The 489,911-nt window shown below is 49.0% G+C and overlaps 10 protein-coding genes across 35 annotated transcripts; 3 read left to right on the plus strand and 7 right to left on the minus strand.

The window, feature by feature from the left end:
- The first annotated feature begins 875 nt into the window (after nucleotides 1-875).
- On the plus strand, nucleotides 876-131,414 carry ERI3 (ERI1 exoribonuclease family member 3). 7 transcript variants are annotated; one of them, XM_061345039.1, is made up of 8 exons: nucleotides 876-1,004; nucleotides 10,631-10,905; nucleotides 23,219-23,335; nucleotides 29,651-29,710; nucleotides 31,890-31,981; nucleotides 51,662-51,734; nucleotides 93,752-93,851; nucleotides 129,842-131,414. In XM_061345039.1, exons 2-8 carry the CDS (start codon nucleotides 10,654-10,656, stop codon nucleotides 129,922-129,924), a joined length of 777 nt encoding a protein of 258 aa, XP_061201023.1. In that variant the 5' UTR covers nucleotides 876-1,004; nucleotides 10,631-10,653; the 3' UTR covers nucleotides 129,925-131,414. The 7 variants fall into 7 exon arrangements, with proteins under 7 accessions (XP_061201023.1, XP_061201026.1, XP_061201028.1 ...); XM_061345042.1 differs by lacking the exons at nucleotides 93,752-93,851; nucleotides 129,842-131,414 and adding exons at nucleotides 67,395-67,573; nucleotides 67,658-67,726; XM_061345044.1 differs by lacking the exons at nucleotides 93,752-93,851; nucleotides 129,842-131,414 and adding exons at nucleotides 54,912-55,025; nucleotides 55,271-55,647.
- A 2,145-nt stretch (nucleotides 131,415-133,559) lies between these two features.
- DMAP1 (DNA methyltransferase 1 associated protein 1) lies at nucleotides 133,560-167,138 on the minus strand. 6 transcript variants are annotated; one of them, XM_061345029.1, is made up of 10 exons: nucleotides 167,007-167,138; nucleotides 164,125-164,281; nucleotides 160,807-160,898; nucleotides 160,018-160,213; nucleotides 155,550-155,708; nucleotides 154,412-154,579; nucleotides 153,277-153,462; nucleotides 150,302-150,373; nucleotides 138,358-138,430; nucleotides 133,560-137,083 (listed from the first exon to the last, which is right to left on the minus strand). In XM_061345029.1, the coding sequence occupies exons 2-10, from the start codon at nucleotides 164,224-164,226 to the stop codon at nucleotides 136,737-136,739; spliced, it is 1,395 nt and encodes a 464-aa protein (XP_061201013.1). In that variant the 5' UTR covers nucleotides 164,227-164,281; nucleotides 167,007-167,138; the 3' UTR covers nucleotides 133,560-136,736. The 6 variants fall into 6 exon arrangements, with proteins under 6 accessions (XP_061201013.1, XP_061201010.1, XP_061201008.1 ...); XM_061345026.1 differs by lacking the exon at nucleotides 167,007-167,138 and adding an exon at nucleotides 166,266-166,344; XM_061345024.1 differs by lacking the exon at nucleotides 167,007-167,138 and adding an exon at nucleotides 165,086-165,196 and having other exon boundaries at nucleotides 164,125-164,336.
- Nucleotides 167,139-170,556: 3,418 nt separating this feature from the next.
- On the minus strand, nucleotides 170,557-174,155 carry LOC133207825 (Krueppel-like factor 2). The gene is made up of 3 exons (XM_061345036.1): nucleotides 173,907-174,155; nucleotides 172,675-173,647; nucleotides 170,557-171,914 (listed from the first exon to the last, which is right to left on the minus strand). Exons 1-3 carry the CDS (start codon nucleotides 173,997-173,999, stop codon nucleotides 171,739-171,741), a joined length of 1,242 nt encoding a protein of 413 aa, XP_061201020.1. The 5' UTR covers nucleotides 174,000-174,155; the 3' UTR covers nucleotides 170,557-171,738.
- A 28,796-nt stretch (nucleotides 174,156-202,951) lies between these two features.
- On the plus strand, nucleotides 202,952-221,174 carry SLC6A9 (solute carrier family 6 member 9). 6 transcript variants are annotated; one of them, XM_061345010.1, is made up of 14 exons: nucleotides 202,952-203,160; nucleotides 206,946-207,071; nucleotides 214,980-215,136; nucleotides 215,270-215,401; nucleotides 216,429-216,675; nucleotides 216,761-216,893; nucleotides 217,118-217,252; nucleotides 217,326-217,429; nucleotides 217,507-217,744; nucleotides 217,895-218,029; nucleotides 218,344-218,443; nucleotides 218,679-218,779; nucleotides 218,968-219,138; nucleotides 219,343-221,174. In XM_061345010.1, exons 2-14 carry the CDS (start codon nucleotides 207,042-207,044, stop codon nucleotides 219,553-219,555), a joined length of 1,896 nt encoding a protein of 631 aa, XP_061200994.1. In that variant the 5' UTR covers nucleotides 202,952-203,160; nucleotides 206,946-207,041; the 3' UTR covers nucleotides 219,556-221,174. The 6 variants fall into 6 exon arrangements, with proteins under 6 accessions (XP_061200994.1, XP_061200996.1, XP_061200992.1 ...); XM_061345011.1 differs by lacking the exon at nucleotides 202,952-203,160 and adding an exon at nucleotides 204,485-204,624; XM_061345012.1 differs by lacking the exon at nucleotides 206,946-207,071.
- A 462-nt stretch (nucleotides 221,175-221,636) lies between these two features.
- B4GALT2 (beta-1,4-galactosyltransferase 2) lies at nucleotides 221,637-228,950 on the minus strand. The gene is made up of 7 exons (XM_061345014.1): nucleotides 228,738-228,950; nucleotides 226,215-226,601; nucleotides 225,500-225,735; nucleotides 225,236-225,426; nucleotides 224,845-224,967; nucleotides 223,083-223,187; nucleotides 221,637-222,922 (listed from the first exon to the last, which is right to left on the minus strand). The coding sequence occupies exons 2-7, from the start codon at nucleotides 226,528-226,530 to the stop codon at nucleotides 222,772-222,774; spliced, it is 1,122 nt and encodes a 373-aa protein (XP_061200998.1). The 5' UTR covers nucleotides 226,531-226,601; nucleotides 228,738-228,950; the 3' UTR covers nucleotides 221,637-222,771.
- Nucleotides 228,951-231,464: 2,514 nt separating this feature from the next.
- Nucleotides 231,465-237,796, minus strand: ATP6V0B (ATPase H+ transporting V0 subunit b). Its single transcript, XM_061345022.1, has 8 exons — nucleotides 237,679-237,796; nucleotides 234,774-234,822; nucleotides 234,237-234,320; nucleotides 233,711-233,788; nucleotides 233,052-233,121; nucleotides 232,680-232,731; nucleotides 232,168-232,358; nucleotides 231,465-231,779 (listed from the first exon to the last, which is right to left on the minus strand). Exons 1-8 carry the CDS (start codon nucleotides 237,743-237,745, stop codon nucleotides 231,753-231,755), a joined length of 618 nt encoding a protein of 205 aa, XP_061201006.1. The 5' UTR covers nucleotides 237,746-237,796; the 3' UTR covers nucleotides 231,465-231,752.
- A 293-nt stretch (nucleotides 237,797-238,089) lies between these two features.
- DPH2 (diphthamide biosynthesis 2) lies at nucleotides 238,090-240,964 on the plus strand. 2 transcript variants are annotated; one of them, XM_061345019.1, is made up of 6 exons: nucleotides 238,090-238,282; nucleotides 238,365-238,477; nucleotides 238,619-238,839; nucleotides 239,024-239,662; nucleotides 239,797-239,982; nucleotides 240,080-240,964. In XM_061345019.1, the coding sequence occupies exons 1-6, from the start codon at nucleotides 238,133-238,135 to the stop codon at nucleotides 240,208-240,210; spliced, it is 1,440 nt and encodes a 479-aa protein (XP_061201003.1). In that variant the 5' UTR covers nucleotides 238,090-238,132; the 3' UTR covers nucleotides 240,211-240,964. The 2 variants fall into 2 exon arrangements, with proteins under 2 accessions (XP_061201003.1, XP_061201002.1); XM_061345018.1 differs by having other exon boundaries at nucleotides 238,365-238,839.
- A 153-nt stretch (nucleotides 240,965-241,117) lies between these two features.
- On the minus strand, nucleotides 241,118-272,661 carry IPO13 (importin 13). Of its 3 annotated transcripts, none has more exons than XM_061345016.1 (20): nucleotides 272,488-272,655; nucleotides 262,796-263,532; nucleotides 257,302-257,442; nucleotides 257,025-257,166; nucleotides 255,838-256,004; nucleotides 255,363-255,483; nucleotides 254,955-255,102; nucleotides 254,614-254,795; nucleotides 253,963-253,989; nucleotides 253,130-253,264; nucleotides 252,770-252,913; nucleotides 252,299-252,379; nucleotides 251,571-251,708; nucleotides 251,378-251,474; nucleotides 249,470-249,522; nucleotides 242,512-242,578; nucleotides 242,302-242,360; nucleotides 242,100-242,189; nucleotides 241,788-241,969; nucleotides 241,118-241,672 (listed from the first exon to the last, which is right to left on the minus strand). In XM_061345016.1, the coding sequence occupies exons 1-20, from the start codon at nucleotides 272,551-272,553 to the stop codon at nucleotides 241,573-241,575; spliced, it is 2,877 nt and encodes a 958-aa protein (XP_061201000.1). In that variant the 5' UTR covers nucleotides 272,554-272,655; the 3' UTR covers nucleotides 241,118-241,572. The 3 variants fall into 3 exon arrangements, 2 of the variants coding, with proteins under 2 accessions (XP_061201000.1, XP_061201001.1); XM_061345017.1 differs by having other exon boundaries at nucleotides 241,118-241,669; nucleotides 272,488-272,653; XR_009724168.1 differs by lacking the exons at nucleotides 241,118-241,672; nucleotides 241,788-241,969; nucleotides 249,470-249,522 and having other exon boundaries at nucleotides 242,109-242,189; nucleotides 272,488-272,661.
- A 718-nt stretch (nucleotides 272,662-273,379) lies between these two features.
- Nucleotides 273,380-279,068, minus strand: ARTN (artemin). Of its 2 annotated transcripts, none has more exons than XM_061345021.1 (4): nucleotides 278,747-279,068; nucleotides 274,901-274,971; nucleotides 274,596-274,785; nucleotides 273,380-274,278 (listed from the first exon to the last, which is right to left on the minus strand). In XM_061345021.1, the coding sequence occupies exons 2-4, from the start codon at nucleotides 274,964-274,966 to the stop codon at nucleotides 273,842-273,844; spliced, it is 693 nt and encodes a 230-aa protein (XP_061201005.1). In that variant the 5' UTR covers nucleotides 274,967-274,971; nucleotides 278,747-279,068; the 3' UTR covers nucleotides 273,380-273,841. The 2 variants fall into 2 exon arrangements, with proteins under 2 accessions (XP_061201005.1, XP_061201004.1); XM_061345020.1 differs by lacking the exon at nucleotides 278,747-279,068 and adding an exon at nucleotides 277,712-277,784.
- Nucleotides 279,069-281,535: 2,467 nt separating this feature from the next.
- ST3GAL3 (ST3 beta-galactoside alpha-2,3-sialyltransferase 3) lies at nucleotides 281,536-486,785 on the minus strand. Of its 6 annotated transcripts, none has more exons than XM_061345031.1 (13): nucleotides 486,583-486,785; nucleotides 475,444-475,588; nucleotides 434,079-434,126; nucleotides 431,815-431,949; nucleotides 421,856-421,898; nucleotides 404,693-404,785; nucleotides 359,331-359,425; nucleotides 344,433-344,496; nucleotides 335,945-336,040; nucleotides 330,778-330,964; nucleotides 309,346-309,492; nucleotides 299,075-299,221; nucleotides 281,536-285,563 (listed from the first exon to the last, which is right to left on the minus strand). In XM_061345031.1, exons 2-13 carry the CDS (start codon nucleotides 475,556-475,558, stop codon nucleotides 285,474-285,476), a joined length of 1,260 nt encoding a protein of 419 aa, XP_061201015.1. In that variant the 5' UTR covers nucleotides 475,559-475,588; nucleotides 486,583-486,785; the 3' UTR covers nucleotides 281,536-285,473. The 6 variants fall into 6 exon arrangements, with proteins under 6 accessions (XP_061201015.1, XP_061201017.1, XP_061201014.1 ...); XM_061345030.1 differs by lacking the exons at nucleotides 281,536-285,563; nucleotides 486,583-486,785 and adding exons at nucleotides 295,695-295,895; nucleotides 476,211-476,298 and having other exon boundaries at nucleotides 431,811-431,966; XM_061345033.1 differs by lacking the exons at nucleotides 431,815-431,949; nucleotides 434,079-434,126 and having other exon boundaries at nucleotides 486,583-486,779.
- Between the last annotated feature and the right edge of the window lie 3,126 nt (nucleotides 486,786-489,911).

Below are 489,911 nucleotides of genomic sequence, written 5' to 3' on the forward strand. Positions count from 1 at the left end.
GGACAAGAGGTAATGGCCTCAGTCTGTGCCAGGGGAGGTTTAGGCTGGATACCAGGAAAAAAATCTTCCCCAAAGGGTGGTCAGGCATTGGAACAGGCTGCTCAGGGCAGTGGTGGAATCACTGTTCCTGGACGTCTTCAAAAGCCATGTAGATGACTTAGTGACATGGTTTAGTGGTGGACTTGGCAGTCATGGTAACTGGGGTAGATGCTGTCCTTGATGATCTTAAAGGTCTTTTCCAGCCATTTGATCCTGTGATTCTATGGTGCAGCAGTGGGCTAAAGATTAGGCGTCATTGCAGGTAAGATGTGAGTGTCCTGGCTGTGGGTACCAGCCATGTGCATGGGGTAGACATGACACAGCTTTGGGTGTCTGGTGGAGGCTGGGCAAGTTTAGGCTCAGGTTTAGGATCAGTTTAGGATCATGTTTTGCATGAATACAGATCTGGAAAGCCGGTGACTGATGTCCAAGTTAAGGGAAGGAAAGACAGCCCCAGGCTTGGTGAGGGACCTGACTTTGACTTAATCAAATGAAGCAAGGAAACACTGGCCGGCACCAGCTGTCATTACTAGTGCAGCCTTTCCCGGGCACCATGCAGACCAACAGAGTTCTCAGCACCAGCAGCACTGATCTTTCCCAGATGAAGTAATGGCATGAGTGCTGAGACCCACTCTGGTGGCCGCATCACTCAGCAAGGGGATGGTGGCTTTCTCCGCTGCAGCCAGTGTAAAAGGGGAGGTCGACGGGCTCCCACGGGGCCGGAGAAACGCGGTCTGGCGCGGCGCCGACGTCGAGGCGCGGCCACGCGGCTAGGCAGGACGAAGGGGCGGTGCGACGGCGCGGAACTACAAACCCCAGCGTGCCCCGCGCGGCGGCCAGGGCTGTGCGCCTGCGTCAGGGGGCGCGGCGGGGAGGAAGCCCCGCCCCCGGCGGCGGCAGGAGGCGCTGCGGTTGGCCGGCGGCGCTGCCGCTCAGAGCGGGGTCGGGGGTCAGAGTGCGCGGAGGTGAGTGGCGGTGTTGGGGACTCGTGGTGCGGAGTGTGTGCGGGGCGGGGGGGCAGGGCCGGCCCGGAGGGGCCCCCGCCGCGTGGGGGGGAACGGCCCCGCCGGGCAGGGGGCGGAGGCACGGTTGCGGCAGGGCCCGGCCGGCGCGGGGGCCCGGCAGGCCCGGTGGAGGCGTGGGGCCGCCGTGGCCCGGGGCGGGGGGTGGAGGCCTGGCCCAGAGGGGGGAGATGAGGGGGGCGCGGCCTGGCCTCTCCCCCGGGTGGCGGGGCCTGCGCTGGGGCGGCGGCCCGAGCCCGGGAGTGTGGGGTGGCCAGCCGGGCTGCGGGCCGGGGCAGGGCGGTGCCGGGGGTGTGGGGAGGCCGGGGAGGGGGTGGCCACGGCCCCAGGGGTGGGCACGGGGCGGTGGCGGGCAGGCGTGGTGGCACCTCGTCCGCTCGACGCCGAGACCCGGCTCCTCTGCGCCGGAGCGCGGGACTGCCGGGCCCTCCGTTCTCCAGGCTGTACTTCGGTGGAAGTGTGGAGGGCGGCGGTGGCAGCGGGCCCCCGAGCGGGATCCCAGCCGGAGCGGGATTCGTTGCTGTTGGGGCATGAGGAAGGGAGAATCGGCTGTGTACCCGGGGGGGTGTGTGCGGGGGGAGTAGGAGGCAGCAGCAATGGGGACTTTCATGTTCCTTTGGGATGTGAAGGTTCCTAGATGGCAGTGGTTGGGGGAATAAGAGATTTGGTTGGGATTTCTTTCCTTTCTATTTTTTTATGCTGTGAGGTTGAACTTGTCACTTGTCTTGGATCTTGAGACTGGAGTAAACTTGAGAAGGCTTGGAAGTGCAGGATCTATTTACTTGTTTTCTGACTGGCAGTAGGGATTTCTTTTCTTGCTACTGTACTGTTACAGGTGTTTCTTCTAAGCTCCCATGCTGTTACAGGTGTTCTTTCTAAACACAGATGTATGAAAAGGTGTTGTTGTTTTTTCCTTACATTCTGTCTTTTGCAAGTCCTGTGTCTGGTGGTTTTACATGATCATTGTTGGCCTGCTTGCTAATAAGTCTGGTATTTGTTTCACTACTTCTTTACTTACCTGCTTTTCTTACTAAGCTTTTGGGTTCAGAAATGGGTGGATTGACAGCTCCTGCTTAGTCTGAACTCTTTATACTCAGTTGCAATGCAAGGGACCAGCAAGTGTTCCAATAGGCTAATGCTTGCGCTGTGCCTTGGGAAGGACGAGGTGCACAGGACACCGGGCAGATACATCTCAATGGCACATGTCCCATCAGGTGCTGTTAGTTGTTTTAGAATTTTATGTATTTCACTCTTTTTAATGGTAACTGGAATTTATTTTATTCTTTAGTTGTTGCTTGCAACATTGTAGCATCTTGTATCACTTGATGTTGAAAGCCGGTGTTTGAACTTGTGTTTCCAAGAATGAATTACTCTGAAGTGATGTGTTAGAAGTCCAGGTACTCTTCAGCGTCTGCACTTGGGAAATTTGATTTCAGATGGTTTTGGTTCCTTTTTCACGTATGGAATTCTGGCCTTTGTAACTGGTTTTTCATGTTAATTTACAGTGTGTTAATTTAATGCTTGTCTTGTTTCAAAGAGTGGACATTTCATGGTTGTTGTTCATCTCAAACTGGGTTTTTTCCTACACAAGTGATGTGTTGGGGAGTTTTGTGGGTGAGTTTGGTTTTTTTTTTTAAATTAGTATGTGTAGCCAAGACAGATTTGAGTGTTACCAAAATCCAAAAGGAGAAACCCATTAAAGCATTAAAAAGAAAATGCTTATGTGCTTCATGCTAAATAAAGAAGTCCTTGGATTCAGTATACACTGATATGACCTGAAGTGTCTGCCCTGCAGTTGAGAGATACCCAAAGTGAGTTTGATTCCTTTAGGAGGCCCTACCGCAGCTGTTTCAGTGCTTATATTGTTTTGGTTTTGTTAACGTTGGTAGGCCTTAATTTTGTTTTCTTTTCCTATTATTTTTTCCCCCTTTTTGGAAGAGGCTTAAATCTGTGAGGCTTTTGCACTTGGCTGCTCAGTATTGATCCAGTAGCCGCCTCCAGTGGAGTGCCGTGAGACCGTAGAGCACAGTGCATGTATCACAAGTCTGTCCTTGGGTCTGAAGCATGTGTTTTTGCTGGAAATGGTCATCCTGAGTGTTTTCCTCCAGTCATGCTGAGCTAACATACCAGCATGGGACAATGGTAAACAGGGGAGTGAGGGAAGAAGAGCACAAGCTATGGCTCTCAAACTGTAATCTAGAGCAGAGATGCTGGCTGTTGCTGCTAGATGCCATTTGGCAACTTTTCTCTCCCCTAACAGAAGTTACCTGTGCTGGGCAAATGGCAGCTGAGAAGCTGTATTCTCTCCAGGTACATTGTGCAGGTACTTTACTCTGACCCACTCCCACCCCCAGAACAAGTTTGTTGTTTTTTTTTAATTCAACTGCATTTGTTGCAGTTGTTTGTTTTTTGGGTTTTGTTGTGGTTTTTTTTCTGTGGTTGAATATTAGGCTCAACATCTTCCCTGGCTGGTTTTCCAGGCTTACTGAGGCAGGGTTGTCTGGAAACCATGGGACACCTACTGGAAATGTTCCTCATTGTAGCTGCTGCTCTGCTTGGAGCATTTGCTTGTCTACCGGGACAGAGCTTTGGCAGAGTAGACTTCCTTTTAACACTTCTGGAGTTTATTTGTGAAGATCAAAAGTGACGAGTGTATTGAGCAATGCAAGTGATGTATCCCCAAATCCAGACTGAGATTCATTTGACACTCGCAGGCGTTGACCTTCAAGTTCTTCTTGATTCTTCTGAATTCTTCAGATAACGAAGGTGTGCAGTTGTAGAAATAGTTTGAATAACTGTGGCATTCATGTGTATGAAGATCAAGTAATTATGCGTGCTAGATTCCATTAAACAAAGGGTAGCCTGCTATGTCTCCTTTCCACTAAATTAGGCCAATATGTAATAGTAGCATTTACTGACTAGAAGCGTAGTAGCTACAAATCTCTTACTTCTGGCACTGGGAGCTGTGCTGTGGATCAAGAGCACTGAAATGCCATAAATCTCTGAACTTGCTCCAAAGAGCAGAGCTGGGAAAGTTTGAATGAAAACTAAGATGTGTTATTTTTTGACAGCGAATGGACTGACCATTGGAACAAGCTGTCTGAAGGTAGTGGAGAGCCTCCATGCTTGCTGCTGCAATTCAAGGCCAGAAACTTTCTGAAAGATACTCAAGCCTTTGGGCTCAATTCAGGAGTGATGAAGTGGAAACTTTATGGCCAGCATTACGTGAGGTTCAGGCAGAATGGTCCAGCGGGCTTCTTGAATCTGAGTTTTATGTGTTTATGCTGCTAAAGCTCAGATACCTTCTCCATTACCTGCAAGTGCCATGCCATCCCACATGTCTGTCCTGTTCTGAGTATGTGGCTTGGTGAGTGGCTGAGCCAACCAACAGCTCCCAGTGGCTCATATTCCTCCCACTTCTGCCAGTGTGAGCCCATCCTCTCCTTTGAGCTTTGGCACTCACCCAGCCTGTCCCTGAGCTGATTCATCCCACTAAACCAGCAGGAAACTATCTTGTTTTAATTGTGTCTTATTCTGGCTCCATTAGTCCTTTTATAGGGTCCTGAACTTGAGTCATCTTAGAAAGGGGCCAGACAAGCTCAGGAACTGGTGTAAACTAATTAGCAGGAGAGTAAAACAGAGAGGGAAGGACAGGCCTGACTCCTTTTGGCTTCCCAGAACTATTGGCTTGGTTAACCCCATTTTGTGTAGCTTCACCCTGGAGCATTTTCTTATGGCTCCCATGCAGAGGCAGGACACTGGACTAAGGGATTCTTGGTCTGATCCTCTGCAAATGGTCTTTCCCTTAATACCAAATCTGCTCTTCCACTGCAGCTTTCCAGTCTTTTTCTGTATGCATCTGTGTTGTTGCTTCTTTGGTTTAATTTTTGTTGTTTCCTTCCTTTACTTTTCCTCTAAGTGACCAGTCCTTTACTTTGTGGAACTTCTTTAGACTCCAACTTACACCCATGTAGCTATCCACAACTACTCTAGGAGAATGTTTAAAAATGCACAGCAAAGCCTGTCTTAGGAGACCAGTCACAAAAAATGGATTGCTTAGCAGAGGTGGCCTAATAAAATTGGAGTGGAATTGTACTGTGCATCTTTGGGACAGCTTCTAGTTGGTCTGTTTGGATGAGTTCACCTGTGGAAGTCGCATGTGTTTCACTGTGTTGTCAAGTGAACTGAGATGTGTTTGTTTCCCAGCCTCATAGGGTGCAATAGCCCCAGGAGGTGCTTCCCTAACTAATCAGCGCTTTCTTCGCTCATTGTGATCTCGCAAGCCATCTCCTCTGTGGTGTCACAATGGAAGAGATTCTGGTGCTGTGACATAGCTGACATTAGCTGGTGGTGCCTGTGACATATCAGCCAAGGAATGCAGCGGGAAGAATGAGCTCAAGAATGGGACAGACCTTCCATAACCCAAGAGTGCCCTCCATCCTTTAGGCCACCCTTTCTGTGTTCACTTATCTCCTCTATAATGACCAATATAGAGGGAAGCCGGTGCCTATATAGAGTGAATTGGGGTTTTTCAGTTGAACTACCAAGATGCAGATACCTCCTAGATGAGTGGTTGCCTGCCTTTGCTCCTGTAACCCTCATCCTTCTTTTCTCTTACCCTCACTTGTTGTATTGCATCTAATTTTAGACTGTAAGTTCTTGAGAACAGGGACCTCTTCATCTGTAGTGGGAAGAGGCTGCGTATGATTGTGGAGTGCTGTAAAAACAAAATGATTGATGCCAAGTTGTATCTGAGCTGAGTAATGATGGGACAGCATATAGGCATCCTGTGGCAATGCTTGGGAAAATTCTGTTATGCATTTTCCAAAACACAGGCTTGGTTATCTAGCAGGGCCGGAGACAAACCCAGCCAAAAGTGAAGGGAGTGCAACCATAAAGTGTACTGGATTCATGTACAAGGGATGATACCATGAGGTTAACGAAGTAAAGAAGCAAATTTACCTGTCTAAAACTATGTGGCATTATTAAAATGGTTCTGAAAGCTTTGTGTTTTGTTGTTTGTTTTACTTTATCTGTTTTTTCTGGATTTGTTTTGTTGGGGTTTTTCCAAGTTTGGATTGTAAGAGTGGATAAGCTGCTTTTGGTCATAGTCTCTTGTTTCCTGCTTTGCAGGCTAGCCAGGTGCTGTCATTTTTTGGACTGTTGTTCATATAATGAAATACTTGGGTTTGGCTTAAGATTGGTTTAAAAAAAATATATGGAGTTATCTCTATTGTTCTTCAGTTAAATCTTCACACAACTGAAATATGGGCTCACATTTGACCTCTGAGTATGCATTTGAACAGCTACCAAAAGGGAAGTTTGTTACGCTCTGTTCCAGGTGTTCCTAAATGTACCCAGTTTTGTTATACAAAAAGCATCTTTATTACCCTATCTTTTTACCTTTTATATTTATAATTTAATAAAATGAGACACTATAATTTAATAAAGTAAGGAAAACCTGACTTACGTTTTGGATTTCTTTTGGCTGCTCTAGCCTTAAATTCAGTTGTCTGTAAGAGACCAGGAGTTGCAGCTTTTCCCAAGGATTAAAAGGAAGCATGAAACTCCCAAAGCTTGGTTGCTTTTATTTTTTTAATTTGGGTTTGTCTTGTCCTTTAGATTGGTATGGGGATTTTTTTGTTTTTTAATATCTTAAAGGGCCATATTGCTATAACAGAGTAATTTGTGTGTAAGTGGAGGTACCAACCTGAACTTAGGTGTTGGTCTTCTTGCTCCCTCTCCACATCAGCTTATCAAACCGGGCAGTGCAGGGGAGTATTTTGGGGTTGAAGGCAAGCTGTTAAAGTCATGCCTTGTCTTACTGCTAGGTACTTTAATTAGATGTGGTTGTAGAAGGTAAATATTATGTGCAAAAAGCCCATTAGCTCAAGTTCATAGGCTAATTCATCTCTCCATTGATGGATTTGAATCCTCTGCAGCTCTGGGGCTGCCCCGCAGGTAGGAGAGAGCACTTTCAGTGCCTTGCTGGCTTTTGTCACCAGCATTCTCCATGTGGCAGGAGTTCCTTGCCCCTTGTCCTCCCTAAGCAGCTTCCCCAGTAGGAAGCCTGGAGCATGATGGGTGCCAGTGCAGGTTCTCTGCTTCGTACTTGGTGGGGTCCCTGGCAAGCCGGTGGCTGCAGCTGGCACTTGCCTTTCTCTTGGCTTTCCTCACTTGCTGGTGTTCAAACTGTCATGATTTAGTATCATGTTCTCAGACCACTAAACAAGCAAGAGCTGGGTTAGCCTGAGCTTGTCTTGTTCCCTGCAGGTAACTGATTTCCAGATCAGATGTTTTTTCTAATGACTTAAAGACAACTGTTGATTAGATGATGTCATGCGTGGCACATGCTGCTATACAGCACATAACACAAACTTTATCTTCCAGCTGAAACCCACCACACATGGCTGTTTCCCATGTTACTGGGTGTTGCAAATATAAAGCGCTGTCACATTTTCCTAGGTCTGTGTGCAATCTGTCAGAATAATTCCTGAGGTCCAGCCTCAGTTCGTGGTCCCATTATGTTTCATATGTATCTGTGTAAGGAATCGGAGGGAGCTGTGTGATATGAAATATTAACCTAGTAGTGCTGAATGCCAGATGTGACAGCTTGCCCTGTCTGAGATTATATTGTGATCCTGTGTGTGTAAGAAATATATGTGGTGTTTTACATAGGCTTGGAAATGGAATCACTGAACATGTGGGTTTATATGGGTAGAGCTGGGTTTCTAATTTTTGAAGCTGCATTGCTTGCATTGTTGTCTGTTGGAAAAAGTACAGGATAATTATGAGTGCTTTGCATTGTCATAGCCGTTATAAATGCTTTACGTGACTTCTAATAAAGTCTGTTTGCTCACCAGCGATCTCATGCTCTGACCTTGCCAAAGAAGATGATGTGAGGTCTTCCCAGGGCACCTAGAGCAGTGTCTGGGTAAACATGCAGTTAAAACTTCATTTCGTTAAAGGTGCACAGTTTGCAGTGGGGTTGCCCTTATTTGTATGCCATCTGTGTAGGGGAATCAGCATGCAATACCCCACTCATGCACCTTTTTTTAGAGCATTGCTCCTTCTGCTACATGGGAGAACAGGGAGGGAGGCTGATTTTAGGATGGGGAGCCTGATCCTGTCATTAGACATGGACCACCTGTGGAAGCTGTTAATGTAAACAGGCACTAGATGTTGGCTGTTATTTCCCTGTGCTGATGTCCCATGGCACCTGTGGGACACAGGCCTGTTGGCATCTGGAGTGGTGCTGCCATGGCTGCGTGGTGCCGTGCCTGAATCCTGCCCAGATGGCTGGTTTACCTTTGCTGTGTAGCTCAGTGGCTTGGGAACCTCTGCACTACTGTGCATGGTGTGGCCAGCCCGAAGGTTTGTGGGGTTCATGTCTGATGCCCTGGTCTTGCTGGTTGAGATAAATTAGAGAGGTACTGATCTTGCTGCATGTGGGTGGATTATATATGTTTTATTGCCTGTGTTTGATATAGGGGTTGGAGCCTGCCTGCCTCCCCCACTCCAACTGTGTGTTTTACTTTATGCAGTAGGCTAAAGACCAGGTTTTACTGCAACTAACTTACAAGCTGCTTTGTTCTGAGATGTTATGTTTGCTGTGATGTGCCTTCAGATTCATAGCCGGTAGTTTGAAGGTTTAAAGCACGTGTATCTTAAATAGTTCTTATCTGATAAAGTATGTATATTATCTGGGGCAGGTTAGAAGTGAATATAACTTCTATTTGGCTGTGATGCTTTATTAATGACAGTAAAAGCAGTAGATGGAAAAGCAGTAAGTAGAACTGAGTCCCTTTAGGATAAAGACAGTGTTGGGCTCTTCATTATGGTTTTGTAACTTGAGTTTTCAGTTTTCCAGGTTCCTGCTGCCTGACACACTGCTTTAAGAAAGCAAGCACCCCCCCAGAATGTGAAAGCCACAAGGTGGGGATGTATTTATGCTATGGAATTGGCAGTGTGGGCATTGGCTCAGTCTTAAATGTCTCATCTCCTTTGATTTTTGCCTTTCACTCAAAACCTTGGAAAGGGAAGGTTACCAAATGCGTGTTTACTCGAGGCACACAACGTGCTCAGCCGCAATTATCTCCTAATCTGGTCCTTTCGAGTTTCTCTGGTCTCGCAGGTAAATACAGATTTAGCTGTTATTCAAGGCATATTATTTACCTCATTAAGTGTGTGTTTTGGCACGTGCATTGTTTACCTGACGGACTAACGGATGGGAGAGAGCAAACGCGGTCTTTTGTGCAAACAGCCACTTTGTTCATGGGCAATGGTGAGTCCTCTGTTTTGCCTTGCCCATTTCAGTTCCATCTCTCATAGCAGGCACTTCCAGCCCTTCACAGTGGTGCCAACAGCGAGTGCAGACACAGGGAGGGCTCAGAAACCAAGCGGGTGGGATGGAGGTCTTGCCCAGAGCCTTGGGCAGCAGGACCAACCATGAGGATGGAGGGATGGATTTAAATCTCTGTATAGCAAGGTGTGTGTATATATATGTGCACACACAGAGGGGTGCTTCTGTCCTTGTTCAAGAAGATTGTGTTGTTGCAGGTTACCTGTTCTGCTGTCACTGTACCCAGCTGTGTAACACCTCCATGAGTTGGGCTTGACCTCTCATCTGATAGATCTGTTAACAGCCCTGAGGCTGACCTGCCTTGGACAGTGACAGTCCTGTTGAGTTTTTCCTGGAATGTCTTAAAAGAAAAAGCATGGGGCAATCCAGGGAGTCTCACATGGATAATGTATTTTATTACATAGCATTTGTTAAATAGAAGCATCAGAAAGTGATGGCCGGGTGAGGTATTTCTTTGGGAGGGAGCCTGTAACCTTATAGAGTCCTGCTTGTATTTAGAGTTCCTGAAGTCCCTGGGTGTGGGTTTGTTTAACCAATATTCTTTGAGAGCTACCTGAAGGAAGACATAGAGTGTAGCACTAGAATCACATCTCTGAGAAACCTCATGCACAGAGCAAATGAGTATTTCCCCTGGGGAGGAGCCTTCCAGCCACCAGAAGCATGGATTTGTAATGGAAGTGGGAGGTTTTGGTGCAACTAAACAGGTGTTTCAGGGCCAAGCTGTTTGGATGGGTTGTAGTGCTGATATATGTATTGTTGTATTGAATTCCTACCATGTATCAGAAGTATATGAAAAGACAAAAAGCCTCCTCAGAATCACAGAATGGTTGGGGTTAGAAGGGACCTCTGGAGATCATCTGTTTCAGTGGGGTTTAGAACAGATTTTCTATGGTTTGTGTTGTGTTCTGCTATGATAATGTTCAGCAAGGGGCTGCAGCCTGGTGCCTGGAGCCATGACTGTTGTGTGTCTCATAGTTATTAATTTAGAGCTGTTGCAGTGGTTAACTTCCAGTTGCCTGTAATTCTGGACGCCTTGAGCTCAGTCCAACTGTCATCTGTCGTGTTTAGAGGAGGGTACTGTTACTTCAGGTTTCCAGTGCTGGAACCTCCACTGGGGAGCAAGAGGAAATCACTGTCAGAGGACAGTAGAGAGATGCTGACAGAGATGAGATGTATGTCTGCATGAGTAACGTGAGTCTCTCTTCAGTTTCAGATGCCTCTGGATGTTCAATGATAGCACTCCTCCATACTGGAGCAGCAAAGTTTCCCCAAAACTTACTTCCAAGGGCAAGACAAGCTGTGTGCTCCCTCCTCCCAGCTGGTGTTCTCGAAGGGTGCAGCTCCATCATAAGCAGGAAACTGGCGTCCCACGGCTTTGGAGCTTGCATGGCAGCAATGTCATCCTTCCCTCCACAGAGATATCACTACTTCCTAGTGCTGGATTTTGAGGCTACATGTGATAAACCACAGATTCATCCTCAGGTAAATAGTCAGTCCTGTTAAATATCCTCTTGCAGGTTGCTGCTGCTCTTCTGAGAGGTGGAAGGAAAAAGCACAGTGCTGGCTCACTCATTTTCTCTGGTTTGTCCCACCTTTCTGTTACTGGTCCTCCAGAGCTCTTGCCAGTTACTTGCTCTCTCAGGAGCAATGCCAAGACTGTTTAGTGGGAATGAAATGGAGGAGCCTGTTTTCCATTGAGGAAGTAACAACTCACATGTAACTGAAACCATCTCTTAAGTCATCTTATGAGATGCTTGTCATCTGCCTGAACGAGGAGGAGAGTAAGAATTTTTTGGCTGGGAACCTGCCTTAGTAGTGTACTCATGGCAACCTTGCTTGATTCTGCAAGGAAAAAGGCTGTTGGTAGCCAAAAGCTTTAGGACAAGAATAGTCTGAATGATATATGTGCAACATAATGGTGTTTCTAAGTAGAGAAGAACAATATTTTGGAGCTGTCTGATTTTGCTGCACTTATCTTGCCTGTGTGTTAACTCTGGATTGTAATGAGATGAGTTCAGTTTCACAGAGATTTTTGTGGTGACTTACCACTTGAGATGTATACAGATCCAGATGAAGTACAGTAGAGCGTATTAGTAAATATATTTTCAGTTGTCAGCCAGATGGGCCTAGGTTTTCCATTTAAATTAGAAAACTGCTAAAAAGGGGTAAAAAAACCCCTAAACCCCAAACAACCAACATTGGGTTAGTAACATATAAACAGAATTTCTGAGTTTCTAAAATGAACTTGGATTTCTCATCCTCATCTGCCAAGCAATTGGCCTTGTATATACTGAAGTCTAAGTGGTTTTCGTGTGTTCATATCTCTTGTTTCCCTTGCACTTGTTGAAGGGATGCTGTAAGGGTCAAATTTGACTCCTCTCATCCCCCGTAGTGACCTGGTGAGTGCCACCTGCCTCTTGTGTTTCTTGGAAAATGAACAGCAAATTCCCTGCTCTTTTGCTGGGTCTTTATGAGAGGCTGTTGGGGTTGTGCATCCAGTTCTGCTAGCAAGGTCTTAACTGCTCTCCAAGTGAGATGTCAGGCTATTTCCTGTGTGTTCTGCCTCGGGTGCACGGACCTGTCAAAGCTGTAAATTGGATCTACCTTGTCCCTTTGGATATGGGCTTGGTCTGTGCACATTTTGATGCAAAACCATGATGCATGTGGAGGTAGTTTACAGCTGGCAGTAAAAAGGAGCATGAGTGGAATATGATTACTACTGTTTTAAGGAGCTTTGTCCCCAAGTCCTTGCCAGGGAAAGTAATGGTCTGGGCCAATGCAGATATGCTATATATTTTGTTGGTGAGATAGCACCTTTAACGTGGAGATGTTCTTCAGTGTTGTTTTTCTAGTCTGCTGTGTTTAGTGCCTGTCTGTATCAAATCATGTGTGGAAAGGGTTGTCAGTTCTTCACATCCTCACCAGCAAATTAGAGAAATAAAGAAATGGCTCTTGCTACATGGGAATCAGTGTAGCTGCAAAGGCAGAAGGCAGCTGCCAGAATTGGGCAACTTCATAAAATAAGACTTTAGTTTATGCCCCTACCTACATCTTACTTATCTTTTTGCTGACCAGCATGGCTTTTGTTCTCTTCACTGCTGGGCTGTATGTTATGGTGAGCAAACTGTGCCATGTATTTCAGTGGTATTTTGTGCAGGGTTTTAGTGGCAGGTTCTTGCACTGAAGCGGTGGCAGACAGGTTTTGGAGGTTTGGTCTGAGGACACACCTGAGACCTAGGAATGGTCAGGTGGTGATCTTCACCATGATCCTGATTCTTTTTCTGCTTTTGTTTTAATACCTGCAAAATAGAAATCTAGATCAATGAAATTCAAATGCATTGGAATTTGGCAAGGAGGCTGCATAGACAGAGCTAAGCTGTGATCCAGGTTACATTAGAGGGGTAGGCATATCTAAACTTAGCCAGCTCAGACTAAAAGTCTCACAGAGTGCACTTGTCACCATGCAGCACATTTCACATTTCTCACTAACTGCTCTTCAAACTATTCTGGGTTCTTTCAAGAAACAACTGGGAAGAGGTGTCCTTTTATCTATACCAAGGTGTGCAACTGCCACATCTGCTTCCCCTCACGCTCTTCTGCTCGCTGGCTTTATCCCTGGGGAAACTCTTCATGCTCATTCGGGAGCCCTGAAGACTCCTTTATTTCCATTCCTTTTCATGCTGCCCAATCCCTATTGAAGGTCTGGTGGTAATGGGGATCAAGGAGGGTCAAGGGCAGTGATGTTCCCCTGGGAAGCAATGATCACTGCCTCTTGCTGCCCATACTGCTTTACCCATGGTCTCGTTCCCAAGACAGGGACAACTGAATGATGTGTCTGTTCCTGAGATGCTGTGATTTATAGACTCACCTTGTAATGGGAGTGGATGTTTATTTCCACCAAATTTAGGCTGTAGCAACAGATGTGCAGTCCCTGCTGAACTCCCTGCTCAGAGCGAGTAGATGCATGATAGGCAAGCTGCCTTGGGAGCCATAGCCTAGGCTCAGAGAACTTCCTAGGAGGAATATGTCCCTGAAATCACAAACCTGCTCCAGGAGGAGTCTGGGAAGCAGACTGTGAGGTATCTTCTGTGTGTTTCACAAGCAGTGCTCTGTGGAGCCTGCATCACAGCAATCCTATCCCAGGACAGGAATGCAGAAGGTGGCTCACACAAGTGATGGAGACTGTCAAAATCTTACCCAGAGGCGGATAATGGAGATGTGCTTGCCTATTCTATCTAGACATCCCCCTGTAGCAGCTTTCTTCTTGCGTGGTTTTTGTGCGTCTGTTAAGCTCAGTACATCAGAAATCACCTGCCAAAATCTTTATTAAGGATGATTGTGAATTGCTGAAAAGTAGAAGAAATTCAGGCTTGTTTCCCATGGCAACTTTAACTCTGCACTCTTGTGCATAAGTATTACAGTGGAATATTAATCTGCAATTACCTGTCTTCACGCAGTTTAGGTTTGGGTGTAGTTTTAAATACCCAGTTCTCAATTCAGCTTCTTACAATGTTGTTTCAAGAGAAATGCCATTAAAACTGCATGTAACAGTGACTTAAAGTCATCTTTTTAGTAAAAGTAAGTAAAATAATATATGTATTTATCATCTTCTTGCCAATTATGGCTGTTGATATGCCATTCTTGTGTCAGAATGCTTTAAGTTCTAGAGTGACAGGAAACAGTTCATGTAAAAGCTGCTTCAGATGGGTTTTTCCGTTTGTGTTAATTTTTTGAACAATGTTTTGAAAAAACTTTTAGAGGCTTATAGCTAATTCCTCTCAGCAATAAAAATCTTGCTAAAAGCACATGAATATCCATAGCTCAACATCCTACAAGATGCATCTGAAATTAAAGAGATGCTGTTCTTTTTTAGTCATGTTTTCCGTGTGTCACGTGCTTCACTGCAGTTCTGTTGGGCTGTTGTGAAATCTTATTTTGACCAATATGGAGAATAATGTCTTTATTTTAAAAGATGGAGAGAGAAGACCAGTGTTTCAGAGAGGCTTCTGCAATGTTCGAGGCACCAGGTGTGGTGTAACTCTCAAAAGCTGCATTCTCTGTGGCAGTCATTCTGTCTTGGATACGTCCCTTATTCTTCCAGTAAGCGGGGACAACCTAGCTGTGACCCATATGAATCTGACGAGGCAGGTTATGGCTTCAGGCAACAGAATTAGCTGTATTTATTTAAAGCCTGATGAGCTAGAGAACATGAACAGTTACTGAACCCAGATCTCCTGGAGAGCACAACCAGGAGACCACCAGGAAAGACATCTGATGTATGAAAAAGCTATTCAAAGCATTTTCTTATTTAAAGGTATAAACCCAGCATTATTCTAGCAACAAGCCTAAAATACCAAAACACTTAGGTGGCCAATTGCTGCAGTCCTAACCTGACCCAACCTGCTTAGCTTTCGGCTGGTTATTGACAGGCCGGTGAGCTGACTGCTTTAAAGCCATCAGTCATGTTGCCCTTTCCCTTGCAGCGTGAGGAGACCCCACATCAGTTATGCATCCCGGCGTGCAATTCCCCACCTGTGCTGTTTGAACACTGTATCCTTAGCTGTGCAAACATTACACATCGTTTAGGTGACAAGTTGCAAAGTTAAGTAGACTTGTTGTTACAGCAGAAAGTAGTTGAGCGGCAGTCACCCTGAAAAGAAAAGATCCAGGCTAGCTCAGGAATGTGCAAGTCCGCTGCATCGTGTTTAAATGTTTGTTCACCTCTCTGTAAAGCTGCTGCTGAAGGTAATGTGTGCTGCTGGAAACGTTCACAACACGTGCATTTCTGAAGGGAATGGAATGGGTGCCACAGGTTTGTATGTTTGCTGTGCTTGTCCTGCCCTGTGTGGTCACTGATGATCTGTGTGAGCCTGCAGCTCTTTCACAGCCTCTGTGGCAGGAGGGGTATTTTGCATCCCCACCTAGCATAATGCTTTAAAAGGAGGCAGTATTATTCCATGATGTGGTATGTATCTGGTGCTGTGCAGGGACACTGCTTTTCAGGCTGCTGTGATTGCTGGGGAGTGGTCTTTGCTGTGTTAAGGTGGCCTTTACTTAGTTTTGAACAAAACCATCTTGGTAAAGGGCAGCTCAGCTCTTTTGGTGAGAAAGGCACAGAGCATGCCTAGGTCTTTGCTTTTCTTCCTTTTTGTGCCAGGCTGGCTGTGCAACCATCCCTGTGTTGTCTTTGTTGGTCTGTGTACTTGTTAGCTGGCAAAATAGCTCTTGGTTATGTTATTTAGTTCTCTGCCAGGCAGAAATGCACTGTCACCAGCAGCTGTTTGTGATGTCTGTAAAACGCTGGGTGTTCATTTACATGCAGTAGCATGCCCTTTCTACCCATCCCAGATGTTATAGTGTTGCTGGCAACATTGATTGTTCATGCTACTCAATATCAGGTGAAGAGGTTGGGTCTTGAAATGATTTGATAATTGTGCATAGGCTGGTTGCCTGCAATAAAAAGGAGCGGATGTGAAAAAGGATATAGTGTAGTTGTCATCTTGCAATGGAAAGGTAACATTTGGAAATGTGTGTGTGCTGTTTTTAACCTGATTTGAGTACTAAACTTCCCCCAAACTGTCAAGCTTAAATTGTTGTTGGCTGTGTCGTTGGAGATTTTCTGGGTGGTTAAGTATATGTCAGTAGTGCTCGAAGAAACAAGTTGAAGTGTTGATGGTTTTGGTCTATATTTCTCATCCCAGGTGTCGAAAGAGGAGGGAGCTTCTGCCTTATTCTTGATGTCTGGGTGCTGCTGGAAAGATCAAAATAGCTTTGTGAGTTTTGGCAAGGTGAGATGATGCTGATGGTGAGAGGCAGGAGCCAGCCTGGGAGCATATGACTACCAAAGGTTTTATTCAGGATGGCAGGACAAGGGTTGTGAGCCAGCTGTCAAGATTTCAGATACAATGGCAGGTATAAAAGGAGTTCCAAAGACCACAATGGTAAGTTTAAGGGTGAAATGTCATTTGTGGGACATGGATCCTCCTTTTCTTGGCTCTGTAAGAGGGGACCTCGACTGCAGATGTGCTTCACTTTGGATTTCATACTTAACCCTTGAGACTATTTTAAAAGGATGCAAAAGAGAGACAGGGAGTGTGATCAGGGGTCTGTAAAGTACAACTGTGAGTGCAGGCTGGATAGCTTTGGGGTTGTGTTCAGTGCAGTGGCGAGAGGGGTCTGTATTTTTTGGGGTAATGAATGGACTTGATGGTCTTAAAGGTCTTTTCCAACCTAGTTGATTCTATGATTTTATGGCGAGGTCTTGCATTGCAAAGATGCGAAAGGCAATGTTCTGGTCTGTATCTGCTGTGGGTAGAAAAGCAGTCTTGAATTTAAACAGCAGCGAGGGAAATTGTGATTAGACATTAGGACAAACTTTCCAGTGATAAGACTAATGAAACAGGAGGATAGAGTGCCTGAGGAGTGTGTGAGTCTCTCTTATTGGAGTCGGTAAAAACAGCCTAGACAAAGTCAGAAATTATTTAGGGGGAGGTGATGCTGCCCTCAGGCAGGTGCATGGACTCTCTTTTAAAGCTCAAGCTCCTGGAGGCATGTGATTAGATGTGAATTTCAGCTTCTATTAAAGAAAGAGAAATGGTTCCTCACCCTTGCAGTTGTAAGGAAGCACCTGGAAATAAAAGCCAGGTTTGATGCCAGCGCAGAAACAAAAATGCAGCTCCAGATTTACCCTTGAGGAAATCCATCCTTTGACACTGAGGTCCAGTGTAAGTGCTGGGGGGTAGGCACTGAGGTTCACCTAAGAGTTAGGGGAGGAAGAGACATTGGATAGTCAACGACCAGGCAACAGAATCTGTCTTCATATCATCTTATCCCAGTGTTTCCTTATCTTTCCTTGTTCCTGCTTGTTCTCGTGTGTGTTGATTTTAATTTGTGTTTCCCTTCATGTTTTCCTGAGAAAAAATAGTTTTCTAAATGTGTTAAATTGTTGGTTGCATGCATATGTGTACTTTAAGCTAGGTATTGATGGAAAATGAAATTTGGGCATCAGCTGCTTCCCTAGGGACGTTTTGACAAGGTTAGTCGGTACACAGAGTAACTTGGGACAGGAGCACTGAGAGCCTTCACTCTGTTTGTGTAGATGGGCATCCTTTGGAAAGTCAGGATAGCCCTGATTCAGCAGAAGTCCTGCTGTCCGCCACTGCAGAGGTGTTGCCTTGGTGGTACTTGTTTTGGTTAGTTTAATACAAATTTAGAGGTGGGGAAAAGACCCATGAGGTCATCTTGGTTGCTGCCCTTCTGGACCAGGACAAGGCTGCTCGCTAGGAAACAGCTTTAGTTAAAATAATAATTAAGGCAGAAGATGGGAACTGGGGAGGCAGATCTGTTAGGCCAGTGCTGTCCTTACTATGTCCCTTTTCGATTTTAATTGCCATGGAAAAAAAGGAAAATCACAAGGCTTTAAAAGCTCGGATTCTTCCTGCTCTTCAACCCCCCGCCCCCTCCCCGATCTTGGAGGCATCAACTCTCATCTGTCAAAGTGTAAATCAGCAATTAAAACACAAACAGCGAAATGCCAAAGATGACCCGAAGCACAAAGCAGCTGACAAACAAGTCCGGACAAATCGGCGGATAATTTATAAGCATTGCCCTAAAATCTAATTATTTGGCAATTCGAATTTGCAGCCGGCCAGGGCTGTGCAATAAATTTAACCCGCCATAAATTATTTAGGAGCAGCCCGTGGTGTAAATCAAAAACACAAGTGTTTGTTTAAGAAATAAGCTCCTTGTGCATAAAATGACTTTTTTTTTCCTTTAAAGAGTGGGGGAGAAGGAGCATCCCTGAACAAAATGAGCTGGTGCTGAGGCTGTGTCCCTCCGTGGAGACTCCCTTGCCTCTTTCACCCTTACCTTTCTTGAAGGTGCAAAGGGGTCCTTTGGTAGGAAGTTTTATTTTATTCTTTTCCCTATCAGAAAAAATCCCTTTCTCTCAATGGCCTCTGCTTGTTTTTATTGCGTTTTGAACAGTCAGCTCTGATTTTTATGGGCATCTTTTATTCTTGTGTTTATTAAACTTCTTCACATGAGGGTGGGAATAAGGGATGAATTCTTCTCTGGTAGGTTTTTAACTGAATAAGCCACACGGTCTTCTTCAAACATATAACTGGGTCTTCTGAAGTGGGCCCTGTCCACTTCGTATGTGGGCTTCTGGCTTGAAAGGTTTTGAGAGCCAGGAAGGTCTTGCTGGACACTGTGCTCTTTTCGTCTAATGATGTCGTGTGCTCCAAAACCGAAAGAATAAGCAAAAAGATTCCTCTGTGGGAATTACTGTAACTTCAGATGCTTTCTTCTCTGAACTCCAGAGATCTGTCTGTTACAGGAAATTATTTAGTGAGTATAGTTGTGTGCTTGTTCATTTCTTTTATTAGCAAGAAGATCAATACAGCTGAATTTGTGCATCCCTGCTCTGCTGTTAAAGGGAGGGGAGTTTCATGTAGGATGGTTGGATAAGGAAGGGGTGGGTTTATAGCACTGCTTTCACATGCCCTTATGAATATTTCAAAACCTTCTTAAAAGGAAGCCCCTCGCCATTCCACAGTGACCCTGCAGCCTCCTGCTGCCACCCTGTCCCCTGGCCTGAGACAGCCAGGTTTCATAGGAGGCTTTCACCTGGAACATCTCTTTGGGAGGGAACATTTGTTTAGTTGATTCCTTTTTAAAGGCAGAAATTCCGAGCAAGCTGTCACATGGATTTGCTTGAAGTACCATGAAATCATAAATGCAAGATTGTTGTAAAGAGAGTGGACCTGGTAATGGATATGTCTAAGCCTCCGGCTCTGTAGGATCCTATTGTTCCCGTGTTTGGGGGCGCAGCTGAGGGGAGGGACAGGGTGCCAATGTCTTTTTCTTTAAGCATGTTAATATTGATTTTAGAAGCTCTGTGTTCCAACAATATAAATGCAAATGCCTGTAATTGGGAGCCGCGTGCAGAATTTCTCAACAGAAAACATGTTCAACTTTTCCTGACAATGAAAGGAAAATAAAAAGCTGCTTATTTATTGCTAGTGGTTTGAATCCTGGATTTCCTTTCAAGTTACTTTGCAGGGCTAAATAAAATACCTAATTGCAGTGCTCGCAAAATTCAAATGGGTACGTTTGTTCTTCTGGTAGCTGGCGGCTATTTGCAGCCTCTGGACACCCTCAGCATTATTTCAGCACATCCATAACTTCTGGGTGTGCTAGAAGGAAAATCTGTGGGGGATTTAATAAATAAATAAATACTTAGAAGCCCCAAATGCTGCTGGCACAAATCACTGCTGAAGCTGGAACGTGTACTCAAGTGTTGGAAGTGGAAATGGGTGAGGATCTCAAGGTAACGCTTACGAATGATGAGACTAACACAAAGAAAGGAAGTGTCAGTGAGCATCTCTTTTTAATTCCCTGGTGACTCTCTCCTCTACCTTTCCCACCCAGGAATAAGCAGTGAAGGTTCGTGATGGAGCTGAGTGTGATGCTCCTTGATGGAGCTGAGTATGTTGAGCTCACAAGGCTGCTATGAAATGTGAGAGAGCGCCCGGCTGCCTTCCTGCATCCCTTCCTGCATCTGTTGGGGGGTTGTGTGTGCGTGTGTGTGTGTGTGTCTCTTAAGTGCTCACCATTTCATAATAATTACTAATGAAATTCTAGATCTGTAATAACATTTTGGATATCTAAAACAAACCATATGCTTGTAAAAGAAAAAAAACAGGAGAGAGAAAAAAAGTGGAAACAGATCAACTTGAAGCCATAAATTCTTGGTAATAGAGGCCTCTTTCACCCCCCCCTCCTTCTGTTTATGGTTGATAGATATTTTTGTTTCTGCAGGAATGTCAACTCTTAATTTCATGATGTATCATGGGCTTAAGAAAATTGAATTTAATAAAGGCAAAAGATGAATGGCACCTTTAAAGGTCCCAACACTTGTCTTTATTAGCAGGACAAACTGCAGGGTCTCCAAACACTGCTTCTCTCCAAATGAAAGTTTAAATGAAAAGTACAGCAGTGTCACAGGTTAAATTTCATTGCAGGACTGGCTAACGTCGTTAGTGAGGAGTGGGGCTGATTTCATGGGGCTGGTATCTGTTGCCTTAGATACCAGTGGAGCAAACACTGCCAGAGACTGGAAAAATCTCCGCTATAGGAAGTGTGCAGATAAACAGTCTTTTGGGAAAGGTCCTTTACCGCTTGCTTCAGAAACTGACCAAATAAGCCCAAAAGAGCGGCTGCGCTTTCTTCCAAGACACTTGAGTTGCTCCTGGGGTTCCACCCCTGCTCCTGGCCGCGTGCTTCCCAAAGACCTGCAGTAATTCTGGATATTGTTAGATTTTCCACATTTTCTTTTAGTATGGCTTTTTATTTCCTCAGTTTGTCTTAATCTGACCCTCCTGGAAGTGCTTTTTGCCTTTGGTTCTGGAAGGCAAGCGACGCCTTTGTGTATCAGATCAGCAGCAAGGCTGTCTTTCACTCACACTTAGCATCAAGCCACTTGATGGCCCCTGAGGATGTTTCTGGTCCCTTAGGACAGATCTCAGCATTGCAACACAGTCCTGCTGTGAAATCCAGCCGGTGCATGTCCCTCTCTGGGAGAAGGGATGCTCTTCTTGCCCTGCTGTAGGCTTACCCACTTCCATGGTCAGCCCCGGGTGGGATGCCGACCTAAGGGGTAATGAGCTGGCCCAGCATGGTTTGAAGGACAGGGTGGTGTTATCCTGGGGTTAAGCCTGGCTCTGTTGTGACATCCTGTCCATTGGCTTCAAACTTTGCAGCGTGTTTTCTTTCTGAACATAAATTTGCCTCTTTCAGAGCCTGTCTGTGGTAGCTCTTTTGAAGGGAGGATCAGCTGTGTCCAGCATTTCTTACTCAGGTTGAGTTTCTCATGTTTCCAAGGGTCCCCCTGGGGGGCTAAAGCCGGTGAGTTTGGCTTCACCACGACAGGCAATCTGGGTGATGCTCAGATATTTTCCCTCCGCGTCCTCCTCCTCTTCCAGACCACAGCTTGAATTTCATGTCTTTCCAGGGGAAACTTGGTGGCTCCCTGTGGGGTGGTATGGCTGTGGGGAAGGATGCATCCAACCCTCCGCTCTGCCTCAGCCTGCATGGCAGAGCTTGGCACAGCCCACTGTGGGGAGATGGTTAAGCCCTGTGTCCTCTGCAGCTTGTCTGCTCTATGTCTACACCTGGGCACTTTGGCACTGTTAACACTTCGTTTTATTTTCATCTTTTTCCCCCTAACTTTCCATCCCAGCGGCACGTGCTCCCCACGTGCCCTGATTTGGGCTGTGTGCCTGCTCCTCCAAGGGGGGGAGAGCTGCTCTGCTGTGGCCACGGACTCTGTCCACCATGGAAATCACATGTTTCTCTTAGCTATTGAAATTATTTGCTGTTTCCATTTACCCACCCAGCTTCTTGCCCTCCCCTTGCCTGCCAGCGAGGTGATGTCACCAGCTCATATGTACGACCTCAGGATAATTTCCGCCTGAGGGTCATGAAGGTTGCAGCCAGGGTCCAAAAACTGCGTTAGTTCCTCCGCAGCGGCTGCGTTTTCCACATGCTAATTTTACTCACAGGAGTTGGATTTTTTTTTCTCTTTATTTTTTTATTATTTCTTATTTGTCTCTTCCAGATGTTTTCAGGCAGTTGTTTTTTCTTTTTTTTTTTCTGTTGTTAAACTAATTCCATTCATGTTTTAAAAATTTATGAAAGCGCTAATAAAAATGTCAAAGTGGTAAAAATGTTAGCTTTTGCTCTGCTTTGATTAAATTTTGCAAACTGTTTTTGAATATTAAAAAGCAATATTTTTTTTATTCTCTCTCCCTCTCTCTCTGTTTCTCTCCAGAAGTGATTTGAGAGGCTTGTTGCATGGATATCACTCAGCAGGCTCATTTGCACTCCAGAACCTTGGTGCCATGGATCTCTATTAAATAACATAGACAAATTATTCTTTAAAGACACCAAACAAATTGTCACTTCTGCTCTTACATTAGACTGGAAGGAGGGAAGGGAGTGGAGAAGGAGGGGGTGAACACAAAGGATTTTATCGCTTTTATTCAGTGGTTGGCTTTTTTAATTTCGGGTATATTTTTTAATAATTGAGAAATCCATCGCAACTGCATTTGTTTAAACTTTTTATTAACAGGTCCATGTAAATTTTTGATTGCTGATTATTCAAATAATTGAACATTCTTCTGATGAAGGAACGTTTTTATTTCCCTATCAGCATAAATTGGCTACAAAGAGGAAGATGAAGCAGGGCTTGCTACTATGCCATATCCCATAGGGATGGATTGGGGGGTGCTTCCAGCTCCTTTCCTCACTCTGTTGGAGGAGAGCAGTCCTCCGCAGCCTCTTGTTGCAGTAGCTCTGTTGTCTGTCTGGTGGTGTCCTCTAAAAGGACAGCAAGGTAGAGAGTCTGGGGGTGGTTGTGGGGAATATCCCCTGCAGTGTCATCGATAAACAGACATGAGCGAGCCCACTCAAGTACATCTCCATGTTCCCTGACTACCGTGTGCGAGTGGTGCTAGACCATGTTCCTTAGGTTAGGCTTAGGCAATGATACATGCAGTTGCAGCACTGGGCTCGGAGACCTTGCTGCACCATCTTCTGTGCTCGTGGCATTGGAGGTGTTCAGTGCTCCAGCACCACTTTCTCACTTGTATTGCAGAGCTCTGCGCTGGGTTTGGTTTTGTTTGGGACTGTCAGGCCACTCCTTTTACAGCCAGCTTGCTAGGCAGGATCATTTCCAGCTTCATTTTTTTATTTGTTTTAAATGAACAGCTGCTTTTCTTTTTGCCCTTTTCAGGAAATCATCGAATTCCCAATCCTGAAGCTGAATGGCAGGACGATGGAGATCGAATCCACCTTTCACATGTATGTTCAGCCTGTGGTGCATCCCCAGCTTACGCCCTTCTGTACAGAGGTAAAGTGCAAAGGTTCCCTGGTGCTCCAAGAGTCTTCCTGGGAAGCAGGTTTCCATTGCACCAGGGGTTGGGGTTGCCTCTTCATGGTGTGTCATGCCAGCCTCGAGTTAAGGACAAAGGAAATGATATTTTGTCATTGCAATAGCATGTAAGGACCTCAGTTTGGATTCATAAATAACTCTAGCTGTAATCTGTTAACTAAGATAGTTTTATTTACAATTGATGATCATGTAACTGAGTGACCACAAAATAAAAGCACTCGTGTTAGCTGATGCTCAAAATCCTTTCACCTCTCTGTGAGCTCTTTGTGACTTTTACCATGCAGCCCTTTGGTGGAAAAGGTCAAAGAGAGCATGGTCAAAGTGAAGAAAGTGTCATACAGCTGCATAGTTCAGAGGCTCTAAATGACTCTCCTGTGGGCTTGCCTGTTGAGATTTGATGAGTCCTTCAGAGTGGTAGGATAACCCATGCCTGTGTTTTTAAGACTTTCTTTTTGATGTCATGCTTGTGGGCACTTGAAATGATTGCTGGGGAAATGGCCTCTTGTTACTTGGTTACTCTCATTGCTGAGGACAGTTGCTCTCGAGCTGCATCACTTTTCCCCAAATACAGGCAAGAGGATGAAGGTGGTGAATGCAGTCTCTGCGAGTTCAAAGGAATAGGGGGATAGGGGTTGTATTTTGTGGGCTTGGTTTTGGTTGGTCACCTGTTTTTTTTTCATTCAGCACAAAAAGCTGCTTCTGCAAGTGCATTCTTCCTTTGCTATATCCATCAAAACAAAGTTTCTTTTCCTTTGGGATTTTTTTCCTGACTCCACTGGTTTGATGTTGGGCAGCTCAGTGACTGAAGTACTGACTGTGAGAATCAGAGTATCCAAAGTCTTCATTATGTCCCAGTCTCATTGACACCATGGTGTGTTTTTTCTCTACCTCCATGGCTGCAAGTTTAAGCCCTTGAAGTGCTTGTCCCATGTGTATTAACTTGATGAAAAACGACTCCTCTCTGTTAGGTGGAGTTCCCCTCCAGGACCAGCCAGCCCCTTCCATATTTCCACGTTGTAAAAACAAATACTTTTTTTTTTATTCTCTTGTAACTAAAAACCATCTGAAGGTATTTTATTTAAACTTTAAAAAAAATAAAAAAAAGAAAGCACAGAAAACATTATTCCCCAGCGAGGGGCTTTAAGAAACCTATAAATGTGTGAAAACAGAGTCACAATGGAAACAAGTTTGCAACCTTAATGCTAGGAGGCTGGACAACTACTTTGGCTGTCTTTATCCCCATGAGACTTACTGGACATATGCTTGTACAAATGTGGTAGATCTCACAGCTTGCACCTGATCTTGGCTAAAAGCAACGTTATCTTCTAGAGTAGAGCTCAAAACGTCCATTTTGCATGTCATCTAAATTCTAGAGAGATGTCATCTCACTCATTAACTCCCACCAAAATGCTGTTTTTCTGGAAGTCCTTCTTTTGCATCCTTCCCCTCCACTGCTAAAAGTTGCAGCTCTATTCTTGCACAAGAGTCTGCGCGACTTGTTTGGTGTGGCTCTCCGAGCTGGATGGAGCTTCCAGCCTGCTGCAGCCTGAGGGCATTGAGAGTGACTGAGGCATTCAGCCCATCTGATAATGGGCTTCTTATCGGGCTTTCCAGGGAAGTGGTGGAATTGCTGTTCCTGGAAGTGTTCGGAAACGTGTAGATAGGGCCCTTAGTGACATGGTTTAATGGTGGTCTTGGCAATCCTGGGGTAATGGTTGGACTTGGTAATCGTAAAGGTCTTTCCAACCTAATGGATTCTATGATTCTACAATGCTCTCATATCATGGTGCTGTTTTTTTTGTCTTCTCTTGCTCACAGGAGCCCGTAGATGTTTGTGTCTTTGCAGGTTTGTGTCCTCTTTGTGGAGCCCTTGAGTAAGCAAAGCCGTGTGTGCTGGCTCTGCATTTGCAGGAGTCCCCAGGAGGGACATGGGTGTCTTACTGGCAGTGCTGTGCCTCAGACTGTGCTGCTGACCTCAATCTTGTGTCTTGTATCTACGGTTTGACAAAAATGGGCAGTGCTGAAGCCAGCAGGCAGAGCGGTGACAGAACCCCCACCTGTGTGTACTGGTGGCACAAAATGATCCAATTTGCCAGGTTTGGCAAGTTTTCTGTTGTTGTTAACAGTGTGTGTTAGGGAGCTGGTTTTAATCCTAGCCTGGAAGCTACCAGCCTGTGCTCCTTAGTGCACAGTGTGGCCCCTGTCCCTCCTGCCTTGGTGGTTCCCCTGCCTGTTGCTATGAGGTCCAGGGAGTGAGACTGTGCTAGAGGAGTAACTGGGCTTGTCCCTGAGCCCCTTCATCAAAGCCCTGACTTTGGAACCCTAAGAGGCACAAGTGAGCTGGTTGTACCGAGGACCTTACTAAACATTTGCAAGAGTATCCTTTTCTATTTGCAGCTGCTTTTTTGCAGAGTCTTGTGGCCATGTAGACAGACCTGTGGGGTCAGTGGCTCCAGCCCTGTGCCACTAGTGTAGGTTCCCCTGAGATGCCAGGGTCACAGCCAGGATGTGCTGTGAGTCCAGCTTCTGCACAGCTGGTGCCCACACAGCTCCAGCACCTGCCATCGACTTCCAGCTGGTTTTTGTTTTCTGAAAAATACCCATTTTGCTAAATGCCAGTAAAGGGCTTTGTCTAGGCACCTCTACTTACAAAGGGTGAGATTTATTGGCCTCTTTGTCTACACAGAAAGACCAGGCCTGATTATCAGATTGTACACCAGAGACGAGTGCTTAGGCAATCAGCAAACTGTCTTGGAGTAGAAATACGATGGTTTCCCAGATAAACTTTGCAAGAAAAGCAGAGGTGTTGACATTACACGGGAGCCTGTCTGCTGTGCTTCTGCTTTCCCTTCTCCCCTCTTCTTGCTGCCTTTGCTGTGAAGCAACAGGACTGCTTGGTATAGACATGTGGGCGGAGGATTATGGGTTTGCTTGATGTTACTCCTTGGGAGAACTTCTCACATCCCTCTTTCTTCTTGAAGACAGCACAGCACAGGAAGGTATCCTTTTGATTAGCTTTTAGTATGTCTTTGCTCTCCATGGCTACAGGAGGTTCCTCTGACTCCCCACACCAATGGCCAGGAGGCTTACCCTCTAGCACTAACCCAGTCCCCTTTCTCTTGACCTGTTTTTGTAAAACAACAGGTCATGTGGCTTGGTTTTCATGAGGGGTGTGCTGAACGTGTAGACAGAGAAGGTGGAAAGTGCTTCCAAGTGGTTAAAAGCTGTTGTTAGGTATATAAAGCTCATCATGCCCTTTTGGAAGATGCAAGTGGTTTGGCTGATGCCCAAGAAGGTTCATGCCAGGAGCTTAAGTGAAAGGTTCCCTCTACACAGAAGGTGCCTTGTACAGGCTTTTTCATGGTACTTTGCTATCTTTTTATGATTAATTTTTATTGATTTTTTTTTCCTGAAGGAGCAGACAATAAAAGTACAAAAAGATAAATGCCTTATAGCTTGTTTATGTTCCCAAGTACTGTGTGCTTCTTGGGATTGCCAGGGAAACTTTACAATTGTGCAGTTTTATGCCTTTATACTTTATCAAAGCTGCAAGACCAGATAACACTACAGAAACCCAGTGCACTAGGTTGGGTGTTACAGATGGGTGTAACTGATAATGGAAAGGATCAGAAAGGGTGAGAGAGTAAGAAATCTGGTCCCTTTTGAGCACTTTGACCTGCACTGAAATGTACCTATGGAGCAGGTACGTCCCTTTGTATTCATGTGTGGCATGAATTTTGTGTGCAAGTGTATTAGTGACGTGTTGTTGTACAGATAAGCTGTACTTTGCTTGGCCTGGTGGGGATGGAGTCTTGGTCAAGATCAAGCCATGACTCTAATAGGACCTCTGCATCCATCTTCCCATCCCTCCCTTCTAATGGGAAATGTCTGGATGAGGCCATTTCACCCTGTCCTCCCATGGCCATAAGGGTTGTGCCACTGAACAGATGCAGTTCTGAAGGTGCCAGAGTGGTAGAAGCCATTTACATCACTGCTGGCCATGATACCGAAAGGTTGCCTGTCATTCTTAGTACAGGAAAGACATGGGCCTATTGGAGCAGGTCTAGAAGAGGGGCACAAGATGATCAGAGGGCTGGAGCACCTCTTCTGTGAGGAAAGGCTGAGAGAGTTGGGGTTGTTCAGCCTGGAGAAGGCTCTGGGGAGACCTAATAGCAGCCTTCCTGTACATAAATGGGGCTTATAAGAAAGGTGGGGATAGACTTTTTAGTAGGGCCTGTTACGACAGGCAGGGGGTGATGGTTTTAAACTAAAAGAGAGTAGGTTCAGACTAAGTATAAGGAAGTTGTTTTTTCTGATGAGGATGATGAAACACTGGACCAGGTTGCCCAGAGAAGTGGTAGATTCCCCATCCCTGGAAACACTCAAGGTCAGGTTGGATGGGGCTCTGAGCAACCTGATGTAATTGAAGATGTCCCTGCTCACTGCAGGGCAAGTTGGACCGAATAACCTTAGATTCCTCTGTTGTTAACCTTTAAAGATCCCTTCCAACCCAAACTACTCTCTGATCCTTTCCCAAAAGCTCATCTTTGGGCTACTTCCAGAGGTTTGATTTGAACTACCCTCTGAGAGGCAGAGCCAACACTTTGCAGTAGGTGAGCTGTCCACCTCTGCCAGGCAACGGAGAGGAAAGCAAAACCAATCCAGTGAGCTGTAAAGGGCCATGCATTGATCTCTCAAACCTATTTGCCTCTCAGAGTACAGCAAGTCTGTAGGTAGCAGCTGTTACTCAATTAAAATAGAGATTAATATAAAAACAGTTTCTGGAATATAAAAGAGTGTCTGTGTCCCTCCGCTTCCTTAAAATTCCACCTCGTAATGGCTTGATGAACTTGAGAAACCCACCTAGAGGAACTCTGCATTCTTAAAATTAAAATACTTTCCCTAAAAGGTATATATTACCATTCTGTGGAAGTCACTATGAGAAAATAATCTTTCCACTTACAGCTTATTCGGTGAGTCAGGTATTTGGTATTCATTAAATGTAATTACAGTTTAATTGGAGTTTAATCTCTTATTTTTTCCTTGCTTCCTCCAAGTTCAGTGCTGTAAGCCAAGAAGCCAAAGAAACAGAGAGGTAGAAACCATTGAGCTTCTTTCAGTTGCCACACATTTAATACAGCAGAGCCCTGTGGTTTGTGAGGGGGCTTATGTTTTATGAGTAGGTTGAACTGGTCTACATGGAAGAGTTACTCGTGGGTGGTGGTGGTGAGGCTGTCAGCACCTCTCAACTGGATGCTATGGCTTCTGGAGGCTGGGATACACGTGCAGGCAGCAGGGCATGCTCCTAGGCTGTGTCTGACCTTTATTTTATGAAAACGTGTGAGATGTGTAGCTTGAGGAAAGTGCCATATGAAGTGAAATCCTGTAGTGTGCACTTGTTTTAATAATGATTTTTTTAATTACTTGGGCATTGATGGCAAGCTACTGACCTCTGATATTCAATATGTTAAAAGACAGGTTTGTCAGTTGGAAGGCAGGCAGAAAAAATATCTATTTTCCATGTGCCTCAAGCTGTCCTGGGCAGACACAGGCAGAGGCCCAAGAGACTGCATCTTTTTATGCTTGTGTCTAGGTTTAAACAGCCAAGCAGTGTGGATACAGTCAGGACTATCTGTTGGCAGGACCTGTTCCTAAGGAAGCTCCTGAAAAAACAGAGCAGACCAGCATTCTGGAAGAAAGTGGTTCTCTTCAGATTTCATTCAATTTTAAATACACTTTTGAAACGCAGAGGGATGCTGTGATGGGCTGTGTGTGCTGGCTGCCCAGCACAGGGAAGTGTGGATGGGTCTCGCTAACCAATACTGGTCTGTTCTGTTCATCTAACACTACAATTCTGGTTTCACTGCAATAGCAGGGGAATGACCGGAAACTCTGGTAGTTACCATTGCCTGTGTAAGTCAAGGCAACATCAGAACTGGTGAAGTGCATGTTGAGCAAGGGCAGCATTTTGGCCATCATGCCAGTATATGAAGCAGAAGGCACCACTGCTCCCCAGGTGGACCCTGCCCTGCTGAGAGCTTGCTGGTTTATGGTGTAGCCCCCCTACATCTCTGTGTCTGGGACACATCTGTGCCCTTGTCCATGATTGGGGGAGCTGCCAGGGTCACTCTGCTGTGGCTGGCTCCACAGCAATGTCCGTGTGGGTCACCGGAGCATGTTTTGGTTGCAGCGAGATGGACAGGAGAGGAGACCTCCCTGATGATCTTTTGAGCGCTTCTCTGACGCCTGCTTTCTGTTTGTCTCTCATTTCAGCTGACTGGGATTATACAAGGCATGGTGGATGGGCAGCCAAGCCTCCAGCAAGTGCTTGAGGTAAGCAGAGTAACCTTTAGTTCCCGAACTCTGACCTCTGGTCCTGTCGTCCGCTCTTCATCTCTTCCCCTGCACCCTCCCCTTGCTGAGAATCGAACCGCGTAATTTGACTATGATTACAGCTTCATTAGAATAACATTTGCTGTCACATTGGTGACACGCTGCTGAGAGTATTGAACCATTGATCTGTCATCTCCAGCTGTTCATGTCAAGGGTGCTGACAAGATATCCAGACTCCTGCCAGTAGGTAGGAGAAGAGGCGATTCTTGCTTAAGCCAGTTTTAAAGCACCAGGACATTGCTTGAGACCACTGCTCCGGGAGCTTCTGCCTTCGTTTTCTTTCCCCTTCCTCAGTGCTTTATTAAATTATTTTTTTTCTACCTATTTAAATGCTCAATAATACATGTAGTATAGAAAGAAAATGCCTCTAAAATCTAATCTGGAGGATATGCAGATCCAGATATAGCCCTAATAATGCCATCTACTTAATGCTGAATTCCTACAGCATTTAGGGCTTAATTAGCTTGGAAGTATTTCTCCATCAATAGCTTTTGTTGGTAGTCAAACAGTGAAGGAAACCTCCTCAAGCAGAGCCTGCTTAGGCTGCAGGTTGGTGTTCGATGCATTGTCTCTGTCAGGATTTCCACTGCTGTGTTACCTAATTGTTCCTAATCAGAATAATTGCAACAATTGCTTATCTGAGGTAATCAAATTAAAGGATTTAAAATCCTCTGTGGAGACAGCATTTCATGGGTGCTCACATCAGGGAGTTTAGAAAGGTTACTGCTGCTGTCCCTTGCTCTAGGGAGCCTCCTGTAGGGCTGGCTGGAAGATCCCAGCAGCCCAGGGGAGGGAGAAGTGTGGATGAGCGGCTGGATGCTGCTTTGGGGAGCTTTACTCCAGAGGGCTGTTGTACAGTCAGTCACAGAATGAAGTGCTGTCCTCTGCCAGAAGGGCTGCAAGAGTGACGCGAGGTCGAAGATGGTGCTCTGCAAAGGTGACATTCTGTATCCATGCAAACCCCCAACTCTCTCTGGGCTCTCCAGAGATCATGTAGCAGCGATGCATGTCTGTAAGCATATGGATGCCTGTGCCTGCTTCCCCAGGAGGGAGAGCCCTCTTTGCCTGCATGGGTGAATGTGCATCACTGCTGCAGTGTTAGAAAAAACAGTTCTCATTCTGTTTCTACAGGAGCTGTGGAAACACTGAAAACGTGTTGATACAGCAGCGTGTTTCTAGGTTAAAACGAGTTTTGGGTCAGGCAGCTGCTGGGGCGTGCTAATTTCTTCAGGAGCAGGTGTCGCGCAAGGGAAAAGAGGAGGGATTTCTCTTGCTGAAACATTGGAAATGCTGCTAGTGAGACTGCATAATAGCAGCTGATAGCCTGTCACCTGCCACTGGAAGATTTTGGGCATGTCATTTGCTAGTTTTAGCTGGAATAAGTATCTGTGCAGGGGTTGTAATCTAGGTTAGTTCCTCCTGGTTAATTCCTGAGGTAGATTTCATCCTCCAGATTAATGTGGCCTATTTCTGAAGTGGCTCCAGAACATGTTTCCCTATGGGAAGTTGTTCAGGAATAGTGGATTCACCTCAAATCCACACTGTACCCTCAACAAACATCTCCTTAGAACTGTGAGGTGGAGACATCCAGCCTGTAGAGGAAGGGAACTTGTGGCTTGGCTTGTTAGTGCCACACAGTGCCTGTGTGTGTCCAGCCCTTCCATTTCTTCCCCTGTCACATATACCCTTGACCTGTCTGAATCTGAACATGTGAGAAATGCTGTAGGTGAGGGATGCTGTCCCAGGATGCCCATATTTTCCCCTCACTGTGAGCCCATTTGGTACAGGGAGAGGAAAAGTGGAGGAGGAATGCCAGGTAATAGCGCTGTTGTATTGTCCTGGTAACGCTGCACAACTTCCATCCCTCCACAAGCAGAGCTGCTGCAGTGTCTGATAAGATCATCTCTGCTCTGGTTGCCTGATGTCTCCTATCAGAAATCTTCAAAGGTCCAAACGTGCTGTTGTTGAGATGGCAAGCAAAGAGAGAAGAGAGAGAGGAAAAGGGTGGATAAGATCACAATTTTCTTCTCTCTTGATTGCAAGCAGCTTATCTGAGTGTAACTGTTGTGGCTCGGCCTGTCTCTGCAAAACTCATCCCCTTTTCTTGCCTTCCTTTCAGAGGGTTGATGAGTGGATGGCGAAGGAAGGCCTCTTAGATCCCAGCGTCAAGTCGATTTTTGTGACCTGTGGAGACTGGGATTTGAAAGTGATGTGAGTATGGAAGGGGAGGGAGATTTTCCTGGGCTTTATCACTCCATGCTTGGCTGTAGTGTGTACGTCTTTGTCCTTACAAGTATCCAACTGTCCCTAGTCTTTGTTTCTTAGGGAAATCATCATTTGCCATGCATAATTTGGAGTAGAGGGTTGTTTAAGAAGACAGGCGGGTGATGGGCATGATGCAAGATCACTGCCTAGAATATTCCCTAAAGCAAATTAATCCTTTCAGAACCCCAAGAAAGGTTTAAACTGTAGCTTTGTGATGTTATGCCTTTTATCCAGTACTTTCCAAAGGGATGTATATTTCTGAATGCATAGATGGAACCGTGTGTCTGTACACCCAAATCGAGCAATGGTCCTTACCTGACCTCCTCATGCAAGGCTTTCTCTCTCTGTTATCTTGGCACACTAACTGGATGTGAGTTGCAGAATAGTCTTTAGAAAGAAAGTACAAGCCAAGTTTGGCATGCTTCATCAGTGTTCTTCCTGCTGAGGTCATCTTCATCAGCTGGGCAACTCTATCTGGAGAGTACCAGGTGGAGACGTGCACTGGGATCTGCAAAGTGTCAGTGTCTGTGTGTTTTGTTATGAAAATAGTTAGACCACCAACCTAAACCTGTTACTTAAATAAAACAGAGTTAAATAGCTAAGAATGGAATTAGTCTGATCTGTAAGGTGTTTGCAGATCAGTGCCATGTTGTGCTGAATTCACTTGGATTCCTATATCTTGCTCTTCATTTCCTCAGAGTGCTGGATAAAGATTCCTGTTGTTATCACACCGGTAAAGCATGGGCTTGACACATCAAATGCTAAACTGACATCCACAACTCGTTAGTAGAGTTACTTGGTTTTCACGGTGACATTGGTTTCCCCAAGTCAGAAACCAAAATAAAGTGCACACAGCCTGGGAGCAATCAGCACCAGTTCTTCCTGCAGAGTGGTCTTTGTAGAGTGGCAGTTCCTTGCCTCTTCTTGGTGTGATTAGTGAGACAGGAGATACAAGGACCAAAGCAGTGGCACAATTACTAGTGGAGATAAGAAGTTTCCTATGCTCTAGACAGGGGTGTGATACTGAATCAAAATCTGTGTCTCTGCTGCAGCTGTGTCCAGAGCGGGTGTATATTGCCAATTCTTGTGTTACTGGTTTAAATTAAGAGTGAGGCTTATTTTTCCTTTAGATAGCATGTTAAACTTTTATTAGAGGCTATCACAGACACCTGCAGGGGTGTGCTAAACTTCTGTTTCTCATCTGTTCTTTTTCCTCAGTTCTTTACTCCTGTATTGCTGTCCTAAGAGTCCAGTTTAGCATTTTTGGTGATGGCTGTGAGGGAGTTATCTTTAAATCGCTTTCTCAGGGGAATAGCAAGGCTCCAAGATACTGACATCCGAACTTGGTGTCTGTATGGAGTGGGCTACCTTATGGATGTTTGGCTGTTGTGGTTTTTTGCTTCAGAGCTCTACAGTGGGCAAATAGAGGTAAAGGTGAGCCTCATTTGTAGTGAGCTGTAGGGACTGGGGGGTGAATTGATGCAGCAGGACATGCAGCTCTGGAGCAGAGATGCTCAGTTCACTGTTTGCAGTGGTCTCTCGCATGGATTGTGCCTCACTAGTCAGCTGGAAAAAGAAGACTCCACTCCTGGCCATGAGGTTACAGCGAGTGGTTCGTTTCTCCCTCTTCCTTTTAAAAATTTTTTTTAAACCATTAACTTCAGAATTCAATCCTGAAGCATCTCCAGGGCAAAGCAGCAAATACATGTCGTGTTTCAAACCACATGGATAGCGGGAGTCTGGCTGCAGCTGCTTGGTGAGTAGCATATCACGTCGCTCCGTCGCCGATTGGGTGCCGCAGCGTGTAGCGTCACATCTGATTAGAGCCATGCCAGTAACTGAGGCTTGAGTGAGGACTCCCTGCCAGCTCTCACTAGCCTCATTTCCCATTACTTTTACCCATCACCACAAATGCCGAGTCTCCCTCCTGAACTAATTAAGTTTGCGTGTGTTTAGACACATTGCCAAATAGGGTTTAGCAAAGCAGAACTGAGCATCTCTTTTTAAAGAGGGAAGACAGAGAGCTGAAGCAAGGCTGTTCAGACAGGGAGATAGAGCCTCAGAGATGTGGAACATCAAGGAGATATTCCAGGGAATCGCCCCATGCTTCCCTACAAGACTTGCAGTGTAGCTTGTGCCCTTTGCTACTGTGTCAAGACTGCACACTAGGCACAGAAGGCATTGGGGCAGTGGAACGGGAGGCAATGCAGCTTGTCCACATTTGGAGGAGTGTTGGTGAAAGCATTGCGTGGTAGAAACCCACTGTATTCCAAGGAATTCAAGACAATGAGGTGAGTGCAGTGCTTCCTGGCTTAGGGAGCAGCGCCTTCGGACAGGTCCATCCCTAATTCTGATGCTCCTTTTCTGACCTTAGTTTTGACAGTGACGCAAGCTGCAGTCCTCTTACCCAGTGTCTAGTTTGATTTGAAGTTCCTGTCATCCACTGCACTTAGCTCAGCTGTTGGTGGGAAACCATGTAGCCTTATTCCTGGCTTCTTCAGCAATGACCTGGCCATTTAGTTCGGCTTCTTTCTGCATGTATAGTTGAAGAGCTGAGGTGTGGTATCTTCTGGACAGGGCTACCTACTGTGAGTGCTTCCAATATGTGCCAGAGCACTGGAAGGCACAGTGGGGTGAGTGACCTGGATGAGAAGAGTGACTGGAACAAAGAGGAGGAACCTACAAGCCTGTCAACAATGGATGTGGAGACAAGGTGGGGAAATAGGACTGTCAAAGCCAGGAGTTGTGACATATGTAGCACTCCTAGCTCAAAGAAGAGCACGAGAGGAATAGCGATTGTCAAGGTACTGCTCTCTGCTGGTGGGGTCTGGCACAATCCTGACTCTGCAAGATTCAAGATGGAAACAGCTGCTAAAGGACCAGTGTAGCATCTTCTTGGCTTGGGGGTCTTCAGGGAATTAAGCTGCTGTGTGGCTACAGACTTTATTTCTCTTGAACCTTGGATGCTTCTTGGAAGATGGAGCACTAGTCACAAGTTGCTGGGTGCCCAGAAGAGGACACCAAGCATCTGGAAAGAGCTCATGGAAGTTCAGCATGAGTTGAGGTCCTCAGACATGTTACCAAAGGCTTTGTCGTGGGTGTGGTGCACCATCAGAAGGATTGTCCCTGTTGGAAGGATTTGGACACTGTTGGAGAGAGCCCATTGCATGGGAGGGCTCAGAAGCGGAGTGCTGATCCTCTACTGGCTGTGCTTGCATCAGCCAGCTTTCAGCGCTCAGTGAGTGTGTGTGTGAACCAGGCTGAAGTCGGGGAGACAGCAGCTCTTCTGGCAGCCCTCCCCTTCCCTCTTGTTAAGATGCAATTTCTTTAATGAGGAAAACCTCTTGAGTAGGAACATCACCTTTCTGAAGGCTTGTCCTGACAAGGCAGTTCAAGCCGACAGAGCTGCATATCAACTTCAGCAAATATCAGTCACTCATTACAGAGGCTCTTCTCCCCCCCACCCCCTAGCAACACCCCTCGTTCCTAGACAAGGGAATGAATCACACTCCTGCTCTTGAATACATCATGACAAGTCGTGGTTCTAATGAGAGAGGGCCATTCATTCTGGGTGGAAAGTTCCCTGTGTCGACACAGAAATGTTATTAATTAAAGAGAGCTACCTGAAGCAAAAGATGAAAGGAGCACCAGACCTGCCAAGCTAAAATATGAGTGGGGATACAGCCTCGTTAGGCACACGGTCCTCGGGCCTCCGCATGCTCAGCAGTAAGATTCCTTTAGCCTGTTGCAAGGAGCTATCCTCCAAGTTTAACAGCTTCAGGGATGGATTCAGATACCTGGTGTAGTCCGCTTTAGTGCTTGGACCTCATCCTGCACCTAGGGTGGAACTGCCGTTACTCATTAAGCAAATTGCATTGATGTGGCATTGGGTGGTGAGGGTAATGTGCCTCTGAAGGGCTGAGGGAGATACCGACTGCAGGAGACAGTTTTAGTGGAAAAGGGTACTCTGTGTCTGTTGGGGTTGAGCCCTTGTAATGAAAGCTCTTTAGTGTGGTTTATCTCCTCTGAAATGTCAGATTGCCTCCCTCCATGTGTGGAACTGGTTTGCCTGCTCTTAAGCACAATGTGAAATAATCTTGGCAACCAGAGAAGCATTTTTACTATGTGTTCATAGCTACAGAGCTGAGATACAGTGAGGTTAAGTGATGTGCCTGTGGTTGTGTAGGCAGGCAGAGGCAGAGGAAGGAGCTGAAGCCACACATGCTGAGTCTTGGACCTCCACCTTAATACGAAAAGCATCAGTTAATCCTCCTTCCGGTTGTGGATCATTCTGCAAATGCATTGAACACAGGTGTAGGCTTTAGTCTGTATATCCTGGCATGAAGATACTTGTACTACACTTACTGTGGCTGATCAGAACATGCTAATTTATGTCTTTACAGGAAACTACTGCTCTGAAGTTTTTTATTTTCTTAAGTAAGTGTTAAAAGGCAAGTACTTTCTAATATAGTGATAAAACACAGTGAAGTCTCTTGAAATGTTTATAGCCCTTGGTGCTCTTCCTCGGTTGCATATTAGTAAATTCTGAGCAGTAAATTACACCATTGCTTAATTTTATCTCACTGTTTTAATTCTTTCTTTGCAAGTTACACAGGCTGGGAGGATGCTTGCCTTCCTAGGTTGCAGTGAGGCAATGGGTTGGTCTTTCCAGCCTTCTGTCTTGGAGGCTTGATTTGAGATCAGCCTTAGGTAGAGAATGAAGAAGGGTGGATGGTGGTAGCCTCCCTTGTGATGCTGTTCTTTATCTCAAAACCAGGAGGGGATTGGTAGCTTCTGCCTGGGGGAGAAATTACAGCCAGCCACTGGATGGAGTGAGTGGGACCGCTTGGGTAGCTGTGGGAAAGGCAGGAGAAGGCAGAGGGTGGGCTGGTTGGGTGGCAGCAGGGCAGGAGGTATGTTCAGAGAATGGCTTTGAGAGTAACTAGAAGGAGTTGGTAACTGAAAGATAATGTAGTAATCCGTATTTAAAGATTAATAAAACAATTTGTTTCCAACTGAGATCTTTGATTATCTTGTTAGATTTGCTTTTAGTGGGGATCGTTTTGCTGACCAAGTCTGTGGTCTATATCCTTGCACGGTGACATTGCCTGAAGGAAGAGGGTGGTGTGAACTACAGTGAGGGACAGGACTGAGTACCCAGGGTCAGGAACCTTTTGAGTCAGCTCTGCTGATGGAGTTGTTCATGTAATTGCATCCTAAAGTGCTTTGCCAGAGCTAAGCAGGGGAGCCTTGTGAGCATGCTCTTCTCTAGCACTTACAGGGAGTAGCACTGACCCCATTCACTTCTGCGACCCTGCAATCCAGATTTTTGTTTTTAAAGGAAATGATATCACTTATGCAAAATAAATTTTATGTTTTAAGATTCCCCCATCTGCACACTCTCATTTAAATTTACTGTAACACACCTGACTTTTGTTATCCTTCTGCAGCAGTTCCCCTGTCTGTCTCCTGTTCTTGCCTTTGTTTGATATCTGTTGGTTGCATGAGCTTCTGCGAATTGTTTGAGATGTGTGATTCTGGGAATGCCTTTGGGTTAAGCTTTGGACATGAAATCTTTGCAGAGGGATCATCATGCAATGGACTGTCACCTTCAGGTCTGCTACTTGTCTGGCGCGTCATAGCAAAGACATTTTTCATAGTCAGGGCTGTAGTGGCCACAGATTTATTGAGCTGTGATGCCCGATGCACTCTGGGGAGCACAGACTGTGCTGCCTGGGAATTATGGACCAGAGAAGTTGGAAACAGCATGAAAGATGGTGGAGAAACTTAGAATAAATTTACAGTGTGTGAGGGAACGAGACAGGCATTGCATAGAGTACTTTATTTCCTGCACTGAACTGTTGGGATGGGGTAATGAATAGAGAAGGTGGATTTTCCATCCCTGGGTAACTTAACTAGAGCTGTATTGGGAACATTCACACTGAACTGAATGCAAGCCACTGGTCTTGGTGTCATCTGCTCATACCTTGAGGAACCATAATTCCCTCTGCAACAGGAATCGCTCAGGTGGATTCTGTGTGCAGTGAATTCAGGCAAAACAGTTTCAAAATCAATGGATCTGTAGTGGATATTTGGTAAAAAGTACACCCTGGCTTCTGTCTGTATGTGAGATAGCAACTCCACATCGTGGTTATCCTGTGCCCTGGGGAACTGAAAAGCTGGTTGGCTTGGGGACTGAAGATGATAAACCACTGGAGGGCTGTTTGCCATCTGAGGCATGTGTGAAAAACAGGATTAGCTTCACAAAGTGTGAATTTTCTTTATTGCTTCAAAAAGCTTAATTTTTCTAGTGTTAGACAGCCATAGTGTTTCATGCTGGGGCTAAAATGTCAGCTGTCTTCCTTTAGATCTCAGCTCTTCTTACTTCCTAGCCAAAGCAAAGCCAGTTGTATGTTGGCATCCGTGCTGCCCTCCCAGTGGCTTGGCTGGGAGCAATGCTTTCATGGCTTCTCTACTTAGAGAGGTCTCCTTGAAAAATACTGCCAGCCTGGGAGCAGCAGCGTCCTTCCCCTTCCGCTTGCTCTATTGTGTGAGTCAGTAGCTTTCTTGAAAGCATTTTATTTTGTTTGCATGTTTGTTTCCTGTTGGGAGCCATTTTCCTGGATGGGTTCAGTTCCTTTCCTCCTGAAGCTCCTGGCTGGCAAAGACCTACTGGGCCATCTTGAGGTCATCCCTGGTATTTTCCCTCCAGCGTATTCTCGTGTGCCTTGTCCAGCGACTCCGCATCCTCAGGAGTAGATGCCTGGGGGTGCGCAGGACCCTTGGGAGGATGCTGGAGCTGTGGACTAACTTTTTGAGCTAAGTCCATTCCACGCTGGAGTTGCCTTTTCCTGTGTGTTTGGTGAGGGTGCCTCACCTCCTCAGCCTGGAACACTGAAGATTGCTCTAGACCAGGTCTCAGCAATGATGTGAGGCATGTGGAATTGGTGCTAGAAGAAAGAGCGGAAAAGAGGAGTTTGAGGCAAGAGGGCTGAGGATGTGTGATGTACTGGGAAGGCTGTGTGTGGGAAGCTCATACAGCCAAGGACTTCATCCTGCCTTGGTCCCACCAGCTTTGTTTGCCTCTCTTTGAGCAGGGCTTTCTCCTTCACTCTGCCCAGTACCTACGTTCTGGAAACCCCCCATTTTCCCTCCGTAGGTGCTTTATGGTCATCTCTAACTTTCCTGCTTCAGTTTTTCCACCTGGGTGTTGATCCAGGTCTCGGTGTTGACTGTTGGCCAGCGTCTGGAGGTGCCTGGGCATCAGCTGAGTTCAGCTCCTTGTCCCTGCATGGAATCACGTGTCCCTACAAACCAGGCAGAGAGGGAAGAGGCTGGTGGTAGGTTGCCAAGACCTCTCCTCCAGCTCACTGTGCTCCCAGCTCTGAAGAGAACTGTTACATTTTATGGACCATTTAGCTTCCCAATGGTGATCCTAATCCTTCACAGCATGTATGTGCCATTTCTTGGTTATTAAAAGGACCCCTGAAAAGGAGCTGCCCTCCGAGTCAGTGCTCCTCCATGCAGTTAATTGCAGGAGGGTTGTGCTTAGACTGTGAGGCTTAATATTTCCAAACTCTCCCTGTGCTAAGAAGGTGAATTAATACCCAGGTTTTCCCTGTGGCTGCAGGGAATGACCCTGATGTACCCTTAGTAAGCAGGCAGAGGAAGAATGCTTCTGTCGGGAGTAATTCAAACTTGGAGTTGCTTTGGAGGAAGTCCACTTGCTTTCTATATAGAGATCAAGGGTGCTTTAAGGGCTGGCTAGCCAGGTGTCTCAGTCTTTCATCTCTATATCCTTATATTGTGTGACACTTCAGGTGCCAAAATAGCTTCCATTCCTTGGGGGCCGATGCAAGCTCCATGCTTCTTGGGAAAGGAGTGATTACTTTGGATGGACAAGTCTGCCAAAGGATGGATGGCTGTGGTTGCACAGCAGGTGTGAGATGGATGGATGGGAAGTGGTTCAAGGGGAGGTTCTTGTCAAGTCACACGCTGTGTATGATAAAACAGAGACTGCAGGGCTGTGTAATTCAGGAGTGAGGAAGCTGCGAGGTCCCCTGGCATTGCGAAATGCCAAGTGAAATGTTACTGCCACACAGAGCACAGCAGCGTGTCGGAATGAATGAGGCTGGTGTAGGAAGAGTGCATATGGCTGGCGTGGAGGGTTAATGCATGTGAGGGTGATAGGCTTAGGCAGGGGTTTGTCATCAGAGTTGCCATGCTTGGGAAGTGCAGTCTAATGGCAAGACCACATGAAAAGAAAGTGGAGCTTGCAAGGGGAGCTCTAAAAGTCATCAATTGCCAAAGTTTTTTTCTGTTTGCTGCAGGCCTGAAGCAAATCGCTGGCTTAAGGGGCTCTGAGCACCTGGGGTTTGCAGTAGATTTACTGGTAAGGTGAAATTAGGAGGGGGCTAGGTAATTAATTCTTCTTGCTGTGACCAGGATGGGAGATGATTCTGACTTGCCACTTCTCCTCAGAAGTTTCTTCAGAAGCTGGTAAGGACTCTGGTTGTGAAACCCAGGAAGCAAAGAGGATCCCTGGGTGCCTGACAATTCCTTTTCTCTGCTGGCTCTTTCTCGCAGGCAGCCTCAGGCTGCCTGTCTCTTTGTTAAGAGAGTGACAGCAATGTGACACCGTGAAAATAATTACTAACAAATCACGGTGGTGACTGCAAACAGCTCCCTGTCTTCAGAGGCATGTCAGGGAGCATTAGAGCAGGGCCGTGGGAGCGGCAGAGCGGCTAGGGGCTCTTTCTCTGCTTTAGGCTGAGGGAAGATCTTTGGAGACCTTTGGCGCCCGCCACCCCCACATCATTCCCTTCGCGTTGGCTTTTTCTTTCTTTCCTCCCTTCCCTGCCTTTGCCATCAATAATTAAGCCCATTAATTGCACAGTGAGTTCAGGAAAGCTGCAAATGGTAAAACCGGGCTTCTGCTTTCCCTGGATTCAGCAACCAGCCACAGAGCAGCAGAAGGGTTTCTGGAGGGGTACCGTGGGCAGAAGCATACCCAAGCTGTGTTTCCTATCTTGGCAGCCCTCATGTGCTGCCCTGGACAGTAAGGTTTATTAGCATTGTGCTGCTAGGAATTCATAGGCTGCTGGTACAGGTGAAGAATGACCTATGGGAGCCTCCAGTCTTGGTGAACCTGAAAGTAGGTTTGATTTGTGCAAAACATCATGGCAAAGATGTGGTTGACTGGCATCTCCAGCAAAACTTAATGGGCAGAGGAATGAGAGTGCCTTCCAGGATGCAGTAGGGATGATGCCAATCAGTGTGGCTGAAGCTGCAGGTGAAGATGATCCCTCAGAGAATAAGCAGTGGACAAATTGTAGGTGAAAAAGATGGTTGGTGCCAAACAGCAGCACTGAGTGAATCTCTGCAGGGATGAGGCCCCTGTGGCTGTGTTGGAGTAGGGACCCTTCTGCAGAGCTACACAGAGTCCAAGGGAAAGCTCTCTATAAAGCATGTTATTATAGTGCTATAAAGCTCCTTCCAAAGGGAGGTTCTAGCAGAGATACTGATAGGAAACTGGAAAGCAGCTGCTGGCTGAAGTGTCCTTCAGCAGCATTGATAATCAACCCCCTGGGCAACCTTTGAGAGGAGAGCTCACAGCCTTCCCTCCTTGCTCTTAGTGCTATTTCATCCTCCAGTTTGAGCACAGGCTGTGTCAATTACCCATGCAGAGGAGCACCCTGCACGGGGAAGCAGGAGGTGCGGGTGGGAGCCCACTCCTGGCTCCTGCTCCATTGAGCAGCCTTCTTCCCCATTCCCCTAGTTACTGAAGTGATTTTCCTGACTGTCACATCGGTACATAATGTTGCTGGTGGATCTGGCTGGATGCAGTGGTGGTGGAGGGGGAGGGCTGGCGCTGAGGGTGGCTGTAACAGCCCCTCTCCCCAACTCATACAATATTTATGCAGGGCTGGGAGTCGGCAGCACTGACCTCTGGGTCGTGCTGTTAAACAGCTCCCGCAGCCCCTGCATCCTAATTGCTGCACTTGTCCTTTGCTCTGGAGGATTCGCTGCTCCTTCTCTCTGGCGAAGCAAATGCTAATGCTAGCTTGTGCTTGGAAGTGGGGAGCAGGCTCTTCCCCACAAGGAAAAAACAAACTTGTTTCCGCTTGTGCAGATGTAATTTGCAGCTGCACGGAAACCTGTGTTCAGACCCTGTTACACGACGTGTCAGGCTCCCCACTGCTGCCAGCCTGGAGGCTGTGTCAAGAGCCCGTGGAGCTGTTGTATGTGTAATTTGGGGTTGTGCATTATCATAGGGGATGGGGAGGGGGTTTACATCATCCCCCTGGCTCCTTCTAGGATTTCTCTCTTCCCTCTCCTAGTGGGAGGGAAGAAGAGGCAAGCGCAGAAGTCAGTTGAGAGGAGACCTGGATGATGTGGTGCCAGAGACGAGGCCAGAAAAGAAGAGGGTTCAACCAGCACAAGACAGAATGGTGTATTTTCTTGTAGATAGATGATCTACTTCAGTGAGTGGGAAGAGAAGTAATATGGAAGATTGGACGCCCTCTGTGTGTTTGAGGAGCTCCTGACCCCCCTTGTAAGCAGTACAGCCATGGCTAGATGTGAGAGTTTTTCACCTGGCCAGGCAGGGGATTTCAGCTGATTCAGGAGGTTTGAGAAAACCCAAAAGGTAAAGCTAGAGCTTTACTGCTAGAGCTGCTGTGGCTTTCCCCCATGCTGCTTGCTGAGCCTGGGACTTCACATCGGGTGTCTGCGAGTCCAGTGACCCGACTGGCCACCCATGTCCCTTATCCTGCCTTCCTGAGCTGGCAGCTCCCCTTTGTGACTGGAAAAATGCTGTTTAGGCTGGAGACTAATGGCCTTTAAGTGACATGATTGTATTATGTTAAGCGTCTACCATTAGGCACTAAACAGTTTATGACTCATAGCAGAGAAGCCCTTGGCCTGGAGAGTTTGTATGCTAAATGGTCTGGACAGGCAAGGCATGGAAGAGACAAGGTTTCCTCCTGCCTCTTGGTGCAGGGAAGGACTGGGACAGGATTGACTGCTCAGTTCTAGAGCAGTGCCTTGCTCTAGGTCTTCCATGCTCCAGTTTCCTGGGGGAAGTACTTCTGCAATGGGAATTGTGCAGTGGGGAGAGAAGCATGTTTAATTTTAGCTTAGTTTTTGTGCGTGTTTTGGTTTTGAGGGGGTTTAGACACGATGCATTGTGGGTGCATTCATTGCATCAGATGTATTGCCTTACTCAGTGTATAATTACAGTATTCTGCAGCAGGAGTCTGAAGACTCACTCTTAAAACACCTAGTATGCAGAGAACTAGGCGATCACTAAATTAGTATCAGTGTGAAACACTCCATAAGAGACTATACAGACGGAGAAAGGACACGCTCTGTGTAATCAGGCTCTGCTGCAGCATGAATCACAGAATAACTTAAATAGAGATCTGTAATCCAGCCGCCTGCTCAAAGCAGACCTAACTTCAGACTTGGATCGGGTTGCTCAGGGGCTTATCCAGACAGGTTTGAATGTCTCCAGCAGAGGAGATTCCACCACCAGTCTCTTCCAGTGCTTTATCATCTGAGCAGGGAAGGCTTTTTTCCTGGTAACAAATTGGAGTTGCTGCAGCCTGTGGTCATGACAGGTGACTTCCACTGAGAACATGCCTGTGTGGTAGCTGCACGCAGTATCCAGTTTTGTACTTTCCTATTCATAAGATGCTGTATAATGTCATATTTAGTAAGCAAATGGACTGTCACAGCAAGCTCGTGTGTAGAAATGGGTTTGTGAGGGGGTTTAATACTGTCATGTTCCCCAGGCTGGGGCAGCAACCTCAGCCTTGGAGACTTTCCAGTTTCTGTTTCCTTGGGAGCGGTATCATGCATTTTTGATGTCAAAAGGAAGTCCACCTAGTCATCCTCCCTATCTGGAAGGGCTTGTGAGAGCATTTGCTCTACCCCTTCCCTGATCTGGAGGACTCAGATGGAGGAGTGCAGAGCTTCTGCCTGCTGCACTCCTAACCTCAGCAGAACCATGGAGCCATTGAGCTCTGGTTTCCTGCATGGTAATTAAGTAGTTATTTAAAAATCAAAAGGTTTAATTCTGATCTTGCTCTCACTGGCCACTTACTAACTCCAGGTAGAGTTACTCCAGTTTTACTCCCACATGGCATAGCAGCAGAATAAGGCCCTGTAAATAGAGCCATGAATCTTTTTAAGAGAAGCTGTTAAGCAGTAGCACATAGATTTATTGTAGCATCATGTGTGTGCAATTGTTGATGAACATCTTCTGTTGGAGGCTGAATACCTGCTGTGTTACAGCCTTGCTTTTAATGTTGAGATAGCATCTCTGCCAGCATCTAGCTGACGCACAGACAGATACCCATAAAAGGGCCAGATTTCACATGATGTTAAATGCCTTCATGTTTCATTAAGGTTGATGGCAGTGGTAGGTACACACGGCTTTGCAGGACAAGCGAGTCACAGTGAGCCACTTGCCCGGTGTGCTTTTTGTGGCAGTATTATTTTCCTAGGATATACATTACTCTGGGTGCAATCTGGGGTAACAGGGTTTTTCCACTCACAGCCTAGCTGCTTGGAAAGCATGGTGTTGGGGATCTCCCAAATTTCTTAGTACCCAGAAAACATTTAGAGAAGAGGGATCTGGCTGTTAGCATGTGATGGATGTTCAAGCATTTCAGCTAGTGCTGCTGTGAGTCCCAAGTGTTAAGGCTTGCAGCTTCCCTTTTAAGCCTCCCTGGCAGGCATATGCCTGCTAGAAAGAAAAAGCAGCACTGTTCAGAATGGGCATGACAGAAGAAGAAAGGAAGGTCTGAAAGTGCCAGGTATTAGCCTTATGCTTAGCCTGGGTTTTTGGCCTCATTACACTAATCCAATTAAAGATTGATGGAAAAAGATAACACACACTCCAGTGAAGGGCTTTGTGTGGTGACTGCTTTCCTTCCTGGGCAGTTGGAGTGGCCCTAGTTATCTTGTGCATCACCACACCTCCCCAGGCCCTGCAGACCCACTGGTGCCTCCACATGCCATGGTGTGTGCTCTTCTCCTGTGTTGTGTCTCTCTTATTACTAATGGAGCATGGATGCATTTTAGCTGCTGGTCAGCCCTCATTAATATCCAGAGATGACAGGTTGACATTTGTAAAGAAGACTTGCATTGACCTTCATGTTGTGCATCGGTGCGGTTGCCATGCGGTGCCCTGTGCTGGATGCTTCTTCCTGTGCTGCCTCAGGAATGCATTTGTGTTACCAAAGGGACAGACTTCTCTGTAACCCTTTGCTGCTGCCAGGAATGCAGGCAGTGTGTCTGGATGTCTCTGCATCCCTCTGCTCATCCCAAACACCATTCCCTGTAGAGCCTCCGTCCATCCCAGTGAACAGGACTGGGGGGTGCTGGGGCTGGGTTCCTTGTGGAGGTTATTTGGGTACTGAGACCTTAATGGAAGACAGCTTCATGCCAGTGGCAATGCCCCATGTGCCTCCTTATCCTGGCTCTTGTCTGGGGATGCAGCAGGAGAAAAGGCTGTGCTGTCCAGGCATCCTGAGCACTGTCAGTCGCCTGTCTTTCCCCTAACCTACCCTATCCCAGCTTGAGGACTGCTGCAGCCCACTCAGCAATGACATTTATTAACAGAGGGGGCTTTGAAAGAAGGTAGGCTGCTCCTGCAAAGGCTCCTCACTGTAACTCCATCTCCTTTCACTAGCCCATCTGAGGCAATGGCTGCTGGTGCTGAAATTCATTAGTGTTTCCTGACAGGCGATGGAGGCTTGCTCTGTCTGTTCCCACTTCCCTGCTCTCATGTCTCTGCTTCACGCATGCTGATATTTAAAGTTGATGTGTGGCTCATAGGCTTGTTGCACTGTGACAACTTTGGGGGTGGTTGAGAGAACTGAAAGGGTGAAAGGAAAGCAGAGAGGCAGGGAGATGGGATCTGTCTCATGGTTTCTGTGAAAGCTCAGGGCTTTTCAGACCCTCTCCAAATGTATTGTCTTTCCACAGCTACTGCTTGTGAATTTTAAGTACAGCCATGCTGGAGTGGTTCGTCCTGCACTGATGGGAGCAGAGAGGGAAGCACCATGGGTATGCTCAGTGAGAGTGAGGTGCAGTCACCTGGCAAGGACTCATCCAGCAGGAAGCAAGGGCAGGAGGGTTCCCCCAGCCCCTTGGCAGGTCTGTGGGGCTAAGGAGTGTGTGAAGTGGGGTGCCAGAGGTCTGGCAGGCAGTTCACCCCTGCATGAGGGGAGGCTGGCTCAGCTCTTCCCTCTTTGCATAAAGTGGCATAGTGACTCCAGCACTGGGGTGCAGACATCTCCCTGCCAAATCCTGGGATTATGCAGGAAAGCTGCTCCAGTATAACTTGAATTATTGGGATGGGCCAGTTGAAGTTTGGGAGGCTTTTTTGGAGGTGTGTGCCAGCAGGCTTCAGTTTCTGCAGGCTGTGATGTGGCTTGGGCTATGCTGGGACTTGGTGTTTTAACCAAGTTTGAACTCCGGTCTAAGGTTGTCTTTGGGAGGGTGTGGGTTTACCTAAACTGATTTGAGGTCCTAGCTTGGCTCCAGCTCACTTGAGGTTCAGTCCAGATGGATGTGGTTTTGCTTCTCATGGTGCTGTTTCTCTGCTAAAATATCTCAGATGCCTTAAAACAGGGTGTTATTCCCTCACCAGCTTTCTCTTTTGGGAGAGGGCACCCAGGCATTCCTCTTGGCCTGGCAGACATCCCACTCTACATGAAAACAGCATCAGCTCTGCGCCACATGGTCCAGAGTGATGCCTTGACCAGCCTTGCTTTGAACTAGGGTGTGGGTGGCTTGACAGCTCCTCTCTTTGGCTATCGCCTTGCGTGCTGCAGCATCTGGCAGCTTCCTTCAGGCTTTCCATCCTTCTTCAGTGAAGGATTTCCAGGGCAGGAGCTTGCTTGCCCTCTCCTTTGCAGCCTAGTGCAGTGGGGATGGCCAGGACACAACAAAAATGTTCTGCATCTCTTACAACAGAAGGTCTTCAGGGCATAGATATTTTTTTTGAAGGCTGAGATCAGGTCTATAAAACCCAAGATTTAATGTCCCTTTATGTTTCCCATAGAGGGGGTTGTTCTTTTAACAGGCTCTGTATCAATACACCCAGTGTGTAGGAAGTGGCCCAATTTCTGTGTCTCCTGACATCCTGAACCCAGAAGCAGATGGACGTTAACCAGCTCTGATTAGTTGGGAGAGCCAAGCATTAATTTTTTATACCCCACAACCACCTGAGTGATGGAAATCAATTATGCTGCCCCTCCCCCTTCCATATTAATGTGGTTGCTCTGAGCTGAGACAGAGGAACCTGTTGAAATGAGAAACCCCTATTTCTTAGTTTGACCCCCTGGATAATTAGGGTTAAATTGATAGGCTATCGCACTGGTGACACATTTTATCTGCCTCTGTTTGTACAAGAGGATACAATAGTGGAGGAAGGACCAATTTGTGCCCTGCTCTAGCTAACCAGGCTGAGATAAAAGGTGTCACTAGTCTGATAACATTCTTGCCTCATGCTCCTTTATTGTTGCTCAATTTGCTTTTTTTTAATCCTGTTCTTTTTCTTTCAATACCCTTGGTCATATTTTAACTCCATGCCATCGCATAATGACGCCCTGCTAAATGTGTGTGGAGATAGGCAACTCTGGCTGACAGCCTTTCCTTATAACCGAATTCCAGCCCATCCATCACTAGGCTGCTCTCCTTAACTTAAGGAAAGTGATAACTAAAGCAAGGCCGTTTATCACCGCCGAGCTGTGCGCTTCTTGCCGCCTTGGAGAGAGCTGGCTTCAACGGGAGAAATGCAGCCGTGTCACCTCGCCTCCTATTTGCATCCCGTTCATCTCCAGGCCCCATTTACCCTGCAGAGTGGAGGAGCAGGGATGGATGGAAGTCAGAGTCTGGGGTGATGAAAGCTCTCTGAAAATGGCACAGAGCTGACAATGCTGACCACAGTCCAAGGAGGACTTGAAGAGCTTGGCTGGTGGAGGAGAGCGTGCTGCCTCAAGTCACTTGCTTTCCTGTCCAAAGGAGACCCATGTTTGGGGGGCAGGCAAAGGTTGCACTTTCTGATCTCTGCTGCTGAAACAACAGACTTTACTGGAGCTGAACTGGAAGCTGGAAAATCCCACAGCCGTTTTCAGGTTTCTGTCAAGTGCAGTCACACCTGAAGCCATGGTGTTTGCCTGATGGAGTGGTTTTGAGAGCCGGCTTCCTTCCCAAAGAGTGAGAGCTGCAGTGTTTGGGGTGGGAGCGAGGTGCTCGCTCAACGGCTGGGAGGATCATGGGAAGCTGAATGCAGTGAAATGTGCTATCATTTCTCTCCACTACCTGTGAGAGGGCCAAATGCCAAACTCTTGCTTAAGCAAAGCTGCCCCCAGTGAGCAAGATTGAATTCTGCAAGAGCAAGAAGTTGGACTGAGCATAAAAGCATGTTTAGCAAATGAGCTGCTCAAGTGAATGGTGGCCCTGATAAATGAAGATACTTCCTTACAGGTCTTGGCACTTCTGTTCCCCAGGAGAGCCACACATGTACCTTCTGCACTCCAGCCTGGAGAAGATAACTGCAGGAACTCCTGCCTCATTGCCAGGATAGGAGTGGGGGGGCCCACTGCAGGTGGTGAGCTTGGAGCTGAGGAAAAGACATTTCAGGGGTCTTTTCCTCCCCGTAGCTACCTGGGGCCTGGTTTCTGTGCAGTGAGAGCCCTGGTTCCCTGTGCTGGCAACGCTGTGTATCCAGACTAGACCTTTGTGAAAGGCAAACACATTGAGCAACTGCATCCCTGCTGTGTCTTCCAGCTTGGGGAGTAGACTGATGCTTTGGTCCATGCTCCTGACACCCAGCCCAGGTTATAGCATGAGTGTAAGTCTTGTAATGCTTGGAAAACTTGGTGAAGTCTCTGTGATGCTAGTGGGAAATGAGGGGACACAAGTGCAGAGGGGGAGGGGGAATGTCCTTAGGTCACACAGCTTTGCAGGCAGTTTCTGGGGTTGTTACTTGTTTGCGAAACCACGTCATTTATTTAGTTGACATATTTATTTGGAGCATTTATTTTCTCCAATTAAAGACCCACTGTCCAGCGCCCAGGGCATACTGCCATCAGTCTCTGGGTGGAAATAGAACCAGACTATCCAGTTTGCTGGGCCTTTTGGTCCCACAGGGAGGGAAATGCTTTAGGTGTCATTCATTGCACTGGGTGGTTAGCTGTCAATTCCTGTGGCTAACAAGAGCAATGCTGTACTTGCTTCTTCTGGGCCCTGTTCCCGTGTTAGGTGAATTGATTATTATTCCTCTAACAGGGAATATTATAAATGGGACATGTATTAATGAAAACCTCTTGGATTGGGAGAAGAAACTCTGCTTTTAGTAATATACCTTTTGCTGACTCTTCTTGTCATCCTCTCTGAATGTGAGCAGTCTAAGAGGTTGAACTGATCACATGTGTGTTTAGATGGGTCATTTGGTTTAGGTGGTTCCTTTTCTGGTGATCTTGCTTGATCTGGGCACCAGTAGAAAGCAGCTTTCCTGGAGAAAGAGCTTTCTCAGCATGCTGGTTGGGGCCAGTGGGGTCTATTCAACTATGGATGTCATGGACATATGTATAAAGGCAGTAAAATGCATGGACCGGGCTGCTATTTATGTGACAGCTATGCAATTGTGGGGAGTGACTCCAGGTGGTTTATTTCAGCATGATGGTGCTAGCATCAGATGAGCCATGGCCAGAGATGAGACTGTGCTGTCAAGTCACATTGCTTACCCTGCAAATCGCCGTAGTGCTGCTGCTCGCAAGCTTGTTGACGGGCTTCTTGCTTTCAAAGAAATTCCTCTGGACCTCCATATTCAAATGTGTTTGTATGACTTAAACTACTGCTCCTAAATAATGCATTTGGGTTTGGCACAGGGAGTCTGTTTCTGTCTTAGCCTAAGCAGGACTCTTAACAGCCAGTACACTGGTGGGTCGCAGTTTGTGCTCGCTCCACTGGCCATATATTCCCTGGAGATTCTCCTGGATACATTTGCAAGCTTCCTTTCTTCCCATAGAAATTGGTGCAGCACTGACACCAAATCACTGTGATACTGTTTTACCCTGAGTCTCACATTATCTCCAAGTGCATTGTCTGTGTCCCTCCTTCATCTCTGTACTTGGGAAACTGTAGGTCTGAAGAAATGCTGCCCCGTTCAGCAAAGGGTTTGGAGCTGGGCTGAACACTCAGGTATGGCTCAAGGTGGTTTATAGCTCGTATCCACATGTGACCAGAGCTTGTTCCTGAATTTCAGCCTTGAGTCTGAAGTACGGTCTAGGCTGTTCACTCTTTCCCTTATGGAGGAGTGGTAGAAGACTTTGCCTTGGGTATGGTCTGCGTTGGGATGTTTGGGCAGCTGATGCTGGCACTTGCAGCCCTTCCCTCCTCTCCTACAACCTCCCAAGTGCCCAAGGAAGTTGTAAGATTCCCCACCCCCTCTGTTTGCAAAAGCCGATTTCTGGGGCTGTGGCTTTTAACATGCACAAATGGCTCTAATTTAGTCATTTATTTAGTTGACATATTTATTTGGGATGTTCCTTTGCTTCAGTTAAAGATCCTGTGACCAGTGCCCCAGGCGTGCTCAGCAGTACGTGAATGAACAAGATCCATCAATTACTCTTGATCAGATCAAACCGGCCGGGCAAAACTCCCATAACTCATTTTCCTGCACAGGCTTGGCTGAAGCTGCTTGGCTTCACAACTCAGGCTTCCCCATCTGAGGGGCACATCATAGCTCCCCTGCCAAAACACTCAACATGAGTGGGGAGAAACAGCTTTCCAAATCCTGGGGTCCTCCTGTCCCTTCGGGAAATTCCCTTACAAGTGCTGTTTTGTTTTGTGAGCCCTGTTCTGCAGCTTGCTGTAGGAAGGGAGATGTTAAGATGATCTTAAGGTCCTTTCCAACACTAACCATTCTATGATTGTATATGTGCTCGTAGCTCTGGCTGCTGGTGCTCCAACCCATAGTGTGACAGTGTGCAGCATCTTCAGAGTTGTGACTACTCTCTTCTTCCAAGCACATGCTTGGAAGGCAGCCTTTGCTTTCTTAGCCCTAGAACATTGGTCCTGCAGCATTACTAGCTAAAAAAGGCATGTATTTGTGCCTCTTTCCCTCCCTATGTCTCATTCGGTGTTTTAACCATAAAGTTCAAATGGAAAAGCACCAGGGCATGGCAGGTGAATTGTTAGTCCTTCCGCCTGCTCTGTGAGTCACTGGCTGAGCAGGATGGTTTTGCAGGGATTTGTGATGTGTTCACTTAGCAAAGGACAGCCCGGATGCCCCAGTCACGTTTGTGTGTTAGCCACTGTGGAGCAGAGCTGCATGCTGCGCTTGCACACAGCTCCTGTTCAGAATGATCAGTGTGAAAGGTGTCAGCAGCCTGGATGTGGCTGGATGTAATGTAAGTCTTCAGCCAGGCTGTGCTCTCGTGAGATACTCTTTTTTTGCCAAGAGCTATGGTCCTTCTGATGTGCAGCGTGTTACAGCAGACTTGAGGGTCTCTTCCATCTCGGAACAAAATGCACTTAAGAAAACAGAGTTTGTGTTGTCAGGACACTGATTGAATCAAACCTGCTCTCTCTTCTCTCTTACAGGTTACCAGGACAATGCCAGTACTTAGGGCTGCCGGTTGCTGATTACTTCAAACAGTGGATTAATCTGAAAAAGGTACTTTTACACAAACTGCCATGATCTCCTTCAACCTCCCCCTCCCTTTTCCCTTCTCCTTTCCTCTTTAAGGAGGTGTCTAATAACTACTGCCGTTTTGCATTGAAATGAGTTATTTTCTCAGAAGCTGGGCTGAGCGAGTCCTCCAGCTCCCTATTGTATCTCCTCTAATAGAGTCTTACTGTACTTGATGGGATGTGTTCTGCAGCTGGGGAGAAGCCCATTGTGGCAGGCACAGTGCGGTGTCTCTGCATAATAGTGGGACACTGCGAGGCCCCTCTGCAACTGAAGGTTGTATTGGCCTCGGTGTTGCTGACTCTGTTTTGTTTTGCAGCCATATAAAGCTCCCGGAGCACGGTTCCCTTCAGATCAAATTCTAGTTGATAAATGTGGATCTGTTCCAGTATAAAAACCAGCATTTCCCTTCGTGGTGCAGGGAAGGGAAGATGTCTCAGCAGCACGTCCACCTAAGAGACTGGTGATCACTTTGCAAAGCAAAATGCCTCGGACTTTACTGTCTGGTGCCTTGTGTGGCTCCATGCCTTCTCTGGGTGGCTACGGAGCAGCTTGCTGTGCATCTACAGGGTCTCCTGGCAATGCTGTTCTGTCTGCACATAAAAGCATGGTGATTCCTAAAGTCACGAATCAAAGTGGGAAGAAAAGAACAAGTATGATTACGAGCAGTAGCAGAGTGAGGGGAAAGGCTGGGGTCTGTGCATCAGAGAAGCTGGGGTGGCCTTCCTGGTTAAGATTCCCTCCCCCCATCCAATTCAATGTTTTATTTGGGTTTCTGCATCTTCTCCTGATAATTAGGGGTCTCGGTAAGTGAAATTTGCTTGTAAACAGCTCATTGTGGGCTTTTCTTTTGTTCTTTTATTTATTTATTGTTTTAAATGGAAGTACGAGTGACAGGCAGAAGGACAATTTGCATGATCTGTTCCATCAAATAGGGTAGAACATGAACTTAACAAGGGATGCTGGCAGCACATTCCCAGCTGAACTTGTCAAAGGGTCTTGTATTTCCCTGCTGTCAGAGCAAATCTTTTGGCTGATTGCTGGTCCTTGGTAAATGAAATCTGAAAGCACATTGGGGCATTCTGCAGTTCAGTGACCATTAATGATCGCCATTTGAAGTTCACTAAACTTCCGGTGAATGGATAGCAGCTATATAACCAGCAGGTTGATGGCTGCAGAATAATAATACTTAAAAAGAAACAAATAACAAAAAACCCTATGTGCTGTGATGTTTGCTAAGAAGTAGGTTGATCCAGCCATGTTCCTCCTCTGGGCCTCAGGATGAATGACTCACAGCTCTTTCCCGTAGTTCAAGGCTCCTTGATTTAGCGTGTTAGGAGCTGGGATTCATCATAATGTGGACATCCAGGCAAGTGGCTCTTCTTCAAGATGGGTATTTTATGTATTGTACTTCAGCAAATACTGTGATACTGATTTGAGCATCCATGAAGTACTAAGCACAGAGCTAAAGGCAGGAGGAGGGGGGAAGCTGTTGCAGTCAAGTGCTCCCCTGCCCAGTTCTCTGAAGGGGTCACAAGAGAGGATTTCCAGCCTAAATAAGTAATTCTGTCCAAGCACCTGCACCCAATAAGCCTCAGTCTCTTTTGAGTGAGCTCCTAGTGTGAGACAAATAAGAGTGGACAGGTATCTAGCTCTTCCCTGCATAGATCAGGTGGTGCCTTTTCCTCTACCTCTGGCATGTTCCTGACTTAGAAATACTTCCTAGGCCAAGTCTGCCACTGACCTGATCCATGAAGTGAAGGTGTTGGGGAGGTGGTGTGAAACTGCTAATTTCTAGGTTATGGATAATTAAAAGACTTGGATGTTTCAGACATTGAGAAAACAGGTGTCTGTGACTGAGAGCATTTTCCTGCAGGATGGCCCCACCTGCATCTGCTGTCTCTCCTTTGGGTCTCTGCTTCTGAGCAGAACAAGAGAACCCTTTTGAGTCAGGGAGCTGTTGCTGCAAATACAAGGCAATGTGGAAGAGTGGGATTACATATGGAAACGTGTGTGCATGGGGCAGAGGTGTTTGTGTACCTGTGGGTAGTGGGACAGCAAAAACACATGCTCCAGATTCTCTGCCCGTGCACACATGGCTTCAGCTCTTTGTTTCTGTTTTGTATCATTTGAAGAAACAGACCCTGTCTGTGCTCACTGTGCCGGAGGACAGGATGCTCCAGAGCTCAGTGGTTCCTCTTCCCATGGTGGTGAGATGATCTTTCTCAGGGTTTATTCTCCTATAAACTCTTCCCTTGTCACTTGTTTACTGCAGGAGCAGCTGAGGTGAGAACCCCATGGCTCCAGGCCTCTTTCACAGCTTCCAAGACATGCCTCCCAGGCAAGCTGAAGACAGGAATTTGTCCCCACTAGCTACCACGCTTGTGTTTCCCCAGGCAAACCTTTCCGGGTTGATCTGGCTGTGCAGGTGGTGGTGAGCTCCACATCTGACTGTTGTGGTGGTGGTGGCCACAGTGTCTTGAGATTTGTGAAAAAGATCTATGGAGGGTAGAGGGGGAAAAGTTGCCTGTGCACTTGACCGTGTTTGCTGAAGTTTTACCTTGCCCTGTGCCCCCCCAGCCTGCTAATGCCTCCCTTCCGTCAAGCCTGATCAGTGTTTGCTGACATTTTTAATGTCACTGAGCGATCTTGTATCTCTAGTGAACTGTCAGTGTAGAGCTGACTCGGGGCAGAGAGTTATCATGTTCTTCTCTTCGATTAGCTCAGCGTTGTGGGAGAGCAGCAGAAAGCAGAGGAGGCTTTCTCTGAATGCTGCAGCATTTCAGATATCCCCCTAAACCATCTCAATAGAGAGCCAGTATCCCATCTGCCAGTTCTCCTTATGTACCTGTCATGTCGATCCACAGAGGCCCTGTGGGTTGGGACTGAGGTGCAGAACCTGAGCTACATCATTGGAGCTGGATGCTCAGGATGGAAATAGCAGAGTGCTTCATGTCAGGAGAGAAGGACACCAGTGGAGTAATATATGCAGAAAGCAGGAGGCTGTGGGTCAAGATTTATGTGAAAAGGAAAGCTGCTGCAGCTAACAAGCTACAACCAAGCTGCTGCCCCAAGAGCATCCTCAGGTAGCCTGGATTAATTCATTAGTTCTTATTCTAACAGAAGGATCAGCTCTCATTTGTTCTCCCTTTGCTTTTTCAGGAGCCTCTGTGGTTTATCGTTCCAGGTCCTGCTTTGGTTAGCAGCATGGTTGGTCCTGTGGTAGAGCCTCATCCTGCAGGGATGGAGCCAGCATGGTGTTAGGCTGAGGACAAGGTGCTTACAATTGTAGGGTGGCCGGGAGCCTGGGAATGGGAAATCCAACAATCAGCAGTGTCAGCACCACTGGGTCAGGAGCACGTCACAGAGGGGAGAGGGGTTTGATGGAGGGAGGAGGTGGAAGAGTGGGGTGAACCTAAATTTTGTTAGAATTAGCTTGTGCAAGAAAAACATTAGAAGGATGCTGAGGGTATCCAAATAACCAGACCAAAGGTCTAGCCCAGATTGTCCTTGTACCACAGGCTAGTAACTGGTGCGTGCAGGTGTAACAAGGAGAGCGTGGTTCAAGACAGCTTTCTCTGCTTCCCAGCAATTGTCTCTTCAAGGATTGAGAGCTGGTAGCTGCCTTATGACCACTATGTCCAGCACCCACTGTTTTTACCACATCTGTCTGGCAGAAATTTGTACATCTTTTACTGAATCTGCTCATGCTTCGGTTTCAACATCATCCTGCAGCAATGAGTTTTGCTGTTTAATTATGCATTAATTATACTCTGTTTATTCATATGTTGCGTGAAGATGCGGATCCTTTTGTTTCTTTTAATCCTACTGTCAGATCATTTTCTTGGGCTGAGGTCTTGCATTGTGTGAAAGAGCAAATAAGTGTTTCCAGTTCTTCTCCCCTGTGTTATTCTCGAGACCTCTGCTGTACTTTTGCTTAATTGTGTCTCTTCCAGCACAGCATAACTTGTCAGAGGGCTGGCACAAAGATACTTGCGAGCGCTGTGAGTAGAACTGGGTTGTGGAAGCTATTTTTAACACTGTCCTGCTCTTCCATTTCTCTGGATGTTAAGCGGTTAGAAGTGGTTCATGTATCCACTAAGGTTTTGGTTTATTCCTTAATTTCCAAATGATATTTTATTTATTTTGTTTAAAAAAGACAGTCTTCATACCCATCACAGGGCTGCCCCTTTCTCAGGACAGCTGACCTGGCATGTTTGTCCATCTTTGATTTCTGTTCACAGAAGGCAGCATGTCTTTAGGTACAGGAATAGTGGCTCCTTAAGAAGTGACAGAAAACTGGTCCTAGCCTGACATCCTCCTGAAGTTCAGAAGAGTTTTCATGAAAGGCAGGGGTTGAATGATGTGTGTGGAGGAATGCAACTTTCCTTCTCTGAGCATCATGAAACAGAGGTGACAGAGCCCTGGGGAGCACAGCGTGATTATGTTGAGGGTGCCATGGTTGTGTGCAGAGCTGGCCTTTTCCAGGTCCAGCCTTTGTTGATATCTAGATACTCCTAGTTGGAAACAAACAATTATTACAATGCACAAATGTTTTAAGGTCACCTCTTCGCATTGTGAAATCTAACAGAGGAAGCCTGTAATAGGATGTTTTTGTTAATATTTGGCAACTAGAAATAAACACATCTTAAACAAACAGAGATTTGCTAACAGCTTTTTGTTTCTCCTCTGAATTAACAATTCCATCTGCCTTTGGGGTGGGAGGAGGAGTGCTTTGGATGAAGAACTTGGAAATGGGTATAACTGAAAAATGGTTTAATTTTTTTGGCCTATGTGGCTGGAAGTTGCTTGTGTGAGGTCCAACTTCTTGAGGACTTACTGTGATTGTTATCAGTTGTCTCTTTATTGAGTTACTGGCTGTAGGGAATATGAAATGGCTAGGAAGATTACAAATAGCAGAGGACTCCTTAGGCAGTGTTTCATGGCCAAAGCACCAAGCACATGAAAAGATGTTGTCACTTAACTATGAAGAGCTGCTCCTATACCTCCAGTGCTCAGTGCTTTGCTGGTTTGCAGCATGGGTGAGTGCTCTCAAACCCTGTCACACCTTCCTTCAATGGGATCTGTGCTTTCCTGGGCTTCTCACACTTGGCTGTGGACTTCTTGGCTTTGGAAAGTCTCTCTCAGAAGGCAAGAAGAGGAGAGGTTGTGAAAGGAACCATAAGAAGCGTGACTCCAGGGTTAAGGGGAGTAAAAGTGTCCTTTCCGTGGAGATTAGCAAATACAAGTGTCTGTGCAGTGGCATTGGTTCACAGCTGGAAGGAAGTTGAAGGAATTGCTTGTAACAGCAAAATGACTGTGTTTGATAAATACTTAGCTCTGTATTTACAGAAAGGCAGAGGATGCCCTATTGCTGAGCAAGAGGTTTGCTGTTACAACACAATTTGCTGATAAAGTTAAGTGGTGCATTTTGGTTGGCATTTTGCATAACTGGTCTACAAGAGTTTTTGAAGAGCTGGCTAAGCCCTGGACTGTTAATAAGTCTTTGAACATGGGGGAAGTTCGAGAGGACTGGAAGAAAGCTAATGTTGTACCAGTAATTTAGAAGGGCAAATGGGATGACCGATGAAGTAATTATAGCCCTATCAGCTTGACATTAATTCTGGGCAAAGTAATGAAAAGCCAGATATCATAGTTGATTAATAAAGAATGAAAAGAGGGTAATATAATGCCAATCAATGTGGATTTATGGAAACTAGATCTTTTTCAAAGTAACTTGATATTTTTTTTATGAGACTACATGTTTGGTTGATAAAGGTAACCATGTCAACGTAATATACTTCTGGAAGGCATTTGACTTGGTACCTTATGACATTTTGATTAAGAAACAAGAGTGATACAAAATCAACATGGCACACATTACATTGATTAAGAACGAGCAAACTGACAGCTCCTAGCATTTAATTGTAAATGGATAATCATCATGGAGTGCATGTCTTCCTAGTGGGGTCCCACAGGGATCTATTTCTCAGACCTCTTGTATTTAACACTTTTATCAATGCCCTAAAAGAAAACATAAAAATCATCTTCGATAAAGTGTGCAGATACTGCATCCAGGAGGCGGCTGCTTTTGATTTATAAACAGGCAATGAGTAGGAGCATAGGGGCTGGATCATCCCTTTCTTTGGAACTGGTTTGACCGGTGTGGGATGCTGGGTTCCATCTCTGCACTGGAAAGAATACTGAAGACTTGAAGACTGGACAAGAGCTGTAAGACCCTGGGAGCCATTTAAAGTTACAGAGGGAAGGGTAAGGGAGACTTGGCTGTAGTCTGTAAGTACTTAAAGGGAGAGCCAAAATGTGACGAGAGGCTCCTTCAGCCTAGCAGACAAAAGCAGAGAATCATAGAATGGCTTGGGTTGGAAAGGACCTTAAGATCATCCAGTTCCAATCTTCTGCCATGGGCAGGGACACCTTGCACTAGACTGTGTCGCCCAAGGCTCTGCCTAACCTGGCCTTGAACACTGCCAGGGATGGAGCATTTATCACTTCTTTGGGCAACCTGTTCCAGCGCCTCACCACTCTCACAGTGAAGAACTTCCTCCTTATATGATGGAATGATCAGAGGACTGGAGCACCTCCCATATGAAGATCGGCTGAGAAAGTTGGGACTTTTCAGCCTGGAGAAGAGAAGGCTGCGTGAACACCTCATAGCAGCCTTCCAGTATCTGAAGGGGGCCTATAGGGATGCTGGGGAAGGACTCTTCATTAGGGACTGTAGCGATAGGACAAGGGGTAATGGGTTAAAACTTAAACAGGGGAAGTTTAGATTGGATATAAGGAGGAAATTCTTTCCTGTTAGGGTGGTGAGGCACGGGTATGGGTTGCCCAAGGAGGTTGTGAATGCTCCATCCCTGGCAGTGTTCAAGGCCAGGTTGGACGAGGCCTTGGGTGATATGGTTTAGAGTGAGGTGTCCCTGCCCATGGCAGGGGGGTTGGAACTTGATGATCTTAAGGTCCTTTCCAACCCTAACCATGCTATGATTATATCTTATCTGAACTTCCCCTGTTTAAGTTTGAATCCATTACCCCTTATCCTATCACTGCAGTCCCTGATGAAGTCTCTCTCCAGCATCCTTGTAGGCCCCCTTCAGATACTGGAAGACTGCTACAAGGTCACCAATGAAGAGAATTGCATAAGCAGTTGCAGTGCCTGGAAGCCAAAGCAGGGTAATTCAGGTGCAGATTTTTACAGTGAGGGTAATTAGCCATTGGAACAACTTACCGAGGGTTGTGGTGCATTCTCCAGCTCAGGAAGCAAGGTTTCTTTTCCCCAGAAGATCAGCTCTGGTTCAAACAGGAGTTAATCTGGGGCAGCCTCATGGCCTTTGCAGCCAATCCTGGCAGTTTCTTCTGCCACGATCATCTTCAGCTGTCCATCTCAGCATAGCTCTGGCTGCTCCCTTCCCTTGCAGTGACAGCACCCTCAAAGGCTGCTGACTTGGGGGATCAAAGGTGGCACGAATGCCGTGCGGCTGGGAACGGAGAGGCTGGCATCCCGCTGGCATGGGCATGGGAGCCCTTCTGCTCCAGGGACTGGAGCACAGCAGCCGTCCACCACTTCTCCTTTAAATCTGTCGTGCGGCTGTCTGAACTCTGAAATTTCCTTCACTCTCTCCCTCGCCTTGTTAACATGTGTTGCCTTTGGGGTAATCAGGGAAAAAATATTATGTCCTTTTACAATTACCGGGTTTTGGAATATTAAAATGTCTCTCTGCATCGGCAGTGTTATTTTGATTGGTATTCTAACCTTTGACTAGCCCATAAAGCGAGCCGCTCTTCAAGCCAATATTGCAGGACTGAAATTTAATTCCGAAATGATTCCAGATAATAGGGAGACAGATAATATATGCATGAAGGATATTATGTTTGGACTAAATGCAGCAGGGCCAGGGCTTGGGAGTTGAATAATAGCCCAGAGTGAGTTATAATCTGTGGGACAGAAATACCTTACTGTCAGGGCCAGAAGAGGAACTCTTAAATCAAAAGGAGGGAGATAAGGAGGGAGTCGAGGACAGGCATCTCAAAGGGAAAGGGCATCCAGGAGAGGGCTTAAAGGAGCAGCCCTCTCCATCCTGCTACAGAAGGACCTGTCTTCCCTTTCTTACGTAACAAAGAGTACTTAGTAAAAACACATTTCCAAGGAAAACCAATGTGCAGGAAGGTTGTACTGGGAAGGGAGGCTGAGAGTCTGCAAGTTCTTGGCAGTCTTTTCTGTTTCCTCCTTCTGGACACATTAGAAGGGGATGCAGGATGATTGAGACTTCTTTGTCCGTGTTTCTCTAGAAGTTATAACCAGATGGACCAAGGGGTTGTTGATGTGGTGGGTTTGCAATGTGTACTACGGTAGGGTGCTCCTGTAATGGCAGAGTAACCATCAGGGTTGGGTTTAGTATCCACTTTCACAGAGGCGGCAAAGGCATGGTGTGTGAGCTGTGTGGCCAATAGTTGTTGCCTTCCACTGTCTCAGCCCCCGGGTCTCACTGGCAAGCAAAGTTGTCTCCATCCCTCAGAGCTGCTGCCCAGGCTGGTGACTGAGAGAGGAGCTAGGAGCATCTTGTGTAACAGCTGAGGTGCAAATTCTGTGCCTTTTAAATAGTGGGGGCTTTAAGAAGCAGCACCCCCCTCTAGGCTCTCTGCCCCAGGGAAGGGAGCTTGGGTGTTTTGCTATTTGCTCCTCTGCAAGTGGCACTTTGTGCTTTGCCAGCAGCTTCTGAGCATGGTGGAGCAGTCAGCAGGGTACTTTCTGCTCTGCAGTAGGTCAACCCTATAACTTAAGCCTGCTGGGCAAGGTGTTGGGAGTTTTTCTGTAGCTAGACTTCACAGAGCATTGCGGAGCACTGCTGTCCTGGGAGGAGGGGAGCTGAGCAAGCAGAGATGGAGAATAATCTCTGCTGCTGGGGTGACACAAACCCATGTCGATATAACAGGCTTTGGCTCAGTGGCACGAGCTTATAGTTTCAAAGTAATGATCCCAGGCTCGCATTTCATTTCCTTTTCTTGCAGTCTCAGGAGGTGGTCTTGCCACAGCTGAGAGGGGCTCTAGATGCAGCCTGGAGGCTTCACTGGTTTTGGATGACTTGAGTGATAACATACATGCCCATCCCAAGAGGGCAGAAATAAGCAGTGTCCATCTTTGTCTAAAGCAAATGGTTTTGTGTGTTTCCCTCTTCTTTGCCTTTTGTTTTTATGTTTTCTTGTTGCATCCTAAAAGCACCGGAGCAATTTTCTATGGAACGTATGTCTGTGCAAACTGTTCTTGTAGCTAACAGGAAAGATGTGATCCCCTGTGGGTTAATGTAAGTTCTTGATCTTGCTTTACTAGAAAGTAGCTGAGTTTCCTGACTTGTGAAATAGCAGATTAGTAAATCCTTTTGGCCATAAAATCCACACCTGGGTGAAAGAGAACCCTTCTTGCTGCCAAACTCATGGCAAGCAGAAGGCTGTGGGTTGGGCACATGCAGCCCATTCCTTGCTCACTACCATTTAGACTCTGCTGGGTAAGTGAAGACAATCTCTGTCAAGGTCTTATTATGTGGAAACCATTTAGAGCTACTCCAGTGTCAAGGGGGCATCAGTATTTTGGTCCTATTAACATCAGTATTTTGGTCCTATTAGCAACAAGCTGTTCCTGGCACTTCCTTCCATCCTGTCCTTCCTTCCTTCCCATAGCTATCCAGCTTGTGTTTTAGCATGTGTTCATCTCACACAGGGATTAACTTCTTTACCATCAGGGATTCTCCTACACTCTCTTTCACTAGTACATATTAAAATGTGCTGGGCGCATGTTAAAATCTCATCTCTTTTCCTAGACAAGGTGTTTTGGAGCCTAGTTTTAGCCTTTGGAGCAAACCATTTTTGCGTACTGTGCTCAAGGAGGACCTGGCACAGGTGGAGAGAGCTCAGAAGGAAACAGAAGGGTCAGAGAGCTGGGAGATGTGTTCCCAAAAAAGACTGAGGGATCTGGGATGGTCAGCTTAGAGAAAACTAAGCAGGAATAATTTCTGGAAGAATTAAAGTGTTCAGAGGAAGGCAAAAGTTTATTCTGAGTGTTTGTGGTCAATGGCTGTTGCTCATGTCCTTACTGTTGCAGTGAGATCAGTAAATACTCCCTGAGGATGAGGGCAGGGGTGTGAGATCTTTAGCTCTTGAGATTTCATTGGTTAGAAGACTATGGTGGGGATGGTTTGGGTGGAGCTGGTCCTGTCCTGAAGCAGACAGTGTGGGTCATCACTTCTCCCTTCCTGCCCTATTGTGACACTTGGGCACAGAACGTCTGCTTTCCCTGGGACACATTGCTGAAACCCAGAGCACCTGTGCAGGGAAAGAAGGGATGGTTGCCTTGGCTGCCATGTACATTCTCCAGTCCTTTCCTGATGCTGTTTGCCCAGATCAGGATGTTTGTATGGGGAAAATCCCAAGATGGCCTTTATTATTTAGCAGTGCCTTCAGGCTTCAGCAAGGACCAGGGCCTCCTGGTACCATGTGTGGTACAGAGGGCTCTCAGATAAGGCAGGAAAGTGATGATTCAAGGAAACTGAGGAACACAATTATCCTATTTGCCCCCATGCAGCCTGCTCGTACTGGACAAATCATTAAGTAGAATTTGTTGTTTCTGTGCCTGTATTAACCAGTTCAAAAGCTTAGCCTTCTAGATGAAGTTGTAAACAGTGGTTTGCTGGGTACACTGCAGTGGTTGCTTTACCTAAAGCATCATTCTCTATTCAAGTGGTTGGGGATAGGTTGGCATTTGTGGTTCTACATGCATATCACCATAGCCTGCAGGCTCAAGGCACAGAGGCAGCTGCTCAGACCTCCCATGCTGCTCTTCCTGCTGAGTGCCATATTACTTGACTGCACCTCACTGTGCCTGCACTCCCCTTGCTGGGGCATTTGAGCATCTGTCCAGGAGCCTCCTGGCTCCCATCTAACTGTGTGCACACTGCTGCTGAGGTTAAACATACTGCTCAGACCTTTACACCATGAGAGGTTGCTGCTCACAGGTGGAGGAAGGAGCCACGCTGGCTCTCCTGGTCCTGCCTGTTGATGAGGCAGTGTGCTGTAGGTGCCAAAGACAAAGTTTTGGAAAGAGCATTCAAAAGCAAGCAAAATAAGCACAGTGAAATCTAAGCAGCTTGTCCTTTTGGTAAGAAATCTTTCTGCAGTGTTGAGGTTATGCAGGCTAAAGTGGCCTCATGGTCCCCACAATGGGTCTGGATAGGCAGTGAGTTGCTGCAGGGCTGGTCATGGTGTGGCTGGGACCTGTTAGCCGGACCCTTGCTCTAGGTGGGTATAATGGTGTGCACAGCATGGCTGCTGCATGGCTGATGTGCCACACACTTGCATCCCGACTTGCCCAGTAGTGAGCCCTTGGCATGGAAGCCTAGGAGCAGACCAGGGAAACCATAAGGATGGTCAGAATTGACCCTGGATCACTAGTGAGCAGGTGTCTGTCTGGCAGCAGTCTGGCATTTCACCTGCATGCAGGACCATGGCTGTGCCTATGGGGCACCAATGCTGTTAGCAGAAGCTGGAGGCCTCCAATCTCACATGCCTGCTTATGTGAAGGTGTGGGGCAGGCTGTGTTTTCCCAGGTGTCATGTACTCTGGTCAGCTGGAGAGGCTGGAGCCTTCTTGCGTGCTTTGGTATTGCAAGAGTCAAGCCTGACCCCGGGCCTGACACAGCTCCCTGCAGTCAATACCAGAGCAAGCCAAGAGGAGAAGGGATTAGAGGCAAGGCATGTTTTACAATAATCCTGTAGCGTGTGCTGCGTTCCAGGCCAGGAGGAGCTGGTAGGCGAAGGCACAGTGCATGAAAGATGGCCTTTCCCAGAGTCCCATGGGCTGGGCAAGGGTCAGAGCATCCCTGCATCCCAGTCCTTCAGCTGGAGCTTTACATGGGTACCAGTACAGCTGCCTAGTGCCTGGGAAAGGAGCAGTGTCCTCTTTTCTCTGCTTTTAAAAGACAGGAGCTCCATGTAGGAGCATAAAAGCTGATGTGTGTAGCTCTCCAAGGAGGGATGGAGGGTAAATCAGTTTTTGTAGCCTTGGAGATGAAAACATTAACTGCTTTCATCCTCATTGTCCCACCAAGCCAACATGGCTACAAGAAGGAGAGTGACTGCCTGCCACCTCCACCAGCAACAGCAGGCTGGTTTATGGTAGCAATTGGCTTGCCAGTGCCTGGAAAGAGGTTTTGTTATATGAGGTGTTCCTGGTGCCATGTGCTGAATGTGATGCACTATCCTGCTGAAAGGGGGGATACTGCAGTGCTGCTGCTTCTTCTTGACTGAGAAACTGGGGGTGTTGCAGCCTCTGCCCCATTGCACAGAGGGGTACTGTGGCTTGGCTGTTGCTTCTCATGGGCTTGATAAAGCAGGAAGAGATGCTGAACTGGGAGATGGGAGATACTGTAGAGGAATTTGTGTATTAATAACTTACAGTTCTTCACAGTCATTAATGAATTAAATCCCTCAGAACCCCAAGGCTACTAAGCAAGTTGATTTCACAGTTGGGATTAAAAGTCTCCTGCCGCCCTTCCCCCATGCTGGCACAGTACTTCTGGCTCCATCCTGGCTATTGCTCTTTCCACTTGCAGGTTTCCTTGCTTGAACTCTTTGCCTGCAGCCCATGGATCGGATCTATGACAGTGGCTTCCTGAGAACTGTCTGGAAAGTCTGCAGATAGCCTGCTTTTGTATAGGAAACAACCCTTCATCTAGGCATAAACTTCTGTTTTGTGGCCCACTGGGGAGGGCAACTCTGATCACATCAAAGCATGAGCCCAGACAGGGGCTATCTCACAGTGTCTGGTTTTGCCATTTGCCTGGGCCCCTCATATCACCTGGGACCAGTTTCTCCTTACGTGCTTTGACATGGATGTTGGTGCTGACCAAAGCTCCAGAGCAAATGGACATCCTGAAGTCATTGTCTTAATTGCTGCACTGCAGTCTTCCCAGGCCTGCTCAGTACCCATCAAGTTCTTAGCAGTGCCTTTCTGCATGTCAGTAGGTGTGGAGGCAAGATGCTTGTATTTACTTTTCCCTTCCTTGTGTTAAATCTCATTGAAAGAGTTCATAAAGATGCTGTGTCATGTTTTCTTGGGCATCCTGTCCATAGATGAATATGCAGGTTTCACTCAAGGCTTATAGATCAGCTTCAACTCCTTCACTTTTCTTTGAGCCAGATACTCCAGCATTTTTGCACTGCACTCAATATACCTTAAGGCCACCAGCTTCCACTGAGCTGTGTAGCACAGAGGGTAGCTGAGCTGGTCTCTCTCCTACGTGCAGTGACTGGCACCCACAGTGGGTTTCGGCAGTGTGGAGATGAAACCTCAGTGCACTGTTGTGCCAGCACTGCTCATGCATGCATCCTGCAGATGCATTTTTACTTAAACAAACTGTGGATATTTAGTGTATGGTCTTGTGCCAGCTGGAGGAAAGCCTGCTCTCTGCGCTCTCCAGTGTTGTAACCTCTGTCAGCCTGGCTCTGATTGATGCTATTAATATTTTAGAGATCATTTAGGATCTCCGCCTTGGCTGAGCTCCTTGCTCAGGGAAGAGCTGTCCTGAGTGGATGTCTGCAGCTGCCAGAGGAGCACGCTTGCTGCCTGCCTGTGTGTTTTGGAGGAGGCAGGTCTGCAAGTTAGGAGGACTAATGGGAGCAAAAGCCTTCGAAGAGCTAATTGCTAGCCTCCAGCAGGTACAGACTGGCCCTTTCTGTGGGTGGGGTCTTTCAGCCTCCCTGAGACATTCCCTTCCATCCTTGCCTTTTGGTAAAGGGCCCAGCTTCCCTCTGGATGTTGTCCCACAGGCTGCATTTGATCAAGGTCCTTGCTGTGGAGAGGTGTCCCCGTGCCCCTGCTTAGCCCTTCCAGCTCCTGGAACTGGCCTCAGCTTAGCTGCCTAACCCATAACAACTTTGCATCTCTCCTGTGTTTTTTGTCTCCCTTTGCCATTGTAGCATGTATACTTTGGCCACATGAAGTTGTTGTACTGTAGCCTTGCCTATGGGATCAGTCAGTGCCAATCAGGAGGCGACTGACGTCCTTTGCTGGTGCTCTGTTAGTGCATCATCTCCAGCTGCCTCTCAGGAGCTGCACGTGGATCCATCCTGCACCTCCCTACCTTGCACCCTGCTGTAAACAGTGAGCTGCAGAGCCATTCCTCTTGGTGCAAGGGCGCTCAGGTGGTGGCTCTACTTGCACAGCCCATGGGGCCCAGCTAAATCCAGCTGTGGCAATGGGGCTGATGTGCTGCAGGGGTGGGGGCTCTGGCAGATCCAGGAGACAGTGAAGCCATGCGACTGAATCCCAGACTGTGTTTGCTCTGCCTAATTATCAAAAGTATGAGTTTGTTCTGCTAGGTGCACATTATGCCTTTATTGTGGTGTAATTATGCCAGCTGCCTATGTTTAGTGTCATAAAAAGGAATAAAATGCCCATTACCCGCCTAAAGAATTCTTCTTGTGGTTTTTTTTTTTTTTATTTTTATTGCTCTGGAGTACACAGTGGGGATATCTTTGAGCAGCAATTCTCCATGTAAAATAGCTAGTGAAATACTGCGCCTTCCGGAGAGCTCCTCCAGCCAGCAGCCTGCAAAAGGCAGCTGCCACTGCTGCCTACCGCCAGCCTGAGCTGGTGGTCAAGATACTGAAGCCACCACGCTGCCACCACGCTGCCTTGCCCTACTTGAGCTCGGCTGCTTTCCGGCAGCGTTCCCCTCGTGCCATCCAGGTTCCAAAGCTCCCTCCTGCCAGCACAGCGCCCGAGAGGTGCAGGGTGATTTCCAAATGGAGGAGAGGATGCAGCCTCACTACCTGCTGGAGCTATTAAGAAGGACATGATGGTTATCTAGGTCTAGCCAAGCTATTATGATGTGTGAAGGAGCCCTGTGCCTGTAAGGTAAGGTAGTTAAGAGAGCAACGAAGTGATGTGCAGGTGGGAGCCATGTGCTTCTTCACCCTGCCTCATCTGGAGTGCCGATAACAAAAGCCAAGCAGCATGAACATGCCAATGTGACGGTGCTCTTGCAACAGCAGGGATGCTAAGCCTCATCCCCCAGCCAATCTGCAGCTCCTGCAATTTGGCTTCAGCTGCTTTGGGGTTTCTTGTGGCATCTGAATCTCTGGGGATGCGTTGCTGTGGTGGTGAGAGATGCCTCGAGGAGCAGCATCCTCCAAGAGCTGAGGTTCTGTGCAAACATCAATTACCGAAACACATACCCTGCCAGGGAGGAGCAGCGGGAGGCTTGCTTTGTGTTTGTAAGCACTAGGGGCATTTTGGTGATGTTAAATAATTTCTGATAGAAGAAAAAAAAATACAGAGAACGCTAAATCCAAACCCCACATCTTTAGAGGTTGTTAAAAGCTGCCTCTCTGCTTTTCCTTCTTCTAATAGTTTCAGTCTGTAATTGCAAACGGACTTTATTAGCCTCATTAGGAGCAGTTAGTGCTGGCTATAGATAGCTCTGAAATGTATGGTTTCAGTGGATGGTAAATCTGTTGGTTTAGTTGGCTTGTTTTTCAACTCGATGATGTTTTCAGCAGTTCCCTGGTCCCCGCTGTGCCACAGATACCTCACACAACGTCCCTTTTAATTCCCTCCGTTTGTTTTTTACGTCAGGTGTTCCTTGAAGTGGCCTTCACAGCTCTCCACCCTTTTAGCCGACAACTACGTCAGGGGAAGATGGACTTGCACCTCCCCACAGCTTCATTGCATATGCACACGCCGTCTGCCCCGGCGGCACGATTGCCTTGGTGAAGAATCCAAGGGGCTGCTGATAGCAATCATTGATTAAGAGGGTAATTGTCCTGAAAATTCAGATTGATCAAAAGGCAGAAATGATAACTTGTGTAACTGTGTTTAAAACCACGTCCTGTCAATAGGGGAGACTGAGACGTGGCGAGCAGAAAGCAGGGAGAATTGGATATGCGAGCGGGTGAGTGTGCCTATGGTTTGGGGAGGAGGGGGAGCTATTCTTCCTTGGGGTCCGTAGCAGGATGTTTCTTGTCACTGACGCTGGGCTATTGGAGATTCAATCACTTTTATCTTCCCCTCTCTCTCAATCCAAATGCCTTTTCATATTAGAAAATTAGAATCAGCTCTGCTCATGCAAGATTTATTAGCTCTGCTGAGCAATACCACAGAAGAGTAAATGATGTCGCATTTCAGGGGCTTTTTACACATTATGACCAAACTTGCAACTTCTTAAATATTCTTCCATTGAGCCACTTGCAGGGTGTGAAAGAGATGGGGAGCAGACTTCTCTCTGGAAATAGTTCTGCATCAGTCCGGCTGTCTCTTCTTTATTGTCGTAATGATTGGATTTGGTTGCTCATACAGGTCTTTTCTTTGGGCTCAGTTTTTGTGCTTATTGCTCTGGAAACCAAACTCTAAGGATTGAGCTTGTTTGTTCCATTTTTTTTGTAGTTCCTTTGTAGAAACACTTTTCGGTTCTAAAATGCAGATCTTCGGAGCTCTGCTGCTTGCTGGCACTCATTTACATCTAAAGAAGACAGATCTCATTTTCTGCTTACATTTTTAACCCTGCGTTTTGTGTGGGGTGGCTGCTTTTTTAAATGCCTTCTGACCTTGTGTCATACACAGCTCATGTTTTGTGTGATGGTCCTTTGGTCTTCAGGCAGTAGACGCTAAAGCTCTTTAAAGAGATGAATGCATTTGGGTTCATAACACTCTATAGATATTGTGGGGATACTGAGGCACAGGGAGGGGTTGGAAGATTTCCCTGTGGAAATTCAGAGATGGGAATAGAAATTAGCTCTCATCTCTCCTGTTCCTGGACTACAGCCACAGGGCTTGCTTGTGAGGCTTTTCACTTTCAAATTGCTTTGCAGGTATTAAATCCATGCAGCATCCTTGCGGGCTGACTGCACAGGAGGGTCACTCAGCTGCAGGAGTTGGAATAACAGGCTGTTGGGAGCCTCTGCCTGAGGTGCTGTTCAGTTCTTCTTCCCAGCTCAAGAATTAATGCATTTTAGGTTCACGGTTTTTCATTGATGGTACACAAATGATCTGATGATCCACCAATCACTGACGATGCACTCCGCAGCACTCCACCCCTCTCACAGTGAGCTTTGTGTAGGTAGCACCTAAACAAAACAAAAAAGTGGCTGTTTCAAAGTAAACACCATTTTCTGCTAGTTCTAGTTTGGAATATTCCCAAAAGGGAGCAAATTTTTCTCCAGCCATCATTATTTAGGAAGGTAGACAGCACCAGACAGGGATACTGATACCCCTATTTTCAGTGTCTCACACTAAAACCAGCATTAAACAGAAGCTGGCATCAAGCTGTGGAAGGGAACAGTCCATTCATAGCTTCAGCTGCTGTCATCATCGTGCCGTGGAGCCCAGCGCCTGCAGCTGAGCTTCTGCCAGTCTTTTGTCTGTTTGGGTCTGACTTTTCCTTCATGTGGCCAAGCTGCTGGGAGGATTGCAGTGCAGACAGGATGAAGGAAAGGTTGGGGCAGCCTCATGGTAAGATCCTCTCCCTTATCCATCAGTGTAGCCAATATGTGACATCACCGTGGCTCATCATTGTGGGCTCCAAATGCTTAGCATCTTCTGCTTGGCAGGTTTAAAGGGACTCTATTAGCAGGAAGTGCTAATTACATTTAAAACAGCACCATAGTTGGACCTGTCCAAATGCCAGTCTAACTTGGCACAAAGTTTACCATTCATCTTAGCAAAAGGCATTTCTGAAGAGCTGCTTGAAGCTGTGGCTTGCTGGCAGGGAGATTTCTCATCGAGTGTTGGTGCTTGGGAGGCAGATACACTTGACAAGCAGAAGGACTTGACTTTTTCCCCTTCCATGTACAAGCACTATGTATTATTCAAGGTCTTCTTAAGTCAATGCTGGGTTATTAATCGGTTGCTTCTCTGCATGTTAAATTTGCCTACTAATTTCGAGGCTCTGGAAGAGGACTGCAGCTATGAGCTTGCACAGTATTTTCCCTCCATGGCTCTCCATACATCCATGCATGCAGTCTGGGGCTGCTGCACCCCTTTGCCTTGGGTTCAGGTGACGTGGTGCTGCCTGTGTGCCAGCCATTGAGCTCCAGGTTATTGACTTAATGTTCCCATTTCCAGATACTCACTGTTGGCAGGGGGAGCAGGGGCAGGGCCAGAGGAGTAAAAGCCTTGCTGAAACTTGATGGGCCAGGCAAGACCCCAGCAAACCACTTCCTGAGGACTTGGGGTACTACAGTCCCAGGTGACACGAGGGAGGGATACAGTGGTGTGGCATTATGCACTGCCCAGGAAGGGTTTGCTCATGAGATAGGTGTTACCCACCTCCCCTTGGCTCCTGCCTGGTTTGCAGGCTGATGTAAGGAGTTATTTGGAGACAGCCTTCATATCCTGGGACTCTTCCTCCCCTGTCCCCCAGCCACACCTCCATGCTCCAGTCTCCTCTCCCTCCATGAGCACAGCCAGCACTGCCCGCAGTAGGCAAGGCACGTGGGCCAGTAGCGCCTGCACGTTCCAGGAATCACGTCAGCTGTCATTACTTACATTACCTTGATTGGGAACAGTCAGTTATGTCACCGTCCATCATCGTGTCTCTCCCAGGAGACCTGAGGAAGGAGGAGAGGAGCAGGAATTATAAAGCGCTTCTGCGGTGCTCTGCCAATCCCACTGCTCAGTTGGCTGAACATCTGTCATCAGGCAGCTTGAAGAGAAGGTGCTTTGTCTGATGGATCTTCCCATTGTAGCTCCACAGGGAGGGGCCTTCAGCAACACAGGAGACTACCCTGAGGGAAGAGCACTGGAGACTTTGTGGAGTTCAGCCTGAAGAGAGTGATGCTGCTGCATGGAAAGCTATGGGGGGGGACCACAGGAGGACCTGCTGGGGCTGTGGGCTGGGCTCTCCTGGCTGAAAGCTGCTTTGGAGCCAGAGTTACCAAAACTGCCTCCAATCTGAATGAGCTCAGACTTGCATGTGTGACTGCATAGGATTCCTGGCCATGTCTCAGGTGGGAGTTCATCCTCCCTTTGGCAGGGAGCTCCAGATTCTCCCGATGAGAATGAAATTTGGCTTTTGATGAAGGAAGCATCTTATTTCTAATGGAAAATGATCTGGAAAGTTTCCAGCCCTTTCTGTCCCTATTAATTTGGGACTTTGTCTCCAACTCCAGCAGCAAGTTTCTCTGGCTCAGGTCCCCCTTGCAGACTGGGGGACAACACGTGGCAGTGGCTGTGTCCATCTCTGTGGCACAGCCATGGTGCCAAGTGTGGTGGGGAGGACAGTTCATCTGTCTAGCAGCCTTGTATGGATATATTTGTGCCTGAAGTCAAGATGGGTTTGAGAGGGTAAGGAGAAACAGGAGTTTTATGGCTGTGGCCAGAGGTGCTCCAGGGCTGTAAAGCCAGGTTTCCCAAGGCTTGTGTGACCATGTCTGTCAAGGCAATAAGTGAGAACCATTCAAGAAGCACACATTACCTGGTAGGACACACTGGGAGGTGGGTAAGGCAGCAGTGACTGCCTCCTTGGGTTTCTTGCTATGTGCGTGTTGGTCCTGGCAGTGTGACTTTGGGGTAAACACTACCTGTTAAGCATAGTGTTCACAACTGGATTTCTGTTAGCTGGGCAGGGAGCAAGAGTGGTTTGGCTGTGTTGCCCCTCTAGATAGCAGGCAGCTGGAGGGAAGGAAAGGCAGGGCATGAGAGGGCTGCACCCAGGGACTGGAGCAGGGAAGAGGAAGTTTCATGGCTGGTTCTGTATGTTTCTGCTTGAGCAGCTCTATCAAAGGCAGGGAGATGGTTCAAAGGGGGATCTTAAAGCACGAAGAGGACCTGGCTGGTGCCAGCAGTGGCACACAGGTGCTGGGTGGGTCTGTCCTGGGCTACTGAAGCAGCCTGGTCTCAGTCAGGGCTGTGCGAGGCATCTTGTGTGGGTACAGCCAGCAAGGTCCAACCTGTCATCTATCCTGTCATTTAAAGCACTTGCACTATGCAGAAGGGAGGCTTTATGTGAGCCAGGGGCATCGCTGCTGTTATTCTTAGCTGAATTTGAAGAGCTCTTGCTATCCTCAGCTTTAGGTATAGGCTTTGTTGTGCTGGATGGCCCAGGTGCATGGAAAAGATTGCAGCGGGTACATGGAGCAGAGGAGGGTTGTTCTGGAGGAAAGGTGGGTTTCCATGGTGGGGGGATAGCTAGTGAAGTGAGTAAATATGTGCTATAAACACATTCAGAGCATCTCTGCGTGAAGAACCCAGCACAGCCTTTTTGAGTGAATAGAAAGAGAGCCTGGGTTCAGTTCATATGTCTGTTTTCATTTCTTTTCTTCTCCTGGTCAACTGTGGCTGTAGATAAGAGTTTTCTATTTGAAGTTCAGAAGGGAAGGGAAATCCATTGTTGGAAGAGGAGACTTTCTTTTTGCTTGATATCTATCTCCAGCGACACAGCAGAGAAGGAAAAGATTTGCTATGATAAAGGTAGCTTGGAAAAAAAAAAAGGCACATTGAGTGTTGCTTTTCTCTGTACTTCAAAGCCTGGAGTAATATGGAGCAGTGTAAAAGAAGGGAGGAAAAAAAACAACCTAGCCCAGCCTCTGCATGGGGGCTGTGAATGCAGAGCCATAATAGAGCAACATCCTGGCCAGCTATCCAGCGCTGTGCCCAAACCCTTCACCAGGGCTTGGTGTGGTGTTACTCAGTGTGCACAGCACTGCCAGGACTCCACAGGGATGGGCTGCAGGGGGGGATGCTCATTGCAGGGGGAGCAGAGGAAACGTTTTGCAGGTGGTGCCTCCCATGGAAGGACAGAACCAAGGGAAGTCATGCACTGGAAGGAAAACCAGGCAAGTCTGGAAGCAGCATGGGAAAAATGTGCCAATAAACACTTAATTATTAAAAGAACTCAGAGGTTGCATGGAGTGTTCAATATGATGAGGCAGGGTGAAAAAGCTGAACAGCACAGCTCTGGTGAGGGCTATGGGTGGGAAATGGCTAAGTATCTCCATCCATGTGCCTGTAGCCAGGGGGGGTTGGCTTTCTTGGGTCCTGGGCTGTAGGGTCCACTTTCCCTGGGGCTCAGTTGTTTCCAAAGGAACCAGAGTGGGGAAGTGCCTATGTGTGCCACCCCCTTGGCTTGGAGCTCCAGCCTCCACAGTCACCAGTAAGATTCAGGTGACTCAGTTGTGGGCCTGGGCTTTGTGACATGAGCAGAGATGGGAGCTCCCTGTCAGAGGACAAGGCAGGGGACAGAGAGGTGCAACCCAGGAGCTGGGGCTTCTGACACCCCTCTTGCAGTGCATCTGTGTCCACACAGGCTTCCCATTCCTCTACCCCAAGGGCACCCTCCAGCCAGACTGATAGAATGGGGATGCCATCATGGTTTTCATGTTCATCCCCATTCCAAGCTCAACACATGGTCCTGGCTTCTGGACCAGCCCTTGCTGTGCCAACCCGCTGCCGCTCTGCCAGTGTGTCTTGGGCTCACTGAGCTGCTGGGGCACCCCTGGAACAGAAACTGGCCAAGACCCCCTGTTCCCCTCCAAGAAACCAGTGCAAGTAAAGGAGAGAGCAGGCGTGTGCTGGAGGCTTTGCCTCTGCAGGAGGCTGGGGAGGAGGAGGACGAGAAACCAACAAACTCATTTTCAGCACTGACCTGAGCAGAGGCTGTGAGAGAAAAGATTTCCAGCAAACCTGGCTGGTCAGGGTTGCTAACGAGCCTTTCCTTTGAGCAATGTTTTACATTCTTTAAAGATCGCAGGGAGCTCTTGGGGAGAATCTACTAAAGTAAATGGCAGAGTCAAGTGCACCGGCTCCTTTCTTTCCCTTTTCTTTTCCTTTTTTTTTTTTCCCTTTCCCCTTTCTCGGTTCTCTTTATTATGTGGAGTTGCTCAGGCTCTTTCTCTCACTTCTGTTTCTCCTTTTGTTCTCTCTTTGTCTATTTATCACACTGTGAAGGTTGAAAGAGATGTTATTAATCTGGGAGAATGAAGGCAGGATTAGTGGTATGAATCGGATTTTGAGAGCTGTAATGATGGAAAGACTCGCTCTGCTGGCGGGCTGCGTGAGTTTGATAAATGGGGAGCACTCCAAACTGACTCGCGCCTTCCTCCGCACTGCTCGCTTTGCCCGCTGGGGCGTGCCATGCTCTCAGATCTGCCAGCCATCCCACACCGCTCCTACCTGAACCAGAGCAAAAAGCCAAGGGTAAATCAGAGACAAATATCTCCCATTGCACTTAAAGAGATCATTTCTTTCAACATCTTTTTCAAACACAGTCCTGTCAAGTTCTTGGACAGCCTCGCGCAGAGGTAGGATCCTTCCTTGGAGCCGCGGCCATGCGTTATTGTCTCCTGGCATGGCTTTGCGGAGGAGTTAATGTGGATGCAGCAAAGCTCCCATCCTGCAAGGCACAAAGAGGCAGGATCATGTCTGTAGGGCTGCGCCATGCTGCGTTTGCCTCCTGAGGAATGCACCGGGCTTCAAAGCCCTGTGGGGCTGGAGGAAGGCAGGGGGTATCTCATCCAAAGTTGCTTTGGGGTCTTTACCATGGAATCTCCTGAATGAGGGGTTCTGCCCTTGCATAACATGAGTCAGGTCCCCTGTTACCAAGCTTGGGGGTGGTAAAGCAGGCTCTGGGAACATCCAAGCAGAGAATAGCCCCTATCTATGGGGCAAGGCAGGACTGTCTGGACCAGTGTCTTCAGTGAGTAGGGTCCTTTCCTGGGATCACCCCATTGCAAGCTCACCCACTTGAGCCCTTCCTCCTCCCACCCTTGGGTGTGTGGTGGTCCATGTTGCACCCTACAGAGCCAGAAGAGGTAGGGACAGGCTTGTATGGTAGGATACATTGCACTTTGAAGCTGGTTCATGAGCACAGAGCTCACTGCCGTGTTGATGTTGTGCCACCAGGTGTACATACACGGGACCTCTACCCTTGTCCAGGGGCCCTTCAGTGTGGTCCTTACCCCATCCTATGCTATGATTTCTGCTATGGACATTTTGGACTCACTGCTTGCTGTCATGGATAGGTTTAGGTCTTGTTTTCCAGCCTGGAAGTGTGCATTTGCTTAAGTGAGGTGTGGTTGCATGAAGGCCAAGTACAACATGTTGGGAAAGTTTGGGTGCTTCAGCCCCCTCATCCCAGGGGTTGTGGGCTGCACTTGGCCCTACAGCCCAACCAGGGGAGCACTGAGTGTATGATGGTGGGTGCAGAACCACCCATCCCTGCAAGGTTTGCATCTTACCTGGGTTGAGTAGGGGTTTATTGCTCAGTAGAGGAGGGGAAACAGCAGTGTGCAGCAGGAACCCTGTTGCGATGGGGGAGGCAGGCCGTGGGCAGCCCAGAGTTGTCAATGTCCCTTTAACTACAAGGTAATGGACTCCCCACGCTCGGGCTGAGCTCTCCTCCTGCCTTGGCAGGAGCGGTAATGATTGTCAAGGTAGAGCTAATGAGACGTGCACATCTTTAAAGGATCGTGGCTTCCGAGACAGAATTAAAAGACAAAAAATAGAAAAGAAGGGATGGGGGAAGGAGAGAAAGTCCAACTGTGCTGCCTTGGCCACCAAGGTCCATCTGTCCTCCTTGCCCCTTGGCAGGATCACCCCTAAATGACTTGAAGGGTCTCTTTGCTTGCTGCTGCAATTCCTGTTTGGCCCTGGGGGCTTTTCATCTCCCTGAGGGCACTCCAGAGCCTCTCCACAGGCTCTGGTCCCCAGAGTGAGGAAGCAGGGCACTGCTGGGTATGCAAGAGCATGGTGGGCAGCACCTTCCCTGGGCAAGCAGCAGGAGGGCAGCAGCTCAGCCACTCTGTGACACTGCTGTGGGGACAGTGGAGCTGGAAAGCAGGATAGGAAGAAGGTGTGCAAGACAAAGGACACAGGAATGTCTGATGCTGGCGGAGCAGATGATGATGCTGTCAGTGCTGGCTGGCTCATCCCTCTCTCCATCACTTGCTCCCAGATCTGAGATGCTGTACTTGGCTCTTCCAGGCATGCATAAAGGTCCTGTCTGGATGCCAATGAGTTAATGATCCCCGCCCCACAAATTGCTGTCCCACCGGGGGAAAGAAGAGGTGGCTCCCCTTTGGTGCTGGGAAATGCCCCACGAGCACTCTTGGTGTAGGAGAGGCTGTGTGGATCTGCCTGAGCCAGGATCTGGCCCTTTGGAAAGAGCTAGTGGAGCTGGGACGTTGTGTGTGGTGTGACTGCCTGCACACACATTCCCTCCTGTTCTCACTATTTCAACTTCACAGGTTGAAGTGGTTCAGAGCAGCCAAACTAAATGAGGAGAGATATGATCAGTCAAATATTCCTTAAATCCTGTCTTTAAGAGCTAAGTGCTTGGCTGGAACTTTAAGGCAGGTAATGAGGCTCTCTTCAGATCAGCTTGTGATGTGGAAACTGCTAGATTGACCAGGCTGCAACTGGAAGAAAGCTCTGTCACAGCCAGGGATGGTGCAGCACAGGACTCCCCATGCGCTGGCTCTCTGCACCAGGCTGCTGCTACCGTGGCTCCCTGCCACCTCAGCACATCTTCACCTTCATCCTACAAGGGGTAAAATACAGCTGGGAGCTGAGGGGAGCAGCCTGCTTGCACTAAACTGGGTAACATCCATCTGGATGGAGGGATGTGTATGGCGGTGCTTTGGAATCCAGCCGCAGTTTGCTCCAGGCATGTGGGTGAGAGCTTGGGTGCAGGTGGTGACCCAGAGGATTCCTGTCCCTCCAAAGGATCCTCATTGATCACATTTCAGTTTTAAGCTGATGGATTTGTTTTGCTGCAAAAATCAGAGTGACTTCAGTGGCTCTGTGAGGTGGGTGCTCTCTTAGCTTCATCTCTAGCTGGTACAAGGGGAGAAGGAAAACAACACCATTCTTCCAGCAGCCTGGTAAGGACATGTTGGTAGTATTGGTCCTTCCATTGCAAGGCACCATCCTTTCCTCTGCAGTGCTTGCCTGCAGCAAGATGGCACCTTTGCAGTGCACTTGCAAGAGCAGAGGGGTTGGTTTGCTGGAGGAAAAGTGGCAGCACAAGAGAGGCAGAAGAGAACAGAGCAATGCTTAGTGAGATTAAATGTACCAAGTGTCTCTTCCCAACTCCAAAATACTCATTTCTCCTTTAGGATGGGACTGAGGGAGAGCCTGGTCTTACCTCGCTGCTCTGCACCATGCTGCTAGTGCCAAAGTCATGGAATCATTGAATGGGTTGGGTTGGAAAGGACCTTATCATCCAATTCCAACCCCCTGCCATGGGCAGGTTGCTCAAAGCCCCATCCAGCCTGGCACTGAGCACTGCCAGGGATGGGGAACAGCTTTGCTCCTTGCCCACCTGACAGTGCCTTGCCATCCTGTTGTCTTCTGGGCTTCTGCCAGGCAAGAGTTTGGGACCCTCTGAGCTTTCTGCTTCGTATCCAGGTTTTTTAGGCCTTCTGTTGTTAATTATTGAGATGTAATAATGTGATTAGTGCACTATTAAAAAAATCGCTGATATGATTACCATGGATTTAATATCACATGATATATCATTACATTGTTACATGGTGACAGATGTAATTGAAATACACTTATTGGAGCCTGGGGTCGTGTTTCATTCAATCACAGCAACACCTCCGGGGGGCAGAGCAGAAACGGCTTAAAAAAACCACATAAAAAGGATCAGGATTGGAAATTGTAATGAAAACAAAGAAACTTGCAGCCTGTTCAGGTCTGGGGCAACTGCTGCTTTGGCTTGTTCTCCATGGGAATTTAGATATGTACAAGTCAGGAGAGCTGTATTGTGGATCAGCTGGAAGAGATAGGCCAGCCAAGTTGAAACTGCCTGCTTAGGGGATGAGCAGGACTTGTGTTATGGACCTGTCCCCAGAAGGCTTCCAGCCATGTTGCAGCAAGTGAGCCTGGGTGCTGTGGACACTATCCTACTGACCTGCCGGCCCTCCTTGGCTCCTTTTTAAAGACAAGTGGAGCTAAAGGTGGTACCTGCTGTTCTGTGGGAAAGCCAGCCAGCTGCTCCCCACCTTCTGCACAATGCTGCCCTTTTTGGAGTCAGGATTCACTCAGATTGTTTGGCTCAGACTGTGCTGCAGAGGGCAGGTAGGCAGCAATGAACTTGGCTCAGGACTGTGGCGCTGGTTGTGTTTCTTCCCATGGCAGTGAGAAGAGGTGACATCTCTCTCAGCTGCGTTATCCTCAGGAGGATCTGCACATGGGCTCTGGGCAGCTGGGGTGAGGAGAGGAGCAGCTATCGTATACCCTCCGCAGAGGTAGCTGGCTGAACCAGAGCCTGGGTAGGGAATGGGCTTGGCTCTCTGCTCACGGAGCTGGGGCAAGGTTTGGGTGCAGAAACATGCCTGCAGCAGCACACAGACCCTTCCTGCTGGCACAAACTCACTACTGGTCCTTCTCAGCATGGTGGTGAGCACAGTGATCTCCTTTTCCTCCATCCCCTCCCCTGCAGGGAAACAACTGTCACCCACCCTTCCACTTCCTCCCAAGGCAAGTGATATTTTGGGGTGTTGCCCTAGGCAGGATAGAGCTGTGGCAAGACCTCAGAGATACAGCATGACATGCTTAATGCACATTAGTTGCTGTCATCGTCAAGTGCTAAGTCTCCTTCTCCTGTAAAGGGAACAGCAAGGGAATGTGGCCTCCCAGAGCTTAGGACTTGGATATACCTGTCCCCAAACCTGCTGCAGGTCCCCAGGGTTGTTTTATCCCAGCAAGACAGTGTGTAGGTGACTTTGAAAATGAAGGTGCTGTATTTAATCTCATCCGAAACAAATGAAGGAGGAAGAATTTGTGGATGGAGCAAAGGCGACTTTTCCAACCAAGAGGGTAATGTCAGTGTGGTGAGCTTGAGACATCTGGATGTTTGCATAATGATGCGCCGGCATCTGGCCCTGCATCGGTAGCTTGGCATTCACACATTCAGCGCAGCATCACCCCCTGCTCCAATGTGTCTGTCCCAGGAGCTGGGTTGCAAACCTTGCTGGTGCTTGAGGGGTAATTTCTATTTTAGGCTTTTGATTCTCTGTGCTCCCTGCTAAAAGTGTTCCCACCCCCTCTTCTATGGAGCCAGCATGCCCATTGTAAGCCCTTGTTTTCCTGGGAGCTGTGGAAATTCATTTCCAGCCGGTGTGGGAGTGCTCTGGCTGGGAAGGCTCTGGCAAGCATCTTTCTTTCGAGGTTAAAAACATAATTTCAGTCTGACCTCTGAGTTTCGGAGCTTTTGTTGGTTTTCTCCACCCCCAGATGGGTTTTGTGTGTGATTTTAAAATAGCCTTCTTCTCTTGGTTGAAGCTAGCTGATGCATCTGCTTCCCATTCGAGGATTGTTGTGTTTTATTAATGCTGTTATTATTCCATTACTGTCATTGTGCTCTTTTATAGCAAATAGCTTAATTTAGTTGAGATACACAGATGCTGAGAGTTTAAGTGAAATCTTCAGCACTTGGTATGCTGGGCACTGAGCAGATATTCCCCAAGCACTGTGGTGTAAACCTTTCACTTAAAAACAAATCAGCTGCTGGGGAGTGCTGGGTGGCGGGGCTTTGGGAGAGGGGACAAGGGGTAGGAGAGTACCTGTTTAGCACCCTAGGGAGGACATTGTAGACAAACATAGCTATAAAGTGCTCAGGAATAAAGCTCCCACTGAGGGTTTCACCCCCAAGATGGGCTGTGGTGGGGACCTCTTCCCTACCAGTGCTGCAGAATAGAGGGAGCTACACTACCACCATTGCCAGGTTGCTTTGGGTTGGGTTTTTAGGTGTGGAGGGGCAGACTGTGCTATTTTCTGCAGCTGAAGCTGCCTGGCTTGTGTGAGAGGTGGGGACTGCTCATGGTGTCATCCCAGGGTGGAAAATACAGTGCCATTGAAACCAGATTAATCTGGTTGAAGAACAGCATGGCTGCTGGAAAGCTGGACTGTGCTGTAAGTAGTTCTTGGGGTAGAGGAGAGAGGCTGAGAAGTAGCATTGATTGGTGCCCAGATGACTTAGGGGCCAAAGGTCCTGTTGTTGGGAATTACTTGGGTGCTTAAGCCTCCTGGGAAGCTGGTGCAATCTGGGCTCTGAAGTACCTTAGCTACTTTGGAAATCTTACCTCTGATTGTTGACAGATGTTCATCTGAAATGGATGCTTCTTGCTCGGCCCCTCTGGGCATACATTAATACTAGTGATAACAATTCTAGATTGCCTCCTACACCACTTTCCCTGCCTCTATCTCTTAAAAATTACAAAGGTAAAGCCAAAACCCTGTTAGCGTCGTGTTATTTGTGCACTTAACTCTTACTGCCTTGGCAAAACCTTCTGTTCTCGGTGCTGTCAGTGCCAGAATTACTTTGTGTGGGGCAGGGAAAGACAAGAAGAAAGTAAAATGGAGCAAGCAGGTACCGCACAGGTTGAGATGATGCTGATGGTGGTGGTGGCTTAAGTGAAGGTGTCCTGTCCACCTGGCCATGGTGGGAAGGGTGCTATGTCCTGGCCAGGAGGTCCTTCAGAGAGCATCCCTGTGCCTTCTCCCTCTCCCACCTGCGCTGTAGGACAACCTAGGCTTCTTGGGGAGTGCTCTCCCCTTCTCTTGGGCCCCTCAGGGACAGCCTCTTTGGGGTACAGCTGGCAAAGACTTGCTTCCTCCCCTTTTTTCCAAGCCTGAGCAAGGAGAGCAGCTCCCTATAGTGTGAAGATGTGTCAGGGAGGAGTGTGCTGGCCCACGCTGCCCATCCCCGGTGTGCACTCATAATAGCTTGGGGGTCCTTGGGAAGTTGTCAGGATCATTTTTTCTCCCTGCTTTGAGGCAGCTTTGTGGCTTTATCTGGCTTCCGAGGCAGCCAGGGTAGCTAACAACATGCACAGAGCATCCTCTGCGGAGGAGGCCCGGTGCCCGCTTTTGCTAGAGGTCTGCTTCACCACTTATGAGAAACGAGTTAACCTCCCTTTGATCTCAGTTCATGGCTAACCCTTTAACAAAGTCCGGGATGTGCGAGGAAATCAATACTCAAGGCATTGAATTTAACACCAGCCATCAACTCAAGCGTAACACACACACTGACTGACTCCGATTACAAGGAGCGGGCTGGTTTGAAGCTTGTTTGCCAGCTCTCTGGGGTGGTGTGAGGCAGCAGCGGGGAGGGCAGGCATGCTCACAGGGCTTGCTGTTGCTCAGGGGGGAGGAAAAGGGACCTGGTGTGCTCTGCCATGTCTTCCCAATCGGCTCTACCTCCTGGTGCTCCCTGTTTCTCTCCTTACACCTCTGATTTGGAACCCTGGGAGTTGTTCCCTGACACAGGAGCAGGGAGCTCGGATGCTGTGCGCGGTTGCTGAATGCCTGTTTGTGTACACATGTAATTGCTCTTTGCTGGTGAGGAGCTGGGGCAGGACTTGAGGCAGGGCAGGTTCTGCTGAGCTGGACAAACACTTGTGGTCCCAACCACAAGTTGAAAATCTGACAAATGCTGCAGGTGGGAAAGGTCTGGCCAAGGAGGGAGATGTAATTGGATTAGTGGAGAACTATTGGGGACACCTTGTTCCGTATATACCAGCTGCTCACTCTTTGCTGGCACATTGGCAGGAAGCATCAGCAGTCCACAGCCAAGCACTTTCTAGTCAGCCCATGAACTTCCTTGTCACATCTCAGCCCTCCAGCCATCTGCTACAGATCTGCTTTCCTCTTGGGGCATTTGTTCTTGCTTGTTCTTATTTCCACCACCTCTAGCCGGAGCTGAGACAGCTCATGTAGGTTAGGGATAGGCTCATGGGGCAGCTGAGGGATGCTGAGAGGGGTGGGATGAATACTGCATGACCCCACGGCTCTGTCCTTGCACCATGGCTACATGAGGGTCATCCCTCTGGTACCCACACTGCTGGGCATGTGCTCCTGGACCTGCTCCTCTCCATGGAAGTGCCTTTTGCTCTCCTGGGAAACATGAGTCGAGGCCTTGAGGACCCAAAGCCCTTCATTTCTGTATCCTCATCTCCTTTGTCATATTCTCAGCACCACAATGCAGTGCTGGGCCCCTCTTTCCAGTCCAGGTAGCCAGTCCTGCCCACCACACCAGCCTGGCCATAGCTGCTGCAGTTCATTCCCCCATACCTCCTTTCATAGCCTCTTCTCAGGACCTTGTCACATCCTCCTCTCAGGTCCCTTTATTCTCTGCTTTCCTGGCCTCTCTCCAAATCAATTCTCTCAGGGCATGCTGCCTGGCCCCTTGGACCATCTCCTTCTGTTTGTTCTTCCATCAGAATTGGGGAGCCTCAATTTTGCTGCCTGCTGCCCCATGCTTGCCTGGTGTTTGCATCCATCAGAGCTCTTATAGGTGCCCCTGCTTTAACCTCCTCAGTCTTAACCCTGACCTGAATCAACAGTCATGAGGAAGAGCTGCTGCTTAGATGATCCAGTATAAACTGTACTTTTGATTAGACAGGTATCATCCCCAGGCACTGCTGCAGCCTTGTTAGCTTGACTCGGTGTTCCCTCGCTGCAGCCATGAGAGGCTCCAGCATGGGCAAGGGACGTGGCTGCTGCCCTTGTAATCTTTATTGATCTTTTCCCCGATGCCTTGTGCATTGTATTCTCTTGTCTTTCTCTTGCTCTTCCAGCTGCCTCTCCTCTGAGCGGCTTTGCATCTTGTGGGAGCGCTGAGAAACTGTTCTATTCGATTCTTGCAGAGCAGTAACCCTCAGAGACAGCAGCAGCTCTGTTGGGCAGGTGCTGTGCCAAACATGAAAGTCTGGGTTTTGCTCCTGAGAGTCTGCTGACTGGGAGAAGGAGGTAAGAGGGAGCAGGAGACATGTTTCTGTGCCCCTGTGACCTGTCCTATATGAGCCAATTTCTCTGCATCATGCCAGAGGTGAGTTCTGGAGCAGGTCATGGATCTGTGTCAGGAAGGTGTGATGGATATGGAGCGTGGAAGGAGTTGTAGGATGTGAGCAGAGGGAGAGATGTATGTGCTAAGACATTCACAGACGTGCATGGAAGGTCCTGCAGGATCACTCTGTTTGCTTTCCCATCCACCACAGCTTGGGTTTTAGGAACAGATTGTGAAACTGAGACATGAACCTGCTGGTGGCTCAGCACCCTGCCGTGCTGCCACCTTCCAAACACCTAATCTTGGTAGTGCTAGGTATTGAAAACCAGAGGGTTGAATTGCCTTGTCTCACACCTGCAGTGTGAATGGACAGGCAGTCACATACCACCTCCACTATGCTTTTCTCTTGGTAACCTGTCCATGAGTCTGCCCTCCGTGGTCCCATCCTCCCCCTATGTGGCATGTCTGTGCACAGCAGCCAAACCATTGCCAGGCATGTCCCTTCCAAGAACATCCAGAGCACCATGTGCTGAGACGTGTCATGTGTGATGCAGTGGAGCTGCTCTGGACAAATGACTTGCTTTTGCACTGGAAAAACTGGAGTCAAAATGTCACACCAGTGTTTCACACAGGAATAAATTGCTCCTTTCCAAGAGGCAGGAGCTCTGTCACTGGGTTTTACTGTGTGATTCCCAAGCAGAACTGTCCCCACACAGTGCAACAAGACAACATTTGGCTTTTCCATCCTGGTTTAGGATGAAAGGCAGTGGCAGAGCATCAGTGTTTCAGTGGGGTGGACATGGTTTCCCAGCCTGTTACAGCAAGAGCGTGCTCCCTGCCAGGAGGTGAGGATGAGTCCTGGAGATGTGCTGCTTCTGCTTCCAGCACGTTTGATCCAGCCAGGCTCTTTCAAGGTGTGTGGAAATGAGCTACAATCTCATCATTCCTGCAGAGGCTTCTCGGAGGAGATAGCGGAAGGGTCACAGTGCCTCGGGAAATCTCCCTCCAGGTGATGTGCCCGTTGCATTTTACAGCAGACAGACAGAATAACCTTTAGGGCATGGTAAGGGGCAGTGTTTTGAACTCCAAGCTAGGGAGCTCATTTCCCTGACACATCATCTGTGCCCCTGCCGCTTCCTGAAATACCTTTGTCCTAATCCATCACTTCCGCAGCTGGAATTCAGAAAGAAAACCTGGGAGCTTGGTCCCTTGTGTGCTACCTGCACAGAAAGCAGCCTCCCCTGTGGGAACACCCCCAGACCCTCCGCCATGGCCAGTTTTGCCTTGGTTTGACCTGCTGTCATCCTGCATGGAGGTGGGGGGCTGCCCCATCAGCAGCACATCTTCCCTGCATCCCAGCCTCCCTGGAGAGGTGCAGTACTTGGATCCTAAGCTGTCTTTTAGCCCCCAGATTCATCTGACATGGCTGTGAGGGGATGAGCAGGCTGGAGCCAGGCTCACTGGGGCACATTCAGGCTGGCACGGGCTGCCCTTACAAACTGGAGGCTCCCAGCACTGTGCAGCACTGGGAGGAGAGCACTGGCTCTCCCTCCTCCGCTCTCTGGAGTAAATAATGGCACTTTTTATTTAGCTATTATTTCCCAGTGGCAGATATCTCCTTGGCTGTCTGTTTAACTACCTTTATCTCACCCTCTTCCTCTGTTTGATATAGTCATAGATAAACAGATACCTTAGTAAATAACATGTTTTTAAGAGGCCGGTGCGATGGTTAACATAATGCAGCAGCTGTTGATTTGTCTTTCACTGTTGTTTTGGGTGGGTTTTTTTTTTTCTTAAGGAAATGCTTTAAATAAGGGATACTTCATCTATTAGAAAAAAAATACACTTGTAGCAGCTGCTAAGCCCATCCATAAGCCTGCTTTACGTTGTATTTGTGATGGGACTGACAGTGCATGGAGGAGCCTGATTATACACAATTCCATTTTAGCAAGCCCTGCGATGTAATTTCACAGGGCGATCAGTGTTTGAATGTAATAGCAGCCTGTGCTAAGGTGTCAGAATATTAAAGGCGCTAATGGAAAAGCTCCCTGGTACACAAGGGGGACAGCATTACAGGAGACGTCGCAGATGGCTGGGCACTAAACTAATGGGGCAGGATCCAAGAAGGGAAAAAAAACGTAGGGAAGGGAGAGCTCACGGGAGCACGGGCACCTGCTTCCCTCTCACACGGAAATTAAACAGCGAGCGAGGGAGAGGCAAGCGTGTGCCTGGGTAGAAATAGAATTGAGGGGGGGAAATGCCCCCTTCAGAAGGGACTGAAGGTTTTGATAGTGAGCCCCGTGCTGGTTTTGCTTGGGAAAGGCATGGGGTTAGATTAAAAGGGGTGTGTTTGCATACATCTGAGCACTGCAGCCATCGCTCACGGCCCTAGGAAGAGAAGCAGGGGGTGATCAGTGGATATTGTTACCCACCCTCGTGTAGCGTGGCAAAACTGCAGCTCTCTTTGGTGGTGGTTAATCTCCAGCTAAATCCAAGGAAGGTGAGATGTGTGCACCTCAGTGCTGCCCAGACAGCTCAGCTCTGCAGCATGGGGCATCTGCTGGGGCCCTGTCATGCCATTTGCTGTCCTCATTTATGGAGGGGCTGATGGTGGGTTTGATTTTGAGGCAGTGCCAATATTTGCTTGTTTTGCAGCAGCATTGGAGAGGCATATTCCCCATCCCCCTGAACTCCCAGTTTCCTTAGGAGCTGCCAGAATAGACTGGTCCATTCTCGTCTGTATGAAGAGTCAACTGTGAATGAGGTGAATCATCCATGAAGTGTGTGTGTGGGTTTCCTTGGTGCCATTCCCAGCTTCCCCTCCCTGCTGGCCACAGTGGTGTGATGGGGAGAGGTTTAGTGCCACTTTTCTCCTGGAGGAGAGCACCACAGGATATCACACGATATGAGCCCATCCTTCCCGGGGCTGGAGCAGGACATCAGCTGTGTGTGGGTACTCCCTGGAAGCTGTCTGCCATGGCATCCTGTGTCTCAGGCACTAACTGGGAGATGCTTGTGTTGGGAGCTGATTGCATGCATCAACATAACCCACCCTGGGTCTTGTAGCCAGGAACACCAAGACACTTGGAGGCAGCCCTGTTCAAACAGACATGACCTGTGGCTCAAGCACAGGGCCACTTGTCCTGGACCAAGAAGGATGCCTGACATGTATTCTCCAGCCCCTTATCTCCTCAGCAGCCCCTGTGTTCCTGCTGCAATGCTCTCCTTGGCCATCTCACCCTGAGCCCAGTCCTCCCAGTCCTGCCAGCAGCCCCTATCCTTGACCTTCTTTCTTGGCAGTTTCTGGCTCTTCTTGTCCCCTCTCCTGGGCCAGCACTGCCTTGTGCACACCCCGTCTATTCCTCAGCCCCCCAGGGACTCTGACCTGTAGCTTTGTTTTGCTTGTGACCAAACCCAGGGCTTTGACCCAGGTCTCCACGGCATTAACCTAGTGTGTCACCAGCAGCAGAGCACACAGCAGTCGAGAACATTTTATCCAGGATAATCCCTAGCCTGGGAGCAAGGCAGAGACTGTTCTTGTTCAAACACAGGGAAATGTGAAGCCTAAACCGCTTGGCACTTTGACACTCCGGAGTCAGGCACACCAGCGTGTTCCTGCTGCAGCCTAAGCCAGGGCACGTGCTAATCCTGCATGGGAGCAGGACCACCTCCCCACTGCCTGACTGAGCCACAGCATCCAGATGCACCGAGGAGGGGGCTGTTGGAGGCTGCAGGGTCTATCCTGCCCCTTCTGAAGTTAAGAGGAGTTTTAACAGTGCATTTGTATGTCCATGGCTCAGCTGGGGTATTGCCAGGACATGGGCAGGCAGAGGCTGCTTAGGCATGTGTCTGTTAGGAAGGAGGGCCAGGTATGAGATCACTGTGTGCTTCAGTTTCTTTTTTGCAGTGCTCCTATCTATAGAGATCTGATGGAGTAGGCTGCTTATTTTAATAAGGAGAAGGCATGTACAGTTATACTGCATTCTCCACATCTTGTCACCTTGCTGCAGTCCCTTAAGCTTGACCTGTCCTCCTCCCATGAACTGGGACACCTCACCTCTGTAAAGCACTTCCCAAAGGTGTGCAGAGCCAGCCAGCTCCAGAAATAGACCATTCACCTTCATATTTGTTTAGTTTACTGCCTGATGTGAGACATAAAGATGTGGCTGTTTTAACCAGTAGCCTTGCAAATGGGCTGAAGTGGACACCAGCTGGGCTTGCCATAGGTTGCTTGGCACGGCCAGGTAGGGCTGGTGAGGTGGCTCGTGTGCTGTGGGGCTCCCTGCTCATTCAGGACATGGGGGAAGCTATGGGTTGTGTGGCACTGCGCTCTGAAGAGCCTTCAAGTGCCATTGTGTTAAGAGATAGGAGCACCAGGTAGGGTCCCAGCACCTTTTCAGCACTGTGGGAGGATTGCGTCCAGCACTCATCTCCCACTGCAGGGGCCTGGTGGTGGCAGGAGTTTCCAAGGGCAGCACCAGACCCATCTGTGGTGTCCCCACATTCGGTGTGCTGACCTCTCTCCTTCTCCCTGCAGCTCTCAGAGGGTTTGTGCTCTGGAGAGAGACATTCCCTGGGTAAGGGCATCGCTCACATCTTCTCCTGCATCCTCCCATGTCCAACCCCCAGCCAGACCACCTCCTGCTTGATGGCATTGCAGATTTATTTGGGAGTGGACAAACCCCCTTCACTTTTGTCATCCCCACCCCTTAATTATTAGCAGAGATTTTTAACCTGAGGGTTTGGTGCGTGCCACTTTGGGCAGAAGTTGTTTCCATGCACCCTGTGCCACTCAGGAGTGTTCAGGGAGGTCGGTGCACTGAGCAGAAGTCATTAGACATGAGTTGTGTTAATGCTGTACCTGGTCAGTCTGGAGGCCCCTCTTGCTGCCGTGTTGGTAAGAATTAAATGCCTCTTATTAGCGGCGCAGCAGAGATCCATAATGCGTGCGGACAGAAAGGCAGGGATGGATGGAGTTGGTGTCAGGGCAGCAATTGCTTATCATGCCTTATCTGGGAATATGAAACTGTATTGCATGACATCCAGAGGCAGGCTGAATAGATATGCCAATTCATCTCGAGCCCGGGCTTTGACAAGCTAGACTGCCCTTGTTGAAAGGCATCAGTCACACGAGCTGCTGGCTGCTTTTCCCTTTCTTATACTTTCTCTCGCTCCCGCGCTCCCTCTCCCTCTCTCGCCGCCTCCCCTCCCTCCGCCTTTTTTTTTTCCTAAGCTTTTTCCACACAAAATTGAAAAGCTTTGGAAATAATAATAATAAAAGCCCCCCAAACTAATACCATTTTAAGTACAGCCCCCTCCTCCCTCCCCAAATGGGATTGATAAGGAACCCCAGTGTATGAAGGCATGTTTAGATAACATTGAGAATATTACAGCGAGTGAGAGAAAGTAGGGGGAAAAGCTTCCTGCCGCGTCTAAGCCGGGAAAGGCGACGGCACCCTGGCTAATACGAGTGTTTAATATTTGATGTGTTGGGATAAAGCAGGATCACCTTCGAATTGAATTGAGTGTCAGAATGAGAATCTATTACTGAAATTCTTGTGTGATTTGACAGCAAAGCAGACGATGTTATTCTTCACTAGTTACCGCAATCTTCTCCCCTACATCACTTAAATATTTTTTTCTTTGCTTGAGTAAACACACATTATCCTTTTTTTTTCCACCTCCCTTTCCTTTTTTCTCTCCGTCTTTTATACTTTCTTTTTTCCTTAAATCAAACCTGCCTCTCGCAGGGCTGATGGAGTAGATTGTTATTTCTTTATTTGTCCTATTAAATGGAATTCCTGATCGTTTAATCCTGCTTTTGTAAGTGATTTAAAAATACTTGAAAAGCTGTGAATGCAGCAGCACTTCTGACTAAACTGCTTAAAAGGGACACGTTACACCTGGGTTTAGCTCCTGCCTCCTGACAGCCAGCAAGGGCTCCAGCACTGCCAGGGCTGAGCATCCCGGGATACATGCCTCCATCCTGCCAGATGAGCTTTCCTCCACACCTTCCAAAGCAGCAGCAGAGCTCTGCCATTGTCAGCCAGAGCTTGGCAAGCTGCCTGTTCATTACCTGCCTCTTCTTTAATTGCATTCAGCCTTGCTGCTAAGTGATTTGGCAGTGGGGTCAGGCCCTCAGTGGTGTTAAATGTGCCTTGTGTCGTGCTGGTTACGTTCGCATGGCAAGAAATCCCAGCAAGAAATACCTACCTCCCATTCCTGAAGTGTTATGCAATTAAAATGGGATGTTGAGGGACCACCCTGCAGTCCTCATGTCCTGGGTGCTATTCAGGGATGACCTCCAAGATACCCCCCAGCCCCAAAACATTATGGTTACTGGGTGGCACTGAAAATGTGTTTAAAAGCCCACTTAGTCATAGACATGGCCTCTTTTTTTCTTCCCACCATACAAAGTAGTATAAAACCTTGACACCTCATCGAGGCAGCAGCAAAATGAGGGGAGTTAGAGGGAAATGCTTAATTTGGGTGGATGGGGAGCACAGCTGATGAGGAGGAAAACACTTTTGCTGTCTCAAAGTCATTTTCTCCATTGTGAAAATGTCAGGGGGGTCAGCTGCGATGAGCAGGCTGCTGTGCCCAGCCTGATCCCAGGGGAGCACAGCTGGTACCTGCTGCTTGCCTGAGCTAAGGGAGATCTCTCTTTCTATCTCTTTAAAAACATGTTTTTCTCAGGTGTCTCTTTGAAGTTCTTAACAGAACTTTCAGCACAAAACACCACTTTTATTATCCTTTAGTACCCACCCTTCAGCATCTTCTCAAACCACTGGGCCACTTTGCTCCTGGGACGATTTTTTCCAGAAGGGAATATTTTCTCCCTCCCTGAAAGTGCCCATATTAATGTTAAAGCTAATGTTAAAGCAGATGAAACATGTAAGGCATCTTGGTACAACATCAAAAGCAGAAAGGTTGCCAGGCTGGACAGGGCAGGAGGAAGCTCTGTGCTGATCCTGGTGGGTTTTGCTGCTGTGGTTTGTGGACATGCTCATGCTATTGCAAAGCACAGAGCCCCTCTTCCCTTCCTGCCCTTCAGCTAGAGCACCCAGGGTGCTGCAATGCCAGCAGCTTTAGCGGAGCATAGAAGGCCTGGGGCTGGTGGAGCAGATCACAGCATCCACACATGTGGAAAGGACAGAGCTGACTCTGTAGCATCAGCACATCACCCTAGCAGAGCTCTGACAGCTCTGTGAGGACCAGCCATGTCCCTCCCAGTGGATACAGGAAGGATCTGTGGGGCTCCGCATGTAAGTGAGCATCCTGACCTCTGCACAGGTGCTCTGTTTGCATGATGTGGGATGTTAAATCTTGCCTTAATGTGACTGCCAAACACCAGTTTTTGTGAAGTGTGCCGGGCACTTCCCCATAAATAAATGATGGAGCATTATTCAGTCCACTTAGATCAATACATCAGCTTGACAAGTTCCAGTTCTGGGAATTTTCAGACCCCCTGGAACATCTTCTCTGCAGCTGTGCTGCTTATAAACCATGGTAATGTAGCCCAAACAAGCTCTAGGGAGCAGGGCATCAAGACTTGACTGTGTTAGTCCTGTTACCTTTTTGGCCCTGGTATTGCTGGGTATTGCAGCAAGGGCAGGCAGGGTAAATATAGTGCCAAACTGTCCAATGCCTGTATTCTCCCCCTGCAAGCAGCATTGTATCACTGCCCAGCCTCACTGGTGTGCCCTTCACACACAGAAGACCATCTTTGTTCCCCAGCACTACCAGAAATGGGTCCTGGAGCTCTTGTTTCTGGCTCTTTGCAGACTGAGGCAGATGTGTCACAGCCACCGGGAAGGTCTGTGGCCCAGTGCAACAGGAGGATGGTTTCAGACCCATTTCACTTTACTTAAAGCCAGCCCAAGATGATGCGGTTGCGCTCACACAGCATCTCCATGCCCCACGCTGCTGTACCCCATTTCTTATCCCCACTTCTGGTTATTTGGATTTTCTGGAGGCTATGTGAGGACCTACCTCCCCATACCTGCACTTGTAACAGGGTGCTGGCTCTATGCATGGAAACACTTCATGTTTCTAATCTGCTGCTCTTAGCTCACATTTATCACAAGAGTATCTGCTTCCTTTTGAGTCGAGATCCCTGCATCAGGGACCCAGGGCGGTTTTGTCTGTGAACTGCTGTGTATGCCTATGGGATTGTATAAGTAAATAAATATAATTAATAATTACCTGGCTTCAGAGCAGCATTGGCAGGGAGGTGAATGTGGCCTTCATAGAATTACAAACAAAATCAGGATAAAAAGGAAGACCTTTCTGGGAGCTGCTGCAAATGGAAATAATTGTGTTCAACCTGCTTGAAAATTACTCTGCAAACATCATTTGGGCGGTTGGTAGCAGAACAGAGGCATCGGGTTTATCTGTAAATCATAATTTTGACCAAAACCATTTAAAAATAGCTTTTTTGATAAAGCTGACTGCATTTTCTGTCAATTAAAATGCAGATAAAAATAAAACACCATAGGGTCTTGGCCCTGCTTCAGTGTCTGACCTAGAAGGGAGCAACCCAGTCCCTGCAACCAGGACTGAACCAAAGGGAGGAACAAATTATTGTCATTTCCTTGCAGAAAGGGTTTCATCAGGATGGGTTTTTTACATCCTTTGGCTTGCAAGCAGACCAGGAGCATCCCAAACTTCCTCCTGGTTTGCCATAGGGATCAGTGCTGTAGCAGGGGGCTACCGCAATGCCAGCGGATGTGGTGGTGGAGCTGGTGTGAGAGTGGCTGTGGTTGGCACTGGTGTCCCAGTGGCAACCCCGGCGGGCTGGGGAGCCTCCGGCACTTTCTGCTTCGCTTTAACAGTCAGAAGAAGAACTTTCCTGTTTAAAGATTAAACGCTGTGTTGAAATATTAAAGAGCAAAGCTCCTCGCTCTTGATTGTGCGGCTGCTGCCGGCAGGCGGCTCGGAATTGCCAATTTTAATTAAAAAGCTTGTATTTTCCAATGCAGCCCAGTGATGGCTCCTCCTTCCGGCTGGGGCTGCCTCGCCTCTCCCCTTGGCTTCCCTTCACCTCTGCCTGCAGCACAGCGATGGTCCCTGCCAGCCCCGAAGTGCGAGCAGCCTCGTCTGGGACTGATCAATGCCCCTGGCACTTCCTTCCAAAACCCCAGGAAAAACAATTAAAACCCGATCGATCGTGCAGGCAGCTTTGAATATGCATAAGTGCACACTTGACCTTCAGTGGTCAGGCCAACTTCCACCCCGGCTGCTTAGCGAGTTTGCTCAGGTATTGCGGCTGTACCGAATGACCTTGGTTAGGAAAGCAAAAAGCGATGCGGGGATGGGTCTGGTGCCAATCCTAGGGCCAGCTCCCTGCTGGGGATGCTGCTGCGGTGCTGGGGTAGGCAGGCTGGGCTTGGCATGAGCACCCAGCTGTAAGGAGCTTTCCAAAGCTGTCCCCATGGCTTTCCTGGGATCCTGACAGCCTCCTGCTGTGCTCCCCTGGTTGGCCAGGGCCTGAGGGATGTGTCTGTGCTGGAGAGGCAGCCTGCAGTATGGTAGCTCAGAGCCTGCCTTGTCTCTGTGCAGGGACAGCCTTGCTCCCTCTTGGTGTCCTCCCCTGAAGCCTGTGGGGACACCCCTTCTGCAGGGATGCCTCAGTGCTGGCGACCTTGGGTCTGGACCTGCTGGTGCTGAGTGAGGACCTTACTGCGCTATGCCTGGGCTTGCTTTTTGGGATGAAGCCCAGGAGAGGGAGCCACATGCGGAGCCACTGCCATCATCACCCATGGCCACCCAGCAGGCTGGCGGCAGGGTCCCATCCTGCCCTTCAACCCAGGCTCCCCCCATCCACCTGCATCCCAGCCATGGCAATGAAGATAGCAGAGCGTGTTTGTTGAAGGCAGAGGAAACCTCCCCGTTGTGTACACAAAGTGTAATTTCAGTGAATTATGCACAGACTTAATTAGGAGTTTTAATTGCTAATCATCTCCCAATAGGATTAGCAATGCTGTCTATTAATTATCTGTGGAGCCCTCTGTTTTGCTAAGGCAGGAGTAACAAAGCAGCGTGAATGGTTACGTAGGCTGGTAATAAATTAACTCCCCCAAGCCCCATAGCTCCCAGGGGGCTGCGAGCCCTGCCTGTGCTGTGCAGAGCAGCAGGTAGTGGGAGCAGAGGGACGAGCAGCAGGTCCCGGTGGCAGGCAGGGGGGTGATGGGCTCTGGGGGTACCACTCAGCCCTATTCCTGCTGCAGAGAGCATCTTTCCCGGTCTCCCCAGCCTGTCGGTGATACCCCGCCGCGCTGTGGCTGTTAGGGGTTAGGGATGATCCCCGCTGCAGGAGGGAGATAGGGGCTGCTGGATTGACCTGATCTCATCTGGGGACAATGGCCCTCACGGCAGCAGAGATAGCGCCAGTGTGAGCGACGCTAAGCCCACGCACCCTTCTTACTGCTCACAATGCGGCGCTGAGCTTAATTCCTGCAGATGAAGAAGATACGTGGCTGTCAGGCTGTAATTACAGCCGTACGTGTGACACGGGTCCTGGCTGCTTTTATGCTTGCATTGTCCGGTGGGGTTTTGTGTTGATCAGGCTCCCAGCTGCTTTGCTCCTGTGGAAGCCCTGCAGGGATGGAGCAGGCTCCCTCTGGCCAGGCTGCGGGCTCTGTGCAGTGGGGTGAGCAGTGCTGGCTTCCAGTGGGGTTTCTCCCAGTGATGGAGAGCCCTGAGGCAACTGTGGTCTGGGACTGGGAATGAGAGGCGAGGCTGGGAGAGCTGTGATTGCTGCAGGCAAAGGGAGCTGCTGGCCATGGGCACCCCTGACTCCTGCTGCTGACCCCATCCGTGCTGAGGCAGGAATGGGGAGATGGTGCTGGAGCAACCCAGGGACATGCAGGATGAGCTCACAGGCCCTGGCTCACCCCAGCATGGCAAAGGTGGTTTTGAGTGATGCCAATCCAGCACAGTGCCCAGCAAACCTCCTGAGGGTTGTCACCTCTACAGACCACCAGAGGCCTTGCACACCTCTTCTCTGAGGTGCATGAGGTGGGACGGGGCAGGGTGAGGGTGCTTTGAGCTCAGGAGAGCTGCTGCAAAGGTGATGTGCGGGTCCACACTGAACACAGCGAAGACAGACCCACACCAGTACCAGGAGCAGCCAAGCTTGAGCAAGTACAACACGTGTCTGCACATGGGCTGTGCACCCATCTCACCCTCTGCTCTTCTCTTCCAGGCTTACAGCTTTGCCATGGGGAGTTGGCCAAAGAATGGGCTCTTAGACATGAACAAAGGACTGAACCTACAGCACATAGGAAGGCCTCACAGCGGGATAGGTGAGTGATGCCGCCCCGTGCCCATCTGTCCCCACAGCTGCTGCTCCAGGCACTCAGGATGTGCCTCTGCTCCAAGAGCTTGTCCAGGCTGGGGTGCTGAGAGCCAGCCAAAGGGCTGTCGGGTCTCCAGGTGGTGGAAGGGACAAAGATGTGTCAGGGCAGGATGGGCATGCAGATGAGCTCTCCATCCCTGAAACATCCCAGTGCGCCAAACACACCTCAGGCTGGGGAGCTGCTCCCCTCCTTGGCTGCTCTGGCAGTGCTTAGGATGGTGTGGATGTGGGCAGCACAGGGGTTGCACAGTGCCTGGACCACAGGGCAGGGGTCTCCAGGCTGGTTGGGATGCTCTCCCCATTGGACCAGTCCTCCAGCTGCTCTAGAAAGGACACTCTGCAAGGCAGTACAGCCTCGGAGCTGACTGGAAACATGTTGCAGAGTGAAGATGTGTGGCCCCAGCTGGAGAACTGAATCATCACCCCGTTTGCTCACATGTGATGAGTTTCATGGTCCCACAACTGAAATAACCATGCATGGTGGCAGAGCTCCATGTTTCCCCTACCTCCTTCACAGCAGGGATCAAAGTGACATGAAGATGCAGACCCGGCCTGGGACACTGAGGCCATGTATCTGCCTGCTGCTTAGCGCTGGGGGCACAGAGCTGGGACAGCAGCAGGCTGTGGTATGGCAGGAGCTCAGATTTACTGGGCTGTAGGCAGGGCTATAACTCAGGGCTGCATCACTCTTGCCTGTCTCATTTCTCTGTGGGGTGTTGGATCACCTCTTGGAGAGCAGCAGTCAGGTGTTCCCTCTGCCTCCCAGCCCTTCATCCACAGTGACGTGTGGCCATTAAAGTTTGCAAGGAGGTAAGATTTACTTGGAAAAGTCGTTGGCTACCTAGGCCTTGAGGAGGCTGTTTAATATTGTTTCAAGACTCCAACCATTAAACTCTCCAATCAATCCAAGTTAAGGAGATGAATTATTTAAAGCTCACCAGCTTTTAATTAGCAAGCTCCTTTTGAACTATGGATCTGGTTGCATTATTGACAGAGGTAGCATTAAAATTTGCTTCCTTGCCTGGGAGCAGATTTGCCTTGCTTTTGTGCCATGTTGAGGAGACCATGGGGAGGGAGCAGGGACTGTAGGAATTGTGTGTGCATGTCCTGCTGTGGGTGCTTGGGCTTTTCCTAGGGTCTTCTGAGGGATGCAAGGTTGGTTTGTGCCTCATCTTCCCTCATTTTATTTACGGCAGGAGCTCTCTGTTGCTGTCTTCTCTTGCTCTGACAAAGCGTCCCCAGCACTGGACTATCATCTGTCTGCTGCTGGTTTCTGCCTGTGTTTATCTCAGTGCTGTTGTCTTGCACAGCCTGATGGAATGCAGAGAGATGCTGTTCATGTCTCTCCCCATTCCAGTCCTTTAGGAGGGTTTTGCATCTTCATTTCTGCCAAACTCCCTCTGTGAGGAGCACTCCCAGCTCTCCCCAGTACAGCGTAAACCACAAGCAGATTGCCCATGTCGAAGCAAGGCCCAGCAGCCAAGCTCCCTTCTTGCAGCACTCCATCCCAGAGGCAAACCTGCCTTTCACACACTCTTTGAAGGGGTTTACATGGGTGCTGTGAAGGATGCCACACCAGCAGTGTGACAGTCCCCATCTCCCTGGCACTGCCAACAGCGCACATGTGCCCTGTGTGTTGCAGCCTGCTGGCTGCTCCATTTGGGCTGGGTCCAGAGCAGCTCTGCTTTGCGTATCAGTGATCCTCTGCCTGCCTGTAGAGGTGGCAGCCACTGGCACCCTGTGTCTGGTGCCTTTGCCACAGGCTGAGCCCCTGGGAGTGAGCTGAGGGCATGGTTCATTGAATGGCAGCAGGGAGAATGGCTTCTCCTCCTGGCCAGGTTGCGAGCCCCAGGCACAGCTGCTGCCTGCAGTGTCAGTGCTGCTGGCTTTGGGGCTTGGAAGCCCAGTGTTCCCCCTGGGATAAGGCTCGGAGCAATGCTGGTGTCTGGAGAAATGCCTTGCCTGGCATTTTATCAGGGCACCAGCCTCCTGGCCTCCTGGCCACTTTGTTTCCCAGCCTGCTGGCTTTTCAGCTCCTGGACGTGGATCAAGTGCTGGCTCTAGTGACACCCCAAGAGGTCCCCAGCCCAAAGGCAGAGGAGGTGTTGCTCACTGCAGAGGAGGCCTGGCTTGCTTGGGTCTGGCTTCGTTGCTTCATCCTGGAGCAAGCGTCAGTCCTTCACAGCTGAGTCCTTCCATATTGGCTACTGAAACTGGGCACAGTCCTCCCAGTTGCTGACGGTCACCCTGTGACCTGAGCAGTCCTCACCACTCTCCTCTTTCATGCTCTAAACTGCTCTTGCTTCAGGACTGGTAAGAGCCATCCCTTTCCCTGCACAAGACTGCCTTTCTCTTCCCTCCCTGGCTGTAAGGGGCCTTGCTCCTGACTCAGCCCTTCTGAGCAGAATAAATGACCCCTCTAGAGCCTCCTTTTCTCCTTTGGGGTCAGATGTGGGGTTCAGCAGGGTCAAGGGAAGTTGGGGAGCTGAGAAGGGGCACCCTGAGATATAACCAGGGACAGCCTCTGATTTTCATGTCCCTTATGGGTCACTGATATCCAGAAGTCTGCAAACGGAAGAGTGTTGAGAAGGGAACAGCAAGGACATGTGTTAGCCAGCCACACCACTGTCAACGAGTACCGTGCCATGTAAGAGAGCATCCTTTCCTGGCAGCACTGGGACCAGTCTGGGGGGATGCAGGCAGTCCTGTGAAGCCTCAGCTCACTCACGCAGGAATGTGCAACACGATATTTCCCTTCAAATATGGCAGAAGAATTTCAGTGGATGGCCACTTGCTTTTGCAAGCAATTTGCAAGGAATTTTGCTGCCTCACCTGGCCGACTGTGTGTTGCTTTATTTTCCAATCACTCTCAGATTCACTGGCTCAGTCGATACCCACTCCAAATCCCTGCAGTCTGCATGTTTGTGGACCAGTCCCTCTTCATGCTTCACCTTATCCCCTTCATCTTGTTCAAAATCCAGGGAGTGCAGGGTATTTCTGCCCTATGGATTCCCTTTGGGCTGAATGTGCCCCTGAGGGCCACACAGGACTAAATGAGTGTCAGCTCTAGCATGGACTGTAGGATCTTGGGGTGAGGAACTTCTGGTTTTCTTGGCCTTTAACACTATGAAGTTGAGTCTTGCCAAGAAGCTGTACCTCTTACAGATGTGTGTGTGTTGCCATTCTTAAAACATGTGTTTGAGGCACCGCTTGCCAAAAACAAGCTGCAGCTTCTACTAGGGTTGTTGGCACTCTCACGCAAAGACCAGCAGTCACTGGCTCCACACAAGTCTTGCACTGGGGTCTCGCTACTGAGTTCCAGACACTGATATAAATCAGAATTAAAACCCCAGGGTTTAGTTGTGATTGAAACCAGCCAGCACATCACCCAGATTCAGCAATTTATTTTCTTATATATTTGCCTTTTCTTTTCACCTATTTCCCTAAAAAAAGGTCAAGTTTTACCGACCAGCACCTATCAAACTGAGTGCTGCTCTTCTTAGCACTGCCCAGTTGTTAAACCTGGTTTTCTTTTATTTATCAGATACTCTATTTTTGCTACATTTATTTTGATCAGTTACATAGCATAATATGCTTTAGTCTTATTTTTTAGATATCCATTATGATAGAAAAATGGGGAATTACTATTTGTTCTTAAAGAGGTGGTGATTGAATTATTTTGGGTAAAGATCTGAATGCCATGCTGCAGTACCCCATCAGTAGTTTGAATTGGTTTTATTCATAAAATCCTGTTTCCCTTGCGTGTACTCGATACAGAAGGAAAAGTGAATTTCAGAATCCTTTCTAGGTAAGAACGCCTCATGCATGAACCCGAAGCAAGAGGTGAGCTGAAGCAGTGTTTCTGGAGAGCCCCAATTCAACATTTCAGCATTAGTACATCTTGTCCTCTCCCACCTTAGTTTGGTGGTTTGTTTGTTTCCCTGATTATGAAAGGATAAAAGGCACACTTCCTCCTTCCCCCCCCCAGTCCTTGCTTGTTTCTCAGCTCTGAACAAGCCAGTTGTTGAAGTGAAAATACACTGAAAAAAACAAGAAGTTTCTAAAGCTGCAGAAGTAGCTGCTGCTGTGGGGGAAGTTTTTCTCATTCAGCAGCTCTGCTCAGGTGCATTGACTGTCTGTAAAACATGATGCTACTGATCTTTTAAATCTGATTGAGTTTAACTGGATCTTTAAGGTTCAGGCTTTAGCACACACATTATTATGATTTTAGATTTAGTGCTAAATGTCTGGTTTGGGGTTGTTCTTTTATTTCTGCGGGAAAGAGGGTTCCCAGGCTGCTGTGTCTCTTGCTGGTGAACCCACACTCCCCATCCCAGGATTGCTGGTCCCATACCAACATCTCTCTCAATACGATGCCCTCACGGGGCTGTTTTTTACACCAGCTGATGTAATCCTGCGACCCTTGAGCCTCTGCACAGGGCTTCACCATCTTCCCTGTGCTCACAATCCCCACGGTCAGGGCTGTGTTCACTCCATGAGGATCTCTACCATGCCAAATGGAAAAGCCCTACCTGCCTGGGCAGGTCAGCAGCCCATGCGGTGAGTGACCCAGCAAACCACCATGCCTTCCTGGCTCCATCTCTCTCTTTTCATTTACTGATTGGAAATCTCGGAAGGTTAGGGTGTGATATTGTTCCTGATCCAGAGCATTAATTAGGCCTCGGAAAGAAGAAGAGGAATCGCGTGTTTTTAACAGTGAGGTTAATGGGATGCTCGCAGAGTAGACAGTTTTAATGAGCTTCAACTCGATGTGCAGTGAGTTTACTCTTTGTGTTAAAAGGGTCACACTGCAGTAGTTTGATGTGGATTGTCTCCTGGCCCCCGGTGTCATAGGTGAGCGTCTGTCAGAGTCCAGTCAGAGCACATTTACATAGTGACACGATTCTAATTAACTACCTCGAGCTGCCACCGCCGCGGGGAGCCGGGCCAGCGCTGCCGGGTGCCTCCTGCCCAGCACAGACATCCACTCTGCCTGCTCCCATCCTGCCAGCACCGGGCTGCTCTCCGAGCTGACATTGAAGGAGAGGGCAGCAAGGGACACGCTCGCTAAGTGCGGTGGCACGTGGCGTGCCACCCGCTGTAATGGGGGCCTTTGGCTGTCAGCACTGGCTCTCCCTCACCGGGAGCTCAGTGGGAACTGATGAGGCTTTGCCTCACCCTGCAAGGTGCTGGGAGCGTGTAGCCCTGGCAGCTTGCTGGCTGTGCTTCAGCCTCTTCTCGCTCTTCCTTGCTTTCCTTTCCACTCTCAGTTTCCTGCCTCTCCCAGGCATCTGTGGGATCCTGTCACCACCTCATCTGCGGTGGGGCAAGTGGGACAAGGGGACAGGGACAGCATTTTGTGAAACTCCCCTCCAATTTTTGGATCACTTTCCATCCCACCCATATGGCCCTGGCTGGCAGAGTCAGTCGTAGAATCATAGAATGGTTTTGGTTGGAAAAAAGCTCATCTAGTCCCAAACCCCCTGCCCTGGGCAGGGACACCTTCCACTAGACCAGGTTGCTCCAAGCCCCATCCAGCCTGACCTGTCTTCCTTGTCCCTTCCAGGGGATGGGAGAAGCATTAGAGAACCCCATGCTCCCCCAGAGCAGACATACCCTGTTCTTCTTCAGCTATTGCTTTCTCAGGGGAAGTGTCCTGCAGCTTGGTGCCATGCCTAGGGCAGTGCCATTTGTACCATACCATCCTCGGATGTTGAGAGCAAGAGCCAAGCAGAGGACTCACTGCTACAGAGTGGGGCATGGGGCTGCTGCCCTGCACACAGCAGAAGGGGAAAGCCCAAGGCAGAAGGGGAAAGACTCTGAGTTAAATAATTAAAAGAGACTTAAGTAAAAATCAACAGAAATGTCACCAAATGAGCAGTGTCATTCTGAATTAGCGCTCGTAAAGGTCAGGCGGATCCGAGCAGGTGGAGTGGCTGTGATGTGCCGGGTGTCACAGCCAGGCAACGTGTCCCAGCGTGGACCATGGAGATGGGGCAGCAGGCGGGTGGCAATGGGTACCACCACCACAAGCAGCAGCCCTACATCCCCAAGGAGGGATGGGGAGGGAGCTGTGGCCGGGGCCGGCCGGTTAGAGGACACGCGTCTGTCAGAGTCCAGTCAGAGCACATTAACGCGGTGACATGATTCTAATTAACTACCGTGAGAGGTGTCACAGCTGGAAAAGCAGTGAGCGGAGACAAGCTTTTAAAAAAGGAAAAAAGCAATGTGACAGTCTTCTTTTTTTTTTTTCCTTTTTCTTTTCTTTTCCTCCTTTTTCTTTTTTTTTTTACTCGTGTGTGCTCTCTCCCCTCCATGTGGGAGTGGATCTAAAGATAATTAGGATGTCTGGCTGCCTGGGAACCTGAGCCGGGGCTCTTTTGCTTTCAGTCATTTAAGTTTTCGACATCTCTCTGAAGGGACTTGGTGGCGCAGTGGATTACTGCGCGCCAGAGTGACAGAACACTCTTCTAATCGTAAACCCTTTTTAGACAGAATTCTGCTCTCCCTTTTTCCCCGGGAGCAGCGGGGGGTATGTTCTGATCACTGCAGCTCTGTTCCCGTACATGCTACAATGGGAAACTCAAGGTCTTTCAGCTGTTTCCTGCAGTTAACAAAGGAGGCACAGAAGAAAGAAAGGAAGGATGATTGAGTGTTTGTGTTGACTGCACTCACCCCTCCGTCCTACCCTGCCAAAAGTTGGTCCTGTGCCCGACCCCGCTGCCTGCTGGGGGTTGCGATGGGCTCATCACGCCTTGCTGCCCTCCTGAGGTCTTGCTGTCCCTGGGGAGAGCAGCCTTTGGAAGGGAGGGTAAGATGGGCTGTGGGGCTTTGATGGATCCCATGGATACTGGGGAAAGCAGGATTCCCTGCACCCCCAGGAGAGGCAGGAAATTGAAAGGGGAAAAGAAAGAGCAAGAAGAGGTTGAAATAAAGTTGAGGTACCACCATGCTCCCCTCCCAGCCCCAGGACAGGCAGATGCAGTGCCGGCTCGCCTGGGATGTGTGGGAAGTGGACACAAACTCCTCTCTTCTGGGTGGAAGCAGTGATGTTTGCAGCACTGGTGTCAGACTGGATATAAGGGGGATTTCTGGATTATTATCTTAGTGACCAGCAGATCAAGGGAGGTGATTCTGCGCCTCTGCTCTGCTCTGGTGAGACCCCCACCTGGAGTACTGCATCCAGATCTGGAGTCCTTAGCACGGGTAAGACATGGATCTGTTGGAGAGGGTGCAGAGGAGGCCATGACAATGATCAGAGGAATGGAGCATCTCTCCTATGAGGAAAGGCTGAGAGAATTGGGGTTGTTCAGCCTGGAGAAGACTGCAGGGAGAGCTTATTGCAGCCTTTCAGTACTTAAAGGGGGCCTATAAGAAAGATGGGGAGAGACCTTTTAGCAGAGCCTGTTGTGATACAATGAGAGTGATGGTTTTAAACTAGAAGAGGAGATTCAGGCTGGATGTGAGGAAAAAGTTCTTTACAGTGAGGGTGGTAAAACACTGGCACCGGCTGCCCAGAGAGGTGGTGGATGCCCCATCCCTGGAGGCATTCAAGGCCAGGCTGGATGTGGTTCTGAGCAACCTGGTCTAGTTGAAGCTGCTCCTGCTCATTGCAGGGGGTTGGACTAGATGAGCTTTGAAGGTCCCTTCCAACCCAAACTATTCTGTGATTCTATGACAAGCCCAGCTGCAGATCAAGGCAGGTCTGTCTCAAGACTCAGACCTGGCTGACCCACATCAGGACAGCACTGCCGTCATCCTGGAGCTGCCCTATAACCCATTTCCTCTGGATTCTGGTTTTGGAATCAGCAGTGGGGACTGTCTCCTTCAGTAGATAAAGCAGATCTGCTGTCCTTCCCTTCCTCCTTCCCAAGCCAGCTGTGATCCTCAGCCCAATGCCTGGCCCAGTTCCTCTCCCCAAGAATAAGAAACCTCATAAATGCATTTCTCACGTCACTCTAAACTGTTGTTGGCATAGTGGGAGCGCAAGGAGAGGCCATTGGTTTGCATTATGTGTGCTCTGTCTTACCAATCAGCCAGTCCCAAACCCAGGAGCATGCAGACATGAAATGATCTATACAGAGATCTTTGCACTGCCTCGTTCTCATCCTGCTCTTGGCTATTTATTTGTCCAGTCCTGTAGCTGAACCTTTCACAGTATCCCATACACACACTGCTGGAACAACACTTGCGCTGACCCCATGTTGTGCTGGGCAGGTAAAGCATCTTTACTAGCGTGTTAGCCCTGTAACAAGCAAACACTTCCCATGCACCATGGTGCATCCTCCAACACAGCAGGACATGTTAGGTGAAAAGCCTTGGAAGATCATTAACTTTCTAGGGAGCTCTTCCTGTAGAAAGCAGCAACGTAAAACACTGTCACTTTGATGTCCCTGTGATTCTTTTGGTGCCTTGGTGTCTCTGTGTTGTGTCCCAGATGAGCCTAAATGGTAGCGTGATTTCCCTTACCTGTGAGGAGGGGAAGAGTTTCCTGTTAACGAACATAAACATGTCAGTTAAGAGCAAGGATTGCCTGTGCTGCCCTGCAATGGACTCCAGTGGAAGGTGGGTTTTAATATCGTGCTGTCCTGCAATAACATTGCAGGTTGGATGGGGCTTGGAGCAACCTGGTCTAGTGGAAGGTGTCCCTGCCCATGGCAGGGGGTTGGAACTGGATGAGCTTTCAGGTCCTTCCCAATGTAAACCATTCTGTGATTCAGTGATCCCGGGGGATCGCAGGGATGCTGCTGCCCCTCTCAGATTAGCCTATAGTTCAGCCACCCATGCGTTGTCCCAGCTCCAGCCTCCCTGGGCAGCATGGGGCTGGTGGCTCTGAGCACCATGCCTCCCCTCTGCAAGGAGGAGAGACTCCTGCCCAAGTCTTACTGAAGATCTGCCTTTAACAAGACTGGTGGCAGAGCTATGGAGGGAAAGCCATCTCAGCGAGGGATGCCAGGTTTAAAGCTGCCCTGCTTCACCTCATCAGAAACTATTGGAAGGTGCAGGAGGGGAAGGGGTAGCAGCCAGCCAGAGACTCCACCACAATTTAACAAGTTCCCATTCTCCTGAGTTCCCTGGTAAGACCCCCCTCCAAGTCTGCACAGGAATTCATAAGAATAGGATAATTAGGATGTTTCAAAGCTGCGACCCTCAGAGGAGTCCTTGGATTAATCTGTTTTTTCCCCTTAAAGACATCTGTAACTGCAATCTTTGTTTCTGTCCTCTTCTTCTCCCCCCTCCCCTTCTTTTCCCCCCTTGTCTGTCTCTGTATCTCCTGTCAAACCGTTGCAGACGTAAATGACAAAGAAATCAGAAAGAGAGATCAATGCAGTCCAAATTAGCACTTGGAGATAGACTGTGCTGGAGATGTCAGAGCCTGACCCCAGTTGATCTGCCAGCCTCCGCTGGTGATATTATGCAAATTGCATCCATCTGGCAGAGCCCAGTGAAGGACTAATGGGGCAGGGAGGGGGCCATGGCCAGGCGCCTTTGGGAAGGGGACGGAGCTGGGGGTCTTTGGAAGGGGGGGCTCTGTGATCCATAGGGGAGATAAGGAACTGCATTGGCTTCATTTGCGCTCCTGGGCGGATTAAAAACCAAACTCCAGATAAGAGATAACCAAACTTCATTTAGCTTTTTATTTTATTCCTTATTGCTACCCCCACACAACCTAGTACCAAAAAGAAGGGTTGGTGGGGGCAAAAAATGATGGTTCTTGGTGCTCTTGTTTCCTGCACGTCATTACCATTAATGGCAGAGTGAGGGGAGAGACAAAGTCAGGGAAAGAAAGCAGAAAAAAAGCAGCTAGCTGCTTAAAAGGCTGCTGTAATAGGAGCATGGATAATAGAAATCTCAAATTACGGTGATCGCCTTGTTAAGAAGTTTGAAAATACGGCCAGATTGTCTTTAATGAGAGAAATATGGCTGTTAGTTAGTGAAGGAGGAGGGAATGGACCTTGTTTCAAGATCTGTAGCTCGCCCATCAAAGAGGCACTGGCTGTTTCATTTCAAATTCCGGCTCCTCTGCCTGATATTAAAAATAGTTGTTAAAGGCTTTGACTAGCAAGACGGTTCTCTTTGGATTCCTACTCCCTCTCCACCTCCCCCAGAAGACTTTGCCAAGAGAACTTCTGCTTTAAAATCGGCCAAGCATAGAAAGGAAGAAAGTTTTGGGCCATGGGGTGATGCTTCCCCTAGTACCAGGCCTTCAGACCAAGCACCACCAGCACCATGCTGTCCCCATTGGGCAGAGGGGAGTTGCCCCCATGCAGGAGCTGCCTCCTGGCAGCCCTCACCCAGGCATAGGGCAGCAGAGGCTTTGTTGGCATCCAGACCGCCATTAAGCACCATGGTGCTGCTTTCCATCCCTCTTCCTGGTGCCTGGGAAGAGGTGCTGCGACAGAGCTAAGGATGCAGAAAAGGGATCACAGTATCACAGTATGTTAGAGATTGGAAGGGACCTCAAAAGATCATCTAGACCAATCCCCCTGCCGGAGCAGGAACACCTAGATAAGGTTACACAGGATCTGGCGGAAGCAGCTGCCCACTGGCTCCCACCTCTTGTTAAGAGTTAATGGGCATCTCTGTGCTGTTGGGCTCTGACCCATAACTCCTGCCTCACCGTGGCACTGGCAGCCCTCTCTTCATCCTTCCCTGAAATCAAAGGATCACATTAATTGGTTTAAGGATCACTGCCCCATGTCCTGTTCAGCCAACCTGGAGTGTGTTAATAGCTGGTGTAACTCAGCAAAGGATCTAGGGACGGGGTCTGGATGGGGAAGGTGTCGCTGGATGAGGAAGATGAACACCGAGGCATCAAAGATGTGTCCAGTGCTGTGTTTTCCCCTGTCCTTACAAAAATCAGTGTAATTCTTCCACTCTCAAGTTGCTGACAAGTTGAAATCCCAGGACAAAGGGCTCTTGGAGGAAGGAAGAGCTGCACCAGCTGCACTGCTGCCCCTTCCCAGCATCACCTTGCTTGTTTGTAGCTCTGCAAGTGGGATCAGAGGGGGTCTGCTCTCCTGTATCTTCCATAGCGTGAGGTTCTTCCCAAAGCCAAAGCTTCCACTGCACAGGCTGATCCCAGTTTATCCCACTCCAGCTCTGGCTCATTCCCGGTCCTGCAGCAGAGAGTCCCTGCTGATGGGACTTAGGGTCCGTGTCCAGTGCTGTGGTCTTATGTGTCCGCCTGCATGCTTGGAGGTCTCTGAGCGGGTGGCATGAAGCAGGGGCTCACGAGCGCCGATCTGTCAGGTTTTGGCCAGGTGGTGGCCCTGAGATGCAGCAGGATCAGCAGGGATGCTATGTTGGGAGGGCTACAGGACTGTCCTCCCTCATCCCTTGTGGTACTGGAAACCATGGAAAACCCCTACCCAGTGACATGATGCAAACCCCCCCCAGTGATGGAGAGCACCCAGGAACCCGGGTAAGCTTTCCTGCTGTAATTATCCTCACTGTTAATTACACACATGCCTGCAGTGTGCAGGGGGAGTGACCACCAGTCCAGAGGGGCTGTCTGTGCAGACCTTCCTGCTGCCCACACCCCAGCCATGCATTACCCCTTGCTTTCCTGCCCACCCCATGGCAGCAGGGACAGTGCTTGCACTGCTGGTTGCCTATGCTCATCAGGGCATGCACGTCTCCACTGCCACCTCTACACCCTTCCCCAGGGGCTCTGCACACGGGGTGCAGCCATGGTTGGAAGGACCCTGCAGGGGGCACAGCAGCAGTGGCTTGCTGGGAAGCCCCCTCCAGCCATCAGCTGCAGCTCCCTGGAGCTGGGGGTGCTGGGGCTTGGGGTACCAGCACCAGGTTCCCTCTCCTGTCCTGCATTTCCAAACAAGATCCAGCGATTTGGCTTCATGTGGATGCTCGGGGGAACTTAGGGCTTGGCCACTGGGCCACCTCCAGCACCCACAAAGCCCTCTGCCTGGTGCTCTCCCCCTCCAGAAGTACATAGAGAACAGCCGAGAGAGGCAGAGGAGGAGAGAAAAAGAGAGACAACGAACAGCTTTGCCTCCACGCTCCCATCCAGAGCAGTCTCCTAATGAGAAGAATATGGCTGCTAGTTAGCAGAGGGGTGTGTCCTGTAGGCTAAAATGAGATAGTTACACTGCACTGATTGAAGGTTGAGGTTAGAGGGCAGCACAATTATGTTCAGGAGATTCAAGGGCTCTGTTTGATGCGGCAGTTCTAAGCTCCCAGCCAGTGTCAGTAGTTTAGCTCAGGGTTTCTTTCTTTCTTTTTTTTTTTCTTGTGGGCTAAAGACAGGAAGGATGAAAACTATGGGAATGAGTTGTTACTATTATTATAAAGTGGTGTGAGGTTTTTCTCTGTAAACCGCCAGCTCACCCCCCTTTTGCTTAACTGTTTCCTGATCATTATTTTTTAAGCGGCTCAGAGGGAAGAAGAGAGCATCCCCTTCCCCTGGAGAGCAGCTCTGGATTTTCTCCCAGCCCAGGAAGGTGATGGTTTTGTGCCCCCGATACAGCTCAGTTCTCTCACTGCGGATCAGGAAGGCAATTAACAGTTCAGATTATGCCAAGGCCGAATTCTTTGTCTTCAAAATCACGGGTTAAAAGTTGTGAAGGAACCTTAATTGTCTGGTGCTGAGGTAGTTTTTTTCTGAGAGCATCTCCAGTGCTTTGGGATGTTTATGGGGGGAATCTCTTGTGTTTTAGAAGCCTTGCAGCAGCATTACCCTTTCCCAGAGCCTGCAGCAGTGTCCAGGCACTGCAGCAGCATCCCTGGCCTCTCTCCCATCAGCTGTCTTGCTGCCTTTTAAGCATCCTCTCATCCATCCCAAGACAATCCTGGTCACTGTCACCTTTCTCCACAGCCCCATCCTCTCACGCATGTACGGCTCCAGCCACTGCCCTCAGTGCAGCGAGGTGAGGACCACTCTGCTGTGACAGCAGCACGTGGCAGCCTGTGCAAGGAGGCTGTTGCTCGCTCAGCAGCAGCACCCAGCCTTGCCAGGCTGAACACAAGCCACCAGCCTCCCCATGCCAGCCACTCCATCCCAAGGGATGAGCCAAGGGGTTCCTGCCCCTTTTCTCTTTGCCTGCTCTTCAGGGCCCATCTTCCCAGTTACATTTGTGTCCCAAGCCTTTTGATGTGAGTGACAGCCTGCTTTATTTACTGTAGTGGTTCCCAGTTTTCAATGTTAATTCCTCCCAGAAGAGGAGGGCAACCCTTTCCAGGGTGAGTTGCCCATCCACAGGGACATGGAGGGTGTGCTGAGTTCCCTTTCCCCTGCAACATTAACCCGATAGGTGCAGGAGGCCATGATGCCCATGGAGCACTTCAGTCCCTTCCAGCATCACAGCCAGGCTGTCCTGAGGATACCACATCAGCGAGCAGGACGGATGCATCCTTAGCATCACTGCTTATCCCGGTGCATCCCATTTGGCACAGCGCCACACATCACCACCACAGCCTCCCCCCCAGTCATCCCAGCTGCAATTAGGGATTGATGGATTGTCCCGGAGCCAGGGTCTCGGTACGGCTCCCCAAAGGGGATGTGGCACATGCAGAGGTGGCCAGGGGCCTGCTGGGCTGCTTCTATCCAACAACAATTTCTAATCTTGATTGGAGAGGAGGGCGATGGGCTGGGGGGGGGGAGGAATGGGAGATAAATGTTAGCTCATTTCTTAAGTAATTAGTTACCTCCTCATCCCCGTGTTGTAATTGTGAACAAGCTGTAATGTTTAATTAGTGTGTAAATGAAACCCCAATTTCATAATGGCTGCGGTGACAGCGCTAAGTGAGACAGGCACAGAAGGGGCCGCATTGTTTCAGCGGGAGATGAAGCTGTCGCCCAGCAAGCCGAGCGTCTCTGGGAGAAAATGGAAATGATAAACGAAGTGAGGCTAATTAGCAAAATCCTACAGGCCCCACTGATGGTTCTCATCAAGGGGAGGTAATGAAGCGGGCGGGCCAAGCTGAGGGGGGATTAATTGGAGCTGATTGTTGCACATACAGATAATACAGAGCAGTCAGTGCAGGGATGCAAACTTTCCTGCTTTGCTTCTCTCGCCTTTCCCTTGGAACTGGCCACGGAAAGAGCCTCTGGGGAGCAGGTAACAACCCTGAGAGCTGGTCCTGGAGCAGGCAGAACATGGGTGTAGGGGGATGCTCCCTGCCTGTGGGTATCTGGGCAGAGGCACATGGGCACCCCATGGTGTGAGGACTCTGAAACATCAGAGAGCTGCTGCAGCCCTGGTTTATAGCCCTTCCTTAGCTCCTTTGCAAGTCCCTTCTCCTCTGATGACTGTATTTTATGCATAGACATTCAGAGAGCAAATAAAGCCCCTCTGCTCAGCCGGTGCTGGGGAAGGGGTGAATCCCCTCCCATGCCCACCCTCAGGGCAGGGGTCTCTGCAAACCTGATGCCTGTGGCAGCCGAAGCAGAGCTCGCTGCAGTGAGGGAATCTGGGGCATTGTGGAGCTGAACTTTATCCTTCTGAGCTGTGTGAGAAATGCCCTTTCTGCAGCTGCTGGCGCACACCCCTCATCATGTTGCATTACTTACTGACATTTCAGGGAGCGCAGGGAGCCCCGCTGCCCGTGGGCTCAGCCCCAAACACCCATCCCTGCTGCAGAGCGGGGCTGGCTGCCCCTGAACCTGCTCTTTACCTGCTGCCAACTCAATATCAGAAGTGAGCAAAAGCCTTGCCAAGCAGAAAGAGGACAGCAGTAGCAGGGCTTCTGTCTGTCCAAGCAGGCTGCTTCTGGAGCTGCGTGCCTGAGAGCAGGTCTTTCCAGTGTCTGAGCCTCCTGTTCTGCCAAAAAACAGGAGGGTGAGCTGTCTGCTTCCAAGTGTGATGCCCAGTGCCTGCCCGCAGTCACTGCATCCCTCCCTGATGGCATCTCCAAGCCCCTCACTGCCTCTCCTGCTGAGTAATGAGAGATTTCCCTGGGCCTCCGAGAGCTCTAAAGAGGGGCTGAGCAATATTATTTATTCAGTTGTTTACAGAAGCGTTTGATCGGGAATAGTTCTTCACTGCCAGCCTGTTGTGTATTATTCATTGCAATAATCTCTGCAGATTGTGATAAACTGTAACTGCGGCGGGGCAGCGCGTCGCTGGGCTGTACTGCCACCGCTGCCTGCACCGGCCTCTAAAATATCGGCAGCTGCAATCATAAATCTCAATTTACAAGTGGGACTATTGCACGGGGAGTTATAGTTATACTAATGATTACTTCTCTGTCTTATTTTTCATGTTGCAACACAGCAATAAATTCTTAAGAGCAGCCCAGGCAAGGCGTTAGCGAAGCCTGTGCATCCTCTCGCCACGCTGACAGCAGACAGGGGCAGTCCTGGTCCACCACAGGCATCCCGCTGCCCCGCTTATCAAAGAGGTGATGCTGAGGTGGGGCTTTGTGTCCCCACATTGGAGAGGTGCAGAGGAAACTCCCCACAAGCGTGGTGGGGCTGGAGTGTGGCTTCAAGGTCAGCTGTGTTTGCTGTACCAGAGAAGAGACCTCAGCTCCCTGCATCAGTTTCCCTGCTGGAAATGGGGGCTGACACCCCCCGCTCTGTCACTGACTGGTCTTCCTCGGCCATGCTTAGGATATCCTGAAGTTGCTGAGGCCAAGGAATGGGGATTTAATGACCTAGAGTGGAGCTGGTGTTTGAGTGCTGTATCCTGTCCCCATAGCTCACCATCACACCAGGGCTTTCCACGTACCAACACGTGGAATCTGCCTTTCTGCAGACAGTGGGACCATGGGGTGGAAGCAGGTGGTGGCTTGGATGGTCCCACCTGGAGGAAAGCCCCCTCTTCCTTGGGGATGGCAAGAGTCAGCAGGGAAGGCTCTGGCTAGAGGAACCCCAACTCTTGTGACTCATGAGCACCCAGTGGCATCCCTCCTGGAGGAGTCCCCATGGGGGCAACCTCACGGACCAAGCCTCTTGCCCAGAAGGCAGCAGTAGGACACAGGGTTCAGCAAGCATTTCCTGAGTGTTTATCACAGCTCCGAGGTCTGTGATGTGAGGCTTCTGATGGATGCCTCCATTCACAGACTTGACATTATGATGTACAGGGAGCCTAGAGACATATAGATTTTCAAAGTGGCCACTTTGAGCATAATTATAAATATCCAGCCTCTTTACATAGTGAATTGCTGCCAGGAAAAGAAGGGCCCTCGGAGGGCTGAAATTCTTGCATCCAGTGTGTCTTGAGCAAGGAGCCTTGGCAGAGGTTTTCCACCCCTTTTGGGGTGCCAGGAAGGGATGGGTGGTAATGTACCCCCACTGACAGCTCCCCCCTGATACCTCATGGTGGTGGCAGCACCTCTCTGTGGGACTCACCCCCTCCTTGTCTGCACCAGCACACTGCAGTCTGATTTTAACTGCTTCTGAGAGGCTGAATCCCCTTCCAGATCATGGCACAGATTATCAGGATCATCAGGGAGCTGGGAGCAGGTGCTCCTGGTATCTGTGCCAGATCCATGGCCCCAGGGACACAGCAAAGGAGCGGTCTTCCCATAGCTCATAGCCAGCTCATCTCCTTCCACTTGCCTTTTGAGCATCCCAGCCCACAGAGGGCTGGAGCTCAGTGCAGAGGAACCAGTTTTCAGGCAAGCAGAAGATGGGTGCTGGATGCAAACCTGGCAGCTGAGACTCGGTCACAGGAGCACTCCCACATCCCCTCTTGGACCCATAGGCCCCTAGAAAGAAGGAGGAAGCCACTTGGAAGTCCCTTTATCATGCTTTTCTCCTGTGGTTTGAATGGCATCGGCATCACTGCTTCCCTCTCTGCTGGAGCTGGAGTGAGCGTGCCCTAAGTAAGGTGTCAGCAGGCGTTGGTGTGTCCATCCCTGTACATGAGTGTATAGGTTCAAACAGGCATTAGCCATTGCCTTCCCCAGCCTGGGACCTCATGCTGGAATATCACAGGGAAAAGCAAAGGGGATGTTGAGAGTTTGTGTTCCATTGTGAGAGAAGATCAAAGAAGAAAATTGGAGGTAGAGATTAGAGCCGTGCCCCAAATAACTGGGGGGAAGTGGGAGGAGGGCCCTAGCTCTCCAGGTTAGGACCCCTCAGCAGACCCTGCTTCTGCTGCATGCAGATGTGAATGCCCCAGATAAAGAGGGACCATGGCCGGAAGCCTGGGATGAGGACTTTGGGCCAAGGACTTACTGGTGGGCAAGGGCAGGAGTAGTGGATGGCAGCCGGAGACCAAGGCAGTTTGATGTTGGGGTGAATCCCACTCATTCCTTCTTTCTCTACACATCTTTCCAAGCTCAGCCTGCTTCCCCATCCATCTTTGTCCTCATTTCCTTGCCCCGCTCCCTTCCCCTATTTCTCTGGTACCATTTCCCCACATCACCATCCCCACTAAATCCCCATCACCGTTTCCTCCTGCTTCACCTGCCCTGACTCCAGCTCTTGCTGGCGCAAGTGGCTTCAATGGAGCAGTTTCCTCCCTCACACTTCCTGGGGAAGTCATTGAGCTCCGGAGAGCTGGGTCCCTGCTCCCCATGCAGGTGCCTGGGGTCGCACACGTGTGGCCACCCGGAGCCATGGGCAACGCTGGCTTGGCCCAAAGCTGGCGAGATCCTGATGGGAAACCCAGAGTGCTCCCTGGCCCCGGAATCACCTTCCCCATAGACTTCAAGGCTTTGTTCCAAAACATCTGGGCACACACAATAAAACAACCCCTGCAGCAACAAGTAGCTGGAATTTCAGGGAAATAGGGAAATAGCAACGTATTTCTCATTCTTGTTGATGGCAGTGTGTTAACAGTTCAGGCTGAAATTTCCTGGGGAAAAAATGCATTGTGAGTGGGACATCCAGCACAGTATCTCAGATGGATCACTAAATTAGGGGGGAAATCAGAGTAGGTCGTGTCAGAGCAAAGGGGAACCACCAGCCCCTCCTTTTCCCCAACACCCCCACAAACACACACATGCTCCTGGGGCTGGGACAGCCAGGAACCTGGTTCCCATGTCCTCAGGCCCACAGGGACTGGGTTTTGCTCCCTCCAGCAGCCCTGCGCACTGCAGCATGTTGCACATCACCCAAGGAACATTAATTAACATTGTGGAAGATGCTGGGAAAGGTGCAATTTGAATGATCTGGCACCGCAGTCATTCAGATGCTGAGTTAATTCAATCCTTGCACACAGTGCTCCTACAGATTGTTGGCTTTAAACAAACAGCAGTGACAGATTTGTTGCTGCGGAAATGTGGTCATTAAGTCGGGAGCGTGTGTTTGACCTGAAAGCGATTGAGTGATGGATGCAAGTCATTTTAAAGCTGCAGCAGCCAAAAGGATGCTCCTTTTGGAGAGCAATCTTGCATCTGAGGAGTGTAAATAATTTAAACAAACAAGTAAAGTAAGGTGAAAGCACTACCGTTGGCTGCTCTATTGTATTACAGCGCTCAGCGCAAAGCAGGGCAGTGCTGCGGGCTCTGTGGTGAGGAGAGCTCCTTTGCGTAGTGATGGCATAAAGAGGTGCAAGGTACCGGCTTTGGAGCTGTCCCTAGGGATAAATGGTGCCATCACTTAATAGTCACTTGTGGGAGCTGCACATCCACTGCTCTGCAGGATCCCCAGGAAATGGGGACCAGACTGGTTTGGTGGACATCAGTGTCCTTCCAGAGCAGGACTTGGGTGCCCTGCAGCATGGGACTATTCCACTCCAGCCACTCCTCCCATTAAGCCAAAGGAGCTAAATATTTGCTTGGCTTCCAGATGCCCAGGTTTGGGCCATTTGGTCCAACAAGGATGCTTTGGGGAAGCAGGAGCTGTTGGGCTGCTGCTCCAGGCCAGCCTTGCTCTGAGCCATCCTCTCGCTGCTGTTGATGATCCTCTTGCTGACAGGCTGTGTGCTGGGAGGCAGCGGTAGAGCCGCCACTGGTCACGTCGCATGGGTCTGTGCCTTCCGCCGCTGAATTTGGCATCCCAGTAATGAGGCTGGTAGTTACTGTGCAGTGGAAGCAGCCATTGCTTAAGCCTCAATATCTCGGCCATTTAATTTAATGGGGTTTTTTAAATACCAAAAGCAATTAAGTTCACATTGTGAGCTAATCGCCTACAAAATTTCATTTCAGAGATGCTCAGACTGTTTGTGAGAGAATTGCTGGAAAAAGACCCAAATATGCCACCAGGTCTGTCTGTTCATCCTCTGCCTTCCCTCATTCCCAACCAAAGCCAGACAAAACTTCTCAAAAGGAAACAATGACGTTCTCAGTCTACTGCTTTCCTGTCAGGTTTTTCCATGGTGTGAATTTTAGATAAGTTAAATGCTAAAGGTTGGTGATGGTTATAGTGCTCAGGTGGTACACAGGAGTGAAAAACAGGGATTTAAGGGCTGGCTGATGGGCAGGAGCCACATTGCTGTTCTTGCAGAGCAAGTGGGTACACAACCATGTACCTGGGCCTGGAAGAGATGGAGCGTAACCCACTGTCATTGGACCCTGTGTCTGCACTGCTGTACCTGGGGGTGTAAGCGCTGCACCCAAACCTTGCACAAGCCCTTTTGCTTCAGAAAGGTATCCTGGGTGACCTGCTTGCCCTGTGTCTCCCCACCCCACACCCAGTGTGCCTGCCTGCCTCCCCGCTCCTCCTCCAGCCCCAGCAGCCCCAGCCCACTGCATCCAGCCCCAGGAGCCCCGCAGGGGCCAGTTTGCCTGTAGGCTGCATGGCTTTATCAGATCGGGGAAGAGCCGGAGGTCTTTGCCAGAGATTACTTGTTCTCCTAAACAGCCATGTTACTGAATACAGAATAATCCCCCCTCCATCGCCAGCTAGGGGTTTCGTTTCCTGCACTGCAGCTATGGTGTTAACACTCTCTCCTTATAAGCCCCTTTGCTGGCTGAGCCGCACACGTGCCACCCATCACCCCATGATGGGCAGAGGCACGCCCCACGCTACTCCACCGGGTGTGTTTGAGCTGCCTGCTCCCAGTGTGTTCAGCCACCCCGTTTCGGATAGAGCATTCCGTGGTCCGGACCCCCCTTGCCATTCCCTGGCCGGGAGCAGGGATGTGATTTATGGAGTCCCGCACGCACCCGGTGAGTCCAGCTCTGTGTGTTTCAGGGAGATCCATCGCACGGGAGGGGAGGTCACCGCGTTGCAGGTTTGCTAACCTTGCCCGCTTATTAAAAATGGTAAAAGCCTCCCTCAGGACTCGTGAAGTATAGATCCAGAGAGCTCCATATGCCGTTCCCCTTAATGAGATGTCTGCCTGAAGAGCAATAGCAAAACACACCATCCAGTTCAGGGTCCCTATAGCTAGATGGCCTGGCTGTAAACAGAGCCGTCCGTCTTAATGGGCTATCGTGTAAAAACTTCTCCCAGTCAATAAATCAAAGGGGCTTTGATTTATATCATGCGCTGCCTTCGCTATTAGGCTGCCTCTGGATGGCATGTTCTGATACAGAGCTCTCCAGGACCGCCAGGCGAGGCCAGAGGCTCTAATGGGCATTTAATTTAGGCTTCCCCTTGCTGATACCTACGTGGAGCTCAGCAGCTGGGGCTCAGCAGGGGACCCTCCATGGTCTGGGATGACCTTGCCCTGTGGGAAAGGGCACCCATGGATCAGGACCTGGCTGGCATCCTGCTGGGTAGAGGCCTCTGGCGTACAGGGAGAGCTGGAAGAGACCAGACCCTCCTTGGGAAGGGGAGCATGGGGCTGGTGAGCTCCCCTCCCCATCCGGGAGCAGCATCAGCATTGGCTGGTACAAGTATTTATTTTTCATTCCCTCCCTGGTGCTGCTCGGATGCCACCGGAGGGAAGTTCCGCTCCAGCCACCATCCCAGGCAGAGATATTAGTCCTCATTACTAATTAAAGGAAGCAGGAGTAATTGACGGATGGTGGATGGCGGGGGAGCGGGTGTGATGAACGGCCCCTGTCCCCGTGCTGGGGACGCATGCTGAGCGCTACCTGTTAGCTACAAATAAACAAACCTGATAAATAATAAATAGCTCGAGAAGAGTGGCCGAGCATTATTTAAATTAATAGGGATTAGAGGGAGAGGCCTGAAAGAGCATTCCTCCGGATGAGCTATCCCTGGATGGGCAGGGACTCATTTGTTGCAGGCTGGAGTAAACAAGGAGATGCAGAGGATTCATCACAGCAAGGCCTTGCAGTGCTGCTTGGGCTTGTAACAGCCCAGCCACGCTTCTCCTGGCCACCCCGCACCAGGGTTCCCTGTGTCCCCGCTGTCACCAGGCTGTCACACCTCCAGTGCCAGGTGTAGTCAGGGAGCAGATGCTTGGCTGCAACTGCTGATGGGTCCCGCACCGCAGCAGGGCACCCTGCAAGCTCCATGGGCACCCAAACTGTGGCATCCACATCCTGACTGCACTCAGGCAGGTGAATCCTGCTGCCGAGGGGCCTCTCCTCACCCCCTGACATTTGGATAACCCCCTTTCCTGCTCAGAGCCCGGGGGTGGCAGCGGGAAGGAGGGATGCTGGGGAAGGAGGGGAGAAGGGAGGGCAGGAGCTCTGCTCACGATCACATCTACTCCATCTTATCGCCACGGTAATTTGATGATAAAAAATAATCCGAGGCTGGAAAGGAAACATGTGTAGTGGAGTAAAGATTGAATGTAGGTGGATTGTGCCCTGGGGCAGCGGCTGGGAGATAGAAGGAAATGTCCTTCTGTTTGACATACTGCCGAGACACAGCCCCCTGCCTCGCCAAGCCCTGCCCACGGCACTCGGAGCCCACGGCAGAGCAGGAGGGCCCCCCATCTCCTCCTGCCCCTCTGCCTGCAACCCCCGTGCCTCCCCACATGTCCCCCCATCCTCCTGCCCCACAGCTCACTCCCAACACGCTTCTGTTTTTTTCCACCCCCCCCTTTGGTTATGCTTCACAACTCATTTTATCAGCTGTCAGTAGCCAAATGTCTTTTTTAAGGAGTGGGTTATAGCCACTAATGTACTGAATGCTATTGCACTGGCTGCAGTTAGTGTTCCACGGCTAAATTACTATAATTAATGTTCCACTAGAACTGTTTGTAACAGGCGGCTGCGGGAGCCCCAGGTCTGGGCTTTCACAGCCACTGAATTATCTTCTCTTCCCCAGAGAAAGAGCCTCTCACAAGGGGAGGGACAAGGTCAGCACCGGGACAGGCAGGCGCGAGCCGAGCCAGGCTCCAGCACAGGGCTGGGAAGCCATTCCCACGGCATGGGCACACTGTGCGTCCCCACCTCAGCTGCTCTGCCCCATGGGAGTGAGGTTGGGTGTGCAGTGAGCTGCGGCAAAGCTCCAGGCTGGGATGTGCCGTGGCGCATCCACAACATCACCCACCGGCCCCAGGGCTTCACTCGTCACCCTCTGCAAGTTGTGTTACCAAGAGGGAACATGGTGCCTAGGGAAAAGCGATGCAAAACTTGCAAAGAGTGGTTGGTGTTGATGTTTCTCCTGTGCCCAGCACAGCAGCTCTGCATGGCCCAACAGGGTAGAGCCTGCACCTGCAGCAAGTCTGCGCCCAAAACCATCCCTGCCCTCCCTGCTCCCCAGTGGCCTCCCAGCGAGGCCAGAGGGGCAGGCAAAACCCGTTTGCTCCGCAGGCAGGGTTGCGCACACACACCCCTTGTTTCGCTAAATGCATTCGTTCGATACCTGCAACAAACAGATTAGCGAGGGCTTTATCAGGGACAAGAGAAGGGAGAGCAATGTGATAATGGTTTTCAGCAAATCCTCGGGCTGTCACAGATTAGAGCAGCCGTGGCAGGAGCATTATCAGCCCTTTCCTCCTCTCCCCATCGCCTCCCCCTTTGTCTCCTCTCGCCATCGGATTTCTCCAGCCAATCCATCCCGCCGAGAGCCAGGCAGATACAAGAAGAAGTCGGTTTCCATCTGATCTGCGATTGTTTTTACCCGGCAGCCGATCTGTGTCACGGCATCGATCCGTGGGGGGGGGCCCCCCCCCCCCCCCGAGCTCTTCACCTTGCACGTATGGAGAGGAAGGTGGCAGAGGGAAGTGGGACTTTAAACTTGCTGTGTGCCATTGATCCACAGGCAGGAGCATGGCCAGGCTGGCCCCACCGGGCAGGAGGGGCACGAGCTGCCTGCCCTCATCAATGGAGTTTAAATGGTGGTGACCTCCTTATTAAAGGAGGAGAATGGCTTTGGAGGGCCGGCGAGAGGAGGGGGCTGAGCCCCAATCCCTAGGGAGTGTTGCCGGGGGCTTTCCAGCCCTTACTGTCCCGGCAAGGGGCAGCTCAGTGATCCTGGCACCAGGGCACTGGGAGCTCTCCTCTCTCATAGGGGATACCCAGTGCACCCACATCCTACCCCTGCTTCCCAGCTGCCTGTGCCACACCACAGTGCACCTGGGGTGAGATGCTGCTTGGTGGGAGCGATTGGATTAACCCTGATGGGTGGGCAGCATTCCCAGGGCACCTGAAGCTGCCTTTTGGTGGTTAAGTCTGAGGGCCTGCTGCAGGCAGCAAGCCACACAAGGCACAGATTTCTTGAGACATGTAGAGATGCTCAGAGGTCTTTGCCCATGGGCAGGGCAGTGATGCTGCACCAGGCAAGGCCCTGCATCCTTGGGGTCAAGATGTGACTGCCTGTGTGACCCCTGTACCCCTCTGTCAGGGTAGAGCTGTGGCAGCTCTGCCTCATCTCACCCAAGGGGCAGTGTGTTGGTGGGTAGGAGGGAAGACGGGGTTCTAACAAGTAATGGCCCTGAGTGTGGAAACAGTGTTAATAAAGTGTATTTCACTTTTAATTTTGGCATATAATGTAATGATCTTTTTTAAGGCCCTATCATATTATCTGCATGACTAGAATATTGAGTCTTCATCATCTCCAGATAAATTTATGACCAGGATGATGCTTGGAATTTATTATCAGTCAATAGAGCTCAATACTGTAACAAGGCGTGTAATAAGATATACATATTTAATGATCCGGAGTAAAACAGCCCCACTAATGGGCAGGACGAGAGGGAGGCTGGAGCGTTAATTTCCATCCCCTGCCCCTTTCCGTGGGAGCCTGCATCGCTCAGACAGGACACAGCCCTAGGGTACCGCATGGTGCCTGGGACCATGGGCTCCGGGGCCGCTGTGGCTGCGAGCACGTGCGTGCAGCATGTACGTGTCGGTGGGAGGGCACGTGTACCGGTCTGCCTCACACACAGCACACAGGTCTCACTGAGGTGGCTTTGCAAGGTCTGACTGACATCCCCGGCTGCACCACAGAATCACGGAATAGCTTGGGTTGGAAGGGACCTTCATAGGTCATCTAGCCCAACCCTCTGTTTTCACAGACTCAGAGCATCAACTCGGTTGGAAAAGACCTTTAAGATCATCCGGTCCAACCTTTACCCAGGACTGCCAAGCCCACCACTAAACCACGTCACTGCATGGGTTTGGGGCCCTTCCAGGGATGGTGATTGCACCGTTTCCCCTGTTCCAATATCTGACCATCCTCAGTGAAGGAGTTTTCCCTAATATCCATTCTAAACCTCCCCTGGCACAGCTTGAGGACCCATGCGGCTCCTTCAGCCTGGCACTCTGGGTGAGCACTGCACAAAGCTCCAGCAGCCGCTGAGATGCCAGCCAAAGCTGCACAGTGCTTTTCATGTGTCAGAGGCAAGCCTGGAATCCTGCCTCTGGGATGGTGCAGGGTTCTGACTGGTTTGATAGGCTGCAGAAGTTGGGGGTGTTCAGCCTGGAGAAGAGAAGGCTGTGTGGAAACCTCATAGCAGCCTTCCAGTATCTGAAGGGGGCCTGTAAGGATGCTGGGGATGGACTCTTCATTAGGGACTGTAATGACAGGACAAGGGGTAATGGGTTAAAACTTAAACAGGGGAAGTTTAGATTGGATATAAGGAGGAAGTTCTTTACTGTGAGGGTGGTGAGGCCTGGAATGGGTTGCCCAAAGAAGTGGTAAATGCTCCATCCCTGGCAGTGTTCAAGGCCAGGTTGGACAGAGCCTTGGGTGACATGGTCTAGAGTGAGGTGTCCCTGCCCATGGCAGGGGGTTGGAATTGGATGATCTTAAGGTCCTTTCTAACCCAAACCATTCTGTGATTCTATGACTTCAAAGAGGAATTGAGCAGTGGAGCCGGGGCAGATGGACAGACCCTGTTCCCACCGTGTGTGGATGCTTCTGGCCCAGCAGTGCCCTTGGTGGGGACACAGTCCCACGCAATCTGTGCTAGCAGTGCCATCGGGGCAGGGTCCCTCATGCTCCTGCATCCCGGTCAGGAGCAACTGGGGTGGTCGCATGGTGGGGAGCGGGGCAGGTCTGCATGCCAAAGCGCCCTGCAGACAGAGTCGTGTTGAATGGGGCCCAAGGTTATATTTTGAGCTGCTGGTGCTGATTTTTCCAGCCCTTTGGGATGTTATTAAATTAGTTTCCTAGGACTTTTTAATAAGCACTTTTGATACCTTTGAAGCGTGCGGCTTTGTGGGAAGATTACAGTCCCGCATCCATCTCGCTGGGTGAGAAACAATGGCAGCAGGGCTGGCGTTTGATCTCTCCTCCAGAAGGCGAGAGAGGGTTTGTGTGAGACAAAGAGGTGAGCTGCTGATTTGGAGCTAATGTTTAAAAATAGGTAGGTCTCCCTCCAAGATAGAGAGACCTGCCCTTCTCTGTGTAATCACCTGCCTCTGCCTAGCTGGACCTGCAGAAACACAGCTCCCTTTATTTGAAGGCTCCGAGTGCAGCGCCACAGTTTGATTCTGGGTCCTTTTAAAGCAATAACTAGGCCATCTGACCAAGCTTTAAAGAGCAGGAGAACTTTCCATTAGGACTCGCCACACACTCTCAGCGGCACTGGAATTGCATCCTTGCCTTTTATTTCCTTTCTCTGACATCTCGTGTCACTCACAGGCAGGAGAAACTCGGCTTTATCAACTCTATCATTTCTCCCTTGAAATTTCTCCTTAATTAGGTTCCCAATCCCAGTGGTGGGACCGGGTGTCAGGAGCTGGATGTGGAGCAGAGCCAATGGCTGGCTGATGGTGAGAGATGTGTGGGGCTCTAAATGCCCTGCAAAGCCCCAGAGCAGTTTGGCTTCCTGCTGCCCTAAATAAACCCTCCATCAGAGCAGGGCCTGGCAGCATGCAGAGGGGATATGGGAGGCAGGGACACCTACACTGGTGCAGTATCTCCTGCATGTGTCCCCACAGCTCCCACACAGCCATGCTAAGTGTCTGTGTGCCCAGCCCTGGTGCTGGCTCTGGCAGGGACCATGTGGTGAGATCCTGCATCATAAGCACCCAGCTCCGGCCAAGTATGCATTCAGCATGGGGAGAAAAGTCATCAGGGGAGCTGAATTCCCTTTATCTGTGGATAACTACTGCTGCCTTTAACGGCCTGGAATAAAATAGCCATAAATATCATGATCATAAGCGCTTAGATATGGCAACTTTACACTGAACAGAGGTTTTAACCTTCCCTGTGGAGGAGATCCAGCTCTACATCACTGACTGTTTCCATCCAGCTGCACGGCCAAAGACAAGCTCTAGGTGAGCTGCTCTGAGCAGCCACATCAGCCATCTCTCGGCCCAGTCTAGCCCCAGTCCTTACCCCAGTTTTGGGGTAGGACCTCCCTCCTGCTCTCAGGGGCTGGCTGCTGCTGCTGTGTGTCTTGTGCCCCACCACCCTGGCAGGGCTGCCTGCTCCCACCAGCATCCCCTGAATCCTCAGGGACCAGCTCCAGTGGCAGAGATGGTCCTGGCTGTGCCAGCAGGGCAAAGGCAGAGCCATGGTGGTAATGGGCTGTGAGCAGCTTCCCCACTCCTCTCCATCCCTTGGACTTCTCTCTTGCTCTGGTACTGATGGGATGGAGCACGTTGGCAGTGCTGCTGCTTGCTCACCTCCCTTGCCCACAGCTGCCTGCAGCCCTACAGTCAGGCCAGGCCAGGAGATGCTGCTCCATCTGCTGAGCCACCCATGGGGCTCCCACTTTGCTGAGCATCTCTGTGTTGAGGCAGCACCTGTGGGTAGGGACCCTCCATCCGTGTTGCAGAAGGGGACAGGCCTGGCCATCCCTGCACCCAGCACAGCCAGGAGGAGGGATGCTGAGAGCGACTCTGCCTTGTCCCATTCCCAGGTCCAGCTGGGTCTCCCCAGGCAGCCCAGCCCCAACAGGCAGGCATCCTGTATCCACCATGCTGTCCTCCTCTAAGGGAGCACCAGTGGTGGAGCCTGTGGTTTACTGGACTCCTGCTGGGATCCTCCTGCAGCATCATTGAGCTCCCATTGCCATTCCCACCTGCAGGGTCCCGAAGCACCAACTTCCATGGGACCTTGTCACTGTCCCCTTGTCCCCAAGCCAGGCTGGGTGCTGTACCATCCCCGGAGCAAGGGGTCAGTTTGCATCCCACTTCACCTCACCAGTGCCCTGCCATGACTTTCCCTTGCACAGCGACTTTGAGGCGAGCTGTAAAACACGGGGGCGAGTTAAATAATACACGACAGTGTACGGTATAAATTACAGGAGGCAGCGGCGGAGCGGCAGTGTATGCTGAATAAATTAAAGGCTGCGTGACTTACAGGCGAGATTGATCTCCTGCCGAGCATTTTGTTTAGTGACGTGCTTGTCATAAGGGAGACCTGATTACGGGCACAGAGGCACGTGGCTCTGATGCTGGGGAGCACGGTGCAGGCTGGGCTCCGAATGTCAGCGGGGTCCTCACGCTCCCAGGGTTTGCTCTTTCCAAGGCCAAGGACCTTGTGCCGGGGACACTGTTAGTCCTCAAGGCCATCCAGTTTTGTCGCAGCCATGGCGAAGGACTGTGCTGCCACAGGGAGCTGCTGGGGTCTGAAAACCCCCATCAGGCAGACTCACAAGCTTATTCCCAATGGAGCATCCTTTTTGCTCCTGTGGCTGGTCAGTGACAGTGCTGCTGTCCTCAAGCTCTAGCACCACTCACAAAGTAACGCAGGGACCCCGCTGGTATGGAGGGACCCAGTGCTGACTGAGCAGCGGAGCTCAGAGGCATGGGACCAATTTGGGGTTGAATAGCAGAAAAAGGCAAATCCTCCCTGGAAGTTAGGTAGGGATCTTGTAACAGCAGGGTACTGCCGTGACCCACCAAGGGAGGGGAGAGTCTTCTTGAGGGCAGTGTTTGGGCTGGATAATTTTGGGCATATGTGCTTTAGCTGCAGGGATACAGGAGTTGGGTGAGAGGCTGGGGTGCAGCAGGGTGCCTGGCTGCTGACTTAACCCACCAAACTCAAGGCCAAGTTTGGAGGCTTATCCTGCTGGTCTCTTCCTATGGGCAGCAGGGTAGTGATGGCTTCCACGGAGCATCGCCTTGGCCAGAACCAATGCCAAGCACTCGGTGTGCACCCTGCAAGGCCAGGGCAAAGGCTGCAGCATGGGAGACCTCCGTGGGCTGCAGCGAGGGTGCTGGAAGCTGGAGGCCATGCTTGGGAAAGGGCTGGCCGGCGGGATGCGCTCCCCTCCGGCTCGGCGGCTGTCTGTCACTCGGCGGGATTATGAGTAGTGAGCGTAATGCATCGGCGTATGAATAGGGTTGTCTGGCTGATGGTGATGTATCGTTTTTCATTACTGCCTCTCAAGCCCTCCCTGCTCCACGTGTGGAAATTCTATTTATTCCCTAATTTGTAAAAATTCCCTCCTTATCTGATACCAATCAGGGAGGGGTAATTGGCTCTCCAGGGCTAGCGGCTGGGGTCCTGATGAAGAGATATGTGTGTCTGCTCCGGCTGTCCAGGCACCCTGCCCTGCTGCACCAGTGACACGGGCCACAATTAATAATGATTTGCAAATGGCAGACAAGCAATAACGCAGAAAGATGTCCAGCCAGCCTCCTGCCCGCCCCTTAATTTCCTTCTGTAATATAAATGGCACGGGAACGAAAATCCAGAGCTATAAATTCTGAAATTAGTTATTCACCATAATAAATGGTTCCCTTTTTGGTGCGTGGTCCCTCTCATCCTCCTCTTGCACCCCCCCTTCCATTCCCTCCCAGCCCCCTCGCCCGCTACCTACTTCATTTGAGCCCTAATATGCAAATTCTGTAATTTAACGGGATGGTGAAGTTGATTTTCATGTTAACTTAATTACTTTGATTTATGAAGGGCTAGGATGCAGACACAGCTCCATCCTTCCCACCTCCCACCCTCGCCCCTCCACGGTCCCGTTGACCCACTGCCTCTCTTCCCTTGTCTTCCCTCCTCTCAGTCCTCCCTTGCTCTCCTTAAGTTTGGTGTTTTATTAGCTGCCTTTAAGTGGACATAAGTCCTCGCGACAATCGCATGATGCGGAGGACAAATTCCCCGTCCTGCCTTGTTTAATCGTGCCTGGATAATGGATGTATAATTGACTCATTTGAATGCTTTTGCCTACAGGAGTGCAGAGCATTAAATGTTTGATTGCCTTAATTTCCAAACAGATCATTATCCCCTCCTTACCCGCTCTTAATAAACACTTTATGAGGATTTTTTTTGTAAAGGAAAAAAAAATCTCCACTCCTCGTACTTCTCTGAAGTGATAAACTCTAATTAAGTCTAATATTTAAAAATATGGTAATGGTGACTTGTTTGAATAAGTGGCCTGCATTTCCATAATTTCATTATTACGTAAAACACGCTAATTATTTGAAGTGTGCTTATTACTAAAAGAGAAATCTCCTTCTAATAAAGATGAAATTGGCTTTTTCCCCTGTATCGCCACGCACGCCGCTCCCCTTCCCTCCCGGCCGGTGAGAGGCTGCAGCCAGGAGCGGGGCGGTGGCAGCGCTCGCTTTGTTTGCCCAGGGATGCCCACTGGGATGCTGGGTGTGTGGGGACAGTCGCAGGGATGGAGGACAAACCGAGGGCTCAGCACACCCTGTGCCACCCTCAGCCCAAGCAGCATCAGCGACCTTTGGGGTTGTGCACCGGTGGGGATGTTGTGAGAGAGCTGCCCATCCCTTCGAGTTTGGATGCCCCAGATGTTGGGATCCCTGCATATGGCATCACCTGTGCCAGGCCATGCAGCGGCCTGAGGGCTGGCACATGTCATGTTTCAAGGCTTCTGTGTCCCCATCTACCCAGCTCTGTGCCAGCGCGGTGGGGACACGATAGAGAGTGGTCCCAAGCATGGAGGACAGGAGGAAGCATCCCATCACGCATGGGGTGACACTGGGCAGCCTGGGCAGGGGGAAGCAGGTGCCAGGGCATACAATGGAATACAAGAATGTGTCCCCTCTCTTGTGTCTGCCTGGCTGCTTCCCAGGGACACCCGGTGGTGTCATCTCCCTGTGGACCTGGAAGCTGCCAGACACAGGCTCTCCCAGCTCCAGCCTCCCTGCTGGGATGAGCCACGCTTGGAGGCCTCACTGACCCCGGTGTGCAGAGGGTGGGATGAGCATACTGTCCCCAAGGGACAGGGACAGCAACAGGTAGGGACAGGATGAGTATTGATTGTGTCCAAACCCCCTTCAGAGCCCGTGCGGGCTGTCTGTGGTGGGGCAGGCAGGGGAGGCACTGGGATGAAGTCAATATAAAACTAATTTCCTTTTCTTCATGAAGAAATGAGGTGTGTGGCAGTAACGTAATTGCAGATAATGAGGTAAGTTATTCTTAATATTCCACACGTCGCTGTCAGCTCCACCTAATGTACCTGCCGGCTCTGCGGGGCACACGGAGCCCCTCGCCCCACGTTATGCAGCATTATGAGGCCATTTGTTTGGGAGAAGCCTGGCAGGACCATCCCTGGTGTCCCCATGGATACCTTCAGGATGGGAGCTCTTAGCTCTGCCGTGTCCTTGTCACCACTGCAGCTGGGCATCCCGGTGACCCCACCTCGCCCTGTATGTCATGGCAGGGATGGATGTGGACCAGACGCAGCTCCCTCCCATCTCCAGCATGAACAGAGTGAGTGTCTCTGGCTCTGTGTGCCAGGCAAACGCTGTCATTCATTGCCCCTGGTGGTTGTCCCCTCCTGGGGATGTGACTGCTCGTGGGGAGCAGCACAGCCCAGTGAGGGGACACAGCACCCAGCGCTCCCCTTTGCTATTGCTGGGGATGCCGGCTGAGCTTCATGGGGACCATATGGTTCCTGCTGGTCACAAGGCCACCTACTGTCAGCGGGGTCAGCAGCAGGAGACGGAGGGCAGCGGTCAGGGTTTCCGCTTTGCAGGAAGCTGTTATACAAAGGCAGCGGTGATATTATTCATTAACAGTAATCTGCCATTAGAACATTGACAAATGGCCCCTCGTCGCCTGAGCGTCAGTTCTTGTACAGCCCATAAAGCATGGGGACAGTTTAAATATGGACCTGCTCAGCTCGGGCTGGGGGTGATCCGTCTTCCCGGCCATAGCACAGGTGCAGAGGGGCTGCCTCCAAATGAGCACATTTAGGGGGGCCCTGAGCTCCCCCAGCTCCTTGCACTGTGTCTCAGCCCAGCACACAGTGGTCACGGTGGTGCTCAGTCCTTTGAGTCCCAGTGGCAATGGCATCCGCACGGTCCAGTCCCATGGAGAAGCAGGGGAAATGCCAGCAGGAGCCTGGTGTGTGCAGAGGTGATGCTCTCCCCAGTGAGCATCGCTCCTCCTGGCAGCCCCATTCCTACATCATACCTGGGCTGCAGGCTAAGCATCCTGCTGATGGAATCCTTGAGCTCATCCTGGGTTTGCAGTGGCCAGAGGGAGGATGTGCACTGGCTGGGATGAGGGGTTTCTGCCTCCATTCTGGCAGAGGAATGCGGTGGGAATGTCTGTCCCCCTCCAAGGACAAGGGCAGTCAGTGATGCTGAATGGGGGCAAACTCCAGCCCTAATCAAGAGAGGCTCCTGCGCCCCATGTGTGTGCCCATACCACTGTCCTTGGCTGTCACTGCGGCAAGAGCTTGTCAAGACACAGAGAGGGCTGGGACATGGGTTTCGAGGCCATGCAGTGCTGCAGTGGGTCACAGGGGGGACATGGGGCAATGCTCCGCAGCAGCATGACAAGGCGAGGGGCAGGGAGGCAGGACAGAGCCACCCTCTGTTTGCAGGAGGCAGGATAACCCCAGGCTGACCCCTTTCACACACACTGCACAACACCCCTAAATCAATTGCATCTTATTATTACAATATCAATATACAATATTCCTACAATAACACCATTGATTTTCTACTCAGAGGCTGCACCTAAGTCTGTTTTAAAGAGGAGGGAGTTAATAGTGCCCTCATTAAAAATCTATAGATTACCCCCCACCCCCAAAAAAGAAAAAGCAGTTTATATTCATTAGGGCTATTGAATATAAAGTAATATGTTTGTGTAGGACATTGGAGTAATGTGATAATCCGTCCGCATATCAGGGAGAAATCCACTTAGCAACCCTGTCAGCTTGACAAGAAAAATGTGCCCATAAAGTCAGGAATACATTGAGGGAGCGAGCGCCAGGAGAGCGGGAGCGCGCGGAGCCTGTGCAGCACCCGCAGGGCTGTGCCAGCCGGTGACATGGGGCCACCGTCACCCTGTCCCCCTGCGCAGGCCTGGGGACACAGGCGGGCACCCCAATGGCCCCTGGGACCCGGGTGTGCGCTGGGATAGGGATGAGGAGGTTCTGCACCCTGGTGGCCTCTGCGCGCCCAACAGGGGCACCCCGATGGGACGGGTTTGGTGGGTGCCAGCCTGGGTGCTGGGGACAGCAGGGACACAAGGAGGGCAGGGCTGCCCCTGGCCCCCGGCCTGCATCCCATCCCACCCATCCCCTGCCCCATGGTCACCTTTGCGATGGATTAAGCACTGAAAGAGCAGCAGAGCAATCCCGTTCGCGCTCTCTTAGGCTGTCAGTTGCCATTTTTGTAATAGGAATTCCTTTCACAAGGTAACAACGGCCAGATTTAGAGGATTTCATATTGCTAATAATTCCCCAAACAGCCATCTGACTGTGTTGTTTTAAAAGCCGCTTAGTTTTTTGCTTTGGAGTTTATGAAAATCTCCCACTCTAATATCCCGAGAGCCAGCCTATAATTGTGTTATTAAATCAATCGCAGCGGATTACATTGTAAAATCAATAGATGCCTGTAATTGCATATTAGAAAGTTGTTCTGCTGTTGTTGATTTTCTTTTTTACATGGATAATTATAATAAGCGTGTTTACCTTAGCACTGATTTGGAATGAGTCTCACTAAATGACTTATGACAAGCTTGGTGCTCCCGCTGCCAAAGGGCCATGGCATCATTTGGGATGGTGAGGACGGTGTTACCTGTGCAGGTATCACCAACCTGCTGGGGTCCCACTGGCTTCACAGGCCAGCAGCTCGGAGCCCAGGGCAGCTCCCAGCACTGGCATTCAGCATGAGAGCACATCGGGGCTTTGGGAAGGCAGCTGGTGGGGTTCAGGAAGCAGCCAGTGGTCCCAGAGGATCTCCTCACGGACCAGCTTGGGAGTCCCAGGAGGTGCCGTGGGGTCCCCCAGGTCTCTGTGCAGTTCCCCTGGCAGCAATACAGAGCAATAGCCAAGTCCTAGCATCCCACACCGCCCCTGGAAGATGCTGTGGACAAGGAGGATGCCATCAGGTGCCTGAGAGTGGTGAAGGGCAGTAGCCAGGGCTGTGCTTTCCCATCCAAGACATGGATTGATGGAGCTTAGAGGCCAGGATTTGCTTTGCTGTTACTTCTATGGGAGACCAGGCCAGGGGTGCTTTGGCTGCAGATGGTGGCACTCTCCCTGCCTTGGTTTCTCTGTCTTTCAAGCCACCATTTCCCTGTTAGGTACAACTGGGAGCTGGCTCCTGGGGAAGGTCTGGTGCTGGTTTCCTGGGGCTACAGCAGGTCCTAAGGATGGTGAGAGGCTGGTTTGTGTTGGTGTAAGTGACAGCAGGAGCTGGTGCTGTGGCTTGGGCAGGCAGGACACCCATCATCTCCAGGGCACTTCCAGAGCCATCGGTGCCACCTTGGTTAGCAGAGAGGACAAAGGCACAGACAGGCTCATCTCTGCCCCTGTGCCAGCCAGTGTTGCTGGGGACACCTCTCCTTAGAATCACAGAATGGTTTGGGTTGGAAGGGACCTTAAAGCTCATCCAGTTCCAACCCCCTGCCATGGCCAGGGACACCTTCCACTAGACCAGGTTGCTCCAAGCCCCATCCAGCCTGGCCTTGAACACTGCCAGGGATGGGGCAGCCAGAGCTTCTCTGGGCACCCTGTGCCAGCGCCTCAGCACCCTCATAGTAAAGAATTGCTTCCTAATATTTAATCTAAATCTCCCCTCTTTCAGTTTAAAACCATTCCCCTTGTCCTGTCACTGCATGCCCTGGACACTCCTCCTTCACACCCAGCTCTCTTCCCCTGTTTGTCACAGTGGCGAGGGGAATGGTGCCGTAAGAGAGGCCAGGGGAACACTATGGAGGCACATAGCTCCAGTGGGGACATCACCTCTTCTGCTGCCAGCCATCAGCCAGGAGGGCTCCTCCTTCCCTGAGGAGCTGCACCTCTGACCGGCGCTGAGGGACAAGCGATGGCTTTGCCATGGGGCGCAGCGGGGCTGGGCAGTGCTGGTGGTGGGGCAGGGAGCAGCAGAGCATCCCCACCCCTGCAGCAGGAGCCTGCAGCGGGGCAGCGCTGCCCGCCTGCTTGGGGCCCTCGGTGCGGCACGCGGCACTGTCAGCAGGCAGCCTGCTGTCTCCTAGACAGTGAAATATGGCCACAATTAGCCCGGATACAGTTCAATTATGATAAACAGCGTTTGCACCCTTTAAGCCGTGATTAAAAGGCCTCCTCCCGTTGATAGAGAGACCTAATTTCACATTATTATCGCTGTAGCTTGATTATAAAGCACTCCCTGGATTTACAGTTGGGAGATGGATGTGGAGGCTTCTTTATCATTTACACATCAGTAATGATGCAGCCTTCCCTCCACCACAACATCCATCCAGCGGCGGCAGGGAGAGGGGGGCCCTGCCTGCTCCCCCCCTTCCCGGGGCACCCTCTCCCCGTGTCAGCCGGGCCCCGCTGCCACATGCAAGTGGGCAAAGTCACCCTTACGGTAACAGCTTGATAAATGGGCGGGCGGTAATGAAATGGAGACATCAAGGCGTGGGGCGAGGAAGAAAGAGTGGTAATCGGAACGAGTGGAGCTGTCCCGAAACGGAGGGGAGCGGGAAGAAGGATCGCCTCTGCGCCGTGTGCTGTCAAGGGAGAAATTACACATTTACTCTTGCTTTTTCTTAAGGAGACGGCCCTCATAGATCAAAACATGGATTTACAAGCCAATTTTCAACATGAAATATAGACACTAGGAATCAATTTAAGCCCGGCTTCTATTTTAGCAAACGGTGCCTGAGTTTAGTCCCAGGTAAATAACACCAGCCAGAGCCTTCCCCCTTCTGGCTGCTGCTCGGCCACCCCTTGCTCTGGTGGTCATGGAGCTGCTGGATGGACCTCGGCACCCGCTTCGACCGTGGTCTGACTTAGCATGGGGCTGGTGGGCATGGGGCAGCACCAAGGGCTGGCTCTGGTGGGGACAGGGACAACCCCAAACTGCAGCGAGAGCCCAGTGCCACACAGCCCTTGCATGAGGACCAGGCTTGGCTGGTGGAGAGCAGCTCCAGCATCACTTGCTGTCCCCATCCCAGTGCAGGGACAGCCCCTTTGCTGGCCGTTGCACCTGAGGGAGAGGGGTGCTGGAACAGGAGGCTGGCACTGGGCTTGCAGGGAAGCAGCCACTGGCCAAGAGATAGAGACTGTCATGGGCTTGTCTTGCAGGAGTGCTGCCTTCTGAATCTACCATCTCTCCATGGGGAGAAGGGATGTATCCACTTGCAGCCTGGGCAATGCCAGGCCTCTGGGTCTTGGGCATGCATCCATCCCAGTGCATCATGGGGCCATACTGGGATGCAGGTGACCAGTGCTGGAGAGCTGGGGACCCCGCACTCCCCCCACAGCACTGCAGGGCACTTGGGACAGAGCGCCTGGACTGGTGTGGATACAGTGTTGGAACTGGGATCTTGATCCAACAGGTCCTGGTCTGATGGTGGCTTTAACCCAGCACCTCTGTGCTCTCTCTCCGCAGATGACTGTAAGAACATCGCCAACATCATGAAGACACTGGCCCATAGAGGCTTCATCTTCAAGCAGACCTCCAAACCCTTTTGATCCCCAAGGCAAGCCAGGCAAGGGCTGCATGCGCCCGGCGCCGGCGAGGCGGGGAGGACGGGCTCCAGCATTAAAAACAAAACGGCAACCGAGGCCAGAGGAACCGACACAAAAAATCTCAATTTCAGCTGTTAACTCCAGTAGAGGTTGTATATATGGGAAGGCAAATCTGTGTAGACCTGATGTGACTCCCTCTCTGGGCTGCTCCGGACATTATGCCATGCTAGCGGACAGCCGCGTAGGGCGCTTGCACCACATTTTAGACTCGTAGTTCTTTTTCTTTGGCTCCCCATTTCCGTCCCTCCCTCCATACCCCACCCCATCCTCCCTCTCCCACCCCGTAGCCAGAGCATCCCCCCCCCCCTCCATCTCCCCCCTCCCCGGCATGGGCCGTCCCTACCTTCCCTTCTTCTTTCTTTTCTCTGGTTTTATGTTCCCAGGCCTCGATGGCTGCTGCAGCGATGCCTGCGCCCGGGCAGCGCTCACGGAGGCTCAGCAGTGTCGAGACGGCCCCTCGCCCTCCCTGCCAGCCCCCCCGCCTCTCCCCCGAGCGCCTCTCCCCCCTTTTTGAGTCGACACTAACCCCTCTCTGACTCCTGTATGTGACAAACGCGATCCGTCTCTTTATGTTCAAGGTGAAGTGCCTGTATTCTCCGCTGCAGAGCCCCTTGGCAGCCCCACCGCGGGCTGCGGGGCCCCGGAGGGCTCCCTTCAGTGGGGCAGGGGCCCAGCGGGCGAGCGGCAAGAGGGAGGTGCCAGCATCCATGCGGAGCCCCGGCCCCGTCCCTCCTGCTGGTGCCTCTTGCAGGGCTCAGTGGGATGCCCGAGCCCTGCCCCGGCCCCGCCGGCCGATCCCAGCTCCACCGGGGACGGGCCCGCCACAGCACCGCGTCGGTGGATGAGCCAGCGAGCGCTGGCCCCCGGCCCACAGGTACCCGAGCGGGGGAGCTGCAAATTGCCCCGTGCCCCCGGTCCCGCTCCCCTCCGACCCCATCCGGCCTCCCTCCCCTCCCACCCCGAGCTGCGGCTCGGCCCCCCCCCGGTCCCCGCGGACGCTCAGCAGCAGCTGGCTTGTTGCCTGAGAGAGTTGCCGAGCACATCCCCTCCGGCTGGGTGCGCTCCCGGCCGGCCAGGGCGGTTGGGGGGCAGCCATGGGGCAGGCTGAGGGCACACGTGTCGTGTCCCGTGTCCCCCCCCCGCCAAAGTGTCACCTATCACCCAGCCCCAGGGCCCTGCTGAATGGAGCCCTCGTCCGGGTGCTGACCTAGCAGGGAGGCTGCAGCCCCGGGCCCGTGCGTGCATGGCCTGGAGCGAAGCCGGTGACGGCAGCCAGAAGGGCAATACAGGCACTGAACTTGGCGGTACATGACTGCATGGTGTGTGGTGTTCCAGTTAAACCAACCGATAATGCAAACCCAGCATTTTCATTGTCTAGTTATTCCAATCCTTGCTGTAAATGTGCCACATGAATAAAGTTTGGGGGTAAAGGAGCCCGGGCTGTGCCCATCCATGTGCGAGTGTGTACAGGGGGGGAGCAGATGCAGAGGTGTGTATTGCTTGGGTGCCCCATGGATGGGGCTGTCCTTTCTGGGATACAGCACCCCCATATGTCCATGCTCCCTACAAGCTTTTTAGCTGTGAATGGGAGGTCTGGATTCCCTGATACTGGGAACACTTCCCAGCAGCCTCTCCCACCACTTGTTTGCTTGTACCCCAGGACAGCCACCAAGGGGATGCCACCAGCCTGTCCCAACAGGGCTGCACCAATGGGTGCCACCACCACATCCTACTGGCACCTGTCACCTCACCCTGCAACCCGGTACACTGTGCCCACATAGCTGCTATCACAGAGCATCCCTGCTGCAGGCAGCATGGTTCTGCCAGTGCAAGCAGCAGCTCCATGATGCACAGGAGCCATACCCAGGCCAGGCAGGAACCACCATCACATCCACGTGCCCAAGGGACCTGCCTGGTGCTGCGGTGGGACAGGGACTCAGCTGTCCAGCTGGCACGGAATGGGCAGATCCCAGAGGGAAGGGGCAGCCCCAGCCCACTCGCTCCAGCAAAGGTCACAGGGGTTTTAATGGCTCCCTCTGAGCAGCCCCTGATCAGCTTTATTGACCCATTTTCGATGGAGTCGTCTAATTAGTTTTCTATGAAAACTAAGAACTTGGCCTTTGCCCTTTCCTCCTGCAGGCGAGAATGTGACTCAGAGGACGTTGTCACGGCAGATCGATCGCCAGTTACACTTGAAAGGCAGGTGAAGGGGACGTGGGGTGGGCAGCAGCAGTGGGGCTCACAGCAGGGCCATGGTACCCACAGTGGGCATTGCACAAACCCAGGCTCCCATTGCTGACTTCAGCAACCCTGCAGCCCCTCCAAAGCCCTGCATACCATGGGGTGCAGGGACCTCACTGCAGACTGGAGCCAGAGGTGTCTGCCTGCCTTTGGCAGGGCAGCAGGAGCTGGGCCTGATGGTGAATGCCAGGGACAGCATGTCCGGGGGCTCTGGGACAGGCCTTTGGGATGGTCACCTTCTTGGCACAGGGTCTGGGAGGGAGCAGGAGAAAGGGGCTGAGCTCTGTGGCAACACAGTGGCCCCAGGACCCTGACTGAGCAAGCTAGGATGCAACAAGCCATTAGGAGCATAGCCTCGAGAGAGGGGCAGAGCAGCTCCGCACTACAGCCAGCCATGCCATGGATGCTCAGCATGTGACAGGGCAGAGCCTGGAAGTGCTGCTCCACCATCCAGACCTGCAGTGAAGTGGCCCAGGAGCAAAGTAGGAGGCTGACAGAGAACCACATCCTCTCAAAAAAAACACCTCTTTCCTGGGCAGCACACACCAACACACAGGAGTGAGACCGGTGGGCTATGGCAGTCCTCACCCTTCACAGTCAAGGTGTGGGCTGAATCCAGCCATAGGAAAAATGGGACCATTTACACCAAACAGGGGACATTCCCTCAGCCCTCAGTGCAGGGAACCTCTCTGCAAGGCATTGCACAGGCTCTAAAGACCATGCAGTGGTCTGTAAGCACTCCAAGCTGGACTCTGCGGGCAGGGTGCCACAGGCATGCCAGAAGCACCAGGTACCCCATGTGCTGGGTGCTGTATGGTCACACCATGCCGGAGCCCTGGGGCTGGGCTCCACCTTGCACAACACACCACAGGCAGTGACTGCGATCATGTCCCTGCAGCCACCCCATGTCCCCGAAGGCCAGCAAGCACCCAGGGGCTGTACAACATGCTCTCCAAACCGATCCAGCCCAGCGCTCGTCGTGGGAGGCCCTGCTGCCTCCACCACCAGCAGGAAGGCAGCCCCCAGTTCCCGCTGGGCACCGGGCGGACGGCAAACAGAGCATGGAATTTGCACGGCTAAAAGTTAAATACAACACACACACGGATTTTGTCAGAGGCCCTGGCACGGCTGCCTTCGCGGGATCCGATTAACGGGGAAATAAAAGGGCCAGAGAACCCACGCAGCAGTGCGAGCAGATGCCCTATAAAAACCAAATCCGTGGTAATCAAGGGGACCGAAAGGTACATTTAAAAAAACAAAAAACCCACCCTGGAAACAAAGGAGCTGGGCTTTGTGGCTTCCCTGGGAGGGCTGTGGAATTAATGGGGAAGAGCACATGTGTTTGATAATCTTTATATGGCAAAAGACCCATCTTTCAAATATGTCACAAATTCATATTAATCACCTTCCTATTGCCTTCTGTGGCGCAGCTATTCCAGTTGCCTTGGGCAAAATTGGGAACTGTCTGGTTAAAAAAAATGTTTTACATTATAATTTACAAGAGCTTACAAGTCTAGTTTCTTTTAATGGAAAGAACGATTAAAAAAAAAAGGAGAGGTCTATATATACACCCTGGTATATATACACTATATATATTAAAATATATATATAAAAGACAGATATTGTAACTCCATCTGGAAAGAGAGAATGTTTGATCTTAACAATGTAACTTCTAGCTTTCAAACAGGCTCAGAAAACAAGAAGTCAGCAGGAGTTCAGATAAAGGAAGCTTAAAAGTCAAATAATTCTGACTCTGAACCCGAGACTTCTTAGACTCAAGGTCCTTTCCTTTACCCATTAATGGGCTGACTTGTGAGCTCAGGAACAAAGTGCTGCAATGTGAGGATTTCTGAGAGTCACTCATTACAGATCACTGAGTGGAGTCTGAGTTGCGGAAATCAAAGGATCCAATCTGGAGTAACTGGCTGAACTTCTGCTTGGAACTAATTTGTTCTGAGTTCGGCTCACCTTTCACCTCCCAAAGGCCCCGAGTAAAGCCCCTACCAGGGTCAGCGGCAGACGGCACTGGGGGGATCCCAGCTTGGCTTTAATGGTCAGCGACGGGAGCGCAGTGCCTCGGGGAGGGTGGACAGGCAGCCAGGGCAGCCGGGATGCGGTGGACACGGTGAGGCAGACTGGTACCCAGCTTCCCACTGCCCCACGGGGTCTCATTGCCAAGACCTCCCCTAACACCCTTCTGAGATGCCTCCATCCCCACTGCTGGACAAGGGGGATGGAGGCAGCCAGATGTTGCCACAAACAGTATCTCAAGACCCCATTGTGCCTTTGCCCATCCGTTCCAATTCCTAGGAAGGAACCCAGGCATGCCAGGCAGGGCTCAGGAGTCAGGACTCCTTAGTCCTATTCCTGGCTTTGCCACTCACTCCCTCCAACATCTGGAGCAAGATACTTCTCTCTAGGGAAGCAAATCTGGCTTCAGGGGAGCAGCTGGTTTGGAGGCTAAACTAATCCATGCTTAATCCAACATGTGGAGTGCCATGGATGGGCAGTGCTAGACAGCACAAAGGGATTCTCCAACCCAGAGGAATTTGAAGCAGGGCGATTAAATGATTCCCCCAAGAGCCCCCAGCAGCTCAGTGGCAAAGCAACACACTTGAACTGGGGAGCTCAAGGCTGGCGTGGCAGGGTTAAACCTGGTGAGAGGAAGGGCAAGGTGTCGCCCACCTCCTGCAGGGATAACCCCGAACCCAGGACACACATCCACACACCTCACCAGCCAGCACCTACCCCAGCTCTTCTCGAAGCTCATCCCAACCCATTTATCTTCCAGAGGCCAATTTTAGCCATGATGCTCAGTGAGAGGCACTGGGTAGGCTCCTGCTGGTTGTGGGCAGGGCACGGAGCATCGTCAACACACGGCCTCCACTCAGGTCAGCCCATCCTTGGAAAAGCTGGCTGTGGGTCACAGGCTGCTTGTCTCTCTCACTGCCACATTGGCCGGGTTCTGGGCAAGCACAGTGCCAGGCCCTGCTTGACTCTCCAAACATATCTGAGCCAGGCAGAACATGGTACAGCGGCCCCATTTCGCTCCTCTCCAAGACACCCCTCCAGCTGGGATGTAAATTTCCCCCCCCCTCAAAAGGTAGTATAAAATGGTCACAGTGTGAATGTGCTTGACCTTTTGTCTTGGACTAATCTAATTGTGTCGTCTTTGTGTAATCAGCCGGTAAAGGTCAGTGCTGTATTTAACATGGGGGCCCTTTAGGTACTGAATTTGCCTTGCAGTGAATTAACTTGATTATATTTCTTTCAAATATGTCAGAGACCAGGTCAGTTTAACCCTCTCTGTGCTGCCTGGGCCCACCCCTTTGTTTCCAACTCCAGGAGGTGGCATTGAGGATCAAGGTGGTCAAAACCACACATGTGGGCTCCCTCCTCCTGCAGCCATGGCCACCACCACCACCACCTCTTCCAGCTTCGCAACAAGCAAAGTCTCAAGGGAGAGCAAGTGTGTTGTGAATCAGCCCGACAAGCTTTCAACCCAGGACACTCTGGACCGCAGGGAGGGGTAAGATTTCAGACTGAAAGCAGTAAGGGGGAGAAAAAAATTCAGAAGACTCCTTTGCAAACATGAACCTGTCTCAGTGGAACGCTTCCTTATGACTCCATATTGTCACAATCAAACAGGACATTACTCAAGTCCAGACTAAGGTGTCACCTCTGCCGATTAGGTGTTCTCAATATCCTGCAATACATTATACAGTTTAGAAAGTAAAGGTCTGTGCCACTACCAGGGGCAGTATCTCTGAGGCGTCGGGGATGCCACTGTGTGGAGACGGGCAGCTTTTGCCAGGCAGTTCAGCTCAGCTGTGCCAGGGGACTGCACAGAGGGGAAAGCAACCTCAGCTGATCCCCGGCATACCCTTGGCCCTGAGGCAGTGGTGAGGGGTTGGGCAGCCTGCCCTCATGGAGGCAGGGAGGAGAGGCTGGTAATTCACATCCTGCAGAGGTACATGCACAGGACACTGTCACAGGGCTCACAGTGGAAGAACCCCTAAGGTCTGGCTTTCCTTTCACAGCACTGGAAGCAGGGTATAAAAACACCCCTTTGCTCTTCAAACACCTCTCTCCTTCCCAAGCCTCCTGCTTCAGGCAGAACTACTGCTTGATGCCAGGTACTTGGGCAAGTCATGGCTCATCATTTCAAGACTGCTTTTCCCACTCACTTCCCTCTGAGAAACCCTTATGGAGCTGTGTCTAGAAGGAAAATGCCTCAGGCCTGCAGCTGTAATGGAATCACTGCTGCTGCCCTAGGGCAAGCTCTCGTCACCCAAAGCCTTGCTGCTTTGGTCCACGGTGGCACCCACGTCAAGCCATCTGCCTGCATGCAGGATGTAGAAAGCCCTGCCAACCCCACCTGTAGCACCAAGAACACTGTCCAGCACAGGAGACAAGCCCAGAGAGCAGCACTGGGACTTGGGGTAAACAGGCGTGCTGTGCTCCCTTGGACGCGCATGCCTGGAGGGAGAGCAGGGCAGCATCCCCAGCGCTTGTCAGGGCATCTGCGTCGGAGACCTGAGTGCTCCCTGTTCTGCCCCCACAACCTTCCTTCTCACCGAGTTGGGGGTCAGGGGTGCTCCTACTACATCAATGATCTGGTCCTTGGTATCTCCCTTGACCTCCTCGATGCCGAGCCCTGCCTGGCCATCTGGATGGGCGCCTTCTGCAGTGAGGGGGCCAATACTACCAGCTTTGGCCAGGGCCTCGTAGCGGTGCCGTAACATCTGCAGCTCATATTCGCAGTTGGCAAAGGCTTGCTTCAGCTCATACAGCAGCACCAGGTCGCTCCGCAGCTCATTGAACATCTGCACAATCTCCTCTGTGGGCATCGGGTTGAGGTCTAGGGAGGAAAAAAAGGGGGTTCTGTTAAACACCCAGACCTGCAACCCTACAATAGAAGATCCCTAGAAAGGTCCTGGCTGCCCATTCGCTCCCACGAAGAAATACCAGAAGCCTTGCTCCCACCACATGGATTCTAAGGCACAGCAGGGCTGGAGCACCAGGAAGCCCTGAGGATACACGTGTTTTGTAAGGCAGGAGTGGGGAGTCAGGAACCCCTCCTTACCCTCATAGAAAGTGAGCTCTAAGAAGCACTCAGATCCTTCCCCAAGGCTTCCCTAGCAAGCAAAGATGGTAAGTCCTTTAGTTTTAAAGCAGAAAGGGAAAACCACCCTGGTTGAGCCACTTTCACCAGCCACAGGAGGCCTTCAGAACTGTAGTGTCTCTGAGACAACATATCAAGCCATAAACCAGTTGGCCCAAAAAACTAACAAGAGTTAACAGTCAATGCTGGGAGCAGGCTCGGGAATCTCTTTTAAATCACCAATAAGGTCACGGTTTGGGGGTTTTTTCCTTCCTTTTCTTCTTTTTCTGTGTTTAAAAATCCCTCCCTAGCCACAGTGGGGGGAAAAGGTGTCCAGTCAAGGGGCAGTGCACACTGAGACCTGTGGCACCTGCAAACTGTACCCACTGCATGGAGGGCAGCAGCTAGCCACGGGCTGCACCTCTTTCCCTCTAGCTATGACTGGGTACTGCACCTGTTAAGTGAACCCTTCTTTCTGCTGCTAAGACACCGGAGTTCAAGAGTGAGGGCTGTGTGTTTACTCGCCCTTCGGCAGAGATGCTCCAGATTTTCACACAGCACGCAACCTATAAAGGGGGGATGAACAGTCCCAGATGCATTTTGGACTTGCCACTGTGAGCAGTAAATTAAGAGGAAACGAAGCTTGAAAGCAAGACAGGGCAGCCCTGAACAATGTGTGTGCCGCGGTCACTAACACACTTAGAAGTACCTCTCCCTGCAAGGCTGAGATTTGCCTTCCTAATACTGTGCTGCCTCTCTTGATGGTTAAAAAGGCCCAAACAAGAGAGAAACAAAGGCTCTTTTAAAACATTTTTCTACTGGGAGAAAAAAAATAAAAAACCCTGTGCATCTTGTTCTGGCTTTTACCCTCTCTTTCCTTTTTTTTTTTAGACACATAAAATATTTTAAAAACCATTCACATACTGTTATTCAAGAAACTGGCTGTATTACTAGGGGAAAAAATAGCCCATTTCGAGAACAAAGGCTAGCTCTGTGTGTCTCTTTCTCTCTCGCGTGCCCCCTTTACTCACCTACTCCGAGTTCCATCAGCATCTGCTCCAGGGCTTTAATCTTCTTCTGTCCCACCGAGCTTGGCAGTTTCATCTGGAACACAAAGGTAACAGAGCCACACAGCTCAGAGATAGCCCTCACTCACAGCCGTCTAGTTCAAAAGGCAAGAGAGCTTTTCTTTTTATAGTGCAGGGGGAACAAAAAAAGAAAGGGAGAGAAAGGAAAATCAAGTGGTAAGAGAGGGAGACAGGGGCTGAAAGTTTTCAGACTAGGTCCGAGGGCAGGTATTGAAAAGCCCGGTCGTGAGGGCTTTTATTTTCCCTCTCGTGTGTGTGCAAGACACGCTGTTTTACAGTTTCCATGTGTCACTGAATTAACAACAAAAGTTCTTCTTGGCTTCAAACCCTCTCCCGCGGTGCCCAGCCCATCAAAGGGCTCATTTACACAGCGGCTAATGTGCAATGCTGCCCTACTTTATTCGCTTTAGCCGGCCTGATTAGACTCATGCGCTAACAGACTCACTTCTCCTTTTACCTGCTGAGCCCCAGACCTGTGGGATTCATTTACAGAGCAGGCTTTGTAACAAAGGGGAGAGACAGAGAGAGCACAGTTACTTGACTGGCGGAAGTGTGAACACACATTTACATCGGAGCTAAGGGGCTAGGTGAGAGAGGAAGCATCAGATGTGAGCTATGAAAGGGAATCGGAGCTGGCCAGGAGAGGAAGAATGCGTACACTTAGCAGGGTCCTTCCTCTGCATTCATTTGGGCTCTAGCAGGAGTCCTAGCTGCTCAGACCAAGCATTTATTAGATTACAAGCAGCACAAACGCAGCTGGCACAATGTACCAGGGAGAACAGGTTTCCAAGCCCTGTGGATAGATCCAAGAACGAATGAAAGCACTTTCCTTCCTCAGCAATGCCAGAGGACAGTCCAGGAAAGAAATGATTCTCAACACCACAGTGTCAAACACCTTACTGCACACACCTGTGGGCTGTCCCTTCATATCCAGCCCTGTGAAGGTGAACTTACACCTCCACCCAGGGATCACCATCACCAGCCCAAGCTGCCTGGCAAGTCAGTGAACAGCCAAGAGGTAAGAGCATCCTGCAGCCATCCTGCACACCACTTACTGAGCAATGGCCCCATTCTTGGCCAAACCAACCACAAGCCTGCAACGTTTGACTGGGAATGACCTGAAGGACAGCCATTCTTTACTGCACCTTAAAACTGGCCTCGGAGGTGAGCTCACTGGAGGGTACCATGGTCACCTTAGTTCCTTTAACCCACAGGTTGAAACTCCCAAAAACAGACAGCCCAATGTCAGCCTCCCAAATTAGGCCCATCTTTTCCATGGTGTTCACTGCCCCAACACAAAAACAACAGGAGACACCATCTGGAACTTTTTAATCCCTTTGAAGGCAGGAGCACATACCCAAATGGCGAAAGCACTAACCTGAACTCAGCTTTGGTTGATGCCCCATAAGCAGCTCCATAACCCCAATGCAGCACCTGCTAGGGAAATCTGCCTTTTCCACCACATCGTTTCAGCCAAGAAACCAGAGTATGGATGCCACAGAGCAGCCCAGGGGAATGAGCATTTCACAGTACACAATAAGTAACACCTACTCCTTTTGCCAGATATTAGCACCACAGTTAAGACCCTGCAGATGATGGAGAGGACTATCAGAGGATTTCTAATAAATCAACCTGATCCAGAAGATGCAAAAAGGGAAATGGGAAAACCTTCCCTCATGCAAATAGCACAGGTAAGGACTGAAGGATACCTCCGTCCTTTCTTAAACCCTGAGGGTCTCTAGCTTAGAGCTGGGGTTTCTACATAGCAATGAACTTCATGCTTTAGAAACTGAATCTTTACAGTTGACCACAAAATTACTGTCTTAGCAGAAGAAAGGCTGCCAAAGGTATCAGATATTTGGATTTCAGTCAAGTCTTTGGTACAGAATGTTAACGTGAGCAGAACCTTCCTAAAGTAGGTTTTCGGAGAAGCTATATGGCACAGACTCTGTAGAGGCTCTGCTGAAAAGCAGCAGGACAGGGTAGAGCCCTAACACAAGGCACTGGGACAGGAGATGGTCCTGGTTATTTGCTGGGTGCCTTGCTGCATCTAGCAGCAGGATGCCAAGGAAGAAAAGGTCAGTCAGCACAGCTTAGCAGGAGACAGAATGGTTAGCCTGGAGCACTAGGAAGACATTCCTGAGAGCAACAGGCCTTGGTCCAAATAACTGTTCTGCCCCACATGGAATCACACAGAACATTTAAGACAAGCAAGGTACCCAGCTCTGCTGCAGCTAGGCAATGTATGAGCTGACCTAGTCAGATTGTGCTAGCTTTAACTGGCAAAAACATGCTGGATCTCAAACCAGCTTCAGGAGCAATGGACAAGAAATAGGAAAAGGTCACGCTTGACTAGGCTAGGTGGACAGACAGGAGGTCTTGTGGTCTCTTTCCTCTGCTGGTTAGAGGAAAAGCATAAGCTCAAAGAACTACTGGCAACACAAACGATTAACCTGGCAAAGCCTTCAGCTGTGATGCTGTGTATGTCCTGCTCACTTCCCATAGGAGCTTGGTCAATGAACACCAAGCCAAGGTCTTCACTGACACTGCTGAAGATTAGAAGATGGAATAGGGAGAGGAAGGGCAAATTAATTTAACTTCAAAGAAAGGAACACAAGACATGCTCAGGAGTGGGGTTGTGAGTTTAGTTCAAAAACACATCAATTAAGCTTCCTTTTAATTCAGGCAGGATGATCTGGCCTGCAAACAGGAAGGCTTCATTGCTTTCTCAAAGCAAGAGTATATTTTAATTTTACCATCATTAAGAAAATGTTATGATTTATGTGGCTGCTGTCAGACTAATATCTTTAGAATTTAGCTGGCTAAGCCAATTCATCTCTAAGACTGATGAAGGCTGATTGCTCTCTATGCAAAATGTATTAAAACTAAATGAGCAGTCTATTACTCAAATGCTGCTGATAATACGTTAGCCAGGGTCCGTTAGCCAGGCTGCCTTGTTGCAGGAGAGAAGCCTTCACACCCTGTACAGCTCTGCAAAGCTTACTTATGCAAGCCCTTCTTTGCTTTGGTTTAAGTAAATGTCCAGAGGTGCACCAGAATGCTGAAAGTGGTGTATCACCTGCCCTCATTCCCAAGGAATGTGGCACTCCACAGGGACCATGGGTCCCAGGCAACAGCACAGAGAACAGCTCTCTGGCTCTGGATGCTTGCCCTGCGGTACATAGTTTCTGCAGGCCATGTCTCTATGTTAATGAAAGCACCACTCAAGGCAATCTTGTTGCTTACACCACAGCACCCAGGATGTTCTTGGTGTTGTCATGGATCAAGTCCTCTGCAGGGGCTAAGGAAAATTACATTCCTGGGAGAACTCCAGTGAGCAGCCACAGTTTCCGAGGTAAATGGCATTTGCCCTTTTCTTTCCTTCCTTATACTAGACTATTATTGTTATTTATTATCTTTAAAGTCCCCATATAATAATAATACCTGGGAAACAGATTGCTCCCGTCAGAAAACTGATTAGCCAGGATTTTTGAGGTTACTACATTTTGGATGCTCTTCTCCTTTGACAGCCTCTCCCTACAGACACTTTGCCACACCAGCCTGCGCTTATAATTACACCAACATTGCCTTTGATTTAAGGACTGTAATCCTCTGTCCTTGCTATAAACAATCTGCATTAAACACATGAATTGTGTGCACCAAGAGAAAAATAAATACAGAGCTGCAGAAAACTGTGTGCGAATCAACACCACAAAGCCCCATTTACCAGAGCCTACCTATGGAGAGAGGAGCCTTGCCTGGTCCTGGGATACACAGCCTCTGCTGGCATGCACTTGGCCTGCCTGAGAGGGATGGAGTACACCAGCACTGACCCAGCCTGCTATCCTCTGGAGGAGGTGGATATTGCTCAGGAATTGGGTTATGAAGCTTAAAGAGATGAAAACAGCATCCACCACACTGTCACAGCAGGGGCTGAGAGACTGGGGATGAACCTGAGCAGTCTGATTTCCATAAAGGGTCTCACCGCAGAGTACCCTTGAGGTTTTGAATGATACAGGATTTTTATTTAATGTTTGAGTCATTCCCCCAACAAAACCTTGCTAATTCATGCTAATGACTAGGAGACCTACTGCAAATGAGTTACTAATTGGCAATATTCATTACATGAACAAACATGATAAATAACTAAAGATAGAGCCTCCCCAACCAGACTGGGTTAATTTTTGTGTGCCATTCAGTTTTCATGACTTATGCTAAGACTTTTAAGCATAGTTGTAAATGTATTCGAGTATACCTTGGAGGAGTAAGGAAGCCTAAGTAATAGCGGAGCTTGCAAAAGATCCCCTGTTGTGTCTTACAGCATCACCACCTGCCAGGTAGAGACTATCATGAGGATCTGCACTAGGAATGGAATTGGTCTGCAGGATCTACAGACAGATTCAGCTTGGTCCCATGTGTGATTGTATCTATGTGGTCATCTTGAGTGTCCTGCTCTTAATTTATCACTTTCTTCACAAACGCTGTTTCTGGTGCTCACAAATTAAAACCAAAGCAAAACAAAACAAAACCATCCCACTTTTGTGCTGAAAGCTTTTGTGTGGTCTAACACCAAAATACAAGAGGTTTAAAATTAATCAGCAGTTACTTGGATATCTCACACATACCCTCCCGGATGCTGCATTTCATTTTAATTCTATTTTGAGACAATATTTTCCTTAAACTCAGACTTCCCCAACCCTAAATAATATGACTGTCCTAAAACAACTAATCCTGAAAACTGCACACATCTGACCTGTGTCTGTACAGCTATAAACTGTGGTTTTATGCACCGGCATTGGTGTTCAGCATTATGATACAGCTCACTGACATTGAAAACCACCTTCTTTGTGAATTTCGGCAGAAAGAAAACTTTCTCATTAGGCCCTTTCTTCATGGATATCTTTAGAGTACCAAATTGCTTAGTGGGTTTTCAGGAAGGAGTGCTAAAGTTTCAGATGAATAATGTTTCTTGCATTTTCTGTCTGAAGGTCAACCTTTCCCCAGCTGCATGGCTCTGCTCCGCAGCAGCAGAGAGCTTCCAGTCCTGCACAGTTTGAAGACTCAGAGAAAGAACCATATTAAGTACTTTAGTCTTAGAGCTCTGGAATTTAAAATACCCCAGCAGAAAATATTCCATTTCTGATATGAAAGTGCACATTTCTGGAAATCTGAAATGCTTAACAGCTCAGAACTAAAGTGCTACAGTAGAAGAAAGATGGGAAATTGCAATGGATGTATGCAAAAGTTAGAAGTTTCAAACTGCATAGGTATTCTCTGTCTCAATGAACACAGATGCTTCTTCCTGCCCCATGCTGACAGCCACAGACCCCATGTCTTGTATCAGTGCTTGCTGATCTGCCAATCTAAGGTTTAGGACAAGTAAAAATAAAGAATCATACTGCTATGCCATCTTTGCTATGCTCTGTAACACATGAAACAGTGATCACTCTGGGATGGCACATGACCATCCACTTGCTTCATCAATGAGGCTTAATGCTAAATAAACCAATCTTTCAAGAAGAATCCATTTCTACATTAACTTATGTAAATGGTTATTTCAGGGTTTATTTAGACTGAAGTTAGACATAGCTCACAAATTCCCAAATCAGTTGTGCAAAAATATAAATTCTGTACTTGAATCTTCCTAGTAAATTAAACCAGTTTTACTTGTTAGAGGAATATACCGAGTGAAAGCTTTGTCAAGGATGAGGGAAGCCAACAGATCCCAGAGAAGCACTGCACTGGAAGGCATATGAGTAGCAGCTCACTGATCCTATAAACATTAATGCCTCGTTATGCATCTCTAGCACTGATTGTAGGGATAAAACTAACACTTCCTGAAGAAGCCATCAGCATCAATAGCTCAGCCTGATGGGTTTTCACCAGCACAGGTAACAAGGTCTTCAAGGTTTTCATACTCTCCCACCCTTGGCCCCCAGGGAAGGGTGTATAGATTGCTTTGACCCAGTACAATTGGCCTAAATGAGAATGACTTGGAAGCCACACAAATGACAGCTGATAACCTGGAAAGAGTCAGCTTTATCCCAATTTGACACACAGGTTGACAAGGAACAAGACATCCCAGAAGATAAGAAGAATTCACACCTTGCCAGGACTGCCTGCCATTTAGAGCACAGTCATCTTCTGGCAAGCAAAGTATTATCTTCCACTTATCAACCCCAACATTTCCTTGCCCTTAAATGCATTTTGCTTTAAATATAGTGCAAGCCTGTAAAACAAATGCAAAAGGACTACAGGAAATGTTTGCGTAGGGAAAAATAGTAAAATTCATGGTGCTGAACAAAGAACCACACAGGATATTTTTACTGGAGGGTGGTTTATGTTAAAAGCACATTACCAGTTGACACTAGTATTTTGCTTTAGGAGATCTGCAGATGCCCATACAGTCCTACCCCTGCCTCTTGCTACAGACACAGAAACCAAGCTGAGACCTGTAGAGGTAGCTGCAGGAAATGGAAAGGGCTGCAGCCTCTGAGCTGCATTTGACAAACAGGTCAAGAGCAGAAAAGAGTGTGCTGTGATTGCAGGGAAGGCCCTAAGGTAGGCTACATGAGGGGGAACTTCAAGGACAGCTTCACATAGTACAAGAACATTACTTAAAACTTCTAGATCGGACAGAACTCCAAAAATCTGTAGCACAACAGTCTAGTCTTGAATTGATGTTGCTTTTCTCTTAAATAATTTAACTGAAACTACACTTACACAATTACAAAAATACATGGTGACTAATTACATTCTAATCATTATATTGGTTATGCTAATGAAAGAGTAGCATATTGGGTGCTCTGCCCAAGTTACATACAATGAAATCACCTGATGTATGACACCTAAGACTGCCACAATGAGCACATAAAGGTAGGAAAAGTTTCTCAAATCAGTCCAGGACTGGTAGACAAAGGTACCTGTGGCCTTGTATTCGGCACATACACTGGTACCTGATGGTTCAAAAGAAGCAGCAGCACAGAGTGTCCTTTACAGAATTACAACTTTAAAAGACTTCATTACTGTATCCAGAGTGCTCTCTTTATACCCAAGAGCCTGATAAAGGCTTTGGTCCCAATGCAATCCCACACCAAAGAACTCCACAAAAAAAACTTGATGCATGAATTTTCTTTCAGCAGTTTACCATGAACTGCCTTTCAGTTTAGCTAAGAATGAGAATAGCAGAAGAGAAGTGCTGGATTCACCTTCTCTAGTTCCTGTGCTGTTTTCTTTAAAAATAAATACTCCAATGTTTTCATCTTATTTCACTCTCTACAGGCAGGAGTTTGATTAGGAAATGCACAGGCACTCTCTTGGCCATAATTAAAGGGCATGTTATACAACAAATAGATGGCAATGCCACAACATAAATTCAATCCAGCCTGCATCATTTGTTCATAACTTCTATTCACAGAAATGAGACTACTACTTTCCTTCCACACCTCTGTCAGGCTCCCCATGGAAATTACTCTCTTCCACTCTCTTACAGAGTGCAAAACATACAACTTTGCTAATGAAAAATTGCTAGCAGAAGCAATGGGCGCATCTCACCCAACCAATCCATGGGATGTTCAGATCTGGAAACATAAACTTTCCTACCTAATAAGGGTGTGCTGATCTCCATCAGATTGATGCCAGGATGCCTTGGAGTGCAATCAATACAAAACAAATAAATAATTAATTGCTCCAAGTAATTAAGTTTATCAAATCCAAATAAAAATAACTGATATTTTATGGAACTGCTTCCAAAGCTGAACCTCTGAAGGGACAGTATTGATCACAGGAGGACAGACAGATGTTTCACACGGTCAGAGCCGATGAGCTCTGGGTTTGCATTAATGACAGGGAAGGAACAGAGCCAACAGCCTCCAATGCAGAGTAAACAGTCAGCGTGCTTGGCCATTTAACTGTGGGTCAGATCAAATATGGAGAATAAACATGTCTAAATACATACATACAACCCCATTTTCCTCTAGAAATATCATTCACCTTGGTGCTGCAGTAAGCACTCAGTTCCCATTCCAAGAAAGAAAAACACAGAAGAGAACTCACACACATGCATTCCCCCAACAACCACAGTAAATTCTTACTCATAAATCAGTGCTAAAAAATGCTCAGCAGGCTAGTAAATATTTAAAAGCTGGTGAGTGTGAATATTTGAATCAATGGGTACTAAAGCTGTACTTGTAATTTTCCTTCCTCTACTTTTTTAATTGGTCTGACTGGCAAATTGTCTACAAGATCCCAATTAGCTGATGGAATCAGGCTGCTGGCTGGAAGCCTTTTTTGAGGGGAGGTGGCCAGCTTGGAGTGACTAAACTGGAGCATCCCTCAGTCCATTCTGCAGACTGGGATCTCTACAAAATCCTTTTCACCCTAGAGTTTTGTTTTGTTTCCAGATGAGACATCACTCAATCGATTCTCTTCCATTCTTTTGTTTCCAAACCCATGACAAGAGAGCAAGGACACAAACATACACCTCAACATGCAGGAGTGGAGACAAACATCCACCCTTTTCCATCCATCATCTTCTTAAAAGCCCTGCTGCAGCAATCAACAGCTTTAACAGAATCATAACTTAAAATTTCCACATAAGACAGAGGGCAGATGAGCAACTTAAAATACACGGATGTTAAGTATGCCAAAGCCATCACAATGAAGTCAAAGACAAAGGTTAAACTTAAAAAGAAAGCTGAATATAGCAAGCTACAGAAACACCATGGTGAATTCAAAACAAACTCAGTTCTGCCCTACAAAAGCAACACCATGCCTAGATCACAAACGTGGTTATTGTTGGTTTGTCTGGGTCCTGGAAAAGATTCAAGTTCAGCACCTCCCATTTTCCTTTCCTTCAGGCAGATGCTCAGCAAAGCTTTCCTTCCTCATAGCTCTCTGCTTTCCCTTTAGTCTCTTCCTCTCCTTTCCCTGTACAAATTCCCTACCCATCTCTCATTTCCTCTGGCTTTTTGGCTGTCTGCCCTCCCAGCTGAGCAGATCTGGTATAACAGGAAGTTTTCCAGAAGTAACGCTTAGGATTAATAATACATTTCTGCTGTTATTTTCATAAGTTTTACTAACAGCAAAGGCAAAGGTCTACAATTCCTTTTGAAGAAACTCATGAAAGGCTTACCCCCTTCCTAAACATCTACTACTGTCTCCCGCTCTCCGCAGCACCAAGACAATGCACTGTCTTGAATTAAGACAGAGCTTTTCATAATTCCCAGCTTCTTACTGCCTTAGAGAAGCTTGCAGTCTGTGCTCTCAGGAGGCAGAGGGGAAATCCCATGCAGAGCAAGGGCACAGGGGCTGTGGCCTTCTTTGGCTATGGCCACAGTCCCATGGAGAACAATGGGAGACTGAAACCATTGTGATAGAAGGCAGCTTGTCAAACTGAACTCACTGGAGAAGATTACTCTTCAGCATCTGCTGAGGGAGAAACCTTCAGTTATGAAGAATAACAGCCCTAAATGGCCATTAATCCTGGAGGGCAGAGGGAAAGATCCTCAAATTCAGACTGTGCATAAGATTTTGTAAGCTTTAACAACAGGGAGAATTTGAAAAGCCTGTGCTATTGCCATAACAACTACTGGGAACAAATCAAGTTGAATACAGAATGCAGTTGAATACAGTCCTTTTCTTCAAGGACTCATTTCTAGAAATTAATTTGAACTCAAGTTTTAAGCCTAATTGTAAATCCTCCAAGGGAAAAAAAAACCTCTAATTGAAGAGTTAAGTGCAATTATCCTGGGGATGATATGGTACATTTTTCACACATGACAGAGGTTGAGTCCCTGATCTCGGTGCAAAATCCAACTTTGCCTAACTATGAAGGTGTAAAGCACAGTAGTAAAGTGCAAAATAAAGGAGGACAATAATAGCCTTTAGGTGAGGAACCCTTATGGTCCTCAGGCAAAAGAACTTACTGCAGGATGTCACAAGCCTTTAGAAATCATTTTCCAATGTGCTCAGGGCAAAACATCTTACGCTGGATGTTGCCAGAGTACAGGTTTCCAGCAGAGCACCCCAATTCCTTGCTTAGTCCTAGTCAGCTCCTGCCCTTATCAATTCCATACCACTGATGTGTAAAGGGTTTGACACGTAAATCCATCAGCAAAATAATTTGGATTAGGGTGGATTGCCAGCTGTACCACTTAGCACTTCAGCACCTCTTACCAATTCAAAAGGCCCATACTGACCTCATATGATTAATTCTCCCCGTCATCCACATGTGAAGAAAGTGAGTCTATTAGCTCCTGTTTTAAGAACAGGGAAGACTTGAATAAGGAAGCCAGGTGACTGGCTAAAACGACATATGAATTCATTTGCTGGGCTAGAGGCAGGTTTCACATTTCCAAGCTACAAAGTGTTGTTTTTTTCACCTGGATCAGTGATTTGCAATCTTTTTCAATTCGCAAACCACTGGTACTTCTATAACAGCATTTATATCCTTATAAATTTCAAGCAGAGCACAGAAAGTTGCTCTAGGTTATCCCAGGAGCTTAGATACCACAGCCTGAAAGCTGCTGAATCAGGATGCCATGCCTCAGCTTATCACTGCATTTTGTGGGCATTGAAGAGAACAGGGAGAAGCATGCAACACCCGTTTTCACAAACGGCTGGGATGTGAACTGCCTGTTTAGAAAACAAAAAGGCTGCTGGCTCTGCCAGATGGTTCCATCACTGATAGGTTATTGCTCAGCTTCTCTTCCAGAGGGGGTAAAAATACCAGAAAAGATCAACCATTACTTGTCAGTTTTCAAAATCCCAAATCAATCTCTATAAATTACTCTATTTATCTTAGTGCAGGAGAATGTATTTGCCATGTTTCCATAAATCTCAACACACGCACCGCAGTCTTTCGTGTCACTTGCCTCTGACTTCCTCAAGGCTGTAGCCCCTCTCAAACAGGTAGCCTGCAGATGGCGGCGCTCATACACTAAGGGGGTCCCCCAGGAGGAACCTTGCTGAGCCACATCTCTTCTAATGTGTGCATGCACCCGTATGGTGAAGCAGCATGATCCCAAACACATACCTAATAACAGCCCCAGGGCATTCCCAGCAAGATCTGAAACTATTCTGACATCAAAAGTACACCCCATAAAACAGTCTTTAAAAGCGACCTAGAAAATTACTATGCCAAGTGAGTGTGCTGGGCAAGGAACCTACTTCTCCACCTTTGCTACAATAAAGCAACTAAGGATTATTTTATTTGGCTAGGGAAATTAAAAAATAGCAAAAATAAACACCTGTACTGGGCAAACAGGATTTGGCTATCAAAACTCCTCTAAAAACATTCAGCCAGCCAGGCAGGTTTAACATACCCAGTATCCCAAACCCTGTCGCTAAGAGACAGGCATCTACATTTATCTTACTGATGGAACAACAAGAAAGTTATTTCTCAGGGATATCTGTGCAGCAGAATGAACAAAGGGGCTTTTTCCCAAAATATTTTCTGAAGATAATGGAAACAGGAAGGCAAAAATTGTGTTCATGTGTCTTCTTTTTTTCCAGACACAACCTGAACATCCAGTTCTTAAAAGCACCTCTCGCCTATTACGACACGTGCTCTAGGAGGCTTATTACATTTAGCTATGAGCTCTGTTTGGACTAGACAGCTCCATTTGGGTCTGTCACATATCTAATCACAGAGCAGGAACACCAGTAACAAACACCAGCAAGCTCAGGTGCCCCTTCAAGGCAATGAGCTGGCTTCCCCACAGCCTGCATTCCAGGTTTCTGAGCCTCCACATTTATGGAATTCCTTTCTTATTTTAGAGGCAAGAACTTGACTTTCTGTAGCTATAAAAGGAGAACAGATGAGGAGACAGACAGGCAGACTGAAAAACATTAACCAAGGTCCCAAGGGACCAGGACAACAGCCTACCCTCTGGCTTCGTAGTGTGACACCTGCAGATTTGAAGTCAGGAAACTTGATGCCAGCAGTCTCAGGAACAGCCTGAAAGAGATGGAAACAGGATGTGTTGATGGAGGAAACACATGATTTCATATAGACTATCAGAAGGGGAAACATTGTTTCCTATGACAGAGAAGCACCTGCCATGGCCACATGTCGGAGCTGAGGCAAGAGGAAAATCCCAAGCAATGGGATTCAGTGGGAAAATCCCAAGGAATTCACTGAGAAAAAGTACTCCAAGGTGTCTTTGGAAAGCTCAAGCATTTTCATTGGGTTGGTTTAAAGGCACTGCTCTACACAGACCTCAAACCCATCCCCACAAGCATAAACCATAAATGCTACTCTTTATAGTAAGTCATGCATATTTGCACAGTATCATCCTTATCTAACTCAGGCCCATGTCACTGATCAAAACAGCTCAGGACTTCCCCAAATCTTGCCTTTTGACTGAAAGTCGTCTAAGGAACGAGCTGAGAAACCTCTGATCTGTACAGACATGAGCCCACTAATGAGGGTGTAAGGACTGCATCTCTCCAGGGAGGCCTGCAGTTCATACACCTTTTGCCATTTGTCCACTCATTAGACAGTTTTCTTTCTTCTCCACTAAACATTTATGCATAGCAGTACAAGGCAGTAAACTTCTAATGCTGCTGCTGCTAGACAGTAGAGCATTCAGTTGCATTTCAACAAAATGGAGAAAAAAATAAACCAAATTCCTTAAAAATCAGTGCTGCTGAGCAAAGCACAAGGTGAACAAACTTCTAAGTGTTTAGAGCAGTCTGTCTGCTGGGGCCTGTCCACTGAATGGTGTGGGGTCCCCTGTATGGGTCAGCAATGCTCATGATTCAATCTAAGAATAGCCACAGTCTCTCCAAAACATATGTTCAATCACACTTTTCCAAAAGGAAGAGTCACCTCAAATCTCCCTATTTCTTTGGAGACAGTGCTTGCCTTGCTGCTCCCACATTTCTCTGCAGAGAGGCTCTTCGTTCATTTCAGACAGCACTGAGATAACCAGGGTTGCCCCAAGATCACAAGAGATGCTGAAGGACAGTGACTCAGTTCCTCAAGTTCCCTGCCAATGACTCTCACATCTCTATCAGCTATCTCTGTGTCTTGGTCTTGAGGTGGCACTTTGCAAACTCCTTTGCTTGGCCAGGCATTAAGGATGTTCTTCAGTTATCTGTGGTCAGTCCAATAAACAGAAGCTTCAGGAAGAGCCTCCTAGACACGACCAAGGTGGAAAAAGTATTCTGTAACTACCACTGGGGTTCATGAATTTGCACAGATTGCTTTGATCTTTGGTAGGATTGGAGCCTCCCTGCTTGGATTATTAGACACAAAGGCGGCTGCAATCAAAAAACAATCCTCTCTGCTTCCTTTGGATGAAGGCTGGCTTTCAGACTCCCTGAACTCTGCCCCCCAGCCTGTTGCTGAAGACCCTGACACAAGCAGTGAGGGTAAATCAGCATTGTTGGCTTAGCCAAGACGTCTCTGACTGCACTCAGCACATAAGCAATTAAATGGGTTCTTTTGCCTTGCGTGCCTGTACATGCTGTAAACGCTTCAACCTCAATTGACTCTTTGGTAAATGATTTTCCTTTGTTGAAATGATGCTGATGCAGCTCCCGATTCAAATTCTTAGTTAAAATGCAATTTTTTCCTAACATTTCCCAGCTATAGTTGGTAATTGACTCCTAATGGACTCTGTCATGGTTGAAATGATGCTAGTGCAACAACAGAAACTGCTTCTCTGCCCACCATGGCGCTCCTATCCACTATATGCCTGCAGACAGGCACCGACCAGCATTTAGGGCTGGACTCCCTCACCTTGGCATCCTCAGCATCTTTCCAGCCCCAATCTCCATTACCACCCTTTCTTCATTACTACCACCAACAAGCTGCTTTCTTCAGAAGGGCCAGAACACCAGCCATGGTTGAGCTTTACCATATCGACCCTTAAGGGAATTCAATGCACAAGGTGCCCAGTGTCATTACATTAATTACACTTAGGGGCAGGGGGCAACCAAAACAATGCTTTGGGGAAGTGGTGTCCATTAGGCACCCTTCATCAAACAATAACTGTCTAGTATTCTCTGCTTCCCTCCCTGCTATGCACAGACCCTTTTGGAGGACAATGACACAAGTGCTCTCTGTTTACAATATGGAGGGACAGGAATTCCCATGGAACCATTGGAAATACAGAGATTTTTTAACAGCCTGTTTCTACTGAAGGGCTGAATTTGTTCAGTCCATACTGTCCTCTTTCCAGAAAAGGAAACTGAGGTAACATCAACTGTGAATTAAAACCTATATTCTGGGCTCCTTAGACTTTAGCTCAGCTCAAGGAGAAATAAGAAGCAACGACTACCAGAATACAAGAGTCCCAAAGCAGGCCTGCTCTGATCAAAGCTGAGGATCAGGAGAGAGGCATGTACTGAGCTTGGGAAACACTGCTGAGACCCAGAAGTGGGAAAGGAAAGGGAAACATGGACTAGAAAAAGAATGCAGGTGAAAGACAATGGGTTGATGGGACAACCCTGCATAGCAGTACCAGAATACACTTGGGAGAAGCAGGGAGACAGGTATTTCTCCCTGCCATGACGCATGAATGGCTGGCAATATTTCATCCCATTTTTCAGAGAGGGAAGGGGAAACAGGATTTAAACCAGCATTTTTCAAATGGGAGAGAGACAAAGTACACACCAGAGGACTCTGACAATGGCTGCCTTAGACCAATCTGCCTTCAAAAGACATAACAAGAAAAGCATCTGCCAGAAGGCAGCCAGCAGCTACTCCCCCTAAAAGAGCAGAGGGCTCGATCCCAATAGGGCTGCTGAAGGAAAACGTTGCCCAGCCAAAACATAAGCAGGGAAAAGGGGAAAAGAGGAAAAAAAAAGAAGAAAAAAAAATAAAAAGAAAAATAAAAAAGGAGAAATGTTTACAGGCTTTTCTGTCTCCTTCTTCTGTGGCAGCTTCTTCTTGGGAGCCTTGCGCTCGGCGCGCCTCTGCTCAGTAGTGGTGTCAGCAGCTGTGATGAGCTTCTGGAGGTCTTGAGTTCTCTTCTCCCTCTCTTTCTTCCGGGTTTCGATTTTGCGGAGCTCCTGGATGAGGTATTCTTCTTCTGCCACCTGCAGACCAGAGCACGTAAAGGCAATCAGAGCAGCAGAGGAGGCCCAGCAAGGTAAGGGGGCCATCTACCGATAACAGCTCGGCCCTGGGCCAGCTTAGGAATTACCAAATTCCCCTGCCTAATGTCTTGGATTTGCAGAGCACATCATGCTCCATAGCCTTCCCCTGCATCCATGGTAATGTCATGCTACAAACTGGCAGGTACTGTATCACAACATCCAGGATGTACACTTCAGCAGCATCCATAAATGATTAATCTCATCTCCAGACAAAGAGACCAAGAGCACAGATAAAAGGGTAAAAACTCTCAAATACACTGCAGTTGCAAATGGAGTGTTGTAAAAAGCTGGCTCCCCTTCCCAGACCTAGCACGTAGAACCCAGAGCAGGTATGCCTAATATCAGCACACCCGTCAACATGGGAAGGACAAGCAGAGTTGTCACACATACGAAGTTCTCATTAAGACAGACCTGCTAACAGAAAGAGATGCTCTCCCCCAGTCTTTGAGGAGCACACAGTTCCTTAACCTCTAATGGGACCATTACATGGCTTCAACAAACAGGAGAACTAAACACATAGATTCACAATCTCTGATGCTTTCTGGTAAGATTTTTACTCTCAATGGAAGTAATCCTCCTCTCATGGGACTCAGGGATTCGTAAGGACATTGATCTGCAAGCTTACTCTATTCAGAAAACTAATACAGTGCTGCAGAGGTGGTGGTGGCAGTTACCAGAGACCATAACCCTCATCCCCACCTAACCCTCTCCCCTGTATAGTCAGATTTCTCAGTTATTGTCTTTTTGCATCCCATAAAATTATGCAAACCCAACAACAAAGTTGCTCCTTTCTTGTCCATTCTTTCCCTTTCCCACACTATTTCATCTACCTACTGATTCAACTTAACATAAATTTTCTTGAGCAGTGATGCTCTCCTTCCCAAGTTACCTGCTCTGGTGTCCTATTGTACAGCCTTTCCAGTTGTTCTTTCCTTCGCCTCTCATGGCCAGCATCAAAGACTGGGATTTTCAGGTCTGTGCCTGGGGCCGCACGGATATTAGTCAGCTTGGCACAGATGTGATAGTATCGTTCCTTCAGGTCCTCCACTGATCTTTTCTGTGGAAGACATCACAGGAGGACAATATTATGAAAGAACCAAGCAAAACCTTGTGCAGTAGCCAGCTGAGGACCCCTGGCTGAAGGACATCAGGTAAAGATAGTGCCTAGAAGGAAGACCAGGAGGGAGCCTGGCCTGTCCCAGTGGAACAACCACATGGAAGGGGGAGTTTCTCAGGCCTCTGAACTGCTCCAGACAATGGCCATTCAAGCCATAACCAACAAGGTAACAGCTGCCACATCTCTTTGCCCATTGATACATGGAATCTAAGCTGTGTTCCCTCACTCCAAGCACCCAAGATGTTTGGGTTGCTCAGCTGGGCAAACTCTTGTTATTTGACTTTTTTACAGCTCCCCACATGAGCATTTCAGAGGGCACCAAAAAGTTCCAGCATTTGGAGCTGTTCCGTAGGAGTCACATCATCCCCTCCTGTCACCAGGAGACATGGAACCAGCAACTGCAGGAGATTTATGACCACGAAACCAGTGCTGCAACTTCAGACCACTGATGGTCCCTGCTTCACAGGAGAGATGACAGAAACATGCACCAGGCCAGGAGCAGCAGCAAAGAAATATCACAATCCCTTGGGACCACTAGCAGATCCTTCTCCCAGGACCTAGCCTCTCCCAGGACCTAGCCTGTAATCTAGGACACCTATCCTGCTCAGCTAAACAATCTCCGGAGCTGCCTCACCTTCGAGGAACAATGAGTTATTCTCCTGGCAGGGCAAACCTTCTAACTTTCTAATAAAATACAACAGGGGATGAGCACAAGTCACAGTGGATTTAATTACAAACAAAGCAAGCAGCAATGCCCTGTGCTGGAAATTCAATATTCCCTGCTGCCAATAATTCATTATTTCTCCCTAATTAAGTTGATATAAAGGGTAATTTGGTCTTTGCAGTGCAGCAAGCCCTGCACGTGCCATCGCAGCAGGTTGCTAGCAGCACCTTGGCCCCTGGGACTCACCTTGAACTGCTGGTGATCGTAGCGGTCATGAATCACCACGAAGCGCAGATCGAAACGCCGAGCCAGGTCAAAGAGGTGATCTGTCTCAGCTTTGGTCCACGCATCATCATGGAGATACATCTGGTATTCCTGCTCCGAGTAGACAGGTACCTGCACTGCCTATGCAGAGAAAAGAAAAACATGGCAGCTCTCTTGCAGCTCTTCTCACTGCCAGTTGGTAAGGGCCGAGATACTTGAGCCAAGAACAAGAGGACGGCATTGACAGGAGAGGGCTGCCAGGACTCGAGCAATGGGTCCTGGTAGGAAACATGACAAGCAGGCAGAGGACTTGATAAGGAGCAATGTGTGATCTCAGGGCCACAAACAATGTTCTGGGAAGCCTATCTGGAACTACTGCCTGGGAGGCTGAAACCTATTTCAGGTGGCTGACACAGGCAGAGGTCAGCAACCCACATCCTGACTATAGGTTTCAAACTTATCAGGCTAACATGACAGTGAACCAAAGGTTCAGCCGGCCTCTCTGCATTCCTCCCATATAGCAGCACCAACACCTTAACATAAACTGCTTTGACAGCCAACTCTACTTGGTCTGGGACATGCTTACTTATACAGGAAGAACAGGAAAGGCAAGGAGCAGTAGTTCCTAGCCTTTGGAACACCTTCTGCTTTGATACACAACCCATTTCTTTCATGTTTGGTGCAGACAGCGCCATGAAGATCTGAAAGGCTGGGTACTGTACAACCGAGGGCCATAAACTTGGCAAACAACTTTGTCTCTCCTTTCCTCATCCACCCTTTCTCCAGTAGAGCCACAGGGCCAAAAGACAGTTCAGCTCTCACGAATGTCCCAAGTGTCTAAAGGGCCAAACCAATACCACTGTCCCAATCCTGGAATTGCTTTGCAAGGACCCTATCCAGAACACAGGAGTCACAAGTACTAAAGCCACAATAAAAATACTGTATATGGGGAAGTCCTAGCACATGGTAAAGCAAAAGTACCACCAAGCCTGTGCTTTCCTCCCTTTCACCCTCCTACCACTCCTGCAGAGGAACTCTGCTCAGCTTGAGGAGGTCCTACTTCCACCAGAAAACACTGTGAGCATGTGAGCAGCATACATGTCAACAACACTATGCCCCCTGAGTCCTACACCAGAAAAGTCTTCCTCATGAACTCCATACAGCTTGGAGAATTTCTGAGCCTCCAATAACAACCTCTTTAGGTCTCCTGCCTTTCTTCCATCACTTAGACACAGAAGCTTAGATGTGAAGCATATCTCTTGGGGAGGCACTGCACCTCAAGCTTCCAGTACCACTTCCACCAGGAGAAAAGCCCCCACTAGACACCATAAGGACGTCCTATGTACATCATGAAAAACAGAATTATTTTCTAGAGTAGCATACACACATGAAAAGAGCTATCAGGGCCTTCTGCAGTGGATGTAAGGGAAGGTGGCAGGTGACTCATCAGAGGAGAGAATGGGACAAGAGCAGACAGACACTTCTAAAACACTTCCTCAGCCCCAGTCATGAGAACTGAGAACGTAGGAAATCATCGGATGGAAAGTTTGAGCCAAACATGAGACGACTGCAAGTTCAAATGCAATGTAGCCATGAAAATGCAAGTATGACCCCCAGAAAGGGATTTCCAGCAGAAGCTGGCAAGGTTTCACTTGCACAAGACCTTGGTAGGAATGCCAACCACAACTCTACCGACCCCTTTTTGGAAAAGATGAACTGAAATGGGAAAAAGTATCCATTTCAGGGCAACCAGGATGAGTAATGGGGTGGGGAGCTTGTCTTCCAACAGCAGACTGGAAGAGAAAGGAGCCTGGCAAAAGAAGCCTGAAAGGGAATCTGACTGCAGGCTTCAAGTATGCTAGAGGGAATGAAAGGAATACCCACAGGAAGAAAAGAACAACTGGAACAAGGACAAAGAAATTGGTTTGCAAGGAAATGCCAATTTAACATGGAAAATTTAACCTAGAAATAAGAAACGGAGCAGAGACAGTCTGGAACAGGTTCCCAAGGAAGCACAGGGGCAAGAAAATCCAAGTGCTTTTCAAAAGTAACTTGATCGGTTTATGAAAGGGAATTGATGGTGCCGGACCTGAAAGAGCCAAGAGGAAGATTCAATGGCTCAGAAAACCCTTCTCAGTCCTACATTTCACACTATAAACTCAAACAATGATGGGCATTAAATTAGCTGAAACTGCTCAGGAAAAATCCTGGAGCCATGAGACAGTTCTGAGAAAGCATTAGCACAATGCCTTGCAGTGCTGAAAAGACAAACTGAATAGTAAAAATGATCAGGGAAACAAAGAGAAACACAGCCAATGTACAAACCCGCTATGCTGCCCTAAGTGAAACACTCACTCCTAGTCCACCCGTTTCAAAAGAAAGGGTATTTGAGAACAGGGTGAGACAGGGCACAGAAGGGCAGATGTATGTCACATTACAGAGAAAACAGTGCACAGCAAGGACAATTTATTATGTCATGTAACATAAGATCTCAAAGGCACCAAATGAAACCTCACGGCAGCAGTTTAAAATGAACAGAAGCAATACCTCTGCACACCATGCAAAGTTAACCTGAAGAATTCGTTACCAGGGGGTATTCACAGAGCAGCTTTCTGCCCAGAACCTAGCAAGAATTATTGAACACAAATTCCAAGGTAAGAAATCCTTAAACTAATGACCACCAGAAGCTAGGAAAAAATGCTCTGTATTTTCCCCATTCTCATCCTCTTTCTTTAAGTCTTTACTAATGGTAGCTAGAAACAGACTATCAGCTGAGACAGGCCTTTGCTCTGGCACCAATGAAGCTGCTTTTATATTCCTATTTCACACCCTGGATCAAGGCTTAGTGTACACTGTGAAACCTAAGTTTACATTTTGGATCTCACAATGAACAGGAGGGATTTTGTTTGGAGACTGGAAGCACAGAGAGAAGGCAAAGGAACTGAGCCTGAGGGACCAGTAGGACAGACTACACGGGAAAACGGCTTATGCCAAGGGGAGTAGGAAATTTGGGCAGAAGTATCAAGTATGTGAGAAGGAACCCACAGAAGAGTTTAGAAAAGTAAATAAAATTCTTCTGACATAGCAAATATCTGCAAAACTTCTCATCAGTGCCTTCTACCCTCTTAACCACAGATCCACACGGGTAACAACTTGCTCCTAATATTATGCGATCGGGCATGTGCAGATGGCAGAGGTCTGTACCACTAATCTAAAGGTTGCAGCCTTGCTGAAGGCTATTCTGTCTGTCAATTCACAGTACATGATAAAGTTAAGGAAACAAGAATCATGTAATTACAACCCATGTGTGGCTCCCTCTGATAAACTCAGTTGAACTCAGCCAAAAGCAGTTACAGCAGTAGAGTCTTAGAGACAATTACACCCCCAAAGTTTCCCTCAGAAAGCCAGGCAGGTGCCTTGACTGAGTCATGCTTCAGACTTCTACCACAGACACCCTAGAGAAGAGATATGACACAAGGCTCTTACCAACATCCCAGCAAGAGGAAAAGCATTGGTCAGAGCTTAAGCCTTCTAACACACAAGGTTAATCAACCACTTAACTCTGCAGGAAGCCAGGCTTTGACAGAACTGATGCTCTGTGGGTTACAAACTTTAAACGTTGCATATGCAAGCAGAGCTTTTGTGGAAATCATGTTAGCACACACTTTTTTTTCCCCCCTTCAGATCTGCATCATGAAGGGAATTAAATTATGTTAGGAAGGCACCCTAACTCTACTCCTTCCTAACTTTGGAGGCCCTGACTTTGAAATACAAATCTTGATATAGTTTTCTTTGTGCATACACATGAAAGCCCCAGCCACTCAAAGCAGATACATCTGGGACAAAAGACAGCAGGAGATTACAACAACACATTGTGACAATTTAATGTAAGACGCAAAGAACAAGGTACTGCACCACACTGATACCACAGGAGCAATTTCAGAGGGAACACAACATAATTCAGTATCTGTGCTGGAATCTGGCCAAGAGGCTGCAAGCCAGCTTTTCTGCCACAAAGCTCTAGCGATTTTTTTCACACTGGGCAAAATAACAAGACTTATGACTTTAATGTCTGTCTCAGAATAGAGTATCTTTTACCACCCGGAGCCTGTAATCAGGGGAAGGACGTCAGTTAGGAACCGAATGAGATGGCAGAGTGCCTCCTTACCAAATCAATAACAAGATTTGGTAAGGAGCACCTGAAACACAGGAGACTCTAGCAAGCTCTGACCACATACTGATCCCACACAGCTTGAATGATTTGGAGACATCATAGTCTGTGGTCACGTGGCTGTAAGACCATTCTGCAATTTAAAATGCAATTGCCAAAGGTAACTCAGCTTCCACTTGTTGACAGGACCAACTTCCTGTCTGGATGCTCAAAAAGCTGACAAAAGGGTATTTTCCAGCTGCTATTTATATGCTTTTGCTCGAAAGTGCCTGCACTTACTTTATTGAATCTGGCAAAAGGGTAGTCCTTTCCTTCCTCTGCTGCTCTCCTCCAGTGGTAGAACATTGCTCCATCTTTTCTTGCTGGGTTGGTGAAAGGCATCCACTTCCAAGGCCGGACTTTCTTGGATCCCAGTTTTGCTTTGACTGTTCGATAACCCTGAGTTGTATCACTTGGCAGCAGTGGAGGTGCATCCCTGTGGTGGAGAAAATCACTGGGTGGCAAAAGCAAGCAGCAGCCCATGACAAACCCAAAGAGATTTCAGACTCAGTGGGATCTGCCACCAAAATGTTTAGGGTGGGAAAACCTGAGTTTAAGCTTTATTCAGGTTCTGCACCTCCCAGACTGCAATACTTCCAGCATCAGAGGACAGAATACACTGCCTGGATGGATTTGGACAGAGCCATCAAACTATGCAAGAGACCTCTAAGTCAAGGGTTCAATCACACAAGCTAAATACAGGCTGCAGTGGAACTCTTTCTGCAGAAATAAAAGTAGGTGCTATTCTCAGTTGCAAATAAAAGAGAATTAGACATAGAAGGGTAAGAATACTGCCTTGTCTGCTCTAAACTATTGTGCCTTCACCCAAGTCATCTCCTAGACAGAGCAAACCCCTCAGACTTAAGAAGAGAGAAGATAAGCACTGTTCATGACTAAGACAAGCATGGGCCAAGCACAAAGGTGAATCAATGTGTGAAGCAAGACTGCTTATGGTTTCAACTGGATGCTGCCCTGCTTCCAAAAGCCCAGGCTACACCACAACCTACCCAGATGACCGTAAGCTCTTACTTTTTGTCAGAGTAGAGGAGAGCATAAACTTCTCTGTGCATTCCTTCCGGCCTCTTAAACGTCAATGTTTCTGAAGATTTCTTGGATTTTTTCTGAAACAAAAGAATTGAATTTTAGATTCAGAAGCAGCAATCCCTGAAGGAACATTAAACTACATAACCTGGTACCCTGCGATGGTTTTCATTTTTATGTGGTTTTAGACACCTTAAATTTCTTTCTGGTGGAAGACACTGACAGTGAAAACGTGCCCATTTTCAGTGACAGCACTCACCACTACTCACTCACTTATTACTGACAACACATGCTTAAATTCCAAGTTGAACACCTGGCTGTAGTTTTCAGGGGCTGGTACACTGAGGTTTTTTTTACTAGGTAAGCACTATCCTTACATGAAGGTATTAATGCATCGTCACGGTTTAACCCCAGCTGGAAAATAAGTACCACGCAGCCGCTTACTCACTCCCACACACACAGTGGGATGGGGAGAAAAATCAAGAAAAAAAGTAAAACCCGTGGGTAGAAGTAAGAACAGTTTAATAATCAAAGTATAATAGAATACTAGTGACAATAATGAAAAGGGAAATATGAGAAAGAGAGAGAGAGTAAAAAAAAATAAAGCCAAAACCAAACAGTGATGCACAATATGATTTCTCACCACCTGCTGACTGATGTCCAGCCCACTCACAAGCAGTGAACAGCCCCTCCTGGCCAACTGCCCCCAGTTCCTGTACTGAGCATGATGTTCTAGAGTATGGAATACCCCTCTGGCTAGTTTGGGTCAGGTGTCCTGTCTCTGCTCCCTCCCAGCTCCTTGTGCACCTCCTCAGTGGGGAGCACAAGAAACTGAAAAGTCCTTAACTTAGGGTAAGCATTAAATAGTAACTAAAACATTTGTGTATTATCAACATTATTCTCAGACTAAAGCCAAAACACAGCTACTAGGAAGAAATGCATTTAACTAAATGATTTTCTACCTTTTACAGAAGAGAATAAGAAATGTCTTCCCACCTTCTTTTAGTTTTTTGATCACTTTGTTCTGCAGCAACTTCAGTTTTACCAGTTGAGACCAAACCCTTGCTGTAGCCCCATATCAAAATTATCAGTATCACCTACAAAAGTAAACCCTCATCCTCACCTCTTCACTCCCATTTACACAGCAAAGAACTATATTCATTTTTATATAATTTCTAGTATGAAGAAACTCAGTGGAGAAAACTCAATCTGGCCCCTAAAACCTTGTCAGAACTAATGGTTTCTAAGACATAATCCACCTGATATCACATATACAAGTTTACACAGTAATTGGGTTTAGATTCAGGTAGATACAGTAGCAGTCACGTTAACAACATACCCTTGATACACATGGATGAACTTACTGAGTAGTCCAGAGCATTTGGTCTAACTGTACCATCTTTGTAACTACTAGCTACATCACTACTTTAAAGTACCTGTTTATCACATCACTACCAACTTTTAAATCAGAATACTTTGTAAAACCAACACTCTATCATAGATTGTATTAAATTCATACATTCACCTTTATCAGGCAAATTCAAAATCCCAATAAAAAATAATAACCTATCAACTTGGACTACAACCCTTTCCATAAAACATCATGACAGACATTTACTGTATTGGCACCTTTTCACTCCTAATCAAACACCTTTCTCCCTGCATGTCCATCACTGCCCAGGAGCGATGTAAGGCCAACAGAGGCAGTTACACATGGGTCACCACACACCCTGTTTGAACACAGGCTTCTGGAATTCGCCCAAAGTTCCCAGATTTATTAGAAGTTAATATCAGCAGGCCAGAGATCAGCTCAGACAGCTCTTTTAGGAGTTGAGAACAAATGACTTGGTCCTGCTGATTTAAATGTTTTTATGCCCAGTAATTTTTATTTTAACATTCTCAGTCACTAATGGACTAGGAAGTACTTCATGGTTCTCTTGTGATTTAAAGACATCAATCTGTTTCTTTTCTAATTGAGTACAGATCTATTTCCTGAGCAAGTGCTGCACTGTTACTAGCAATTTTGCTCTCTCCACGCAATAATAGCTTATACCTTTGGTTTGATTTACTTTCTGTGCTAAAATTCCAAATGTTTCACCCACAGCTGCAAGCAGCCTCCTGCACTCCTCCAGGAACCTCTCACTGCACCACTCCTTCCTCTCTCTTTCCATTACAGTAAATCTGGGGATAAGTCCCTCTTACTCTCTGCTCCAAAAGAGAGATAGACAGCCATCAGTACTCCTCCAGCAATCTGCTAGCTAACAGAAAACCACATCTAAATCAAAGAACTTACAACTCTGAAAGCTCAGTGGCACATCAAAGGTTGAATGCAGCCACACACTGGATGCACTATTCACCAACTCAGCTGGTAACTGGCGATTTTAACATTTCAGCCTCTAAATTACTGAAACTCATCAGTTTTCCATTACAGCAATTATACTGTGTCCTAGCCCCAGGAAGGAACTCATGAAATCATTGTGCTTCTCTTCAGAGACAAACATTTCAGCAGAGACAAAGACAGTCAAGAAGTACTTTCAGGGATGGAGTGGCTGCACATGTTTAGTTTTGGTTTGGATTTTTTCACACACAAATACAAATCACACCACCTCTGTACCAGAGTTCCTGGGGATTTCATCTCCCCCAACTTGTTTCCAAGCCCCTCCATATCTCATAACTACTCATTAGTTGAGACTTTGCAAGCCAGGACTTTGCCCAAATTTAAAATACAGAAGGCAACAACATAACGTGGCATATTGCCACACAGAACACAGCATATGAAGTCATATATCCTTAACAGAGCTTACTAACTTGCACCCATTCCCACAGGTAACAGGTCCCAGTTCTTCCAAACCCCAGCCACACACCTTCCCTGCAGAAGAACTGTTCCCATAGTTTGAAGACATTTACCATTCAATCAAGTCAGACAAGTTTTCTTCCTTCTAAAACAGGACTCTGTTATATTATTCCATCTTCTTGTGGGCTAAATAGTAAACACACTTCTCACTCCACAAAACAGGGATTTTCAAGACAGCTGAAAATGTCCTCAGGCCAGGCCCAGCTCACCAGGACACCACTGACAGCTCCACCTTAAATACTGCCTCAAATGCCACAGTGCAGTTTAACTAAGAACACCAGGAATTGGGCACTCCAGGCATTTCCAGATATTTCTAGGAAGCCTCAATTAAATAGGCTATGGTAGGAACATGCTTTCTTCCAACTTTTTCCCCAGTATCTGCCCCAGACACCCCATGCAGTCAGTCAGTGCCAAGAAAACAAGCAGCAGTCCCTTAGGGCCTCGCAGTTCACCTTATCCGAGTTGATGATATCCTTCTTGTTGATGGTGCCTGTGTTCTCCGACTCCACACCACCCAGCTCCAGGATGTCCCGCACGTCTGCGCCCGTCGCCATCTCTCCTGCTGCTCACTGGCCTTCTCTGCTGCCGTCCTGTCCGTTCCCTCCGGCTCTGGGGAGGGTAAACCAGGGTACCAAGGTTAACATGCGCCTCTCATGAGGACTGTCCCGTACACGCACAAACATGCTTATGTGCATACATATAACACACAGCATACACAGAAGTATATATATGCATATACATACATATATATAACATGTTGCCCAGAGAAGCTGTGGATGCCCCATCCCTGGCAGCGTTCAAGGCCAGGCTGGACAGGGCTTGGAGCAACCCAGTCTAGTGGAAAGCATCCCTGCCCATGGCAGGGTGTTGTAAACTAGATAATCTTTATAAAAGGTCCCTTCCAACCCAAACTATTCTATGATTCTACGATCGTATAAGTTGGAAAAGACGTTTAAAACCATCAAGTCTAACCGTTATCCCAGCACTGCCAAGTCCACCACTAACCTATGTCACTAAGGGCCTCATCTACACGGTTTTTGAACGTTTTCAAGGATAGTGATTCCATCACTTTCCTAGGAATCCTGATATATACACATATATATACATACACACACACATATATACACATATATACACATACACACACATATACACGTATACGCACGCATATATGTACATACACACACACACGTATATCCACATACACACACTCCCCCCTCAACCGCCTCCCCATCCCCCGCCAGGCCCAACAACGGGGCCTTCTACCCGGCCGGTCCCGGGGACCAGACGCGCCGCGCCCGCAGCCCGGAGAGCAGCGGCGAGGTCCCGGGAAGCCCACAGACGGACGTACGGGACGAGGCTGGGCCGCAGGGCCGCCACAACCACGAGCAAACCCGCTCCCGCGCTCACCCACCGGCGCCGGATCCGCAGCCACCGGGACGGTGCGACCGGCACAGCGGCCCGGACAGCGCCGCTTCCGCTCCCGCCAAGCGGTACCGGAAGTGCCCGGAGCCCTTTCGGCGCCCCACCGTAGAGCTGGAGAAACAGGGTGCGAGGGGGCAAGGGTTGCGGGTTCGCGCCCCGCTCCCGGCAGATCGCGGCCGCCCCGGGCCCGAAGCCGCCTCTCCCGCTGCCCGGCGGCAGCCCCGGGACCGGCTCGGGGCCGATCTACGTCGTTCCGTGCTCGGGGCGGGAAGGTCGGCGCAGGCGGGACTCGCTCCCGCGCCAGGAGGTGGCAGCACAGCCGTGGCGGCCCGGCCCTGACAGGTGTCGGAGCTGGGGCCGGGGCCAGGGCCGCTCCCCACCTTAGCCCGACCCTTAGGTGGGAGCTGAGGCCTGCGGGACGTGCGGGGCCTCCGGGGAGCTGTCCCCAGCTGCCGTAGGGGACAAGCCAGCGGTGCCTGCTTCCCCGGTGCCGTGGTGACGGGTGACTGGGCTCTGCTTTGGGCAGGCACACGGGGGCTGTGGGGCAGGGCAGGGGCAAGAAAACCATGCCGAAGGGCTCCAGAGCTGCAGCACTTACCTGAGGCTGTGACAGCTAGGAGCAAAAGTTTTATTAATACGATTCAATAGGACTATCATGTTTCCTCTTCCCTATGGGAGGAAGAGAGGGGGGAATGGGGAAGGAACAGCAGAGTGAGGCCAGGAGGGACTTGAAGAAATCCCATTGCACTGCAGCAGGCACAAGATTGCCTGCAGAGGTTTGTCCAAAGCAGAAGATTTCAGCCTGGGGCACAGAGATCTACTGCCAGCCCCCTCGGGTAGCCCAGGAGAGGGGTGGCCCTGGGGGAACCTCTCCTGTGCAGTAGCCCACGGATGAGATGAACTGCACTGTGCTGGGATGATTCCAGCACACAGCCCCCCAAAGCCAGCCAGGCTGTGCTGGAGTTGTTGCCATTCCCACCCCACTGGTGATCCCTTCCCACAGGGACTGTCACATCCATCACATCTGTACCAGGGCCAAGCCAGTGCCATTGTGCCCCAACAGGAACACTAGAGTGTCATTGGGAGTCATCTAACTCCTTTTCTGTCCCACGCTGCCAGGGGTGGATTTAAGAATCGTGATCCTTCCTCCCACTAGGGCAAAGCTTACCCGGGGTTTCTCCTGTCCTGTCCATTTGCTCTCAGCTCTGCCATGTCCACCCAGGCCCTACCCCCATCAGTACGTGGCCATTCTTAATTGTTCCCAACATCTTTCTTCCCTCTCTTTAGATTGTTGGCTTGGAGTTGGAGTCCCTACAGAGTGATCCCCTACAAGGTGGGTCTGCAGAGAGAAGCAGGATAGGGCCTTCCGAGGCTGCCTCCCTTCACCTTTGCAGTCTCAGCCCTACCTGGAACACCCAGCACTGCTGCTGCAGGGAGAGCTTTGTAAGACCAGGGAACAAGGACCTCCCATTTGCCCCTCGCTGGCAGGTCGTTCGCAGTCCATTCATGTCTATAAACAGCACAGGAAACACAATGAGTCCCAGAATAAACCCCAGAGATGAGTGGTCATTCAGTGTCCTTTGGGGTTTGATTGTATCTCCCACTTCTAGGCCTGACCTGCTGAAGCCCAGCTTCAACCCCAGTCCCAGCAAGACTCAGCCCATGCTCTGCAGGGTGATCAGCTCACTCATGTTCAGCAAATGAAGTCCACAGCACGTCTGAGCTCCTTTCCACAGGATAGCAGCTTTTTAACCCCATGAAAGGTGGAGATGGTGGGCAGCTGGGTAGTGTTATCCACAGCCCACCTACCCCACAGCTCTGTGAGCATGGGTGTCACTTCAGGGCTGTGTCCTGCCAGGAGCTGTGTGGACCTGCAAGTGAAACACATGAGCTGGGTGCTTCTGCTAACCTGATCAGCAGTGGAGCAATTAACACTGCCTTCAAAGGGACACAGAGATGTTGTTTCTGGGCAGAAGTGGCTGTTTGCACAGCCTTCAAGGAGTGAAGGGGCACAGCTGGAGACTCTGGTCGGGGACACATGCCAGGGCCTGTACTTCCCTAAGCACTGGGGTCCTGCCTTGAGAGAACACAGGGAGAACCCAGGGAATGCAGCAGGTCAGGGAAAGCCAGCAATGCTGGGAAGCCCAGTCCTTTGCATCCCAGGTAAGAGGACAGCAACAGCCAGCATTGTTGTCCTGCAACCCCTCACCCACCTCCTTCCATCCTGCAAGCATAGGGTGCCAAAGCTGGGTGATCCCACTGCTGCTCAGCATCTCAGGAAGGGATGTCACTCCGCATTCAGCCATGGCAGGACAGCAGCGCTGGCCCCTTCCACCCCAGGGAAGGATGCACCTCCTGCCCTTTGCCCATGTCACAGCTGCCAGACATAGCCAAAGGTGGCCCCAGGCCAGAGGTGTGCGTGCCTCCAGCCCAGGGCTCAAGGCGTGAGTGTCTCCCAGCCTGGCACCAGCGGAGGAGGACAAGTGCAAACACTGTGGCCAGTGGGGTGGGAGGAGGTTATCTGGGGCCCAGCAGTGGAAAAACGCTCGGTGTGTGACTAAGGCACAATAGCAGCAGGTGTGGGTCCAGGCAGGGCAAGCAAGCCCGGGAGTTATCACTTCCCCGTGGGTTCAGGTGCCTGAAGCCAAATGTTTCCTAAAGGTGCGGTGACAGCCACAGCCCCGTTATCGCGGCGCCTGGCCCACCCCAAGCAGCGGAGGCAGGCTGCTGGACCTTCCCTTCATGGCAGGGATCAGACACTTACCACTGCCCCATTGGGAATGGGGACGCCAGCCCTGGGAGCATCCTTCAGCAGGGATACCTTGGCCGTAGAGAGCCAAGATCTCACCTTGTGTTGTGGTGAGGAAAGGTCTGTGTCCAGCCCTCCAAGCACCCCCAAAGCATCCCTCCCACCCTGGAGCACCCAGGCCGCATCCCACCTTCAGCACCATGTTGTCCCTATGGGCCACAGTAACCCCAGGGTAAAGCCCTGGGCAAGGAACCCTCCCAGACCTAAACCCCTTTTCTCCCCACATCTGCAACCCTGCACCACCACTGTCGGACCTGTTGGCTGTAGCATGGGGGATCCTCACAAGCTGTGCCATACCCAGAGCATAGAAACCCACCCAGGCTACTCCTTCACCCTCCTCCAGCTACGAAACCCCCAGGGGCCCCGCTCCTGCTGGCAGGTGACTGCATAGTGCCAGGCCATGCTGCGGCCGTGACTCACCTCACTGCTGGGAGGTGTTTCTCCATGCCTCACTGTGCCGGTTCGGCTGCACCCCAAAACCATGGGCTTTGCAAGGGGGGTTAGAGACCTCTGCATCACCTACCACCGTGGCTCCCACGGTCAAACAAGGAGGTGACCAAGGGGAGAAAGGGAGATACAGACCGGCAAAGGGCTTTCAGCTGACCATGGGCAAATGTACCACAGGCAGGGATTCCACCCCAGCCTTCCCTTCCTCCATGTTGCTGATGGTGTTTTCTTGCTGTCCTCGTCACTTTGCAGGGCAGGTTTTGCTGAGGACAGGACTGGGCTCTCTCCCCCAGCGGGGAGCACGCCTTGGCCCAGGCAATTGGAAGAGGGTGTTTTTTATTAACAACAAATTAACCATAATTGCCTTTTCCACTACAGCTGCTCCTCCTCCCCCGGGTGAGGTTCCCAGCCATGCCAGTCCATGCGACCGCCATGCTCCATCGTGTGCCCGAAGGAGTGCCCTGCCCCAGGCCTTGGGAAGTGAACACGGAGCAGCTCTGCCTGGAGAAGGAGCCAAGGCACCTTCCCCTGCGCTCACCTCCATGTAAGGTAGCGGCAGCAGAGCCGGACCTCGCTCCCGCCCTGGTGCAGCGATGATGAAAGGCGAGGAAGAACTGGTTTGTGCTCTGATCTCAGAGCTGAACCTCAAAACAGCCGCGGACCGTCAGTCCGGCTCCCAGGATGCTTATGGAGGACAGGACAGCAGAGCCAGCCTTTCCGGTGGGACAGGATGGTTGGAGAAATTCATCGTTCCCCTGGAAATAAAAATAATAATCATAATAAAAACACAAAGCCAGAGATTACTTATACGCACACAAACACGCAGGCACGCACTCTCCCCATCTGGCTTTGCCAGCCTGACTCATCGCTAATTCAAACAGCCCACACCTTTCCCTCTCCCTCCATGTGACATTTTGAACAAGTCTCTGGGGAAGAGGCAGCAGTTTTGCTTCAGCCACCCCCCCACCATCAGACCCTTGCCCTTAGGTACCAGGGGTCCCAGGAGTGAGAAACCCATCACAGCTCACTGGTGTCCCAGCATGGTCACCCTACACAGGCACCTCACAGAAAGTGGGGCACTCAGTGGGTGGAGGCAGCTGTGGAAAGGACAAGTGATTGAGCTTGGTGGATCCATGACACCTGTGTCCCATGGTCCCATGCCCAGGCCTGCAGGGAGGACACAACATCCCAAGCCGCTGCACCCTGCCTAGAGACACTCACACTTTCGTACCTGCTTGGGGCAGACCCCAAGGCTGGATGCTGGCCTGGGGACACTGAACCCAATCCCAAAACACTAGCCACCCCTCAAGGGGACACCAGCCCTACTCTGCTGCTCCCAGTTCAACTCCCCACAGCTACAGGCAGGAATACAGGGAAGGACTGGGATCAGCCCAGCCCGTGCTGGCAGCACAGCTACATCCCATTTCCGCTTGCGGGGCAAGGAGCCCCAGGTCATCCCCTAGCCCTGGCCAGCCACCGGGGGTTGTGGCAGCAAGCACAGGAGGAGGAAGCCACTAACACCCTGGGCCAGGGCACTGCACAGCCCTCACGGCACGCTCCCTGCACTGCCGGCACAGTGTCAGGTCCAGACAAGCCCCTGGCTTCAGAAGGATGCATGCATCACGGGTAATCAGCTGTGGGAGGGAGGGATGGAGCCAGACCTGCTTGCTGAGCTCGGGACCTGCCAGCACGCTTGTGCTGAGTCACCACCTATGAACGCAGGGAAACCTCAGCACCTGAACCCCATCGAGCTACTGGGACACCCCAGGAGGGCAGCAGGAACAGGACCGGGCAGCCACCAACAACCTCCTGGTTGTGACCACAAGGCCTGTGCCACAGAGCTTCTGCTGCGGGGGACAGTGGGACAGGAGCGCTTGGGAAGACAACAGGAGCAGCAAGGCTCCCGGCACAGTTTCGGCTACCGTTCCCTTCGGGAATGACTCACCGCAGGACCAGTCACGCCATCCCGGTGCCGCAATTGCCCCATCTGCAGATTAGGGAAACTGAGGCACAGGGAAGTGGGGTGACTCAAGAGCTGTTGCACAGGAGATGCTGCTCAGATGCCGAGGCTTGGGCGTTCCCCATCGATCCTCCGCAGCTAACTTAAGCAGAAATGAACATCAATGTAAATATTTACTGACAAGCAAGCCCAGCCTCACCCTCTCGTCTTAGAAGAAAGCTTTAAAGTAAACTCTCCTGGCTCTTTCATGTTTACATCTTGTTTATTTATTATACAGCAGATCACAATATTTCAACAGTTTGCATATAAAGAAAAGTAACATTTCAGAGTGCGAGAGACCTAACGTGCCCAAGCAAAGAAATGTTAATTAACAATATACACAGACGGGAACAGTGCACTTCCCAAAGCCGAGACTCATCTGGGTTCCCAGCTGGAAGAAAAAAATATATTAAAAAAACAGAAACATTATATATTACTGCTTTGTTTAATTTACAACTTGCTTTGCAGAAGCTGCACATAAAAAGACTCATTTTCTTTTGAGTTTTCTCTTTGGTTTTCTTCTATGAAAGTTTCAAGTATAGCAGAGACCTGGGCATTCATAGCTGGACTCATTGTCCTTTACACACTAAGTTTAAAAAAGCAGCATGGGGAAGGCAGCTGCAGCAGTACCTGGTGTCATCCTGAGGGGAAGAACGAGACAAATGGAAGCAGACATGAGCCCAAAGAGCCATTTTAGGCTCATGGGAATGGCCAGGACCGGACTGCTCAGCAGGGTCCGAGGCTGGCAACAGGAGCATCCCCACTCCCTGTACAAGGTGATGCTGCACTGCCAACCCCTGCAAACCTTTATAGCCATGAGCCAGTCAGGTGCAATCCTCACCCCATCCGTGCTGGGCTTTTGGGTCAGGAGGTTTGTTCTGATGGCCACAACCGAGAAGACCAGCAATCCACTTCCCAGCGCTGCAACCTGCACACCCAGTGAGCACAGGTCTCTGGCCAAAACCAGGCCAGAGTCAGCCACCCCAGTGCCTGGAGCCAGGAGGTGCCAGGATTTAAGGGGAGAAGGTTAAGCTGATGCCAAATACAAGCCAGGAGCTCTGGAAACAGATCCCTGCTGCACCAGCCCTCCCCCCCCCCACCAGATACCTGGCTGAGAAGGGGGGGATTCTCCAGGCACTGGGAGCTGAGTGGTGATAGGGCAGGGACCGGAGACATTCCTTGCAGCTTTCCTCCCCATTTACACCCCAAAGCAGCCATTCCCCACCATGCAGCTGGGCCCAGTTCTCACAGCAGGGGCAGGAGGAGAAAACTAGTTATCAACTACAAGCAGAGACGGCCAGGCTGCTCCCCAGTGCCATCCCCTGCCTGACGCTATTTACACCATGAGCTGGCTCTGGGGACACGGAATCCGGCCACAGCTCCCGCTCACATGTGCCGCTTCATGTGGAGGGCGAGGTGGTCGGAGCGGGAGAAAGCCCGCTCGCAGAGGTGGCACTGGAAGGGCCGGTGCCCTGTGTGCTTGCGGTAGTGACGGGTCAGCTCATCGGAGCGGGCAAACTTCCAGCCGCAGCCTTCCCAGGTGCAGTGGTAGGGCTTCTCGCCTGTGGAGAATGGGCATCAATGGGCTTGGAGGTCTTCATCCTCCCTATGCTTTCACCCCTGTGCTACTCTGCCCAGCACCCCCTCCTTTCAAGGGGAACCCTGACCCCCACCCTTAGTCGAGGGGAGCCCTGTGGTGTACTCACCCCTGTCTGCCCCTCCTTTCTTTTGTCCCCCATCTTCCTGCCCTTTCCCCGTGTGCTCCATTGCCCGTGTGCCCTGCATGAGACCCATCCTTTGGGAACCCTTGCCCCATTGCAGGGCCCCTCCACGTGCCCCCACCCCACCACAAACTATGAGTGCTCCCCTGCTTGTTCATACTGTGGGGATTCACCATGTGCTCTACCCCAACTTCGCCACAGGGGTCTTACTATACAACCCCATTCTTCACTACTCTGTTCACCCCCATCTAGGTTGGGGGGGCTTCTCCTTGTGGCCCCAGGCCCTGCTTCTTCAGGCTCCACTGGGCCCCAAGGCCAGCAAGTGGGGGTGTCACATGGGTCCTGTGTATCCCTGCCCAGCCCCACCATGAGGGTTCTTCTGAGCACCCCAAGTGAGTGCAAGTGGACATCACCACTTGCACTCTGTCCCCCACATAGGACCCTCCCTGCACCCCAAACTGACCAGGGGGTCAACGAGCACCCCTCAACACCCCCAGGGATGACACAGGTCTCACCGTGTATCCCAGTCCTCCCACCTGGGACTCTTTGCGCAACTTCCAAGTGTGGCCGTCCCCCCCCCCCCCCCCCGACATGCCCTTACCTGTGTGCGTCCGCATGTGCGCCTTGAGGTGGGAGCTCTTAGTGTAGGTCTTGCCGCAGCCCGGGTATTCACAGTTGTGCGTGGCCGTCCGCTTGCGGGCCCACGAGCGGCGGCCGCGCTTGGGCTTGCAGTCCTCGGGGGGAGCCCCGGCCGGGAAGTACTCCAACACCGGGGAGTTGGGCGGCGTGACCAGCAGCCCGGGCAGCCCCGCCGGCCCCGGCCCCTTCAAGGGCTCCCTGAAAACACTGAAGTGTCCATGAAACTGCGGCGGCGGCTGGGGGGCGAAGTGGGGCGCGTAGCGATGCGGGGCCACGGCGTAGTGAGGCGGCAGGTCGGCCAGGAGGTGCGGGTCGGCCCCGGGCAGCGGCTCCTCGGGGGGCCCCAGACGGCTGTGAGCGAAGCCCGGGTAAGGCAGCGGCGGCCCCGGCACCGGTCCCGGCCCGGGACCTGGTGCTACGCGTGGCTTATGCTCGCCGCCGCCCGGCCCCAGGTACTCGGCGGCGGGCACCCCTAGCATGCAGGCGCGCTCCTCTGGCTGCTCTTTCTTGATGCGGGGCCCGAAGGGCTGAGCGGGGTCCAGGGGCAGCGGACGGGCCAGGGCTGGGTGCAGTTGCGGGTGGTGGTGTGCGGGGTGGTGAGGATGATGGGGGCCTCCGGGCACCCGCAGCTCCGTGTACTCTCTCCGTTGCAGATCGCAGTGGCCGGGCAGATCCGGGGTGAGCAGCTCAGCCACGTAGCTGTGGCCCTGGCCCTCGGGGTAAGGCGCCGGGAATTTGCCCGGCGTGGGGTAGGCGCCGTCGCTGTCGTAGGTGGTGCCGCAACTCTCAGGGGTCTCGGGCAGGGGGTAGTTGGGGCCGGGCGGCCCCTGCCCACCACTGCTTGTGTGAGCCAGGATGAAATCTAAATCCACGAACTTGCCCAAGTCGTCCTCCTCCCTCTTGACGGCGGCGGTGCCGTCCTGCTGGAGCATCCTCTGTGGGGAAGAGGGGTGTCAGAACCGCCGAGACGACAGCGACCGCCGTTCGGACCCTGCGATCCGCGCCTCCCGCTCGGGGCGGCGGCTCCCCCCAACCCGTCCGACGGGTCGGCACCGCTCCGGGTGTGCCACCCCCGGGACGCCCTCCGACGGTGGGAGGGGGCCTCCCCTACCAGCCAGGCTGCACCCCATCACGGGACGCTTTGCTCCATGCCCCGTACCCCCCACCGCCCCCTCCTCACTACCAGGTGCTTACATGGAGCATGTCAGCGGGCCGCTCCTCCAGCGGCAGCAAGTTGGCGAAAGTAGAGATTGAGGGCAAAGTGCTCTCATCCACGGCCGCCGCCATGGCGGGCCGGGCGCGGGGGACCAGAACGGGGCCGGGCGAGGGGAGCGCGGTGCGCGGAGCCCGGCACCGCTCCGCTCCCCGCGGCGGCGGCAGCGCTGCTCTACGCCACCCCGCGCCCCTAAGCTGTTAACAGCATGGCTGTGCGCCCATTGGCCCGGCCGTCATTGATATTCACCGCCGACACCTTCTATTGGTTCCGCTGGTGCCCGAGCCACGCCCCCTCTCTGGGGGCTGCTCCGGCGGACGGGGGTCGGCGGCTGCCCTAGCCCCAGTGATGCTCCCCCGCCCGCATGGTCCCGCGGCCCGGCCGGGGCAACACGGCTGGGGTTCCCTCGCACTGCTCCACGCCGTGACCATGGGGTGTGGAGTTGGGTCCACCCGTTCCCTGCCCAACGGCTGAAGTAAGGGACAGGGGTGCTGGTGCGGATGGCAAAGCCCAGGGTGTCCGCTGCCCGTCCCCATTCCGTAGTGAGGTCAGCGACTCCCTGACACTGCCCCACGCTGCGAGCGGAGAGAGGGGTTGTAGATCGCAGAGCCGGCGGTCCCCCGGGATGCTGCCTCACTTGAGGCAGGGCCACTGGCTGTGGCTTATGCCAGTGTGTGTGGATCCGAGTGGGAACATGCCGGGGAGGGCTGGTGCGGTGCTACAGCCGAGCACAGCGCTTGCCATACGGGACATCATCAAGCCCATCAGCATTCAAAGGTGCTGCCGGGGAGCCAGGCTGGGGATAGCTGAGCCCGGTGCCCCCACACCACTCACTTCATGTAACAGCGCCCATGAGGCCGCGTCCCCCTATGCCTGTGCTGTCGGTGAGGCAATCAGCAGCACAGAGCACACCGGCTCCCATCTGGCCGTATGCAGGGTGCGTGTGTGAGCAGAGATAACTGCCCAGCGGACCCTGCCGGGGACTGGCACCCTGCCTGCCTCGCCTCATCTCGCCCCACAGCCCCTGCAGGACGTTTGTCTGCTCTGCCTGGGGACTGGCACCATGGCTAAGCCTTGGCTGTTCTGCCATGGCAGCACGGGCTGGCTGGCTGACCCTGCCCACCCCATGGAGCCCCTGGGACAGTGCTATCCACACAAGGGCTTCCCACAGTGGAGGACGCAAGGGGATCAGGATGTCACACCTCACAGGAGACATTTATAGGTGCTCTACTCCATGCCAGCATGTCAAGACATGGAATGGAAACTCAGGGCGCTGTGCAGGCCTCCTGGGGTCTCTCTTGCCACCCTGTCTAGCTCACAGCAAGACCTTCTCCGCTTGGCCCCCATCCAGCCGGTACCAGGAATGGCCCTGCTACTGTTGCGTTTGTCAAGAAGCAATGGTCCTTATCTCCTGGAGCCTGTCTCCTTGCTTTCTGGGGCTTTCCATCCCTAGATACCTTTCTAAGAACTGGGGCTGCTGCCTGTGCTATTCAGAAGCAAGGAGTCAGTTAAAAAGAAAACCAAATATAAACAGCAGAGGTGAGGTGCGCGCACATGCACACGCCACTGCTGGAGCCAAAGCTACTCTACCAGTTGCTTTCATCACCGTGCTTTAATTATAAGGGTGGAGCATTGCAATAAATTATTTCAGTAATCCAGTGGAACAACAACGATTCAAGTCTTCCCCCGTTTACCAAGAATCTCTGCCCTGGTTTCCAGAGCACATGCTGGGTCGCTGCCTGGGCCCCGTGTGCCTGGCTGCTGGTGGGGGAGCGTGTTTATTAATGCCATAGAGCGGGCCAAAACACATGGGCTGCACAGTACTTCCTTGGAAAAAGTCACTTCCAAAGTGGGAATGAAGCACGAGGGCATCACTCAAAATCCCTTTTAGCCTGGCCCCAAGAGTAGCTTATTTAAGTCACCGGTTAATCCCATTATTTGTTTCTTGGCCAAATAATGGTTAATCAGAAGGCAGTTCCTGCCCCAAACTTTTATAGATAAGTGAGAGCAGATGCCACAGGAGACAAACACTAATTCCACTTGGTTTTCCCCTTTGTCGGGCAGTTTTGGTGTCTGCATCCGTGCAGCACTGCCTTATTTTAAGAGAGGCGTCGCCAGCAGATCGGGTTCGTTTCTTACAGCCACTATTTCTTGCAAATGTGGGATATTCCCCAGGAAACTCTTATTGCTGATGCTACGGTGGGAGGGCCGGCACGGAGGGGAGCGGCGCTGCCCCAGGCACCGCACCAACACAAGCGCTGCCAGCGCTGACCGTGCAGGGAGCCGGGAAGGGCGGCACCAAAGGGGGGGTTGCCTGCTGTGAGCCATGGGGTGGGCACGGGGGGGTCCCAGCCACAGCCCAGTCTCGGGAGCCTCCTCCAAGCCAAGAGGGAGGCAGCAGGAGCAGCTGGTGCGTGCTCAGCCCGCTGTTGACTGAAGCCTGTTTAGGAAATGCAGATTATCTCCCGTGCCACTACAACAGCCTGTCAAGCCGCTGGCATCCCAGAAGATCAAACGGCAGTCCAGCGGCAGAGCAAACAGAGAGTGGGAAGGGCTGCCCGCCTAGGTGATGGCCAAACAGGAAAGGGTTAATGGTTATCCCTACTCTTGGCGCATCTGGCAGCGGAGGAGTGTGTGATGCCCAGCGTGGTGCGCTGGCAGTGGTTCCATCAAGCTCCATCAGAGCATTGGCAGCCCTGCTAATGCCGCGACAGTGCCACGGCACCAGCACCCTCCTCACAGCATGTGTGGGGCAAGCAGGGGACACTGCAGGGAATGTCACAGTGCCTGGGTTGCTCTGTGGGGTTCCAGGAGACCCAGAGGAGTTCCCTACACCACAAAACACTGGGGACTGGAAAACACCTGCGCTGCATCCTCTGCTGTTGGATCAGTTGGGTCAGTTGGAGCTGGGGGTCTCAACTGAACCCAGGGACTCCCCTTTGGGGTATCTCTGGTTCCCCCTCTCCGATGGGAAACATGAGCCCTTCCAACACCAACCACGGCATCACAGCCTGGAGAGCTTCTGCTTCAATGGGAGGCAAAACCCACCCCCCAAAGCTCTGCAAGGAACCCCATAGGTAGATGCCATGGGATCCCATGTAGCAGGACACCCCTGCTGTTGGCCTTCCAGTGCTAAGTCCCTGAGAACAGAAAGTGAATCTGTCTGGGTTTTACTCTCTGTCCTCCCCTCTACGTGGGGCTGCCTTGCCTGGAGAAGGGTCCAGGAGCCCCCAGACCTGCCCATCACCCCCCAAAGCCCCCTTTCCCTCTTGAAAAGAGGAACTGAAAATGAAATTAAAGCATAATTCAATCCGGAGCGGGTCCAGAGTAAAGTCATCTGCTCTTATCGTGTGCTGGCAGGCTCTTCCCGCTCTGCAACAAACACAATGTTATCAGGGCACAGAGGGCAGATTCGTTTGCACCGACCGATGGAGCTTCTGTGTCCGCCCTGCCTGCCCAGGCCTGGGGAGCACTGGGATGCACGGCTGAGGTCTGGGGCTGTCGGAGGCTCTGGAGCACAGGCAGAGCCCTGGCAGTGCCAGCAGGGAGCTCGTCCCTAGGATGGGGTGCTCTGGACAGGGACCACATCCAGCACCCCCATCCTGGCTCATTCCAGCCAGGGAAGCTGGGTCAGGTCCTTCCCAATGAATGTCACTGTGGAGTAGACAATACTGAGGGACAGGGGTTCATGGTGATGTCTTTGCCTACGGGAACATACATGGCCCCATCTCCCATGGAGGCCGCTGAGCCAGCAGAGCTGGGCACCCTGACTCCCCGCATCGCGGCACCCCGCAGACCCAGCACACGCTCCCGGCCCCACTGCGCCGCCTGGACCACATCCTGCTTTGATCTCTGCCTGCTGCCTGGCTGTGCCCTGGCGGCTGTGGGTCCAGCGCAGCCCTCGCCGTTCTTCTTTATATACCCCTGTTATTTTTAACTCTGCCTACGCAAATCCCGAATCCGGAATGAGCAGCGGCCGGGGGCCAAGGGGAAATGGACATGGTGCAAATTTCCTGCCCTTTTTACCTCTCTTCCTCTATAACATACAGCAACGTTTTTCCTCCACTGCTTAACTTTCACTGGTTCAGGAAAACTGAAAGCACCGGGCTCTGCACAGAGCCACGGGGTCCGGCACTGTGATGGATGGGGTATCCCTCATTGGAGGGGACATCACACCCTCATCACACGGTGCTGAGACATGTCCCAACACACCACAGCCTCCATTGGCAGCACAACGTGCTCGAGATGTCCAGCCAGTCCTCGCAGCAGTGGCCTCATGTGTGAACGGGTGCACTCACGTGCCAGCCCAGGGCCGCATCCTGCCCTATGGCCCACTGATATTCCACAGCTCCATCCACAGGAACTGGGTCTGGACCATGGCTGGGGGAAGCATTCACTTTGGCTGCCACCAGTATCCATGTTGGAGAAGACCTGTGCCACCCCAGCAGCTCCAGGGGTAAAAGGAGGAATTGCTGGTTTCTAGTTCCTTGTGGGCAGCAGGGGAGGCCAGGAAGAGTGCAGGATATTTTTCCCACTAATTCTGATTTATCTTCATGAAAACAGCCCAAGACACAGTGCCAGGAAGATACCCAGGGAGTTTCATAGTAGGCATCGTAGTATGGCTGCGTAGCACAGGGGATGTGCACATTAAAGCCCTCCTCTTGTGCACTGGGGATTAACAGCTGTACATCATGTATGAGCAATTCAACTGCAAAAGTTTCAACTAATCCAGGTGAAATCCACCACTCTTTTCTGAGCAGCCTCTATCCCTCCTTCCTGGTCATACTCTGTGTTATTGAGTCTCCAATGAACTCACACTCTTAATGGGTGGGGAAAACCTCCCTTGCCCTGCACAGAGGCAGGGAAAGTGCTGGTCAGCTCTGCTCCACGCCACTTCCCAGCCCAGAGAAAGCCCGGCTGGCCCCAGAGGCTGGGCACTGGTGTGGCCATGGTACGCGTGGCACTGCCGCCCCAGCACGGGAATGACTGTCCTATGGGAGCTGTGTTGTGGGGCTGAGCAAACGGGCTGTGCTATGAGTCACTGGCATCCATGGGGACACAGCCCTGGTGAGAGGCAGAGGGAGACAGTGCAGGGGACAGCAAGACACACAGGGAGCTGGGAAGCCATTCTGCTCTGTGGAGGTTGTTTTCCAGCACATCTGATTTTGTTATTCCTCCCATGCAGCCCGCAGCCACCTCGCAGGTGTAAATCACACACTGCAGAGCATTGCACAAAATAGCTGCCCTGCTGCCATCCACTGCCCCTGGGACACGCACTGCACCAAGGCCACCTATTCCAACGTGGGACACCAGCCCTGGATCACAGCATCCACACATGGATGCCAAGGTGCAGTTGCCCATGTGCAGCCCGTGGAAGTGCATCCTCCCACCTGCAACACACACAGACACTTCTGGCAGCAGCCGCCTCGCATCGGGAGCAAATCCCTTTGTGCCATCATTACATAAAGCTGCTTCATTCCGCTCCAGGAAGTGGCATTTAATTACCCTGGTAGTAAATAGGTTTGCAACATATTACAAAAGGCTGTATTTTTTCTTTTCCCCAACCCTGCTCATGCTCTGTGCTGGTGAGCTCATCCCTTGGGAATACTGGCTCCAAAATAGATTTGCTCCCTTGTTGGAAATAATCAAATGGGAATCCAAGCTGGCCGAGCCCAAGCCCAATTCCTCCCTTTGTTCTGGGGCTCTGGCAGTGAAGGGGTTCGGAGTGGGGCGACAGGAACTCGCCTTCTCTGTAATTGACCTCCGATGATGAAACAATCAACCAAACGATTTGGAAATGTGCATCCAGTGAGATCATCGGGAAAACTTCGGGAAGGAGCCTGGGGAAAGGAAGGTGGCGGTAATCCACCTGCTCAGCCGCCTCGGCAGGCCTCGCTGCGTGGCACGGCTTGGCACAGCACAACACGGCCACCCAGCGCCACTTGGGACACCTTGCTGCTGTTTCATGCCTGCAGCTGCCCTTCCAGGGCCAATACTGGGGAAGGGGAAGCGTGACCTGCCCCAGGTGAGCTGAGCAAAGACAGGGGGTAAATGGCACCACTTCCCATCCACCACTGTGCCAGTGGTAGGGTCACATTGTCAACAAGTCCATCCCAGGTGCCTCTTGGTCCCAAAAGCAAGAGGGTGTCTGGAGCACCTGCTCCCATGGGACACCCATCCCTGTTTCCAGCCCCAGCTGCTGGGTGCCCATTTATCCCATGCCAGCACCAAGTCGCAGTGCTGCCTGTCTCTGTCCCTGCCACCCCAGCCCCACTGTGAGTGCTGTCACCCCAAAGGATATCTCTAGGACCTGCTATTCCAGGGTGCTGCAGAGGGATAACCCTCTCATCCCCATCAGGGCTGCCTCCATGGGGATTTTCACCCCTGGCACCCCTTCTCCAGCCTTTCTTAGCCCAGCAGGAGGGCAGCCACCCAGGATGTGCTGGCATGGCTCCCTAGCCCTGGCTGTGCCACTGGGGCTGCCCCGGCTTCCCCAGCCCGGGCAAGAGCAGGCTCTGGTTTGGCATGCGGCAGGGTCTAATTTTGGCCCAAAGGGTTTTCCTCCCGCCAGCATGGGTTTGAAGACAATCTTAGCCCGAGTCTTCCTTCCTCGGCTGCCAGCGACCCGGAGCCGGGCTGGTGTGTTTGTGTTGTGTGTGCATGTGTGTGTGTGTATCTCCAAACCACAACAAACATTTCATATGCGTTTTCTTTCTTTCCCTCATTTTTTTTCTTTCCCTTTCCCCTCCGAGCCCTTGGCTGTGGTATTTAAATAGTAGGTGTGGTCCCGGCGCTGCGTGCCAAAACCAACACCAGCTCCGGAGCAGATAACCCTGCGAGCAAACGCAGCAGCGAAACCACGCCGGGCTGCCGGGATCGCTGCGCCAGCACGGGCAGCGCTGCTCGGCGTGGTCATGACATGGCCCTGTGGGCAAGAGGGCACAGCGTGGATCCTTGGGCCACGAAGGCTTGGCTGGAGCAGCTCTGCGCAGCTGGGAGCTGTTTGAAATCGACCCAGATGGCCTTCATTTTGGTTTTTTATATATCAATCAAGGCAAAACATTTTGCTTAACTGTCTGGTTTTACCTTATAAATGATAAAAAGGATTTTTTTTATTAAAAATGTTACTTTTCTCCCCAAAAAGTAGAGTGTGAGCAAGTGGGAGGAGAATTTCCTCCAGTGTTTTAAGAGGAACTTGTAAAGAAACTTTCTTACGCCCTGGTGTTTTTCTCATCCAAGCCAAAAGCCCTGAACTATGGTGAACGTCATGTATTTCAGCATGAGTCACTCGGAGAGAGCCAGCTGCTTTGCCTGGTCCGGCTGTGCTGGCAGTACCGGTGTGCACCAGGGACAGAGAAGACAGTGGGGATGGAGGGAATGTCTGAGTGCTCTTGGTCCAAGGATGGACAGAGACAAATCTGGACAGGCAAGAGAGGGATGAAGAAAGATCACTGCAGAGCCAGAGCCTGAATCCTGCCTTTTGCTGGGGATGCAGATGCTCTGGGGATCGACAGGGCTTGCCTTGGAGCAGCCATTAACACTTGAAGCTTTGTGGCACAAGCATAACCCTCGGGAAGCTCCCAAGCTCATTGCAGGTGAATGCACACACACGTGTGCAGTGCTGCAGGTGCCACAGTCAGTCGACCCAGAGCCGCAGCATCCCGGCTCCAGCAGAGCCTGTGCTTCGCTGCCAGTGTTCCCCAGGGCAGCACCTACATCCGAAAAGACAGAGGAAGATCCTTATCATAGCTTTCAATGCCCGAGCTTTCTGCAGGGCTGGCAGGGCAGCAGGTGCCTCGGAGGGCAGGTTCTCACAAGGTTTTGATCCTGAGGGGACCCAGTTGCCGTTCGTGAGCAGTGGGATAGCAAGGCAGTGCTCCAGGGGAGGGATTAGGGGGAAGCCTGAGATTTCCCAGCCTCAGCATGCACACATTCTCTCCTCCTCACTCCCTGGATGGCTTTGGTGCTGCAATCCCAGTTTGCTCCTGCCCTTAGATGCCCTGCAGGAAGGAGGCAGAAGGCGCACTGCCGTCCCTCAAATGGGGTCCCTAACACCACCCTGGGGGTGAAGGGTCCCAAAGCGGAGACCACCACCCTGGGATGAACGGTCCCTGGGGACCCCAGCTGCTGGGGGTGATACCAGGAGATGAGGATGCCCCTCTCCACCTGCTCCAGGGCACTGTGCTTCTGGGGCTGGAGCCCAGCACCCTGCCCAGAGGATGTGTCCCCTGACCAGACAGTGCTTGGATGGCCAGGGGCTGTTTGTCCCTGCGCTGGTGCACGGCCATGGCCGGGCGTGCGGCAGGAGCAGCAGCAGCACACCCCTCCCTGCCTCCCAGCCCTACAGCGGCTGCGGTGCTGGAGCGGAGCCGGCCGGGCGTGCAGCGCATCGCCAGCAGAGCAAGGTGCACAGCGGGGCCGGGATCCACCCAGCCCGTGGCAAAGTAGGAGGGTCCTTGGCACTCGTGGTGCTGTTTTAACATCCACAGCCGAGCCGGATCCCTGCCCGACCTCGGCGTGTGCTCAGGCTACAGGCAAACAGCCCCGAGCCCAAACCCAACCTCTAACGGCCTCCATTTCCCTCGGCTCCATCTTCCCTGCCGCTATTCCCACGTGCCAGCCATCCCAAGTGCCGTCGAGGGTCTCGGCGCAGCCGCTGTGTCCTGTGGCTCTCCGGGGACCCCTTGGCTGCACTGGCGTGTGTTCCAGCGCGGAAAGGAAAATAAGGTTTGGATGTCACCTCCCCAGTCAGGAGAGGAAAACTCTTTCCAACAAAACACGCTTTTAATCCCTCACCGAGCGCAGCCGGTGTTGGAGCCTCCGGCCCCTCAGATTCCTGAACAAAGAGGGAATTTTCCACCTACATCAAAGCAAAGCCATGTGGTTTTGCAGGATGGATGCAGAGGCTGTGCCCCGTGCACCTGCCTGCCTGTCCCCTTGTTTTGGAAAGTGATGGTGACCATGAGGCACTGCACAGGACCCTGAGGTCTCCTGTTCCCCCACCGTGCCAGTTCAGTCCCTCCTGCCTCAGCTGGCACCCTACACACTGCCCAGGTGGCCATCAGCCCTGAGAAAGTCCCGTGGCCCCCTGTATCCATCTCCCACACCAGAGAGGTGGAATGAAAGGGGCCTGACTGAACTCATGGCTCGTATTAGGGTTAGTGGGCTGCTGGACTGGGGGGTGTGTGTGTGTGTGTCCAGGCCATGGCTGAGCCCACACTACGGGGTAAGGATAGCTGGGGGGTGTTGGAGAGGGGATCTCCAGGGGTAAGACCATCCTGACTCCACCGCTGCACCCCATACATGGCCCCACATCCTTCATTCTGCTCTGGGGCTGGGGCTGCTGGATGGTAGGCAGAGTTTCTATGAGGCTTCAGTGAGGCTCTGTGGAGCTGGGCAGCAATGTGAGGCTGTTTTTTTGCCTGCTTCTCAGGAGAAGGGGACCTAGGCCCACATCCCAGGCACTCCCCACACCAAGCCCTTTGGGGACCCTGCTCTCACAGGCTTATAGCCCAGGACTGGGGGGTAGGGAGCCATGGGGCAGCTCCTCAACATGCCCCTGCCCAAGGGAAGAGCTGGAGCAGCTTAGGGGATGGGGATGTGGGGTGCCACGAGGTGCCCTGGGGCCAGTAGAGCAGTACCAGGATGGTGCTGGGACCAGGAGCAGAAAAGTCTTCCTTGCTGCCTCAGGCTGTTGGTGGCTGCCACAACCCAGCAGGACTGTGGCCCAGCATTGCTCTGAGTGCTTGGGTGGATTTAGGGAGTCAGGGTGCTCCTGAAGTGGCTCAAATATGGCTAGTCTGCTCCAGCTCACCTGGTACGAATGGGGTCACAGTGGGCACAGGGGCCGGGGGGATACCAAGGGGGCTCTGGCCATGCCTGGTCACCTCCCCTGAACGTGGATGGGGGTCGCCTCCCCCAGCCTCTCTGTGCGCGGGTCTGATGGACACATCTCCCCATTAGCCCAATCTGATGCACTTCAAAGCCGAGAGCAGAGCCGAGCTCCAGCCCTGGGTAAGAGCCGCCTGCCCTGGGGACATTAGTGGCAGGCAGGGGGACAAAGCGGGCAGCCGGGGCTGGCAGGGGGAATGGTGAGAGATTCCTCCGGGAATGTGCACTTCCCGTAAAGAGGCTGGTTCGGGGAAGCTATCGAGGCTGCGATGCTCCGCACCTGAGCCATCAGTGCGGTGATTACGGGGCCACTCAAGGCGCCTGGGAACCTTTTTGTCTCCAGCCAGGTCTGCTTCCACCCGGCGGTGATTTCGGAGTTTTTCTCCCCTCCAAGTCCACAATTGCAGGGCCATTTGCATCTAAAATGGGACCTGGGCCCTTTTGCAGCTCCTGATAGCGGGGGCTGGGTGCTTGCTCGGGCACTAAACCCGCTAATGCAATCAGAGGGGCCGGAGGCTTCTGCATATCAAAGGTCCCGGGCTCTCTTATAGCAGCCTCCCGGCCACAAACCTCCCCTCCGCCGACTTTCATCACCGCCTCGGTGGTTGTCACCCCGCTCAAGGCAGCCCCTGGCCGCTGGAAAGGCCAAGGAGCAGGGATGGAGAAGGGGCATCAGCCCTCCCTGGGGGCCGCGATGGGGATACCTTTATGTCTGCAACTTGTTCCAGCACCCCACTGCTGAGTATTCCCTCCCCATAGACCAGCATGGAGGAGTTCTGGTCCCCATGCACGTTGTGGAGGAATGTGGCCATGGACTGGCTGGGGAGGGGTGCAGCCCCCACCACCCACCCAGAGCCAGGAGCACCCACAAGCACTGTGACTCATGTGTGGGGTTAGGAACAACATCCTCAAGGAAACTGGCCGGAGCAGCCCTGGCCCACATTCCCTGTGCCAGGGAGTGGCACCATCCTCATCCCACTGTGAGGTGTCCCTAGGGAAAGGGCCGGCAGCCTGGGTACCAAATACCAGGAGAGCACTGCTCGGCATCCACCTAACGGGGTGCTGGAGGCTGGGCTCCATGGGATGGCCAGCACCCCAAGGTGCCCTGGCTGTGGTTGCTGCATCTCCCAAGGTGTGCTTGCAGCTCCACCAGCATCTCCTCCTCTTGGGAAGTGCTTTCCTCCTTGCTTATACTCTATGCACATCCAGGGCCCCTCCAGAGCACCTTCCCTGGGTGCAAAGAGGACACTGCCCCATGGCCCAAGGTAGCCATGCAGAGATGTGGTCCCATGTGCTGGTGGCACTGCGCCTCCAGCTCAGGACATGAAAGCCCCTTTGGGTCATTGAATAATCCTTGACATAGGCAGATGCTGGAAACCAAGCCATGGGCTCCTGGCTGCAGCTTTCCTGGTGTCCATCTCCATCAGTATCCCAGGTCTGATGGAGGGATGGCATGGTGCTCCTGAACGGACACAGGGATACCTATGCAGTACCACAGGAGTGCTGCCTGCACTGGCTTAGTGCCATGCAGGGGGGTGGCTCACAGCTCCTGACCATCAGTTGGCTCTCACAGCAAGCACAACTGCTGCCCCATTCTTCTCCATAACCACCCTTCTCCACCATAACTGATGGCACTGGGGGGAGCCAGCAACTCCCAACCCTCTGCACCCCTTTGTACGGATCAGAATGAGGAACATCAAGTGCATGCACAAGGAATGGGGCCCCACCATTGCCTGCACCGTGCCTGCTGGAGTTGGGGATGGAATCCCAGGCAGAGGATCAGGTTTTGCCATGCCTGCCAGCTGCTCAGTGCTGCCCAGTGTGCATGGTGAGTGTGGCAGGACACTGGGTGACTGTGGCAGTCCCACCCTGGTAGGGAAAGCTGGCATTGACTCACTGCCCTCACCAGCCCTACCTGCTGGGTGACTCCTGCACCCTACCCCATGCCTCCTGCCAGCCCCTCTGTGCTCCATATAGCAGCGGCTGCGGGCCCATACCCTGCAGGGTGCTGGGAGGATGCTGGTGGGGATGGCTGCCACCTGGGTCAGATGTCTCTTGAACCTGAGGATGGAGGGACCACACCACACCCTGTGGCAAAGGCTGCACCACTATCACCCTCCTCTGTGCCTTGTGGTGTCTGGTTCAAGTCAGGAGCAGGAGAAAGTCCTTCGGGGGCAATACACACTCAAGTCCTCCTGCAGGGTCCCTCCATACTCCTGCTCCCACCCATGGGGCAGGGAGAGGGGGAGCCATTTGGGACTGTCCCTGTCCCTAGAGCGGTGTCTGGCCACCCCAGGGCTTGCAGAGGTGTGTTGTGTGTGTATCCCAGAGGAAGGATGCAGGCAGCACGTGTACGCATCCAGGATGTAAAGTCACCTTGGTGGTCAGTCCCCATTTTGGGAAGGGGGCCCTAGGTAGGGATGGGGCAGCAGGCAGGAGGTGGGGAGGGGATGGGTTTGGAAACCTCCCCAGCAGGTTTCGCAGGGGTTAGCTCCCCTGCACAGTGCTGCTGCAGCAAGCTGCTACCTGTCTCAGTGCAAGAGGCTCTCACTGTGTGCGATATGCTCTGGTCTCACCATGTCCAGGGTGGTAGCAAGCCCAAGAGGAACCCTGAGCATGGACAAGGCCCAGAACCCTGAGCTGATTGCAGCAGGGAGGACATGGGATGGGGAGAGTGATGCCCAGGGTCTGGCAGCAGTCAGAGCAGGGGCCAAGCCCTGCCTGCCCCAGCCATCCTGCACAAGTCCTGCAGGCACCCAAGCTCCTGGGGGCCTGCGCCAGCTCCCCCAGGCTGCAAGAGTACAGCCTTGGGTGCACTGATGCACCTTGGATGCACCTTGGGTCGCATGAACCAACGTGGGGCAAAGGACCCTAAAAACTGCTCTAGGTAGGTGTGGGGTGACAGCATGGGTGGTGGTAGGGGGCTGCAGGAGAAGCTGGGGTTAGTGGGGGCTGGTTTCTGCTGGCAGAACTGGGCGGTTGGACCCCAACTCTGATGGTGGTGCTGGATAAACCCCTTGGTTTGCATTTTTGGGGGTCTCCTGCAGCCCTGCTCCATCCTGGGGGCTGAGTACAGCGAGGGGCAGAGCAGAGGGATCAAAGGGGCGGGGGAGAGGAGCAGCTCGTGAGTTGTGGCTCATTATCTGTTATTAACATCTGTAATCTCCCGGAGAGCAAACTGAGATTTACAGCCTGTTATTAGGCTGTTACTCAACCTGTTGTGCAACAGCTCCAGTTAAAAAAAACTGAATGTGATTAATAGCCCGCTAATAAGGGGGAAATCTCTCCTGTTTAATTCAAACAGCTCCTGCTTCAGCACTTCAGGAAGGTATGAGCTCTGAGCTCAGGTTCCCAGGCTGGCTCCTGGGATCCCCTGGGACCCTCCATGCCTCAACACACCAGCACTGGATGGGTGTCCTTGGCAGCAGTTGGTACAGCTCCCGCTAACACGTCTAGGCTCTCAGGTCCCAAAGAGTGTGCAATTGCCACCTCCTTCCAGTGCTGGCTCCAAGAAAAGGGGGGGTTCCAGCTAGTCCCTGGCCATTCCCTGTGGTCACCCTCTGGAAGAGGTGGAAACTCTGAGTCAGCTGCGGTTCTTATCCGAGCATCTCACCTTTTGTTTGGCCCTGACTCGCACCTGACTCACTGTGACCCTGCAGCTTCCTGCCCTTCTGCCTTTCACTGCCCGTGGCCCGAAGGGTGCCCTCTGCCCCCAGATGTCCCTACCCCAGCTACAGCATCACCTCTTGGCTCGCATCCACTTTTCCAGGCACCCAAACCTCCCATGGTTAACTGGATCGTAGCCAGCCTCATTCCTACCTCTGCTATCAGCCTCCTGGGATGCTCCAGGAAAGCCACCACCTGAGACCCACCTCTCTGCAGCCTTTCCCTCTCCCTGTGGCATCAAATTCCTTGGCCACTTCCCTTTGGACACACACTGGCCCTGCCCAGAAGGACTCACAAATTCTGTCCTAGGCCAAGAGTGCAGGCACCCAGGAGCTGCTGCCACTGCCTGCTCCTGTGTGGTCTTCCCCATCTGTGGTTGAAGGTAACATCACCTCCAAATATCTGTGCTCCAGATAGATATAGCTGCTTTCCAGAGCCATCCTCTGCCTGTTCTGTGGCGGTTGGAGGCATTTAGCAGCAGAGAAGCAGCTCATGCCACATCCAAATGACACCCTGGGAGGGCTAGGAGATGTCTGGGCGACTTCTTCCAGTAGCGTAAGGTCTGTTTGGCAGCAAACACACAGGGTCCCACAGGGCACGGGCAGCATCCATGGGCATGAAGACAGTAGCACATCACGATGGGGGACACAAGCCTGGAGCACCCTGCCCAGATGCTATCACCCACCCATGGAGCTGCCATCGACCACCATCACCCAGTGCAGGGCTGCAGCAGGCAGGACCTGGGTACATGGCCCCTGAGCACCCAAAAGCTGCGGGCAGGCGGGTGGGCAGCCGCACCGTGGTTGCTCAATGCTGTGGAGGAAGGCGAGTTGAACCCGTCCCCACGACCCACACACTTAATTAGGGCCTACCTGCGGTGCCTCGTCAGCAGGGTGCCCTCGCTGCCCCAGCCAAACGTGGCTGCACGGAGCCTGGCCGTGCTGGCAGGCCTGGCCCTGCCTGCGCCTCACGTGGCACCGCAGCCCGGCTGCATTTCCCACATTCCTGCCAGCTCTGAGTCACCGGCACCTCCGCTGCCAAAACCCTTGCCCACACCTGGCTCTGCCATCAGCCTGCGCATGGCTCCGCGCAACACCATGGGTACCGTCGCTTTGAGGATGCTCCAGGCTGCCCCCAGAGCTGGGTTTCCCATCCTAGACCCCAGCAGGGCAAATGGTTCTGCCATGCCCTGGGGATGCTTCAGTGCATCCTGTGCGGAGCTTGGAGGGCACCCACCCTTGTACCCTTTGCCCCAGGCAGCCCATGGAAAGGGTTTGCATCCTCCACCAGTGCTTCCCAGCTCCAGGCACTGCCTCCCTAAGCTCCTGCTGCCTCTTGCCAGGCTCACTGTGGTGCCTGACTCTTTCGAAGAGCACAGTGGTGCTGCCAGCAACCTCACCCTGCTGGCAGCCAGTCTGCCCAGCCCTGGCCCCTGCTCAGGGCCACATGCACTGCCCCACATCCCCATCCAGCCACACCAGGAGTGGCATTCCCCAGCACAACGGCTGGCCTGGCATTCACAGATGTAATCATGACAGAGGCATCAGGCACATGGGAAGCACTTGTCTGGTAGTCGTGGGCACCAGGGAGGCTGTGGGGATGGGGTACAGAGTGGGGGATGCATAGGGGTCCCCACTACATGCTCCCCAGCAGCCCCTCAGGACAGCTGACTGTCAGCAGGGAGCACATGTGCTTCTCCTGCCACTGTGCCACCAGTCCCAGCATGGCATTCCCCAGGTCTACTGTGGGGCCTGGCAAAGCTGTGCCAAGGATTGTTGAGACCTGGCCCAGTGCTGGAGCAAGGTGTGACCCCCAGCATACCATGGCAGTGACCCCCACCCTGGATGCCCTCCTGTGGGGCCATGGGCTTCACACCAATACCAGCATGTACGGCACATACCAGCACCGGTACCAGTGGTGGCCGAGCCAGGGACAACATGGCCATGTGTGTAGGAGCCACATGGGTGGAGGACGGGTCCAGGTGATCAGCACACCACAGCACCTCACCAGCCCTGTGCTGGGACAACTGGGTTGGGGATCAGTCTGCATATGGGATGGAAAGGAGTGTGGGGATGTGTGGTAGGGGTGTGTGTGGTCTGGCAGTGTCCGTGGGGGTGCGCCATATGTCTGTCCCTATGACACACGTGAACCCAAACTGAGCCATGGGGCAGGGGAGGTGTGAGGTAAAGGGTCTGGTGAGTGGGCACGTGGTGGGGTTGCATGCATGAGGTATGTGCACATGGATACGGCAGGGGGTACACAGTGTGGGGTCTGGGTAAAGTATACACGAATGTGGTGGGTATGCATTGTGTGTATGTGACATAGAAATGTACGTAGGACATGTATACACTTGTGTGAGTGTTGCACATGCTTTCAGATGGGGGCATTTGTGGGGTGCATGTTTGGTATGGAGGAGTGAGTTTGGACGAGGTGCGTGTGTGTAGGCTGCGCATGGAAGTGAGACGTATGTGCAGGCATGTGCATAGCACCTAGGAGGATGCGGTAGAGTGGGATGCAGGTGCATGCGATATCATGGTATGTGTCCATCCACCTGCACACACGTCTGAGTGTCCCTAGCATCAGCTCCCGGCACGGGGCAGTGTTTTGGTGAGCACCACCAGCGGGTTGGTGAGCTCTTGTGCGAGCAGGTAGCTGGGGACCAGCCCCAAGCCCTTCCTGGTGCCTCTCCCGAGAGCAGTGGCTCCAAAGCTGCGACACAGGGGCCAGGCTGTCTCTTTCCGGCTGTTTCCCAGCCTGTCAGGCCAGTCGTGTTGGGTCTTGCCGCGATTTCCCGGATGGCTGCTTGGCACCTGCCTCTTCCCCATCCGGATGGGCAAGTTCCTGGAGCACCAAGCTGGGGCAACGCATCACCCTGGCCTTTGTCCTGCCTCCCTGGCTCCGTGCCCGGGCTCCAGCATCCCACCCCAGTGCTGGATGGCTCTGTACTGTGCTGTGGACGCCCTGCTGAGTGATGCTGGGCGGGCAGTGAAGGACTGGGGCTGCGAGCGCTGCGGGCGAGCACTGAGTCACGCCAGGGAAAAACCTGCCACCTCTGTGCCGGGTGGTTGGGGCGGCTGGACTGGATGGACAAGTCAGGCCTGGGCCGGCAGTGCAGCACTGTGTATTTGCCACTGTGGCTGGAGGATGTCCTGGGATCGGTGTTGGTGGGGATGGGCATCTCCCAATGCTGGAGCTGGGGATAAGGTACCCACTGCGCGGGGGCTGCCCCAGGACTGGGAGCCAGACAGTCAGAGCCAGGCTGGGATGCCCCCAGTGAGCCAGGCTATCCCTGCCACTGTGCAGGATGGTACCAGCCACATAGGGATGCTTGGCCTTAAGGATAGTCCAGATCTTTGGCCAAATTCACACTGCCCATAGAAAACCCCTTTGCCCACAGCTCTGCACCAGGAGCGAGGACATGGTTTTGAGCAGAGGGTGTAGCTACAGCCACAGGCAGGCACATGGGAGCTGCTTGCTGTGCTGAGCACTGCCCTTCCTCCCTGTCTCCACAGCCTGCCCAGGGCAACTCAGGCCGTGCCATCGTTTGTGCCGTGGCAGCAGGGGAAACTGAGGCAGGGAATGTAGTGGCAGAGATGTGCTGGGTTAAGCCTAAAGGGGACACGCATGGATCCAGCAGCCCTGCCCAGCCCTGAGCACTGCCAGAGCATCCTTCAGGGAGAGATGGAGATGGGGCTCAGGTACTGTGGTGATGCCAGTGAAGGGAAAGGTTTGGAGCATCCCATGGGAGGGAGGAGTGGGGCTGTGACTGCTCCATCACTGACTGCTGAGTCAGGGTCTCCTTCCTGAGCAAGTGAGGCCAGATCATGGCTGGCAGAGAAGAGATACAGCCCTGTGGTGCCCAGAGGCTGGGGCCTTGAGCTTGGCTTTCCATCCCTAATGATGTCCCTCCCATCCATGCCATGACATCTTGTTAATGAGCCCTGTAGCTCCTACTGGAAAGGTACTGGGAGCATTGTCCTGCTGCAGCCATAACCCTTCCCTGCCCTGGCTCCTGCAGCCTGCCCTGTACCCACTCCTTGCTGGCACCCAGAATGTGAGGATGCACCAGACATGGGGACCCAAACTTTGGACCACTGACAAGTCCAGATTCTCCAGTAGAGCCAGGGTGTACCCAGCTTATGTGGTCCCACCCAGTCCCACAGTTATTCCAGGGAATGGGTTGGGGGCAGTCATGTTAGGGAGACCCAAAGGTCCCCATGGTCCCTGCAGGGCAGCAGGGTGGGAGTGCAGGGATGGGGCCAGGCTGCACCCCAGGTGGGTATTTGGTATGCAGCTTTGCCCACCACAGCCAGTGGTGGTTGGATGGCAGGGCCAGGGCCTGACATGGTGTAGGGTAAATGGGACAGCAGCGGTTTGCATCACTGGAGGAACTTACTGCTGGGTGTGAGAGGGTGGCAGAGCCTGGCACACACACATAGGGATGCGCAGAGCATGGGCTCATCCCCTGCAGCAACACATGGGCAGCATCTGCAACCCCTTCCCTGGCTCCAGCACTGGCTAATCAAAGCAGTGTCTAAGGTAAGGGTGTTGGACACAAGGACCTCAACAAGCTCACCTTGTCCCTATTGTCCTGCACATTGTCCCACCAGACCCCTCATCCCATGATCCATGCTTGCCTGGGGGCAGGAGAGGTAGGGCAGGGTCCCTGCCCCAGCCTGTTATTTCAGCTCTAATGGGATCCCCTGCTGTTCCCCTTCATCAGGGCTGAATGAGGGGCTGGCTAATGAAAGAACTGTGATTAGCAGGGCAGGGGGCTGGCTCTGGGCACAGGGAGGCTTCTCTGGGCCAGGTAATGACAGGCTTTTGTCCCCTCTCCTCCTGCCCCTGACTGAGACAGGTGGATGAGGATGCCTCAGGCAAAGAGTGGGTACCAAAGGGCCAAACTCAGCAAGTCCTGGCCATTCCCACCCCCCTGCAGTGTCACACTAAGGGAATGTCTTGGCTAGGGGAGCCTGGTTGGGAACACAGGAGTCTTATCTCAGCCCCAGGAGTCCTGTCTTGGGACCCAGGAATCCTGTCTCCAGCTCGACTGCCTGGCCCCATTATGTTGGCTGTGGGGGAAATCCTAGCATTGTCAACCAGGCCTGGGGTTCCTGGTTCCAGCTAGGAAACCCATCCAGCCATGAGGTCCTGCTTTGGGGCACCATGTTTCTAGTGCCCAGGATGCACTCAGGATGGGGTGGATACGTGCGCAGTGTACAGAGACACATGGGGCCGGTTGCCCCTCACACTGCTCCCCTATGCAAGGGCCAGCATGGGGGCACACATCAGCTAGCACCACTGGGGACACATAGTGGAACCTATGGCTGCTGGGACCCGGGGACAGGTTGAGCATGGGCTGAGCTGGGATCCTGCTGTGGATGCTGAGGGTACTCTCAGGCCTTGGAGATGGAGGTGTGGGTCCCCACTTTAGCCAAGCTTACATGGCTAGTGCTTGGACATGTTTCAACCCTGTGGGAATTACCTGCACCCTGTGAGGCTGCAGGGACACAGGGAGCCCAGGCTGGACCCAGTAGTGGGACCCTAGTGCACCCAGCACACCAGGCAGGCTCTGCGCTGCCTGGCAATCAGGTGGATGAAGAGGCAGATGGATCATGGGCGATGGGCTGGGAATAATCCACTGCTCCTGAGGAAATAAATCTTCCACCTGGAAAGGAATCTGCCCCCCTCCACCCTCAGCCCAGGAGGCTCCAGGGGCAGGGAGGAGTGTGCAGGTGGGCTGCTGCACCATGAGCAGGGCAGGCAGCACCCCTCACCAGGCCAAAGCACCCACAGTGCCACCATACCTGTCCAGGACCCCCCTACCCCATGGATGTGAGTCCAGACACATCAGTGGGATGCTGTGGAGGAAGCTGGGGTCACTGCCAGCTGCTCACCCACCCTGCAGCTGCACATGCACCATGGTCCCTAAATTGGGGGCACATGCTGAGGTGAGCTGGAGGGAACTTCCTGATCCTGATGGCCACCAACAGCCCAGCAGCTCCCATCCCTGTGTATGGTTGGGAGAGTGATCCTGCAGGGTGCAGAGAGATGCCCCAGCAAGGTGCAGTGCCTGCACAGCTGTGGGAAAAGGCTGTGCCAAGCAGTGCCAAGAGGGCTGTGAGCCAGAGCGGCTGGAGGGCTCATGGGGAGGGTATAGCCTGCATGCCCCAGCCCATCACTGCTGTGTTAGGGAAGCTGGCTGCATGGCAGGCCCTGGCATGAAACAGTGTCTTTGCTGAACATCTCTCTTGTCTTAGCATCTCCCAGGGGATGCAGCATGTTCCCCTGTGGGTGTCCTGGCCTTGGGGCCACTACTGCGCAGTGACATGTGTGTGTGCATGCATGTATGTATGAACAAGAGCATATTGACTGTGCATGTGGCATATCTTCAGCCGGGGTAATTAGGTAGTAAGCTAATCAGGATACAACCCTCCTGCACTGGCTCTCTCATCTCGAGTGAGGATCAGTGGGGACACGGATCACACACAGCATCCCTGAGCCACAAACAGCCTCACACCATGGTCTGGGGGCAGGTGTTTCCTGGGGGAGGGCTTTCCCCACCTTTCCCTAGCTCCCTGCCTCTCTGGGGAGCAGGCTGAGGTGATGAGGACAATGGACCAGCAGGGATGCTGGAGCAGGCTGCCAGGCTGAGAGAGGCTGAGCACTGAGCCTGGCACTGACTGCCTCAGCTCTCCAGAGTGGACGGACACATCAGGGGGCACCCTGCAGAGCCCAGGGCACATTTGCCCGTGCCACACGCAATGGACAGGACTGCAGCAGCATGCGGTCCTCTCCCTGCCACCGCCACCGTCCCCTGCTGGTCTCCGTGTCGCCGCGACGTCCTGCCCCGCACAAACATTCCCTCACTGCCGGCCATGGTAAATATTGTTGCAGGGCAAACAGTGAATCAGCCCCCTTTGTTTGAGTGCTGCTGGCAGCCCCGGCTTGTTCAACTGCTGTTTAATGACCCTCCAGTTGTGTACCCTGGAGGTACTCATTAACCCCAGGCTGCAGATGGTGAGGAGGACGGATCTGAGCCAGCCAGGAACAGTTTGACAGTGATGGGGATCGGCTCCGAGCAGATTCTGGTGACCTTTTACCAGGTGCTGATGTGCCAGAGGTTTCCTCTCACACGTCTGCAAGGTGCTGTCAGCCCTGTGTGCTCACAGACCCCTGCCCACCCCACAATGAGACTTTGCTCAAGGCAGCATCCCCTTCAGAGCATCCCTTTCAGAGCATCCCCTCCAGCTCAGCCCATGCTTTTGGCACAGCTATGGGTTGCAGAAGAGCTGCTGGCTCTCATAGAAGGATGCTCAAGCCCCCGTGTGTGGCAGGAGGGTTTCAGAGGCCTCACAATGGGAGCCATGTGGTGGAAAGATGTGCAGCATGGATTGGGCTGTCTGGTTAGAACCAGGTGGAAGTGAGCAGTGGGACACCCTGAGAGGTGCAGGATGCGGGACAGGGGCTGGAAATAGCCCAGGAAGGATGGGGCAGGAACTGACCAAAAGCCTGGTGCAGAGCAAGGAGATGGGGGCAGGCGGAGGCACAGAGCTTCTGCTCTGCCCTTGATGCCATCCCATGGGCTGCAGAGAGGTTGCACGTAGGAAAGCCCTTATTCAGAGGAGGAACCTGCAGAGCCCCAGGACTCCCCACTGGTGGGGTTGGGAGGGTGCACAGGCTGGTGCCAGCATGGGGTGGCTCCACAGCAGCAGTGCTGGGACACTCGTGGACAGGTAGAGACTGGTCTGGGGCAGCCCATGGGTGCTGTGCCCATGGGACCTCTTGCCAACGCCGTGGGGCTGCTCCTGCCTCTGCCTGGTTCCCATTCAGGCAGCCCTGGCCCTGCCCCAGCAGCACAGCTCCACCCCACATTGTAGTCTGGCTCCTCCCTCTATTGTGGTCCTGGCCCCGACCCTCCTTGTGGCTCTGGGCTTGGCTCACGGTGGCCCCTTGGTGGCCTGTCCCCAAGGAACAGTGCCAGCACAGCCCAGGGACAGACACACCATGCACAGCTTTGAGGCTCGGCCAGTGGTCCCTCAGTCACAACACCAGCGGCGCAGGTCCCTAGGGTGATCCCCAGCACCAGGCAGGTTGTGCCCAGCACCACCACAGCGGGTACCAGGATGCCAGCCCCAATCCCCTTTGTCCCCACACAAACCTGTTCCCAGGGTGCCCGGCAAACAGGGCTGGTGGCAGACAACAGCACAGGGCCTGGGGCCATCCTGCTCCTGCCAGCAAACACCCAGAGTCAACATCTCCAGAGGAGCAGCTGCATCTCTCCCCTGAGGGCCCTGTGAGACCCGGACCAGGGCCATGGCACGGGGCAGAACCCTGTGCCCCTGTCCCCATAGGGCAGCACAGGACCTGGCGATGCTGCTGACAGCGGCAGTGCGGTGAGGACCGCAGAGGCTGCGCGGGGTGCCCAGTGTGCTGGGTCAGGGCTGCCGGGAAGGCCCCGATAAACATCTAGCCTCTGTGTATTTATGACCGAGGATATTTATACCGCAGAGTCCTTTAAATTTAGCTGGGACACACCCAGGCACCATCCAGTGCTGGCGGCCACGAGGGAGCTCCCTGCACAGCCTGTGTCAGAGCAGGCAGTGCGTACGACAGTGGCACCAGTGTGCCCCAGGGCAGGCACCCCCAGGACCAACACCTACTGTGGGGTCGCACAGGGGAAGGTGGCACTTCTCATGGGGGCAGGATGAGCTTGGCGCCCAGAGGGACAGGGTTGCTGGGGATGACAGCACAGGCTCCGTGTGCATGCAGTGAGGACACTGGTGTCACCAGGGCAGCTCCACATCTCCCCTGACCCCAGACCACCCCAGGCCAAGCTGACACCTTCCCATCCCAGTACTCAGTGCCATGCAGGGCTGCTTGTGGGATCAGAAACCACTTTCGGGCTACATCCCAAAATTACAGCCCAGAGCTCAGTTGCGGTAGGGCTCGGAGCAGTCCCGGGGCTGTGGGGCATGCTGAGCCATACCAGCTCCACAGGCTTTGGCCTCTGTCCCACTGTCCTGTTCTTCTGTCCCTCCGACCAACTGCTGCACTGTCCCCCTGTCCTCCTGTCCCTTTGTCCTGTTGTCCTCCTCTCTCGCTGTCCCTCTGTCCCGTCTACCCTGCTGTCCCTCTGTCTCCCTGCCCCGCTGTCCCCCTGTCTCACTGTCCCACTCTCCCCCCGTTCACCTGTCCCCCTCTCTCGCTGTCCCTCTGTTCCCTGCCGTGCTGTCCCGGCCGGTCTCCACTCTCGCCGCAGTGTCTGCCTCCCTCTGCCGGCAGCCGCGGAGCTCCGGGGTTTGTGCTCCTCAGCCCCAAGGCAGCGCTGTCCCCTGGCATCCAGGCCCTCGGCCCGTTCTTTCCCCTCCACCCAGCTTTGGGTGAAATGCGGTATTTTATCCCCACACTTTCCGGATGCTCCATGTGTGCTGTGGCATCGCTACAGCAGCATCTGCAGAGGGGGATCTGCAGTTTCGTCAGCAGACGTTTGGCATTGCCCCTGCCCCTGCGGTGAACTGCAGAGCAGCCCCAGGCACCCACAGGCCTGGGCGTCCCATGTGAATCCTCTGTAAGGTGCCACAGGCACTCGCCTGAGCATCCCTCAGCACTCACAGCCCTGTGCTGTGTGGACGTGACACCGTGCTCATCCTACCACACTGCTGGTCTGCCCGGTGTCTTTATCAAGTGAATTACTTGTCTTGGAGAGAGACCCGATACGTTTGGACAGTCAAGGTCAAGTTTACCCGAGGCAAAGGCAGTGTGTGTTAGGATCCCTACCTGTTCAGCCTCTATTAATTAGACCCCATCATGGTTTCCCCTATTATTCCAGGGCAGATGTGAAGCCCACCGGTCTGTGATTGCTCTTGACATCTAAGACAGCCCTATGTCCTTCCATAAATGTGCTGTGCTTCATCTGACTCTGACAACGGGCCTTTCCCCTCCAGCTTGCCCTAAAATCCCTGCCTAAGAAGTCCTAAATGACACATTTCTGAGCAGCACGGAGCTCAGGGCTGGCCAGCCTGAGCAGGATCTGCATGCCCATCACCCCAGCGTCCCAGCCCATGGGGACCATGTACCCGGGTGCTCCTATGTCCTGGGCCATCCCTCCCAGCCTTTTGCAGCTGTCCCCTCTGTTCCCATTCTTCCCTTGCTGCTGACAAGTCACATTAGGAGCTGCAAAGCTTCGTGGCAGGGCTGGCCATGGTGTGTGCCTCGGGGCTGGCAGCTCTGTGTGCTAGAGCCTGCCCATGCCCACAAGCTGCCTGTCCCCCAGGCATTCCGGAGCCTGTTTCCAGGATCGGGGACACCCTCAAGGAGCACAGGGCAGGGATATCTGTATTTTATCTGCTGTGAACGGCTCCGAAGGGGTTCCTGCAAGCTCTCCCCAGGGACACCAGAGCTGTTCTGGTGACAGTGGGTGCCGGGCTGCAGGTGACCACCGGCACACACGGAGTGGGGGGCACCCCAAGAGGATACAGACCTTGTCCCTGCCAGCAGCAGCCGCGCAGGGGACCCAGCCCGGGCTGTCCTCACTGCCCGCGGGGAACAGGACCCCCGAGGGTGCCGCAGGAGCCGGCGCGGCTGCAGTGAGCGGCAGCGGTCCGCAGAGGGAGCCCGGCCCCTTCCCAGCCCTCCCGGCTGCGGGGGATGCCCTGGCATTCAGCCCACATCCTCCTCTTCCTCCTCCTTCTCCTCCTCCCCCCGGCTCAGGCCGGCAGCTCCCCTCCGGCGTTCTCTGCCCATGAGATGAGAGTGTGGGTCCTAAGCATCCATCAGGTCCCCCCCGGGGTCTCCTGCTCAGAAGAGCACAAGCTGCAGGTCATAGAATGGTTTGGGTTGGAAAAGACCTTAAGATCATCCTGTTCCAACTCCCTGCCACGGGCAGGGACACCTTTCACTAGAGCAGGCTGCTCCAAACCTTGTCCAGCCTGGTCTTGAGCACTGCCAGGGATGGAGTGTTTACACTGGAACTACCTCTTCCAGTGCCTCACCACCCTCACAGTAAAGAATTTCTTCCTTATATCTAACCTCAATCTCCCCTGTTAAGGGTGAAATGGCAGAGGGGTGACCCCCCCTCCCAGGCACAGTTCAGTCCTTCCTGAGCTGTGTCCATGCAGCACCCCTGCCTCCATCCCTTGGACCTGTGCTGGGAGAACCCCGATGCTCAGGGGGTTCCCAGCATTCACATCTGGCTGTGTCTGCAGGCAGCAGCCATAGCACCCACCCATCTCTATCAGCCCCAGGAATTTTACCCATCCTGAGGTCCGTGGACTTCAACCATAAGGTCCCTCCAGCTGCCCCTTCCCACTTTGGGACCCCCACTCCAAACGCAGCTGGTGTTTGTTTTGCATCAGGAGGTGCCAGTTTGTCATGAACCCAGTGAGAAAGGCACTCAGACTCTTCAAGTACCAGTTAAAATGCTCTTTAATAGAGCTCATGCTATGGAGACACTACTAGACCCTTTCAAATACAGGAACCCTGAGCTGCAGAGCAGTGAAGGGACCTCCAAGCCACCAGCCTGCAGACCCTGCCAGTGAAAAGGGTTATCCTGTTTTAGTCATTTGAGCTGTTATAGATTTCTTTTCTCAGAACAAAACAGCTCTATTCATTATATTGACTGCCGAAAATAAAAATGCTTACATGAGAACCTCTTGCTGATCTTTTAGATGAAGACACCAGGTGTGAGCTCCCTGCAGACTCCTCTATTACAGCCTGTTTTCTACCCTGGCTGAGCTCACCCCACAGCCAAGGGATGCCCACAGTGCAGGTCCGGGCCTGCTCAAGCTTGCTGTAATGTGGGTCACTAACTCTTTGGTGTCTCCTGGCCAGGATCACAGCAACACTCTGCCTGTAGCAGTGCAGGGAGCTGTGCTGTTTCCCAGCCCCATGCTGTCACTGTGTCCCGTCCCCCCCCCCGTCCCCCCCCAGTACAGCCCAGGGGACACGTGGCTGAATTCCCCACAGGGAATTTCAGCAGAGGTCAGAGGCATGATGTGGTGGTGGAGGATGGGTGAGGGGACACTTCTGCATGGATGGTTACACCATTGAGGGGAACTGAAAGCCCTGTGTCATGCAGGATAGAGCACTGTGGGGTGAGCTGGGTGGCCAGCACCTCATCCTCATTGCTTCCCTCAAGGAAGCATAGATGGCCTTGATGTCCCCAGAGACCTACATCAGCAAACATCATATGTGGGCAAGTGCTGGCTGCTGCTTTTCCAGGCTAGTGCAGCTGTTGTCCCTTGTCCCTCTCCCCTGTATGCTCTCTGTAGGAGTGCCACAACCCTGCACCCTAGGGATGCTGCCCAGCCTGGCCGCAGCAGCAATCTGTGATTTACTCCAGGCTGCCTTCCTGCCCATTGCTCCCCAGGGATGCAGCACCGGCCCCAGGCAGGGCAGCAACACCACATCCTTTTACCAGAGCCCAAGAGCCAGCTGCCCAGGGTGGGAAGAGGGACCCGGTGGCAAAGAGAAGTCATCCTGGTCCCTCTGTATGGCCTGGTGGGGTCGGGGATGAGGGAGATCCCTGTGGCTTGTGGCTGGCCGCCAACTTGCAACAGGAGCTGGTAGCAGCTCTGTGAGTCCTGCCCAGCAACTAAGCAGCAGCTACCCTGTTTGGGAGCAAAGGTGGGTTTGCAGAGCCTCGGGGCTGCAGCCACACACCCTCCTTGGGCAGAGCATCCATGGGTGCACCCATGCAGAGCAGTTCTCAGCGCAAACAGTCCCTGGGGTGATACTTGTCCCAGCGTGGGGTGCTCAGTGGAGCAGCCTCTGGTCGGTGGGCTGAGCGCTGCAGCAGCTGCCTCCAGCTGCTCCAGGTCCGCGGGGCGCTGACATGGGATAGCTCCCAGCGGCCAGGCAGGGGGGGAGCAGGGAAGACTATTTTGGGCAGCCCAAGGCACCCCAGCTGTCATGATCTCTGCAGCATAGAACCTGCGCTGGGGCAGGGACCTGAGTGCTGCCTGGGCAGCATTAGGGGAGGTGCACAAGCTTCCCATGAAGTCCCTAGCACCCCGCTGTCCCCCACAGCCAGAGGACAGCCACATCTCAGTGATGAAGTAGCCCAGTGCAGAGCTGACACAGGTGATGATAATGGACCCATCTGGACAGCTCTGTGCCTCTCAATCAGGTGGGCAGAGGAAGGAACAACAGCTTTGGGACCTACAGCCAAAGTGTGAGCTCCTGGCAACAGAGCCCTTGTCTGCGCCCTGGCTTCCTCCAGGCCAGACGGATCCTCCACGAGGGACTTTCCCGAGGTCACTAGCAGGCACCCGAATGGAAAGTCCCCAGGAGCTGTGGTTGCTGGGGACACAGATCCCTGTGGCCAGGAGCAATGATGCCTGCAGCATCTCCTCCCATCCCTGACGCCACTTGCCTGCCCTGGCGGTCACCCAGGCTGTGGCATTCAGCCGAAACCTGGAGCTGGAGGGTGTGAGCTGCTGGCAAAGCCCCAGGCAGGGCAGAGCAGGACCCAGGGGAGGTGGCTGAACACAGGGCTGGGTGAGGGGCAGCCATTGGCACGGCAGGGACCGAGGTCCTGGGATGCAGTGGAGTGCCAGAGCAGGAGTACGGCACTGCCCCACGGCAATGAGAACGTCTTTGATGGGGAGTGAGGTGGCTCTCATAAGGTAGTTTCAAACTGCTGTCAAATCAGGGACAAGTCTGGGGGCTTTCCAAGGACTCTGATACCATCAGGGGAGCCATGGGGCAGGAAAAGACATGCTGTCATAAACAAGTAACTGTCCCTGCGTGATGGGCAGGATGGGGAAGACATGGTGGGGAGATAAGAAAAGGAAAACTCAAAAGGCAAAACACAGGCTGGTGGCTCTTCTCTGGAGCTTCCCCTGCTCCTCTTGTGGCATCCTTCCTGTGCTGTCCCTAGAGTGACACAGACATCCTGTCTATGTGGGGACTTCTAACCCACTCCCCCTATGGTGGCAAAGGGTGTCCCCTCCCAGCTTGCTCCCTCCCCAGGCTCCAGTGCTCAGGTGGGAATCTGGGGACCAGGAAGAGGGTCACCCCAGAGCACACGGACCCCAGTCTCTGCTGCTCCCCAGGCAGCCTGTGGAGATGGGAGGTGCTGCTCAGAAGCTGGTTTAAGAGAAAACAAGTTGATTTTGGTGATGCCACCATGCCAAAGACTGGGGAGGACAGCATTAAAGCCTACTGCACTTGGTGCACCCACATACTCAAGAACAAACTCTGGACCATGCCAGGGCTTCAATCACTCAGGGATCATCGTGGCCCAGTGCCAAAGGCCTGGTGCATGGGAAATTTCCAGGGATGGCTGGCATTTCGGCCAGCCTGGCCCTCTCTCAGGTGCCGGACCTGGTATTTCCTCCCCACCCTTCACTCCTTTGGATCCCTGCCCGCATTTGCTCAGTTTCCCAGGCAACAGCACCCATGAAGATGGGTGAGGTGAGGCTGTGCTGCCCGCAGACCGACCTATGTCTCCCACAGAGATGCCACAGCCACCATGAGGTCACTGCACCTGACAGCAAGAGTGGAATACGCCAGCCCCACAGATTTGAATGGCACTGGGGAAGGGGTCCTCTGGCATCACTCCCAACACCCTGCAGGGACTTGAGGGATGCTGTCACATCTGCCAGCCAGAAGAGGAATGGTGAGAAGGGAAAGAGATGGTGTCCCAAAGTGGAGAGTGAGGGATGATTGCTATGAGGTAGGGAGAGATAGGTGAAGGGGGCATGAGCACAGGCTGGAGCATCCCACCTCCCTTTGGCATTGCAGCCTTCCCTCCACAGAACACTTTTGGCCTCTGCTGCTGCAGTGGCTCTGGGCACCATGAGACTCAGGGAAGTCCTGACTGGCACTGCAGGGCCATGGCCAAAGCCATGGGTGCACAAAGCACCGAGGATCCTTTGGAGAAGGCGTTTATACTCAGGTTCAGAGTGCTGCAAGGACACTGCAGCATCGCAGAGGCTGCACAGGGGCAGGAGCAGCCCCTCACTGACCTTCTGGGGGCTGCAGGGCCTCTCCTCCTGTTTCCTTAAGTCGAGACATGGGAAAGCACACAGATGAGATGCACAGAAAGAGAGAGAGACCCTGAGGAGGACGTTTGAAAGCATGAATTTCTCCCACAGAAATCCATCCCTTGGGGTCAAGTCTGCAATTCTGCAGCTGGCAGCTCCTCTCCAAAGCCTAGACCCTGGGGCAGGGGCGCGGGTTGCAGCCGGGTTCTGGCTCTGACGCAGGGTACTGGGCGTGGGATGCTGGATTTGGGATGCTGGGTGTGGGATGCTGCATTCAGGTGCTTGGTGCCAGATTTGGGCTGCAGGGAGGGGTGTGAGGCTGCATGCAGCCAAGAGTGAGGGTGCTAGCCAGCAACCCCGGCTCGTGGTGCCAAGCAGCCACGCGCGGGTGCTGGGAGGGAGTGGGAGGACCTGAGCACCCTCTGGTTTCGCTGCTGCCTTCCCCTTCCCACTGTGGGAGCCCTGATTCTGGTTTTACTTTCAAAACGAAAGCAGTGTCAGCGTGTGAGTGCACTGGCGCCGTCTCCCATCCTGCCACCCTGGGCAGCTGGGCCTGCAGTAGGTGGCCAGGCACCCCTGAGTCACTCACCCCATTGCTCCCCCGCCTCCACCACCCCATCGGCTGCTGAGGTTTTCCTTAAACCAGGCAGCAACCCCCCAGGGACAACGGGGATCCATGGAGACACAGGTAAGGGCTGCTCCTTAAGCGGGGGGGGGGGGGTCAGGATGGGATGGGGTGCAGGGCTGTGGAGAGAGAAAGGACCAGAGGGCACCCGACGGGATGTGGGAAGGGCTGTGCTGTTGGCACACTTGAAGCGCTGGGGCTGTGGGGCGCCAGGTTCCCCCCGCTGCACCCACAGCCTCCTCGAGGCTCTGGAGCTGGGCAGGATCCAGGGCTCAGGGTGCCGGGGTGCAGGCACTCGCCCCAGCATGCGGGAAGCCCAGCAGGAGGGGGAGGGAGGGGAGGCCTCGGCGAGGGGCCAGGCCAGGGGCGGCCCCCGGCGCACCCGTCATGTGTTACTGGAAACATCTGGCCTGTGCTGCAGGGGCGTGACAACCGCACATGCATGTGCACACGCATGTGCACACATGCACATGGGGACACACACATGCACTCGTGTGTTTATGGGTATGTGTGTATCAGTACATGCCTCCACTCCTGGGTACACTCATGTTCACATGTGTATACGTGCCCATATATGTATACAGACAGATAGGAATAGAGATTTGCACACACATGTAGATGGCTGCATCCATATGTAAGCATATAGATACAGACATGTACACTTATATGTGTACACACACGTACACACACACCTAAACATATAGTCATACATGTACAGATTTGCATGCATACACATGTACAGATTTGCATGTATACACATGTGTACATACATGTACAGTGGTCACATTAACTGCATGCATCCTGGTCGGAGCCTGTGGCCATCCCCCTGACTGGATGCCCTGCAGAGTGAGCCTGTACATGCTGTGTGCACATGTTCCTCTGTGTGTGCTTGGGAAAACGTATATGTGCGGTTGCATGTGTGCCTTATAGGAGCCTGTGTGTGACCATATGTCCCATATATATTCATATGTACTATGTGCCCGTGCAAGCCTGCATGTACCCCTGGGCGTCCATGCGCCTGTGGGCTGCATGTGTGCTGCGAGTGCTCATGTGTGCCAAGAATGCCATGTGTATACCCAAGTGTGCCAAGGGCACAGTGTGCCTGTGTGCCCATGGGTTCCATATGCCTGTGTGAGCAGTTGCGCCCGTGTGTGCCGTGGGTACCTGTGTGCCCATGCATGTGTATGCGCACCATGTGCACTGTGCGCACCATGTGTACCCCGTGTGCCCAAGCGTGCCATACGCTCTTTCACACCCCGCGGTGCCCGCACCCCGATGCGGATGCGGGTGCCGGTACCGGAGCGGGGCGCTGGGGAGCGCGGCGGCGCGGGGGGCGGAGCGCGGCGGCGGGGGCGAGAGGCGGCGCCAGCCCCCATCGACCTCCAAACTTTCATTAAGTCGGCAGCACCGGCGGCGGTGGCGGCTCAGGGCCTGCTACGGCACCGGTACCGGGTCGGGTGCGGTGGAGCGGCGCACTCGTGGGCCCACCAGGCGCGGCGGTGGTGGCCGGGGGGAGGCATGGGCACGGTAAGGGGTGCGCACCTTCGCCGGCACCGGGTGCCCGGCCAGGCCGGCAGCCGCGGGAGCATCAGCGGGTTGGGAGGCTACCGGTGAGGGGAACGGGCGGGACTGGACTGGACGGCACAGGACGGGGGGCAGCGAGGTGCTCCGCATCGGCGGAGCCGGCGACACCGGTAGCGACACCGGGCAAGGCACCGGCAGAGGCCACCCGCCGGGACGGTGGCGGGAGCGGGATGCGGGGCGGTTCCGCATCTGTTGCTCTCCCGGCGCGGCGGCGCGGTACCGGGGGAGCGCAGGGGCGCGGCGCGCAGAGCGGGGCCGCCTGCCGCTGCACCAGGGGAGCAAGCGGGGACCGGGGCGGCCCGGCCCGGTGTCGGGGCGGGGGGGCTGGCGGTAATTTTCCACGGGCATGTGCCGGGGCGGGGCGGCGGAGCAGCCACCACGTGGCGGCTGATGTAACCGGGCCCCCCCGCTGCCGTGCTGCACCGGGCGGCGGCGGAGGGGGGGTGCCGTGCGGCGGGCGCGTCGCGGCAGGCGCTGCCCGCGGGGCTGCCGCCGGAGCCGCCTCCCGGCGGGGGGGGGGGGAAGAGGGAAGGGCAGGGCAGGGCGGCGGCAGGCCGGCCCGATGCCCGCCTCCCGTGGGTACCGGCTGCAGCGGGCCCGGCGGATGCTGGCAAAGGAAATGGCCTCGCAGGTGGCAGCGGCTGCACCGGCGCCTCGAGCCGCCCGCTGGGTGGGAGGGGATGGGGACGGGATTTCCATCCTGCGGCCGAGCATCCGTGGCCTTCCCCTGGTGCTGCCTCCCCCGCCGAGGCGTGACACGCTGTCCGGTAGCCCCGGTTGGTGTCTAGGTGTCCCGACTTCAGGGTACCACCGGTCCCGTCTCTACGCACGAGCCGCTCTGCCCTCCGAGCTGTCATGGCATCCCGCAGCTCCGGGAGAGCTGCCTCGTAGCACCAGTGCATTGCATCCCAATCCCTGCCTGCCTCTCCATGGGGATGCCGCAGCCTCCGGCATCCCTGTATCCATCCCGTTGCCACCTCACACCTGGCTGGGATCTTGCCAGGCTGGGAGCCAAAGTCAGCGGTGTGCATGCAGGCAGGCAGCTTTATCAGTGCCCAGCAGACCCCGGGGGGGAGTGGTGAGCCAGCCCCTCGGTGCTGTACCCTCACGGATGCAGGATGAGACCCGGGCTGAATTCAGGGCTGCAGGACAGGAAGCTTTGGCTGGCTGGCAATAAGCGTGTGAAAGGGAAGAGGTCTGTGCGCTGACCCTGTGCTTCCCAGCTGAGAGGTCCCTGTGCCATGTGAGGAGCCACACTTGTATCACTGATGACATTTCTTCTCCCAGGGAGTGCTTTGGTGATGGGATGTGGTATCTGCTAGAGGCAGCCTGCCTGAGCTGGAGGGGCTGTGGCCAGGGCTGGGGGCTCGCCCTATATCCCCTGGTTTTCTGCCCTTTATCTCCACCACCCATGCTCCCTTCCCCAGTGCTTAAGGGCTTTGTGCCCCTCTGCTGATTGCTCCAGACCTATGACAGCCCGGGGACAGGGCTGAGGTGTTTGGCCACTGGTGGTGGTGGTAGTTTGGGACCATTGGCAGGGGCTGGGTTCATCCCCTGGTCATCAAGCACACCAAAGGTAGGGATCTGCACTGGTGTTTTGCAAAAGCAACTGTTCCTCTGGTGTGGTCAGGCCCTGGTGCTCCACTGGGGCGTCCAGCAGCCCCAGTCTGGGGCAGGCAGTGCAGGCAGCTGCCTGCACCCTGTCCAGCAGCACCTGGTGCCCAGCAGAGCCCAGCAGCTCACCCCCCTGCGCCGCACGTGCATGCGATGCACCGGGGCAGAAGGCAATCGTTTCCCATCTGTGTCCTGTGAGGCAGCTGAGCCCCAGTCGGCGCCCAGTGCCAGCACTGCTGTGTGCTGCAGCCATTTCAGATCGAGCTCTCGCTGGGGGGAGAGCTCAGGGGGCCCCTGCTCCTGCCTGCAGCCCCCAAAGCCCACCCTCTGTGAGGACAGCAGCCCACAGGGTCGTCTGTCCACACCTGGTAAATCTTTAACTGCTTCTTGGGAAACACCTAGGAGCCGCCGCTCGCTTGTCTGGGTGCTGGGGTTCGGAGATGCTGGAAGGGGTGGGAGCCAGCAGGAAGAGACCCCGCCGCCAGCCCATCCATCCCTGGGCTCTGCGTCCTCCATAGCCCTGCAGGCTGGCACAGGGGAGCGACCCGCCTGGCACAGCCCCCTGGTTCCTGAAGGGAGGGGGAGGCCCGGGGAGGGACGTGCCCACCCCACCAGTCACGTCTCTCTTGGTGTCTCTCCTCTCTGCCCAGCTTGCTCTGTCGGTGGATTGAAGTGCACCGGTGTTGGTGCCGCAGCCAGCGCGACGGAGGGCGGGCAGGCGAGGGACCCCGCTCCAGCCTCCAGGGATGGCCGATAAGTGCAGCGAGGGGCTGCTGGTAAGTGCAGGGTGTGGGGAGCGGGCTGGCATGGGCCACTGCCTTGTGTACCTGGAGCACTCAGCACAGGGAGCAGGGCTCCTCTAAGGCTTGGTGCTCCCTTGGAATCCCTGGCCAGGGTTGTGCACCCATGGTGCTCCCCAGCACAATGACTGTGGGGCAGACACTGGCCGCTGCTTGCCCTGAGCATGCTGCCTGCGCGCTCCTCGGGTGCGGTGTCTCGCCGTTCCTGGAGATGCTATCACCCCTCCCAGGCTCTCTGCCTGGCCTTATCACCTGCCCCAGCTCCCCAGGAGCAAAGCCCCTGCCGGGCGGCTCCTCTGCCTGCTCCCTTAAAGGGTGTGGGTGCCCCTCCGTGGATGTCCACACAGGGGCACGGTGCGGAGCCGCTTCCCCTCTGCATACACCCGGCAGGCTCTCCTGAATTGGGCTGGTAGGATGGTGACATGGTTTTGTGGTGGTCTTGGCAATCATGGGATAATGGTTGGACTTGATCTTAAAGGTCTTTTCCAACCTAGTTGTTTCTATGCTTCTGTGGTGTTTGGGCAGAGCCAGGTTTTTCCAGGCACCGGTGTGGTGCCTGATCTTCCCTCCTCACAAGTGGTGTGTTGCGGGATGCTGTGCGCTGCCCTGAGCTTGCCTACACCAGGGATGTCTTCAGTGCCTGGGTGGATGCGGAACGTTCCCGGTGTGTGTCCTTGTTGGAGGGCTGCAATAGCCCCATGCCTGAGGGAGCTCTGCCGTGCAGCGAGGTGTTTGAGAGCCCTGAGATCAGGTTCCCATGCCAGGCTGCTGCGCTGTGCCGGGCAGGTGAACCCAGGCTGTGCTTGACTCTTCCCTTTTTCCCAATGGATGGGAGCTGAACATCGGGGCTGCCATGATTGCTGCGCCCTCCCCTTCCCGGGGGGCTTCCTGAAATAGCTGCATGCTCCAGCCAGAGGGCTGGGAGCCAGGACTTTCCTGGGAAGCCAAGAGCCAGGGGAGCAGCGTGCTCCAGCAGGCACTTCCATCTCCTTCGTGTGTGTGCAGCTCCTCTGCTTGCATGTCCCAGCATGGCCCCACTGTCTGTGCCTGCAGTGGGGAGCCCGGCACCCATCCTGCCTTCAGTGGGCATGTGGAGGGGTCAGAATGGCTGGCGGGAGAAGGAGGTGGATTTCTGCAGGAGAAGTCCTTGTCTGGGGACAGGGAGATGCTAAGGATGTATCCGTGTTTGAATGGAGGTTTGTCACAGGGATGTGCTCCCGCATGCATGGGGTGCTTGCCATGGCTCTGTGTTCTTGCTGTGTGCTCTTGCCCTGGCTGGAGCAGCTGGCATAGCACTGGGGTGAGTGCTGAGCCTGGCACCCACAGCAGGGAGTCAGGCATGGGAGCACCCGCCTGCTCCCGGGCAGGCTTTAACCCGCTTCTCAGAAGTAGCTGACGGGTTCCCTGTGAGAGCATCCCTTCTCCCATAGCATCCCCACTCCTAGAGCATCCCTGCACCGTGAGCCTTGGGAGTAGTTGTGGCGGGACGGGTGCTGGCTGCCAAGCCACCTGGGTCACTGGGGAAGGGAGCTAATCTCCTTGGCCTGCCTCCAGGGCCCTGCCAGTCACCTGGTAAAGCACGGTCCCTGTCTGTCCTCTCATCCCTGCCTGCAGTTGCAGCTCCTGCCACTTCTGCTCCCAGCCCAGCCAGGCTCCAGCAGTGCAACCAATGTCCAGGCTGCACACACAACCAATGTGTGCAGACCCTGGGTTTGTGATGGGGTTTGGGGTGCCCACTGTGCCCTATCCTGGGGAAGGAACAGGGTGATGGGGGCAGCAGCAAGGTGAAGTGCTGCTGTGCCCGTTTCCCCACCTGTGAGTTGAGGTCTGAGCCCTCCAATTGTTCTGGGTGTGTTGAGGGTGCTGTGTCCCTGCATCCTGCTTTGGCAGGCTCTGTGTTTTGTGGATGCCTCTGGGAAGTTTAACTCACTCCAAAACAGCAGGCAGGAGGGCAGGCAGTGACCTCCCTGCTGTTCCTTGGCAAGCACTGGGTCACGGCTCCCACCACGCTGCTGGGGTTAAGGCCTGGGGTGCCTGTCCCAGACACCCCCAACAGTGCGGTGCCACCAGCCAGCGGCCATGGGCCATGGGCATGGTAGCCAGTGGAGCTGTGGAAATGGCTCTTGGCTCCGGGAGCCCTTCCCGGAATACCAAGGGGCAGTGATGGGGGGGCTGGCGGGGGATTCTTCTGCCTGAATGCCCCAGGAGAATCATGTCTGCCCCGGGAGAATGGGGCTGGAGAAAGGCAGCCCCAGCAGGAAGCTCCCAGCATGGGGATAGTGGCACTGGGGCATGTCCCTGCCTGAGGCACCTGCAGCCCTGCTTGGGGATGGGATGATGGGGGCTGGGAGACTCATGGCCATCCCTGATGCGCCCATTGCCCCTGCCTCTGTAGTTCAGCCAGGGTGGGTTCTTGGGTGCCAGGGAAGGTGAAAGCCCTACTGTGGGACCTTTGTTTCCAGCAATGTGTCCCTGTGGGGCTGGCAGTTCCCTTTGCCTGCCAGGGGAGCAGTGCTGTGCTCCATGGGCTGACACAGGGCCTGGCATCTCTGGGATGGGGTGGTGGGTCCCACCATGATGCGCTCATGCTGTGTGCAGGTGGCCTAGGCAAAGGGATGCTGCCAAACCCATGGAGGGTTTGGACGGAGGGATGCTCCTGTGGGCACCTTGTGGGTTGTCCAAAGCTCAAGAGGTGCTTGGCTGTATATGGGATATGACTGGCAGGGCTATGCTGGGATCACTGGGGCTGACACAGCATGGGGTGATTCTGGGATTGCACGCATCCCATGGATGGGGCGCAGTTGGGTGCTGCTATCCGACGGATGGTGCATGTCCCAAGCTCCTGGGTGGCCAGCGCAAGAGGGGACAGGGACAAGTGCTGGCATGCAGGGAGCTACGAGCCCGTTATGCACACGTGTGCTGTTCACGTGCGCGCCCGCAGCCGCTGCTGCCCGGACCCCAGATGGTTGCCCGAAAGCGCTGGGCTGTCCCCCCGCCCTCAGTGCACCATCACGCCTCGATGGCATCTTGGCTGTGCTCCCCAGCCAGGACACAGGGCTAGGAGCAGCTGGGGTACCCCGAGCCTGGCTGGGGGCGCACCCTGTGCCCACCCTCCCATGGGACACAGCACCCCACCATGTTCCCACCTTGCGCTGGCAAGAGGGCGAGTACGGAGGCTGTGGGGTGCCTGGGGAGCAGGGGGGTCATGGCACAGCCCTCCTTCAGCCAGATGGTCCCCTGCGGGGCAGTGACCTTGTGAGGGTTACCATACAGAACCCATGATGGTGCCAGTGGTGTGACGTCAGAGTGAGGTAGAGTGGCACCAGGCTGGGGGTGTGCCAGCAAGCAGGCTTGTCCCTGTGTCCCTGTCCCCAAGTGGGGCCATGCCTGGTCCCCACAGCCCTTGAGCGTGCAGGGCCGGATGGCTGCATAGGTGATGGGCATAGTGACAGGAACACGTGTGGGGCTGGAGGTGTTTGGGCATGGGGACAGGGGGCCTCCGAGTGGGACACGGTCCTCAGCTGCACTCCAAACACCGGTCCTGGCCCCAGCCAGCCGGGCAGCAGTGCCCGCAGGGAGGGCAGCGGTGCCTGCTGGAGCGTGCGGGGCTGCAAGCAGCTGGATTCCACTAATGAGGGCTCATTAAACGGGACGGGGCTCAGCCTGCTGTGCTGCCTGTCCTGCCCGCGCCTGCTGGGGAGGGAGCCCGGCTTGCAGGGACACGGCTCGAGGTGGGGGCAGAACAGAGGCGCGGGGTCCCTGCGGTGCGGGGCAGGCGGGTGCTGGTGCTGCATGGGACGGGCGGGCGGGCAGCGAGGGGCTGAGCCTGGCCGGGAGGAGAGCAGGGAGCAGTGCCAAGTGCTGGAGCGGCGGGCGGGGGGAGGCGGGAGGCTGCTGCGCCGGAGCCTGAGGTGCCAATGAAGCTGAGGACTCACGGAGCTGGGCAGCCTGGCCCCCCGGATAGCGGCCACGGGCAGCTGGGCCCCCGCCGGCCCCCTCAGCAGGTCAGTGGGGAGGTGAGAGCGGGGTCTGATGGGGCAGAGTAAGGTGGATGGTGGCTGGTCCAGCACTGTTCCCCCACGGCCGTGGCTCTCCAAGCCCCTTTGTGCTGGTTCCCGGGCGATGGATCTGCAGGGCTGAGCTGCAGCTTTGTGCTGTGGGACGCTGGAGAGGCACCTCTAAGCCCCACAGCCAGGGATGTGGGGTGGTCTGCGGGAGGGAGGATGCAGCGGCCTCAGCTGCACTGGGAGCAAGAAGAGACTGTCTGACAGTTGTGTGTTCATTAACTCTGGAACCGACTGATTACAAGAGAGGCACAGCAGCCCTTTTCCTTGCTCAGTGCTCCAGGAGCAGAGAAGATCCATCCTCCATCCTCTCCCTTATCCCCTGGCTTCATGGGCATTAGTGAGCAATGTGAAAGCTTGCCCTGACCTGCCATGGCCCCCCAGGGTTGGGCTTGTGCTGCTGTGGGTGGCTGGCAGGGCATGCTCAGGGCTGTCCATGGGGCTGGGCAGCCTCCCTGCAAGGGGGTGGTCGGGGCTGTGTGGGATTTGGTGGGATTTGGATAAGTCCCTCAGCACTGCATCCCCCTGGCCCTGGGAGCGTCCCTCTTTGCCTTTGCCCATCCTGGCATCCACAACTGATGCTCCCACTGCCTGGGCTGTTCTGGGTGTCCAGGCCCCCATGTCATGCATCTGTTGCACCAGGGCAGGGGAAACATGGGGCTGGGCACCACTGGAAGAGCACAGGGATGGCTAGGATGAGCCGGTGGAGCTGGCAGAGCTAAGATGTCAGTGTGGGTTCATCACCCACGTGGCAGGGACAAGGAGTGCAGGACCTGATTCTAGGGGTATCTCCCCTGAAAGTACCCAGGATCCATGAGCAGCCAGTGAGGACAAATGGGACACCCCTATCCAAGTAATTCCATCCCTCTGTTGCTGGGAACCCTGCCCCAGGCTGGGATTCCAGTGTCCCAGGCATCTTGCACCCCACTTCCCTGTCCTGGAAGAGGTGCTGTTTTACCAAAAGACATATTTAGCATCTATTTATATCTTCCGGTAGCCTCTGCTTCACTCAGGCACAACTTTTTCACCATCACCATGGCAATGAGCAATGACATCAGGCTGATGACATCAGGGCTGATGAACTCTGCATTGGTATTATAGGAGCAGCCCCAGCACCCTATTAGGAGGCTGGGGAAGGAATTGAAAATCCCTCACTTGTTCAGGGGGGCTGGATAAGGCTGATGCCCCACAGAGTGCTTCTGCTGGGCTGAGGTACCTCTGTGGGGGCAGTTTGAGTGGGGGGAAAAAGAGCAGGGGACCATGGTGGACATGCCTCCCATGGAGACATCCCCAGCATGGACTCCACCACTGCCATGAGCTTCCCAGCCATAAATCAAGGCCCCTTCGGGAAGTGGGGGGCATCCGGGCACCCCAGCCAAGCTGTCATTGTGCGAGGAGATGCTGCTTAGCATGAGAAAGGCTCCGGTGCCAGGCAGTGTGATGGATGATACCCACTTTGCTGGTCAGGGGAGGCCTTGGCCATGGTTTGTGAGGGGGTTGGTCCCTAGGGAAAGGGGAGGAAGGGGATGCCTGGGCACCCCTCTTGTGCCTCTGCTGCCCCTCTGCCCCCTTGGGGGATATTTGGGGTGTTTGAGGAGTGCTGCTCCCCCCCCTGCCCCAATGTTTTCACCCAAGCCAGGTATCTTTTGTAGCACATGTATGGAAAATTTGGGGTCTGGGAGCATCATTCCAACGCCGACTCTGCATTCTCGCTGTGGAGCAATTCCCCCTTTGCAGCCCATCTCCGTCCCATCCCTACGATGGGAAGAGGGGTGTCTTATCTTCCCAGATGCCTGGGTTCTCTGTGTCCCCCCTCTTTTACCATGTGGGGTTGGAAGGGTGGTTAATGAGTGTAAAGGACAAGGCGACCTTCCCAGATTTGGGGAGAGGGGGGAGTGGGTGAAACACGCAAGCATTTGCGCACGTGTGTGTGCTTGTGCACGCATGGGCACGCATGTGGCTGCCCCTTATTGGGGACAAGCACGCCTAAGCCCTGTGCTGCAGGAATGGAAAAGTGGGGAGGGAAAGAACAGAGGCTTGGCATTCTCACTGCACCGGTGCCAGGCGGCTCAAAGCTGGGGTGCCCCGTTGGGCATGGGGGTGAAGCCATGCCAGCATTCCCTGAGCAGAGGGGTGGCCTTTCAGCTTTGGGACAGGAATGTGGTCTCCTTTGGGCTCCAGAGCTCTTGAGCTGAGCCAGGGCCATACAGTTGTGTTGTCCCCCCCAGACCCTGTGTCAGGGAGGCTGGAGTGTTGCCCCCCTCCTGCTGGCTGTGCTGCTCATTAGGAGCCTCATTAGTGCGAGCAGCTTAATCAGCGGCTTCCCGATCGGATCAGCCTGCTCAAGCGGGCAGTGTGCCCAGGCATGGGGACAGTGCCAGTGTTCTATCCCCCTACCCTGGCAACCCCTTGGCACCCCATAATAAGAGTCTTCCCTGGAGGTGGGGGGGGGGGGTCCCCCTTAGCACTGGGGGCTGCTGTAAGCTCTTCTCTGATGGAGCCTTTACCATGGGGTCTGCCGTTCTCACCCTGATGCCTTGGCTCAGCCAACATCACCCCTATAGCCTGGTGCAAAGTGCCCACCGATCCCCCCATTGCCCTTCTCCTCCATCCATGAGCCCCAGCAGCCCCCCACGGCCCCTGGCGCGTGCAGGCCCTGCTCGCAGCAGATGGCTTTGTTTGGCAGCGCTGTGCCGGAGTCGCCGGGCATCACGTCCTGGCTGTGCCGGCCCTAATCAAATGATACGGTTAGGTGCACCGCGCCTGCTGCCTGCGCCCCGCCGGCGTGAGCAGATCCGAGGTGACGGCTCCCATTTGTGGCCCGCTCACTGCCGACATCAGTCATCATGGGGGGCACACATTGGGGTGTCCATGGTGGGGAGACTGGCACTGGCGTGCTTCTAGGGTTGCGGCACGCCATGCTGCTCCTGTAGTGTTATGGGTGCTGTGGGGCCATGAGCACCCTCATCCCATGCATCTGTCACCTGGCTCCAGGTGGATAACGGAGGGCTTGGAGTACCTGTGGCACCCAAAAATGACATCTGCCCTCAGCACAACCTGCCAGAGCTGAGCAGCATCCGGGAAGAACATTAATGTGAGCACAGGGCCGTGCTGGGACGGGTCCACCCGGTGATGGGTGCTCATCCCTCTTGTTGTTGTTGTCCGCGGTGTGAGCTCGCATTGTGTGGCAGCCTGCACAAAGCGCCCTTTCTTGCCCTTCTCCGTCTCCCCTCCATCCCCTACAGTGAGTGATGGCTGAGTGGTGGGGCTGCCTCCCCAAGGGGACCCACCTGCATGGGACCCCCCTGTGCTGCCCCAAGTGTGGTGCCTTGCTGGACAGGACCCCATCTGCTGCAGGGTGCCCTTCCTGGGGGTGTCACCCAGGCCCCCACCTGCTCTAATCACTGCACCCCACTCCCCTTTGAGTGGAGGCCCTGCTTTCCCCTGGGGGTCCCACCATTCTCCCCTCCCAGCCATGGGCAGTGGCCACCCAGCAGGACCTCTCCTGCTGGGCACGGGGAGGGGGGGTGTGAGAACAGAGGCCCCTTTGTGCTTGGGCGCCCGGACCTGCTTTGTATGAGTTGCAGGCTCTTCCTTCGCTGCAGCCGGGCTCCAGGCAGAGCTATTCATTGGGGGGGGGCACCACCACTGCCCTCCCCCTCCTTGGCACTGCTTGTGCATGGTTGGAGGGGGGGCTGGCATGAGGGGGGGATTCGGAATGATGCTGGGGACCACCCAGCCCTGCTCGGTGGCCATCACCCCTCGGATGGGGCTGGCAGTGTGGCCCATGGTTAACACACCCCACAACGTCTCTCCACAGAACGGCACCGTGCCCGGGGAGCGAGGCAAGCAGGACAAGAGCGTGAAGCGCGGCAACTGGGGCAACCAGATCGAGTTTGTGCTGACCAGTGTGGGCTATGCCGTGGGGCTGGGCAACGTCTGGCGCTTCCCGTACCTCTGCTACCGCAATGGGGGAGGTGGGTGTTGGGGGGCCAGGGAGTGGAGTGCCTCAGGGTGGGGGTCCCGTGTGGTGCTTGCTGGGGTGGTGCAGGGTGCACAGTTGTGCCCAAGGGCATTACACACTCTCACCCCCTGATTCCTGCCCACCAGGTGCCTTCATGTTCCCCTACTTCATCATGCTGGTGTTTTGTGGCATCCCCCTCTTCTTCATGGAGCTCTCCTTCGGGCAGTTTGCCAGCCAGGGCTGCCTCGGCGTCTGGAGGGTCAGCCCCATGTTCAAAGGTAAGGAGCTCCCCATCCCCACCAGCATGTGCCAGTATGGGACATCTGCTGGCACAGCCCTCGTCACATCCCACCATGCACCCCATGTGTCCCCTGCCCACACACCCCTGGCACACCACACGGCCCCACACAGGCTCCTGTGTCTTGCACCTTGCACATGCAATCACTGCACGCATGGCATGGGTCCTCCATACACACATCCCGCCTGGGCCACGCTGCCCTGCACACGCAGCCCGCCTAGCGTTCCCTGCACGCGTTACACACATCCCTGCACACGCGATGCATCTCCTGCGCACACCCCAGCCCTGCGCTGGCATCCGCTGCAGGCATTACACACACATCCCTGCACATGCCACACGTGTCCCCAGCTCATCGCTGCTGCAGAGGCCACTCTGGTCCCCTGGACGTGCTGCAAGTCCCCATGGCCCCTCCAGGTGTGGGCACACTCCTGCAGTCCTCTCCCTGCACCCTAGGCAGTGGGTGCTGTGCCCACATGTGCTGGTCCTGGCCGTGCTCAGAACTTGCCCTGCCACGGCTGAACCCTGCTGGCTCCCCTGGTGCACCCTGCACGCTACCTGATGGGTGGGCAGCCCACCCTCCTATGTGCATGTCCCTGTGCTTGTGTGGCCCTTGTCATATGCCACTAGGTAGCTGAATCCCTAAAGACACCATAGCCAGGAGAGACATGCCACTAGGTAGCTGAATCCCTAAAGACACCATAGCCAGGAGAGACCCCCCCCTCAGTGGTTCTCTAGGGCTTCAGACCCTAAAGGTTTTCCTGCAGCTTTGTAGTCCGTGCATCCCTTGCGCATTGCCACACGTCCCAGGGGACACAGCATCACCAGGCTTGCTTGAAAGCACAGGAACCCATGCAGAGTGTTCCCTACCCCAGCGCCACAAACAGACCCAAGCCTCAGCGTGGCTGCAAGCTGCCGCTGGCACCGCATGCTGCCCACCACACCACAACCCCCTGTGCTGCGTGCCGTGCCGCACTGTGCCGCTCACCCCTCCCCGGTGCTGTTCCCAGGCGTGGGCTACGGGATGATGGTGGTGTCCACGTACATCGGGATCTACTACAACGTGGTGATCTGTATTGCCTTCTACTACTTCTTTGTGTCCATGACGCGTGTGCTGCCCTGGACGTACTGCAGCAACGCCTGGAACACGCCTGACTGTGTGGGGGTGCTGGATGGGAACCTCTCCAGCCGCGCTGCCCTCAACCTCGCCCTCAATGCCACCCAGAAGCGCACCAGCCCCAGTGAGGAGTACTGGAGGTACCGGGGATGGGGGCAAGGGATGAGGGAGGTGATGGTGATGGTGATGGTGGGGCCGTGCTGACACCCACTGCCCCCCATGCAGGAAGTATGTGCTGGACCTGTCTGATGACATCGGGAACCTGGGCGAGGTGCGGCTGCCCCTCCTGGGATGCCTCGGTGTCTCCTGGGTCGTTGTCTTCCTCTGCCTCATCAAGGGTGTCAAGTCCTCGGGGAAGGTACCCATATGTTCTCCCTCCCAGCCCCATCCCTAGTGTGGACATGCCCTGTCTGTAGGTGACCATTCCCCCTCTAGGCACATCCCCAACTCTATTGGGAATGTAGCTCCTGTTGTGTCCATAGTGCCACCTTCCCTGACCGTAGCCCCATCCCAGCCTGGGGTGGGATGTCCCAGGCCACATCCCTTTCCCGTGGCCCTGTTCCCTGAGGTGTTGCCCCGCAGGTGGTGTACTTCACGGCCACTTTTCCCTACGTGGTGCTCACCATCCTCTTCGTGCGCGGCATCACGCTGGAGGGGGCCCTCACTGGCATCATGTACTACCTGACGCCCCAGTGGGACAAGATCCTTGATGCCAAGGTGAGCAGGGATGAGGGGTGGTGGGTGGACAGGGGGGAATGGGGACACAGCACTGACCACCCCACCGCTGCAGGTGTGGGGTGATGCAGCTTCGCAGATCTTCTACTCACTGGGCTGTGCCTGGGGTGGGCTCATCACCATGGCCTCCTACAACAAGTTCCACAACAACTGCTACCGGTGAGTGCCCGACGATGGCTCCACCAACCCTGCTGCTGTCTGTTGGACCTGTCACCAGCCCAGACCTCTCCCCACAGGGACAGCATCATCATCAGCATAACCAACTGTGCCACCAGTGTCTACGCCGGCTTCGTCATCTTCTCCATCCTGGGCTTCATGGCCAACCACCTGGGCGTGGATGTCTCCAAGGTGGCCGACCATGGCCCTGGCTTGGCCTTTGTTGCCTACCCTGAAGCCCTCACCTTGCTCCCAATCTCACCCCTCTGGTCCATCCTATTCTTCTTCATGCTCATCCTCCTGGGGCTGGGGACACAGGTAGGTCATGTTGGGGCTAGTGTCCTGGGACAGGGTGGCAAGGTGGGACATGGTGGTGGCAAGGTGGGACATGGTGGTGGCAAGGTGGGACATGGTGGTGGCATGGTGGGACATGGTGGTGACATACTGCCCCCTCTGCCCCACGTGCAGTTCTGCCTGCTGGAAACACTGGTTACGGCCATTGTGGATGAGGTGGGCAACGAGTGGATCATCCGCAGGAAGACCTTTGTGACACTGGGGGTAGCCGTGGCGGGCTTCCTGCTGGGTGTCCCGCTCACCACACAGGTAGGCAACCATGGGGCTGTGGTGGTGGGGTGCTGTTGTCATGGTGATTGCAAGCTGACACTAACGACTGTTGCCATGACCACCCTGGGGGTGGTGACACCCAAGGCCTGGTGTTGCCATGCCGACAGTGGTGATAGTATCCAGACTAAGCATCGCCATGCTGATCCTGGCATTGCGTGTTGCCATGCCAATGGTTGTGGGTGTACCTCAGCTGTGCATTGCCATCACAACGCTGGCAGCATGGCTGTGCTGTTGCCATGCCAACAGCAGTGGTACCCCCTGGGGCAGCTGTGCTAAATGGGTCCCTCTCACAGGCGGGCATCTACTGGCTTCTGCTGATGGATAACTATGCTGCCAGCTTCTCCCTGGTCGTCATCTCCTGCATCATGTGTGTGGCCATCATGTACATCTACGGTAGGTGGACAGTCAACCAATGGGGAAGGGGCTGTTCTGACATCTAGCCAATCGGTAGCCTGCTGCGTGCTAACTGGCAAGGCTGTTGGCCAATCAGGTGTGACCTGAGCAGCCTGATGGGTCCCACTAGCCGAGATCTGGAGCAGACACTGGGCAGTGGTTGGGGTCCCAATGGGGTCCCAACAGGCTCCCACCCATCTCACACTGGGGCTGATGGGTTCATGTCCCCCCACAGGGCATCGCAACTACTTCAAGGACATTGAGATGATGCTGGGCTTCCCACCGCCGCTCTTCTTCCAGATCTGCTGGCGCTTCATCTCACCTGCCATCATCTTTGTGAGCATTGTGACTATGGGGCCTGGGGCCATGGAAGGAGGAGGCAAAGAGCCCACCTGAGCAGCCTGCTGGGGCGGAGGGTGCTGGGCTGCGGGAGAGCAGTGGGGATGGGGCAGAGCAGGGTGACTGGGGGGACACAGAGCAGGCTGGCTGCTCCCCACTGGCTGATCCTGCCTGTCCCTCCCCAGTTCATCCTGGTCTTCACAGTGATCCAGTACCGGCCCATCTCCTACAATGAGTACGTCTACCCCGCCTGGGCCATCAGCATCGGCTTCCTCATGGCACTTTCCTCCGTCATCTGCATCCCCATCTACGCCATATACAAAGTGTGCTGCTCTGAGGGGGACACACTGCTGGAGGTAGGTGACTAGGGTGTAGACCCCCTTGTCCATGCCCCACCGGGACTGCCTGTAAGGCTGTCCTTCACTTGCCTACCCAACCACAGTAGCTGTGAGGCAGCATCCATGGGGTGTACTGTCTCGAGGCTCCCTTGGGAGGGCAGGGCAGGGGAGCATGGTGGGTGCTAACCATGTCCCCTTGCTCTGCTCTCCTTTTCTCTCTAGCGCTTGAAAAATGCTACCAAGGCAAGCAAGGACTGGGGCCCGGCGCTGGCAGAGCACCGCAGCGGCCGCTACGCCCCAGCATTCAGCCCCTCCACCGAGTCCCACTTGGAGGTGCAGCCCCTGCAGCCGGAGAAGAGCCGGAGTGAGGTGGAGGCTGCGTCCCCTGTGCAGGGCAGCAACGGCTCAGCCCACAGCCAGGACTCCAGACTGTGACCCCCCACCATCCCCGCACCCCCTCTAACCCCTCCTGCGCGGTGACACTTTCGCACCTTCCGCTGGCGGAGCCTGGCTCCGGGCCGCACCGGACCACGGGGGGCTCTCAGCACCCGTCCCCGAGCCCCCCCCACCTCCTCACCGGTTAACTACCCCCGACCCCCCCGTGGCGTTCGTTAACCCTCATGTTTACGGTAACCTTTGTGCGCGACGCTGGGACAAGAGAGGAGGGGGCACAGCCCTGGGAGGGCCGGGAGCCAGGGGCACTTTGCAGGGGTCCTGCTCTGGGGGGGGGAGGCACAGGATGGGGGGAGCGGGATGTCCCATGGCTCCCTGCCCCCCTGCAGCCAGATGCCCCGCTGTGGGGCATCCTCCTGGCCTAGCCATGGGGAGGGAGTGGGGTAGGACCACGCTGAGACTGCCCATGGCCACCCCAAGTGTGTGTGCACAGGGGCATTGTGGTGGGGTTGGCACTGCAGGACCCCCCAGCCCGGGGGGGCACCCACTGTGGCTCAGAGCCTTCAGGGTCCCACGGGTGGCCATGCCCAGGGATGGTGCCAGGCACAGAGCTAGCACAGGGAGATGGGAACAAGCACGCTGCCTGCATGGGCAGCGGGATCTTATAGCACAAGACACAAGCACTTAGAGCACATGTGCGCACGCATGTGTCCCTCACCGACAGATTAAGGGCATACATGTGGCCTACGTGGGCACGCACATACGCATGGTACCCCAGGGCTGTGCAGGTGGTGAGCTGGTATATGCCCCCATCATGCACCCCTCCACCCTGTGGCCCCTTTGGGAGGCTGTGGGTGCCCATCTGGGTGGCCAGGCATCACCAGCAAAGCTGGCATAGCCATAAGCAGTATGGGCACAGCCTGATGCTGCTGCCTGCCCCATGGTGGGGCAGGAGGCTGGCGAGTACTTAAGCCTGTTTGGGGGGTGATGGGGCAGGACCAGGGGCCAGCTCTCCCTAGCAGCCCTGGCATGGGCAGGGGGGGCCTTCCACGGTGCTAAGGGGGAGCAAAATGGACCGATCCCCCCCTCCCTCAGCTGCTGCTAGCAAAGAGGTACCAGCAGAGATGCGAAGGGCTGCAGCAGCCCGCTCACTCCGAGCCATCTGGGGACACTTGGTCCCCAACCAGTATTAGTGGAGCAGGATGCACTGGCAAAGGCCGGGCGGTTTTAAATCTGTCTTCCAGCTCCAGCCAAAGGGCCTGGAGCTCTCAATCCGGGGTGGGTGGGTGAGACCCTTCCCACCCCGTTGTTCCCCTCCCAGCCAGCTCCCTGCGCTCCCCATGCCGCAGCCCCCAGGCTGGCACAGGGACACGGCGTGGCTCGGCACGGTGGCGGGAGGCGGCGGGCGGTGGGTGCTGAGCCCCAGCAGGATGTTCCAGCTCCCCCCCCGTTCCCCGTCCCGAGACCCCCACCGTGCCGCGGCGAGGGGCACAGTTTCCTGCATGGTGCCCATGCCCTGCCCCACGTGTCACGCCGCTACTCTTCACCTCTTAATTGTTAGCAATAACGCGCGCGTCCCTGGGCAGCGCTGCCTGTGCCAGTGTATCTCCCGGTGTAGAGTTCTAAAGTATCCTAGATTTTAATGAGATTTATATTCCTGAGGTGGTGTCCTGATGTGACCTTCTTTGGGGAGGCTGGGGAGGGAGTCGGGGATGATGTCCCATGGGTGCAGCCTTTTCCCCTTGATGCCCAGCTCTGGTACTGAGCAGGGGAAAGCTTCCTTGTCCCACTTGGATCTCCAAAACCACCTGGAGATAGGGCAGTGGATGGAGACAGGGGGCTTGTCCTTGCTAGGGGAGAGCATTGTCCACCCAGGTGCGGGGGAGCACTTGTCCATGGCACAGTGAAGACAGCCAGTTTTGCCCACATGGCCCGGGTACCTCACCCTAGCCGGGGCTGGGCACCTTATGGGGCAGGATCCCCCATTGCTGGGCATGCTGGGGAGGTCCCCATGGTGTGTGTGTGGTGGTGGGCTCTGCCAGCCCCCTGTAGGTAGCAGGCAGTGCTGTTCCCCTGCCCCATCTCATGGCGATCCCCCCCAGCCCGGCTCCACAAACCCCACAAACTTTTCAAACTTTTATTAAATACAAAACCCCCGGTCTCTGCGACCAAACGCTGCATTCAACGTACGCTGAAAAAAAGGGTCAGACATTCAAATGTACAAAAGTCGCCGGTGCCCCCTTGCCCTGGCGTGCTGCCCCGCTCCCAGCCCCACTGCTCCTGGCCCACCGCGGGGTGTGGGGGGCTGCCGGGGCTCTCAGTCCCATGGAGGGCACAGGGCACCTGCCCTGCATGGCCCCGACCTCTCCTGCCTGCAGCCCCCCTGCCCCAAGGAAGGGGGAAGCCAGAAAAGGGGGAGACTCCAATAGTCTCCAGACTGCCTGTGGGACACTTGCTGCTGCAGGGCGACCCCCTCCTGGTGCCAGCCCACACCAAGGGGGGTTGAAATGAGCCCCATTCCCACCCCCCAAATGGGGAGGGCAGGTGCAGGCAGGGGCTGCATGCACACAGCATCTGCCTTGGGGGTGAGGGGATGGGATACGGCTGCCAGCCCCCGGCCCTGGGTAAAGTGAGGCACAGCGAGGGGCATTCGCTAACCAGAGGTCTCTATTTGGCAGAGCGGAGACAGGGCCCAGCTCTAAGCACCAGACTAAAGCAGAGGAAGACAGCGAGCCATGTCTGCATGCCCAACAGGGCAGCAACCTCACCCTGATCCTGCCTGCTCAGGGGGACCTGGCCTGCTCCCACCCCTGGCTGGGGCAGCAGCCACTCCAGCGCTGCTGAAGGGGGAAGCCTGCACCCCACTTCTCGCAGTGCTGGTGGGAACCCCCCCTGTATTCCCAGAGCAGCAGGATGTTGCCCTCTAGCCCAGTGTGCAGGCAGGAGCTGGCATGGGCAGGGGGCTCCTCACCAGTGCTGGGGCTGCCCCCTCCCTCTGTGCCGGGGGGTGACCAATCCTGTCCACCAACACAGTGAGTATGGGGCGGGGGTCCTGCAAACACACTCGTGGGGATGGGGGGGACAGAGAAATCCTGGGGAGCAAGGGGCCGGCTGGGATGCAGCCGTCTCCAGAAGGCAGCAGAGTAGGGAGAAAACATCCCTGTCCAGTCCTGGCTCTCAAGCCGGGGCAAAACCCACCTTGCCCAGCCAGCCCGGACACAGAGCCGGGTCCCCGTGGCTCTGCCGGTGGCACAAGCACTAGCCCCGGGCCAGGCGGGGGGGTGGCCTGCCAATCTCCACTGTGATATTGGTGTACATGGGCTGGCGTGAGACCTCCACCAGCCGGTACTGCAGTGAGCTGATCCCGTCCCGCTTCATCGTCATTTTGGTGTTCTGGATCTTGGTGAATCTGGTGGAAAGGGGAGCAGGATGAGGGGGGGGCCACAGCTTCCAAAGCGCCAGTGGTGCTGGACATCCATGGGAGTGATCAGAGCAGGAAAGCTGGTGTTTGGAGGCAGCCCAGTGATCACTTGGCACCTCGGCTGCCCTGGCCCCTGTGGCTCACTCACCTCTGCGGGTTGGGCTCGTTGTGTTTGTCCCGTTCATGCTTGATCATGCGGTACCTCCCAATGCGGATGTCGGGCCTCGACACCTTCATGCCATTCAGGGAGATGCTGGGGGGGTGGAAGCAGGAAGGGATCAGAGTGTGAGCACCAGGGTGTGACATTCCAAAGCCCAGAGGCCTTCAGGAATTAGCCCCCAGACCAAATAAACCTATGCCTGTTTAAAAAGCGCTGTGCAAAGGCAAGAGCATAGAATGGTTTGGGTTGGAAAGGACCTTAAGATCATCTAGTTCTAACCACCTGCCATGGGCAGGGACACCTCACACTAGACTGTGTCACCCAAGGCTCTGTCCAACCTGGCCTTGAACACTGCCAGGGATGGAGCATTCACAACTTCTCTGGGCAACCCATTCCAGTGCCTCACCACCCTCACAGTAAAGAACTTCTTCCTTATATCTAACCTGAACTTCCCCTATTTAAGTTTAAACCCGTTACCCCTCACGAGCCAGTGCCACAACCGAGGGTGCCGTGTGCCCCACGGCAGAGTGTGCCCAAAACACCGCTCCTGCCCGGTGACCTCCATCTCCACCGGCTGGCAGCTGCGGTCAACCAGCACCAAGCACACATCACCATCCATCCCCCCTTCTGCAGCCCCTGCTCTCTACATTCTCCAAATGCCGGTGCCCAGCCCTTCCCTTGGGGCCCTCTCTACATGTTAAGGGCAGCCTGAAGCTCTCTCCAGAGCTCCACACGCTGCCTGTTCACCACGCCAAGCCCACCATGGATGGCAACTGCAACCATGCCACCCTGCCCACAGCAACTGTGCCAGCCTGTTCATAGCACTTAAAAGGGGTGGCTTGCTTGATCAGCCATTATAGGGTGGTTATGCACCACCAGCCACACACTGCTACCCTGGGCAGTGCCACAGAAGGGTACAAGAGGCAGCAGCGGTGTGGATGAGGGTTCAGCTCTGGCTCATCATGCAGCTGTGCTGCAGCCTGCCGGCTGCTGGCAGAAATGCCTGTTCGGCTGCTGCACAGCCACCACTGAGACACTTCCAAGTTTTGCTTCCCAGCCCTGGATGCTTCCAAGTTTAGTGTTCCGGCTGTGGCCTGGAGCAGAGCCCGCAGGTACACTGCCCCACTGGCACAGCTCATAACATGACAGCCCCAGCATGCCACGGGATTCAGCCGCATACCAACATCCTGGAAAGAGACAGCTCGGTCCCTGGGGATCACCAAGCCTCAAGCTGGATGGTAATTAAATCCCTCTCTGCCTCCTCCCCCTGGGGGAAGAGAAAGCTTAAGAGGGAATCTTATAGCTCTCTACAACTACCTGAAAGGACACTGTAGTGAGGTGGGGGTCGGTCTCTTCTCCCAAGTAACAAGTGATAGGACGAGAGGTAACAGCCTCAAGCTGCACCAGGGAGGTTAGACTGGGTATTAGGAAACAATCTGTCACCAAAAGGCATTGGAACAGGCTTCCCAGGGCAGTGGTGGAATCACTGTCCCTGGAAGTGTTCAAAAAACCATATAGAGGAGGCTCTCAGTGACACAGTTTAGTGATGGACTTGGCAGTGCTGGGGTAATCATTGACTTGATCTTAAAGGTCTCTTCTAATCCAACTGACTATTATTCTATGTGGCATGCCCTGTGCACGTCCTGCACAAAACCAGGAGCCCCAGCACTGGTAAAGGTACCAGGTCAGTGCTCGCAGGAAGATCCAGCACACCTCAACCAGCTGCTGCTGGCGATGGTTTGGCACCTACCGGTTAAAGATGTCATCATCTTCTCCTCCCCAGCCCCAATACTCATTGGGAAAGCCATTGATCTTCAGGAACTGGGACTTGCTCAGGCCAGAGACGCCGCCAAAGTAGCCAGCGTAGGGCAGCCTGCAGGTTGAGAGCAAACAGGTCAGCCTCAGGGACAGGTAAGGATGGGAGTCAGCCCCACAGGGACCTGCAGGTACAAGCAACAGCCCTCTTCTGTGTCACGCTCCCGTCCAGGGCTGTGCTCTCTCCCATCCCATCTCCACAATTCGAGCCAGCAACCCCATGCAGACCCAGGTGAGAAACTGAGGTTGGTGGCCCCAGTGTCATTCCAGTGAAGCCACACCAGCCCTGGCTGTGTGGAAACACCCCAGGCTTCAGTTTCACCCACCTGAACCCAAACTTGTCCATGCCAACAGCAAAGTGCCGCGGCTGCTCGTAGCAGCGATAGAGGTTACGGTCGTCCATGGGGATGAGGTCCACGTCGCTGAAAATGAAGCAATCGTACTCCTCATCATCCTTGAGCGCCTCCAGGAAGCCCACGTTCAGCAGCTTGGCCCGGTTGAAGGTGTCCTCGCCGAACTGCAGGGCAGAGATCAGCAATGCCCGCCTGCCCACCCCATCCCCAACATCTCCTCATCCCTGCCCATCTCACCTGGTTGATGATGTAGATGCCATAAGCCACCTTCTGCCGGCGCAGGATGGGGTGCAGGTAGTGCAGCCAGTACTTGAGGTGGTGCTCGCGATGCCGGAATGGGATGAGGATGGCCACCTTCTGCCGGGGCAGGCAGTCCGGGGGGGTGTACTTGCCACCCAGGCGCACGTCGGGGTTCTCCCGCTGCACCCGCTCCATGCTCATGGGAGAGCTGAACTCGATGAGCAGGCGCCCGACTGCAAGAGGGAGGGCAGGGTGATGCCCACAGGACAGGATTTGGTCAGGGTCATGGTCACCAGCCAGGCTGGCAGAGCAAGCAGCGAGGGGGACCTGCAAGGGGACTGGCACTGCCGAGGGCAGATGATGCCCAAAACTCTTCCCAGATGGGGAAAGAGAGACTGGAGACACCACTAAGAAAACCCGACACCTGGTACCAGTTCCAGGGTTTCTCTACTACTCCACCCTTGAGACCAGGCAGAAGCCATGTCCAGGGCCCATGGGACAAGGATGCCATCCATGGGCACGCACCCCAGCCCCATAGAATCACAGAATAGTTAGGGTTGGAAAGGACCTTATGATCATCCAGTTCCAACCACCCTGCCATGGGCAGGGACACCTTGCTCTAAACCATATCGCCCAAGGCTCTGTCAACCTGGCCTTTAATACGCTTGAAGAAGAAGTCCAACTCCCTGACAGCTCTCACCCCACGTCTCACCTAAGCCGGGAGGTGTCTCCTGGCAGGGCTGCAAGGGTTTCTCAGTGGCGGTGTGGTTGGTGCTGGGCTTGGCGCTGGGGGACGGGGCCTCAGCACTGGCCGGCCCATAGCTGGGGACGGTGCCGTTGGGGCGGGAGGAGTTGGAGAAGGGGTGTGCGCGCGAGGCATTCCTGGCATTGAAGCGGCTGAAGAAGTCCAGGTGCTGCGCGTAGACGTCGAAGTAGAGGATCATGATGATAACGAAGTGGAGCAGGCAGAGCAGCAGCACGGCCTTGCAAATCCTTTCCAGGGTCACCCCCAAGAGCAGCCTGGTCATCTTCTGGGCACGGGCAGGCGGACATGTGCGCTTAGCGGGGCAGGGGGGCGGCTCCAGCCACGGTCTCGATCCTGCTGAGACACCCCATGCTCAGGATAGTGCCAGCCTGAGCAGCACTGAGGCAGCGGGAGCAGTGCAGGACCTGACGTGCATCAGCACCTGATGCAGAGGTGATGGGCAAGTCAGTATGCCAGAAAAAAACCTGGCTGAGTACTGAGCTTGGACTTCTGCTTTAAAGGCTCAGCCATGAAGACACAAGAGGCCCCCAGCCCTACACAAGTCCCCTTTCTGCTTTCCAAGGCTAAGCCCAAGCCAGACCCACTTCCCATTCCCATTAACCCCCAGCAGGGTTCAGGGACATTCCCACAAGCACTGTAAAGAGCCTCCATGGAGAACCCATGCTCTCCAAAAATGCAGCCAGCTGGGATGTCCCAAGGGCACTCCCACCAGCCACCCCCTTCCAAGGCACCCCATTTTCCTGCTCTCCATTCTGTCCCCACCGTGCCGTGCTGCACCCTAGCAAAAGCACCCAAGTGAGCCTGGCAATAAGTGCCATGCCTGCAGGGCACCCAGTGGGATAAGCAGCTGTGGGGCACACAGAGCTGAGCCAGGGGGATGTCCCAGCTTATGTCCAAGGGGGTCCAGCTTACAGCCAGCGGTGCAGGTCCTCTCTCCTCCTGCTGCTGGTGGGAATGCCCCTGGGCTGCTGGGAGCAGATAGAAGCCAGGGTCCCCTTATCTCCCACATGACAACTGGAGCTGCGCCAGAGCCCTGCTGGGAAGGCAGCCCAGAGAGTCACCGGAGAGCCCTGGCCGAGCCAAACCTCCTGTCCCTTCCCAGCCCTGCCACTGCTGGGAGCGCAGCATGCCCATGCACCCCAGCTCCTGCCCTGGCTCCTGTCCCAGTCTCTGCTCTCAGAACCGCTAGAACAGGGCAAGGCAACCCCGCAAGGGACAGGCACAGGGGTTCACAAGGCCATGGGGGTCCTGGGACAGGCCAGTGCTGCTGCAGGGATGCTGGTGGGATCCCAACAGACGAGGATCTGTAGCAGGACCCCCATTAGGAGTGCAGCTAGGACCTGAGGGTGCTGGCAACCAGCCGGGGTCTGGGGCCAACCCACCGGCAGCTGCCAGCCCTGGCCTCCCCGGGGAGCTGCAGGGCACCCGGCCAGCACCGACTGGCTGGGAATGGGGATGGGAGCTGAGGTGTGAAGTGGGATCCCCCACCCAGCCCTGCTGACCCCAGCAGGCAGCAGGGTGCTGGCAGGACCCCATGGCAGGCAGGGAAGTGCTGGAAAAGGCTCCGAGCCTGATGTCCCAACTGTGTCCATCCTCTGTTTCTGCAGGATGCAGAGTGGGGTCCCCACAGGCACAGCCATACACATGCCAGCACCCCAACCCCTCACCCAGGTTTGTTCTAGGAAGTTGCCCTCTGGAGAAAAGCTGGCTTTGCTGTGATCTCCCAAACCTTTCCATGGTCACGGTGCCCTATCTACCCAGCACAGCCCTAGACACAGAGACCTGCCTGCCACCAGCGCCTGCCAGAAACCCTCCCCAAAACCCCTGGCAGCAGGCAGCACATGGAGCAGCGGCATCTCCACAGCCAGGCAGGGAGGGAAAAACAAGAGCAGGGTTTAGGGACCCTTGAGCAGGGCGGTCCACGAGGCAAGCAGAGAGCGGTGCTCGACGGGAACAAAAGCGAAGCGCTCCATCGGCCACAGGATGCCACCAACGTGAGTGGGCTCAAAACCACCTGCTAGGCAAGGGGCTGTGAAACATGATGTCATCTCCCACACACAGCATCTCCACAGGGTGCGAGAGGCTAAAAGCAACGTGGGGCTGGGGCGCTGGTCCCCAGGGGTTCACCCTGCTGGGGTGTGTGCCATAGGGCTGGGATGCTCGTCCCTATGGGCTCCCTTTTCCCACAGGACACCCCTAGGCTGGGAGAAGGGAGGCGCTGGGGGAGCCGACGGCCCCGGTGGCCACAAGCGGGGCAAGGGGGCACATTCAGTACAGCCAACCCCTCCCCAGTTCTCCCAGTCCCACACACACACACACAAACTTACTAAAAAACGAGAAACAACCACAAAAACGGGGCTTTTCCCCGAGCCGGGGCTGTGCCATCAGTAAGTGACCGCGATCGCATCCCGCGGGTCGCATCCCGGGCCTCCCCCACCCGGCCAGGCCTGTCCGCGCCGCTGCACTCACCGCGGCCTCGGGGCTGCCGCGCCGCCCCGCCGCCGGTCAGCGGCCCCCGCCGCCGCCTCCTTCTCTTCCTCTTTCTCCTCTTCCTCCTCCAGCCCCGGCCGCCGGCCCGCGGGCTCCCATGCCCGGGGCTGCGGGGGGGCCTTGCCGGCCGGGCCGCCGCACCACCGAGAACCGCAGGGAGACGAGGCCGCGCCCGCCCGCCGGCTCCGCCCGCCGCCGCCGCCGCACCAGGCGGGGCCGCCGCCGCCGCCCGCCCTTCACTCGGGACCGCGCTTCCGCCGAGCCGGGGCAGCCCCGCGGGGAGCGAGACCCCACGGACACAGACACCCCCCCCCCCCCCTCCGCTCCCCCTCCGCGGGATGCTCGATGCCCACAGGCCTCGGGCCCAAGCGCGGCACCGGCACCCCCCGAGCGCCCCTGGGCACCCCGGACGCAGTGTCTCGGTGTTGCCGTCTCCCCTCCTTCCCGCTGCCTGGAGACACCCAGGCTCGTCCCGAGTGTTGGGTTCAGCGCCCGTCATGACCTATTTGTGCCTTCCCACCTCCGCCCCGTTCCATGTTCCATTGCTAGGAAACGCTGCGAATTCCACTCTCCCTATCGCTACATCAACAAAAGGTCTTGGGCTGGTCCCACCGCGAGTTCGGCCCAACAGGAGTAACTTCTGTGCCACTCGCAGCCTGTCCCTTCTTACCAGCGATCCGATGGTATGGTATGTACTGGTCAGCCCCAGCCCCCTTTGCTTGTGCCTGTGTCAGGCCACTCACCACAGCAAGAGCTTGCCCCTTGCCCAGCGGCTGCTTCCTTAAGAAGACAACCTTACAGCAGAGATTGGAGCAGCACCTGCCCAGCCCAGGTGGCACTTGTCCAGCTTCTGCCTCCAGCTCCTGGTTCAGCTCTTCAGCAGGTGGCATTTCCTCACCAGTACTTACATATAGTCACCAAATGATCTTTCAGCTCCTCCTGCTGCTTCTCCTTAAATGAGACATACAAGATGCTGGAGCCCTGCTTAAGCTTTTTGTCCATGCTTGGGCAGCACGCATTTAGCACAGCCAGGTCCTAGAACTCAAAGGCACGGACCTAGAACAAGGGAGCACAGGGGATGCTCACCTCGCCATGGGAGGCAGGCTGTGGGCTACCTCAGATGCCATGAGCCCTGCCCTGGTAGGTCTCATGCCCTCATAAGAGGTCCGTGGGCAAGTCTGGAGCCTGCTCTGGCTGTGATACAGGTGAGATTTGGAGGGCTCAAAAGCACCTCAGAGAGGGAGATTTCTGACAGTGGGTGGATTTCTATAAAGCCAAAGCAGGACAAGGCAAGACCCACCCCCGAGAAACAAGTAGGTAAGCCTTTCAAGGCAGCTTGTAACCAGGAAGATGATTAACCCATAGAGCAGCTTTATACCACCAGCACAGGCACCTCATTCCTGAATACAGCCCCATGAGCCTGCTGTGGGTCTGATGAGATTGCAGCTCGCAGGGCCTTCAGGTGTTCCTGGCCTGCAGCAGCAGCAATGCCAGAGGAGGAGGGTACGGGCCTCGCATGGGATGAGCAAAACACCCAACACCCTTTCTTCTGAGCAGGCAGGGCCCAGCTTATGTCCCTGCCATTATGTGGGGCACATGGAGCTGCTCTCACAGCCTCCAGCCCTAGAGGACAGCCAGCAGGAGCAGTGCTCTGGTTTGCCCCAGCAGTCTTCCCCACACCCAGGGCTGAAACACACTGCTATCCCGAAACATGCAGGACAATGTGGAGCAGAGCCAGCAGACTTCAGAGAGGTCATGCTGTCCTAACCCAAGGGCAAAAATCAGCAGCCGTGAGCAAACCCTTCCACGGCTCCAGCAGCCCCACCGCTGCCCCAGCCTGTCACATCCAAGTGGGAAAAGAGATGGGCAGCTCCAGGTGCGTATCCATTCTGCAGCAGCACTCAGCACTGAGGATCAATGCCTCCCCTGCAAAGGTGTTCTGGCAGCACAGCAGGATGAGGGCTTGTGCTGGATACAGCAGACCACAGAAGCATCAGCTCCAGGCTCTCTGCAGAGCGGAGGCAGGAGCACCTTGTTCTTCCCTTCCCCCAAGCAGCAGATGAGCTGCAGGCCCAGCTCTCCACAGCCACTTCCCCATGCTGTACTCACCGCAGCCAGGGAGAGGGAAGCAGAGGAGCACAAAGCATCCCCACCCCAGGACCTCAGTGCCAAGGGCTCCCCAGGACTGAGAGACACAGCAGAATGGGGAGCCCGGGCACCCAGCAGTCACATGAGGGAGCTGATGGCTGGAGGACAGCCTTGGAAGAGGCAAGATCTTTGCTCCTCTGTCCTTCTGGTGCTCCCAAGCTACACAATGGGGCTATGGACACTGTGTGCTAAATTACCTGGATGGGAGCCAAAAGCCCAAACCAGCTTGTGCCTGTGGCTCCAGCACTCCTTGTGTGGGGCAGTGCCAGTGCTGGTAGGAGCCTGGCAGAAGCAGCGTGGAGCTGCCCGATGCCTGCTCCAGCAGCCTCCTACCTGCTCTGGGCAGCAAAGCAGAGCTTTCCCACAAAGCAGAGTTCCCACAGCCCAGAGAGGGCTGAGCAGGCAGCAGGGTTAACCCCACACAGGGAGGGCACCACCAGGCTCCTGGAGCAGAGCAGGAACTCTGCCAGAGGGGAACCTTGAGCAGGACAGCCTGAATCAGCACTTGCTCCCTGTAAGCCTCCCAGGTGTGCACAGGGCAGAGGAGGAGCAGCATCCTTGGACGAGAACCATTATTTATTTCACGGACACAGAACTGCACTGGTGGTAGGTTCTACACACACCGGGGACACGCAGCAGCAGGGCCCAGGCTGCTGGGGCAGGATTTGTCACACAGAGAAGTTTGTTTCTTCCGACGGGCCGATGGGCTGGCGGGAAGGGGCTCTACACAGCCAGGCTCCTGCTCCCACCGCCGCGCAGCTCCCACCCCAGTCAAGGATAGAAACATTAAATAAGTATATACAGCACCTCTTGGGGTGGGCTGGGACAGGCTGGGTGCGACTGGGCTCAGTTGCCCATTTTTACTTTAGATGTCTAGGAAGAAAAAAAAAACAGAAAAGAGGTTAGGCTGCACCCCACACGCCCTAGCCCAGCACCCCAGTTCCACCCAAGCATCAGGACCATCCAGAAGCTGCAGACAGCTTATCACCTCACTGTTAAGACATAAGCATCACACAGGGCACACCCAAGGTGACACACTCAGTGGCAGTTGCTCAGAGGGACCATCGAAAGTTCACACTACTGCATACAGGCACAACACACTGTGGAAAGAGCTGTGCCACCCCAAACCCTGCAAGCAGCCTCCCTGTCCCAGTGCAGAGCATGATGCTGGAGCCTAGGGTGTCTCCCTGGAGCTGAAGAGCACTCAGGGTGACAGGCACCTTATGCTCATATAAGCCTGGTGGCCCCAGGAGGCGGGTACCTGCAGGATAGCAACGATGACCCCAAACAGTCCTATGGCACTGCCAAAGATCTCCACAATCAGGATCTTGACGAAGAGGCTGGCGTTCTGGGCATCAGCCAGGGCAGCCCCGCTGCCCACGATGCCCACACAGACCCCACAGAAGAGATTGCACAACCCCACAGTCAGGCCAGCCCCAAACATGGAGAAACCTGTGAGAGAGAAACAATGTGAGAGCAGGGGGTAACCCCCTTCTACCTGTGCCTGGGGCATGCTGCAGCAGCTCTGCCTCCAGGTGATGGGAGAGCCAGAACTGCCAAGCCCCAGCAGTGTCCCCCTGGCTGCATCCTGGCTCCCGCAGCTCCAGAACAGAAAGTGACAGCACCCAGCAGGGTGCAGGATTGCCTTGAGAAGGCAATTAAAAAGCCACTTTTTGGCAGAGGAGTCACTTGTCCTTCAGACACCTACAGTAGGTGGGTCGGAAAGTGACAGTCAGGGTGTCATAATGTTCACAGTGACCAAGCAGTCCTTACCTGCATGATAGTTCCTGGCTCCAATCTCCTCTGGGATGACTGCAGTGAAAGGCTGAGAGAAAGCAACGGGGCTGGGTTAATGGCAAGCTCATGGTGTCTGGGAGAGGTCCCTGTTCCCCATACAGCACAAGGCCACTGCATTTTGGCCAGAGCTGGCCCCTGCATCCATGTCCCTGAGTGGCTTCATGACACCTGCCTTGTGTGTGCTCCCCAACCCACTCTTTAGCATACACAAGGACCACCGCACAGACCACCAACCCAAGGGCCTGCAGTGCCACGACAGTGCCCAAAGCTGCCACAAGACCAGTGCTCACAACACTGGTCTGTGCCCAGTTGCCCATTCCCACTGTGGCCCACAGGGGCAGCCCATACCTCAGCCATGTTACTGATGACAATTGCCATGATGATCCCATAGATGGCCACGGCCTCGCAGAAAATGATGCTGGGGGAGAAAGGTAAAGCCTAAGCACAATGTCCCAGAGCAGCCCCCACCACTTCATGCCCAGCCAGCCAGCAGCCAGAGCCCCCACAGCCATATCTAAGCCTTCCCCACTGCTACCAAGGGCAGAAAGGCAGTGCAGCCTACCCACTGCTTTCCACTCAAACAAGGGGGAGCTGCCAAACAGAAAGGCTGGGTGCTGGTCACACTGTGCCACCTGAATAAGCAGCAACAGCCCTGTGGGAACCAGGCCTGGGGAGCCTTGCCCTCCACCAGCCCCCTTCTGCTCCTTAGGGGAAAGGCTGTGCAAGGTCTGGCCAGGGGAACCCTCTCCTGGGGCAGGAAGTGTGATCTCAGGGTGTTTGTTTTGAACACACTGGGCTTATTCACTGCATGATATCACACAGTGACTCTTCAAGGCAGCACTCTGGCTCCTTTATGGCTCTTTGTTTGGACAGCAAACAGCATCAGCAGCTCAGCAAGGAACAGTCTGCCAGCAGCACCCAGCTAGATAGGACAGGAGCCTCTGCACCAGGCTGGGACCTGCCCTACTCAGGCATAGCATGAGCATGAACTCCAGGTCTGTGCTTACCTCACCAGGTTCTTGGTTTTGATCCGAGGGGCTTTGACTCCACCACCAATGATGCTGGAACCAGTGATGTAAATCCCCCTGTAGCAGAGAAGGGTGGTTGGCAGAGGATCTGGCACTTGCAGAAAGATTCAATAGGGAAACCAGGATCTTCCAGCTGAGCAAAGAACAGGGCATGCAGCTGCAGGACACTGCAGACTTGACCTGTCCAACCCCAGGGTACAAGTGATCCCAAGCTCCACCATCTACACCAGCAGAACTGCTGGGGCACAAGAGCCACCACCGCATGGCCTGGGCTTCCAGAGAGAGCCAAGGTTGTCCCTGCATCCGTGCTGCCATCTGTAAGGTGATCTGCTGAGACATCCCAGGAGCATAGCAACCTGGCCCCACTGCTGTGATGACCCACACAGCTCCACACCCTTGCATGCACATGCTGTTCTGCCCCTTCTCTGCTGTGGGAAAACCACAGTGTATGCACACCTACTGAGGTGGGACAGCAGGAGCCTGCTGAAGAGCCAGCCCCACTCACCAGGCAGCTCCCACCACTGACAGGGAGATGGCCAGGCCAATGCCCAGGTTGGACCACATGAAGGGTGAGGTCTCCGTCAGGAACCTGGAAAGGAAGAAGTGCCCCGAGTTAGCACACAGGATGAGCCCCTTAGTCATGCTGCACAGCCCCAAAACAGGTGCCCCCCACTCAGTCATGCAGCCCACAATGGCTTGGCTATTGCCAGACAGTGGACACGAGAGTCATTCTCTACCAACCAGCAGACTGCCCACATGGACTGAGATCTTCCTCCCAGAATTTCACTGTGAAGGGGAAGCCTGGGCTGGGAAAGGCAGTAATGGCTGCACCAGGACCCTGTATGGAGCCAACCACACATACACGTGCTGCATCTATCTTGCCTCACACAGAGCAGAGGCACCGTTCACTATAGCTCTTATTGCCCCGTGATGCATGACCATTCCTGTTGCTCTAAAGCAAGTGCTGTTCCCTGCAGGCACTGCCAACACTGCCCATCTCCTCACACAGCCCTGAGGATAACAGTATTCACAGGGAACTCACCAGGCCACATCGAAGCGGAAGCCCAGGTCAAATATTGTGTAGCAGATCCCTGGAAAGCAAGAGTGACACAGAAACCTTCACACAGGCACCCGCGACCTCCTGGCACTGCTGTTTCCTCCCACACCTCTGAATTGCCATAGCAGAGGCCCAGGAGCACAACACAGCATGCATATGGGCTACTGGAAAGACTGGCTCAGGCACACAGAGCTGTGAGGAAGGGTGTCTGTCTGTCTGTCCCTGCCCCCCGAATCCAAACCCATTGATCCCAGCACTCCCACATCAGCTCAGGACAGAGACAGCCCAGACATGTGATATTACAAGAGCCCACTGTGATACTCCAGTCCTCACCCAGCAGAGGATCACGGTGGTTGTTGCACCCATTGTTCCCTGACCCTGCTGAGCACCCAGAGGCTGTGCAGGGCTACCTGGGTTCAAGGGCAACCCTGTCCTGGTTTTGGTGATGACAAACCCACAGCCCTGAGCTCCAACATGGCCTCCATCCACATCACCCAACGGCTGAACTCTGCTGGAGAGCCATGGCACATGGTGACCAGCTGTGAGCTCTTCTCTGTGCCCTGACTGACCATCACATGCTGCTCCATCACCATCACACCATGGTCTGTGCCATTCATCCAGGATCCCATCAACACCAGAAGCTGCAGCTGCCCCCCAGCACCCACATTTCCAAGACTGTGGACATTCAAGACATGCCTGTTGCCCTCAGCATTCCCCCCAGGGTTAGTCAGTTCCAGATAAATCATATTCCAACACAGGCAGGAAGACACCAAAGCACAGCCCTGAGAAACCCAGACAAGCTCTTCCTCTCCAGGAACGGATACAAGGACAGCTTGCCCTGCTGTACCCTGAGTGCTCCTTTCCCATGCTGAATAGCAGCTGGGAGTCACACCCAGCATTGCTGCACAGCCTAAGCACAAAGTGCACCAAAACCCTGCCTTGCTCTGAGCTCTTGAGCTGGAAAACCAGCTATAGACCAGAAGAGACACTTGCTCTTCACATTGCTCACTGTGCACAGCTGGGAAAGAGATGGTGACCCAGCCCTAAGGGACAAATAAGCACAGGCAGCATTGGCACTCTCTGCTCCACACCAGATAAGGAGGGCGAAGAGACGGCTTTACCATTGCCGACCAGAGCCAGTGCCTGTGTGATACCAGCCCTGCGCACAGCCAAGAAAAGATGAAATGGGGGACTTCTGACATGCTTAAAAGCAGCAAAGAGGCTACAAAACATGCCCTGCAGGACAACTCATCCCATGTGAGGGCCTTGGCAGTGCAGCATAGGGAGACCTGTCCCCATCATCCCTGTGTGTTACACCTCACACTAGGGGCTCAACACCCCCATCACAACATACAAGCACTGCTGGGTGAGCTGGCCCAGAAATGGGAAGTGGTGATGCTCGTCACTCCTCCCGGAGCAGAATCAGGGTGCCCCCACCCCTGCAGTGATGCACACAAAGGAGAAACAGTGCCACCATGAAGAGGGAGCATTGAGGGAAGCCACATCCCAGCCTGCACGTCTGGTGACCTTCAGGGGTGATCTCTACCATGCTGGGCCTGGCCAACCTGTGACTTGTGTTTTAGCTTTGCTGCTTGGCTGGTGGAGCAGGAACTGAACCCAACCAGCCCCAGCTGCCCTCACTCCCCAGGAGTAGCAAAGAAGAGCTACAACCAGCTCAGGGCAGATCCTGAGGGCATCTTATACCTCTTCAAGAGCAAGTGCAGCCTTGGATTCATATACAAGAGGAACAGCGTGAAAGACACTTTCCTGTGAGTTCTGGCTCCCAGCCCTGTAGCCATAAGGACAGAAAAGAGTCAGGGCAACAGGACCAGAGCACCAAAGTAGGGCTCAGGACAAGGAGAGAAAGCACTGAAGAAACACCACTGCAACAGTGCATCGAGCAAGACCACTTCCTGCTCATGCCTTCTCTACAAAGGGATTAGAGCAGGGAAGGGGAAGTTAAGAATATCTGTGCTCAGTTTGTTGAGATTTTCCAACAGCCAAGTTTACACTGGTGTGAGCCCATGATTCAGAGCACCCAGTAAGGCAGCCCTGACACCGGCACTGGGTTCGCCAGGCCCTGGAAACATGAGGGAGTGAGACACACTCCGCTCCTGACTCGCTCTCTCCCCTCACCCAAACACTGAGGCAGGAGCCAACGTCTCCTCAGCCTCTGCCTGGCTGCACTGAAAGAGGAAATAACCAGCAGCTGCAGCACAGAATCTATCCACTACCCCACAGGCAGTCCTCAGTGCCCCTGTGCCCAATGGGATCAGCAGCAAAGCCTGGGCTGCCACAAACTGCAGCACAGCCACACACCAGGTCTGCAATTATCCGGACAAAACTGCACCTTTACTTAATGCTGTGGCAAAGCAGGAGGCAAACCCAGGAGACATCCACTGTCACAGCCTAGAGAAACAAGCACCTGCCTTTACCTCCTATGGTCTGCCAAACCCAAACCAAACGCTTGACTGGCACCAGCACCGTCCTCCTCTCACATACACAGAGAAGCAGATGGGCTGCTCAAGCCGGACAGCCTCAGAGCACTGAAAGCCGCATGTGCAAGGGTGCCTGGCATTTACACGTCACTGCTGGGGGTCCAACCCCCCCAAGGAAGCAGCCGAGAGCACCATGGGGTGACATGCAGCCTGAGGAGCCCCACAGCAGCGCGCCGGTGCCACAGGCCAGCCCTCCCATCTCCTCCCGTGAGTAGTTCGACCACCGGGGGCCTGTCAGCGCTGCGCACTCCGCTTCCCCCTTCCTTTTGCACACCACAGCCCCTCTCCGAGCCCGAACCTCAGTGCCCAGACCCCCTCTTACCCCACAAAACCCGCCCCACAACCCGTCCCCGCGACCCCCCGCTGTCGGTGACCCCAGCCCCGGCGCTGACCGACGCCCAACATCGTGGTCCAGAAGGCGAGGCCGAGCCCCGAGTACAGCAACGCGAGCCCCGTCATGGTGGCGGCGGCGGCGGCGGTGCAGGACGGGACCGACCGGACGGACAGAGCGGGGCCGAGCGGGCCGGAGCGCGCGTGTCACCTGACCCACGCGGCACACGTGAACGGAACCGCAGCGCCCGGGCGGGAGTAGTGTGACGTTACCGCCTCTATCGCGCCCGCTTATTGGTTGCCGGGCCTGACAGCTGCAAGGGAACTACATAGACCATAACACACCGCGAAAAAACGCCACTTCCCATTGGCTTCTCTTCTCCTCCTCCGCCATGCCGTGAGGCGCGATAGGCTCCGCTTTACCAGGGGCGGGATTTCCGCGGACGGGGAGGGCGGGGCCTTCTCCCGGAAGCAGGCTCAGAGGCGCTCGTGTGGCGCGCCCGGCTCCGCGGCGCCATGGCAACGGCCTTCAGCAGCGACGGGGAGGCCGTGCTGAGGCGGGAGCTGGGCCCGGCGGCGGCACCATCGGCACCGCGGGGCGACCTCGACGGCTTCTACGAGATGGGCCGGGCCGCAGCCTTCGTACGGGGCGGCGGGTTCCGCAAGGTGAGAGGGGCCGGGGGAGGAGGAGGCCGGGGGCAGCGGGTCTCCCCTTCCTGCTGCCTCACCCCCGTTCCCCCTTCCCCAGGTCGCCCTCCAGTTGCCGGACGAGCTCCTGGCGGACGCGGCGACGGTGGCGGCCCGGATGGAGGCGGAGACCGGGGCTGAGGTGTATGTCCTAGGAGACACCACGTACGGCAGGTCGGTGTGGGGCAGTGCGGGGTCCCGGCAGTCCTCTGCGGGCAGGAACGGGGTGCGCGCCCCTTGCCTGGCAGGGCCAAGGGCCGGAGTGGGAAGAGCTCGGCGGTACAGAGCCGGTCTGACACCGGGTTCTCCCCACAGCTGCTGCGTGGACGAAGTGGCTGCGGAGCACGCGTGTGCCGAGGCAGTGCTGCACTACGGCCCGGCCTGCCTCAGCCCCTGCAGGAAGCTCCCTGTGCTGCACATCTTCGGGAAACAACCCCTGGATATCGGGCGTTGCGCAGAGGCCTTTCGGGAGCTCTACGCCGACCGGCAGAGCCGTGTGGTGGTGCTGAGCGATGTGGTCTATGCCCATGCCATGGGTGAGTGTTCGGGGTCAGGGAGGATGCCTCTGGCGCTGCTCTGCTCTCTGCAGAGCTGCCGCAAGGGGGGCAGGCAAGCGGGCCACGCTGTCAGGGTTGATTTCCCTCCTCTCGCCCGATCTGCTGTCCCATCTGTGGGTTGGATCTGTGGACATGCTTTATTCTCACTCCTGTCTTCCTTCAGGTGAACTGGAGCAGGAGTTGTGCCCCGAGTATCCCAATATCGTCTTCTCCAGGGTGGTGTATGGAGACCCTCCTGCCCCTGCACTGCCTGGGGAGCAGCGGCAGTTTGGTCGCCAGTTCCTGGTGGAGGCACCAGGAGGGCTGCAGGACTGTGCCATGTTCTATGTGGGCACCGAGGGCCTGACCCTTACCAACTTCATGCTGACCTGGAATCGCTGCTCCTTCAGCTCCTTTGACCCCACCACCAGCTGTGGCCGCAGGGAGACCCTCAATGTCAACCGTGCCCTGATGCGACGGCTCTACCTGGTGGAGCGGGCCCGGGATGCCCGAGTGGTGGGCATCCTGGTGGGCACCCTTGGTGTGGCAGGCTACCTGGATGTGCTGCAGCACCTCCGGGAGCTGCTGCGCCGGGCTGGCAAGCGCAGCTACACACTGGCTGTGGGGAAGCCAAACCCTGCCAAGTTGGCTAACTTCCTGGAGGTGGATGTCTTTGTCCTGGTGGCCTGTGCTCAGAACTCCTTGCTAGACTCTAGTGACTTCTACCGGCCTATTGTAACCCCCTATGAGCTGGAACTGGCCTGTAATCCAGCTCGTGAATGGACAGGGAATTACCTCACTGACTTCCGAGACCTGCTGCCAGGTAATAGCTAAAACCAGCTTCCCAGTACCCTCCTGGGACACATCCTGCCTTGCTTCCCTGCGTGGAGGCTGCAGTTCCTGCGCTGGCCAGAGGATAGATGTGAGCACCAGGCTAACGTTACTGTTTTCTGGCAGGTGCCTGTGCACACGTTGAGCTCCCACCAGCCATTCCTGCAGCGGAGGCCGTTCCTGATGTCTCACTGATCACGGGGGAGATGCGTGCCACCCACCTCTGCGACCCCCCAGCCTCACAGCTGCCCCCCAGCACTGCCCTAGCCTGCAGGGACCAGACAAATGCTCTTGCAGAGATCAGCCCTGCTGGTTTGTGATTCGATTTCATGCTGGGGCTGAGCCCCAGTGCAGGTGTAGTGCTGCCTTCTCTGCTCCCAGTAACAATTCCCTTTCTGTCTCCTCACAGCCTCCTTCCTGGAGTCCCGCAGCTGGTGGGGCTTGGAGCAACAGCTGGGACAGACACCCGTTTCCAAGGCTGTGCAGGGCCGACGAGGGATTGCCATTGCCTATGAGGACGAGGGGCGTGAGCAGTCCTGATCTGGTAGCAGCGTTGACAGCCAGCCAGGAGCAGGGCCATGTGGGAGCCCAAGCACAGCCTGCCACCATGTGTTGGACCGATGGGGTCTCACAGGAGTCTGGGTCTGCCACCACCTGGCCCTGTGCTGGATGCAGCCTTCAGTCAGTAGTACCGTGGTGGGAGAGCAGGAGTTGCCTGTGTTCCTGAGGATGCCAGCACCACCCTGGTGCTCACAGCAGCAGGGCCAGGCAAGGTGCTTTGCCCAGACACAGCCTCAAGGGCTCCCCAGTGCAGGGCAGCTTTGGTCCTACATGGAAAGGTCACTGCTCCACACGAGCCTGTAGCACCAGGGAGCGAAGCTTTTGTAGGCTACAGTTGCTAACTGAATCTGAACTGAAAAGGACTTGTGAGTCCGAGAATAAACCATGGGATGAGGAACATGGAAGTAATACCAGGTGTCCCAGAGTGAAAACACAGATTGTTGACATCCCCTAGCCCACTCTGGGAGCGTCAGCTAAAACCAGGCCAAGAGAACAGAAGCCCAGATGTGGGATCGCCCAGAAATGAAAGCCGGTTCACAAGCTGGGCTGGGGAGTTAAGTAAGGCAAGGGGGAGAAGACTGACTGAGCAAGCCCCTCACCTGAGCTGAGGAGGAGTGGGGCACACACATACTGTACTGCAGGGAGGATCCCATATTCAGTGGGGATGGAGCGTCACCCCTTTCACATGGGCAGGACTGTTCCTACTCCGTGCCAGGCAGGAGAGCATGGGAAGCATGTATGGGCTGCTTTTGCATCCCTCCCATTAGCCAGGAGGGACAGGAGGCTTTGAGGCACCCCAGCCTTGATACAGGCACCTCCACTAGCCTCCATCCCAGAGGCAAGAGGCAGGCAAAGTCCAGTCACCACAATAATGACAGCCACAACATAGAAATATTCTTAATATAATTAGGTGCAGGGCCTCCCCCCTCCCAACCACACACATACAAATAAAAGCAGGGGGCAAACCCCCCCTGCCCAGCCAGCCACTACCACGGGCACAGGGGCAGCCTCCCCGCTGCGGGCACAGGCACCCACGGGGAAGTGCCAGGGAAGGGCTGGTAGCCCGGGTGCGGGGCAGTCCTGCCCAGGCTTCCTCCTCCCTGCTGCCGCCTCCTGCAGCCGGCACTCCTGTCCCCTGCGAGGGGGGAACATGCTGGGGGGAACAAAGATGCTGACAACGAGATGCGGCCACCAAATCTAGCTGAGGAGCGTCCTGAGTGGGTTAATTCTAGGTGGAGGGTTATTCTATGAGCCGTACTGCAGCAGGGTGGGGCGGATGAGGGGACTTCCTTGCAGGGAAGAGCTGGTCCAGGCAAATTGTCCACGGTCCTGGCCAGTTGCTCAGTAGTCTGCTGTGTACTCTGTGCCATGCAGCCCTCGGCACAGCAGGGTGAACTCCTTCACCATCTCCTTCACTCGCCGCTTGTTCACACGCTCTCTGCTAAGACGGAGGGAGAGGACAAACATGAAACAGGAGGGATGCATGAGGCCACACAGAGGGGGTCAGGCCCACCACATCCTGCGCGACACAGCTGCCACAGTGAGGGCACACAAACCTGAGGATCTGCTGACTGAAGGTCTCCTTCTGCTCAGCGCTGACACGAGCCGAGGGGAAGCCATCCTCCTGCATGGCTTCCTTGATCCAGACGCTCAGGTAGCTGAAGCAATGCTTGTTCAAGGCAAAGAGGATTTCTGCAAAGTGATCCATGAGGCTGCGGGAAGCCTGGCCACCGACACCCTGCCACAGAGCAGACAGACCCTGTCACCCTGCCTGCACCCACCCATACTGCTGGGCTGCCCGATCACAGCTCAGCAAGGATGCTGCTCAGGAACAGAGCCCAAAGCTCTGTGACCCCGGAGTCTCTCACCTCCAGCACTGCCTGCAGCAGCACTTTGCCATTCTCATGCACGACCTGTCCCACGGGGGCGATCTCTCCGCAGCGGGGCAGCAGCTCTGTCTGCAACACAGAGCCCAGCCCGATCAGTGCCACAGCAGGCTCCATACCCAACCTTCAGCCCTTCTCCTGCTCTCCCAGCTCTTGGGGGACTATACGATGCCACGATACTCACAAAAAAGCCACAGGATGCTTTGACTGTTGGGGCCTCTGGGAACTTGAGTGAAAGGACACCTGAAGGCAGAAATTGCTCAGGTTAGCAGCCAGAAACCCTACATGCCGTCCCAAATCAGTCCTATGGTCCCCTGCCCCTGGCTGGTCTGTGCCCAGCTCCAGAGGAGTGGGCCTGGCTTCTCTGCAGAGTGATTTGGAGCGTGGTACTCACCACACTGAAACACTGCTTTGACATCCAGGTTGCTACACAGGAAGAGGTCCGGCTTCCTTTTCAGAGCCTGCAAGGCACACAGACAAGCAGCATAAACCCAGCGCTGCAGAGGCAGCCAGGAAAGCCTCCGAGGAACCCAGTGCCCCAGACAGCCTCTGCCTGGATGCACACTTACCTGTGCACAGCCAGGGTAAACAGCAGATTCACACAGTACAGCAGGAAACCATCACTTCTCCCCACCCTCCCCAAAAGTGTCAAACAGCCAGGCAGTTTGCTACACTCAGAGTCTACCAACCCCAAGACGCAAGGATAAATGCCACAGTGGGCACTATGCACACAAACACTTTGGAGAGAGATGGGACACGGCGCCTGTCCCGCCAGAACCAGGCAGTGGCCACGCAGAGACCAGCCACGTGTGTGCTTTGCTGCTCTCCTCTTGAAGACACTGGCATCCATGGGGTCACAGCAACTGGCTCAATTGGTAACCCCAGACTGGGCCAGCAGCTCACTCTGCTTGGGCACAAACGACAAGGAGATGCCAGCGTTGCTTGGTTCCTGAGCAGCAACTCTTGAGATCAGAAACACTTTGTTATGTGATCCCACCAACCCTGTTAGGGGCCAAGCACTGCTGTTGGGTACACCCCAAGCTGTGGCATCTCGTGCAGTGGCTTGTCTCACCCTGTGCTGGTATAGGGACTGTTACTGGACAGAAATGTTTCAGCCTGAACCTTCCACTCCATGGGAAGGGTTTCAGCCCTGCCACAGCGATCCTGCTATGTAAGGCAGCCACATCTGTGCCCTCACCACGTCACCATACCCACTGCTGCAGGCCAGCACTGGGGATGGCAGCCATGCCCCCTGCCCTGCTGTCGCTGTGGCACTGGGGACAGCAGCCAGTGGCCCTGCTCTGTGCCTGGAGCACAAAGAGCAGGATACCAGGCAGGCAGCCTTTGGGCTGAGCTGTGTGCGGGGCCAATACTGACCACTGAGACTGCTCCCCTCAGATAAAAGCAGTGACAGCTTTTAGCCAGCACCACCCAGGATGCATGGCCATCTGCCCACAGCCATGGTCTCTACTTGGAACAAAATAGACCAATTTCCCACCCCTTCTTCAACAGGGAAAGCCAACGGCCATCTGCCCAATGCAGAGAACATATGCTGGAGACAAGAAGCTGAGTTGCAGGTTTCAGGGTTGCCCCATCTCCTTTCTGACCCTACACACACTGAAAGAGAGGACTCAGGTTTGGCTACTGAAGCATCACTATACAGGCAGATCTGGCACACCAGATACAAGTGAAGACCTTCACAGGGGCGATCAGGGGCCACTTATACCTGTGTGTATGTATACACAGACTGTGTGCACCAGCCCTCTTGACGTGCTAGCACCAACACTGGAAGGGTAGCTAGTGCCTGGTCAATGGTCTAGAAACACATCTACTCATCGTGGCTGTTGCTGTTCAGTTGGCCCACTCCAGACAAATGCTTGCAAAAGACACTGCAGTCCTAGCCATGGGAGGCTGTTGGGGCAGTGGGCTCTGGAGTGGTGACCCCAAGCCTCTCCCCAGCAGCATACAAGGGCAACTGACCCCCAAGATACCACTCAGCTGCAGGTTCCTTCACCATGCCCACCCAAGGGTTTAAACCTGAGTCCTGCACACTGCAAGACTGTTCAGCTGGCACAAGAGTCTCCCAACACGCTCAGGTTGACACCTACCTGCAGGGTGCTTCTCCTGGCCAAACCAGACCCAGGGCAGGCAGAGCCCCTCAAGCTCTCCTGCAGACTCACTGCAGTATCTGCTCCTCTCTCCATCAGTGCCACAGAGGAAGTGTGCCAGTACTGGGAGGCCTCCTTCCCATAAGACAACTCCATTAAGGGAGCACGGAGTGCAAGCCCACCTGAGCACACTTGTACATGTCTAATTCAGAGAGAGATGTTCACCCCATGAGATGGGGCCCTGTGCAGCTTCTCCCATTAGCAAGGTCCCAGTGCTCTTCCCCAGCACCAGGAACCCTGCGCTTCAGCTCAGGGGCCTTTTACTCCTGCCAGAGCAGCTCTGCTCACACGTTCTGGGATGGGGACAGGTCTTTAAATGCTTTCAAACATACCCTCACATCCTCTGCTGCAGCAGGCACTGCAGAGGTAGGCACTGGCTCTCCTGCAAGGGTTGTCCTGCAGGCCGCCACATAAAGGACATCGGGTTCTTCTCCACGGTGGCTTTGGGAGACCCCAGACAGGTCTTCAGAGCAAACTCTTCTGCGTCCAGTTCTTCAGAGGCAGGCAGACATGGAAGGGACACCAAACCCCACTTTGCCAGCAGACAGGGGACAGTGGGGGGCTGCACTGCCAGCTCCTGCAGATCTCCAGAGCAAACAGATCAAGGCCTTGTGTCTGGCACCACCACCTCTTCCCAGACCATAAGCCCGGTGGAGAAGAGCCTCCAGCTTTGGAAAAGGCATGTGAGCTTGGCCAGGCACCAGGTTTAGAGAGGAGCAGTCAGTGCCTGCCCACCAGGGATGGAAGATGCCAAGCTCGTGTCCTCCATGGGACTCTAGGACTCTGGCTGGAGCAGGTGTGGTGGGGAGCTCAAGGACTGTTGCATCCAACTCAGGTAAGGAAGGAGGTAGGGGACAGCGCTGGCTGTGCCACCACCAAAGGTCAGTCCTGCATCTTCTGCCTGGCAAGGCCCTGCTCACCCAGTCTGCCCTGAGGCTCCTGGTCAGGGGAGGCCACCACAGTGCCCCCACAGGTCCATGCCAGTGTGGTTCCCTGTTGGGGCTGCATGGCTATGCCTGCAACCCCAGTGGGGAAATCCTACCTGCAACTGGGAGCACACACATGAGTGATGCTCGCTGGCCAGGGAGTGGGTGAGAGCTCCCAGACACCAGAACCTGCCTAGCTGTGCTGATGCAGACCTGGGTGCAGCCCCAGCCATCCCTGCTGTGTGGTCCTGGGCATAGGTGCCCTGGCTGCATAGGCAGCACTGAGCCCTGCAGCTCTCCAAGCAGGATGCTCACTTGGGCACAGCAGCAGCGATGCTCTGCACCATTCCCAGCACACAGCAGAGGCAGGAGGGGAGCAGCTGAGGACAGATCTCACTGCAAAGGGTGCTGGCACCGCTCCATGCAGCCTTAAGGCAGGCTGGTTATTTTATACTTAGCTTTGAGTAGCAACAACATCTACAGGATCTCCAGCATCTATAAGAGATTTGGTGTAAGAAGCATGTTCTCATGATCAGAGGAAGTCAAGGATGGATTGCCAACTAACACAGTGGCAAAATGATCAGCTGCACCAACTGGGCAGTGCCATAGGCTGCAACCAAGCCCAAACAAATATACTGTAAAGTCAACTGAAATCCTGCTACACAGAGAGATGGCTCCCTGTGAGCTGGTGACAGAGGGCTGATGTGCCACCATCAGGTGGTAAGATGTGAGTTATCAGAAGATAAATGAGTACTTGCTGGTAGAAAGAGAAGACAAAACTACTGCCTGCAAGGAAAAACCAGGCAAGGAAGATTGTATTTCCACCAGGGTGATCAACCACAGGAGCAGATCAGGGAAGTGGGAAGGTCTCCACCTTGATGCATTCTTGGGTCCAAAATTGCTGCTGCTCTGAAAAATGCATTACTTTGCCAAGGGCACCACAGGCTTAACAGGCTGGGATGAAATATAGCCCCCACCACATCAAAATCGGATCTGAAGAGATCTGTGGTTCTCTCTGACTTTAATCTTTAGATCAACCATGCCAAGTGCAAGGTCCTACACCTGGGTCGGAGCAATCCCAGCCACAGCTACAGGCTGGGCAGAGAAGAGATTCAGAGCAGCCCTGCGGAGAAGGACTTGGGGGTGCTGGTCGATGAGAAAATGAACATGAGCCGGTTTCAGTGTGTGCTTGCAGCCCAGAAAGCCAACCGTATCCTGGGCTGCATCAAAGGAGCGTGACCAGCAGGTCGAAGGAGGTGATCCTGCCCCTCTGCTCTGCTCTCGTGAGACCTCACTTGGAGTATTGTGTACAGTTCTGGTGTCCTCAACATAAAAAGGACATGGAACTGTTGGAACAAGTCAAGAGAAGGCCACGGGGATGATCAGGGGACTGGAGCACCTCCTGTATGAAGATAGGCTGAGAAAGCTGGGGCTGTTCAGCCTGGAGAAGAGAAGGCTGCATGGAGACCTCATAGCAGCCTTCCAGTATCTGAAGGGGGCCTATAGGGATGCTGGAGAGGAACTCTTCATTAGAGTCTGTAGAGGGGTAACAGGTTTAAACTTAAACAGGGGAAGTTCAGGTTAGACCTAAGGAAGAAGTTCTTTACTGTGAGGGTGGTGAGGCACTGGAATGGGATGCCCAAAGAAGTGGTAAATGCCCCATCCCTGGCAGTGTTCAAGGCCAGGTTGGACAGAGCCTTGGGTGATATGGTCTAGAGGCAGATGTCCCTGCCCATGGCAGGGGGTTGGAACTGGATGATCTTAGGGTCCTTTCCAACCCAACTCATTCTGTGATTCTATGATCTACAAACACTCAACAGCAACACTGCAGAGACTCTCTTCCAGAGTCTTCTCTGGAACACCGGCAGGACCCACCTCTGCTGTCAGACACCTCTTGACATCTTGAAAGCAAGGAGCCAAGCAGTGATGGTGAGGCCACTTCCTGATGGGTTTCAAAGGACCCTGCCAGATCACCAGCCTGGGAAGAGAGACAGGCTAAGGAAGAGGAGGAAACCTTGAAAAAAGTCCTCTGTGTGTGTGGACAGAGGACAGGGATGGGATCCTTTGGTTTCCATGGGGTTGCTGGAATTAAAAGGCCCAAGAAAACATCAGGTCTTGACTGGGTGGTGGTGGGCTGGCAGCAGCCTTGCAGTGATCCAAGAGAGAAAAGCCGCAGAAGTAGGAGCCTCTGAATTGCTCTTGCAGCACAGCCTCTGAAGGATGCAGGGTGTGCGGAGATAGGAGACCAGGCCAGCTGCCAGCTTGCAGCCCCAGCACTGCCTGCAGATCCTGCCCATGAGGGCAACATGCAACAGGTTCCCAGCAGCCAAGATGGGTGGTGTTTGCTTTCCCAGCACACCCCATGGAAGTGGCAGCATGGTTGCACTTTCTCTCCAAGACAGCACAAATGTGCCATGTCCAGACACAGAAAACGACCCCAAGCCAGAAAGAAACTCAGCACTTTCCAAAGAAACAACAAATAGAAGAGTCTCTCAGGGTCACCTCATGCTCTACCCCCTGACAAGATCACCTCTGCCTGCCCTCCAAGAGCAACAGGGCTTGTTGAGACCTTTCAAGCCCTCTAAGCAACAGCAGCTCTCCAAATGACCTTCCAGTGCTTCCCTGCACTCTTGGGAAGACCTCCTACTGCCTGACCTGGATCCTTTTCCTTTATTTCCTCCTGTCCTGTCCTGTCCTGTCTGTCCCACTCAAGGAGAACAGAAAAGGGTTGTTTACCTATGACTGGAACATTACCTTTACACACTCTTAAGACTCATGCAGCTCATCAGGCTCTCATCAGCCTTTCCTCCTCACCATGTGTACAAGATGCTCATCTTCCCTGATGCTTTCCTCTGTGCTCTCTACCTACAGAAGTGTTGTGCCTCAAACTGAGTACAGTGCTCAAGCAGAGGTCCTGCCACACTGAGTGGCTTGGGAGGACACCTCCACGAACCTCATGCACAGACCCCATTGAACATCCTCCCATCACATTCAAAACCCTTGTTAAAAGGTCACATCTTCCAAAACCAGCACCAGCAAAAGCTGCAAATGCTTTCTGATAATCTAAATCATGTTACTTCTTTCAAGTTGAAAAGCAGGGAAGAAATGCTGCAATGTCTGGTGAGATGCAGTGGGTTTCAGCAAAATCTGGGCATCAAAGTGCGACCTGTGAGGAGCAGACATTGTCTGGGGAGCTGGGGGCAGTGAAGTGCAGCCCCCTTGCGCACTCCACCCCACAAGACCCACACATGAACCAAACAACTTTTGGAGGGGTCTCACAGCTTACCACTCAGACATGCCGGGCATCCTTCCCGGGCTGCCAGCAAGGGCAGGATGGCCACAGCTCTGGCAGCTGCCTGGGTGGGTGCTCCTGCATAGCCATCGGGGGAGCACGTGTTTAGAGATCCTACTATTACAGAAACGAAGCAAAAACTGGCTCCCTGGGGCCCCTCCTCACCACCAACACACCCTCTGGGTAGGTGCCAGGGGAAGCATCTCTGATGGGGCACTGAGTACATCGAGGACATCCGGGCTTCTCTCCCAAGTGCTGCAGCAGGCTGAGGAGCATGCTGGGCTCCCGCTGCTCCCAACACACAGCATAGCAATGGCCCTGCCTGCCCACCAACACCAGTGGTGACAGGAGTGCCAGCCCCATGAGCCAGCCCCCACCACACCAATGCAAACCATCCCCGCGCATCGCCAAGCCAGCAGCACAGGAGCTGCCAGCACCCCGAGAGGCTGCAGGGGTGGGAGGCAGTGTGGCACCCTTGCAGGTTCAGACGCCATCACAACCACATTGCTCAGACCCAAACCCTGGCAGCTGCCTGCTACCATGGGTATGGGCTTCCTCCCACTGGATCAGGGGCAAAGCAGCCAGCTCAGCCCATCCCCGCTCCAAAGGACCCATCACAGGGCAGGTAAACAGATTAGGGAACATCCACTTAATGCTCTAATTTGCCTGTCACCCAAAGGTAACCAAGGCATCAGCCCCAAGCACCCCGCACAGGCTTTGGCAAGGCAAGGGGGTGGCAGCTGGAGGCTGCCCTGCAGAGGAGGGCACTGCCGTGGGGATGGTGCAGACCCAGAACTAAAGGAGAATGTTTTGTTTTCAACTTCCACGGAAACAGATGGAGAAACTCGATATTCAACTAAAAGGAAAAAAAAACGTTGTCAACAGAAAGCTAAAAATAGGTTTAAATCGAATTAAAAAGAGAAAGAGAGAGAACAGAAAGTGAATGAATAAGAAACTAAAACACACCTGTGCCAGGAGTTGCATAAATGAATCAACAATATCAGGATGATCCCTGGGCCCTAAAATATAATAAAGATGTAACTTAAGAGAAAAATCATACAAACAGCAACTCAACATCATATAGTTATGTGATACAGAAAGAATTTACAAGTGAAAACAGGAGTGTAAGGGAGGAGGGGTGTGTGGGGAAAGGGATGGGCAACATGAGCAGCTTGAAGCAAGTTAAAGAAACAAAACATACAAAAAATCATGAAACTTGGAGAACCCAAGAACAGAAAGAAACTGCAAAGGAAAGGGTCTGAAGCCCCAGGGCCTCCAGCTAGCACCTGAGTGCTGCAGAGCCAAGGAGGAGATCTTCGTGTCCTTGGGGAGGAAGAGGAGGAGGAGCAGGGGCTAGCTGGGCACCATTTCCACAAGGAGAATTAGAGCTTTTTGCACTGTGGGGACCAAGCGGGTGTCTTCAGAGCACTGTTTGGTCCTGGAAGATAACTGCAAGTGAACGACAGCACCTCAGCAAACGCTTGATAGGCCCAGCCGGGCTCAGGCGTGCACATGCTTGTCACCAGCACTAGCTGCTCCTGGCACAGTCACCCTCCCGCCCTGTTCCCAGATGTTCTCCAAGATCCTGGGTCCAGGATCCTCCTGGAGGTGTCCTCCAGCATCCTCCTGGGAGAGAGCAGTTCGGTGCCCAGAGATCTCCATGCCAGCACCACTCACCCTACCTTGGCATCCCACTGTGAACAGACACGTCTTAGACCCCGTGGGGTCAGGCAGTACCCCGTCTCCTGTTGCCCGTGGGCTCAGCAGAAGGGGCTCACCCTGCTCAGGGCTGGCCACCCCCTCAAAGGGACCCATGGGGTGGGTGGGAGCACACAGCCCTGGGCACAGAGCGAGCTGCATGGCCGCTTGCACAAGCAAAGCTTGCATCCAAGCGTTGGCACAGCTCGGGCTCTGTGCTCTCCCCTTCCCTCCTGCAGATATGCCTGCTCCTGCACGGAGGCATCACTGCCTCCCCAGGCACCGAGCCAGAGGGTTTCAGTGCAGACACATCCACACACCAGTGGCACAAGCAGGGACCTGATCTCCAGGTAAGCCCAGCTCGCCTGCCACTGACCCCAGTGACACCTCAGTGCAGCAGGGTTTGCTCAGACCATGGTGTGATGATGAAGCAGGGGTACTCACACCTCCCCAGCCTCCCTACAGAGCTCTGAGCCTTGTACAGGGGGACAGCATCACCCCACCCAGCATCCGGCTGTCAGCAAAGGACAAGACCCCTTGGGGACTGCATACGGAAGTGATGAAGAACCAGAGCCAGCAGCTCCAGCATACATTTGTCCCTGTCACAGGGCAAGTCACCAAGAGGCTGAGGGGAGCCATGGTGCGGAGGGGCCTGTCCTAACCCCCGTTTGCTTTTTGTAGGGTGTGCGGTGAGCTGAAGAGAGACCCTGCCCTGGGGGAGGACACCAGCATCCTCAGCATCACAGCAGTGACTCTGAAGAGGTCGTTTCCCAGATGCTCACACACACATCCTCCTGCTCATGCAAGGGCTTGATTCCTGGCCACTACAAACAGCACTGGCTCCCAGAGGAGCCCCTGGATCTCCTGGGAAGCGCAGCCTCCCTGCCAAGCGGGACTGGAACTCCAGCTTGAGCCCTGCAGCACGGGACACCCAGCCCTGCTGCAGAAGCAGGGCTGTCACGGCAGTACAGCATCTCACCCAGGGGTTTCCTGCTTCTGCTGCCCTGCAGGGAAGGTACCCACCTTCCAGGGGTTGGGATGAATCCAAGAAACAGAGATGGCCCCATTAGCTTAGCTAGGAGTGAAAACAGCCATTCCTGGTAAGACGCCTCCAGACTCCATGCATGCAACAGCCTGACAACAGCCCCAGCGTGAAGAAGGGTTAATCCTACGTACCTTGCTGGAAGAGGGTCAGCGTGACTGAGGTAACGAGCAAGAAGAGGGCCTTGATGGGAGGGAAGTGGGCAGGCTCATGGGCAAAGATGTGAACCAGCTGCAAGACAGAGAGAAGAACCCAAGCTGCTGTTAGCCTTGTACATCTCCAACCCCCTGGGGAGCAGCAGCCCCAGCCCTGAGCTCGGCTCCGTACCTGCCGGGTGAGGTCAATGGCAGAAGCCTGGGGAATGGTGCTGTACATCTGCCCCAGCATCTCACACAGCTGAGGCACCATGGGGGCGAAATCATCCAGGAGGGTCTTCACGGACTTCTCAAAGATGGCACAGACGGACTGTGGGAGAAGGGGGGCTGCTCTGAGCAATGGGCATCGGGCGACCTCTTCTGGGGGAACAGGGCTTGATGGATGGGTCCCAGGGAAGGGAAGAGCTGGCAGTGGGGATGGGGATCACCCAGGCAGAGGGCTCAGACCTGCTCTGGTACTGCTGCCCTGCCTTGCAGCACAGGATGCTCCCAGAGATCAGGAAACACCCTTCCTACTGCAGCAGGAAGTCTCCCTGAGGGCCAGGGGAATGTGGATGGTGCGATGCTGCACATGGGCATTACTGGACTGAGAGGACTGGAGAAACACCAGATGACACTGGTCCAGGTCAGAGGAGAGCTCTCCTCTTAGGGAACACAGGTTTGGTAGACCCCCATCTCTCTGCTCATGGTAGGGCCCCTGTAGCTGGAGAGGCGTGGGGCTGACAGGAGCACAAGACAGACTAGAATGGCTGCACACTGCTGGTGACAGCACTGGTCTGGACAACCAAGCAAGACATCCCTGTTACAGGGCATCACTCAGAGTCTGTCCTTTGCTGTCCCCAGTTCAGGGCAGCAAGGAGTGGCAGAGCTGCAGGCAGTACACAGGAGGAGCCTGGTTACCTCCACCACCTGGGCATCATTCATCCACTTGCTGAGAACCTTCTGTATGAGCTGGAAGACTTGCTGCAGAACCACCACCACCTGCAAGGAACAAGAGGCACTGAAGAGAACTGGCCCCCACAGCACCAGGAAGGGGAGATTCAAAACTAAGCATGGCTAGGACACAAACCTTTTGGGACCACTGCCTGCCTCCTCCCCTCTCCAAAGATGGACAGCTTTCTTCCCTGCTGAAGCACCATGGCACAGCTAACAGTGCCAGGCTGTCCTCCAGTGCAGCACCCAGCCAAGAGGGTCACCTCTGCCACCTCAGGAGTGGTGGGATGAGCTAAAGGAGCTGTTTTAGCTGAATGCACTGGCACTACCCTCTTCATGGTACACACTGCGTTCCCCATTAACCCCCATCTCCTGGCACCAGCAGTGAATAGCAAGGCTTCAGCCAGGCTGTGGCAAAGAGCAACAAGCTCTACTCACTGGGTTGGGTCCTTGCTGCACTGGAACTTTCTTGACTTCAGTGCTTTCGTGGTCATCATCGTGGTGGCTGATGTCTAGGGTGGTGAAGAGGTTGGACAGCAGACCCAGGATGTGGATGATGGCCAGCTTGTTGGAGGGATTGGGCTGCCAGGGAAAATAAAGCCAAAAACCATGCTGCTTAATCATAGTCATGCATTTAGGATCCTGAGAAACCATGACTGCAGAGGCAAAGTGACAGAGAGGAGTTCCCTGCACTGCTGTCTCTCTTGAGCCCATGTTCAAGAGTGTTGCTTCAACCCAACAGCTCCAGAGTCAGCAGGAGAAGGCAATTCTGCACGGAGGTAGCACACAGGCACTTACTGTTTCATCAGCCAGCTTCTCCAGCTGCTGGATGTAGGGGGTGATCAGAGAGTGCAGGTTCTTCAGGATCTCTTCCACTTGCAGTGCAGAGAGCAGGAAACCAAGAGCCTGCATCAGCCACATGCACTGACTCGTCTGGGACAGAGAGGAGACACAATGGGTCAGCCTGCAGCCTCAGGTACAACCTAACATGCACACTAGCTAAGGCAGCAGCCAGGACCCCGGTGTGCTGCAGCTCCTGAGTTGCTCTATCTGGGTCACCCTTGTTGCATCTCACTGCAGGAGAGGGGAGCAGCTCCCTGCCAGCATGGCAAACCCACGGAGCAGGCACTCTGCCACCAGCACACTTGGCCTCTTCCCAGCAACTGGAAGACCAGTTGGTGCCCAGGGATCTCCATGCTGGCACTGATTGCCCTTCCTTGGCATACCATCCTGTCTCGGCCCTTCTGCGGTCAAGCATCCCACCCCAGTCTGGTCACAGGCATAGCCTGCGTAGGCTCTGTCCCACACTTATCTCCCTTCTTTTTCCTCTTGAAGACATGCCTGCTGACTCAGCACCACTGAGCTTTCAGGGACTGGGAACTGATAGAGTTAAGCCTCCCCCCAGGGCCTTCCCTCTCTATGGAGATATACCCTCCAAATGACCCCACCCACATGCTATGGGAGCCCCGCAGTTACTCCTGGCCCCACACACAGTGGCTGCAGTGCTCAGCTCTTCTCTGGGGTCAGCCCAACTTGTGATGGCACCCCTCATGTCTTCAGCTAGGTGTGACTATGGGGTACACAGCGGGGGCAAGCAGAACCAGCCAGAGGTGTGAGCCAGCCCCTCTTACCTTGTGAATCTGCTTCATCAACACCTCCTGCCAAAAGGAAGGGGAGAGAGAAAGAGCAGGGTGAGTGCCACAGACAGCCCCTTCTCTGCCAGCAAACCCAGCAAAGGGAGCCCATGGCTTGGCCAGGTGCTGCTGCAGGACAGGTCAAGGAGCCAGGGCTTCATTAGTCTGCTGACAGCATCCCCCAAGCTCCAAAAGCAAACTCATGCCCTCCACCAGCCCCTCTCTCCTCTCACACACACCCTGGCAGCTCACCCAAGCCCAGCCCTCCTCCTAGCACCTCATGGCTCTGAGACCCATCTGCCCCAGATCTTGAGAGCCAAGAAAGACCCTGGGACAAGCTGACCCAGCACTGCAGGGACCAGTCTGTTCCCAACAAGACAAACAAAGGACAGATGTCCAAGTGCAACCCTAGTAGACCCCCTGGCAGTTGTGTCTGCCACTGCCAGCTATTTCTGCATTCACAGCAGGACACAGGGCCTGCTACCTGGGTCTGTTGGCCTAGGAACAGGACAGACAAGTTCCTTACACCAAGCAAGATGCCCTGAGCTGCTGCTTGGCATCCCCCTGCCCTGATCCTTGCAGAAGAAAGGGTATGCACAGTGCACATCCCAGGTCACCATCACACACCCATCTGCACCCAGCTCCTACCTGTGACACGGCGACAATGTTGGCAGCATAGGGCGGCAGGTCGTACTTGCACTCCCGACAGATCTTCTTCAGCGTGGACACGCTGGAGATGGAGAGCTCAGGGTTGCCCAAGGCTTGGAGCACCAGTGGCAGCACGTTGTTGATCATGACGGGGTGATCAGCCAGCCACTCCGACAGAGCCCCTGCACACACAGATGGGATCAGACCACACGACTGCGTTGCGGGCTCCTGCTCCCGCACCCTGGGATGCTCAGATTTGCTTTTCACTGCTGTTATCGCTGAGCAGAAATGGCCTCAGAGGGGCTCCCCCTCCCCACCCTGTGTGTGAGCAAGGGCCTTACCGATAGTGAACATGACGGTGTCGGCAAGCTGCACGTTGCTGATGCTGATGCGGGGAATGAGGCCAATCAGCCCTGGCACCACATCGGAGTAGTTCACGTCGATGGTCTCGGCGATGGACTGGAAGCCGTAGAGCAAAGCCTCCGTGTGCTGCCAGGGTGGGAGAGGCACCATCAGAGCCATGCATGACCCCTGATGCCAACACTAGCCCAGACTTCCCAGGGGGACGGTCCCTGGGCAGTGCTAAGGACAGGGATGCAGAAGACCTGTTCCTCTCCCCAGCAGACCCCAGAAAGCCTGCATTTGTGCTGGCAAGGGGGTCACACTCCTTGCCTCTACCATGTCCCTTTGCTCTCAATGTCCCAAGGGGCTGGCAGCCATCAGCCTGGTACCTGAGACCCCTCACTCACCTGCCACGTGGACGGCTGCTCTGTGTTGGTCAGGAGACGTCCCAGTTTGTCATAGAGGCTGCTCAGGAGCTCAGCACCCAGCATCTCATACACATACATCAGTGTGTCAGAGATGTCCACCCTGCAGAGAACATGGGGGGGGGTCTCCGAATGCTGTCCCCATCCCCTGCAGAGTGCTCCATACATGAACACATGACTTCCCCTCCCACTGCCAGGCAGAGCACAGGCACTGCCTGCACACACTGCCCCAGCCCATCACAGGGTGCTCCCAGGGCATCCTCAGCACGGCAACTGGTGCCATGCCAAAATACCAGCTCATTTCCTTATCACCACCACAGCCAAAATAGCTCTTGGTGGAAGGAATCTCCTCTTTGTCCCTCCCTGGGTCTCCACACAGCAATCAGTCTCCTGGGTAGCAGGATGCTGCCTGCACCCTTGCCTGCCTGACAAGCAAACCCAAGCCTCCCAACTGTACCTGTATATCCGAAACTGCTCCTTCTCATCCGAAGACCAGAAGCCATACTCCTCATCAGAGGGGAACTGGGCTTTGTGCAGCAGCACGTCCACCAGCTGGAAGTAGACAGGCCTGTAGACCTGCTGGTACACCGCCTGCTTGTCTGGCTCGAAGGAGAGGATGTCATCCTGGTAGCAGAAGGAGGAATACATGAGGTGGTGCAGGGCAAAGAGAAAGGAGCTGGCATGCCTGCTGCAAAGGGGACTTGGGAACACTTCTCAGGGCTGGTGGGACCTATCATGCCTTGGAGGTTGCATTTTCAGCTCCTGAAGATTCAACTGATGCTGACTCCTTCTGAGGCACCAGCACCATCTGGATGCAAGAAGCCCCAGCAACCAGGGGGACCCTTGGGTGTTTGAGGAGAGCAGGGTTACAGCAGGGTGGCACTGCCCTGCCATGTCCTAGCTGCAGGAGCAAGCCTGCATCAGGAGCACACATGCCTTGGATCCCCCCGCAAGGCAGGCTGCGACGGGTGCCTGAGCACAGCGCTCTCCTGCCTGTACCCGTATCCTCAGCCTGTCCGGAGAAGCAGCAAAAAGAGGTGGGAGCCTTGGCCACATGTAGCTCCGACATCACCCCCCTCCCTGCCCATGCTCAGCCACTCTGCATCACATTGCAGAGGAACAGAGCTGGGGGGGATGAACAGGGGCTAAAAATAGAGCACGACGTGGCAAGGCTGCTTGGCTGGCACAGGGAACACTGGCCCTGGGAGAGGGACCCATGCTGGGCAGCCACTAGCAGCTCCAGGCCCTCTTTCCTCCTCCAACAGATCACACCACCAGCCTGGCAGCAAGGTCTAGCCTGCAGTGAGCCAGCACAAGCTCTTCAGCCTTGCGGGCACACAGCAAGGAGCTAAACAGCCAGCTCTGCTGCTGGAAAAGAAATCAGCATGAAGTTTTAATTAGTTATGTTAATGAGGCCCTTAAAGCCTGGCTCACACTTCCAAGGAAGACTGGGGGTGGAAAAACGCAAGCCACAGGACCAGCATTTCTGAGATGAGTGCCCTGCGGTGACTGCGAGTGCAGGGTGAGGAGCAGCGCCATCAGAAATGCCTGGGAATCAAACGCAACCAGGCCAGATCCCAGTCCTGTGCACTGGTGCCTTGAGTCCTGCCTGGAGAGTAGGACCGACCCATGATGGCCACTGACCTGCAGCGTGTACCAGAAGGTGAGCGTCAAGGAGCTGGTGGTTTCATTGACAGGGTAGTGCCCAGGGATGCCAGTGCAGAACATGATCATGTTGACCAGGGCCAGGAAGCTCTGCCAATGCTCCACCTGGTCCAGGAGTGCCCTGAGGAGCAGAGAGCACAGTCAGGGTGGCACCACTGCTGTGGGCACAGCTCCTCTGCCCTGACACGTCACTGGTGCAGGACAGGTCCTGCTCCAAGCTCATTCCCCTCTCCTGGGGACCATCCCCAGCACTCACCGGGAGTGGTTCTCCCCCAGAGCCACAGCGATGCGGCAGATCCCATGTGATGTCTCCATGTCCCCGCTCTGGACCGCCTGGCGTAGCTGCTCTTGAAGCCCCAGCACAGGCGGGATGAGCTTGAGAAGGGTATTCACATACCTGCAAGCACAGCCTGAATCAGCACAGCACTGGCTGCCAGGGCATCCATCCCTCCGGATGCTCTCCCAGGGCTCCTGCCCAGCTTTCCTTACTGGAAGGCTGCTTTATGCAATGGGATGCATCCAGGAGCCTTTACTGTCTACAGGGACTCTACTTCCAGCCTGTGGCATCAGGACAAAATTTGAAGCCCCAAGCACCCTTGCAGCACAGCCTCTGCAAGAGAAGGGCTGACCCAGTGGCCATCAGCTCAGTAGGTTTGGGAGGGCAGCGGCACTGTGGTGCAGTGGGGCATTTGCACCAGCACCCAGCCCACACTAACTGGTCACTGCCATAACGAGCTCCAAGCAAGCTGTGCCTGCACATGGCAGCATCAAAGCGGTAGGGAGCAGAAGTGTGGGGAGGTGTTGTGGTTTAAACCCAGCTCGTTCACTCACTGTCCCCTTCTTCTTGGGAGGGCAGGAAGAGGGGAGTGAGTGAACGAGCTGGGTTTAAACCACGACAGGAGGGCAGACCTGTGGGCTCTTTTCACCACTCTTCTCAGCTCTGCATGAAGGCAGCCAGAGCTGCCGGTGGGATATGGCACAACTGTCCAGCATGGACACATCTAGGTTGTGCTCTCTGGGAAGAAGGGGCCAGCCACCCTTAGGGACTCCTAGCACAGAAGGATGCTGGTCCCTGACACAACCCCTTGTCCCCCCCACCCTCCTGGGCTGCCACAGCTCAGCGCAGCACAGCTCTCCCACATCACATCACGCACATCAGCCTCCCCTCCGCGCCGCTGCCTCTAAGTGATGGTAACCAAGGCAACGAGAAGGAGGCAGCCAAGGTGAAACGCAGCCCAGGGCCCCCGGAGAGAGGCCGTGCTGGAGGCTGATGCGCAGCCTGCCATTTCCCTGCCCGCCGAGGCGTGTTATCCGGAGCTGCAGCTATTCTGTGCGCTCCCTGCCTGACCCACCACATGCAGGTGCAGGGCTGAGGATGCTCGGAGCGGGAGGCACACGTGATGCCAGCTCCCCTGTGCTTCCACCATAGGGAAGGGTGACTGCTGACACCAGGACAGCCACACATTCATCCTGGAGTGGCTGAGCTGCCCCATCCTCTTGCTATGGCTACTTTAGGGCAGAACAAAACCATTGGTGCAGGGAGAGAGTTGTGCTGGTGGTGGCAGCTTTTAGGTCTGGGCCAACAGAAGACAGAAGGAACAAGGTGTCTTGGTGGCTGGCCCTCTGTGTCCCCACTTTGTGCTGGCAGGGGTCACCCCCTCGCCCCTCTCCCCCAGATGAAATCACTGGTCATGGGGACAGGTATTTTTGTGTAAGCCATTTTCGAGCCTCTGACGCCCCCTGAGTGATGCATGTGGCACCGTGGGAGCAATGTGATGATGAAGAGTTGGGAAATCCATCAGCTTCTCTCCCTGGGAACCAATGCTGCAGCCAGGGCTGGCACAAAGAAGCCAGGGCAGTGCCCAGACAAAAAGGTACAGGGGACCCTCCACTGCTCTGGTGCAGAGCAAAGCCACCCTTCCTCCACAGCACTGGGCTCACATCACAGAGATGCTCTCACAACTTTAGAAGTTCATTACAAGGATCCCGCTTCTGCTGTCAGCTTGACACACTCACAGTGGATGCCTGGACCTGAGCTGGTCCTCTGAACACCCTGCACAGCCAATAGGGAGAACCAACTGGATTTGCTTCCATGCTGCAACTCATCCCATGTTAATGCAGACTTGTGGAAAAGCCTGGGTGAACCCTGCCTCCGGAGCACCACTTTGCTCCGCTCACTGCCTGTCCCGATGTAAAGGCAACTTGGATGAAAGGGCCGCAGCAAGGAGGGCAGTTCTTGCTCTAGGTGAGTTGTTTTAACCAGCATCCCAAGAGCCACGACCAGGAGAGCTGAGCTGCTCTCCTCCACACCCCGGAGCACAGGGCCCCAGGCCACTCCAGTGCTGCTTCCCAGCTCCAAGTGACGAGCTTGCCCCTGCTTCCCACCTCAGGTACCCCAGCACTGGGCAGGAGAGGACAAGACCAACCATGAATGCCCAGCTGAGCAGCCTACCTCCAGCAGCCAAAACCTGTGGATGCCTGTGAGTGTATGAACGTGGCAGCCGTAAGGTGATGCTTCCCCATGTATTTCCCTCCAGTGATCTGTCTTAGCCTTCCTGAGCAAGAATCTGAGCAATATCCTGGTATTTAGCACCTGAGCAAATTTTGCTTCCATGAGTTGGTCCAATCCCTTCTGAAAGCCGCTGCAGCTCCCCTGGTGAGACCAGCATCTCCTTCTGCTCTCCCCACAACCCTCCCCAGACCACATCACAGTGTGGAGGACAACCTGCAGAGGGGAGATATGTACAGCTTATATGGGACAATCTCATCCTTCCTGATCCAAAATCTGAGCCATGTCCTGATGAGAAAACCCAGATGTTATTAAAACACTGTTTCTAATGAAGCTCTTGGAAAACCTTCCCAGTGAAATTCTTCTTCAGGGACTGAGCACCAGCACCAGGAAGGGATGGCTGAGCACCAAGCAATCCCACCTGGATGTCAGTGATCCTGCCAGCTCCACCACTACAGCAACACTCTGCTGCTTTCAGAGGGGCAGCTCACTGCCTGATGCCTGTGCTCCGTATCCCCCACTGCAGGCACACATCACATGGAGGTCCCTCTCCCTGCTCCAACAGTACCCGTTGGGCTGCAGAGCATGGCCAAGCACCACGTGCCAGCTCTCCTGCTGCAGCACGTGCCATCGAGCTCTCTGACCTGCTTAGCTGGGGGGATAATCCTCAAGCGAGACTGAAAATCCAGCCCAAGCCTCCTCTGCAAAGAAGATGCAGCACTATCTCCATTCCTGCTGTCTTGTGCCTCAGCAGCTTTACGACAGTGGAGCTGTGCTCAGAGGGGCTCCAGTTGCCAGCTCCTGGCCAAGCCTCTGAGGTTTCTTCCCAGGAATGCCGTATCCTAATAGAGGAACATCATCCAGAATCCAGCAATGCCTGGGGCATCCCCTCCTCTGGGTGCTATGGGCTCCCTCCCTCCTAGAAGGTAAGGAGATCAAACTCTTTGCACCTATGAATCTCTGCTGCATCATCTCTAGTAACACCTCAGAGGCAGGAAAGCCACCCACTGCTCCTCACAGGAAGGGAAATGGAAGATGCTGGCACAAGTGACTTATCCAAGCATGAGGCAGTGCCATGGCTAGGTGATCCTAGCCCATGAGGTCCCACCTGCCCTTCTCCATCTAGTCATGGGTGGCAGCCAGTAAGGAGCTGCAGCATGAGGGATGCCATGCAAAGTGGTGCTACCCTTGGAAAATGACCCACAGGTTACCTAGCCATGGGAAACTGGGGAGCCCTGAGACCCAACTGTCACATGCACGATGCCCTACAAAGCTCTGGAGAGGACGATGTCATCAGCTCAGTGTCAAGGATGCTCTGAGCCTGCAGCTAAGGGCAGCAGGGTGCAGAAACAAAGGCAAGAGACCAAGGAGGAAGAAAGCAGCTGAAAAGCAGCAGGGACCTCCCACACTGTTAAAATAAGAGACAGAAAGGTCAGGAGATTCCCTGGGGGCTCCAGGAAGAGCTGGATCCTCCATGGCTAAACAACAAAGCCAGAGGGGCGGGACAGCTGGCACCAGAGGAACCGGGAGGAGGGATGCGGGATGGAGGACACAAAGAACAAAGGGGAAGAGAGCCCACTGGGGCTGGGAAGTGGTGCCTCTGTGAGCTACCCAGCTCCTGAAGCCATCCCACATCCCAGTACCCAGCACTGTCCTGCTCCTTCCTGGAGCAGCTGACACCACACACTGCCTGGCAGGGCATCCCTGTGACAATGCTACCGCTGTCCCCACACCCTGGAGTGGGGGCTGCGCCAGGCTCACACACTGGACACCCTTTCAGGCTGCCTTCCTGCCCTGTCCTGGCCATTGCCTGCATGCCTTCAGAGAGGGATCTCTGCCACGGCCAGTGATGCCTCCAGGGGGAAGAATGGAGAGCAAGTGCTGGTAAGGCTGTAAAGCAGCAGCCAGGGTGGCAGGACTGGACAAGGCCAGAAACCGTGTGGCAGGGTCAGCACAAGAACAGAGAGAAGCAACCCGTTCTCAGCTACACTTCCCACCAAAACTCACTTTGAAAGCTCACAGAAAGCTCAGGCTTTTAATGCAACTGAAGAACGGTGCTGCAGGGCCAGGCTCCTGCACACAGGTGTGGAATCACAGCCAACAGACTTCTGAGACTCAAGGGAAATGGAAAGGAGGAAAACAGAATCAAACATTTCAGAACTGCAAGTCATTTTCACCACCTCATTTTCGGCACCAATCCTGCTACAAGGGTTTGGGCTAGCCCACAGCCTTTGCCAGGTACAAGGAAAGGTGTTTGTGGTCATCTTCTGAATGAAGATGCAAACGAGGCAACCCCTCCCACACCCAACAACAGGTCAAAACCCTGATGGGTCTCATTGTGCAGGGGGACTTGCAGATGCAACCCCTTTGTCATGGAAAAGGATGACCCCAGACTGCCCTCAAGCCATGGACTGTGCCAGCTGCCCCTGCCCTGAAGCCAAGGCGAGGACCAGGGCTCACAACCGCAGCAGCATCTGCACCGCTGCAGAGGGCCGGAGCCTGCACGATGCGCAGTGATGCACATCAATGCACAGCAGCAGCAGCTCAGCTCAGCCTTCAAGGAAACCCTCCTCTTGGAGGGTTGCTAAGCAGCCAGGAGGGGATGTGGCCACGGGAACTGGAGGAGATGCACTTTCCCTTCTGCCGGCATCGGTCCCAAGAGCTGACAGCAGCTTGGACAACGCAGCCAAGCAGAGGAACTCGGAGCCCCACAGCGCAGCCCCAGCAGGACCTGCTTCAGCTCAGCTGCTCCAGGGGCAGCCACAGCCATAAACAAAGGATGAGTCCTTGGCTGGCATGAGCTGCTGGAGTCAGGAGGAGGAGGGAGAAAACCATCAGGTCTGGTTTTATTATCTCTGCATCAAACCAGCTCCTTGGCTGGACCAGCAGCATGAGACAGAGGAGGGTCTCTAAAACCCTACTGGCAGGAGCCAGGCAGCTGGTCCCTGGTCGGGTGCTGCATATCTGACACAAGGATCCAAAAGGGAATATCCTCATCTGCTTGAGAGGAGGAGGATGGGCTGTGGGGACCCAAGACTACATACCCCCCACAAATCAGCCATGGTGCAAAGGCTTCCAGGACCAACCCTGTGAAACCAGTAGCTGTCGGCTGCTTTTAACATCTCCCAGACGCTGCCATCACCACCTCCAGGATGAACAGTAGCTAAAAAAAACCCTGAGTTTTTTCTTTCCCACCCCATTCCCTTGTAGACCCACAGCATGTGGGAGAGGCTGCCCTTACCTCTGGGCATCAGGTTGGGAAATGGCATTGACAACAGCCTCCACTGCTGTGTCAAAGAGCTCCGGGTCCTGCAGGGAGGTGAAAGCTGCTTGGATCAGGTTCTCGCAGTCCATCAATGGGATCTCCAGCTGCACCCAGCTGGAGAAGCACTTCAACACCTTCTGCTTGATAAAACCAGGGGAGTCCCGCTGCTGCAGCAGCTGCTCCAGCAAAGGGAAGACGGAGCCGCACTCCTGCGCCAGGACGCTGCGTACCTGGCCCTTGCGGTACTGCGGCAGGCGGCTGGTCTGAAACTCCTCGGGCAGCACGGTCAGCAGCTCCAGCAGCGCCAGGCACCGCGCTCGCCCATCCACGTTGGAGTCCTCCGCCTGGAACATGCGCACCATGTCTGCCACGGCGCAGGGCCAAGCCTCCGGCATCATGCTGAGCGCCAGGGAGGCCAGCGCCACGCAGAGCCGGGTCAGCACGATCTTGGAGCCGCTGGCGAAGCGGGTGATGTGGGTGAAGAGCTGTGATTTGAGGGTCTCATACTGGTCGGCTGGGATGTCGTTCCAGTAACGGGAGATTTTAATGTGGAGAGCGCTGGCACCAAAGTACTGGATCTCGGGCACCTTGTCCATGTTGAGAAGCATCCAGCTGAAGTGCCATGCCTGCGGGGACACCTGCGCCTGCATCAGCCATTTCTGAGCCAAGTTCTTGTTCTCGATGTTTGGGTCGTAATACAGCTGATGGAGAGCCTGGAGGAGAGAAGGAAGGATCTCAGAGCAGCCGAGGAGCACCACCATGGCTGGTCCCACCTGGGGAAGGCTCACTGGGACACAGCCCAGCGCCTGGGCTGCCCACCAGCCACTGCCCTGCATGGCCAGCCCCTCTCCCCACATCAGCCTGTGTTAAGGGACCTCCCTCCTTGTGCTCTCAGCGAACTGAGAGCGATCTGGCTGTGGGTGAGCACCTGCAAAGTGTTCTTCACCTCCTTCTCTAGAAATTTCTTCTCCTTAGTCACCTCCCATCTTCACTCATGCTGACCCTGCCTTCTTCCCTGCTGAGGTGCCATCACTGGGGTGGGTGCAGGACCCCTCTGCCACAGGAGCGCTCTAAGAGACAGGGCACATCAGCACTCCTGCCCTCGCTCTTAGAAAGGTGCTGTGGATACAGCAGCACGGCCCAAAGCTTGCACTTGGGAGCTCCAGGAGCTCAAGAACCACTGCAAATAGCTTCGTCTGTCAGATTATACAGAGCCCTGGAAATCCACCGTCACTAAACTCAGGGATTAATCCCTTCATGGAGTCCCTTTGAAGTATTCCCAACCCTGCCAAGTTACAGCTGAGTCAGGAGAGCTGGCATCTAAGCCTGCCTTCTGCCACCTCCTGCAACAGTCCATTTCTCCATAGAGAGAAGGGGAACATTACGTACCTGCTCCAACAGCTTTGGGAGATCCAGTTACTGCTTTGCAGCGCTTGGATCCGTGTGAACAGCCTCATGCAGGCTGCAAGGCTTTATTTACAGAGCAATATCATACAGATCTTAAGGGCAACATTAGTTACCTATCCTGAGTGGGTGCAACTGGTAACCAGTGATGCCCTTGCACATGAAGGGGGAGATAAACTACCCCTTTCCTGGACTCCATCTTCCAGCAGGGATGTTTTCTGCCTGGCACAGCGCATTTCATTTCAAATCACTGACTGCACACGCCAGGATCAAGTAAGAGCAATGGCATTTCTCAGGCTATCAGGCACCCGTCACACCCCAGCAGCAAACTGGAGGACTATTCCAGCAGGTGGAGAGGTCTTTGTGTCCCCATCCAGGCTCCAGGTCTCAAATATCCTCGTCCTCACCCCCCCCTAAAAAGCTCCATAAAATTCTTGCATGGTTCTTGTACCCAGGAGAGGATTTGAACCCTGTTTTTAAGCATGCAGAGCTGTTGGCCTGGGGCACAGGAACGAGCTTCCCAAGCAAGCTCTTGTGCCTCCAGCTGCCTCCCAGCACAAGATGAAAAAGCAGGGCAAAATGGCAGGAACCTCACAGAGCCAGCGTTGGCTGGGCCATCATTTGAAACACCTCTGTTCAAGACTATGGCAGGGGAAAATGAGGATAACCTCTTTGTAAGAAAGAAAGAGGTTATGAAGTACATCGCAGAAGGAGCCAGCCAACACGGGTTGCAGAGGGACAGACGGAGGCGTCTGTCCCACTAAATGATGTATCCTGACACAGAAAAGGTTAACCCTTTGATAAGCAGGAGCAGGGAGAAAGCAAGCATCCCTGGCAGAGTGGGCAGGGGCCCATGTTACCAGCAGCTCGCTGTTCCCAGCTATCTCAGACTTTTACCCAAAGCATCTCTCAGCTGCTGGGGCAGAGGTAAGTGCTGCCATCATCAAAGCAACAATTCACTTCATTACCGAGCAGCAGCTGCAGATGTGCTAAAAGCTCAACCACTCCTAGGGGTAGGAAGCTGGCTCCTACCCCTGCTCTTCTGCTAAGGACTGAGTCATCCTGCAGCAGGGCTTGAGCTGGAGCTCCCAACCATCTCCTCCATTACCTGCTCAGTCTCTTGTTCTCATCAGAGCCCGCTGCTTATTTTCGTTCCAAAAGAAATCTCACTTGAGATTCCCAGTCGGTGACAGATCACTCCTTCCCTTCCCTGCTTGCTGGGCACTGTCACAAGGCATTGGTGCCCTCTGCTTGCTCCCCAGCCCGGGACCCGCCCCTACTTGCTCCCACCTCTCTGTTTAGAGCCACATGCAGTCCTTAATTAATGGATTTCTTCTATTTTGAACAGTCTTCCTGCTAACACAGGGAGAAAAAGACCCCTGTGCATCACATACGCTGACGCACAACTCGTACACATGCCCCAGGAGCCCTAACCTCTAACCCAGTATGAGGTTTGCAAAGCACAGACCTCACTGTGTGCAGAGGATGGACCACAAGCTCCCCAGCAGCAAACCTCCAGGCTTCAGGGCTGCTGCTTCATGGACTCACAGTGGGCAGCTGCGCAGGCAGAGCATGGCACTGTGCACACTCCGGGCACACTGAATTGAGCCCCAGAGCGATGTGAATGCAGGGCAAGCCTTACACAGCACCCCAGGTAACAGGAAACATGGCAGGACAGCAGGGCAGAGGCTGGCACACACAGCCTGCCCACTGGGAAGTAGCTGCGGGCTCACCCTCCATCTCCCTGGGGCTGCTGCTGCTGGATAAGGCCTGATCCTACCAATGCCTCCAAGCAAGCAGACCCTAGTGCTTTCATGGCATCACCTGACTGAAGGGAGAGTGGGCAACCAGGCAGAGCAGAGCAGAGCACGAGGCTGAGGCGTGAGCATCCTGCACACAGCTCCAGCACACAAGCATCCTGCAAGCATCCCCGGCTGCTTTGGTACTGTCTATGCCAAAAAAACAGTTAGCACATCGTAACAACAAAGATGCTCCCCTTGACACTCATGCTGGGAAGATGTCACTACCACTGCATTAGAGGAACTGTGAGCAATCAGGTCACAAGACCCCTTCCCAGGCAGGGTCAGCTTTCCCACCAACACCATCCCAGCTGCTGGCCTGCGCCCCTGCACTCAGTGCCTGCTGTCACCAGTGAGCTCTCCAAAGGGAGAAGTGTCCATCGCCCAGCAACACCACCTCAGAGCCCTGCTCCTCCTGCAGGGTGTGTGCTGGAGCCTCCACTGATCAGCACCTCTGGGAGAAAGGGTGAGGGGTGGGATGGCAAGGTCTACCAGCTACAGTCAGGTATTCAGATGGAAACAGAGCTGATGCTGAAGAGTCCTGCTGCAAGATGTTGGAAGTCAGGAGAATATTCTGGAGAAACATAGCTACTGGCTTTCTTACCCAGCTTCCTGGAGCACCCTGCCCAGGAGGGGTCTGGCCTGTGTGCAGGATGCCAGGTACAGAGGCAAGGCAACACATGTCCCATGTGGTGCTCTACATACCGCAGGAGAGATTTCCAAAGGAGTTCTAAGGATGGGCATCAATAATTGGACCATCCTAGCCCAGCTCAAAGAAGCAGATGAAACCCCTGGGAGAAGACCAAGCTCTCTCTCTAGCCTACCACCACCGAGTACCATCCACCGTTGAGAGCATGGTATGGGAGGCTGCAAGACACCGTGCCCTGTAGGGGGGTAAATACCCATCAGACTCCTCCTCAACCATCCTCATTCCAGAGGCAGGCACCGGTTGCTGTTGCATTTGGTATCACCATGTCAAACAGACTCTAAGATCCATCAAGAAGAGCTGGAGATGACAAGGGGAATTCATTAGCGCCAGGAGGAAGAAGCACAAGGCATGAAATTGGGCAGTGACATCTAACAGGGAGGCTTTGTGCATTCGGATTTAAATGGGTGGCTGACACCAGACCCGCCTCCTCCGCAATTAGACCTGTAACGTGAGAGCGGGTAAACAGCCCTGCTGTCAGCTACGCCCTTTGGCCAGGGAAAGAGCTTTCTCCAACATCAGCTCTGCTTGGTTGAACATAATTCAAGCTTGCAATGATGCCTCTTCCCTGCTCTAAAAAGCTGTGGCCAAAGCCTCAGTTAGGCTCTAGTCACTGGAGCAGCACCAGCCCCTCAACAGAGCCAGAAGTAAGCTGCCATGGGGCTTGCCCAAAAGGCACGGGTCAGAGGTCCCAAGCTGGTCACTTTGGGAGGTGGAGGAGTCCAAGGAGAGTTACTGCCAAGCAATCGCACCTGATCGTAGGTTGCACTCTGCTATGATGATGGAAAAGGAGCTTTTATGAGCCCAGAATCTCCGAGGCCTCACCCCCTGGAACCACAGGGATCCCAGAGCCAGCAGGCTGTAAACGCATTAATAGAAGATCCCCAGCAGAGAGGTGGTGTGTCAGTGGGGTGCCATTTGCAGGCGACAAGAGGAGCCCTGGATGCACAGTTCCAGCCCCACAAAGCTGGAGCATGCTGCCTGCCATTCCTGGTGGCAATATGGGGAGACAGGTCCCCCCAAGGGCAAATCTGCTTGGGGAAACAGAGGTGAGAGCAGGGACAGCCCTGAGGTCTGCAAACTGGCAGGGGAAATGGCAAGCTGGAAGTCATGCTCCTGTTCTGCTCCTTGCCCTATGCCCACAGCCGTGGCATGCTGGGGGAGCAGTGGCTATGGCCCCTCGGCAGCCCCTCTCCCTCTTTCAGCAGGACCTGGGGATCTCTCCCACTGCAGTCTCTCTCTGTCCTTTCTAGCTGAATGCACTCACACCGACAGTGCTCCAGGCCTGAAGAGCACAGCCATTACTGTGGCTCTGCCGAGAGAAGGGAACGTCATCCCTGCATCCCCTGCCCCGCAGCGGCCGTCCTCCCCCTGCCATGGCAGGGCAGGCTGAGCAGCCAGAGCCCCGGGAAGGCGGCAGAATGCTGAAGCATCAAGGATAGCAAATGGATGCAAAATAAAGCCATGTGTGTGCCACCAGGCGTGCTGCTCCTGCTCATGGCACACACGCTTCATAGTGCCACAGAATGGGTTTCTTTTCTCCTCTCCTAATCAGACGTGCTGCCAATTCACAGCCTCTCTCTGAGCCCCGTTTGCCCACACCCATCCTTCAGCTGTCAGGAAGGGGCTGAGCCCAGATGCAGCTCAGCATCCTCAGCATCCCTCCTGCTGCTTCCCTGCCAGCAGCCCTTTGCAGGTAACAGCACGGTCCCCAGCAGGGATGGGGGCTGTTGGGAATGGGTGTGCTCCCAGTGGTGGTGGCCAGGTACCTGAACAAGCAAAGGGTGAGGACCAGGGGAGAACCCTGGGAGTGCAGAGCACAGGGTGAGTTGGAAGGGTGAGCCAAACGCCCCTGCCCACCTCATGTTTCTATCCATCACTTTGGTGGACCAGTTGACTTGAGAGAGGAATCCCCACTGGTGCCCAGGCACCAATCCCACCCATCCCTTCTTTGTAAGACATCAGAGCTCAGATGAGGTTCCAGTGATGGTCCTTGTACAGCAGAGCTGAGGCAAGGCAAACATGAGGTGCTGCCCTCTCATCCCATCACCAGCACACCACAGGAAGGAGCAAAGTGCTCAGCCAAGGCTGGCTCTGGGTGGGACCTGCTTCTGGGGTGAAGATCAACACTGAGTGTCCTCGCTTCCCTCAATTCTGCAAGCATGTCACCTCCTGAGGCCCCTAACTCACCATTCCTGGCATGTCTGCCATGTCTCACATATATGGGCTGCCTCTAAAGAAGAAGTGGCCAAGCTGCTGTCAGCAGTGTATTATTGAACAGGGGATGCCATTCCCCCACCCTGACATACCCATAAATCTCCTGATCAGGTTTCTGAAGACAGGCAATAACCTACTGAAGAAAGCAGATGCACATGGGTTTCTCCTCCCCATCCTGCTGTACGGAAGGCAGCCCCAGCAGCTGCCACATCCCCGAGGCTCAGCATCTCTGAGGAGCGGTGATCAAAGCCACCCCTCTCCCATCACGGAAGGCTCCGGATGTCAGCTCCATGACACCCCGCCTACCCATCCCTGCCGGAGAGACTGTGCATTCATCAGGCATCTCCAGAGAGGCACATGGCAATCTGGAAGGCCCAGAGATGCCAGACAGCTAATGTGCTAGGGAGGAGATGTCAGTGAATATTACGAACACCCCAGAGGATGACAGGCGGGCCAAGGGAGGAAAGACCTGGAAGGAATCAGACAAAAATAATGGAGGGTGAGAGCAGGCACTTGGGAAATTCACAGAGGAATGGCACTGCCTTCTTCCTTATTTCAAGAGGGGGAATGCTGCCGGGGCAGGTTCGATTGCACTGAAACAGGTACAGAGGGTCTTGCATTCCTCTTCTCCTGTCCAGCACTGCAGTGCTAGATGCTTCTAACTGTGACCTATGGGAGACCAAAAATACAGGGCACAAATCCTGTGCACTGTTCCTCCAAGACCAACACAGCCAGCAGGGACTGAACATCTGCAACTCATCTTTACCAGATACTGCAGCAGGGGTGTCCCTTCCCCAGGGCAGCATCACCCCATCACCAGCCTGTCAGTCATGGCACGGACAGCCCCTGGGCACAAGAAAGCACACTGAAGTGGGCATGGGAAGGCCAAGCATCCTCACATCCTGAAGCCCTCGGCTTGCCCAGCCTTCCCTTTGACTCCTCCAATATAGCAGCAGGCACAGGGGAAGCAGAGCCAGCCCTGAGCTACCGGCTGCCCAGCAGGTCCACACAGCACGGCCATGCCAGCCAGCTCTAGCTGTGCCCAAGCCAAAGCAGCATCTAGGTCAGGCTCAGAAGACAACACAGAGCAGCTGAGCAGCCCTCCGCTGGCACTGGGGGATGCTGACACAGTAACTGTACCACAACAGCTCAGCCCAGCACAGCCCTGATCCTTCTCTGTGCCATGGGACAGCAGCCTATGGAAAAATATGGAGAAAAAACCTATAGGGAACAACTTTCAGATGGCTCCTGAAGTGCAACACCCGAACCTGACACCTCCTCAGGAAAAGGGTCAGCTGTCTGCCTGCTGCCCATAGGCTTTCAGACCTGCTGGCTGGCAAAGGATAGCATGGGTCCAGCCTACAGCATCCAACACCCTCCCGCCTCCCTGCAACTACTGGTCGCAGATGGAGGGCCTGAACCAGCTCTCTCTGGCACAGGTCATGATGGATACACACAGCAATGACCTTCTTTACCCATGTGGGTACCCAGAGCCCTGCAAAACTCTGTGGGCATTTGCCCAGCCCACCACATAATAAACAACACGGGGTACAGAAGGGTCTTCCAGGGATGTGAATCCTCTCCACAAAAACCATCAGAAGAGCATGACAGGCACAGTCTCACCAGAGACTTCCCTGGCTGCAAGTCCCACAGGTGATGACTTTCACTGTGGGTAACACGGAGACACTTCAAGCCTCTGACTTAAGGGATAACCAGCTCTTCACGCTGTTCCTAACACTTATCACTGACTCAGAGTGGAGTCAAACCCTGACTTTAATCAGCATTCCATGTTATTAATAGAGCCATGCATAAAACCTGGCAGCAGAAGAGCCCAGGCCAGTAGAAGCATCATTTATCTGCCACCGTCACCTCTGACAAAGCAGCTCTACCCACCTGCCTCCCACCAGCACAGCCCCCAGCAAAGCCCACCTTCCTTTCCCTTTGTACCACAGCCCCCCCTTGAAGAGACACACACAGGGGGGCTCTGAGCTGCTGAATCTGTGTTTTATTGAGCCCACCTCATTCCTTCCTCTGGGCAGGCACCACACTGCTGCCCCCAGCCCGCAGCTCAGATCCCCACCGTGGTCCAGAGCTGCATCTTCAGAGGACACCACCGTGATGGCAAAGCCTGCGGAGACCGGGAGAAGCCAGGCAGGCTGGGGGAGGGGAGCCAGAGCATCCTAGAGGGCATCTTTGCCTCCTCCCAGGCGGCAGCAGACTAAACCCGGAGCAGCACAGCCAGGGTGAGCAGCCTCTGGCCAGCGCCGGACACTGGCCCCTGCCTTGGCACTGCCCATCCTTCCCGGGCAAGTGTGTGCTGCATTGTTGGTGCAGACAAAGGAGCGGCTTGTGTCTGCCGAAGAGAAAGGAAGTCGGAGGAAAACCATCCCGCAGCACTGGGTATATGCAGATTAAGCTGCAGAAGGTTGCATCAATTTCCAGACAGCAGTTAATCCCCCCGGCCATGCTTTGTGTCGCACTGGATGAGGTGGGTTGTGTCTCACCTGCAGCCACAAAGGCAATGGGTGCCCAGTGACAAACCTGGCACCCCTGACCCGACACTCTTGTGAGGCCGGGCAAGTGGAACACAAGCCGTGCGCCCACCAGCACACCCGTGGGCATCACTTTGGCAGGGAACTCGGTCTATTCTTATCAAGGAAAAACGAGGACACTGGGATTCCCACTAGCTGTCCTGGGATCGAGCTATGGATCGACAGGCTGTCAGTCTGGCTACAGGATGAGTGGAAGGGAGAAACACACTTTTGCTGTTTGCCCTTCACTGATGCATCCTCTGCTGCCCTGCCCCCATCACCTCCAAGACAGCCCAAGGGAAGGTTGCTGCTCAGCTGCCTCCCCCATCTCTTGCTGGGGTGCCCTGCTTGATCTCCATGATGAACCCCCAGCCACACACGGGCCGCTTGGGGCTCTTCCCAGCTGTAGTGTGATGCTGGCAGGCCTCAGTTTGCCATGGCTGTTCCCTAGATCCCAGGTTTCAGCAATCACACCCTTGCTCCTCTGGCCTTGCCTTTGCTTAACCCCGAGCATCAGCAGGAGCTGCAGGGCTGGATTCCAGGTTTAGAAAGGCATCACCGAACCATCCAACCCCTAAAGGCTTTTCCCAACAGCTCCCAGCACCTGGCGAGAGCCGCTTTCCTGCCTGATGGAGACGCTGATAACGTCGGGCTTCACACAGACCCTGCTGGCCAGCAGCTAGGACCAGACCCGCAGGCTCCCCGCGCCCGGAGCTGTAACACGGCCACCCAGAGGACGCCCGTCGGGGACACAGCTCCTCCCTGTTGCTCCCATTTCTGCCACATCATTTTCCCTCCACGGGCTGCCCCGGCGCGCAGGAGCCGCCGGCTCCACCTCCCGCACCGGGCGGACCCCCGGGCAGGGCTGGCGGGGCGGGCAGGGTACCGGGGATGCCGCCCGCCGCCCTCCCGAGACCGGCACCTCCGAGCAGGTGACCCCCAGCGGGTCCCTCCCGGCACGCAGCCCCCCCCCCGCTCCCGCCGCGGGTGTGCTGGGTGCGGGTCGCTCACCTTCTCTACGTTCTCCACGGTGAAGTCGAGGCCCTGCGGCGGCGGCGCCTCCGCCCTCCGCTCCATGGCTGCGGCGGCGCTCAGGAGGCAGCGGCGGCGGGCGGGCGACAGCGCACGGGCAGCCGCATCGCGGCGGGACCCGCCTCCCCGCCCCGACGAGGGCGGCGGCACCGGCGCAGCTCAGCACCGGCGCGGCTGGGCTGGACTCGGCGGGCAGCGGCGGTCGGGCCGGGAAGCGCCCGAGGGACGCCCCGAGCGGCACCACCACCACCGCCCCGCTCCGCTCCGGCACCGCCTCGCCCCGCTGCCCCGCAGGCGCGACCGGGCAGCCCGGGCCCTGCCTCGGCGCCGCGCCGCACGCCGGGAGCGGTAGTCCCGGCACACGCGCGCCCCCTGCCGGGCACCGGCACCAAGCACCGCCCCCTGCTCCCCACGAGTGGTGCGGTGCGGTGCGGGCAGAGGGAGCCCCGCTCAGCACCGCCTCCAGCGGCCGGCCCGTGGGCATCCCCGTCCGGCCCCAGCACAGCACGGGCAGAGGCAGGGGCTGGACGCGCGGCCCATCGCTTTATTGCTACAGGAAAAGGCGACTGTACAAAAATAGAGTTTATCCCTCCCATTTTACAAACAGTAGAAAACAAAACGGGGGCTGCGGGTGCGGAGCCGGGGCGCTGCCCAGGGCTTCGCAGCAGCGCTGGGGTTAAATTACACCCGGCCCCCGGGGGCCCAAAGTCATAAATAGGAGCTGCTGCTCGAGAACAATAAATAAATAATTTAGAGTAATAAATAGTTTAGTGCTGCAGCACGGTGGGGGGTCCCTGCCGCCCCCCGGGAGCAGATGGGTGTCTGTGAAGCACATGGGGTGCAGATCCCCCACCCCGCTGCACCCCTGCAGGGCAGCTCCAGCCGCCGCCACCCCCAGGGTGCCCGAGGGGACAGGGAGGTTTTGTTGCCTTTCTGTCCCACTCTGAAGCTTGGGTGATGCCTGTCCCCAGATGCTCTAAAGTAGGGGTGCAGGAGCACCAGTCCAGGAAGGGCACAGGCAAGCTGGGTGCTGCTAGTGGACGCTGGGCTGGCAGACCCCTGTAAGCTGCAGGGATGCTCCAGCTCCTCTCCCACGGCTGAGCCAGGGCGCACTGGGGCAGGATCCCACGTAGCCAGTGGCACCAGCTGCTTGGCACTGAGCAGCCAGCCACCCCCTGTCATGGCTCCATCTCCCCTCGGTTCCTCGTGGCCACGTAAAAACGGGGGCACCGGCCTCTGCTACCCCCTTCCTCTGAGCGCCAGCGCCGCTGCGTGCGGCAAGACGGGCTCTGCCAGCCTGCGTCGAGCCGGAGCCGAGCTGGATGCCCCCTCCTCAGCCAATGCAGCTGCACTCGGCCGCCGAGAGCTTCTCCACTGTCTGCCATGTGTTCTGCACGTCCATGAAGGAGACGGCCTCGTAGCGAGTGGGCCGGCAGCAGGGGTGGCTGAGGACCCGCTCCTGCGGCCCCGGGGTGATGAGCTGCTGCCGCAGCAGGCTGCCCAGCGTCAGGTCGTAGTTGCTGCGCGCCCGGTGGCAGGACCCGCTGCAGTACTTGAAGAGCACGATCTCGTCCGAGTTGAAGCCCAGGCCCAGGTCTCGCACCTTCACCATCAGGTTGCGGATGTGGCAGTTGCGCCCGCGGGCCCCCCGGGAAGGTTTCCGCGCCCCCTTCTTGGCTTTGCCGGTGCCTGGTGGCGAGCGCTCGGCACGCAGCAGCAGGTCCTCTGCTAGCTCCGCAGCACCTGGGCCACCTGTTGTTGCGTTGTCCCCTGCATGCAGAGGGGACAGCACCGTCAGACCCCATCCTGCACCCACCGCTCTCCTGGAGCCTGCTGAGCCTGCCTGTTCCTGCCATGACCTGCATACTCCCCCTGACCACCCACCGTAGCACTGGCTACATGCCTGCAGGGTGAGTGGGCACCCAGCCAACCATCTTCTCATACCCAGGGCTCTGCCACCATCCCCAGCATGAAGCAGAGGGGCCCATGTGTTCAGCCCCCCCACGCCCCCCCCAGCCTGGCCCCAGTGCCGAGGCTCCTCAAAGCAGCTCCCAACCCACCCGTGCCCCACACTACCCAACACGCACCATACAGCTGGCTCCAGGCCACAGCAAGCGGTACCTCCACGGCATCCTCCACAGCCGGGCTGGCAGTGGCCATGCTCCGTGGCGTTGGGGCTGCGTCCAGCGTCTCATTGCAGTGTGGGGTTCGCAGGGTGCCTGCAGCCAGCCCAGCCAGCAGTGAGAGGATGGTGAGGAGCCCCCACAGTGTCCCCTCCTGCAACAGAGCACAGCACAGTGGGGTGAGGTCCCCACACCATAGACAAGACTCCACGAGGTGGGGATGGGGATATGTGGTCCTGGCCATCATAGCCAGCCAGCTCTGGCCTCACCTTGGGCTGTGGGTGTGTGGTGGGTCCTGCAGATCTCTGCTCTGGTGGCTCTGCTCGCTGCTCCATGCTGGCTGCAAGTGCAGAGATGGGGTCAGCACCCATGCAGAGGGGATTGGGTGGGCACCAAGCTGGGAGCTGGCAAACCTCTCTCCCACCCCTGCTGGTTTTGCCATCCTCTCCCTCACCCCCAGGACTCCAAAACACCTCCTGCACCCCAGGCATGACTCCCCCCCTGTCCCCTCCCTACACAGTCAAGCATCCTTGACACCCCTTGCACCCCTTCCAAAAGATTTGGCAGCTGGGGCAGCCCAGCCTTCTCCCAGCACCTCTCCCCAGGGGGATGCAGCCACCTCCTTGTGCGAGCGGACTGGGATGCCAGGCTGGGCTGTGAGGCAGCGACTGGGGCTGGGAGCGCCATGCGGGGGGGCCTTTCCCATGGCCCTTCCCTGGGAATGTTTTTCTTGCTCACAGTGGGAGCCTGACCTTGGAAACTCCAAATCCATTAGTGCAGGGTCCTTGGGTGCAGCCACCCCCTGGCCATGCATTGGCTCCCCCGCCTGCTGCCTGCTCTGAGCTGGGGAGCAGCCCGGGACCGCGATGGGCAGGATGGGCAGGCAGGTCCCATGGGGACACAGCGGGGTGAAGGACAACGTATTGGGTTCCCTGAAGTCATTCACCCCAACACCACTGTCCACACCGACTGCCCAGACACACACAGGGGAATCCGTTCCCTGCCATGCGTAGTCCCAGTGGAGCCATGAGCATGGTCTCAAGGGATCGATGTCCCCCGAGGAGGTGCAGGGGCAACTTCCAGTCTGCAGCCACTTGTTGCACCTCTTTCCCCAGCTGCTCCCCTGGGGTGCAGGAGGCCCCTGTGCCTTCGGTTCCCAAGCCAGGATCCACCAAATGTGGCTCCCAAGGGGTCTTGGTCTGTCTGCTGCATCCCCAGACTGAACCCTTGGAGCTCAGCAGCATCCTGCAGCTGGGAGTTCCCCCATCCCTTCCACGGCTTTGCCCTGACATGTCCCAGGTGCTTCCATAGCAAAGCTGGGACAGAACATGCAGAGGAGAGAGCTCCTGGCTAAAAAATGAAGAGACCCGGCTGAGCACCGCTGGGTGAAGCAACAAAATCAGTTCTCCCAGCCCCGACAGCACCGCAGGGGAGAGTCCCCAAGCCCTGATGGCCTCAGCTGAAGCCACCCTGCGCTGGCCACACCGTGGCGAGGGGCTCTGATGCGCACTGCCAGGCCCATGTGCCTCCTCCGGAGCCGTGCACCCCGCAGGATGCGCCCGGGTGCAGGCAGGGCTGGCACCGTGCCCCCGGCCCCGCCAGCCGCCGCAGCCCGGCCAAGCACAGCCCACAGTGCACGTCGCTCCCGTGGAGGCCCGTGGCCCCCCGCCAGCCGCTGCCGCCAGGTCATGGTTTTCCCAGGCAGGCACCCCCGGAGGGGCAGGCGAGGGTCCCCGCTCCCTCGTTCAGCCCCAGCATCCCTGCGGGACGCGGCCGGACGGGACGGGACGGGACGGGACGGAGCAGTCGATGCAGTTCAGGCTTCTCCCGTCCGGCGGCAGCACGGCCCCGGGCTCTGCGGCAGGAGCGCTGTCGGCGGGACGCCGGGTGAGGGCAGCCTCCCCTCGTCCCCGGGAGCCCCGGAGCCGGGCTGCGGACATGCCCGCCAGTGTCTCCGCAGGCCTGGAGCCCCATCCCCGGGGGCAGCTCCCCGAGCCGCAGGACCGCAGCCCGTGCCAGCCCCGGCTGAGCAGGGGCTGAGCCAAGCTCCGGGCACCCCACGGGGATGCCAGGCTCGCACCCCCACGGCAGCGACCTGGAGTAACACCAGTGCGGGTCACCCCGCACCTACCCGTGCAGACCCCGGCGAGGGCCCCGCCGCTCCCTCTGTGCCCAGGGCGCTGAGGAGCGGGAGCCCCGGGAACCGCACCAGGCCCCCAGGAGGGCAGAAGCCCTTCGCGAAGCGCACCCGCACAGGGCCAGGGGGTGCCCCGACCCCGGGGTGAGGGTCTCAGCTCCTGGAGTGGCCGCTTGTGGAGGAGGCTGTGCCGGGGTCTCGCTCGCCGCTACTTGCTGTGCAAGCCCTGCAGCCGCGGGTCCTGCCCGGCAGAGCGCGGCGATGCTCGGAGACCCCCCTGGGCACCTGCGGGCACCGGCGGAGAGGGCGGAGATCCGGCATCCCGCCGCGCTGCCCCTGGCAGGAGGAGTGCCGGGGGGCAGAAACGGACTCCGCGTGTGACGCGGGGCTGGCACCCGCCCCGCAAGGCCGTGGGAGGCTGGAGCGGACACGTGGGGCACACGGGTGAGACCAAACTCGGCCCCAGCCCAGCCAAAGCAGCGCCTGGGGTGCCGGGCAGTGCCGGCCCAGGGACCACGGTCCCGGGGCTCTCCAGTGCCTCCCGCCCGAGCAGCCGGGGCACAGACCTGGTAGATGTGCCCAAAGGGTCGGTGCGGGAGCCCAGGGTAGAGGCGGCTGAGCCGGTCCCTGCGTCCCCCGGGCACCCGCAGCGGGGTCCCGCCTCTCCCCACCCGGGCAGGGAGTTCCCGTTCCAGCCGCGGCTCCGAGCGCGCCCGACTGCCGGGCCGGGCTCGGCAACCCAGGACCCTCCTGGTGGGCACCTGCCCGGGAACGACCCGAGCCCCCTCGCCACCCCGCGGGTATCGCCGGGTGGGGAGCGGTGAAGCGGGACCCTCCCGCCGCCCCGTTGCCCTCGCAGCCCCGGTACGAGCCCCCGCCGAGGCCCGGCGCCGCCGGCAGGCTGGGGCGGACGCTGCCGACCGCCTCCCCGGCCCGCACTCACCGTGCCCGCGGCGGGGACCATCCCCCGGGCCGCCGCCGCCCCGCATCGCCTCCGCTCCCCGCCGCCCCCCGCCGCCCGCAGCCGCCGCGCCGGGGCGGGGCGCGGGCGGGGGCCGGCGCTGCCCCACAGGCACCGGCTCCCTCCGCTGCTCCCGGTGCCGCTGCCGCTGCGCCTCGGGGTGCGGGTCCCGGTCCCAGTGCGCCTCGGGGTGCGGTGCCGGTGCCGGCGGGCGGGCGGGCGCGCAGTGCGGAGCAACGGCGGCTCCATCCCTCTCCCGCCGCCGGTGTCAAATTCCAGCCGCCGTCACCTGACCGGCGGGGCGGGCGTCGGTACCGGGACTCCGATCTGAGCCGGCACCAGGATCCCGGCCGGCAACCCGACCTGCACCGCAGCGGCACCGGGACTCCGACCCGCACAGGCTACGGCGCTGCTCCGGGACCAGGATGGCACGGGGACCCCGCCAGCAGTAGGAGCCGCAGCTCGGCCCGCATCAGCACCGGCTCCGCGCCGGCACCCGCACCGCAGTCGAGCTCCTGCCGAGACTCGCACCCGGCTGGGAACGGCACCGGGACCCCGGCGGCACCCGATCCCCGCTACCACGACCTGCTCGCCGGCAGGCCTCCGGGCAGGCGGACGGGAGACGGACACGCAGCCTGGACGGACGGACAGCCCGTGAGAGGGGCTCCCTGCCCCACAGCCCGGTCCCAGCCCTGGCAGGACGGACACACGGACACCCCCGGGGACGAGTTCAGCCCTCCCCGGGGAGCTCCGGGAGCAGAACCCCACGGGGCTTCGGTGGGCAGAGCTCCACAGGGTCCTCCCGCACACAGTCGAGAGGATGGGTTGGGGTGTCCCGAGCAGCGGCGGGGCTGGCGGGCGTCCCACGCACCCGGAGCCGCCGCGGGCCACCGGTGTGCCTGGCGCTCACGTCCGGCCTCGCCGGAGGAGGAGCCCGGCCTCCCTGCCCGGCCTCTCCGCCCGCCCGCGCCCCGCGGCCACGGCCCACGGGTGCCCCGCGGCCAGGTCCCTCCTTACCTCCGCCGCGTCCCTGCCTCCCTCCGCCGGGGCCGCCGCAGGCCCCGGGGACATGGGGGCCGGCTGGCGAGCCGAGCCGAGCCCGTGCGAGTCCTTACGTCACTGCCCAGGGCCCTCCACGTCCATCCCGGGGCTCTCGAGTGCTCCTTGCAAACGTGCCAAATCCCAGGGCCGCCTCCGCTCGGCCCCGCTCCACACGTGCTGCCCTGGACGGACCCGGCCGCCGCCGAGCAGCCCGGCCCGGGCCAGCCCCCCCCCCACCCCGCGCCGGGGACAGCCCCCATGGCCCGGCGGGGTCGGGGAGCGCGGGGCCGAGCTGCGCGCCCCGGGGTGCCGCCGGCCACGCTCGGCGCAACCGCCCCGGGTTTATGTAAGTCCCGAGGCTGGAGCCGGGCCAGCGGCTCGGTCACTGGCGGTGCCTTGGCCACACCACGGCTCCGGGGCGCCCGTGGGGTCCGTCCTGGGGCACGGAGCCCCGGCCCCGCGGTCCGGCTGCGCCCGCCCTGTCTCGTCTCATCCCGTCGGATTATCCGGTGCGGGGATGGCAACTCCCGCGTCCCTCCCGCGGCATCACCTGCCAAGGAATGTGCTGGCACGGGAGGAACCTTCTAAGCCGTCCCCGCCACCACTAGCAGAGCCTGGGGAGGTGGCCCGGGGACCCCCTTACCACTGGCACATGCAGCTGGGACCAGCTTGTGGGCACTGGTGGCTTCATGGGCACAACGGGACTGTGTGGATGGGCTGTGTGATGCGGCCTGAGGCTGCTCCCACCTATGATGCCCGCATTGGAGCTGGCAGACATGGTGCCCTGGAGGCCAGCAGAGGTTTTTAGAGGCTCAGGGGCATCCCTGGGGTGGGGAATCAGGCAGGGGCAGGGAACAGGATCCTCAGCTTTGCAGGGCTGCAGACTAATGGAGCTGCCTACTTGGAAAGTTTCCATGTGAGTGGCATGTCCTGCTCCAGGCTGCCTTGGCTGTCACCATGGGACTGGGACCAGCTGCCCATAGAGGGGCTGCCAATGGCAGGGAGTGTTATCTCCCCTACCGACAGCCTGGACACAGCCCCAGGTACTGGCTCACCCCAGGGGTTACCTTTTTCCCTCCCACCTTCCCTGTGGGTTGGGCTGGGTCCTTGTGTTCCCAAGGCACAGCCCGGACCTGCTGTATGCATAATGCTGTGTGGGGCATGGCACAGGAGAGTGTTCAGAGCATCCCCATACAGGTGAGTCCATGGTCCTGTGAAGGGGGTGGCTGTGCACAGCCAGGCCTTTGTCTTCTTCCAGTTGTGCCCCCTTCATGGCTGCTACACCAGACAACCTAGGGGTCCTGCCCCTAGCCCTTGTCCTGGGAGACGTGACCTTGCTGCTGCCATCAGCTCCACTGATGTCCTGCCTGCCAGCTGCACCTCCTCCCTGTCCCACCGAGATCACGGTGGCAGGAGGTGGCACGTCCCAGCTCTGTGCCTGAATCTGGGCACTGCTCTCTCCTTTGGTTCCCATGAGTATCGGCTCTGCCCTGGGGAATGCTGAGTGTGTGCTGGGCCCCACAGTTCTGGGGTGTAGGGCAGGGTCCCCAGCCCCACAGGTCTCCAGACAGATGGATGATGTACTCCCTAACTGCTGCTGGCAGCGGCTGCCTTGATGCTTCCCAAGGCATTGCCTGTAATCAGCCTGTGCTCCTGACCCCCAGGGCAGGGGTGTCCCTTGTTGGGTTTGGAATGAGCCCTGCAGGGGCTCACGGCAGGGCCCTGGCTTCCTGTGGTGTCTGTCCCTGAAGGTGCCACCCTTGTGTGATGGGTTGGGGATGATGTGATCCAGGCAGATGGCAGGACTGAGCATGACGTGGCTGCTGCTGTGCCTGTGTGAAGCCATGGCTGGATGTGACAAAACCCACGTGGGAGAGCTGTGATGCAGATGGACCGACCGGCTGCATTGCCCCCGTCTCAGCAGTGATGCGGCTCCTTGGGAGACACCCGCTCCACAGCAAGTGTCCTTGTCTCTGCTGACCTGTCCCCATGTGCCCTGGCACCAGGCACTGTGCTCTCCCCTCCACAGTCCTCCCAAGGCCAGGCCTGATGGCAGCAGTGGCCTTTGCTCTTTAAGGGCTGGGAAGAGAGAAGGTCAGGAAGGAGGCTTTGAGCAGCTCCAGCATCTCCTTCCCAGGAGGGATCTGGAACTTGCAGCCCCACACTGGGGAAGGTTGGGCACTGCCTCTGCGGTGTCCCATCAGTGCTGGCAGGACCCCCTTGTGTTTAGGAGCTGGCAGGGCTGTCAGACCGGTCACTCACCTTGTCCCATATGGGACTGTCCCTGCAGCACCGCCGGGACTTGCCACAGTGGTTACATTCCTCCCGCTGGGACCCAGCAGGTGTCGAAGCCGGTCACAGCCTCGGCCTTTGGCTTCCTCAACTGCTTCCTTCCTGGACGCTGTGGTGAGAAGGTCACTTGGCGGGGCCGCACCCAGCCCCAGTGCTGCCGTGACCCGCGGCAGGAAGCCACCGCGCTGCAGGGACCCCCTGAGAGCAGCAGTGGCAGGCAGCCTGTGTTGGGAACGACCACCCGCTACCCCTCTGCTCCCCAGCATGACATGGACCCAATGCACAAACCCCAGTCCCACCCCTCAGGTGGGGAGCACAGCCCTCCCCTCTTCCCAGCACCAGCTCAGTGGCATCGGGGTCACTGCGCTGGAGGAGTCAGCAGTGAAACCAGGCTGGGGACAGCCCTAGCAGAGGAACCCCTCTGCCTCTCCTAAACAAAGGCCGAAGGCAGCAGAAGAAAGAGGCCAGCCAAGCTTGTTTGATAGCTTTATTGCTTCTGTGATATGACTGAACTGATGTGACATAAGCCGGCGTGGAGGAGCCTACACGACTCTCGCCCTCCCTGCCTGGAGGGGAAATTAAAAAAACCTGCAGGAACTAAACCTAATACTAAAAACTCACGGAGTTCTCACATCTCAGCTTGGTGCAGCACCGGCTTTGGAGCAGGTCCCTGTGTGGGGTACAAGGAGCCGTGCCCGGAGTGGCTGGGTGCTGGGCTGTGTCACCCACACTGAGGACACGTCTCTAATACTGTGTGTGATGCACTGCTTGGACTGATGGCACGTACCGTGCTGGTGGAACTCAGCATGGAAGCCTCTGTCTATCCCAGGTGCTGCGTGTCCATGTTTGGTACAGGCAGCCCTGTCCCAGCACCTTCCCCCTTCCCCAAGCAGCTTGGCAAGGCAGGGCCTCCCCATTGCTCCCACCCAGGAAAAGGAGACTCTGGAAGCTCACAGATGCTGCGCTGAGGGATGCTGAGTACAGAGGCTCCCCTGCTGCCTCCCGCTCCCTAGCTGTGGTGCTTCCTATGGCACGTGTGAGCTTGAGGTCACAGCACGGAGGGAGCCCTACACCAAGGTGGTGGGCACTGGGGAGGGCTGTAGGACGCAGTCCCATGAGCAGCCCGTGCTCATGTTGTGGTCAGGGCAGCAGCAGCTCCCTGGCAGCCCCTGTCCCCCAGAGCAGCACCTGCTGGCTGGCCTGCAGCTCCCCACACTTGCTCTCTGCACCGTCTGCAGTGACACACTGCTGCAGGAGCTGGCTCCCTGACCTCCCTGCGCTTCTCCAGCATCTCTCCAGGCAGGTTCCCTGCCACCCGAGTGGCCTCTCTGCACCACAGCGTGTCAGAGGCACCAGGCAACCCCGCTCTATATTTAGGCTGTGGAGAATTCCCCTGGGCTCTCCCTTCCGAGCTGAAAAGGTGAGTCACTGCGAGGGAGAGGCCAAGACTCGCATCCGTCCCACTGACCCTGCTCTGACCCGCGCACCGCTCCGAGCTGGCAGCACTGCCGCATTTCGGAGCGCAGGAGGTGGCTGCAGGTGCACCCGGGGAGGCAGCCAGAGGAACAGCATCCAGGAGTGAAACCCAGCACTGAGCACTGCTCCCGGGGTGTTGCAGCGCGCACCCCATCACCCAGACACAGGGCTGCTCCGCAGGGGTGCTTGCCCACCAGTGTGAAAGGGGACAGGGAGTTGGAGAGGAGCCTTGGTGCCCCAAACAACCCCACGTGCTCTCTTTCCTTTTCTTTCTCACCCCAGTCACCCTGGGCCATGCTCTCTCCTTGGACCTGGAGCCAGTGAGCTGGAAGACAAAGGTGTCCCATAGCTTTGTAGTGCTCAATAAGACATGCAATCGTATCATTGCCATCACAAACCTCCATGGGGGTGCTTCCCCCAGGGGGTAGAGGGCTGCCCACCACAGGCCTTTATAAGGCTCTTTCGCTCCTCTCCTCCTCCTGGCTGGATCCATTGGCTCCCTGGCATCTCAGCTCACTGTAGCATATGGATATGGTCCATCACTGCCCAGGACTCTCACAGCAGCTGTTAAAGACCCAGCTCAAGCACCAAGCAGAGGGTGGGTGCCCACCCTTCCCCAGCCACAACCTCAGCCAGGTCCATCCCAGGCAGCCCCTGGCAGGGACTCTATGGACAATGGTCCCAGGTCCAGGCTGACAGGCAGGAACTGAGAAGGGAGTGTTGCCTGGCAAGAGCCATGGAAACCCAGTCCCTTGAGCTCCTGCAGCAGGAAAAGCAAAGCAGGGGGAAAATACTCAAAGGAGTACTTGCCACAGCATATACTCAAAAACCCACTGGAAACTCCAGCTCTCAATGCTGGAAACCTCAAAGAGCATCCTGGGAAGAGGCATGTAACAAAGGAGAGCAGGGATCAGCTGGGTGGGAGGCCAGAAGGCCACAGGAAAGGACATGGGATGAGGAAAGAGAAGGAAGCACGTGTCTTCAATGGCCTGGAAGAGGCAGGATCTTTGGGCTGCTCCCAAACTACAAGGCAAGCAGCAGCCGCAACCAGAAGCTGGACAGAACTTGCCTGTGAGCAAGCTCCTTGGCTACAGGAGCACAATGGAGGAGAGGCTCCTGAGGGGCACATTCACGCTGGTCTGTGGGCAGCACCCAGCACCATGTCCTGAAAGCTGCCTCTGTCTCCAACCATTCCATATAGTTTGCTCCTCAGCCCCTCCTGCACATCCCCTCTGGGGTCTCAGCCCCAAAGCCACAGGTCCCTGCAAGTCAGTGGGAACAGAGGCAGCACAGGGAACCATGCGAGCCCTGCTCTGAGCATCCCTTGTCCATGTTAGTACCGTGTTCTCCCTTCAGCTCAGAGCAAGGCAGACCGCAACCCTTGGGCTATGTCAGATGCAGCTCCAGGACCATGAGCCTGGCCAGCACTCTTGGGGCTCCCCTCTCCACTGACCCAGCACTAGTGGCTGCGCACTGGTGCCTCAGCACACAGGGACTTGGCTCAGGATCATGCCCCTGGGCGCAATCCAGTCTGCTCCAGGCTAGAAGAGAGTAGGAGCCAATTTCCACCTGTACCCTGGCAATCCCTCTTCTGCCCACGCTCTCCATGCAGGTTAGACCACCCCGCTGTCCCCGCACTTGGCCACATTGCTCAGTTTATTCCAGCTCCTTTTAAATAAGTATACAACTCAAATGTGCAAATACTGCATCTCGGGACCAAGACGGCAAAGGAAGGGACATGCTCCTGAGAGCAGGAGGAGCAGCAGTGCTAGATCAGCACGGGAAGAGCTTGGAAATGAAGTGAGCAGGGGCCAAGCAGAGGGTGAGGGTTCCCAGCAGGCTCTCACCCGTGCCAGCAGGCTCCATCATCACTGAGGTCACACGTCACTTAAATAGGGAACACGATCAAGTCTGGAAAGTAAAATGAACTGCTTCGGCAGCCTGCTCTCAAGCTGTAAAGCTGCAGATCTCCGTGCAAGATCTGACCTCCTTCCAAAGAATAAATTACTCCTCTCCCACACAAAAATAAAGCAATGGTGACACCAATCTGTATGGACTCCACAGGGGCCCTGCACAGCAGGCATAAACCAAGAGGCCTGAAAGCCTTGAGCACAAGGCAGGCTCCTCAGCGCCATGATAGGCAGGAAGGTGGGGAGGGTCTGAGGCAGGCAGAGAAAGCCATCGGCTCCCCGCTCCACCTTGGGGTCAGAGCAGAGGCAGAGCAAATGGCTATGGAAAACGCAGCCAAGTAAGTGGCTGCTGCAGCTGCCTCTATACAGGAAGCAAGGAAAAGTGCAGAAAAACAAACCCATGCTCATCTCCATCTGGAAGCTCCACGTGGAGGATGAGGGAAAGCTAATATTCTCCCTCCGAGTTATAGCAGCACCAACGACACCAAAGGTTTGGATGGATTTGTTTTCCTGGGGAAAGGTCTGAGGCCAGTGAGAACGCAGATGGAGCATGAAGAGGCCGGGTGCTTCGCAGGGCTGTGCACAAGCAGTCTTTGCCTTGCACCGTGGTATTTCTCATATGATTCCAGCAGAGTTTCTTTTAAAAAATAATACTTTGTACATTCAGGCATCGCTGCCTCGGGGCAGCATCGCCTCCCATTTGGCACAAATTGTTTTATTCACAAACCTGTCTTCTCTCTCCTGAGTCTCTCCTGTTTAGTTCAGGACACAGAAGATCTGTCTGTGATGCAGAGTTCATGAACTGCCCACTCAGCCCCTTGCCCACCTCCTGCCAGCTCTAGGCCTGGAGGCAGCAGATGTAACCCTCACGCAGACTGGCAACGTGAGAGGGTCTTCCCAGAGCACCTGGGCAACTCTGTGTGTCTTCAGTGAGGTGGGATTCTTACGGGGGGCTGCCAGTGCCTGCATCTAGAGCTGCAGCATGCATCTTCATCTCCTCCCTTGGAGGCAGTGGCTGAAGCCACTCAGATCCCACTGGTTAGGTCAGTGATGACTCGGGCTTTCACCAGCTTCCTCAGGAACTCCTTCTCCCGCTGGATGTTGTGCGTCCAGGACTGGAAGGAAATGGGAGAGATAGGAGGTCAGCAGCTACCCTGGCCAAGCGTGCTCCTGTTCCCCACAACTCCAGCTAGGGCAGGGCTGTGGCTTTGGCCAAGGAGACAGACCCTGCTGCAGACCAGAAGAGCCCTTGCAGAACAAGTGCCTTCTCTTACCTAACACTGATACAGCCAGCAGGGTCAGACCTGGGGCTGACTGAAGCTTTTCTGGCATGGTGAGATGTGAACAATCCAGGTACCTTGGGCACATGTAACTGGTTACAGTGCCCTCCCAAGCCACTGCACCAAGAGTCCAACAGCGCAGCATTAAAGGTGATGTATACTGGAAAGCAGAGCTTGCAGAGAGCACCATGGCAGGACATGCTGTACACACATACAGTTCCCTGCCAGGGGAATACATAGGGCAGCTGAAAAGCTCCAAGACCACCCCCATCAAGGCCAGCTCTTGCCTCTGCTAGCCCTATGAAGAGGAAACCACGTGTTAAAGGTTACACTAACACAGCATGAAGGGTGAAATGGTCAAAACTCCCAGGCAGGCATTTCAAAGCAATGATGGCTATAGCTAGTGTCAGCCCACCCAGATGAGTTGTCTGCAGCTGGCTATAGCCGTGATCACAGCATCTGCCATCAACCCCTGCATTGGTATTATTAAAGCACTTAATGAAGGCAGTAAGTGGTTTGTCTCCCTGGGGAGACCAAGGCACAGCAGGGAAAAGCAACTTTCCCCAAAGTCTCCCAACAGAACAAGAATCCCAGTAAATGAGCCCAGGTCTCCAGCACAGTGCTCTAGACAGCAGGTAAGCTGAGCTCTAAATATAATCTGGACCATGATAAAAATCACTCTGTAGGAGCCTCTCTGAAATAGCCTCAAATCAACAAAGCACCAGCCCAACAAGCCCTCTGAGGGCACTTTGTCATAGGTATCCAAACCCGGTTCACCCACTGCAAACCGATGGGCATCTGCCTGCAAAACCACCACTGCCTGCAAAGCACTGGCTGTGTCCATTTAACACAATGTGCATGTTCTTCTCCTGTCATCTTCTGTGTAGCACTGAGCCCTGGTCACAGCGTGCTACCAAGAGGTCCAAGGGACTGAAGGTCCCTGTCTAGATCTCCAGCACATATTGCAAATACCTCTCTTGCTGCTCCTGTGCATTTAGAAGCCAATTCCATCTCCTCAGTGCACAGGAACAATAACAGTTCAAGCTGCTACAGAAAGTTCAGGTAGGTCTTTTCTTGGAACCTGCGTTCAAAAGAAGTCTGTTTCCAATGGCAGTTACCTGAATGCTGCAAAGGGTGCACTAGCACCAGGAACAAGGCCACGCGTGGTGAAACTGTGCTGGTGCTCTTTGGTACTCTGAAAATGCAGAAGACCCCATCTCTAAACTGAAAAAACACTGCCAGAAACAACTCGGTGCTTGGCTTCTCCTCGCATAAAAGCAGAACCTGAAAACTGGCATGGGAAGAAAGCTGGCTCTTAAAAGGAGATTTCAGAAAGCAGCAGTGTGAGCGATGGTGGTGTGGAGCAGAGGGAGCTAGGAGAGCAGGACTGCGTGTGCCTGTCACTCGGAGCCAGAGAGCCAGGATCCCTCAGTGTGCTGGAAACAGTCCCACATGTGGCATGTCAGCTGGGGGGCCTGGGCCTGGCCCCTGCCATGCAGCAGTGTCTCATCTGGCACCACTGCCCCTTGCTCAGAACGCACAGCATCGTCAGAGGCAGCCAAGTGTGTGTGCTGCTGGCAACAGGCAGTGAGCAGCTGTCTGTGGGCACAGAGGCCACGCTGGGAACACCAGGTCTCAAATGCATTCACTTGCATCTGGCCGGGCTTGTTCAAAGCCTATCTGGAGCACCAGGGAGCCTGATGTGCCTGATACATCATAGCACAGTCTGATTCATCCTTCATGTCTTTCAGCCTCATCAAATGGCACGAGAAGCCAACTGGTTTCACCCAGGACAACCTGCTCATGTCCCTTGGTACAGATGGTAACTGGGGAAACAGTCACTCAAACTATGTAAAACATCACCTCAGGCCACATGCAAGTGCCTTATCTGATGGCAAGAGGAAATCTGCTTTGTGAAAGGTACAAGTGGAACAGGTATTTAAGTACAGGAGGTGGATAATAAAACTTTGGGCGATACAATTGCAGTCTCTCACATGACAGCTAGATCTGGCTCCAGCCCTGACTGCGAGGCTGCTGGCAAGACCTATAAACCTCTGGCTGCTCAGTATCCAGGCTGCTCTATACCTTGGGCACTGCCACAAACTCCTCTTTCTAAGCAGAAAGCCACATGTAAGGGAATTTGACCTCCCACTTGATCCATGGATCTTAGTGGTATCCGCAACAGTGCTCTCAAGTGTTTTGTGGTTGAATGAGAAAGAGGATTCCCCAGTGAGGATAGGCTTTTGTCCCTCTCAGAGAGCATTAGCAGGGCTCTGGACGTGGTACTGCTCCCCCCATGCCTGACAGCATTGCGGGCAGGAGGGACGAGGCATGTCTTCAACACCAGCTCCGGTTACTGATTACAGCAGAGGGACTCACCCTACTGACAGAGCTAATCAGGCAAAGGAAGCTGCAGTCCAGCAGCAGCAGCAGTGGGGAGAAGAGCCAGAGCAGATTTCTCAAAGCTGCTGGAGAGAGGCAGGCACATCACTCCCATTGCCCAGGCAGGGAAAGGGCAACAAAATACACCCTAAACCCTCCTGGTTTTAGGGTATATACATCCTAAATATCACCCAGTTGCAGGGTTTATGAAAAGCCAGGCCTTGTCAGGCTCAGGTTTGCTTTGGGCCAGGATCACATCATGGCTGTTGTAAGGGGAAGTTCTCTTGCAACCCCTCACTGGGTAAGCTGAGGCGCTCTGTGTAACTAAGCTTGCAGGCACATTGTCCTGGAAATCTTTCAGCTGATGCAGTGTCCTGATAAGAAAGAGGCAATGCTCTGGCAAACCATGTCCCCAGGGACAGGGCTCTCCTGTCAGGTACTCATTTTAACATTTTACGCAGAGAATTATGAGCAGGATCCATGCCTGAAGAGCAAATACATGAAGTGGCTGCAATGCTGGTGGTTTATTCCTGCCTCTACTGCAAAGAAGCCTTTTCCTGCCCTCAAATGCTGGATGCGCTTTGGCTGTGCTGGCAAGATGCTCACTGCCCCTCCTTACTGCTTTGACCCTCTTTTCCCATGCACAACAAGTTACTGCCCCATTTCCCATTCCTGTAAGCAGGATTGTTCATGTTCACAAACCTCCTGTCCCAAGTCCTGAAGTTGCCCCTCAGCATCACATGCTGAAGGCTGCAGCTCTTGTGAATCTGCGCCTCTAGACAGCGACGGAGCAGCCTGGTGCATTTAATGTCACCTCCACCTTCTTGTGCCCCTACACTGCTTGCATTGAGCTTCCACTTGTGCAAACAAACGGGCTGCTTGTTTAAGCCAGAGTAATGAACTTCTCAGAGTTCCAACAGGAATGCCCCAGGAGGCTGCAGAGCCCTTCTTGTTCTTTGGGGATCAGGCTGGGATTTCAGTCACTTTGGGTCTCCCTCTGAGTAGTGGGTGTTTATTCTTTTCAGCAGTGAGGGAAGCAGCAGGAAGAGGGCCGCTCTGCAAGCACATGCACTGGTGTGCCTGTCCACCCTAGAGAGGTGGCAGTGAGGCTGATCATTTGGTCACAGTTGTTAGATCAGAATTTATCATCAGTTAAAGCCACCTTTCAGGGTTATGCAAATGCAGCAGCACCAAACCACCTGGCCCTTTTTTCCTGATGATTCCGTGAGGCAGCACAAAACATCCTCTGTCCTTCAAGAGAAGCCGAGTATTTTAAGACTAAGAAAATGTTTCAGAGACTAACCCAGGAGGGAAGTAAGCTCCCCATCTGCAATCAATTACAACTTGAGGGAATGCCTCAGCTTCAGACCACATTAGTCTTATCAAGTATATTGCAATATCTTAAAATACAGGAAGATTAAATCAGAGCGAGTCAATGAGGAATGCATTCAGGAAAAGCAGCAAGTTGTAAAGTGGGAAGCTTCTCAGTTCCATTACACACACCCCCCCACCCCGTATTTCTGCTAGTCAGCAGCATTTCTCCCCCAAAACCTGCACAGAAACCGCAGCAGCAGCAAGAAGTGCTACTTCCCTGGTGTGAGTTTCCAGTCTCCACCAGCACTAATTTGCCTCTGACTTTAACCCTCACTGCCTTGTCTCCAGAGCTGCTTATTCTTCACAATTCTGCCTAGCCCATGCCCTTGCTCTGGTCCTGCCATGGTGACCACACTCACTGGGTGTTTCATGGCCACCCCTGAGCTGCAGCTTCATCTCCCTGTGCACATCCTCTTGTTCAGGACCTGTTGCCCCCTCCTCTCTCAGTCCATCGTCCGGGACACGGCAGCATCCCGCAGACTGCCCTGTCCCACCTGCACCCCCTAGGAAATAACACTGCAACAAAAGGGAGGGCTGTGCACCCTCATCTTTTTGTGTTCAAGAGATTGACTCACAGCTCCCTTATCCCCAGTTAGCCTTAGACCAACTTGAAATTTTAAACAGCTCTTAGCTCCTGCTTAATACATACAGAGAGAGCAACTCTATCTCTTAATTTTATCCAGCTAAACAAGCCACATCTTCTTCCTTCTAACAAAACAGGCTGTTCAATTCCCCTATGAAAACTGGGAAATTTCCCAGAAGTGTAGTAGCTCCCTCTGCCCCTATTTACTCCAAGTTTACTTTTTGTGAACAAGAAAAAAAGGCTCACCATTGCCTCCTGCAGAGCCAATTCTCTCTCTTGCCAAGAAATCCCTTCTTCTAGTCTTTCCAGACCTGTATTTGCCTTTTCTTCATAGTACCAGCCTCTCATCCTGAATTACCTTGTGATTTATTTGCACCTATCTAAGCACTTTCCTCCTCTGCCATTGCCAAAGAATGCTACCCCAGTTTAGAGTCAAAATTTCTGGTACTGCACCAAACAGCATGACCTTCCATTCATACTCCTAGGTTTCATGCCACCCAGTTTACTCCTGTTCTCAATGTGCTCACAGTGTTCCTGGATGGTATTTTGATCCTCCCTTGTATTGACCACACCTGGTTTTGTCTCATCACGATTTCCCCTTGCACACCATTGCCTTCTGTGCCAAAAATCAGTAAAGCAAACACTAAACATGACCTCCCGTGGGGGAACTCCCAGCTGTCTATTCAGTGCTGCCCTTTGTGTTCCCCTTTAGAGAGCCTATTCACGTACAGGTGTTGCACCAAACCGTAGCTTCTGAAGCTCAACTAATCGTACCTCACACGGCGCGGTACTGCACACTTAACTGAACTTCAGACACACTGGCCTACTACACTTCCTCTGTCCCCAGAATGATTTTTTTTTAATCAAATCAAGCTATTAGATTCGTTTTTGTAACCTGCCTTTGGTAAATCCATGTTGTGTTTGCTTTCAGGATTTAATTATTCTTTCATTTCAACTCTGCTCTCAAGTTCTGAAGAGTACCTCTAGGGTCAGATGAAGAGGTCTGAATTTGACAGGATTATTTTCCTTGCCTCACTCCCATTCCCCACCACCCAAAGAAAAAAAGAAAGGAACAAGAGGTATCACGTCCACCACAATCTAATCCTGGGGAACCACGTGTAACCTGATAGATTTATTGAGGACCTTTTCCTCTGGACTTGCAGCTCCATTGGCTCAAGAGCGCAGTGGCTGGAACACAGATTTCTCGAGCTGTCACTCCCAGTGCATTAACTTCAATGGCTTTTGCCTTTCACTGCTGACCCAGTCATTTTCTGTTTCTGTGAACTTCTCACCATAAGCCACTCCTTCCCTCATGTTCATCATATCACCCTTACGGAGGTAACGTATCAATTCATGTGATTCCCACTTCGGCTGTTTAATCGCTATGCCTTCTGCTTCCTCCACCTCCCTGGATGCCAAGCCCTGGTAATTCTTCCTTTGTTTCCACATTATTTGTATGGCAGTGGGACCATCCAGTGTTTGTTTATTTTCTTTTGCAAGATCCATTTCAACTTGACTTTTCCCAGAATCATAGAAAAATGGTTTGGTTTGGAAAGGAACTTAAGATAATCTAGTGTCTGCCATGGGCAGGGACGCCTCACACTAGACCATGTCCCCCAAGGCTCTGTTTAACCTGGCCTTGAAAACTGCCAGGGATGGAGCGTTCACAACCTCCCTGGGCAACCCATTCCAGTGCCTCACCACCCTAACAGGAAAGAATTTCCTCCTTATATCCAATCTAAACTTCCCCTGTTTAAGTTTTAACCCATTACCCCTTGTCCTATCACTACAGTCCCTAATGAAGAATCCCTCCCCAGCATCCCTATAGGCCCCCTTCAGATACTGGAAGGCTGCTATGAGGTCTCCACGCAGCCTTCTCTTCTCCAGGCTGAACAGTCCCGATTTTGTCAGCCTGTCTTTGTATGGGAGGTGCTCCAGCCCCATGATTGCCTCCACTTTTCATCCTCCTGCTCTTATTTGCCCTCCCATCACTTTTCAGCCTCCCACCATTTTTCATCCTCTAATTTCTTCTTGGACTTTTGCCAGTTTTCACTTTATCTCAGTCTTTTCCAGCCATCAGTGTGAAGTCTCCTTATGCTCTCCCCCACTCCCCTGTTAACATCTAACACCACTCTGAAGCAGTTATTTATGAAGTTGTGTCTACAGCCTTTTCCTGCAGTCCCCCCCCCTTGCTACAAACACAAATTGCAAATAATTTCTGCACTTTTCACAAAAATTGATTTCAAGTCCACAATGAGTCCGTGAGCTCTTCCGTGCATCTGCTTTTGGTAGCCCACTCTCCCAGGCTACGTCTAGAGCCAGAGGTCAGAAACATCCCCCTCAATTCCACTAAGCACCCCTTCAGTACTGCTGAGTGCCACCCTGCAGTCTAGATACATTCTCACTTATCTACACCCTTCCCTTTGGAAGCAATATCAGAGTTCTAACACGCCTTCTCTTGCCTTTCCATTTAATTTAACCATGAAGCCATTTGATCAAAGGCTACTTCCTAAAATGTCCCTCTACAAGGTAAGCCCGTTAACAACGACTCTGAAAGGCCATCAGCTCTTCTTGTGCCCTCATGGCTGGTGAGAAGAGCTACTGCATCTGGTAATACCCAGGCTCTTCTCTTGACAACAGCACTGGCTCCTACTGGACATCCGAGACAGTGCAACTTTTGTGGTACCAGCCACCCCAACAGAGGTCTGTGTTCAATGCTGGGTTCAGCAGCTGGGCTCTAACATACCCCTCTAGATCTTCTACTGTCTTTTCCTACAGAGATCTTGTCCAAATCTTAATTCTGTTTTTGCCCATCCTACAGCCTCACCTTCCTTGTTGTTATTAGTGCACAGGGATATTCCACGACTGTTACGGTACTTCTGTCCTACTGAACAAGGCAATACCTGTATTCTATCAATCTTTCCCAGATTTCTATTACATAGAAACACAGTCCTTATGCACAGGAACAGCATGTGAGGCCTCTGTTCAGTCCAAACGCTGTCAAACAGGTGGCTTTTAAACAAAGACAAAAATGTATAAACCTCATCAGTCATCACTGCCGGCCCCAAGAAAAGGCACTGCCCTTTCAGAGGTACCCCTGCCCCAGCCCCTAACCTCCCCTCCAAAGCTGACCTCCATTTCAGTCTGTACCATTCCTTGTACTCCAATCGCAATTCATCAGCCAGGCTCGAATAGCTGTGTTTTCAGTCTATAAATCACCAGGCTAGACATCTGCCTAGCTTTCAAAGGAGTTTTGTTCTTCTTGTTAGCTACCGCAAACTTTAAGGTACTTGGAGGCCTGAAGCAGCCCAGCCACCCCCTCCCAAGCAACTTGTGTTGATTTAAAATGCAAAGGACGGCTTCCCAGAGAGAGCCCAGATGATGATAAAGCACTATTGTTTGTGCCTTTATGGGCTGAGACTCCAAACTTGATGTTTGCGGATTATTCTGAGAGGTAGCTGCTGGCGGGGAGAGACAGAGACAAAGCTGTGTGTCACTGTGTGCTGCAGGCCACCTCCCCTGGCCCTTGTGACAGCCCTAACACAGGCTGAATAAGAAGTGTTACAAGATGGTGTCCTCCAAGCATCCCACAAAGACCTGCTGGGGAAGCGAAGCCAATGATCAGAAAGAAGCCATCAAAGGCAGTCACACCACCTCCCCCTCGGGTCAGGCAGCGAGGCACTGAAGTGCAGGGCACAGCTGTATCAAAGGAGCTGACACCTCCAACAGCATCGGTGCCGGCGCTTGATCTGCTTCTGCAGTAAAAAAGAGACCAGTCAGCAGCTCCACTGCATGACACGAGTGCCGCACGTGGGGTCTGGATGGCTAAGGCTGGCTTTTAACCATGCATCTTCTGCTATTACCAGCCACAAGTGCCTGTGGCAGTGCGCAGCCAGCTGCTGAGAAGACAGCTCAGGGGTTCCCTGTGTGGTGCTCGAGGCGACTCCTTGCTCATAATCTTGCTCTGGCAAGAAATGACCAGGAGACTGAAGCTCACCTCTGTATCACGACGCCAGGGTAGAGAACATGGAGGGATGCTGGGAGCTAGTCTTGCCTTTCATTCACAGGATTTAACACAGCCTCCTGCTCTCTTAGTTTCATCACCTCCTTACGGATACGTTTTTACTATTCTGAACAGTCACTGCCTGGAATACTACCCTGAACTACTACCCTGTTTCGACACTATCAATGAAGGTGCATTGTAATCCTTATGGGTAGATTCTTTAATTTTTTTTATCTGGAAAAGCCTTTGCTCTATTTTAAAATGACTCTCTAATTCCTCACCCCCATTTCCATGTTTTCTTCGCTATTTTCCCAGTGGATCTGACACTTCTAGATTAATAGAAGATAGTGACCTGTGATAAACCTATACTATTATGGAGTGCTTGGGCAGGAAGCATTACAGGACCTGAGCAACAACTAAAAAATACAATAAACTATATAAAAATTCAGCTTCAGTGGACTCATTGCCACGAAAACAGAAACAAGTGAGCAGACACCTTGGCAAGGACTCAGTCATTTTCTTTACAGCATTCGTGGAAGCAGCCAAGGATGGAAAGCTGTTGCAAAGTTATTTGGAATAGGGAAAATGGTAACTGAAGGGAGATGACACATTTGACATTCTGCATTCTGAAAAATCACCTGTGAGAGTGTACACGAGGTCTATTGGGCAGCAGTCTCCCAGGAACAGACCAGAGAACAGCAAGCTGCCTTCACACCACCTAGAAAACCTCTGCTGAAGTGCAGGCCACTCTGCACCTCTGGCATTGGTGGGGACAAGATGAGAGATGAGGGAAGAAGGTGCTGGGCAGCAGAGCTGGGATTCAGGAGTGGCTCTGCACTGCAAGCATTCATTTTCCAGCTCACAACCTGAAACTGAAAGCATCGCACCAGTGCACTTCCTGCTCTCCAGAGCACACTTAAGAACAGAAAACGGTCTTCTCCATCAGATCTGCTTGGACGTACCCTGGCTGGAGTACACCAATATACCTAGTACAGGGAGTAAGGAAGCCATTCAGGACTACACTGGAGAAACTTAAGTCTCATGAGCATCCAGAAGCACAGAACAATCCATAGGAATTTTGCAGCCGTGTCACTGACCAGAGTCCAAAGACTTCCCCTTGACTGGTAATACTGATGAAACTTCAGAGCATCTGCCTCCTTGCAGAGCCTTTACCTCTGCCCAGCCCTTGGGAGTTGGAGATGCTGGAAGAGGCAGTGGAGGCAGCTGCCTTCTGTGCAGTAGTAGCACAATCTTAGACCTTGAGGGCTTTTGTTCCCCCTGGGAAAGCAAAGACTAATCAGAACCGTACACTTGGGGCTGCCTGTTTCTCCTCTTGGAAATTCAGCCGCAAGTCCCACAGAGCAACAGGAAAAATCACATTCATTTCCACAGAGATTTTATCACCTCAGTCTTGGCATGGGAGAGGCATCTCCGCCCAGCTGTGAGCAAGCGAGCACATTTTGCTGGCTTTTTTTATGTAATCAGAACAAATTCCTCAGAGATGAGTCACAGGGTTTCAGGGGTGTCCAGAGAGATGTCAAGCAGGACTCAAGTGTAAATCAGTGACACACCTTGCTGAGAGGATGCACACTCACTAGGAGGCCTGTTCGCCCTGAGGACAACAGCCAAGGGAAGGGGCTCAATGGGTGTTCCCAGGGAGACTTCCACAAGCCAGACACACACATGTGGCACCTCCAGACCCAGGATGCTGCTGGAGTTTACATTTCCTCTGTAAAGGCAGTGATGGTTTCAGGGTGGAACTTCCCTGCAGCTGCTCTCCAGGCTTAAACACTGAAGATTCTTGGTCCTTCAGGCTGGGAATGACCTGGCAGTAAGGGAAAAGTATGAACTTCAGAAACAGAGGTTCTGCCCCGCCACAGCCTGGTCAAACTTGGGTGTTTCTGCCTGGGATGTTCATCATGGTGAACTGCTGAATCCCATGGCAGTTGTTTCAGTGCTTTGATGTTGCTATGTTAAGCAAACCTGTTCTGTTCCCCTGCCCAGGATTCAGTACTTGAGCCTCCATGGGTCTGCAGGCCAGACAGAGGATAAAGAAGATACTTGAATAATTTCAAAGCATAGCCTGCTTTAGGAGCTCCTTTAGAGGTGCAAAGTCGAGGGCCAGGATGGAGGACACAATCCCAGAGGTCCAAAGTAACACGAAGGAAATGCTGTGGATGCTCTTGGATCTTTGGGCATCAGAGCAAATGGAACAGACAAAAACCTTGGTAGAACTTGGCTCTGGGTCAGCCTCCTTTCAGCAACAGCAAGAGCAAGTTCTGGCACAAGGTACCAATGCAAGCCAGCCTTCTCATTTGCAAACCATGCACAGGTTTCTTGAAGAGAAGGGTGTGCAGGGTGCTTCCAGTCTAGAGTGGGGCAAATCTCCATTTGTGTGCTCTTTGAGAGCAACTGCACACAACTATTATGCCCTTCACCTTTCAAATTCACCCTCAGGTGACTAACAGTTATCAGCTGCCATTAATATTAAATGGGAGAGAAAGAAATTCAATCCTCTCTCTGCCCTTCACATTCCATAATATCACAAACTATTTGTCATATTGGGAGGGGCAGAGGCAGGAGGAGCTTTAATTATTGATACGTGGGAACAGATGGCTTTTCTTGTACAGGGACAGCAAAAGGTAAGAGGAGCCTGTGGGTGAAGATGTGAGAATTAGATGGGCAGACACATATCACATAACCAGCTTTCAAGTGGAAGAGGAACCTTCCTCCTAGAACCAGCTCTGCTGGCCTGCAAAGCTCTCATCAACAGCCCCGGCTGCAGAAACAGACCCACTGACATCTGAATTAGTCAGGCTTCACCAGAACCTTTCAACACTCCTGCACCTCCATATAGAACATCCTGGACATGATGACTGACAGCTTCCAGACAGCAGAGGCCTGACAAACCAGGCACCAACTGGTTTCTCTACCGGTTGCATTTCACATGGTCTACTGCCCTGTGCCATTCAAGATTTATTCCTGAAACCACATATGGTGTCCAAGAGTGACTCCCTCCTTTATTCTGCTGGTTTGCGCATCCCACTCAGGGTGCTGTCCTCCAGAGTCAAAGATCCAAGTGACGTGGACTGGCGACTTCAACCACAGACTCTGTGATCCAACTCTTTTTGCCAACTTTTCCCATTGATTCATGTAAGCATCAAGAGCAATAAGACTTCATCCTTGTCAACTCCTGCTTAGGTGTCCTTGAGTTCAGAGACACCTACCAGGCTGCAAAACAGGCTTGGCACAGGACACCTGATGTGAATGTCCCCATGCCCAAGAACAGACATCCTTATGAGACAAGAGGAACAACTAGGCAAAAGCAATTCTTCACCAAAGGCAGCCGATTCACCAGAGTAGATACTGTGGTTTCCACACAGGCAAAAGCTTTTCCTGATACCTTCATGAACAGTCTCTGTATCCACTGCTGGAGTCAGGCATCTGCATTCATTTTCACTCTGGTGTAGTGGCGTCTTTGCTGGAACCAGCTGTACTGACTCAGTCCTGGGCCTGGGTAGCCCAGGGTTCTGTCTCAGACAGTGGTTATAAGCAGATGCCCAGGGAAGAGACAAAACTGGGCAAACAAATGGTGATACCTCCTCCACTACTGCAAGAATGGCATTCCTCAGCTATTTTCCATTCAGGGATTTCACAAGCCAGACACCACCTCTGTAAGTAGTGTCTCAATTCACTTCTCCTCTCTGGACATACCTCTTAAATCCTGTAAATGGCCACTCACTTTCCCAGCCGGGACTGATTAAATCCATGGTTATTCCACTGAGCAAGGCAGACTTTCTGGCTACCTCCATAGGCCCAGAAGGTACCTCAGGACAAAAACGTTTGGTCCCTTGCTATATTTGGGACCTCTTCACAGTCTTTTCCCAAACTCAGTTTGTTCTCTTGGCCTCTGCTGAGAGGTTGTTCCAAAGCCTCATTACTCTTATCATTAGACACGTTCTTCTTATTCCTCAAGGTGACTAATCACTGATTTCTAATTCCTCTCAGTCTGCCTAGGGTCATGCAGCCTACAGCCTGTGAGAGTACTAAGACACGTACAATCTTGTGATGTGGAAAAACACAACTTCCCAGCTTCTCTCCTGGCTTGGATCAATGGCAAAGCGCTTGACGTGAATAAATGCAAGGCGAACAACTGCAAGGAGACAGCTACTGACCATGAACAATACAATTTTCACAATGTGGAGTAGGACGGAGAAAGTTTCCCTACCCAGGAGCCAGTGAAGAGGGAGTAGCAATATTAGAAAGACCTGGACAACATCTGTGCTGGGAAAGAATGAGCTCTATCAATAAAGCATCAAACTTTCCCACTGTAGAAGCTTTGACTGGTGTCCAAGTTTGCTTTAGTTTGGTTCAGGAAATGAGCAGACCTGAAAGAGCATCTTTATATTGCTGCATTATACCAACGTTCCTCTAAAAATGCTGTTCATCTTACTGTGATAGTACCAGAAAATCTTTCTAATGTCGAGCTGGCACTAAAGAGCAGCCTCCTCAGAGCAGCGATGTGTTTACACTAGCTAACTACTGCTGAAGAGTCAGCTGAGAACTAACATGCACGGGCTAATCTCACCTCCTCCACATTTCACAGGGGCTGAGGGGATCATCTAGTGAAAGAAGCCTATGGATTAGAGAGAAATACAAAGGATCAAAAGCAGGAGGAGGCAACATCTTTTCACCCCCAGAGCAGAACTGCTCCCTTTCACCCTACCTCAAGTTAACATTTATGTGAAACTTTTCCCTGCTGCTTGAAGAAGGAATCACATTATATACACATTCCAGAGAACTTTTTTCCCAGCAGAAACAACCATTTTTAACACACATTGCGCTTGGGAGAATGTCTAGAATTTTACTGGCAAATGCATGGGTGGAGCTGAGTTTTGACCCATACAGGAAAGCTGGAAGTTGACATCACCATCCAAGTCAGGTTCTGGAGTTGGGGTGGTTAGAAGGCTTTGGAGGAAGATGTGCCCAGCAGGAGCTCCCTACCTCTTTGATGGCAGACATCTTGATGTTCTCATAGTAGTGCAGCGGTGCATTGGGTGAACTCATGTCATAGCCAAACCCAGCTACCGCCACCTCATCACAGTTGTGGAGCGCCATGGTTATTGCTACGCTTCCCAAGGTAGGGATGTTCTGAGAGGAGAGAAAGCAGGAATGGAAGTCATTAGCAGGTTGCCATTTCTAGAATCAAAGATTTCCTCTTATTGCTTCTGCTCACAGAGGCACTGCTGCTACTAAGCAGAAAATCATGAACAGGGTATTTGGCTCTATCTGCACATCAACTGCCCAATGCCACCTTGCAGGGTCAATAGCCTCCCACAATGGGTAAAGAAAATCATATTAACCAGCTTATTGCAAAGCATCTAGTACAAAGGCAGCAGCTCTTGCTTCAGGCTCCATGACCTGACTCTCCAGGGGAGTATTGCAGGGCAGAGGGATTAATGTAAATGGTCAGACTAGCCTTCCACAACTTTGCTATTCTGAGAATGGGGCAACAGATGAGCTGAAGGATGAATCACAATGGGTAAGTTAGTTTTCTGAAATAAAAACAGAGGTAGATATTAGATTACAATACAATGCACATCACTGGCTTCCAGCTAGGCCAGGGAGGAATACTTATCCCAGATGGACCACCAGACAGGAGCAGAAGTGAGGAACAGTACAAACTCTCTATTTTACTCATAGCAAAAGCAGTTTAAGGAGGCTGTTACACAGCTCTGGGAGATGCAGAGGAGTCAGCAGTGTGCACTGAGACCCCTTCCTTTGCTCAAGGGCACACCAAAGGCAAAGGGCACTCTGGCCTGTGCCATACTGTTCCTCGCCACAGCATATTGGGAAGATGAGGAGCAGTGGGAAGCCAGTTGGAGATGGGTAGTAGCACACTAAGCAGGGACATCCCAAATGTCCTCCCATCTACTAAGCTGCCATTTGAACCAAAATCCAGCCTCAGCCCTTCCCATTTCATCTGGCTTCTGCTGAGGCCCTCTAGCAGTGGTGCTGTACGGCTGCAGCTCCTCTTGTGCACTTAGATGAGTATGACTCCTGTGACAGACGTGTTTCCAACGTGAAACCCCAGCTCACAAACTTTTCTAGCTCCATTTTAGCCAGATGAATCCAGAGGGAGCTTTATCCCAGGGGCTAAGGAGAGGCTGAGAAATCCACCCACATATCTTATCTTCATTTGTAGAGTACCCAACACTGGCTGTTACCAAAAGCATCACGAGTTCAGAGGACATGCTCAGACAGTCACCAAGTGTGACAGCCTCTTAGCTGAGATGTAGAAACCAACTGCACACTCACATTTTGCATTTAATATGGTTTACCCTGAACTAGCAAGCAATGCTATGGATTTCACCTTGTGTTAGAGCCCAGTCTGTTAGAACATCATGTTTTGAGTTTCTGTCTCTCATTCAAAGAAGCTGGCTTTTGGCAACAAACTACCTTGTTCACTTATCATTGCCTGACTGTTCCAAGACCAACATTTTCCAAGCAAAGAATGCCACCTATACCCCAGCTGAGAAGTGCAGAGCTGGGAGCAAAACTATGAACTCCATAACAGTGCACTGGAATCACACTGATCTGAAAGCAAATGTGCAACAACTGCTTATGACTAGATCAGTGAGATAGAAAATTCAAACATTTCAACTGTAACGGTGCACATCTGAAATGAAAAGACCTTAACTACATCCTCCTGTGTCAGCTCTGGATGTTAGGAAAGACAACAGATTCATTTTGTTCCTGCTGCTTAATTTCAGTTGATACGCAACAGAAACAATATCGGTTTTATTCTGGGCACTAGTTAATTGTTAGTTCACTGGTAGCCATAAAATATCATGAAATAGGGTTAAAAAAAAAATGAAGAAAGTTTATTAGGCAAGTATAAGAAAATTTACCCAAATTTCAAAACATGCCAGAACATCCTGTCTTCCAGGCACGGCAGTTCAAGTTCAGATATTCTCAGCTCTATGTTTTACATAGGAGGTGACATTCACATGTCACTGGAATTGCATCAGCTGGTAAGGGGACATGCCACAAAACCCTTTCCCTCAGCTGAGCTGTAGTTACAGTGTCCAAAACACAGTGAGTAAACGGTTATGTCCTTGAGAACGTGTCGTGTTGTCAGTGGGAATACGATGGTGTTAACGCCACCCACACTTGCACTGAGCCCATTCCCACGGTACAGCTCAAGGGAGACACAGGGTCTTTGCCTGCAGGGAATATCACTGGCCGAGTTAACATTTAAGAGCTGACTTTCTAATGTGAGTCTTACAAACCACAGAGAATTAATCATACTACCCAACCTTACGGGAGGACTGCCAAACCACCATAACTTTCTTCCAGGCGTATCCTTATTTCTGTTTGGAGAATAGCAGATTACAGAAATCACAAGTGAACTTTCCTTTGGTCACTTTGACTGTATTCTAGGCATAATACCTCCAATGGCTTTAATGGAAAAATAGGAGACAGTTTTCTCACCTGCTTCTGTTTTTCAGTAGTTCCTGACATGCAGTATCCCAGTAGTGCCTGCTCCTCTCTCAAAACTGATTAAAATACCAAAGGCTACCAAAGACTTCCTAACCCCTTGGATTGTAGTAGATGTGTCAGGTTTGGCCCCTACAACTATCAGAAATGGTGTCCTTAGCAAAATAGTTTAGTGTTGTCCTAAAATCCAGAAACTCATAATCTGATGGAAGGTTTTAATTAAACTATGCCTTAGTTTAATTAAAATTGGTGACGTTGGCACTCTCCAATACTATGGTAGCTACAGCCTAGTGTGTGTGTGTCTCCCCTGAAGACAAGAGATCTGAAGCTATTCACATGTTCACTGTTGAGATGCAGCCTCATGTTCCACTGCTGCAGATAGAACCCTGGGGGCTAGAGAGGACCACCTTGAAAATACTGTAAAAATCATTATCCCTGCTATTCACTGAGGGCAGGAACTTCTTAGGGCAGCCTGAGGCTGGTGCGGATAACAGCACCTGCTAAGAGAATGTGCACAAACTGTGTGTACCCACGTGCGCCTGGATCAAATACATGCAACCGGGTATTTGCTCCAGTTAAAGAAGCAGCAACCATCAGACAGATTAAACAGTAACTGGAGGGGAATCAGACAGACTTGAAAAAAAGAAGGAGCCAAGTTGAAAAAAGAGCCAGCTTGAACAGAAGCATAAAAGAAGCATGTCTCCTGGTTAATTAAATGTCATTACTGTAAGTCAATACAGTGCTTTGGTCCTGACTTGGTTTAAACTACAGAAACTGAGCCCTTTTCTCTGATGACAGCCTGCTGAGCTTCTGCTACTCCTTCCCTCTGCTGAAAACGAAGCACCACCCAGCTTGCAGCATGGGAAAGAAAAGGCCCTCTAGGATCTAGAGAAGTGTCCCTGGTTGTGCTGCACAGCAGCCAGCTCAGCAGCACTCTCCAGGTCCAGGGGAAAGGGCTGTCCTCTCCTCTAAGAAGTGGCAAGTACGAGGGGAATCACAGAATCCCAAGGGTTGGAAGGGACCTCAAAAGATCATCTAGTCCAACCCCCCTGCAAGAGCAGGGTAACCTAGAGTACACCACACAGGGACTTGTCCAGACGGGCCTTGAATATCTCCAGCGTAGGAGACTCCACAACCCCCCTGAGGTGCATCAGAGAGAGGAAACAGTTATAATTATCCTCTGGCTACATCTACACAGCTTCCAAGCTCTTCTCATTGTACACAGGCGTATAAATTCATTTACTGCTAAGCTCTAATTTGGACCTCATGAAGCATGTACAACCTTCAGGGCAAGGTGGGCAACGGGTCACTCCAGAAGAAGTTAAGCATCATGGACATGGCTCTGCCAAACCTGGCTTGCTATGCCTTGCACAATGCGTCAATGCTATCTCACCACACACACCCTTGTGCCGTGCCCCAAAGACATACCAAAGCAACCACCACACCTCTTACATTATGAAAATACAACTCAAACAACTGAGCAGCCCTCTTGTTATTCTAGGCCTTTGAATGAAAATCCTAACGTCCTGTCTCAGGAATCTGGGGTTGGACCAGCTCAGAGCCTGTCTTCCTCATAATGGCTTTCTGTGTGCTTGGGTATTCCTGTACTCCCAAGCAATGCTGCTTTCAACCACACGGTTGAAGAACGGCAGCCCAGCAGTGGCCATTCAGGAGGCAGAAGCCTCTTGGGATGCCCCTCAGCCTCACAAACACTGGTCAGTGCAGGCCAGGCCACAGAATGGGGCTTCTGGATTTCCCAGCAGGAACGCTGCTGCAGATGTGGCCATGATGAGCTTCTGACCTTAACCGGTGCCCACCAACCAGGGAGAGTTGGGAATGGCAAGACCCCAGAAAGCACTGGCAGTCCTCTCTGCCTGCCAGCTCCCTGACACAAGCCTTGATCTTGTCCTTGCAAGCTCTGTACCTCCTGTTGTGTCTCACAGGTTTCTGTTCCAGCTAGCGGCCATGGTGGGTACCAGGTTCAGCATCCTCTCTCCAGCACTGATAAACAATTATAAGGGCAACATCCCTGGACAACGTGGCCTGAACTGATAGCCCATGTTTCCCAGCCTGGCCTGCTTGTCTAGGATCAAACATCTGGAAAATGTAGTGTCTAATATAGTGGTCTCCAGGGATCAGGCCTTTGCCTGGTCCCATTTGAGAGAACACAGCAGACTGACAGATGAGCCAGAGACGACACCAAAAGGCCATCTGACAAACAGAAGCAGCAAACACAGTGGTGGTGAGCAACACATCATGCAGCAGAGCTGGTCAAAGGCTGCCTGCGCATCCGGAGCATGGTACCTTCCAGGGGCCTGCTGCCACATGTCCTCCATGGATGAGGTGAGCACATGTGTGGTTGATCCTGGGTGAGAAAAGCATAAAGACAAGAGAGGCAAACATCTCTGGTCTTGAGGTGCATCAGGGATCACTGCAAGCTTTGTGTTGGTGCAAACACAGTCAGTCTGCACTACCAGGTCAGGGGATCAGAAATGCATTTAGCAGTACAGACAGACACAGGACAGGTGCTCTTAACTGCTCCTACACTGCTCTCTTCTGCATGGGGAAAGATAAAAGGCTTCCCCTCAAGCTATTGCTGTTTCATCTTCCATTGTTCCTTAAAGAGGCTTTAAAGACTGACTTCTACCCAGAGAAGAAAAGAAGCCAGTTAGCAGAAATGACTGGCACCAGCCCTCTTCTGGACTTAATGGAAGTTGAGCACCACCTTTAAGCCTTGCACTGGAGATGAGTGTTGGTGACTGAACCAGGGCACCGTAACTACTCTTTGCGTGGTGCATGTGAAAAGGTCTCGCTGCTTTTCATTCCATGCCCGGGTCATTCCTGTGTCACTGCCTGCTGGACTGGAAGGAAATGACTGCTGTAAATCTGTTTTTAGAAATATTTGACTCCCTTAATATGTTAAATGAATTCCAGTTATTTATGGGATTTTATTCAGCTCAGGGTCAGATATATTGGATTGTTCAGACTATCCCAACTGTTACCTTTTTCAACAAAAGGGCACTGCTAAAGAATAAGCTCCCTACAAACAATAATGCATCTGGTTTGACTACTATATTGACTTATTTGAGGGAAAACTGGAAAAAAATGCTTACCTGTGAAAAATTGCTGCCCTAGTTTTATCAGTTACAGACCTGATCACCTAAGAGCAATGAAGTCTTCAAAAGAAATACAGAACAAAACTGTAATAGTCATCACATGGTATATACAACAGTCACTGTATTTTGGTTTTGTTCATTTATATTTGCATAGGAACAACCCAAACCTACCCTTCCTTCAGCTTTCAAGTTTGGAAATATGGCATAAAAAGCAATTTAGCATCACTGACTGTAGGCAGAAAAATGCCTGGAATTCTTCAGAGTGGTCCCAGTCACAGGAGGTTACAATCCAAAGTGCTGCTTTCACAGTTACTTCCATCCATGCACAAGATCAGCTGCAATACTGGGCTTCAAAAGACAAAGCAGAGCATCTCCAACACTCCTCCTTCACCTCCCCTAGTTACCCCATGTAAAATATCTTTGACCACATCTAACCTGATGTGCTAGCTCTGATTCACCTTTGTTTGCTGTAGAGCAGATTCCTGTGCAATGCGGGGAGTATTTCTTAGGGACCTAAGAACTTAACAGAGGGCAAGCAAGGGCATGACTTAACTACATGCTAGCTGCTCTCTGGTAACCACATGTATGCTTCACCCCATGCTAAATGGGAGTTCATGGCCTACTCTTTCATTGAAAAGTAAACTCCCTTCAGCTACTTTGCATTTATCACATGCAGAAGCACCTGGTTGAGCATTCACCAAGAAGCAGCTGGTGTACATCTAACTGCTACCCTATAATAGCTTGTCTGATTGTCCATTCCCCAGCAGATCATGGACTGATCACACTGCAGTGGTAAAGGATTGGACAGTGCAGCCCATGAAGCAGATGTACTGTCTTGCAAACCCAAAGCTTAACAGTGACACTAGTCTCTATATTTAACTGACTGCAGCTGCAGTGGCCCTTTACATGTCCCTCTGCCTGCCTTAGAAGATGCTGTCAGAGTGCAAAAAAAAGGACAAGCATGCAACTTGGGAGGATGGAGTGGCAGACTGCTCTGCTCCTGCCATCCCTACTTCTCTTCTGCTCCATAAAGACCCAACAGGTCCCAAGACATGGCCTTCATAACAGTCCAGCAGCAACAACCCAGGAGAGAAAGCTTGCTGACACCAGGGCCACCCAGTACTAACAAGACAAAGGGTCATTATGACCAGCCAGTGGAGATGAAAAACTCCCTCAGGAGCAAGGGTTCACCAGTAGCACCTCCAGAAAGGCTGCCTGCCCACATGTAACAGCAAAGAGAAGCTATGGGGAAGGACATGCCAATGCTCCAGCATCAGAGGTTAATCCCAGAGTGTATGAGGGCTGTCAGCGCTCTGTGGAGGTGCTAATCCGTGGCCAGGTGCCTGATGCAGCCTGATAACACCTCTTGCATATGGCTCCTCCTTCATCAAGTCAGTGCTGAGGCTGGGTGAGCTCCAGAGAAGGACATTTATCTCTTTAGTAAAGGGTCTATAGATTCATTCCCAGTACACAAACAGATCAAAGGCTTGCAGCTTTGGTCAGCAGAGCTTCATCTCATAAGAAGTTAAATCACAAGCAGTTCCATGGATGCACAGCAGGAAGACAGAAACAAACACCACAGTCAGTGCTGGAGTTCTCAGAGTCCTGATAATTTGTGTAACCTGAAATGTTCTCCTGGCCACCTCACACTATGCTCAGGGCTCCCAGAGAAGCCAGAAACACACTGCTCCAATAGCTCTGAGTGCTACCAAGAGGACAGAATCATTTGCTACACAGCAAAAAGCACCACGGCAATAACCACCCCTAGTGTTGGATACTGCAACAGGCAATGATTCCCTGGAACTGATGTTCATGCTTGTCCCCCAGTAAACTGTCTGCAGTGTAAGGTAGGTTATTGCATGCCTAAATTACAAGCTGCAATACCAGTAATGTCTGGTTTAAAGGCCAAAAGACCCTTATAAAGAGAACTTCCACCGTAACATAAATCACATACATACACTTTTGGCTAGTGACACAGCCAAGCCTGCACCCACACCTTAAGAGCATTCTTTAATCAGAGAATCTTTACTAGCTCATTTCTTTCATGATAATTCATCTTCAGGCATTAACATTCAATTTTCCCCAGATGTTGCTACTATCCTAAACTAAAGTTTTTCTTTATAATCAGCTTATCCCAAGAAAAGAGAAGTGTAGCAGGAAACAGCTCTCCCTCTTCTTAAGACTTCAGTAAACTGACTGAGGAAACTCCTGAAAACTTTACTGGTCCCAGAGGGAATTCACTGTTCATTGTGGGTGACCAGTTTTGCTCCTTGCTCAGACTTCCAGCTACTAATGCCATAAGTGCAATCAAAATGCAGATCTGAGTTGTACCCCCCTAGTATCCTCCAGAACCATCTGGCCCAAATTACACTATCAAAGCAGAGGATGTTACTACATTCACCCTTTATTGAATCCTGGGAAAAACGCTTTGAGATCAGCCTCAAACTATTTTACTAGCTCTCCTCAACCTTGCTGAAAAAGCCACCAAATTACAAAGCTAATTGGCAGCACATTGTTACCATATGTGGTGTGCAAGAGAAGCACTGAAGTTTATTTAGGCATCAGAACCAAAGACGAGTGGAATATTACTGTTCTTTATGAGGATTTCTGATTACTAAGGCATCCCCAGCCTTGATCCTCCTGTGTGTAGCCTGCCCAACATACCACAGCACACTGCAGCATGGAGGCACCAATCTGCCCCATCCTGGTTCCTCAGGAGAAACTCAGGGCACAATGTTCGCTGTGCTTTTGCTTACTAGACCTCAACATTTTCCTTTTCCATGTTTATAGGCTTCCTTCTTGAGTAAAGCTCTCCAGGCTGTCCTGCATCTCTAAAGCATGACCTTGCACCCAGCCAGCTATGTTCTCTAGCTTCTGGGTCACTCTGTCTCTTGTGGAGCAATTCTCACTCTAGCTGCCTCACTCATCTTGCTGGGTATCTCTCAGATCTTTAATGAGAAATGGATTCTTGGTCTACATGCTCTGATTTCCACTCTTCCCATTTAAACTCTCAGTGAAAAAAGGTCTGTAGCAAATTTGTATCACCAAGATACAATTCAGACTCCAGTAAAACTTGTTTTTAAACTGACAGAATCACTGCATTCGAGTGCCCTTGCACAGACAGCACAGGGTATGCTAACATCCTGGCCCACAGATGCACCTGCAGAGCTCCTGTTGCCCCATCTGAAAGAATGAGCTACAATTTACACAATCTAGCAGGGGTCATGGGCAAAGACTGCTTGCCTTAAAGCTCCATAAACTATTTTTAAATGCTCAAATGGGCTTTCATGAAGTGAAACATCAGGTTTCAATTAAGATGCCTTCATTTCCCAATCTGATGTGTGTTAAACAACCTATCAAAACGTCATAAACTTCAGTTCATAGCATTTTCATTTCCGGATTCTCTCTCCTCCTCTCAGCTTAAGTAATATCTTATGTATTAAAATAGTGTGTTTAAAAATAAAAACAAATCTGGAGAAAATAAAGGCAAAAGTCCGATGATTTCTGTCCTTTACTGGGGCAGTGATCCTGATTTTCTGGAAGACAAATTAAGACCACATCTTTCTAAGTGTAAGCTCTGGAGAATGCAGCAAGGTGAAGTAGCTTACTTTCTACCTCATGGAAGTATTCAGAATAAGAAACCTTCAGTGCACAGAGTAAAAATCCAGTGCTTCCAAAACCCCGTGACATCTTTCAGACGTACATACATAGCAATACATTTCACTTAAGATCCATTCTGTGTGGCTGAATCTGTCTGCACATCTTTTACGTGGCATTTTAAGAAGTGAATTTCCTATCTCCAGGCACCCACCCATCCGACCTGCACATAACAAACTCCTCTAATATTTCTGAAGACTTCACATGAAAAACAAGACACTATTCTGTCTGGTCCAAATCCCTGCTGTGACATGGCAAATCTCCTGTACTGGTAACAACGGAAGCACAATGCCAGGGGCAGAGCAAGCAGTCCTTGTCCAGCAAAAGTGCTTCTCTCTAGGTTTGTCAGCTGTGCTAATGTGCCCAAAAATGTCACGTGTAGTCTCTATCAACAACTATATCACATGTGTACATGAGTAATTTACCCACCCAAGTAATACTTTCCTTAATGGTTGATATATTAGGTAGAGCAAATATAAATAGGTTCTGAGGACAGCATTGCAGGGTGAGATAATCCAGAAAACCCAGGTCACCACCTACTCCACACTAACACTCCAAAAAGCTGCACTGGGGGTGAGAGATATGAGAATGACCATGAAGGTATTTTTGTTAATAGCCATGATCTAAGACTGTCTTTTGCACTGTTTTCTTTTGTGAGCTTTTGCATCTAAAACTTGTCACTGTAAGATCAAAATTTCTTACCAAAGGCCTCATAAAACAAACCTTTACATGCTTTTATTATAAGCCTCAGATGCAACTTTACAGTTGCTCTCAAGACACTGCTGAAATACTGATGCTCCTGCACAGAATCCTCAGTGTCCCAAGGAAGGATCTTGCCTTGGACTGATGGGAGGCTGAGCACTGCCACCATAACAGAGCCAAAGTCCTTTCCCTTCAATTCCCAACAGCAGAGGCCCAAAGGAAAAGTAAGAACAATGTAAGACTACTGCTGCTTGGTCTCCCATCTTTCCCCATGGTTTCCTTGCTTTGCTTTATACCTACCCCTCTGCCCATCAGGCCGTTGTTGAAAGGCAAACCAATGAAGCTGAAAGCTGCCTCCTGGATGAAGTAGGGATTCAGGATACGTATCTCATGAGGTTCTCTTGGGACACGGGTCGCCACTGACTTCCAAAAGCCATCAGAGGCACTCTGGTAACAGTAAAAAAAAAGGAAAAAAAAAAAAAAAGGAAAGATAAACCAACAAACACAATTATATATTCTATGTTAATTATAAAAACAAAAATGCATCACTGGCAGCAGTTCCCACTGTCCATGCTCACTGCCACAAGCACTCCAGAAGAGTTGTAGAGGAGTGGGTGCATCCTGGAGGGTTGACAGCAGCTTGTGCAGATGCACTTGAGCTAGTCTGAATCACGTGTGTAAGGAAGACAGAGTCCTGGGCTTCAGGGCTAATAACCCCCTCCTTGGTGCCATCTTTTCACTCTTAAATGGCACTTCAACTAGTTTGGATAATGGCTTAAGCATTCCAGCACACGCTGTCATCACTCCCACCTGCCTCCAAGGGACGTACCCTTGGATAGCAAATGCTTTTAAGAACATTCAAAGAGCTAAAAATGACCATACAGCTCTACTCATGCTTTCAACTTTATCCTAGATTTGTCGTCTTCTGTCAGGTTTCATGTGAACTAAGATGTAAGCTGATAAAGATGACATCTTGTCTTGTGAAGAGTCATGCATGTTCATGGTACAAGGGGAAAGAAAAGTTTTTACCCTGCACACATGGGAGAACACTGGCCTGTGGTACTGCTGCCCTGCTAGACAGCCCTGCCTAGAGGGCAGCTCATGCCTCTCTGCCACACTGCTTTGTAGCATTGCTCCTACTGGTACACATGTTATGGGTATAGCATGTACTGTCCTCAAAATAACTGGAGGCAGGACTTACAGATCTATTACATTCTAACATTTCATTTCTGTTTGGGTTAAAAATCCAGATCAAGGCACAAGGAGGATGGCAGGAATTTTAATCTGCTAACCAACAGCTTTGGTAGGATAATCTGATTTAACATCTCCTTGCAGCACTGAACCATCTTCCTTGTTAGCCCCATGACAAGCAACAGAGGCAGGCGTTAAACTCTGCGTAAAAAGCATGTGCTTTGGAAGTCATTATTTACACCAGTTTTGGGTTGCTTGCAGTTTAACAGTGACTTTATGGTTGCTTTCAAGGCACTGATGAAAATGTTGAGGATTCCCTGCAAAATCCTCAGGAGCCTCTCCTGCCTAGCAGTGCTTACCCCTGTAATTTATCAGCTGTAATTCTGCCACAGCTGATGCCAACTACATTTCACACACTACTTGCACAGTGCACAGCTCCTGTGAACTCTGACACCACGAAGTGTAAAACACCTTACAGAAGCTATTTTACGGAACAATCCCATGGTTATCTTTAGCTGCTGAATTTCAGATCATAAAGAAAGGAACTTTAGTTGATGGTTCATGCTGCAATTAGCATTAATGCAGCAAACTTGCTGAGGATCTGCACTGTTCTCCAAACCAGGAGTCTAAGCAGATTGCCACTGCTATTCTGCTTTGATCCCACATACCCTCTCAAAGTTGCCCAAACATAATATACTTTGCTGACCAGAGCAAGGATCTTTTGAGTTCACATTTCAACAATAGCAAAGTGCTCTCAGGACCCTAAATAGAAAAAAATCCTAATTAACACTCATATTCCTTCATTATAGTTGAATTAGAAAGAATGCCTGGTGTCAAAGCAGTCCAACATTTTCCACAATGACATTTTTAGCCACGGAATGATTCACCATTAAAAAAACCCCAAAACCATTACAATAAGATATCAACTTTATATCTGGTAATAAAACCCCAAAACCATTACAATAAGATATCAACTTTATATCTGTTAATAAAGTCCAACATCCATTTGACCAAGGGATTGAGGGATTCAGTGTGTCAGCTGAGTTTTGCCTCCTTGTGATGATTCATTAAAAACTGGATAAATAGTGAACCTTTGCAATTTCCTAAAGGCACACATAAAGCAGAGGCCCTGCAGTTCCAGGGAGGGAGTGGGAAAAAATAAATAATAAAAAATAAAATCCCAGATTCCACTTGCATTAAGCACGCTCCAGGTCTCACAGAGATGAAGATGATAAACAAAAATCTTGACCAACTACTCATTCAGTGAAACCATCTTATCATGGGTTTGAGCAGGCACACCCTGGAAAAATAGTGTGTGACCCTGAAACTAAAATAAATTTATAAGTTCAATTACAATTTCACATGCAACTCTAAATATGGCATTGCCTAAATTCTGCAAACAATTCAAACCAAAGGTCTGCAAGCCATTTAAAGTGGACACAAGTCGCCTTTTGTTTGGACTCACACTCTGTAGGAGATTCTACACAAGTTCTGGGATTTAAGTAGGCAGTCTTATCGGCTTTTACATTACACCCGAAACATTAAAGAAAAAAGAGGAAAGATTACAAACATTTGAGACTTTTATTCTTTGCTGTTGCTTGAGCTGTTCAGAAAAAGATAACTACACGTATCACAGCTGCTCATTCTCCCAGTGCTGCATGAACCACTAGGACCATACTTGGGCTCCTCTCAGCAATTCAATGCCAGTGCAAAATAAATGTGGGCCCTATCCCTAGCTGGAAATACAACCACTCTGCTCTAGTCCCTTCTGTATGGCTGTTTCTCCTGTAATTCTTCCAGACTATTTCTGTTAGCATTTTCCTCAGCTATCCCACTGCACTGAAATTGCTCTGGTTTCTCCCTCTGTCTCATTTGTATTTGTTCTGTGTCCTTCCCTGTAACTTTTCTGTCGTTCCCCTGAGATTATTATTGAGGGACACCTGGGGTAGTATTTCACTTTGGTGTGTTTTCCCGCTCTAGTTTCTGAAACAACTGTAGGGGCAAATGTGGAGTCTCAGCAGACAGCTCTCACACTTCCACCTATACAGTAAGCAAAGCCCTGTACAGCGCTAAAGAACTGAAAACTGTTTTCCTGGCTTACAATTACTGAAATTCTCAGCTTTGTGGTTTGGCTCTCCAAACCCTGTTGTTTTGAGCTACATCTCAAACCTTGTGGTTTTGTTCTGCAGCTTGTCACTGGCAAGCTCTGAATCGCAGCACCACCACAACTGCAAACCCCAGGAGGCTGCTCCCCTGACGCAACCCCCTTGGGAGCTGCGGCGTCGAGAGCACAGCCCCTTCCAAGGCTCCACACTACTGCTGATGCTCGGCTGCCGCTGGTGTGGATGTTCAGTCTGATTGGACACAGATGTTCAGCGAGGTTTCCAAAGCAATTACTTCCCGTCAGGGAACGCTGTCCCTTTTTAGGCTGGGAGGAGACAGGCAGCCACCCCAGGAGCAGCAGGCACTGGGAGGGGAGGCACGCTTTTCCTGCCAGATTCGGGAGCTCGGACTTGTTGTTTGAGGTTGGGGGCATCCCCTGTTCTCTGCTACAGTGACTAAGCCTGAAGTGCTTAAGCGTGGCCCCTGAGGATGTAATATCTCCCTTCCTGATTATCATAATGATAATAAGGCAGTAAATGAGTCTGAAGATTGCTTAGGCAATGTTCCCACACTACTTCATCATCTCCTGGCACCAAAGTGGAAACCATAGGGTCCAGGCTGGAAACTGTGTTTCCCTGTGTCAAGTTCCCACCTTCATCATTTGTTGGTATTATTGTGCACCTGCAGCCCTCAGTCACAAAGGTGACAGCATTCATGGTGCAAAGGGCTGTCAAAAAGGGCTGCTGTTATAACCATGAAGAAACAAGCAGCAGAGAGAGAGAGGCAGAAAGGAAAATGTGACTGAAGAGCAAGTCTATGAAGGCCACAGCATTTTTAAGTAATCCTGGAGCGTTTTCAAAATTGGACAGTTGTAAAGGACATCACTAAAGGCTTCAGAAGAGACAATTTAAAAAGCAGAAAGAATATGGATGGGCCAGGGCTTTCGAGCCAGTCTCCTGTACAGCTCTCACCCAGGGAGAGAGACAGAAATATCCCCTCCAGAAACACCACCCCAGGAATAAGTGAATACAGATATGACAGACTAGAGGTGGCAGGTTATGACGAGAGCTCACCTATGGCAGAGCTCACCTAATAGCTACAGGGACAAGAAAATCCAGCTTTAATCCCTCATTCTGACCATTTGCAGAATACTGATTGTAACAGGGACAGTCAGTTGTAAACTATTTTTGTCTCCATTCAGTTTTCCATCTCTTGTTCTCAGATTTACCAAGGCAAAGCACAACATACACTAAAACAAAATGGGGAAATACAGAGACTTAGCCAAGAAGCACACCTCAGTAGAAGACACAAACAGGCTGAGTCTCCCAGAATGAAGACATTTCTAATACACTAAGCAAAATGATGAGTAATGCCACTGCATCCTGATGACACAGATGCTGTCTTTTCCACACCTGTCATACTACTGGATTTAGGAGTATAAGCAGCACTACTCGGGAAGACTTCTAAGTCTGACGAGAACAGGACAGGAAGACTGCAAAGGTCATCTATGTGCAACACAAAGCTGAATAAAGTCTGGGTATGGAATACTCTGCTGCAGAGCAACAAGAAAGATAAAGACTGGAGAGAGAACCTGTGGAAAATGGACAGTATTGCTTTTCAACTCTGGTAAAACCAGAAATGGAGAGGAAAAGGGGCATGAAGGAAAGGAAAAGGCAGGGGATGATGTACAGTCACAAGACCTCACCGTGCCTGGGAGCACGTGCCTGAGTGTTCACTGGGATCTCTGCCCCCACCCTGACTGGAATGTGGTTTATCCTATACCCGCCACCCACAAGCACTCACTGTCACACAACCACAGCGTACAGAAGAACCACTGCAATCCATCTGCAGAGGTTTTTGAAAGGTTTCTGCTCAGGTGTAACTGGATTAGATGTGGAAGATGTATTTCCACTAGAGAATAACCATCTTATCAGCCAACGCTGCATTTCTCAGCGGTCAAGTAGACACGGAGGCCTAGAAAATGCTCTTCTACAAGTGGTAATATAAATGAAGTTGCATCATTTGCACCGATTATCAAAGCAACAAGGAATTTTTAGCAACAAGAACAGAGGTGCTGAGAGCCTGCAGTCTGGGTTGATGGTCTACTGCCAGACCAAATAGCCCCCACTTATATATATTTACCCAACTTTCTCAAAGTGATGGAGAACCCCTTACCACTCTCTGTACACGGCTCCAATGGCCAGCACTTGTTCTGAATGTTCCTATCTTCAGTTTCTAGAGTCTAGAAATGCTCTAGTCTAGAGCCCTTTGTTCCGCTGTTATCTGCTCCACTGAAAAGCTCTTACTCTGCCTGAAGCAGGGAAGTTGCAGATTGTACTCACGCTTTTCCCTCTGTTCTTCTGTCCTACTGTCAAAAGAAATGCAGCTGTTGGATTACCAAAAAATGTTATACTTCTAATATTTTATAGCTTTCTTTCTTCCCAAATACCCTCCCACTAAGTCTAAAATCAAATGGTTGTTATTTTCCCAGACCATTTTCTTGTTGGTAGTCCCCAACTCCCAACAGCTTTGCAGCACCCAAGAGAACTCCTGACAGTCTGTAAACCCCTCCAATTTGTATTTTACTAATGTTTCTCAATGTAAATCTCATATACATTTTTTTACCTAGCGTTTTCAGCAGCAAAGCATGATGGAGACAAAAGCACCCCAATATGTGGTACTAACTAGAGGGTTTTTTTTCTTTAAGCAAAAACCTAACTATTCCTCATCATTAGTTGAGCTAATGATACTTCACTACACTGGCTAGAGATTAGTTTCCTTAGGTTTGATAACCAGGTTGAAAAACAGAAGAGAAGGGAAACTTAATTCCAAGTAGTGGTTGCAACCCGTAAGCTTTGTGCCAGATATGTAAACTACACAGCACCCTGGCTACACATGAAACTGGAAGCTGCCCCATCCACAAATACTGACTTGGAAAGCTGAAACTTTAACGGTGACAAAAGCCAGCTCGGACATGAGGGTGGCACTGGCACATCACATAAGCTAGCTAGGACTTGGCAACCTGTTCATTCCTGTAGCTGTCAGTAGGAAGTTTCTCCCCCAGTTACCCGCAGGCATATACCACGAGTAAGCATAAAAGCATATTCAGAATAAGCCTACTGAATTCAAACTTCATTTGACCTATGTAACTGAGTGCTAACCTAAATAGAGATAGAGAGGGCCTCCTGTGTTGCTGTTCTAACACCAGCTATCGTCTTCTGATTCACAGGACTAGGTAGCACAAGAGCAAGGCCAGCTCTAGAGAGGCAGGAGAGCAAAATTATTTTTAGGCTATGTTGTAATTGAAAAGGAATTCCTTTTTTAAAAATGAGTTTCTATGGTTTTATCAGTGTAACTGAGAGCAAAATACCGTTCACAGTTGTAGGATCACAAAACGCTGTTAAAAGAGATTGTTCTGTGAAGAAAATGGAACTTGGAACATGTTGGATGAGCTGCAGAAAAACCCTGAAGATTATTCTGACGAATGCAGTATTTCACAAGTCAAAGCATAAATGATAGCTCACATACGGTGTGTCAGAAGATGTGTCTGTACTAGGCACAAACAGGGTGATGGATAGACTGTACTACGGACTCTTTCAAAATGTAAGTTGGATTTTGAGCCAGAATTTGAAGAAATATTCCTGTTTTGAAAAATCATAGGAAAGACAGAAGTGCTTAGTAAAAGGAATGGATTTAGATAATTTATGTTTGTGTTGCGGTTTTTTTGCTTGTGAGTAACACAATAATCCTTCAATGAAAACGTATCTAGAGCAGTTTCAGAAATAGATCCCAAAGAAGACCAGGGCTCTATAATATCACCATTATTTACAGGGTATTTTATTCCCATAAGGGACCAGCCCCTTTATTTGGCTATTATTTTTATGACATAGTTTATGAAATGTCATACTCTTACAACATCTATTAAAAGAATACCAGGGCTGGAAGGCCAAACACACGTGTTAGTAAGCACTGAAGTAGGACCGCCCTGCAACTTCAGCTCAGGATTTCTGTTGTGAACAGTGACTTTCTAATTTTCCCACAAGAAATGCTCGGATATCTAAGTGTTTTACAAAAAATCCTTTCATATTTAGAGCATCTCTGCAATATTTGGCATGTATTACACCATTTGACAGCGGAGAAAACAGGCAAAGTTGAATGCACAGTTTCTGTTGCCTCCTCATGTTCTACTGCAGGCACCTTAAGTTGAATTTTCAGTATATTTGTTAAGCTCACAGTACAATCCATTGACTTTGCTGCTGCTGAACACCCACCTCTCCTGCTGAATACCCATGTCTCCTGCATGTTTGCACCACAAGACTTAAATGTGTTTGGGAAATTCTTATCTAACTTGCCCAGCATCACGTTGGGCATTCAAAGGCTAAACCACCTCCTCAAGAGGTGTCTGTAGACAGGAGACCACCCTTCCTTCTCTTCTTTCCTCTCTCCTATCTACTTGTTCTACAGCTTCTGCAACTACTTATACCAAGACTGAATGTCTTGTGTTACAGAAATTAGCCTAGATCTCAGTCTTCCCTCTCCACCAGATAGACAGCTGTGTTCTAAAAGAGCCAGTATGTAACCATATAATTAAGGATAACACTTGCACAGGAGAATTGAATTAGTGTTGAAAATGCAATCTTAGTCTCTTGCTTTTCTTAACTTCTGGCAGCTTGAGTTTTATAACCATAAAACTCTTTTTAAAAGTCTTAGAGAGTAACTTCTTTTTTTTAATCAATTAAATTAAAAAGTCACCAAAAAATTAACTCAAGAAAAACTCTACCAAACAGAGCAACTAAACCCAGGGCACAGTCCCCCGAGTGTGACTACAAGCTCCTGCAAGCTACTGTATTCTAGAGCAGCCACTGGAGGAGAAAAAATGCAGCCTCTTATAGGGCTCCTGAACTATTTACACCTAACAAATCCACAAGTGATTGAGGAGTTCCCTGATGGTTGTAAACCCTTCCTTTCTCTGCTGCCCCCAGTACCCATCACCCTTCAACCTCCAATACTGCTGCTCCTGCCATGCACCAAACCAGGCAACTGACTCCGTCCTGTTGTCCAGGTGGCTAGAAGAAGGAGAATGAGTTCCTGAGAGTCCCTGCTCCTAGCTCTGTCATCCATGGCTCAACCTTTTTGTAGAGAAGCAATGGAAGGGAAAATCCTATTTGTTTCCTACATCCTTGGAAATGCTGCATCCTAGCTAACTGTATGGGGAGGGCATCTGACCAGTGCAGGCAGGGCAGGGGAGACCTAGTAGGACAGACTGTGTCTAATCACTGTGCAACATTGCCAGCGTCCAACAGCCCTATGGAACATCAGACCAAGCCATGGGATGTCACAGAACAGCAGGAGCCACAACAGGCTGCCACAGTAACACAGTCTCACCAATTCCCAGACACTGCCCTCAAGAACTGGAGAATCTCAGCAAAATAGTGTGTGAGATTGGGGTTTATTTTTTTAAACAGGGATAAAACTCTGCATTTTCAGTAGCCTCATCATGAGAGACAGCTAAGTTATTTTAGCTGAACTTTCCAGCTGTGCCAAATACATGGCATGGAAAACATCAGCTCAAAGATAACAGTGTAAGGAAAACGATAGATCATTTCCCCCTTTGCTTACAACACAAAACATAAGATGATCCCACCTAAAAGCACAGCTACCTGCTCCACTTAAAACAATATGCTTGCACAAAAGGCAAAAAAAAACAAACCCAAACAAAGCAAAAAACAATTAAAAAAAGCTATTTTTGCAGGTTTTGGTAACAATGCACGAGGACATCCCAGGGCATCTGAGGACACCCATCAGCAAAGCCTTTTTTAGGGAGCTGAACTGGTTCACGAGTTTGAATACAAATAACTCCTCAAACAACACACATTTAGATTAAGCTCTTGGCACATTACAATAAAAAAAGCCAAAGGATCACCACAGGAAGAATTATGGCCTAGAAAGCCTCATCGCTTTCTGAAGCTATCTTAAAGTGAGTCTCTAGGGAAATTTTTACATTGTTTTTACAGCAAGAGTACACAGAAAATCTCTCTTCTCCTATTTTGGCATCTTTGCTGAAATGAGCAGCCAAATAATTTGTATGTTCACTGAGAGTTCATATAGAATATATACAAATTATCCAGCATTCTTAAGAAGGAGAAAGCAGGAAGGTCAAAAGAACAACAGGCAGGGATGATGCCAACAAACTCCTGCCCTAGTTTCTTTTCTAGATTTGCATTAATAATAGCTGTTTTACAAATTAAGAGTTGTTAAGTAATATTATTTAATATTCTTAAAAGATGAGAATTTAAATAATCTGTAATCCAAACAGAACATTTACATTTAAATGTTTTTCCTAAACAATCAAAGCACAGATACCTGGGTCAGACAGTGTTTTCTGTACTTGTCAGTTATACCCATGGCAGGGGGGTTGGAACTTCATGATCTTAAGGTCCTTTCCAAGCCAAAGCATTCTATGACTCTATGATTCTATGTGCAAAGTTAATTTCACAGAAAAAGATGAGAACACAACTGAGGGACCAGCTGAGAAAAGCTTCCAAGCAGACCTACCAACAGCCTTCTGCATTCAACAGCTTGGGCATTTTTCTTCAATTGTATGTCTCTGATTATGAAAATAAATAAAAAGTAAGATACTGATGCCTTTACAAACCTGGTCTTAACTAAGAAGAGAAGAATTTCCCTTTCTGTTGTCAGGACAAGTGTTCATATTAAATAACTGTGCGTGTTGAGGTAGGAGAGAAGCTGGATCTAGAGGGGGAGGAGGTCTGGGATTCGCACCTCATGCACACAGGAGCATCCTCTTCTCTTGCACAGAGAAACTGCCATTTTTCTTGGGAAGAACCAGAAGCACAGAAAACACAGCTGGAGCACAGGGGAAGAGATAAAATTTGGGATAAAAGCACAAGGGGAGTTTAGCTACCTCACTGTTTATTATAGCAAACTGGAGATACAGGTCAGCCCCCTGTCCTGGAGCCCTCAGTGCTTAGAGGCAGAGGAAAAATTAGATTGCTCAGACAGCACCAACTATGCTAGTAATCCATGCAGCTTGCCAAGGAACACATGTGTTTCAGGCATAAATCGTCCAATCTATTCCTTTCTGAATTAACATCTGTCATCATGACACTACTCAAAATGACTGAAGACTGGATCGTATTAACAACCACACATTTTGGATAAATATTTACTGTTCAGATTTCTTTTATTTTCCCCAGTTTGAAGAAAAAAAATGCAGATAGCAAAATCCCTGGAGCTGTGAAAGGGGAGTCTCTTTTCAGGCACTGATAGAAAGCATGTGATTTCATTTACAAAATCAGATCAGTGTTTCTCCCCTCCTCTGTGAGTCTTCACACTGTATACGAGTGAACTCACAGCATCCTGTGGTGTTGCAATGCTTTCCAAAGGGCTCTTCTAGGGAATTTTGTTATGCTGAAGGCTGCTCACCTCAGAGATTCCACGAAGCCTTCTCCCTTGGGATGCAGAAACAGAGCTGGCTAATCGTACCCCAGGAAAAGAAAATTTTGCCGTGACCTTTGCAGGCAACTGGATGAAGCAAATAACTTACTTTCATGAAAAGCTTCTCAAGGGTATTACTGGCTTGCTATCCTGCTCCTCATAGTCAACAAGGGAGTCATAGAAAGCGAAGGACAGGGGTCCCTAGAGACACAGGTGAGGATGGTGAGAAGGCAACACAAGACTCAGCCCTGCCCTGGGTACTCCTGGGAAACAGAATATTCCCAGCCACTGGGTTAAGTCTGTATTTCAGAGAAAGCTGTCAGGAGTTAAGTGCTCCCCTCTGCAAGTGTGTTGTTTGAGTGTGACAGGCACAGATTTCTAGGAAATGACATCTGCCCAGGCTGATTTTATCTGGCTTCAGGTCCCAGACACTACATTCTGCTATTTCTTATCAGCACTGCTCGAAAGGCCAAGAGAGGCCCTGCTGATATCTTCCTGGATACCCTGCATAGCAGGGAGCAGTGCCCTCTCAATCAGCAATTTCTTCCAGTCCTTTACTCTCATGCTGCTTGAGCAGAACTTTACCAAGATACCAAGTCTTGATTTTAAGACTTCAAGAGCAAATTCATCAAGCCTGTAGGGCAGATGTCGCAGAAATAATTACACCCATATTAATGTGCTGCCTTTCTTGGTTCTTTGCCTAGCTTCAGATATACTTCTTCCTGCTAAATTAAAAAGGCTTTTGAGAAAAAAATGTTCCCTCTAGGTAGATTGAGAGACACTACAAGTAAATCTCCCCAAAATCTCATGCATAAGCTAAATAAATTGAACTCAAATCTCTTAGGCTAAGGAAGGCTTTGCAGACTTCAAATGGTTTTGTAGTTCTTTACTGAAGTGTTAATACAGAACATCTTTATCCTACTAGCACTTGCATGAGTAGTTGATACCCTCTGGGTAACGTTTCATTCTTGATGGTATTCTCTGACTTTTTCCGTGTGCTGGATTCCCAAAGTACTGCTCCAGTATGGAGGAACATGTGCTGCACATGTGGGCAATGCAATACCCTCAGCAGGCATGGGCTGCACTGGTGGTAAAAGCCATGTACGTCTCAATGGAAGAGATACCCATATGTCTGCATGTGAGGCTGGTTGGAGATGCTGCTGGGCAAGCACTTACACTGGTCTGCCAGGTACCCAGTCATGTACATATGGGCCACTGAACATGTGTGCCTTGGCTGGCAGGCAAACACCAGTGAGGGATGAAAGGGAGGACAGAGCCTCGTGGGTATTTGCGAGATGGGGGAAATCTGAAATTACTGTGGTCCAAGAGGGAGGCAAAAGGGAGAAGGACACAAACTCATGGGTAATCAGGCAATTTTGTTAGCTCTGCTGTTTATGGAATCGTGTGTTTCATTAAGATCAGCATCAGATTTGGAAGGAATTTCTTTACTTTGCCTCAGATATTCTAAACCTGTATTTGACCAATGCAACCAACCAGTATAACCTGAGTTTACATGCACTATGACCTTAAAATGCACCTACCAGCATTTGCATAATATTGATGTCTGAATATTGCCAGTCTGCCAAATAGGGCAAGTGCAACATGAGCATTCTCCTGATGCTTTTTCAAGACAGCTGCACTAGCTTTTCAGTTGAACCCCACTCGTGCTGGCTTTGCAAAAGAAGAGATGTGGAAAAACGGCAACTCTTTAAATTATCCATCCTTTTTACCTTTGACTGAGTCACAGATCAAGAAGGAAGGAGTGATCAAATATCTAGTAAAGGACAGCAACTGTCAGCTGGATGGCAACAGACATCAAAAGAGATTAGAAAATGACAATTTTAGGAACAAATTGTCCCAAGGTAAAGCAGGATGGTGAGGCAATTCCAGAAAGGATGTAATAGAATCATAGAATGGTTTGGGTTGGAAGGGAGCTTAAAGTCCATCTACTTCCAACCTGCTGGAGGCAGGGACACCTTCCACTAGACCAGGTTGTTCAAAGCCCCATCCAGCCTGGCCTTGAACACTGCCAGGGATTGGGCAGCCACAGCTTCTGTAGGAAACCTGTGCCAGTGCCTCACCACCCTCATAGTAAAGAATTTCTTCCTAATATCTAATCTAAATCTACTCTCTATCAGTATAAGGTCATTCTCCCTTGGTCCTATCCCGACATGCCCTTGTACTCCAGGTGGGGTCTCATGAGAGCAGAGAGAGTAGAGGGGCACAATCACCCCCCTTGACCTGCTGGTCACACTTCTTTTGATGCAGCCCAGGACATGGTTGGCTTGCTGGGCTGCAAGTGCACACTGCTGGGTCATGTTGAGCTTCTCATCAACCAACACCCCAAAGTCTTTCTTCTCAGGGCTGCTCTCATGCCATTCCCTGCTCTCAGCCTGTAGTTGTGCTTGGGATTGCCCCAACCCAGGTGCAGGACCTTGCACTTGGCCTCAGTGAACTTTATGAGTTCAAAACCTCCCAATCTTGTCAAGGTCCCTCTGGATGGCATCTCTTCCCTCCAGCATGTTGACAGCACCACACAGCCTAGTGTCACTGTTAAACTTGCTGTGGGCGCACTCAGTCACACTGTCCATGTCACCGACAAAGATGTTAAACAGCACCAGTCTTAATACAGACTCCTGAGGAATGCCACAAGTCACTGATCTCCACTTGGACACCAAGCCGTTGTCCACAACCCTTTTCAGTACGAACATCCAGCCAATGCCTTATTCACTGAGTGGCCCATCTGTCAAATCTATGCCTCTCCAGTTTACAGATAAGGATGTCCTACTAAGGCAATGACTCAGTCTCTTCAGGGGGTAAATTATGCTTGGGTCTTTTCATTCAAGAATGATGTGAAGGAAAAGGAGCTACAGAGGAATAAAAATTCATCTGGAGCTCTCCAATTTTTCACATCACAGCTAGGATTACTGCGCCAGCAATGAAGATGATGTTGTCTTGGCAGATGTGGAATAAAGGTTCTTTAAGGACTACCAAAGCCTAGAATGAGTAATGCTTCTTATCTTTTAATAGGAAGCATAGTGCAAGGAAGACTGGGGTTAGGTAATAGCAAGCAAAGCAAGGGACAAAAAAAAAGACAAAACCCATGCATGGTGTGGGAATGACTGGAAGGACATGCACATCAACAGTTTTCATTTTAAGGAGAAACTGTCTAAAATTGGGGTAACATATTTTTCTTACAAATACAGATACTTTGCAAACTTTTGATAGCTGGAATTTTTGATCCAGAAAATAACGTAGTTACAACTATTTTTTTCTTCATCTGCCCCAGAAGCTTTGATGAATGTGGCTACAAACTTGTGGATACTGATGATGATCAAGTCCAGGTGAACAAGTTTTAATGTCCAGCGTGCATCCATCTGACAATATTAAATGCTGTGAAGGCACACTCCAATGGCATCAGCTGATGCTTGACAGTGTACTTACAGACACACTAAGTATGCCTGGGTGGGAACAGCTCTCAGCTATGTAGCGACCTGCCTAATCTTATTATGCTGTTGCATACAGGTATGTATGAAGGGCAAGCTCCAGCCTGCACTTCCCATACCAACAACCTTCCTTTAGGAATCTGGCCAGGAAGTCTCCCCCCAAGGCCCATGTTGAAAACTGGGTCAGTTGTCTACTGAGGCTTGTGTACGGTCCTCACCACAGTGCTATCAAAAGCTTGTTAAAGGCTATACAACCCATAGCAAAGGTCTTCTCTCTTTTCTGGTCAGCAGGGAAAATATTTTATACAGCAGATATATATACATTTTCCAGCTTCTTTTCTAACCATGACTGGCGAAAAACTGGCTGACCTTCTCCCACAGGACACTAGCATTCGTAGTTTTCCTTACATCTTCTGGAAATGGCTCTAATCTCATAGGCCAGTCACAGAGAAGGATTTAGTTTTTCGTTGGTTCCCTTGGGCCATTCCCACCCAAGCACTGCACTGGGGGAAGCAGGTCCCGACCATGGGAGCACAAGCCCTCAGGCAGTATGCCCTAGCTTTCTGCACAGCCAGAGAGAGATCAAAACCTAAAAAGAGTCGAAGTTGTCCCAGTCATGCCAGGAAGACAAACTAACCCCCAGCTACTCTTTGTCAAAGGAATACGGAATATTCTCCACAGAATACATCATGCAGACTCTCCCTCCTCTTCTCAGTCCAAGACCTGCTAGGAGCCAGAAGAGCCTGCCTCATTTTTTTCACTTTATTGCCAGGCATTTTCTCTGCTTCAGCATTTAGTAATGGTTCAGCTGCCTTGACTAAAGCACTGAACCATCCTGATGATGTGATAAAGTATTCTTTAATATCAATTCCTCCTAAAATCCCCCCACACTTTGTGAGTAGAAATGGCCTTTTGCACTGTTTGCTAGGACCACAGGACAATCATCACTGAAAAGCCTTTCTTGCCTCTTTCCCAGTGCAAGCCTCATCACGTCCTTTATGCACATTGGCTGCCTTACTCATCAACCATACCTTCCTATATAATACTTCTGAAGGGATTAGTTATAAATGGCCATTTAGGTGAAAACTCAAATTTGTGAGAGAAATGGGACAACCTTTAAGCTAACTTCCCAATTCAAGAACTCTTTTATAATGGAGCAAGTCCAGCTTCTGTTCCCTTCCACCCAAGTCCAAGGAGAGTGGGAGGACAGAAGGCAATCCCTACCCAGGCATATTTCTAAATAGATGGGCTAGAGCTCTGCCCCAGCACAGGATCAGGCATCACGAATCTGTAACCAAGCTTTGCATTCATAATGCATTAAGACAACCAGTGGAGGATTTACAGCTCCACCAAAACGAGATGAAGAATCTTTCTCACAGTCCTTAAAAAAATGAGAAGACCAACTGTATACAAAATAGTTTAAAGCAACAAGCGCCTGGGAGGAGGGAAGGGAAAGAAAATACTTGCAATCCAGAAGCAGGCTCTGGAGTGAAAGTGCCAGTTGCAGTGCTCACTCCATTGCTCACCAAAGGCAAGTGACAGCACTGGAAAAAGGAGGTTCTCCCTCCCTAGCCCAGACCCAGAGAAACTGTCTGCTCAAGTGCTGGGCTCAAGTTCCAAACAAGTTGGAAATATATACATATGGATGAAGCTTTACTTGGGGTTGGACAGCAAGGACAGATTTACAGCCTCACTATTTTTCTCAAGCCAACAGGAGGAGCATGATGGCTCTCAGGTTTTTTTCAGGCATGCAAAACAGCCCACAGGCAAAGCTAGATCATAATCCAAGGAATCTACGGTGTACTATGAGGCTGTGACGTTCACAGTCTGCCCAAGCAAACATGTAGCATGACAAGGCCATTAACTAATGGCAGAAGAGAAGCTCTAAACAAAAGCTCAGCAGACAGTGAGGACTCTGGCAGCAGTCTGGCCTTGGCTTTAGCACAGTAACAGGCTGATCAAAGCAGGAAGTATTGTGACATACATTTTAGCAGGACTAGAAGTAACCTGTTGACTTAAAGCAGGAATGTAGCTGCCAAATAAAAGGTTAAACAAAATCTGCTCTGCTGCCACATCCACAACATCTCCAAAGCAGAAGCCACCACACGCTGCAACACACTAGGAGGGGTTATGTTGTGCCCACTGCTGGAGTCTCAACATCTGCTGGAGGATGACTGCTCCTCAGATGGCATCAGTGCTGTGTGCGAGTTGTCAGAGGCATGCCCCTGCAAGGGACAGACAGCCGAACTTGGCCTCGCTCGCAGGCAGGTGCTCACTCGCTCCTATGACTTTCACTATCAAAGGGAGCTTCAAGGTGCCGCAGGCACTGCACAAGTGACTCCTCCTGGCAAAGGCTGCAGAGATTCCTGCTAGAAACATCCGCAGGCTCATTATTACATGTGAAGGAAGCCTGTGAGCTGCCAATTTCTAGTTAAACCTTTGCCCTCACTTGGCTTCTTTACCACCATGTGCCAGATGTTCGGGGAAGTGAGTCCCAGCAAGCAAGACTGCTCCTTCTGATTCACTAATGATGGGCAGAAAACCACCCTGGAGTCAGTGTCAGCACCAGGATGCGATGGCTGGTTTGCATAACTGGCATTTATAAATTCTTCCATTTGTTTCAGGACCTATCGACTCTCCACACAATAAACTTTCAGCTTTTTGACCACTATTTTAATAGAGAAGTGCAGCATATGGCCAAACCACCCTCCCGTTTTAATTCCTCTGGTAGTTTGGGTATTGAGGAAGACCCTCAGTCACTGAGAGACCCAGGGTGATGCCAGGTGGTACAGCAGTGAGAAGCAGCAGGGTGAATCACAATACATATACGGGTAATGCCTCTTGGCAAAAAGAGAAGTCCAGGAGAGAGTTTAACTGTTCTGAGTGACTGTACATGAATAATCCACCTCTGGGGATGCACTAGGAGCAGCACTTTCACCAGAGGAGGGATGCCTGGAAGTGCAGCAGGCTCTTACAGCAATGACTGCAAGTCAGCGCTGCCAGATCAGTCACCACAGACACACGAACAACCCACATCTGTGACCCTTCTGCAGTAATCATGGGTTCATGCAACTGCAGGCTGTGGGACTCAACCCACTTCCTTTCCACTTATATATTGACATATTAGTCAGCATGGTGCAACACTCCCCTCAGCTAACCATGTCACCTTTACCCCATTCCACACTCCTTTCCCCCCTTTTTTGCAACAAGTGTAATTATCTTCTCCTTCAGTTAGAATAAACTTGTCAAATGACTGAAATCAGATTACCAGGGTTTTAGTTGCTCAGATTCACCCATCTTTCCCCTCCTTAAAGACAGCTCTGTACTCTCCCCAGTGGTACAGTACTGCTCTAACTTGTGGCAAGACTTGCAAATTTGAGTGCCAGCTCACCCAGAACTCTATGGTGGGGACTACTTTTATTTTGCTACTGATGTTGAATATTTAGCCAAAATGGTCCTTTTTCTAGATTAATCTTTTCTCTCAAGCTTTTATTTGCTTCCAGATATTTCTGGTTTAGTGTGAAATAAAAAACAGATGAGCTTTTACTTTTCTTTTTTTGTTCATATTCCAACTACTCCTCTTTCAGGACACAGTGGCTCCCAGGGCACTGAGGCATCATGCAGATCTTCAGAAGGCTGTTGCACCAGACTGTATGTAACACACTAAATCCTCTGCCTCACTGTTCTGCTGCTGCTTTGGCATCACACTGATTCTTTTTCCTTGTAACATCTCCTGAAAATCTTTCTCTCTACAAAGCGCTTATCCATTCCTCACTATGCAAGTGCTGCCAAAAGACTAACATAAGACAGAGCAAATCCTTCTCAGCTGCATGGAGAATAAACTTATCTGATCACTGACCCCAGCAATAAATAGCCATTTGCCTTTCATTTACTCTCTCAGATAAAGTCCTTTTGATTTCTCTTACTCAAAAGAGGACTAAGCAAGAATCTTAGTACTTGGCCGAGAATCTCTGCTCAAGCAGGTCTAAGCAGCTTGAGGTCTGGTGTCTGAAATCTCATACCCAGCCTGTGACTGTACCATCAACACCTGCAGTTGCCATCAACATTCAGGGGCAAATGAATCATCAGAGGGCAGAGAGTTCAGCCCATTTCATTTGAGGAATGTGTCCACTTCCACAGCAGTCATGTTCTTCAGCAGGATGCTTCCATCTCCCCTATCTCTGTCCTGAGGTCACACTCTTGACTGTAACCACTGGTTTGCAGTGGGGATGAAGTTTTGCAGAGGGACAGGCCTATGTCAGATAAGGAATAAGCAACAGTGGCATAGAGCTCCCACGTCAAGCAAGTGCCTCTAGATGAATTCAGGAAAAGAAGAAACTCTCTTTTCTCTGGAAAATGAGCTGAGAGTGAAACAGACACTCTCCACAGAGAGCACTGGGCAGGGATTTATCATTTTAAATTTACTATATACTGATAAAATGCTAACACTCACTATCAGAACAAACAGACGCCTACATCTTATTCCCAGGGCATGGCTAGTTGTCCATCAGGTCATTTCTTCTAGCTAAGAGACAGCACTTTTTGCATTGGTTTCCATAAAAAAAGCAGCTGTTCTAGCCACCTGCTTGCAGCTAAAGCCAGTGACAGCAAGATCCCAGCCTCAAACAGAGAGAGATCAGACTAGAGAGAATAAGACAGATGTTTTGCAGTCACCTGGACTGCATCCCAAAGTATTCAGTGAACTGGCTGGGCAGCCTCAAAACCCAGCAATGATTCCCTTTGGGAACTTGTGTAGAACAGGTAAGGTGTCATAGGACTGAAAAAATGGACAAAGCAGTACCTAGCCTTAAGTAAAAAAAGGGAAGAAAGTTCATTTATTATTTCAATTCTCAGAATATCAGGATTAATTATTTATAAGCACATGAAAAAAACTCCAATCCCAAACCCACAAAGATTAAGTAGCAGCCCAGGCGGATTTGTCAAGAACAAATAATAATTGAAAAAAATAAAGTATTTCTTTATACAGGAAAAAAAAAAGTATCACAGGGGAGAAGCAAGATATGAACTGGAATTCAGTGAGCTTTCTGACATATCACTTTCACAAACATGCCAAAAAATGTTATTAATGATATCACATATAATATTACAACTTCAGAAGTGGCCAAAAAAAACCCCAGCTATCTAGGAGGAGTTCCCAGTGGCTTCACTGTGGAAATGGAAGGATGTTCTTACATTGGGATCTGCCTAGGAACCAAATTTGTTTAGTTTTCATTATCAACCTGGAGGATGAAATAAAAAGTATGTTTATTGAACTACAGAGGACATGAATCTGGAAAGAATGGCAGGTATGCTGGAAAGCTCTGCCAAGAGAACTTGGCAAACTGAAGAAGTGTTCTGGAAGAAAGAATTGGTAGAGACAAGTGCACGGTGCTGCTCTTTGGCAGGAAGAAGGAACAGCACAAGCACAGGGTGCAGAGCTGGGAAAGATAATGCTTTTCAGTTCTTCCTGAAACCTGGAGTCTCAAGGAACTGGACAGTCACAGTCCTATGCCATTGTGGAAAAGACAGTCAAAACAGTGGATGTATACAGAATGAGAACTGCTAGGCTAGTGAAGTAGCGGTTTGCTCCTCTCTAACTGCTGTACTCTGGACATTTTTGGGCACTGCTTTAAAAAAAGGATGAATCAATTGCAGGCATTCAAAAGAGCAACAGGAATTGAGATCTGGAAAACATCACCTACAAAAACTGGAAATAATGGAGTGTTTATTCCAAAGAAATGAAGGATAATGAGGCCAACCACAAAACCATTGAAGTAACATGCAGTGCAAGGCACACAAGTTCTTTCTGCTCTCTGGCAAGATGGGCACTGAAGCACACAGTTAAGATCACTGCATTTTCTCTCCCCAGCATTCTAGCAAATTTTGACAAGCTACTTGCTGCATTTTTCCAAGAGCAAGGGGTACCATATCAGAATCCAGTGACCATTGCGTGACTACAAGCATCAGGTGGAAATTCAATTTGTTCTGAAGTAAACCAATCCATCCTTTGAACTTCAAACTAAATGCTAGGAGTCTCTACAACTGCCTTCAGGTTGCAAGACACTGACACTTCCAGGGCTTTCCCTTGCCCAGAAAGAACAACAAGAGTGTGACATAAACCAAAGAAAATTACTTTTGACTCAATTATTCATGTTATGAAGGCCTGTGCTTGTGCTTGCCCAGAGGCTGACAGGTAACTTCATCTGTCTGGTACCAGGAAAGCAATTGCAAGTTGGTGCCAGTGTGAGACAAAAGCAAAGTATGAGCCCTTCAGGCCATCTATGTAACAACCAAATACAATTATATCCCCAGACTTTCATTCTATATGTGGTGAGCTGCCAACCTCCTCTCTCTGTCTCTAAACACAGGATATAACATTCCATCCTCTGAACATTAATCCATTTGTCTGGTTATGTGTTGAAAAATCATTAAAGACTTGGAAACAGATATATATGATTTGTAAAACAAGAAGTATACCCAAATAGAGGGCATTTATTCTGGATTTCACGACAACAGATAAAGACAAACCATCAACTGAATGAGAAGTCACAACCTGATTCCATTCAGGATGGGTGAAGTACAGAGAACAACCCTGACTAGTAACAGGTCCATGTTACTTCAGAAGGGCACTAATGCAATAGGACAAGGGGCAATGGGTTGAAACTTAAACAGGGGAAGTTTAGATTGGATATAAGGAGGAAATTCTTTCCTGTTAGGGTGGTGAGGCACTGGAATGGGTTGCCCAGGGAGGTTGTGAATGCTCCATCCCTGGCAGTGTTCAAGGCCAAGTTGGACGAGGCCTTGGGTGATATGGTTTAGTGTGAGGTGTCCCTGCCCATGGCAGGGTGGTTGGGACTTGATGATCTTAAGGTCCTTTCCAACCCTAACTATTCTATGATTCTATTCTATGATTCTATGATTCTATGACTGGGATAAAACATTTACATGGGGAAAGCAGTGGATTTACCATTTCAGTCTGTTAGTTTTAGACATGATACTGTTCTTCTGGGTGATACTTCAAACACAAATCATGAATCTCAGTGCAACAATAACTGAGCAAAATAGGATGGCCTGTGCCATTCAGGAGGTCACATAAAGTTTGGATTATAGCCTTTTCAATGAGTTGTGCTGTCTCCTGTGCCATCACATCCTTATCTCCAAACCCCCATTGTTTCCCCTTGCCATTGCTCTTTTCCTTCCTCTGCTCTTAAATCCCAACAGTCCATAAACCACACAAAACCCAGTCCTTTTATATACTCTTTAAAATAAATAAAAATTAAATTCATTGTTCATAGTACACATTAGCATAATCTTGAACAGAAAGCCTCATCTGTAGTGCAAGGTCAGGTTACAGAGAGATGTCTTTGTAAAACATATTTAAGTAAAGCTGAAATCCATAGAGGTAAGAAAACCTCCATCACTTAAATGCAGCAGGACACACAGAGGAACTCTCAGATCAAAATGTGGCAAATATCACATCTGCCCACCATTTCTAATTAATGACCTTCACAATGTCAGCTGACAGTGTTCTTACCACTTTCTCCTTGTAAACAATGTATTTCAGCCACTTGAAATCCTGCCATTTGAATCCTGCCAGAACAAACAGGGAATCCTTCTCATACTGCTCCATTTTCTGGATTGCACCTTCAGGATATGTGATCCGGAGCGTTGTCTTGCCACCCACATCTTTTTCAAAGCCCTTCACTGGTGCAGAGTTCAGCCTGCAGGGCAACCAGAGAAGACACTGTCATGGATTCCCACTTACACTCACGCATGTTGATGATACAGCAATGACTGCCGGGCAAGAGCTCCCTGTACACAGCTGTTGGAGCAGCGAACATTAACTCTTGCAGCTCTTCATCACAAACATCTGTGAAGCTTTATACCAAGTCATGACAGTTTCATTAGAAGCTATTTAAATGACTACATTGAGTGCAATGCAAACCATTTCTGCATATCCACTCTTGTGATTTAAATAAGGTTGGAAGCTTTAGAAAAGGAAACTGAGAAACACTGTCCTTGCAATTTAGAGTTACAAATTAAGCATTAATATTTTATCATTGCTTTGGCACATGGGGTTATTCCTCTCTAGGAGCAGGACCCTACGCTTGTCTTTGTTGAAATTCATTAAGTTCTTCTCTGCCTGTCCAGGTCTCACTGAATGGCAGCACAGCCTTCTGGTGTACCAGCCATTCCTCCCAGTTTTGTATAATCAGCAAACCCGTTGAGAGTACACTCTGTCCCCTCATCCACGTCACTGACGAATAAGCTGAACAAGACCGGACCCAGTACTAACCACTGGGGACCACCTCTAGACTTAAACTAGACTCTCTGCTTACCTATGAGGATGTTATGGGAGACAGTGTCAAAAGCCTTGCTGAAGCCACAGTAGACAACATCCCCTGCTCTCCCCTCATCTATCCAGCCAGACATTCCATAATAGAAGGCTATCAGACTGGTCAGGCATGATTTTCCCTTGGTGAATCCATGCTGACTACTCCTGATAACCTTCTTTTCTTCCACATGCTTACAGGTGTCAATCAGGATGAGTTGTTCCATCACCTTTCCAGGGATGGCGGTGAGGCTGGTCAAACATGGCAGTGTAAGCAAACTGAAACTGGTCTCATGCTCCAACCTCAGTCCAGAGCTTCTATTGCTCATCTTCCCTGCAGTGAGATTGTTTAAGAAACTAAAACAGCTAATAATTTAAAAAAAAAACAAACAAACCACCCCAAACCCAAAGGAAGAATCTTCACCTGGTTTAATTCCCCAGCCTGGTCCATCCAGAAAGGCAGAAGCTGCCCTGCAATGCCAATGCAAAGGAAGGGGTTGGGCTGCATAGCTGGGTAAGGCTCAGAACCACTGCAGTCTTGCTGACTCAGAAGGCTTTATGCTATGGAAGTGCATCACAGTCTGAAAACACCCAAGCACACACAGCTTTGCTCTTGGGCACAGTGATTTCTAAGGGAGCGCTATGTATTTAGCTGTGCTTCTGTAAAACACTCCTCAGGGACAAAGTTTTTTCCCCTTCAAAAAAACAAACTGTTCTGGTGTTAACAGCAATGATGACTTTCATAACATTGAAGTTATTCAGAACTTCTATTCAAAACTAGAAACCCAAAGCTGAGGAAACTTCATGTAACTTGGAATACAAATCTTGCTGACATCAAACAGCAGCCCCTGATGGAACAGCATTGCCTGCTTGAATTATTGCAGCCTTCTTGACTTGGGGTAGTTCAATATACTGGAAAGTGCTTATGGACTGCAAATTTTGCCATGTAGGAATGTTAATGAGAATCTGAATTTCTCTTTTTCAGCCTGGGTAAGCAGTTTAGGTGGGAAACCTTTCAGTAGAAGAAAATCACTGTACCCAATCTGAAATTCTACTCAGAATTAAGGAGAATAAATTCCTTTGTATTTTTTTAGTAAAAATGCTTGTTTCATCATTAGGAATAAAACATTAAAGGGAAAACAACTTCAAAATTGGCACCACCACAATTTATACTGGAGATGAAGCCTTTTTTTTGTGGTTTATAAACCCTTGCTTTGTGCCCTGACTTTGAGGTATCTAGACCTGACTGCCTGCAAAAACAGTGCTCCCATCCAGCCTGATCCTTCGCTTTTTCCTCTGTTGCTGACAGTGCATTCACACATCACTCACTTTTGCTATGGGCATTATTTAAACTTCAAGGCTTTGCATCACTCTGGGGTAGTTGACCCTACATAATGGCATGTGGCTCTAATGGTAACAGAGATATATACGGTGAAGTACTATGTAGAGAAAACTAGTTAGACACATTTTTCATCTGTTGTCTTGAAGTGGAGGAGAAAGTTAGTGTCTGCAGTCATTTTAAATGCCAACGTGTAGCTCTCTGGCAGGGCTCTCCCCACCCCCAGTTGCTGGGTTTGCTGTTTTCATGCTTACCTTGTTAAAACTCCTGAAACTTGGGACCCCCTTTGTATCTAGATAGGAAGCAAAACAAATCATTTCCCCAAGTAAAATGAACTCGGGTCTCCAGCAAAGGGCCAGAGTGTAAGTTGCTGATGGAGTCCTAGTGATGGAGCCCTGCTAACGAGCCAGCACTGTCAGCCCCATGGGCAGTGCCACAGGGGCAGCGCAGGCAATGGAGCAGGAAATGTTCTGGCGGCCACAACCTGTGTTCACAAAGGTGCACATTACACAGCTTGAACCCCTTCTCAGGCAGGACTTGCTGGTGGTTAGAAACACAGCTAAATCTTAGAAAACCTTAGCTAGGATGCCAGGCCTCCTCATACTGCCCACAGACAGGCAGTTTTCTACATAAGGAATTTCAGGCTGGTTTTCTGCTTGTGTCTGCTGACAACATAGGGAGCTTAGAGACACTAACTCCTAAGCTTTGCACCACAAAGACCCTCTCAGATATCATTAAAGTACCATCATCAGATAAATCCCTATCTCATTTTAACCAGGTATTTTCTGACATACACTTGTTATTCGCCTGTCTACAGTCTACTTCAAGGAGGCATTTCAGAACACCAATGATTGACTGCTGCAAGAAGCTCCTGCCAGATAATCAGTGTGACAGCTGGGAGTAATGTCTGCACTGAAATCTGATAATATCCAGTTAAAGAAAAACAGTAACTAACTCAACTCCAAACTGGTTTACAACTGTCAACGCTGATTGGTATCTCTTCACCACAAGATCAAAATTTCTTGCTGCAATTAGCAATCCCAACATGGTAACACATGAGGCATAAAAGAACTCCACATGCTGCCCAATCACTCCTGTGGCTGCAAATGTACCACAGTTTCCCCCTCAAAATTCACCTCCTAGGTCCCAAAATCTGATCCTTGGAAAGCATTTTGCAACCCATGAAATAGGATGCTGTAACTCCAGGGAATTCCCCATCTTCCACAGGAGTTAGGAAGCAGTTGGATACATTTAAAAAGTCTATTCTCACCTCCTCTGCAATCCCACGTCCACCCACCTGGCTTCATTTAACCTTTACAGTTGACTTTTCTCTCCTTTATCCATCCCACAAACAGCACAGGTGCTTAGCTGCCCTCTCATCCTCTCAGCTTGCAAACAGATTTACTGGTGTGGGGAGAAAAGGTTGAACTTTTCATTTGGAAATTAAATAGTGGACTTTCTGATGTAAATCTTAGTGGGTGGCTTAGTCCAGATAGATTTAAATTGTTCTCTTGCTACTTTTTGAACAGTCTGAGCCCAAGAAACGGCTGTAACTGAATTTTAGTTCAGCTCAAATAACTAGAAGTCACCAGACTATGATGGGTAGTAAGAGCACTTTGCCACAACTAATAGTGGGATGAACTAGGAGAAGGGTTGTGAAAGCTTCATCCTCTTCTGAACAGTCATCCCTGTGTCTGGAGCTCTGCTGGGAAGCAGGGAACCGTTCATAGGAACAAAGGACTGAAAGGGATCTTCTTAGTCTTTTCATCCAGAGTTAGAGGGGTATTTATTACTGTGTGTATGTTCTATTCTTTCCTCATGTGCCCATTACTAGCACATGGGAGAGAAAGGAGACCATGCTAAATGATACCTTCATTGTGCCTTAAATTCTTTTACTAATTCCTTTCTTTCTTCCACCTTAGTGAAGAATTTGCTATTTGCCACCATGCCTCATGGTTGACTAGAGTTCAGAGAGATGATATCAGCTACACTCCCTTTAATATGAAATCAGTTATCTAAGTTAAAAAAACAACCTAGACTATGTTACACCAGCTTTTATAAACTTACACTGCAGTTTATCCCACTTTTCATATTTACCACCATAGTATTTTGTTACTCATGATTCAGAACCTGCAGTAAAGCCCTGTGTTTTTTTCCAAGTTAGACTAATGGGTCTGTAGCTCCCTAGAGCATGTCCCCCCTCCCTCCTACACACACTCTTGCTCTCCATTAGTATAGCTATTATGTTTGTTAATCTCCAGTCACCCAGAACACCTCCCTGACTTGACAGATTTATTACTAAGAGTTATGACTAGACCTGTGATTTCACATATTGGCACGTTTTTCAATCATTCTGAGATGGCAATAATACAGGTCTTCAGCAAAAACAAGAAGTCCTAACTTTCACTGTGGTTCTTTCCATTCCCATGCCACTCTGCTTCTGCTCCCTTATTCAACGTCATCATCCCATCATCCTCAGTGAAACGGGCAAAGTATCCACAGTTTTTAGGGCACACCTACAGGTGTTTAATCATTACTGGGTCCTCACTCATGAAAGGTTATTGCTTCCTAAGACTCTATACTGCAGCATTCATTTCTTCCCATCCTAACTGCAAAGTGTAGTTCTCGGGGACCACTACACATGTATAATCAATAATGCTTCCCTAAGGTACCTAGGGAATACATCTGGGAGCAGATCTAACAGTACATTTTACAGCTTCATCACCTAAGGGCATCACAAAAGCAGCAGCTTTTAGAAAGAAGCTATGAAGAGCAGATTCAAGTGGGATCATAGGAGAGACCACATTCCTAAACACCTGTGGAAAATGGAATGCTTGAGGAGTGCCTTTACCCTTTGATGTGATCACTATTTATAACAAACATATATATGCTCTTGTTTTTTTTTCCCCTCTGTATTAGTTAATGTTTCCATAGAAATGGACATTGTCACTAGAGTAGGTTGCCTGCATAGCATGGGAACTGATACTGAAACTAAATATATGACAAAAAACTGCGATGCCACAGACTCACCTGACAACAACATCATAGTCATCGATTTTTAACCCCAATGACTTATTTGCAAGTACTCCACCATTTCCCACAATAATACATCGCCGGCAGCTGAGACTGTGGAAGAAACAGAAGAGATGACTTTTGTAACATAACTTCAAATATACCAAGACGTATGTATTTAGTTTGCACCTATCTAAGAACTACAGGAAACCTTTTGCAACATTAAGAATTAAGGGAGGACAGAGATACACTCGATCCCCAGCTCACCCCATCATGCCCAGGCATTACATGTGATAAGCTGCTTTCAACACCTCACCCCATGTGTGGCCTAATGAGATGAGCTGTCAGGACAAGCAGCTCCTCTCCCCCCACACCCATTATGATGGGCTTGAATCAAACCCATCTGTTTACTTAAACCTTCTCATTATTGATTTAGCACTGAAATAACAATAAACCAAAAGCTTAGTGAGGAAGTCCTCTCTTCAAGCAATTTTCTGAGTGCAGGCAGATCTTGCCAGGTTATCTGGGGTGTGCTCACCTTGCTGAGTGCAAAATTGCTGCACTAATCATGAGACTTCAAGAGACAGAAAAACACTGAATGGATAGGAAAAGGACACTCCACCCCTCCTCCTAACCAGCAGGAAACATATATGGAGACACAATGGGTGAGGGAGGGGAAGGAAAATAACCTTAATTAATAAAGAAACAGGAAAGAGAAGGAAGAGAACAGTTTCTTGTGGAACCGCTAGTCATGAGAACTCTCTGCAGCAGATGTTTAAAAGTGATTTTGTTTTGAAGACAGAGAGAGGACTTCTTTCCAGCCATCTAATCCCAAACGCAGCTGGCTCTTCTGGCAATGTGCCTCCACCTCTGGTAGTTCACTGAAGGAATACGTGTCTGCAGAGCCTTTTTCGGAAAGGGTCCAAGGCAATCGGTTGTTTGGAGCAGATCTCTGGGCTAGAAGGCCTTCCTAGTCCCAGGCATAGTCAACTCATCTCTCCTAGGCTGTCGTTGCTGTGATCAGTCTAAAAAGCCAGTGTGAAGAAAGCTTTACTTATGTGGTGTCTGTCTGCAGAGCGGGGCTGGAGCACGCTTAAAGACTCTGCTAAACCACTGAGGGTTACCCTGCTGACAGAGCCATTAGCTGCAGATATGTGCAGAATTAAGAGCACCAAGAAACACTCAGGAACAGCTTCCCCAGCCCAGATTAAATTTCACTACAGTTCCCAGCCTTTCCAAAAGAAAAAACCTCCCCAAGAAGATGGACATGCCAACCCAGTGTTCATGTCCCTAGGGGCCGAAGAAGGGTGGATGTTTGTGATAATAAAATCACAATAGAGAAAGAACTTTATAGACAATGGCACAATAAAACCCAAACCACTGTTCTGGCAACAAGGAGAAAGCAGAGACACAATCTGGATCAAGTGGAATACTGTGTTAAGAAGGGAAAAGTCATCCCCAAGTGCACCCAATTTAGTGACAAAGATGTAAACACTTGTCAAAAACCTACTGTAATTTTACATTTCCTCCTTCGAGGAAAAGGTGCTGTAAGGAGGGAAAAAAGACATAGTTCAGTTCTGGCCAAGTGAAATTTCATCTGAAAATACACTCTTTTGATGATTACGATAAGAAAGTTTGACATCCTAAACAACAGACATTTCCTTTGGGTGAAATACTGTAATTTCTCTACTCAGTTGTCTCTAAACCATAACTTTTTCTAATTCTACATTTTGAAGAATATCATCATGCTAAAATCCAAAGGCTCCAAGCTATAGACACTCCCTTCTACCCCTTTCCACTTACTGTTAGGATGCTAGCTCTAACCAACTTTGAATACAGATGTGTTTGTTTCAGCCTCAAACCACTTAATCGCGTTCTTCCCTTTTCTGCTAAATTAAAGCACCATCTACTGTTAGCAGTCCCTTCCACATCTGCATGTGATCCACTTACCGACAAACCAGTGTGTAAACATGTGCCTCTAGGTGGATAATCAGTCACAGGGCAGACTGGTGATCATGAGCCGCTACACACGAGATAGAAGAACCAGTTCCACCAGCCAAAGCTGTTCCAGCAGCCTGCTCCTGCATGTACTGATCAAAGCCCATTCCTAATTTTCTCTTGACCACACAAACCAGGGAGAGCTCATCACATCTTTTAGGGTATGGCAGCTCTCCTAGATCTTGACTCCCATTTGCAGCACCTCTCTGAACCGTTTTCATCTTCTCCCCAGATCTCCAAAGCACTGACTCTGGAAGACCAGCATGCGGAGCCAATGCTGCTCAAAGCAGGGTCCCTCTTACACAGAGATTTTATGTACATCATTCCAGTGCTCGTTTTATAGTCACTGGTTTGCAGAATATAATCCTCACCTTGTAAGCATGATCTGCACTGTCACCTCTGAGATGCCTGACTTCTGATTTGGCTCCAGTAAAGGACTGTTCAGAGAAGGGCCGTATGAAAAGGTCTAGACTGACCTGGCCCTCCTATTCCTTACTTCCCCAATCTCTGGCTCTGGCAAATTTTCCTACTGTGATTTTACATTTCCTCCGGATTGGTTTTAACCACTGTGAACACCTGCCAGCAGGATCACACTGGAAGTGTCACTAAGATTAATTCTCAACCCTGACAGTAACTTTTTAAAGCCGTATGACACATCCCACTCTTAAAAAGGATATGTCTACAACATAGACATAACCCACACATAGGTGTTGTGTACAATCAGAATATAATGGACTGAGAAAACTAATTAATACCTATCTTTAGAAGGTTACCCTTACCAGTCAAGCTTCTAGTTCATCGAAAAGACACATCCTTTACATGACAAGATTTCATTTCCACAACACCCAAGATAACTCACATCAGTTATACTGCCATCCTGGCTACGTCCCAGATCTAACTTTCCAGGATTTTTCCTGCAAAACAGGGCTAACCAACTTACAGCCACCTCTTTATCATCTCCCATGTTTCTCCAGGAATGGCACAACATTTGCAGTTATACCAAATATTCCAAGAAGAGTTAAAAAACAAACAGTAATAACAAAAATAATTACTTAACTTCTTAAATACTCCTCAGTGCTTATTAATTTAAAAATACATGGAAAAAACATCTTCACAGTTACTAATAAAAATGCACAAAGTATTTATTTTTTGCTGTAAAATATGACATCTTTCTATATTTACCCCCCCCCAAAATGATACTTAACTGAATAGTTCTCCCTTTACTCAGCATAACTGATGGGTTATTCAGCTTTGCCCAGCTTCATGTCTGAATCACTCATAAAATCATAGAATAGTTTGGGCTGCAAAAGACCTTAAAGCTCATTCAGTCCAAACTCCCTGCCATGGGCAGGGTCGCCTCCCACTAGAGCAGGTTGCTCAAAGCCCCATCCAACCTGGCCTTGAACACTGCCAGGGATGGAGCAGCCACAGCTCTTCTAGGAAACCTGTTCCAGTGTCTCAGTCTCGTACCCTCATAGTGTTGACGCATATAAACGTGTCCTCCTTTTTAAGTCTGCAGATAAAGAGTTTTCATCAGTATCTTTTTGACACTGAGTTCTAATCTTAAATATTCTAGCAGCTTTTTCTTAAATTTCCTTCAAAAGTACTCTGCCCACTCTCATCACAAAGCTGGCAGTTTCTGCTGCACCCTCAGAAGGCAGTACTCGGGCACAGACTGCTTTCTTCAAATGCATGTGATGAAGATACGGTGAGTCTTGGACTTTGCCTAGATTCTGCACATCAGGCACGTGCATCATGTCTGGGCAGCCAGGACTGTTTTGACCAAGACAGGCAGAAAGGTGAGCTTGGTCTCACCAGCTTTGGCAACCATACTGCAAGACAGGGAGGAGACTGCAGGGCCACCATGGTGGCGCTGTGAAAGGGAAGCACTTGGCAGGGACATTAGGCACTTGACCTCACATCCCAGCCAGAAGTTTGGATGCTTTGCACCAGCGTAGCTGTGCTCCTTCACAGTCAGCACTGACTGATGGTGCCTGAGCATGGGAAACTTCGCAAAGTCACTGCTGGCTCCAGGCAAGTTTCTGGCTGAAGAAACACACCGTGCAAGCAGCATCAGTTACAGCTCAATTGTTTCACCACAAAGAAGTGTGCAAACACCTTTTTGTTTGTTTACGTAGCATGTCAAAGCTGTATTTCTTTTTCAGAAGAATCCAATGACTGAACACACTGGACACAGCCCAGGTTCCAGTTTGTTACCAGGGTGGTATGAAGGAGGGTCACGGACTTTCCACATCAGGCAGACTTTCCCTAAAGCCCTAAGCTGGAAGCTGTAACCAGATGTACAGCCTCTTGACACAGATGCTCAGAGGCTGTGTTCATCTACACCAAAACCAGGATTCACACAGATCTTCTTGAACAATACAGCACTGTAAACACATGTATGCATTATAGCAATTGCTACTTCCTCTTTCCCTCTTATCAAAGCACTTCAGGGATTCCTCAGGGGAGAAAACCCACAAAGCCTTCCGTTACACAACTTTGGAACTAAAGGCTTTGAGGAAAGATAGAATAATTAAAACATACATCTTTGGGTAATTGGTGCTTAGGGAGGCTTAGCATATTCTGGTTTGATCTGGCTGCCGTTACTTTAACTCTGTACAACCTGAGCCAGAGGGACACACACACCTCTCCTGCTCTATCTAATTCCTTCCTCACCTGTTAGTTTACGTATTGCATTAGTGAAGACTGTATTACTTATAAAACTCTCAGTTTTCCATCACTGGCAAGAGGCAATATAAAACGGTCAATCGGGTCTTTATATTTCTTTGTATTCATAGGAAATTTACAGATTATCACTGCAGGCATTTAACTACAAAATCCACTCAAGTCCAGCCAGCAGAGCCACCATGGAACTAGAAACCAAGCCCTGGTCAACTTGCACAATGTGAAGCAGGCCGCTGGAGGAACCACCAAAACAAGCAGTGAAAACGTCAGTGATATAAATGGGCTTGGAAAAGTCAACAGAGGGCAAGAGAATTCTTGACATGTCAAAGAAGAGGCAAACCAACATCTGCATCAGGGAGAAAGACATGCCAGCTCTGAAGGAAGAGAACACTGATTCCTGAGCAAGGCCCCTGGATCTCCAATCTTTTGCAGAAAAGCCAAGAGCTGAGTTGCAACTACGCTCAGATCACAACTGCAGCTTTACCTGCCTCCTGCCTTGGAGGAGGAGCAGGTTACTATAAGCAATTCAACACAAAGGGGCCACAGTAAGGAGTCATGAAGAAAACTAAGAAAGCATGACATCACTTACACCACGTTACAGGCGTGAGGGCGTTTGTTCACATGCCCTCCAGCTGCTCCTAGTTATTAACACAACTCTACTCACAATGGAGGGATTAGTTGGAGTGAGTTGGCAAAGCTGTTTTGGGATGATGAAATGTATACACATACCCGGAAGGATTGCGTTTGCCTCATTTCAGCACCATGTCGGTACATTGTGTCAGGGAAGGTGCATCAAGATGCCGTTCTAATACAGGGATAATCAAACAAAGTTCATTTCCAGGGCTTATGGGAAGCAAGTGAAGGTAACATTTCAAGGGACAGCTTTGTGAAGGAGAACAGAAATGGAGAAGGTTGGGTGGGGACAAGAGCAAAGGGTTGGTGTAGATCATCCACCACACAACTCTAATCCCCCTTTTCCTTCCTGTCCTCTCAAGCACTGCTCTGACCTCACCTCTCCTGCCTCTCCCACCTTTCCCCAGGGAAAGCTGAATTCAGTGTACAGTTACGTGAACACTTGTTTCAGTGGGCTCGGCAGTACTCACCCTCCCCACCCAGCCCCATCCCTCTGCCTCTTGTGCTGCGGTCACAGAGCTGTGCCAGGGCAACTCTTCAGTGGAAGGAGAGCTCTGTAAATGAGGTCACTGGAATGACCTGGATTAAGAAAAAAACCTTTGAACCGGAATTGTTTCACTGACCCACTTTAAAGCTCCTCTTCGAACGATAGCAGCAGCACAAGGAGATGGTAGCGAGCTACAGTCTGAGAGTAGCAGCAAATGCAGCTTCTTAGACTGGCTTTGCCCCAGAGAAAATATTGGTGTAACTCCGTCCTGAAGAGAAGGTGAAGCTGGAGCTTCTTCCCTACTGCTAGAATTAGCCCATTAGACTTCTGAGAGCCTGCAAGTGGAAGGGTTCACAAGTTTTCCCAAGTCTGACCCCTTGTATCTCACAGACTTTAGCTGTGTCTCTTACGTAACTCAACAGTAAGGCATTTTATCAGCCCTTAGTCATAGAATGGTTTAGGTTGAAAGGGACTTTTAAAGGTCCCTTAAGTCAGGCCCTCTCCGTTTGCCCTAAGCTGGTGAGCAAAGCGGAGAGGTCTGCACTTTCCCCTTGATTAGTGAGCAGTAAGGGAGTGAGCAAAACCTTAAGGCCCTGCTCCCAGCGCACTGATGCCACCATGGAGAGGAACTGCTGGGCTGTGTTTTGAGTTTGAGAGGAGAAAGCAGCTAACTCTCCCTCATCAGTCTGCTTTATCAGCTCTTCCGGAATCCAAAATGGCAGATAACCATTGCTGCCAGCACTGTAATTCACTGACCGTCAAGGCTGGGAGAATACCCAAGTCGTCTTCAGCTATGCCCTACTCACTAAGCAGGTTTCCAAGAGCAGCTGTTGTAACCTTAACACCTCCTGCAGTACCCAAGCTCCCTTGTAATAACCCCACTCTTGCAACTCCATCTACTTACTGCTTTACGATCTCACCTTGTGGCTTGCTATCCCAAGTATTTCTAGTCCCTTTCTCCCACATGAGCTTCAAGTTTTACCTTTCCTAAGACCTGCTCACTTGGAAGGGCTGTGGGTAGTACCTGACTGTGATACACGTGTACTACACAACCAACATCCACTGCTTTGCATTTATCACAAAAATTCCCAAGAAAACAGTACTTCTGCAAGATATTTGTGTGTTTACACACCATCAAACCTTGTAACTGCAATACTATAGAAACACATTTCAAGTCTGTTGCTTAGGTCTTTTTCATATTTGATATCTAGGGGACTTTGCATATGTCTCATGAAGGCTTGAGTGCTCGTACCTCTGCATCAAAACCATTATAAAGAATGTAAAACCAAAGTGAATAGCTCATGTGAGAGTGGCTGTGTTTCACAATCTCCTGAGAAATTACTTTTAAAACCCCCAAATATTCCACTCCTCAAAGAACAGGTGAGCTCTATGGGTCACAATTACATTAACCTTCCCTGCAACAATCTTCTACCTGCCCCCGTCATTAACACTAATTTCCCATGAGCAACCTTCTGAATGAGTCTATATGTGGATTTTCCAACAGATTAAAACCTTAACTCTCCAACCAGAGCCACAATAAACCCCAGATGGGTGAGACTCAGTTGTGCGCAAAATCTCTAAGAAGGTAATTTGTAAAATGATTTTGCCTTCTGGACATCATTTCTCGAATTAATGCAAACTCTGAAGGCTAACCCTATCTGGCATTGCTGTGAGGCAAGGCAAACTTCAAAGCAAACCTAAATTAGCACACAGCCTGCAAAACACTATTAATGAACTTTCACACTAACTCCCAACTCTAACTACAGCGGGCAAGCTCTACAATCAACATGAGAGATGCAGAGACCCATGGAATATGGAAAGGCTGGAAAAGCTTATTCATTTTGTCACAGAAAAATGGGCAGAGGGGGAGCTGGGGTAAGAAATAAACCCGGTATGTTTAGAAAGCAGGAACTGTGTTGTTAACTCGGGTTCAGAGAATTACAACTGCTTGGAAAGAAACAGTGGCAGGACTTTGGAAAGAGATCGTGATCTAGTAGAAAACTTTGACAGCATCTGAAAGAAACTACCTCTAATCCAGGAAGTGGCCCTAAACCAAAACTGCAGGGCAAAGGGAAGGGATGACAGAAAAGCAAGGATAGGACAGACTATCATTGGGAAGCTGATTGTGAACCTGCCAGTGAGTTTCAGAAGTAATGCCTACAATAAGACTGAAGAATCAAAGGAGTCTCTTCGAAAGACGTCAATTCAAATACCACACGACTCAGAAGACTGCTGTTGTGTCTTGGCATAGGCTTGGTCAACGCAATCACACATTCCTGCTTTAAGTGCAAGGTATTAGTGAAGAACATTGTTAAAACCAGCCAGTCCCTTCTTTCCCCCTAAGAGTTTCTTGTAATCCTGTTGCTTTGTCAGAAAGGCTGAAAGAGAATACTGTGTTTATTGAAACCTGTTATTTACTTATTTGAAAAAGGGTCAAGAGGATGTATTGTAACACCGTATGAAACAAAAGATTAAGAAACAATCAAAAGGTACATGCTTTTTTCTACTCATGTTTGACTTAATGGAGGTCTCTAGAGTTTACAGATTTACTGTAAAGAAGACTCGGTTTCCAGCTCCTGATGTACCTCCAAAGCACCGCCAAATTTATTGGCAATAATTTCCGGCAAAAATAGCTAGTAAAAATTATTTAGGACATGTGGAAAATAATCACTTTTCCTCCTACACTAGAAGGTCTCATCTTACCTGTCAAGAGCTGGAGTTAGACGGTAATCTTTGGTTGCTGACAGGATGGCTTTGATCAGATTATCTGGGGAGAAAGGAAGGAGACATTAGGAACAAGTTCTTACTTTTAATGGAAATGAGAACCAAAGTGATGTAAAGCATCTGAAGCTGTAACTTGCAGGAACTGAAATAAAGTCCACATTAGGAATGTACACTTCAACTTGCATATTCCTATTTTCTCTGACTTTCATACGCTGCCTGCAACTGCTGAAACGTGTTATGTGCCAAATTCTGATGCAATGAGCAAATACCTTGCACAAAAAGTATGACAAGAAACAAACATAGTACAGTTTAAGGCAGTGGTTTAATATGCACTTCCATGAGACTGCATTTTCCCAAACAATTCAGACATGAAAAAAACAGTATCACTGCCAATGGTTGCTTTCAGACAAGCCTTTATGCCATTGGGCAGTGAACTGGATGCAGGAACAGAACCAGGTTAGAGCTGATGCTTTTTATCTTCCTGGGTTACTTTTAGTTTAGGTTCAGTTCCCCATTCTGCCTTTCTTCATGGCAGAATCCAATTAAACCATCACAACTGCTTAAAGAAATGCCCATTGAACCACAGCTATTCTGGTACCCCGTGAACACTGCAGCAGCCAGATGGTATAAGTTATGCAAGCGCAGACACACACACAGATTAAACATATTAAATTGTGGAAGCACAATGATTAGACATAAATAATTCTACCAACTGGAAATTTTTGAGTCTGCTTCCTTTTAGATTTTGTCCTTTGTCCCTGATTTTTCCACCTCACTCTCCTGTAAAGATCCAAACTCCTTTACAACCGGGGCCAAGAAGCAGCAATGCTTTGCCTAGCCTGGATTTACAAATGCACCAGTAAGTTCAGAATGGCTGTATGTCGTCTGACAAGAAGCCCATCTGTCTCCAAACCCTGACTCTAACTGTGGCCTTAAGCAGATGCCTAAGAGAAGCACAAATAATTGAGTGCGCCCTCAGCAAGTTTGCCGATGACACCAAGCTGTGTGGTTCGGTTGATACGCTGGAGGGAAGGAATGCCATCCAGAGGGACCTTGACACGCTTGTGAGGTGGGCTGATGCCAACCTCATGAAGTTTAACCATGCCAAGTGCAAGGTCCTACAGCTGGGTCGGAGCAATCCCAGGCACAGCTACAGGTTGGGCAGAGAAGAGATTCAGAGCAGCCCTGCAGAGAAGGACTTGGAGGTGCTGGTCAATGAGAAAATGAACATGAGCTGGCTTCAGTGTGTGCTTGCAGCCCAGAAAGCCAACCGTATCCTGGGCTGCATCAAAAGGAGCAGCTCTGCTCTCGTGAGACCTCACTTGGAGTATTGTGTGCAGTTCTGGTGTCCTCAACATAAAAAGGACATGGAACTGTTGGAACAAGTCCAGAGGAGGGCCACGAGAATGATCAGGGGACTGGAGCACCTCCCATATGAAGATTGGCTGAGAAAGTTGGGGCTGTTCAGCCTGGAGAAGAGAAGGCTGCATGGAGACCTCATAGCAGCCTTCCAGTATCTGAAGGGGGCCTATAGGGATGCTGGGGAGGGACTCTTCATTAGGGACTGTAGTGATAGGACAAGGGGTAATGGGTTAACACTTAAACAGGGGAAGTTTAGATTGGATATAAGGAAGAAATTCTTTCCTGTTAGGGTGGTGAGGCACTGGAATCGGTTGCCCAGGAAGGTTGTGAATGCTCCATCCCTGGCAGTGTTCAAGGCCAGGTTGGACGATGCCTTCGGTGATATGGTTTAGAGCGAGGTGTCCCTGCCCATGGCAGGGGGGTTGGAACTTGATGATCTTAACGTCCTTTCCAACCCTAACTATTCTATGATTCTATGAATAACACAAATAGACATAATATTTCCCTGAAATTGTCTTTTAATACTAAATTATTTTCACATCAGGGATTTAATGTGTCAGCTATAGCTTCTATATATCTAGCAACCCTTAGTCATTTCTCTTCTATGAGCCTGGAACCCTCCTGGATTCACATGGGCTTTCAATCACTTCCCATTCCTGATTTTAAATATGGCTTTTCTGAGCTTCAGTTATGATACAGGAACATTAAGAAGACGGACATCAAGTGATTGCTTACAGTGAACTTAAATAGTCTTCCTGATAGACACTACTTACTGTAATGAGCACAGTTTGGAGAGTCCCTTTCAAATAAAGAGTTCTGTTCTTGTTTATTATTACACCCCTCTGCAAAAAGTACAGGACAAGGATGTCAATGAACACATGAGCTCGAGGCAGTCCGTGTGCCAACCAGCTTTGAACTAGACAACAACTGGTGAGATGCACAAGGCAGATAAATAAAGCTGACGAACAGAAAACTCTGATGGTTGCTTTGAGATTTGGGGAAGTTTTTGACATGGCATTACTGGCAGCCCCTGCCAAACATTACAAGCTGGGAAATGTGATTACTTACAGAAGATCATATTTTGGACTAAAGTAAGGAAAGAGGCAATTTGTAGTGCAAAAGGAACTTACTTGGCTAACAAAATAGTGGGTTTGTTTAATTTTCCTTCATCTGAAGAATTTCTTTTGATGCATTGGCAGCAGGTTCCCTCTCCAGCAGGAATGCTATTTCCCTAAGTCTGCTGCAAGAGCAGTAGGTTGTTGTGACCTCTAATGGCACTATGCCACAGTCCTCTCCTTGGCCTATCTCATACCTTGACTTTTGCTGGACAGTGTACATTACTGTGGTTGTCTTCCCCCACTCTTAGAAAAGAGATCTAAGGACTGCATGTCAAGGGCTGCAACCTCTCATCTCCCAAGCTTTTCTTATGCCAGGTTTGCTCTACCACCCACAAGTTAACACCCTGGAGGTCATCCATTATACTATATTTAAAAGTACATTAAAGGAATACAGTTGAGTAATGCATGCAAATAATTCTGGTTTTCTTCTCTTGCCACCTATTTAGTAATGCCTTCACAGTGAATGCTCAGAAATGAAATATGACTGGATATGACAGCATTTGAGATGAGGGTGCTTCCCATTCCCATCATCCAGAGAGAAAACACAAACAAAACAGGACATTCAGTACAGAGTATGAATGGCCAAATGGGAGGTATCTCTTCAGCAGCCCCCACAGTCCAACGACACATGGCATCCAAGAGGTTTGGAAGCTGCATAAATCAGTGTTATCATTCAAAACTGCTGAACGAAGCTCAATAAAAGACAAAGTACTGCACTGCCAAGTGTTGACTGACAGCAGGAATGAAGGTGTCACAGATGCTGTCTGTGCTACTTTGTTTAGTCTAGCACCCTCATTGGAAGTCAGAAGCAGGAGTCACAAGCACTAACAGGAAAAGCTAATGGCCTGGGCAGAGGAGAGGCACTAGATCCTTTTTGACTGAGCTGGAACTATACTAGAAGATGGACACTATGCTGCTGCTGAGGTGAGCACTTGCATTTGGCACCTAGCTCACTGGCACCAGTGATGGAAAGACAAGACCTCCTCCAGAAGGAGCTTCTGTACCTTCCTGGGGCAAGATTTGAGGGGTCAGCAGATGCTGCTGTGGCTGATCTGCAACCTTCCACAAGATGATGAAAATACCTGCAATAGGGAACCACTAGCAGTATCTTTTACCACAGCTGGGTCAAGGTGGAGGGATTTCACTTGAAATCACTGCTGCAAAGACTATTATCGCAGATAGCAACCTGCAGGACACAAAGCAGTGTTTATCTCCAGGTTATGACTAAAGATAGCCAGGCACCAGGAAAGCAGGTGGATTCTGTAATTGATGGAGCATGTTTTCTTCAGGTGAGAAACTGAAAGGCTAATGAGCATAGTCTGCCTTATATACCTATGTACTGAGTGATAATAATGGGTGCAAGTATGTTACGTATGCTACAAAGAACAATTCTTTCCTGTTTCAAGTAACAGACTTTGTGCATAGCCACTGGCTGAATACTGATTTGTCAATGAGTGAAGGCAAGTTTTGCAAGAATAAAAGAAAAACCAAGCCTTCAAGAGCCGAGTCACTGCACCAGTATATGCACAATATCACTGCTATCCCCATGACCTAGGCAATAACTGACACATTCTACCTTCATGCAGTAGCTTCTGGGCAGATTCAAACTGTTTTACAGGACAGTAGCTACAAACTAATTTTGATGTTGTACACATTGATGCTAAACTTCTAAACAACTCACACTAAACCATTACCTGAGTTAGTAGCACATCTGCACATCAGCAGCAGACCTGGTATGCTGCACATTGGCCACAGAACCCCTCCAGTGGGGTAGGACAGCAGTGGGAACAACTGGCACCAGGGCAGCAAGTTTCTCTGGGGTAGGCATATTCTTAAGCTTGTGACTGGGACCTATGTGCACTGAACACAGCAAAGAACAAAACAGAGCAACCCAAGATCAGTGTTTTAGGGGAGTACACTTTGTTCCTGATAACTCTCAGCTTCTCTCCATTCATCCATTGATTTTATTTTGGGTGGTTTTGTTCTATTATTTTAAGGCACCAGCTGCATACAGCCCTGGCTTTAACGTGAACTCACACGCAAAAGAAGGATTGTTTTATTAGGGCAACAACTATGCAAACAATTTGTTTTGATTTTTTTTCTTCTTTCAGATGGTTTATCCATGTTGTGAAGAAACCACAGCGTGGTGCAGACACTATGCTAGCCCAGGCACAACTCCTTCCTTGCCCGGCAAATGGGAAAAACACATAGTGGTGGGTGTGCTCTGCCTTGCATACATGTGCAAAGAGGGGTGAGGAGGGACCTGAGAGTACATGTTCCAAGTACTACAAAGGAAAAAAATCCTTCCTGTTACAAGCAGCAGGTATGCATGCACTGGCCTCCTGCTTCCAGGGCCAGGCATACAGCCAGCTCAGGTGTAACAGAATTCGTTAGCTCAGATAAATCCCCATTCAAACAGGTCTTTTGATTCTTTGAGGGCCATTTCCAGTCTAGAAAAGTTTCAGCTACTTTGGTTGAGCACAGAACCCCAACAAATCAGCCCAGCAGGCATGTCTTAGAACCATATGCCCAGACACATGAATCATGGAGAGCACGGTGCAGAGACCTCCAGGGCTCCATGGCAGGTCAGCTCTAACCAAGCAGAACTTTCTACCTGCTATTCATTTCACTGCTGGCACAGAAGCAGCTCCCACAGATCCATCAGCTTTACATCATGTTTACCCTGGACAAGGAGAGCTGGCAGCACTGTACCATGGCTATCTTGCATTCTCCAAGGGATCCTTCAGATACACTGAACAGGCAGGGACAGAACAGCTTGGGCAAAACCATGCACTTCTTCCCTGTCACTCTCCTCCCCTAACAGTATGGATAAAAAGTGAATTCATATTTGAAAAGCATTTATTCTTTGGCCTCTTCGTAGCTGCCAAACAGGCAGCCCAGCAGGTACAAATTAGTTGCATGTTTAATGAAATACAAACTTCCCACTGAAAACCGCATTCAAACACCAAACTTGTCTCAAGCAGATCATCCAACAGCCTTGCAGTGGCCACAGTTTTGGTAACCACTTGAATGCTGAGTAAGCACAACAGCAGTGGTGCTTCCTCTGTACTGTTCCTCCTGTTCATCCTCACAAGGTTCAAGGCAGACATTATCAATACTGAATCCTTCCTTCAGTGCATAGTCAAACACTGATATTTAAATGGCAAGGGCAGTGCTTTCATCCCTGGGGCTGCAGATGTTAGCTGTCCTCTAGTGGCACACATCACAGTGGCAGCTCACTGGCAGTCCATTTTTTAGCTCAAATAGCTCAATTTCTCTCAAAGAGAGAAAATTGTAACGCAGTGGCTCTGCTCACCTGAAACCACCCATATGGTAGGCATAAGAGCATAAGAATATAGTATACATACATATGTATAGGGAGGAATGTTTGTGCTGTTTAATTCTAGTTGAAATATTAAGCAAGTGAATTTATGCCAACAGTAAAAATATATGGCTTTTATACAGCTCCTTCAAGTCAAAGTCTATAAGGTGATACATATACACACATATATAAACATATATGCATATACCTGAAGTCACTCGCTCAGGTCCTCCACCTATTCCTCTCATTTCTGAAAGCAGTAAATGTCTTTATACACTGAGAGAATAAAAATTACTGAAGGTAATTAGGCAAGTAAGTGCCCTTCAGTAAATGATAATTAGGAAGAGAATAAGGTCTTTGACTCCTAAATAAGCCCTCTGCAAAGGTTTTAATCTTCAGATAGCTCTCTGGCTTACGTGGTCTTTACATGGTTCTGCTACCATACTTTAATGATAAAGCAATGGAAATGAACATCAATATCCTGCATTTTCACCCTCACTTTCTCCCATTAGTAAACAATGAACACATCACCAGGGCAAGCAATCTATTGCAGTTTTCTGCAGCCATAGTTTATTTTTCTTCCCTGTCATGGAGAATTTAGATTACTGGGGAGAGTGGAGATTATTTAACCCATTCATCTATCAACTGCTATGCACACACTATTACTATACAAACAAAGCAAGAAGCCTCTGCACATTTCCTCCCATCCAGAGGAGTTGCCTACATTTATCTAAGAATCCTGAGTTATCATAACATATCCTATCAGCTTTGCCTTATAACATCAGAAGAGTGAAAAGCAGCTCAGGACTGCATGATTTCTCTGAACACAAGAACGTCTTGACTTCAGGTTGACCCTGAAATTTTCAGACATTTAGAAAAATCAAAAGTAAATAGTTAGAAATTAAGCAGGCAGTGACCACACAGTGAGAAGCAGCCTAACTCTCAGTTCTAGCCTTTTTCTGTTATTTATGTGGAGGAGTGGAGACCTTCACTGTTAATGTCAACAACACTTCACATTGTTGTTTCTAATATATAAGCTTTTTGCTTGTATCATTAAGAAGACATGGGAGACCTGGAGACCTTTCCACTCCACAGGGCTTACTGCAGGCATCTCACAGGGTGTACCTTCTGCCTGCCTTGAAAGTAGGGAAATTGGGCTGATAGTGCACTCTTGAGTGGCCAAGAGGTCGACATTCTTCAGGTTGTCCATACCAGCCATCTTTCTCAAAAATCAGAAAGTCTACATACCCTTATTGCCAGCAGCGAGTATTCCAATACTGGGCATTTGGGTAAGGAAAGAGTGTGCTGCTTCAGTTGCTCTAGCTAGCACTTCTAGTGGTGCACTGGGCATCAGCTTTAACTTTTGGGAATACACTGACTAGAGTGAGGTTGATCAACATCCCTGAAGCATTCCAGTCTCATCTGTGGATGGGTGCCTGTCCCACAATAACAGAATTCCATGTGTGTGTCAGGTTTGGGGGGCGAGTAAGCTAAACGCATTGCTGTGGGTTAAACAAATTGTAGTATTTACAAACAAGCTGTAAGCACAAACCCAGTGCATAATTATTTGGGGTTTTTTACACTACCCAGAAGTTCACCTCTGTGTAAAGTTTCTTCTTCAGCATTTTCTTCCTTAAGATCCCACTCCATGCGGGAACTTAGTAGTGATCTTTTATGGAAGGATTTACCACCCAGCACAAGCACACGGACCCAAGTCCCACCACGTATTCTGTTCTCCAGCTCTCTCCCAGAAGGAACATGTCCAGCCATAGACACACATTATTGTATCTTAGCGAAGATATGTTAATTGTATCTTAGCGAAGCTGGGAATCCAGTGAGTACAGTAGGCATCAAAATGAGCCTGAAACTCTCTGCACCATTTTCTTATTGACCAGCTAAGCTTAAGAAGTCTCTGCAGAAGAAAGCAGCCACGAAGACTTCCAGACCTTAGAAACAACTGCAAACACACAACCGGCTCTCAAGGACAACTAACAACAAACTGCAGGAATTTGTCCCCAAATCGCATTTGTGTGTAAACACAAGATAATGGTTTCTTGAGGTTATTAGCTGTACCAGATTTAGGCAGTTTGCTTGAGATACACCTTACTACTTAAAACTGACACTAATTCCAATATCCCAATACTTCCACTGATGACTTTTAATGGTATTAAAGCAAGAGGCATATGGTGTTGCATAGATACAAAACACAGAAGAAAAGAACAGGAAGACTGAAGATGCATGGTACCTCCCTAACAATCTTAGGGAAACCTGGCATGTGTTAAACGTAAGCTCCAGAAAGCCCTTTAGGCCTTTTTTTATAACTAGGTACAATAAAATACATAACAATTGGACACTTCATTTCCATCATAGTTTTGGAGCCTTCAGGGATTTTTTTCCAAGCTTTTCTTCACAACCAAGAGTTTGTTTTTCCAGAATACAAGCTTAGTTCCCAACATAATCCCGTGGCTTGGAAAGTTGGAACATCAATTTAAAAAATCAATTATGCTAAAAAATGGGCAACATTTTGCATTAGCCATGCATTAACCATTTTGATCCAAACTCAAGTTTGATGACCAGGAAGCAATAAAGCCTGCAGGAACAGGCTAATTCACACCAAATGAAAATGGTCCTTGAAAGATTCACAATGCGCTGTTCAAAGACAAGCAGGAGGATAAACACAGTTGCTATGGAGGGCTGTTCTTACCCTTATTTCTGCATTTTTTATGCCACTTCAGATATCCAAGCACTGTCTTCAAGGCCAAAAACCTCAGTAACTACTACAGGGATTTTTAATTCTGACTCTTGCAGGAGCATTAAGATGTGCGCTTCAAATCATGACAGCCAGAGAAGACCTGCTCTTCCCTCCAGGAGGTAAGAGATAGGAATAATATTCATGTTTCAACTGCACTTTGACACTTCTGAGAAGAACTCTAATATGAAGTCACCCAATTAACTGCACACTTGGGGTGTGAGATCTCCTTAGGGCACCTTTCCCTTTTCAGTGGGGTGGGAGGAAGACTGTTCTTTAAGCACATCCAACAGCAAAGCATCAATTTTGACTGAAATAAGGGACCGCATGGGAGAATTGTACTTTCATCAAGAGAGCTCAAGAGTGAGAGTTGATTTAACTTCAAAATTCACAATAACTTCCCTTTAGACATTAGAGGCTTTATTCAGTAATGAAAAGGTGATCCTCTGCCTCTGCTGAAACTTCTGATTTTTTTTTTTCCTTTCAAACCTCTCATTTAATTTCTTGAGGCTATAACATCAGCTAGATTCCCTGGGGAAACCGCCACATTTTTATAGCTATATTCCCATGTAATAATGGTAACTATTACCAATTTTGGTCAAATGTAAAATTCTAGTGGAAACTAGTTCAAAAATCTGCCTCAAACTCATGAAGAAAAAACAGTCTTGTGTTAATACCTACTCTGAGCAGAACTAAAGGCTATACATGCTTGTGCTTGCTTGTTTGTTAAAGGAAGAACACGCAAAGAACAACAAAAAATGCTCACAGTAGGAAAACCATCTGTACAACACAGTACAATTAACACAATAAAGACAAGGTTGGAGAACTAAAAGCAGAAAAGAGACACTTCATTATCAAGCACACCCAGTCAATGTAGTGAAGGTGTCTGCATGTGGTACTCCAGCCTCTATAAAGAGCCGTAAGAAGAGGTTGGAAAAGACTTACTTTTCTGATAGTTTTTCTTTGAGTCAGCTGTAAATCTCCATTGTGATGTCTGAGTGACTATGTTTTCTCAGAGATAAAGCATTGCTCGTGCCAAGAAAGTTTATGTGGAAGAAAAAGCTGTGCAAGAAAAAAACCACACTTGAAAAGAGATTTTTTTCCTGATAACATTTTGATATGCCAACTTTTGCATGCCTGAAAACAACATTTTCTCTGAAGATGAATGACCTTTTCCCCATGAGACTAATGAAACCACTGCTAAGCAGCACTGAACCACAGCTCTTCCCAGAAGCACTAACACAAAAGAAAACATCCAAATAAAACTGAGTACAAGTACAATTAACCATTGCACAATGCATCTATTAGCATTGGTGCTCTGGGCAAAGACTTGATTTGTCATCAAATGTGTCACCACTTCCAGATGCCCCTCTTGTATCAGATGAAAAGATGAAGTCTCCTGGCCAGTATGTACATACTACATTTGATAAAACTGTAGCACTTAAACACAGAATCACAGAATCAACTAGGCTGGAAAAGACCTTTAAGATCATCAAGTTCAATCTTCACCCCACCACTGCCAAGCCCACCACTAAACCATGTCACTAAAGACCTCACCTATACAGTTTTTGAACACATTCCAGAGATGGTTCTTTATATTCTCTTATCACCACAGAGGATAAATTGCTTCCTAGATTCCTGGTGAGAGGCAAATTTTAAGATGGTGATAAGAGAGGCACTCCCTAAGAAATGAATATCACAATCAATAACAAACTGATTCAGGGCCCCTCTGCCTAAAACAATCTGAAAGGAACGAAGATAGAAGTGAAGACCTATAATTACTGCTAAGCAATGACACAATGACTAACTGCATGGAATAGATATTACATGATCATGTCTGTTCAGTTTTTTTGTGTATGCTGTGCCATATGTTTTCACTTAAGTTCAAAAAAAGCTGCAGCAACTCAACTCTCCCATCCTCATTACACAGAGAGGATGCCAGATACTAGCTACTCTTCCTTAGAAAAGCCTTTTATATTCTTTAAGCCACATATACTGAGAAATTCTATTAATAGTCAGGTATTTCTCCAGTCTTGTTTGTTGCCCTTCTCCTAATAACTCTTTCCTTTTGCTATAGCTACAGAGGTAAATTCAGGCAGGAGGCCCTCTGGGATTAATAATCTCACTAATGCTATAAATGATTTTTCCATTTCTTATTCATTGACAAGTTTAACCCTAAAAGCAGTGCACATGTTAGACAATCTCTGCAACAATATGCACAGCATGTGCATATTCATACCTCCATAAGTTACACTGATAGAAGCGCTGCTAGAAAAGGGTGCAAATACAAAAGAAGACATTTCAATTTCAATAAAAAGGAGACAATCTTCATGCAACTCATTCAAGAGCCTGAGACTGCTGCAGTCTCCTTGATCTGAAGTGAAAAAGCTGCAAGCGCAGGCCTGGTGGGTGCTGGGGGAGAAGAATTCCTACAAGCAAATTAGACCCTCACAAATGGTGAAATGTGAGAGGCACTCCAACATCCCAGTTAATGCTGAAACAATAGCCTGGGACATAGGAGAGTACTCAGCAGCCTGAGCTGTCCCCCACAGGATATCTTGACATTTGTAGCTTTTGGAGTTCCAACTTTCTGTTACAGTTTGGTCTTCTCAACAACTTAAGTTTGACTGATTTCATTGTGTTCCTGAATGACATCCCCTGCTCTGGCTACATACACACTAATAAACAAATCAGCAGCAGGGCATGGGCCCACACTCTTCTACATGAGCCTGCACTATTAAAACATTAGCACAGTCCCTGATGGTTTTCAGCAGGGCCAAATATCCTCCCCTCAATAATTCTCACGCATTCATAAGGTCACAAGCTAATTCAGGCCAGTGACCTTTCTTGATAGGAAGCTTGGATACAGCCACCCTCTTGGAGGGGGCGGGCAGGGAGTTAACCTGTTTGAACAATGAGCTCAATTGCCTTCAGGACCAGAGGACAGCCATTTTATTTATTAATAGAGATGGAGTTATCATTTCCAAGTGCTCACAGTGGCACAACCCATTTCCAGATTCTGTCAGGTCACACAGAAGGAGAGGAGACAGCAAGCTCAAAGAGGCACCAACAGTCTCATTTTTTAAAGTAAGTGCAGTCTTCATCTATTTCTAATACCTTGTAGAGGTTACTAAGAGACCACTGTTCAAAACGAATTTGCAAAAGAGTTCCCACTGTGTGCCTCATCTCAGAGAGTCCTGCTCATAAAGCAGTAGGGTCACCACATGCTTATTCCTGCGCTTCTTTAGCAGACAAGTAATCACTAAGGTGGTTAACTCGTGATAACAGCAGTTTTCAATCTGTTATGAGATGTGTGTTATTCCTACAACAATAGTCTGTTTCAGAACCACCATCATGTGGGGGAAAGTCTATAAAAGCTTTCATGTTCAGAACCATATTCACCTTGAGGGCTTCTACACACAAACGCTCTTGGAGAGAGTGGAGGACGCTGGTCATAAAACCCCATGGCATAGGCTAATGGCCAAACCAGATAATGACCAGTGGACAAAAGCAGTGATCATTCTCTTATGAAGAAACATTGTTAAGCTTTCTATGTTATATTGAGTACTTTTTAGTCCTCATCTGAAGGTGGAATAACTTGTCTTTACAATCACATTATTTTTGAAGCACATGAAGATCCCTGATGAACTGTGTCAGAACGATCAGCGCGCTGCCTTCTCCTCGGTACTATCACCTTTAAACAGCGATAGTCCTGCTCTGAAACTTTCTGAGCCCCTTCTACTCTTTTATGTGTAATTTATACAGACGTGTTACTCCAAATTAGTGCAGCTCAGTGGACAACGCTCCTCAAAAGCTGCTTTCCCCTAAGGATTGTAAGACTTGTTCTTGTAATCTTGAAATTTTCTTTCTTGGACCAGTAAACAGCAAATGATGGATGAAAAAGGATTTATTTCATTTTTTTTTTCAGAGACAAAGCAAAGAAAAAATTAGCTAAAAGTCTGAAGAACAGAGAGAAACTAACAAGGAAAGCAGAAATGGTGAATTAGCCTCTGAGCTCTCAAGAAACTCTTGATTTCATAACTTTAGCATTTTCAAGCTACCACAGATAAGTTTCTAGAATTTTCTTGGAACATGCATCATTACTGAAAGTGAGCTCATCTTTTAGCTCTATTTCTCACACACACACACACACACACACACACACACACACACACACAAATCCATTTTGCACTTGGACTAGATCACAGTGTCTCAAAAACACTGGGTGACATCCACTGCAGTTCTCAGGGTAATCTTCCTATTACCAACCCAGCTGCAGTCAGTATCTATAAACACCGACCGCCTTTCCCAGTGTGATGCACGTCAGAAATCCCAGCTGATGGTGTCACGGGGCTTCGTAATGCACCAAGAAGAACTCCTGTCCCATCTGTTTCAACACAGGCATCTCTCTACACTTTCTCAGCCACCCTGACTACTCTTTTTCCCATGCACATCTCAGCTTTGATAGCCTTCATCTCGCACCAGCACGTGACTGAGCTCCATGCTGCCTGCCTGGATCAGTTGTTTGGATATCATTAGATTGCCCTGACTGAAAGCCCTAATGAGGTGCTGATCCCATCATCCAATCACTCAGCTGAGCCCGAATGCATCCCATGGGACAGCCAGAAAAGACTGATGCAAGAATTCCAAGTGATGTGTAACATGAAAGGGCGCCATTCGCATCACTAGGACTCACAGCCTGTCAGCACAGCCATTAGAAATCCTGGGCTACAGAGATTTATAATTCAACCCTCCCACACACAGAACTTGCTCCAGACTGAAACTTGGCACAAAATTCAGTCCCAGGAGGGCATTAAAAAAAATAACCCATTCAACGGTTTCCGTCCCATGGCTTCAGCTCACAGCCATTTAAATAATGGCAATTTCTCATTTCTCTTTTTAACTGAGGAAATCCAATACAAAACATCAGATTTACATAACATTGCAGTGGTGATACAAGCTGGCACCAAACCCAGGGAGACGGCTGCCAGAGCCATTCCGTCATCCCCTTTCGGTGAATTTCTCCATTTGGATTCAGTTTAACGGAATGATTTTTATTAGGTCTAGCTGACATCATCTTTAATCTGCAAATCCCACCTCCACGTTGGTCAGGCAGCTTGCCCTAGCTTTGTACACCTCATGTGTCTCTGAGAAGGGCACAAGCCCAGCTATGGCCAACACAGCCTTCCACTTGTGCTGCCACTGTTATTTCCCTGCTGCAAACTGCTGGCTGATTTAGAAGACAGCAATTAGTTGCCTATTGAGCTGCAAAAGACTGACTGGACAAGGAAAGGACATACACAAAACAAAGAAGGGAATGGATGCAAGCCAAGAGAAATTTGTCAGTAGATCCTTTGATTTGATCAGAGATTGTTCTGACAACACCTGCTTCCAGGGAGAGATACAGACCCAAGCCTACTGTGGCTGCAGTTCTTTCTCTACCAGGTATTTAAACTCCCAAGGGGTCCATCTGTAATCCTGAATGTGTCACTGGGAAAAAAACCTTGGAGGTTGATGCAATGCCATGAGCACTTTTCAATAAATATATCAGACTTCAGGAAGTCTGCAGCAGTTCACTGCAGTGAACATAAGTCTTCTCCTCCACCACTACACTCACTCAGAGAGGCCACTGGTAGCACCTGCAAAACGTATCTTCTGCTGGGTGGTCTACTGGCTCCCACCTCATCACCGCCAGCGCCACTCATGCTCTCCCCATGGCATACTTGAGACACAGACCTTGCTGCCACACTTCAGACATGTCCAGTCCCCAGAGGACAGGGCATATTACAAATCATCACCAAAGCATCTGAACAGATTTTTCCTATTTGTTATACAAGTCAACAAGTAGCACAACTATAAAATGCAACTATAACATGACCAAATGCTATGAAAAAAAATGAAGGTTTGTATCAGTGGTCAAACCTAAGGCTCCAAAACTCAGGAAGAGGAGTTCTTCCTCTTTTTTTAGAGAATTACTGATTTAAAGGTACTTTAAATCGGTTTGGACTTTCTGTTGCAGTCAGCAAAGATGCTACGGCAGTCAGAGTCAAAATGCTTCTGCCAGAATGTGGTGGTAGGTCTAAATCACCATTGTTGCACTGATTCTCCCCATGCAATCATCATCCCTAAGACCAGCCTCTGAGGTCCACGTTCCAGCTGCGAAATTCCTTCTATGTTTCTGAGAGCTACATGTACAATATTTCTCTCAAACAGGGGAAAAAAGCGGAGCCAAAGGGACCACCTGTGCTTTCAAAATGGAAGAACAAGATGGGGCAAGTATCTGCAAAATCACCTTCTTTTCCAACAACTGCGCAGTTTTCTCATACCTTGTCCTTTAATTCCAAAGGGGGGTACAAAGTCCCTGATACGAGCCCATTTCCTGAAGGAATCATCCAAGAACATCGGTGCCGGCTTCGAGAACCTGAGAAAACCAAAATGAGAGAGCAATTAACTCCCGAAGTAGGAAGGATAAATTTCTGTAGGGAGGTTGATGGTTTTCTGTAGGGAAGTGCTGATTCTACATTCTCATTGGCAATAGAGTAATATGGAGGATTTTACTTTTACTCAAGAAACCTTTCAGGATTTGTGCCATGAGGATACCGAAATCACTGAAGTTGTGAGCCTGGCAATCACTTCCACTCAACAACTTAGAACTTCTCCACTATTGTCTGGCTATTAATTTAGATAGAGCACATCACAGTAAGTTGTAAACTGCAACCAGAGTTCAGGCCACTTAACTTTCAGCTTTGTGAGAACAAGCTGATTTATGTGCTGTCTATAAGAATATCTGAGGAAGGCATGTGGAGTTGCCTTTATATTGTTCATTACATACATGTGTGCTGCTCTGTGCAGGTGTGAATGCATGTGGAGAGCAAGGCTGGGGTTATCTGCTCTCACGGCTGCCTCTGCCTCACTCATATGCACACACAGAGCAGTCACTGTAACACACGCAAGAAAGGAAATGTTTCAGGAGATCATGATGCAGCACTCAGTTTACAGAGAAGGGAAATTCAGTACAGATGTAGGTGTTTTCTTCTGCATTCATTAACATATAAATGACTCAAGAGAGGTCCCTGCCAAACCAAACAGTTGTGATTTATCCAAAATCACTTACAAAGGAAGAGAACTAGTCCTTCTTAACCGTGTCATTATGGGAATACATTATCCTAATTACACCCTCAACAGACAAACACAGCAGCTACTAAAAATGTGTCTTTTCTAGAAACAATTAGTACAGTGGCCAGATAGAAGGAAATGATTCGCAAGAGAAACTGCAGAAATATCAACTTTCATATGGAATCATTTTTGAGTATGAAGATCATTGCTAGAAAACATGCTAATACTATGTTCATTCAATCACATCAAAACAGTAGGAGGGATGCTCTGGATCAAAATCAATCACACTGTGCTATGAAAATGAAGAAAGGAATGTACTGCATGTTCAGAGCCAGAGAGTACATCTCCACTACAACCGCACTGCAAGTACAAGGTACACGTGTCTAAAATAAGCACAGCCTGACTAACCTAGGTACTATAACAGGATAGATGTAATGCACTGATTTAACCCTCCCTTGAGGCTGTTTTTGCACTGAGTGTGCAACTCCATGGTACTGCAATCAGATAACTTTTGGACTTGAACTACCTGATGTAAGATAAAACTCATCTGCACTACGCCACAGCCACGTACAGAACAACAATTTCAGACAGCAGCACAGTGAGGAAAGGATGGAATGAATTCCAAATTACAAACTGCTTGAAGTATAGTTCTATCACAGATGCCCAGTAAATCAGAGCTTGGGAGAGGAAAGAAAGAACAACGGTATTTAACAAAATAAGAAGACACAAAGCCAACCATGCATAGCACTTCACATCCACTCACGCAATCTTTAATAAGATCATCTGTAACTGTAAGGGCAGGACAAACAGATTATATAGCTGAGCCAGAAGGAAAGAAATGTTTTCCAGAGCTGAGGATACTAAAGGATCTATGTAAATTTGCCTGGGAAAAGGGGGGAAGATGCGTTAAATATATTCGAGCTCCTGAAAATCTTAAGTAAAAACACAAACACCTGAAGGTCTACTTAAAACCAAAACAAACACCAACCAACCAAACCCCAGGATTCAATAATAGTCCAAAAATATCCTAAAAACTTCAATAACCTGACAAATTTGTTCAGCATTTTTTCAAGCACCTTGGTGCACTGAAGTATAAGCATTTTGCTATACTCAGGGGGCTCCAAGGAGGGCCACGAGGATGATCAGGGGACTGGAGCACCTCCAGTATGAAGACAGGCTGAGAAAGTTGGGGCTGTTCAGCCTGGAGAAGAGAAGGCTGCGTGGAGACCTCATAGCAGCCTTCCAGTATCTGAAGGGGGCCTATAGGCGTGCTGGGGAGGGACTCTTCATTAAGGACTATAGTAATAGGACAAGGGGTAACGGGTTAAAACTTAAACAGGGGAAGTTTAGATTGGATATAAGGAAGAAATTCTTTCCTGTTAGGGTGGTGAGGCACTGGAATGGGTTGTCCAGGGAGGCTGTGAATATTCCATCCCTGGCAGTGTTCAAGGCCAGGTTGGATAGAGCCTTGGGTGACATGGTTTAGTGTGAGGTGTCCCTACCCATGGCAGGTGGGTTGGAACTTGATGATCTTAAGGTCCTTTCCAACCCAAACCATTCCGTGATTCTATGACTTATCTCCACCTTCTTCCAGAATCAGCATGAGGAATCTTTGCAGGATTCTCCTACAATGCAAGAGCTTTTATAACCTGAATGGCTACAGTACAGATGTTCACAGCAATTCCTTTACAACTGCCACTTGAAATAATAGCACAGGTCAGAAGCCAGGCCCCACAGAACGCTTCCCATTCTCCCTAAGCAGCAGCTGCAGTGAAGGATGATTGCATGGCCTGGGGGTGACCAGCACCTTTGGGCTGGTTTGTTAGGTCACGAAGCTGCTCTGATGGCTGCTGTGACATGTGGTCTTCAGGAAGAACTTGGATCAGAAAATACATACATGAACAAGTTTCATTCTCTTCTCAAGAATCAAGAAGATTCCCTACAATACTGCTACAAAGTAGTGCAATGTAAATAAAACACGTAGCCAGTTCACCTTTTCAAAGAGCATGAGAAAGGTGGTACATGCTGTAAGGTGGGGCCTAACTCAACTCACAAGTTGGTATTATTTATAGATGCAATTAACTCTCCTGTTTGCAAGTCAGACAGCAGAATAAGCCAGTTTACTGTCCTATGGAGTATGAAGTGTCTGTCCCTAAGGCAGATTCCCTCTCACAAGGTGCCTGGACAAACTAGAAGGAAGGTCAGATCCTCCTGGGACTCCCTGGAGCCCCCCAAATCACGTGAAGCACTAGCAGGACTGATCTCATGCTCTGTGGAGTCCCTTCAGCATCTGATGACCAGGGGACCAAAGGGATGTCCAAAAAGAGGGGTGAAGTGACCACTGGCCTTTTTCCTGTATTTACTACAAGTAAACTTAAGGATTTTTTTTTAGCAAAGAACACAATATAGCCTTGGAACACCTATTGTTATATTTAACACTAATGTACACACAGGTAGGGAAACTGATTTTTGATTCATACTTCTGCTTCATTTAAGAGGGGGGAGGAACAGTTTTGGGGGAAATATTATATCCATATGGGGGGAAAAAGGAGCAAATTAGAGGATATTTAGCTCCCATAAATCTTGAAGGTAATTCCATTTTGGAAATGTTAAGAAATCATGAATGCTGTAAGCTCCTGCATGGTCTATGAAAAGCACTTTGCCACCTCAATAAATCAGAGCGGGCAGAACCGATGTCCAGCAGTGACAAGGAAATGCTGTCTGCCAGACCTCTCCAGGAGCATGGCTGTTCTGCCTTGGCTATGAAGCCCATCTGGCATATTCTGGGGTCCTTCAGGAAATATCAAGATATGCCTCAAACAGGCCATGGGAATGCTCTCCGCAGAGCACCTAAAATACATTCCAAGGAATGTGTGGGAGTTTGTTAAACAGAAAAAGTCAATGTTTCTGAATGATGTTAAATTTTGTATCCACTGAGCAGCTTGCATATGGGGTGCTCCATTTTACCCAAGTCATCTGGCATGGCTTCCTAAGAGCAGGTTAGCTTCACCTACAACCACAGCTGCAGACCTGAAATAGGCTTGCGCTCGATGTCCAAACAGCACATCAAGGGAGAGTTACGATTCTTCAGACTTAAATTTTAGGCTTTTCCTCTCTACCACACCCCAAGTTCCAGAACAGACATAATGCAACCTCATAGCACATGACAGCCTTGAAAAGATGAGAAATTTGGGTGCCTGTGGCACACACTCATGAGCTGCATGGTTTGGGAGAGAAATGCCAAGCATTTAAATCTCTAGTTTGAAGGCCAACTCTGATAAAACAACAAATTACATCTAAACAGACTAAACACTGGATATATTCATTACAAGTTACAGTCTAAATGTCTCCTAGCTCTCAAGCTGTGTTCCTTATACAAAGACATTAGTAAAATCTCTAACACAATTTGTCACTGCACACTGCGAAAGGAAGTGTACTGCCAGAAAACTATTCTTTACCAGGAATCTATGTGCACAAGGAAGTATGATGGATATTTGTGCCTACGGGATTCCGGCATACACAACAAAAAATTATGTTTCCAGTTATTTTCTCCATAGTAAGTTTTGTGACCCCACACCATTTCTACCTGGAAGGCTGAACAGAAGCTTCTCAGCCAAGTTTTCTAACCATATCCATTCTGCTCTTGATAGAAAGATCCATTCACAGCTACCCCTCTTTGACATGTGCTGAGGCATTCAACATCAGCAGCATTAACTTCCCACAGTATCTTGCAAATTCTAGACTAGCACCTCCACTATTCATTATTGAACAATTTCAGACATTTAAATCTTGACTGGAATATGCTCCTTACTCCTACCTGCCGCTTTCAAAGCAATCAATGTGTAGAAGAGAATATACTAGACCAAAAAGAAAGCAAAATAAACTGATTGATAGTCTTAGCTTCAACAAGGAGGAGGAAGATAAGGCCAAGTCCCTGAAAGAGTTGAGGAGATGGCGGCATCATGTTTCTACAAATTATGACATTAAGTAAAGGCAGATTGGCAGCCACTAAGCTCCACTGTGGCTTATTTCTCAGGTATCCTGTTTGGGTGGTGAGGCACTGGAATAGGTTGTCCAGGGAGGTTGTGAATGCTCCATCCCTGGCAGTGTTCAAGGCCAGGTTGGACAAGGCCTTGGGTGATATGGTTTAGAGCGAGGTGTCCCTGCCCATGGCAGGGGGATTGGAACTTGATGATCTTAAGGTCCTTTCCAACCCTAACTATTCTATGATTCTATGATTCTATTTCCTCCCCACTTCCCCTTCCCTCCCCCTTTCAAGCCATCCTGCCTGTTTATTTCATTCTTAGGGAGAATCAGCTGCAATGGAAAACTGGAAGCTGAAGGAAAAAACCCAGATGGTGCTGGAGCCCAATACTGTACATAACCTGCACATCACAGTTCTAGAAGGGCATAAAAAGACCCCAAAAACAACCCCACCCCCACCCCCCCACACACAAAAGAATGACTTATTTGTTCTGAGGTGACTCCTATCTTGTGTTTGCTTATGCTCAAAAGCATCCATGGTTACACAGAACGCACAAAATCTACCAATTTTATCAATAAAATGGCCAAAGCACTCTAGCACTGGATAATTAGCTCTGAGAGCAGCACTGATAAAAGCATGGAGAGAAAATCCAAAACAACCTTTTCCTTTTTCCCTAGCTAGACTTAGATGTATGTTCTCTCCCTTGCCTCCCTTCTCTGGGGAGCAGCATGGTATGATAGCATAAGGAGTGAGGAGGTTTGTGATGTCCTGATTTCACATTTCTCACTGACATTAATCCTCTGTCAAAAATCCAAGCAGCTCAAGGATTCCTCAAGCAGCTGAAAAAATGAAGAAACCACATTAATAAGGATTAACCCCATCCTATAACAAAAATATTTCTTTTCCTAAATCAGGAAACTAAGGAGCCAAACCACAGATAGCTGCAAGAAGAAAATCTACCTTAACATAGAGATCAGGCCAAAAATTAAGTTGATCTTAGCAAACTGCATGTATTGTCTAAAATAAAATCAAAGGCTGGACTAGATGATCTCCAGAGGTCCCTTCCAACCTGAACAATTCTGTGATTCTTATGAATATGGTAAAGGCAACTTAGCACTGAGGAATGGTTGCCCAGTGCACCCTACCACTGCCATTTCATACCTCTTGTTCTTCTTTTGGAAGAAACACTGAGCCACTGATCCCTATCCATCTTCTTCCATGTTATTCCTGCCTATAGACCCTGAGTGAACCTACAGTTATTTCTTTCAGGCTGAAAAGTTCTCAACTACTTGGCGATTCTCTGTATAGATGCCACTGAATTAGGCAGCAATACAACACTGCTTTGCTTTGTTCCCTGCCCTTTCCCAATAACTCTACCGTTTGGCTTTTGTCTGTTATTGAGCTGGTGTAACCACTTGCTCCTTTGCAGCTCTGCAAAAAGGACCATGAGATGTAAACCATGGTTATTCTGACAGGAGAAGGCAGTAAATGCCACAGCCACTGTAAAAAAATTACTTTATTCCATAAGCAAAGAAAAGGAAGGGGCAGGTAATGTCCATTGACCATAAAACCCTCTACCCATCCACAAGCCATGTAGCAGTTATCCCAGTCTCCTCTCCTGGGAATAAGTGCTCTGTATTTTCAAGACACTCTGGAGCACCATCAGCCTTCTTGCCCTCTCTGCTCTCCATCACCTAGTAGGTTGTTTAAACTCAGTGTTGCAGAAATTTCCCCACTGCCTGCTCACTGCTCTATTTAGAGCCAGACCAGCTGCTCCAACATATCTTAAAGGGCCTCCATACCCTGCACTGTGGTTCATACACAGAACATTGTCATGCTTTTGCAGAAAAGATAAACATCCTATCATAACTGAAAAATGTAACTATCACAGCTGTAAAACCCGTTAAGTATTCCACTTTATTCAAGATCTGAAAACATCAGCTTAAGGACCATGTCTGGTTCTGGGCCGCACGCAAAAAAACATGGAAAAACAATGTAGGAAAGCTGTGAAAAAAGATCTGAAGTCTAGAAAATGTGATGTCTGAGGACAGCTAGAAAGAAATTAATTGTTTTAGTCTAGAGAAGAGAAAATCGAAAGAATACAGAATAAGCCATTAAATATTACAAGGCTGCTGCAAAAGAGAAAGGTAGTATCTCCATATCCCTGGCAAATAGAAGCAGTAGCCCTAGGCCTAAAATGCAGGAAAGGAAACTTAAATTAAGCATTAGTAAGAGGTTTCTTATGCTTAGCGCTACTGCACATTGAAATCTATTGCCTGGACATGGGTTACAGAACTTGCATCACTTTACACTGGTTTCTGATTTTATAGTCTGATTTTTAAGAACAAGTTTACATCTATTAAGCATGGGTTATCCACAGCTGTGTCTACTTTTTAGAGGGGAAATTAAACAGATGAAGTTTTGAAGCTCTGCATAGGTCTTCTTTTAAAACCATTTTTACACTGCACTAGCATTGCTACGAGGTGCCCATATACCCAAGCTACAGTCTGCTGCAGTTGGAAATCAAGAGCTTCAGATTTCTTGTGCTTTTTATGTATTTACCTTCATATACGGTAATCAAACTGCAGTACGAACACAACTGTAGATAAGCAGCACATGGATTTTGCAAGCTTGTTGCCTGCCAAAACTGCTTTCTGTTTGTACCCTGCATCTTTGTGATAAACAGGAAGACACGTAAAGTTTAACCTTTCTGCAGTCATTAACGTCTTGGGCTTACGCACCACCACCACACAAAATCAAAGACTAATTTAATTCAGCTCGGTCCTTCCTGGTAACTGACTATGTTCTGACAGGCATGAAGTCCAACAGGGTACCCTGAACAGCTTACCTATACAATGCAAATCATCTTTATGGGGACTGTAAAGTTTTGAGATAAACTGTAAATATTAGAAACACAAAATCAGTTTGCCCTCTTTAATGAAATCCTCAGACTTTCCTACTGATTCTCCAAACATTTCAGACAAAATCCACAGATGCACACACAAAAATAACAAGAAGCTTGGTTTAAAGGTTGGCTTCCTTTTGGGAAAGAAAAAAAAAAAGCTACAAAATTCAGACAAGGCAGAAACTCTGTCCTGACCTGCCTCACAGTGCAGCATATAAGACAACATGCAAAATTTGCTGTTGTTCACCGAACCCTCTAATACCAAAACGCAATTATGCAAGAGTGAAAAGCTGACTTCTAGACAATGTAGAATGATGTTAGTTTAAAAGCAAGTCTCCTAACATCATTTCAATGTCATAGTTTGCTTTTCATGGGTTATTGTCAAAGATGTAAGATTGAATTACAGCTAGTTTTTCCTACCAAAAGCCAGGTGGGGTGTTCAAGCCTCTGAGGGAGCACTGAGCCAAATAGATGTGATTACATGGTATTTGGAAACATGATGAAGGTGAGCAAAAAGCAGACTGTAATTACTGCCTGAGTTTTCAAAGCCTCTTGTGCAAATAAAAAACGAGATGAGGAGAAAAGGAGAAAAGGTCCAATCCTTCTCCCTGCAGAAAGAGTTAGCTCACACGGAAGATGCCAGCCAGCAACTCTGCCACTTGGCCAAAGTTTAGCAGAATTTTGCTCCTGCTCACATTCTGCTGGGTCAGGAAGGAGACTGCTATTTCTAATGAAAAAGGAGAGCAGTCATCTAGGCTAATTGCTGCTGTGCAACGTTGCCTCCCAAAAGGCAGGGTATCTGATTTTTCTTGTGAAGATCTAACATACATTCCAGAAGACAGCAGATGATGGGGCAGTTTCCATCACTGACCTCTTTCTTTATTTATCTCTAAATATATCTCTTTTTTAACCAGTCTGTTAAAAAGCAGTGACTGCCCTTTGCTTCCATAAAACTATCTCTTTATTCTACTTGCAGAGAAAAGCTAATCCACAACCACGCCATTGCCAGCAATCCTCCCACCCACTGCTCATCCCTGCCACCACTGGCATGTTTCACTGTCCTGAGCTGCCGGCAATCTTATGATAGAGCACAACAAATTGCGTTTTACTGTTTCAAAACCCTATGACCCCATTTCCTCCTAAGACATTATTTAATGCCTGCATATATCTTGAGGGTATCCTACTGTATCAGTCAAATTTTCAGATTTCAAAGTATTGAAGGGAAGAGTGAAATTTTTAGTGGCTTTCATAACAAGCACTAATGTCACTGCAGAAGGAGCCTGGAATACTTAATTCCTCCATCTAGAACAAAAAACACATATAATTTCTGTGTACAGATGTCACAAAAGCTGAAAAGAAATTGGTACCTCTGTAGGGCACAATGGGCACAATGATGGCACCATCAGCTAAACCAGAAATGCACATATTGTTTGGCACAGACAAGCACAAGCACAGAACAGATGTGACTGCTCTGTCAATGTCCAGCACAGGGAAACAAACAGGCACAAAAGACAAATGAGTATGACCTGATCATGATACAGTCAGCTGAAGACAAAAATAAGGTCATTAACATTTAAAATGGGTAAGCTCCAAAACAGCCTTGTGATGGAAGCCAAGGAAGACAGGAAAGTGCAAAACAAATGACTTGAGGTGAAGCCTGGTCAGTTTATGGAAGAGGCTGGATGATCTGGTGTCTGCATATGCAGGTGACTAGACTTTGTAATTCGTCTGGTTCCTGAATGCCTGGTGTTCCTTCACCTCTGGCATATTGCTCCATGTCAAAAATCTGCTTGGGGAAATTTTCCTGCTTAAGTCTTACTGGAGTGAGTACGTTGGCAGAAGAAAGGTCAATGTTTCAAGCATCTTTACTGAAAGAAAAAAGGTTGTTCTGAAAGAAAAGAGTCTTTATTGTTTTAAGGCTCAGACACTTCCAGAATGATCAATGCCATTCCAGAACCCAGACAAAAACTTCCTGTTAAGATTATATGGAAATTATTAATCTGCTGTGAAGTACACACCTTAGCATCAACAGAGGTCTTGTCAGCTCTTCTGATTTTCTTACATGTAGTGCAATATTCTGGAAAGTTGTATGTGATGCAGTTCCTCTTATCACACTCCTGGGAGAATCTCAGCTTTCATGTAAAAATATTTTCCTACCCTTACAGTTGAAATGAGACTTCAATAACTAATAAAGGCTCAGAAACCTGAGGAAGAATAAAAATAAACCCTTATTTTTAAACTGCATGCATTTTGTGTCCTGAGTCATTATTACTGAATATTTGTAGGTTGCAGTTCTCATCAATGCAACTCCCTACAGTGACTTTAAGGTGTTCCAGAGAAAGCCTCCCCAGTGAAAACGCAGGCAAAAGACAAGTCTGCTTTCAGACACAAACAGGAAATGAAAGCAAAACAGTAAAAGTAAGGGGGAAAAAAAGGTCTGTAGAAGCTATTGCATCAATAGTTGCCTACAGCGCATAAGACAGGCAGATAATTAAATGGAAAGAAATAAAGACAAGAAGTAAATTGTTCAGCTTCACTGAGCACTAAACGAATTGCTGCTCAAAGACCATCATACAGACAGGCCACTGTGATGTTTCTTAGAATTTTCTGTCAGATATTTTCAAAAGTTTTTCTTTTTCTAAGTCATCACAATCTGAGTTCACCACAAAAACTGGCAGAGCAATGACAATATCAAATCAAGTGACAGTTCTGTTGAGAAAACAGGAAGAGATGAACTAGAAACAAGAATGAAATCTGCAGCAAAACCAAGAAGGGACTGGAAGCATGGGTGATGCTAGGCAAGCACAGCTCTCTCTGAACATTTTGAAACTGGACAAGGCTTTTTGGGTGGAATCCACACCATAATTTGCACTATTCAGAAGATGGACATTCTAACTAAAAAGCCAAAACGGTGAGGGTGGAAATGTTCTCCATTGCACAAATTCCTAATGCCTAAACAATTTACCTTGGCATGCTCCTCCTTGTAGGAAGTTGTTCAAGAAACAGTTGTGTGGTTTTCAAGCTTGCCTAGTAGTCAAAGCAGTGTAATTCATCTGACCAGAGAATAAGTTTTTTTACTTATATCAAGTGAAAGAGGATAACGTAGCTTCAGATGCTCCCAGGTACTGCCATGTGATGTGCATTTGTACAATGTACACACACACACAAAAAAAAATCAGTATCATCAGAATCGATTACCACTTACTGAAAAACAGTTACAGACAGATTACAAAGCTGCTATTAATGAGATCCATATCACTCCCGATGGGAAAAAATCCAGATGTGTTTCTATTACTCTGTTGTACAATAGACTTCACATTGTAGTGCAGGATGAACTCAGGGCAGCCAGTTGTTGCAATTTAAGGTTCAGACAGAGGTTTTTTTCTTCCTTTAACCAGATGCAAAACCCTCCAAGGATTTTTTTGCATCTCACAGGCTCTGACTGGAAACCTATACACAAAAAAAGGCCAAAACATATACCCCAAATAGAAAGCGTGTTTGTCAGAGGGGTCTTTTCCTCCCTGGTGCCAGGGTGAGCAGGTCCTTTTATAACTGGAGAGAATATTTGACATGTAAGACACAGACCCTGTGCCCAGTTTAATGTAATTCTTTATCTCCTCTTTCACCTTGTTAATTCCAGACCTTAGCCCAAGAGTGATCTGCAAAGCAGCATGAATTAAAATCTTCCAGATAATATCAGCACTGTTTAATATAAGCCTCTCTCCTTTGGCTCCATGGTTTGAAAAATAAACAAGTATTTTAACAAAACAAGGGTAAGACACCAAGCTAGTAAAACCTCTTTCTGGGTTCTGCTTCCAGAGATAAGCCACAGAGAGTGGACACTGAAGAAAGTTTCCATGTAAGAGGCCACCTGACAAAATCAAAAGGATTTACTGACTTAAAGAGCAAGTCGGTACAGTGGAAAGAACTGCAAACAGTAGACAGCACAGACAGCTATATCCTTTCTTCATCATCCCACACAGAAAGCGTCTGGTTTGAGTTAAGAGACTGGGAAGGGGAGACTGGAGGTGCAACTTGACTACTCTGACAAAGAAAAGGACCATGAACCATGCTGCCTTTTCCTGTCCTACTTGCAAAACAGGTGCCAAAAAATTAAGACCTATTGTTCCAGCCAGAGCGCTTACTGTCCTCCTCCTACCAGGATCCTCCTATGCTCTGTTGTGTCAAGTTCAACATGAATCTGGCAAGAGACTGTACAGCAACAATGGCATCCACATCAGTAATTTCAAAGGACTCTTCTGAAAGACTTGATGGATACCTGAAGCACAAGGTAAGTTCTCAAAAGCTTGCTCTCCAAAATACTATAAAACTTTTGGAGGAACAGATAACCTCCCTGATTCACTATTCAAAGCAGACAGGCTTCCCAGTTATTCTTATTGCACCACCTGGAGAACAACATGACAGTCCTCATTCCGGGAATGGAGCTTTTCAATGAGATGGCTCATTTCAACAAGTTCCCACAAGAAAAGCCAGTAGAAAAAAAAAGGATGCTGCTGTTTTATGCATTTGAGATTTATGTAAGTCACTGAAATAAATACTAAATATTATTAGCTACTAAAGGAAATGGTTATGATGAAAATGAGAGGATAAAAAACCCACAAAAATTTGTCTTCTCTTTCAGTACCCTTGATAAAGAAAGCACTTTTCCTACAGCTGTGGGAAAGAAAACAAGACATAATGGTGAAAGTTAAAATTACACATCTTTTGGCTGTTATCAAAGGGAGCTATAGCACATGGACAAAGCGCAGTCTGAGTGATCCCAAGCTCCAAACCGAAGAAATGCTGCAGGCATATTAATCATCGGCATTTACATTTGCTCTTGAGTATTACAAAGAGCAGTGAATGTTCCTGATCCACTACTTTTGTCCCAGTAGCAACATTTAACTGTGTGAACTGCATTTGGCCTTTATAGAAAGCATCAATAGGATCACTCCTACCACTGATACTCTCCCAGAGGCCCCCTCAAGCAACCCAGTACTAAGTAGTTTCGGTGCACGGCACTACTAGTTGACACACAGAGATCCTGCCACACCCTGGAGTTTTCCACACCTTTAGTGACCTCGTAATCCAGCATCTCCACAGATCCATCAAGGAGCCACACTCATAGAATTGTTTAGGTGGAAAATACCTTTAAGATCAGGAAATCCAACCATTAACGTAACAGGGCCATGGGGACCGCTAAATCATGCCCCCAAGTGCCACATCTACACATCTTTTAATTATTTAAAGATATGGTATTTATGTGGGGTGGTGACTTAACCACAGGCTCCACCTTCCTGGGCAGCCAGTTCCAATGCTTGACAACCCTTTTGGTGAAGAAAGCTTTCCTAATATCAGTCTAAACCTCCACTGGCCCAGCTTGAGGCCCTTTCCTCTTGTTCTATCACTTGCTACTTGTGGAAAGAGACTGACATCCCCCTTGCTACAGCATCCTTTCAGGTAGTTGAAAGAAATGGGAAAATCTCCCCTGAGCTTCCTTTTCTCCAGGCTAACCAGCCCCAGTTCCCTCAGGCACTCCTCAATAAGCCTTGCTCTCCAGATGCTTCACCAGCTTACTCTCCACCTCAGACTGGAATTCTATCCATTCACTGTATTTTCTTAGCATCACCCAGTTTTGGTTTATTTTCTCATTCTTTTGTTTGCCCACCTATGTTTGTCTAACCACTCAGATGGCCTACAAAACCATTACAGTATTCAAGCACTCCACAAACAATTACTTAAAATTTACATCTGTCAAAGAAAGTGTTCGTGTTTTCATTCAACCTCTTCAAGGTTTTAAAACTAATTCCTTGAAGGTATTAAGCTTTTCTCTCCCATCATTTTGGAATTAGACGCGGGCGAGAAACCTCTCCATTACAATGACAAATTGCAGTCATTTTGTTCTTGTTTAATCTTACTTTTAACAAAACAATCACCTTGGTAAGAAAAACTACAAAAGTCATGGAAGCTCATGTGAATAAGCCTGAAAAGCCCAAAAAAGTGAAAGCTTTGGAATGCGCTGGCAAAAGAAAATGAAGACCATAACGTAAATAATGAGTAACCTTAATCATGAATTATTTCTAATGTCTTATCACCTCAAGTATTTCTATCTTTCAATAAATCAAGAAATATTCAATCACTTCTTTGAGCTTACTGAAGTAAAACAGAAGAAATAACAAGAAAAAAAAAGGCAAGCTACGGTTCAAGCTACCAAATAAAGTTCCTTAATAATAATAATTTATCATTCAAAGCTGTAATAAAATCCCAGAAAACATGTTGACTGTCCTTCTAAATTTTTCTACAATAGTTATTTTTCTTAAGACAATTTCCCCATATAAGCTTAGAGTAGTTTAAAAAAGTTAAACCCCACAACCCCATCTAATTCAGGATACTCTTAAATCTCCCTGTCTAAACAGAAAAGTTGAAGGACTACTTTAGCTGAGTATCCCTTGATCTCAGTGACAAGAGACGCAGCAGATTTTCATTAGCCAGTAAAATAGCAACACTGTTGGCCAAAAGGAGAACTTCCCACAAGTATTTATGGGTGCTCTTTGGGCAAGTGTTCAAACAAACTCCAAAGACAACCATAGAGTAAGAAAACAGTACAATACCACCCCACATTACTCTCTCTGCCTCTTTAATGCTCATGCTCAGCCCTCCTAAACCATACCTTTCTTCTGGACGTTTTGCTTTCCCCAAGCTGCAAACCAAGTGTACTTGGCAGTGAAGATCACAAGCAACACAATTACAGAACCTGCAGATTCTCACGTCAGTGCTGTGTAAACATCACTGTCAAAACTTCAGCCTACAAATAACTGAAGAAGAGATCTTCAGAGACAATTAGCACTTTGTTGAATTCAACAGGAACTGCATAGTAACTTGTCTTCTGAAAATATCAAGTCACTCATTACCATACCTACCTCCTAGTAATTAGTACTGAATATTCCTGGTGCACATTTTTTCCACTGCAACAGCCTGATACATGCTCTGTAGCAATAGCTTTTGTTTTAGTATCTTGGCCAGTCATGAAATGAATCAAATCAACAGCCCTTTTAGTGATACCAAGCTTTAGAGGTGCAAAACAGGTCCACTCCCATCAACTTTTATCAGCTAACCTTTGAAAAGTGGCGTCCAAGTTATAGGGATTAGTAACTCCCACACTGAGAATAGGAATTGGGAGTAAAAATACAAGAGCAGCTCTAGTACAAGTAAGAGTAGGCTGATGTACAGCAGTATCAACAAATTGCTTCCAAACCTGCCTGTAGCCAGCACGGCTTTGGAGAATCTGTAACAGTGTGAGCTTTCATTCCATGGCTACTTATTTCTTGATATCAAGAGTGCATTTAATGCTGTAAAGCACAAATCTGGACAAGCTTTGCCTGCTTGGCTTACTGTTACCACCCACAGAAAGCTACCATGAGCATTTCTTGAGCCTGGATTCTGAGGGCAGTGATCTCAAGGCACTGAGCTGTGCAAGCATTAACCAACAGTCAACAACAATTAACCAATCAACATTAACCCTAAAACAGACGCACGGGGATCAGAGAAGTGTGCTTCTTGGCAATAACAGCTACTGCATTAAAAATGGTTCTCTGAGGAGCGGAGAGGGGCAAGAGTTGATCAGTTTTTATCCTGGGATTATTTTTGTTAAGAATACATCAGCTTGCTTGCCCAACAGTAAGGAAAATCCTACCTAAGGATGCCAGTGAGACTGTGCTGCCTCAGATCAGAGTTCAGAATCTCTGTTCCAAAAATGGCAATAAATGGATATCAAAGGTAAAGCAAGAATGTGGCAAAGAGATAAAATATTTCCTCCCTAACATTTACACAGCTTTCAAACATTTCCAGCGGAGTGGATTTCCTGAGTTTGATGTGGTTTGTCTAATCAGCAATCCCCCTTTCCCTCCCAGCAATGGATCCCTCCTCCAAATGTTTGTTCAGACTCCCCTGGAATTTGTATAGACATTTTACAGACATCATATGCTTTGGCAAGGAGTTGCCCAGGTATATATGACCTGACACATGAAGAATTGAATCTTTTTTGTTCTGATGTACTGAAGTAGAAACACATTATGCAGAAAGACCCTATCAGTGTTTTTCCCCTTTCACCTTTCTTCCGTGCAGTAAAAGCTAAGAGAGAATTCAGTGCAACTCAGACAGAAGACCCACCACAGAAGATCAGATCTCCCTCTGCTTTCTTGCTTCCTTCCCCTCGGACGCTAATAAGCACATATGTTTTTATCCTATTTATTACATACCCAGCTGCCTCAGCAATCACATCACCTCTTACCTCTCAATCCCCCTTTGCCCTCAAGGTCTTCCATTTATTCTGCCTTTGGGATTTGATGTTACCAAGCTTGAATAAGTTTTGTTTTATGCAGCTCTTATCTGGGAAGCACACTCTACCTCTGTGCAGCAGAAGCCTTTATTATGTTCCTTACGTGTTCCTCACCCTGTATCTCACCAGCTGGCTTCCTCTGGTGTCTACTCCAATTCCTCTCACCTACAAGGTGAGCAACTACCCCTTTTTTGGCCTGGCAAACCACTTAGCAACTTTTCAAATTGGGAAGTAGTGCAAGCAGTAGTCCTTATCCCACTGCGTAAGGAGTCCAACCCTCTCCTGTATTCACACAGGACATGTTTCCCTAAGATGTTTGGTAGCTGTAGATGGCTGGCAAGTTTCAGATTTATTGCATATTACTTAAAACCTGTCTTGACACAATGAAGCTCCCAACAGGAGTGCCGGAAATGAAGTATATGTAGAGGACTGAAGGGGCATACATGTGCAATGAGCCACAGCTGCTTTCTGGGAAACAGTGCACAGGCAGGGGAACCAAGGCATGCTCAGGAGTGGTCTGGGCTTCCAGCTGGTGAAGAACATGAAGTCACTACATCCACAAGAAGCAGAGTTACAGCAGTTATCAACTGCTTCAAGGAGATCCAATCTTGCTCTTCTGAGCTGGCCAATGCTCTTCAACAGCTGCACGCAAGGACTGAAACACTAGCCTTCAAAAAGGCGTATTTCATAAGGAGATGAAGTCTGTCCAGATACAAATGACAAACAGACACATTACTCCTCTTTACCCACTAGCTAGCGTGGGAATAAAGCTCACACACAGGAAAACTGCCTCTGTAGCAATGTCCTGCAGCTGTCAAAAAGCTGACACGTGAACAAGTCAAGCACAGGGAGAAGTGCTACTGGAACCCTGGCCAGCCAAGCACTTTCAGAGTCTCAGCATGGCAGCACAGAAGTATTACAGTAATATGTATGCTTTGACCCAGCAATACTGTCTTAAGACCCAGTCTTGTGTGGGAAACGTTGATGAATTACCTCTGCTAGACACTGAAATCACTCAGAATAACTGAGATTAGATTAGCTAGTAGGTTTGAAAAAATACTATGAATAATATGTATGCAGCCACACATGTTTTTACTCAATTACATGACAGTAGAATGTGTATTACTTCAAGCATCAAGGCTATACCAAATCAGATAAGCAATCCCACCTAAAATCAGAAACAGCAACATGCTTCCCACAAGAGTAGAATAACTTTGTACTAAGCCACAGTGGAATAAACTGACCAAAACCCCACCAGTCCCCACCAGCTTCAAAATCAATGCCTTAAAGAGCAAGAATTCACATTCTTAAGGGTTTGTTTAAATCTGTTACTATACCTGTTTATTATTTAAAATCTATTATTATAGCCATATTATTTGTATATGATGATGCATCTCTTATTCAGATCCTGTCTTAGTCTGTATGGTTCATAGAATCATAGAATAGTTAGGGTTGGAAAGGACCTTAAGATCATCAAGTTCCAACTCCTCTGCCATGGGCAGGGACACCTCACACTAAACCATGTCACCCAAGGCTCTGTCCAACCTGGCCTTGAACACTGCCAGGGATGAAGCACTCACAACTTCCTTGGGCAACCCATTCCAGTGCCTCACCACCCTCACAGTAAAGAACTTCTTCCTTGTACCTAGCCTAAACTTCCCCTGTTTAATTTTGAACCTGAATTGGTTAGGCCAGTTTGAAATTTGGCCTATTTATATTTGAGAGCCAAGAAGGATTAATATTAATGCAATTTACTACTTTTCTGCTATTCACTAAATTGCACTCACCTATGTTTTATTCTCTGCAAACTAAACACATCACATTTTACTTCATACAGATTCAATCCTTCCTACAGAGACAGGCTATGATTTTATTTTTGAGTAGATCAGAAAGCAGGTCTGCAGTAGGTGTGCAGACATGCAGGTCTTCTCTACCACTGCCTCTTCTCAGCAAGGAATAAAAAAGGAAGAGCAGAGGATCAAGGCATGAGCTCTGTGGGCCTCCTCCTAGAGGAGGTTTGATAGATCTGGGTGTGAATGAGCTTCTGAAGGACCTGGGAAGGAGTGCTGCAGTGAGAGAACAAGAGAGGAGACAAATAGGTAAGGGAAAACCAACATTTGGAGAAAAGCCAGCTTGATGGTGGTAAAAGCTGTTGGCAGGAACAACCTAAAGCCCTACCAGTTTTAAACAATCACTTGTTACACTGCTTCTTCCACCCCCTCCTTCCTGTAAAGTCACATCACATGAGCTCATGTCCAGGAACTGCCTGACATGCTGCCTACACACCGCAATTCCTGTGGATCTGATGATATTCACCAAACTAGTAGTGCGTCACGGCAGCTCCTGCTGTACCACACCTCAGTGGCACTGAATGTCATGCCAGAATTTGCTCTTCCAGGTGCTCATGGTGGACACTGCCCTGTGAGTTGAAGAACTAAGAAGATATGACAAGGGAAATGGTAAACTCAAGATTACATATACCACGGGACAGTCTCTCTGGTGACTGGGACTAAAGAATTTACTTTTTAAATCCCTATTTCAGAGTCACACCTCTAAATTCTGCTCAGAATCTGAGATCAGCCCTTGCAGCTTAGCAAGTGAAGAAGTCAAAGGCTCTGCCGACAAAGAAGCCACCAGAACCTTTGTCTTTTGAAGTTTCTAGGGGCCTTCAGAAGGTGTAAATCGTACTATAAGCAACCTAGGATGGACCTGCAGGAGAGAAGCTTAAGGATGTGAATAGAGTGTTATCCTTGAGCACAGAGATGAAGGGAGAAGGGCAATGACTACTGCAATGGGATAAAAGATAAGTATTTTCTAAGGTGGAGAGGTGAACTCTGCAGAGCCTGGTAGTCTATGGGAACAGGCTAGCAAGCAGAAGAGCAGAAATTTCAGGAAAATACCTGACAAGGAATGAGAAAAAAACTGAAGAGGAAAACAAAGCATATTAGGGGATGAGAAGACAAAATATTATTCTGAGTACTGTCAATGACTCTCACCTGCAGTGGGTAGCAGCGAGACTATGGGCAGCAAATGTTGAAGAGGGCTTGTACAAAAATGAAGAAAGGGAGAACCCATTTATAATGCAGGAAAGGTCAGACTGGGACCAGACTTCCGGCAGGGTAAGAACAATACTGTGCGGTGAGCCAGGGTGGACTTGGTGGAGAACAAGAAAAGCAGAGGAATAAATAGCAAGTAAAAAAACAGAGAGAACAAAACACCTGTCAATGGAGGAAAAGAAGGAGATCTAACGTAATATAACGAAAGCAAATGAGTTGTTGTAAGTGATGCAACAACAACAACAACAAAAGGCAATGAATTGTGAGATTTGAGCCACTACATACACAGTACAACTTCAGACAGGTCCATACTGCATGATTTTCAATTACAGGAGTTGTGCTGGTTTGTATGGTCATCTAAATGTTTAGAAGTCTATTTTTAATATTCCTTTAAAGAGTTTTCATGGTAAGCAAGTTTATTGTGTTGTGGTTTCTCGAGTCCCTTTGTAAACCCTTGAGTTTAGGTCATATAAGTGCTCCTGCCGTTCCTGCAGCTGAAAGTCTGATTTTAATGAGAGATTGCGCATTTTGGTTAGCAACTCAATCATTACGTTCTCAAGCCTCTTTAAAATTCCTAGAAGTATACAGTCTAGGACAAGCGATTTAGTGCTCATTAGTTTAGCAGGGAGAGAGACCAGAAACACTGCTTCACAGAGACTTTACCGTTCTGAAGTTGGTTTCTAAGTGTACAGCTTGAAAGCAAAAAGGAGGTCATATTTACAAACCCACAGCATGGAGGAGAGCTAAGACTTGAACTAGATAGTCTATCAACCTCCTTCCTTTGTAAAGATGAAACAAATATGCCTTAGCTTTCCAAAAATACTTGCTGCTACTGTGACCAGAAGCATGAAGAAGAATAATCCCTCCAGCTAGTTACAGCTTCCATAGTATTCTACGTCTTGATCAGTCAGGTTCTTTTAAATGATTAGTAAGGCTGTAATTAAGGAAACTGGAGGAAGAAAGATAAAGAGGAATAAGGCCTTTATTCAAGGTATCTCTGAGAAGGGGCAGAGACTATAAGACAACCAAAGATGAGGGTCCTGGCTGACAAGTTGAATACAAGCCAGCATTGCGCCCTTGTGGCAAAGATGGCCAACAGCATCCTGGGCTGCTTTAGGCAGAGAGCTGCCAGCAGAGCGAGGGAGGGGATCCTTTCCCTTGGCTCAGTACTGGGGAGGCACTGCTGGAGGGCTGGCTCCAAGGCTGGGCTCCCCACTACAAGAGAGACATGAACATACTGGAGTGAGTCCAACGACCTAAGATGATTAAAGGATTGGAGCATCTGCCATATGAGGGAAGACTGAGAGCTGGGATTGTTTAGCTTTGAGCAGCAGAGACTCGGGGTTGTTATCAATGTGCATAAATATCTGATGGGGGTGGTCAAGAAGGCAGAGAGGTGCCCAGCGTACAGGGCAATAGGAAAAATGCGACATACAAGAAAATCCATTTAAAATAACTAACCCAACTTTTACTGCAAGAATTGTCAAAGCGGTTGCCCAGAGAGGTTGTGGAGTCTCCATCTTCGGAGATACTCAAACCCAATTGAACACGACCCAGAGCAACCTGTCCCAGGTGACCCAGCTTTGAGCAGGGGGGTTGGACTAGACCGTCTCCAGAGGTCCCTGCCCACCCCACCTAGCCAGCGATTCTGTGATCCTTTTCCCCACAAAGCAAGGAACACTAAAGTTGCAAAAGCTCAATTCTTAATTCAGGTTGAATCTTAGAACAAGGGTCTGCTAAAGCTCCATTTCATACAAATGCTGTAAGTCTTGCTGACCTCAATCAGCCTAATCAAGTGATAAGATTACAAAACAGAAAAAGGACATTTAACTTGATTAATACTAGTAGCTATTCCACTGACCTAATGCTTGGCCAGACGGAGCTTGTGAAAACTGGATTAATGTGTACGACTACAGGATTTCGTTCTCTGGAAATCACAGCTTAAATTTGCCACTCAACAAAACTGTAAACTGGAGCTTTAATGTCATCCCGTTGTTAATGGGCATATCTACCTGGCATAAAATACAGAGGGATAATTTGGCAAATCTACTCTGCTCTCGTGAGACCTCACCTGGAGTTCTGTGTCCAGTTCTGGTGTCCTCAACATAAAAAGGACATGGAACAGTTGGAACAAGTCCAAAGGAGGGCCACAAGGATGATCAGGGGACTGGAGCACCTCCTATATGCAGATAGGCTGAAAAAGTTGGGGCTGTTCAGCCTGGAGAAGAGAAGGCTGCGTGGAGACCTCATAGCAGCCTTCCAGTATCTGAAGGGGGGGCTATAGGAATGTTAGGGAGGGACTCTTCGTTAGGGACTGTAGTGATAGGACAAGGGGTTATGAGTTCAAACTTAAACAGGGGAGGTTCAGGTTAGATATAAGGAAGAAGTTCTTTACTGTTAGGGTGGTGAGGCAATGGAATGGGTTGCCCAAGGAAGTCATGAATGCTCCATCCCTGGCAGTGTTCAAGGCCAGGCTGGATGGAGTCTTGGGTGACATGGTTTAGCATGAGGTGTCTGGGACCATGGCAGGGGGGTTGGATCTTGATGATCTTAAGGTCCTTTCCAACCCAAACGATTCTATGATTCTATGATTCTATATGTTTAAGTGTAAATCCCTGGACTCTGAACTGAGGGCGCCCTCCAAATTCAGTGCCTCCCGCAGAATAGACATAAAGAAAGCAATGAACTACTGCTTTCAGTTGATGCTGAAGAAGAGAAATCAATTAACCAAAATGGGAAAGTGTGAGTCAATATTTGCAGTTTAGTCAAAGGTTTCCTAAGTATGCAAATGCCCAATGTCTGCCCACACCATTTAACACCTTCAAAGTTTAAGTGATAAATAAATTAACACAAGAGCTCTGTGACACAACAGGGAACTGTGCTGGGGGAGTCAGAACTATCATACAGCCAGCAGTGCTGCTGCAGGCAAGGGCAAAAGGACAGTGATAGAGCAGAGATTAAAAGAACAAGAAAATCCAGCTCATCCAGAAAGTGTGCACATTATGGCATTGCTGCAAAATGTTGTGCTGTAAAGGCAATAGACAGTAAAAGAGACAACTACATCTCCCTAATGTTTCCTTGGGTTTTTTTATTTTAAAGCTACTTCTCAGCACAAACCTCTGACAAACTACAAAAACTGTGCAACTTAAGAACTGCTATAAACTTACACAACTAACAAGTACTAATAGGGAAGCTGCTTCACCGTCAATTCCTCTATAAGCTGTAGCTCCCAATAAACCTTATGAAACATGTAGCAGAGAGGTCTGAAGCTTGTAAATGATGCAGCTCAGACATATGATCATGTTTCATAATTTGTACTCATGAGCTATGTTTGCCAGCAGGACATTTCCTGAATCCATATACACCATGAGAGCAATAGGACTTAGGTTTATCTGATCTGAGGTTTCATTTCTACATCGAGCCAACTGATCTGACAAAAGATATTAAGCAAGAGACTGGAGAAAAGAAGTAATAGCTCTTGGGTTACGCTGGCAGCTAGATGGCAGGTTTTATTCTCCAGAAGTACTATCAAAGCCTGAATCCAAAAAGGTTTTTGAGGCCAGAGCCTCCCAGGTATTAAACTGCCTGTGGACATTCAAAAAGTGGGTTGCTGACTTAGCATGTTACAATCCCAGGCAGAATCCTGATGAGGCCAGGGTTCCTGACAACACGAACACCACGTTCCAGTGATTTAGCAAAGGCCATCAAACCCATGAACCACTGCTACTACTGTAATTCATAGGGCACAGAACTGCCCCTTATCCAGAGATTTGCCCCTTCTGTACCCAACAGCCACCCTAGAGCAAGCCCTGTTATCTTCTTCTGGAAGCACCTTAGTTTGCTTAGCCCTTACTTCATTATCTTTCTCTATCTGAATGAAGGAAGAAATAAAGCTGAAGCTAATCCTTTGCCTGCTTGTGAAGTAGGCACCAAGCCTGTTACATTTATTCCTAAGCCATCTGTAACTTTCTCAGTCTGTTTTCAACAGTCCTGCAACAACACTGACTCAGAAATCATTCTGAGATAAGCTTTATCAGAACAGTTCAACCATTACCCTGCTACACCATTTGAAGGGACAGGCAGCATGAAGGATGCCTTTCCATCTCAACATTAAATTTTGTGCTTTAGTAACTTCCAGTGATTGAGGACAACATTTCCAAAATACGATACTCAGAGTTCAGTTTTCTAAGTCAATTTAACTAAAATAAGTCTAAAAAACTTTGATCTGGATTTCAGAGGTACTGAATGCATTCAACTCTTACAGCCCTGTAGCATATATAGCTAAAAAAACCAATAAATCAGACTTTAAGGTACATAAAACTTGGCTAAAGGCTAAACTTTGGAAACGCTGGTTTAAAGTTAGATTTGAAACCAATCACGAAAGAAACCATTGTCAGCTTGTTAAAATATTTCTATGCATTTTTTCCTAGCACATTAATTCCACAACAGTTTGCTGTGCACATCATGCACAGAGCAATGCCTCCTCGAGTACATTCTTCTCTTTCTTTTTAAAATAAATTTAAAAACTAACATTAATATTAAATTGCAGTGGGGGATCTATGGCCACAAATGCCTCCTTTTTGAAACATAATCCAGAATGGATGTGCTTTTAATAAGTGCCTTAGACATTACGGAAATGTCACCAGAAGTACTAATGGACTATTAAATGTCTACTACAAAATATACTGACTGCTTCCACATCGCTCTGCTAATGCTTATTTTCGTACATAATTCCTACTGCCTGCAAGTGTGTGACACACACATTTTGAATGTTGTTCTGGTACCCCAGCTGGCTTCCTTCCTTCTATAGCTGCTTTTTACAGCACCTGCAGGAGATAAACTCCTTCAGAAAGAAACGAAAAGGAATCTATACTTTTCTGTGGCACAGGTCCCAGCAGGCGAAGCTCTTATGATGGTAATTGCATTATTCTAGTTTTCCCTTCAGTCTTCCAGATACCAAGCTACAGACATAACGACTGGACTTTGGCTTTTTTATTACACCCTTACTGTGAACAAACCAAGATAGTAAATTCAGTTGCATCAATTACTCAAGACGGTACAAACAAGCACTGCAGAAAACACTGACAAACCAGATTCTCATTATTAATCTTTTCATTTTCTGCCTAGTTACAAACTAGAGGACTAAACCACTATGCTTAACCAACACGGGTGAGAGGAAAGCTCCTTCTCTTTGCCAGTTGTCTGAAAATTGAAAGACAAAGTAAGAGCTTCTCTTCCCTCCTCATCAACATAATTCAGAGCACCTGTAAATTAAAACTGTAAAAAGAAATAGCAAAAAACAGCAAAGGAGTCAACATTCAGAAATTTCTCATGGGGCTTATCCTAAATACTTATAGCCTCTATTACATTAGCACCATGGTCACTTTACAATGATTTCCATTATTTTTATGCATTTCCGTTATTTGTTACTAAAATGCGCGTTTCCTCTACTGCAATGCCCAGAGCTGCCTTCAGCATGGTCACAATGAGTTAGCCAGACTTCACCTCCCTCAAATTAATGAACACACCTGAGAAATACAACATAAAAAACAATGGATACTGTACCCTACCTCGAGGTTAGAGACCTTACTGACACATTGTGCAAAGACCTCAACCTACTGCCAAAACAAGCTTGGTAAGCACATACAGCACCGTGCCACGCTGAGGTGGGAGCTTGGTCCCAACAGCAGTAGAGCCATGTCAGAGAGAAAAAAGCTACCCATGAGGCATCTGAGCTGAGCCTCATCCTTCCAAAGGCAGGTTCATCTCCACCATTTCATGCCTAGCATATGCACTACATAACATGCTGTTCAAACTTACCACTTTCAAACTCGCAGGGTAGTTTGTGGAAACATCTGGCAAAAAAAGAGTATGCAATTCAAATCGAGTTTCTTTTCCTTCTGCCAGACAGATGAGCTCTCTTCTGCCTCATCTTGTTTTTCTCTCTACTCCCAGGTACCCACATACAAGGATTAAATAATTCTGACTATTTTACAGGAAAGTATCAACTAATAATTTATCTTTGTAATTAAATCCACCATAGGCTTGCAAACAGCTTGCATGAGCTGTCAAACTGTTCCTAGATTTGCTTGGAAAGACAGAAAGATTTTTCCTTTAACTCAGCAAACAGTTCAGTGGTTGGCAGTAACTGTCTGCAGAGTCTCGCAGAGGCCAATAAGCCGGAATTTAATAGAGTGGAAAGCAGAAAGTCAGACAAAAGAGGCAGATCTTGTCACTGAAAGCATGACAAATGAGGAGGATGAACTTAACAGCAGTTTTACAAGAGACTAAAAGGAGCAACAGAAGTGTAAACAAGGGGAGAAAGAAGCACATTACTGTAATAATACTAAAAGAGAAAGTCCCAGCTCAGGGCTCAGCTATGTGAAGAGGAGGCAGCTTGATGTTTTTTGTAGATCAGGTTTAGAGCAGAATCCCATGGGTTATGCCTCTACATGGATATGCTATTTGGGTTACATTTAGCAATCGGATCTTGTTATTTAGCAACACAGATGCAGGACTTGCTGATTCATATAAGCCAACCCAGAACACAAAGTGTTTGGGTTCGCTTTTCCTGTTAAAGTCTTTGTTATTTACTGCCTGCAAGATTGCACTGAAGTTCCAGCCAAAACTCATTTCTGCCGCTTCCAGTGTACATTCCAAACACAAAAAACATGGCACCACATCAGATGTTAAAGGAAGATCATTATCATCCAGCTGCCAAACAGTTCCTACAGGTTCACAGGCAGACAGTAACAGAAATCATGAACAGTGGTTCACCAGAACGAGCTGACAAATGTTTTCATACTTGTAGTATCACATTATAGTATCACAGCACAGCGGGAGGCATGGTGGCCTACAGCACAAATAGAAGACTTTATCCTGTAGAAAAGGAAGGAAAAGGATAGATAAAGCAGTGGTTCATAACCTCAGAGCTGCCCAAAGAGGAGAGCATGCATAACTGCAGAACAAGCAGAAAGACTCAGCACAGAAAGGGCAGAATAATCTTTTGCCAGCAGAATAATCCAGTAGCCACCAGGAATGTTACTCACAACGCTAATCACAGCAGAGCCTGGCCACCAAAACGGAGGTTCTATTGTGTTATGCAGCATAAAACCACTGACCAGCCCATGCAAAAAAGTCTGTCATTCATTTAGACAGATAAGGGAAAGGCAACACAAATCTAAGCAGCAGAGAGGACTACACAATGGCAGTAGTTACTTTAGCTCTGGAATTTGAGAAACATGCTTAGGTCAGAATGACAGGACACAGCATGAAGAAAATGAGGCAATGCTACAAGGATAATTTTAATGAAATACTGTAATTTAAGAAAACCTGGAAAGTTCTAATGCAACTGCAGGCAATAAAGCAGGGAAGGTCTTAGAGTACAAATGCAAATGTTTGGTGATTTGGCAAATTTAGGGAAGTTCAGACTGAAAAGCTGAAAAGAATCCCACAGACCAACCACCTTCAGGATTTGTTTGAATTTCTTGTATCTCTTTAGCTGTTGCAGCTCTCTAAACTTGCCTAAACCCAAAGTGACCTTTTTCAAATAAAAAAATAAGGAAAAAAAAAAAAACCAACCAACCCCAAACTGAAAAATTTGTGAGCACATACAAACATATTCTAAAACATGCTGTCTGGAACAAACAGTTTTCAGAACAGGGCACCAAATAGTCTCTATAGTAAACCACAAGCAATTAAGTCCCCTGGGAAACAAATAAGCTCATTTCGTTTCAGCACAGTAAACGTGGCTGTCATGCTTCAGGAGTGATGTGAACTTTGGGGTCTTTTTTGAGTGACCCTTACTGGAAGCCCACCAGTTTGTACCTGCCAGAAGGAATTGAGAGAGCTTCCAGGACCTGGGAGGGAAAGCTTTGCACTGATCCCCTACAAATCACCAAAGTACTCCCTCCCAAACCCTCGTTCTCTATTAAAATGCCCCAGAGAGCTAGAAGAACCCTCTGGTCTACCAGCACATGTTATATGCTGCCTCCAAGTCTGCCCATCCCATCCCATTCCTCCTTGTTTCCTAAAATTAAAGAATTTGTGAAGTAAGAATCTGTCAAACCTGATACATACTCAAGTTTTTAGACACAAAGGTAGAAATATACAATGTACACACAGAATAAACTCTAGTCTATGCCTTGTAACATCCTTTCTTTTTATCACCCCTCTTCTAAGATGCCTGTTTTCAAATGTAAATGTAAAAGCTACCTGTGCACCATTCAGTTACTTCACTTTCTGATAAACCTAGTCCTGCTATTTTCAACTTCTAGGCAGTTCCAATGACTTTCAACTTTTTTAGGCCGTCTTATATCAGTTTTGACCTAAGGTTTGAGTAGGCACATGATATCTATTCGACAGTGGGACTGAGTGCGCCCTCAGCAAGTTTGCTGATGACACCAAGCTGTGTGGTTCAGTTGATACGCTGGAGGGAAGGAATGCCATCCAGAGGGACCTGGACACGCTTGTGAGGTGGGCTGATGCGAACCTCATGAAGTTTAACCATGACAAGTGCAAGGTCCTACACCTGGGTCGGAGCAATCCCAGGCACAGCTACAGGCTGGGCAGAGAAGAGATTCAGAGCAGCCCTGCAGAGAAGGACTTGGGGGTGCTGGTCCATGAGAAAATGAACATGAGCCAGCTGCAGTGTGCGCTTGCAGCCCAGAAAGCCAGCCGTATCCTGGGCTGCATCAAAAGAAGCGTGACCAGCAGGTCGAAGGAGGTGATCCTGCCCCTTTATTCTGCTCTTGTGAGACCTCACCTGGAGCACTGTGTGCAGTTCTGGTGTCCTCAACATAAAAAGGACATGGAACTGCTGGAACAAGTCCAGAAGAGGGCCACAAGGATGGTCAGGGGACTGGAGCACCTCCCATATGAAGATCGTCTGAGAAAGTTGAGGCTGTTCAGCCTGGAGAAGAGAAGGCTGCGTGGAGACATAATAGCAGCCTTCCAGTATCTGAAGGGGGCCTATAGGGATGCTGGGGATGGACTCTTCATTAGGTAATGATAGGACAAAGGGTAATGGGTTAAAACTTCAATAGGGGAAGTTTAGATTGGATATAAGGAGAAAATTCTTTCCTGTTAGGGTGGTGAGGCACTGGAATAGGTTGCCCAAGGAGGTTGTGAATGCTCCATCCCTGGCAGTGTTCAAAGCCAGGTTGGACAAGGCCTTGGGTGATATGGTTTAGGGCGAGGTGTCCCTGCCCATGGCAGGGGGGCTGGAACTGAATGTTCTTAAGGTCCTTTCCAACCCTAACTATTCTATGATTCTCTGATCTAGAACCAGCTGTTTCAAAACAAGTTAGCTGAAAATCCAAAACTTCCCCCAAAAAGTTGAGAGACCTGTCTCAGGTTCTTATCTGTAACATTACTGTGCTTTGGGAAGTCTACAGACAGCTAAGCTCGGCTAGGAAGCAGTACAACTAGGATGTATGCACACTAAACATGCTTCCTGACACAGGATTTATGAAGTGCCGTAGAAGACTTAAGAACACTGTGAATACCAAAGGTTACTATTTTATTTATAAGTAAATAGGAATATAGTCCAAGCAGGGTAAAGAAGGGCCATGTCCTACACAATCTGTGTGCTTCATCCACATGGAAAGGCAAATGGAGACAAGAAGAATGCTTTGAGGACAAACAGGGGAGAGAGAGGGAGGGAAGCAATTCTCTTGCATGAGAAAGAAACAAGCTCTGTTTGGCACGGAGCAAACCCTGGAAGGTTGGGACAGGGAACAAGCATTTTCCTCCCTAGGACTGCTGTGAAAAGCAGCATTATGGAGTCAGACTACTGTAGAGTTGGCACTTGACTTCCACAGTCAAGACAAGCCTCCCAAATCTGCTAGCAGCTGATGAAATAATCGATGACAGGTATATTCACAAGTTTGCTTTTGGTTGAATTCATGCTTTTTGGGTTTGTATCTATTTGCAAGCTGCTGTTCAAGAACTTAAACTGTGATTTGGTGGAGAAATCATGCTGGGTTTTGCTTGGTTGGCTGGTTTGTTTTTTTCGATATTGCTTAGTGGTCTGACAAGCAGAAAGGTACATTGTAATCTACAAAAAAAAAAAGTAATCCAACATGAAAGTATGTATCAGACAAACCCTCTCAACACCTGCAAAGCAGGACAAGTTTGGAAACTCCACTCCTGTGCTTCTCTTTAGATGGGCTTACAAGCCAGGTCTTAGGTATTAGGAAGAAACTTAGCAGTGGCTGAGATTCAGTGCCATGATAAAAAAACACTTGCAGAAGCGAGAAAGTCCCACAATTCTAGAAAAACCTTAAGTGCCCTGGTACTTAACACTGATTTTCCCCTTATTTTTTTTACTCCTCAACAGCTGCAGAGAAGTCATTGTGAACAAGCTGTTGAGGGCTCATCCCAGGCCAGATTTCTTGGATGCTATGGGGTCCTCTCCCCTACCAAGGCAGAAAGGCTCATCAGTGATGGCTGCTTCACTCTCTTCAGATACAGGCAACTCAGATCAGTATTAAATTAAGAACTGCAGGCAGCAATGCCTTGTACACTTCTAGAGGGGCCAGACAACTTTGTTAAATACATTTAGACCTAGTAATAAACGATTTTGTCTGTGGGAACCTGTTCTTCCATTTCCTCTCATGCTTCTCACCTCTCTTCTTTTATCAGAGTTCTTGCATCTTCAGAGAGCACAATTTCTTTAGATCAGCTAAAGACAGGATTATCTCAACTGCCCTCCTAGTATCACTTTATTTGAATTACTTGATCTTCTGTTTATCATAAAGCAGCGTTCAAATATTTTGAGATCTTAACTGAATGAAGACAGCTCTGTCAGTTAAAATATTTACAGCAGCCTCACTAATTGAGACTGATTTCAGCTTCCTGTATCTCATTATTGTAAGACGGGCAACTGCTGCAAAAGGAAATAAATAGGAGATGAATGAAAACAAACACATAAAAACAAAAACAACTGCTTAGAGCGACATTAATCATTAAAAAAAAATAAAAAAATCTGTCAAAACCATCCCTCTGACTGGTATCTGTCAAAACATCTCAGCAGTTCATCATCTCACAGCCAGTCGTCAGATGGAAACAGAATGTGCAACAGCTAGCACTGCAAATCTCACACAGCTCTGAATTTCTAAGTGAATTAGTCTGTATCTTGGAACACTTCAGGCATGACTTGTTTCACAGGATTTCTCTCCTCTTCCTCCTGATGGCCTGGAACCATCACTGTTCCTCCTCCTCTGAGGGTACAATGTCTGGCAGCTAATGATGCAGGATGAAGCGTTGCTTCCCCTCTGTTTTCTGTCCAACAACCCACAGGAGATGGCAGAACACTGGAAATCAAGTCCTATTAATACAAAGAGAAAAAAAACCCAACAACCCAAACACCCAAACTATTATCATTATTTCCTCTCATTTCCTGTCTGGACAAGGTTTAGGAGTCCCCCAGCTATAGCAAATCCTAGTAACGCAGTACTGAAGAATGAAGAATCTGCTTTGCAGAGAAGAGCCAGAGGAGATTAACACTTCACATGCACAACCCCCATGAGCGGCAGGTGCCAGACCTGGGAGGAGTGAAGCAGTTACTCCTTTCCTCGTCCAAAATACGATGCAACTGCAAAAATACCTTCCTTACTGAACACAGGTGGAAAATTTTGCTGGCTTGACAGGAGAGATCTGCTGCCAGGACACCATGGCAGAGCAAAGCCGACTACATCTTTACAGATGTGTCTACTCAGCCAACTTTCTTTACCCTTGTCAAATGAGGAAACCCCTATGTGAAATGAGCAGTCACAGAGCAGAAGTAAACAAGCCTAGTGTTTATAAACTGTTCAGTATCCTGTTGTTCCAGAAATAGTTATTATTACTCAGGAGATCTGATCTGTCCAAAGAAGAAATGCCTTGTACATGTGCTGACTAAAATCCCCAACAAGGGCAAAAACCAGAAAATCTGTGGGTTTCCTATTTTAGTTTTCTTTGCTTAAACCAGGATGTGTAAGCATACTTCAAGTTACAGACATCTTTTCTTAACATTTCAAGAGCAGCAGGAATAAGTCCAGCGATGACAGGCTGCGTGCTAGCCTGCTGAATCAAGGCCTTGGGAGCAGCATCGTGCTCTGCAGATGCCTAAACTTCATAGACACTGTTTATGAAACAAATCAAAAGCAAAAAGAGCCAGCCACCACTGGCTCTAAGGAGTTGCCTGTTTTGCCACAGGTTACATTAAGGCTGCTTGAAGCTGTATACTGTAGCTTTAAATACATACCCATCAGGTTACACATTTACAAACAAGTTCTTAAAAGTATAAACAAAACTTGCAGAACAGATATATGCTGTGTTACTTATCCCTAATTCACTGCCTGGTGAAGCATGCGGTGTGGCTTTGAACATCCCTGAGACCATTCCAAAGTTGGTGTTTTCTCACCAACTGGAGCTGGAGATTCTCTTGCCACAACAGCTGCTGTCCTATGGACTTGCTCATGCTGCAGGTTTGGGGCCAGCAGTGCTCATCTCAGACCCCAGTGATGGTTGCAGGGACAGGAAAAGCCATTGTACCCAAACAGGTTTCACTTGCTTGTCATTTTTAGGTGACTTAGCCCTATTCCAACCTTTCCTGAAGCAGACATGGAAACTGCTCTCATTTGGACTAGCTCATCCATTGGCCACTCTTTGCTCTCAGTGTAAACTTCTGTAATAAAAAGGAAGATGAAAGATTCTAGGCCAGAAATGAACATTTCTGGTACAGCAGAGATTCCATAAGAGAGGCAGGCCCAAAGTAAAAGCAGATGTTCATACATCTTTTTATTTAGAAGGGCAATAGGTAAAGCACTGTGGATTTGTGCACTGCATATTTATATATTCTTCTGGTTTCAGGCTCTCTGGGACACCACAGAAGGTCACAGATATTTTAATCTGTTTCATTCCTAGACAAATGAAATCATTTCTCAGGAATCTCTTCATCACACTGACATCACTTTCAGCAGTGCAATTCTATGTCTGTTCCTAGGTGTAAACATGAACCTAGGCTGGTACAGCTGATAAACAGGTTAGAAACATGCTAAAATTGGTGTGACACAAATAGCTATTTAGAAAGAGGAAACCATGTAAACCTCAAGTCTTTTTTTATCATTTTTTTCCAAGAACAGGACAAGATGTGTTGTTTGAAACATACACAATTCTGAAGTTCACAGCGGTTGTTTAAGCTTAAGTTTAACTTAAGTTTAAGTGAGAACAAATCAGCATGGCAGACGCAATGATTTTCAGGAAAATCTCAATGAAAATGTCTCATAAGAAAGCTGGCCACAATTTTCCTGGTTTGCAAGCTGGACAGTGAGGTAAGCTACAGATCTGACTTACATACCAAAAGTTGCTGTGCAAGTAAATCAATGACTCAAAATGCTTCAGAAGAAAAAAAAGACGTGATCATTCTTAAAGGTATGAGAGATTACACAAAAATTAAACAATTCTTTTTGTTTGAATTGAATGCATCCATTTTCAGAATCTAGTAAAATAGAAGCAGAATTAAAAACCACAGTGAGTAATACTAGCGAAATATGCCATTCTATTGCAGGCAGCCTTTCTGCAATATGTGGCAGCGCTCTTGCCTTGGTTTCCTACGTGACAAGTGATCTGAGTTGCACTGAACCAGTGAGCGAGAGACCTTGGGAAACTACAGCAACCTCATCAAGCTATTCTGATCCCTGGCATTATTACAACAGTTACAGCATTGCTTTCTGTAGTATTTAGCAGTTAATTTATTTTACTTTGCTACACAGTTAGCTCAGAATTATAGCAAAAACTACCAAGAATTGCCAATGGAGCTTATGCTACTTAACACTGCAGCAGAATACAGTATTATCTGAACAACATTCTCAAAAGACTTTTCACGTGGCTACAGAGGGAATCTGTAATCCTTCCAGTTTTTACCTTCATTTGCCTAATGTAGTGTTGGAGGGTTCCCCAGACTTTTTCTTATTTGGCCTAAATAATCTTACATAAATTTCAAACTTGCTGATGTACGTTGGCTCAGTGACATCATCTGCATGCACTAACACTCCTGAAACGTTTCAGTAATAGAACAAAGTGTGACAGTGACAGAGGAGCAGGGAAAGGTAGAAGAAAGAAATCATAGAATAGTTACGGTTGGAAAAGACCTTAAGATCATCTAGTTCCAACCCCCCTGCCATGGGCAGAGACATGAGTTTTCCCAACCCCATCCATCTACTTGGTTTATGCAAGATTATTTTAAATCCAAATCAGTTTACTGATACAGTTTATGGAATTAAAAAATCATTACAGAATCATAGAATAGTTAGGGTTGCAAAGAACCTTAAGATCATCTAGTTCCAACCCCCCTTGCCAGGGACAGGGACACCTCACCAAGGCTTTGTCCAACCTGGCCTTGAACACTGCCAGGGATGGAGCATTCACAACCTCCTTGGGCAACCCACTCCAGTGCCTCACCACCTTGACAGGATAGAATTTCTTCCTTATATCCAATCTAAACTTCCCCTGTTTAAGTTTTAACCAACTACCCCTTGTCCTGTCACTACAGTCCCTAATGAAGAGTCCCTCCCCAGCATCCCTATAGGCCCCCTTCAGATACTGGAAGGCTGCTATGAGGTCTCCACGCAGCCTTCTCTTCTCCAGGCTGAACAGCCCCAACTTTCTCAGCCTATCTTCATATGGGAGGTGCTCCAGTCCCCTGAACATCCTCATGGCCCTCCTCTGGACTTGTTCCAACAGATCCATGTCCTTTTTATGTTGAAGACACCAGAACTGCACACAATACTCCAAGTGAGGTCTCACGAGAGCAGAATAAAGGGGCAGGATCACCTCCTTTGACCTGCTGGTCACGCTCCTTTGATGCAGCCCAGGATACGGTTGGCTTTCTGGGCTGCAAGCGCACACTGCAGCTGGCTCATGTTCATTTTCTCATGGACCAGCACCCCCAAGTCCTTCTCCGCAGGGCTGCTCTGAATCTCTTCTCTGCCCAGCCTGTAGCTGTACCTGGAATTGCTCCGACCCAGGTGCAGGACCTTGCACTTGGCATGGTTAAACTTCATGAGGTTGGCATCAGCCCACCTCACAAGCATGTCAAGGTCCCTCTGGATGGCATTCCTTCCCTCCAGCGGATCAACTGAACCACACAGCTTGGTGTCATCGGCAAACTTGCTGAGGGCGCACTCAATCCCACTGTCCATGTCAGCAGCGAAGATCTTAAACAAGACCGGTCCCAACACTGATCCCTGAGGGACACCACTCGTTACTGGTCTCCAGCTGGACATTGTGGCCATGTAGACAGTTCTTTATCCAGCAAGTGGTCCATCTATCAAATTGATGTCTCTCCAATTTAGAGACAAGGATGTCGTGTGGGACAGTGTTGAACGCAGGTAGATGACATCAGCTGCTCTACCGCTGTCCATCAGTTCTGTAGCCCCATCACAGAAGGCCACCAAATTGGTCAGGCAGGATTTCCCCTTGGTGAAGCCATGCTGGCTGTCACCAAGCACCCTGTTGTTTTTCATGTGCCTTAGCATGCCTTCCAGGAGAACCTGCTCCCAGATTTTGCCAGGCACAGAGGTGAGACTGACTGGTCTGTAATTCCCCGGGTCATCCATTTTCCCCTTCTTGAAAATGGGGGTTATATTTCCCTTTTTCCAGTCATTGGGAACTTCACCTGACTGCCATGATTTTTCAAATATGATGGCCAGTGGCTTAGCAACTTCATTTGCCAGCTCCTTCAGCAAGTATGGTAATTTATTTGTACATTTGAAAAGCTGCCTCTTTTTGTTGGTAAAAAATCATGATTTAGAAATAACTGCAGTATTCTGGAAAACAAACAGAAAAGCAAGATCAACCCCCCTGCCCTGTACTCTAGCATGCAGAGTACTCATACTGAAGTGACAGTACATATGCTCTGCATCTTTTTTGAAGCCAGAAAAGCACACGCTCAGTAAGGTCCATGTGCCTGTAATTCCAGCTTTCATCTAACAGTCTCATTTAGTTCAGAAGTCACGAAAAGGAATCTGAAGACAAACTTTTCAGCCACAAAGCCTGCACATCACATGCATTCACATACTTTTTCAACTCTTGAGAGATGTTGAGCGTGAAAGATTTCAGCTCCAAAAATAGCTCTGATGTAGAATGTCGTGATCAGCACATGGAAACTGCACGTACTACTTCACACTTTTTTTTTTCCCCAAAGGTTAAAAAGTCAATATCAAACAGGGAGAATAACCTCCATGAATTGAAGGTCAAACCAGATCCCTACCTCCTGAGCAACAGCTCCCCATACCTCTGTCCTGGTGCCCAGACTGGTTTACAGAGTTTTTACAGTCCCATCAACGTAGCTCTTCATTTCCAAGCTTCCCAAGCTGCACTGTGGTCCTGCCCCTCTACTCTGCTCTCATGAGACCTCACCTGGAGTACTGTGTGCAGTTCTGGTGTCCTCAACATAAAAAGGACATGGAACTGTTGGAACAAGTCCAGAGGAGGCCACGAGAATGATCAGGGGGCTGGAGCACCTCCTGTATGAAGACAGGCTGAGAAAGTTGGGACTGTTCAGCCTGGAGAAGAGAAGGCTGCGTGGAGACCTCATAGCAGCCTTCCAGTATCTGAAGAGGGCCTATAGGGATACTGGGGAGGGACTCTTCATTAGGGACTGTAGTGATAGGACAAGGGGTAATGGGTTAAAACTTAAACAGGAGAAGCTTAAATTGGATATATGGAAGAAATCCTTTCCTGTTAGGGTGGTGAGGCACTGGAATGGGTTGCCCAAGGAGGTTCTGAATGCTCCATCCCTGGCAGTGTTCAAGGCCAGGTTGGACGAAGCCTTGGTGAGTTGTCCTTTCCCATGGCAGGGGGGTTGGAACTAGATGATCTTAAGGTTCTTTCCAACCCTAACTATTCTATGATTCTATAATGATTTGGTAATTCCATAAATTGTATCAGTAACCTGATTTGGATTAAAACTAATCTTGCACAAACCCCCAAGTAGATGGATGGGGGTGGGAAAACTCATGTTTGGATATAAGGATTATTTTACTTACCCAGTTTATTGCACTCTCTACAGGCATTTGTGCTAGCTCAGGCAACAGAGTAGCACAAGTGGCAACATGAACTCCTGAAACAAACAGTGCCATGTAGAAAAGGGGATAGAGATGTGGAACCTGAGCCTTTTTTGAAACTGCTCTTATGCCACATCTACTTCAGCCTGACTGCAATGGCAGGCAGATCTCACAGAAGGGAGAAACTGAAGTTTGTTTCGAAGTACGAGCTGCCGCTGGTTGATTGGTGCTATAGATTTAAGAGCTAGCAGTCAACTTCTGTGTACAGTTTCATCTGCTCACCTCTCAAATTATGCTCGTGATCACTTCTCTCTAGAGAAGAAAAAATGAACACAGGGAATCTGTTATAGAAAAGATTAGTTATTAAACCACACTTTAAACGGAGCCTTCGTTACCACCACTTTGGTACCAAAGGTTTGCAATACTTGGGACATGAGTTATCAAATATTGCCTCTTAATTCCAGCTTCCTCCTGCAGACAAAGCAAGTGGAACGGATCGAAGCAGTCTGGGTGCTGTGAAGGCCAATCCAATTGCCCCAGTTATAGATAGCAACAATAGCTCAGACAACAATCCTAGTCTGAACATTAAAATCAAATGTCTCCTAACAGACTGTGCTGTATGTTCACTCAAGTACAGCCAGCTGTGACAAAATATTTTCTGAGATAACATACTTTTCACCTTTAGGCATACGTGTGAGAGATTTAAGCCTTTCAAAAGAAACAATAAAGACAAAAACAACAAAACAAACATAGGAATTATACATGTTATATACTCCAACACAATTCTGTCACTCAAATTCAGTGTTTATGTACATATATAAACATATATATACATTTATATATATTTAAAAACCATTCTCTTTGTAAGTGCCTCGGAATTGTATATAATATCCTGACACACTTAACTGCAGAGGTGAAAAAGTGAGAAAATCTTTGCTCCAGAACCAACATATAAGGGAGAAAAAAGGCACTACTACTAAAAATCACAAGGAAAGAAGGGCAGAGCACTGCAAAACAGTCCCTTTGCCAGCAGTGACAATGCTGGCTGCATGGGAAGACGTATTACTGGAAAAGACATGGAGCTCTGGACAGGGAGGTGCTGCCCAGACACCAGAAGCGATTTCAGGAGCGTGCATGTTTTGCCTCATGTTTGTTTAGCCTGGGTTTTACAAAACACAGGAGGTAAACGTGAGCAGCGACATGCTCTGATGCCCCTGGCATGAGCCAGGCACTGAACAGCTTGGAGAAATGGGAAACACTGATTGCTTAACTGACCAGCGCACCATCGATTCCTCTTTCATCCCTCCTTCCCTTTCCTTTGAGTCCTGAACTCCTTTAGCCAGAGTTAACAAAGGAACTGAGAGCAGCTAATGGTGTTGAGCACTGACCAGGAGTCAGTACACCTGCATCAACTTGTCCCTGCAAATTCAAAACTCAGTAATGCAACAACAAATATTTCCTTAGTCTGCTGTGGGGACAGGCAGCACGAGCAAGATACAGGATCTGAGGGGAGTTGTGATAAGGACTTCAGGGCAGCACTCCAGCACCTCCAAACACCCTTTTGGGCACTGGCATGTACAAATTGCCTTACAGAGCTGTGATTACAGCAGTTACTGGGACATCAAATGTAACTTCGAGCCTTGAAACTATCTCTGCCATTATCATAAACTATTCTTGAATGCACAAGCATAGAACAGGAGAGTTAAAGAAGGGACAGGGATTTGAGCACTCCCTGTTCATAGAACAGGAGCAGTCTCATTCTGAAGGAAAGCAGAAAGTCTTTCTCACAGCAGCAGCTGGGACCCAGGGACCCTGAGTTTCCTGGGAGCCTTGAGAAGTGTCCACTCTTTCATTGGACACAAGCTACTTTCACAGTTCAAATTAACAAAATAAGCCACTTCAGTGTACTTCAAAATGAGATGTACATTACACATGTAATTAGAAGATGACATCCCCCCTACTATCAGTTATTAATTCAGTGTATATATACAATGTTATAGATCTTAAAGAGATAATACCTACTGCACCTGAAGACACTGCAAAATACGCAGCAGATGAATCACGCTACAACCAGGGAATAGTTCTGAATTCCCATAGCAATCCTCAGTGGCAAACTAATTACCCAGCCTATTTCTTCAGTGAGCTCCCACAGACCACACGAAGCTCCCATCCTTCAGCTTCCTCCGCTTTCCTTAAATAGTTAATCACAAAGGAAGCAGCCGTCACCTGTGCTGAAAGTCTCTAAGCTCATGCCCTGTCACTTCAGTGCAAGCCCATACTGGGTATGGCAGTGATTCACAGGCACTGAGACAGCCAAACATTAATAAAGTCAGTTCTAAGCAGAGGGTTAAAAATTCTCTTTTAAAAATATTTTTTCCTGAATATCTAAGTAACAAAGTAGGAAAGTGTGGAATGGAAAGATGCTCTTGTGTGCTTATTATAAGAGGCACAGCTTCCTGGAAAGCATTAGGGAAACAAATAGGGAAGTATTTCGGATGAGGGGACCTTTTTTAAATTATCCTGGCTCCTACTAAAGCCCTTTCTAAAGCTCCAGTTCCACCTGAAGCCCCTATCCCCCATTTACATGTAAGAATGTGGAAGGGTTTTTTCCCTGAAGTATAAGAGCTGCATAAACTATACTTGCAAGACAGCAATGGCAAAAAATAATGTGCCAAGCTCAAGTATCAGGGAGACAGAAGTCTACCCTGTACAGACTAGGGAAAGGCCTTCTGGAGCTGTTCCAGCTATGCCCAACTGGCTTGTAGAAGTGAAGAGACGCACAGGAGTCCATGACCTACACTATCAAGGGAGAACTAAACATCAGGGAAAAAAACCCACAGAAGAATTACTTGAGAGAAAGGCACTGAAATTTCTACGGCTGCCACAAATCTGTGTCATGCATCCTCTGCTGATATCAAAGCTTAACAAATACTTCTTTTACAAATAAATGATTCAGCATGAAAATATAAACCCAGAAGAGTTTACGGAAGAGCTGCTTTTCCTCAAGGTGGAGAGCAGGCTGCAGTACTGAAAAATAAGATAAAAGGGAAAAAATAGACTGTGAAAAAAATGCCAATTACTAATTGATAGAAAGTTTGCACTAGAATAATCAAACAAACCAAACTGATTTTGTTTCTGAACTGACTTAAAGAAGTTTGAGATTCATATAAGACTATTTCTTAGCCCCAACTGACCAGACAGGGATGTCTACAATCATTTCCTTGGTGCTGAAAATAGTCTTATGTATGTGAATCACAAATGTTAAATTCACTGTTTTGGTCACACCACGTACAGATCTGTTGCATTCTGAACTTTCTCTTTCCCCCTTATTCTGAAATCCTTTCAGATACTCTTCACATCTTTCTTTAATGCTTCTTTGCCATGCTCTTTTACCAAACAGATACTCCCAAGTCTGCAGACTGCAGACATTCTCTCTCTATTTACTGCCTCCTCCCTCCAATTTCTGCTATTAGCTGCCAACTTACAAGAGCTTGCGGTTGGAAAATTGTCAGTAGCTGAACTGTCCCAAGCTGGCATGTCAGCCACAAACTGTGGGCAGAGGTCTCCCTTCTCATTTGATAAAGAATAGGGCATAGAAAGAACTGTACACAGGCAGCATCATTTCCAAAGCAAGGCCAGACACACAGGAGACTGCAGTGTTACCACTGCAAACACAAGTTAGTGCCTTCTACAAAAAGGTCAAGGCATTAGCTCCAGACTTATAGGTGACCTCAGATCAACTAAAAATAGTCCAATTCATTGAACATAGTAGTCCAATTCACTGACCTACTGATGCCATTTCACGCTTGTAGTTTTCTTTGTATCAGTCCAAAACTAGTAACCATACTTGAGGCACTTTGATTCATTATCTACTGCTGGGAGAGTTGGAAGGGGCAGAACTGTATTGCCCTGGAAAGTGAAAAATTAGGTAACTCCTTCATTTATAGTGAGCAGCAGATGCAAGCCCAGCCAGGCAGCTCCTACAGTGAGATGTAGTACTTAGATCATGCATCCATGCCTCTCGGGGGGGAGCCACCACCATGATTCAGATTACAACATGCTTTTCTGAAGCTATGCCAATTCAACTTTAAGGCATAATAGTTAAAAAACTCAGAAACAAACAAATCAAACCACAGGCATGGGGACAACGGATTAGACAAAATGTCCATTTTGTCCAGTACCTGATGTCTGTGTCCATTGGCCAATATTTCAGTAAGAAGTCTAAGAAATGGGGAATATTTAATGCTACGCTCTGCCCTCAACATCTGTTTAGGTTCCAGCCTCCTGTAACTCTGAGATTTCCATGCCTGTGTCTAAATATTTACAATCGATAGAACCTGACTGTATTTTTTTTTCTTTTTTTTTTAATCTTTTGCCCATTCTGGTACTCATTCTTGGAAAAATGTAACTGGAAGTAGCATGAAATAGCACTCCTCTTTATTTTAAACCTGGTGCACAATATTTACATTTAAGACTTCCAAATCTTGTACTGAGAGAAGCAATCACTTAAACGTCCTCTCCATGCCATTCACTTCTGCTTGCTCTACCTCAGACTGGAAAGCCCATGTCTATTCAGTCTTTCTGAGCATGGAAATAGCTCCATGGTTTTGTTCAGTCTTTATTACCACTATATATACCTAATTCTTCTAGATCTGTTTCTGAATTACTTGAAGAGAATTAGATGTGCTATTGATGATAGAGGCATGGGAATTTACAGTGTCATAATATATTCTTGGGGGTGAGGGGAGTGGGGTTTGTATTTATCCCCCAATATATCCACAGTCTTTTAGCCATCACTGATCAGTAAGTCACAGAACCTTCCACAGCAATTCCAAGATCTCTTTCTCCATTTTCAAGGCATAACTAAGTCCACCAATACGCTGCCAGATTAAGCTTCTCAACAAACACTGCCTTACATCTATGAGAACTGAATCTGGCCTGCTATTCTGTAGCCCCATTACTTAGCACTGTGAGATCCCTCTGACATTCCTCACAGCCAGCTTTTGATCGTGTGACCAGGAAAAATGTGTCAGTTCTTTATTATTCATCCTCCATCCCAGACAGTTTATGAGCACTTGGAAAAGCAGAGATCCCAGCACACATTCTTTGCAGGACTCCAAGAGTAATGTCCCTGTACTGTCCAGTCTTCTTATTTTTTTCCAAACAGTTTCCAGTCTTTACCTAGTCATTACCTAACCACTACAGGATTAAACCAGTTTAATTTCCCAGAAGTCTATGAAACACTAAGAACTTGGTTGGCTTTTTTAGTTATTTGGTTTAGGTTTTTAAAAAGAAATCCAGGCATAGTGTATTAGCTCAATCACCTTTATCAAATGCTCATCCAGGCATTCAAACAGCATGAGCAGATTTACAGGGTAGGGCTTCCTGCTGCAGAAGACAACTTGACTCCTTTCTATCATTGCCTTTATTCCTGTGAATGGACACTAATCCTATTCTTTTTTTTCAAGTTTCTACTGAGGTGCCTAATACAGAAACCAGGCTCGCTACTAGTCTACAGTTTCCCCAGACACTCCATGGGCCCCTCTTGAAAAGCCTGACACGTTTACTGCTTTTCATGCTTCCATTCTAAGGCCAAATTAAGCAATGATTATACACAACCGTGTGTAACTCGGCAACTTCACCACCGAGTTCTTCACAAAGTGAGAACTTTTCCTAGCAATTCATTGTGCCTATTTGTTCCAAAACATCAACCTTCTGTCAGCTTCCCCTAGAGCTTGCCCCCAGAAACGAAGGCTCCATGTGGGAACTGTTCTGAAGTGAACATCAATGCAAATAACTTCTCTGCTATGGCTTTACCTTTGCTTAGCCCACATGTAATATTATGACCATCTATCAGCCCATTGGGATCTCTGGCAGGCCTTCTGCTTTTGACAGTTGGACACAAAGCTTTAATTTTTTTAAATGTCTTTATAAAGTTGTTCCTCAACATTTTTTTTGGCCTACCTCATTATGGTTTATATTTAACTTGCCAAAGTTAATGCTCTTTCCTATTCCCCTCATTTGGATACAACTCCTGCTTCAGAAAGATGACTTATTTCTAGGAGCATTGTTTACTTTACTGTTTCAGCCAGTCCTTGTTCATTTTTGTGGCTTTCTTCAATCTCCTATTCCCCTCCCTTCTTGGACTTTCACCATCAAAATCGGCCATAGTATTCTAGAAGTCTTAAGTTGTGGGGTTTGGGGGGGCTGAGGTTTTTAATTTTAAGTCAGTACTCTACACAGAATTTCCCAGCTTGCGTGCGCACATGTGAAGCTGAAACAGCGTTTCACTACAGTATTTTGTTGAGATTACAAGAAGCTTTCCCTGTGTCTGTTTCCAAGACAATTTTCTATCATAAAGATATAATCTGCATTTGTTCCTCCCAGATGTCTTATTTCATATTGGCTGTATTAACATATAATTTGTTGGACTGAGGACGTTTAAATCAGGCAATCCAGATTGTTCTCTATAAGTAATCAGTCCTTTATTTAGTACTCTCCAATAAGTGCATCATCTGCACACTTAACCTAGGATTTTTTCCAGCCAGGATTATTGATGAAGGCATTGCTAGAACGAGAACTGACCAACTGAGGACCTCATGAAAAAAAAAGCCCTTTTGGTATTTCCTTACCAGCAAACACATTTTGAGATTTCTCATGGCATTGCTCTTCAATCTGTTTAGCACTTCCCTTGCGCTTGGTAAAGACTGAACTCACATTTTTACCATTAAAGAAGCACTTACCAAGAAGAGTTACATCCTCTGAAAAATATTTATTCTATCTCAACTATTTCCATCATATTTTGCCTATTTACATTTAGAATTGCAGTAAAAAGTCAGGAACCTTTAGAATGGGAAAACATTTATTCATTTTATTCATGCTTGAAAACAGCCAAACCGACTTTATCCAAATAATTAAAAAAACAACAAAACCACACATTTTATGGCAAAGACCAAGCCTGAAAAATGTCAGACACAGAGATGATGCTTTCCTAATGATGTGAACAACTGAAACCAAAAGCCAGAATAAAAGAAATTGTGCAGCTTAATCCTTACATCAACAGGCAAGCTAATTTGACTTTGTGTTTTAAATATATTAAATGCTGTTATGTGGCTTGGTAATATTAACTTTACATAACTCCTGGAGACTAAGAGAAGTTTCAGAAGAGAAAGAATCTAAAATTTAACATGGAGTTCTTTGCAGAACTACTGGTTTGCCAGTCTTAACATCAATCCTAGGTAAAATAATGAAATGTCCAACACTGAATTAAATTAATAAAGAATTAAAGGACATCCTGAAAAAGACTGTCAACCTTAATAATGTTTAGGGTTCATGTTAGAGAAGCAACTGACTATAAATCCCCTTTAGAACCATGAATATTAATTTTTAAATGTATGAACAAGACAACCACCACCTAGTTAGACTAAGGCCAAGTACAACCTGCTTGCATGGTCTTAGTTCAATGCAGCTAGCTACTGGGAGATGACTGAAGAGTGATCTGTAACTAGATACGGAGGAAGAGAATAAGTAACACCTCAGATTCCAGCTGGCTTCTTGAAGCCAAAGTCTTAAATATATTTTAAATTAAAGATTAATATTTTTGCAATAATGCATTTATCCATTGGAATAATGTAGCACATTATTATGAGATTATCCATTAACTGAAATCTTTAAATCAAGCTAACTAGTCTGTGATCTGTGATGAACTTACTGAAAGAAAATATCTTGTCCTGCATCATGAAACAAATCAGCATAAGGGACTATCAATGTGTTGAGGTTTTTTCTGGCCTTAATAACTGTACTAAACAGTCTTCCTTCTTCAGCATGTATCATTTACCTCTGCAGAATCAATATGTACCAACAGCCATGCCTTGAAAAGGACAATTAGGATTCAGCTGTATACAGAAAGGAAGGCTTTAGCTTCAGACATCTTACAACAGATTACTTTATATTCCTCTCCTGTACTATTTACATTTAGCATGTACACAAACACATTTAAAAGCACTCAAAGTTCTTCAAAGAAGAGGACAATAATGTATCAACCTTCAGTTCTAGTATTTATTTACATTCTACCCAGAGTTTCACAATTCACAGATGATATTGATAATTTTTTTGTTTACAGTCATGATGGAGAACATGTTTTCAACACTTAGTGTTTTGTTTTTAAGACCTGGCTGTAATATCTGCTCCTTACAAGGCAACGTCAGGTTTTTATTTTTAAAGTTTGCAGATAACATGCTAGTAAAACAAACAAACAAAAAAAAAAAAACAACAAACCCAAAACCAAAGAAAAAAGATAACAATTTCAGGCTTGGCTGAAGGCCATGGTCACTCAATCTAATCTCTCTATATGCAAGTCATGGAAATTGCTTCATCAAAAGAAGTAAAATACATCTTCTAGAAAAGTACCAGCTGTGTTAAAAAGTCCATAACCTCATTTGCCAAAGAGGCCACTGCACTAGAACATCTTCGCACATGCATTAGAAGCTTGTACAAAGGTCATAACAATCATCTGGCCAAATTTTCCATTTGATGAACCAAACTAAGATCCTCGAGCTTCAACAGTGTAATGTTCTTGCCAATCTACCTTCTGAACTGTCTTCCAGCAATCCTACGAACTCCTTCAAATGGAGAAGCTCCATTGGACTCTAAAGTTACAAGCCAAATTTAAAGGTAAGTTTTGGTTCATCTCTTACGATTACATTCCTCATTTCTGAGACCTATTAAACAGTACTGCAACTAGCTAACAATAACTTCTCAACACAGTAAGATGCACAACTCATTAATAACATGTTTTAGACTCTTTGGAAAACACTACCACAAAGTCTCCAGGCACCAGATGGATACTTCACACTCTTCTCCCAAATATAAAAAGACCACACTTTACTACTCCAGATAATTTAATCTGTCACTTCATGACAGAAGCTTCCTAAAGACTGCATCACCTGGTACCAGCAGGGAGCTTGACCATACATCTATATCATGCACTAACAATACAATTTGTTTTACTATTCAACACACGGAACTCTACTCTGAGACAGCTCTTAGTCAGACTGACATCCAATTAAGCCATTGCCACTGACCACTGAAAGAGTCCAGTTTTTCAACAGTGGTCTCCTCTTGAACCAATCAAGTGAGAGAGCACTGACACTTTTCAAGACAATCTCTGTAGATCACCCACCCTGAAGGCTGAGAAGACACTGGGGAAGAGAGGAAAAAAACCCAGTAATTACTTACTTTGGGAAGATGACAGTCATGAGCGCTGATGCATAACCAGGCTTGCACATTCCCTCTGAGAAATTTGCATACTTTGATGCCAATTCTGGAGGCCTGTGAAAAAGAAGTAAAGAGTTGGAACTCTGCTGGCTATGAACTGGCTTTTGCAATCATCATAATTTTTTTTCCTTCTAACTTCTATGAAAAACAGCTGTGAGGAATAACAGCAAACACAGGTGTTTATTTGCTGCAATATAGCATCACAGGAGAATAACAAGCAAAGGATTAAACAAATAAAAGATTAAAGATAATAAAGATAATAAAATAAAGGATTAACAAAAAAATGGGTTAAAGATATCTGAACTACACTTTAAGTGAGTGAGATGAGAAAGCATAGAACGGTTTGGGTTGGAAACAACCTTGAAGATCATCTAATTCCAACCTCCCTGCTGTGGGCAGGGATCTAAGAGATGAGCATCTAGAAGTTTTAATTCCAAAGACTTGCACTTGTGTTCTGACTCAGAATCTCTTCAGAAACGGCAAGAGGAAGGAAAGGCCTATTGCTGACAAAAAAGGTTTTAATACTAAAATGCATCTTCTTCTGATCCAGGCAAAAGGGACAGCAGGGTGTACAGACCACAACTTGTTGAAGCATTTCAGATATGAAGAAATATGGGAAATCTTCATCTTTATCAAATAAACTAATGTGTTACTGGATTTTTATTGTTTAAGCAACATACAGAAACCCCTAATACCAAAATCTTCAAAAACAAGTAGAAAGCAACTGGAATTTATCTGCAGCCACCACATAGTGAGTCATTGCTGGCAAACTTGTATAACTATTTCAACAGCAGGCCTTTCTCAAATGACCTCAGTGGTCACACAAAGTATCTTGTGCCACAAACACAGGCATTTCTCTCTTTTCTGATTTAATGGTGCTTTCATTATCAAATTAAAATGTCACTCAGATGCCCATCATGGTGTTTCTGCAAAAGAATAGTAGGCTGAAACCCTCATGCATTGGACCTGCACAGAACACCAATCACAACCGCATACTGATGGTGGATCTGTCAATTACAAAACCCACAGAGAGTCAGAGCTGCTAAAGCCCGAGGGGCCGAGCTGTTAACGTTTCTTGGATGTGATGAAGTTCGTGATCCAGAGTGCCAGAGGCAGAACACTTCTCATAAGCCAAATGTATCTGCCATCATTCAACATTTGCTCATCTCCCTTCTTCTAGCCACATACTGAGTCAGCAGACTACACAGAACTAGAATTCAGCACCTGTATTTTAAACCCATCTTCGGACACATCTTGTTTAATTTCTTTGTATTAGACATTACAAACTGTCATTGCCAGTATGCTTATAATAATAAGCCTGTAATAGGTATAACTCAAAGCCAAACATTAAGACTAAAGCTGCATACAGCCTTGCTGTCAACCATACACCAAGTGAAGCTATCCAAGCTATCATCATTTTAGACACATATATTCATTTTGTGGGCTTTTTTTCCCCCCAGATTTACACATCTCACAATTTCATAAACCAGACTGCAAAACATCCTGCATGAAGCACCCCATGGAGAGCTACACCTTTTTCAAACAAAGCCAACTTTGTAGAATCATACTGCTGTTTGTAGGTACACATCTCCGTAACAAAAAGAAGTGTACAAAACTGAAATGCATGAATAAGCCTCTCCCCTTTGATGACAGTGTACTTACTACATACCTGCATATATTGCTGCTTCTTTGATTATGTTTCTTATTTCCACATGGAAGAAGCAGTCTTAATGAAGGTACAGTCTGCCTTTAAAGGCAGCCTAACAAATTACCAAAGCATGGTGCACAGCATTGCAAGAGTTTACGTTTGAGCCTCATTTGTAATCCTGAATGCTGCTTACAACAGAACTATGCACCAAACCAAACAACATTACTTTCTTAGTGCTTCACTAGTAAATAGCTTCATCTTGCTAGCTCCATTACTGTGCCTGGAATCCAAGGCTATGCTGATCACACAGCAAGCTGTTGTGGTAAGCCAGCCAGGGCTATCGTGACTGTTAAGACACAAAGGGACAAATCCCCTGTACATCATCCAGGTCCAAGCACATTATTCCAGCTCCCAATTCTCATGCTCCTACAGTTACAGTGAAAGCACCAATTGGGTTAAGGTAGTTAAAGAGCTAGTGGTGACAGCAGAAAGAATATAATGACATTACACTGTGCATCCTTAAATTTTGCTCAGATTTTGTGCAGGAAAACCTCGCTAAGACAATAAATTTATCCAGAATAAATTAGGGAAATAATTCATAGTAACTGTAAACACCTGCAGTTTTTAAACAAGTGCCTGAATGAGGGTGAAGCTAAAAGGAAGTAATGGGCTTATTCCACTAAAAAGAAAATGCACTGTTGCTTTTTCTTCTGACTTTTCTCCTGTGAGACTAGCACACATCCTGAATTCTTAAGATATTCTGTGCTTCGCTACACTTACGTGGCCATCAAGCTTAAAATTTCACAATTTGGGTCAGTTAAAAATCCAGCTGCTTTCAGAGGACTTAGAAAAAGTAACAAGATTTGTCCTTCTGCTTGCATTTGGCAGATGCGTGTCTTCTTTTAATCTCAAATATGAAAACGACACCATGGTTAATTCCTTCATCATGTCTTGATCAGGGACAGCATGTCACCCTCAAAGGACTGGAATTTAAACTATTTTTGAAAAGAAATTAGTAATACAAACTCAGAGTTTAGACTTAAAAAAAAAAAAGTCAACAACCAAGCTCATGTAATTGAATATTACAAACTCTGCTATAAGAGACAAATCTTGCCACTTTGCCTTCCACGTGGAATTTAAATTGTGCATTGTAAACATTGGAAAACTTCATCTGCTTGAGATCATCTTATCTGAGGACTGCAATTTGCTCCAAAACTACACGCCTGCTCCAAACAAGACACTAAGGAAGACACAACCAGAGTGGCTAAAGTGTACAGTTGTTTACATTTTAATTAATATCAAGATGCCACAGATCTTTGGTCTTTGTTTTATACATCACTTACAGCTTCCGGTCCTCAATCTGCTTTTTCATATCTCATAAGCTTGTAAAGCAACAAATCCCATTGCGGGGGGACGGGACTCTGACATAAAACTATAAACTATCCCTCCTTCCCCAGCTGGCAAGAACTTGTATTAAAGAGATAGATCAGAAAGTAAGTGCCCCATCAACTCTTCCCTTCACTGTAGACTGTCAGCCTCACAGCAAATACTACCAGTTCAATTAAAGGCATGGGAGGACACCTTTAGCAGGTGTAATGATGCTCTCCTTCAGTTACTGTTCAGTCACTGCCAACAGCAGCTTTCATGTATATAGTACTCCATTCCCATACACTGGTAACAGTAAAATGTACTTGCACATCTGACTTTATACGAAGAGTCATGATACATCCTGTCATTTTGACAGGTGGGATCTCCTTAAGTGCAAGACACTATGAAAACAAGACGAGCTGATGAACCCCTGGCCTTGGTACATAGCTGGAACTCCATGTTCAACAGGAGCGCAGCAACTCCTGATTACAGCTGTGTTAGAAGTTTCTGAATTGGGTCAAGAATTACACGGTCTGATCATGTGATATTTGCTATTTTTCTAGTTCCAGCTGAGGAAAAACTAAACAAACAAATGAAAGGAATGAGGAGAGAGAAAGAAGAGGAAAACAGAATGCTTACACTGAAAGAGACAGGAAATGCATCTATCACACTATGGCTAGCTAAATAGATGTAAATATTTTCAAATGTTACTTCAGTTTGTAAGCAAATTCCTCAAGGAGGTTGTGTGACCAAATACAAGAAAAGAGGGTCCAAACCCTTCTTTGTAAAAAGATATGGATATCATGCATGCTAAAAAATGTCCTGTTCTGCCTCTCCACTAAGAATTGGGGCTTCTCATAAAATTAATTTCTTAACAGCGAAGATAATCAACACATACTTCTATTTATTTGGACTACTCAAGAACACCAGCTGAAGAAGATTAGGTTACATTAAACTGGCCCAGGAAAACAAAGTTTTAAAGACATTCCGCCCAAACCCATGACACACCTCCATAGCTCTGAATGAAGGCACGACATGAAATCGATGCTCCCTGTTAGGAAATGCACACTAGACAGAGGGGCACTGGCAGCTGAAGACCACTACCACTGGCAATGCCATTCACCCTTTGTGAAATGTCATCTTTGCACACACCAAAGAGGTTTCCAACCACAAAAAAGGCATAAGGATCCTACTTCCTGAACAAATTCCATTCCTGGTCTTTGGCATACTAGGAATTAGATCACTGGGAAGAAGAAGGAATTTCAGATTAGTCTCAGCAGTGCTAAATACATAAACATCTTAAGAAATACAGCTGTGATTTCTCTATCAGAATGGACTCTAGCACTGTACCATCTCTGGTAGTCCAGAGAATCCAACAACCCTGCCTGGAGCTTCTCAGTTACTAACGTTTCATCAAACAATAAAAAAGTGTTGGGATCTCTGTGGATTAAAAAAAAAAAAAAAAAAAAAAAGAAAAAAGAAAGAAAAAAAGAAGCAAGTTTTCAAGCTAGAAAGGTTTTGTTTGTCTTAAGTAAATAAACAAAATGCTGAGTTTATAAAACCAGATTCAAAGCATGCAGATTAAAAAAAGTCCAAGAAAAGTCCATGGCACATTTTGCATGTGAGCTCATACTGCATACTCCTCCAAGAATTGAGTAATATCCCTGATCTGATCTCTTTGGTTTCTATAAGCTTTCTCCATTTTTAAAGATTTCTGTTTCTATTACATCTTACCTTTGAGACTGACCAGTAACACAAAGAATTGTGTTCAAATACACACAGGCAAGGAGTAAAGAAAACAGCCTACTTGAGGGTTTGTTTGTGTTTTTAAAGGAGAAAACAACTGGATGAAATACCAATTGTTAAACAAAAAGCATGAAATACAGAAAATTTATTTCCACAGAAGGCAGCCATTTAGCAAAGAAAGAAAAAAAAAATAAAAATCAAAATATGGAGAAGACTGCTCCCTGAGTTTTGAATTATTTAACAACTTGTAACTTAATAATGAAGTAACTTGCTGGCAACCAACAGAAATCCTGAAAGCACTTTACTGGACTTTTATCTATTCTAGTTTCCATAGATCCAAAGTTACTGATTTCCATCCTCAGCAGTAAGTATCAACATTCTGGTTTTAAAGACAAGAGACTAGGATGACCTAATGGAGGATAGTCACTTCTGGAGATGGGAGTCAGCAGTCAATGAAAACTCTCTTGATGGTCAATTGGGATTCCTACCTGAACTGCTTCCTGAAAGAACTGTCTAAAGCATGTCTAAATAAACTATTTCCCCAGAGTCAGAAATTATAATGTTCCTAATATAAGAACATGTAATTCTCCACATATGTGATGATTAAATGCTGTGATTCTCTGTTTAAGAGAGAATTACAGTGTTAGCGCAAGTGACCCAATTAAAAATCTGATGGGTAATAAAATGCTAACCTATCACATCCATTTTTTACCAAAGGAATGCAAGAAGATAAATTGAAATGTCATAATTTTGTTGCTGTAACCCTTAGGTATTCATCACCAACCCTCATCTGTTACATCTACAAACAGACAATGCTTTCTTTGGATTGGGAACTGTGTTTTTCCATTTGTAGTGTAATGAATCCAGCAGTGTAGGTCCAGAAGAGACAAACAAGTGCTAAAGAGATGAGAAGAAATAATTCAACCCGATCTCAATCTAGGAACCCTCTGCTCAGGCTAGTAGGAATCAGTACATCTGAAACCAACAGCTGTGAGCATAAAAAAAAAAAGATCCACTAGGAGTTCCTGAAGCATCCTATCCAAAATTACAGTTTAATGCCAGTGGATACTACAGTTCAGTAGATTTGAATGTCAAAATCCACTGCTTAGCCATTAGTTTTAAATGTCAAATGAGAAAATCAGTTACACTAAGGAACTGATTTTAATCACCACATCTTTAAAAATGTACTTTATTTCACTGCAGAACACAGGCTATGGAACACTCCATTTCAGTGTTTAGCTGGGTGTGACAGCACACTAGCATAGCAGAATGCTATGGAAAAGATCAGCAGTGATTTATTATTCACTATTTCCCATATAATCAGAACATCAACAAAAATTATCCTAAAGACAGTAAAACTGACAGAAGGAAGCACTTCTTTCATATAATATGCAGTTAATTGGTAGATTTCCTTACGTCAGTTGTTATAGAAGCCAGACGTACAGATGGGATCAAAAGCTATTAAGAGGTCTAACAGCATCCACAACCCCTTCCTTTGGAAGGAATACCAAAGCTTCCTCTCCTTGGAAGCTGGAGACCAACACTGGAGCAAGAATTGCTTCACACTGGTGTACTTTTCCTCCTTCCCTGAACAACTGTAGGGAGCACTTTGAGACAAGACCTTGAGGCAGGTGAATCAAAGGATCCTGGTCATTTTTATCTTCCTGCAAAGGAAGCTCAACCCTTTCTGTTGCAGTAGCAGATCTATTGCACAGGCAGCTGGCAGGGACCAAGCCTTAGGTAAATAAACCCTACTTGGAAAACTCTCTTTTGCTACCTGATAGCAAATCTTTAACCAGAACAGCTCACAACACCTTCCCTTTTCAGTTCCTTTGGTAACTTTGCAGGGGTAAGGGGGATAAAGGTTCCCCTTTAACCATTTCTTAGGAAGATCTGAACAGCCTAGGAAGAAATAACAACGTAACTCCTCTCAATCAAAGAAAAAGACTCTGGATATGGTAAGGGCTATTTTTTTCCTTTTTTTTTCCTTTATTTCTGAGCTGGACTGAAATTGGAGGAAAACAACACTGGTTAGTGAATAAATTGCTTTAGATGGTACACAGAGGTGACCTCACAATTGGGGAATGTGGTTTAACAGAAGTTTTACAAAACACTGTATATAGTCATGAGGCTTTGAATCTTTCTCACTCTTCTTTCTGAAGCAGCAACCCCCCCCCCCAAAAAAAAAAAAGCTATCTTCACTGACCCATACTGGAGACATATGAACTCAAATAGACATCAATTAGTCTAGTAAGTAACATACTGAAGTCTTAGGAAGGCTACATATTGGGAGGAAAATGTTTCCTTCAGAAACCTTGCTGTAAATATAGAATATAACCTTGACCTGGAGGAACCTTTGCAAATACTGTGACTAAATCTGCCCTCACAAAGTAACAAAAATCCAAACTGCTTTAGGGTAAATAATTAAGAATAGCCAGAACTGTTAACAGTAGGAACAGCTGCAGAGCCACCCACACCAAAAAATGTCTTCTGTTTACTCCATACATTGTTCTAGTGAATGCTCTTCTGCTTACATAACTCTTTTTTTCACTTCAAAGAGGAGCTGCTGTCTGAAAAGGCCATCCAACCAACTTCCAAACTGCCATAGGTAACCACAGTGACTCAGAGAACAGAATAAAGTTTGTCTCAAACAACTTAACAGCCCAATTAATCAGACCTTCCTTCACCTTATATCACCCCTAACTTCACTGAACATCAGTACTGCATGAGAAGGAGGTTATTCGTGGCTCTTCAGAAGAGAAAGAAGTGGTATTCTAAGATGTTTGGTGCATAGGTTAAAGGAGAATGCCAAGGCTGAGAACTGAAATCGGTTTCACTTTTCAACAAGACAAATCCTATCCTCTCCTCCTTGTTAATTCATCAAAATAGCAACACTTCACAAAAATTACTGATGTTCAATGATAAAATAGAGCTTTGAATACTGCACAGATCGGGGTCTTTGACTCAAACATTCACATGACACAATCACATTCGGGGATTTCTGCATCCAATGATGTAAAAAAGGGTCACTAAAAAACAATAAAAAGGGGCAGGAGGAAACCACTTGATGTTTTGCAGCTGTAGAGGACACCATTCACATTTTTCAGGTCTTCAAGGTAACCCTTTTTTAATGAGCCAGGGAAAAGATACTTCTAAGTAAGAATTAAAAGGTCTGAAATCAAGCAGAAGTATCCAAACACTTTCAATATGCAAATCAAAACATTTTGTTTGTTTGCTTTTCAGTTTATCCTTCTTTAACAAGCCAGAACAGATTGCACAGCAGACAAGGAAGAAGCAGCACATACATGTTGTCAGTTTTCTGTCCCTCCCTTTGTAGTACTGATTCTCATTGCTGAGAGCAAGACTGGGGCTGCAGCAAGTGTTAGAAGTAGCATTTCTGCCTGTTTTCATTTCTGCTGTGAGCTCAGAAAGAATCACATGGGCTTCTGTGTAATGTAAGAGTACAAAGTATTTAATAATGGGCTTCTGTGTAATGTAAGAGTACAAAGGATTTAATAAAAGTTAATTTAATCGTTTGGTTTTCTCACAAAACAACTAAGAAAACCTCATCTGAGCCTCACGATTTAAACATCCATAACTTCAAAAACATCTTCCAGCAACAGCTACAGAACATGGCACATCAGATGCAGCTGTATAAGTATCCTTCCTGCTGCAAGGTAGCCTCCATCATATTTTGTTCACTGCAGTGGGCATCACACAACACCAGCTCTCCCACCAGCCCCTGTCAGGTCCTTTAGAGTACTTCTGTGGTGCAGATTTGTCAAGATGTCAGGAATGTCACGCTTCCTCAAGGAAAAAGCATATTCGAATTTTATCACCTTAATCAAACTTTACTTTGTCCTTCAGTCCTAGAACAACTTCACACAGTAAAATAAAGAGATTTTTGTTAAGCAAGACCTACTGTCAGGTTTCCAGTCATAAGACTTGGAATAAAACAAGTAAAATAAAAACCACTTCTGGATTGTATTTATCAGGGTTCCTTCAGTCACTCTCGCCCAGAGTTCCTTTAACTTAACACCTCTGTAGAAAGCTAATGGACTGTGGTTTCACAGCATGTCACTACCTGGCAGATCACCAACCTCTCTTCCGCTAGGCAATTCCTCTCAAGCACAACAATAAGGCTTCCTGCTTTCTTTTAGCATAAATGAAATAATGTTTTCTTACCTAACAGATTATTAAGAGTTTTAATTAAATTAATTAAATAAAAAGTATTAAAAGTAAAAGATGCTAAAAGCATGTGTTGGTTTTATTGTCCTTCCCCAACATACAAGAAATCTGTATGCGTGTGTTCCACCAAACTCTTCCCTGCCTTGATGACCTACTACATATTCTTAGAATTTATAAATGGCATTCTTAGCACATACAGAGAGCAAAGCCTTGACGTCTCTGGTCACATTACAGCAGTGTGGAAGACAAATTTAGAGGCAGACTGAGTAACGTGAGATGTCTCTTCCCATACACCCCATTTACAAAACCTCCTCACAGCCAGCTACAGAAAAATATAAATTAGGAGCTGACAAGTAAGCTATGTCTAGATACCATAGCACGAGTGTTCTTCAGAGTGACACGTTTCAGAGGCAGTCTTGATAAACAGCTTAACATTCCCTTGCTGGAATACATCTGATTTCCATTCAACCATCGCATGAGGATTCCCTAAAACAATTCAAAGGGGAAATAGAAGGGAAGAACATTTCTCTTTGGAAGGGGAACCATGCTGGCCTGCAATAAGGTATCTGTGTCAAGCCAGGCAGGTGCAAAAGAGTTGATGTTTGGTGATCACACACATGCCTCTGGGATTTCCAACAGAGGGGACTCTTGCATCAGTTTAATGATAAACTCACAACTGCTTTGATTCAGGATAAGCAGCAAGAAAATTACCCGTTTCCACAACGTGTGCATGACAACTACCAAGAATACAATGATGAACGTTAGTGTTTGGCCAATTAGAATTAAAATGAAATTAATTTCTTTAATGGTCTTAACGCAGTATCCCTGACCTCTTTAACTGAAGTTTTGGGAATGATCTATTTGCTTACATAGTCCAATCCATTCAATTTTCATAAGTTATTCAGAGAGCAAGAAGGTTTTCATAGGAGGACATTCAGTAACTAGAAATTTAACAAGCTTACCAGTGCAGAAGCTGGCCAAACCTAAAGCAATTTATCTCTGAGTTTCAGAACCGTTTTCTAAAGGAAGAACATTAAGCATGGCTTTTTATATGCTCTTTTCCCAAGAGGATAAAGCAACAGGAGGGCCCCATGTAATTTATGAGTTTACAGATAATCCCTGAATTGGGTTTTGCTACTAAAGTAAATTTAGCCTTCTGTGAATGCAACAGCTGTCAAAATTAATGCTCAAACAACAGTAAATACAAACTTGTAAAGTTAACTAGTTGTAACTATATCCACCCCAGGAAAACAAACTTGTAAAGTTAACTAGTTGTAACTATATCCACCCCAGGAAAAGAAACATACATTTAATTAGGTTAATGCTACTGTCATGAAGAACTACAGCAAAGTAAGTGTTCCACCTTACAGATATGGAGTGGAAAAAAGAACTGAGTCTTTCCTTTATAGACTTACCAGATTTTATGCAACTAATCTGGCTGGCTAAAGAGCACAAGATGTACAAACCCAGTCCTAAGAGGAACATATCAAAAAAGAAATCAAATCTCACGCATACCAGGCACTTGCATAGACATTCACTTAGAGAACAAGCCCATCTAACAAAAAGTGTTTTCTATTTAATATGCACAATAATTGGAATTATATGTATTACTTTTTATTCTCCCCACTTTTTTTTCTCTTTCTTTTCTTTGGCGGAAACTCATATTGGCCATTATGTTATTGTGTTCAGTGGCCATTATGCTATTGTGCTCAGAATCAAAAACGGGTTGAAAAGCTTATGAGTCATTCCTTTTTGCTTTTAAAATATTTGTACGTCTACTTTCTGCCAAGAATAGAGAACCCCTGGTGTCTAAAGATTAATATAAATCTCTAGCAGTCCAAAAAGTCTTCAGCTACTTCTTCAGAAATTCCTGCAAGCACATCCAGACATACCAATCCTAAGGCACATAAACCCAGGTATCTCTGCATGATTTTTTGTTGTCAATATTGAGGAAGGCACTTTTTTTTTCTCACCCAAACATAACAAAACTCCATGTATCTACTGAATACTTCTTCCTCTTCTATAAATACATTATCACTGTTTTCCCTTATACTTTTGGTAAAACTGTTTTTCCATGAACATTTCTTTCTTATGAAACTAGTCTTGTTGTGGCAAACAGTATAAAGCTGCTCTAAACAATACCCAGCTATTCATATTTTTTACTTTACATTCTTTTCCCACATGGTTTGGTTCATAATTACTTCCAGCTTCAGGAAATGGGCCCTTTTAAAAGCACCAAACAGAAGTTTTTGACTTTGTATTTAACAAATCAAGTAATGAATCAGTTCTAAGTAGCCAGTAATTCTGGCTTCTGCAGTCTTTATCTTCTTCATCAGCTAAATTGTGTCTAACACAAGAATCCCAAAGCTAGGTAACAGAGACTCATGTGGGAAGTCCTTAGAAGAATTCCAAAGGATCAAAATGGAAAAAAACTAAAACGAGCTAAGAGTAAAACAAAAAACGTGGATCATAGTTACACCCCACCCAACCCACGTGGGAGGTTTGATGGATGAACAACAAACAGCTCAGTAATTGAATAGCTGTGAATAGCTAGGGTTCATATTTGAAGGACTCAAGCAATTAGTATAGATTGGAAGAGATTAGGTAGAAGGACACGAATTAAAAGTCAAAAGAAAAATCTGAAAGAGAAATAAATAACTAACTGCCAGGAGAATACCAATGTCAAAGTATGCTAAGCCTCAAAATAATCTTTCAGAAAAAGCTTCAGGACACTCTTGCTTGTGATGGTCAGAATCCCTCCACTTAGCCCATGAGACACAGTCTTACTCCTGTCTAAGCAGGATGGGAGATCATTGGGATTTCTCATTTCTTTTCCCCCCACTCCCCCTCAGGATCACAGGAATACAAGAAGATAAATGGGAAGGAAGACAGAGCAGAAAGAAACCCCACAGCAGCAGGCACAGGGAAAGTCCAGCATTCCAACACGTTTATTGCTTATTTTTACAGTGCTTAATGGCAAAGTACCACACATAGACACAAACAGTTTCAAAGAAACCTCCCGCCCCAGAAACAAAATAAGGGGAAGGGGCTCTCCTTCAGTTCTTAATTATTAAAGCTCTGAAGTAAAGAAATTTCAACAAACAGAAGTAACCCAATCTGTGTGTTTCCTTAGTACAAACTCCCTCCATTTTTACAGTCTTTTCAAAGTCTAGATCAAGTTTCGCTTGAGTTTGAAGGGTGAAGGTTGTTATTTCTGGCTTCTTTCCCTCCACCCTCTCCAAAGACCCAATTTCTTTGTCTTTTCTTCTAAAAGCAAAGTTTGGAATTATTATCAATATTCAACAAAAATCTTTGTTGCACCTCCCAAATCTACTCTATAATATTGAAAAAAACTTGTAAATCATGAACCACAGCATCACAAAATGCCTAGCAAAGCACAGAGCCCACAGGAAAAAACATTCCTCCTTTTAAATACTGACTCAAAATTTCCAAGGTGCACAAATAAAATATATACTGTATATTGTATAAATACAGTGTATTAACTATGTTAGTAGTATGTTATTGTGGTCAACCATACCGATTTTACAGTCTTTTTTCTAAGTGAGAGGGCTAGCAATCTTTTTTGCCTGTTTTTACCTTTTTCTCAAGTTAACACATAATACCCACTTTATCTTTTTGTTTAGGTAAAGAATTATTTCAGTAAGCTTAAGCACATCTTCTAACATTTTCAAAACTTTATGGAGGGGGATCGGTTCTTCCATAGTCAAAGCCAAACCCTGGGATGCCTCCCCCATCATTTATCAACTGAGATTTTAACATCCAAGCCTTTGAGCTGACTGTGGCAGCAGGTGGAAAGATCCACCATCACCTAAGAGGAGCTTTTTTATGGCTGTTGCTTAAAAGCATCAAACCACTAATATAACTGGTAAAATACCTTTGAAAATAGCTTTTGAAGTATGAGTTTGAAACAATGATAGAAGCAGCAGTCAATAGCTTCCATGTCACTGAGTAAATGGAATGCCAGGAGAGGATGGAAAGCTAGTACAGAAGCACGATGGCAACAACATGAGGGAGAAGCCCCCAGATCACATGAGTTATTACAAAATAGGAGCTTTTCACATGTGCAAGACAAGTGAATATACACTTGTAACCTGCCAAGCATACTCAGAGTAATCATTAAGGTCACTAACCCAGCTTTCATTGTGTAGTAAGTGACAGAATAAAGAATGACTGCACAACCTTCAGCTGGACCTGCTAAATGTGCATTAAGATACAGTTATTAACTTTAATAGAATTACACTTATGAAGATAATTAATTACAAAGATAATTAGCTACATGATCATACACTGATCCTCCTACAGAATCTCATGGAATTCAAAGTAAACAGATTCTGCACAAAGAATGATTCAGAATTTGCAGAGAATGAGACTCATCTTTCTAGGATCTGGCCAGCCTCAAAGATCTACTACAGTATAAACATTTAATAATAATAATAATAAAAGCATGCAACCCTTTGCCAAGCACAGATGCTACAAAGTGACTGCAAATCTTGGTATTTGGTGGCACCTAGTAAGCCACTGGCTGAGACACTAATGTGATTGATGGCCTTAAGTTGTTCAGGAACTATTGGCCCCTCTAGGTATTAAGACCTGTGAATTGTACATATATTTTGTATAAGTATTTTTCTTACACAACCAGTAAATGTTGGATTTTATTCTTAAAGATTTTAAAACAGTCTGGTTCTGCTGCTTGGGAAGCCTCTTTACCTCGTAGAACTGATTGAACTGGCCTGTTTCTGTACTTTGCGTATATTTAGTATTGGTATTCTATTTTTTTTATGATGTTATGGTTGGTACAAGCATAAATAAAAGATAAACTCCTCTTGCAATAGGTCTTTTTCACTAATTTGGTCTTGAGGAGCCCTAGGTCTCATTTTGACTAAAGAAGCAACTTAAACTATGCTGCCTACAGATGTCCTCAGCTTTTCATTCACCCTGTATTTCATCAGCAATCCCCACCTGGATACCATCCTACTTTTTAAAAGTTAAAAGGATAACCTAAGCACAGGCAGTAGAAAGGAAGCATCTTCCTTCTTGATACTTTTCTTTCTGACAAACTCAGAGCAACAAGACCTCTGGTGAGAACTGGTCATTTCCACATAGCATCTGCACAGTTATCTTTAGAAATGGCCATTCCCTTCCAGGTGAAGTTTCTGGCCATACCACCCTCCGTAATGCTGTAGCAAAGCATTCATCAGACATACAGTTCCCACAGACAAAAATTTATCAAGTGCTTCTGACAGATTTTTCTTTACAAAATGAACAAATCTGGTTTCATTACCATTTCCCTGAACTCAAAGAGAACCAGTGAACAAATCATTCCATAGTTGTACCTATAACAGGATGTATTATACCTGAATAACATGCCCTGAGCATCTACGGAGTAGAAGGAAGACACTATTCATGTAATACACGAAAAATTGAAGATGCAAAGGTAAATGGGCACATTACTGTTTATTCAGATAAATACTTCCCCCTTACAACATCACTTAGAATGCAAGTAGGAGCACTCTAAGTTTTAATGCAGACCTACCTTTGCAGAAAATGTTAGTTCTCCAGTTCATTAGTTTAAATGACATCCAGTAACAGCCAGGAACAGATTTTGAGCAAATGAAAGATTAAGGGAAAAAAGAAAAAAAGAGAGAGAAACCTAACTGTTGCTCAAGTGCTTCAAGTCACATACAATTCTCACATGCTGTGAATTAAGTGAACCCTATGAAGTTATGATCTATGGCAAAATTCCACCAGAATGATTATATCACAACAACAGACGTAATTAAATTATTTCTGCCAATAAAATCATCAGTGCAGAACATATTACACCCCTTTCAACTCTAAGCAGGTTTTTTTTAACCAGACAATACTTTTACAATGGTACCATCTTGACTGAGTTGCAGAAACTGTTTTTAACCTCTGAGTTTCCCTGCATTCAGTGTATACTTGGAAAAAGTGTTTGGTACCTTGACTATACATGCTGAACTTGTGGAACAGCAGCAAATTCCTCTAGTCTATCACCCATTTTTCATTCAAAATTTATTATATTTTATGGTATTTTCAGCTTTTTTCCTGGCTCCCTTGCTGTTGACAAAAAAGAAATAATATAATAATTCAGACTGGAAGGGAACACTGCAGGTCATCAGGTCTATTCTCAAATCAGGGCCACTTTACTTCCACAGGATAAACAAGCAAGAAAACAGACAAATAACAGAACAAAAAGGAAAACAAAAAACCCCAAACAACCTAGAACCAACAAAGGACAATTACAGTAAAAAGACCAAACAAACAAACAAGTTATTTCACCTATGTATAATACTTGCTTTCTTTGCTTCATAACCTCATAGTATTTATTTTGATCATACTGATTTTATTACAAGCCTTTCCAGAAGCTAACTTTCTGGCTTTGAAAAGCAAGCATACACACTTAGGGTGCTACATAAATACCTTCTAAAGTGGTCAACAGAATCTTTCTTTAATAAAAAATATTATAGAGCTTTTATCATGGGGAAATTTTAATAAAAAAAAATAGGGTTTTAGAAGCCCTCCAGCAGGTAAAAACTTCAGTTGGCCTCAAACTGAAGTCTAAGAATGAGCAAGCCATATCTCAGAGAGATATAATTGAAATAGATAAGTCAGGAAAGAGAAAAAAAGGGACGCTTGAGGGGAAGGAAGACTCAATAGGATTGCTAAAAGTGACAAAGAAAAGGACAAGTGAACACAGAAGGAAGAATAGGAAACACAAGGCTGAAACCTTGGTTTGGATGCAGCACAGGCTGGTATTCAAAGCTGGTATGCCAAAAGTGTGTGGACAGTCAATGGGTGTGTTCAGTAACTCAGACATTACAAAATATGTAGTCTGGGGAAAAAAAATAATCAGACTACTTAAAAACTTTAAAAAAATATTCCCTTACCAAGACCAAGACATTCATTCAAAGGTCACCCATTTCACAAGTTTTGCTTTTACTTCTACATGCATAAATTGAAGATAATAAATCATCTCATCCCACAGTGTTGTAAGGTACATACACTGTTGCCTCTAAATCACAAAGATGTCCCAGTACTGAAAATATAATAAAGAAAACTGGTAAATGTGCAACCAGCATGGGCTCCAGACAGCATGCAACAAAAATGACACAGAACACAAGACCAGAAAGAAACCTTGACCAGCTATTCATGCAGTAAACACCATCCCTGCTGCACACTGAACAAGAACATGTTCTTCTACAGTATTTTTTTTCAGGTAAATTGCTAGAGTTGAGTTTATGTACCCAGATGCATCTGTAAAAGAAACTCCTACCTAAAGACTTTCTCATTTCCTGAAAATAGCAGTTCCCAACACATTTACAAGGCTTTTATTTTATTATGGAAGCTCCCAAGCTACTCAGCAAGACTAAACACAAAACTTCAATGTTACACCCTGTAAGCACAACAAACCTTTCTGAACATTAATAACGGTTTTTATAGTAACACTTTTATATCAACATTATACAGGGGCTGCATCCTCAAGTCATTCAAAGACACTAGATTGCTTCAGTGCCTTTTTAAGCAGTGGAGGCACAAGGTTTTTAGTAGTCTTTTTGCTCCCAATACCAAAATTTCCACAAGGCTGTTGACCTCAGAAACAGAGTCGCTAGTGACCCCTAGTGTTAAGAAGTTCAAATCTGAATTTGATTTATGGCAACAAGTGTGACGAGTATGGTTCAGCACTTTGCTGTTCTGACTTAGCAAATGGTCACTACCTTGTGTGGAGGTTCTTTCTGCTCCAGTTTATGAACAAAAATAGCAGGACCCATTTTTAAAGGAACAAGTGGAAAGGAAATAAAAACTTCTAAGCATCAGTAAATCAGACTGACATTCTTCCCACTTTCAAACATTTAATGCATTTTTCCTCATTTGGAAGAATAACAGTAGGATATCTAGATCAGACTGACAGTCATGGCTTCAGGTGGACATTTATAGCCTCTTGATCAGTCATTATGCAATTAACAGTGAACAGTAATCCAAGTTGGCCAGCAAAGCCTAGTGTAAGGAAAGAAGTCGTAATTGCAGAACTTTGCTGTCCCAGGTAGAAGTGTACAGTCCAGTGACCCAACTGTCCAGGTGACATAAGATTTGCTTACAACAGAAACAAAGAAGAGTCCTCCTGTTCTACTTACAATTTTGAGTCCAGGTTCAGGAGAAAGCCCAGTCTGTCATACTCTGGAAAACAAAAACAAGGGACACATTATCATAAAGACTGCAAGTGTCTCCTCTGCAAAAGGCACTAAACCCAAGAAGCAGCAAGTCCTTACAGAAGGGCAATGATTATTTCTAATTGAAAATAACTAAATCAAAAATTTCTAGTCACTAGCAACTGTTAGCACAGATTGTTACTTTAAGGTATTCCCAAATGAACATTTCTGAATCTCCAAAAAATACTAAAGCAAGAGAATGCATGGGTAATCATTAACTTAGAAATCACTAGAATTAACCAAGATATCTGTAGTCATTTAAAAAGCACTACTGAAACCACACATGCAGAGATAGACAAAGTTTTCCTGCCTACAGTAAAAATCATTTTCCCAGTAATTTCTATGACAAACGCTCCTTCTAGGTCCAGACATGGTACAGCTTCAAAGTTTTCTTGATTCCTTGTCTATTCCAACCCACAACTTTGTAATCAAGCAGCCCTTCTTCAAAATAAAATAATTCATGGTGGCAAAAATGCTTCAAATGAGGTGATGTTCAACATGAAGCTGCAAAGTCAGTTTATGCCACACACAGGTAACAGCTACCGAAATAAAGTTAACACTCAGAAAAACTGTAATTCCCCTATAAAGTAAGCATTGCATTCAGCATCTTTGACTACATTGTGATCTTGGAAATCAAATGCTTGATACAAAAAAAAACCCTATTAGAATTCACATGAGATGCATATGGAAAATGAAAAGGTGTAGTGCCCTTCTCGCACGGCTAAGCTAAGGGACCTTTGCACACTGAGGACCACTGAGTCTCACTAACATACAATGAAAAAACCACAATTCAAACAGAATTAAAAGATAATCCCTCCAGAGTTTACGCATCAGGATGCATTAAAAGTAATCAGAAAAAAACACTCCCCTAGCCTTTAAGAAAGAACTTAGTGGAAATAGAGACGTTTGCTTTCCTTATGGAACACCACAAGAAGTTCTGCTGCAGTACTTCACCTAAGATCACAAGCTTTTCATGCTATCGCTTACCAGCAGAATAGGAAAGCCTAAACATGTACCTAAGACAAAGCGATTGCACCAGATAGGTCAGTGTAAACTATGCCATTAACTTCAATCCCATTAAGATGTAATTCCTGAGCCAAGGGAAATATTATGTTTTACATAACTTAGTAACAGAAGTTGCAAAACATGTGCGCACTTGATACTGGCACATACTGCCCATTCTCCGCCAGCACCTGCATTCCACCCACCATCCCTGTTGTACTTGGAAAGCTAGAAATGCACCTGTGCACCTCCTCCACCTTTCATGTAATGACAGTCGCATTTCCCCCATATCCTGCTTTCCTCATAACTTCCTCCCAGTTTATTCCTTCTACAAGAAATTATTTCCTGTCCAACTTAACCTCCTCTGCATACAGGATGGTTATCCATTCCAGAAAAAGAAATATGTCTTTAATTTTTATTAACCCTTCCTCCTCCCCAAAACATCACCCATACCAAGCAAGCTGCAACAGAGATTATTTTTATTTTATTTATTTATTTATTAACATCCACAGCCACTGACCCGCCTGCCATCAGTGTTATCCAATTCGAGCTAACATTCCCTTCTTCCCAACAGGAAATACAAGAAGAAATGCAATAAGATACATCACCTCATAACTACAACAACATCCTGGGCTTTCTACTAATGCAGCACTTTATGAGCTTTGCAACCAAAGCACCAGAAAACACACACATACTACCCTAAGTGAACAGACGACATACCTCCATTGCAATGTTTCGTAAGATTCATCTTCTGTTTGTGACATGCATTTCACCTTCCCATGGTTTTAAGTGGTTACTTTTGATGTTCTCTGATGATTACTAACAGAGGTATAAAGCAATCTTATAAAATTAAGTATGTCAACTATCTCGCAACAGGCACTTCCAAAAATACTGTAACAAAACAAAATAGCATTTATGGTTTCAAAACAGATGCACATGTGTGCTCTTGATTTTCAGTAGGCTGGAAATTATCCTTTCAGGCTGTAACATCAAACCAGAAGCATCTATGCTCCTTCCTCTTGTTGGCTGGTGAAACATGCAAACTGCTTCAGGCAGAGGAATGCTGCCCTCCCCATGAGCCATCTCACACTCATTGACACTTCTGGAAGCCTCAGCATTACTGGCTTGGAGATTCATCTCCGTCACATACTGCTTCCCCCAAGAAAGACAACTAGGAGTGTTTAAGTTACAAAGTTAGCTTCCTTTTTAGCTGAAATCAGTCTTGTTACAGACTTCCAATGCCATTTAGCTGTACCACTACAAATAAAGGGGCCAGAGTGCAACAGTGCAGCCCACATGCTGGCTGGAAGCAGTCTGGATTCACAAAAGGCAAATAAAACCCCCAGTACCTGGACAAAGCCAAACATACATCACCCAGCTGCTGGAAAAGGCAATCCTTGTCTGAAGTTATGTATTTAATTTAAAACAAAATAAAACACAGATCCACTAAATCCAAGGCAAGTACAAGTGAATCTGAAATGCAGTATGGTCATGGTGTGATGATGACAGGAGCTGATCTCACAGCTTACTGCCAGGGAAAGGGGCAATCCCATTCCTCCTGCCCTTTCTTGCCTTGAAAATACTGGCTGCATGAGCCTACATTGGCACTCATGTAACTTCTCTGCAACCTAACCTACAGGTTACTTTCACCTTCCACCAGCTCAGTTTAAAACCTTACTCACCAAGTTAACCAGCTGATACACAAAAACATTTCTTCTCTTTTTCAAGCACTGGGATTAAGAAGTGCTAGAATATTGGAGAAAATAAGAACAAAATAGCTAAGGAGAACAAGGAAAAAAACTCCAAACAGAACTAGTTTGGACCAGCTGGCTGTGTTAACTGTGGTCTGCTGTTGGCCTCTGCCAGCATCATTTTTACCTGGTTGGTAGGTCTGATCCAGCTCAGGCCATGTCTGGCCCACTGGTCTCCAAACAAGGCATTTATATAGCTGTGTGGAATAAGATTATTTTTTTTTAAGCCAAAAATGCATAGAAGTATTAATAAACTTATTTTGCATTCACTAAAAACATCATGGAAGAATCTGAAGAAGGCTTTACATTTTCAGCCCATAAGAGACTGAAAGGTCCATGAGGGGTAAAAGTAACAGTATAAGAAGAGAGCAAGGCAATCTAAGGACCAAACTCACTTGTGCTGGGAAACCACAGATCTCAGCTGACAATGTGGTACAGTAGTGTACAGAACACAGAAAGGAATGAACATGGGAAATAAAGTTTCATCATGACCCGTACGAACAAGAGGTCTTCCTGGGTCAGAAATAAAATGCATTTCTACGTTTCCAGAAAGATCAGAATTGAGTAAGAATCTAATAACTGACACCAATTTCATAAGAAAGCATGTAATTAGGGTTATAAGAAGAGAAGTACAGCCAAGAAGCAATTTCTATGAGTGAAGCAAATCATGTGCCAAATTCAGTGCTGACATTAGCATGGAAACTTCTCTCAAGTATCCAACAGAAATCCAGCTACCAGGCAGCAAGTGAGAAATACATTGTCCCATGTCTGCAAATTCCAAACAGACTACTCAAAAAGCCATCAAACACAGTGTACAATATCTATCACATTTTAAAACTGTATTTTGCATCTGTAGCCAATATATCTACATGCAAAATTTTCCCCTACTAATTTTATGCTACTAATACGAAGTCAGCATTTCAGGAATTAACTTGGCTTATTGGTTTTAGCCTTCCAAACTGTCCGTAACTTATTTCTCTGCTGACTTGAGTACTATTCCTTTAGCAGCTGGCTACTTGGAAGGACAATATAAATAACTTCACCCACAGAAACAGAACATTAATTTAAGCTTCTTTTAAAAGATGGGCTATATGCAGTTCTAGTTCCCTCTGTGTTTAACTGTTAATTGCAAGTACAGGATGGAAGGCAGAGGGTTCAACCAGTATGACACTCAAGAGACAGGAGTCCTACCAAGAACAGGTCAGACCACCCCGATACATTTCATCCTGTCCAGTGAAGTTTGTATAGCTGGAGAAGCAAAGAGGCAGAGGAGCCTGTAAGAAATACATGGAGTGGGGAAGGGAGTGCACGCAATGAAGTAGATAGCATGTGGCTAATCCTCATGAGTGGAGAGCTGGAAATAGGCTCTGCAGTGCATACATGTGGCTGCTGTACACAAATCGACAATATTAAACACTGCTGAATATGAGGGGAGATGAGGGAGGCCATGAGGGGTGAAGGGCAGTCATGAGAGGAGATCATGAGGTGAAAGGAGGGGCAGCCATGAGGGGAGATCATGAGGGGAGAAAAGGGGTGGCCATGGTGGGGGGAAAGGGTGATTGTGAGGGGAGATGATGAGGAGAGAGAGAGGGCAGCCATGAGGGGAGGTCGTGAAGGGAAAGGAGGGGTGCCACGAGGGGAGATTGTGAGGGGAGAGAAGGGCTGGCCATGAGGGGCGAAGGGCAGTTGTGAGGGGAGAGGAGGGGCAGCCATGACAAAAGATCATGAGGAGAGATAAGGAGTGGCCATGAGGGGAGATGAGGGGTGACTGTGATGGGAGAAAAACGGCGACCATGAGGGGCGATCATGAGGGGAAAGGAGGGGCGGCCATGAGGAAAGATCATGAAGGAGAGAAGGGACAGTCATGAGGAGAGATTGTGAGAGGTGGCCATGAGGGGTGAATGTGGTTGTGAGGAGAGATCACCAGTGGGGAGGGAGAGCAGCCATAATGAGAGGTCATGAAAGGAAAGGAGGGTTGGCCATGAGGGTTGAGGGACCACTGTGAGGGGAGACTGTGAAAGGAGAGGAAGGTCGGCCATGAAGGAAGATCTTGAGGGGAAATGAGGGGTGGCCATGAGGGAAGATGGTGAGGGAAAGACAGGGCAGTCATGAGGGGAGATTGTGAAGAGGAAGGAGGGGTGGCTATGAAGGGAGATCGTGAGGGGAGAGGAAGAGCGGCCGTGAGGGGAGATTGTGAGCAGAATAGGAGGGGCAGCCATGAGGGGAGATCTTTAGGGGAGAGGAGGGGCGGCCATGAGGGGAGAGCATGAGGGGAAATTGTGAGGGGAAGAAGAGGGGTGGCCATGAGGGGAGATTGTGAGGGGAGATGAGGGGTGGCCATGAGAGGAGAGCATGAGCGTAGATCATGAAGGGAAGAGGAGGGGCAGCCATGAGGGGAGACTGTGAGAGAAAGAGGGATGCCCACGAGGGGAGATCATGAGGGGAGAAGAAGGCAGCCATGGGATGTGAGGGGTGGTTGTGAGGGGTGAGGGGAGATCCTGAGGGAAGATGATGAGTGGAAAGCAGGGGCAGCTGTGGACTGTGAGGGGTGGCAGCCATACAGTGTGGGCAACTGTGAGGGGCAGATAAGGCTTGGCTACGAGTGGAGATCATGAGGGGCAGCCATGAGGAGACATCTCGAAGGGAAATCAGTTTGCCCTGAGTGACATGGTTTAGTGGCGGGCTTGGCAGTCCTGGGGTAATGGTTGGACTTGGTGATCTTAAAGGTCTATTCCAACCTAGTTGATTCTATGATTCTATGATCAGCTGAAAAGAACAAAAGATTTTCTTCCAGGGTTAAAAAATATCACTTAGGATTACTGAGCAACAATAAAAGTACTGGACAAACAAGGACTTAATATTGCATCCTTCCCTTAGCATTTTCACTTTAACCCCTTCAGTGATAGAACTTGCTGATGAAAGCAGCATTTCCTGAGGCTGGATAACAGGCCAGGGGGGAGGGCTGCAAAGCCATAAGGGGTAGAGCTGACCCCCCCTGGGCTCCTCAGCACTGTCTGGCATAAACGGCAAGCTTGTCTATGTTCCAGCTTCCTCCTCACCCCCATTTACTCTTTTGCATGCAAGTTTAATGCCTTTTTCTCCAGCTTGTCCAAGTGACATCAGAGAGAACCCCAACTATACTGCTAAGTTTGGGTTTAGGGTTCTGGGTGACCAAAACCCTAGACCAGTTCTTGGTGCTCTTCCCTGCTCAGTAAAAATACACAGAAGCAGCAGAAGTGACATCTGTAGCCCAGTACTGGAAGCATGCCTCCCCAGTCCATGTCTGCATAGCACTATCTACCCATCTGACATCCCCACCATGTGTGTAAAAACTGATTCTTGAACAACTTCTAATGTAGCCTCATAGTAAAGAAAGCTTTAGCTTTCTTTTTTTCTGGGGAGCAAAAGAACTTCATTAACACTACTACTCTGTCAGTAAAACATGGAATTTGACATCTATTAAGAATGTTCACAGACTGTGCAACTGATCTAAAAAACACCATTCCTGCTACACCAAGCTCAATATTCATTTTCCAGATACTGCACCTGATGACAACAGCCATATCTGATGGGAATGGATACACCAAGCACTATCAGCACAGCTGAAATACAAACCTGTGAGTTCTAAGTGGTGAAAGGAGCAATCTGTCTCCAGTCACAAACCCCTGCATACCCTGGTAACACTGACAATCATGAGGGTACTACTTACTGATGCAGATCTAGCAGCAAAAGGAAGTAATTTCCAGCTCCATACATTCAAGGTGGTTCCCCCTGCCTGTAATTCCTGACTGGGGCCCCCAAAGACATCTGGCTCAGCTTTGCATTCTGAGGAAAGCAATACACCAGAGAGGTCTCCTTCCTTAGACACTGCAACTACATTATAGGCACAGAAAGAATAAAAAAGCAATCCCTTGATGACAGCACTGTATGGATAAGGAAGGTTTTTCACCTCCTTATCTCCAATATAGGTACATTAAAACAAACAAAAAACACACACACACAAAAAAAAACCAACAAAACCACACACCAAAACAAAAACAAACCAACAACCAACCAACCAACCAAAAACAAAAAAAAAGGAGGTCATTCTAGCATACTACAGTTTTTAAGGCTCTGGCTGCCTTAACATTTACTACAAAACTCCTCACAATTTTCTTCCTAATAAAACTATAGCAACCTCCAACAGTAGAAAAGCAACTGACTGTTTTAAAGCTGACTTTATGAAAGGCTCTAACAGGAAGATGAAAAATTCTCTCCTATGAACTGCACATGACTCCCTTTTCCTTTTCCCAGGGAGTCATCTGTTTAAAGCCAGTCTGCAACCCTTCCCGAACAGTTGTTTCATTTACTACCACATATCCACTCAGCTAATGGAGTTAATGCTGCCCTACTGCATCTTCCGGCATATTCTTTATTTTAGAAATTGTATCGTATTTCCTAATAAAAGTCAAGAACCATATTAACAGAACAGTAATCTATATTGGCTTTTAGTGATATACAAGAGGTACTGACTCGATGCAGAGATATGCCACATGATAGAGAAAAATCCCATTAAAATACTTTCATTTCAAGGTATTCTTTAAGCCACCTCTTGGCATTTGCACCTCAACTCATTCATTCACAGCTATATTTTCAGCTGGAGGAATAGAGCATTAATAAGAAGATAGATGATGATGATACTGAATGTGCTGGCAAAGGTATATAAGGACTACGCAACCAATGCATGACAGTCATTGGCAAAGATTCAAACAGCTCCCACAGTCCACAGCTCAAGGAAATAAAGAATGAAGTAGAACTTCATTAATCAAGAGTGAGAATAACAAAGCCTCTAAAATGAAGAGAAAAAAATACATAATCCATCCCATTTATTTTCTGTTTTATTGGAATGCAGAAAAATGCAACATAATAAGTTCACCTCTCCTTTTCTGTCACTACCACATAGCAACAAGACAGTCAGATAATCAACTTAAGGTAAAAAAAACCCTCAACCCTAAAACCCCAACAAATTAGAACCACATCAGCTCCAAATGTAAGTTTAAATTGTTTTTCGCAAACCAAGATGATCTACCAGAGCCTCACAAACTCTATTAATATATCTAAATTAAATACCACTAACCTAGAAACCTGGGAACGATCATAATTTGTAGCCACCTACATTGCCAGATTCTCATCAATGAAGCCAAAAAACAGCAGTGTTTCTCTCTCATGCTAGGAATCTGTCACTGTTCTACCAATCTGATATCTGATGATTTTAGTTGTATTCCTTTTCCTGGCCTCCATCCAAAACACAAGGAAGTAGTCACCAAATTCACTCTGGAGCTGAGACAGACAGAGGTTTCTTCTCATCTTTCACAAAATGATTATCTGAGCATCTTCGGCAGCTGAAGGAAACATAATGTTTCCTTCATACCTCTCACAGCTTCTCCCACAATGGTTAAGGACTTTAGCGTAAGGAATTACAAACAGCAAACTCCTAAATAAGCAGGGATTTAATTTCTCAGATGGTTACTCCACTATCACTGTGAACTCAGCATCTGGAAGCATGGTCATGCATGGGGGCTTTCACATGTAGAATCATAAAATAGTTACGGTTGGCAAGGACCTTAAGATCACCAAGTTCCAAATCCCCTCCCATGAGCAGGGACACCTCACACTAAACCATGTCACCCAAGGCTCTGTCCAACCTGAATACCACCAGGGATGGAGCATTCACAGCTTCCTTGAGCAACCCATTCCAGCGCCTCATCACCCTCACAGTAAAGAACTTCCTCCTTATATCTAATCTAAACTTCCCCTGTTTAAGTTTCAACCCGTTACCCCTTTTCCTATCAGTACAGTCCCTAATGAAGAGTCCCTCCCCAGCATCTCTACATGAGCCACAGCAAATATGCTACTCAAAACCAAATTTCAGAAGCTCCATTTTCTTTGCATAAGTCAAGCTGAACTTTTCATAAGGGTTAAAAATTAAATTGAAAAGAAAAAAGCAACAAAGTTAAAATATTCAAACAATTTGAGCAAGACCTAGATAACGGTTGTTTGAGATGTTAAAACTATCATGTTTTAAGCCTGCAGTGAGAACAACTGCTATACAACCAGTGGCCAGTACTGCAATTAAACACTTCTCCAACAGTGTAAGCCTACAGCCATAAGGTATTTAGAACTTCAATATTTCCAGCAAGCACATTAAGAGATGGGAAAGTTGCACATTCAATCCTAATGAGGCTTGGAGAAGAAAAACTTAACTTGCTTGTTCTCAGACATAGGAGGTAGAAAAAAAGTCTCACACAAAAATAGCAGGGGCATAAATCTGTCTTTCAAGGTCCAATGTTTTTGATTTACTAGCAACAAAGTAAAACAACTGGGAAGAGAGTGAGGGGAAAAGAGCACTAGCTGTCTATGGCAAGCAAATGAAATCTAGGTCTCCTCAAACACCCTTTGCCCTGCTTAATGCTTCCCAAGTTCAGAGCATGACACCCTCCTTTCTTAAATGATTTCAGCTGAAACACTGGCCTGGACATCACATCAAACATTTATCTTTGCTGCTCAAACTTTGTATTTCAAGAGAAGGAGTAGTCGTGAACAGAATCACAAAAACATCTGGACTTGAAAGGGCTCAACCACAGCATGAACCTCAGACAGTTCAATCTCACTTCAAGCACATTTGATTCTCCTGTCCTCTAATCCATAAGGCAGTACTTTAAGGCTCCATAGCCAGATGATCTTCTGAACACTTAGTTCCGAAAGTTTATCCAAAAGAACCTAGACAGTGTCATTAATCGGAGATACATAAGGGCAGATTTCCAGCCTCTCTGATAACTGACATTTGCATGTGGGACAGAGTTAAGGGGAAACCAAGGTAAGGACAAACAGTCAATTCAAACAAAACACAGAAGCTGCAACAAGATACTGCCCTTCACATAGCATGATTAACAATTAAAAAAGAGCAATTCTAAGAAGCTGTTTAATATACAAGTCCATGAGTACTACTTTTATGCAGCATGCAATCTTAACAGGGAGACTATTACTCACAGCTGTTTAATTCTGACTAATAAAGAAAAAGGTGTCTGTATTTTTCTGTGTCAAAGCATATAACTTTAGTCCCTTCTTACCCCAACCTGAAACATCACCTACTGGGAATGGATGGGCCTGGAGCTGCCATTGTTTCTCTGAGTTCTTTCTGGACTCTGTCTTTTCCTGGGTCTGCAGCAAGGTGAGATGGGATGGACAGCGGAAGCAGAATAGCCACAGTTTTTCTCTCTCTCCTTCCTGTTCAACAAGGAAAGCTATCCCTCAGTTGGAAAAACATCACACATCTTGACATCTTATTACACATACCAGTTCAGAGCAAGTTAAGGTTTGCAGCACAGTGAATGCAAAGGACTAAATATGAAAGCAATAAGCGTACGGCTCTCCTGGACATTTCTGAACCTCCCTGAAGTATAGGACTTTTCTTCATATTTCTTCAATAAAGAAATTCAATCTTCTTGCAGTGGAAGGTTTACAAAAGATCAAATTTTACTGTCTTACTCCTAACCAATTGCAGTATATAAGCAGAACAAAGACCAGTGCTTTTAAAACAGGCCCAGTCAATCCGCTGGCTACATTAACTGGTCTCCCACCCTCCCTCTTAACAGAAGGCCAAAAGACATGGAGCGGTTGAACTATTTTTCATAACTAGAGTTTACCACCCCAATAGTAGTATCATAACATTTATGATTAACTCCATAGGTATGCTGCACTGGAAGCTATCCACAGGGTTAAGTGTTTTCACATCAGTCAGAAGCCAAAATAGTATCAGAGCAGGGGAAAAAGATAAATCTGTAGTAATATTTAAAAGTTGTACTCCAGAACAAATTCTGGTCTTATCTGTACCAGCATAACTCCAGTATTGTAGGTATGCCAATTCAGACATACCCAGCTGTAATAAAAATATTTCCCTGAATTTTAGTCACAAATTTCTTATCTCAAACCTATGCAACTTCCCCCCTGCTAAAGAAACCATCACCCAGTACAGAAGGAGGGAGGCAGAGACACACTTCAGTTATGGCTGATATTAAATAATAGACAGGAGTTAATAGAGAATTAATAGAGGTTTTCTTCTCCCTATAAACACAACATATCTACTCTGCATATAGCATCCTAGAAATACTCCAAGATCAGTCCATGCACCCATAATAGATCCACTTCCCAACAGACGTCTTAGAGACGATGCAGACAGCAGAAAGCATTTATGGTGTTGTAACCAAAGCAAGTTACTTCCACTAGCTCAGGGGTTAGTAAACTGGAAATCCGTGTTCAAGCTTTGCTGTTAGTGTCAGGCAGCAGGCTCTCTTTCAAATTGTGCAGGCAGAAGACAGGTGCTATGTTGGAAGGCAGCATGTTCTCCCTGTCAACCTAAGAGGAAAGGCTAGTAAGCAAGACAAAATGCTAAACCTTCACTGCAAGACAGTAAATAACCCATCTTCTAAATGTGAAGGTGGTTTAAGTTCTAAGAGTAATTCTTAGCCTTTCCTTTCCACATCATTATACATAAACCATAAATTGAATTTCATCAAATACTGAGCTCACTATCGTGTGCTTGGCTACAGCTCATGCATTACATTTAGCCAAAGGGAAAGGTGCTGGTTTCATGAAGTGCACTCCGCACAAAAGAATTTTTGACTTCTGGTTCAGTTTAACTGAAGTTCATGCTCAGGTTTCAAAGAAAATTAGACTGGACAGGATTTGCCTTGGGGTTTGATAATGCTGGTCAATCCCCACCCAAAAAGAAAAGTTTCCAGCCCTATTTGTTTAGCTACAACTCTTTCACCTTCTCCTTCCTGGAAGCATTCCTGATGTGTTTCCCCAAATAACTCAACTGTTTGTTTAGCTGAGAAACTCTCCTAGTAGCATAGAACAGTTTTTCTTCAGCTGGTGGGTGACATCATCTTCATGCCTTTCACATGAGAAGCACAAACCGCATCCCTAACACATATAACGTGTCCAGGTCATATGCCTTGCTGGGTAACAGAAGGGGTCCCAAGTGTTCTTCCTTGCATTGCATTAAGACCCTTAATACTTTCACTACACTTAGGAGCTATATAATCATAGAATGGTTTGGGTTGGAAGGGACCTTGAAGACCATCTAGTTCCAACCCCCTGCCATGGGCAGGGACACCTTCCACTAGACCAGGTTGCTCCAAGCCTCATCCAATCTAGCCTTGAACACTGCCAAGGATGTGGCAGCCACAGCTTCTCTGGGCAGCCTGCTCCAGGACCTATTTATCCACTCTGACTACATGGCTGATTCCCACCGAAGTCTGACTCAGTGACCTGCCTCCCAACATGGCTACCATGTCAAGTTACGTTGAAGCCTTGTCATGAGGTGGGAGATAGAGAAGAAGGCAATGTTGTACCTGAGCCTATTGTATGTCCAACGGAGTCAAAGGAAAGAACCACTGAATCTGTAACACAAGAGTACAAGTTCATTTTCCCCTTTTTCTTAGCACCATTTCTTGCTGTAACATTTTCTTGTTATTTTGCTTAAATAACTCCTTAAACTCCCTTCCGCCAGGAAGCAGAACAACTTCTTCACCAGACAGACAAAACAACAGGCATCTAGCAAAGGCAGAACGCTGGAGTATGCAACAAATCACGATGTCAATACCCAATAAAGTAGCCATAACTTAAAATTATTGAAAATAATTTCATTTTATGCTTAATAAGCTTGGTACATCTTACCAAAATGGAATCATAATATGCTTTTGACTGCTAGACTGGAGAGCTTTTTTTTAATCACATGTATTATCAGTATTTTGTCCCCACTTAGGGGACTCACCTGTTACAATTCAGCTCTTCCCTGAAACTGTTAAGCCAAGTACTTTATGCATTTTGCAGTTCTCACCATGTTTTCCATATCTCTACTCATACTGGTAGCTCCCTTGCTGAATGCATTTCAATTTATCGATATCCTTCACCTTTGTACTATATATAGTACATGTGCTAAGCATCAAGAAAAAAACCTCCCTACTTAATACCCTTTTATTTTGCCATCTGGGAATCACAATAGCGCTTTTATCCATGATCACAATGACTACTCTTGCTCAACAGTTTCACTGTTTCATATGATGGAGCACGATTTGCATCAATTGTGGTTTACAGTTCCTAGTTTTTATAAATGCAACTGACATTTGCCCACATATAAAACAACCCTTAGTGTTGCTTGCGTTTAGCTCACCCCACGATCCAGACAATTTTATTAGTCCTTCGTTTTCCTCACAGACCACTCTCCCAGCCTACAACTTGTTTGCAAAATTTATCAGTAATAATTTGACATTCTGTTCCAAGTAGAGCTGCAATATGGTACCATGTTCAATGGTGGGATATTTTTCCAGCTTTATTCTTGAGACAAACCAACACTTATTTTGGTAGTAAGCCTCCTGGTAGTAAGCCATCCACTTTGATGCCAATCTCAACTGAAGGAGAAAGCCTAGTAAATTCTACCACATCACCAGCAGAGCAGACTTAGGCCCAGAACTTAAAGATAATGGGTAAACCATAGCAAAGAACAAACCACTATAATAGGATTAATTTTATGGACTCAGAAGCTTTAAACTGACACAGCAATAGCAAAACTGCCTTGCATCTTCAGCTAAATGAATAGATTGAATCCCTCCATGACTTTGTCTCTTTGTGACTCAGGCTTCAGATGTGATCAACTGATCCCACAACCACAGCAGCTGCCTTGGTGCAAGCCCTCACTGCAAGGCAAAATCCTAAGCACAATCAGATTTAGCATGCTGAAAAGCAATTAAGCTCCCGCTGCATCACCTTACATTTGGGCAGGCAACAATCACAGGCATTAGCAGTTACCACATTGCAGCTGACAACTTGACAAAGACCCAAGCCCTTGGCTTTTCTATACTGTATATCATCCCCATGCTTATTTTCAAATTCTTACAAATTCAATAAGAAAGCGCTAATTTTCAAAATAAACATTGTAAAGTTGTTCATTTAACTGGATTTAAAACAATTTTTAAAAAGCAGGCCTGTGCTGTCCCAGATCCAACACTCTGGTAGTAACATTAAAAAAATAAAAAAAAGATATTACTAGTCTCAAAACTTACTCCAATAAAAATAAAAATCCATCTGGACTTAACAACTGTATTTCCTCTTTTGGGAATAAAATTCAGACATCTTTATATTATTCTAAATGGCAAGGGGGTCAATTCATTTTAACTGTGTTAAGTTCATCTGCCATCAATTAATTCTGAAGTATCTCTGTGGGATTCTACTTATAAAAAACTGTTGAGATTTTTATCAACATAAAGTATTGCTTTGTAGTTAATGCCAAATTTAAATATCGTTCATTTTCCTGCAATATATTCCGCATTCAAACACTGCACATGAAGTATCAGGACTTAGCTAAGAATGGCTGAAAAGCATTACAAGCACCAAATTAATACCATTATTGCTGCCCACAAAAATAGGATGTTTCATTCCCTTAACTGGGAACATTATCTTCCTCACAGAGATGAAAAAAGCAGAGTAAGTATGTGAGCTCCCCTTTCCAGTCCAATCTTCCACGTGACTATTAGTTTCATGGCTTCAGCATCAAATTCACTTTGAATAACCTGTATTACAATCAACTCTCTCTCTGCCCCCACAAGTGATTTCACAGGCCATGGATCTTTATTAAAACACTGTGTTTATTTCTGGTATTGACACTTCAAAAGTGAAGAAGTTATAAACTTGAAAAAAGCTGAGAAGATAACCATGTGTCAACCTTTCTTCCACTCAGCTACCCGCATTCAGCCAGATTCAGAGCTATGGGTTATTTTTGTCAGAAGTTCATGGAGATAAGCGTTTCTTTGAGGCACGCCAGATTTATTTGCAAATACGAGTCTGGCTTCCACTAACATAATAAGAAAAGTTTCGTTGCTTCTAGCTTTAAACCTCTTCCAGTCATCACTCGGTTCAAAATTCTCCCAGATTTCTAGAGGTTTTCTTGCAGAGACAAAGTGGCTGCACAGTCTGTGCCCAGTGCCTTCCCCAAGCCCCTGAGACCACTCTGTCTTTCAAAGGCAATCTTTAAAAGCTCTGTATTTCCAAATTTAATAAGACACAATGTAAAACATACCCACTGACACGTGCCCTCGCTTTAGGTGCCAAGAAGTGTTTATGCCTGAAGGAGCAGTCCCTCATCTTTCAGCTGCCTACTTCCATAAAGCAGTTTAAAGGTTTTTTTTTTAGTGCCTTCTTAACTGACGGGAAGCCTTTATGCCCAAATCATGAAATCTGACATCCAATAACTTGCCAATATGCACAGCTTAAGGCTGCACACACCACAATGCCAGCTTTTACATCTGTTTTATGCTAGCTACAATCATTTTTTAAGTGGTTACAGCAGTTTAAAAGAAAAGGGGGGGGAACCCAAGATATATCAAAATCCAAATGCAATCCAAGATCCAAAGATCTGATCCAATCAGATCCAAAGATCTGATCCAGTCCATCAGAAGCAGCAAACACAGCAGAAACACTCACTTAGAAGGCACTCAGTGCCAGGAATAACAATGGCTGAGACCTCAACACAGACTGCAAAGTTGCTTTGGGTCACTTTGTGTCACCTTTGGGTCAAAGCTGCATTGGGACCGCCCTGGTCACCTTCCTTCCAACTTACCATCCAACTACAGCATGAAATATTGGACCACCACATGAATCTGCTTCATCAACCTTCCAAAAAACTGCTGTGCAAGGCTACCTGAATGTGCTCCATCAAAGCCCTTTTGGAGTGTGGAGTAATGCTGTATGAGAGCCCTGTTCCAGGAGAGCTCGCTGCTATGGAACCAACAGAAAGATCCTGTCTGGTTCAGGAACCAGGAGCTCCAAGACAGACTGTGCAGCTCTGGGAACAAAGTTAACCTCTGTTCCAACGATGTTCCTCCATACTGGACAGATAGCTGAACTTGCCCTTGAACACAACGGGGTTTGCACAGCTCTGAAGTCAAAAAAAAAAAGCCTGCAAACCTGAGGTTGCTGCTTTTGCTGCTGCACTTATCACTGTCCAGATCAGCCCCCAGGTACAAGGACTGACTGTATTTCAAGGCAAAGGCTACACTTCAACAGTTACTGACACACACTTTCTTCTTCCACTCCACTGTCCCCTATCTTAGGTCTCCTGCAATTCCCTCCTCTGTTTTGTTGACCATGAGCTTTCTCAGGGCCTGGATGACACCAGACCTGATGATTCACCTGTCCCCAACACAAATTAAATTACTCATCTTACTGCATATATTGTGCACCTTAGGTCTAGGCATTTCTGGACACCAGACAACTATCTAACTGCTATTCCTTACTGATTGCCATATATTTTCCAGTACTGTAGTGTCTGAACAGAAAAGTTAATGAAGATTTGAGTCTTCCTAAAGGAGTAATGATCCTGACCAACAAAATGCAGATATGTAGGAGACAGGGAAATAAGAACATGTGGGAAAACATCTTAAACCTCATACTCCAAGAAACAGGTAGAGACACCATAGGATAAACAATATCATCATGCATGGGTGCTGCACTCAAGAGATGTGTGGAAACAGCTCTTAAAGCCCAACTATGTCAAGTTCCTGAAATCACATAAGAGCAAATACATGGATCAACTTCCAGTGCAAATATTGTCTTTGCTTTGATTTCATTGCTGATGAAAATGCAATATACAAACTGAAAACAAGCAGTGGCAACACAGAATGAGAACAGCAACTATGATCCACATTTAATCAATACATATAACTTGTCTGTTTACCTAAGTGCTGTTTCAGAATTCCAGCTGTGATTTCTACAGTAAGTCCCCCTGAGAAGCCACTAACTTTTTTTGCCTTTTACAGACTCTCCCTCCAAGACTTGCAGATATTTGTCATATCCTATTGGAAACCAAAGAGGCTGAACCAATAACTTTTTACCATTTTTCTTTTAAAACCCAAACCAGACTTCAGCAATAAACCAACAGGAAAAAAATATATTAAAAAATCAGTTAAAAAAAATGATTGCGTGCTGCTTTGGAAGTGGTCCTGAGAAACCACAAACCATCAGTCCCACAGGAGTTATAAGAGTTTATTATTAAAGGCTTAATGCAGCCTTGATACCACATACCACTACAGAAATACGCTCTACAGACCAAGCCAAAGAGGGAACACGATAATACATAGCAACATAAGGCTGTAATTTGGCACATCCTCATATAAAGACTCAAGCTCTGAGGTCTGCATTGCTTTCTTGTATGCATGATCATTGTGAAGCTCCTCATTCCAAACCTCTGCTCTCCAGATACTCGAATGGACTCCTACAGAAATGCAACATATATTTATTTAATGTAATTTCCACCTCTAGAGCTTGATCAATGACCAGATATGCTGCAGAACTCCACCACTCGGACTGGGGACAGCAATTGCAGTAGCAACATTAAAGAATAAAATTTTGAAGTCAGAATTAAAGATTTTGGGTGCTGCTTTTTTATGGTAGAATTAGAAGACCATCCGTAAGGAAAAGGGTCTGCTATTCAGCTCTGTACTCAAACACCCCAATAGCCATCAAAATTTATTTTCTATTTGAGATCAATATTCTAGAACATTACATATATCAGAGAAAGAACACTTAATGCAGAACTCTTCATAATTTAGTGACAAAAAGGCCAGCAAGAATCAAAACTATCTTCTGTTTCATCTAGTCAGAAAACTAAGGCCACAAAAGCAGCTCAACTCTCAGAAAACATCTACTGTCAGGATTCATTTGGGAAAAAGGTATATCTCAAAACATCCCCTGCCCCAAATTAAACATGTATCAGGGAAAAAACCCATGCTTATCACAACTATGTAGCATTCTGGATATTTTTTTATATCCAAGGAACTGAAGGGAACTATATAATTTCAGTTTTATTTCACAAAGATCTCACTTAGATACCCAAAGGATGAATATCCTTCCTCAGATTTGCTAAAACACAGGAACAACTGCCTGCACTTACAAATTACTTGACGGTACATCCTTCACTTCCTAATGCTTTCTTTTACATGCTATAGACAAATTTAGTGGAGGGCTAAGTAATTTATTCAGTCTAATGATAAATGCCATCCTACTAATTTATTACGTATTCTGCTTCCATATTGAAGTTGTGTGTCCATCCCCCCTTCACTCCACATTACTAGGCTCTTTCTTCTAAAGCGCAACTGATTTTTCCTACTTATCCACCTTTTTCTGAATACAGTGAGATGGCTCTGTGTCAACAGCTCTGGTCAATACAAGAACATCTTCTGCTCTGCAGCCTCAAGGAGGTTCTGAGTTCAAAAGTCAAGGCACTAATTCTGAAACCTCCTATGCACCACATCATGCAGCATCAGTGAAGGTCAAAGGAAACATATAAAAGATCACTCTTACTAGTAATCTCAGCTCCTACATACGTACTCTGTGAAAAACAATCAGCAGCGTTCCATGCTTCGACACCACAAGAAGTTACAATCTCAAGTGTATTGTCTGAGCAATGTTAGTCTAACATTTTTCACTATCTAAGATGAGGAATATATCTGACACATGCACAGCACAGGCACTCTTCCTAATCATGGATGTGCAAGCTACAGCAGTAGAGGGAGTGAAAGTTTTGGCAAGGAAACCGTATGAAGAGTTTCAGTCCAGTGCTGTCTGCAACTGATAGGAGACACAGGTTCAAAGTTCAAACTTATTCCCTTTATGGGAAGGGAAAAGACACTCAACAACAGGACACATCTTCAGCAACAGGAAACATCTGATTGTAAAGAACACTTCCAACAAACTCTGGATATCCTACTTTATTAAATTGTCTTAAAACAAAGCTGCACTACAGGGTTTCTGCTGCATTAAATTTGAATGCCTGTCCTGTGCGTCACCTGACTGTATCTGTATGAGTAAAGAGATGTGGCAACAACAGGCAGCTCCTTGTTTCATGTAATGTACCTGTTGGGGAAAATTCACCTCCTTTGAGAATGCATATCATTGTGAAATATGGTAAGAATGGTAAGATTTCATTCTGATCTAAATATTAATTCACTTATGCACTGTACAAGATTGAAAAGTTTCTGTATTGTTGCTCTCGCCAGCATCTCCTTAAATACTGTCCTCATAAACAAGTTAGAAATCTTGATATCCCTCACAGATCTTTTGGGTCCAGATCTGAAAATTCATGAGAACTTCAAAAAAATCTTGGGTTTTATGCTTGACTTTTGACATCAGCATTAGGATTCTCACATTGGGGATCTTCTTCAATGGCTGGACTTGATGATCTGTAAGTTCTTTTCCAACCTAGTTGATTTTATGATTTATATAGTACTAACTTTTCAAGCAAAAGGTATACCTGTGTGCAGCTATCAGAACCAGACAGACTAGTAGCATGAGTACCAGTACAGAAGACTTACACACATAAGGAACAGATGTATCAGTAAATGTAAGCTCAGAATATGCCAAGTATAGCCTTCTGCAAGAGCATTAAAGTAGGCCATGCAGGTTCTCTCTTCATTTCTGTGGCTGACCCAACATCACACCCTTTTTATCAACAGAGGACTTCACTGCCAAGCTTAAGAGTTGAATCCAAATTCCTTGCCTTGGCCATCAGGTCCCATTTTTGCTTCAGCCTGGAGCCATTTGTACACCGAGAAACCCAGCACAGAGTGATCAGGCTCATGCACAAGCTCTGCCCCAGGAAGCAAAGACACAGGTGGTTCGGAGCTTGTCTCTGCATACTCATGGCCAAACTAAAACCCTGCAAGTATGGGCAGTCTTGCTATAACCTGAGACCCTGAGTAAGTCCTTGGATTAAATTGTTTCTCATCTATAAAAATAAACAACCAATTTTTTTCAACAGACCCTTGGAAAAAAGATGTGACAGCTAAGAATGGACATAATGCAGTATTACCACTTGTCTCAATAACTTTATGTGGCATTATCAACGGCTACATTTTAAACATGGTAAACTGCAAAGTCATTTTCTATCAGCTCCTAATTTCTTGTCATTTAATTGAAGCTACAACTGTCTTAGTGGTACAGAACTTAGAAGATGTAGTAATCTTTCCTTAATGAATTTTTATGAATTTCATGGAACCTAACCAAGTTTTGCACTTGCTGTGTGTGCATCACCCTTTTTCCATCAGGACACTCGTAATGAAGTGACAAATTAAGAAAGTGAGAAACAGCGCTCATGTTCCGAACAGATGTATTTTTAAAACATTCTGAGCGTGCCAATTTTCTTTATTCTACAATGAATGAGCTGAATGAAAAGATGTGGTGTCCTGAGCCAGCTGGCAAATGCTTCAGAAGGATATTACATTCCTATTGTCTTCAGCAGTGTCCAAATAACTGGTAGCAGGAAAGGCTGACGTTTCGCTCATAAGATCAGCATTTATTTGGTTTTACTATATAACTTCACAGTGCCATGCCCAGTGAAACTCTGGGCACAAGGATAACACAGTGCTTCACTCCAAGCTTCTGGTATGTGTAGTTCCTCGGTGTTCCTCACAGCTCCCCGTTTCAGGGAAGGCCAACATCACTGATTGCTTAGATTGCTCTTCCTAGAAGAAACAGATAATTCCCAAATCACAGAATCATAGAATGGTTTGTGTTGGAAAGGACATTAAGATCATCTAGTTCCAATCCCTCTGCCTTGGGCAGGGACACCTCACACCAGTGCAAAGGAGAAGGAGAGAACAAGGTGCTGCATAAGTTCAAGGAAAATATACTTGGCTTTGAAAACACAACTTTAGAGAAGGTACAGGTACAGCGGCATAAAGTTACAAAAACCAAACAGGCCAGACTGCACCAATACAGCTGGTATTGGAGAGGTTTTTCTCTCAACATAGCGAGACCCTTTAATTAATCCTGAACAGACTCTCAGCAGTTTAAGGAGCTCATGATCTCTTAAGCCAAGTCCCATATTTGGTTTCAGTTATTACTGTAGCACTAACTCAGTCATATACCCAAATTCCATAGTAAACATGCAATAAATTACAAAACAGTAAGACTTCTCTCTTCTAAGCTTACAATCCATGTGGCAAGACAGAAAATGGGTGTTGGAAGGGAATTACATAGGAACAAAATGTGAAAACACGGGTCAGCAAGATAGTACCAGCTCAGCTCAAGAGCCTTTTCCTGAGCATCAGTGGTAGTACTAGTCCTTAATCAAAGCAATATGAAGTAAAACCATATTTTGTTTCTGAATAAGAGATTCTCTCTTTTCATCGAGAAATACGGTATTTGTGTACTCAAATGTAAAGCACTTGGTTCAGGTTCATGATCTGTACCTTCTTCTGAATTTGTATCTCCAGCTGATACTTCAAAATTACAAGTTCTTTAACACATGTATCTTAAAAGGGCCACTATTAGTGCTTCCTAGATAATCTCAGTCACAAGACAACACTGCAGCTGTCTTTATAATCAAATTTAACAGCAGATTTGAACACTGGATATATCAGAGACAGGGGGGAAATTGTACTTAGACTCACTTGTGCATGAGTTGGATCCAACTATTCAGAATATTTATAAGATAAACTCAACCACATGATTTAAGGCAGAAAACTACTGAATCATTAAATCTCATGATTCTATGTGGAATTTGTCTAATAATCATTACTATACCAATTGCTTAATTTCACCAAGAATACCGGACAGGAGGGTTACACAACACAACTAATTTTATTTATTTTCCCTTGGTATTTTAATTAAAACACCTCACTCGGACATGCACCCTTGAAATTAGAATCATAGAATAGTTAGGATTGGAAAGGACCTTAAGATCGTCAAGTTCTAACCCCCCTGCCATGGGCAGGGACACCTCACCCTAAACCATATCACCCAAGGCCTCGTCCAGCCTAGCCTTGAACACTGCAAGGGATGAAGCATTCACAACCTCCCTGGACAACCTATTCCAGTGCCTCACTACCCTAACAGAAAAGAATTTCCTCCTTATATCCAATCTAAACTTCCCCTGTTTAAGTTTTAACCCATTACCCCTTGTCCTACCACTACAGTACTTCATTTGCAAACTTAGAGTACTTACAGTACTTAAGTACATCATTTGCAAACTAAGAGTCAAACTCAACATAATATTTTGGTGACACAAACCAGATGTAAACAAAAATTCATTCGCCAATGCTCACCGGTTGCTTTCAATAACATTTCAAAAGGTGAAAATTCTTCTTAAAGTATTTTTAAAGTAATTTTAACCTACCTATTTCAAATCATTAGAAAAATAGCATAATTTCCTCAGTTCTCTTAGTGCTCACACGTGTCACTTTCAGGTAATTTTTGGAATACAAAGCCATTTCCATATAAAAAAAAAATCCCTCAGAACTGTACAGAATCAGAATAGTTAGAGTTGGAAAGGACCTTAAGATCATATAGTTCCAACCCCACTGCCATGGGGCAGGGACACCTCACACTAAACCATCCAACATTATTACACTCTACTATATACTAGCAGCTTGAAACTACAGAGATAGTAAAATACCCTTAAATTGGTCCTCAAAACAAGCTCAGTTTCAAACTAAAGACAAAGATGCTAAAATTTCTCAATCAGGTTATTGCACAGCACTGCCACAAGGAAAACGTATTTCCATAGGGCAAGCAAAATACATATTGTTACCATAGCTATTATAAAACACAAAGCATTGTTGATTGGAAATAAATTGCTTTACTCTTACAGTATTTGTGCTAAATATGGACATGGACTTTTAGCCTTAAAGCACAGTTTAGGAACTGTATTAGTGACAAGGTCTTACATGTACTCAGACAACTGTCAGAGAGCTCTGGAAGGCTGCTGCACATTGTCTTTGGTTGACATAAATACAGATACCTACATGGGATTAATGGCAATTAGAACAACAACTATTTTAATAGCCTAGTCCTGTTTTTATGCCTGCTGGAGCCATTCAACCATTTTTCTCCCTCCCTCTCCCTGGTGTGGCAAAATCTTCTGTGTGCTGGCTTTTTTGAGCTAGCCCAAAGAAACCTCTCCTTCCTCACTTGCATAAACATAAATACTTTCATCAGGAAACTCACATTCTTGAGTTTGTTTGAAAATGATCTACTGCTTATGATACTAAGCCAGTGGTCAAAAGCTTCCCAAAACTTTAAAGCACACAACATCTGCCAGAATAACTGCCTAAAATCTCGGATGTACAGCTTTATCACAACACTGCTCACCTCTCCTGTGTCTGCCCAGATCACAAACAAATGACAGAAAGGAGTAAGGTACAAGAAAAGCATACAAGCAAAAACTATCTGAATACAAGTGCTTTTTTAGCATCTTCTCTAGAAAATTGTCATGCTCCACTTTTTGTTTTGTTTTGCATTACAAGGACCCAGACCACTTATTAACATACTACTGACCAGGAAGTCTGTTGGATCCATTTTTCACCCATGTTTTTTGCAGTCTGGAACCAGGGGAAAGTTTGGGGGTTTTGTTTGGTTTTTTTAACAGCATCACCACAACCGATTCCAAAATCTGAAGAGGTTTCTGGCCTACCAAATCCTCAAACTCATGAAGTTTCCAAAATGTGCACTAGAATTTGGATTTGCGAGGTCCTACAGAGCACACAATTTTGTAGACAGTAGATATGTACAGACTGATACCAAGCATATGTTCTTTCAAAGCCAAATGTCTTGAAGAGCAGCTTGTGTGCTGTCAGCATGTCTTCACCTTCCAGGCACTAACTAGTCTACAAGAGGCACCACATCTATGCAAGCGCCTTGCATGGTCCTAAACCAAACAAACACTGACACATACAAATCTGAAATAAAGATGTTCCAGAAGTCACCTGTGTGTCCTAGAAGGATGCCAAAACCAAATGCTATTCTGTTCCCCGGGGATCCACTTGATTATGCAATCTCCCACACTCAGAGGAAAAAAACAAATGAACAAAAGCCCCCAAAATAAAAAAAATAAAATCAAAACGAAACTACATTAAACTTAACAGTGCACACACAGATTTTAATTTTCTATTATTTCCTTTTACACAGTGATTTGAAGAAAAAAAAATATATTAGCTCATCTCCAGGTTATTTTTGTTATGTTTTGATGAATCAAATACTGTCAGTAGCACCTCATTTCCATGTGAAGACAATGAAAAACTACTTCAAACAGCAGCAGCATCGGAAGTTGATCATCACATCACCGAACCCCTGGACAAATACAGCTGGAGACAATCTAAAGAAAAAGTTCTTGTCCTATCACACTACATACAAAAATACAATGAGTCCCTTTAAAATAATGAGGATGGAGCCAGGCTCTTCTCAGTGGCAAACAATGATAGGACAAGGGGCAATGGGTACAAACTGGAACACAAGAGGTTCCACTTAAACCTGAGAAGAAACTTCTTCTCAGTGAGGGTGACGGAACACTGGAACAGGCTGCCCAGGGAGGTTGTGGAGTCTCCTTCTCTGGAGACATTCAAGACCCGCCTGGACACGTTCCTGTGTAACCTTATCTAGGTGTTCCTGCTCCGGCAGGGGGATTGGACTAGATGATCTTTTGAGGTCCCTTCCAATCTCTAGCATACTGTGAAAGCTGTGAAATAGCTTGGCAGAGAAACAAGCCAGTGAGAAAAAAAAAGCCTTCAAGGCACCCAGAAGGTTAAATACTGAGAAATATTGCTCCCAGTTTAGGATGAATGGAATTAAACTGCTGAGCATCTAATCAAATTACTTCACAAAGTAAACAAGCCTTCTTTAAAAATGTAACTCCAAGTCAGCAGTGGCTAAAAGCATAACCAAGGTGACACTTCCCACAGGCAGGAAAGGACTAAAGAGAGAAGCCAGTCTCACCTCCGGCCACAAGAACATTTACTGTCAGATGATAAATTGTATTAAGATGATCCTTGTTTGTCAGAAATTAAGCTTACAGTGATACAAAACTCGTGCAAAACTCAAATAGTCAGTGCATTATCAGATAACTACATGCAGATGAATGGTATAACCAGGTTCACCTGCTATACTGTATCCAAAAATCTTGGATGACTCTATGTGGGAAAGTCACAAAGCCTTTTGCATGTTTGCAAGAAGCCAACATTATAAGTAACTTCATCAACATCATTATGATGATTATCACTGGGTTCAAACAGCGGAGATTTAGGTTGGATACAAAGAAGAAATTCTCTACTGTGAGGGTGGTGAGCCACTGGCACAGGGTGCCCAGAGAAGCTGTGGCTGCCCCATCCCTGACAGTATCAGGTCACGTTGAAAAGGGCTTGGAGCAACCTGCTCTAGCGGGAGATGCTCCTGCCCATGTTGCAGGGGAATTGGAACTATATGATCTTCAGGTCCTTTCCAACCCAAATAATTCTATCATTCTATGATGATGACTACTACTCTTACTGTTATTATTTGCTGGAACGATAATGAAGAAACTAAAATTTCACAGGTTCAGTAGAAAGGTAATTATTGATGCAACTCTTGTTTGGTCACACACATCCACACATTTTTCTCAGATCTGCCACCGTGCAATGTGTGCTGATCAGTGATGTTCAGTCACATCTCTGAAACACCCATATTAGCTTTGCTTTTTTGAGTGGCCATTTAGACTTTCAGAGGATGTGCAGGGTCTCTGGAAAAAGAAAACAAAAACCAAAAAAACACACCCAAAACCAAACCCAAAAGCAACCCCGCTCAATGGACTACGTTAATCAAAAGAACAGGACAAGGCAACAGCTTGCTTAAGAACAGTCATCCAGCAGTCCCAGCATCACTGATACATCAAATGGTTTTGATGGAGATCGTGTGAAACTGCCAACTTTATTTCACCGAAAGCTGGAACCTGAGAAATTGAGAGCTGCCAAGAGCAACTCCCATTCTTAAATTAATTCAATTTCCACAAAGAAAACCCACCATAATCACACAAAGACAAACCTTCCACAGTGCTCCATGGCAGACCCCATTCCTTGTTAGCATTTCCAGCCACCTGCTGAAGTGTACTCCCAGCCAGGCTTTCACAGCCTCACTGGGATTCACAAATTTTAGAGTTTTGCTATTTCTGGATTACTCCACTAGCAGAACTCTTTATAAAAGGCAAGAGGCATTTTATTAACCTTATTCTAAAACAGCTGCCTCATCTAAAACAACTTCATGTGACTGCAAAAAAACCCCAAACCAACAGCTTGACGTTGGCAGGTCTGGGATCAGATTAGAAATGGAAAATGGCTTCTTCTTGGTTTGTGACAAGCCATCAACACAGGCAACTTTTTGGCTGTACGTTTGGCTGTGAAATTGCCTGCACAGCTGAACAGATGATAGGGAAAGAGAGGAGAGGATTAAGTGAAGGGAGACAGCCATGAGTAGAGCATTCTATGACTAAAGAATATCACAGAAGTCTGAGGCACCAGTTCACAAAACACAAAGGACTGTTGGTCATGTTTCTAAGTGGCTCAAGCTGTTGTTTTTTAAAGTCAAGGCTTGGTTGTGGGGGAAGAAGTTATTTTGGTTTTGGAAGGCTTTTAAACTTTAAAAAAAAAGAGCATCTTTCTCAGGCTGGATAACCTTGGTGTACTTTCCAAACCATACTAAAACAAACATGCCCACTAATTCTCACAAACCAAATCAAGGAACAGCAACACTAACCATAATAGATGCTATTCAACACGACACGCAAACCTGAACATCTCAAGGCCAAGGATTCCATATGAAGAAATGTGAGCCAAAAGCAGGATTTAGGGCCAACTTCAAAATTGCACATATGGAAGAGAATTGGAATCACCTTAAGACCCTCACTGGAACCAAGCAGGAGTTATCACCATCTCCAGGCCCACAGACACTTCTGAGAAGGAAATGAGATTTATCAGTTGCAGCAGACCACTTTCCCACAGCTGGTTTTAATTAAGCTAATTTGGTGGCAGTGACTAACAGCAAGCACAGCCTTCTCAAAACACTTTGACAGCACTTCACCATCTGTGCTGACCAGGAATACAGGATACTCACTAGGATGTTATTCTGCAGTTCTGTTTGAGATATAGCATTTAAGAGTGGTGTATCCCCTCCCATTCAATATCATCTGGTACAGCCACTGCTTGCACATAACTGTGTGCGGGGAGAAGATGCAGAACTTGAAAATAAGGTACCAGACAAACTCCACTGAGAAAACCACTCCTGAAAAGGCAGCTGGATGACTTGCCAGAATTCCATTACAGCTTGGCCATACCTATGCTATATGAAACTTATTAATGACCATGTGGATATTGAACAGATTTTGGAGCTGTAAGAAACAGAACAGCCTATAATAATTTGTAGGCTAGTTGTGCAGACAACTCCTCTAAGCCAGCTTTTCTTCTGTGGATACAACAGGAGAGCATATCTTTACCATGAAGAAACGCTTCAGGTTACACTGTGATCTCAGAACAATCCAGGGCATAGCTAGACTGTGAAATTTAAGCCCTACTTCCAGGCATACACACAGGGGATGGAAATGGGTCTAGCAAGCAAGTAATTTTAATGCCATCAAGCTATGTGGTGTTTTTTCTAAGGTATATCTGTGTGCAGCTATCAGAACCAGACAGACTAGTAGCATGAGTACCCGCATCAGTACAGAAGACCAGCACACATAAGGAACAGATGTATCAGTAAATATAAGTTCAGAATATGCCAAAAGAAAGTATACCCTTCTGCAAAAACATTTAGCACCTACCCAGACCTGGTGGGTCTGGTTCACTCCAGGTATGAATTCCAGATACAAAAATCTCCAGCTCAGATTAAAACACGCAGCCTGGCCAGCTCACCACAAATGTAGGCTGAGGTATTAATGCTACTGATGCTCAAGCCAGGGAAGTCACAGAACCAAGCCTTAAGTCACAATCAAGGCCAAGGAAACAAGGCAGACTGCAGCCTATCCAGGGTCCTGCTTCAGAGAAACCCATAGATATGGGCCTGGAGAGAAGGCACGTGCAGGAGAATTGGTTGATTTTGAAGAATGACCTCCTCCAAGCTCAAGAATCCTCCAGCCCAATGTGCAGGAAATCAAGCAAAGGGACCAAGAGAGCTGCATGGATGAACAAGGAACTTCCGACAAAACTTAAACATAAAACAAATGCATACAAGAGGTGGGAGCAGGGGCAGGTGAGTTAGGACAGATATAAAGACACTGCCCTAGTGTGTAGACAGCCATAGGAAGGTCAAAGCCTGCCTGGAGCAGAAAATGGTGAGGGACATCAAGGGCAATGAGAAGCGCTTCTGCACATACTGTAGCAGCAAAAGGAAGGCTAGGGAAAATGTGGGCCTCCTGCTAACAAAAAATAGAGAAAAGTCCTGGAGTAATCAGTAGACAGATCTTACGAAGTTTGACACGAAGAAATGCAAAGTCCTGCTCCTTGAGAGGAATAACTATGCCATAGAGGCTGGGTGCCAACCTAGTGCAAAACAGCTTTGCAGAGAAGGAGCTGGGAGTCCTGGTGGAGCAGCTGAACTGAGCCAGACATGTGCCCTGGCAGCAAAGATGGTCACCAGCATCCCAGGCTGCGTTAGGCAGAGGGCTGCCAGCAGTGAGGGAGGGGATCCCCTTGGCTCAGCACTAGGGGGAGGCACTGCTGGAGGGCTGGGTCCAGGGCTGGGTTCCCCACTACAAGAGACACACGTTGGAGCAAGTCCAGCAAACTAAGATGATTAAAGGACTGGAGCATCTGCTATGTGAGGGGCTGAGAGAGCTGAGATTGTTCAGCCCTGAGCAGGGAAGGCTCAGGAGGATCTTAGTAATGTAATCTGATGGGAGGGAATAAAGGCGGCAGAGATGGACTCTTCTCAGAGGTGCCCAAAGGACAAGCGCAATGGGCATAAACTGAAGAGCAGGAAATTCTATTTAAATGTAAGAAAAAGAAAACAATTGTACTGTAAGGGTGAAGAAGATCTCCAAAGATGCCTTCTAGTCTCAACTCTTTGTGATCCTGTGAATACCCTTGCTCCAAGTCAGTACTGCTCTCAGGATTTCAGTGCACGCACTTCCCCTCACATTAGACTGATTCAGAATGAATTAAATGAAGAGGAATCAACTTCAAAAAAAGCCAAACCTTCAATTCTGCTGCTAATGCTATGCCAGGTCTTAACAACACATTTCAAAGTGAGAACTGAATTTATCCCAGGTTGAGTACAGGATAAATCTACTGAGTAAGAGGTTAGGGTTCACTTAAAAGAATTTCCTTCCCAGGATAATGGAATGTATTGTTAAGGCTACTATTTGAGAGCAGGAGTGAAAATCCAAGAATGATCCTGTGGAGGTCATGACTATTACCCATAATAAACTGTTCTTTACTACTGGCTCTCAAAAGAGGAGCAACCACTTAAATACAACAATGTGCAAATTGGAGTCTTCTGGCCAGGAAGATCACAGTTACCTCACAGGATCCGGGCAATTTCTCTGCAGTTCTATATACTCAAAGTGACCAAAGTGTCCTGCATTGACCAAATTTCACCCATCAGAAGATTTCAAGCAAATGGATTCATGCCCCCCATGCTGTTAGTGAAAATATAAACAGTGATACCACAGAAGGCACAGCTTCACAATGCAGACTCAAATCGCCCTGGAAACATTCCCTCATGTCCCTTCCTTTGAGCCATCACAACCGGGACTCCCCTGGTTGACAGGTCAAACTGGCAAAATGCTTTCCCTTTTGGTCTGCTGGTAGGATGGTATTGTTTGCCACACAATCAACTGAACAGAAAAAGCTGGCTCAAGGTAAGTAGTAGAAACAAGGGTTAAGGTTGAAGCTCAAAAGAACATGAGTGACATTTCAAAATATATTTATAATCACTGCCTAGCAGTGTTTCCTGTATCCAAAACCCAAAAGCACACCAATACCTTTCAATCCACTCCTTCTTCATCTTAGCTCAACCTCCACCAGACATATCTCTTCTAATTTCTCCTCCCAACTGACTCCATCACTAAAAGCTACCCTACCATCCCAGAAACAGGCAGAAAAATGAAGACAGATTGGGGTAACAGTTATTGGGGACCTATTAATACATTTCTTTCCATTTTGCCTACATAAGGTCTTCTCCCAGTGAAATCACACTGCAGTGCCAGTAAAACTGCCACTTCCATGTGGGCAAATCATACTAAAAGGCTCAGCAGCTGAAGAACTTGGGACTTCAATGAGGTTGCTATTGTATTTACTATAACTTGCACCTACAAGGGTATTTTCTGACAGTATAGCTTAAATCATTTTGCCAAGTGGAAAACTTCACCCAAAGTAGTACTTTTTGCCAGCATAATATCAAATAGACCCATATTAGGATTTCCAACAGCATAAGTGTTACAGTACAGTTAAAAAATGGGAGTGATGAAACTGAAGGTGCCCTGCTCCCATCAGGATTACCAATTCCAACCTCAAATTAACACCAACCTCAAGGTGTACTTAACACAGTACTTCAGCAGCAAAAGCAAGGCAATGTTCACACCCTGTGTGGCCCAACACATCACTGCAACTCCCCCCAGCACAGCTGTACCAAGACAACCGCTCACAGGATGGGGGAAGGTTGTAAACTGGATCACTGAAAAAGTATGGGACAAAACCCACCAAAATATACACCTTAAGAATGTTACTGCGCAGTTACTTACAGTGAGTTTGACACCAAAACCAACACACCATGTAACTATACCCTCAGAAAATTAGATTTGGAAAGCTCAGGTCCTTTCCACAGAATTCAAATGATCCCTGGCAAAGTGGTAACATTCCTTAAAAGCAGGTCTTAAATAACTGCACACCTGTCAACATTCAAATAAAACATAACCCTGGTGAACAGCGGCCAGGGACTATGTAAGAATGTGGTAAATACAACAGAGGAGGAGAGACTGTTGTAAGCCCATCCAACAAGAGAGCTGGAATAATTGAAATCTGTTCCCAAACATCACTGTTCTTTTTGATACTTTACCTCCAGAAGAAAAACTCTCTGGAAAGCTGTCCAGCACAATCAGTGCCTCTATCTAGAACAAAGAAGGAATAGTCTTTCCCCAATACTGAAGGAAAACAAGCTAAATGAGAAGACACGTCTTTGAAACACTTCTTGTGACAGCAAAAATAATGAGAGAACATTCATACTTAATTAAGGGATTGTCCACAAACCTACTTAGTAAATCCATTAATGGAAGGGATGAAGAGGAGGCTGCAATCCAAAGATGACTAGGTAATAACATGTCGACAGTTCCAACGGCCAATATATTAGGGGAAAAAAAAATAAATCCAAGCTCCATGTGAAAACACTAGTTTTTTTTAATCTTACACCAACAGTACCCTCTACTGTTACAAAGCAGCATAGCACCAGATAAAAGTCCAGCCCTGACCATCAGGAACACCGAATGCATTAACACCTATCTGGCTTTATTCATCGACTGTCTGGTTTATTGTAAAGATGTTCCAAGTCTGTTGGTTTCTTCCCACAGCAGAGCCACGTTTGGGGTTGGGTACAATGTTAATCTATACCTTTTCCTAAGACCTTTTTCTGTGACTGGAAAATGACAGATAGTTTTAGCCTTAAAAAGAATTCTAAAATAAAAAATGATTTACAAAAGGAAGACAACTAGCCTCCGAGGAAGCCCAGAGCCAGTCAGCACCACAGTAATATTTCCTGGGTCATTTATGTAAAGCCAAAAGTGACTTTCAGATTTTAAAATCTGTGCATCATCCAACAGCCACACATCATAAATCCAAATATTCTATCAGAAGGTTCTTTAAAAAGCAACTTGAAGGCTACAAATGGCCCTGGGATAACACCACATGCAGATTCCTCTACTTCTGATAACCCTATGATTACCCACCATCCCCATGCTGGAAAAAAGATCATCACGTTGCAGATGGAGCACACCAAGTGCGGAAACGGAGAGTCAGGCAGAGTCCCTTATCTTCACCCCAAGATGAAGCTTTCAGAGCCATTCATAGAGGGTTACCTTGAAGCTTCAGCACAAGCCATGAACTTCAGGAAACACCACCCTCACAGTGCCTAGCTGATGATCTTTATCAGCAGAGAGATTCAGAAACTGGGTGTACATACCGCTCTTCTTGCATCAGGTGGGAAGCAGGGGGAAGGATAAGTACAAACTATATGAACACTACAGGGCAAAAAAATGTTCCTAAATTTGATTTGAAACACAGGCACATTCATCACAGAATGTCTGTATGAACAAGCAGCAAGAAAGAAAAGTCAGACAAGAGCAAGGAATGCTCTAACTAGATTATGTGGTTAAGATTACTGTCCCAAAATTGGATGTGAACAAGTACACTTAAGTATAATCCAGAACCACACATTATCTTTTAAAAACAAACAAACAAAACAACCCATTAAAAAAAACCACAAACAAAAACTAAAAATAGAAAATAAAAATCCTTCAGTACAGAGAAGAAACAAATTTGGACAACCTACACGATAGAAAATAACCCTATATTGCCTGATCTAGAAAGTCAGAGCAGGGATACAACTTGACACAAAACATTCACAGAGCTTGAAACTGACAGAAACCCAACAATTCATATTGTCCATAATGATACTGCCAACAAGACTCTTCAAACCAGTTCAGTGTCTTTTTCTGAAGAGATGGGAGACTGCAGTCAACTGCCTTTAACCAACGGACTCAACTTTCAAGGTTCAGAGATGGTTTCATGTCTTTCCATCAGAACAGACTCAGAACCACATTTCCATACATTCCATAGCAACAGCAACCAACACTTCCAAGTACACAGCAAGTATACAAAGATTTGAATCTTGGCAAGGGAACACAGTACTTCCAAGTGGATGTAATGGTGTTATAATGAGTTATAGTGAATGGCAAGCTGAGCTGAAACAGCTCCACGATTCTGAAACCCCAATGTCTTTGCACTGAAAAGCATGAACTAGAGCGTAACTGCAAGCCACATTTTTCTACTCTACCCACAGAGCCTCCAAAGAAATATATTGTGGAGTACCACACTCCAAGAAACATACGCAGAAGTTGTAGTCTTTGGAAGTAAGAATGATCACATCCCAAAAGATTTTCTCCACTAGAAAGATTAAAAATCCCAAATCTGAAGTAAATAAGACTGAAAGAAGCCTATCAACTAACCTAAAAAACATGAATACGTGTTGGGGGGAGATCAGAAAAGCTTGCAGTTCACTTGATTGTGGCCAAAGTGATTTAGAGTAGGAGGAAAAATCTGTCTTCAGGGAAAAATAATTAAGCACTGGGATAGATTGTCAAAGTTTCCATCATTAGATTTTTACAGCATACTTCTGACATACACTGGCATAAAATGATGTTAAAAATAATTTTTCTGAAGGCCTGGAGAAAGATCTCCTGCAGTTCTTTCCAAGGCTATTTTCCACAATTTCCTACGAAGGAAAGCATTTTGACTGGCCATTGTTAAAAAACACAATTTCCAAAATGAGCAGCAATACTTAAGAGCAGATAATCAAGAAAACAAACATTACTAGAAACAAAAATACATTAATCTACACTGAAAAACCCCTAGGACAATCAGTTTACAAATCAAATATTTACTCAAGTATCTTAGAAAGTAACTAAGCAGTATACAATGGTAAAGGAAACTGCCTTGCAGCTCCAGCTCACTCCCAGTCCTTTCTTAATGCCACTGAGGTGGCTGGGCTAAAAGAGAGAATGTCAAGAGCACAAAAATAGCACTGAGATACATAACAAATATGAAAATCACTGAAATTTTAGCAGTTAAATACTACTTGTTTTTTAAAAAACTAAACATGTATTTTGGAACATAACACCATCCCTTCTTTCCTACAGACTGACTCTTCAGGACTGCTACTCATATCTTTCTGCTGTTTGTGCTTTAAAAAAAAAAAAAAAAAAGAAGAAAAAAAAACCCAAGTTCCACCCATTTTTAGCACCAGGACAGCAATAAGGAGGCTTCTGCCTTATGGCAGAAGACATGTTTCAGTATGGCCCACATGCCAAGAAGGTTAAAATCACAGCAACAGGACTTCTTAACCAGTACTATTTTTCAGCATTCACCTAGAAATTTACAGCTTTCAAGCCTATCCTTTAAGTGAAGCCAAAAACATTTGCCTTGATGGAGAAACAGCACGGGGTAAATGAGAAACTAAAAATTATTAACTTGGATTCGCTCCTATCTTCAAGATGAAACTTCTAATATACAAGTGCCTCCACGTGTTTATAATCCTGTCTGAGCATACAGCATCCAACATGCACTTACAGGGGATTTATACCCCATGTGATAGCATATAACTGCATTTCTCCAAACCGTTTATTGGACCAGACAGACATTCCAGAGATGAGGCTTCACATGTACAGGATGTAAAAAAGGAGCCACCCAGTAATCAATGCAAAATGAAGCCTTTTGGAAACATTCATTCCAATAGCTCCCACTGGACATGGACAAAGGAAATACCACAAATAATAGGTTTTAATTAAAATGTTTTATAAAGTGTGCATTGGCACATGCTAGCAGGAACTGACGGAAGTTACTTTAAGAGAAAATAGCTTAGAAGAGCAATATGTTCAACTCTTATTGAAAGAAAAGAGATTATGGTATTTGTCATTGATGATCAGCCTGCATGCCTTGGAAATCTCACCTTTGAAGGACAGCAACCGGAACTCCTATGAATAAAGAGGCAACCACTACTGTTGGTGTTGTCAATGTATATAGAAAGACAGGCAGTTGTGTGCAATGGCTAAAAGGACTTAAAAGGTAGATCAATCAGCAATGTGCCAGACTATGGTTGCCACCTGCACACATTGCGCAACTAAGGGAATACCCCAAGTGCTCCTCCACCACAGTTTTGAATCAGTGAAGCAATTCATGAAGAGATATAAACAGCTTAATGTGGATGATTGTCTAAAAAAACCCAAACTACCTCAAAAATAGTCTGGAAAATACCATGTGAGCTATACTGGAAACTGCAGAACTATAGAAGGAGTTGAAGAGAAGTCCAGAAAGTTGAAACATGACAGAACAAGCAATACAAATGCTCAAACAATTTGGAAAAACCAAACACAAGTACAAAAGGACATTAAGGGCACTACTATTTTTGGATGCGATGCACTGCAGTTGCCCAGCTGCCCTTGAAACTGGTTGCAAACCCAAACTTGTAATCACTTCAGTGAATATCAAGCCTGTGTTCAACACTCCAAATATCTCCACATTTTTAGTCAGAAGCCAGACATGCCTATCATTAATAGCTGGCAGCAGCAGTTCAAACGCAGCAGTATTCACACCCAATTCAACTATTCAACAGCAGCACTGTTTTCTCCAGAGAGAATCAATTACCACATGGATAGCCTCCCTTGCAACATTCATCCTCACTCCAATCCTTGATGTCTGATTACACAGCATCTGTGACAGCCATCCTCTTCCAAACAGTTCTTTGTTATTCTGAGCTTACTAAATAGCTGCATGTCAAGTACTTAGAACCTAAATTAGTAGTATCACACAAACAGCAACTGCCTTTCTTCACTCACTGACTTTCTCATCAGTTGAGCTCTGCAATTTCAAGAGAAAGCTCTCATTATCCTGGAATACCCCACTGCTCACACTGCCTTCAGGACTTTTCTTTATGCCTACAATTACATTTATGGAAAAAAAAAAGAAAAAATGTAGGCATATAGAAAAGGTACTCAATGCCCGCACTATCCTGTGAGTCCTTCAGGAGGATGCGATGACGGCCACAAGTTACACATTACGTGGTTCAGATTGGACATTAGGAAAAATTTCTTTACTAGAGCACCATGGAACAGGCTACATAGAGATGGTGTCTGTTGCCTGAAGTTTTTCTACTCACATCTCTGTTCTGTACTCCCATAACAATGACTGCTTTTTGCTTTAGCCTCCTGAGAAGCAAAAGGCCTTAATGGTAACAACCTGTATTTCTATTGTATATCGAATACATTCGGTATCACACATTCAATGCTAAGTGCTCTTCATTGATCTGTAGTTTCTTCAGCAAGCTCCAATACAGGCACCATGCACCTCCAGTGCAACAAATGCACAGTAAAGAGGTGTTTGAAACAGAAGGTGAAATACCAGTGGTAGAGGGGAAGTGGCTGCCCAAGCATTCACACACAATTCAAGGAGTCGTACACACCCCACATGAGATTTCAACTGCTTGGACTAGAGTCCTTTGCAGTGAGCTGCCGGGTACCCCTTTTGACTCCTTGCTCACACACACATTCACTCTTAGGTGCACTTCCTCCTTCAGGTACAACCCTAAGCTTCCTGCAGCACAGTCTCAGGTGTCTGACTCCAGGAAAAGAAATAATTTGAGCAGTACAACTCGAGCCGGCTGCCTCCACGGAGGGATCCTGAGTAAAGAAATCCCTGGGCAATAACACCCTTAGAATTTATGCACCTGCTCTTCAGGTGCTTTTTTAGTCCAGCTGTCATTTTTGGTCTGGGGTCTTCTAACACTTTATCGGATTCCTTCTCTGTCTCCATATAGGCAGGCTGTTAACTGCTCTTGTTGAGTTGAAGCTTCCGCCAGGGGTTGCAGCCTCTGGTTTGTGCTTCTTGTGTACCTGCTGGTCAGCAGAGCATAGGACACTAACAGAGTCCTAGACCTAGGATAAACATTACTCAGCAACAACTAAACCATCAGTGCATTATCAACATTCTTCTCATACTAAAAACAAAACACAGCTCTATACTAGCTAATAGGAAAATTACTAAGAAATTCAGTAAATTTCCAGCCAAAAGCATATCTAGGTTAAAGTCCACTGCTTACAGCCTAAGGCTTCAGCAAATCTAGCTACTTGTGCTAAGCAAGTAAACGTAAGCAAACAGCATACCAAACCACACAATATTAAAACTCTGAATGAGTGACTTATTCTATTTAATACTTACTTAAGCTAAACAATTAATATCTCTCAACACCAGAAAGTGTACGGAACAATTTAACTGACATGAAGCAGTAAAAACTACAGTGGTAAAAAAAGAAAACCACACACAACAAAACCCAAATGACAAAATAACAAGCCACAAACCCCTTCAAATGACAATGAGCCCTCTGTCTTAACACATCATGCCTGGTCTCTAGGGAGGGCTACAGACAAACAAGGGATTGTGCCCATGACCAAATACCAGGGTGCTAACACAAGACCTATGAGGAGCGACTGAGGGAATAAGGCTTGTTTAGCCTGTAGAAGACAAAGCTTTGGGGATAACAAAAGGCAGCCCTCCTGCACCTGCAGGAAGATAACCAAGAAAACAGAGCCTGTTTTCTGAAGTGTTGCATGGCACGATGATGAAAGGCCATGGGAATAAGGTAAAACAAGAGATTTGGACTGGATATAAAGAAAAATCTGTTCACCATGCATACAGTGAAGCATTGGAAAAGGTTTTACAGAAAGGCTGTGCAGTCTCCATTCTTGGAGGTTTTCAAAACCTGACTGGATAAAGACCTGCTCTCACCTCATAGCTGACACTGCTTTGACCAGGAGGTTGGACTAGAGATCTCCGCATGTTCCTTTCAACTGGTGTTATCCTGTAATTTTGCAAAGTCTTGCTCTGTTCTTAAGAACACTACATATTTGAAAGATATTTTAAACCAGAAAGAATTGGACAGTACGGGACATGTTAAGAGTAATAAATGCAGGTGTATTTTCCTCTAGATTTCTATATTTGGATATGTAATACAAGATTAAAACTGGGGGGTTTGACCCTCTTTTTATGTTACACATATGTGCACACAAGCGTGCGAGTATACTGCAGTTACACTCTTTTTACTAAGCCCACAATGAAAATGTCTAAATGGACCCTGGAAAAAAAAAAAAATATGAATAACAACTCAGTTAAGAGAAAGGCAGAAGTGTTCTGTTTTAAACAACGGAATAGAGAAAGAGATTCCACTTCAGAAGAAAACTGCCTTCTTCATTTGCTACAAAAGCAAAACAGATGGGATTGACTGATTGAATGCTCACTCCAAATTAGCCTTAATTTACTCAGAATCAACCTGAGCCAGAAGACAGAGTATTATTAAGCTTTTCTGAGTTTAAAGCAACAATATAAGAAAGTAACAGAGAAGAGACCAACATCAGCCACAGACTAATTCTGAATATTTGCCAAGCCTAATTCCAAATTTAACCTTGCTTTTCTAGGATAAATCTACTTTCATCCTCAAGCTGATCTCGTATCAATAATCACAACATACGAATTTAACAAGTACAAAGACTAGTTGCTTTCAAAGAAATAATGTAAAATGTACACTTAATCTTTTAAGTGCTTACACAATAGGAAACATTTGGACAAGCACAGCAATTTAGAATAGGTTTTCTAAAATAATAGATTGGGAAGCTAAAATCATCAGATGTCAACAGACAGGAATTCCTTTGTCGAGAGCATCCATTATAAGATTAGGGCAAAAATTAACAGGAAAGGAATATGCCTTTATACAATCACATCTGAGGCATCCTTAAAATAAATCCTTCAATCAGAATATATTTTTTTTCCTAGTAAGTTCACATAAAGAAATTAAATGCCTTGAAATAAGATTCATTCTCCTTCCAAATCTGGCTCTCTAAAATCTTGGTTAGTCACACAACCTTTATATAGATATTAAGTTCTTTTCAGAACCCAGTCAAATTCTTAGACTCTCACTGTAATTTCTACTCAGAGTTAAACATCCATTACACTACCTTCTTTATCACTTTAAAAACAAACCTCACTTTGCTATTAATTTAGGGCAGTTTTATCAAATATTTCTTGAAAAACTAAATTATTTCCCCATCTTCTTAACTGATTTATGTTTTAACTAGGCTTTTGGGATACTTTTTCACAGAATACCACTGCTTTGAGAAGCTCAGCACCATGGGAAGATGTCCTGGGTTCAGCAGTAGCTCAGATGATGATACCAGAAGATGATACCAGAAGCTCAGATATAGGTTTAAAAAGTGGTCAGACCAGCTTATGTCAGAAAACCTTAGCAGGCACTATTATGTGAGAAGACAACACAACTATCTCAGAAAATCAAAGGTCACACATTGCAGGAAGACAGGAAAGTGGGATGGCAGGAATAACAGTAAATGTTAATTCCAGTAGCAGTTTTCTAAGACACCACACTACTTAGAGCTCTGGTTTGACCAGACACAGTCGTTCATACAGCTGTACATGAGACTGTTACCAGTGACAGAAGGGCAGAACTTACCCATGTAGATTTTAGAATCATAGAATCAGGGAAAAGACTTTTAAGATCATGAAGTCCAGCCATTAACCCAGCACTTTTCCTATGAACCAAAGAGATACACAACAGATGTGCTTCTTAACACAAACTTTTCTCCCAAAGATTTTATTTTACTTCTCTAATTACATGAAATTAACAGCAGCAGTTGTTTTAAAAATTATAAACATGTCTTCATCACTTTACAGAGGACTTCAGGATTTTTTGGTCTTCAGTTCCCATATAAATTCTACCTGGTGAAAAGCAATTCAAATTCTCAGATACTTTTTTCAGTCTTTATTGTCCTTCTTTGCTTCAGCGTCTGCAAGAAGGATCTCAGGATAAGAAGCATCCAGATTTTCACCACAGCACCAACCCATGAGACAGAAGGAAAGTTCTAACTAGGTCACCTTTTCTCCTCAATGAGCAGAAGGTCTTTAAATGAAACGAACCGTTCTGTAAAGAACTGAAGTAACAAAGCCTGGTTTTCTAAGAATTTCTGATTTGGCTAGGTTTTCTTCCTTCTGCAATAATAACACAAGCACGGTACGCAAAACCTCACATCCCTGTGTAATGTTCTTTGGGCATATGCATCATTTCAACTGAATTAAAAAAAAAAAAAAAACTATTAGGAAAAGGCACTAAAAGACCTCTTGAATAGGACTGTCAGGAGGCAAAACCAGAAACCTGACACAAGATGGGACTTGATAAGATTGTGGAAACAGGTGCTGGACTGGATACGAATAGCAAGGTTCCTCCAAATTAAGCTACCCTACAACCAAATGACTCCATAGAAGGTTTTTTAAATGCAGTATTTACTCAAGTTCACCCAGAGAATGGCAGCTGCCACTTTCTAACTGCACAGGAAAGAGGACTGCTGTGTTTCTGGGTCTGCTTTAGGGTTTTGTTTGTGGTTTTTTAAATAATACTTATTCAACTTGCCAATAGGTTTTGACGTGGCAGGAGAGGGCTGGTGAGGGGGTGAAGCAGACAGAAGACATCTGCTGCCCTCACGCGGTACCTGCAATAACCACATGCTTCAATGAGCCGCAGCCTTTCAAGCCCGACCCCTTCACCTACCTAACTACAAGAATACTTTAGCAAAAATACTGGTTTAAGCATGTCAGCCATAACATTCCCTAAAGAGCTGGAGGGAGAGGGAACACAAGGCCTCCTTGTTTTCACACTGTATCAGTTTCCTAGTCCAGTTCACTATCCAAACAAGTTTTCCAGCATATCTGAATGTAAGCCAGAAGAGCAGAAGCTGCTTAGCCATGGGGCTCAGAAGAAACTTTTCCAGTACAGCAAGTCCATAATCCATTTTGTAACCTACCCTATCCTGTTATTTAGTCTTTACAAAGATTAAAGCATTTAACAAAAAAAATTAGATCAGAGAACCAAGCAAAAAACTTAATTCCTCAGAAAAGTATCCCATGCAACTTTCACTTCTTCAAGCATGAGACACAGTGTAACACACAAGCATAAAACATACAAAAAAGAACTGCTCAGGCAGGAAGAGGAAGCAGGGATCCCCTAAGCAGTTGCAGGTACCCTATTACACAGAACTCTCAGGGCGAGAGATTTGACAGTAATTATCACACATCTAAACACTTCCACACAAGTGTAAGCAACTCTCCAAATCCAGCTGGGCCACAGCCCAACTAGCAAAGCTGGCTGCAGAGTCAATTGTCTGACAGGTTTGGTCCAGCTCCCCCACACCAACAATGCAAAAGTTCAAAATTAATCATAGATACCTCAAACATTTTTATAAACAGGTCCGTGAAGAAAAAGAAATCATCACAAGTTTATTTAACACCATGAACAAGGACAAGGATAAAGAAAACTGCCTACAGAGTAACTGCATTCCTACAAATGCATAAACAAATACACGACTGCTGAGCAAGGTATATTTATACTAGGCACAGCATTATGTCAAAACCTACAATTAATAACACACAACAGCCAAAAGGGGAAGATGAGGGGGTTAAACCTTTTGGCTACACTGTTAAGTGTTAAATAAAACCAAAAGAGCCCTAACTTCCTGAAATTAAAGTCTGCAGAAAAAAATTCTCATCTTAGTTCTTTTTTATGCTACAATTATGAAGTTTGCTACAAAAGTGTCAACTTCCCAGTGTGGGTTCTAAATTCTTCACCTACTGGATCCTCTCACTTCTCAGTTCCATTTTCTGAAGCCATACTTACAGTTAATCACAAGAAGGAATACTGCATCAAGGCTATATCAGAAAAGCAGCAAATCACTAGATAATAGTAGATTTGTCTAGTCCTTCATCCATCCATCCTTTCAAGCAAAGAGTGTAATATGCATAGGATAGTGCATCATAAAGAATACTCAGCCCTAGTTTATGAGCTATTTGTATAAATTCTTCTTCAGTTTCAGTAACTACATTAAGAAACTTCAAGCATTCAAAGGTTAAGAAACACCAGCCTAAAGGCAGTCCCTTCCTTTAATGGCATGGTTTCTATTCATAGAAGCACAAACTATTCCTCAAATAATACAATATGCTGTAATTATAAAACTAACTTAATGGGAAAAAAACACATGCAGCAAGCAGGAGTAATACACTACTGTCCAGCACTGAAGCTTTCACATTTTTTCACAGAAATAAGGCCTACTTTTTGTGTGCAAACTTACCCTTCAGAAGTTTAAAAATATTCAAACTACATAGGAAGCACCCTTAAATGTGAGGCAAATGTCGAAAACTCCATCAGAATTAACACAATTCTTCACTATAATTCAATTTGCAGTCTTTACATTGTATTAACTCAGGCTTCTGCTTCTAATGAAATACAGGACTCAAACACAAAAGCTCTGAACTCAGATACGGAGAAACTGATGTTATAATGAATCATATATAAAAATAAAAGCCTTTGCAATGTTCAGATAAGGCACTTCTAAACAGAGATTCTGACAGCAGAGCTAACACAAAAAAAGCAGCACTGCTAATTTCCTAGCTATATAATGGAGAACCGCCTATGCTTTATTTAGAACCTGATAGAACTGTATGGGGCAAGTCTCAAAAGGCAGAAAAGACTCAGCAACTAAACTCACAGTAATTAGATTTCTAATTATACCTACAGCATTAGTGATTGCTATGGTTAAAACTGCCTGAACTGCTCCATTATTCCACACTTTTCAAAAACCTCAGGTTTTCATCCTTCGAGCTGAAATTTTAGAAGTTTAGCCTATGCCTCTCTATATACATACACATTTTAGAAAGTTTAAAGAAAAAAAACCACAGTTCTATGTTTGAGCATGAAGAGGAAAATTAAACTTTTCCATTGTAAAAATATGCTACCTTTAAAAAGAGAGAGAGAGTTGTGGCACTAATGCAGCTGGAAAGCACGAATACAGTGCCTTTGATGTGCTAAATCTGAAGGTTGAAAAACCCCAAACCAGCATTCACAACTGATCAGGTTGTACACTTATGCACTTCCACAGATGCATCTTAGGCAACTTCTTGCAGCAGCTTATACTAGCCACATATCCTGTATCCTATATACTAGCCTATATTCTAATTACAGTACCTATATCAAGCCACCAGCACTGCCCATGCAGACCATCACCAGTTTTGTTATTATCAATACAGTACTTCAAAATACTGCTATGCTTTCACAAAAACAGCAGACAACCTCTGCCCCAAGCAAGCAACTGCAGCATATGACTGCTATCCATAACTGAGCAAATGTAGAATACATAATTACAGGACAGCAAGCCTTATTTCGCCAACTGGACACTAGATCAAGAACCTTGAGACCTTTATTCTATTCACAGCTCTGTCCTTGAGCTGCTGTGTGACAGAATAATTTCACTTCCCTGTGCCTCAGCTTTCTCTGCCTTCCTGAGTCAAGTCTAGTTATCACCCTTCATCCTAAGAAATGTGTCTCAATGCATTTTTTGAATTAGGGTATCTAGACACTATCACAGCTGAAAAGCAATACTTACATGGTATCTAAGCTATTCTGAGACTGATTAATTTCCTACAGAGATAAGAAGATGCAAGTGCACTTATAAAGTATTAACTTTGTCAACATATATTTATAGTAAGCCTTCGTACGCAAGAAGCCATCAGCTACCTACCTGTTGTGAAAACTCAATTTTTATTGATTTCTGTGCCATCTCGTTTCCACTACTTCCCTTAAAGTGTACATGCATCTGTGCATAATGTTTTGAACAAAGATACTACACAGAACATTCTTTCTCACTGTAGCCAGTTAAACTTTTCTGTAGTTCACTGTGTTACTCCTTTATTTCAGGAACTATTGAGGGGCATACTTAACTCCACTGTTGCAGCTCAGATGAACCCATGTTCAGTGTCCCTAATACTGAAATCCACAGGATAATAGCTGCAAAAGATGACGTGCTGTAACAGGAAATGAGTTAAAGTAAGAGATTCTAGCATCATCTGAAAATAGCTGAAGACAAGCAACATATACATTTATAAGCTCTTAAAAATAGAAAGAGATATTTTAACACATTCTGATTTTTCCTTTTTTTTTTTTTTTTAACAGAGCAAGAAATGTGAAGTTTTGGCCCCCAGGGATATGTACCTTGGACTGTCTTGGCATATGGTTACTCAAAATACCAAGAACAGGTTAACAAACATCCTGTGTTTTTTGTACCTGACTAGAATTTCAGCACTATCCTCACAGGCTATTACTTCCTCAAGAAAGCAATGCATACAAAGCAATATAACCATGTGGTGCCTGAAGGAGCAACCACTTGAAATCATCTATCTCAGGTTCAAACATCTATTCAGGATATGCACACACAGTACAAATTACTTTTTGCTTGATGCCTGGATGCATGATTACATTCCTTCTAAAGTGCAGAAGAGATACATAATTCATACAGAGACATACCTCATCACCCATTTTGTATTTGCCCTTGCAAGTCACACCCTGGTTTAGCTGTTCTCTCGCCTCAGTCTGACACTGCGATGTAAGCAAGACTGCAGTGACAGAAAAATGAGATATAGTGACAAGAGCACCAAAAAGGTTAGCAGAGATAATCTAGGAAAAATCTCCTCTACAAAACATCCCTGAGTGTGACATGCCTGGTCAGAATCAGTACTAAGGCCACACTCAGATCACAGCAGCAACAGCTGACCAGTTTGAGATAAATCACATACTACCTCCTTTGTGCCACAAGTTACTGCCCCAGTAGTGTCAGCAGAAAACAGATTTGAGAGACAACTGTTGAGAAACAATTGAGAGACAATCTATCCCATCTATCCAGCTCCCCATGTGTGCCAACCCACATCTCAGCTATTAACTAAAGGTGTCCTACTACTCAAGAGAGAAGATATAGAAGATACATGCCATGGGCCACCCTATGGTTTTACCTGCAGGATCATGGAGAAAACATGATGAAGTGGGATGGAAAACCTACCTCAGCTCTGGAGGAACAGGTGCGTGAATTAAAGAGAAGAACAAAGGTCAAGGATGACCATCCCATGAAAGCTGTAGCTTCAGTCTCTGGTCAGCAGGTTGCCAGATGGAGTGGAAGAGCTGATTTTACTCCAGCTCCTGTGATAAAGATGACCAATCCTTTTCTATAAGACTTAAGTGACCAATGTTGTGACGACTATTAGAGGGGCCCTGCCTCCAGCCAGGTGGAGGTAGGGGACAATCAGATTTACTGGACTGTGTAAATCAGACGGCTTGGCACATCAGTCCCACAGAAGTATAAGGCTCTAGTAGATACCAGTGCACAGTGTACCCTGATGCCATCAAGCTGTCAAGGGGTGGAATCCATTTATATTTCTGGAATGACAAGAGGATCCCAAGAGTTGACTGCACTGGAGGTTGAAATCAGCCTTCCTGGGAGAAAGTGGCAAAAGCACCCCATTGTGAGTGGTCCAGAGGCTACAAGCATCCTTGGCACAGACTGCCTCAGGAGAGGGTCCTTCAAAGACCCAAAAGGGTACCGATGGGCTTTTGGTATTGCTGCTTTGGAGACAAAGGAAATTGAGCAGCTGTCCACCTTGCCTGGTCTCTCAGAGGCTCCTTCTGTTTTGGGGTTGCTCAAGGTTGAAGAACAAGTGCCAATCACGATCATCACAGTGCACCAGCGGCAATATCGCACCAAGACTCCCCAGTTCCCATCCATAAGCTGATCCGTAGACTGGAGAGCCAAGGAGTGATCAGTAGGAGCGGTTCACCCTTTAATAGCCCCATATGGCCAGTGCGAAAGTCTAATGGAGAGTGGAGACTAACAGTTGACTATCATGGCTTGAATGCAGTCACAGCACCATTAAGTGCATTGTTGAGAAACAATTTTGGGAAATTGTTTCTCAAAAATTGTTTCACTGACATGAAATAGATTTGAAATGAGCATGAAAGGTGCCCAAAGCCAATCTGCCTGTATTAAAGCTGCTGGTGAAAGCCCATGTGATCTATTCTATCTAATGAGTTATAAGGTCAAGCTTTCCATTAAGGCTGTGTATATCTTATGGCACAACTGCCCTTGCTGCAACGGCTAGAGGTCGGAGGTACATGCCTTGTGCACCAAGGGATGTACAGTGACATGATGGAGGAGAGGCAGAGAACCACTTACTAATGCGGATGAGACAGTCCTCACAGGGAGGTATTGTCTCCAGCTGAATTCATTGCTAAGGGGTTCACAGTCAGCTGAGATGAATCAGTCCTTTCACCTCTGAAAGCACTCAGCTGCAGAGCAATTTCTAAGGGAGGTAAAGTGCTTTCACTGCATTGTACCTTCCAGAATATCAAAAGGTGCTGACTCTGACCTCTGCAAAACTGCATGTGAGGATGAAGCTTTGGCTGCATGTAACACACTGACTGCTGCCCCTTACAAACACTATCACAATTTGCCTACCACAAGTAACAGGAACATATCCTTCCCAAACCTGGGGGATAGGGAGAAAATGCACAAGTGTCCTGGTTTCAGATGGGATAGTTAATTTTCTTCCTAGCAGCTGGTACAGTGCTGTCTTTTGGCCTTAGTCCAAGAACAATGTTGATAACACACCGATGTTTTAATTGTTGCTAAGTAGTGCTTATCCTGATCAAGGGCACTTCAGCCTCTCATGCTCTGCCACTGAGAAGGGGCACAAGAAGCTGGGAGGGAGCACAGCCAGGACAGCTGACCTGAACTAGCCAAAGCGATATTCTATACCATAGAATGTCATGCCCAGCATATAAGGTGGGGGAAGTTGACAAGGAGCCACTGATTCTTGCTCAGGGATGGGCTGGGCATTGGTCAGCAGGTGGCAAGAAATTGTGTTGGGTATCATTCGGTTAACTGGTTTTTGCTTGTTTTATATCTCTTCTTTTTTATTACCCTTTTCATTATTATATTGATATTAGTATTACATTATACCTTATTTTAATTGTTAAGTTACTCTTACCTTGACCTTCAGGCTTTACGTCTTTTCTGATTCTGCTCCCCATCCCACTGGAGGAGGGGAGGGGTGAGTGAGTGGCTGTGTGGTACTGAGTTGCCAACCAGGATTAAATCACAACAACAAAAGTTGAGCAAGTGAAGCAAGTGAAACACTAATTTAGGTTAAGGTCAAGTAAGCAAAGCAAAAACCACACTCTGTTTTGAACTGGGCAAGTTCCTCAATTGCACCCATCAGCTAGCAACACAAATGGAAAGATGGAGAAATACAAAGGCTTGAACAGGGACTCAAACAGTAACAAGACTGCTGTTGTCAGAAAAAGCAAGAGTATTCTTACTATTTTAGGATGCAAAACGAAGGCCCGACTGTGTGTACGGAAATGGAGAAGTATTCTTGCACTTTGCTTTCTATCTTGCTAAAAAGTCAGAACTAAAACAGCAACACAGGGCTGAAAGAGCTAAAATGAAGACAGAATAACGGTGAGCACAAGTACAGCATTACAATCACTCCTCAATCCACAAAGTGTTTAGGGTGCTATGCTCTTACTGCCCTTCACTAAATCTGCCCCTAAAGCCTGAGGAGTGTTCAGGGAGCTTTCTTCCTCTGGAGATATCTCGAGGATGAAGCAACATTACGCTTGCTCCCTCAACAGCACTGTAACTTACCATTTCTCATTGCCCCAGCAGTTTTGCCCTGCACTGTTAACATTACAGCAGCACCATGCCTGGACAGACAGCAGGGTCCTTAGAACAGCAAGGTTGTAAAGTAACACGAGGTGTTTCACTAAATACATGGTAACATGTCAGAAAAAGATGAAGCACTTTCATTCCCCTATGTCTTTAGCCTACCTTGCGAATCAGTCTTCTAGAAGACAGAGAAGTACTGATGAACTTCTTAAATTTTGTTTTTAATTCTTTTATTGACCTTAGAAGTTCTGATCCATATTCACTGAGAAGACTGTCTGTTCTGTCCTGGAGGGGCTGCCTCTAGTGAAGAGGGCAGGCAGCTCTTTGTGGTTCCATCAAACAGACAGAGCACTCAGGAACATACACATCCATCTCCAGCCAAGAGAAAATTAACTGGCAAAACTACAGCTGTGGAAGATACTACCACAACTGAATGTCCTGCTTTGCAAGAGTTTAAGTTTAGCCATGCTCCTTATTCTGGCATATTAACAGGGAGCACAAAGTAGCTTGGAATAGCAGTAAGAATTTCTGGGCATTAAATCCATTTTTCTCTATTCTGCAAAGATAAAATAATCACCATCCTTAGTACACTAAAGTTTTCAGCTTCAGGCTGAACACAAGTGGAAGGTTTCAGCCCAACAGGAGAATTCTCAGGAAAGTTAAGCTACTTTACCAGAGAACTGTTAACTCCTATTTTTACACCTGTGTTTCCAATATTCACTGCTGCCTTAATAATTTTACTTCCTATTTTTAACATCTTATAAACCATCACTGTGATCCTCAAATCCCTAACGCATGTGAAAAGTAGCAAAGATTCCTTAAATCTGCAGCTGGATCCATGTTATGAGGATTTTCTAAATATTTGGTCTCAATTTTGGCCCAACAAGTACAGCACTAGGAGACTATAGAGCAGCTGAATAGACAAAGCAAACCTTGAAGTTACTAATAACTCAAACATCAGTGAATTCACTATAATCTGTCCCAATGCTGTTCCAAGTCTCTTCCTGAAAAGTAAAAATGCAACTGTTTCAGGAAACTTATACTGCTGCATAATACTATCTAAAACAGAGGTTTTAAAACTGCTAATGCACACAAGGTTAAAGTCTCTCAGGCTTTCCAGCTTGGGAAGCAGCAGAAACCATCTACCAAAAAAAACATACACACTCTCCTCCCTAATGCTAAGGCCTCAGATAGATACAGAGCAAGTGAAGTGGTTAACATCACCATTTGCTTGCCACCTTCACAACAGGGGCACGAGTGCCTTGTAATTCTACAGTATAAAAGGATATGCTCCCTCACCCACCCAACCATGAATTCAGACAGCTTAGCTCAAACTACTTTCATCAGAGATTTATGCTCCCAGTGCCAAGTTGAGCTGGCATAGAGATGTCATTTTCTACAGGGGCACTCCTGCATTTCCTTCTTCTGGCAAAGGCAAGTAGGACAGTAACTTCCAGAGATGATGCTCTGAACATAAAACTATTACATGCTTCTTTCTACAAAGGGAACAAGTTTGTCTCCACGGCCTAGTTGCTCACTGACTGAATGTCTTTCATTTAACAACAGAATGAAGTGAGATGTCAGTGTATGCAAGATCCACCTCCTTAACGTAGAACAAATGACACCCCTAGTAACTCAAGATACAACAGTTGTACCCACACTATGTATCATCACACAGACTGTGAAGCTTTAGCCACATGCGAAAGAGCATACTCATTCCAAACCCTTATAAAAACATCCATTTCTTCGACACATTCAGCCCCCTGTACAGTAATTGACAAAAATACTACTTCACTTTGGGAGAAATCAATATATTAACATAAAGGTATGATTGCTTTTGGCTAATTTAGCCTTTTTTTTTTTGCTGTGAGACTGGTTTCCATGGAAATGCAAGCAAAGTAAAAACCTGCAACCAGAAGTGAGTCAGTTTTGCCTGTTTATGTCTCCTCAGTTCCCATGGAAACCGACATTAAAAAAAAAAAAAAAAGTACAAAAAGGATAAGGGTCCTGAAATACCTTCAGAAAATCTCTTCCCAGAGCTTTATCTCTTTGGCTGCCTTTCCAGAATTAGGGTTGAAAATAACACAGAGCAACAGATGACAGAGTAATGACTCGATTTCTTTATGGAGGCATCAACAGAACATACCTGGAGATGTTTCAAAAGCCACATTCAAACTGACAGGCTGAAAATCTACAGCTACAAATTGTATTAACTCAGGGTTTGGCAAAAGTACCTAAAGTAAAGTATGTTTTTCTTTGAATTAATTCAATGCTAAATGCAATAGGGAACAGGAAAACAGCATCACACTGTGCTTTTCTGAAGTATATTTCAATACTTTCAGAGGGGGAAAAAAAAGCTGCCTTGGGGGAATGAGTTCAATATTTACATAGCCAGGACATTTTTAATGGACTCACTCCTTCCTTACAACACATTCATTTTTAAGTTGCAAAATTAGCTATACACATACTGGGTTAAACAACAAACATCAGCATTAAATTTTACTATGACTATATTCCATCCTTCAGTTATAGGCAAAAATGCATTCCTCCGAGCTGATGAAGTTAATCTATGAGGCACTATCAGCACAATTCTATTACCCATCATACTTTTCAAAGATAATGGGGCACCTTCCTGTGTGCTATCTTTTTCACACTCATAACATCTTCCTTCCTCCTCAGAGCCAAATGCATCAGGGAAGGTGAAAGCAATAGGACCAGAAACTATTAGGAAAAGGCAGTAGTGCACCAGACCTTCAAAACCTGTTCCTGTCACTACCAGTACTATGTAAGAATTCCCTGATAACTCAGTGTCCAGAAACACAACGAACAGAGTTATAATTATCTGGTGCTGCAAGGTCCTTCTAGAATGTACAGGACAGCTAAACCTGATAGCAAAATTCTTATTTCCTTGTTTGTCTCCCACATTGTGTTATCAGTTCTGCATGCTTAGCACCCTTCATGCAACTCAACACTTAATCAGAGCTGCAGCATCTGTCACTGTTGCCTGTCTGGGAAGAACATGCAAGGGCAGCGTTCAACTCTTACCACCATTATCAGAGACTGAAACTGCATTACAGAAATCAGGAAAGAAAAAAGAAAAAGGAAAGCGTACCTCTACCCTAAACACTGTTCATATACTCCAGACAATCACCAGAACTCAAAGGTCCTCCTGCATTCCTACAGTGCTACACACCATTTTTTTGCACTTCATTGTTGCCCTGAGAACTAATAATATATTGCCACCAACATCAAACACGGCTCAGGGAAGAGTAGCCGACCATGACAGTCACTAAAAGGATGACAGAGGGGTAGCCACTGGAGGTTTGTCTTGAATGGAAGCAGCAGTCGAATATAATTCAATCTTAATTAGTTCACATTAGCTGAATTCAATCTATTCTTCACACAAGAAAGATAAGCCTTAGAGAATTAATTCTTTTGTATCTCTTCAGCATTTTGGCAAGCTGTACAGTCACACAGTAAGGATAAGAATCAGAACTCACCAAGGCATCACTCAAGGAGGACAGATTTAAAGTTAAATGGAGATGATGAGAAAAACACCGATATGTATCTTTCAGTGTATTCAAAGTTTAGCCTCCTTTCTTGGAGGTGTCAGAAGTACAAACAAAAAAATTACTTTATTCACTTGCTTTAGAAGCTAAATGCACAAACTCCAAAGTCTCAGCAGACTCCTTACAGTTACCATTCAAATTCACCCGTATCAACAACATACACAGGCAGTTTCTAGAACATCAAGTGAACAAACCATACAAGCAGCAAGTAAGCAGATCAAGTATTTTTCATCATACTCTAGAGCAAATTTGTGTCCATTATTAAATGCAGGTGTCAAGTTTACTAAAACCAGCATCTGAAGAGATTGCAAGGGTGTCAGATGTCAGGATCAGCTTAGTTTCATGCCTCCTCTCCACACAACGCAGAACAAAGACAAATGCGATTACTGAAACTAAGGAGTCACAAACAAAATAAAGACACTGGTCACAAGGAAAGAAAAAATAATTTAATAAGATAACTTACACATCAAACCCAATAATCTTAGATGAAGCACCCTGAAGCTAACACATCTAACTCAGTTTTGCCTTTGAGGATGTCAGCATGATTGTGTCAATCTTAAGGAGACTTACAAGGTCACACACTGAATTGTAATTCAGGATATAAACCCATGAACGGCTATCAAGCACCACCCTGTCTTGTGAAAGGAGCTAAGACTCCCCTTCACAAAATAGAAAGTATAATTGCACCATTACACATTGTATCATATTACTCATACTCAAGAAAGCCTAATCATGGTTAAATGAGCAACTTCAACTCTGTCATTTGTTAACTTCCAAATGCTTATTTATAGAAGCTTAACATTAACTGGTCGTATCAAGTTTCCCACTATGGGCTTTTAAATTTGTATTTTAAATCTGCGCAAGCTCCTCATGCATAAAATTCCATGATAAACAAAACTTTTCTTTGATACATGCAAAACTCCTTTAAGATCAACTGAAAACTGGTACCATCTTAGCTGTTTCCAAAAGTAATCACAGAATCTTGCCCTCTTACACTGGACTGGTGTTTACACTAATATTTCCAGGAGCTTCATCTGATATTTGAGACACAATCTATACAAGCGTCTAGAAGAAAACGAACAACAGTACAGCCCATATCCACTGTGACAGCTTATAAAGATCAATAAGCTTATTCTTCAAACTAGCATCACTGCTGAATAAGCTTAATGCAAGCACTGCAACTTCCGAGAATAAATGAAGCACATATTTTATATACAAGATGATTGAAAAGGAGAAACACAGCTAGGAAAAAGCCTGTGACATCACCTCACAGAGCTCCTGTCAGAACATCCAAAACCAGCCAATACGCTCAACAGAAATCACTCTAACTTGGCTGAAACTTAAAAGTCATCTTTCCAGGTAGAAGCATTCATTTTTAGAAATCCACAATGTTTGCATACAGATTTGCAATGCTGCATCACAAAACTCCCACAAAAGTTACCACAAAACTCCCCAGGGACTATCATGGCATAAAATAACAAACGGCACAGGAAACTAAAAGCACAAAATCCAAAGAGGTGAACCCTGAAGAAATTTAAAACTCACACCAGCACCTTGGTATGTGGCACATAAACACAGAGCTTCTCCTCCACGTTTAACAACGTTCACATACAAGCTATGGCCTGAAGGGGTTTTTTGCAGGCCTTGGGGAGTCCCAACATAATTTTTGGTGGTACGAAAGAAGTAGAGGATAGCAGGTGGTATAATTTCGTAACAGATCATCACATGGTAGAGATACATAACTGTCCTTTTTAACTACATTTTGTACTTCTTTTCATGCAGGAAGGATTTTCTATACCTCATTGACAAAAGTGCTAGTTCTCAGAAGGTCACAATCAAGATTGGAGTCCCTCTCTGAAGAACAAACCTGAAGCAACAGTCCCTGCTCAGAAAGCAACTATGCATTTCCTTTCAGAAATTCAGTCTTACAATGCCTGTTCTAGTACAAGACTCCTTAGGAGCCCTCCTGTCAAAATCACTGCATCAATGCAAATGCCACATCCAAGTCATCATCCGTCATCATGAGAAAATTACAACATGTACCAACACATACAGAGCAGGCAGAGGTATAACAATATTAAATGCAATAAGTATTACAGCAGAAATCTCCACCAGTAACGCTACACAGTGAAGAAGGAACTTGACCGACAGCTTTTTTGTCAGACTGGAAAACAATCCTGGATGAGTGTTTCTCAGCCACTGATCCAGGGAGCAATGGTCAGCTGAGAGACGTCTGAAACAGCCCGTGGAACAGCTGCAAAGAAGGCTGGCTTGTGTTTTGGGCAGGAGGGGGAGAGGAGTGAATTGATATTTTCAGTAAACACTTCTCACAAGCAAGTAAGAAAGCAGTCACCACAAGAAAAAATAAGAGCAGTTACTGAGCAATCAAACTTCAGCCTAATTTATATCTCTTTGCAGGTAAAACCTCCCATAGCATTACTGCACAGTACAATCCTCAGATTGTATTCAATGAGGTCAGATGTCTCTTTAGACTTAAAGAGATTGAGAGACATCCTTTCAGATGAGAGATAGTTGGCACATAAATGGAAGATGAGGATTTCTGAAGGGCAAAGAAAGATGACGAGATAGCTGGCATATATGATTACAAAAGGAAATTAAAATCCACCAGAGAAAAAAAAAACCTCACCTCAGATACTGTAAAATGTACAGAAATGTTCAGGGAACAAAAGCTTCAGCACATAAAACTATTCTGACAATTAAGAATAAACTAACAAAGGATATTGTAAGAACTGGAATTTTCAATATTACAATCATAGAGCACGAACCTGCTTTTGTACCCAGTGATAAAAGTAAAGCCATAAAGAGCATTAGGTAATCACAAATTCAACCCCTTAAGCATACTAAAAGCTCCAGCATTTGATTGGTCTTAATCACATTCCACTAATACCGGTAAATCAGAATCACCTCAGTACTACTGCAACAATTTGACAGGCATTTCAGGGAGCCCAGAAGGAGTTACACAGACCTCATACTTACTTGAATCTTCCCATCTGAGGAGGTGCAACTTCCAAGCGGAATAGTACAGAAATCCCAGTACCAGAAAGAGGCAGAGGGCTAGCAGCAGGTTACGCATAAACACCAACAGTCCCATCTTCACATTAAATCTGCTCTTCTACATGACCTGAGAACGAAAAACGGGTTGAGGTTGGAGCCACCTTCTCCGACGGTCATCCTCCCAAAACACACAATTCCATACCCACAATAATGCACAGATCCAAACCCACGCTCTTCGCGTGCTACCTGACCTGCATCAGTGAAATTAATGACCACCCTCAGCAGCTGCGAGGTTTTCGTCTCACAAGGGTAAATGCTATTCCGGGAAGGTAGAAGGCCACTGCCACGCTGCACCAGGACAGCGCTGCAAGCCCCCATCCGGACTTATGCCCCAGCCCACTTCAGATAAATACCCTCCGGAACCGCCACACACAGCGGGGCCTTGGCGAGCATCGCGCTCCACCCAAGCTTAGGGCAGCCGGGACGCGCCACAGAGCCCTGGGGCGCCCGGGGTGCCTCAGGACAGCGGGGCCGGCGGGAGCCCGGAGGCCTCGCAGGTCCCGGCAGGAGCCCCGGGCACGCCGCAGGGAAGACGCTGCCCGGGGACTAGGGCCGCCTGGAATCCGAATTGGAACGGGAACCGCTGGGCTGGCAGGAGGGCGCGGGCCGGGCACCCCGCCGCCCGTCCCCGCCTCGTCGAGCTCCGCTCCCAGCCCCGGCCCTGCTGGATCCCCCCCACCCCTCCTCACCCGGCCGCCGCCGGCGCTGGGGGCTCGGCCGCCGGCTGCGGCCCCCGTTCGCGGGGCTGCGGGCGCCGCCATGCCGGGCGCGGCGCAGCGGGACCGGCCGCCGCGGCTCTGAGGGGCACAGCGGCCGCCAATGGGGCGCCGGGGCGGGCCGCAGCGCTGCCGACCCGCCCGCATAGCGGCCGCCGTCGGCCAATGGAGCGGTGCGGGGGGCCGCGCCCGTAGCCTATCGCGGGAGGCGCCCGCAGCCAATGGCAGGAGGGAGGGCGGCTGGGGGTCGTCGCCGGAGGGGCGCTGCGGCAGGGCGGTGGCGCGCATGCGCGGGAGGCTCTTGCGAATCCCCCCTCCCGTTAATCGGGGAGCTGCGCTGCATACACGCGAGCGCTTCGGTGGCACTGCTCGTCCTTCGAATCACTGCCCCGCTTCCAAGTCACTCAGGCACCTCCAAATCATTGTGGTGACTCCAAGTACTCCGGTAAGCTTCCTCCAGACATGGCATTGCAGGAGCCCTCCAAACGCTGCACCGTCAGGCTCTGCATTGTGTCATTGTTCCGAGCACTACACAACACTGCACCTTCCCGCAGCTGAGACACCTCCAGATATTGCAGTCCCGTGCAGCCACGACACTGTACCACACCTCCCTCCTAACCAGCTGCTGCATCCCAGCAGTGATGTTGCATTGCCTAGCGTCGAGTCACTGCATTGCAGTGCACTGCATCTCCCTCCAACTGTGGCACTGCCCTATCTCCGGACACTGCACAGAGCAGCTCTCACCACTACACTGCTCTCTGCCCAGCCTAGCCTGCATTCACTGCATGGAGTAGCCCAACACTGTCTTGCTTCCAGTCACTGAACCGCACTGCACCTAGCCACACCACACAGTCCAGTTTAGCACTCAGTCACTGGCCTAGGTCACTGCCTTCACACTATCCTCCAAATTCTGCAGGTCCTTACACCACTGCGTACCCAGCAAGGTGCTGCATAGCATGTGTCACATCCCTGAGCTTCCCAAGCATTGCTCAGCCTGCTGCTGGATCATGCCAGGCTGCAAGTGATGTGCAAAGAGTAAGGTTAAAAGTTATAAAATGAGCAATCCTGTGTTGAAACAATGGGATGTATCTAACCTTGAAGAACAACATGGGCAGGGAAAGCCCCAAGGTAAGAAAGGCTGTAAACTTCTGGTTCGCGGTTTTATGTTTACTGACTTAAATACACATGTATGTCTTTGTACAGAGTTTAGATAGGAGTGGATCCTTAACTAACCTTGGATAGTTACAATGCCAAGATACACACCCCATTGTGAATAATGAGCATGATAGTTAGGGGACCTCTCTAATTGTTTTAAACGTGAAGCTAAATGCATAAACATTAAAATGTGTAACCATAGGCAGTAGAGGAAATTTTTGTTCTCCAATCAGTTGTATCTTGCTACTATAAATATCAGGCGAATCAAAATGCCTGTGTGCCAGCACTGTTAGATGCCTAGCACCTGATTCTGCAGAACTGAAATAAAAACAAGTATCTCGACCCTGTGTGTTGATTGGCTTATTGCACACTGCATGAAGAACCCTCATTTTAGGGATAACACAAGGACCACACTGGGCTGCATAGACCACATCAGCTGCCCTCCCACAGCACAGTACAGCTCACACCGCACAGTTCCTGTTAGATTACATCTCCACCTTCTCACTGCAGTGGTGGGGCCAGCCCACATCTCATCCTTCCCATAGCATTGCCCTCCTTCCTGTTGGCCCCACAGCCTTGCTGGGTAGCCTTAGTACTCATTAGGCACAGGACCAGTGAGAAACACAAGTACAAGGCAACACAGGGAGGGAATGATAAAGCAGAGAATTATTAGGCGGGGGGGGGGTGTGGGGTGGGGGAGTCATCTGAAAGGAAAGAGACCATAAGGAGTAAACCTGCACATTCAGGACAGCAAAGCAGCCCAATGGTTTTGGTTTCCTGTTTTCACCCTCCCTGAGACACTGATAACAAGCAAAACAAAAAGTCACATGAGTTTAAGGGAAACCAAGTAGGATGATGTCCAGTGTGGTGGCAGCTCCCACTTGCAGGCAAGCCCAGGTGCTGATGCTGACCAGCAGCCATTGCCTTGGAGGGCACACAGCCAACCGAGCACTGTCTGACTCTGCTCCCCAGCACTTGGTGAGAGGCAGAGTCCACACAAGTCACAGGGAGAGCAACCGGGTGCTCCCCTGGTCCCACTTTCACAGCCAGAAACTCCCTTTGTGTTCACCATGAGTGAAGTCATTGTGAGCTGACTGCAAGAATGGCACCCACACAGCCAGGCTCACAGAGCTGCCACACTCCTCCGCAGAGACATGTGTTGCACTAATGTCCTATTATGTTGTTTTGGATGCAAATAACTTCTAGATACAGCACAGGAGACCAACAGACTCATGCCAACACTCAGGGATCACTGGTACCCATATCCCCCTTGAGGAAGTACATGGACAAGGGGCCACATCCATCTGCAGGTCTGCTCCCCACACTGATGGGACACATCAACCCCAGCTCCCCAGACTCTCTCAGGATGCCGGTTGCTCTCACACAGCCAAGGCAGCATCCTTACCCCCGGCTTCACAGCTCCACAGCAGCCAAGGCCAGGCCGTGCAGCCTCTTCTGCCAGCCCTGACTCAGACAACGGGCTTATTTTCTCCAATAACCCCACTGACTCCTGCACTGCATCATGTCTTGCTGGAGCCCAGCTTTGCTTTACAAATACTTTATGCCAGCACCTCTCTTCACCTCTTCATCCCTCCATCCGTGTAAGCCAGATCTCTTCTCCTTGTCCTGACCCCCATGATGTCTGAGCAACATGGAGCTGCCCGTAATGCCTGCAACTGCTGCACCACATCTGCTCTGACCATCCTCAAACCTCACCTAAACTGCCTCAACTCTACTGCTTGTGCACTCAGAGTTTACACCCTGCACTCTGCAGGCACAGCGGGTGATCTGATTTGGATGATAAGCAGGGACCTACAGCACCAAGACAGATAATGACAAGGCTGGGGCTTGCTCCTGAGCCCGTGTTTGTCATTCAAGAAACTCTATCCCCCGTTATCAGGTGTCTGTGTGCTGCAAAGAGCCCAGGATGAAGTCACCCTTCTTGCAGCCTGGAAAAAGCTCAGGAGGCAAGCGCAACGCATCCATGGAAATCAGGTACCAGCTCCTGGCAGCTGTCTAACAGCCATGAAATGAATTAAGGCAATGATTAGTGGAGTGATTTGGTTCAAGTAGCAGGACTTCAGTCTGAACATGTTCCTACTTACATGTTTCATTCGCAGGCAGATGTCAAGCTGGATGTTGCTAGGAGATCGACAGCAGGGGGAATAATTAAGTCTGATTAAATCCTATCATATTGCTGTACTGCTTTCCAGAATGCTCTGGAGCTTTTCAAAGCCAAGCTGACCAAATGAAAGGGCAAGACCTGCATTCCATCCTGGCTCATAAAACCCGCTTGCAGCCAACCCATTGAGTCTGTGCATCCTCACGTGTCAGTAGAGCTTTTCCATGGCAATGGTGGTCACAAGCTGGGAAAAATAAAGGCTTGGGTAGAGGGCATGGCTGGTGGCTGTATTAGCAGGTAACACAGGACAGTGAGGACTGGTTGCATCTGGAGAAGGCAATGAGTGGTCCTACACCGCATGTCTGCATCAAACCCGCGTGCTGCTTCGGGGACTCATGTTGGACTAGACGTAACCTGGTGCCCTCTGCATGGAGAGCATGCCTGGGTCAAGGCTGTGCCAGGGATCAGGCGCTGGTTCTGCTCCTCACGTCCCCAGTGGGGCTTGGGCACATCAGGGCAACAAACTTCCTCCTTCCATTCCTATTGAAGGATCCCACCTGTGGCATGCTGAAATCCCTCTGCAAACGCACGTCACATGTGGTGCTGAGCACCACAGGGCGTTTCTGCTGAAATGATGCCTGTTTGCTTTTCTCTTTCATGGTGACTGAGGCGCACATTATACAGGGTGACACATAAAGGTAAATAACAGCTACATGTTCTTTTCCCACCACTAAATAAAGTTATGCTCTATCTGCATCGGTTGCTAAACACACACACACGTCAGCCTCTGGGCTCCCTGCGTAGTGGGACTGCTAATCTCATTTTGACTCTGTCCTATAAAAATTCTCATTCGAATACTTACTCTGTAATCCTTCCCCCCAAATTACACGTCATCAAATCAGACCTAATACTAATTAATGCAATGTTTTATTATTCATTAAATACCACTAAATACCACAGCAAAGACCTCTTTCCACTAATGGCTAGATAGAGGTTACCTCTGCTGATGCACAGGCTCAGGGAATGCAGTCTGGGAACACAACTCCGGACAAACTTGTTCCATTACACACTCATTTCATATTATTCCTAAAAACAGGCTCTGAGTGGGATTAGTCTGTGGAGAGTCCTTTACATTTCTGGTGCTCTGGCTACTTTAAGAACAGAAACATTGAACAGCATCACCGACAAGCTCACACAAACCAAGCTAAACCAAGCTGAACTTGACTGAAGATGTTTTCAGCAGCAAAGAGCCACACTTACCGCTGTGGGTGCAGGCAAACCCAGAGCCTGCCTGAACAGCTCCCTGAGCCCTCTGCCCACCTGGACCAGGCTTCCCAAGGTCTTCCTTAGATGAGCGGATCCAGCAGCCCTGCCTGACACGTGGCTGTGCAAGCAGCTGGCCAGCACATCGCTCGGCAGTTCACCTCCCTGCATTAATTCCAGTACGCTATGCTTGGTTCATGTGTGTTTCCAAGAAAGGAGGTAGGCTTGAACTGAAGGCAAACGGAGACTCCCACCTCCCTGGGTCTGTTTCCGGAGTCCCTCACCCTCACGTTCAGAAGAGCAGCCCACATCCCTGTGTCTGGCTTCAGCTTGCAGACATACCATTTTGTTCTGCCTTCTGCTTGATTAAAGAGCCTTTCAGAGCCTGGCATGTTCTCTTTGTGACACTACACATATGCTGCAAGCAAACCCCCTCTCATCCATCTTTCTGATAAGCTAAATATACTGAGTTGCTTAATTCTCTTACTGCCAGGCTTTTCCTCCCACCCTCAAGCCATTTTTTGCATTTCTTCTCTCCACAGCCTGTCTGACTATCCTGAATCCTTTTCAACACACAGAATCCCACAACAAGCCTCCCTAATGCTCTGACACGGGGATTAAATCTGGTTTTACTCCATTCACTGTCTCAAAAGGCTGTGTTGGTCCTCTCTGCCATAGCATCAAATAAAGCATTCAGGCAAGATTGTCCCAGATCTTTTCCAGAGCTGCCACTGGCAGGTTAGAGGCACCTGGGCTCAGTGTGTGCCTCAACTGCACATCCAGGACACTGATGCATGGAGCTGGGTGGTGGGGGACACTTTACCAAGGGAGGTGTGATCACAGACACCTCCCTTGCTCGCTCCCTGTCCTGGGATTGTGGACGTCGTGGCTGCCTCTCCAGCAGCATCCCTGAACAGCCTGCAAAGGTGGCATTGCACCTGCAGGAACACGATACAGGGTGCCGTGCCCGCAGGTTCTTGGGGTCCAAGAGACCACCTGCAGGCAGAGTCCTGTGGGATTTCCCTCTGGCCAGTAGCTGTTTTACCCAGACAAGTCAGCACCTCCACTTCCCAGGTGCTGCAGGCTCAGGTCACCCATCCATGGCTGGACCCAGACCCCATCACAGGGGACATGGGTGCCACATTGAGGGGCTTAGAGAGCTGAGCCTCACAACAGAAGCAAGGTTTGCTGAGTCTCCTCTGCTCCCCAGGAACACACATCCCAGCTCTCAGCAGGTTGCTGTGCAATAGGGGAGAGCACAGGACCAAGCAGTGCCTGCTGGCAGCCAGGCTACATTCAGTGTGATGCCAGGGAAGTATTTTGCAGTGCCTCTTAGCATTTCACCCAACCTGCTTTCAGTGACAGCAGTCACTGGGGGATCTGGTGCGCTGCTGAGTGTCTGGGCTGCACACCATGAAAACAGCCTCTCAGAAATAATGACCTGGGTGGTTTCCACCTTTAGTTTTGCCCCTTTAAGAGCCCAGCTCAAACAGTCCTGGTATATTTGTCATTCAAAGGGTTTTCTTCCTCCCCATCAGTCCTGTCAGCAAAGCCTACCTGAGACTCAGGAGTGAAACAGGGAACCTTTCCCAGCCACCGGATATCACAGTGCTCTTCCTCATGCTGGTGCTGAGGGATCCTTTAAGGAGCCCAGCTCCGGCTGTGCCCACGCTGCCTCTCCAGAGCCAGGAGCACACAACTGGATCACTGCCACTGGGTTTCTCAGGCAATCACTGAATAAACCTGAATTTCAGTGATGGTGAGAGCTGTGATGGTCATGAACCCCGACAGGCTCACCCCAAGCCCTCCAGGCAGGCATTGCCCTATCTCCTCTTGTGCTGTAAAACAGCTGAAAGAGGCAGGAGGCAGGTACCAGCTGCTGCCTCCTCTCCAATGAAATGGCAGGAGTGACCCCATCTCACTGTCACGAAGGGGAGCAAATTTGGCACAGCAGCAGCAACACAAGGAGAAGCTGCAGCTCCACAAACCAGCCAGGTTCATGCCACAGGCCCAAGTAACTCACAAACAACATTGTGATGGCATAACCATGGGCTCTCCTAAACACGTGTTAATGTTTAACAAACTCTTGGCTGGTGGGAGGCAGCATAACTCAGAGAGCCAAAGAAACGGGCAGAGGAACAGCAAAGGGACCCAGACTGGGGAGGTAAAAGCACAGGTAATGGCATCCTGAGTGCTGTGCTACACAGCACAGACCTTGCAGAGAAACTCCTCCGTGGGCAAAAGGAAAGGTGTAGGTAGTGGGAGACCAGAAGCATGCACAGAGCACACTTTGCCTGCTCCACCATCATCAACAATGACACAGGAGTTTATTATAAAGAATTAATCACAGTATCACAGTATGTTAGAGATTGGAAGGGACCTCAAAAGATCATCTAGACCAATCCCCCTGCCAGAGCAGGAACACCTAGATAAGGTTACACAGGAACGCATCCAGGCGGGTTTTGAATGTCTCCAAAGAAGGAGACTCCACAACCTCCCTGGGCAGCCTGTTCCAGTGTTCCATCACCCTCACTGAGAAGAAGTTTCTTCTCAGGTTTAAGTGGAACCTCTTGTGCTCCAATTTGTACCCATTTCCCCTTGTCCTTTCATTGTTTGCCACTGAGAAGAGCCTGGCTCCATCCTCGTGACACTCCCCCTTTATATATTTATATACACTAATAAGGTCACCCTTCAATCTCCTCTTCTCCAAACTATAGAGACCCAGCTCCCTCAGCCTCTCCTCATAAGGGAGATGCTCCACTCCCTTAATCATCTTAGTTGCCCTGCGCTGGACTCTCTCCAGCAGGTCCCTGTCCTTTTTAAACTGACATGAGGCTCATGATAGCTGAACAACAGCTATGTTTTGAGATCTGTCAGAGAGCCAGGTCTTAATGGAGAGACACCAATCACAGGGAGCGTACCCAGACCCCCAGTGACCACTTCCTGGTCCAGTTTTTAAAGCCAACTGTCTAGATGGCAAGATGAAGGCTTACATCTGTGGCTGACAAAATACTGAACAGGCTGCTTGCTGCTACAGCACACGCTGAACAGCCTGATAAAACAATCACAACCCACGGCACAGTCACGGGCTGCAGAGGAAGGGTGTTGGGAACGCCAGAGGACAGGCTGTACCGCAGGGTGGAGGGCATCCCAGAAAGCAGGGAGAAGTGTTAATAGGGAAAAGCCAAAGAGAGCTGGCCTCACACACGTCTGCTGCTATGAGCCTGCACTGCAGCACCTTGGCACTGGGAGCTGCGAGCGAGCAGCACGTGGATGTGACTTCCGAGCAGTGCTTGTACCTCTACAGCTCTGGCAAAGTCAGCTTGGTGTCTGGTCCAGCCCTCCAGGCTGCAGAAAGGATGCAGAAGCCCCAAGGAGCAGCCACCCCATCATGACAAGGGAGCTAAGGCTGGGAAATGCAGCGAATAAAGCTGTGCAGGGTGTGAGGAGTGCCGCAGGGGAAGGTCTCCTTGCGGATGGGGGAACAGAGCAGTGCTATGGGCAGCGTGTCGGCGCAGCAGAGAGAAGTGAGGGGTGCAAAGGTGAGGAATTGCAGATGAAGAAACTCAAGCTCGGAATTAAGCACGTTCCTTTGCAGCACAGTGGCTGAAGGCTGTAGGGGTGGCCGTCCCCATGGCAGAGCAGCTCACAGATAGGATTAGATGGTCTCAGCTTCTGATTTAATTTGTTATATCTGTGGCTCAGGCATGAAGCAGAGCTGCTGCATGGTCAAACCTCTTGTTTCCCTCTGAACAGTGCTTCCATCCCTCACAATCATCGCTCCTGATGCTCCAGCAGGAAAGCAGAGACCAGGACTGATTCCCACACGCTGCAGAAGGCAGTGGGGAGGTGTGGAAGGGCTCAGCCTCAGGACAGTCTCTTCACCTGCTCTTCTGGCTCATGCATGTGTTTATGTAAAACCAGGCACAATATCCTGACTGGGCTCCCTGGCATTACATTGCTCTTGGCACAGGCAGGCTGCCTGCCCGTAGCAGCACACATTGCCAGCCTTTTGCCCAGGGAATGCCACACTTCCAGCCTGCAGCAAGCAAGCCTTTGTACAGCTTCATCTGTGACACTGTGGTGATTTAGCCACATGGCCACGGGTTCCTCTTTCCAGCCTTTTCAACCTGAACCCCACCTTATCTCCACCTCTCCCTGGTGAGCTACACCCTCTGAACGCGAGTAACACATCAGCAACCTTCCTGCGATGCAGCAGCCAGCTCTGCTGCTTGAACTGGTCTCTCCCATGTGTGCCCAAGCAAACCGGTGCCAAAACCCACACTGCAAGCACAGTAACCCACAGCGCTGCTGGTTCAGTCCCATTTACAAACCTCCTCCGTTTGCATCGCTCTGATCTCTTGTCCTGAGGAAATGGCTGAGCTCCAGTGCCGGTCTCTGGTGAGCTGCACTCCTGTGGCAGCCGACCTGTGCCCTGTTTGAGGTTTCATGATGTCACTTGTCATGATTTCAGGCACAAAGAGTGGCTGTGTGCTATTTTCTTTGACAGCATGGGTATGAGCACATTCATTTGGAGTAATTTCACGTCACCTTTGCTAGCCCCATTTCTGAGATTATGTGTTATAAAAAGCATCAGTTTTGCAATGTGACCTGTGCTGGTTGTACTGCAGATGCTCCTTTTGTCTGCAGAGCCACAGGCTGCATCCCCTCCGTGTGTGAGGTCCCCTTCTTGAAACTCCCCGTGATGCACTGGGGACATCAAAACCTCCCAGGGTGCAGGGCCATGTACCCAGAGGGAAGATGCTCACTGCAGCATACTACTGTCTGTTCAACCAAGGTCAGGTCAAGCATGATGCTCAGGAAAGGGACCGAGGGGAGGTAGTGAGGGGCCAGGGTGAGGAGAGTCAGTGGGAGGAAACAGCACCAGACAACTCCATGTCTTTGCACAAATCCCACCAGTCCCCAGGAAGGCGGTGGGAGAAGGTGCTGGAGCTGCCAGTGCAGGTGCTTCACCCATAGAAGAGAGGAGAGCTGCCTGGCATGGGGTGCTGGGCTGTGAGGGACCCAGCTGAAGCAGCCCCACCATGTCCTGGTGCCTGTCCCACATCTGGGTGCTGAGGTTTATCTGCTCCCAAGGAAAGGAAAAGAAGGGAAAGGAAGAGAAGGAAGAGAAGGAAAAGGAAGGAGAGGAGCCACGCAGCATGGGGTGTGGGGCAGAGCAGGGCTGGTGGAGCTGGTTATGGGTTTGCATCACACTGACCCCTGTGCTGCAGGATGTGGCCAAGGTTTCAGGCTTTGCTGCAGGGCATGAACACATCGTGTTCTGGAGATTCAGCACTTGTGGCAACCTGTGTGTTCTTGCAGCCGCTTTGCATAACCAGGAGTTAGTGCAACCAGGAGGAAGTGCCTCTGGGTGCTGTGTTTGCTGGCAGGACATGGGCTAACAGCAGCCATGAGGAGGCAGCAGCCAGCCACACGCAGGGGACGCAGGCAGAGGGGGAGATGCTGCAGCACAGCAAACCTCTCCGGGTACATCACCAGCATCCACACAACCCCACCGTGGCAGGTACAACACAACAGGACGAGGGGGACATCCTGTAGCAAGAGAGGTCCCAGAAAGCATGTGTACGGAGCTGCCAGGCATGGAGGACTCTGTCCCAGCAGCCACAGGAGAGCATCCAGGCCAGCAGGTTCCCCATTCCCCACACACTGTAGCCCGCACAATCACGCAGCAAGAAGGCAAGGACAGAGCTCAGCCTCCCAGCAAAGCTTCCCACCCTGCTCCCCCAGGAACCAGCCCCCTGTGCCATGGCAGAGGGAGTAGGAACATCCTGTAGCCATTACCTGAAGCACTGGTACACTGGGGAAGCCAGCAGGTCCACAGGGATGGGCAGATGCCGCTGCTCAGGGCTGGAGCTCTCAGGGCTCAGCACCCAGTTGAGGGAGGTTTGTACCTGCATCAGGACTGGTCCTTCCAATGCAGGGCTGGGGGAAGCTAACCACAGAGAGATGTTGGTGCCAATGACATTCTGCCTGACAGACCGGTTCCTGGTGAATGGGAGAAATCAGCACCGTTGGTTCACGAAGACGCACAGGCGGGTCCTTGTGTTCAGAGTCCAGCACCTACAGCCCATCTGGATTGATGTGTGAGCCCTGGCACAAAGCTGGGCAAAGCAGCCTGCTCCAGCTCCCCATATGACCCAGCCATGAACCCTGGCACTGCTGGGAGCATTGGGCTGTTCCACCCTCCACCAGCACCCAGGACACAACCATGGCTTGGCACTCCCAGCAGTGATGCATCACTGTGTGTGCCCAGAGCATCAGACATCTGCTTCAGTCAGACCTCCACCTCATATCAGCATCCCCAGCAGTACTGGGGGACCGCCTACAGTCAAGCCTGGCCAAGGGGGACACTCCAGTATCACACCCCAGAGTCACTGCCAGCTGCATCCCCACCCTGGGCTCTGCCCCAGAGTGGGATTTTTGACCTTTTCCTCCATAATGCTCTCCTGAGCCTCAGGCCTCACAGCAAACCTCTTCAGCTGAAGGGGTTCCCCATTTCTTTGACAGTCGGTGACCACGTGCAAGCCTGTTGCTGTGCACACTTGAGTCCTACAGCACTGTCTGCTCAGACACTTCCCTCCTTTTCCTTCATAAGCCAGGAAACACCCTCGAGCTCAAGGGCCAGTGGAATCTGTGGTTTCATTGCCCTGCTCTCTCCAGATCAGTGGAGCTGTGTGAGTCCAGAGGGAGAAGGATGGAGCACCAGGAGCTTGCTCGCAGGAAGCCCACAGCCACAGCACAGAGCTGAGCTGCCTTTCATGGGGGGGTTGTGTCTCCAGCCCCCAGCACGCTGCAGCCCTGAGCAGCCTTGCCAGAGCCCTGCGCTCCCCCCATTGCACCACTGTGGGAGAGGCACCTCGTGGCCTGGATGCGGGGTGAGCCTCTCAGCTCTCCCTCATCTGCACAGCCAGGCCTAAAACCACCCCGTGAGTGGGCTGATGGTGGTGGTGGTGGTGTTACAGCCTCCACGGGGCGCACGGGAATGTCTGGTCCCTGCCAGAGCACCCGGGGAACTGCCAGCTCCTCTGCCCCGTGCTGGCACAGGGTTTTGGGATCCCGTGCTGTGCCTTGGCAATTCCCATAGTGGAGGTATGCCAGGGAGAGAGCGTGACACAGAGCATCCCAGCGAGGCATGGTACCACTGCTAGGGCTGTCCCAGCCAGGGGAGACAGGCGGTTCCACTGGCATCATCCCTGCTGGCTGTACGGGACTGAGCAGCATGGGAACAGAGGGTTTCATAGCCCAGTGCCATGAGCCCCTAACAATGATAAGGATGGGTGCTGCCCAGACACCCCGTTGTTCAACAGTAGTTGAAAGTGCTTCCAGGCAGCCAAGCTGACAGCAGCGTGGGTGCAAGCACAGCAAGACAGGGAGCTGGAGGGCATGTCAGTGGAGCAGCCACAGCAGGAGAGTGGGCTGAGCCCTCAGCACATGGGGAAAGCCAGAGCAGCAGAAGAGCACAGCTGAGTCTGCAGCCTGTTCGGGAATAGGGCTGGTCTTGCGCCCTAAAACACGCTGGCAAAGGGAAAAGCTGTCATCTCCTCCCTTCCCATCCCTGCATGATCCAAATCCACAAGGCCTGACAGTGAGCATGGCTGCTGACGCTGATCCTCGGGCAATCATCCGCCCACTAACCTGACTGAGTGGGAAAAGATGCTGCTGGAGGAGGCAGGAGGGATAAGCCAGGTCTTGTAGGAATGGCTTACAGGATAAGAGCCCAAAGCAGGGACTGGCTCTTACACATGGCCAGCAGGCAGAGCCCATGCCCTGTGGATGCTCGAGGGTCAGGGCAGGAGGGAGGGCTGCTTGGGGAAGGCAGGCACAGCCCTGTCAGTTGCCCGACAGATGGGGGCAGGTTCACCAGGCTGGGCCCCCACCATCCTGGTGTTCCCAGGAGAGCTGCTACCCGGGAGGAGCCCATGTTTGGGGCAGGGCACACCATGGCAGGGTAAACGCAGGCAGTGCAACACTGCCTTGGCAAGAGGCTTCTGCAGGGCCCATCCCACCAGCAGATGCATCACCCCTCTGCAGCCACCTCTACCTGCTCCAGAGCTGGTGGGTAAAATACCTGTCCATGCCCCTCCCAAAGCAACAGTGCACAGGGCACAAGACCTTAACTGCCCTGCTGAGCATCCCACAGCCCTCTTGAGTGCATGAGCCTCTACTCATTTGCCTTCAGGTTATTTCACATGCTTTCATCCACTAGACCTGAAGCACCCTATGCGTTTGCTGCTGCTGTGCATGACTGTGGTGGGGTGCATGGAGCACATCAGCATCCATGCGGGCTCTTGGTTAGCTTGTGAGTGGCTGCAGGGACTGTAGAGGAGGGCTCACCTGCTGCTCCAGCCCTCAGCCAACCCACAGGAATTCCATCCCAGCCCTGCTGGTGTCCCCAGCATGTCACAAGCATCCTTGACCCCAAACCTACTCACCCCTACCCAGTGCTGCACTTAGGCCAGCAGGGCAACACCTCCAGCACTGCCAAACCTCTCCTGGGCTGGCGACCAAGGGCCAAGGCCACAATGACTCAGTGTCACCTCTGAGGGACAGGCTCCAGGCACAGACCTGCATTCTATGACCCTTGGCAGCTCCCAGAGCCTGCACAAAGCTCTCCCCAGGGAGCTGAGCCTGAGCAATCTCACCTGCTTTAGGGCTGCAGACAGGTCATGCTGGCAGAGGGGAGACCAAAATACCTTCAAGGCACCTGGCAGGGCCCAGCTGTAGCCAGGCATCCATCCATTCACTGGGAAGGGGAAAGCCTCCCCCAGCAGGTACCAGGCACCTCCCCAGTAAGGCTGCAGCTCTTGGAAGGACTGAGGTTCTCCAGCCTGCCTGGAGAAGGGGTGAGGATGTGCTGTGAGAAACAAGGCCAGTCCAGCCCCCAGATTGCCCCCATGGCTCCAGCCCTGCACTTCTTGCTGGGAACCATCCATGCAGCTTCAGCACAGCCAGTGCACAACTGGATGCTGCCTATTTGCAGTCTGCACAGCTGGGCAAGGGACTGACCCAGGTCCCCCAGGGCTGCTCATACAAACTGATTGAGGCTGGGGGACACAGGCAGGCAGGAGGGACCCCAGGCAGCTGCCTCAGTGTCCAGGGCAGCAGTGCAG

Source organism: Neopsephotus bourkii, unplaced genomic scaffold (assembly GCF_033783945.1).
Source record: "Neopsephotus bourkii isolate Nb327-2 ecotype Australia unplaced genomic scaffold, CSIRO-AGI_Nbou_v1 NB_234, whole genome shotgun sequence".
Classification (NCBI taxonomy): Eukaryota; Metazoa; Chordata; class Aves; order Psittaciformes; family Psittacidae; genus Neopsephotus; species Neopsephotus bourkii.

Excerpts from the sequence above, each read along its gene's own strand:
- DMAP1 (XM_061345029.1), bottom strand. The coding sequence starts at position 164,226 with ATGGCGACGGGCGCAGACGTGCGGGACATCCTGGAGCTGGGTGGTGTG. Across the intron at positions 154,580-155,549 it reads ACGATCACCAGCAGTTCAAG|AAAAGATCAGTGGAGGACCT; the intron begins GTGAGTCCCAGG and ends TGTCTTCCACAG. Across the intron at positions 137,084-138,357 it reads GCTGATGGAACTCGGAGTAG|ACCTCAACCCGATGCCCACA; the intron begins GTGAGTAAAGGG and ends TTTCCTCCCTAG.
- B4GALT2 (XM_061345014.1), bottom strand. The coding sequence starts at position 226,530 with ATGACCAGGCTGCTCTTGGGGGTGACCCTGGAAAGGATTTGCAAGGCC. Across the intron at positions 223,188-224,844 it reads GATGATGACATCTTTAACCG|CATCTCCCTGAATGGCATGA; the intron begins GTAGGTGCCAAA and ends CCACCCCCCCAG. Across the intron at positions 222,923-223,082 it reads AACGAGCCCAACCCGCAGAG|ATTCACCAAGATCCAGAACA; the intron begins GTGAGTGAGCCA and ends CCTTTCCACCAG.
- IPO13 (XM_061345016.1), bottom strand. The coding sequence starts at position 272,553 with ATGGAGCGGAGGGCGGAGGCGCCGCCGCCGCAGGGCCTCGACTTCACC. Across the intron at positions 252,380-252,769 it reads TGCAGCAAGGACCCAACCCA|GTGGTGGTGGTTCTGCAGCA; the intron begins GTGAGTAGAGCT and ends TGTTCCTTGCAG. Across the intron at positions 251,475-251,570 it reads CCATTGACCTCACCCGGCAG|CTGGTTCACATCTTTGCCCA; the intron begins GTACGGAGCCGA and ends TCTGTCTTGCAG.
- ST3GAL3 (XM_061345030.1), bottom strand. The coding sequence starts at position 475,558 with ATGGGACTGTTGGTGTTTATGCGTAACCTGCTGCTAGCCCTCTGCCTC. Across the intron at positions 359,426-404,692 it reads ATGACTGTCATCTTCCCAAA|GTTCTCGAAGCCGGCACCGA; the intron begins GTAAGTAATTAC and ends TGGTTTTCTCAG. Across the intron at positions 295,896-299,074 it reads AGATGTCTGCCATCAAAGAG|GTCATTCCCAGCCTGAAGGA; the intron begins GTAGGGAGCTCC and ends CCTTACTGCCAG.
- LOC133207825 (XM_061345036.1), bottom strand. The coding sequence starts at position 173,999 with ATGGCGGCGGCCGTGGATGAGAGCACTTTGCCCTCAATCTCTACTTTC. Across the intron at positions 173,648-173,906 it reads GGCCCGCTGACATGCTCCAT|AGGATGCTCCAGCAGGACGG; the intron begins GTAAGCACCTGG and ends TCTTCCCCACAG. Across the intron at positions 171,915-172,674 it reads GCACATGCGGACGCACACAG|GCGAGAAGCCCTACCACTGC; the intron begins GTAAGGGCATGT and ends CATTCTCCACAG.
- ERI3 (XM_061345039.1), top strand. The coding sequence starts at position 10,654 with ATGATAGCACTCCTCCATACTGGAGCAGCAAAGTTTCCCCAAAACTTA. Across the intron at positions 29,711-31,889 it reads GCCTCCAGCAAGTGCTTGAG|AGGGTTGATGAGTGGATGGC; the intron begins GTAAGCAGAGTA and ends CCTTCCTTTCAG. Across the intron at positions 93,852-129,841 it reads AAGGCCTCACAGCGGGATAG|ATGACTGTAAGAACATCGCC; the intron begins GTGAGTGATGCC and ends CTCTCTCCGCAG.
- ARTN (XM_061345020.1), bottom strand. The coding sequence starts at position 277,757 with ATGCGGGGCGGCGGCGGCCCGGGGGATGGTCCCCGCCGCGGGCACG. Across the intron at positions 274,972-277,711 it reads TGGTCCCCGCCGCGGGCACG|CCAGCATGGAGCAGCGAGCA; the intron begins GTGAGTGCGGGC and ends CTGCACTTGCAG. Across the intron at positions 274,279-274,595 it reads GGCCTGGAGCCAGCTGTATG|GGGACAACGCAACAACAGGT; the intron begins GTGCGTGTTGGG and ends CTCTGCATGCAG.
- SLC6A9 (XM_061345009.1), top strand. The coding sequence starts at position 211,013 with ATGAAGCTGAGGACTCACGGAGCTGGGCAGCCTGGCCCCCCGGATAGC. Across the intron at positions 218,030-218,343 it reads GTGTCCCGCTCACCACACAG|GCGGGCATCTACTGGCTTCT; the intron begins GTAGGCAACCAT and ends TCCCTCTCACAG. Across the intron at positions 218,780-218,967 it reads TCTCACCTGCCATCATCTTT|TTCATCCTGGTCTTCACAGT; the intron begins GTGAGCATTGTG and ends GTCCCTCCCCAG.
- ATP6V0B (XM_061345022.1), bottom strand. The coding sequence starts at position 237,745 with ATGACGGGGCTCGCGTTGCTGTACTCGGGGCTCGGCCTCGCCTTCTGG. Across the intron at positions 233,789-234,236 it reads TCAGTGGTGGGAGCTGCCTG|GGGGATTTACATCACTGGTT; the intron begins GTGAGTGGGGCT and ends TCTCTGCTACAG. Across the intron at positions 233,122-233,710 it reads AAAACCAAGAACCTGGTGAG|CATCATTTTCTGCGAGGCCG; the intron begins GTAAGCACAGAC and ends TTTCTCCCCCAG.
- DPH2 (XM_061345018.1), top strand. The coding sequence starts at position 238,133 with ATGGCAACGGCCTTCAGCAGCGACGGGGAGGCCGTGCTGAGGCGGGAG. Across the intron at positions 238,840-239,023 it reads GGTCTATGCCCATGCCATGG|GTGAACTGGAGCAGGAGTTG; the intron begins GTGAGTGTTCGG and ends GTCTTCCTTCAG. Across the intron at positions 239,983-240,079 it reads TGCAGAGATCAGCCCTGCTG|CCTCCTTCCTGGAGTCCCGC; the intron begins GTTTGTGATTCG and ends GTCTCCTCACAG.